At 43.9% G+C, this 576,716-nt stretch overlaps 1 long non-coding RNA gene across 1 annotated transcript; it reads left to right on the top strand.

The window, feature by feature from the left end:
* The first annotated feature begins 96,366 nt into the window (after positions 1-96,366).
* Positions 96,367-391,451, top strand: LOC124556557. Its single transcript, XR_006968620.1, has 5 exons — positions 96,367-96,558; positions 217,624-217,733; positions 293,382-293,485; positions 381,612-381,706; positions 391,189-391,451. It is a non-coding gene; the product is annotated as an uncharacterized LOC124556557 (long non-coding RNA).
* Positions 391,452-576,716: the final 185,265 nt, after the last annotated feature.

The raw sequence follows: 576,716 nt of genomic DNA, 5'->3' as shown, positions 1-576,716 counted from the left end.
CCTTTTCTTAATCTTTCTTCTAAGATAAGTCGTAGGGTCAGTATTGCCTCACGTGTTCCAATATTTCTACGGAATCCAAACTGATCTTCCCCGATGTCGGCTTCTATCAGTTTTTCCAGTCGTCTGTAAAGAATTCGCGTAAGTATTTTGCAGCTGTGACTTATTAAACTGATAGTTCGGTAATTTTCACATCTGTCGACTACTGCTTTCTTTGGGATTGGAATTATTATATTCTTCTTGAAGTCTGAGGGTATTTCGCCTGTCTCATACATCTTGCTCACCAGATGGTAGAGTTTTGTCAGGACTGGCTCTCCCAAGGCTGTCAGTAGTTGTAATGGAATGTTGTCTACTCCGGGGCCTTGTTTCGACTCAGGTCTTTCAATGCTCTGTCAAACTCATCACGCAGTATCATATCTCCCATTTCATTATCATCTACATCGTCTTCCATTTCCATAATATTGTCGTCAAGTACATCGCCCTTGTATAGACCCTCTATATACTCCTTCCACCTTTCTGCTTTCCCTTCTTTGCTTAGAACTGGGTTTCAATCAAAGCTCTTGATATTCATACAAGTGGTCCTCCTTTCTCCAAAGGTCTCTTTAATTTTCCTGTAGGCAGTATCTATCTTACTCCTAGTGAGATAAGCCTCTACATCCTTACATTTGTCCTCTAGCCATGCCTGCTTAGCCATTTTGCACTTCCTGTCGATGTCATTTTTGAGACGTTTGTATTCCTTTTTGCGTGCTTCATTTACTGCATTTTTATATTTTCTCCTTTCATCAATTAAATTCAATATTTCTTCTGTTACCCAAGGGTTTCTACTAGCCCTCGTCTTTTTACCTATTTGATCCTCTGCTGCCTTCACTATTTCATCCCTCAAAGTTACCCATTCTTCTTCTACTGTATTTCTTTCCCCCATTCCTGTCAGTTGTTCCCTTATACTCTCCCTGAAACTCTACACAACCTCTGGTTCTTTCAGTTTATCCAGGTCCCATCTCCTTAAATTCCCACCTTTTTTGCAGTTTCTTCAGTTTTAATCTACAGTTCATAACCAATAGATTGTGGTCAGAGTCTACATCTGCCCCTGGAAATGTCTTACAATTTAAAACTTGGTTCTTAAATCTCTGTCTTACCATTATATAATCTATCTGATACCTTTTAGTATCTCCAGGGTTCTTCCATATACAGGGTGAGTCACCTAACGTTACCGCTGGATATATTTCGTAAACCACATCAAATACTGACGAACCGATTCCACAGACCGAACGTGAGGAGAGGGGCTAGTGTAATTGTTTAATACAAACCATACAAAAATGCACGGAAGTATGTTTTTTAACACAAACCTACGTTTTTTTAAAAATGGAACCCCGTTAGTTTTGTTAGCACATCTGAACATATAAACAAATACGTAATCAGTGCCGTTTTTTGCATTGTAAAATGTTAATTACATCCGGAGATATTGTAACGTAAAGTTGACGCTTGAAACCTCCGACGTTCAGTTGCGTGTTGTAACAAACACGGGCCACGGTCGGCGAGGAGCATCTGCAGGGACATGTTTACGATGACGACCGTGTTTACGAGTGTGGCCGTAGTGCACTGTTGTGGTTTGGTCTAGCTGTCGCAGTGTCCGCATGTAGCGCTTGCTGCTATTGTTATTCTGCATTCGTCTCCGCACGCAGACCAACTGTAGTACACCGTGTTACCAGACGTCTGTGATAGTGTAGTGTTATAGGAACTGCGACCATGGTGCATTCGAACTCTGAAAAGGCGGAGATGATACTCATCTATGGCGAGTGTCGACGAAATGCAGCTGAAGCCTGCAGGGTGTATGCAGAACGGTACCCGGACAGAGAGCATCCAACGCGCCGCACATTGCAAAACATCTACCGCCAACTGTATGCAACAGGTTGGGTCGTAGCACGCAAACGGGTCCGTAACAGGCCCGTCACAGGAGTAGCTGGTGCAGTTGGTGTGTTAGCTGCTGTTGCCATGAACCCACACATGAGTACACGGGACATTGCGAGAGCCGGTGGACTGAGTCAAAGTAGTGTCATGCGCATACTGCATCGTCACCGCTTTCACCCGTTTCATGTGTCGCTACATCAGCAATTACATGGTGATGACTTTAATCACCGAGTGCAATTCTGTCAATGGGCATTAATAGAGAATGCGTTGCAGTTCTACCTGTTTACCGATGAAGCGGGTTTCACAAACCACGGGGCAATGAATCTACGGAACATGCATTACAGGTCCGTGGACAATCCTCGCTGGCTCAGACAGGTAGAGCGACAGCGACCGTGGACTGTAAATGTATGGTGCAGAATCATTGGCGACCACGTCATTGGTCCTCACTTCATTGCAGGGGCCCAAACAGCTGCAACATTCATCGCGTTGCTACAGAATGATCTGCCAACGTTGCTCGAAAATGTCCCACTGGAAACGCGTCGACGTATGTGGTATCAGCATGATGGTGCACCTGCACATTCCGCAATTAACACTAGGCTGACCCTTGACAGGATGTTCGACAGGCGTTTCATAGGACGTGGAGGACCCATAAATTGGCCAGCCCGTTCTCCTGATCTTACACCTCTGGACTCCTTTCTGTGGGGTACGTTAAAGGAGAATGTTTACCGTGATGTGCCTACAACCCCAGAGGATATGAAACAACGTATTGTGGCAGCCTGCGGCGACATTACACCAGATGTACTGCGGCGTGTACGACATTCATTACGTCAGAGATTGCAATTGTGTGCAGCAAATTATGGCCAACACATTGAACATCTATTGGCCTGACATGTCGGGACACACTCTATTCCACTCCGTAACTGAGAGCGGAAACCACGTGTATACGTGTACCTCACCCCTCATGGTAATGTACATGTGCGCCAGTGAAAAAGACCAATAAAAAGGCGTTAGCATGTGGACGTAATGTGCTGTTGCAGTCTCTTCTGTACCTAAGGTCCATCACCGTTCCCTTTGGATCCTACGTAATTCGGTGCTCTCCGATACACACGATCGAACAGCGGAGGAGTGGTACTCAAGCGTCAACTTTAGGTTACAATATCTCCGGATGTAGTTAACATTTTACAATGCAACAAACGGCACTGATTACGTATTTGTTTATATGTTCAGATGTGCTAACAAAACTAACGGGGTTCCATTTTAAAAAAAACGTAGATTTGTGTTAAAAAACATACTTCCGTGCATTTTTGTATGGTTTGTATTAACCAATTACACTAGCCCCTCTCCTCACGTTTGGTCTGTGGAATCGATTCGTCAGTATTTGATGTGGTTTACGAAATATATCCAGGGGTAATGTTAGGTGACTCACCCTGTATACAACCTTCTTTCATGATTCTTAAACCAAGTGTTAGGTATGATTAAGTTATGCTCTGCGCAAAATTCTACCAGACAGCTTCCTCTTTCATTTCTTAGCCCCAATCCATATTCACCTACTATGTTTCCTTCTCTCCCTTTTCCTGCGCTTGAATTCCAGTGACCCATGACTATTAAATTTTCGTCTCCCTTCATTGTTTGAATAATATCTTTTATCTCCTCATACATTTCATCAATTTCTTCGTCATCTGCAGAGCTAGTTGGCATATAAATTTGTACTACTGTAGTAGGCGTGGGCTTCGTGTCTATCTTGGCCACAATAAAGCGTTCACTATGCTGTTTGTAGTAGCTTACCCGTACTCCTATTTTTTTATTCATTATTAAACCTACTCCTGCATTACCCCTATTTGATTTTGTATTTATAATCCTGTATTCACCTGACCAAAAGTCTTGTTCCTCCTGCCACCGAACTTCACTGATTCCCACTATATCTAACTTTAACCTATCCATTTCCCTTTTTAAATTTTCTAACCTACCTGCCCGATTAAGAGATCTGACATTCCGCGCTCCGATCCGTAGAACGCCAGTTTTCTTTCTCCTGATAACAACGTCCTCCTGAGTAGTCCCCGCCCGGAGATCCGAATGGGGGACTATTTCACCTGCGGAATATTTTACCCAAGAGGACGCCATCATCATTTAATCATACAGTAAAGCTGCATGCCCTCGGGAAAAATTACGGCTGTAGTTTCCCCTTGCTTTCAGCCATTCGCAGTACCAGAACAGCAAGGCTATTTTGGTTAGTGTTACAAGGTCAGATCAGTCAATCATCCAGACTGTTGCCCCTGCAACTACTGAAAAGGCTGCTGCCCCTCCTCAGGAACCACACGTTTGTCTGGCCTCTCAACAGATACCCCTCCGTTGTGGTTGCACCTACGGTACGGCTATCTGTATCGTTGAGGCACGCAAGCCTCCCCACCAACGCCAAGGTCCGTGGTTCATGGGGGGGACATACCTAATGCACACTGGAATTCTTTTCCGTCTTGCGTACTGTCTCCCTGAGGGGCTCCATCACTCGCCTAACTTTGAAGCTCTCAATGACTAACATACCCACCCTCTGTACTTGTCTGGGCTGGGCAGGAATATCGATCGCTGGCCCAACAGGCCGTGCTGGTTCAGAGTTATCATCAATACTTGGTAGCACCTCGTACCTGTTGCTGAGACGTAGGGAGCCTGCCGCACGGCCTGCTCACTCTTTCACCTTCTGCCCAGTGACAAGCGAACCTACGACTGTCTGCCACCCACTCTGGTGTGAAGACGGCCCTGTCATATGTTGCGTATCAGAAGCCGCAGCGACGACCGAGTCACCAGGGGATTCCAGTGGCACCAAAGGCGTCGCCCCGACGTCACCGCAACTTCGAGCACTAGCTAGAAGCTTGTCGATGGCAGCCAACGCAGCTTCCAGCTGGTTACGGGCAGCAGGCAACTCTCCTTGTGTGCGCTCATAAGCACAGTTCCCGGCCATATCGTACTATGTATAAAACACATATAAGGTCTCAAATGGTGCTACTGAGTTTGAAATGTATACAAAATATACCAAAGGAGAATGAAGCAACTCTAAAAGTTGCCGTGCAGATTTCTCACTGTACTCTGAGACCGCAAGCCATTAAACAGAAATGAATTTTTTACTTCTGCCAGTACCTCGTCTCCTACCTTCCAAACTTTACAGAAGCTCTTCTGCGAACCTTGCAGAACTAGCACTCCTGAAAGAAAGGATATTGCGGAGACATGGTTTAGCCACAGCCTGGAGGATGTTTCCAGAATGAGATTTTCACTCTGCAGCGGAGTGTGCGCTGATATGTAACTTCCTGGCAGATTAAAACTGTGTGCTGGACCGAGACTCGAACTCGGGACCTTTGCCTTTCGGGGGCAAGTGCTCCATCATCTGAGCTACCCAAGCACAACTCACGCCCCGTCGTCACACCTTTACTTCTGCCAGTGCCTCGTCTCCTACACAAGGATATTCACAATACTTACGCAAAAACAAAATTTACGACTAATTTTCTAACCACTAGTCTGCACACTAAAATACACAGGTATAGTTCACTTCTTTGTAGAAGAACGTGAAAAAAACAAAGACTAAATGAATTTACTGTTTAGCAGATAAGTGCTGCTGCTGCTGCTGCGCGTCCTCTCAGCTCGGCGGCTGCCACTGCACTGTTTTTTCAAGTTTTGCCAACAGATTAACGCTGCGGAGGACACCTTGTATCGCTGGTACCCTCTGATGAATGTTAACTTCTTCACCTTTTTCGTATCAAATAAACGACACCAGACTTTTGACCAATAATTGCAACAATAATGTTTCCTAAGGAAGAAAATACGTCATCAGACATAGTTGTATCTTGCACTGGCACTAAATCGACGAGTTCCTCCATCAATTTCAACTCAGCGTCAACACTTCTCACAAATACAGCAAGTACATCCGTACATTCTTCCAAAGCCAAAGAGAAAAAAACCGAATCTTTACTCTTTATCTTTCAGTTACATTTTCACATCGTTTACCATTTCTTCGATGCGTCGTCTGCGAACTGTTCTCCGTGAAATAGAAACTGTTTCGAAAAGCGAAAGGGCCGCTGGATAAGATCGTTGCGGCAGCAACAAAACACTCTGTAACAGATTCTTCAGCGCTTCCGTTCAGCGCTGTTTTGGCTATTTTAAGAGCTGTATGATAGCTCGCTCTCAATGCGTCGTCATTGTGGATGACATGGTTCTCTTCCTTAAAAACGTTAAGAAGAAGAGGTAAAATCGAGGGCAAAACCACATAATGCGTTATAAAGAATAATAAGATTTTCAAGTAGTGAATAACTCTCTCTTCTGTTTTACTCGAGGAGTTTGGTCTTGCTTCCCTCAGTATCCAAAGCGATCATGAATTTCTCGTGAATAAGTTGAAAACGTCGCTTCACATCGTACTTCTTCCGCGCCGATAAAATACCATACAAAACAGACACTGAGGGCTGGTTTGTGTTTCAATTAAAAATGTAAACTACTTCCCACTGTGGGTTGAGGCGTAGGAATTCGACCGGTTTTTGTTTTGTGCATGTTAACTCTTCCTCTGCAGTTTACCTCTCACTAACTTTATATTATCACGAATGCCATAGAGCCTTAGACACATGCGTGTATCGGAAGTACATGGCTCTAAGCACTATGGGACTTTAACATTTAAGGTCATCTGTCCCCTAGACTTAGAACTACTTACACCTAACTAACCTAAGGACATCACACACATCCATGCCCGAGGCAGGATTCGAACCTGCGACCGTAGCAGCAGGGTGGTTCCGGGCTGAAGCGCCTAGAACCGCTCCGTCACAGCGGCCGGCGCGTATCGGAAGCATACGCGCTTTATTACGTGAGTGGTGGAGGAGGAAGTGCTGGCTGACAACGCCCGCGCACGTGTGCAGGTCGTGAGGTTTATTGTACTAAGATCACTTGGGAAAATAGTAAGCGAATCTAGATATGATACCGTATTAAGAAATATATTTTGCAGAAGCAGAGGCAAAGAATTCCTCAAAATCACTATACACTACAGAAATTTGTAATACTTTCTATAAAAATAATTCGCAACATGTGATGATTTATCGTGCTTTAAATTTTTTAAGCCAGCCAGAGTATTTCTGTATAAGCGTCAAAATTAGTGTTTCCCGACATGGTTATCGCGATTCCTGACGCAAGTTTGCTTTGCTACTTACAACAGAAATGTTGTCTAGTGGCCTTCGAATCTTCTTTTAGTTCTGTTGCGGATTATAACGATCACAGCATTGTTCGAGGCGTTTCACAGTTAAACATCGGACAGTTTATTCCATAAACCATGCTTTCATCACATATACTTCTGTTTTCATCATTTCCACCGTTATTCCAACTGTACCAGCTATTTCTACAATTTTCATGGATCAAATATCCGCCGCGCGGGGTAGCCGTGCGGTCTAGGGGCCTTGTCACCGTCCGTGCGGCTTCCCCTGTAGGAGGTTCGAATCCTCCCTCGGGCATGGGTGTGTTTGTTGCCCTTAGCGTGAGTTAGATTAAGTAGTGTGTAAGCTCAGGGACCGATGACCTCAGCAGTTTGGTCCCCTAAGGCCTTACCACAAATTTCCAAAACATTAAATATCTCTATAATCTATAGCGGTTCGTCAAAAATACGTAAACACCAAAAACACAACACATTACCATGCCTAACACGGTGTAGGAAACCCATTAGCATTTGAAACAGCTTTTGCTCGTCTCGGAATGGATAAATACAGGTCCGATGATTTTGAAGAGGATCTTATACAATTCTCCCTACAAAACAGTGGGAATTCAATCTTAGCTGGTATAAAGGACTGGTTCACTGACAAAGCAGGTCACCCCACGCCCACCCCCGGTAGACATTGCCCTATTATAAAATGGCGGGAATTTAAATTTTAGGGGTCAGTTCAAAATTTTGGCGGGAAACTCATAAAAAAGCCCAGTTTCGCTAATGTGTTTCCTGTGGGAGTAGGGCTTTTGTCCTAAGTATAAATTGGCAGAAAATTCAAAATGGTGCATTATCATACTGGCTGACTTAGAATACTGGGACAAGCTCTACGAGGAATTCTGGCCCTGACTCTATGGGGTCAGAGACAAAGGGTGTTTGTGCAGGTCCAGGCTCGTCTGCTAAGCTACTAGACATTCCCCCCCCCCCCCCCCTCCCGCCCCCTCAATCTGCTATTTACGCTGAGGCCACTGCATACTGCTTCTCCTAACAAAGTTTAGATGCGTAACCGGCTGACGCCAAGCCTTATAGCGTCAACCGTCCGTCCGTGGGTACCGCGAGTGTCAGCGTCCCTCCGAAGTCGCGGCTGCGGCTGCGGCCACTGCCGAAAGCCAGCCGAGCCACAGCGGCTGCCGTACACCGAGCCACAGCGCACCAGGGCACCCGACAGCCCACCCGCGACTCGCTCCGCAGAGGTTTCGCTAAGTCCACTACTCTGTCCATCTGTCTGACGTTTAGCAAAAGATGTTCCTAAAAAAAAATGGTTCAAATGGCTCTAAGCGTTATGGGACTTAACATCTGAGCTCATCAGTCCCCTAGACTTAGAACTACGTAAACCTAACTAACCTAAGGACATCACACACATCCATGCCCGAGGCAGGATTCGAACCTGCGACCGCAGCAGCAGCGCGGTTCCGGACTGAAGCGCCTAGAACCGCTCTTCCACAGCGGCCGGCGTAAAAGATGTTCCTATTTCAATAGTTTTAATGCATCTCTACTTATACAGAGGACGCGTGTAGTGCAGATGTAACTAACTACACTACTGGCCATTAAAATTGCTACACCACGAAGATGACGTGCTACAGACGCGAAATTTAACCGACAGGAAGAAGATGCTGTGATATGCAAATGATTAACTTTTCAGAGCATTCACACAAGGTTGGCGCTGGTGGCGACACCTACAACGTGCTGACATGAAGAAAGTTTCCAACCGATTTCTCATACACAAAAAGCAGTTGACCGGCGTTGCCTGGTGAAACGCTGTTGTGATGCCTCGTGTAAGGAGGAGAAATGCTTACCATCACGTTTCCGATAAAGGTCGGATTGTAGCCTATCGCGATTGTGGTTTATCGTATCGCGACACTGCTGCTCACGTAGGTCGAGATTCAATGACTGTTAGCAGAATATGGAATCGGTGGGTTTAGGAGGGTAATACGGAACTATCAGTCGAGATGACAGGCAACGGATCGTGCAGACACATCTCGATTCCTGAGTCAACAGATGGGGACGTTTGCAAGACAACAACCATCTGCACCAACAGTTCGACGACGTTTCCAGCAGCATGGACTATCAGCTCGGAGACCATGGCTGCAGTTACCCTTGACGCTGCATCACAGACAGGAGCGCCAGCGATGGTGTACTCAACGACGAACCTGAGTGCACGAATGGCAAAACGTCATTTTTTCGGATGAATCCAGGTTCTGTTTACAGCATCATGATGGTCGCATCCGTGTTTGGCGACATCTCGGTGAACGCAGATTGGAAGCTAGTATTCGTCATCGCCATACTGGCGTCTCAGCAGGCGTGATGGTATGGGGTGCCATTGGTTACATGTCTCGGTTACCTCTTGTTCGGATTGACGGCACTTTGAACAGTGGACGTTGCATTTCAGATGTGTTACGACCCGTGGCTCTACCCTTCATTCGATCCCTCCGAAACTCTACATTTCAGCAGGATAATGCACGACCGCATGTTGCAGGTCCTGTGCGGGCCTTTCTGGATACAGAAAATGTTCGACTGCTGCCCTGGCCAGCACATTCTCCAGATCTCGCACCAATTGCAAACGTCTGGTCAATGGTGGCTGAGCAACTGGCTCGTCACAATACGCCAGTCACTACTCTTGATGAACTGTGATATCGTGTTGAAGCTGCATGGGCAGCTGTACCCATACACGCCATCCAAGGTCCGTTTGACTCAATGCCCAGGCGTACCAAGGCCGTTATTACGGCCAGAGGTGGTTGTGCTGGGTACTGTTTTCTCAGGATCTATGCAGCCAAATTGCGTGAAAATGTAATCACATGTCAGTTCTAGTATAATCTATTTGTCAAATGAATACCTGTTTATCATCTGCATTTCTTCTTGGTCTAGCAATTTTAATGGCCAGTAGTGTACATATTGTAAACAATTATACGCTGACGGAAAAAAATCGCAAAACCAAGGAGTTGTGCGGCAAACGAAAGATGGTAAGCGTGTTTCTACATCCGTAAGATGAATATATTCAAATTTCGCGCCAGACGCATAAGAGTGGCGCTAGTAGCACCACTACGAGGATGCAAATCAGGTTTGTTTTAAATACACGCTGCAATGGTCATAAGCATTAATTACCTTTGAGATTGGATGTGGTGAGTTGATGTTTGTCAATAATGCCTTTAAGGCGACGAAGACGATATTATGAATCGCTCACTGAGCCTGAACGAGCTCGTATAATAGGGTTACGAGAAGCTGGATATTCTTTCTGCGATACTGTAGAAATACCTGGTAGGAATGTAGCCACTGTACATGACTGCTGGTAGCGGTGATCACAGGTATGTACGGTAGCAAGAAAATTGGGCTCTGGAAGGTCATGTGGCACTACCGAGAGGGAAGACCATCGTTTTCGGCGTATGGCTCTGGTGCATCTGCAGCTGCAATTTGAGCAGCAGCTGGCACCACAGTGACACAACGGACTTTGACAATTCGGTTACTTCAAGGACAGCTCTGAGCCAGACGTCCTGTAGTGCGCATTCCACTGGTCCCAAACCACCGCCTTTTGCGGCTTCAGTAGTGCCAAGTGAGAGTTCATAGGAGGGCAGGGTGGAGGCCTGTTATGTTGTTTGATGGAAACTGGTTCTGCCTTGATGCCAGTGATGATTGTGTGTTGGTTAGAATAACGTCAGTTGAGGGCCTGCAACCAATCTGTCTGCATGGTGGACATGTTGGAACTATATTTGAAGCTATCGTCTGGGGTGCAATTTCGTATGATAGCAGGTGCACTCTCTTGGTTATCCCACACACTTTGACTATCAATTTGTTTGTCAGTCTGGTGATTCGAACTGTTGTGCTGCCATTCATGAACAGCCTTTTCAAGGTGGCAGGATATTTTACCACCTAACATGTTATTCTCCATGACACGTCGATTCAATTGATACAGCACATGCCATACTTTGGACGTAATTAGCCTAATTTGCATAATGAGGAGTGCAATGAGCAGTGGGCATACATGTGGCTTTCGTGTACATAGTATTAATAGTCCCTTCCTACATTTTCATAACAATGTGGAACAAAAGTGAAACGGCTCCGTCCCTTGGGTTAGGACGCAGAAGTGCGACATGGAAATCCACTTTAGGGAAAATTAGCGAGACACAACAAACCGACCCTCACGGCAGGGAGCCAGTTTAAGACGAGAATTGTCTGGGCCGTCGCCTCTGAGCATTTCTACGGCAGGTGGAAAAAGCTATCTGCGTCGCAGTTTTAGTAAACACTTAGGTCACGTGATCCTGTCGTGAATAGTTCATGTGCTTCACATGTAAAAACTCGTGTCTGGCGAAACTTAAATGCAACAACAAAAACTCGGATGCTGATTGAACGAAAGGAAGACAAGGAGACAGAAGATGACGTTATTGTGATGCAGAAGTTCACCAGGGAAATGCTGATTAGCTCGAACAAGCAAATGCAGAATGTACCGAGCACTCCCACTGCTTGATAACAGTCTCGGTGAGAGTCAAGGCCGCGGTTCAGTGAGGAAAGTACACGAAAATATCGTAACTGTGGGTGGACAACTGAAGCTCTCTTCTCTCGAGAGGCGTCGAGTGTTGCACGGGGCGCTTAACGCCGTGTGGTGTCGCAGAGAGAAATTTTTTTGTGAACATTTTTGGTTCTCTAGGCTCTATTTCAGCCATATTTGTGCTGAATCCTTCGTAGATCTCCAAATCGCAGGAAACGAGACGTGTAGTTGCAGTTAACATTCTTCCGAGTACTTTGAACGCAATATGGTACACGTCGTCCAGCCCTGGAAATTTTGTCTCAGCCTAGGGACGCATACAGTCTTGCGCTTCACAGAAACTTAGTGAAGTTTTCGACTGGTTAAAATCAGTCAGAGGCCAGCATAGTTTTATTAGTTTGACAGGTAACACACGTCACACGCAGCAGCAAGCCGCCGTCGCCACTGTCGCTGTACAGTTCGAAAGGCAAATGACGCATTCCTGAGGCACTAAATGTTGAAGTCACTAGCGTGCTTTCGCTCCAGAACTGCGTATGCTTGGAGTAGTAGCTAGAATCTCCTCATGTTCGTGGAAGCCACGTCATCCTGAGGTTTAAATTTGGATAAGTCATACAGGTGATAAGAAACATTTCCGAGCTACAGAAGCTTAGTTTATGTGGCAAGAATGAATATTTCTGACGGAAATTTCAGTTGAGATTTCTACTTGCTATTTTGTCATTTTTTCGTATTAAGTTTTGTTAAATTTGGTGAATATACTTTTTCTTGCATTATATTTCTGACACGGAATCTCCTAAGATTACCATTTTCCCATCTGGAAACCGAATGTGTATGGTAATTTATGTAATAAAATATTTCTGTGTAGAGGGAATAGACTATTTGTTTGTCCTAAAACAGAGCCCGCTTCCTCACTGACATATTTTAGGTACAGCAACAACAACTGTTCTTTTGATTTCTAACAGTGGCTGTGTCTGGGTTCTGCGTACCTGGCAAGGCCTGGTTTCACAGGTTTAATGTTTTGCTTTTCCGAGCACTCTGTACATGCTATGTGATGAGGTACATTACCCAAAAACGAGAGCACTCTGCACGTTAGACATTCCAAGGGGTGTTTTCCAACGGGATAACTCGCTCACATACCGCTGTTGTAACCCAATATGTTTTACAGCGTGTGGACATGTTGCCTTGCCCCGCTCAATCACCAGGCCTGTCTCCAATCGAGCACATATGGGATATCATCGGATGACAACTCCATTGCCATCCTCAAGCAGCATTAACTGTCCAGCCATCCAAGTCCATCAGGCTTGAAACTCCTTCCCATAAACTGCCGTTCACTACCTGTACAACATAATACATGCATATTTGCATGCCTGCATTCAACATTCTGGCTATTACACATGTTGCAATGGCTTATCTTGCACTTACATTAACCTGTGATCTTGTAGTGTTAATCAGTTAAATATATTAACTAGACAAATGTATTTCAGAAATTTCAGTACTCTACATTAATTAATTATTTTTTGGTGTTTTTTTCTGGCAGTGTAAATGGAAATGCAGATTTTTATCCACCCCAACACAGTGCACTAAAGCAGCTAATGCCTCATCATTGCAGAGGTTCGATAGGATACTGTCCTCATCGAAAACCTCCGCGAAATTAGTACTCTTATTACTGCTGCTGGATGACCTGTTCATGCTTGATGTGTATCCAGCAGTTAACGAGAACGAGAGTAAAAGCGAGAGATTGTTGAAGCAGACTGAGGAGAAAGTATGCCTGCTGAGTCGTTTTATTGAGTCTTGGTAGGTGGAGCGGTGGTCGATGGGTGTGGGAGAGGTGGTGAGGGTAAAATCAAGCCAGTAGGCTTGTAGCGGGCAGGAGTGGATGCATGCCACCGCAGCTTCATAGAAGGTGGGTGTTTGTGATATAAAAAGACATGAAAGCTAGTCTTAAAATAATTTATTCATTAACCTATCAAATAGTACTTTTACATTATCCATTGCACGTATATAACAATTCTTTTTCTCCTCCAGTTCAAAGCAATGCAGTGGAGGATATCTATATCACAGTAGATCTCTAACAGAGGCGTTCTTGGAAATATCACATATCTATAAAGATTTCTCACCACTTTTCACCTAAACAACTGAGTTTGTGTGATCTAAATTTCGAAGTAATGTCACTAGGTCTTTAAAAATCACTCCACAATCTTCTCAGCTGATGCCACGATAAAAGTGGCTTAACCATGATACACTTTAATGTTTTGAGACAGCTTATGTCTTTGAAAGGTTTACTTGGAGCCAAGATTGTAGAAAATGTTGTGGTAACTCTCTCTTCCTTCATAAAGACCAAAAATGCAACATATTTAAATATGAAACGTCCATATTCATAGAGAAAGCCTTGGTCATCGATTTAAATGTGAGCAGTTTTAGATGGTATTGTGAAATGGTTTATGTGTAATACTACACCATTAATTTATGCGCGTCTCTGCACAATTCTGGTAAATGGGTGTAGTTGATGATCCAATCACGCAGTATTAATGCGAATGCTGCTGTTTCTTCTGGGAAGTTGTTAGAGGCTTCAAATTCAATATGAACGTCAATAAGACCGCCTTTCACGGGTTCACTCCATTTGGAGCAGTCTATAACTACTGGAGCTGGCCATTTAAACTCCTTTGGACTCAGCAGGTAACGCTCATTCTCTTCACTCTTTACTATCAAAATATGTAGGACAAAACCTAGCATACATACCAAAGAGAAGGCACTACACACTATTATGCAAGTCCTGCTGTAAATTGTCTTTTGGGTAAAATTCAGCATTTAAGGGTACTCTAGCGTTTGATGAACTACAATTTCAAATTCAGTTGAACCACATTTGATGTTCACTTTCATGCCGATTTGAAATGCAGGGATGACAAGTTTAGGTGTTTCTAATTGAGCTGATGTCTTAGCGGTCCATGACTGAATATCCTCTACTTCTAAGCTCCTACTGTTAAACAGCTCCCATGACTTAAAATTTAAAGTTTCGAGCTTTATTCACACATTACAGAGACTTGAGGCGTCTTCCAAATCAATTTCTCGAGCACAATCTTTGTCTCTTCTCCATTGGCACCACCTGTCGCACTTCTTACTAATATAAATTTCTGCTTCACATCAACTAGAATCCTCCTCATATTCTGAAAGTATCCCATAACCGTTTTGAGAGGTATGGATGCACTAAATCGCTTGTATCCATTTGCTGATTGAAGTTCATCATTGAACCACCTTGTCTCTTCTAAGCCATTCTAGTCCAATTTTGACGCTGAAATATGTGTTTCTAAGGTTGATGTGACAGATACTTTTCTACCCCAGTCAGTATCTATACCATTCAACTTGGGTCTAATTTTCTGAAACAGGGATGCGAATGCGTTACATTTAAGATGAGATGCTGTCACCGGAATCCCAACCTTTTTCGTGAGTTCACCATCCAAGTACAGGAAACTCCTGCTTGGGATGGTGAAAACATCTTGATGTTGTATCACAAAACCGATATTATCACTGCTCTCGAATGTTGTTGATGCAAAAGGCTTGTGCGAAAAGTATTCTTGACGTGTGATTTGTTCATCATACTCGAAATGGTTCAAATGGCTCTGAGCACTATGGGACTCAACTTCTGAGGTCATTAGTCCCCTAGAACTTACAACTAGTTAAAACTACCTAACCTAAGGACATCACACACATCCATGCCCGAGGCAGGATTCGAACCTGCGACCGTAGCGGTCTCGCGGTTCCAGACTGCAGCGTCTAGAACCGCACGGCCACTTCGGCCGGCCATCATACTCGACTGCATTGGTTATGCTGAGTGATGACGTTGTTGTTGTGTGGTTTGAAGCCAAGAAATTTAAGCAGCTGATGGGTCTTCGGTGTCAACACGTTGTGCTGCAGCTATGAAGTGAAGTGAAGTGCTGCTAGCTGTCAATGTCAGTTGTATAATGTACGCCCATTCGGCTTCAAATGACGGGGTATCTCTATCTCTTCACCGTGAAAATCGACAAGACGCTCGCCCAGGTTCACAGTCCTCAACTCCAGCTAATCTAATGCCTGAACCGTCACTGGAAGATGAACTATGTTACTTGATGTCTCCACAATTTTATGTCCCAGCCCTACTACAGGGAAGAACCAGTAGATGATATGAATCAATTTGTCGTTGATACAGGAATTCGCTGCAATATTGAACACGAATTGTGCTAACCGGTAATGTATTTACTGAATCAGCTGAATTAAAATTATTTTTGGATCTTTTTACAGAATTTGTTCCTTTGTTCCGACTGAAGTTTCCTTTGTAAAATTGTATGTACTTGGTCATTCTTATTTCAGTTATAAATGTGTTTCGGCGCAATATTGCAACCCCCTTTGCATAGTTCGATTGGCGGGAAGTAATTCATGCCTAATACTGACAATTGACCACTTAAAGTCAAAGTTCATGACATCGCTTTTTGAGCTCAACTGAAAAAACCAGTGTGTGTGTGTGTGTGTGTGTGTGTGTGTGTGTGTGTGTGTGTGTGTGTGTTTATCTTTTTTGTATCTTCCCTATAGCTGTCAGGATGAACATGAGACATAGGTGTCCACAGAGGTATGTATTGAACGTATTGTAGAGTTGAAAACTATAAAACGTATCGTTACTGGTAAAGTAACGGCTTAATTCTTCTAGATGACGCAAATCACCGAATGTGTCTGAGTAGTGAACACCTGTTTGGGTTTTCTTTCTAACATACGTCACCCAGTGAGTTCCAAGTCCTCCTGCAACATCTAAATTTAGAGTTCCACATTAATTAGATTTCCACATATTCTTGGGTAGTGTACTCCGCATGAACACTCCATGAAATTTTGAGATAGAGAACTTTGACGAATTGAAGCAAAGCGATATTTCTAAGTGGTCTGTCAGGCAGTATAGATCAGCTTTTTTAAATGAGCAATTCTAACACTGCCTGTGAGCTTTTAAATTTAGTTCTTTCCCAATGGCCACAGCTAATATATCTTTTCGCTTCGTCGAGTTGCTGCTGTACGTTTTCCTCATTTTTCACTGTTCTGGAGATAGCTGCCGCATCGCCAGCCAGGGAACCAACCGCTGATAGGCCGGTCAAGTGTGCAATTAAAAGCACAACGCTTGGCGGCGGTAGGACTCTGGACTTTCCTTTTGAGGCTCTTTTAGCAGCAAGCAACAATAACTGAAATCAATTTTTAAAACGCCCTGACTTTCCCTTCTTATTTTTCAATGGGCAATGAGCGGCGATCAGAACCCGACAAATTTATCTCCATACCCAATTTAAGTTCTGTGGCACTACTTTATCCACTGGATGTGCAGCGGTATGTTGTTGAGTAACACTGATATTCCCTCTTGGATGTATTTCCTTGACTTGGTCGTCTAATATACTACTTGCAACGTGACGTGCTGGTAGATCCTTATTTGTCGTGTGCACTAAAACATGAAGTATGGAGGCCTCGTCTAAAAGATTCATCCCTTATCGCCACGGGCAAGTCGTTTCTCAAGCTTAATTCCAGGTCCACAGATATTATATGCAGGGATGAGAAGCTCAGCTGGCAGATTATAAAAGATACCATTACATCTTCTAATGTGTTTCCTATCATGCAAGTTATGCTTCTGTGCTGTTTGAGATTTGCACGTAAATCGGCGTTATCCACTCAACTGTAACGTGGTGAAGTCTTTCTCCCCTGCCGTCTTATGTTGCGTTCTACCAGGAAGATGTCTGGCACACTTAAATGGTTCAAATGGCTCTGAGCACTATGAGACTTAACACCTGAGGTCATCAGTCCCCTAGAACTTAGAACTACTTAAACCTAACTAACCTAAGTACATCATACACATCCATGCCCGAAGCTGGATTCGAACCTGCGACCGTAGCGGTCGCGCGGTTCCAGACTGAAGCGCCTAGAACCGCTCGGCCACAACGGTCGGCTCTGGTTCACTGCTTCTCTGTAATTCTTCTGTGTAAAAACTACCAGCAGTTTGACTATCGATGCTGCCTTTTAAGATGTGAGCCCTTGGATTTGTACGTTGTCCTTGTAAACTGTAAATATCTCTGTTGACCAGTTTGGCAGGTATGATTACTCAAATGTTGTCTTGCGTTTTGAAGTACGTACAGAATCACCTACACTAAATTTCTGTTTGTGAGGATCTACCAATGTAATAAGACTGTAAAGGTATTTAGAAGGTCGTTATCATGTATGTCAATTGTCTTGGTTTTTATTGTCCTGTGGACACCTCATTTGTACATGTCGCTTTGTGGAAGGTGGAAGGATATCAGTCCATTCGAAAGAACTGTGAAGGTTAAAATACGATTACATCCACATTTACCCTTTTATTGTTATGTTCAAACGCTCCACAATACATGATCTCATCTGAGAGAAAGTCGAATAGTGATGTATTCCGTGCCGTTTCATTACCACCTTGAAATAACTATTGAAGAACTCACCACCATGATCTGTTTGTAGATTGTTTGGAGTGCTGTCTCTGATAGTTGTTCAAACACACATCTAACAGCCTTCTCAGTCTATCGTATAACCTGTCTGAATGTGAAAGTATTGTGTGCCGGTTTACGGAGTTCTCTAACAGTATTGTAGCCAATATTATTAGTCGATGAGACGTTTTTTTCTAAACTCAGAAGCTAAAGAAATAATTTCTTTCCAACGAGCTATATTCCCAGCTGCAGACGATACTGTGAGCAAGCGTAATAATTCAATTATTTCAATAGGTTCGTCGTAATCGATGTATTGGGGCGATTTGTTGTTTATTTTCAAATGTTCAGATGTGTGTGAATTCCCAAGGGACCAGAATTTCTGAGGTCATCGGTCCCAAGACTCACACACTACTTAAACTAACTTATTCTAGGAACAACACATACACCCACGTCTGAGGGAGGACTCGAACCTTCGGCGGGAGGGGCTGCGCAATCCGTGCAAGGTCCCTCAAACCACGTGGCCACTCCACGTTTAATAATGTTTTTGTATTTCGACCTGTTGGTACATACTGCCCCTACTCCATTGGCTTTCTTGTACAGCTCCATCATACGTAATATCTGACCATTATTTTCAACATCTTTCGGTGAATAGCTGTCTACTTTTTGTAGTTTTTAAGAATATTTGAGTCACTAAACCCTATTGTTCTTTCGAATTCTCTATCTCCGATCCGTATTGCATTCTTGGTTAAACTTGTAGGCTGGGTATCCAGCGTACATGGTTCTTCCTTGCTTACACTGTAAGTTCTGTCTATACGACTATAGCTGAAATGTTTAATGAAATCATATTCTACATCATCTTTAATCTTTGAGAGCCGTTCAAGAAATTCCGTAACACTCCTAAATGTGTGAAAGTGACTGGTCGCTTTCAAAATGCCCGAGTTTCAGCAATCCAAGTTTCTCTCGGACAGGCTTATATGCTTCATCAACTTTGCGTGTTATCGACAGGTGATTACATACTAACCAGACTCTGGAATGGTATACACTTTATATAACTCCGATTTGCCTTCTTTTCAATTACATCAAGCTGTGTAGTTAACTCGCTTGTCTCTTTTTGGGTTACGTCGACCCTTGCAGTTAAATCATTGATTAACCTCGGAATGGTTTGAGAATAACTAACTCCTTGATACTTTTGTTCAGTCTTGCAAGTCTACTAGTATCATGTTTAATACATTTGTTGTGCGTCTGTATTTTCACTCCAACATGTACACAAATGGTCTGCCATTCGTCTCAGATTGATTATTGGAGGAAGATCTCGCGAACTGATCCATGCTGTAAAATATAATGACATAATCACCATGCTGTTTCACTAAAAACACACACACACACACACACACACACACACACACACACACACACACACACACACCTTTTAAAAACATCCTGAAATTTCCGGCAGTATCGGCCTTCGTTCATCTGTTTCGTCTTACCGGTCGCTACAAAGCTCTGTAGTGAATGATCCGAGAAATCTCTACATAAAAGTGTAAAATCTTTGAATGTCATGTCAGTTCCTATATGCACCTGCTAAATACGTTTTAAATTCATATTATCCTGTTTGAAGGGAATGGTAAGGTGTGCATTACTCATTATTAGTTGCTTTGGGATCCTTGAATATGTCTGGTTTAGGTAAAAGATGTTAAGACCTCTATGACATCAAAAACTGGAATATTTGCGTATTTGCACTTGACTTTCCACTATGATATCGTCCAATATGAAAAAAGTACTAGGTTTTATTTCTTCATGTGGTGGAACCTCATCACTCATCTTATGTGCGATACCGTCAACACCTGAAAGTGTTTCCTCAAGCAGATGCTAATTGGGCTGAAGGAGTGTTTTTAAAAATCTATATAAATTCCTGAAGTAAAAATTAGCTGTATGCATTAGCAGGGACATTAAGAAGTTTGTTTTCCCACAGGACAATTGACCAGCAATAACCGATATAATGCTACGGGGCCAATTCTTTTTATTCTGTTTTCTGAAGCATTCACAGACCAATTAGTTATAATGAAGACCGTGTGGAGAGAATGCTTCTTCCGGCAGCTCATGCTGGAAACTATATGACGACACTAGCATACAAGGGGTTTTATAGGGTAAAATAAGAACACAGATGTCATGCACATGCTGCATTTATTTCTACAGGGAGCTGGCTATATATACATACTCTAATAAGATCGCAATTCTATGCCTACATCAAATATTGCAAACTCATACATATTTCCACGAATTGACGTGCAACATGCATCGAAATACTGAGCAGCGCCCTCTTGCTGCACATCTAAACATTCAGGACGAATTGGCACGTTATGATACCACCAGAATTTGTCCATCATATGGTATATTTGTTCAGATTCATGAGAATTAAAATTTTCATGTGGGTCTGCTACAAAAAGTGCTGAAATTCTTGTTGAGTGAATAATACGAAAGGTGATTTTTTCCAACGGGTACAAACTCAAGGGATTTATCAATGAGGAAAAAACTACCCTGTATATCACCATTGTTACTACCTAAATAGACTGCAGAGTGGGAATATGTAGCAATAGCTAGCAGGTTTAGATAAACATCATCTGACTTCACAATTAGCTATAAATAGAGTGAAAGCTGAGGAGAGAGGTTATGACATGTCAGAGTTTTCAGTCACATGAATACCTGCCAGGTTACTCACTCGTTCTAACCAGTGCAGCATGGTGTAGAAAGCTACAGTCACTGGTGGGTCTGGTGTGACGTAAGTGACATCATGTAACAGGTAGCAAGTGGGGTGGCTACACACAGCAACTGCAGGTGATCAGCATGTGCAACCATCAACAGGCTGGTGGTGAGGAGGATGTTAGTGTAAAGTCATTCATCGTTTCAGTAGCGGACTTTTCAATCTACCTATTATCGAATGACACTCCCATTGTTGTGGAGCGACCGGTGCAGAATCGTAATGGCACAGCAGGGGCAGCAGTGAAGGCACAAAGCACTCATTCGGCTATGAGCTACCAGCTAGAGTGGTGATGGCTGCCCCTGTGCACCACAGCGCTAGCAGCCCAGTGTCTGGCAACAGTGGCCCAGCCGGTGCTCGATGGTGGTGGCAGCTCAGGCCTCCGAGTGACACCAAGAATTCAGTTTGAAGGTGAAGAAGTGGAGAAGGAAAATAAAAGTGAGGGGATCACTGCTGTCAGCTGCATTCTGACTCTGGGAACCACAACACCCACTGCCCAGCAGGTGACACTATGGATCAACATCAATCAGTCACCATGACATGGTTCAGATGCTCGGGGGCGGCAAGGTTGGAGAGCCATTCCTCTTCCCCCGCAAGTGTTTATTTAAATAAAGGCGCATCCAAACTTATTAGGAGAAGCAGTATGCAGTGAACAGAGTGCATAGTAGCTTGAGGGAGAAAGACATTCAAGTAAGTTAGCAGACAGTCCTAGACCTGCACAAACATCCTTTGTCTCTGATATCATAGAGCCAGTGCCAGAATTTCTCACTGTTATGTACATAGACCAACATGGCAGCTGGATTGTGACGTCATAGAGCCTGTCTCAGTATTCCCAGTCAGCCAGCATGACAATGCACCATTCTGAATTTTTCACCCATTTATACTTAGGACAACAGTCCTACTCCAACAGGAAACACACTAGCGCAGTTTGGCTATTTTTAGAAGTTCCCACCCAAATTAGAAGTCCCGCCATTTTAAAAATAGGGCAATTGTCTTTTTGTCAGATGGGGAGGGGCAAGGTGACATACTTTGTCCATGAACGATCATGGAGGTTGATGGGGATCATGTGCAATCCTTTCTGAAGTAGACCACAAAGGTTCAATAATATTGAGACCTGGTGACTGGTGGCTAGGGAAGATGTGACAGTTCAGTCTCATGCTCACAAAACCAGCCCTGGAGAATGCAAGATGTGTGTTCAGGAGTCTTGTTTTGGAACAGCTCATCCCCACTGGAGAACAAAAATTTTACCATGGGATCGAAATCATCAGCCAAAGTGGTCATGTAATGTTTCGCAGTAATGCAACCTTGCACAGTACCCATGGAATACCATGATAAGACCACTCAAATCATCACTACTGTAGTAAAACTCTATTGGAAGTTGGAAACCGTGTGCAACAAAACTCAGCCGAACAAACGACATTTTTTAATTGCTCCACGGTACAGGTTTTATGGTTTTGGCACCATTTTTCTGTTACAGGCATTTGCATCGCCAATTATTACTTTTGGAATTCTTGTTCACCATGGAGTTCCCTGCTTATGGAGCTCCCTATGCGTTGTTTTGGTAATGATAGGGTTCTCAAGGACGATATTCAGTTCGGCAGACTTTTGAAGCTGTCGTCCTTTTAATTTACTTCACAATACTCTTCATTGACTGTCTTTCATGATCATTCAATACACTTCCATCCACATTATGACTTAGCAGATGACGCTTTCCCACTTTCCCTGTATTTGGTATGAATCTTCGATACAGTGGTTCTGGAAACAAATACTTCGGCTACTGTGCTTGTGTATGCATCTGACGTGCAGATACCAATAAATTACAAAAGTTCGAATTCTCTTAGCTCTTAACTAAACACTAAACTATATAGAAGAGTGTGCTGACAACGAGTGACATTTACAATGTATTAAAGATATTTCACTGGTGTTGTTCGTGTTCAAATAGAACAGCATAACCTGAAGGCTTAGCTAGCACTGCATTAATGTCAAGGAAGCCTTTCCCTCGGTGTTTCGATATTTTTGGCCAACCCCTGTACTACTTCTTACACTATTTCAGCAAGACAAGTTTTCACAATTTTCACGAGCTCATTTTCGTTTGGTGAACTACACAAAATTATAGCGTTATCTTCCAAGACCCCTACAGTCATTGTTTAGTAATGGTACCAACGTAATGTGGGTGATGGAAACCCTCAGGTAAATATTACGCAGAGCAGGAAAAAATTCCAGTGCGCACTTCGTACATTTGCTGGGGAGTCTCATCTGTGACGTTGTAGAGGGTCTGCCAGCGGCTATTAGCACCAGAGGTAACGTGTCAGGAAGGTTAAGAGATCGCCACAAAGCAGCCAAATTTGGCAGTCTAGTAGGATGTTGGGTACTGTCAGGCAGGCACCACATAGGCAGTAAAGTTGGTACTCATGGCAGAGAATGTGGTCGTGCATGTACCAAGTGTGGCCAATGTGTAGCTGACAAAGGACAGTAGATTCCCTGTGAGAAGAGCATAGCGAAGACTACCACATGGTATAGGCCTCATTTATTGCTCTCAGTCTGTTTGGGAAGCCGAAGGCGAACCATTCCGAGTTGCTGACATCCAACAATTGATGGCATAGAGTCAACTGAAGGCCCAGTCCTGGGACCCCTATTTCCAAAATCGGCATCCTGATAAACAACTTTGCCAAGTGGTCGGCATGTTCATTCCCTGAGATCCCAGCATGTTCACAGGTCCAAACAAGGACGACTGGCTGTCCAGCCTGATTGAGGTCAGAAAGAAGATCCCAGATAGTCGTGACTGATGGGTAATGAGGGTATCACAGGTCGGTAGCCAGAGGGCTACTCAGGGAGTTGCTACAGATTAGAAGCATCTTGCTGGTGCAAGAGCGAGCATGGCTAAGAGTTCGTTTGATGGCCACCAATACAGCATTGAAGACACAGAAGCATAGTTCACAGCACCTTGCATGTATGTGTATGCAAAACTGGTTTGTCCATTGACCATTGAGCTGTCAGTGTGTGCCACTTCTGAAACTGGAAATGCAGAGAGGAGATCCAGGAACAGGTGGTAAAATACCATGGAGTCAAGTGCATCTTTTAGTCCAAAGGATAAATCGAGAAAGATCTGAGGTAGGGGTAAAGGCAATAGGGATGTACCTGTTTGCTCCCTGACAAGAGACGACAGTGGGGAAAGTTGGCGTTCAGAGCAGAGACGCTGTAGGAGTCTGTTGTGGCAGGTGGACCTCTCTAATACGAAAAAGGACATGATGGTTTGGATGCTTATGGGGGCTGTGAACGTGTATGGCATAACTAAGTAACTGTTGTCGGTGCCTGATCCATAGTGGAGGGACACCAGCCTCCACAGGTATGCTGTTCACAGGCCTACTTCGAAAGGCTCCTGTTGGAAGTCAGATCCCATAATGGTGTATCATGTCCAGTGACCGCAGTGCTGAGGGTGATGTCGAACCATATGCCAGACGCCCATAATTACGATGGGACAAGGGTAGGACTTTGTAATGCTCCAGAAGTGTAGTGTGGTCTGCAGCCCAGCTGGTGTTACTGAGGCAGTGGAGTGTATTAAGATGTAGCCAGCACCTTTGCTTAAGTTGGCCAAGATGGGGAAGCCACGTCAACTGAGCCTCGAAGACTAGTCCTATAAAGCGATAAGGTTCCACCATATTGAATAATTGGTTGCCGAGGTAAAGTTCTCGTTGTGGACGAAGAGTACAACGGCTACAGAAATGCGTGATTCGAGTCTTGAAGGCGAAAAACTGAAAGCCATGTGTGAGGGCCCATGAATACGCCTTTCGAATGGAGCCCTGCAGTCAGCATCCAGCAAAATACACACACATGCACACACGCACACGCGCACACACACACACACACACACACACACACACACGCACGCAAGAGGAGCAATAGTAAAAGCAAATATTGTCGGCATATAAGGAGCGAGGAGGATGACACTGAAAACCTCACAGCTATTGCTAGACTGTTGATGGCCACTAAAAAGAGACCCCATTCTCTTGGATATAGGGGTATTGCAGGAAGCACCAAGTCAAACCCGGAAAGTTCGACAAGATGTTCAGAACAAAAATCGGAAGTGGGCCAGGGAGTTCCCACTCATGTAAGGTAGCAAGGACATGGCGTCGCCATGTGATGTCATAAGCCTTTTGTAGGTAGAAGAAGACAGCAATAAGGTTATGACGTCTGTCAAAAGCTGTATAAATGGTAGACTCCAGGCAAACCATATTATCAGCAGTGGAACAGCCTTAGCGAAAACTGCTCTGGGACAGAGTGAGATGACCCTAAGCAACTTACAGACAACACTGGTGAGACCAGTTGGGCGATAGCTGTCCATGTCTAGGTAATACTTAGGAGGTTTCAGTACCAGGACGATAGTGCTTTCTCGTCATTTGGATGGGAAATCAACCCACTCCAGATATGGTTGAAGATGGTAAGGTTATGACGCTGACTGTGCACTGATAGGTTTTTGAGTATTTGGTTGTAGATGCGGTCTGGCCCTTGGGCTGTATCAGTGCAAAGGAGCATTATAAGGCTCAAGGTGGCATATAGTGAAAGATAAGTGCAATAGCTCTGTCCTCTGTTTATAGTGCTTAGATGCAGAGGCCCAAGCATAATGCACAGCAAAATGTTCTGCTACAGTGTCTGGGTCAGTGAAAACAGCACTGTTCAACAAAATACCAAGTACACCTACAGAGGACTGGTGTCCATAGAGGCTTCTGATCTTTGACCAGACTTGTGAAGGATGTTTAGGTGGTCCAATCGTTGAAATGTAGCATTCCACTCTGACACTATCGCCAATGCTTCTATTTGGTGGGGAACTCAAAACGTCAGTGGAGGTGAAAGCGTCCCAATCGGCACAGTGGAAAGTCCATCTAGGTGGGTAACCAGATAAGTGATGCTGAGGGAGGGACAGACAGATTGGGAAGTGGTCTCTACCACACAGGTCATTGTGGACCCGCCAGTGGATGGATGGGAGGAGGCCAGAGCTGCAAATAGAAAGATCAATGTCAAAGTAAGTTCCATGGGCCACACTGAGGTGGGTGGAGGCACCAAATTCAAGAGACAGACGTCGAGATCTGCCAGTAAGTTTACGATGTCTTCATTGCACCCAGTGATTGCAGCTCCATCCCACAAAGGATTATGGTTATTGAAGTCATCCAAGATTAGGGAAGATGGGGGGAGCTGAGAAACCAATGCAAATAATATGTTTCAATGCTCTCAATCACTGGGAGGAAATTAAAAATTACAGATGGTAAAATCCTGATATGCCCTTACCCGACTAGCCACAGCCTCCTAAGTTGTATCAAGAGGCACAGGTTTGCTATATACAGAGTTCAGAACATGTGTGCAAACTCCACATGACCCCTATCATAATCAGCATAGTTCTAAAATGTATCAGTCATCTGATTACTTAATGTAACCTGTGCACTTCATGTATCATCTCAATAACGAAAAACCAGTTAGGTAAGTTGTAATTAACTTTTCCATTAGCGATTCACGAACATTGTGATCTAATCACTATTGATTTTCAGTCATTTTGATACTACGAAATTATCAGACAGACATTTAGTCTGAAATTCCGTTTTTTCATTTTGCAGTGTACTTCAATTAATGTCAAGAATAAAATCCAACGTTAAATCAAGATGTAACAAATGATTTTTACGACAGGTGTTGTTATTGTAACTTCATAACCAAGTTTCCACACAAAATTCAAAATAACAATGTTTAGAAATGTATTCAGAATGAATCTTTAAAACCATATTAACAGTTGGTTGTAAATCATTAACTTTTCATTATAAATCAGTAAATGTAACTGTTTTTGACACTAGGTCAAAGAACATAGATTGTTAAGATAAGGTATATATTGAGCGCTGCAAAGTACGTGAAGAGTCACAGTTTGACGAGTTTAATGACGCAAAATCTGTTAAAGTTGCTGTTTTGTCAATGATGTTGGTAGAAAACACTTCATGTGTGAACATCTTTGTAAATGCTTACGAAAAATATATCTGCTGTTGAAAGGATTCATCAGTATGTTGGAAAATATTATTTTAACATCCACGTTTTCATCATGTCAGAATTCCAGGCATAACTGCAATATACATCCCCTAATAGACTTTATTGGAGGAGAAGATTCTACAGTTCAAAGCTACAGGGTGACAATTATTGAACTACATGGAAATAAACGTAAATTAGTTCCAAACTACGACGTGCACACACTTGATTCAGCACGTAAACGTCGCTATAGATATTTGGAATTAGTTTATGAAATGTTCGATGTGTTTGCCATCACTGGCGATGATGTGGCGCAGACGAATAGCAAAATTTTGCATGATCCGCTGAAGTGTCAGAATATCGATGCTGTCGATTACCTCCTGAATGTCTGTTTTAAGCTCAGAAATGGTTTTAGGGTTATTTATGTACACCTTGTCTTTAATATAATCCCACAAAGAGAAGTCGCATGTGTTCAGATACGGAGAATATGGCGGTTCAATCGACGCTCATGCCAGTGACCTGTGGGTACCCAGAGCCAGCATGCGGTCCTCAAAGTTCTCCTCCAAGACATCAAACACTCTCTTGCTTCAATGGATCGAGCAACGTCTAACATGGACCATATCTTGTCGAAATCATCCTTCTAAACCTTCACATACCTTTTGGTAGTCACCGTACCATCAAGGAATATCGCACTGATTATTCTGTGACTGCACATTGCACACCACACAGTCACCCATTGAGAGTGAAGAGACTTTCCGATCGTGAAATGCGGATTCTCAGTCCCCCAAATGGGCCAATTTTGCTTATTGATGAACCCATCCAAATGAAAGTTGGCCTCGTCGCTAAACCAAACCATATTCACATCCAAATCCTGTGTCTCCCAGGTGATTCCCACCTGTGGTGCAGCTCGTCTGATCCATTTCCTGGGGCTGGTTTCAAACACAGCGAGTGTCTTCTCGATGTTTTCAGACGTTTCCATCCTTTTTGGACGACCAAAATGGCCAACACTGTCATCACAAATACTACCCGTTCACTGAAACTTGCGAATCAAATTCTTGATTATTAGCACACTTGGATCGGTTGTCTTTAGCTTGAACTTGGCCGCAAACTTTCTTTAAGCCCCAGCTTGGCTGTTGTTGCTCGCATAGTAGGCCTTCACAAGCGCTATTGCCGGCCACTGTGGCCGAGCGGTTCTAGGCGCTTCGGTCAGGAACCGCACTGCTGCTACGGTCGCTGGTTCGAATCCTGCCTCGGGCATGGATGTGTGTGATGTCCTTAGGGTAGATAGGTTTAAGTAGTTCTAAGTCTAGGGGAATGATGACCTCAGATGTTAAGTCCCATAGTGCTTAGAGCCATTTGAACCATTTTGAACAAGCGCTATTTTCACGTGCAAATGGCCGACAACAACAAGGCGTGTGCGCATGTGCATACTAATATGCGTCATGCCCCGCGGCCAACCGTGCAGTTTGAACGTCCTAACGCAAACTGTTCAGAAGTTACGACGATTTTATTTCACGTACGAGGGCTAATCGGAAAGTAAGGAACGATAGTTCGCGAAATGGAAACCACAGTGAAAATAAAAACTATTTTATTTGCAATTGTTAGCTGCAACTTCCAGCTACTTATCTCCATAGTCACCGATCCGACTTAGACGTTTGTTGTAGCGTTATACCAACTGTCCAATACCCTCGTTATAGAAGGCAGCCGCCAGTGCTTTCCGCCAATTCTCTACGCTGGCCTACAGCCCGTTGTCTGTGTCAAAATGTTTTCTTCATAGCCAGAGGTTCATGTGAGCAGAGATGAAACTGAGAGGGAGACAATTAAATGTGGTCTTCATAGCCAGAGGTTCATGTGAGCAGAGATGAAACTCAGAGGGAGACAATTACGAGCTGAATTGTGGGTAATCAAACATTTACAAATGAAAACGATGCAGGAGCATCTTCATTGTCCCTGCACAATGTGGCTCAGAAACTGTCTTGAAGAAGAAAACGCACGACATTTATGTAATGTTGGCTGCATAGCTTCAGGCGAAATTTTTCACCAGGCCCTCGTACTTGACGGGAGACACTATTGTTCTAGGTACCTTTATGTGCTCCCTGTATGCTCAGAACTAAAGAGAACGACGTAATGCGATCGACGGGCATACTAGAACATGTTCAAATGTGTGTGAAATCTTATGGGACTTAACTGCTAAGGTCATCAGTCCCTAAGCTTACACACTACGTAACCTAAATTATCCTAAGGACAAACACACACACCCATGCCCGAGGGAGGACTCGAACCTCCGCCGGGACAAGCCACACAGTCCATGACTGCAGCGCGTCAGACCGCTCGGCGAATCCCTCGCGGCGGCATACTAGAGACACTGCCCAACACACCTGTGAAAAACTTCATCGGATTTTCACTGTGGTTTCCATTTCGCGACCGATCGTTCCTTACTTTCCGAGGCCGTGCGGGATTAGCCGAGCGGTCTCAGGCGCTGCAGTCATGGACTGTGAGGCTGGTCCCGGCGGAGGTTCGAGTCCTCCCTCGGGCATGGGTGTGTGTGTTTGTCCTTAGGATAATTTAGGTTAAGTAGTGTGTTAGCTTAGGGACTGATGACCTTAGCATTTAAGTCCCATAAGATTTCACACACATTTGAACATTTTTTTTAACTCTCCGAATAGTCCTCGTAGTTCAAAAATTGCCATGATGTAACTATTCGAATGCAAAAACTATATCTCTCTCATATTATGATGAATCTCTCACAATCAGAAGTATTTTAACCATAACTGCAGTTGGAGTAACATTAAAAGTTTCATAGTCCCTGCAGTCGCACTATCCTCTGTGCCCTCGGTGGCTCAGATTGATAGAGCGTCTGTCATGTAAGCAGGAGATCCCGGGTTCGACCCCCGATCGGGGCACACATTTTCACCTGTCACCGTTGATATATATCAACGCCCGTCAGCAGCTGAAGGTATTAAAAATTAATTCTAATTTCCATTTAAAAGTTTCATGTCTGTTGCACTTGGTTGGACAGTACATGGACAGTTATTTCTGTTAGTAGATGATACTGGAGTAGAAAATCCGATTATGTCCCATATGTGCTCGATTGGAGACAGATCTGGTGATCGAACAGGCCAAGGAAACATGTCAAAACTCTGTACAGCGTGTTGGTTGCAACGGTGGTATGTGGACGAGCGTTCTCCCGTATAAGAACACTCACTGGTATGCTATTGAATCGGCAGACTGGCGTACAGATTTGCAGTCACTGTGCCTGGGGTAACCAAGAGAGTGTTCCTACTGTTGTACGAAATCGCATAACTCCAGGGGTAGGTGCAATCAGGTTGGTTCCAGGACCTCAACTGACGTGCTTCTAGCTAACCCATCACTGGCACCGAGGCAGACTCAGATTTCATCAGAAAATACAATAGACCTCCACCCTGCCCTACAATGAGCTCTCGCTTGGCACCACTGAAGGCGCAGGTGGCAGTGGTGCGGGGTCAGTGGGTGTGTGCTACAGGGTCCTTGAAGTAACCGATCTGTAACTGTTGGTTGTGTCACTGTTGTGCCAACTGCTGCTGTAAATGCAGTCGGTACGCCAGAGCCATAGCCTAACACGATGGTCTTCCCTTTCGGTAGTGTCACGTGGCTCTGAGCACTATGGGACTTAACATCTGAGGTCATCAGTCTCCTAGAACTTAGAACTACTTAAACCTAACTAACCTAAAGACTTCACACACATCCATGCCCTAGGCAGGATTCGAACCTGCGACCGTAGCGGTCTCGCGCTTCCAGACTGAAGCGCCTAGAACCGCTCGGCCACTTCGGCCGGCGGCTGTCTGTAACCACGTCTTTTTGTGACCGTATATTCTTGTGACCACCGCTGCCAGCAATCACGTACACTGGCTACATTCCTGCCATGCCTTTCTGCAATATAGCAGAAGAAACATCCAACTTATCATAGCCCTATTACACGACCTCGTTCAAACTCAGTGAGATACTGATAATTTCACCTTTGTAGCCTTAAGGCTAATCTTGACTACCATCAACTCATCAGGTCCAATCTCAAAGGTAACTAACACTCACGACCGTTACAGCGTGTATTTAAAGCCAACCTGATTTCCATCCTCATAGTTACGCTTCTAGCGCCACTCTTATGCGTCTGACGCAATATTTGAATAGACATCGTCTTTCAGATGTAGAAACACACCTGCCAACTTTGGCTCACGTCGCACGACTCCTTCTTGGCATTGTGATTTTTTTTCCGTCGCTGTGGTTGGGATGGCACCTTATTACTTTATATGGATCGCAATCATTCACCCAGTAGATGAAGTTGTCCATATCCATATAAAGTAACTTTGGATCTGCAAAATGAGTTTTCACAAACCCGTAATGAAAATGGGACATGTGAAGTATAAAGATACAAAGGTAAACAGGCTTTGTGAATTCTACCAAAACCTTAGCCATCTCCTGGGCGACAAATTCTCTGTTTAAAATTGTAGCCCTTTTAAAATTTTGCCTGGCGATATAATTCACTGAACCTTAATGCTCATCCCAGCAGGTGACTAAGTGAATTTTGGAATGGTTTCTAAGAAGCTCCATTCTTTTACCTAAAATTGGATTGTCCATTAGTTTTAAAAAACTTTTTAAAGTCAAAATGGCTCTGAGCACTATGGGACTTAACATCTGAGGTCATCAGTTCCCTAGAACTTAGAACTACTTAAACCTAACTAACCTAAGGACATCACACACATCAATGCCCGAGGCAGGATTCGAACCTGCGACCGTAGCGGTCGCGCGGTTCCAGACTTAAGCGCCTAGAACCGCTCGGCTATCAGTGGCCTGCTTTTAAAGTCACACGTCCCAGAAGCTCTCTTGTCGGTGTTAATATCAGTACTCTCTTTCAGTCAGTGTGACTCTTTGACGGATATAGCGCGGATGATTCTAGTCAATTTCATCCCCAATATGATGCACTATTGGAGTTTATTAATGCATTATGTTTCTCTATTGACTCTTCAGCAAGATGATCAGCTTTGGGAGGGGACTGATTTGCGAAGATACTTGGTTCAGACACAGCAGAAAATTGCTATGTGCGTCATGTGAGTTACGGGTGTCTCACGAAAGACGTCTGGGAGTGGATCGCGGGTCACGCGGTGCGTTTGCCGGCTGTTGCCGCTGCGTCTGCCGGTCGCCGCTATGCGTAATTCTAAGACACGAATACTTTGTGCCTGCACTGGGGGACTGAATGTGCTGGTATTTTCTTTTGAGCTTTTTGCCAAGTTTGATCCCTTCAAATATCGTTGCTATAATTAGACGAAATAGGGGAGGCCTTAGAAGGAAGTCTGAGAAAATCTCTGTGCCGTTTGGCACTTCAGACTGGTGTGTGAAGACCATCAGCTCACAGAGATGTACATAACCTGAAACTGAAACCATACAAAATAATGGTAGTGCATCAAATGAGGAACTCAGATACTGTTGCTCAACGTCGTTATTGCAACTGGCTGTTACAGTCTTTACACGATGGGCAAGTTGATCTTGGGATGTTTTTTTTCTGATGGAACATGGCTACATTTGTCAGGGTACATAAATTCTCAGAACAATCGACGTTGGAACTCCGCAGGTCCTCGTGAATTACACTAACGACCTCTGCATGATGTGAAAACAGGTGTGTGGTGCGCACTTCTACTTGAAACGTCCCCTTTCAACAATTATTCAAGACTGTCCTTAAACTGACATACAATATTTTTAGCGCAACGCAATCTGACTTTCAAAATTCCCTACAAAAGAATGACCCTGACTAACATTAAACTATACCTTTCACAAATCACTTACCTCACAAAAATCTTCGCTGCTCAAGCTACTGCAATACAGCGAGCGCCACTACTGCCAGCTAAATAAAAGATTCAAACTATGGAAGGCACTAACTACTGATAGGGATAGTTAGCAAATGAAAGATATTAATAGAGAGCAAACAATGTATTTACCTTAACATCATCACAAGTCATAATATATATATCAGTTCATGACAAATTACAAACCTCCGCCATCTCTCTCCCCACATCCACCACTGCTGGCGGCTCACCTCCAACTGCGCAACGCTACGCGCTGTTCACAGCCAGCTGCCTAACACTACAATGGCGAGTATTACAACAATGCAAAGCAGACACAGACTGCCCACAGCACAGCCAGTGATTGTCATACAGAGGTGGCGTTACCAATAAAAAACCTAAACAGCCTACTTACATAGAGAAAACATAAACAGCCTACTTACATAGAGAAAACATAAACAGCCTACTTACATACTGCTTGAGTGCTTGGGATTCGCACCAGGTCAGAAGTGGGCTGCTAGACTTTTTACCTATAGGGCTGAACATCATGTAAGTTTTACAGAGATGCTTTGGGAAATGAAATAGGATTCCCTGGAAGAAAGGCGTGGCTCTTTTGATGAAACACTATTAGGAAAATTTTGAGAACTGGCAACTGAAGCTGACTGCTGAATGATTCCACTGCCGCCAATATACACTCCTGGACATTGAAATAAGAACACCGTGAATTCATTGTCCCAGGAAGGGGAAACTTTATTGACACATTCCTGGGGTCAGATACATCACATGATCGCACTGACAGAACCACAGGCACATAGGCACAGGCAACAGAGCATGCACTATGTCGGCACTAGTACAGTGTATATCCACCTTTCGCAGCAATGCAGGCTGCTATTCTCCCATGGAGACGATCGTAGAGATGCTGGATGTAGTCCTGTGGAATGGCTTGCCATGCCATTTCCACCTGGCGCCTCAGTTGGACCAGCGTTCGTGCTGGACGTGCAGACCGCGTGAGACGACGCTTCATCCAGTCCCAAACATGCTCAATGGGGGACAGATCCGGAGATCTTGCTGGCCAGGTAAGTTGACTTACACCTTCTAGAGCACGTTGGGTGGCACGGGATACATGCGGACGTGCATTGTCCTGTTGGAACAGCAAGTTCCCTTGCCGGTCTAGGAATGGTAGATCGATGGGTTCGATGACGGTTTGGATGTACCGTGCACTATTCAGTGTCCCCTCGACGATCACCAGTGGTGTACGGCCAGTGTAGGAGATCGCTCCCCACACCATGATGCCGGGTGTTGGCCCTGTGTGCCTCGGTCGTATGCAGTCCTGATTGTGGCGCTCACCTGCACGGCGCCAAACACGCATACGACCATCATTGGCATCAAGGCAGAAGCGACTCTCATCGCTGAAGACGACACGTCTCCATTCGTCCCTCCATTCACGCCTGTCACGACACCACTGGAGGCGGGCTGCACGATGTGGGGGCGTGAGCGGAAGACGGCCTAACGGTGTGCGGGACCGTAGCCCAGCTTCATGGAGGAGCAACAGTGTCCCTAATTTGCTGGGAAGTGGCGGTGCGGTCCCCTACGGCACTGTGTAGGATCCTACGGTTTTGGCGTGCATCCGTGCGTCGCTGCGGTCCGGTCCCAGGTCGACGGGCACGTGCACCTTCCGCCGACCACTGGCGACAACATCGATGTACTGTGGAGACCTCACGCCCCACGTGTTGAGCAATTCGGTGGTACGTCCACCCGGCCTCCCGCATGCCCACTATACGCCCTCGCTCAAAGTCCGTCAACTGCACATACGGTTCACGTCCACGCTGTCGCGGGATGCTACCAGTGTTAAAGACTGCGATGGAGCTCCGTATGCCACGGCAAACTGGCTGACACTGACGGCGGCGGTGCACAAATGCTGCGCAGCTAGCGCCATTCGACGGCCAACACCGCGGTTCCTGGTGCGTCCGCTGTGCCGTGCGTGTGATCATTGCTTGTACAGCCCTCTCGCAGTGTCCGGAGCAAGTATGGTGGGTCTGACACACCGGTGTCAATGTGTTCTTTTTTCCATTTCCAGGAGTGTACATTGTACGTATGCACCATAAAGATAAGACACGAGAAGTTAGTGTTCATACGGAGACATATAGATGGTCTTTTTCTCCTTGCTCTATTTCCGAGTGGAACAAGAAAGGAAATGATTAGTAGTGGTGTCGTACAGTGGCTTGCACAGTATCTATGTAGATCCAGTTAGTGTTTTCACAGGTAGAGCCCAGTCGAATTTTGAGTACATAACAATCTAATTTTATGAAATAATGAATGAGCTGTTACATTTTAGATATCATGTTTAGAAAAAACTCAAATTTCGTAGTTAACTATCTCAATTTTTATCACAGTTTTTAATAGTTTTGGAAAATTCTAGAATTTCATCCACCTGTAAGTATGGTTTGTATGTTGTGCAAAATTCATCGAAGAAACTCTCTTACTTATGAAGAAAAGTGTAGCTATAGCAACAAATGCAGCCAATAATAAGTGAAAAAATGATGACATTTCACAAGTAAAAAAAAATAATTTTGTTATGTTTTTGAACTTCCACTACTATGAGTGTGAATTCTGACTCCTTCCTGGTCTTGCTGACAGAGTTTTATGAATTTATTTGTAAAAATATAGACAGTGGGAATCAATATGTCCTGTGGGGCCTCTCCTGCTCCAAGCAGGCCCGTTTGACATCCTACCCCCCTTAAAGTATATTTGAAGCCTGTATTTGCTCATGAATATTGTTTCTTATTTACATCCAAACTTCAGTTTATGAAACATCTGCAAAGTAATGTCTTGCATGTTGGTTTGTGGAGATCTCAAACTACTGTCTCCATCATGATTCAATAATGGATCTTTCTCAAAGTTCTGAAATGACTGATATGATTTCATTTGTGTGTATTCCTGGTGGTGTTGTGATTAGCTATAACCATTCTATTATTTCATTGGGGTCGACATAAACACATCAAAAAAAGTTTCGCATCATCCCAGTTCCAAGAACTCCAGAAGACAGACGTTGACTGTGAATATTGTGTTACAGACACAGTCCCTTTGTTCAGAGATGTCACTAAACCCGCCCTAAGATGTAAACAACCATGCATGAACAGCGCCTATTAGACGGCGGGGGTCCGACAACCGATCAGTTCCAGTCATTCCACCAGGAAGGAGGTACACAGCTCGTGTTGTCTGTAGTTCAACCATGCCTAGACGGTCGATACCGTGGTTCAATTGTGCACGCATTGTTACTTTGTGCCAGGAAGGCTTCTCAACAACGGAAGTGTCCAGGCGTCTCGGACTGAACCAAAGCGATGTTGTTCGGACATGGAGGAGATACAGAAAGACAGGACCTGTCGATGACATGCCTCGCTCAGGCCGTCCAAGGGTTACTACTGCAGTGCATGATCGCTAACTACAGATTATGGCTCGGAGGAACCCTGACAGCAACACCTCCTTGCTGAATAATGCTTTTCGTGCAACCACAGGACGTCGTGTTACGACTCAAACTGTGCGCAATAGGCTGCATGTTGCGCAACTTCACTCCCGACGCCCATGGCGAGGTCCATCTTTGCAACCGCGGCACCATACAGCGCGGTACAGATAGGCCCAATTACATGCCGAATGGACCGCCAGGATTGGCACCACGTTCTCCTTACCGATGAGTGTCGCATATGCCTTCAACCAGACAATCATCGGAGCCGTGTTTGGTGACAACCCAGTCAGGCTGAACGCCTTAGACACACTGTCCAGCGAGTGCAGCGAGGGGGGGGTTCCCTGCTATTTTGGGGTGGCATTATGTGGCGCCTACGTACGCCGCTGGTGGTCATGGAAGACGCCGTAACAGCTGTACGATACGTGAATGCCATCCTCCGACCGATAGTGCAATCAAATCGGCAACATATTGGCGAGGGATTCGTCTTCATGGAAGACAATTCGCGCCCCCATCGTGCACATCTTGTGAACGACGTCCTTCAGGATAACGACATCGCTCGACTAGAGTGTCCCGCATGTTCTCCAGACATGAACCCTATCGAACATGCCTGAGGTAGATTGAAAAGGTCTCTGTATGGACGACGTGACCCACCAACCACTCTGAGGGATCCTACGCACAATGGCCGTTGAGGAGGGGGACAATCTGGACTAACAGTGCCTTGATGAACATGTGGACAGTATGCCACGACAAACACAGGCATGCATCAATGCAAGAGGACGTGCTACTGGGTATTAGAGGTACTGGTGTGTACAGCAATCTGGACCACCACCTCTGAAGCTCTCGCTGTATGGTGGTACAACATGCAATGTGCGGTTTTCATGAGCAATAAAGAAGGCGGAAATGATGTTTATGTTGATCTATATTCCAGTTTTCTGTACAGGTACCGGAACTCTTGGAAACGAGGTGATGCAGAACTTTTTTTGATGTCTGTAATATTCAGGGTGTAAAGGATATAAGTGCAGGTCTTTTTATTAGTGACTGAGAACGATCTACTGAAGAATGTTACATCAGTATTTTTGTCATTTGTGAACTTATATTACAGCTATTACAAGTCATATGTCCTTAGGTTGGTTAGTACCTCCAGTTTATGCGGCAAGAGCAAGCCCTTAATGGTCATTTTACATTGGGCAGCAGGTCAGTTGTTGCAATGTGTACACAAAACAGTTTGTCTATACTGAAAGGTGTAGATCACATAGTGGAACAGTTATGACTGTGCAGCAAACATCAGGTGGTGAATTATACGATGTGGTTGTGGCAAGACTATTAGATACAGAGAAGAAACCGCCAAACACTGATGTGTACATATTAAGGAACCACATATAGAAACATCTGCACTTATACCTGTTACCATCTGTATATTTCACAGAGATAGATTGTCCATTTTTTATGCTGAATGTCGGTAGATTTCAAGCGTTATGTATAAATGTTAATGCAAGTTTAATAATATATTGGAATTTCCTACTGGAGTTTTTTTATTCCTCATTCTGTGGAGAATATTAGATCCACTACACCATGTGTTCTTTCAAATTCTCTATCTCCAACATGTAATGCATGCTTTGTTGAGCTAATAGGCTATAGGCTTTACAGTTCATCCTCGCTGACTCCAATGTCCCACTTATCTCTCTATCATTATGATGGTTAGTGAAATCGATAATGATCTATATATTTCCTTCTTTTACTCTTCTGTCTCCATCCACTTTATCATGAGTGTGCAGGAGACGTTTCAGACTTCCTCTTACAGGCTTAAACATTTCTGAAAGAGCATACATTTCCTTTTAACTCTCCTTGTTTTATAATTTTCTGTTTAACGCTCTCGACCACAGAAATTTCGAACAGAATTTCCGGTTTCAGGTATGCAACACTCATCTTCCGAATTTACAATCTCGACCAACAGTGCCTTGATGAACTTGTGGACAGTATGCCACGACGAATACAGGCATGCATCAATGCAAGAGGATGTGCTACTGGGTAGGAAAAGAACAAAAACACATTACTACCTACTACAATAATAGATTAAAGAGTATAGACAGAAAATTTAACATAAACAATGTGTACCTGTCATTCTGCTGCACAGCAACAAGTCCTAACCATGTAAAAATAATATGAGTCAAGAATGGCACACATACTTGGCAGTAAGTTTCGAACCACTTCATTCATTCTCAAGTCTGACCTACTGATGCTACAAAAATAGTATATAGTTGTCAGTTAACAGTGAATACAAATACGGAATTACGATGTTAACATTTGAAATGTAACAGAAGTTAATTATGTTACTCAGATGTACCTACACTGGAAATACCTGATCTTAACGTCAAACGTCAAAATGGCAATACATGCTTTATAAAGTGATCGTATATGACTGTTGTAATATGAAGGGCTTATTTCAATAGTGGTACAAGTCCATTTTTGTTCATTCTGAGATACAGAGTTCTAAGTTAAACAAGAGCTGAAAAATGTGCGGTTGAGATACCAAAAATATTCAAGTATATATACTTGAATATTTCTGATATCTCAGCGCTCAATTAACTTCAGGACTCTGTATCTCAGAATGAACAAAAATGGACTTGTACCACTATTGAAATAAGCCCTTCGTATGCATGTGCCTTCTTAGCAAGTGAGAATACAACTGAAGACCAGCACAACAAGAATACCAGGAAACTTTCAATGAAGCCAGTCTTACGTACAGGCACACGTCTGCAGTCAGTTGGGCAGGTCACATTTTAAATGAGGATGCGTCGAAGCACATTTATTGATCTTTTCATTAATGTAGTAAATGTCAATGAAAATGTACAGGTGTTATTCAAATACAAATAATAGTGTCGTTCATACATGCTTACATATTTGAATATGAGACAAGCATTTCATCTTCAAGTGCGCTTCCACGGCCAATCGGTGCATTGAAATAAATAAGAAGCATCACAATGGCATTATTAACCACATTAATCTCAATATAAAATATAGACGAAAAATAAATAAATAACATTACATTTGTTGCTCCATTACAAATTTTGCGTCAAATGTTCGGATGGTTGCCATCTAAAAATTTACATACATAAAACAATAGGATTAACACCAAAAGATACATACTACACACATCAAAAAAAGTTTTGTCTCACCACGGTTCCGAGAGTTCCGAAACCTGTACAAAAAACTGGAATAGAGATCAACATAAACATCATTTCCGCCCTTTTCATTGCTCATGAAAACCACACATTGCATGTTGTACCACCATACAGCGAGTCCTTCAGAGGTGGTGGTCCAGAGTGCTTTACACACCGGTACCTCTAATACCCAGTAGCACGACCTCTTGCATTATGGCATGCCAATATTCGTCGTAGTATACTATCCACAAGTTCATCAAGACACTGTTGGTCCAGATTGTCCCACTCCTCAAAGGCGGTTCGGCGTGGATCCCTCAGAATGGTTAGTGGATCACGTTGTCCATAAACAGTCCTTTTCAATCTAGCCCAGGCATGTTCAATAGGCCGGCTGGTGCGGCCGAACGGTTCTAGGCGCTTCAGTCTGGAACCGCGCGACCGCTACGGTCGCAGGTTCGAATCCTGCCTCGGGTCTGGATGTGTGTGGTGTCCTTAGGTTAGTTAGGTTTAAGTAGTTCTAAGTTCTAGGGGACTGATGACCTCAGATGTTTAGTCCTATAGTGCTCAGAGCCATTTGACCCATGTTCGATACCGTTAATGTCTGAAGAACATACTGGACACTCTAGTCAAGCGATATCGTTATCCTGAAGGAAGTCATTCTAAAGATGTGCACGATGGGGGCACGAATTGTCGTCCATGAAGACGAATCCCTCGCCAATATGGTGCCGATATGGTTGCACTATCGGTCGGAGGATGCATTCACGTATCGTAAAGCCGTTACGGCGCCTTCCATGACCACCAGCGGTGTACGTCGGCACCACATAATGCCGCCCCAAAACAGCAGGGAACCTCCACCTTGGTGCACTCTCTGGACTGTGTGCCTAAGGCGTTCAGCCTGACCGGATTGCCACCAAACACGTCTCCGACGATTGTCTGGTTGAAGGCATATACGACACTCATCGGTGAGGAGATCGTGATGCCAATCCTGAGCGGTCAATTCGGTATGTTATTGGGCCCATCTGTACCGCGCTGCACGGTGTCGTGGTTGCAAAGATGGACCTCGCCATGGGCGTCGGGAGTGAAGTTGCGCATCATGCAGCCTATTGCGCACAGTTTGAGTCGTAACACGACGTCCTATGGCTGCACAAAAATCATTATTCAATGTGTTGTCGTTGCTGTCAGGGTTCCTCCGAGCCATAATCTGTAGTTAGCGGTCATGCACTGCAGTAGTAGCGCTTGGACGGGCTGAGCGAGGCATGTCATCGACAGTTCTTGTCTCTCTGTATCTCCTCCATGTCCGAACAACATCGCTTTGGTTCACTCCGAGACGCCTGGACACTTCCGTTGTTGAGAGGCCTTCCTGGCACAAAGTAACAATGCGTACACAATTGAACCACGGTACCGACCGTCTAGGCATAGTTGAACTACAGACAACACGAGCTGTGTACCTCCTTCCTGGTGGAATGACTGGAACTGATCGGCTGTCGGATTCCCGCCGTCTAATAGGCGCTGTTCATACATGGTAGCTGGCCGGAGTGGCCGAGCGGTTCTAGGCGATACAGTCTGTAGCCGCGCGACCGCTACGGTCGCAGGTTCGAATGCTGCCTCGGGCATGGATGTGTGTGATGTCCTTAGGTTAGTTAGGTTTAAGTTGTTCTAGGTTCTAGGGGACTGATGACCTCAGAGCTCAGTGCTCAGAGCCATTTTAACCATGCATGGTTATTTACAAGTTAGGGCGGGTTTAGTGACATCACTGAACAGTCAAAGGGACTGTGTCTGTGATAAACTATCCACAGTCAACGTCTGTCTTCAGGAGTTCTGGGAACCGGGGGTGATGCAAAACTGTTTTTGATGTGTGTGTTATTACAGACAAGACAATTTCAATGTGCTCGCATATGATGAGATGTCATAAAGGTTCTGTGCCATGAGATGCTGTTTTCTTAGGCTTGAGTAACTATTGTTTACAGAACTTATTTGTTAAACAACCTCACCAAAAATCTTCGTTACTCGAACTACTGCAATACAGCGAGCGCCACTACTGCCAGTTAAATAAAAGATTCAAACTACTGAAGGCACTAACTACTGATAGGCATAGTTAGCAAATGAAAGATTTTCATAGAGAACAAACAATGTATTTACCTTAATAGTGTTCAAAATTCATAATATATATAGCAGTTCATGACATCCATTCTTACAAATGTACTGTTTCTGATGGACACATGTCCAGATCATCTGCTCTCAAAAATCTGCCATCCCACTTCCCCACATCCACCACTGCTGGCGGCTCACCTCCAACTGCTCAACGCTATGAGCTGTTCACATCCATCTGCCCAACACTACAATGGCAGACAACAATGCAAACTAGCCACAGACTGCACACAGCACAGCCAGTGATTTTTCATACAGAGCGCTACGTGGCGTTACCAATAAGAAAACCTAAACAGCCTACTTACATAGCCCCCATGCTCCCCACAAAAATTTTACAAATTGTTTTGGGCACTGGCCAATACAGATTTGAAAAATTTTTTCATAATTACAGTAAGAAAGATATCAAATGCACACACTTATTAATACAATGTTGGTCAAAAGCTAAAATTTTCTCACAGTCCATAAAGACAGTCCTGATCATTCATCACAGTAAAATTGCCGTTTCTTTTCTCAAAGTCTGAGCAATAAAAGACAATGCACATGGAAGTAGTTGATTTCCATGCAGTCTTGAAGAAGTTGTGTTGTCCTTCCAATGGAAAGACAGTGCTGACTCTTGACATGCTGACAGGTAATGGGCCACAACAGAGCAAACCCACCGCAGAGTCAGTCGAAGTTTTGAAGAATATTGGTAGGTAGGTCATCACAGAACAGACCACTGTAGTCTTGTTAGAGATTACGGTATTGGTGGGCCAACAGAGGTGCAGACCCACTGCAGTCCTTGTAGAAATAATGGTACTGGTGAGTCATCAAAGGTGTAGACCCACTGTAGTCCTTGTAGAGATGGCTAGCAGCCATCCGTTGCGACTGTGCAGGTGCACAATCACCATTGACGAGTCTTGTGGACAATATACCAAGTCCATGAACCACCACTTGTGCACTCACAAATTTTTTTTTGAAATGTCCTTAGAACCAGCAATGCTGTTATCCAGTCCCTTGCTGAATTATTAACACACGTGCAAACACTAACAGTCCCAACTTCTCACATATTGTGCATTACTATGACCAACAGAAACGTGTGCAGTGAAATGTAACTTAATTTGAAGAACTGGTGTCTATATTATTATAAATTTACAACACAAGAATACAATTACAAAGGCACAAAAAACATCATTAAAGAACATAATAGTACAGATAACATTTGTAGTAATACAGGCTTTACAAAAGAATAGAAATAGACATATACATCAGTGTTACAGGAATTATGACATAAGTAAATAAGTAAAATAATGAGAATAGTTCTTGAAACATTAATTTCACACATGATCATTAAAACAAAACAGAATAAATAATTTCTAAGCATCTTTACAAGGTAAATAACATATTATCAGAAAAATTCTACAACATAAATCTTATTAGCTAAACACATAGAGACAGGAAAAACACAAATTCACATAGTGTAATAACACAAAAATACAGGACAGGGTTTGTTTTCAGTGTAACATTTGGTACTGCAGTCCAACCCAAAACTTCATTCCATAGATTTTTCGTCTTATTTCAACATCTGTTTCCACTGAAAAAAATCCTATCCAAGCATGCTTTCTGTATTTATATGTTCACATGTTTCTTACCTCATTATTTATTTCCCATTATCTTACCTCATAATTTATGTCCAAGAAAATCCTACCTATACTTGCTTTCTGTACTTTTTTCATATAACTTCTCAATGCATTTCTTCCAATTCATCGCAACTCATTCTCTTATATAGTCTACCCCCTCCTAAGCTAACTTAAATCTACTAAGCTCAGATGCTAAACTAAGAGACGAGGCAATGCAGCAGCACAAAACAATTAACACAAACAGCAATGACAAAAAAATGGAAATTGGCAAAGCAAGCAGCATAAATTAGCAAAGCAAATGCAATATTACAACTAATATAAGGCAATGCACAGCAAACTAGAAAAATTAATCCGTAGTAAAACTGGCTTAACAGAGTAATACAAAGTCAAATTTAGTAGCACTATGCCTGGCAAACAGCAGCAGCAAATGCAATAACTTATATCTAAACATGACAAAGCTCAAGCAGAAAAAATATTACAGCAAAAATGGTCATGTTTAATACCTATGTCACATCTTAATGCTAGAGTGATGCATCACTGTAACATACTCTAGCAGCCAAGTTACCAAGTCACTAACAAAAATTATGTATGCAATTCCTGTGAAGTGGAAATGTCTTTTTGCGCTCCCTCGTTTTTTTGGAAGTAGATCATAAAATTATTCTTTACTGGGTCTGTAGACATAAAATAACTATATTAGTACATCTATTAAATTTTATTTTAACCAGTGCTGCAGTGCAGCTAGAAACTAGATATTAAACAATATGAGTAAATAAATACATAAAGCAAGCCATATGGCATTTCTCTCAACTAACAAGACAATAGCCGTGAAATGTTTCTCATCATTTCATTAGGCATTTTAGTAAATATCATAAATTAAGAGCTCCACAGTATAATCATATGTTTTCAAGTTTGAACGTGTCGTATTTGCGATGCTTTCTACAAAGGAATGTCAATAGCGAGGATAATGGCCTCTTTTTTTTTCTCCAGCTGTGCCTCTGAAAGGCACACACTAATGCTTTTTTCCAGGCAACTGTCGCGCAGCTGGTTGCCCACGACGCATTACGTGCAGGTGGTCACTTAACTTTCTTACCAAAATATTTACGACACTAGTTTGCACTACAGTGACAGTCTCATATAAAAATTTCACAGGTCGAGAATTTGCGTTTCAAATCTGTAGAAACAAAATCCCGTAAATATAACAGTGTCCAAAAAATTTTCGCCAGCACAGTGATACATTCATGCATATACATACATTTCATAATTCTTAAAGTACGATTCTCAGTTTCCAACATCCTTTTTCACTAACCAGAGTCCCTAACCACTAATCATTATTCCTTGCTTTATTACACATATACATATTCGTAGACACTTCTTCAATATTTCATCATAATAAATACGTAGCGTAATCAAATTCCTCATATAGCATCAGCTTATTGATCATAAACATACCGCAACAGCGTAATACACATCGTCATCATAACGTCATAAAACCTCAGCCAAATCTCAAAATCGTCGTAGCTTCCTTCAATAATTTCAAAACCTAAAAAAATTCTCTCCTCATGTCAAAAGTGTCATCTACCTCAAACGTACTTTAAAAATCATGATCCCATACCAAATACATCATTCAAAGCTCTCATAGTATCACAATGGTTGCAAAAAAAAAAAAATGAACAGTTCACAAAGTACAGTCAAAATACGGTTTCATAAGTGTGAAGTTATTCAACTGTGTAATTACGTAAACATCTGTCACTGACGTAGTAAAATAAATGTTTGTCTCTTCTAGTTAAATGATCAGATAGCTGTGTAATTTATGTGTTAGAGAAATATGGTACCGATGTGTAAAGTTGTATAAGCCAATACCATGTTAGCTAGGGCTCCTTGTGCTTGCCAAACACATGGTACACAAAGTAGGCGTGTACCCCCTTGAGGATTAATGTAATTATACCCTCAGGTGTTACAGATTACAGCAATGGAATGAAATGTATCACGGAAAACCTTTGTATCATTGTACTTCAAATATCTTTAAAAATAAATGTTTTAAGTACAAAATTAATCACTCAAATACGTGTACTGTAGCGCTAAACTGTGCGTCTTGTTGTAAGATAATCTCTGTGGGAGTGTCTTAGTTATCGTCCTGCGAAAGCTAAGTTCTGCAGAAGTCAATGTACTTACCACATGATAAACAAAAGTGAAATGCTTTGCGTATAGATATCTTAGTTATTACGCTTATTGCCGTGATGAAGAGAGTACTGTGCTGTAACGTATCGTTGTGCTACGGAAAAGGCTGTCTCCTTGGAGCTATACCACAAAAGTTACTACTAAAACATGTTTTACTTTTCAGAAGAATTCAGAAAAACTGTGCAGATATAAAACAGATACACCGCAAAAGCAACATTGTAAATTGTCACTCATTAGAAGCGTCGTGATAAAATCGTGTAGTTGTCACATAAACTAACCACTGTGTCACCTGGTATCTCACAGAAAGTACTTAAAATCCAGAATGTATTTTCAAGTAAACCAAAATGTTGCATTAAAATCTCATTAGCAGTACTGGTAAATGTTCTAAGTATGTGAGCCTTATAGTCGTTACATAATCGTGCAACTAAGAAGCAAGAATGTACACACACAATTACACTGTGTCGTCTGTTCACAATAACAATGCATTCGTAATTTCTGTTTAAATAAGTTCTCTTGGTTCTTGACTGGATATTTAACTTCAAACATTGTTGCATGTTAACAGATTCTGTCTGACAAAGCATACTAGCAATGTAAAGTGAAAAGTTATATGGCAAAGACACAGTTAAAAAGCAGATTATCTTTCAATAAACGGTTTTACATGTGAAATGTGGTGTAAACCTTTACTCTTCCTAGTATGCAGAGTTTCAACTTCAATGCAATTATCGTGTGGTATACGTCGGATTCTGTAATGTCCATTGTAAACTAGAAAGAATTTGTGACTCAAGTGTTTCTTCTTATGTGACAATGAATGAGCTTGAATGAGAACTTTCTGACCAATATATAATTTCTTTGCATTTGCTTTACCGTGTAGTTTTCTCCTTTTGTCTGCTGCAGATTTTATATTTATAATAGCCAAATCAATTATGTCTTTGTGTCGAAGTTTACGTGTATTCGGGAAAGGTACAAGCTCTCTGATTCTGTTCGGTGGTTCTTCATTCTTCAGTACAAGAGTAGGTGGTAAAGCAGTGGAGTCATGAGGCATTTCATTCAGCACGTTTTGAAATATGTGTAAATATCTGTCCCAATGCTGATGCTTTCTGTGACAATAAAGTCTGCAAAGCTTATTGATTTCTTTCATAATCCGTTCGGAGGGGTTACAGTGTGGTGAGTAAAATGAAATAAAAACAGGTTTGATTTTATGATTCCGAAGCATGCCTAACCAAACAGCAGATCTGAATTCCGGTCCGTTATCTGAAATGACTTTACTAACGTGTCCAACTTCACGTAAGAAATTTTTAACAAAGGCGTTGGATACAGACCGTCCAGTGGCTTCACGTAACGGTGTGAAAGAAACAAATTTTGAAGTAAGTTCAACAGCGACTAGAACGTACGAAAATCCATTAGATGTTCTGACAAGCGATCCCAAGAGATCAACAGCAGCAAATTCTTTTAATTTAGAGGGGATGATAGGAAACAGCGGAGCACGATGGGAGATAGTAGATGGTTTCGCCTTTTGACAAAGTTTACAAATAGACAAGACTCTTCGAATTCTCTTTTCCATATTGTTAAAATAACAAGTCGTTCGAAGAATATGATAACATTTTCGTGGGCCAAAATGTGCATAGCTGAAATGAATGTACCAAATGACCTTATTAACAAAATCGTCAGGAATGCAAAGTACCCATAGCTTCTCATCAACAGTGCAGCGTTTGAACAGTATGTTGTTTCTAACCAGATAATAATGCCGAAACTGTGTGTGTGTCTTTTCATGACATTTGGTCCTGATGTCTTTCCAAATCGGATCTTTATCTTGTTCATGAGCAATGTCCTTTAAAGATGTGGTGATGAATACTTTTCTCTAGCCCAGCCGGTGCGCGTGACAGCGCGTCCGCAACAATGTTGTCCTTGCCGGGAATGTAGACTATTGTGAAGTGGAATTCTTGCAGAAACAATGCCCAACGTTTTAACCTGTCATAATTTAATTTTGAAGACATAATAAATTGCAATGCACGATGATCACTGTATACTTTTACGTGCTTACCAGAAAGAAAGAAACGGAATTTGTTAAATGCCCAAACGATAGCTAAAGCTTCTAATTCAGTAACGAAATAATTTTTTTCAGATTTTGTTAGCACTCGGCTATCAAAAGCAATGGTTTTCTGAACAGTAGTGTCATTTTCTATGGCTTCTTGAAATAAATGGGCACCAAGACCGACTTTAGAAGAATCCGTGCTAAGGCAGAAATCTTGTGACAGATCTGGACGAGCTAGTATTGGCGTGTTAAGTAGCGATTCCTTCAAAGAATTGAATTCCAACTGTGCTTGTTCGTCCCAGTTCCAAATAGTATTTTTTCCAGTGAGAGAACAAAGTTTTGGTGTAACAAGAATTTGCATATTCAGAAAACGACGGTAAAAATTTGCGAGACCTAGAAAACTGCAGACTTGTTTTTTTGTGGATGGAACTGGAATGGCTCTGATTGCTTCTAACTTTTCAGGATCCGGCTGAATGCCTTCAGAAGAAATAATATGTCCCAAAAACCTCACCTTTGACCTACCGAATTCAGACTTTCCCAAGTTAACTGTAATTCCAGATTCTGCAAAAATACGTAACAAACTGTTGAGGATGCGATTATGTTGTTCCCATGAAGCTTCTGCTATTAGAATATCGTCCATATATAAGGTGATGTGACGTTTTAAGAACTCAGGTAATATGGAATTTAGCCCGCGAATGAATGCTGCCGATGAAATGTTCAAACCAAAAGAAAGTTTCCGAAACTGATAACAAACGCCGAAACAAAGGAAAGCTGTGTATTTTCTACATTCTGGATGAAGTTCGATCTGATAAAAGCTGGATCTGAGATCAATGGAAGACAACACTTTTACACCATTAAAATTTTGAAGAAGTTCTTCCAACGTTTGCGGCCTGTCTGTTTCAGGAATAATGATATTATTGATTTGTCTCGAATCTAAGACAACCCTGATCGATCCATTTTTCTTCTCAACAACATGTAATGGATTCTTGTATGAGCTTACTGCAGGCTCAGTAATGCCCTCGTCAAGCATAGATTGTATTTCTGTTCTAACACGGTCCCTATAATGTGCTGGAATTACGTATGGTCTAACACAAAATTTAGTATGCTCACGAACACGAAATTGGTATTGAAATCCCTTGATTGTTCCTATTTTGTGAGTAAAAACTGTGGAATGTGCTTGTAAAATCTCAAAAAGGTCCTGCCTATCAGTGTCATTACAATTCTCAATTGTTTGAATTTTATTCTGAATTAACTTATTAGTGTCAAATGCGCCGTCGATATCATCCCTGTCAGTACTTGCAGAGTGATCGTTAGTGCCTAGTTCCGTAGAAAATTCCAAACTGTTGTCTAACAGAAGGTAAAGCCGATTAATTTCCTCGTCATGGTTTGAGAGCCAATCTTCAAATTTCAAAGCTATTGACTTACCTTCTTTCTCTAAACTTATTTCAGCATCGTGAAAGTTTAAGATTGCTTTGTATTCATTCAAAAAGTCTACTCCCAGTATAATTTCCGTCGACAATAATGGAACAATAAGAAAGTTCATAGAGAAGCTGTGGCTTTGACAAAAGAATTCTAAGTTGGTTTGTTGGCGTACATCTACACTTTTTCCAATGATTGCATCTTGTAATTTAATCTTACGTAACGGAAGTGTGGGGCAATCGTTCGATTTGTTGCATTTGCTATAAGCTGTTTCACTAATTACTGAAATGGGACTGCCAGAGTCAAGTACTGCCGTAAATTTTACGTCATTTACTGTAATGTGAATCACAGGATATGCAATGTTGTTATGTTTTACGTCGTGTTCCTGGAGTAAGATGCCCCTAATGTCTTCCATTTTTACGTAATTACTAGCTACGGGAGATGCGTCGTCAGTTTCATAAGTACGTTTTGTGGCTGCCAGCGGTATGAGTCATTGTCTATTGTGTCTTTGTTGGCGCGCGTCGTTATTGGGATTTGGAGACCTAACTTCTACAAATTCACCTTGTCGAGAGGGCCCTGCTCTGTTTGAATCCCGCCAGTTCTGATGCAATTCTGGTCTGTCGTTACGATCATATCGTCTGTCGTCATGTCGGTAGATTCCATACTTTCTTTCTTGTCGGTCACGTGGTGGAGAATATCTCCCTAAATCGTAACTGCGCGCTGGACTGTTGCATCTAAAGTTATTCTGTCTCCCTTGACAATAATTATTTTGGTTCCCATATTGTCTGTTTCTCCGATTGTCTCTGTGATAGTCATTACCGCGGAGAGGTGATCTTTCCCTGTAATTATTACTACTCTGCCAACGATTGTTATACGGGTGGTGTCTGTTTTGGTCACGATTTACGTTGTAAGAATAGCCTTGTCGTGTATTATTTCTGTCATCGCAGAATTGTGACAGATGTGACCTGTAATTGTTGTGCACCTGTTTTCGCGTTCTGCGATTGTCAGTGTCAATTTCCAGTTCTTGTAACAGTCCCTTAAAAGCTTCAATGCCGTCTTTGCAACGTCCTGCTAAAATAATATGTCGTAAATGTTCAGGCAGTTTGATTAAGCAAATGCGGATGAGTTCTGAGGGGCTGTATGGGTTTGAAAGATACTGACAAAATATTTCATAAGACTGGAAAATTCAGACTGTTCGAAACGTTTCATCATTATGTTGCTTTGTTTTACTCGGTCTTGTGTAGCTTGAGACCAATACGCTGAGAGGAAGGCATGATAAAATTCTCCTTCACTGTGACAATCGTGAATGACCGATCGCAGTCTTACAGCTGGTTCTTTCTCCAAGTAGCCACACATAAATTCTAACCTGTGCTCCAGTGACCACTTGGGAGGAAAACAATGAGAGAATTGATGAAGCCATGCTTGTGGATGAATTTCGTTGTCAGAATTCTTAAATGTTTTGAATTTACGTCTAGTAATGAACAGCTTATAGTCAAAATCATCGTGTCGGCGAGTCGCACATCGCTCATTGTTACTTCGTTTCGGCGGTTCCATCTCAAAATCCAATGCGCCTTGCCAATTTCTTTCATAATTTCTGAAGTGTCCTGTGTTATTATTTTGTGGTTGTTCCGTATTTCTATGTCCCTCTTCCCGTACTGGAGCGCGAGTGTCCTCTGAAATATGTAATTCTTGTATTACTTGTGCCAACTGATCTTGTACTTCCCGGATTTCTCTTTTGTACTGTGTATTGATTTGATTTTGATTTTGTTTGAATTTTCTAATTTGTTCATACTCTTCAGTGTCTGTGAAGGCTACAGGTCTTGTGTCATTCAGATCATCATCTACCTTTGTAGACAAGTTAGTGAACTGATCTGAAAGTTCAGCTGCTACTTTATCCGATAGTGAAATTATTTCCTCTGTGTGTTTTTCTGAACCAAGTTTCAGAGCGTCCATTTGTGTTGAAATCGTATCTACTGTGTACTTTAAGTTTTCCTGAGTTTTTGCAAGTTGCGTAACCGAATCGGTAGATGCAACTGAGTCAATTTTAGCTTGCAAGGTGTCGTGATTTTCATGAACAATAGTTTGGAGTTCTTTTATGGCTGCTTCGTGATTCTGTAATGCATTTTCATGACGCGAAAAAATAGGTTGGAAATGCTCACTAATTTGTGTTCTTACGTCATTACAGACTTTTTGACATTTCGATTCAATGTTATGTAACTCAGTAGTTAAATCTTCACGTGTTTGTTCGAGTGTGGTGTCTAACTTCCGAAGATTTTGTTCCACTGTGTCTAACTGTTGCTGTGTTTGTCTCTGGTGTTGTTCCATTGTGTCTAACTTTTGAAGATTTTGTCCCATTTGTTTCTGATTTTGTTCAAGCGTTGTGTCTAACTTTTGTAGCCTTTGTCCCATTTGTTGCATTAACTGTAATAACAGTGGACTGGTGTCTGAAACATGTTCCTCAGTGCTATTCGGCAGTGAATTTGAACCGGCAATATTCGCATTTTAAAAAGCAGAAAATGTGTCTTGATTTATTTGAGAAAACAGTGACGACGCAAAACCTAAATCTACAGTATTTGCAAGATTGTGTCCTGTCATTTCGGAATCCTGAGGCGAACTGTTGCCGACCGATCGATCGATAATGCTTCCCTGTTCACTAATTGTTTCACTGCCTACACCATTATTTGCAGTCCGCTCTATTTCCCTATGCACAAATACCAAATTACTACTTTGAACATTAGTTAATTCATTACATGGCGGCGCTAACACACTGCTTTCGTCTTCAGTGTCATTTCTCAGTTTACTTTGGAGCCTAGTATTACGTTTTTCACACGCCATTATTGTCACAATATTTCACACGACAACACAGAAAAACACAATTTGAATAGCAAAAATAAGAGAACACATTAACATAGAGCTGAAAATAATATCTAGTTAATTGCAAGCGCAGCTGCGAAATACTTGGTGCAAATTTACATGCTTGCCACACCTGTTTTACTGTACAACAATGAAAGACTGCAACTACAAAGGAGATTCTGTCTACAATTACGCGCTAGCAATAAACAAAATCTACGCTAATTACACAAACTACAAGAAAAAATCAGAAGATTCCAGTGAGGTATCCTCGGCTAAGGGTCGACATATGAAACGTCCCCTTAGAAAAATTATACATGACTGTGTTTAAACTGACACATTATATTTTTAGCGCAACGCAATCTGACTTTCAAAAATCCCTACAAAAGAATGGCCCTGACTAACATTAACCTATACCTTTCACAAATCACTTACCTCACCAAAAATCTTCGTTACTCGAACTACTGCAATACAGCGAGCGCCACTACTGCCAGTTAAATAAAAGATTCAAACTACTGAAGGCACTAACTACTGATAGGCATAGTTAGCAAATGAAAGATTTTCATAGAGAACAAACAATGTATTTACCTTAATAGTGTTCAAAAGTCATAATATATTTAGCAGTTCATGACATCCATTCTTACAAATGCACTGTTTCTGATGGTCACATGTCCAGATCATCCGCTCTCAAAATTCCGCCATCTCACTTCCCCACATCCACCACTGCTGGCGGCTCACCTCCAACTGCTCAACACTACGCGCTGTTCACATCCATCTGCCCAACACTACAATGGCAGACAACAATGCAAACTAGCCACAGACTGCACACAGCACAGCCAGTGATTTTTCATACAGAGCGCTACGTGGCGTTACCAATAAGAAAACCTAAACAGCCTACTTACACATTGACATTTACTACACTGATGAAAAGATTAGTACAGTTGCTTCAACATACCCACATTTAAAGCGCGGTATATTCATTGGGTGCGGATGCGGGCCTGTACAGGAGGCGCAACACTAGCGCCACCGAAAGTTTTCAGGTACTGTTGACTGATTCTCACCTGCTAAATAGGCACGCCTTTTTGATGTTTGTTATTGAGATCCGGCACTTACAGTGTATTTATGTCTGAATATGAATGATTAATTTATGTTACGTTCCAACTATTTATATTTTAATTCCACATTTGTGTTCACTGACAACATTGTACAATTTTTTTTAAATTTTTGTATCCTAAGTAGGTGAGGCTTGAGAGTGAACCAGTTGGTCCGAAACTAGTAGCCAAACATTTGTACTGCAGCTGATACAGATTTGTTAATAAATGCTTCATGAAATATTAAAAAGGATGCTGGTCCTGTATCAACGAAATTTTGAAACCGAATAAAACAAAATAAAATAAAACGTATGTAATATATCAAGAGACATTTAGCAAGTATCGCACAGTCGAACAATTAGCAGCGGGTGTACGGCAGAGCCGGCAGGTGTGGCCGAGCGGTTATAGGCGCTTCAGTCTGTAACCACGCGACCGCTATGGTCGCAGGTTCGAATCCTACCTCGGGCCTGGATGTGTGTGATGTCCTTAGGTTAGTTAGGTTTAAGTAGTTCTAAGTTCTAGGGGACTGATGACCTCAGATGTTAAGTCCCATAGTGTTCAGAGCCATTTGAACCATTTTTGTACGGCAGAGATACCGTAAACAGAACAGTGCTACATTTCTTAGAGACAATTATAATGGATTAGTGCAGAAAGGCAATAAAATTGTCGAACCCTTTCTTGATACAATTCGAAAAGTGAACGCGCAGACCTTTGAATTGACAGAAAATCCAGAAACGGACTGAGGCATGCTCAGAGAAATGGAAAATAGAGCTCTAGATGTTTTTCTATTCGGAATTACTGCGGAATATTCGCGTAGAATCTCTATGGAAAATACGGATGATTTAGCTTCAACACTTCGCATTGGCACTCACTTGCAGGAAATCGATATTGCTACGAAAGTATGCAATTATTCGCGAATCTTTGCTTCTGAAAAAAATGTTATCGTTGTGGGAAGAAATTAAATTTGAAGGCGCAATGTCCCTAGTCAGAGTGTTGTAGTTGTGAACGCTTTGGACACAAGGTAAACGAATCCAGATATAAGAAGCAGGTTAAATGAAACGAAAAGAAGCAGTCATTAAACACGAACGGGAATGTTTCTTCCGTTGGGAAAAAAAAACTACAAACACTTGTGAAGAGACGGACTGCTGTTTGATGAGTTAGTTCAGGGCAAGGAACATAAATTCCTGGTAGACGTTGGTGCACATCCGTCTATCATTAAACTGGGCCTTGTGGACAGGAGGAGAAAAATGTTTGGAAATTTGTGGTAAGGTCTTATTGGACCAAACTGCTGAGGTCATCGGTCCCTAAGCTTACGCACTACTTAATCTGACTTAAACTTACTTACGCTAAGAACAACTCACACACACCCATGCCCGAGGGAGGACTCGAACCTCCGATGGAGGGAGCCGTACGGACCGTGACAAGATGCCTCAGACCGTGCGGCTACTCCGCATGGCGACAGGAGGAGACTAAGCACTTCAAGGTACGGATACAATGATGTGCAGTCATTGGGGACAACACGGTTCGGCTTTAGGATAGGATCTAAAGTGTTTCGTGAGCACATGAAAGTTCTACCGACTAAGGGACAGGGATATTTCGCTATTCTTGGACTTGACTTCCTTGATGGATATCGTGCCAAAATTGATCTTTGGCAGTGCACACTAGAACTTTGCGGGAATTCATTTCCAATGGATGCAATAGCTGCAAATCTTTCTATGTTAGAAGGCACACCGATTCCTAAAGTGCCACTAACTGAACTGTGAACATGTGCATTAAGTATACTTTCTCATGACAAAGTACCACGACGTACGTGCAAGTCGGTTTGGGTAACTGTAGATGCTGATGTATTACAACAAGTATTATGTGTGGCGGAGTCACTGCAGAAGAATGAAGCATTACACTAAGGTGACTAAAGACGTGGGATACCTCCTAATATCGTGTCGGACCTCTTTTTGCCAGGCGTAATGCAGCAACTTGACACGGAACGGACTTAACAAGTCGTTGGAAGTTCCCTGCAAAAATATTGAGCTATGCTGCCTCTAGAACCGTCCGTAATTACGAAAGTGCTGTTAGTGCAGTATTTTGTACATAAAATGATGTCCCGTAAATTTTCGATGGGATTCGTAACAGGCGATCTTGGTAGCCATCTCATTCGCTCCAATTATCCAAAATGTTCTTCAAACTCGCGAACTGTTGTGTCCCGGTGACATGGCGCATTCTCATCCATAAAATTTTCATCGTCGCTTGGGAACATGAAGTCCAGGAATAGTTGCAGATGGTCACCAAGTAGCCAGACGTAACCATTTCCAGTTAATGACTTAGTCCAATCCATGTAAACATAGCCCACACCATTAAGGAGCCACTGCAAGCTTGCACAGTGCTTTGTTGACAACTTTGGTCCGTGGATTCATGGGGCCTATGCCACACTCGAACCCTACCATCAGCTCTTACCAACTGAAATCGGAATTCGTCTGACCAGCTATGGTTTTCCAGTCGTCTAGGGTCCAGCCCATATCGTCACGAGCCTAGAAGAGATGCTGCAGGCGATGACCTGCTGTTATCAAAGTCAATTGCATCGGTCATCTGCTGCCGTAGTCCATTAACGCCAGCTTCCGCAGCACTGTCCTGATGGATACGTTCGTCGTACGTCCCACGTTGATTTTTGCTGTTATTCCACGCAGTGTTGCTCGTCTGTTACCACTGACAGCTCTACGCAAACGCCACTGTTCTTGATCATTAAGTGAAGGCCGTCGGACTCTGCATTATCCGTGGTGAGAGGTAATGCCTGAAATGTGGTATTCTCGACACGCTCTTGACAATATGGATATCGGAATACTGAATTCCCTTACGATTTCTGAAATGTCTCATGTGTCTATCTCCTACTGCCATTCTGCGTCTGTCTGTTAATTGCCGTTGTGAGGCCATAATATCGTCGGAACCTTTTCACATGAGTCACCTTAGTACAAATGATAGGTGTGACAATGCACTACCCTTACATATCTTGTTGATAATATACTACAGCAATCTATGTATGTGCATATCGCTATCCCATGACTTCAGTCACCTCGATGTAGATGAAAGGCATTCTTTTATATGCTGAAGTTTCCGGTAAGCTAGAATAATTTTGTGATAGAATGGATGATGTGAATCTTCAGAAGGGATTAACAGTAGCAATTTTAGAGATAGTCGATGAGGATGATATCAGTAGATCAACAGATGACCATATTCCGAAGAAAACTGTCAGTGCATCTGCACTACATGCCAAGGTTCATCACTTGAAAGACAGAGAACGGGAAGCCATGGAAACATTGTTGTTAAAATCGTCCGTTGCCAGCAACATTCATAACGTAATGTTGCATTCCAACAGGCGATAAAATACCGATCTAGAAGAAGCCATATAGAATAATGAAGTACCTACAACAACTGGTACATAAATTTGCTGGTCAACATCTAACTGAAGGCATTACTGAACACAGCAATAGTCCCTGGTCAGCCTGGTCATTGTGCCGAAAAGGTCATCCAATGGAACCAAGGATTCTGCATTGTGTTGCGACTAAAATTTCCTAAATGCACGCTTATCCAATCCTGAACATCACGGAAACATTAGATGATTTGGGACAATGTAAATATTTTTCGCCAAAGAACCTTAGAAGTGGTTATAATCAACTTGAAATATGTCCAGAAGGCAGACCCAAAAAAGCATTCGCAGCTCTCTCAGGTCGTTATCAATAACGCAGGATGTTATTTGAATTAAAAATGCTCCTGCAACATTCCAACGCTTTTCATATGAGTACGTCACATGCTGAAACCAAATATGTGTATAGCGTACCTTTACAAGATAGTAGTTTGTTCAAGAAACTTAGAAGGGCATTTTAAACACTTGGATGTAGTTTTCAGCACACTGAGAATATCACATCTTACACTTAGCATAGAGAAGTGCCATTTGGCTGAAACGAAAGTTAATTACCTCGGGTATTTCTGAGTCAAGACGAAGTGAGGATTAATCCCCACTTAACATCAGCTATGTCTGATTTTGCAACACGACAGACAACAAAACACTTGCAATCGTTATAAGCTTATGTAACTATTACCGTAAATTTGTAAAGGGATTAGCAGAAATTGCACAACCATTAAGTCAGTTACTTCAAAAGGGTGTTAAGTTTCAGTGGTCGACAAAGTGTCAGGAAGCTATTCAGAAACTGAAGAAAAACTTTTAATAGATTCTGTGTTAGTATTTCCTGAGTTCGATAAGTAAGTAAGTAACACGGTGTTACGCTGTGTTCAGAATCAGAATTACAATACAAAGCAACACCCAATGGCATATACGTCTAGAGAGTTGAACAACACTGAACAAAATTACTCAGCAACTGAGAAAGAGATGTTGGCAGTAATATATGGGGTTTCTTATGTACATTGTTATATGTATGTCTGGAAGTTTAAAGTATAATAGATCATCCATCCTTGAAGTAGTTGTTAGGCCATCAAGACCCTTTAAGTCCATTAACAAGATGGCCTCTCAAATTGAGTGAGATTTGTTATGAAGTGGTTCATAAGCTGAGAATAAAGCATACCAACACAATTACTCTAAGCAGAAAAGTTGTGGTATTACAGGCATTGGGTAAAAGTCAAGCAGACTGGAAAAAGGCAAAGGCAGCTGACAGCATATGACAGTTGTTTAAAACACAACCTAAGTTTGTAAGGCAGGAGACTTGATTGTGCAGGTCAATTAAGAGCATTCCATGCATTGTGATTCCTCAACGTTCAGAACTGAAGTATTACAATGGGCATATGACTGAGTATTATCAGTTCATGAGGGTAAGAGGACAACTGATAAACAAGTGCAGGAAGTTTTTGGTAGATAACTCAGTATGTCAAAAAGCGTGTTCCATGTGCATGGAGAGCAGAATTTTGTCGTCAGAAAATAGAGTTACAGAGATTACCAGAAGCTGAAGAAACTTTTCAATTGGTAGAACTGGATGTATTAGGACCTTTCAATAGTATTTCAGTTGGTACAAAGTAAGAACTCATGACGATAAATAATTTTTCAAGATATCCAATAATGGCCGCAATTCTGGATCAGAAAGGTAATAGTGCAGCTCACACAATGGTAAACAACTGGTCAAGAAACTAACTTTGTTCCCGGTCTGAGGAAAGAATCATGTCGATTACTCAGAATTAAGACGTTACATACAAGCCCATTACATATGCAAGCAAATGAATGAGTGGAAAGAGTTCTACACACAATATCTAAAACGCTGAGCCATTATGTGAATAGCCAACATGTAGACCAGGATACGTGTTTAAGTCTTGTAAGCAGTGCATGTAATTCAGAAGTTCACGCAGGAAAAGGTCTTTCACTAGACGAAGTGGTGCATGGAGTACGGATGGTGGGTAGGGGAGTGGGAATGCTGTCACCTTTTGATGTGATTCAGCCAAAATTAGGGACACAAGTTGAACCAGTAAAACATTTCACAAAACAGTTAAGAGAAGTATGGCAGAGGATCAAACGTGCTAACAGTAAGGTTTGGAAAATCAGGAATGTGTTGGATAATGTGCAAATAAACTGCCACAATAACAAGATAGGGCAGTGGGTATTGCTACCAAACCCTTATACCACGAAGGGCAAAAGGAAACAATCAGTAACGAAGTAATAGGGACCATATCAGTTCATCGAAATGATTTCACTGGTAAATGTAAAACTAAAACTAGCGACATATGTAGTCAACATCAGTAAATCCGTTTAAGGAATAGACTGACACACCACCACAAGTTACTTCATGATTACCAGAAAAAGAGGTTGCCTAGGAAAGGGTAACATGCACATAATGTACGGTAAGTACTTAAATTTAAGGGAAATTAGGGTGAGTTTACAAGTTTTAAACTTTAGGTGAACTTTGGTTATGTTTAGTTATAAATTAGGGTACTTAGGTTAACATTGATTTGCTAGCCTGTGATTCTATAGATGTACTCTGGGCTGAAGGAGGGAAGGGATTGATGGTAATTTCTTTTCTCTTTGGTGGTACACTAGCGATGATTTCTAGAAAGATTAACTCGGGCGTAATCTTACTCCACTTTTAGAGAGGGACTTGCCCACAGGGCTACAGCACATGGTACATGTAACAGAATAATACATCATATGATCAATTAGCATCACTGAGAGAGGTTGAACATTTCTGTCGAATATGGCTGCAATGGCACTGAAGTATCACATGGACGAGTCCACGAATCCTCTTATCGAGGAATAATATGACTTACGTATCATTATATCGAGGAAATTTGAAAGCCGCCACTGGGTAGAACTCATGATATTACATCATTTCTACACTGACACGTATGCTATAACTGCTGTTTAAGCTGCATGTTGAAATAAACAATATTGTTTCATGTCAGTTGGCTGTAATGGCTTTGTGTTATCTACACAACCCAAGTAAAGGAATGAGTTACGCATTCCAGGTGGTTATAATCAAACTGACCGTGTTCTGAGTGCTGCAGCTCTGGCTGTATTCATCGCAGGATGTTGACACATCGTAGGTATGTTCAGTAATCTGTGAGCTTTTGGGGTATGATGAAGGAAATAATAGTAGCACTTAGTGCCACCAGGTGAAAATATGGCGCTGTAAGCAGTCAGAATGTGGGATATTTCCTGTTCTGGAGTCAGTAGGGAGTCCATTACTTGGCACCGCATGTTGAGTTCTTACGTGAAGTGACTGTTGGTGTAAAAGGTTAAGAAGGTTGAAGTGTTCCATACGAAACGCAATGGCTATTGACAAGAAAGACCATGCGCTGTTGGTAAAGTTGTTTTACCAGAGTGGAAGCAATAGCAACATTGCATTACGGGAATGTCATCAACAGAAACAGCTGCGAACAGGCCCATTGCCAATGAATCGACTAAAGAATGTGGTCAAGAATTTGAAGAAACGGGTGAATTAGGTGGTGCAGCAAGGAGAGGGAAGCAGCCCATTGCCATAACAATTGATGAAGTTGCTGTGCTATAGTCGACCGCGCAGCACTTGTCTCATTTTGTGCAGCTTGTACTTGCGCTGCGTCAAGGGAACTGTTCATCCCCTGCAACATTCAAAAGGTTTTAATGGGCATTTTACGCTGGTATCTCTATAAGGTTAAGTATGTGCACCAAATGAAGTCTCAAGATAGGCTACAATGCTGTGACTTTGCCTTCCGTTTTTCGGCGTGCTTGAAAATGGATGACATGTGGTCGGGGAATATCTTCTGGATGGAGTGCATGTGCGTGTGTTTGGAGATTACGGGCGCTCAACGCTGAGAGTATTAGCGCCCCATGGACAAGGCACAATTCATTCTGCACGGTGCTGTGAATGCACGGAGCCGTCGCGTATGGGTTTCTACTCCTCCACATGTTAGTGAGGAACATCCACTGTACTCAGCTTATGTAATGGGGTCACTTAAATTTGTTTAAGTACAAGCACCCTACTGAGAGAGCTACAATGACTGCATATTACTATGGATGGTCTACATATCGCTCTAGTTGAAATGAAACCCAGTTTAGAGATAAAACATGCATTCATTTTCTTTTTTAAACTTCAGTTAATATTTTAGGGTATAAAAATAAGCACGAGTACGCATATATTTATATAGTAATGTCAGAGAGTGATGATGCCAATCCGTCATACACACTGCGTAAACAGGCACAACACACATCGATATTAGTAACGAAAACGTCCTCTGAAGTGTCCTGATGGGTGAGCTTTGTAAGTGCTTACCATACGTTTCCAAGAATACTCACACCAGCTAACATGCTCATCCACAGCGCACTCGATGGTCGAGCTAGCATGCAGAAAGTTTTCGAATATCGATTCCTGAAAATGAATGCACAGTGCGGTATTCTCGTTGTTTTATGCCCCCACACACATTCTATGACAGCCCAGTAACATCGGAGTCGTTTGAGCATTGAACATCGCACTTATCTTCGAAGAATTCTGAAATAATTTCTATAATTCATGCTACGAAATCGCTGCTTTCAGGCCATTAAACTGGGGAGTTTCAAACATTACCACTATGCTGAACTCATTAGAGAACATGTCTACAACAACACGTTAACTCCAACTCAAATTCAGACTGTACATTACAGAGAATAACATCAGTTTAATAGGCGGGGAGATACGTGGTAACTGCGCTATCGGAAGTGCCGATGATGATGATAGTGGCAATTCTAAGGCCGAGAAGAAAATATCTTATATCTGTTACATCTGTTGCTGTTCCAACATGTCGTCATTGTGCCGCTGCTACTGTGGTGCATATGCTGTAAACTCGAAGTCGGGGAAATGCTGATCCGATAAGCAAGGTAAGCCGACTATGCGCTGCTGTGGTGGTGTAGGCAATGGAAATCTAGGAGAAATGCTGACCCGATAATTAAGGAAAGCCGACAGCGCGCTGCTGCGGGTCTGTAGACAATGAAAATTCAAAGTCTGGGAACAGGTGCTCCGTGCACCGACCCCATAAATCATGTAGCCCGACAGTGTGCTGCTGCTGTGGCAGTATAGACAGTTGCTGCTCCACTGCATCATCAGGAATCCTCTTTGCTTTGGCATACGTAAAAATTTAAATGCACACGAAATGAATTACAATAATGAGCAATGAGAGAAGTAGAAGGATTAATAAATCTTATATTCAGATGTGGCAGTCTTCTTCTTCTTTTTATTCTACCTGGGGGTGATGACTGACCTCTTCTGCCACTGACCCTTCATGATGGTCGACTGACGTACACAGGATGAATGATGAGTCCATCTCATGATGATGGCTATCATACCCTGATAAGTGATGGGTGTAGGTGACAACCTGGACTGGTCGTGGGATCAAGTCCCACCAATGGGGTAACTTCCTGCCATTTATGCTGCACCCAGTTGGACTACAGCAGTTGGGGGTGGGGTCTTGAACGCGGTCATTTTGCTTCATGAAAAAATGGAAATGAGAGTTTTCCGTCATTGCCCGGGAGTCCCCTTACGGGGCAGGTCCGGCCGCCTTGGAGCAGGTCTTATTACATTCGACGCCACATTGGGCGACCTGCTCACCGGATGAGGATGAAATGATGATAAAGACAACACAACACCCAGCCCGTGAGCGGAGAAAATCCCCGACCCCGTCGGGAATCGACCCCGGGCCCGTTAGGACAGCAGTGCGTCACGCTCACCATTCAGCTATCTTTTTTTTTTTTTTTTAATTTCAATTTGTTCGTTTTTGTTCGTTGAATCCGATCGGGGCGAACGTCGTAAGACGCCCTTTTAAGTTCGTTGTTGATCTATTAACTCAGTTTTTTTATTACAGAGGGCAGTTAACCCTCTGACCGAACACGCTGAGCTACCGTGCCAGCTGCGACGTAAATTATGTTACTTAAGATAAGGTTAAAAGCTGTTGGTCATAAATTAGAGTTATGTAAATATAACTAAGAGCATATGTATCTGGTTTATTTACATCACTAGTCATAAATTACACCTGCCTAAACATAGCTTTAGAACACAAGTAAGAATTTTTTAAATTTTTTTTACATAATGGCGCTAGGCCAAGTGGCCAGTTTGTTTAGATAAGGAGAACAATGGACCCATTGTTTTTGTACTGGAGCAGAGCTACTCCTTATATACACCTTAGTCTTCTATTGAACAACAAAGACGGTATTAAGTCTATGACCTTGCGCCGTATGAAATCAGGGTGGAGGGTATTTCGAAGAAATTCGATTTTTTCAAGTTCAAAATGTCAGTGGACCTGAAGAGAAGGAACTTGCACCGGTGAAGCTTCATCACTAGCAGATTTTGTAAGAGGGAAACTGATGTATACGTAACGAGGTATTCAAATGTCAAGGCATGGCCTCACCTGAAGAGGTCGCAAAGCTGGTGACGATATGAGGTATGTGCAATAATAAAAGTCAGTGCAGTACTACAGAGGTTTCAGGTTGTCATATTTTGAATTCACTCTGTTTTATACGGTTTATGCATAGCCTGTAATCCTCATTTCTCAACGATGTATTCAAATGCTGACAGAAGAACGTCCAAAGCTGACACCTTCATCAGCATTGTACAATTTTTATTAAGTGGTTATTAATTTGTGCCAATTTGTCTCTTACGCCCTCATTCAACTTAATGTGTCTTTAGTACACTACTGGCCATTAAAATTGCTACACCACGAAGATGACGTGCTACAGACGCGAAATTTAACCGTCAGGAAGAAGATGCTGTAATATGCAAATGATTAGCTTTTCAGAGCATTCACACAAGGTTGGCGCCGGTGGCGACAGCTACAACTTGCTGATATGAGGAAAGTTTCCAACCGATTTCTCATACACAAACAGCAGTTGACCGGCGTTGCCTGGTGAAACGTTGTTGTGATGCCTCGTGTAAGGAGGAGAAATGTGTGCCATCACGTTTCCGACTTTGATAATGGTCGGATTGTAGCCTACCGCGACTGTTATTTATCGTATCGCGACATTGCTGCTCGCGTTGATCGAGATCCAATGACTGTAAGCAGAATATGGAATTGGTGGGTTCAAGAGGGTAAAACGGAATGCCGTGCTGGATCCCAACGGCCTCGTATCACTAGCAGCCGAGATGACAGGCATCTCATCCGCATGGCTGTAACGGATCGTGCAGCCACGTCTCGATCCCTGAGTCAACCGATGGGGACGTTTGCAAGACAACAACCATCTGCACCAACAGTTCGACGACGTTTGCAGCAGCATGGACTATTAGCTCGGGCACCATGGCTGCGGTTACCCTTGACGCTGCATCACAGACAGGAGCGTCTGCGATGGTGTACTCAACGACGAACCTGGGTGCACGAATGGCAAAACGTCATTTTTTCAGATGAATCCAGTTTACAGCATCATGATGGTCGCATCCATGTTTGGCGACATCGCGGTGAACGCAGATTGGAAGCGTGTATTCGTCATCGCCATACTGGCGTATCACCCGGCGTGATGATATGGGGTGCCATTGGTTACACGTGTCGGTCACCTCTGGTTCTCATTGACGGCACTTTGAACAGTGGACGTTGCATTTCAGATGTGTTACGACCCGTGGCTCTACCCTTCATTCGATCCCTGCGAAACCCTACATTTCAGCAGGATAATGCACAACCGCATGATGCAGGTCCTGTACGGGCCTTTCTGGGTACAGAAAATGTTCGACTGCCGCCCTGGTCAGCACATTCTCCAGATCTCTGACAAATTTTAAATGTCTGTTAAATGGTGGTCGAGCAACTGGCTCGTCACAATACGCCAGTCACTACTGTTGATGAACTGTGGTATCGTGTTGAAGCAGCATGGGCAGCTGTACCTGTACACGCCATCCAAGCTCTGTTTGACTCAATGTCCAGGCGTATCAAGGCCGTTATTACGGCCAGAGGTGGTTGTTTTGGGTACTGATTTCTCAGGATCTATGCACCCAAATAGCGTGAAAATATAATCACCTGTCAGTTCTAGTATAATATATTTGTCCAATGAATACCCGTTTATCATCTGCATTTCTTCTTGGTGTAGCAGTTTTAATGGCCAGTTGTGTATTTAGCAGGTGACATATACAAACGTAGCGCCGATTGATCAGCACACCACGCCCTTTCATATGAATTGTCATGCATCTCTGTAACTTGCTTGATGTCCACAGCATGTGCATATACCAAAAATATAACAGTTCAGCCGACATCATTCTCGGCTGGAGCTCTCCACACGCATCACATCGGCTGTGAGTCAGTTTGATACTCCCAAGTTCGCTGGCAGCATCACCCTCGTTGTCTGACAGACAATGGACCATGCGTAGACGCGAGCGTCCCGTGTGTGGTGTCACATCTTGCTTCAGAAAAGCCCTCTTCTTGAGGTGGTTGTATGATCCTGCGCGGCCGAGCGAACATTATGTTTTTACTTCCCGCTCTGGCGAGCAGTAAAGTTGTGCGTAACGGATGCACCATTGGAAACGTTGTTTCAGTTACGTTTCAAGAGTTCTGTTAGGTAGGCGGACGGATACCGCTGCGTGGCTTTTGTCGCCACAGCCGCCGCCTTGGACCTTTACACGAGTCATAACACGATCTTCTCACAAACAACCGACATTCAAACGCAGTTATTAAATGAGAAACGCGTTGTGTAATATTTTCTTACACATTTATTTCTATATATTTGTGCATTTATTTCGCATGGTCCTCTCTTACATCTATCCAGAAATATTTACTGAGTTCACATATGGTTCCAAAGCAGTATAATAATAATAATAATGACACGACGTATAGTAATGGATACACGCAATTTAGGAAATTTCAGTTTAAGTTATATTAACATCGTATTAAACAATTTTCTCAACGTATTCTTGTCAAATTTGATCAATGACAACTAACAGAAACGTATGACAACAGCACAGAATGACCAGAATGGGACGGGACGTTTACAGGACAACAAAAGAGCGACAAATAATAGGGTAAGATTAGCAAATGAGATGGAAGAAAGGAAATAGGAACAGAAAGCGTGAGAAAAGCACAGGTAGTTTACATGTAACAGAAATATTTGTTTCCTGTTGGTCAGGAAGAAAACCTCTGGTATATGTCGAGTGGGAAGCTACAACGACGATAACAGACAGAGATTTTAATCTCCTCTTGAAGGCAGAGAGGTGTCGGATAAAATGAACACTACAGGGTAATTCGTTCCTCAGTCGTATGACTGAAATGGAAAAGGAGATGAAGAAATATTTAGTGTTATGCAAAGGTACAGCCAAGATTCTGGACGTGTCTAGTCTGTTACTCCAGATATGGAATGATGGTAAGTATTTATATGTGAGAAGATGTAACATTGACTAAGAAGTAGACTGTAGATAACGTTACTCCTATCTGATTTTGTAGTTGCGCTGAAATCTGATCATCTGCATATCCAAGTACGCAGTGCACTTCGTGAAGACTTTACGTTTCTTGCTCTCTGATTTTTCGCTGTTGCAGCTTTAATGGCTAGCTGTGTATACAGGAGCAACAGCGAATTAACGAAATTGTTATTATGCGGCCATGTGTACTTGCACGTGTGAGACAGCTGTTTCTTTTGCAGGCATTTGCGGCAGCTGTCACTCTGGCAGCGGCCTCTACGCCCAGGAAGCATATCGAACGGAGCTCAAATCTCTCTGCTGCAAACTGCACTCTTGAATGTGAACTGTCTTGCGCGGGATCGGCTAAACGCCCAATAGCAGTCGGCACCACGTGCCACTGCCCTCCCTGCTTCTACGAATCCACTTGTAAACAACTGATGAACTCATTCTTTCATGTGCTTTGCGGTGTCGATGATTCTCTTTTTCTTTAGATGCCAATACACGTTGACACCTGAAATAAGCACCGTCCACAGCCACTACAGTTAGGCTACGTGGTACATTACACAGCCAAAGACAGGGCTTTTTTAGGCTGAAACTGTGGTGCTTGTGTTAATTTTTACCGTACAAATTATGATTCAATGAATCAATGACTTCTAAAAAATGAACGGAACTGAAATAATTAAGATATTCAACTAGTTTTATTAACTTTGTTACGAAAATCTGTACAGGTTGAGTCATAAATGAGGAAAAATATGTTGTGCAAATTGTTACACACTGAGCTACAAACATAAATTCGTTTTCCGCATGTTCCTATGTCAATAAATGACAATGCAATTGAATGGTAAAAATCTGGAAATATGAAGTGGACTTTAGGGTGTTACTGTGCCCTGCCATTGGCCAAGGGGACAGATCGGCAACAGGGCACAACAAGCGAGTGTTGTAGGTAGTCTATCCGCTCACGAGAAGGCGAGGCATGGGGCGCCAAGCGACGGTCTGCGTGACACTGCGAGCAATGACAGCGCCCACATCTATCTCGTACCGGTTACGCTGGCCGGTATTATGTATCGTGGCTAGTTGGCATAGGGAAAGGAACTTGAAGAGAGGCTGCACTACTGTACATGCATGTTTTATTATTTGGTTTTTGTGTCCCAGACATAGATGCAGAATGCAAAATACAACTACACAGGTTCAAATGGCTCTGAGCACTATGGGACTTAACTTCTCACGTCATCAGTCCCTGCACAGGTATGTGGCAGTTAATACAAACGAATACAATACAGCTGTGCAAATCGAAATTAACATAGAAACACATGACCAGAAACTGCAGTGGCATTTTATAAATACCGTTCGAAGTGACGGCCACGATGTGTGTGGCAAAGATGAAAAAGTTGAACTCTTCGCAGGAAGGACTGCTGAACACGATCCAAAATGTCTGTATCTCTTTGCGTAATATCACTGGCATGTTGTATTCTGCGTTGAAGGGTGTTGGCCGGCCAGGGTGGCCGAGCGGTTCTAGGCGCTACAGTCTGGAACCGGGCGACCGCTGCGGTCGCAGGTTCGAATCCTGCCTCGGGCATGGATGTGTGTGATGTCCTTAGGTTAGTTAGGTTTAAGTAGTTCTAAGTTCTAGGAGACTGATGACCGCAGCAGTTAAGTCCCATAGTGCTCAGAGCCATTTGAACCATTTGAAGGGTGTTGACATCAACAACCTCTCCTTCATAAATCACAGATTTCAGATGGCCCCAAAAAAAGAAATCCAGTGGAGTCAGGTCTGGTGATCGCGCTGGCCATGCTACAGGGCCTCCACGACCGATCCATTTCGAAGGGAAAGCATTGTCCAGGTGGCGTCGCACTGTGCCACTGAAGTGAGCGGGGGCACCATCATAGACCATAGACGACAGAGGGATAGAGAAACAATTAAAATCGCTCAAAAGAGGAAAGGCCGCTGGACCTGATGGGATACCAGTTCGATTTTACACAGAGTACGCGAAGGAACTTGCCCCCCTTCTTGCAGCGGTGTACCGTAGGTCTCTAGAAGAGCGTGGCGTTCCAAAGGATTGGAAAAGGGCACAGGTCATCCCCGTTTTCAAGAAGGGACGTCGAACAGATGTGCAGAACTATAGACCTATATCTCTAACGTCGATCAGTTGTAGAATTTTGGAACACGTATTATGTTCGAGTATAATGACTTTTCTGGAGACTAGAAATCTACTCTGTAGGAATCAGAATGGGTTTCGAAAAAGACGGTCATGTGAAACCCAGCTCGCGCTATTCGTCCTCGAGACTCAGAGGGCCATAGATGCGGGTTCACAGGTAGATGCCGTGTTTCTTGACTTCCGCAAGGCGTTCGATACAGTTCCCCACAGTCGTTTAATGAACAAAGTAAGAGCATATGGACTATGAGACCAATTGTGTGATTGGATTGAAGAGTTCCTAGATAACAGAACGCAACATGTCATCATTCTCTGAAGTAAGAGTGATTTCAGGTGTGCCGCAGGGGAGTGTCATAGGACCGTTGCTATTCACAATATACATAAATGACCTTGTGGATGACATCGGAAGTTCACTGAGGCTTTTTGCAGATGATGCTGTGGTGTATCGAGAGGTTGTAACAGTGGAAAATTGTACTGAAATGCAGGAGGATCTGCAGCGAATTGACGCATGGTGCAGGGAATGGCAATTGAATCTCAATGTAGACAAGTGTAATGTGCTGCGAATAGATAGAAAGATAGATCCCTTATCATTTAGCTACAAAATAGCAGGTCAGCAACTGGAAGCAGTTAATTCCATAAATTATCTGGGAGTACGCATTAGGAGTGATTTAAAATGGAATGATCATATAAAGTTGATCGTCGGTAAAGCAGATGCCAGACTGAGATTCATTGGAAGAATCCTAAGGAAATGCAATCCGAAAACAAAGGAAGTAGGTTACAGTACGCTTGTTCGCCCGCTGCTTGAATACTGCTCAGCAGTGTGGGATCCGTACCAGATAAGGTTGATAGAAGAGATAGAGAAGATCCAACGGAGAGTAGCGCGCTTCGTTACAGGATCATTTAGTAATCGCGAAAGCGTTACGGAGATGATGGATAAACTCCAGTGGAAGACTCTGCAGGAGAGACGCTCAGTAGCTCGGTACGGGCTTTTGTTAAAGTTTCGGGAACATACCTTCAACGAAGAGTCAAGCAGTATATTGCTCCCTCCCACGTACATCTAGCGAAGAGACCATGAGGATAAAATCAGAGAGATTAGAGCCCACACAGAAGCATACCGACAATCCTTTCCACGAACAATACGATACTGGAATAGAAGGGAGAACCGATACAGGTACTCAGGGTACCCTCCACCACACACCGTCAGGTGGCTTGCGGAGTATGGATGTAGATGTAGAAGTAGATGTATGTACCACAAGTTCATACAAGAGGCCAAACTAACGTCTTCCACAATTCCGGTAATGTAGCATCCAGGAAACGCAGATACTGCTCTCCTGTAAGCCTTTGTGGTAGAACATGTGGCCCTATGAGATGGTGATCCAAAATACCGCACCAGATATTGACACCGCATCGTTGTTGGTTCCCTCGTATCACTGTGCTGTGGGGGTTTTCTTCCGCCCACTCGTACCAATTATGCGAATTCACTATACCCTCCTTCGTGAAATAGGCTTCGCGGTGAACAGTATTGTTCGTGAAAAATACTGGTCGGGGGTCTGACGCCGTAGTATAAAGTTGCAGAAGTCCAGCCTCCTCTGGTAGTCTTCCGGCAATAATGCCTGTACCTTCTGAAAGCGAAAGGGATGGTAATGGTTTCTATGGAGTACTCGCATAACAGTAGATTGTGACATTCCGACCGCAGTGGCGAGACACCTGGTGCTTATTGTTCTGTTCTCCGTAACAGTTTGTAACACTTTTTCTTCGTCATCGGCACTGTATGTCCGACGGTCGGCCACGATCACTAAATCCTGGAGGTGCTACACATGCACCATACGCCCTCAAGCATCTGTCCACAGAGTAAAACGTTTTTGCGGATGGAAGGCGCCGTCTAGGAAACCTCTCGTGATACAGTTGCCTTGCAACGTGAGCTCTTCCATCTGCAAGCCTGTAGGTGAGGTGGATGTCGGCGTATTCCTCGTTTGTGTAACTTGCCATGCTACTGTGGTTACAATGCGAAGCGGCCGTTAGCAGTTGTCGACACGGCGAGTATCGGGCAGAGTGAGCAGCGCAGAGGTGTTGTAAACACCTCATACACGCCGCGGTTTTACTTTCGCCATTGACCAGTCTTTCCACTTACAGGACATACATTCCCTAACATGGGACTGTATACTCCGTTACCGCCGGCAACGTGTGATTCACAAGTTCTGATGCAATTTCACATGCATTGCGATGGGATTTGTTCTTTCTCGTATCTTTCAAACGCTGGCAGATACACATCAGCTCATTGGTGTGTCATGTGTTGTACCTATGGTTGAATGACATGTCGTGATCGTGAGGCTTGTCGGAATCTCGTTCAACGGTTAACAGGTGTTTTTTTTTTTTTTTTTTTTTTTTTTACGTACACAGTACACCAAGGAGAACGAAATTAACAACGGTGCGTCACGTGTTAGGCATAGCAGCATGCGGTCCTCGACATATTTTTCCTCATTTATGACTCACCCTGTATATACTGATCAGTCAGAACATTATCAACACCGACATACTATAGGCATACACCCATCCGGGTGATAGCAGCGTCACCTGCCGAGGAATGACTGCTGGTCAGACACACGCGCCATGCATGTAGTATCAGTGAGCGTGCTGTTCGTGAGAAGAATCGGAAACGTGAGTGATCTGTTTGAGTTTGAACGAGGGCAGATTATGATGGCCAGGAAGCTCGGCATGAGCATTTCGGAAACTGCATGACTTTTCGGGTGTTCGAGGAGTGCTGTGGTGAGTGTCTTCAACACGTGTCGAAACCTTGACCAGACGTTCTGGGGTTGGGCGGTCACCTCTCATTACAGATGTCGGTCATCGTTGGCTGGGCAGACTGGTAAAACGGGACAGGCGGCGAACTGTCGCGGAACTGTCAGACTTCAATGCTGGGGAGAGTACAAGTGTGTCCGAACACACAGCGCACCGAACACTCCAAACGATTTGCATCTGCAGCCGACGATCCATGCATGTGCCAACGTTAACAACACGACGTCGGCAAATACGACTGAAACGGGTTCGTGGCCATCGCCAATCTACGTTGCATAGTCGGGTGAATTCCGATACCTTCTTCATCATGCCGATGGGACGGCGCGAATCTGTCGTCTTCCAGGGGAACGGCTCCTTGACACCTGTACTACTGGGTGGAGACAAGATGGCAGCGGCTCCATTATGCTCTGGAGAACATTCACGTGGCCATCCACGTGTCCAGCGGAGCACGTGCAAGGCACCATGACGGCCAAGGAGTATCGTACACTGGTTGCAGACCACGTACATCCCTTCATGATGATCATGTTGCATTTTTCACAAGATAATATACCATGTCACAAGGCCAGGAGTGTGATGGACTGGTTCGAGGAACACAGTGATGAGTTCCAGTTGCAGTGCTGGCCCGCCAACTCACCAGATCTGAACCCGATCGAACACATCTGGGTTGTGACTGAACGTGGCGTCAGAGCTCATAGTCCCCCTTACCGGAAGTTACGGGGCTTAGGTGACGTGTGTGAAGATGTGACGCCAACTCTCTCGAGCGTCCTACCAAGGCATCACTGCTTCCATGCCACAATACGTCGCCACTGCTATCCGTGCTAAAGGTGGACATCCTGGCTATTAGGTAGGTCGTTACAATGTTCTGGCTGATCGGTGTATGGGCTATGTATTTTAAACTCATGATATTTATTGACTTGCGTAAATTTTTACTACATAGTTTATGATTCAATGAATCAATAATACCTAAAAAAACGAAAAGAACTGAGAAAATTAAGATTATCAACTACATTAACTTTGTTATGAGCATCTATTTATAGGCTATACATCTGAAACTCATGGTACTGATTTTCATGAAAAAATCAGTATTTCAATTTTAATAATAACATATTGTAGCTATGAATTAGCATGTTTGTTAGAAAAATGTTAGATAACAAAATGAATGCAACAAACAAGGAAATTTTACTTGTATTTATTCAAACACAATGCTTCCCCAAATAATCAGTTTTAAAATGAAGGTTTCATATAATCTCATTAGCTAATTGGTTTGCACCTATTAATGAAGCTACATATAATATCTTCATACTTTAGGTATCTTAAAATGTCACTTTCAATACTGAGCGAAGCCAGAATTTTCCACTAAAACACTCACGGAGGTAGTTTGTCCTAGGTGTAACGTCAACACTCAGTAAGGTATCGGTCAGACGCTATGTATCTTAAGATATATTCTACCTTTTCTACAATAGCCCCTTAATGAGTAAAGTCATATACAACTGACCTTCCCTAGTTTCATTTGGAGAATCTGAGTCTAGTGGAAATATGTAAAAAAAAAAAAAAAAAAAAAAAAATGGATCCCAGTGTGTCTGAAATAAGGTGTGAAGAAATCAGATTTTCGCGTAAACGAACTCATTTCAAATATCCAAAGTTCCTAAAACAAACTGGTGAATATGGTGAACAGGCAAAAAAAAGGAAAGACAGAGGAGAGGAAGTAGTCAATGGAATATGGGTGAGAATAGTTACTCTATTTACAACAAGAATAATTTCTTACGGTGGTAAAAATATTAAGCAGCTGCTGCTACTGCAGAAAGGATGAATAATGGAACTGTATTTCATTATTAATGGTTAATATTTGAATGATATTACTGTCATGATTTTGGCCTTGTAGTACCTATAACGGCTTAAGGCCGAACACAAAATAAATAAGTTTGTACAGTCAACTACAGGAAATGTCTTTCAAACCTTATTACATGACTTAGGGCCAAAATTATGAGAAGATTATTACTAACTGTTAAGTCAGGATTCTGGGGCTGGTGTTTATTTGGAAACCATAATTACAAGTAATGCTAGTTCTCTGCCGTTATTTGCTCTATGGAGAACATTGTGTATTTCAATAGCGTGAATTGAAATCAGGTGATTATTATGTCAGAAATAGTTTGAGCGACAACATGCTTGTGAAACATTCGACTCAATCTTTAGTAGTGTGTGGCTTCATTCAGTTGTAGTATGTATATTTCAATAATGTATCACAACACAGTCTGACTTTAAGATTAAGTTAGAACAACTTTTAATCTTTCTGAAACTACACTCCTGGAAACGGAAAAAAGAACACATTGACACCGGTGTGTCAGACCCACCATACTTGCTCCGGACACTGCGAGAGGACTGTACAAGCAATGATCACACGCACGGCACAGCGGACACACCAGGAACCGCGGTGTTGGCCGTCGAATGGCGCTAGCTGCGCAGCATTTGTGCACCGCCGCCGTCAGTGTCAGCCAGTTTGCCGTGGCATACGGAGCTCCATCGCAGTCTTTAACACTGGTAGCATGCCGCGACAGCGTGGACGTGAACCGTATGTGCAGTTGACGGACTTTGAGCGAGGGCGTATAGTGGGCATGCGGGAGGCCGGGTGGACGTACCGCCGAATTGCTCAACACGTGGGGAGTGAGGTCTCCACAGTACATCGATGTTGTCGCCAGTGGTCGGCGGAAGGTGCACGTGCCCGTCGACTTGGGACCGGACCGCAGCGACGCACGGATGCACGCCAAGACCGTAGGATCCTACGCAGTGCCGTAGGGGACCGCACCGCCACTTCCCAGCAAATTAGGGACACTGTTGCTCCTGGGGTATCGGCGATGACCATTCGCAACCGTCTCCATGAAGCTGGGCTACGGTCCCGCACACCGTTAGGCCGTCTTCCGCTCACGCCCCAACATCGTGCAGCCCGCCTCTAGTGGTGTCGCGACAGGCGTGAATGGAGGGACGAATGGAGACGTGTCGTCTTCAGCGATGAGAGTCGCTTCTGCCTTGGTGCCAATGATGGTCGTATGCGTGTTTGGCGCCGTGCAGGTGAGCGCCACAATCAGGACTGCATACGACCGAGGCACACAGGGCCAACACCTGGCATCATGGTGTGGGGAGCGATCTCCTACACTGGCCGTACATCACTGGTGATCGTCGAGGGGACACTGAATAGTGCACGGTACATCCAAACCGTCATCGAACCCATCGTTCTACCATTCCTAGACCGGCAAGGGAACTTGCTGTTCCAACAGGACAATGCACGTCCTCATGTATCCCGTGCCACCCAACGTGCTCTAGAAGGTGTAAGTCAACTACCCTGGCCAGCAAGATCTCCGGATCTGTCCCCCATTGAGCATGTTTGGGACTGGATGAAGCGTCGTCTCACGCGGTCTGCACGTCCAGCACGAACGCTGGTCCAACTGAGGCGCCAGGTGGAAATGGCATGGCAAGCCGTTCCACAGGACTACATCCAGCATCTCTACGATCATCTCCGTGGGAGAATAGCAGCCTGCATTGCTGCGAAAGGTGGATATACACTGTACTAGTGCCGACATTGTGCATGCTCTGTTGCCTGTGTCTATGTGCCTGTGGTTCTGTCAGTGTGATCATGTGATGTATCTGACCCCAGGAATGTGTCAATAAAGTTTCCCCTTCCTGGGACAATGAGTTCACGGTGTTCTTATTTCAATTTCCAGGAGTGTATTTCAGGCTATCGACTACAGGTATTATGTTAAAGAAAGGAGTTAGATTCATTATTGTTCTTTTCAATAGATATCTAATTGTAGATACTTTTCTTCCACTGAATTGCTTTATACAGTACAAATGATAAGAAGATTTCAGTACATATTTTATTTAACAATATAATGATACTTTGGTTTCTCTGTATCTTTGGGTCCTTATAAGTGTTCTTTTGCACCCATGCAGTCATAATGGAATTAATTTACCAGTATAATATTTAGATTAAACGAATCCTTTCCTTTTTTGTCTTTTGTATAGAGATGTAAACGTGACCAAATTATGGCTTTCTTTTTTCTAGTTAACAAAGATAATGATAAGCTTTTGCATTCTTAAAGTCATCTAAACAGATACTTCGTTAGTGGAGACAAACGTCCGAACCATTTTTTTCTGTTACTTAACCGCCCTATAAGCTATAATCGTCCTAATCAGCCTGTCAGCTTGTCTCCTTAAAATATTTATTTCTTTATTTTGCAGATTCCTGAATTCATAGTGTATATATCTCTCAAAGAGGAGCTGACTATTCCGGAAGCCTAATCCATATGAAAAGATAGTTATCGTTAATATTCCTTTGTTTGGAACAAGCACAACACGGTACTAAACTATACCATTCAATAAAATGCAGTTCACATCTCTATACTTTATCTTCCCTCTGCTTTTCAGATTATATAGACATAATACTTAAATGTTTACTAGTGGAATGCCTTTCATGAATAACTATGCATATTTTTTATATATTTGCATATATTAGGGCAAAATTTAGTTTCTGAGACTATGCCAAGGTTTAGGGCAACATATTTTCTTACCTTTATGACTATTCTTATGTGTGCAGAAATTGTCTTTCACTATCAACTGAAAACGTTAAACACCGGAATGCTGCTCAGCTGAATGATGGTTTGGAATACAGCAAAACCAAAGAACTTACTAGTTACAATTAAATTTGGTTGATAAGCTGATAATGAAGTCACTCCAAGCCGTGTAGTAAAACAAATTAACTGGGTAAGAGAAATGCTGAAGGCCCCACACTGGGTGCTAAAATGTTGTGAATTTAGATTAGCTGAGTAGCTGAATTACTAATGGCCGCATAATGGTCAACAAAGTGACTCACGGAAATTAATATGTAAACAAGTTTGCAATGAAAACGAATTAATTGAAATATTAACACAGGGCAACATGTTCGTTCAACAATCTGATTACTTGCAGATCAACAATACAAGTGTAAATTTAGGGCCAATTTGCCTGGACGTAGACACAAGTCACTATTTGGGCAAGTATGAGGGGAAGGGGAAACGAACCATTTCGTCTCGCCATGTGGTGGAGGCAGTTTTACATGATGGTGTGTGTGGATCATGCGATGTCAGTACGACGTGTCGATGATCTCTTGTGGTATGAATGGCTAAGGGTTACATCTGACAGCTTCATCCCTCCAGGTAGAGATCAGACTCGGTGGCTGATGTGGTGTTACGGTACTCACGCTCAACGTTTCTTGTCGTCGTTGATTATACCGCAGAAACGATGTCAGCGTAATATTTGGAAGCTGAAATCAGACAACGAAATGCAGTTCTCTGCTTAAAGATATGAAATGGAAAATGAATATGTCACAAACTGACGGTAGACGTCGGAAAGGATACAGGGATCTGAATCAAAGTCCGGAAAATTAGTCGACAATAGCTTGACATGCTTACAGAAGGCAAGCTCACTGCCTCTCTTCTTGCTAATTGTCTGCTCTTCTCTTCCACAGTCTCTCCCTTCGTGTCTCATTGATATTACGGCTAGTTTCGTTCGGCAGTTATGTCTGTGTCCTCCTTTCGCTGAATTGCCCGTCATATCGTCTTTGTCATTGGTGGGTCCAATTTGCAATCTCGTCCAATAAACAAACGACGCTACGTAACCATGCCTCCCATTCTGCACACAGAGCGACAAAATGTCCGATTTTGCTGTGGCTGATGTGTGACCAGCAAACATTGGCACCCGCCGGAGGTTCGAGTCCTCCCTCGGGCATGGGTGTGTGTGTTGTTCTTAGTAGGAATTAGTTTAAGTTAGATTAAGTAGTGTGTAAGTCTAGGGACCGATGACCTCAGTAGTATGATCCTTCGGAAGTTCACACTCTTTCGAACATTTTTCTGAACGTTGGCCACTTGTAGCACTTCTTGTCGTTGGCTGATGGCTCCCCAGTGGATTACACACCATTAGGAATTTACTGATGTGTTTTTCTGCATTCATGAATTGCCAAGCCCAAACGTGGAAATCAGTGCGATCCCTTTAGCGAGTGTCTTCCCAGTTTATTGCCACTCTCCACTAGTTTTGGGTTAAGAAGGTGTCGAAAGTGCTGTCACTCCCGAACTCCAATCTTGGCGTGCCCTGCTCTTGATTTCTTCCATGGATATGTCGATGCTTTTTCCGGCATCTCTGGGTCATCACAATATTTCAAACATCTCGTACACCTCTTCCCTACGCAAGGCCAGTGGTGGTGCTTAGACATTATTTTCACTGCCTCTGGCATTAAGATACACTTGAAAGCACTTGCCACGGAAACCGTGGTTCGGTGATTTTTTGTGGCCTTGCTCTCCCTGATGGGGACCTACGCTGTCATGGGTGCTAGGAATAAAAAAAACTGTATTCAACGTAATGTTAGACAACGCACAGGCGTGGTGTATGAGAGAAAGAAGGAAGCGTCCTGCGTATTGGGTAAGCGATATTGACAGATAGCGGGAAAAGTGACCATCCGTTTTTTACTGCTGGCGAGAATATGATTCCCAGGGTAGCGTGGAAGCACCACGGTGACTGTAACCAGCAGAAGCAATACATCTGAATAAGCCAGAATGTTCTGTAAAAATTTCAGTCAGGGTCAGGGGAAAGCGATGCTACAACGGAAACTCAACTAAGAGCTCTAAACAATCAGTATATAAGGGGGCAGCACAGAGAGGCAAGCCAGTTAGAAGCAGTCATTACCGCGAACCAGTCGCAGTTGTTAGTCGTCGGAAGTAGAACTGCAGCAGAGCCTCGAAGTCACTACAAAGTGGAACTTTGATGGTACTGCAATATAGACCCCAAGAAGTCTGTACACAGTCGGGGAGGACAACTAAGTTTCTGCTAAATATCCAGCAACAGTTATTATTATGAGTTGTCTGAGGCCGGCAGGAGTGGCCGAGCGGTTCTAGGCGCCACAATCTGGAACCGCGCGACCGCTACGGTCGCAGGTTCGAATCCTGCCTCGGGCATGGATGTGTGTGATGTCCTTAAGTTAATTAGGTTTAAGTAGTTCTAAGTTCTAGGGGAATGATGACGTCAGAAGTTAAGTTTCATAGTGCTCAGAGCTATTTTTTGAGTTGTCTGCTTGTGAGAGAACAACAAGCAATATAGTGCTTGTCTGTAACAGCAACAAGTAATAGTTGGCATTTTCTGTCGTCAGAATACAGGGGGGGGGGACAAGTGTTGTCTCGCACTTGTCTCCAACAGTGGTTAAGGTATATGATTGTGTATTATCAGAACGGTTTGCAAGCACAACGCTCGTCTCTGTTTGCAAAAGGTAGAAATCAGCAACCATGCGTTGCTCGTGAGGCCCAGCATACAGAGTGGTAGAGTGTGCTCGTTCATTCGCAAAGATATACCGATACTGTAACACCCTTCTCCCAATAAGGTTAACTATTGTAAACATAAATTGTTTTTATTCATTTCCTGCGAATCACGATCACCTGAGCTAAGCAACCTAGGAGACTTTCTCTCTCTCACTCCAGTAAATGTGACGTATTATACCTCAGCCCACGAGAAAATATTGTCGTCAACGTCCTGATTGCTCTACGCAAGCCACAACTTCACCCAAACTGGAGATAGAACCTGTGCCAGGACGCGACATAGCGTCTACCCCAATCTCGCCTTTTCCTTGCGTATCTTACTCCCCTAGTATTATGTCAACCTGGCCTATCATCACGCAGCACTAATGCTTTTCGTGCCCCATTTTCTACCACTTATGCACTAGTGTGCGTCGTTCTCTATTTTTCTTGGTCTTCATTGGCGCTCAATGACCTTAAGATAGCGAGGAAATGTTTTCTTGGCAGTTCCCCGACGATTGCACGCTTTCTGTGAGCAGGGAAGCATTACTCCAACTTTCATCTGTCATCTGTCATTTTGTCGTTCAAACACACAGCCAGAATGAGAGGATGAGCAGTGTAAGATTGACATATATTGGCGCGAGTGTGGTGGATACTATTCCTATTAAGAAACATACTATATTGCAGAATTGCTAACTAGGTTACAAATTCAGGGTTCTGCTTGCATCAACATAACGTTCCTCTTCTTGTGAATACTCAACTTTGTTGATGAAATGGTAGCACTGAACAACTTATCAACTGGGATTCTTTACGATTTTACTTCCACTGCCACAATTCTACATTTATGTACAGCCCTCTAATGCTACATGAATGCGATACAGGACAGCACAAACAGTTTTGACGTCGAACGAGCGTAATATCTTACTAAAGACAATTTAGACACGGTCATGTTAAGGATATTTTATGTTTAATTAGTTGGGTACCAGTTGTTGCCCAGGTATGTATTTATTTCAATGTTCTGGTAGTCCATCTCCGCTTTCATCCTTTCTCCGTCCACCTTCTCCTTCATTCTCTCTCTGTCTGCCTCCTACACTTCTCCAAATAAGGTTAAATTGTTGGGAACATAAATTGTTTTTATTCATTCTTGTAAATGACGATCAGCTGAGCTAAGCAACCTAGTATACTTTCTCCCTCTCACTCCATTAAATCTATTCAATTTTCTGGGAAAATTTCAATAAACGAAGTGAAAGTAGTTTGTCGACCTAAGGTTTTCATTCAAATATATACCTTGACATGTGCAGTTGCTACATTCTGTTACAGATATGTTAGATATAGTGTCTACGTTGATGTGGTGAGAACAGCCTGTTTTAAATGCCAGTAATTGGGATTTGGCAACTTTAGTCTTGATGTACTGGCCGCTGAAGTATTTAGTTAATTCCGTCACACCACTAGTAGCAAACGATCCTAGCTCTTTACTCTCTCTAACGTACAGTGAGATTGAGAAGTCATCTACGTAGTTTATTAAATGGGATTGAATAAAATGTACAATATGTATAGTTAATTTATAGGAGGAAGAGGAAGGGACAAAGGATTAAGCGTTGAGTTACATATTGTATTATTGATCCGCTAGTGAATTGAAAATTTATTATTTTATTATCTACATCTACATCCATACTCCGCAAGCCACCTGACGGTGTGTGGTGGAGGGTACTTTGAGGTACCTCTATCGGTTCTCCCTTCTATTCCAGTCTCGTATTGTTCGTTTGTATGTTAGTTTAGCGCATTGCTTATGATTTAAAAGTTATGTGGTTGGAAGATGAAACGTTGGATCCCTCATGTGATATGTCTCAAGCATTATTACAAGCAATCTATGGAATACTGAATCGAAAGCTTTTGTTCTGTCTGGAACTATACCTCCATTGAGCATGCTCTGGTCCAACGGTCAGTATACTTCATGGGAGAACTGTGTAACTGTTGTGTTCGTGCTTAGCTCTTGTCTAAAACCAAACTGAGAATCTACAGGCAGTTTGTATTTTGAGAAGAAGGCACTAAGAGGGGACAAAATAATATTTTTAATATGTTATTGAAGGTGGAATTAGTACTATTGGTCTACAGTTCGAGACTTTTTCCTTAACTCCCTTATTAACAATGGTTTCACAACAATCACTTTTAGAACATTGGGATACATGTTTTCTCTAAGCTGCAGTTAATCAGGTAAGTAAGACATTTTGAGATACCTTTTAATGAACATTAGCTGTTGCATTGGCCGTACAATCCCCTGCAGATAAACATTTTTCCTATAGAATCAGTATTACCTTACATACTTCCTGCTCATTTACCTCCACAAATTCAAATTTGGTACACTGAGTGAGTTTGTAACACCTATTATTGACCTATTTTGTATCTGAATCGATATTTTGATGTCAATTTGTAGTATTGCTTATGTATAACGTTGTATCTGTCATGGAAATTCCTTGACTATGTACACCTATTTCAGTTATGTGAATTTTTGAACGAGTTTGTTTAAATTATGCTTGTGACTTTAAATAACTACTGAAATGATTATTATGTAATGTACTATAAATGACTTGGTCCATAATTAGGGAACGTAGGGTTACGTGAGAAAGATGTAGGGAAGCCCCGCAGCTACGGAAGTAGCCTGTCGGATTGGAAAAGATGTGTTTGGCGTGCAAGCGGCAACTCGTCCTTTGTAACGAATATGGAGTCTGGACTGAGCAGTGCTGTGGTTAACATCTCGCTAGCAGTAGCGGATCATTGTGGCTCATATTCCCGAAGTTTTGAGGCCAGAAGAGCTCAAGCGCAGTATTTATGGGTCTCGGATGCTGCATTTGGTGATACCTTTATTATGACACGGTTTTTGACCCTATAAAAATACTACTTCCACGCGAAGAAGATCAGTAATAGGGCTTGGCTAACAGTACTGCAAAGACTGCATCGCCACCAGGTTAACAGCCACTGCAAATTGCGCCACCAGTGCCATCACCTTTCCACTAAATGGTTTATATTCGGCACCCTGTAAATGGACCAGATATTTGTGAAATTTGGTTGATTTTATAATAATAATAGTAATGTTGCTTAAAACTCTATCACACATCCGTGATTATCCCAAATCACAAACCTGGACAGGAATCCTATATATTATTAGAAAGTGGTTGAACTTTAATATAACGTTGTATAGTTATTTGCACAGTCAGTTATAATTCTGAGTAGGTCAAAAGACTGCTTACGAAAGCACACTTGTTATTTGAAGGGTAATGGTTTGTTGTGCTTTACGTAACTAATAATTAATGATAAGAATACTTACCATTTTTCATACATACTGGTGTAGTTTTGTTAATGAGAATGGTTCTTCAAACCATGAAAGTTTCTTAAACTTTCATGGTTTGAAGAACCATTCTCATTACTAGACTAGTTAGTTAATGAAGCAATGCAAGGCTCCTTCAGAGCCAGTGTAGTTAGATTAGCATTCTGTTTAGTTGCTTCAAACCGAGTTTAAGAAAGAACTATTGACTGTGTTATCTATTCTAATGCAACTTGGTTAATGCATAGACATAGAGAGCCCGTACTAACCAATGAAGCTATAGATTATGATCATTAGCAGACCCCCCTGATTTAAATTCAGAATCATTTCAAGCTTTTCCCTATTCAGTATTGTCACTAGTTTCTTTTTGTGTCGGTAATTGATTTATAAACTGTTACAGCTACTTCATTTAAGATATGTGTTGGTGAGAGGCATATGTTACTGTTTACTATCTCATTGGCCATTTGTTTGTTAGTAGCACATTTGTCTGCAAGGTTAGGTTACCGTGTTGTAGTAGGAACAGATGTAAGGAAAGAGTTTGGCTGAAATGGTCCAAATGGCTCTGAGCACTATGGGACTTAACAGTGGAGGTCATCAGTCCCCTAGAACTTAGAACTACTTAAACCTAACTAACCTAAAGACATCACACACATCCATGCCCGAGGCAGGATTCGAACCTGCGACCGTAGCGGTCGCGCTGTTCCAGACTGTAGCGCCTAAAACCGCTCGGCCACCCCGGCCGGCTAAGGAAAGAGTTTAGTGAGTGTGTTAAGGAAGCTTAGGTTAGTCTTAGCACTGCTTCCTGCTTTATCATTTTGATTAACACAAGAATGCCTAATTAGGCTGGCGACCGGTTTTAATATGTAATGTTAGAACTTGCTTTTTTGCTGGGAGAACGTCTGTTCCAGACCCACCGTTTAATATTGTTTATACTCTGCTGGAGTGTAACGGAAACGAATCCCAGTTTGATTCTTCTGTTTCCATTAAGCTGTCTCACAGTCTCACCTACTTAAAAATTCCTCGCAGAGGTATAACGTTAGCATCGATTGCCGTTTAAGTTGGTCGGTGGTACCGTTTCACCGTGACGGAGGGTCTTAACCGCTAGATGGGTTGGTTGGTCAGATGGAGAAGTGAATTAGTTATTAAATATATTACATATAGTATTTGGTATCCTCACTATGTCAGAATTAGATAGAATGCTGAACGGTGCCGCCTTATTTCCTTTGGAGGTTTTGTAATATTTGTCAGTTATCTTCCAAGATGTTTTACTTGAATTATTAGACTGCTTCAGTGCTTTGCCGCTCGTCTGCTTCCTGAGGTTAGCAATATTAGTTTAATTTTTTTCCTGATTCTGTCTTTCTTTAAATACCTGTAGAGCAGTAACTCTATAAAACAGGATTAGATCCTGTACACTCTGCATTAGCCTAATTAGATTTGGTGGGAGTTTTAGTCTAGAATTACTTTCATTCTGACAATGTTGTACTACTTTCCTCATTTCTCTGACATGGCAGAAGTAGTCAGAATGTCTCAAGAGTTGAACAGAATGTGGGGCGGAGGGTTAGTTTAAATATTACTTTTAATTTGTATCGTTATACGTTGTGCACCCACGCAAATAGTCCTTGTAAACTATGAAGCTGTTTCTGAGAGAATTCTAGGAAAGTAGCTCATTTATAAGGGACACAGCCTATAGAACATTTGTGCAAAGCGTTCTTGAGTGCTTGTCGTGTGTCTGGGATCCGCACCGCATCGGATTAAAAGAAGAAATCGAAGCAGTTCAGAGACGTGCTGCCAGGTTTGTTATCGGTACATTCGAACCTCACGCGACTGTTACGAATTCTTTGTGAACTGAAATAGAAATCCCAGCAGTGAAGATACGTTCTTTTCGCGAAACAGAGTTGAGGAAGTTTAGAGAACTGGAATTTGAACAGACTGCAGAACGATCCTGTTACCACCAACATACATCTCGCCTAAGGATCACGAAGACGTAAAAGTAATCTGGGCTCGTGCGGATGCATATAGATATTCGTCTTTCCTTCACTCCATTTGCGAGTTCAATAGGAAAGGTAATGACTAACAGTGGTTCAAGGTCTCCACCATCATGCTCCAAATGTGGCGTGAATAGTATGTACGTAGATACAGATGCAGTGGCCGACACATATGGGAGGCGCGTGGGGCCGCCCGCATTGCCATCAGCGCCGCCCGCGCCAGTCAGCCCGCCCGCTATTCGTTCGATTCTTTCGTCAGTCGACTCGACTGAATTGAGTAATCGAGTAGTTGCACTTTCCTATGTAGCAAGCGCGTCTGCGTCATCCTATTTTATACGTCTCCGTCTGGCACATAGATAAGAGACCGAGCGAGGTGGCGCAGTGGTTAGACACTGGACTCGCATTCGGGAGGACGACGGTTCAATCCCGCGTCCGGCCATCCTGATTTAGGTTTTCCGTGATTTCCCTAAATCGCTCCAGGCAAATGCCGGGATGGTTCCTCTGAAAGGGCACGGCCGACTTCCTTCCCCATCCTTCCCTAATCCGATGAGACCGATGACCGCGCTGTCTGGTCTCCTTCCCCAAACAACCAACCAACCAACATAGATAAGAGAAAAGTCGCTGCCAATCTAGTGATCTCGATACGTTATTCTGTCTCGCATTTGTTCGAGAAAAATTGCGAATATTCTACTGTTTTCTTGTACAGAGAACGTTCGATACGTAGTGTTATAAATACGGACTATTCGCCGAATAGGAAGCTAGTTTACATTGTTGTTGTGGTCTTCAGTCCTGAGACTGGTTTGATGCAGCTCTCCATGCTACCCTATCCTGTGGAAGTTTCTTCATCTCCCAGTACCTACTGCAGCCTACATCCTTCTGAATCTGCTTAGTGTATTCATTTCTTGGTCTCCCTCTACGATTTTTACCCTCCACGCTGCCCTCCAATGCTAAATTTGTGATCCCTTGATGCCTTAGAACATGTCCTACCAACCGGTCCCTTCTTCTCGTCAAGTTGTGCCACAAACTCCTCTTCTCCCCAATTCTGTTCAATACCTCCTCATTAGTTATGTGATCTACCCATCTAATCTTCAGCACCACATTTCGAAAGGTTCTATTCTCTTCCTGTCCAAACTATTTATCGTCCATGTTTCAGTTCCATACATGGCTACACTCCATACAAATACTTTCAGAAACGACTTCCTGACACTTAAATCTATACTCGATGTTCACAAATTTCTCTTCTTGAGAAACGCTTTCCTTGCCATTGCCAGTCTACATTTTATGTCTTCTCTACTTCGACCATCATCAGTTATTTTGCTCCCCAAATAGCAAAACTCCTTTACTACTTTAAGTGTCTCGTTTCCTAATCTAATTCCCTCAGCATCACCCGACTTAATTCGACTAAATTCCGTTATCCTCGTTTTGCTTTGGTTGATGTTCATCTTATATCCTCCTTTCAAGACACTGTCCATTCCGTTAAACTGCTCTTCCAAGTCCTTTGCTTGACGGAATTACAATGTCATCGGCGAACCTTAAAGTTTTTATTTCTTTTTCATGGGTTTTAATACCTACTCCGAATTTTTCTTTTGTTTCCTTTACTGCTTGCTCAATATACAGATTGAATAACATTGGGGAGAGGCTACAACCCTTTCTCACTCCCTTCCCAACCACTGCTTCCCTTTCATGCCCCTCGACTCTTATAAGTGCCATCTGGTTTCTGTACAAATTGTACATAGTCTTTCGCTCCCTGTATTTTACCCCTGCCACCTTTAGAATTTGGAAGAGAGTATTCCAGTCAACATTGTCAAAAGCTTACTCTAAGTCTACAAATGCTAGAAACGTAGGTTTGCCTTTCGTTAATCTTTCTTCTAAGAAAAGTCGTAAAGTCAGTATTGCCTCACGTGTTCCAATATTTCTACAGAACCCAAACTGATCTTCCCCGATGTCGGTTTCTACCAGTTTTTTCATTCGTCTGTAAAGAATTCGTGTTAGTATTTTTCAGCTGTGACTTATTAAACTGATAGTTCGGTAATTTTCACACCTTTTCACAATTTTAAATTCATAAGCAGAAATATTATGACTGAAGAATGAATAAATAAAAAGTCCTAGTTGTAGCAAGTGCAAGTGTGAAGATTAGCCAAGAATGAGAGTGACCAGTTGATTGTGAAGTGTTAATAATAGTAATTTCCCAGTAAAAATATTGTTACGAGACTCGTAACAGTATTTTTACAAATAACGTAACAATGTTTTCCAATACCTAACTCGTAATACGATTTAGGTATGGGAAACTATAGATGCGTATATCTCCGGTAATAGTGACTTTCGAGAAGATTCCTAAAAACGTATTGTTACTATATAGGCCCTCTACCGAATGCTCTAGAAAGGAACGGAGTCGACAATAAGAAGTTCCACACACATAAATTGCCGGATGACGTCATCATTGGAAACTACCCCTTATATTATGCGTCGTGAGGTACATATTGGCTTTTCGCTTTCGCAGTAGGTATTTGTTCACACACCACAAAAGTCTGGAAGCGAACATTCTGGCAGCAAATGTTCTCGAAACAACCGAGCCACATATACAGGGTGTTACAAAAAGGTACGGCCAAACTTTCAGGAAACATTCCTCACACACAAATAAAGAAAAGATGTTGTGTGGACATGTGTCCGGAAACGCTTAATTTCCATGTTAGAGCTCATTTTAGTTTCGTTCTTCCACCTACGCTCAATGGAGCACGTTATCATGATTTCATACGGGATACTCTACCTGTGCTGCTAGAACATGTGCCTTTATAAGTACGACACAACATGTGGTTCATGCATGATGGAGCTCCTGCACATTTCAGTCGAAGTGGTCGTACGCTTCTCAACGACAGATTCGGTGACCGGTGGATTGATAGAGGCGGACCAATTCCATGGCCTCCACGCTCTCCGGACCTCAACCCTCTTGACTCTCATTTATGGGGGCATTTGAAAGCTCTTGTCTACGCAACCCCGGTACCAAATGTAGAGACTCTTCGTGCTCGTATTGTGGACGGCTGTGATACAATACGCCATTCTCCAGGGCTGCATCAGCGCATCAGGGATTCCATGCGACGGAGGGTGGATGCATGTATCCTCGCTAACGGAGGACATTTTGAACATTTCCTGTAACAAAGTGTTTGAAGTCACGCTGGTACGTTCTGTTGCTGTGTGTTTCCATTCCGTGATTAATGTGATTTGAAGAGAAGTAGTAAAATGAGCTCTAACATGGAAAGTAAGCGTTTCCGGACACATGTCCACATAACATATTTTCTTTCTTTGTGTGTGAGGAATGTTTCCTGAAAGTTTGGCCATACCTTTTTGTAACACCCTGTATAAGGGAAGCAGAGTCGCTACCAGGTAGTCAGTTTGAAAGCTACAATCGTCGCAGTAACTTGGAAGTGATAAAAAGTGAACAACTGTGATTATTGGCTATTACCACGGACTTACGTCAATGTTGCGCTTAGCGATATTCGAAATACGCGGAGTGTAGCCGTGTGTGTTTTAGTGCTAAGTGTACTAGTGTTACATTTTTCAGCAAGAATAAAGTGTTTATTTGAGAATAATTGGCGTCTAATTTACCTACGTCGTAACAATATAATAAGCTGGAACGTTATGTAACACGAAAAAGAAACGTAGAAGCATCTGAAGATTCCGGTTACTATTCAGCCGCAAAACCACCACCTGATGTACACTTCGTCGGAACTTCCGCAATAAAGTTCATCGACTGATTCCTTTAATCCTACGGATATTGGCAATTATTTGGATATATTAGCGCCAGGAAACATTAGTGATGATATAAAACTCAAGCTTGCCACAGCTGCAAGGAAACCCGAAAAAGGTTATATCTTTCCTACCTCCGAGCACAAGTGTGGACTGGGTGAACGCAGACAAGTGCACGATAATCACTCTGAACAGTTCCCTGTCTGTTGTTCTCACAAGTTAAAAAGGGCTTTTTTGCATTAACTGTACTATTTCTGTGAATAATAAAGTGGTTGGAGGAATGAAATCCATTATCGCCAAGAAACTTGTGACTGAACTACTAATAAAGTTTGCCATACTTACTGGTAAAGATGGTGACCTTGAGTCCAACTCTCAGCTCAAGTACCTCGTTGAAGCGTCAACAGATGAAAAATTATTTTTCGTGACACGAGACAACCGCGAACTTGTGGTCATAAATCAATTGTCAAGACAAAGAATGGAACGCATTAGGGAAAACAGAGACCGTCTTGTACTTACAATAAAGCTCTTCTAAGATTTAGAAATGACGCTGGAGACTTGCAACTAAAACATCACCTTGAGACCACTAAAGCGAACGCCACTTACATAAGTAAAACAACGTGTAACGAACTTACTTAATGCTGTGAAACAGTGATGATATCGAGAATACTGGAGGAAATCAAAGATTCTCGTTATTACAATATGAAACGTCCCCTTTGAAAAATTGTACAGGACTGTGCTTAACCTGACATACAATATTTTTAGCGCAACGCAATCATCATTAATTCCACAGAAAGTACTTTAAATCCAGAATGTATTTTCAAGTAAACCAAAATGTTGCATTAAAATCTCATTAACAGTACTGGTAACTGTTCTAAGTATGTGAGCCTTATAGTCATTACGTAAACGTGCAATTAACAAGCAAGAGTGTACACACACAATAACACTGTGTCGTCTGTTCACAATAACAATGCATTCGTAATTTCTGTTTAAATAAGTTCTCTTGGTTCTTGACTGGATATTTAACTTCAAACATTGTTGCATATTAACAGATTATAAGTCTGACAAAGCATACTAGTACTGTAAAGTGAAAAGTTATATGACAAAGACAAAGTTAAAAAGCAGATTATCTTTCAATAAACGGTTTTACATGTGAAATGTGGTGTAAACCTTTACTCTTCCTAGTACGCAGACCTTCAACTTCAACACAATTATCATGTGGTATACGTCGGATTCTGTAAGGTCCATTGTAAACTAGAAAGAATTTGTGACTCAAGTGTTTCTTCTTATGTGACAATGAATGAGCTTTAATGAGAACTTTCTGACCAATATACAATTTCTTTGCATTTGCTTTACCGTGTAGTTTTCTCCTTTTGTCTGCTGCAGATTTTATATTTTTAAGAGCCAAATCAATTATGTCTTTGTGTCGAAGTTTACGTGTATTCGGGAAAGGTACAAGCTCTCTGATTCTGTTCGGTGGTTCTTCATTCTTTAGTACAAGAGTAGGTGGTAAAGCAGTGGAATCATGAGGCATTTCATTCAGCACGTTTTGAAATAAGTGTAAAAATCTGTGCCAATGCTGATGCTTTCTGTGACAATAAAGTCTGCAAAGCTTATTGATTTCTTTCATAATCCGTTCGGAGGGGCTACAATGTGGTGAGTACAATGAAATAAAAACAGGTTTGATTTTATGGTTGCGAAGGATGCGTGACCAAACAGCAGATCTGAATTGCGGTCCGTTATCTGAAATGACTTTACTAACGTGTCCAACTTCACGTAAGAAATTTTTAACAAAGGCGTTGGATACAGATCGTCCAGTGGCTTTACGTAACGGTGTGAAAGAAACAAATTTTGAAGTAAGTTCAACAGCGACTAAAACGTACGAAAATCCATTAGATGTTCTGACAAGCGGTCCCAAGAGATCAACAGCAGCAAATTCTTTTAATTTAGAAGGAATAATAGGAAACAACGGAGCACGATGTGAGACAGTAGATGGTTTCGCCTTTTGACAAAGTTTACAAATAGACAAGACTCTTCGAATTCTCTTTTCCATATTGTTAAAATAACAAGTCGTTCGAAGAATATGATAACATTTTCGTGGACCAAAATGTGCGTAGCTGAAATGAATGTACCAAATGAGCTTATTAACAAAATCGTCTGGAATGCAAAGTACCCATAGCTTGTCATCAACAGTGCAGCGTTTGAAGAGTATGTTGTTTCTAACCAGGTAATAATGCCGAATCTGTGTGTGTCTTTTCATACCATTTGCTCTTGATGTCTTTCCAAATCGGATCTTTATCTTGTTCATGAGCAATGTCCATTAAAGATGTGGTGATGAAGTTTTCAAAGGCGACTTTCTGAATGTAAAGAATACTGAAATTTTTCTCGAGGTTGCCTTCTGTGGTACTTTTCTCAGGCCCAGCCGGTGCGCGTGACAGTGCGTCCGCAACAATGTTCTCCTTGCCGGGAATGTAGACTATTGTGAAGCGGAATTCTTGCAGAAACAATGCCCAACGTTTTAACCTGTCATGATTTAATTTTGAAGACATAAGAAATTGTAATGCACGAAGATCACTGTATACTTTTACGTGCTTACCAGAAAGAAAGAAACGGAATTTGTTAAATGCCCAAACGATTGCTAAAGCTTCTAATTCAGTAACGGTATAATTTTTTTCAGATTTTGTTAGCACTCGGCTAGCAAAAGCAATGGTTTTCTGAACAGTAGTGTCATTTTCTGTGGCTTCTTGAAATAAATGGGCACCAAGACCGACTTTAGAAGAATCCGTGCTAAGGCAGAAATCTTGTGACAGATCTGGATGAGCTAGTATTGGCGCGTTAAGTAGCGACTCTTTCAAAGAATTGAATTCCAACTGTGCTTGTTCGTCCCAGTTCCAAATAGTATTTTTTCCAGTGAGAGAACAAAGTTTTGGTGTAACAAGAATTTGCATATTCAGAAAACGACGGTAAAAATTTACGAGACCTAGAAAACTGCGGACTTGTCTTTTTGTGGATGGAACTGGAATGGCTCTGATTGCTTCTAACTTTTCAGGATCCGGCTGAATGCCTTCAGAAGAAATAATATGTCCCAAAAACCTCACCTTTGACCTACCGAATTCAGACTTTTCCAAGTTAACTGTAATTCCAGATTCTGCAAAAATACGTAACAAACTGTTGAGGATGCGATTATGTTGTTCCCATGAAGCTTCTGCTATTAGAATGTCGTCCACATATAAGGTGATGTGACGTTTTAAGAACTCAGGTAATATGGAATTTAGCCCGCGAATGAATGCTGCTGAAGAAATGTTCAAACCAAAAGGAAGTTTCCGAAACTGATAACAAACGCCGAAAGAAAGGAAAGCTGTGTATTTTCTACATTCTGGATGAAGTTCGATCTGATAAAAGCTGGATCTGAGATCAATGAAAGACAACACTTTTACACCATTAAATTTTTGAAGAAGTTCTTCCAACGTTTGCGGCCTGTCTGTTTCAGGAATAATGATAGTATTGATTTGTCTCGAATCTAAGACAAGCCTGATCGATCCATTTTTCTTCTCAACAACATGTAATGGATTCTTGTATGAGCTTACTGCAGGCTCAATAATGCCCTCGTCAAGCATAGATTGTATTTCTGTTCTAACACGGTCCCTATAATGTGCTGGAATTACATATGGTCTAACACAAAGTTTAGTATGCTCACGAACACGAAATTGGTATTGAAATCCCTTGATTGTTCCTGTTTTATGAGTAAAAACTGTGGAATGTGCTTGTAAAATCTCAAAAAGGTCCTGCCTATCAGTGTCAATACAATTCTCAATTGTTTGAATTTTATTCTGAATTAACTCATTAATTTCAAATATGCCGTCGATATCATCCCTGTCAGTACTTGCAGAGTGATTGTTAGTGTGCAGTTCCGTAGAAAATTCCGAACTGTTGTCCAACAGGAGGTAAAGCCGATTAATTTCTTCGTCATGGTTTGAGAGCCAATCTTCATATTTCAAAGCTATTGACTTACCTTCTTTCTCTAAACTTATTTCAGCATCGTGAAAGTTTAAGATTGCTTTGTATTCATTCAAAAAGTCTACTCCCAATATAATTTCCGTCGACAGTAATGGAACAATAAGAAAGCTCATAGAGAAGCTGTGGCTTTGACAAAAGAATTCTAAGTTGGTTTGTTGGTGTACATTTACACTTGTTCCAAAGATTGCACCTTGTAATTTAATCTTACGTAACAGAAGTGTGGGACAATCGTTCGATTTGTTGCATTTGCTAAAGGCTGTTTCACTAATTACTGAAATGGGACTGCCAGAGTCAAGTACTGCCGTAAATTTTACGTCATTTACTGTAATGTGAATCACAGGATATGCAATGTTGTTATGTTTTATGTCGTGTTCCTGGAGTAAGATGTCCCTAATGTCTTCCATTTTTACGTAATTACTAGCTGCGGCAGCTGCGTCGTCTGTTTCATAAGTACGTTTTGTGGCTGCCAGCGGTATGAGTCATTGCCTATTGTCTCTTTGTTGGCGAGCGTCGTTATTGGGATTTGGAGACCTAACTTCTACAAATTCACCGTGACAAGAGGGCCCTGCCCTGTTTAAATCCCGCCAGTTCTGATGCAATTCAGGTCTGTCGTTACGATCATATCGTCTGTCGTCATGTCGGTAGATTCCATAGTTTCTTTCTTGTCGGTCACGTGGTGGAGAATTTCTCCCTGAGTCGTAACTGCGCTCTGGACCGTTGCATCTGAAGTTATTCTGTCTCCGTTGATAATAATTATTTTGGTTCCCATATTGCCTGTTTCTCTGATTGTCTCTGTGATAGTCATTACCGCGGAGAGGTGATCTTTCCCTGTAATTATTACTACTCTGCCAACGGTTGTCATACGGGTGGTGTCTGTTTTGGTCACAATTTGCGTTGTAAGAATAGACTTGTCGTGTCCAGTTATTGTTTCTGTCGTCACGGAATTGTGACGGATGTGACCTGTAGTGATTGTTTTCCTGTTTTCGCATCCCGCGACTGTCTGTGTCAATTTCTAATTCTTGTAACAGTCCCTGAAAAGCTTCAATGTCGTCTTTGCAACGTCCTGCTAAAATAATATGTCGCAAATGTTCAGGCAGTTTAATTAAGCAAATGCGGAAGAGTTATGAGGGGCTGTATGGGTTTGACAGGTACTGATTCTTGTGCAACATGTCTTCAAAATATTTCACAAGACTGGAAAATTCAGATTGTTCGAAATGTTTCATCATTATGATGCTATGTTTTACTCGGTCTTGTGTAGCTTGAGACCAATATGCTGAGAGGAAGGCATGATAAAAATCTCCTTCACTGTGACAATCGTGAATGACCGATCGCATTCTTTCAGCTGGTTCATTCTCTAAGTAGCCACACATAAATTCTAATCTGTGCTCTAACGACCAGTTGGGAGGAAAACAATGAGAGAATTGGTGGAGCCATGCTTGTGGATGAATGTCATTGCCAGAATTCTTAAATGTTTTGAATTTACGTGTAGTAATGAACAGCTTATAGTCAAAATCATCGTGTCGGCTAGTCGCATATGGGTCATTGTTACGTTGTTTCGGTGGTTCCATCTCAAAATTCGGTGTGCCTTGCCAATTTCTTTCATAATTTCCGAAGTGCCCTGAGTTATTATTTTGTGTCTGTTCCGTACTTCTATGTCCCACTTCCCGTGTTGGAGTGCGAGTGTCCTCTGAAATATGAAATTTTTGTATTACTTGTGCCAACTGATCTTGTACTTCCCGGATTTCTCTTTTGTATTGCGTATTAATATGATTCTGATTTTGTTTGAATTTCTTAATTTGTTCATACTCTTCTGTGTTAGTGATGGCTACAGGTCTTGTGTCATTCAGATCATCATCTACCTTTGTAGATAAGTTAGTGACCTGATCCGAAAGTTCGGCTACTTTCACCGATAGTGAACACATTTCCTCAGTGTGTTTTTCTGAACCAAGTTTCAGAGTGTCCATTTGTGTTGAAATCGAATCTACTGTGTCCTTCAAGTTTTCCTGAGTTTTTGCAAGTTGCGTAACCGAATCGGTAGATGCAACTGAGTCAAATTTAGCTTGCAAGGCCTCATGATTTTCATGAACAATAGTTTGCAGTTCTTTTATGGCTGCTTCGTGATTCTGTAATGCATTTTCATGACGCGAAAAAATAGGTTGGAAATGCTCACAAATTTGTGTTTTTACGTCATTACAGACTTTTTGACATTTCGATTCGGTTTTATGTAACTCAGTAGTTAAATTTAAATCTTCACGTGTTTGTTCAAGTGTGGTGTCTAACTTTTGAAGCTTTTGCTGTGTTTGTCTCTGATTTTGTTCCATTGTGTCTAACTTTTGAAGCTTTTGCTGTGTTTGTCCCTGATTTTGTTCCATTGTGTCTAACTGTTGCTGTGTTTGTCTCTGGTGTTGTTCCATTGTGTCTAACTTTTCAAGCTTTTGGCCCATTTGTTGCATTAATTGTAATAACAATGCACTGGTGTCTGAAACATGTTCCTCAGTGCTTTTCGGCAGTGAATTTGCACCGGCAACATTCACATTTTGACAAGCGGAAAATGTGTCTTGACTCATTTGAGAAAACGATGAGGACGCAAAACCTGAATCTACAGTATTTGCAAAATTGTGTCCTGTCATTTCGGATTCCTGAGGCGAACTGTTGCTGACCGATCGATCGATAATGCTTCCCTGTTCACTAATTGTTTCACTGTCTACACCATTATTTGCCGCCCGCTCCATTTCCCTATGCACAATTACCAAATTACTACTTTGAACATTAGTTAATTCATTACTCGGTGGCGCTAACACACTGCTTTCGTCTTCACTGTCATTTCTCAGTTTACTTTGGAGCCTAGTATTACGTTTTTCACACGCCATTATTGTCACAATATTTCACGCGATAACACAGAAAAACACAATTTGAAGAGCAACAATAAGAGAACACATTAACATAGCACTGAAAATAATATCTCGTTAATTGCAAGCGCAGCAGCGAAATACTTGATGCACATCAACATGCATGCCACAACAACAATGAAAGACTGCAACTACAAAGGAGATCCTCTCTACAATTACGCGCTAGCAATAAACAAAAGCTACACTAATTACACAAACTACAAGAAAAAATCAGAAGATTCCAGTGAGGTATCCTCGGCTAAGGGTCGACATAAGAAACGCCACCTAGAAAAATTGTACAGGACTGTGCTTAACCTGACATACAATAGTTTTAGCGCAACGCAATCTGACTTTCAAAAATCCCTACAAAAGAATGGCCCTGACTAACATTAACCTATACGTTTCACAAATCACTTACCTCACAAAAATCTTGGTTACTCGAACTACTGCAATACTGCGAGCACCACTACTGCCAGCTAAATAAAAGATTCAAACTACGGAAGGCACTAACTACTGATAGGGATAGTTAGCAAATGAAAGATATTAATAGAGAACAAACAATGTATTTACCTTAATAGTCATAATATATATAGCAGTTCATGACAAATTACAAAACTCCGCCACCTCTCTCCCCACATCCACCACTGCTGGCGGCTCACCTCCAACTGCGCAACGCTACGTGCTGTTCACATCCAGCTGCCCAACACTACAATGGCGAGTATTACAACAATGCAAAGCAGCCACAGACTGCACACAGCACAGCCAGTGATTTTCATACAGAGGTGGCGTTACCAATAAAAAAACCTAAACAGCCTACTTACAACAACATAATCTTCGATGAGACTATGGACTTAGCGCACATCGCCCAACTGAGTTTAGCTGCAAGATATCTTGTTGGTGACGGCAAATTACACGAAAATTTTTGGGTGTCGTTGACATTCATAAAGACAATGATTGTAGTGGAAACATTGACGATGAACCTCAAGAGAGTCAAGATGAAGAGCGTAGCGTTACTGGTGGAGTATTAAGTACTACGATTCTAAGGAGAATGGAAAGCCTTTCTGTGTCACTGCAGAACTGTGTGGGTATAGGCTGTGATGGTTGCTCAGTTAAATGTCAGAACTGAAAGGAGCTGTGGCTGCAATAGGAAAGAAAGCTATCAACGCGCAAGTAGCACCGTGTCGAAGTCATCGGCTCAACCTTGCTGTCTCTCGCAGTTGCAAAGTTACAAAGTGTGAGGAACTCCCCTGGTACCATTGAAGAAGTAGTATCGTTCTTACAGTGTCTAGCAAGCGGTTCGCAACATTGAAGAGTCACTTAAAACACTCGCTGCAGTCACATTGTCAAACTAGATGGGTTGAGCGACATAATGCTGTTATTCAATTCGCAGCTGATCTCGGAACAGTTTGCAAAGTTCTTAAAGAAATACAGTGTTGCAGGGATAGAACAACGGCTGCCAAAGTCAATATTCTCCTTCGAGCTCTCTCTAATTGCGAGTTTATTATCACTCTGTTTACAGTAAGTCACATTATGAGCATAACATATCCAGTCAGCAAAATCTTGCAAGACTCTAGCTTGGACGTCGCGATGGCAAAAGCACAATTAGATTCGACGCTCAAAGTGTACGACGGCATGACAGCTAATGCTGATAGCCACTTTGCTCGTATTGTTGAAGAGGCGAAGCCACTTGTGGAAGAGTGAGACGTGGAGATGAGTGTTCCTCGTCAGACAAGGACACAGCGAAAACGGCGATCATAATTATGATGCTATGAAATATTCGAAAAGAACTGTTTTTATTCCAACACTGGACCATGTTACGACTGACACGAATGAACGCTTTGCTGAAGAAAATATTTATCATTTAAAATTCAATATGCTTCTGCCCTTACAACTACTGAAACATGATGGTAATGATATGGAACATAAATTGAATTTGTGCTTAACTGAACTACCGTTCTTTGAAGAAGAATCACTCTTTGTGATTAAAAAGATACTTATGGGAGAGATTCTTCAATACAAGCAAACGAGCATAAACGCCCTTAATGATCGTGATTCTGTTATGCAGAAGTTGTCTGTTTGTCCTAGATCTGACTATCCTACTTTGCACATTCTGTACAAAATATTTGCTTGTCTACCTGCATCCATTGCTGCAGTAGAAATAAGTTTTTCAACTTTGCGGTGTACAAAAACATGGCTGAGGTCGACAATGAAGGAGGATCGACTTAATGGCTTAGCTCTATTGAACACTCGCCCTGACATTGATTGTCCTATTGACTGTGTAATTAATCAGTTTGCCAGGAAGAATAGGGGCATGGAATTCATCACGTAAGGAAGAGAACCACAATTGTAATTTTTATATCATAAGATGGTATTGTCTTGTATATGTATATAATCAGTTTAAATAAAACTTTCCTAAACTTTGCATTAGGCTTTATTATTTTTCGTTACGGTAAAAGTAGCTCAAGATATTTTAACGCCCCCTCCTTGTGGTTTTAATGTATCCGCCACTGTGTAGACGTAGACGTGATTAGAACATATAACTACTGCAAATTTTTGTTGGTCTGTAGGTATAGATTCAACACAAAGCAAGTGCGATGCTTTCTTTTCCTAAGTAACAGTAACTACTGTTTCGGAAGTAATGCTTCGAGAAAGCTGTACAAATTCATATTTTCTTTGCTCAATAAATGCTCTGCAGAAGCCACACCCTGGAGGAGAGGGCGAGATGCGTCGATCAATAAAGATAGTGTACCCGACAGCCGTCAGATGGCAGCTGTGCGCGCAGCGTAGCCTCCGTAGGTGCGACTATGGCTGGTGACCTTTAGTTCGTAGAGTGCCCTGCGCAGTCGGGGAGGAACCGTGCGGATGTAGTAGGTCCCGCAAATATTAGGTGTGGTTTTGAACACTCATCCGTAGGCACTTGAGACTTTGCAGAACGATAGTCACCACCTGAACTGATCGGTAGCATCAGAGATCTTCCCATTCTTATCTGGTAAGTCGTTCTACAACTTTCTTGTCTAATACTTTCAGTTTCGGCATTTCTGAATGTTGTACGTGTACATACGGTGCAAATATGTTATTGATTAATTAATCCAGAAAGCACATTTAAGTAACGTATGTTTCTTAAAAATTTTTTTTTCATACGCTGGAAACATGAAACATGTCTTACCCCAGTTTTGCTGTAGCGTAATATTTGACTAAATAGTTTCTCAGTGTCAAGATGTTGGCTATTGTGGTGGAACACAGTTTGCAACATATGGCAGAAGGTATAATATCTTGGAAAACTGGAAGTCAGTCCTCTGTGAGCAAAAGTAGCACATACAAGATGAGCTGTAAAGAATTTCGTGCATGCTACCCAGGTAAGACTGTGGGCATCAATCCACATCAGACTAAAGAAATGTCAAAAAAGCTGACCGCCTATTTGTGTGTGTTACATATATGCCCAACTGTCTTGTAAAAGAAATAGATATTTTATACTCAGGTTGCTAAGAACAAAACTTACTGAACTAAAAATTCTGGAAAGAAAAGAAAACCGAAAGAAGTTGCCATGACTGAATCTAAACTACGTAATTTGACACTGTAAAATTAATGTTAATTCTGTTAATACATCAACAAATGTTTTTAGCGTCTTAACAGTAAGTGCCAGGCAGACATTTGGTTTAATCTATGATTTTATTCCCGAATCGCTGCCTCTACGCACAACAAAATACTAACGTCTTTGGTTTCAATCTTATTGTACTAGAATATGACTCAAGAACATAGGCTACAGAAAAAATAGTATATAATTGTGTAAATATTGGAGTGTCTCAGCAAATACACCGGGTTGAACAAACGGAAATGGCGTAACTGATTAGCACATAAAATCTTCCTTTGAAACGGCTTGGTTAATTTCCTTGCCACCGGATCTTCTACTCCGTCTCTAAAGAGCTCGTCGTCGGTGGGACTTTAAACCCTAAGATTAGATTATGTTTTATTAGATATACTTTCTGTTCTATAGAGCCTTAGTGAGGATATTGTCAGAGATGTAGGTCTTGTCGTAAAACAAACGTGCCAGCAAACGGTTTATGTTATAGGTGGTAAAGAGTGTCAGACATTACTACTGATGGCTGAGACCTTGAACGTGATTTTCAAGGTGATTTGGAGTTCAAGTAATTTTTTGAAATGGGAACCCTAATTCTAGATTTGTGATTTGAAAAGAGCTCACATGGTATGTATAAAATGATGCTTTCTGAACAAAGAAAACATGTGATCGTTGACCATGCTCAGTTCGAGAAGGCAATGAAAACGGATGAGGTGACGGCGTTACATCATAACACAATTAATGCGCATAGTAGTCTGGTTTACTTACTAAATTTGAATCAGGTGAAGTAACTTATGCCGGCAAGGGTGGCCGAGCGGTTCTAGGCGCTACAGTCTGGAACCGCGCGACCGCTGCGGTCGCAGGTTGGAATCCTGCCTCGGGCATGGATGTGTGTGATGTCCTTAGGTTAGTTAGGTTTAAGTGGTTCTAAGTTCTAGGGGACTGATGACCTCACCGAGCGAGGTGGCACAGTGGCTAGCACACTGGACTAGCATTCGGGAGGGCGATGGTTCGATGCCGCGCCCGGCCATCCTGATTTAGGTTTTCCGTGCTTTCCCTAAATCGCTCCAGGCAAATGCCGGGATGGTACCTTTGAAAGGGATCGGCCGACTTCCTTCCCGTCCTTCCCTAATCCGATGAGACCAATGACCTCGCTGTCTGGTCTCCTCCCCCAAACAGCCCAACCCAACCCAACCAACTGATGACCTCAGAAGTTAAGTCCCATTGTGCTGAGAGCCATTTGAACCATTTTTGAAGTAACTTAATTACCAGTACGGGGTCGTATTGTGGTAGGTCGTCGTACAGCGTATTCGGGTGGTCTTGTACAGCGCCGCTGGCAGAGCAGGCAAGAGGGCGTTCGTGTGGGGCCACAACGCTCGACCCTCACGGAGTGCGCGACATGAGAGGGCTGTCGCTCACGTCCACATGCTGGAACACTGTTCTTGTTTCATTGCTAATTTGAATGATCAGTTTGTGAAAACTGTGAAACTGCCTTGTTTTATTTGGTTGATTCACACAGCTACAGTCCAAATGAAGTCGGAGACCTGATTACCATTTAAGGAGAGTGCCAGGATGTTTATGTCCACGCGCCCGCACTTCATGCTAAACGTTTTCTCAGTAGACGATGCCCAAGTAACGTCACTTTTCGCGATGTCACTGACAGACCTTTTGGTGGACTGATAAATTGTGTATGTCGTCGTCATGAATATGGGAAACATGATAAACGTGTAGTAGCCGTTCTTGCTGTGATCCAGCTAAATCCTCATATTAGTTCATGGCAAATCCAAATGGAACTAGGGTTCTCGAAGTCAACGGCTCTCAGAATCCTAAAGGCGTACAGATTTCAAGCTTGCCATATCACATTGACCCAAGAACTAACATTTCGGAAGTTCGAAGAACACCTTGCACTTTGCCACTGGACCATAAATCGTCGAGATGTGTTAACATCTGTAATATTTTCAGATGAAACCACATTTACAAAGACTGGTGAATTAAACTGGCACTCCAGTGATTACTGGTAGAACGTCCAGCCACATTGGTACAAAACTGCTGACAACTAACATCGTTGGAGCCTTAACGTTTCGTGCAGAACTGTCAATGGCTATTGATTGGTTCCTATCTTTTAATTGTAGTGTAAATCAATATAATTTTCCAGAAATGTTGAGAGTCCATCTACCTGGTTTACTTGGAGATGTTGACTTAGAGATCAGACAAAGAATGTAGGTACAGTTGGATGGTGTACTGCCACGTTATTCACGCATCGCAAGGACGTTTTTAAATGAAGAATATCTACACCGATGGATTGGACGTGGTGGTTCCTTTCCATGGCCCGCTGGTTCACCCAGTCTAACTGCCCCTGATTTATACCTATGGAGATATTTTAAAAATTTTTGTTATGAGCAACAGCCAACGACAAGCATGATGAAACGTATCCCGAGAGTTTGAGCAGCCATTCCGCGATATGTCCTACTTTCCACTGTCAGGCATTTCCTGAGAAGGATTAATTTGTGCACTAAAGCAAATGGCGGTCACTTGAAGCACATGCTGAATGGTTAATCTCCAAGTACAAAGTGAAAGGCACGGGAACTTTTTAAACCAGGCACCCCGAGGAATGAGAGGCGAGGGTACTTACTCCACGACTAGTAAATCAATAATCTACCTTCTTTTTTACGTTTTTTTTTACTTGAAAATGTCAGAATAACTACTATACGTTGTGGATCATCATGGGAGAGTGGCGTTTCTTGATAATTCTACCACTAAATAACAGTCTAACTCTTATCGTTCCAAAATATAGTTTTAGGTGGTCCTTCTAATTCAGATCATTCCAGGCGCATACTCCTATAAATTTACCGATAGTGGCTGTTTGCAATGACTGATCACCAAATGTGTAATTGAACAGCAGTGGTGTTTCTGCTTATTTGTGCACACTATGCTATTTTCCTTACCGTTGAGAGTCGACTACCAGTCCTGTATGAAGCATAGATATTTTGGATACCTTCCTACATATAGTTTCCTGATACAATTTTCTAATGGTACCACTTTCATGTGCCTCTTGAAGCGTCCCATAATTTTTCACCAGGTCGTATATCCACACTGTAAATAGAAACAACCCCACAACACTACAGTTGGGTACCCATGAAACTTTTTTCACCTATGCTGCTTTCTCTCTGTTAAGAACAAAGTGCAGAGATCAGTGTTGTGTGAGTGGATCGATGAATATTTTAGTAATAGACTCCAGTACAGTATAGAGGACGAGGAAAGTCCAACAGAAAAGAAAATAACATCGTCTGTGTCACAAACAAGCTTCCAAGTGGGTTACTGTTTTTGGAAATTTGACTACCAATGCAAGTAGTATCTCTTCTTCTTCTTCTTCTGTTTCTTGTGCCTTTGTCCACATAAGCGCAGAACCAGTAGTGTTATTAACGATTTTTGGGATAGTTAATCTCGAGAGGTGACGGGATGCCCTTCTTGATGACACGGAACTAAATAGTGCATCCCAACGGTCTGCGCGTAGTGTTGTTCATGCGAAAATGAGCGAATGTTTTTCGAAATGTTTGCAAATCGTGTAACTGAGGCAGGACTTTGGTACCAGTCCAGTATTCACGTGTTGGGATGGAGAAAGCAACTACTAACCACACCCAGGCTGGCCGACACACCGACCCTCATCGTTAATCCACCGTGTAGATATGATCCGGAGGCTGGGGCACCTCGACGTCGTGGGAGCGACATCTGCAACAATCTGATGCCTTGGGTTCACTGTCATCGATCATCCTCCATATATTCCGGACTTGGTGCCATCCGATTTTTATATCTTTCCAAAACTTAAACAACACCTTCGAGGACCTCTCTTTGATTATGATGAAGCGATGAATGCAGAGGTGAGATTGTGGTTCCGTGAACGAAGTCAAATGTTCAACAACGACGGTATCAACAAACTGGTCTCTAGTTGGGAGCTTGACTATGTTGAAAAATAAACATGCAGAGATAAAGAATAAAGGTGTAGAATGTTAACAAAGTTTGTTTTATTTTAAAGCTTTAAGGCTTTTGGCATAAAAAATTATTAGGCATTACTTTTCAGCATGCTCTCTATATAAAGAGTTTAATTTTATGATGATATTCTCTACACTTTTTAGGCACAGCTTGTATCTTGAACCACTCATGAATATTCTCTTTGTCAATTTCGCATATGTCCTTGTATTTCCGCATTTCAACTCTAAAATGCTGCCCCATTCATCTCTGCTCCAATTATATAAGGTACTTTCCTCACCGCATCACATGCCCGGAATGCGGAAGTAAAGCTATGTGGGTAGGTTCTGAGTCGTGTTTGGATAGCTCAGTTGGTAGAGCACTGGGGAGCGATGGATAAGGTCCGAGATCTGAATCTTGGTCCGGCGAACAGTTCTAATCTCACAGGAAGTTTCATATCGGCGGCGAACTGACTCACAGCGGTCCGCTGACCTCACGTATTACTCTGCAGAGGTGACGTGACATCCATTTGTCCAACACTTGTGATCGTCGTGTGTGGTGATTTAGGAATGTAGAAACGTTGTCTCTGCGGAGTAGAAGATCGACCCTAGATACTGTAGCGAAAACTCAAATATCCGATATAATACGACCAATGCGTGTTGCACTTATTATCATCTCACATTCAAAGTCGGTTAATTTCATTGCTCAAATTTTCTAACTGGTTGCTCACACACCATGAGCCAAACCATTATCACTGCTGCTCACCTGAAGACAGAATACGCCTGGTGGCGTTGCGGACGCGTGACACGGTAGTGTTCGACGTACACGCTTTACTATAGAATGAGAAGGTCGGAGGCTTGCTCGTCCTGTAAAAATGGATAGGAGCTACATGTGGCAGACATGACGACAGAGTACAGTGCTGGAGAAGGCACTAGTGTTTCGAAGCACACTGATCAGCGTATCTGACAGGACATAAGGCTCAGCCGCAGAAGACCTCCATGTGCTCCCATGTTGACCCAACGGCATCGTCAGTTACGACTGCAGTGGGAATGAAATCATCCAGACTGTACCGTGGGACAAAGGAAACGTGTCTACTGGATGGGTGAATCATGTTTTTTGTTACATCAGGCCTATAGTTGTGTCGGACTACGCTTCATCTCGGTGTACGGCTACTCCAACCAATGACTGCGGCATGGATGCAGGCCTGTTGGCACAGTAGTGTGGTATGGGGAAAATGGTCCTAGGATTCCGTAGGACCTATGGTGGTAATTTGAGGCACTATGGTTCAAATGGCTCTGAGTACTATGGGACTCAACTGCTGTGGTTATCAGTCCCCTAGAACTTAGAACTACTTAAACCTAACTAACCTAAGGACATCACATACACCCACACCCGAGGTAGGATTCGAACCTGCTACCGTAGCAACAACACGGCACCGGACTGGAGCGCCTAGAACCGCACGGCCACCGCGGCCGGCTAAGGCACTATGATAGCTTTGGATTACTTGAACATTATTGCCGGCCACCTGCTTCCTTCCATGTTTGATGCCGTCCACGACAGCGATGGTATCTTCTAGAAGGATGACTGTGGTACCGAAAGACTACAGTCGTGTTACAATGGTTTCAGTAGCATGATAGTCTACGCTCACTGATGTTATGGCCACCAAATTCTCCTGATCTGAACCCTAGGGAACACATCTAGGACGCTAATGAGCGCCAGTTCCGCGCCCGCAACTTACGTGAACTGCATGACCTGTTCTTTGACATATGCTGCCACATACTTCTGCAAACCTACAAGCAGCTTTACAGATCCATGCCACGTAGAACCGCTGCTGTATTGCAGTGGGTCATGCCGCTATTATGGATACAGGGTATTTATAAATTGTCCAAAAACTTGTATATTCTATAGTCTTTCCTGATTACATTGATATATACATTACAGGGTTTCAAGTGAAAAATGACCTATATATACCCAATTTTAAAGTTACCGTCATGTATGCTGTCACGCCTCCTTTATTCCTGTTACAGAAACCAGTATTATTTCGAAAAGAACTGTGAACTTTCTGTTTACAGCGATTATACGTATGATACATTGTACATGTTGGTAACAATGCAGGTTTCTAGTGTCTGTAAATGATTATCTTTGCTTGTATTTACTTTTGTTTCGCTGAAGCAGTTTGTTCACATGTTACTCAATGTTTGTTGCCCAAGTGCTCCATATACTTGTGGAAGTACGTATGCTTTAGTGTGCAATAAATGCAAACTATGCCACGCATGAAGAAATTCAATAAAAGGAAATTCTGTGGTAACCAGTTCACAAACAAAGCAAACCACACTATTGAAAGTACCCTTTGTATCAGTTCTTCAGGGAAGAAACTCTCACGTGGCTCGCCTCCTGGTAATTCAATCTTTTGTGTTAACAATGACGCTGGTTGTAGTGGATTTGTTGATGTCGATGTGGGCATCTATCTCCTTTGATAAACGAAGTGGCTAAATGTAAGCAATGTGATGGTGCAGGCTGTCTGGAAACAACTGAACAACAAAGTAGCAGCCGGCCGCGGTGGCCGTGCTGTTCTGGCGCTGCAGTCCGGAACCGCGGGACTGCTACGGTCGCAGGTTCGAATCCTGCCTCGGGCATGGGTGTGTGTGATGTCCTTAGGTTAGTTAAGTTTAAGTAGTTCTAAGTTCTAGGGGACTTTTGACCTAAGATGTTGAGTCCCATAGTGCTCAGAGCCATTTGAACCATTTGAACAAAGTAGCAGGAAGGGTTTAGCGTCAAAATTAGTTGTTCTGTGTAGATCCTGCATTAAATCTACCTCGAAAATGACTTCGAACATTGTGCATAATTCATATGATGTGAATTTGAAGTAAGTGTATGTAGTGCGTGCAATAGGGAAAGGAAAAAAGTCTGCTCAAACGTTTTGTGGTTTGATGGACCTTCCTCCTCGTCCCAGTAGGTTCAGCAAGTACATAAAAGTACTTTTAGGTGGCTTGAAGGTGGAGTCTACAGCATCTATGAAACGTGCACTAGAAGAAACTGTAAATATTAGAGGAACAAGGGACATTTCTTTTGCACTTGATGGGATATGGCAATATCGAGGACATCATTCCTTGAATGGTGTTGTAAGTGCTACTTCTCTGGAGAATGGAAAAGTTGTTGATGTTGAGTGCTTATGTAATTACTGCCACGCCTGCTGTGGTAACACTGAAGGACATATTGAACATCAGTGTTTTAAGAATTATGGTGGTTACAGTGGAGGTATGGAGTGTGATGGAACTCTAAAATATTTCACGTTAGATATACGAAGTACCTAGGCGATGGGGACTCTAAAGCTTTCAATAAAATTATTGAGTTCAATGTTTATGGTGATACCTTGGAAACAAAGTAGGAGTGTGTGGACATGTGCAGAAGAGGATGGGTGCTAGATTGAGGAAGCTACGAAGAGAAATGAAAGGAAAGTTGCAATCTGATGAAAAATCTCTGGCTGGCCGAGGCAGATTGACAGAAACTGAAATAGACCTTCTTCAGAGTTATTATGGACTGGACATTAGACGAACTGCACCTCTGAATGGTGTTACAGCAATGAGAAAGGCTGTATGGGAAACCTACTTTCATAAGTTGCTCACAGATGACCACGCTGTTCACGGACTTTGCCCTAAAGCAGCTAATTCTTGGTGTGGTTACCAAAAATCAAAAGAAAGTGGTCAAATATACCATCATAAGCATTCTCTTCCTGCGACTGTTATGAATGAAATAAAGCCAATTTTTTAGAGACTTGGGTGACCCTGTTTTGCTTCGTAAATGTCGTCATGGGGCACTCAGAACAAAAATGAAAGTTTCATCCATTGCATATGGGAAAGATTACCCAAGAATGTTTTTGTAGGACTAAATACATTAAAAGTTGGTGTACTATATGCAGTGATATGTTTCAATGATGGAGTGATAGGAAGGTTGCAAGTCCTGAGAAATTTAGGCATAAAATGTGGCTCTAATATGGAAGATCAATTGCTTGAGTGTGACAGACATTGGGTGCATGAAGCTGAAAGATTCGCTCTTCAAGTTACCAAAGTAGCAAGAAGTGCTAAAAGGAATGCCAAGAGGAAGCTTGAAGATGAAGAAATGCTGCTGGATGAAGACTATGCTTCAGGAATGTTCTGCAGCATAGTTTAATTGGACTTCACTCGCAATTTCCCGCAAGTTGTATTTTTCAGAATTCAGGTACAAATGTTTACTAAAGTTTATATAGCATTGTTCTGATTTTTTCTGCAATAGTCCATACTTATGTAGTACACGTAAGCTTTATTGCAGAATCAACTAAATTATAGAAAAAATAACATTTTTACTAGGAAAAAATTATAAAAATTAAAATGTAAGATACGATATTTTTTATCCTTGTAATATACATAACAGGTGGGATTAAATAGGTCTAATAACTCAGCAATCATGCCATGCATATCTGGTAAAAATGTGGTCTCCTTCAAATGTATATCATTGGATTAAATGGTACCTCAATTTGAGGAGGCATTTTGGAAAAAGAAATTTCTTTGTAATTTTTTTTAATAACCGTAAGCAGGTTCAAAAATATTCAAAATACTTCTAATTTGTTTAGACTGTGTCCTGCATTACCTGATACCAACAAAAAATCTGTAAAACATATACATTAGAAATAGGTGTTGATTTTTACATAATATTGAGTCGGAAAAGTACCCTGTATCCTTAGTAGAGAGTCGTAGTGTGTTGTCCCCTCAGTGTATATCCTGCTCACACTCACGGTATTCGCCATATCTAGTCACGCCACTCGGGTGTCAAACACGGTACAGTCTCGGATCGGAGAACTTTTCCTGTGGCTTTCGGAAACTGTTTACTAAGATTGCGTACATACCGGGTAATACCCTATACATCTCAAGCAGGCATATCTACGATAATCGAGAGAAAATAGTCACAAAATTTTCTGATACGAATGTAGTTAATCCTATACCCAGCATTTTTTTAAACTGAGAGTAAGCGTTAGAAAAAAATAGAGGTGGTATGTATGTTGCAATAATTATTCAGAATTATTTTTTTTATCATCATCTGTAAACAGATCCATCTACTGACTGTGGTGCAACACAGTCGTGTGGCAATGGTTTGCGTCAGGTGTAGTGCTTTACAGAAAGACCGTGGGAGTGATTCAGACTGGTATTGATTTCTGGTCGGCCACATAGACGGCTGTGAGGAGCTGCTGTTTAGGAGCTTTGCGCGAAAACCTCTCCTTCCTTTACACGAAATGCATTCGCAGTTGCGATTATGGACAACCTTCAGCTGCATATGGAATGACAATTATAATTTGTCTCAGATCGGACTGGAGCCTGTATTTCCTTTTATCGCGAGCGATCGCCTTAACTTTATGCTCTCTGAGCATGCATCAGGCCAGACCCCAGGTTCCATATGTTGTCAACCGTGTGTCTACAGCCTGTAAACAAAACAGCCAGCCACCATGACGTAATAAATTAGGACAGAAGTATAATATGCATATAGTCGCAATATATGCATAAACTCGCAATCAAAAAAGCGTTAGTTGTTAGGACAGGAAACAGGTGCGCAGCCATCAAAAATGGTTCAAATGGCTCTGAGCACTATGCGACTTAACTTCTGAGGTCATCAGTCGCCTAGAACTTAGAAATAATTAAACCTAACTAACCTAAGGACATCACACACATCCATGCCCGAGGCAGGATTCGAACCTGCGACCGTGGCGGTCGCTCGGTTCCAGACTGTAGCGCCTAGAACCACACGGCCTCTCCGGCCGGCCATCAAGTCAGAAAAGGTGAACATAGATATTCTTTATGTAGAGACAATTTTATAGACTTTACACATGATGAAAGATTAATGGCTGCGAAGGGTGTAAGTATTTGGGAGCCGGGTTGTCATCAAGTGGTAAAGAACTGATGTTACGAAAAACCACAGGGCAAATGTGCAATACATCAGCTGAACTAGGAACAGCATGCATGTCTCTGCAAGGCAACAGTTGAGTGCTTCACCTGTTAGCACCTGCGGAAAAGAGATTTTGTGCTTAAACAAGTTGCTCGCATTGGAAATGGACTTCGGAAACAGAAGAGAAACCATGATGACCTAGCACGATCAAGATACTCTTCAGCACACAACCGCACCGCTGACCTAAAAGTTTGGTGACATTTGCTCTAAACAAAAACCATATATTCATTTTTGAGTGTCGTGTACATTTTGAAATTCTTATTGGTTTCACAAGTTATTGTCTGGTCGATACAACAGCAGAGGGCTTCAAAGGCACGGGTAAAATACGAATCGTATACATGACACTTGTGTTTGTTTTCGTTTGGGACAGTAGGGCATCCTTGCGGACAACCTCTCATGTTACGACGGAACAATGGTTCAAATGGTTCAAACGGCTCTGAGCACTATGGAACTTAACTTCTAAGGTCATCAGTCCCCTAGAGTTTAGAACTACTTAAACCTAACTAACCTAAGGACATCACACACATCCATGCCCGAGGCAGGATTCGAACCAGCGACCGTAACATTCGCGCGGTTTCAGACTGTAGCGCCTAGAACCGCTCGGCCACCACGGCCGGCACGGAGCAATGGTTCGAGGCGGTATATCTTGTCACTATGTCATCAAGTTCTACGCTCGTCACGTTGTTCAAGTTCTCTTCGAAGGATCTTTCCAGTGCTACAGAAAAGAGAATATAATTCTGCTTAACAGAATCGATGCCATAATCCTGCAGCTACAAACGTTAGCAATTATTTTCGCGCATCACGAAATTCGCCACTGTGTCTGGTATTACTTAGTGAAAACCGCACCTCGATGTAATTACTCGCTTTTGATATATTTCTTTTCGGTGGCCTTATTTGGGTACCTCAGCCCGTATGTTTCAGATGTATGTGGTAGGATTTTTAATTATTGTGTTAATGAAGGAATATACATTTTTCACCTTTTCTATTTCTTCTTGGACCGCGTCATGTTAAATCTGTAGGGTGTTAGCATATCCTTTCATTTCCACATACAAATTTTTCTTCTAATTTTTCGCATCACTGAAGCGATTCTACGGAGCGACCAGTGAATTTAATCTCCAGGAAACTGGAGACACGCGTTACAGGGCTAGACTGTCAAATGAGAAGCAAACTATTTTACCAAATTGCCTGTTTCTATTGAAACAAAGGTAAAAGACGAAACCATGCCATATCAGTATTTAACTGCATGAGTACGTAGTGTACCTAGACGAAGACATAGGCCTAAAACAGTAAACTGAGAATATGAAGCTTTTCATGCAAATATCGAATGAAGTAAGGTGGATTTGAGATAAATAGCTTTCAACACACGATGGTACAATGGTTAAGTATGGTTAGTATGGGCAGAGGTCATTGTTGGCAACCAGAATAAAATAATAATTGGATCCTTTTACCGACCTCCCAGTTCAGATGATGTTGTTGTTGTTGTGGTCTTCAGTCCAGAGACTAGTTTGATGCAGCTCTCCATGCTACTCTATCCTACAGTTCCTGAAAGGTTCAGAGAAAACTTGAGTTTGATTTCAAACACGTACCCGATTCATACGATAATAGTTGGTGGTGACTTTAATTTACCCTCCATATGTTGGCGAAAATCCCCAAGTACGCATAAAATATCATCCGAAATTGTGCTAAACGCATTCTCTGAAAATTGGCTCTGAGCACTATGGGACTTAACATCTATGGTCATCAGTCCCCTAGAACTTAGAACTACTTGAACCTAACTAACCTAAGGACATCACACAACACCCAGTCATCACGAGGCAGAGAAAATCCCTGACCTCTGAAAATTATTTCGAGCAGTTAGTTCATGAGTCCACGCGAATATTAAACGGTTGTGAAAACACACTTGACATCTTAGCAACAAATAATCCTGAGTTAATAACGAGCATCAAAACCGATATAGGGATTAGTGAACACAGGGTTGTCGTAGCGAGATTGAATATTGTAATCCCCAAATCTTCGAAAAAGAAGCGAAAAATATACCTATTCAAAAAAGCAGATAAAAATTCACTTGACGCCATCCTGAGAAACAATCTCCACTCATTCCAAATTAATAATATAAGTGTAGACCAGATGTGGCTTAAATTCAAAGAAATAGTATCGGCAGCAATTGAGAGGTTTATACCAAATAAACTAACAAACGACGGAGCTGATCCTCTTTGGTACACAAAACGGGTTAGAACACTGTTGCAGAAACAACGAAACAAACATACCAAATTTTAAAAGACGAAAAATCCCCAAGATTGACGATCCTTTACATACACTCGAAACTTAGCGCGGATTTCAATGCGAGACGCCTATAACAGTTTCCACAACGAAACGTGGTCTCGAAACCTGGCAGAAAATCCAAAGAGATTCTGGTCGTATGTGAAGTATGTTAGCGGCAAGAAACAATCAATGCCTTCTCTGCCCGATAACAATGGAGATACTGTCGAAGATAGTGCTACCAAAGCAATGTAACTTAAACACAGCCTTCCGAAATGCCTTCACAAAAGAAGACGAAGTAAGTATTCCAGAATTCGAATCGAGAACAGCTGCCAAAGTGAGTAACGTAGAAGTAAATATCCTCGGAGTAGTGAAGCAACTCAAATCACTTAATAAATGCAAGTCTTCTGGTCCAGACTGTATACCAAATAGGATCCTTTCGGAGTATTCTGATGCATTAGCTCCATACTTAACAATCATATACAACCGTTCACTAGACGAAAGATCCTTACCCAAAGACTGGAAAGTTGCACAGATCACATCAACATTCAAGAAAGGTAGTAGGAGTAATCCACTAAATTACAGGCCCATATCGTTAACGTCGATATGCAGCAGGATTTTAGAACATATATTGTGTTCGAACATTATGAATTACCTCGAAGGAAACAGTCTATTGACACACAGTCAACATGGGTTTAGAAAACATCGTTCCTGTGAAACACAACTAGCTCTTTATTCACATGAAGTGCTGATTGCTATTGGCAAGGGATTTCAGATCGATTCCGTTTTCCTGGATTTCCGGAAGGCTTTTGACACCGTACCACACACGCGGCTCGTAGTGAAATTGCGTGCATATGGAATATCGTCTCAGTTATGTGACTGGATTTGCGATTTCCTGTCAGAGAGATCACAGTTCGTTGTAATTGACGGAAAGTCATCGAGTAAAACAGAAGTGATATCAGGCGTTCCACAAGGTAGTGTTATAGGCCTTTTGCTGTTCCTTATCTATATAAACGATTTGGGAGACAATTTGAGCAGCCGTCTTCGGTTGTTTGCAGATGACGCTGTCGTTTATCGACTAATAGTCATCAGAAGATCAAAACAAACTGCAAAAGGATTTAGAAAAGATATTTGAATGGTGCGAAAAGTGGCAGTTGATCCTAAATAACGAAAAGTGTGAGGTCATCCACGTGAGTGCTAAAAGGAACTCGTTAAACTTCGGTTACACGATAAATCAGTCTAATCTAAAAGCCGTAAATTCAACAAAATACCTAGGTATTACAATTACGAACAACTTAAATTGGAAAGAACACGTAGAAAATGTCGTGGGGAAGACTAACCAAAGGCTGCGTTTTATTGGCAGGACACTTAGAAAACGTAACTCGACCTGCTAACGAGACTACCTACACTACGCTTGTCCGTCCTCTTTTAGAATACTGCTGCGTGGTGTGGGATCCTTACCAGATAGGACTGACTGAGTAAATCGAAAAAGTTCAAAGAAAGATTGCACGTTCTGTATTATCGCGAAATATGGGAGAGAGTGTCACAGAAATGATACAGGGCTGGAAATCATTAAAAGAAAGGCGTTTTTCGTTGCGACGGAATCTGCTCACGAAATTCCAATCACCAACTATCTCCTCCGAATGCGAAAATATTTTGTTGACACAGACCTACACAGCGCGGAACGATCACCACGATAAAATAAGGGAAATCAGAGCTCGTACGGAAAGATATAGGTATTCATTCTTTCCGCGCGCTATACGAGATTGCGATAATAGAGAATTGTGAAGATGGTTCGATGAACCCTCTGCCAGACACTAAAATGTGATTTGCAGAGTATCCATGTAGATGTAGATGTAGAAGAAGAGAATTCTGGACGTGACCTCCGCATTTCACAAGTCTCTGCTAAAAACAATCGTCATAATCTTCCTTTTCATAGTACATTATATAGTGACTGTTAGGGTTCCCCTTTTATCATTGGTTCATTCCGGTATTTTCTTTATTTTTGTTTTAAATTTTTCACTGGTGGTGTTCGTTCCATGCTCAGTTTCCTTCCGATTTGTTCTGCACGGTGGCTATAAAATGTTGTCTTCCAACATCAACATTTGTTGTGTTGTGATTCTACTTCAAAGCCATTCTCTTCACTTAATATCAGTGTGAAGTCATCAGAATAAAGAAGTGGTATCTGTTCATTTAGTTGTATCCATATGTTAATTACGTAATCTTTTCTGCAGAACCCATCATCTATGAACATATTTAAAAAAGGAGAGGATAAACTACATGCTTGTGTCAGACCTTCCTTTACTAGTATTAGTTGTTTTAATTTTCTAATTGTTTTTAATTGCTTTATTTACATAAATAATGTTAACTTGAAAATGAGAGCCTACCGTTATTGTTGATGCTTCATTATGTCCCATTTTTTTCCTATGAGTTTGTTAAAGCCTTTATCGAAATCAGAGAAAGATGAATGTGTTTCTGCCGGCCGGAGTGGCCGTGCGGTTCTAGGCGCTACAGTCTGGAGCCGAGCGACAGCTACGGTCGCAGGTTCGAATCCTGCCTCGGGCATGGATGTGTGTGATGTCCTTAGGTTAGTTAGGTTTAATTAGTTCTAAGTTCTAGGCGACTGATGATCTCAGAAGTTAAGTCGCATAGTGCTCAGAGCCATGAATGTCTTTCTAAGTTGAACTCTTATATTTTTAACATCTTGAAGCCAAACAAATATTGTATTTCAAGGGAACGCCCTACCCTGAAATCCATTTTTCCCTCAGTGACTAATTATCGTGCTACCATTTTCACCATAATATTAAAAATCTTAAGATATAGCTATAGACTGTGAAATACGGGTGAGAGAGCGGTGTGCTGACCACGTGCCCCTCCATATCCGCATCCAATGACGCCCGTGGGCTGAGGATGACACGGTGGCCGGTCAGTACCGTTGGGCCTTCATAGCCTGTTCGGGCGGAGTTTAGTTTAATTTAGTTAGCTATAGATTGTACGATAAATCGCGCAGATCGTTTCGTGTTATTTCTCATATGCAGGTGTGCCAAATTTTTTCCACACCTAATGCCAGAAGGAGAATTGAGGTCTATAACCTTACATTGGTTCGGAATAGTGACTTCCCAGTTCTGCAGGAAGATATCAGGTTCACTGTTGTCTGACACAATAATGAGTGATTTAATTTTTTTCCACTGAATACTGATACATTTGCAGGAAGATACTTCACTAACGTAGAAACCGTGAATAATCTTTAAGGTTAGCTACAAGCCACTAAGTGTTAAGAAAATAATAACCCATCCCTTCAAATAACTGACAATGGGAATGACACTACTCGTAGTACTGAGGATCTACGCAGTCCAGACATGCCGTGGCCACCTGTCGGAAGCATGAATAGCCACTGTTTGCAATGCGGGCGGCTGCGAAACGTGCAGGAAAAGTCGAGGAGGTACTGGAAGCTACCGACAGGGACGTGGAGCCATGCCGACTTCAGTGTTGTGGCCAACTGCGCTAGGTTTCTCAGCTCTGGGCCCATGGCGCGAGCAGTCAGATCGAGATGGTCCCGCAGATTCTCGATTGAATTCAAATCCGATGACTTCCGTGGTGAGGGGAGTATGGTAAAATCATACTGATGCCGGAATGCTTTCTTGCCTGGACGCTTTGGACGATAGTTGAAGGGCGCCTGCTTTCAGACGTTTCACTCCGTACATACTAACAGCCATATGTCCGATGCAGCATATAACGTGATTAATCCGATAATGTCACCTGTTTCCACACAGTGAATGTCCAATTGTGGTATTGGTGTGCAAATTCTAGCCTTCGTTGCCGATGAATGGCAGTCAGCATTGGTATATGACCCAGGCTCCTGCTGCGGAGATCCACACGCGGCAACATTCGCTGCACAGTCGTTGAGGAGACACTGTTCATAGCCCATTGGTTCATCTGGACCGTCAGTTAATGAACAGTTGCACGCATGTTCACCCGCACCCATCTCTGTAGCTGTCGTTTGCACCACAGTTACCTTGGTGCCAGTTTTCAATAGTCCCGTTTTGCCGCGCACCGTATACTTTAATTACGGCAGGCAGCACGCGAACAGTTTACAAACTTATCCATTTCGGAAGGGCTTCCACCCTAGACCCCAAAACGAGTGATCATGCACATTTGGACGTCAGATAAATCGCGCCGTTTCAAGGTTACTACAGCGACTGTGCTGTTTACGACGTTCGCCAGACACGCTTTTATATACCTTCCGCTGCTATTGCCGCAATCTGCCGTCTGTGAATGTTGACATCGAACGTAGACGGTGGGCACATTAACGATCCTGGACTGTGTACTTCAATACACATCTTCTTGAGATCCACTAGAGAATTTCGTGTATGACGAAAAAAGGAACAAAAGTGCATTTAACAAAACTGTTCATATCTACAAAGTGAGACCTATTTGAGTCCACGCATGGTTAGATTAGTTCTTTCCATTGGTGAAAACATTCCTGCACTTCGTTTCCCCTGTGCGTGTGAACATGACGCGTCGTTTTAGCCTTTCTGGTGCAAGAAAACATCTATGGTAAAAGCTCATCCACTGCCGTTGAACTGGCGGAGAAACTTCCAGGAAAAGCCACGTAGTAATCATGTAAGGACAAACAATTCCTACCGCACTAGATAGAACGTATATCGTCTTTTGAGGCATATAATTTTTGTGTGAGAGCGACACACACTTCCATAAACAAGTGCACGTGTGCTCATGGGAATTAAGGATTTCCATCTGGGCTTCAACTAAATTGTCGAATAATACCTGCTAGATTTTCAAGCCGTGTCAATTCAAACAAAATCGTCCAACTTTCGACAGCTGCCGACGCAGCCTTCGTCAGCGGAAGTAAAACTAATGACTACTGTGGCTAGCCAGCCTGGCTAGCCAGCCTAGCTAGCCAACCGAGTGATCATTACTAAGCTACTTTTTCCCGGAGTATGGTGGAGGTTAAAACTTTCAAGTCTTCATCTCATCTTCCGGTCATCCTCTATTTCACTTTACGCATGGCTGTTATTTTTCTTCTCATTGTTTTCTTTTGTTCTGTTACTTGCCGGCACTTTGAATGTGCAGCAGGTAGGGCCAATGCGATGACTGTGTGGTGATCCTAGTACCTGGATGACAATGTTCTGAAAGTCTTGTGTTTTAGATAAAAAGGCTTCCGAATTGTGTGGAAGTCTTCCTGTACGAATAGGACGCTTGCTCCGTGATATAGTCGGACGGCAGGTGCTGCGCAAGCTTAATAGGTCTGTTTTGGACATTCTGGAGCCGAACGACTTGCTGGTCCACAGCGATTCGTGGATCTTGAATTAAGAACTGGATATTACTTACCGTATTGATACCCAACTCAATAGGAATAATGTGTACACTGTCCGCTGCAGCCGGCTGGAGTGGCCAAGCGGATCTAGGCGCTTCAGTCTGGAACCGCGCGACCGCTACGGTCGCTGGTTCGAATCCTGCCTCGGGCATGGATGTGTGTGATGTCCTTAGGTTAGTTAGGTTTAAGTAGTTCTAAGTTCTAGGGGACTGACGACCTCAGATGTTAAGTCCCATAGTGCTCAGAGCCATTTGAACCATTTGTCCGCTGCAGGATTTGCATTATTGTTACTTTTGATGTCATGATTTGCCTTAGGCAGCACTACTGGTACGGCGACTTAGCGTTGAAACACAAACATCAATGTGTGCTACAACTGCACACAGTGAGCAGGGCTTTGCACTTAAAACTGATTTATCAAAACGCCAATCGAGCTGCTGCAATTTACGAGTATCGACGCATTAAAGGAATACGGAGACGCCCTCTTCTCACATCGGAGTTCAAGAAAATGATTCGGACGTTACAATTAACTGATCATTTGGGAAAAACCCCTTGGTGAAGCCTAGGTGGCCAGTTGCGCCACAAATTACTGAAGAAGTTACTGTTGCTATGACTTACAATGCTGCACGCAATGTGCCACTTTCAAGCAGTGCAGGATCTGTGTCACAACGGCTGAACATTCTATAGTCCACTGTTCGTAAAGTGCTGTGAAAAATTGTGGAATGGTATCTCTAGTACGCTAGCAGGATGTCGAAGATGCAGTTGTCGTTACATTGAGCATACCTTGTAACATGCAACGTAAACATATTGCGGGATTAACAAATATTTCTCTCTCATGCGGAAATTAAAATGTGTCCCATTCAATGATTTAGTCTTTCTTTCTCTCATGCATGTCCTTACAAATGTTTTCACAAAGTTTCGTTGTCCTGCAGTCACTCGTTTTTGATGAGGGCCCTCGCAAACAGCGAAAGATTAATTGTAGCCACCCTGTGTTGTCTATAGTGAAGCGAGTGTTTAAGATAACGAACAAGCGCTTGACTGTCTTCGTCCACGGTACTGGTATGTCACGCCGCGCGGGATTAGCCGAGCGGTCTAAGGCGCTGCAGCATGGACTATGCGGCTGGTCCTGGCGGAGGTTCAAGTCCTCCCGCGGGCATGGGTGTGTGTGTTAGTCTTTAGGATAATTTAGGTTAAGTTGTGTGTAAGCTTCGGGACTGATGATCTTAGCAGTTAAGTCCCGTAAGATGTCACACATTTTTCACTGGTGTGTCACGGACTGCAACTCGTGATAGCACCGGCCGAAGAGGGTCTGTGTCTTCTCTCTGATGTATGCCTCATCTTATGTTTCCCAATTTGAAATGATAATGTGTGTAAGAAAGTGTTTGCGAAGTAAAAAGTGCACCAGACGATTTGTGGTGGGTGAGTATAGTTCTTTCAGTCAGCGTTGCAGTTGACGGTGGAGCATGTGATGGTTCCTGCTTTTACTCAGGAGCGCCACATGGTCAACATATAGAGCCAACTGCCAGTTGGTGGCCTGCGGCTTGTCACTTGTGAAGAGAACATGCAACACCAGTCCTAATCCAGATCCCAGTGGTACACCAGCGCCGGTGTTCCACAAAATTTCTGGCGTGCTGCCACATAAATTCAGCTTATTCTCCTAACATTTCGGCTGAATACCGTCCAGCAATATTCAGAGTGTGCCGAAGTGACTAACGCTCCAGCACTTGCTCCATCTTTTTACACCCTAGGATCGAACCACTGCGTATGTGGCCAAAGATACACAATTCACCAGAGACGTTGACAGGCGGCAAATATATGTAACAAATGCATGAAAATTAAATCTATGGTTGCGCAGTCGTTCCACACGGTGATATCGATGTGCCACGGAGAGTTGCACCGTCACGACGTCTTTGTGATTTAATTACATAAATTCCCGAATATCATGATTTGTCCAAGCTGAAGCCGCTATCTCTATTAATTAAATTCATCACGAACTGAATTTCAATTACTTCTTTCACTACTGAGTCCCAGAAAGATGAAGTCGAAGCTAAAATTTCGACATTATCGTACACTATAGAGTGCCCAGTGTCAATACAGTGCTCCGCCACCGCAGATTTATTAGGCTGTAAGAGACGGGTGGACCTGTGCATCTCTCCAGGACTGTACGTGTCGTCTGTCCGATGTATGAACGGCCGCACTCACAGGGGGTCTTATAAATCCCAGGCTTCCGAAGTACCAGATCATCTTTAACGGAACCCAGGAGTGCTGCAATCTTTGGTGGAGGGCAAAAAATCACTTTCACTTTGTGTTTACTGAGGATCCGTGGAACAGTCTTTACGCCGCGAAAACATGAAGATGCACACCAGCGCGGGTGTCCTTTCGTGTATACAGTACCGACCCAGTGCGGATGTGAAAGGACCGCCTCTAGAGGGACATGGCGGGCACAGCGTGGGAATCATTTGGTGCTCCAACTTCCATGTGGCAAAGTACCAGTAGTTCATCGCAACCTTAATAGACAAAGACATCTCTTTACTGTAATCAGTGGTCAGTGTTATTTTCGTTCTTGTTTGCTATAGGGTGTGTATTGTGAAGAAACCATTTCGGAAGAAGAAATTTGGAGTCATTAACTGTGGTATCAACGTTCGATACCACACTTGTTAGGGGTTGCAGTTATCGGCCGCGGTCCGTACTTGTATCGCTGGACCCGCGAGCCGAGACTAGCGCCGTTCCACGGCTTGCAACAAGTCTCTAACGTGCGCTCGGGACGTCTAGTAGGAAAGTAGTATAGCCTTCAGCTAATAGGAAGCAACCTCTAACAAGGCGCTTAGTTAAAGCATGGCCTATGTGTGCCTCTATATCTCTCTGTTTGTAATTATATTCCTCCTGATTATGAAGACTCCTGTACTATCAGTTAAGTACAATAAATTCCTAAGGTCCCGGCTTCGATTCCCGGCTGGGTCGGAGATTTTCTCCGCTCAGGGACTGGGTGTTGTGTTGTCCCGATCATCATCATTTCATCCCCATCGACGCGCAAGTCGCCGAAGTGGCGTCAAATCGAAAGACTTGCACCCGGCGAACGGTCTACCCGACGGGAGGCCCTAGCCACACGACATTTTTTTAGTACAATAAATTATTTTTTACCAACGAGTTCTAATTATTTTAGTCATCGTAGACCCAGACCATGCAGCCAGCTCCTTATCCACTTCACTGACAAACCTGCTGTATATGCAAAGAAGAGATTTGCATGTTTCTATTTAGCATTGGCCATCAGTCATTCACATTGGCGACGATTCGTTCGTCGTCATCATAACAATAATCAATTTCACATGAATAGCGCACATTTTAAAATGACAAACACTGGTGACAATAATTGTTTTATCAGCTTTTGTCAGTTCAGGAGTTAGTTGTGTCCCAGTCTTTCATTCCGTGTCTCCGTATTGATCTCCATACCTGCCACATATTTCGTAAATAACAGTGAAGTTTCAGAACGCAGAATGCGTGTCGTGGCTACACAGTACTTTCTTTCAGATGTTTTCTATCAAAATTTTGTTGACGTGGTCACTCTCAGCAGCAGGTATATAAATATTTCTTTTAGAAATTGAAAAGCTATTTCCAACTGCTCTACAGAATTTTCTTTCCAGAGGCGTTTCGTTTCTGACGTGAAAAGCATCTTACATTGATCTTTTTTGAAATTTAGTTACCTGTGCTTGAATGTAAATGTGAAACGCCTCTAAAAAGTAAATACTAGATTGGAGCAAGAAAAAGGCATTGGAATCTATAAAATGAATATTTTCTGTTTGTCTTCGTCCAAAGTAACCATAATGTGCAGTTTACTGTTATGTAAACCACGACATTACGCTTATTAACTTTCCATAACATCATTCTCCAAGGGATCAAGTAGAAAGTGTGCAACAACATTGCATGTTTGTGTGAGAAATTTTCTGGCTATCTATGTAATGACTCTCGGCTCCATAACCTACAAGAAACCAGTCGCTAGTAATACGTTGACTGGGCAATGATGGTATCAAGAGACCTGCGGTTCTGAGTGAACCTCAGTGGTTCCTGTGTGGAAATATTTGTATGCTGAGCCCAGTGCTTCGCCGTTTTGAAAATATGGACGCTTATTTGTTTTTTCACAATAGAAGAAGAAAATATTTAACTGTGGCACGTAGTTTATAGTAAATCAATTTCTAGGGATCGTCGTCAAAGGCTGCTTACCCTGAAACGTTAAATCTAGAAGTTAAAAACAACATAATACAAAATTAGAAAGGTCTTTCGCTGATTAAAGTAAATCATGCATATTTCATGCATTATTCTTGAGATTATGTAGCATATCTTTGATCATTGAAAGAAAGTACTGTGTAGCCACGACACGCATTCTGCATTCTGAAACTTCACTGTTATTTACGAAATATGTGGCAGGTATGGAGATCAATACGGAGATGATGCAGGAGGATCTGCAACGAATTGACGCATGGTGCAGGGAATGGCAATTGAATCTCAATGTAGACAAGTGTAATGTGCTGCGAATACACAGAAAGAAAAAATCCTTTATCATTTAGCTACAATATGGCAGGTCAGCAATTGCAAACAGTTAATTCCATAAACTATCTGGGAGTAGGCATTAGGAGTGATTTAAAATGGAATGATCATATAAAGTTGATCGTCGGTAAAGCAGATGCCAAACTGAGATTCATTGGAAGAATCCTAAGGAAATGCAATGAGAAAACAAAGGAAGTAGGTTACAGTACACTTGTTCGCCCACTGCTTGAATACTGCTCACCAGTGTGGGATCCGTACCAGATAGGGTTGATAGAAGAGATAGAGAAGATCCAACGGAGAACAGCGTGTTTCGTTACAGGATCATTTAGTAATCGCGAAAGCGTTACGGAGATGATGGATAAACTCCAGTGGAAGACTCTGCATGAGAGACGCTCAGTAGCTCGGTACGGGCTTTTGTTGAAGTTTCGAGAACATACCTTCACCGAGGAGTCAAGCAGTATATTGCTCCCTCCTACGTATATCTCGCGAAGAGACCATGAGGATAAAATGAGAGGGATTAGAGCCCACACAGAGGCATACCGGCAATCCTTCTTTCCACGAACAATACGAGACTGGAATACAAGGGAGAACCGATAGAGGTATTCAAAGTGCCCTCCGCCACACACCGTCAGGTGGCTTGCGGAGTATGGATGTAGATGTAGATTAACAAAACTTTCGTGCCTTGCAAATTCCAAGTTGCGCTAGATTCCACGTTAAAGAGTTTTTTCCGCACTTGGATGGAGTGATAAGGTGATTTAGGGAGGACGGAAATTCCGTGAAAATTTTAGAGCAGCTAGGTATAGGACCGGAGTCACACTTAATGTGGAGGGCCTTTCTAATTTCAGTGTATTTGAGAATTGAGTTTGGACTCCATCTCAATCACTGACGCAATCACAGCCTTATGATCACTGAAACCCTACTATTCGTTAACTGATTAGGGAAGTTCACGTCAGTTTGTTGGTAGGAGCTCTAAGACGTTTCCTCAGGATTAGACTCTTTCAGTATCTGCTCGAAGTAATATTCGTAAAGGTATTCTAAATAAAGTCACTCGACTTCCTGTCTCTGGCAACAGATTTAATTGCACGATTGTCACATTCTATATACGGCAAATTGAACTATTCCCACATTACAATAGAATGATAGAAAAATTTACTTATGATATACTGCAAGCCCTATCTTAAGTGCTCTGCCACTATATCTCCTGACATATCCGTCAAAGCATGCGATAACCATGTTTGACCTATCTTTGATTGTTAACTTCAGCCAGATTATTTCACACTTGGAATCTACAGTAATTTCACTAATGTGGCGGAATGAGCTTCAAGCAGGCATTCGCAAACAGTCAGTGGACATGGGGGCAGCCACCGACGGATTTCTGCAGCTGGGCATTGCAATACTGCTGGTGCAGCACCCTGCATCGTGGCATTCTGCCCTCAGTGTCTGACTGGGCTGCTACATTGTGTAGCACAACACGACGTTTCTACAGCCTACCACAAGATGCGACCTCTCTTACTCTCATAACACAGTTGACTGCAGCGAGTGTAAGTGCTCCCAGATCAGCCAGAAGCAGCATTTCTGTGGCGTCATGCATTCGACTGGCGCAGCTCTGCACCAGTCATCGGATGAATATACGACTAAGCTACTCGAACCTCATCGAGCAACATCAACATTAGGCGAAGTTGCTGATCTACGAGTGACCAGCTAGCATTGATGGTCCCGGGTTTCGAACAGGATGCGCCGAGGGGAGAACGCGCAGATGTTGCCATCATCTGACACTCTAGCTAGTGTCAAAGGCTCTGGGGTTCGACGTGGATCCTGTGCACTTGCAGCCAGCGAGACAGAATCGATGGCACTCCACCTGGTTTGGCCTTATGTTGACAAGACCTCCTGCATGGGGAAGGTCACTGCCTGCCACTAACCATCACTTCCTCAGCAAACGTCACTCTCTGTGTACTAGCCATGATAGTTACCTGAGCCACTGAAGTCGGTATACTATACAGAAAGCGCGAATTCTCCTGTTGGGTAGCCATTCTTGACTCCTCCCGCCGCAGTACTGTGGAACCCATTCCACAACTACCACATGCGCTACGCTGCAGCAAAAGCCATTCAGCCTGTAACGTAGGAGTCAGAAGTGTCTACAAGTGGCGTCCAACCTCTCCTTGTGAAATATATTTTAGTCGGAATTTAGGATTTCGCCGCTATTGAGTTCCAGTTTCAGTTAATTTTTTGTTATTACTATTATGTGCGCGTTGTGATCTTTAATAACTGATTCTAATTCTGAGACTTCACTATGAATGATACTACAATTTACTTTTCTGTTTCCCACCTGCATGGATGGACCCTCTCTGAGAGTAATGTTTCTGATTTGACTTCGATTGCGGCAGGCAATTCATTATTGATCCGAAGGAGTGGTTCCTCTAACCAAATAAATTCCAATGTACTCGCCGCATATACTTTGCTAAAAGAGTAGGCACTTTCTTTGTTTACCGTTCGCCTGACCTATTGACGGCAGCCGTTCATTTCTGTACCGTAAAGCGCGAAATTCGCATCTGAGATGGTCGTAAAATCTTCTGGGCCTCAGGTTTACTACTCCCAGCATTCTCCATTTCAGAGCACGGCGACCGACTGTGGAAAGGATGCTGCAGGCAGTTAGCTATGCTTGCACCTTGTATGCAATGCTAGTTGCCTTCACCAATCCATACAAACGGCTAAGGGAACCGAGGAACACCTCATAAATCAGACAGCAAGCATCAGTCGTGCTAACATGAGCTTCGATTTGCAGCCGTGTACGACCTAGTGTTCTCAATAGCCGTCAGCAGAGCCTCCTTTGCTTCTGGAACGGGTCTTGCGGTTCTAGGCGCTGCAGTCCGGAACGGCGGGACTGCTACGGTCGCAGGTACGAATCCTGCCTCGGGCATGGATGTGTGTGATGTCTTTAGGTTAGTTAGGCTTAAGTAGTTCTAAGTTCTAGGGGACTGATGACCTAAGATGTTAAGTCCCATAGTGCTCAGAGCCATTTGAACCATTTAAACTTCTGGAACGAGACGTTTCAGCAAACATAGAGAGTGCACTCCGGCCTCCATTCCCGACCTGTCAGCTACTCCCATGACAGGCAGTATCACCCACTTAACGTTGGCGCTTTAGATGACCAACATACTCAACCTCTGTGCTGTCCGGACTTGCCAGGAAAACCAGCCACTGGTCCAACAGACGAAGCATCCGTTGCTGCGGTTTCAGTGGATAGCCGAGCCGCTCGTTCCCACCTTCGCCCTCCGCCCGTAGATATTCGAACCGACTGCTATCCGCTATTCACTGTCGGTTGAAGACAAACAGGTCAGATACTACACACCGGCAGACCGCTAACAAGAGGGTTTAAAGGGAATTCCAGGGGCACCAATGGTTTCGCAGTTTTCGTAAATAGTGCGCCAACGTAGCTTCTTCGCCATTAGCCCGCCCACGTCACTGCACCTAAGAACAGCGGCATGAAGAAAGTCAACCATGGACAGTTCAGCTTCTTATTTCCAAACAGCGGCCAAATTTCCTTGTATCTGCTCCCAACATGCACAGTCCCTATACATTTACAGAGTAAAAATCGTATAAAATCAGGAAAAAGTGTACCAACCAAAGCAGTCATTGTGCAATTGAGGAAGAACATATTGTAACAAGAGATAAAATTACCCGACTGTGACGTTACTAAAGCTGCTATGCACACAATATACAAAAAAAATAAAAACTAACACTAAAATCTGCTCTACAAAGTTTTCACTCTACACTAAAGGCCACAAAATACGCCAACTATTACAACGAAATAATTAAAGCTCCTGAAAAATAGATATAAAACTACTGTTCATTAGAAATTCAGGTCGCTCTAAAGTTAATGCCAAAACAAATAAATAACGAAAGCACTTTAAGTATTAAGCAATAATCAACACATAATATTCCCTTTCCAGAGAAGCACAACGCAGATGCTGTGTGCAAACAGACTGCTGCTGCTGATGCTGCCGGGCTCTCTTGCCTCGGTTGCCGGAGACATCATCACACTGACTGTTCCAAGTCATGAATTATATGAGGTTCTAGTCACTGGGTATCACACAATATGGTTCCCATGGTTCAAATGGCTCTAAGCACTATGGGACTCAACATCTGAGGTCATCAGTACCCTAGACTTAGAACTACTTAAACCTAACTAACCTAACGACATCACACACATCCATGCCCGAGGCAGGATTCGAACCTGCGACCGTAGCAGCAGCGTGGTTCCAGACTGAAGGGCCTAGAACCGCTCGGTCACAGCGGCTGGCCACACAGTATGTGACGGTTTCCACTTAAGGTCACAGCTCTAATTCACGAAATGTGAAAGGTCCAACTTCAATGAAAACCACCTTCAGTCTCCAGCTGCACTGGTGTGCAGAACTTTAGGACGTAAGTAGCTTTCGCATGATGTGTCACTACCAAGCAATATAGCCCGGTGAAGCGTTGAAAATAGGTAGAAAGAAATTCTTCATTGTAGTGCAGAAGGTAGCTGAAAGAAATTCGCTATCAGAGAACAGAAATGAAACTTTGTTCGAAGAGAATAATTAAAATTAATTTATTGCTAATTATGATGGTTTTCTCATCGCGCGACGTTGTTCTTAAAAGGGTGTGACGGCAATGCATCTTCTGAAACGTATTACTATGCTGAGCAATAGCTTGGTTAGTTCTTGTCTACCGTGCCCCATGCCTCCACCAGCGCGGTTGACAACTCCTGGATGGTGGTTGGTGCATGTGGACGAGCTGCAACACGTCTCACCGACGTGGAGGATGGAGGGGGAGATTAGTGTTTAACGTCCCGTCGACATCGAGGTCATTAGAGACGGAGCACAAGCTCGGATTAGGGAAGGATGGGGAAGGAAATCGGCCGTACCCTTTCAAAGGTAATTGCCTGAAGCAATTTAGGGAAATCACGGGAAACCTAAATCGGGATGGCCGGACGCGGGTTTGAACCGTTGTCCTTCCGAATGCGAGTCCAGTGAGCTGACCACTGCTCCACCTCGCTCAGTGTTCTCCCCAACACACCCCACATTTGCTCTATGGGCTTTATGTCGGGGGAATAGGCAAGCCAGTCCATTCGGCTCCTCCACCGGCACTGTTCGATGCGGTCGTGCATTACCATCCACAAAAATGATGTCAGGACCTAAAGCACAGCCGGAAAGACGCGCATGAGGAAGGAGTACAGGTCACAGTAGCGTTGACCGATGAGTGCACTGTATTCAAAGATTTGGATGTCTGTGCGCTCATGCACCTTTACGGCTCCCAGCACCATAGCACCTGCTTCACCAAAACGATCATATTCGATAATGTCCCTGGGTGCATTAAGTGTTCCCACCTCTCACCATATGAGAGTACGTAATGCACCGAGAAATACTGTCGAACTTGACCGTTTTGGTGGTACTGTTGTTACTGTGTGGGGAAGCATAAAGTTGCACGTGCGTACTGCTCTGCCGCCCGGAGTGGCCGAGCGGTTCTAGTCACTACAGCCTGGAACCGCGCGACCGCTACGGTCGCAGGTTCGAATCGATGTCCTTAGGTTAGTTAGGTTTAAGTAGATCTAAGTTCTAGGGGACTGATGACCTCAGAAGTTAAGTCCCATAGTGCTCAGAGCCATTTCGAACCGTACTGCTCTCTACTGCTCTCCAAATCTTGGAACAGGGTACACTCATTACTCATAGTTATTGTGACACTGCCGGCCGCGGTGGCCGAGCGGTTCTAGGCGCTTCAGTCCGGAACCGCGCGACTGCTACGGTCGCAGGTTCGAATCCTACCTCGGGCATGAATGTGTGTGATGTCCTTAGGTTAGTTAGGTTTAAGTAGTTCTAAGTTCTAGGGGACTTATGACCACAGCAGTTGAGTCCCATAGTGCTCAGAGCCATTTGAACCACCTACCTTAGCAAATGGTTCAAATGGCTCTAAGCACTATGGGACTTAACATCTGAGATCATCAGTCCCCTAGACCTAACTAACCTAAGGACATCACACACATCCATGTCCGAGGCAGGATTCGAACCTGCGACCGTAGCAGGAGCGCGGTTCCTGACTGAAGCGCCTAGAACCGCTCGGCCACAGCGGCCGGCTCTAACTTAGTAACTCACAGGGACTATCTGCTTCAATTCCGCTTCAAGATAAACTACTACTAAGAAGAACAAACACACCACCACCAGTAGTACTTATTCTACCCTTTATGAATACTGTAGCGTCATTTGTACAAATTGGCCTAACTTACCTCCGGCTTTAACCAGCTTTTGGTACCTATATTGATTTGAGCTTCAGTGCTTTCTATTAGCTTGGAGATCTTGTTCTTCCCAAACACAGCTACAACAGTTTACAACTGCAATACTGATGGTTGCTATGTCTACCTTCCTCCTTTTCTTGCCCTTCGCCCTTTGTGACTGCAGCACTTTCTATACGTTCCCCAGACCCTGTAACCTAAAAGACAACTCTGTCCATTCCAAATAGCCCCCGCTACATGTGTAGCCACCTCCTTTGTGTAGCAGACGCCTGAACTATTAATCAGAACCCAAAACCCCACCGCACAATGCACAAGTCGAGAATTCTGAAGCCTATACAGCCGCAGAATGAATTAAGTCTCGAATTCAGACCTTCCAGTTGGCTATGTACCAAAAATCCGCAATATCTCCTTTCGACGATGCTTCATCTCGTATGCGAGACTGGTAGTCTCTACCGTCTCAGACAGCCACCCAAAACCAGAGAGAATCTCTTCGAGTCCAAAGCGACACACATCATTAGTTTCGACATGAGTCACAAACTGCAGCTGGCTGCACCCTGTGCTCTTCATGGTATCTGGTAGCAATCACAGAAAGGAATAAAGGAGGGAAAACTGCGTTTAACGTCCCGTGGACATCGAGGTCATCAGAGGCAGAGCACAAGCTCGGATTCTGTCAAGGATGGGGAAGGAAATCACCTATGGCCTTTCAAAGAAACCATCCTGGCATTTGCCTGGAGCGATTTAGGAAAACCACAGAGAATCTAAATCTGAATGGCTGGATCCGCACTTGAGCTGTCATCTCCTGAATGCAAGTCCAGTGTGCTAACAACTGCATCACCTCGCTCGGTCAAAACCAATCGATCCACTTCTGGAATAACTCCTCCCAGTATCCACCCAGAATGCAAACTGGATCCCCCTCCCCCTCCTTGGCAACTGTATCACTAAAGTGCTCCATTACTCACCTAACACTGGATCTCCCAACTACGAGTAACCCCACCCTCAGTGAATGCTCAGATCTTGGTGGCAAAGAGGATTTATCTGAAACAGGGCAAGCGACTGCATGTGACTCAGAACCTTTCCCAGCAACAGACAGTTCCTGATACCTGTTAATCAGACGAACAGCAGAACAGAAGTCTTTCGATATGTCCCCCAGAAAGTCTTTTGTTGTCCACCACACCTTGAAACGATCTCCCACTCGACCATGGCTGAAGTATCACCCTCCTGCTGGCAGTAACTGGACGTCCTTTGCATCCCCACATCCAGCCACCAACAATGATGTCCATTGGCAACAACCGCAAGCTGCATGACTGTAGTCAGCACAGCCTGGAGCTGTGAAGGCTGACCAACCCAGCTCGCATCCGAACACAACAATCACATTACCTACCCGTAGTGAAGATGTCAGAACTATACGGCAGAGAGTTATTAAGGCGCAGAACTGTGGTTACTAGATACACAAACACAGAAGAAGTTTCAGAATTTAAACTAATATACACACACAACATCAAAATACATTGTTTCTAGTTATAAACTAATACAACTCACAAATAGAACCCTGTGCTCTGACATGCTGCTGCCTTACTGTTATTTCTGTTTATCCCATTTCTTATTTCTTTGGTTATCATGTGTAATATATTATAGCTGTTGTATCTGTCTATGGGTAAAGTTCACTCGAGCTGCATTATGTGGCAGTGGAACATAATGCAGAAATTATTTTCATCACTAAGTTTTGCAGTATCGCCAAGATACCGGGTGGTTATAATTAAAGTGCAGCTACTCACAGAAGTAAGCAGTGGGCTGTAATTATTGTGTGACAACGAAACTTAATAGATATTCCAATGCGTCAATGCACAACCGATTTACACTGTGAAAAAGTTAGTTCAAATTTTGGCCAATACGTTCCAGTCTGGCACTTTGAATGCAATAAAGACGAATAAAAATGCTTCCATATGGAATGAATTATGAATGGGATGTGGGTAGGAAAGATCAAATCGACGAAATGCTGTACAGCACCAGATCTGCATCTGGTGGCCAAAATTGAAATTAATTTTTTTTACCATAAGTCGGTACCGGATTACTACAGTAGTGTATGTACCAATTTTTGCTGTCATACGATAATTACAGTCCACACGGGACCTCCATGAGTAGCTGCGTTTTAGTTGTGACTGCACAGTATTTTTATTTCTTAACCTTTTGTTGTTACTTCACAAAGAGGAGAATAATAGGAACTATAAGAGTTCATACTAACTGTTCCATTATTTATTTGTTCTAGATATCCATACAGGTCTCTGTATTCCTCCAAAGTATACTGCTCTCGTTGTAAGGTACCCACTTCACGTAGCCAGACTCAAATTCACGATACATCCAAAATAAAATGACCAGTATAGGCCCCTGTGGTGGGTCGGAACTACGGCATCTGTTTATGATGTAAGGTCATTTCGTTTCGTTTTTAGTGCCATTGTGCTGGAGAATAACTTATTTTAAAAAGAATTGCCATCAATCTCCAGTTCGTCTGAAATGTCGTTCTTTTCTTAAGGAGTTCCTTATGTTCAGTTTATTCGCAAAAAATTTCCTAAGCTACTTCCACAAATCAGACATTGAGATGACTAGAATAATTTAGTGTTGATTAATACACTTAACCACTCTCTTTTGAGGGTGACTCTAATGGCTCCGAGCACTATGCGACTTAACTTCTGAGGTCATCAGTCGCCTAGAACTCAGAACTAATTAAACCTAACTAACATAAGGACATCACATACATCCATGCCCGAGACAGGATTCGAACCTGCGACTGTAGCGGTCGCTCGGCTCCAGACTGCAGCGCCTAGTACCGCACGGCCACTCCGGCCTCTTTGAAGGTGACATTATCCATATTGCCACTAGTGCACATAAATGCCTATACCGACTCAAACAGCTTAATAAAACAAATGTCGAAGCAGCAGGAAACAAGCTATAATTCCAACATAACGCGTAATTAACATAGAAAAACTTTCAGAAATTAACAATTAAATCATAGACACAGTTTACGAGTTTTTATGTTTGGAGCATTTGAAGAAAATGACTGATAGACAGGAAAAACGTAAACAGAGATTATAATTGGTCTGGACTACATTTGGTAAATCACACAAACGCCAGACGATGGACGAGAGACACCAAACAGGCATAAAGGCACTGTACATAATTTTTGCCAGTCGTAATTGCAGTTAATTCAGGAGTAAGTAGTTTTCACCAAAATGGCATTTTTTTGTTTTCAGGGAGCCCTTTGTGCTAAGTCTGAACGGACCATCGTGCATGAGAGGCGCGTGTGTAAAAGAAACAATTTTTCAGTTAACACATAAATTTATTGAACAAAAATATTCATACAAACAGATTACGAAAGACCTTGAAATGGTTTACGTACTCTATACAATATAATTTCTAATCAATAAATTTCTGTCGATCCACAGAGTTACTTAATTGAATGATAAAAGTCTGCTCTTCTCACATAGATATCGATCTGAACATGAATCTCTACGTTCATTAACCCCAAACAAAACCATGACTGTAAACCTGGTGGCTAATCAAGAAACTCAAAAATTGAATACAGCAATGGTGGACCTAAGACAGGCTGTTGTACAGATGTATGGACCAAGAAATGCCCAATCACACTGATGCCACTACTTATGCTCACAATAATCATTCCCCAACAGTCAATGTGAAAGCCACTGAGTGTGATGGGCTGTGCCATGGAGAAGTTGAGGGTGTGTTGCTGCTGCCACAACTTTGGACCCCATTCATCTTCCCAGATGTATGCTGATCTCCCTCTGATATGTACAAGATGTACACAGCTTGACATTTCTTCTGATCTGCTGTCCATAGTGCATAATCACCAACTCATTAAACTATCACCGATTACTGTCCGCCAATAGTGAAAAATTCGTACATGTTAGCACAATAGCTTGGATCATTCCAAGACACAAGAGCCCACCAAAACAACACAACGAGGCACAATGCCAATCATATGAGTAAATTCCTTCCCACTTCTAAAAAAACGGCTTCCCCTAGCTCTGTCTTCTTGATATTACTGATTAATTACCGAGCGAGGTGGCGCAGTGGCTAGCACACTGGACTCGCATTCGGGAGGACGACGGTTCAATCCCGCGTCCGGCCATCCTAATTTAGGTTTTCCGTGATTTCCCTAAATCGCTCCAGGCAAGTGCCGGGATGGTTCCTTTGAAAGGGCACGGCCGACTTCCTTCCCCGTCCGTCCCTAATCCGATTAGACCGATGACTTCGCTGTCTGGTCTCCTTCCCTAAAACAACCCAACCCACCCCAACTGATTAATTTACTAATAGTGTGTATTTGCACCCAGCTGTAGCCTCGCACCAGAGGTCCCATAATCTGGAAAGTAGTTCATGTGGCTAGGCCATTATTTACTGCAAGCTGTGTTTCTTACAGAAAGCGAATGAGTCCCTAAAGACACTTGAGGCTCCAGGTTGTGGTGATGGAAAAGGATGGCTTTTCTCGTAGCGTTCTCTGTCTGACCTGTCTAAAAAAAAAAACGCACTGTGCTTTCACATGCACACAATAATCAACCAGAAAACAATCCATCCCAGCATCATCTTAAACGAAAGGAAATGACCATAGAAAGAGTGCAGTATGTCCAGTCACTATCATTCAACATGCTTTAAATAAAAACATTGCCCAGGAATCCACACCGTTATTCCCCTTAATTACCTAATCATCCTAGATTAAATGCTATCACCTATGTGTGACAACATCGTCATTCCAAATAGATTTACATAGCCACTGCAGCACATCTGCATAATGTTCCTCTCAATTTAATTTATATTTGGACATTCAGCAGATATATTCAATCAGTTGCCTTCAAAGCTATGATGGGAAACAGTCAGCATCTTCTGAGGACTGATATAAATGTGCTGACCCCACAGCTTTCCTCGTTTCGTTGCAAGTACTTACACTTTCGAACAACAATGGTGTGATGGATCAGAACATCATTTCAGATTTTGTTTTACAGCCCACATACTTAAGATTGTGTTTCACACTCTGTTTCATTTTCTAAACACACGTGCTCATTATTTTATTCATGTCACATAAAAATGCCGAACTACTTCTGTGCTGACTGTTTGTGGCAGAGATTCTACTGCACATCTGGAAAACTTCGAGCCTCCACTCTGAAGTATTTTAATATCTGTACTATAAAACCCAGTCCACTCGTTCTCTCATTTTCTGAACACACTCACAGCAGTTGGTTCCTGCATGTCTCTTCCGTAATTCTAACTACACTCCTGGAAATGGAAAAAAGAACACATTGACACCGGTGTGTCAGACCCACCATACTTGCTCCGGACACTGCGAGAGGGCTGTACAAGCAATGATCACACGCACGGCACAGCGGACACACCAGGAACCGCGGTGTTGGCCGTCGAATGGCGCTAGCTGCGCAGCATTTGTGCACCGCCGCCGTCAGTGTCAGCCAGTTTGCCGTGGCATACGGAGCTCCATCGCAGTCTTTAACACTGGTAGCATGCCGCGACAGCGTGGACGTGAACCGTATGTGCAGCTGACGGACTTTGAGCGAGGGCGTATAGTGGGCATGCGGGAGGCCGGGTGGACGTACCGCCGAATTGCTCAACACGTGGGGCGTGAGGTCTCCACAGTACATCGATGTTGTCGCCAGTGGTCGGCGGAAGGTGCACGTGCCCGTCGACCTGGGACCGGACCGCAGCGACGCACGGATGCACGCCAAGACCGTAGGATCCTACGCAGTGCCGTAGGGGACCGCACCGCCACTTCCCAGCAAATTAGGGACACTGTTGCTCCTGGGGTATCGGCGAGGACCATTCGCAACCGTCCCCATGAAGCTGGGCTACGGTCCCGCACACCGTTAGGCCGTCTTCCGCTCACGCCCCAACATCGTGCAGCCCGCCTCCAGTGGTGTCGCGACAGGCGTGAATGGAGGGACGAATGGAGACGTGTCGTCTTCAGCGATGAGAGTCGCTTCTGCCTTGGTGCCAATGATGGTCGTATGCGTGTTTGGCGCCGTGCAGGTGAACGCCACAATCAGGACTGCATACGACCGAGGGACACAGGGCCAACACCCGGCATCATGGTGTGGGGAGCGATCTCCTACACTGGCCGTACACCACTGGTGATCGTCGAGGGGACACTGAATAGTGCACGGTACATCCAAACCGTCATCGAACCCATCGTTCTACCATTCCTAGACCGGCAAGGGAACTTGCTGTTCCAACAGGACAATGCACGTCCGCATGTATCCCGTGCCACCCAACGTGCTCTAGAAGGTGTAAGTCAACTACCCTGGCCAGCAAGATCTCCGGATCTGTCCCCCATTGAGCATGTTTGGGACTGGATGAAGCGTCGTCTCCCGCGGTCTGCACGTCCAGCACGAACGCTGGTCCAACTGAGGCGCCAGGTGGAAATGGCATGGCAAGCCGTTCCACAGGACTACATCCAGCATCTCTACAATCGTCTCCATGGGAGAATAGCAGCCTGCATTGCTGCGAAAGGTGGATATACACTGTACTAGTGCCGACATTGTGCATGCTCTGTTGCCTGTGTCTATGTGCCTGTGGTTCTGTCAGTGTGATCATGTGATGTATCTGACCCCAGGAATGTGTCAATAAAGTTTCCCCTTCCTGGGACAATGAATTCACGGTGTTCTTATTTCAATTTCCAGGAGTGTATATACATGTAACCACAGTTTACAAACCACATGTTACCATATCGAGTGGTGACTCTTGATATCTGTCGTAAACCGATATATAACTACAAGTCAGTCTCTTTAGTTACTGAGCAACTCAACTGACTGCGGAAGACTTCCAAGAAACATATATTGTCCGTCCAAAAAGTTTTCCGGCAGATTTTCTTCCTGGCGCATAAGCGATGTCAGCTCAGTAACGACGGTGGCAGCTTGAACTAGCATCATCAGTGGCCTGTAATACATGTTTCCATTTATACATACAATAAACGTATTATGTGGTAGGTAAAGATTCTTTTCTTAAAAAAAATCATCACGTTGATATTGATTGGCGTTATCAGTACGAACCTACCACAAAGCGATAAAGTACTGAAACTGACATGAAGGATGAACGCTTTGACTACATAACTGACAACTGAGCCAGTATGACGTGTGAGTTGAACAACATCCCAAAGAAAGACTTTTCTGACAGCGTCACATGTTTGTCTGAATGATCTGTGCCTTGCGTGGGGGGATATTTATAACACCTGAAGCATTAAAACCACAATCATAACGTTTCTCTATTTTCTGATAATCCAGTCTCGAAACTTATTGGGCTGACGAAATACCACAAAGCGGCTGTCACCCTTATAGTTGTCTGTCTTATAGTTCAGTCTGCACTTGATATGTTGGCGAAATTACGTGTTTAAAGTCGGTGGTACGCATAAAACATCGTTCGAAATCGTACTAAAAGCTATCTTCGAAAATTACTTTGAACAATTGGATCAAAACAGCACTCTAGCTGTAAATGTTAGGGAAAACGTACTCAACCTCTTAGCAGGAAATAACCGCAAGCAAGTAGGGAGTATTCTGACCGATACAGAGTTTAGTGAACTGAAGGTAATTATAGCGAGACTGAATACCACAACACCTATACACACTAAAAATAAGCGGAAAATACACCCATTTAAAAAAAAAAAAAGCAGCTAAGAATTCAGCTGACATCATATATATTAACAAAAGCAAAACGAGGATAATGGAATGTAGTCGAATTAAATCGGGTGATGCTAATGGAATTAGATTAGGAAATGAGATGCTTCAAGTGTCTTGTTTGGCAGCGTTGTAGGCAAACGTCACGAAAGGAAGCACCTCATCCCAGTTGCTCTGCTCAACATTGACGAACATTTTTAGCATGTAGGCCAAAGTCTTATAAAGGCGTTCAGTAAGCCCGTTTGTTTGCGGATGGTAGGCAGTCGTCATGTGATGAGTGATGTTGCACCGACGGTTTATATCTAACACAAGACTCGATTGAAAAACTTTCCCTCGATCCGTAGTTAACGACCTTAGGGTACCGTGTTTTAATTCAATGTCTTCAACGATGAATTTGGCTACCTCGAATGCTTCAGCTGTTTTCACGGCTTTTTTAATGGCGTAGCGTGTCAGATAATCAGTGCAAACAATAATCCATCTATTGACACTAGCAGTCGTTGGAAATCGTCCGAGAAGGTCAACCCCTACACGCTGGAAAGGTGTTTTGGCTGGTGGAATTGGTATGAGTCGACCAGGTGGTTTCTGAGAAACTGCCTTTCTCCTCTGGCATTCTCGACAATGCGACACATAGTGACGGACACTCCTAAATAAACCTGGCCAGAAAAATCTCTTGCGGATCCTAGCGTATGTCTTAATAAATCCTAAATATCCGGCCTTAGGTGTGTCGTGGAATTTCTGTAGAACATCTAAGCGCATGTGTTTAGAAATCACTGGTACCCACCTCTTCCCAAACGGATCAAAGTTTTTCTTTCAAAGTAATCCATTAACTACCGTAAATTGTCCTTTCACATCCTCTGACCGATTTAAGGCAAGCATAATTTGAGATATCTTGGCGTCCTTCTTCTGCTCAGCAGGGAGATCCTGGAGTGCAGCGAGACAGTCACTATCTTCATCAAAATCTTCATGGTCTTGCACAGGGTTTCTTGAGAGACAGTCGGCATCTTGGTGTTTTCTTCCAATTTTTTACACTATGGAAATGTCATACTCTTGAAGACGTAGTGCCCACTTGACGAGTCGTCCTGTTGGATCCTTAAGACCTGTCAACCAACAAAGTGAATGACGGTCTGTAACAACTGTGAATGGCCTTCCATAGAGATACTGTCGAAATCTGCACATGGTCCAGATCACAGAAAGACATTTTCTTTCTGTAGTTGAGTAGTTTCTCTCGCCTTTTGTAAGTGTCCTAGAAGCATAGGCTATAACCTTCTCTTTTCCATCCGAAATTTGCGCCAGAACAGCACCGATCCGATACCCACTGGCATCCGTGTGTAGTTCTGTAGGTGCTCTCTCATCATACAGACCAAGTACAGGGTCAGTCGTCAGAGCTTTTCGCGGCGCATCGAAAGAATCTTGTTGAGCACCACCCCAGATATATTCAGCACCGGCTTTTAACAACTCTTGGAGTTGCCTGGCTTTGATACAAAAGTTTTTGATAAAACGACGGTAATAAGAACATAATTCGAGGAAGCTTCTCACAACCCTAATATATTTAGGAATAGGAAATTCCGTTATAGATCCCACATTTTCTGGGTCTGGCCGCACACCTTCGTTTGACACAAGGTGTCGAAGTATTCTGATTTCTTGTGCTCCAAAGAGACACTTTCTTGGATTAATTTTCAGTCCGCCTTGTTGGAAACACTCAAGAAAGGCCCTCAGTCTTCTTATATGTTCATCAACTGTCTCTGAGAACATTATGATGTCATCTAAATAATAAAGACACATCGTCCACTTCAGGTGCTTTAGAAGATGATCTATCATCCGTTCGAAACTTACTGGTGCATTACACAAACCAAACGGCATTACCTTAAACTCATGCAGGCCCTCAGGGGTGATGAATGCAGTTTACTCACGATCAGCCTCATCTACTTCGATTTGCCAGTACCTTGAGAACATGTCATGGTTGAGAAAATCTTAGCCTCCTTCAAACAATATAGTGTATCGTCAATTCGTGGAAGGGAGAGAACGCCCTTTTTAGTTATGTTATTAAGGTTCCTGTAATCAATACAAAAGCGCCAACTGCAATCCTTCTTCCTGAAGAGAACCACTGGTGACGACTATGGGCTCTGCGAAGGCTGAATGATGTCATTCTTCATCATTTTCTCTACCTCGCCGCGAATTATTCGACGTTTCGCTGCTAACACACGGTATGCTCTCTGGCTTATTGGTTGATGGTCTCCAGTGCTAATCCGGTGCCTCACCGTCGATTTGTCTCGTAATGGTAGGGCTAATTTCGCCCACAGACTCGGCATGGGAGGTTTCTATGACGCTCATCTGTTCGGCAATTAACGGCGCTGCGTTTACTACGCACATGCGTCCTGGAAGGATCTGCGGTCTTCGGCGACAGTTAACTATCCACAATTCACCGAATCCGTTCATAAACGAGACGATAGAGGATGAGATGACCAAGTTATTCTTCAGTGGTATGCTTTTCTTACATTCCACTACAAGATCCATGGGTTGATGCATGGCATGACACATGACAGTTACCTTTCTTGCGCTGACTGCAGGAATGATCACTTCATCCAGCACACATAGTCTCCACACACTCGGATGCGCATCTTCCTGTCCACAGTATCTCATCTCGTTTAGCATAATCTTCGAGCAACCACAATCTATAAGTGCCTGAGAAGCTTTCAAAAAGACCCATCCGAGAATGACGTCATGACTACACTCTTGTAAGACGCTGAATTCTAAGGGCTGTCTATGGCCACTTATACCCACACGAATGACACATCTTCCTTTAGGTTTTACATATTTCCCATAAGCCACCTTCAGCAGAGATGTTTTGTTGTCGATGAATGCGGTTTTCTGCAACTGGCGACGGTACTTCTCCGAAATGACTGAATATGATGATCCAGAGTCCACAAGAGCTTGGGCTGGTCGGCCATCCATGAGGATATAGACGTAGTTTCCTATCATTTTTGAAGTGATCGACAGCGGAGGATTTTTCTCTTCGACGGCCTCACCTCCAAGGAAGGCCGCACCCTTTAGTTTTCCAGGTTGCGACGGCTAGGTGATCGGCTGGAGTTTCTAAACGGCAATGGAGACCTTGATGGGCGTGTTGGGGAGCGTCCTCTCCAGCGGCTAGCTTGTGGCGATGGTGACCTACGTCGTCGTGCACCCACATCTTCTTGTTTATCTTCGTCGTCCCGGAGTTGGCGTCGGCTGAGATCGGTCTGCTGTCTTCTGGAGCGGGCGTCATCAAATATCCGCCACCTTTCTCGACAATAGCGCACCACATGTCCCGGTCGTCCGCAGTGGAAACATACTGGTTGGTTGTCCTGGGTCCTCCAGACGTCAGTCTTCCTTGGTGCCCAAACAGGATCATCGTGCGGTATTGTAGGAACGTAACTTCGCCTGGGTCTTGACTTTTTCACCGTTTTAAAGGGAAACGAAGGACGATAGATTGGGTTGAATGTCTATTCCACTTCCTCCCTTATGATCTCTTGAAGTGTCTCGGTTTTTTGCTAGCCGTGCAATCCAAGTGCCTTCTGAACTTTCTCTCTCACTATTTGACGAAGAACACTTGTGAAATCAGTTGCTTCCTCCATCACACACATCGATACGACGTTTGGAAGCCGTTCAAATTTCTTGCGTGTAATTCTTTTTTCATGCACTGTCTCGATATACTGGCACCATTTTATGAAGTCATCTGCTGTCGAAACCTCCTTCAGCAGTAGGGCTTGATACATGTCCTCAGCAACACCCTTCGTGAGATGTGCAACCTTGTCTTCATCCTTCATTCTTGGATCCACTATTTTACACAGCTCCAAGACGTCTTGAATGTAAGATGCTGTAGTTTCTCCTGGACTCTGTGCCCTGCACTTTATCTTCAGCCTTGCACTTCTGTCGTTGTGTGTCGCCGAAATACTTACGTAGTTCCGCCTGTAATACTTCCCAGGTTGTGAATTTCTCCTCGTTGTTCTCATATCATTGTTTGGCCGTGCCCTCCAAGTAGCAAAATACGTTAGCCAAAGGCACGGTCATCCCATTTGTTAAATTTAGCTGTACGCTCATATACCTTCAGCCACTTGTTTGGATCTAGGCCATCGTCACCAGAGAACCCGGAAGGATGCCTCATGTGGTTGCACACAGTTGCTGTCATCGTAACTTCCTCTTCTTCTTCTCTCTCCGATAGATTGCGATCTGTTGAATATGGCTCGAACTCGGATTTCTCGCCACGTAAACGGCGGCTCTGTTGTGGCGTGATGGGAGCCACTGTGTCGTCGATAACGTGCGCTATCACAAGTTTCAATACCCAGCGCCTCCACCAGAATAATGTCACGTAGAAGAAGGTGTAATTAGATGAATGACGAACACTAACTTTACTTAACGCAGGTTTATTCAGCACTTGCACATACAAGAGCGATGAGCGAACTGCTTCCGGCCATAACATATACGCTATATATACGGGTACAGAACTTTCCAGTACAATGATTCTTGACATTTGTGGATACTTCTAGAATGTACTCGAACCGAATATAGAAATTAAAATTTTACACTTCAGGTGAGCTTTTAACTTACGACCCTCCATGCAAAAGTCTACTATCATAACTACTACACCACGGTGACTGTGTAACTCAGCTTCTTCTGCGACAATTTGGTAAATTAATAATAGATGGCCGGCCGGAGTGACCGAGCGGTTTTAGGCCCTACAGTCGGGAACCACGAGACCGCTACGGTCGCAGGTTCGAATCCTGCCTCGGGCATGGATGTGTGTGATGTCCTTATGTTAGTTAAGTTTAAGTAGTTCTAAGTTCTAGGGGACTGATGACCTCAGAAGTTAAGTCCCATAGTGCTCAGAGCCAGCCAATAATAGATGGAACTTACTCTCCATGGTACACAACACAGGCCAGAACAGTCTTGCAGAGTCAACGGAAAAAATATGCCAAATTTAAAAGAACGCACAACGTCCTAGTTTGGCGATGTTTTACAGAACCTGGAAATTTAGGGCGAACTTCAATGACTTTTAACTCTGTACCGACACCCGACAGAAAATCTGAAGATATTCGGAGCATACGTGAAGTACACAAGCGGAATGACCTAATCAATACCCTGATTGCGTGATACCGAAGGTAATGTTACTGACGACAGTGCCACTAAAACGGAGTTACTTTTCCAAAGAAGACGAAGTAAATAACCCAGAATTTGAATAAGGAACTGTTGCCAACGTGAATAACTTAGACGTCCTCCACTCCAGACTGTATACCAACTATATTCCTTTCTATGTGTGCTGATCTAACAGCTCCGTAGGTAACTATATTATACAACGGCTCGCTCGAAGAAAGATTGGAAATCGGACACGTCACACCAATACTCAAGAAAGGAAATAGGGGTAATATATCACTGACATCAATTTGCTGTTGGATTTAGAACGTATTCTATGCTCGGACATTGTGAAGTGCCTCAAAAAATATTATTGACATTTATTCAGCACGGATTCAGAAAATATCGTTAATGTGAATACAACTGCCGCTCGGAGTGGCCTTGCGGTGTGAGGCGCCATGTCACAGACTGTGCGGCCACTCCCGCCAGAGGTTCGAGTCCTCCCTCGGGCATGGAATTGTGTGCTGTTCTTAGCATAAGTTATTTTAAGTTAGTTTAAGTAGTGTGTAAGTCAAGGGACCGATGACCTCAGCAGTTTGGTCCCTTAAGAATTCACACACATTTGAACATTTTTTAGAATACTACTAGCCCTTCATTCTGACAAAGTAATGAGTGCTATCGACAGGGGACTTCAGATTGATTGGTAGCCCCTTGGTTCGTCTTGGCTGTCAGTTACTTAGTAGTTCCACATCTGATAACCAGCACCCATTCTGCAGCCGTCGATTACCACTTTCATCTATGGTCCATGATGTTCAACAGTTGCCTCCGCGCCAGTTTTAGTAGTGACATTTTGCCCTGCACCATATACGTAATACGGCTGACGAGAACAGTTCACAAACTAAACCGTTTCGGATATGCTTACGCCCTTGAACCGAAAGCCAATGATCAAGCCGTTTTGGACGTCAGATAAATCGCTTCATTTCAACATTATGACGACGACTGCACATTTTTCCATGTGGCCCAGACACGCTTTACATACGTTCCACTGGTAGTGCTGCCAGCTGCCGTCTGTGTTGTGGTTACCGTAAGCTGACATCGAATGAAGGCGGTGGTCACATTAATGTGTCTGGCAGCCTGGACTTTGTACTTCTCTACACACATCTTCTTGAGCTCCACTAGACAGTGTCGTGTATGAGAGCAAAAGGAAAAAAATGTGCATTTAACAAAATTGTTCGTATCTAAAAAAAAGGGGGGGGGCCTATTTCATTCCAGACATTGTTGCATTCGTTCCTTGCATTGGTAAAAACATTCCTGCACTTCGTTTCCCCTGAGCATGTAAAGAAGCCCTATCGTTTTGCCTTCTGGAGCAAGAAAATGTCTGTAGTAAGCTGCTCATCCACTACCATTGAACTGGTGGAGCAACTTCCAGGAAGAGTCGCATACTAATATCCAACGACAAACAATTCCTAACGCACTTGGAGGGACGAATATCGTCGTTTAAGATAAATGATTTGTGCGAGAGAGCGACACACTCTTCCATAAACAAGTGTGTACTCATGGGAATTAAAGCTTTCTATCTGGTTTTAAGTAAAGTATTCTCTGTCGAATAAAATCTGTTCAGTTTTCAAGCCAAAATCCTCTACCTTTCGACAGGTGTCCACACCTTCATCAGAAGCGACTACTGTGGCTAGCCAGTCAGCCAAGAGATTATTACTGAACTATTTTGTTCCAGAGTGTGGTGGAGGTTAACTCTTTCGTTTGCCCATCTCCTCTTCCAATCGTCATTTATTTCACTTAGCCCATGGCTGTTATTTTGGTTCCGTTTGTTTTCTTTTGTTCTGTGTCTTGTCGGCACTTGCAATGTGCAGCAGGTAGGGCAACGGGTACTGATGCGCTGGTGAACTACATCTAAATCTACATCTACAATTATACTCCGCAAGCCACCCAAAGGTGTGTGGCGTAGGGCACTTTACGTGCCACTGTCATTGTCTCCCTTTCCTGTTCCAGTCGCCTATGGTTCGCGGGAAGAACAACTGCCAGAAAGCCTCCGTGCGCGCTCGAATCTCTCTAATTTTACATTCGTGATCTCCTCGGGAGGTATAAGTAGGGGGAAGCAATATATTCGATACCTTATCCAGAAACGCATCCTCTCGAAACCTGGACAGCAAGCTACACCGCGATGCAGAGCGCCTCTCTTGCAGAGTCTGCCACTTGAGTTTGCTAAACATCTCCGTAACGCTATCACGCTTACCAAATAACCCTATGATGAAACGCGCCGCTCTTCTTTGGATCTTCTCTATCTCCTCTGTCTACCCGACCTGGTACGGATCCCACACTGATGAGCAATACTCAAGTATAGGTCGAACAAGTGTTTTGTAAACCACCTCCTTTGTTGATGGACTACATTTTCTAAGGACTCTCCCAATGAATATCAACCTGGCACCCGCCGTACCAACAATTAATTTTATATGATCATTCCACTTCAAATCGTTCCGTACGCATACTCCCAGATATTTTACAGAAGTAACTGCTACCAGTGTTTGTTCCGCTATCATATAATCATACAAGAAAGGATCCTTCTTTCTATGTATTCGCAATACATTTCATTTGTCTATGTTAAGGGTCAGTTGCCACTCCCTGCACCAAGTGCCTATCCGCTGCAGATCTTCCTGCATTTCGCTGCAATTTTCTAATGCTAATCCATTCGCCTGTATAAGAATGTTGAGCGACGAGTCTTCTGTTTTCTAAAAGAAGTCCTGTGACATTGTGTGGAAGTGCTCCAGTAGGTATGGAACGCATGCTCCTCTGGATAGTCTGGCAGCAGTTGCAGCGTAAACGTAAGAACTCTGCTTTACACACTTAAACATGCTGGCCCATAGCATTTCGTGGATCACAGATTGAGAACTGGGTACTGTTTACCATATGAGTACCCAGCTTTATAGGAATGATGTGTAGACAGTGATGCTCCAGGATTTGCACTATTAGTTTAGTGACATGGCCTTCCGTTGGACGCCGGTAGTGGTATTGCGACGTAGCATTGAAACACAAACATCAGTGTGCATTAGTTGCAGGGAGTCAACATGGGTCTGGACTAGATGAGCAGGGCTTTAATCTTAATGATGTTTTATCAAAACACCAATGAAACTGCTGTTCTTTGCGAGTATCGACACATTAAAGGAATACTGAGAGGCCCTCTTTTTACATCGGAGCTGAACAACACGATTCGGAAGTTCCGTTGAACTAGCGATTTGGGAAATCCTTCTAGGTAAGGCCAGGTTGACCAATTGCACCACAAACTGTTGAAGTTACTGGTGCTATGGTTGAGAATGCCGGACGCAATGCGCGATCTTCAAGCAGTGCACGAACTGTCACGACGGCTGAACATTCCACAGTCTATGGTTCTAAAGGTGCTACGGATAATTGAGAAATGGTATTTCTAGTACGGTTCAAAACTGTTGTGGTTGTAGATAGATGGTCAGGACATTGAGCAATGTTTGTAACGTGGAACGAAAACATAGTACGCAACTAACAAATTTTTCCCTCTCATGTGGAAATTTAAAATGTGTTTCATTCAACTGTTTATTCCTTATTTCTCTTAGGCATGTCCTTACAAATATTTACATAAAGTTTCATTGTACTATAATCATTTATTTTACATGGGAGCCCTTGCAAGTAGAGGAGTATTAATTATAAACGCCTGTATTGTTAATAGTCAAACGAGTGTTTAAAATAACACAAAAGCACATAATTGTCTTCATCCAAACTACTGGTGTACCATCGACTGCAACAGGAGATAGTACGACCGGGACGTACCACCAAGAGAAGAGGGTCTGTGTCTTGTCTAGGTTGTATGCCAGACAATTTGTGGTGGGTGAGGATAGTTCGTAGAATCGTCGTTTCTTTTCACGTTGCAGCATGTGGTGGCTCCTGCTCTTACTCAGGACCGCCACATGATCTGCATATAGAGCCAACTAACAGTTTGTGCTGTGTGGCATGACCCTTGAGAAGAGTATATGTAACACCGGTCCTAGTGCAGAGCTCAGTGGGAATCCAGTGCGGGTGTCCGTTCGTGTAGACAGTACCGATCCACTACAGAGGAGGAAGAACCGCTCCTAGACTGCCATGACTGGCACAATGGGGGAATCATTTCTTACTTTGCAATTTCCGTGTGGGCGAGGTATATACATCTTCCCAACATTAATAGACAACGACAACTCTTTACTGTAATAAGTGGTCAGCGTTATTTTCTTTCTTGTTCCCTATAGTATGTGCATTATGAAGAAAACTATTTCGGAAGAAGATATTTTAAGTCAGTAACCAATTTCAGGTGAATAGTTCACATTTTAAATAATAAATACTGATAGCAATAACTGTTTTATCAGATTGTCTTCGTACTGTTCGCCGTACATGCCACATATTTCCTAAATAACAGTGAAATTTCAGAATGTAAACTGAGAGTCGCGGATACACAGTATTTTCTTTTAGATGTTTCCTATTAAAAGTTCGTTGACGTTGTCACTTTCCTCAGCAGATATATAAATATTCTTTTTAGAATTTCAAAATTTTTTTTATACCGTAATAGACAATTTTGTTTCCAGAAGCGTTTCGCCTCTCACGTTAAATGCATCTTCATTGTCCTTTTTTGAAATTTACTCATGTATCCTTTGAAATCCCTCTAAAAAGTAAATAACATATCTCAGCAATAAAAAAGGGATTTCAATTTATAAAACTAATATTTTCTGTTGCTCTTCATAGGAAGTAATCACAGTGCTCAGTTTCCTGGCGCAGTGGTTAGCACACTGGACTCGCATTCGGAAGGACGACGGTTCAATCCCGCGTCTGGCCATCCTGATTTAGGTTTTCCGTGATTTCCCTATATCACTTCAGGCAAATGCCGGGATGGTTCCTTTGAAAGGGCACGGCCGATTTCCTTCCCCATCCTTCCCTAACCCGAGCTTGTGCTCCGTCTCTAATGACCTCGTTATCGATGGGACGTTAAACACTAATCTCCTCCTCCTCCTCCTCCTCAGTTTCCTTATATGTAAACCATAAAATTGCACTTATTAAACTACCATAACATAAAGATTCTCCGTGGGTTCTAGTAGAATGTGTACAGCAACACTGCATGTTTATGTGAGAAACTTTCTGACCCCCTGTGTAATGACTCACAACTCGTAACCTATAAAACACTATTCGCTGTTAATACGTGCACTGGGCGATGATGGTAGCAGAGGATCTGCGGTTCCGAGTGAACCTCAGTGGTTCCTGTGTGGAAATATTTGTATGCTGAGCCCAGTGCATTGCCGCTCATGAGAGTATATTTCTGAAAGTATCGACGGTTATTTAATTTTTTGTTATAGGAATAGAAAAATGTTACTGGGGTGGGTAGTATACAGTCACTTATATTCTAGAAAGTGTTTTCAAAATCTAATTGGAAAATGCTAAATCTGGAAGTTAAAACAAAATAATACAAAATAAAAATATCTTTCGCCGTTTAAAGTAAATCATACGTATTTCATGTTTTGAGTAATCGGGAAAAGTGCATTGCCACGCTAACATATACAAAGAAGTAAGCCAACAACACAGGAGAACGCACCACAACCTCAAAACTGTAAGTTACAGAAAGAAAACGGATACAGCCTTATTTCCATTCATAAATGCATAACAAACAGAAAAATAAATTACGTTTTGCTGTTTGCAGATGACAAGTTGTATACTGTGTAGCAGAACAGCTACCAAAACAAATGGCAATAACATCCTGTAAGGTATGTTAACTAATGCTTACACCCACTTTTCGCCAATTAAGTTATAAATGCAACTTCTACATAATGTTGCAAACAACACAAATGTTAATATGTTAACAACAAATTTACATTTAAAAATAAAAAAATAGAACCCACTGACGATAGCACAAAAGTGCTGAAACATGTGTGGGTGAAAAAAAAAAAAGAAAAAAGGTGTCTTGCATAAGGCGGAACTTTTCATCCCATCATCCAATATTTCATGCGTTATTCTTCAGTTAATGTGGAATGTATTTCATCAGTGACAAAACTTCCTAACCTTGCAAATTCCAAGTTTCACTAGATTCCACGTTGAAGTGTAAGTTGTTTCATAACTGGGCTGAGTGATGATTTATGGTGGATGAGGATGCCGCCGATGTTCAGACTAGGCGGGTAGAGTTGAAGTCATAGTTAATGCGTAGGGCCTTTCTAATTTCAGTATCCTTGTGAACTGAGTTCGTACTCCATTTCAGTCACTGACGCTATTACAGCCTTATCATTACTAAAACCGTACAGTTCGTTAACTGATTAGAAGAGTTCATCTCCGCTTGTTGCTAGGATGTCTAAGACGTTTTCTCACTAGTAGATTCTCTAAGTATCTGCTCGAAGTGATTTTCATACAGGACATTCTAAACGATTTCACACAAATTCCAGGCTCTGGCAACAGTTTTAATCGCATGACTGTCACATTCTGCAGATGGTAAACTTAATTGTATTCTGTTACAACACCATGATCAAGAAACGTACTCATGATATACTGCATGTTCAGTCTTAACTTTTCTGCAACTACAGCTTCTGACACAGATAGTCCATAAAAGCATCCAGTTGCTACGTTTGACCTATCTTTGTACTCAGCTGCATTGATAGTTCGAACACGATGCGCCGAGGCGAGAGTGCCGTCACCTGACAGTCTAACCAGTCTTCGAGGGCCTCGTGTTCGACGTGGAGCCTGCGCACTTCCAACCAGCTAGACAGAGTCGACTGCGCTCCGTCTGGCTTGGCTTCACGCCACCGAGTTCACAAGACCTCCTGGATGAGCTAGGTCGCTGCATGCCGCTGCCTCAGAAAACGTCACTCTCTGCATACCTGGGCCACTGAAGTCGGAATTCTGTATAGGAGGTGGCAATTCTCCTGTTGAGTAACATTCTTGACTCTTCCTTCGCCGCACTACTGTGGAACCCATTCCACAACTACCACAAGCTCAATGTTGAAAAAAAAAAGGGGGGGTCAGCCTATAACGTAGGAGTCTGAAGTGTCTGAAATTTTGCGTCCTTGCGTCCTTGCGTCCTTGTGCAATATATTTCAGTCTGAATTTAGAAATTCGCCGCTATTCAATTTCAGTTAACATGTTGTTACTAATTCTGTGCGTGCGTTTTGATCTTCAATAACTCATTCCATTTCTGCGTCTTCATCATGAATGTTATTGCAGTTTACTTTTCTATGTCAAATCTGCGCGGACGAACGTTCTCTGAGAGTAATGTGGCGGATGGACTTCGACATGCAGTTCTTTATTGGCCCAAAGGAGGGGTTCCTGTAACCAAACCCTTGTTCAGACCACATGTAATTTGCTATAAAAGCAGCCGCTTTGCTTGTTTAATGCATGCCTGACCTGTTGAAAAAAGCTGTACAATTCTGGACCCTAAAATGCGAAATTCGGATCCGAGATGTTCGCAAATTCGTCTGAGCCTCAGACTTACTACTTCCAGCGTTCGCCACTTCAGAGCACCGCGATCCCCTCTGGATACGTTGCTGCGAGCTAACTGTGCCTGCACCCTGCGTGCAGTGCTAGCTGCCTTCACCAGTCCAGTCAAACCCGTAGGGGAATAGAGGATGACCTCAGAACCCAGTCATCAAGCATCAGCCGTGCCAATACGAGCTTCAATTTGCAGTCGTGTGCAACCCAGCGCTTTCAATAGCCATCAGCAGAGCCTCCTCCACATCTCGAACGTGACGTCTCAGCAAAAGATAAAGAGTTTACACTGGTCCTCATTCCTGCTATTCCCATTATGGGAAGCAGTACTCACCTAACGTTAGTGCTAACCGTGACCAATCTGCTCACTCTCTATGCTGTTTGCACTTCTCAAGAAAACCGACCACTGGTCCATCAGACGAAGCATCCTCTGCTGGCTCAGGTATGTTATCAAGGGTACAGACGTGCAGCCAGATCCCACTTCCGCCCTCCGCTTAGAGATATTCAGACCTAAGATGGTCCGCCACTCACCCTCGAGTGAGGACAAACAGGTCAAAATGGTTCAAATGGCTCTGAGCACTATGGGACTTAACATCTGTGGTCATCAGTCCCCCAGAACTTAGAACTACTTAAACCTAACTTACCTAAGGACATCACACACATCCATGCCCGAGGCAGGATTCGAACCTGCGGCCGTAGCGGAAACAGGTCAGATACTACGACATTGCTGCAGCTTAGAACAGCCGCCTGAAGGCAGCCAGCTGCGGACAACACAGCTATTTATTTCCAGAAAACGACCAATTTCCTTGTGTCTGCACACAACTTACACAGTCGCTATCCATTTACTGCGCAAAAATCGTATAAAATGAGGAAATAATGTACCAACCAAAGTAGTCTGGGCGCAACTGGGGAAGAACAAACAGATTGCAAGAAGAAATACAATTATTCGACTTCGGCGTTACCAAAGTTGCGATGCATGCAAACAAATAAAGGAAAAGTACAAATTAGCACTGAAATCTGCTTTACAAAGTTTTCACTCTACACTAAGAATCACAAAATACCCCAACTCTTACAACAAAGCAAGTAATACTCCTGAAAATAGATAAGAAACTACTGTTCACGCTAACATTAACACCAAAACAAATAAAAAACAAAAGTACTTAAAAGAGTATTAAGCACTAATTAACACACCGTATTCATTTCTTCACTGATGTACAACACTACTGCTACTGCAGATGCTGGGAGTTGCTCTTGCCTCAGTGGCTGGAGAAATAATCACATTATGTTCAAATGGTTCAAGTGGTTCTGAGCACTATGGGACTTAACATCTGAGGTCATCAGTCCCCTAGAACTTAGAACTACTGAAACCTAACTAACCTAAGGGCATCACACACATGCATGCCCGAGGCAGGATTCGAACCTGCGACCGTAGCGGTAGCGCGGTTCCAGACTGTAGCACCTAGAACCGCTCGGTCACTCCGGCCGGCCACATTATGTTATCTCCAAGAAGTTAATCATCAATTATTTGAGATGCTAGTCACTGGATATCGCGGAAAATGAGATCGTTTCTGCTTGGGGTCACAGCTCAATTCCACAGAAGGTCAAAGGTTAAACTTCACCCGAAACCTCCATCTACCTTCTGCTAAATTGATGTGCAAGACTTGAGAACGGAAGTGACTCTCACTTGATGTGTCACTGCCAAGTAACATAGCTCGATGAAGCTTTGACAATACATAAATTATTTCCACAGAATAATGCAGAAGGTAACTGAAAGGAATACGCTATGAGACGAAGAGTAGTGACAGTTCTATTCGAAGACAATAACTACACTGAAGTCAACGCAGTTCATGATGGTCCCCTGGACACTAGTAACAGCGTGCTCATAAACTGGGCACACGCTAGGTTGAGTTGATGTGGTACGGTGTTCCATTCCTCCATCAGCGTGGTTGATAACTGCTGGATGGTCGTTGGTGCATACGGACGCCAACGCATTCCACAGATACTCGATGGGCTTAATGTGTGGGATCAGGCAAGCCAGTCCATTCGCCGAATGTCCTCTTATTCGATGGACCTGGTCTATGCGGTCATGCACTGTCATCCATAAAAATTAAGTCAGGGCCAAAAGCCCCCCTGAAAAGAGACACATGGGGGAAAGAGTAGTGTCACAACAACGCTGATTGGTGATTGTGCCGTATGCAAAGATTCGGAGGTCAGTGTGCCTATACAATATTATGCCTCTCCATCCCATAACACCCAGCCAACCAAAACGATTATTTTTGACAGTGTCCATGGGTGCATTACGCGTTTCCACCTCTCACCATATAAGGGTACTTAATGCACACAGAAACACTGTAGAATTTGACCGTTTTGTTGGTACAGGTGTTATTGCGTGCGAAGCATAAGGTTGCATGGGAATAGTGACCTCCAAATCTTTGAACACCATACACTCGTTTGTCATGATTATTGTGACACTGTACTCTTTCACCATATGCTTCTTTTCAGGTGCGGTTTCGGCCCTGCTTAATTCTTGTGGATGGCAATGCGCGACTGCATCGGAAATAGCAAGAGCTCTTGGCCTGCCCGTTTCCCCAACTTAATTCCCATCGTGCACGTATGGGACGTGTTAAGCAGTCGTACTGCAGCACGTCCATATGCACCAAGGACAGTCTACCATCTACCAGTCGTTCTGGCGGAGGAACGGAAAGGCCTACCACACGAATTCCTTAGTAGTCTTCTGGTCAGCATGGGAGCATGTTGCAGAGCATGCACTGCCATCCGTGGTGATCTCACACCCTGTTGAGAAGCACACTCTCTAATAGCGCATGGAAAACTTCTATACTAAAACCTTTCGGGACGAACTCTGATTTCTCTTATTTTATTATGATGATCATTTCTCTGTACACAGGTTGACGTCAGTGAAACATTTTCGCATACAGAGGAGAATGTAAGTGATTGAAATTTCGTGAAGAGATCTCACCGCAACGAAAAAAGCCTTTGATTGGAATTAAACAAAGAAAAGTGCGAGTCATCCACATGGGTACTAAAAGAAATCCGATAAATTTTGGGTACACGATAATTCGACTAAATACCTAGGAATTACAACTACGAGCAACTTAAATTGGAAAGACCACATAGCTAATATTATGGTGAAGGTGAAACAAAGACTGCGCTTTATTGGCATAAAACTGAGAACATGTGACAAACCCACTAAAGACGCAGCCTACAGAACACTCGTCCGTCCTCCGCTGGAATATTGCTGCACGGTATTGGATCCTTACCAGATAGGATTGACACAGGACATCAAAAAAGTGCAAATAAGGGCAGCCCGTTTCGTGTTATCGCGCAATAGGAGTGAGATTGTCATTGATATGATACGCGAGTTGGGGTGGCAGTCACTGAAACAAAGGCGGTTTTCTTTGCGGTGCGATCTATTTACGAAATTCCAATCACCAACTTTATTCCGAATGCGAAAATATTTTTTTGACACCCACCTACGTAGGGAGAAATGATCATCATAATAAAATACGAGAAATCAGAGCTCGAAAGGAAAGATTTAGGTGTTCCTTTTTTCCACGCGCCATTCGAGAGTGGAATGGTAGAGAAGTAGTATGAAAATGGTTTAATGAACCCTCTGCCAGGCACTTAAGTGTGAATTGCAGGGTAACCATATAGATGTAGACGTAGATGTGATTTAATGACTGTGATGCATGCCCAGCGATTCTTCTTAGCGGACGATCCGGACGTGCAAAGATATTGACGTGCGGTGCACGGTGGGACTTGACACGGGGCCGCACACGAGTCCTGTGGAACTACACTGAGCATTCACGCGAACGTGAATGCGAGTCTGTACTCTGTTTTCCCGCGCTCGAGTTAACTGTTGAACTTATGAAAGACACTGATTTGACGGGGAAGTCTCTATGTTAAACGCAGTTATGTACAGGGTGTCAAACGTCAAGGTCACCTTGCGGTAACCGTGTGACGTAAATTACGCTGTACCTAATTGCATTTCTCTCTCTGTTAGTTTTTTTGGTGATTTGGCCATCTCCTGAAATTACTTTCTGTAGTGTGGTGGGGCACTTGCTGTTGCAAAGGGTTACGTTAAAACGGCACCATTCGCTGGGTGTAAACTAATTGAAAGTGTGGCGTGACAAGTATGAGTACCGTTGGGCAACTGTATGAAAACTTCCTATGCCTTTACTTGAGATAGTTCTGTGTTAGCAGGTCTGTTGTTCTTTGTTTGAAGAGAATTCAGAGCTTTGTGTTTAACAGTGTTGATATTTGTTAAACCTTAATTACTCATGGTAGTGTTCTCGAAGAACTGTGGTTTTCAAATGTTTCTAGACGCCCTTTATTTATTACGGCCGTTGTTCTTGAAGGGAGCGTAAAAGCTTTATGTTTAAGCGTAATAGTAACTGTTCCTCCAAGAGGCTACCACGGCCGTTAATTCAGAGTCAAAACTGTATGTAACATTTTCTTATGTGTCTGACAGTTCGTCCGACCGTTGTAGCTTAAAGGATATCTCAGTCTTAATTTCCTTAAACTGTTGTGTTCGGTACTGGCCGGTCAGAGCCGTTTTCTTCAAAAGTTTTATCTACTTAGCTGTTGTTCAGTAATGGTAGCTTGCTTAATGTTACCTTATATTTCCTTCTAAATATGTAATCTGTTATCAGTTGTCAGTTTCGGCCGTCGTTCCTTAACCGTCATTCATTAATGAAAGTTTGCATATTTACACACTGACACCGCCAGTTAGTCACAGCCGTTCCCCGCAGAAATTATTGGCCTGTTCAAAGTTTTGGATGACGGCCATTTTTCTGAATAAACTGGTGTTACTAGCAGCTCCGGCCGTTGCTCTCATTAGAATGAGTGAAATTTCCTTTTGCAACTAACTGAATTTATTCAACTGGGTATTACTCGGCCTAGTACTTCCCGTCTAGTAATAAGTACTTCAAATTTATCTTTTTCATTTATCTTTGATCCACCATGGTCATTCGGTACAAAGAAAAATTTTAACAAATAATTCAGAATGTCTATGTGAAGATATAATTGGTACTGCTTTCTGGAGTTAGTGAACTTAAATTCTTTTGAAGGAAACAGTCGTTGTTCAGAATTTCCTTGAGACAAGAAATTTCATGCTAATACAGTTTTAACTGAAACTGTTTTTATTTCCAAACACGTAAACGTTAATTGTAATTATTTTCTTAAATTAAGCCTTTTTTGTTTTTATTAGGGGGGAAGTGTAATGCATGTCTTTTGCTGCATTGCTGAAGTACCTATGTATGAACTGTTTGCTTTGCTCTTAAAATAAATTTGCAGAGATCTCAGTGGCTTATCACTAGGGGACCACAGTGTCCAAGAAAACCAGCTCCAAGGTTAAGTACCACCCATCCCCTCCCCCTCCTGGATGCGTCTGGTTGCCACCCCAATTCGCTTCTCATGTCCGTGACACTCCCTTTCCTATTTCGCGATGATCCTAAACAAGCTGCCCTTCTTTCGACTTTATCGACGTCCTCCATCAATCAAACTGTTCAAATGTGTGTGAATTTCTAAGGGACCAAACTGCTGAGGTCATCGGTTCATAGACTTACACACTACTTAAACTAACTTATCCCAAGAACAACACAGACACCCATGCCCGAAGGAGGACTAGAACCACCGGCGGGAGGGGCCGCGCAGTCCGTGACATGGCGCTTCAAACTGCGCGTCCACTCCGCGCAGCCTCCATCAATCCTACCTGCTAAGGATTCCATAACGCACAGCAGTATTGCAGCAGAGGACGGACAGGCGTAATGCAGGGAGTCTCTTCAGTAGATCTGTTGCATCATCTAACATTTCTGGTAACGAAACACATTCTTTGGGTTGTACTCTCGACAAAATTATCTGTGGGATGGCTCCAATATAATTTCTAGGTATTAAGTTGAACTGGTGACCTACAAATTCGTGTGATTGTTCGTATAACCGAACTTCAACGGAGTTCTTTTAGTGCCCTAGTGGATGACCTCGCATTTCTTGTGTAGTTAGTTACCACCTTCCTCACCTCACTGTTACGGTGTCCGTCATTTTGCAATTGGTTTTGCTCTTCTGGCTACTTTACTAGACACTAAATGACAGAAACATATGCGAACAGATTATGAGGGCAGGTCAGATTGTCCTAAATCGTAAATATAGACAAGGAATAACAAAATGGTTCAAATGGCTCTGAGCACTATGGGACTTAACATCTATGGTCATCAGTCCACTAGAACTTAGAACTACTGCAACCTAACTAACCTAAGGACATCACACAACACCCAGTCATCACGAGGCAGAGAAAATTCCTGACGCCGCCGGGAATCGAACCCGGGAACCCGGGCGCGGGAAAGGAATAACAGAGTTTCTGTAACACTCCCTTGGGGAACGTTAGATACCACTTCGTCGTAATTGAAGACTTTCTGTCGATAATTACGTACCATCACCTTTGTGAAAGGGAATCATGAACGCAGTCGCAAAACTGAGATGAAATGCTATTTTATCTGACGTCTCTTGTGAAGTATGGTGTCAAGCCGTTAAGAAATTTAGAAATATGGAATCAATTTGAGATGCTCTGTCGATTGCACTCATTACGTCGTGAGAATAAAAGGCTAGTTGTGTTTCTCAATAACAATATTTTTTGAACCCATGCAAACTATATGTTTATAGATCGTTTTCTTTGAGTTAATTCATAATGTTCGCACACACTATGTGTTCCCAAATCCTACAACCAAACGTCATTGATAAGGGTCAGTAATTCATCGAATTATACCTGTTTCATTTCTTGAGTATTGATATGACCAGTGCAATTTTCCTAGCTTCACGGACGGTTATTTAGTAGAGCGAGCGGTTCTATGTGATTGCAAAGTATGGAACTACTGTATTAGCATAATCCGAAAGAAACCTAAACGGTACACAATCTAGATCGGAAGATGGTTCAAATGGCTCTGAGGACTATGGGACTTAACTTCTGTGGTCATCAGTCCCCTAGAACTTAGAACTACTTAAACCTAACTAACCTAAGGACATCACACAGATCCATGCCCGAGGCAGGATTCGAACCTGCGACCGTAGCAGTCCCGTGGTTCCGGACTGCGCGCCTAGAACCACTAGACCACCGCGGCCGGCAGATCGGAAGACATCCCTCTGTTTATTTAAGTAAAGGTACTGGTATACTTCATATACAAGCGTATTAGCTACATCAAATGAGGCCATTTTTGCGCCGTCCTAAGTTGCTTTCTTCTATCAGGCGTCTGAGGAAGAAATAAATGAGATGGTGAATGACTTCACTAAGATGCATAAGGACATAGTTTTGCAGGAGAGCATGAGCAACATGGAATCAAATTATCTGGACCTGAGGATCGAGAATAAGAATAACAAGCTCGAGATATGAATTTTTAGGAAACCCACGTTCACAAGGCCGGTTGTTGGCAAGTTCTCACGCCACCCCCATAAACATAAACTTCCGTTTTTCAAAACTGCGGTGCACGGGGCTAATGCCATACCACGAAGACCGGAAAACAAGAATGAGGAAATGAAAACCCTTAGACAAATAGCAGCAGAAAATGGTTTTGACGCTGGTTTGATAGATCGGTTGGATGTAGTAGTTAGGCATGCTAACCAGCAAAATGATAAAAATCCAGACAAATATAGAATCATGCCGTATTGGGGGACCATTTCACGTAAATTAACGAGGTTGTTTAATAAGAAAGGGGTTATAATTGCTTTCAAGACGGACAACAATTTAGGACTGAGGCTGAGGTATAAGATCGACACAGATGAGAACTGGATGAGGAAATCGGGAGTGTATGAAGTAAAATGTCAGGATTGTGAAGAGATATATGGGGCAGACAGCACTGAATTTTAATGTTGGATTTTAAGAGGATAATAATAGGGAGAACGGCTCGTCAGCTGTAACAAAACATCTCAAGTGTGAGCAACATTCGTGGGGTGATATAAAGGAAAGCATGAGGCTTCACGTCGAAGAGAAAGGGTGGTTTTTATCAAATATATACGAGGTAGAGATTTATTGTACCTTGAAAGAGGAGCGTGTCGGCATTTTAAATGAGAGGACGAAAATGACTAAAGGGCATACCTGGGCACACTTTAGCGGTATCGTGCTTAAGAATCAGCCACCAACATATTTTATTTTCCAGCATAGGATTTAAGCATGTTGTTCCAGTTCAAATTGCAGCATTGTGGTAGTTTTAAGTTAAAGTGTGCCTTGGACCAGACAGGTATTTCCCTAAGATTTTATGACGGACAGTAGTGTCGTTAGTCTGAGCATAAGGCCTGTGCCTGTGCTTCGACTCGGCGACTTGCAAACCTAAGGTGTGGTACAGGTACGTCGATGATACTTTCGAGGTGTGGAGCCATGGTGAAGAACAGCTCGGTGACTTCCTAAGGCACTTGAACAGCCTCCATGCCAACATAACATTTACCATGGAAGTAGAAAAAGACAAGAAACTGCCATTTCTAGATGTGCTGGTCACAAGGGACGGCGAAAACCTGGGACACAGCGTGTACCGAAAACCGACACACACGGACCGATACCTGCACAAACTGTCAAACCACCACCCGAGCCAGAAAAGAGGAATGATTAGTACGCTCGTAACGAGAGCAGGACGAATATGTGAGCCGCAACACCTCAAACGAGAAATGCAGCACCTGGAAACTGTTCTGAGGAGCAATGGGTACTCCACAAATTACATTAGAAGTGTAACAGAGCCAAACACTCGGCGAAGTAAGAAACCAGAAGAAGAAATGTCGGGTACGGCCTTTCTGCCATACATTCCCAGAGTGACGGACAGAATCGGCCGTATATTGCGCAAACATGACGTAAAGACTATTTTCAAACCGACAAGGAAGATCAAAGAGTGTCTTAGATCGGCGAAGGAGAAAAGAGATCCACTTGCTATGTCGGGAATATACCGTATACCATGCGCATGCGGAAAAGTTTATGTCGGAATGACTGGACGATCCATTAACACCAGGATCAAAGAGCATAAGCGACATTGCAGGTTGGGGCAGGTGGAGAAATCGGCCGTGGCAGAGCACGCACTGAATGAGACCGACTACGTAATAAAATTCGCGGACACGGAAGTTCTGGCTGTAGAGAAGCACTATCACACGCGCTTGTTTAGAGAAGCTGTAGAAATACAAAAACACGCGAACAGTTTCAACAAGAAAGAGGAAAGCCTTAAGGTAAATGGATCCTGGCTTCCCGTACTGCAGCGAACGACCGTCGCAGGTAGCAAGAGGAGAACCGCACCGGAAATGACCGCGGAGAAGCCCTCCGACGTTGGCGCGCCAGGTACACTCTTTGACATAAAACTCGACCGGCGGCCGGCCGCTTCAGAGGCTAAGTCCGCGCCGATCGCGACATGGGACAAAAAAACTGGCCAACTCGCTAATTCTCTAAGTCCAGATTATGAAATACAAAACGTATTGCAGGTTAGTTCCTAGGATAGTAACATTAAATTTGCGTTGTAGACGGCACATGAACGTGACGTCTATCCGTATTACTCATCAATATAAAAATACAATATTTTGGGAATTTAGCAGGATTACTCAAAATGAATTCTGAAATTGGGTGACTGACTGCACAGGTGCTAAACGTCGTCAAGAGTATACGATGTCCTAATCGCATTAGGAATTTGAAGATCGTCTTCGACAGCTCGCAACTTTCACATTGCTATCTCCACCCTACTCCAGACAGCCCTCGGTGGAGTTGCACTACGTTGCCGATGTTATGGAAGGCCTTCAAACCGACAACAGACCACATATTGAAAAATACAAGCGAATTCTCTTCCAGCGTAAGCTTATTGTAACTAATCTAAAAATTATTGGAGAGGAACATTGTCCTATTCAAAAAAAGTAAAATGTTACACACTGTTGACGTCAAACGGACATTATCTATGTCCTGTCTTGTGTCCTACTCATCTATAATATCAAGTGTACTATGAAAATGATTATATATAATGGATTATAAGGTAATGCATTGATACCAGATGGTGGGGGCCGGCAGGTGTGGCCGTGCGGTTCTAGGCGCTTCAGTCTGGAACCGCGTGACCGCTACGGTCGCAGGTTCGAATCCTGCCTCGGGCATGGATGTGTGTGATGTCCTTAGGTTAGTTAGGTTTAAGTAGTTCTAAGTTCTAGGGGACTGATGACCTTAGAAGTTAAGTCCCATAGTGCTCAGAGCCATTTGAGCCATTTGAACTATTTAACACAAAATGATATTAAAAATTTAAGTTATTCACGAGCAGCTAGTTGAGAATATGTATGAACATTAAATGACACGACGAACCGTCTTGTTCTGCATATGGATTCAAACCCAGCTCATGCAGACTAAGCAAAGATTTCTTTACAACAATTTTTTACACTCTCTCTCATTGCTTTTTATTTCTCTCTCTCTCTCTCTCTCTCTCTCTCTCTCTCTCTCTCTCTCTTTCTCTCTCTCTCTCTCTCTCTCTCTCTCACACACACACAAACACACACACACACACACACACATTCTTTTTATTTTTATTTGTATGTTGTGCTCGACTATCGGCGAGGCACGAAAACGCCTGTGAATGACTTTCTTAGTTTTGAGTACACTTACAAAAGAAATATAAAAACAACAATGAGAGTTACTGATTTATGATGCTCACTTTGCAGTCAGTTCTGAGTATTATTAGTAACTACGCTCCAGTCCCTAAACCTAGTTACAGAAAGCGAATCAGACGCATTACGTATTCCAGGCCGTAGCAGCCGCGACTTGGAGACACCAGCTATGGTCACTTCCCAGACCGCTGTATGATCACATCGGTTCGTCTTCTTCCTGCTGGTACTGTAACTGAGATTTGGCAACACGGCAACGTATGTTTGGCAACTCTGTGATGGACGAGTTACTTCCTGGTGTGCACGGAATTAAGCCTCAAAGTGCACTTGATTTTACCTGTCATTTCCATTGAATAATCTGAGTTATTATTGCTTGAAGGGTAACAAAAGATTGAAAATTTACGGTTTTCAGCCCAGGAAAGTCGTTGCAGGTGGAAATCGCAACTAATCTCGACCTTTAAATAGCAGTTTACGAGTTCTAGTTACTATTGCCCTCGTAATAGGAAGCTGAGACCCATACCTCCTCGCCAGCTATGAGGTAACGTGCTGACCTGTGAAACAGCGTCTGTTACGGTTCGCAGTTCCAGTCTCACTGCCTGTAACGTTTTTATCCCTTCTGTGAAAGAGCTACAAGCAGTCAGATCAAACATCAATAAGGAAATCGCAAGAAAATGCTTTCAGCTCATAGTGCAATGTTGAAAAACTTACAATGCTGATTAACAGGTAACGCCTCTTTCCGCTGTTGACAAGCGAATTTTGGGTTTCTAGGAATACGTAACTACACACCTGGAAATTGAAATAAGAACACCGTGAATTCATTGTCCCAGGAAGGGGAAACGTTATTGACACATTCCTGGGGTCAGATACATCACATGATCACACTGACAGAACCACAGGCACATAGACACAGGCAACAGAGCATGCACAATGTCGGCACTAGTACAGTGTATATCCACCTTTCGCAGCAATGCAGGCTGCTATTCTCCCATGGAGACGATCGTAGAGATGCTGGATGTAGTCCTGTGGAACGGCTTGCCATGCCATTTCCACCTGGCGCCTCAGTTGGACCAGCGTTCGTGCTGGACGTGCAGACCGCGTGAGACGACGCTTCATCCAGTCCCAAACATGCTCAATGGGGGACAGATCCGGAGATCTTGCTGGCCAGGGTAGTTGACTTACACCTTCTAGAGCACGTTGGGTGGCACGGGATACATGCGGACGTGCATTGTCCTGTTGGAACAGCAAGTTCCCTTGCCGGTCTAGGAATGGTAGAACGATGGGTTCGATGACGGTTTGGATGTACCGTGCACTATTCAGTGTCCCCTCGACGAACACCAGTGGTGTACGGACAGTGTAGGAGATCGCTCCCCACACCATGATGCCGGGTGTTGGCCCTGTGTGCCTCGGTCGTATGCAGTCCTGATTGTGGCGCTCACCTGCACGGCGCCAAACACGCATACGACCATCATTGGCACCAAGGCAGAAGCGACTCTCATCGCTGAAGACGACACGTCTCCATTCGTCCCTCCATTCACGCCTGTCGCGACACCACTGGAGGCGGGCTGCACGATGTTGGGGCGTGAGCGGAAGACGGCCTAACGGTGTGCAGGACCGTAGCCCAGCTTCATGGAGACGGTTGCGAATGGTCCTCGCCGATACCCCAGGAGCAACAGTGGCCCTAATTTGCTGGGAAGTGGCGGTGCGGTCCCCTACGGCACTGCGTAGGATCCTACGGTCTTGGCGTACATCCGTGCGTCGCTGCGGTCCGGTCGCAGGTCGACGGGCACGTGCACCTTCCGCCGACCACTGGTGACAACATCGATGTACTGTGGAGACCTCACGCCCCACGTGTTGAGCAATTCGGCGGTACGTCCACCCGGCCTCCCGCATGCCCACTATACGCCCTCGCTCAAAGTCCGTCAACTGCACATACGGTTCACGTCCACGCTGTCGCGGCATGCTACCAGTGTTAAAGACTGCGATGGAGCTCCGTATGCCACGGCAAACTGGCTGACACTGACGGCGGCGGTGCACAAATGCTGCGCAGCTAGCGCCATTCGACGGCCAACATCGCGGTTCCTGGTGTGTCCGCTGTGCCGTGCGTGTGATCATTGCTTGCACAGCCCTCTCGCAGTGTCCGGAGCAAGTATGGTGGGTCTGACACACCGGTGTCAATGTGTTCTTTTTTCCATTTCCAGGAGTGTATATTTATGAAATGCCACACTTGCATACCTCTTGAGTATGACACAGCATACCAATTAAAACACAGACCCAATCAAAATCTAAGTGAGTAGTATTTTACTAATTCGTGTCGATAGAGGCATGCTTGTGTACAGATACTTTCGTCGTAAGGTTATCATGGTTAGTTTTATTTCATTTCTTATAATACAGTGCACAATTTTCGTAAGGTTTCCTTTAGTGTTGTTAAAACAATAGTAAACATGAGAGAGAAATTAATCATCAACGATATATGCGAATTCTCTGATGTTACCTGTGATAGTCTGACAATGCACATGCAGTTTATTGATTACATGCATATAGAAAACTTGTTCTGAGTTAAAGCTGTCAAACAAAGTTTGAAGAAGAATAAAATGTCACTACCACACGACGGCTAATGTAGAAAATACTTTTCTGACATATTATGGCACGATGCGCTCTCCCTGCACATCTTCAAGATGCATCTGCTGCCTGCTGTCTATTAAACCTGAATAGAACAAAATGTCACAGTAGTTAGTCCTTTTTCCACATGCGACTACTTTGGGTTGAGAAGTGAAGGGAATTATGTTCAAAGTTCCATTAGATTGATAACTTCAGCAGAGAGCAGAATTGCGTTTTAAAAAATGTAGCACTGAATGTATTCGAACTCGCTACATCTTATCTATGCTACAAGCTGACACGTAGCTACAACAGCTCCAGAGCTCGGCAACTATTCCTCCAGAACTTTTGGATTCCACAGCACTGTGAGATTATGCATATGGCCAGGTCTTGACTTCTGAGAGACAAACAGTTACAGCTTTTCTTTTGGACTGAACGACGTTTTCTAGTAACAGATAGCGCAATAGAATAGCTCAAGTGGAAAGGAACACTTCCTATTTAAACTTCTGCATCCTACACTGTTGGCAGTTGTGTGTAGGTGGCAGTTACGTGATTTTATTTCTGTGATTACAAAATAGTCGAATGTATGCACTGGGTAGCCGAGGCAGCTAGTTCATGGTGATTCGGCCAACCAAGTAAATGAATTTACTGAACATGCTGCAAATTACTACAGGGAGCCTGTGTGTCAGACTTCTCATCCAGTGTGGCGCAACTGCGTTACGATAGAAAAATGACTCGCAGAGAAGAGGATTCCGTGGTTTGTTGGACGGATGGTAGGTTGTTATACCTATGGTCTGGGTTCGATTCCCACTTCTGTCAATGATTTTAGATAGGGAGAGACAGATTCCATTCTCTCCTGGCTACACCAAGTGAAGGAGATATAATGGCTGCGTGGTCTGAAAATTCACATTAAAGATGATATTCCTTCTTTACCAAGTAGACGGTAGGTTGAACCACAATAAAGTCTGGGGTGGCGACATGTAGAAACTCTGTCACTAGTAACCTTTCTTATACTAGTTATTTATTTCAACTGACGACACAAACGCTATGTATGGTCACAGGACACTTATTCCATCTTTTATTTTAGCTTCTCTATGTCGATAAAATTGGTTCTGAACTGGGAATGCAACTCAGACCGCCCTTAACGCGGAATTTGATCCCTTCGTGGCAATACAGCTCGGCTACAATTTGTTTTTTGTTCAAAACTGCAGATTCCTCAACACCTTCACATATTACGCGTGAATGGGATCGAATCCTGGCCCGGCACTAAAGATTTAATTATGTATTATCAAGCTCTATCATGAGAACACCTATCTGCTGGTGGATAATAATTTTGATTTTTAATGTATTTTCATTCGCTGTCAACACTAACGATATCTGACGTTTTTAACTCCCAGTGAGACACAGAACTATTTGCGAGATGACTGTAAGTTCAAGATGCTATTCTGAGCAGCTGGTGGAGAAAAATTCGGTAGCTGACGTCTCTTTGTGTGTAGTCAACAACGATATGTGTGGGGCTCTATTCCCAGTGAGCGCTGAACTCTTCGTCATATTATTTCAGTTCAAACATGCTCACATGTCACTGCTGGTGCAACAAACCCATATTTAACGTCCGTTTTCTCTAGAATATAACAGCGATCGGTGCCGGGTTAGAGTCCGGGGAAGGAAAAAATTAATGTTTCGTCTCGTCATTTCAGTTAAAACATCTAGCTACTGCCGCGAAATTTCGATATGTCGCATTTGACTGTGCTTCGATAGCAATCCGATTAGGTACCGGGTTCGAGTCCGTGTCCTACACACAGCTTTACCTCACGGCATTTCAAGTAAGTTACTTGTGAAGAAGCAATATTTAACATCTCTCGTAGTTCGTTAACAGGGACAATAGATGCTGGGTAGGAATTCACGTCTGTTAAAAATGTTTGCGTTATGCAATTTAAAGTTGATATTTGCTAACTGATACTGTCTAAAATCGAGGTATATCACTCTCTGTATGACTAATCAGGAATGCCTGTTAATTTCCGTCAGTCACGAAATCTTTGCTTAGTCTGCATGAGCTGGGTTTGAATCCATATGCAGAACAAGACGGTTCGTCGTGTCATTTAATGTTCATACATATTCTCAACTAGCTGCTCGTGAATAACTTAAATTTTTAATATCATTTTGTGTTAAATAGTTCAAATGGTTCAAATGGCTCTGAGCACTATGTGACTTAACTTCTAAGGTCATCAGTCCCCTAGAACTTAGAACTACTTAAACCTAACTAACCTAAGGACATCACACACATCCATGCCCGAGGCAGGATTCGAACCTGCGACCGTAGCGGTCACGCGGTTCCAGACTGAAGCGCCTAGAACCGCACGGCCACACCTGCCGGCCCCCACCATCTGGTATCAATGCATTACCTTATAATCCATTATATATAATCATTTTCATAGTACACTTGATATTATAGATGAGTAGGACACAAGACAGGACATAGATAATGTCCGTTTGACGTCAACAGTGTGTAACATTTTACTTTTTTTGAATAGGACAATGTTCCTCTCCAATAATTTTTAGATTAGTTACAATAAGCTTACGCTGGAAGAGAATTCGCTTGTATTTTTCAATATGTGGTCTGTTGTCGGTTTGAAGGCCTTCCATAACATCGGCAACGTAGTGCAACTCCACCGAGGGCTGTCTGGAGTAGGGTGGAGATAGCAATGTGAAAGTTGCGAGCTGTCGAAGACGATCTTCATATTCCTAATGCGATTAGGACATCGTATACTCTTGACGACGTTTAGCACCTGTGCAGTCAGTCACCCAATTTCAGAATTCATTTTGAGTAATCCTGCTAAATTCCCAAAATATTGTATTTTTATATTGATGAGTAATACGGATAGACGTCACGTTCATGTGCCGTCTACAACGCAAATTTAATGTTACTATCCTAGGAACTAACCTGCAATACGTTTTGTATTTCATAATCGGAACTATCTGCATTAACCGTCATCAGAGCAATGTCAGGGAACAGAATGCAGCAGTGCCTTGGTACCTACTTGAGGACCTGCTTGAGTCGTGTTCTAAGGAAAGGGTAGTTGCTGGTTCATATTATATTACACTAGCGAGAAGTACCGACTTTTCCTTTTCTCTGCAAACATCCAGAACTAAATTCAGTAACTAAATGCTAAGAATATATTTGCATTGTGCCAACTCAAAGATCAATAGATATGGATATAGATATAGATATAGATTTTTATATTTAAAGCCATTCTCGTTCTGCGTTGGAATAAACATCATTCATTATTTGCTTGTTCCTGTTACGATTGTTATTGTCATTCTCTCACTCGCAAGAGTCTTATGCTGATGCTGTATGAATAAATTATGCCACTGGATACAAAGCGGTTTAGTTTCGAGACCTAACCCACGAGGGGGGAAGGCACAGTGGTCTGCTTCAGGAATTCCAAGCAATAAAACACAAAAAACAACCCAGGAAGGGTTCGAACAGCTACTTTCACGCAGAGACATGCATTAGGAATCTGTTCATCGTTACGGGGTCAAACAAGAGGGTAACATTACTGAAACAATGATCGAGCTACTTAGTATATAATAGAGCATACAGATTTCAAGGAGGATACGTATGAAGACGCAGACTTCCTCGTTATCAATATGTGCGGCATATCTTTCGTGTTAACGAAAGTAAATTCCCGCTTTACCTCTTCTTACGTGTCAAATGAAATGAATGCCATGAGGAATAGAATATTTGTTGACTGCGTCTCTTCTTGCTTCCATCCTTACCAACATATTTCTTCATTCTCGTGGTAATCATGACATTCTGTGTGTATGCTGCAAAAGATTGCAAGTGGACAAATTCGACATCGAGGTGCAAAGCGTTGGTATCTTACATTATATTCAATTCGAATAAGCTTCCGGTGTATTTTTACTTCGTTTGTATTTTTAGATGATTATGAACGTTACGTAAATTTATCTCACATGCTTTATGTTGAATGAGAAACATTGAATGATCCGTTTTGCTTTCCCTACGTTGAAATGATATAATGTCGGCGTCAACAGCCTTCTTCCACGCCGGAAGCTGAAACTTGTATCATTCTGGATTAATGATAATTGAATGTCTCATATGTATACATAGCCCACAAGGCGACGTCAGAAACCATCAGGGGAGAACGCCGCATAAAAACCAAACGTGCACGCGCGTCTCCACTCTGAAGAACCGTATCGGAGAATCACGGCAAGCATTTCGCTGAAGAGCTGCCTCGTCAGAGAGCCGAGAAATGGCAGCGTCGTAGCAAGTATTTGTCAACACTCTGATAGTGCATTTACTTCCGGGTGTAGGTCGGCGTTACCTCGCTAAATTCACTTGACATTCGTTTTCCACATCGAAGACTCGTACGATATAATCCACTGCAAGATGACACAATTAGAAAGTATATTTAATTTCTGGACTCCAAGAACGGCGTTCTTCACATGAGTAACACCTGTTTGTGTGTGCATTCGGGAGGACGACGGTGCAATCCTGCGCCCGGCCATCCTGATTTAGGTTTTCAATGATTTCCGTAAATCGATTCAGGCAAATGCCGGGATGGTTCCTTAGGAAGGGCACGGCCGATTTCCTTCCCCATCGTTCCCTAATCCGAGCTTGTGCTCCGTCTCTAATGACATCGTTGTCGACGGGACGTTAAAACAGTAATCTCCACCTCCTCTGTTTGTGTGTTTAAGGTTGCGTTTTGAGGCTCAGGCAACATCGCAGTGACTATAGTCCGCCTCTGGCCGCCAGTGTGTCGGTAGCTCAGAGGTTCCCTTGTGCGTTGCAGTGCTTGTACTATAAGACATAACAGTTCGAATCACGGTAGAAGCCGCTGACTACAATATTTTATTTTCCATTTTAATTAATGGAGTTGTAAACTGCTAGTAAAAATTTCTTATGCGAAATCTGAAGAATGCCTTAAAACATCAATCTTCGTCCGATTTCGACTTAGTAAATTAAGTTAATATCATGGATTTCTGCTTTGCAAATTCCAAGGTGCTTCACCGTAAAATAGGTTCTGAAAAGATTCAAACCGACTGTCAACGATATAAATTTGAGCTTTGTTCGTCATATAGGTCCAACATGTCAGAAGGTTGTTTCTGAAGTGCACATGTTCATTAATATAGCTCCCTTCTTCTAAAGTTTTGCAATAGTATTTAACTGTAGACGTTTTCTAACACCGGCGTTAGCAATTCCTTTCCGTTCTCTGAAACCTTCAAAACGACAAATTTTTCTGGTTTAAATCTGATGACTTTAACTATCACTTCCGATCAACAATAAATACTTCATGAACCCATACATGGAACTCCAAATGTGCAGTGTTCCTGCACTGCTACAGAGCATGCATTGCAAGGTATTCACACAGTTTATCGCATAGACTTACCATAAGGAATGAAACAAGAACTGTAATACACTTTACACCACAGACGCTCACTCTGGCTTGACGAAAACATCCAAACATTGACCAAAAGTTGCACAACTAATTGAGTTTGAAAGAAAAAGAAACGAGGTATGAAGCATTTATAAATTCATCGAATGTAGTGAGTTGGTTTAATTTCGTCCCAGTCTATAGAATTAATTTCGGGCCATACTCAGCTCTTGCCGATTAATGTAATATAATACCCGCCTACTAATCAGGGCGTCTGTCTCCGTTGCTTTTGAGCGTGAATGGAAATTGTAGAAATTTTCTGTGGAGCAACATTTAAGAATAAAGCGTTTTAAATCATCAAAAGCGATGAGCGGTAGCAGGCGCTTTCGATAAAGAACGGGGGAGTGCAGCGCCGCTGCTGTCGCCACGGCCGCTGCCAGTAGCCAGCAAATGGATCCCGGAGCTTTGCCGCATACGGCGTCCAGAGGAGGACAGTCTGCGGGAAATCTGCCGCAAAATCGTTACTGGATAAAATTTTGATATCAGTGTGTCACAAAGCGAAATAGATTGAATCTGCGCTACCATTACATTCACGTCTAAAACATTCAGACAGAAGAGGCTATAAAAATATTTTATGCCAGCTGCTCTCGATCCACTGACATTATGAACAGAAACAACGCACGCTACCGCTAGACCACAGGCGAAATCAACTTACGGTTTCTCTATCATGGAACAAGTTTTCCTCCAGGAAGTGCCGCAGTCTACAGTGTTGCCAGATTGTGCAGATAACTGGACTTAGAGAATTAGCGAGTTGTCCAGTTTTTTTGTCCCATGTCGCGATCGGCGCGGACTTAGCCTCTGAAGCGGCCGGCCGCCGGTCGAGTTTTATGTCAAAGAGTGTACATATAGTCTGCGGCCGCGAGCTCGGGTCCAGTTCACCACCGGCAATGGAGGGTGAAGCTTTGACAATGCCAGCCACTCGCGCTGGCGAAACGTCAGAAAAATCATTAGATGAACGTCGACCGAAGAACCCGAGACAGAAGCCAATAGGCAGTTTGTCAGCAAGTGGCCACGAAAGCCTTAACAATTTTGTAGTCCATTTAATTTTCAACAGTCTTACGTAGCACCACGTCTCAAAAGCTTCGATTCTCCTCTGTTTCAGTTTTCCCATAGTCCATGTTTCAATACCATACAATGCTAAGCTCCAAACATACATTCACAGAAATGTCTTTCTCAAATTAAGGCCTATGTTTAATACGAGTAGACTACTCTTGGCCACGAATGCTGACTTCGCCAGTACTATTCTACTTTTTATGTCCTCTTTGCCGGCCGGTGTGGCCGTGCGGTTGTAGGCGCTTCAGTCTGGAACCGCGTGACCGCTACGGTCGCAGGTTCGAATCCTGCCTCGGGCATGGATGTGTGTGATGTCCTTAGGTTAGTTAGGTTTAAGTAGTTCTAAGTTCTAGGATACTGATGACCATAGAAGTTAAGTCCCATAGTGCTCAGAGCCATTTGAACCATTTTTTTTGTCCTCTTTGCTCCTTCCATAATGGATTATTTTTATACCTAGGTAGCAGAACTCCTTAACGTCGTGTACTTCGTTATCCCAATTCTAATGCCAAGTTACTAGCTGTTGTCATTTCTGCTATTTCTCATTGCTTCCGTCTTTCTTCGATTTTCTCTCAACCCATGTTCTGTCCATGGTTCAAATGGCTCTGAGCACTATGGGACTCAACTGCTATGGTCATTAGTCCCCTAGAACTTAGAACTACTTCAACCTAACTAACCTAAGGACATCACCCACATCCATGCTCAAGGCAGGATTCGAACCTGCGACCGCAGCGGTCGTGCGGTTCCAGACTGTAGCGCCTTTAACCGCTCGGCCACTCCGGCCGGCCGTTCTGTCCATTTCATTCAACAGATCGTGCAATTCTTCTTCACTGTCACTGAGTATAGCAGCTTCATCAGCATGTATTATTGTTGATACCATTTCACCTTGAATTTAGTCCTACTCCTTAACCTTTTCATTATTTCTGGCATTGCTTCTTCGATGTATAGATCGAGAAGTAGGGGCAAAAGACTGAATCCCTGTGTTACAACACCCAGGTGACCCACAGCTCTTTCGTGGGTGCGCGTGTATCGCGCACAGTTCCGAACTATTACAGCTTTTCTCCTGTCCTGGATGGTATTCCCTTCCTCATATCCGCTCCTCCCCCTCCTGCTCCTCCTCTTTCCGCTTCGGTGTTTCCCTTTACGCCGATCTAGCTATTTCCTTGGTATTGCTATTCCTTATGGATGGGTCTCATGTTTCGACCCTCACTTTGTTTCGCTTTTTCTGGTCTTCACTGGGGTTTGACCTCCTTTTCTAAATTCTTTCCGCATTGTCAACCGTTTGGGGAAGAACTTCCCCCCTAGTGTCTCCAGTGTGGGCTCGTCGACCTTCCTTTTCCTTTCCTCCCCCATTCCTTCTCCACTATAGTCCACCCCAACCACTTCACTAGGTCTCCATCATGCGTAGCAAGACTGTGTGGTGGGGATGTTTACCTGTCTGGCTGAGCCTTCTGCCAAGACATGGATCATTCTTCTGGTGTCTAAGCTTTCACCACATAGTGTATACCAAGGACTAGTTGCTCGTTGTTTTGTGGCACTGGAATTCGCAGCAACAACTGCAGTGCAAGGCAGCATTTGCATTGCCTGGGTGGCAGCAACGGTATCACCTCCTCATCAGAGTTGATGGTACCATGGTGAGTGCTCTACGCATAATGCATTTAAAGCTCCATACTTCTCCCCACTCGACCATGGCTGTCTCTTCAGATATGAACAGTTCTGTCTCTGCTCTGACTTTTGCTTCCTCAGTGTTCCCCTCGCTGGCCACCTTCTTGGAGGAGGGCCAGGGTCGTTGGGTTGTGGTAAAACTCTTTCCCCATCACTTGGTCCGTTCCAGGACAGATAGGGAGGCTTCTGTCCTACAAAACTGTTGTTTGTGTATAACACAGCGAAGATAAGCTCGGTGAAGTTTACTCTCTTAGTAGGATGTAGTCTGCCCCCCCCCCCCCCCGGAGGGGGTTTGTGCTTGGCTAGTGAGGGCCCCAGCCTTTGAAACATCTTTTCCCTTCCGTGCTGCATGTCTATCGTTTTGGTATTCTTTTTCCCCTCCCTTGAGGAACACGTCTGGGATGTTTTTAGAAATGTGTTCTGCATTTTCAGTAGCCGATATCTGAATAGTCTGTCCACTGTTTTTCGTTCCTTTTTTATTTCTTCGTCCCCTTTCTCCTATCCTTCCTCCACGGTCGGGGTTTGAGGTTCCTCTTTTTCTTCTTCCTCCTTTTGCACTCCTGAAGGCCAGCCCACGCACCTGATGCGTAACAGGTGACTGGGTGACGCGTAATTCCCAGCCCTGGGTTGACAGGTATGATTCATGCGTACACTGTGGTACAGGCCAGGTCCAGGGAGGGGTGATTTCCTGAGCTGCTACCTTGCCAAATTGCTGAGTGGCCCCTTTGTCAGGAGTTTGGGAGATGTGACCTGAGGTGTGAACAATCATGTAAGGTGGGTGCGTGCGCCCCCTTCTGAGGGTAGGGGGACCAGTTGCAAGGAGCACACGACTGGAGACACTGGCAACCATGAGGAATTTTCTCGCAATGAGCAATCATCTTCTTCACAGTCTACGTCTAGTAAACGTTAACGAAACGACGCTAACGATTCAAAGACCCTCCCTGCTGCATCACAGTTTCATGTACTCGAGATAGTCAGTCCTCTGCTAAGATAAATCTGTTTATTTTTCAGAAAAGTGTTGATGCAGCTACTGGCCCTGTGAAATGCTGCTCTCATTTACATAATACCACTTTGCTTCTGGGGACTACTTCTGATTCTCAAACACAACAACTGCTTGCAGCTTCACTCCTCCATGGCTATACTGTTGGTGTCGAGACCTATTGAATGCTGAATTCTTCCTGTGCTGTTATTTACACTAGGCTGCTAAATGGTCTGACTGAGGCAGAAATCCAAACATACTTCTCTGATCAGGGTGTCATTGCATTCCATCAGGTGGTGAAAAAGGTAGATGCATCCTTAGTGCCCACATGCACACACTCTTCTTCTCACTTTTGATAGAGTGATACTCCTGTCAAAGATCAAAGTAGACTATGAAGTTATCAGAGTCCGACCATACATTCTGAACCTGATGCGCAGCTATCAGTGTCATTGTTACAACCACACTCGAATTTCTGTCGACACCCAGCCAGATGTGTAACCTGTGGAAGGGAGGCTCACGAGGGCGACTGCCTCATGTATCGTGATGAGTGGCCTGTCCAGGAGATCTGCGTAAAGGAAAAAGTGCCTTTCCCGGTCGCTCGCAAGTTTTTGGCTAGTCGGAAACCCTGTCTTCTACCATCTGGCACTTACAGTACTGTTCTCGCTACATCTTGCTCCATAAAGGACATGGCCAGTCAGACATGAGACCTCAAATTCAACACTGCGGTTGTAAAATTTCCCAGTGTTACGGTAGCACATCTGTCTCCTCCTCTAGCTGTGCAACAAGCCACCAAACCTTCGCCTCATGGGGCGAAGTCATCTGCTACACAACCGGCAGGCAAGAAAGGACAGAAGGAATACTCCCACGAATACTTCCAACGTCCCGCCAGCCAACAAACATCTGAGTCTTTCTCTGCCAACCGGAAAAGCTCCAAGAAGTCAAACAAAGACAAACGGTCTTCTCCTTTGCCGACTCAGAGATTCTCTTAGACGGTGTCGCCACGTGATACCCTCGCCGGGCCGACCTCCGTGTCGCTAGTGTGCACTGCAAACCATTTTTCTGCCCTAGACTCCTGAGACGGACAGAAGGAGAATTCTGACGCCTCTGTAGATATCATGGGGCAGGATCCTCAAGCCTCTGCCCCTTGCAGCAGTGAGACTTCAAAGGCTGGCACACGGCAGTACCGAGATGACATCCATTCATTTTTACCTCCTCCCCTTTCCTCGTCATGACTCTCACCAAATGGAACGTTTGCGGCCTTTATCCAACAAAGAGGACTTAGGGCTCCTCTTAGAATCGCAGTGTCTGCTTGTCCTCTGTCTCCAGGAAACAAAATTGCGTCCTCATGACCACTCTGAGTTCTCGCATCGCTTCCCAGACCACTTTGACTTCCCCTGCGGATGGTATTCCATGTCATGAGGAAGTCACACTGCTCGTCCAGTGTCTCCATGACTACCCAGCTTCAGGCTGTTGCAGTCCGCATTTTCCTTCCTCACTTGAGCTTTTCCCTTTCTACCGTTTACATCCCTCCATCAGTCGATGTCACCAGGACAGACTTCCTCCGGCTTACAGGGCAACTCCCTCACCCCTTTCTACTGCTCGATGACTTCCATGTCCACCATCACCTTTAGGGTTCTCTCAGAATCTGTCGTGCCTTAACATGGGAGCACCCACGTTCCTTTCAGACTCCACGCAAACTTATTCCCATTTGACCTCTCCTTCTGCACTGCCCTGCATCCTCATCGTCTCAGGTGGTCAGTTTTCTCTGACACATACTCGAGCGACCATTTTCCATGTGCTATCCGATTGCTGACTCCTACCCCACCTATATGCACACCCAAATGGCAGTTTTCTAGGGCCGATTGGAAGCTTTACTCCTCCCTGGCGACCTTCGACCAGTTGTGGTGACCAGGTAGAATATCTTACAAACGTTATCCTTACATCTGCAGAAGGTTCCATTCCTCGCACTTCCTCTTTACCGCGCTGTGTCTTGGGCACTTGGTGAACTGAGGACTGCCACGACGCTATTTGCTCGCAGAACGTGCTCTCCGCGTTTTTAACCGTCGGCCTACGATGGCAAACTGCGTTCATTATTAACAGTTCCGTGCACAGTGTCGTCACATTCTTTGGGGTAGCAAAAGGGCTACCTGGATTCCCTTTATTAATTCTTTTAACAGTTACACTCCCTCTTTCGTCGTATGGGCCAACTCTGACTGCTTACTGTCAAGTCCCCAGTTTTCGGCCTGACAGTACCAGACGATGTCATAGTGGACCCTATTGCTATCTCCAATACCTTGGGCCGCTATTTTGCGGAGATTTCGTGCTCCTCCCACTGTCACCCTGCCTACCTCGATCGGCAACGAGTGGAGGAGGCTCAGGCGATACTCTTCTCTTCTTAGAATCATGAATGCTACATTGCTGCCTTACTATGATGGAGCTAGATCACGCTCTCACTTCATCCCGATCCTCCACCCGTGGGCCCAGCGATGTTCACATTCAGATGTTGCAGAACCTTTCTCTTGCGGGCCACCATTTTCTCCTTCATACGTACAATAGTATCTGGGCAGAGGGCACGTTCCCCAGACGGTGGCGTGAAGTCACTGTTGTACTCCTACCTAAGCCTGGTAAGGACAAACACCTTCCTTCTCACTAGCTGTGTTTGCAAGGTTATCGAACGTATGATATATGCCTGACTGGTATGGTGGCTAGAGTGTCACAACTTACTAACCACGGCACAGTGTGGATTACGAGCGCGGCATTCTGCAGTTTACTATCTCGTCACTTTGTCCACCTGTGTCATGAATGGTTTTCTGCGGGAATACCAGTCTGTGACCGTGTTTTTCGATTTGTAGAAAGCCTGCAACACCTGCTGGAGGACTGGTATCCTGCGTACTCTCAACATATGGGGCTTCCGTGGCCCCATGTCCCGTTTCCTTCAGGAATTTTTAAAAGACGGAGTTGTCAAGATATGTTGTCGGACATCTTTATCCAGAAAAACGGTGTGCCTCTGGCTTCCGTCCTGAGCGTCATCCTCTTTGCTATAGCCATTAAACCAATAATGGCATGTCTCCTGCCAGGCATCTCCGGCTTCCTTTTCGTTGACGATTTTGCGATCTATTGAGGTTGTTCACGGACTTATCTCCTGGAGAGGCGTCTTCAATGATGTCTCGATCGTATTTACTCATGGAGCATCGATAATGGCTTTTGCTTTTTTATGAATTTCTGGTGGCGCAATTGGTTTCTTCCATCGTCTTTTCATTTTGGGCCTTTTCCTCTTCCGTTTGTTGAAACTAGAAAATTCTAGGGCTCATGCTCAATAGGAAACTTTATTGGTCCTACCACTTGTCTTACCTGGCCGCCTGCTGTACGTGGTCCCTCAATGTTTTACGTGTCCTCAGTGGTGCTGCCTGGGCAGTAGATCGGCCCATCCTCCTCCATTTATACTGATCCCTTGTCCGTTCGACATTAGAACAGGAATGTTTCGTTTATGCATCTGTACGTTCATTTCCTCTTACGCCGTTTAATACTATCCACCATCGCAGCATCTATTTGGCCACTGGCGCCTTTTACACTAGCCCATTTGAGAGTCGTTCACCCCCGGTAGCTGAGTGGTCAGCGCGACAGAATGTCAATCATAAGGGCCCGTGTTCGATTCCCCGCTGGGTCGGAGATTTTCTCCGCTCAGGGACTGGGCGTTGTGTTGTTATAATCATCATCATTTCATCCCCAACGACGTGCAGGTCGCCGAAGTGGCGTGAAATCGAAAGACTTGCACCAGGCGAACGGTCTACCCGACAGGAGGCCCTCTTCACACATTTACATTTAGTTGAGAGTCTGTATGCAGAAGCTGCCAAACTACTGCTATCATACTGCCTTGACTTTGTCCTAATCAGGTACGCATACCGTTTGTCTCCCATGCCTGGCCATCTATCCTATGCCGCCTCCTTCGACGACTTCTTTGACCGCCAGTATGGGCCGCATCCCTCTTCTCTGTTACCTCTAGGAGATCGCTTTTGGCTATTGCTCTGCCAGCTTACTTCACGCTACCTGCCACTTTCCCGATGGATTGAACGCTTCACCACCTTGGCTTCGTGCGGTGTCCCGTGTTCACCTTGGCCTTCATTTGTTTTCTAAGGACACTACTCCAGCCTCGCTCTATGGCTATAAGTCTCACGACCTTCGCACAGAACTTAGCGATAGTACCTTTGTGTACACTGGTGGCTGTGATTGACTGTGGTGTCAGGTGTGAAGTTTAATGTGGGTTCCTGGTCACGCTGCCGCTGACGCTGCACCCAAGGCTGCAGTCCTCGTACATTGGTCCGCCAGTGCTTCCATTTCCCATGATGATCTCTGTGTTGCCGTCTGTCAGCAGATAATGTCACTTTGGCATCGCCACTGGTTCTCCCTTCATGGGAATTAAGCCTCTCCCAGCAGCTTGGACGACCTTCTCTCGGCCCTCTCGCTATGAGGAGATCGTTTTAGCTGGATTGCGTAATGGACACTGTCTTTTCACCCATAACCATTTCAGTGGTGCTCCCCCACCACTTTGTACTCATTGCCCTCAACCTTCGACATTTCCTTATGGAATTCCATTTTTTTAACCTCTTACGTTCTCATTTATGTCTGCCGTCTGAGTTATCGGCCGTTTAGGGAACGACGCGCGAGCTGTTGACAGCCTTCTTAGCTGTCTTTCCTTCCATCGATTCGGCTTAACATATAGTAGTTTTTAACTCCTTTTTTGTCTTCGTGTTCTACCGTTCTCACATGAGCACGTATGATCCTAGATGTTTCTGCGCCCTAAAATAAAACAAAACAATCACTACTTTCACATTCTTAAATATGAGCATTATCTTCCATAGGAAACCCCTTAAATATGTTGGGGAACTAAGGACGAATCTGGTTTTGTGTGGAACTCATTTCGTCTGGCGAGTCCAGCACTGATACCGGCACTTCCATCTTGATTTTTGAGGGAATACCCTTTCAGAAAAAGCCAGTTATGGTACACAGTTGTGAGAAGCCTTATGTCTCACCTCCTATGCACTGTTTCCAGTGTCTTTAAGATATGAGGCGAACCCTATTTGCACCAACTGAGACTGTCCTTTCCATATGGGAAAGTCCTTACATACCACCGTTCAGTTATCTCATCCAGCCCACATTCTCCTCACTCGCCAGATTTCCTGATCTGTAAAAAGGAAATGAAGTTCCAGGAATTCAAAAACTCTTGACGGTCTATCCTACTCTGTGACCTGACAGAAATATAGCGAACTCCACCTGGTATATTTAACACAATCTTTGCTTCTGTTGCATCCTTTCTTCCTCCTTTCTCCTTACCTCCACCCTGCCCCCTTGCATTTCTGATTGTGTTATCTTTCCTCCAGCATTGCTTGCCTTGATGCGCTGCTAGGTGAGCCTTTACTAATGCAGACTGGGATGCCTTTTACTTGGCTGCTATCTCAGCTGCTCCACGTAACGATGGCACTGACGAGCCCATACAGCATTTGATCAATGCAATCCTTTTGGCAGCTGCTTCGGTAATTCCTCCTTCTTCAGTTTCTCCCCCAATGGAAGATTGTTTCTTGATGGGCCCCCAAAACTACTGTGGCTATTAAAGACTATGGTTGTGCCCTCCAGTGCTCCAAATGGCATCCATATCTCGATCACCATTTAACCTTTAAACGGTTTTATGCCTGGGCCCATTATCTTCTTAAATTTCAGAAACAGATTTGTTGGGAACGATGTGGCGCTGTCATAGGGCTGCATACTCCCTCGTCACACGTATCAGCAAAGATCAGGCGCATTTTTGGCCGTCACCCTCCTTCAGGTGTCCTGGGAATTTCCCTGAATTCTTATCCTCACCAGCCTGGAGTCATTCGCCGAGCATTTTGCTCGGTTTATGTCGCCCAGGCCTTATTGTTGTTCCACTTATTGCCTGCGATCCATCTTCTCAAACACCATCTGTAACGACCTCCTTTATCTTTCGTTCCCCGCCACCTTGAGCCATATAACACCCCATTTAGTGACTGGGAATTCGCCAGCGTCCTTGACTCTTGTCCTGGACCATGTTTGGTGCACATCCATATGATTTAACACTTATCGGTCGCTAGCCAACGTCATATACTTGCCCATTTTAACCATCTCTGGAGCGAAGGGGAATCCCCATCCCAACGTCGAGAAAGTGTCGTCATTCCAGTTTCGAAATCGGATAACCGGTATCTCCAGATGGCCAGCTATCGACTGATCACTTTAAGAAATATCCTCTGCAACTTAATTGAATTGATGGTGTGTTGAAGGCTGTATTGGATCCTTGAATCCTGGGAGCTTTTGTCTTCGACCCAGTGGGGTTTTCGCGAAGGCTGCTATGCTGCACAAAATTTGGTCCACCTGCATTCTGCTATTTGAGCTACTTTTGCCAGCATCAGCCTCTTGTTGCAGTCTTCTTCGATCTGCATAAAGTTTATGGCACCACCATGTCCTTGCTACCTTAGATGAGGTAGCTCGCTACCGATTCTTATCCAGAACTTCCTTTCATGTCACACCTTTCAGGTGTAGGTTGGCACCTCCTATGGTATCTCCCACATGCAGGAGAATGTGGTTCTGATTTGAGTGTCGCTCTCTTTTTAGCAGATATCAATGATCTGGTGGCGTCTGCAGGGCCTATAACGTCCCCCTCTTTGCCTGCTGATTACTTTTGCATTTATTTCTGTTCATCAAGAATGGGCATTGCTGTACACATACTGCAGGGAGCAATACACAGAGTGCAATCTTGGGATCTCACTCATTACTTCCATTCTTCAGCTGCCAAGACCTGCGTTATGTCTTACTCTCATCGCTGTACAGACCATCTCCAACCAGACCTGTATGTTGACGGCCTGTACCCCAATACGGTGGGCTCTCATCGTCGTTTTGGGACTGATCTTTGATGCCCAGCCGACATGGCTTCCCCATCTTCAGTAACTAAAGCAGACATGTTTATCGCACACCTCAATGCTCTTCCGTGCCTCAACGATACCAACTGGCATGGAGATCGCTCTACTGCTACGGCTGGACATAGCATTGGACCAGTCATGTCTAGATAACGAGAGTCTTGCAGATGGCTCAGCATAAACTTTGACATTACACATGCTGGACCTGATACACCATTGTGGGGTATGACTGCCAACTGTTGCCTTTCTGACTAGCCCCATGATCAGCGTCCTAGCAGAGGCATGGGTACCACCATTGTGGTTCTGCACCAACAACAGTTGATAGTTTACACATTCAGCATCTGCTGCTCGCCAGAGCACTTCAACTACCGTCTCCTCTCTCCAGATATGGAGACTTACCTCTCACAACAGTGGCCCACGTTGATGTTGTGATCGCCATCCACATTTGGTCACTTTTTCTCAACTCCAGCTTCCCCCTCTACAACCTCTTATCTGGGACCACTCATGTTCACATCCATGGTGCATCCCCTGTCCACAGCTCTGTCTTGACATATCACAAGATCCAAAAGATTCATCTCCACCTGACGCCCTTTGCTGCCAATTGCTCTCCCTTCCTGAAATTTTTTTGGTTTCACAAGTAATCTGTACTGATGGCTTGATGGTTGTCATTTGCGATGACTTTGTTTAAGTTCATGCAGGGTGTAATGAACTCTCCTCCTTGCCGGCTGGCTGCAGTGTTTTCACTGTGTTGTTGGTAGTCATCTCTTGTGCACTCGGGCATATCTGTTCTATTCCTGCATCAGTGAGTCCATCTGTAGCAACCGTTTGAGCAGTTTATAAGCTCTTGACTAGTTTACTCTCTCCATCCCTTGAGCCTGACTAACCAGGATTCCTCTTAATACCTCGGACCATGTGACTGCTTGGTGGTTTTGTCTTGACCCAGGGTCACGTCGGGATCTCAAGGAATGATCTCCCTGACAGGGTGGCCAAGTTGGCCACCAGAAAACTGCCTCTTCTGATTTTTATTCCAGAATCGGAACTTCGATCGTTATTACTCCGTAAAATTTTAAGGATTTGCAGTATTGAAGGGCATACTCTGACTTTTCCTTACAAACTACAGGCAATAAAGGAATTGTTATCTCCTCTGTTATTGGGGTCAGCCCCACTCTCGCTGTCGTGCGTGTTCGGCAGTGGTCCACATGTTGCTGGACTGTCGTAACTTAGCTACTCTGTGGTGGACTCGCTACCTGTGGTGTTAGCTGACGATGCCTTAGCGGCTGACATGGTTTTGCAGTTAATTCGTCAAGAGGGTTTTTACGTTTCTGTCTAAGAGAGGATGCTTCAACCTTGTTGACCCATAGAGGGGTTAGTAGGACACCTAATTGCCTCCTCTGCCCCAAATGACCAGCGCTGTTTGGACTTCACAGTCCATCCCAGCCCCTTCCCCTAACCGCTCTTTTGCTCTTCTTCTCACTTCTCGCGTTTTCTGTTTGACTTGGTGTTCTTGCTCTGTCTTCCTGTGATTTTGTTGCTCTGTCCATGTCGTTAGTCTTCTCTGAATATTGTTGAGTGTGTACCTCTGATAAAGTGAGGGTATGTCATCCATTGCACTTTCTGCCTTTGTGGGCCTCTGGCGGGTACTTGGCCAAGGGACCTCGCCTGCATTTCTTCCTTTCCACTCTTTTCTTTTTTGTTCCTTTCTCTAGGCCTAGTTGACCTTGGGTAGACTTTGGGGTTTTCTTTCCTTGGATGTCACATACTAGGCCGTTCTTTTGTGTGTAGTTTTGTTGACTTGCCTGATCGAGGTAGGAGGGAATGATGACTTCATAGTTTGGTCTCGTAAATCATTAAACCAACCAACCATGGCCAAAATTTTGTCGGTTTGTCGGCAAGATCTTTTTCTAAGGTGGAAGTTGTATGGTTCTCGCATTGTTCTCACAGACACACGAATTTCTACTAACCTTTGCTTGTCGACATTGCGCATTCTTTTTTGAGCTGAGGGTGCAACAACCTCTGATGTCTCAGCATTTTCCGAATTAGATTTTTAAATCACGGAAGCCCGTTTCCACCCTTTATCCATCTACTTGGCATACGCCTCCAGAGCGCGATTTACAATCAGGCTGAGCTAAAACGGTCTAGTGGTGATTAATGCCTATATCCGTCATGATACTCCTGTTTTCTTTCAGGATTATTTATTGGTAAGAAGTCAATAATGTTTTCGCAAAAATTGACACCCCGACCAGGCTCATGGACTAATTGTTCAAAATAATTTTCGGAGAAAGCATATAGTACATCTTAGGACGATGTTTTATGCCTACCACCGACTGTAAAATATGTATTTTCCACAGCATAGCGAGTGTAAATTGAAGTCACCATAAACAGTAATTGTATGAGACAGATAGCATGACTGAAGGACATGAATAGTATACCGTCAAACACACATAGGAAATAGTTTTTACATGCTTGGTCAAATAATGCGACAATAATAACCAGAGTGACTGTGCAAGTGCCTGACTTGGACACAAGGTGACATACGAGGTTTTGGGCCGGTCCTGGATGTGTGCTCGGTATGGTCGAAGCGACAACATGCATTAAGTGGGAAATTCGTGTTCGAGTAACGGCCCAGCAAAAATTTTCACATGTTAGCAATAAATTTTACAGCTGGAGTCTCATCGTATTTTCAATTGCGAATACACATCTTGTGATTCATCTAATTTGGGTGGTCGGCAACAGGAACAAATTATTATTACAATACTGGCCATTAAAATTGCTACACCACGAAGATAACGTGCTACAGACGCGAAATTTAACCGACAGGAAGAAGATGCTGTGATATGCAAATGATTAGCTTTTCAGAGCATTCACACAAGGCTGGCACCGGTGGCGACACCTACAACGTGCTGACATGAGGAAAGTTTCCAACCGATTTCTCATTCACAAACAGCAGTTGACCGGCATTGCCTGGTGAAACGTTGTTGTGATGCCTCGTGTAAGGAGGAGAAATGCGTACCATCACGTGTCCGACTTTGATAAAGGTCAGATTGTAGCCTATCGCGATTGCGGTTAATCGTATCGCAACATTGCTGCTCGTGTTGGTCGAGATCCAATGACTGTTAGCAGAACATGGAATCGGTGGGTTCACGGGGCTAATACGGAACGCCGTGCTGGATCCAAACGGCCTCGTATCACTAGCAGTCGAGATAACAGGCATCTTATCCCCATGGCTGTAACGGATCGTGCAGCCACGTCTCGATCCCTGAGTCAACAGATGGGGGCGTTTGCAAGACAACAACCATCTGCACGAACAGTTCGACGCCGTTTGCAGCAGCATGGACTATCAGCTAGGCGACCATGGCTGCGGTTACCCTTACCCTGTTTACAGCGTCATGATGGTCGCATCCGTGTTTGGCGACATCGCGGTGAACGTACATTGGAAGCATGTATTCGTCATCGCCATACTGGCGTATCACCCAGCGTGATGGTATGGGGTGCCATTGGTTACACGTCTCGGTCACCTCTTGTTCACATTGACGGCACTTTGAACAGTGAACGTTACATTTCAGACGTGTTACGACCTGTGGCTCTACCCTTCATTCGATCCCTGCGAAACCCTACATTTCAGCAGGATAATGCACGGCCGCATGTTGCAGGTCCTGCACGGGCCTTTCTGGATACAGAAAATGTTCGACTGCTGCCCTGGCCCGCACATTGTCCAGGTCTCTCACCAATTGAAAATGTCTGGTCAATGATGGCCGAGCAACTGGCTCGTCACAATACACCAGTCACTACTCTTGATGAACTGTGGTATCGTGTTGAAGCTGCATGGGCAGCTGTACCTGTACACGCCATCCAAGCTCTGTTTGACTCAATGCCCAGGCGTATCAAGGCCGTTATTACAGCCAGAGGTGGTTGTTCTGGGTACTGATTTCTCAGGGTCTATGCACCCAACTTGTGTGAAAATGTAATCACATGTCAGTTCTAGTATAAATATATTTGTCCAATGAATACCCACTTATCATCTGCATTTCTTCTCCAGTGGAAGACTCTGCAGGATAGGCGCTCAGTAGCTCGGTACGGGCTTTTGTTGAAGTTTCGAGAACATACCTTCACCGAGGAGTCAAGCAGTATATTGCTCCCTCCTACGTATATCTCGCGAAGAGACCATGAGAATAAAATGAGAGAGACTAGAGCCCACACAGAGGCATACCGACAATCCTTCTTTCCACGAACAATACGAGACTGGAATAGAAGGGAGAACCGATAGAGGTACTCAAGGTACCCTCCGCCACACACCGTCAGGTGGCTTGCGGAGTACGGATGTGGATGTAGATGTAGAGGTGTAGCAATTTTAATGGCAAGTAGTGTATATTCATGTTTTCAAGTATAACCTCTACCCTTACTAACTCTGAGGAATTATTTGCTTCAATTTTGCTAAAAAATAAACTTCTTCCAACAACAACCAACACACTGCCAACAATTGTATTTATTCTTTCCTTTTTGAAAACGATCAGGTCGTTTTTTAAAATTTCTCCTGAACTTCTCAGGTTCGAGACAGCTTTCGGTACCTCTAACGATTTCAGCTTTAGTGCTTTCTATTAGCTTGGAGCTCTGTTTTTTTCTGAACTGAGCTACGACAATTTAGAACTAGAAAACTGTTGCAGTGTCTACCCTCATTCTATGAGTGTCCTGGATTCTTCGGTATGAAGCGCTTTCTGTACTTTCCAGAGACCCACAAACCTAAACTACCCAGTCCATTCCACACAGCCCCATGTGGCCACCTCCTGTGTGTAGTGGACCCTTGAATTATTAAGGAGAACCTGAAACCCCACTAACCTATGGCGAAGTCGAGGAATCTTCAACCAACATGGTAATAGAATCGTCTGAGCCTCTGATTCAGATCCTGCACTGAGCTCTGTACCAAAGGTCCACAATAGGTCCTGTAGACGATGCTTCGTCTCTCATGGAAGACTGGAGTCTTCACAAATTCAGATAACAGCCCAAAACCAGAAAGAACAAAGTGACACATCATTATTATCAGCATGAATCATCACCAGCAGTTGGCTGCACCCTGTGCTCTTCATGGCATCCTGAAGCAATTGGCCCATATCTGGAATGACTCCTCATGGTATGCACACTGGGTTTCTTCTCCCTCTGACACCAATATCCCTAAGGTGACCCATTACACGTCCAACAGTGGAGATCCCAAGTACCAGTAATCACACCCTCCGTGAATGTCCAGATCTTGGCGACCAAGACGCTTCCTTTGAAACAGTGGAAGCGACTGCATCTGGCCCAGGATCTTTCCCAGCCACAGACTGCACCTGAAACATGTTTGGCAGATGAACTGAGTACGCCTTTCAATCAGCCCGCAGAAAGTCTTTTGTTGCCTACCACATATTGAAATCATCTTCCACTCGACGGCATTTGAGGACCACCCTAAATTCGAGCAGTAACTGGTGCAGTCACAGTACTAGTCCTATGAAGGGTCACTTGGGACATGCTGGACGTCCTTTGAATCCCCCTGTCAAGAGTCACAGCCATTGACAACAGCTTCAAGCTGTGTGACTGAAGCCAGCACATCCTGGAGCTGTGAGTGAAAGGTTACCAATTCAGCTCGCATCTTAATGCAGCAATCACAGTCCCTATCCGTGGTAAAAATGGCGAAGCTATACACTGGACACTTATTAAGGCCCGAAACTGTGACTACTATGCAGAAAAACCAGCAACAAATTTAATAGCTTGAACTAGAACGCACTCTGTAAATCAAAATGTCGCTTCTAGTTAGAAGCTGGTACAACTCACAAATGAAATTCTGTGCTGACTTGCTGCTGCAGAGATGAAAGTTGCCACCTGTCCTTTCTGTTCATCCCCTGGTTTATTTATTTGTTACCTTCTGTACTGTACTGTAGTAGTTCTATGTGTTGTTCATATTTCATCGAGCTGTGTAACTAGGCAGTGACATATGACGTTGAAATTATTTTCCTCCAAATGGTTCAAATGGCTCTTAGCACTATGGGATTTAATATCTGGGGTCAACAGTCCCCTAGAACTTAGAATTACTTTAACGTAACTAACCTAAGGACATCACACACACCCAAGCCAGAGGCAGGATTCGAACCTGCGACCGTAGCAGTCGCGCGGTTCCAGACTGAAGATCCTAGAACCGCTCGGCCACTCCGGCCGGGATTTTCCTCCCAAATCTCTACACACCAGTGTAATAGTGCGAAGATGCCTGGTCAGTATACTTAAAGTGCAGCTACTCACGAGAGGTCCAGTGTGGGCAGTAATTGTCGTACGGCAGTGAAACTTGGTCGATGTTCTTATGCGTTAATGCGGAAACGATCTACGCTGGGAAAAAATTAGTTCCAGTTCTAGGTACCAGGTTAAAATCTGCCACCGTGGATGCAAGAAAGACGTATGTAAATGTTTCCATATGTATTCGGTTAGGAAGGGGACGTGGAAAGAAAAGGTCAAACAAGTGAGAAAGGTATAATGTTGATTTCATTATTAACTATCGCTTACACATTTTTTTCAATATGAGCGCCGGAGACGTCTATGAGACCCTGTACAGCGCTGGATTTGCACTCGGTGGCCAAAAGTGGAACTAATTTTTTCCAGTGTAAGTAAGTTCTGTATTAACGAATTAGCACATTTACGAAATTTCTGTGCCATACGATAATTACAGCCCACACTGGCCCTCCACGAGTGGCTACATCTTAATCACAACCACCCCATATTTTTATTCCTCGTGCTTTTGTAGTTTCTTCACAAAGAGGAGAAAAACAAGAACTGTAAGAGTTACATGATTTGTTCTAAATGTGCAAATAGCTCTGTCTGCTTTCTTCCAAAGTATACTGCTCTTACTGGCAGTCACCCACTCCACGTGATCAGACTCAGATTCTCACTAAATCCAAAATTAAGTGACTGGTATCGGCCCTACAGTGGTGGGACTGAACCACGGCATCTGTTTTATGGTGGAAGGAATTAGTGTCATTGATCGGGATGATAACTTATTTTACAAACTGTCCCTGTGCATCTCCAGTTCGACTGAAACGTCATTCTTTCAAAAAGGAGTTCCTTATGTCGTTCCTTCGAAAAAATACTTCCTTGGGTACTTCTTGAAATCGCTTAGATCTGACTGGAATAATTTAGTGTTAACTGATACACATAACCACTTGCTTTTGAGAGTGACATTAAGTTTGCAACTAGTGCAGATAAACGTCTATAGTTAAATAAACAACTTAATAGAACAAGTGTGAAAGCGGCAGGAAACAAAATAAGTCCAAAATAATATGTAATTAACTCAAACTTTCAGAAATTAACAATTAAGTCATAGAAGCAGTTTACAAGGTTTTGTGTTTGGCGCATTTGAAGGATATGACTGGATGGACAGGAAAAAGTAAAGAGTACATAACCGGCATCGACTGCTTTTGGTAAGTCACACAGACTTGAAATGCGGAGACCATTCAGACACTGAGAACTCTCCTTGAATGGTGAACTATTGTCACTGGATTAGGTTAATTAGATTAATATGCTCTCCTATATAAATTAATTGATTTTGGATTTAATTTGATATATGATTTTGAGTGCGTTGCGAGAGTGGGCGAGAGATACCAAAGAGAAATGATGTCTCGGTGTAAAGGTACTTTAAATAATTTTTGCTGGTCGTAATTACAGTTACTTCAGAAGTTAGTAATTTTCACCAAAATGATATTTTTCTTGAGGGTATTTTTGTTCTCTCGTTGCAACTAAAAAAATTCGTGATTTTGTCACCAGTCGCGTTTCGCTTTATTGAGGTAAGGCATCATCAGTGGTCTGTAATTATGTTATTTACATTTTGATTTGCTTTAAGAGCGAAAAACAGTTCGTTAAGAATATGTTGATTTGTACTTACGGTGATTTTCGCTTGATTTCTCGCTTGCATCGGGAAATCGAAATATTCTTAACTAACTGTTTTTCGATCGTAAAGCAAATAAAAATGTAAATAATTTATTACAGGCCACTGATGATGCTTTACCTCAATAAAGCGAAACGCGTCTGGTGGAAAAAATCACGCATTTTTGTTGTTGCAACGACAGAACAAAAATACCCTCAAGAATTATAAAACAACTACGGACAAAATGGCCACACAAATACAGAATTTAATGTCGCCTTGACATTTTTCGTTGTAAGATATCCCTTTGTGTTAAGTTTGAACGGCCATTCGTGCATGAACACACTAGAGAAGCGCCAGAGGATCGGATCTGCCCTAGAGAACTCAGTGGAGCAGCCTGCCTTGAACTGTCAAAATACCGATCTTTAGCTCGGATATGAAAAGTCGAGCCCTCTTCCCATCGGTATTTTCTTCAAAATCCAAGGATTTAAATAACCATCACAGCAAGAACCCTGCGTCACTGAGACCAGAGTTTTTCTGCCGTCAAGAGGCGTCTTCGTGGCTGTTATTCATTCTCCAGAACACACGGCCCTTGCGTATAGGCACCATATTCAAATAGATTATCTGAGTGCGACAGCCAACCAGAAGTTCGAAGAAGCATCGCAAGTTAATGATCTTGTTGCTCACTAGCAACTATCAGATTAAGTGAAATTACAGTAAATAGCAATTACGATCTCCTGCAGAACACTGATGTCTCCCTGCAGCCGCTAAGGTAAACCGTCCAGTTGTACTGCCGTGTGTCTATATAGACGGTATCTCTCACTCGCGCTTAATTAGGCGTCATATTGTACGTGTCCTCTGATTTCTTACGTGTGTGGCATTTGCTGATTCACCGGCCATTTTCTTCCTATCCAGTAGCAACTATCTCGTATTCAGGCACTTTCTCATCTTTCAGTGCCTCTTCTACCTTCAACAGTGTGAGATTTTCTTATGGCTGTATTTATGGGTCGTATATCAAAATATTCATGTTCGTAAGTAGGGTTGTGCTGTCCCATTCCGTTCTTCATGGCTCATCACGTCTCATCTACTCCACTGTGATTGTGAGAAATCGAATAACACCTGTTGTAGGAAATCTATGCTTTAGGCAAGGTGAGGGAAGAGTGTAGGTTAGTGGGTGCTCGCTTCTAAGCCACACAGATGGGAACGCCGTTTCACTTTGTCATAAGCTTCCCGTCGAGCAGTGAAAAAGTGCACCGAGAGAATTGATATGAGAGCCAAGAAAACTAACACGTGTGTCAGGAAACAAACTGTAGTGTTGTACATAATGATGACTATAATCAAAATTAACCTGTTCATTGTCATTTTCTTCACAGCGTAGAACATTAACGTCTGGTTATTTTAATGTCGTAGTGAGAAGTAAGAACATGAAAAAAGAATGTCCCACCTTTCCGTTTCCCAATGTGGGGAGGAGTCGAACATCCAAGGTTATTCATATGTACCAACAGGGTTTCAGAAGAAGACTGTGAAAAAACAAGACATGCAAAAACACCCACACATCAGTACATAGAGCATCTCTCCCATTTTTAACTCTCATTACAGGTGATTCATATGGGCACCGTATGTGATGAAGCAAACGTTACTACGTGCATGCAATTCGTGGACACGAATTGTCTCTGCTGTAATGATATCGTTGTCGACGAGACATTGAACTCTAAACGAACTAACGGGGAAGGTGCGACAGCAGCCCGCTTTGCAGATCTGTTCATTGGGTGGCTATCTGCAGGCGCCGGCCGCTGGTGACCGAGCGGTTCTAGGCGCTTCAGTCTGGAACCGCGCGACCGCTACGGTCGCAGGTTCGAATCCTGCCATGGGCATGGATGTGTGTGATGTCCTTAGGTTAGTTAGGTTTAAGTAGTTCTAAGTTCTAGGGGACTGATGACCTGAGATGTTAAGTCCCATAGTGCTCAGAGCCATTTTTTATTTATCTGTAGGCGCCAACTAATTAGATACCACACTGATGACCAATTGTTAAGGGACAGGGACATTGTTGGACAGGAATAATCACAGCACTTATGGACGACGTGAGGCACAGTACATTTATAATAGAAGTTGAGTGATATATTTACAGCGATAAATGGTACAGATTTCACCACAAGGGGAGAGCAGAATGAGACATACAAAATGATCATGTTTCACACAGGTCAGACTCCCAACAGAAAGGTCGATATCGGACTGCAAGTAAGGAATATGCCCTCCTTGAGCACTAATGCACATTTTGCACCTGTTGTTAACGCTGGCTATCAAACTCTTAGTCCTTGGTAGATATTTTTGGTCCTATGTAGGCGGGCATTGTCGTCCGTAAACAGAAAGTCGGGGCTAAGCAGATGGACATGATCCAGAATAATCTCCCTGCAAAATCACTCTGCCCCAACGATACTTCGCGTAAAGATATGCAGTGGTGTTGAGACGTTGTTCATAATGGCTGCCCACACCGTAACATTAACACAAATCGATGTCGTTCATGAACATTCTGTGGTGTGTAACGGGTTCTCTCCCCACACTAACTGGTCTCCTGAATCACTTGCCACAGTAAATCGGGATTCGTCGGAGATCATCAATTTGGACCACTAATGCTGCCCCCGAACATGTTCAAATGGTTCCAAGCACTATGGGACTTAATATCTGAGGTCATCAGTCCCCTAGACTTAGAACTACCTAAACCTAACTAACCTAACAACATCACACACACCCATGTCCGAGGCAGGATTCGAACCTGCGACCGTAGCAGCAGCGCCGTTCCGGACTGAAGCGCCTAGAACCGCTCGGTAAGAGCGGCCGGCCCCGAACATGTCCTCTACACCAACGAACTCTTCCTCGACGGTGGCGTGGTTGACGTGGGATGTATCTAACAGGTTTTCGAGCCTGATTCAATTGACACGAAACAGTTGTGGCAGTTGCAAGGTCTGCAGTGATCTGTCTAGGAATATGATGTCCATTTCTTTTCGCCACAAGGGCTACATATCGATTCTTCTGCTTATGGTGGTCTGTATACGACCACTGTGTGCTTTCGCATAGTATATCGATGTTCAGCGGCCTTTTTAAATGACGAGACGACAGTTTTGGACACATCCATTACTGTGGCCACAGTAGTGACACTTTCACCGGCTTTGAGCAGTCCAGCTGCTAGTCCGCGATCGTAAGCACTCAAATCATATCTTGCAGACATGTTGCCGTATCACATGGAATGACGCACTAATCGGGTCCACGAAAATCTTCGAGAAACACTGTACTGCATGAACTTTCCAACGCATTCCGTGTGTTAGTGTCTCGCACTCCACATTTCCTTTTACTGTCTGTGGTGTCACCGCCAGACACCACACTTGATAGGCGGTAGCCTTTAAATCGGCCGCGGTCCGTTAGTATACGTCGGACCCGCGTGTCGTCACTATCACTGATTGCAGACCGAGCGCGCCGCCACACGGCAGGTCTAGCCTAGAGAGACTCCCTAGCACTCGCCCCAGTTGTACAGCCGACTTTGCTAGCGATGGTTCACTGTCTACATACGCTCTCATTTGCAGAGACGACAGTTTAGCATAGCCTTCAGCTACGTCATTTGCTAAGACCTAGCAAGGCGCCATATTCAGTTACTGTAAGTAATAACTTCACGAATTTATTCTGAGCAGATAATATTGTGAATCATTTACCGTCAAGAGCGACGTTGATCATTAATGGATTAAAGTTAAGTATCAAACTAATTACGTCCGCTTTCTGAATTCTCATTCCTAGTCATGTTCCAGACCTCACGTCAGTATAGTTCTTCCCTCCTCACGCCAGCCTGCGTGAGCAAAAACGCGTGTATTTCGGCCTCCACTCGTAACACGGTGTTGGCTCTTCTGCTAACACAAAACTATCATTGGTCGGTTGTTCTTTAGCAGTTGCAAGCAATGTATAATACGGAGAGGGCCAGAACAGGTGGTTAGCAGTGAAACTTCAACACAGCACAACCTGCAGCTGCAAGGTATAAGAATTCTGTGAACCATTCAAAGACTTGTGTTTACTGCTGGAACATCGATAGATAAAAATAACGTGCAGAAAATTCTCACTGCTTCTAAGAGTACCTGTCGCGGGACACATGGATGTGAAAGTGTTAAATGCGGGTGGACAGGACCAGTAATTTGGTCAATGGCGGACACCAAGGCATAAGAAAAGGCAGAGATAATAGTCTAATGAATTTTTGCCCCAAATATTCCAAGCACATACCGCTTCCGCATGTAGTAGTTGTACAATATCAGCAATAGCAACATTGAAACACAGATATTTTCAAATTACCTTACCTACTAAATATAAGTAATAAACAGAATTTGGAAGAACTAAATAGATACTGGTACTACAAAAAATTTGAAGGTAATAAACGATATAAAATATTCGAACGAGTCAAAGTAAATTTCTTCAGATGTCTCGGCAAGTAGTGGGCGGGATAGTGATTGGGACAGATAACGATCTAATACCAAGGTCACAATGCCACCTAACACTCTGCCCACTCCTCTCTGCCAACTGCGTGTGGTGTATTCGATGTCACGATACCTATCATGTGTCAAAATAAACCCCACCCGTTTTCACCCCCACGCATGTAGGTCAGTTGTACGGCATAAAAATGGTGGGACCACAAGTTCCCTCCCCTTCCCGCTGCCCCCTTTTCTCCATAGTCCTATTGTGTGAGCCTCATCGTTCGAGGTCTGTGCATCGTAATGAAAGGATAATTAGAGATCAATCGCAGCTGAACAGCAATTGTGACTTTTTGTTAATAATAATGGGGATATGTATGAGGATAAATTAATTTCTCAGTTATTAACAATGCGTAAATATGTCTTTCTTTGCTACCAGTCTTCGTTATTAACAATACGTACATAAAACTCTTTTCCTAATAAAACTGGTTTATTATAATATATACATATCATATTTTTCTTTGTTCACCAATTTTTGCAATACATTTCATTCCTGTATTGCAATCTTTTTTAAAAAAATTAATTTGGTAAGGTCGTTATGGTAACACAATTACTGCATTACTAGTTTCGACAATATGTATTGCCATCTTCAGATATAGTCAAAGAAAATGTCGTAGTTACAGGCTTACAGTCATCTATTTTCTTCTTATAGATCTGAGGATGGCAATACATACTGCCAAAATTAGTAATCGAGTAAATGTGTGAACATAGCAACTTTGTCACGTCAGCTATTAATTTCCGTTTTATACTGTGTTCATAATACTCTAAGAAATGTGAACTACTTTATACTTTTCATCTTTGACGTGCTGTCGAAGTAGACTGATTTTAGCATCGTCAAGCACACAAATGTGCATGCATTGCGTCGTACAGGTGCCGTATATCACTTTGTCGGATGGAGTTCCATACCTGTTGCTTTTTGTCGCTCAATACAGGGACGGTTAATACTGTTTCTGGATGACACTGGAATTTTAGATCGCCTCCTGGACTGAATGATCACGTCAAGTATCCCAGGTACTTCATTCTTCTTAACAATTATTGTAGATAGATACTTCAGTATATATATATATATATATATTGAGAGACTACTTTTTCTGCACTAATTCTAGCACGTTTTTCATGGAGAGATAATTTAGTAATGACTAGAAGTTTGTATACTTACATACATACTATTTTTACACTAATGCTGCTAATGAAAATAAAAATCTAAATTGGAATCAATATATCTCACTTTCCATTGCAGTTTTTCAAAAATTGATTTTTACAGCATTCAGTCTTTTCTGATAGGGTTGTGAAACCCCCTGTGTGTGATATCAAGACTCAAGAAAATAATTATGAGCTGGCAACACTTTTAAGATCTAAGCTGTAGGTTGTAATATGCACAACGGTAATGAATATCGCGATTTTTAAGGCCCTCGGTGCAGATCCTAAAGTGAAGATCTACACAAAAAATACTTACATGTGCATGGAAGGTATCTAACAGAAACAATCTTTCAATTAGCAAATTAATTTGTTCAATTAACATGTTCATACTAAACAGATCATGAAAGATTCTGGGATGTTTTACAACCTCTATTTATACTATTCCTAATTAATGAATTTCTGTCGATTGCCAGAGATACTTGATAGAATGATGAAAGTATGCCCTCCGAAGATACATATCGATCTGAACATGAAACTCAATGTTCATTAAACTAAAAAAAAAATGACTGTAAAGCTGCTGTTTATTCAAGAACCTCAAACATTGGATACAGCAATGGTGAACCTGAGACAGGAGTTTGTACAAATGTCTACAAGTGCGGACAAAGAAATGCCCTATCACTCTGATGCTGCTTGTTATGCTCACCGTAATTATTTACCAATAGCTGTCGTGAACGCCGCCGTTGAGAGAATGACTGTGCCGTAGACACGTTGAGGGTGTGTTGCTGCTGCCATAACTCCGGATCCCATTTATCTTCTAAGATGCACGCAGAGGTCCGTCTCCGATAAACAAAGCTGGTATACAAAAGTTGTGGACAGCTCTTCAGTCTCTTCCGGTCTGCTCTCCTTCGTGCATACCCAGAAACTCATCAAATTATCATTGATACGTATGCCCTGCTATAATTTCCCGACAAACACTACATGCCTTCCAATAGCGAAAAACGCATACACATTGGCTCAATAGCGTGGATCCTTCCAGCACACAAAATCCAGCCAACACAATATGTTGATATATAGCGCCAGCCACATAACATACCGCCTTCCCATTTCCAAACAGCGGTCTCCGAAGTTCTGTCTCCTAGACATCACAGACTAATTTACCTATGGCGTGTTTTCGTATCCAGCACTAGCCTCACACCAGAGTTCCTCTGAATCTATAAAGCAGCTCATGTGGCTAGGCCATTATTTTTTGCCAACTATATTTCTTTCAGAAAGCTAATGATGGTAATCTACAAGTAGCTCACAGTGAAACATCAGATAGGGACGCTTTGCTGCTGCTAGCGTGGTGTCCCAGTCATAATTTGGCTGTTGGGCAGTACCCAGGTTGTACATACACAGTCCGCAGCTCGTGGTCGTGCGGTAGCATTCTCGCTTCCCACGCCCGGGTTCCCGGGTTCGATTCCCGGCGGGGTCAGGGATTTTCTCTGCCTCGTGATGACTGGGTGTTGTATGGTGTCCTTAGGTTAGTTAGGTTTAAGTAGTTCTAGGGCACTGATGACCATAGATGTTAAGTCCCATAGTGCTCAGAGCCATTTGAACCATTTTTTTGTAAATACTGTACACAACAACTGGCTGACCCAGGCTCAGCGCTGCATCCCGACTTCAGCGAGGACACCTGATGTTTCAGGCTTTGCTGCTGGCAAAGGACGGCATTTTCGTAGCATGCTCTGCCCACACTGTCTGAAATTCAGTGCACTATGCTTTCCCACGCACACAGAAACCAGCCAAAAACAATTGTCACAGCACCATGTCAAAGGAAAGGAAATGAACATAGGAATAGCGTCGTACTGTATTTCCAGTCACTGTCATTCGATATACTTTAAATAAAAACGTTGCTCAAGGAATCTACACCGTTATCTCTCTCTAATTACCTAATCAACCTAGACTAAATGCTATCTCCTATGTCTGTCAACATCGGCATTGCAAATATATTTGTTTAGGCGCTGCAGCACCCCTGTAGTATGCTCCTCTCAATTTAATTTACACTGCCGGAAAAAAATTAATACATTCTTTAAGGTGTTTCCAATTCACTCAAGATTCATTGTTGCAACAGTGCGTGTGGAGTACGTGAAACGATTACAAAAAATGGTTGAAATGGCTCTGAGCACTATGGGACTTAACTTCTAAGGTCATCAGTCCCCTAGAACTTAGAACTACTTAAACCTAACTAACCTAAGGACATCACACACATCCATGCCCGAGGGAGGATTCGAATCTGCGACCGTAGTGGTCGTGCGGTTCCAGGCTGTAGCGCCTAGAACCGCTCGGCCACTCCGACCGGCGAAACCATTACATTTACAGATCACTAGCACAAGCGGTTCCGATGTACCATGTACTGAAACATGTTGAAACACCCATATTAGTTCGTGGTGTAGCCTCCCCATGTGGCAATGCAAGCGCTGACTCTGGCATCCAGTCGATCGAACATATGGTAAATATCGTCTTGGGATAAGTTACGCCACACCTGCTGGCACTGTTGAAGTAGTTGTGTAAGAGTGAGTGGTTGACGACTCGCACGAGTCACTTCTCGTCCCTTAATATCCCAAACATGCTCGATTGGGGAGAAGTCCGAGGATCGTGCTGTCCAGGGAAGTTGCTAGATGTCTTGCAGAGCACGTTGACCTTCATGAGCAGTTTGTGGGGGAGCATTATCCTGTAGGAACACATGACCTTGTTGCAAGCACAGCAAAAGAACGGGTCTGACATCATTTTGCATGTACCTAGTGAGGTTAGCGTCCCCTCTAGAAACACCAAAGGTGAAAGAGTTGTAGCTTACCGCACCCTAGGCCATAAGGCCTGTGGTGGGGCATTGTGTGTTGGACGAATGCACTCTATGAGATAGCGCTCAGCATGTATGTCGTAGGAACAAACGACCATCACTTGCCTGCGAGCAGAATCGGCTTTCGTTACTGAAGACCATGGCGCACCATTCCATTTTGCAAATGATCTGACTTCACCAGTCGAGCCGTATACGTCGATACTATGGCGTGATTGGAAGACGGGCTAGAGCTGTGGGTGCCTTTAGTCACATTGCTAACAACCGATTGGTGTTGAAACGTCTAGTTTCACATACCCTGTTATCTGTGCCATCGTAACTGTACGATCTGCCACTGCTGCGCTTACAGTACGACAATCCTGGCGGGCGTTTGGTACGTGGTCGTCCAAGGCCTCATCTATGGGTATATGTTCACGTGACCACTGATATCAGCATCGTTGAACAACTGACGCAGCACGTCCAAAATAGGTGGCAATTCTCTGAAAGGACCATCCCGCTACCCAGAAGGCCACAATTTGGCCCCTTTCAAACTCGCGGAGTTGGTTATAGGAAGCACGAATGCATCTCCATGGTACAGTTGCCCGCGTGCTTCACACGTTTGCACCACAATAAGCCTTCTGGATGCGAGCACTCCGTATTAAAGGGCAAGCACAGATGGCGCTTTGGTAACCATGCCACTACGGTATCTGCTGGCGGATGACACTGAAACCATTATCAGTACATCTACTGCCCCCAGGTGGCATATGCCATTGTCGGATCAAAATCGACATTGTCTCTTCAGGAGTACTAATTTTTTTCCGGCAGTGTGTGTGTAGAGTCACCAGACTTGGTCACTGAATTGCCTTCATAGCCATTACGGAAACAGTAAAAATCAAGCAGTGGAAAATCCAGGATGGAATGGAACAATGTTATGAAAAGGTAAGTTGCTACTCACCATATAGCGGAGATGCTGAGTCGCAGATAGGCACAACAAAAAGTCTCTCACAATTAAAGCTTTCCTTCGTCAACAATACGCGACACACACACACACACACACACACACACACACACACACGCACAAGCACACGACTGCAATCTCAGGCAACTACATGGTGACTAGCAACTTTCCTTTTCATAATTCATAATATAGGAAAGAGTAACCATTTTCTGACAATCGGAATAAAGGTGCTGCGCTTAAAACTTTTCCTCGTTTAGTTTCAATTATTTACACTTTTGAACAGCAATAGTGCAATGTGTCACAGCGTCATTTCGCATGTATTTAGAATTGTTTCAAACTCTGTTTCATTTTCTAAAGAGACATGCTGATTATTTTATGCAAATTACACATACACCCTCAACTACTTCCATGCTGATTGTGTGTGCCAAAAATTCTACCACACTTCTGCAACCCCTTGAGTCTCAATTGTTAAGTACTTTAACGCTTGCCATTTGTAACTCAGTCCACTCACTTTCTCATTTCACAAACACGCTCTCAGCAGTTGATTTCTTCATACTGAGAATGTCTCCTCCATAATTCTTATTACAGACATGTAACCACGACTTATAAATCACATATGGCCATATTGACTGGTGACTCTTGATATGTCAGTAAACCGATATCTAACCATAAGTCCGTCTCTTTAGTAATTGTGCAACTGAATAGACTGTGAAAGAGTGCCAACAAACATACATTGTCTGTCCAAAAAGCGTTATCAATGCTAACCTACCACTAAAAGACAAAGAGCAGAAATGCACATGAGAGATCAACGCCTGGACTGCATAACCGACATTGAAGCCAATGTGACATGCGAATTGAAGGAAATTCATGAGGAAAAATAAACAAGAAGAGCTTCGTGCGAGGTCAGGTGAGTACTAAGCGCGTGTCAAAGCGGTGGCCTCAGTTGCAGTTGGTGGTGACTCCAATCTAGCGTTGATATGTAGGCGAAATTACACGTTTAAGTTGCGTGGTGGGTAGAAAACACCCTCCGAAATCGTAATAAAACTATTTTGCACAGTTCACTCAGGAGTATTAATGTTTGCGAAAATATAATACAGCTCTTAGCAACAAACAACCTCAAGCAAACAGAGAACACTGTGACGGATACAGGGATTAGTGACCACAAGGTCGTTGTAACAAGACTGAATATCGCAACACCCAAACCCAGTAAAAATCAGTGCAAAACTTATCTCTTTAAATGCAGGAAAAATTGGCTTGACGCCCTGCTAGGAGACTGCCTCATTCCTTATGAATTAACGATGAAAGTGTGGACTAGATTCAAAGAAACAGTTTCGACAGCAATGGAGAGTTAGTAGACAAACCTTGTCAGAACACTGTTGAAGAGAGAACGAAACAAGCATGCAAAACACAAAAGAACGCAAAACCCCCAAAATTGGTGATGTTTTATAGAAGATGGCGATTTAGCGCGAACTTCAGTGTGAGATACCTTTAGTTCTTACAACGAAACTCTGTATCGACATCTGGCAGAAAATCTAGAGATTTGGGCCGTACGTGAAGTTCACCAGTCGCAAGACACAATATCTTCACTGCATAATAGTGAAGGAAATGACATTGCCACTAAAGCGTCGTTACTTCACTAGAGAAGACGAAGTAAGTATTCCAGAATTTGTATCAATAACTGCTGTGCCACGGGGGTAGCTGCGTGGTCTGAGACGCCTTGTCACGGTCCGTGTGGCTGCCCCCGTCGAAGGTTCGAGTCCTCCCTCGGGCATGGGTGTGTGTGTGTTGTCCGTAGTGTAAGTAAGTTTAAGTTAGATTAAGTAGTGTGTAGGCTTAGGGACCGATGACCTCAGCAGTTTGGTCCCATAAGATCTGAGCACAAATTTCCAAATTTTAACTGCTGTCAAAGTGAGTAACTTAAAAGGAGTATCTCCAGTGTAGCAAAGCGGATTAAAACACTTAATGAAGGCAAGTGCTCCGATCCAGTCCGTATACCAGTTAGATACCTTTTTGAGTACGCTGGTATACAGTGATGAGCCAAAACATTATGACCACTGCCCACCGCGACGTTGGATGCCTCCGGGTGGCGATGCGGGCACGTGGCGCGGTAAAAAAAAGTATTTCCGCGGTGCAGACACGGACGGGCATCACCCTAGTGAAGATGTGGGTGGCAAATGGGTAAATCCACTGAGATAAGCGACACTGACTGTGGGCTGATTATTATTACGAGAAGCCTGGAAAAAGGCGAAGCTGATCGAATGTTCGTGTGCTACTGTCATGAGCATCTACAGAAAGAGTATGGACAATAAAACTGCAGCTAGGCGCTAAATGGTTGACGTCCAAGACTTTTCCCAGAATATGGGGTTCGGCGTCTTGTCTGCTCTGTAAAGTAGGATAGATGGTGATATGTGGCATCACTGCCGAAACAGCACAATGCTGGTGCACGGACAAGTGTTTCGGAGTACACCATTCATCTTACGCTGTTGAATATGGAGCTCCACAGCACGCCACCCCCATGTGTACCCATGTTGACCCAACGACGTCGTCAGTTACGATTGCAGTGGGCACGGGACCATCAGGATTCAACCGTCAGTCTCTGGAAACGTGTCGACTCTTCGGGTGAATCACATTTTTGCTACGCTAAGTCGATGGTCGTCTCCACAAACGGCATCATTGAGGTGAACGGCGGCTCGAAATGTGCAACACGCCACAGATTGGTGGGAGCAGATTTGTGCTATGGGACACATTCTTCTTCTCTTGCATGGGACCTGTGGTAGTAATCGCAAACACGCTCATTGCACCCGCATCCCTTCATGCTTGATGTCTTCCCCGACGGCGACGTCATCTTTCAGCAGTATAATTGTCCGTCTCTCGAGGCCAGAATGGTGCTGCAGTGGTTTGAGGAGCATTATAGTGAACTCACGTTGATGTCTCGGCGACCAAATTCGCCTGATTTAAAGTCTATTGAACCAATCTGTATGGCTATCGGGCGCCATCATCGCCTACGCAAATCAGCTGCCCGTTATTTACGCGAATTACATTACCTGTGCGTAAACATCTAATGCCACACACCTCCAAAAATACACCAACAAACTGACGGATCCCTGATACGCAGAATCAGAGATGTATTTCATACCAAAGGTCGACAAACAAGCTATTAAGCAGGTGGTCGTAATGTTTTGTCTCATCAGTGTGTTAGCTACGTACTTAAAAACCAGATACAACCGTTAGCTCTACGGAAATCCACATGTAAAGACGAGAAAGTTGCACAGGTCACACAAATACTCACGAAATGAAATAGTGATAATTCGACAAATTACTGACCCGTATTATTGACATCGATTTGCTGAAGGATTTTGGAACGTATACTGTGTTCGAACATTATAAATTACCTTTAGGAGAAACATCTTTTGACACAGTCAGCACGGATTCAGAAGATATCGTCATTGTGAACACAAGTCTTTCATACTTCACAAAGTAAGAAGTGCTGTTGGCAGTGGATATCAAAATAAGTCCATATTTCTATATTTCCTAACGGCTTTTGACACTGTTTCTCACAAGAGACTTCCAATCAAATTGCGCGCCTACGGGCTATAGTCTCAATTTTGCAGCTGGATTCATGATACCCAGTCACAAAGGTGACAGTACATAGTAACCGACGGATAGTCATCAAGTAAGAGGAAAGCAGTATCTGGCGTTCCTCAAGGAAATGTTATAGGCCCTCTGATGTTCCTAGTCTATTTAGGAGACAATCTGAGGAGAATTCTTAAACTGTTTGGAGATGATCCTGTCATCCACTCTCTAGTAAAGTTATCAGAAGTTAAAAAACAAGGTACCTGTATGGTACGATAAGTGGTAATGTGACCCTAAATAACGAACAGTGTGAGCTCATCCACATGAGTACCAAAAGGAATCCGTTAAGCTTCGATTACACGACGAATTACCAAAATCTAAAGTCAGCCTACAGTACGCTTGTCCATCCTCCGCTAGAATACTGCTGCGCGATAAGGGATTCCTTCAAGATGAGATTGATGGAGGAGACTGAAAAAGTTGGTAGAAGGGCACCTTGTCTTGTGTTATAGCGAAATAGGGGAGAGAGTCACGGATATGAAACGTGAACTGAGGTGGCAATCACTAAAACATCTACATCTACATCTACATCTACATTGATACTCCGCAAGCCACCCAACGGTGTGTGGCGGAGGGCACTTTACGTGCCACTGTCATTACCTCCCTTTCCTGTTCCAGTCGCGTATGGTTCGCGGGAAGAACGACTGTCTGAAAGCCTCCGTGCGCGCTCTAATCTCACTAATTTTGCATTCGTGATCTCCTCGGGAAGTATAAGTAGGGGGAAGCAATATATTCGATACCTCATCCAGAAACGCACCCTCTCGAAACCTGGCGAGCAAGCTACACCGCGATGCAGAGCGCCTCTCTTGCAGAGTCTGCCACTTGAGTTTATTAAACATCTCCGTAACGCTATCACGGTTACCAAATAACCCAGTGACGAAACGCGCCGCTCTTCTTTGGATCTTCTCTATCTCCTCCGTCAGCCCGACCTGGTACGGATCCCACACTGATGAGCAATACTCAAGTATAGGTCGAACGAGTGTTTTGTAAGCCACCTCCTTTGTTGATGGACTACATTTTCTAAGCACTCTCCCAATGAATCTCAACCTGGTACCCGCCTTACCAACAATTAGTTTTATATGATCGTTCCACTTCAAATCGTTCCGTACGCATACTCCCAGATATTTTACAGAAGTAACTGCTACCAGTGTTTGTTCCGCTATCATATAATCATACAATAAAGGATCCTTCTTTCTATGTATTCGCAATACATTACATTTGTCTATGTTAAGGGTCAGTTGCCACTCCCTGCACCAAGTGCCTATCCGCTGCAGATCTTCCTGTATTTCGCTACAATTTTCTAATGCAGCAACTTCTCTGTATACTACAGCATCATCCGCGAAAAGCCGCATGGAACTTCCGACACTATCTACTAAGTCATTTATATATATTGTGAAAAGCAATGGTCCCATAACACTCCCCTGTGGCACGCCAGAGGTTACTTTAACGTCTGTAGACGTCTCTCCATTGATAACAACATGCTGTGTTCTGTTTGCTAAAAACTCTTCAATCCAGCCACACAGCTGGTCTGATATTCCGTAGGCTCTTACTTTGTTTATCAGGCGACAGTGCGGAACTGTATCGAACGCCTTCCGGAAGTCAAGAAAAATAGCATCTACCTGGGAGCCTGTATCTAATATTTTCTGGGTCTCATGAACAAATAAGGCGAGTTGGGTCTCACACGATCGCTGTTTCCGGAATCCATGTTGATTCCTACATAGTAGATTCTGGGTTTCCAGAAATGACATGATACGCGAGCAAAAAACATGTTCTAAAATTCTACAAGAGATCGACGTAAGAGATATAGGTCTATAGTTTTGCGCATCTGCTCGACGACCCTTCTTGAAGACTGGGACTATCTGTGCTCTTTTCCAATCATTTGGAACCCTCCGTTCCTCTAGAGAATTGCGGTACACGGCTGTTAGAAGGGGGGCAAGTTCTTTCGCGTACTCTGTGTAGAATCGAATTGGTATCCCGTCAGGTCCAGTGGACTTTCCTCTATTGAGTGATTCCAGTTGCTTTTCTATTCCTTGGACACTTATTTCGATGTCAGCCATTTTTTCGTTTGTGCGAGGATTTAGAGAAGGAACTGCAGTGCGGTCTTCCTCTGTGAAACAGCTTTGGAAAAAGGTGTTTAGTATTTCAGCTTTACGCGTGTCATCCTCTGTTTCAATGCCATCATCATCCCGTAGTGTCTGGATATGCTGTTTCGAGCCACTTACTGATTTAACGTAAGACCAGAACTTCCTAGGATTTTCTGTCAAGTCGGTACATAGAATTTTACTTTCGAATTCAATGAACGCTTCATGCATAGCCCTCCTTACGCTAACTTTGACATCGTTTAGCTTCTGTTTGTCTGAGAGGTTTTGGCTGCGTTTAAACTTGGAGTGGAGCTCTCTTTGCTTTCGCAGTAGTTTCCTAACTTTGTTGTTGTACCACGGTGGGTTTTTCCCGTCCCTCACAGTTTTACTCGGCACGTACCTGTCTAAAACGCATTTTACGATTGCCTTGAACTTTTTCCATAAACACTCAACATTGTCAGTGTCGGAACAGAAATTTTCGTTTTGATCTGTTAGGTAGTCTGAAATCTGCCTTCTATTACTCTTGCTAAACAGATAAACCTTCCTCCCTTTTTTTATATTCCTATTAACTTCCATATTCAGGGATGCTGCAACGGCCTTATGATCACTGATTCCCTGTTCTGTACATACAGATTCGAAAAGTTCGGGTCTGTTTGTTATCAGTAGGTCCAATATGTTATCTCCACGAGTCGGTTCTCTGTTTAATTGCTCGAGGTAATTTTCGGATAGTGTACTCAGTATAACGTCACTCGATGCTCTGTCCCTACCACCCGTCCTAAACATCTGAGTGTCCCAGTCTATATCTGGTAAATTGAAATCTCCACCTAAGACTATAACATGCTGAGAAAATTTATGTGAAATGTATTCCAAATTTTCTCTCAGTTGTTCTGCCACTAATGCTGCTGAGTCGGGAGGTCGGTAAAAGGAGCCAATTATTAACCTAGTTCGGTTGTTTAGTGTAACCTCCACCCATAATAATTCACAGGAACTATCCACTTCTACTTCACTACAGGATAAACTACTACTAACAGCGATGAACACTCCACCACCGGTTGCATGCAATCTATCCTTTCTAAACACCGTCTGTACCTTTGTAAAAATTTCGGCAGAATTTATCTCTGGCTTAAGCCAGCTTTCTGTACCTATAACGATTTCAGCTTCAAACAGAGACGTTTCTCGTTGCGGCGAGATCTTCTCAAGAAGTTTCAATCTCCAGTGTTCTCCCCTGAATGGAAAATAGTTTGTTGACACCCATTGACATATAGAAAAGTGATCATTGTAATAAAATAAGAAAATTCAGGGCGCACACGGGATGATTCAAGTGTTCGTTCTTCCCGCGCACTGTTAGTGTGGAATGGTAGAGAAATAGTAAGGAGGTGGTTCGATGGACCCTCTGCCAGGCACTTAAGTGTGAACTGCAAAGTATTCATGCTGATGTAGATGTCGATTTTCCTTTTAAAGTTCCTGTTCAATGAGGACAGAGCGATGTGCAGAGGCCTATTCATGTTGCAGGAACCAGTTCTTCCCACGGGCAATAAAACAGGGCGCTCGCGACGAATTGAACATTAACGGTCTCCTTGTAGCGGGCTTTGTTACCCTTGCACGTCTGGGGTGAACTCCGCATCACAATTCGACCTGAATACAAAATCATTCCAAGCATCACCTTGCCTTTAGACCTGTCTTGTTGCGGTTTTTCTGTTGTGACGATACTAGCATTTTCCAGGTGGCGGATTGCTGCTTCAGTTGCGGAACATGCAGGAAACATCATGTTTCGTCTTCAGTTATGATGCGGTTGAGAAATATCGGATCGTCGTCAGCACTAATGCTCAGGTCCGCACATATCTACATCTATATCTACATCCATACTCCACAATCCACCTGACGGTGTGTGGCGGAGGGTACCTTGAGTACCTCTATCGGTTCTCCCTTCTATTTGAGTCTCGTATTGTTCGTGGAAAGAAAGATTGTCGGTATGCCTCTGTGTGAGCTCTAATCTCTTTGATTTTATCCTCATGGTCTCTTCACGAGGTATACGTAGGAGGGAGCAAAATACTGCTTGACTCCTCGGTGAAGGTATGTTCTCGAAACTTCAACAAAAGCCCGTACCGAGCTACTGAGCGTCTCACTGCAGAGTCTTCCACTGGAGTTTACCTATCATCTCCGTAACGCTTTCGCGATTACTAAATTATCCTCTAACGAAGCGTGCTGCTCTCTGTTGGATCTTCTCTATCTCTATTATCAGCCCTACCTGGTACGGATCCTACACCGGTGAGCAGTATTCAAGCAGTGGGCGAACAAGTGTACTCTCACCTACTTCATTTGTTTTCGGACTGCATTTCCTTAGGATTCTTCCAATGAATCTCAGTCTGACATCTGCTGTACCGACGATCAATTTTATACATTCATTCCATCTTAAATCACTCCTAATGCCTACTCCCAGATAATTTATGGAATTAACTACTTCCAGTTACTGACCTGCTATATTGTAGTTAATGATAAAGGATCTTTCTTTCTTTGTATTCGCAGCCCATTACATTTGTCTACATTGAGATTTAATTGTCATTCCCTGCACCATGCGTCAATTCTTTGCAGATCCTTATGCATTTCAGTACAATTTTCTATTGTTACAACATCTCGATATACTACAGCATCATCCGCAAAAAGCCTCAGTGAACTTCCGATGTTATCCACAAGGTCATTTATATATATTGTGAATAGCAACGGTCCTACGACACTCCCCTGCGGCACACCTGAAATTACTCTTCCTTCGGAAGACTTCTCTCCATTGAGAATGACATGCTGCGTTCTGTTATCTAGGAACTCTTCAATTCAGTCACACAATTGGTCTGATAGTCCATATGCTCTTACTTTGTTCATTAAACGACTGTGGGGAACTGTATCAAACGCCTTGCGGAAGTCAAGAAACACGACATCTACCTGGGAAACCGTGTCTATGACCCTCTCAGTCTCGTGGACGAACGGCGCGAGCTGGGTTTCACACGATCGTCTTTTTCGAAACCCATGCTGATTCCTACAGAGTAGATTCCTAGTCTCCAGAAAAGTCATTATACTCGAACATAATACGTGTTCCAAAATTCTACAACTGATTGACGTTAGAGATATAGGTCTATAGTTCTGCACATCTGTTCGACGTCCCATCTTGAAAACGGAGATGACCTGTGTCCTTTTCCAACCCTTTGGAACGCTACGCTCTTCTAGAGACATACGGGACACCGCTGCAAGAGGAGGAGCAAGTTCTTTCGCGTACTCTGTATAAAATCGAACTGGTAACCCATCAGGTCCAGCGGCCATTCCTCTTTTGAGCGATTTTAATTGTTTTGCTATCCCTCTGTCATCTATTTTGATATCTACCATTTTGTCATCTGTGCGACAGTCTTCCTCTGTAAAACAGCTTTAGAAAAAGACAATTATATTTCGGCCTTTAGCCTGTCATCCTCTGTTTCAGTACCATTTTTGTCACAGTGTGTCTGGACTTTTTTTTTTTTTTTGTTCCACCTACCGTTTTGACATGAGACCAAAATTTCTTAGGATTTTCTACCAAGTCAGTACATAGAACTTTACTTTTGAATTAGCATAGCCCTCCTCACACTACATTTCCCTTCGTGTAATTTTTGTTTGTCTGCAAGGCTTTGGCTATGTTTATGTATGCTGTGAAGTTCCCTTTGCTTCCGCAGCAGTTTTCTAACTCGGTTGTTGTACCACGGTGGCTTTTTTTCTTCTCACACGATCTTGCTTGGCACATACTCATCTAATGCATATTGAACGATGGTTTTGAACTTTGTCCACTGATAATAAACACTATCTGTACTTGAGATACAACTTTTGCGTTGAGCCGTCAAGTACTCTGAAATCTGCTTTTTGTCACTTTTGCTAAACATAAAAATCTTACAACCTTTTTTAATATTTCTATTTTCGGCTGAAATCACCGATGCTGTAACCGCTTTATGATCGCTGATTCCCAGTTCTGCATTAACTGTTTCAAATAGTTCGGGTCTGTTTGTCACCAGAAGGTCTAATATGTTATCGCCACGAATCAGTTCTCTCAAGGTGCACTTAAAAAAATTTCACTGAATTCTTTGTCCCTGCCACCCGTTATAAATGTTTGAGTCTCCCAGTCTATATACGGTAAACTAAAATCTCCATCCAAAATTATAACATGGTCGGTAAATCTACTCGAAATATTTTCCAAATTTTCCTTCAGGTGTTCTGCCACAACAGCTGCTGTGCCAGGGGGCCTATAGAGACATCCAATTACTATGTTTGAGCCTGCTTTAACCGTGACCTTCACCCAAATTATTTCACATTTCGGATCTCCGTCAATTTCTTTCGATACTATTGCACTTTTATCGCTATAAACACGCCTCCCCCTTAACTATCCAGCCTGTCTCTGCGGTATACATTCCAATCCGAGTTTAGAATTTCATTACTGTTTACATCTGGTTTCAGCCAACAGTCCGTCCTTAGTACTATGTGGGCATTGTGACCGTTTATTAATGAGAGCAGCTCAGGGACCTTTCTATAGACGCTCGTGCAGTTTACTATTACCACATTAATATTGTCATTCCCCGTTGCGTTTTGCCTACTACTACTTTGTCGCGTCTCAGGAGGCGTCTTGTAGGGCCTAGGGAGGGAATTCTCTAACCTAAAAAACCCACATGTGCACTCCACATGTACTCCGCTACTCTTGTGGCCGCGTCCTGCGTGTAGCGCACGCCTGACCTATTCAGGGGGACCCTACATTTCTCCACCCGATAGCGGAAGTCGAGAAATTTGCACCCCAGATCTCCTCAGAATCGTCTGAGCCTCTGGTTTAAGCCTTCCACTCGGCTCCAAACCAGAGGACCGCGATCGGTTCTGGGAACGACGCTACGAATAGTTAGCTCAGATTCCACCCCGCGAGCGGGGCTTTCCGCCTTCACCAACTCCGCCAACCGCCTGTATGAACTGAGGATGACCTCTGAACCCAGATCGCAGGTGTTATTGGTGCCGACTTGAGCAACAATTTGCAGTCGGGTGCACCCAGTGCTCTCTATCGCCGCCGGCAGGGCCTCCTCCACATCTCGGATGAAACCCCTCGGCAAGCAGACAGAGTGAAAACTGGCCTTCTTCCCCGACCTTTCCGCTATTTCCCTAAGGGGCTCCATCAACCGCCTAACATTGGAGCTCCCAATCATTAATAAACCCCTCCCCCCGTGTGCCTACTCGGGCCTTGCTGAAGGAGCGGCCACATGTCAACTCACAGGTAGAGTGGGCGATGCCACACGGCCAGCCTCCACATTGACCCTCCGCCACGTGCGACGCGAACACCGTTAAACCCGCCACCCCCCTTGGGGAGAGGGTGGCCCAACCGCGCCCGGTACCCGCGAAGATGTCTCGACAGCAGGGACCGTGGGTGAAGCATGTAACACCTGGGGTGTACCATGCGATGCACCAGACTCTCCACTGCCGCTACACGCCGAGGCAGCAGCCTAAAGACTGCTGACAATGGCCATCAGCACGTTCAGCTGTTCGTGAACAGTGGCCAACTCCTCCAGCGTCCATACACAGCAGTCACACATCCTATCCATCCTAAGAAATCAACAATTTACCGTAGAGAGTTAAGTAATCAACATTTAACTAGACTGCTAATTCACTAAAGGCGGCTGATGCTGACTAAACTGTGGTTACTAGACACCTCTTGTTGGAAACATTGAAAGTAAACACTAACTGTCTCTGGACTGTATTCAAAACAAATACGGAATCTATGGAACACTATTACTAGTACTCGAAAAGTAAAGCTTCCTAAAACCAAAAACACACGGAAAAAGAAGTGACAAGTAAGAAAAACACAGTTAATACTTCAACGAAATCATCACGTTGGTCTTGCTTCACGACTCCATGCAGGTAACATGTGACGTGTTCAAGTCATCAGTCGAAATCTTGTAGAACGGTCCATGTGTGACTGCTACTGCTGCTGCGAGATCGTCTACATTTTTGAGACCGGTTGACACGCGCAGATAGTGAAACCTCTTCAATGGTGAGTTCATTTCGAACCGTTTGTTGCCGACCAGTAAGCACATCGTCGTCCAGACTGTCTCCCCGTTAGGAAAAATTTCGGTGCCACCTAAAAACAACACTGCGAGTCAATGCACCGTCCCGTAAACGCATCATCTGAAACGCTTAGGTAGCGGTTTTGCCTGATTCTGGCAGAACCTGACATTTGTCGGTTGTCCCAACTGCGACAATCTCGAGTATTGAGGCGTGCAGTCAAATCACCGTCACAACAACCGTAATTCTGCTTACAGTGCATTCATTCAACTATCTCTTACTGGGATGAGAGATTAACTGACAAGGTACCATATCACGACACTGTCTGTGAGCTGTAGTTGACAACACGACCGCTATGCACTCAGTCTCAGAACTTAATGACTGAACAACTTATTTGAAGAAGGCTTTCCACTTACTTATGATACACAAAAGGTGGTGTATGTTTGCACTCTCCCTCGATTTTTTGGAGTGCTTTTGCAATGCGAACTGATATCCGAACCCAAGTCTATACTTCTTTCACGTTGCGTTGTATGAGGGGGAGGGGGACACTTGACTTATCCCGCACCTCATTCCACTTTTCTTGCTTCATTAGAGAATGGTGCGCCGGTAAAACGACTGTCGGGAATAATCTATAAGAGCTTCAATTTCTCAGACTTGTAGTATCTTCATCGTTTTAATAGATGTCCTTGCATAGAAGTAATATAGGTTTCTTGAAATTATTGCAACCAGTCATCTTTTATTTTGTGGCTAAGTGTGTGAACTACAGTAAAATTATCGTCACTGGAAAGCCAACCAACGGATAATAATAACTCTACATGATTCCCACACTGCTGCAAACAATCAGTAAACATGTACCATCTGGTGATGAATCGCTAGGTGGTTAGAAACCGGTAATGGGATAAGAAGAACTGAAGAAAAAAAACAAAAGGCGACTGGTTGCAGTAATTTCAAGAAAATTTTACTCATCACAGTCGCAGTTTTCCTCATACATAATGCATAAAAGTTTTAGAAGTAATACTTTGTTTGACTCTTCTCGAAATGTGAGCTTTCAGTATTTTAACAGTAGGCGACTTTTTGATGCCCAGCACCAGCCACTGGAGACACATCAGCATATCAGAGATGCTTACGAAACGATTCTTTGACGATGGCCACTGTTCTTCTTTGAGTCATCTCTTCTTTCTTCCTTATTTGCATCTGGCAAGGGCCTCAGGCTGCTGCACAATACTCAAAGAAAGCCGTACAAAGGTTTCGTAAGCTACCTCATTCGTGGGTGGTTGTCATTTCTTAAAATTTTACCAGGCTTTTATCGTTCCTGCATCTAGTAGTAGGTGGTCATGTTTCAGTTTACGTCATTGTGGGCGCATTCTCCGCTAAATTTACCTATAGAGACTGTTTGCAGTGACTGATGACATGATGTATAATTGAACAGCAGTAGTATTTCCACTTATTTATGCACATTACGTTATATCTGTTATGTCGTCTCGTTGTCTCTGTAGAGCTGTACCACGAGAAGCAAGGAGAGAATATTGTTTGATGGCCAGTATCCTCTTTCTATAACACAAACGGCATGGATAGATTAATTGGGTTCTTTATTCATAAGAATGGAAAGCTTGCTTAACTCAAAATATTCGTTGTGATACAAGATCTTCTGTATAGTCCACGTTAGCCTCACTGCTGGTGTAGTGCAAAGTCCGATATGTTCACAATTACGGTTGCTATGTGCTGCCTATCCATGTGTTAGTTGCAGAGCTAACTCCTACTGCGATTCCCGCTTGGCTGCGACTGATGACACTGGAACTTAATCGGTGCGACAGATTGCGACAGACTCCCCTCCGGTCCGTGGCGACGGTCTGAATACTGGCGGCCGAGAGGGCGTTGTCGGCGCGTTTCCTGTGTGTCTGTTGTTGGCCTCTATCTATCGTCTCGCACCTCTTTGCCGCATGGTGTGCTAGCGCCAGCTTACGCCAACACAATATTCCTTATGGTTGAGTCGACTGCCTGTCCCCATACCTAGCATTGATATTCTGGCGGCCTTCATGCATGTTGATTCTGTTTTCCAGGGGTGCCACTTTCATATACACAGAAAGCCTCATAGTGCTCTATAAATTTCCACCAGGTCATATATCCATACGAAAGTAGTAACAACACCATAATACTACAGGTGGGTATGCCCAAAACTGTTTATACCTTTCTGCTTTCTCTCCATTAAGAACAAAGTCTAGACCTCAATGATAGGCGGGTGCTCGATGAATATTTTACTAATAGAATCCAGTACAATATACTAGACGACGAATGTCCAACAGGAAAGGAGGTAACATCGTCTGCGTCACAAGAAAGCTTGCAAGTGGGCTAGTGCCTTCGGAGATTCGACTGCCAGAGCAAGCAGCAGCTCTTCTTCTGTTTCTTCCGCCTTTGCCCCGCATCGGCGCAGGGTCGGCATCGTTAATAAGGAATTTTGCAAAGTTAATTTTAAGGGGTGGCCGGATGCCCTTCTTAATGCTATCTCATTATCTCACCGAACGGTAATGTGCTCCCCAATTGTTTGCGTGTAGTCTTGTTCATGTGGAAGTGAGTGAAAGTTTTTCGAAATGTTTGCAGATCGTGTAACCAAAGCAACACTTTGGCGCCAGCTCAGTATTCAGCTAGTGGGATGTGGTAAAGCGCCTAAAGACACATCCCGGCTGGCCGGAACACATATCCTTGTCGTTAATCTTCCGTGTGTATATGATCCGGGGCCGGTGCACCTCCCTGTCCCGGAAGCTTCCCCTTGAAATGACGGCTATACTGGGGGGTGCAAGTACTATCTATAAACCATTATTTAGTAACACTATACCTTGTTAAAAACAAATACTTGATGTAATAAACGATTTCCTAACGCAATATTAATTTGAAAAAGAATAGCAGATTAACTCAATAGCTTCAACTTACAAAATAACACGCAACTAATAATAAGTAGGCATATACCGTAAAACTGAACTTCAAGCGCTGTTAAAAATCACTCATAAGATCGAACAAAATAACAAGAGGATAATAGTGAGTCCGACTTTATCTCTTCTCCTGACTGTTTGAAATATTAAATGTCGTGCATATTACTTCGTTGACTCTCGCCTTCTCTGACGCAAGTAGGAATCCATTGGCGTTAGTGGGGTCTGAAATGTATCGTGCAACACGGCGGTGTGTAACCTAATTATGTCGGTGTACTGCGAGACCCTAAGAAAACTGAAAGCGCGATTTCGAAGAGTTCGTTCTGACATGAAGCACCCTTCCCTTCAGCCGGCCAGAGTGGCCGATCAGTTGTAGGCGCTACAGTCTGGAACCGCGCGACCACTACGGTCGCAGGTTCGAATCCGGCCTCGGGCATGGATGTGTGTGATGTCCTTAGGTTAGTTAGGTTTAAGTAGTTCTAAGTTCTAGGGGACTGATGACCTCAGAAGTTAAGTCTCATAGTGCTCAGAGCCATATAAACCCTTCCCTTCAGCATGACAATGTCTGAGCACAAACGAACGCCGCGACATCTGCAACAATCCGACGCCTTCGGTTCACTATCATCGATCACCCCCCACACATTCCCAACTTTTCCCTATCCGATTTCCATACATTTCTAAATTTAAACATCACCATCGAGGACTGCATTTTGATAGTGATAAAGCGATGAAGGCAGAGGTAGTGGCTCCATCAAGGAAGTCAAACATTCTACAGTGACGCTATCAGCTACCTGGTTTCTTCCTGGGAAAAGTTTTTCGTGCGTAGCGTGACTGTGTTGAGAAATAAACATACAGACGTAAAGAATAAAGAAATAGAATGTTAATAAAGTTCATTTAAAAAGCTTTAAGGCATAGAAAATTAGGAGGAATTACTTTTCAGCACATCCTCGAATATATCCAGTTTTATTTTATGATGACATTCTCTAGACCTTTTAGGCGCAGCTTGTATGTTGAACCATTCATGAATATTCCCGTTGTCAACGTCGCTTATGTCCGTGTATTTCCACATATCGTCTCTAAAATGACATCGGTAGAGAGCAGTGTCCCGCTAAGGCGAAGGTACGAGTTCTGAACCTTGCCCCGACACTCAGTTTTAAACTGCTTGAAAGTTTCAAACCAGTGTTCCTTGGTTGCAGGGTGAAGATTCGTTCTGGGAGTTATCTCCCAGGTTTTTGCATTCATGAGATTTATTGATTGCTCAAAATTCACGGTAAATATAAAGGAAACCAGAGTGTAGACGGTGCTGGAACGAGTGCAGTACCTATGTCTCCGACAGTACTGACACAAATGAATTTCTAATGATCCACACTTAATTCGGCGGCGATCTGGCTCACAGCCGACCGCTGATCTCTGCGTATGACTCAGTCGAGGTAACGTGAACACTTGAGGCCATCCTGTGTGACTATTTAGACGTGTGGAAAAATTTCTTCCGCGAAGTATACGATCCACCCTAGATACTGTAACGGAAACTGTTTATTGTGTGATATCTGATATATTAGGTCTACAACTTTGCTTCCGCCGTTTTGCAATAGACGGCAGTAGTGGAAAGTAGTGGTGCAAGTCGTTTGTCGTCAGTGTAATATAGTAAGCGTAGGCATTTGAGAACATAACGCCATCAAAATATCAGTCGATTTTTGATTGCATCATAAAGTTATTCTCGACTGAATACGTTAACTTATGAGCCCATTTCTCGTCGTCTGCGGGAGGCTTTAATTTTCTGCTTTGATATGAAGAAATCTGCAGCTGAGGCTCATAAGAAGCTGGGTAAGACCTGTGATGAGACGCCTGTTAGTGACAGAACTTCGCAGAAAATGGTTTCCATGCTTCAAGAATGGTGTTTTTGGCGTTGAAGACCGGCAAGGTTGTGAAAGAAAGAAAACTTTCGAGGCCGCTGCAACCGACGGGAACTATCACAGGAGATCGTTATCGAAAGCAACTGATGTGTTTGAGCCGAGCACTGAAAGACAAACGACCACACGACAGCGATAGACATGAAAAAATGATTTTGCAGCATGACAGTGCACGGCCCCATGTCGAAAATCCCGTCAAAACGTACTTGGAAACGTTGAAATGGTAAGTTCTACCCCACCCGCTGTATTCTCCAGATATTCCTCCCTCTGACTGACACCTTTCTCGATCTATCACACACGACCTAGCTGATAGCACTTGCGGTCATATGAAGTGCAAAATTGGACCGATTCATGGTTCTCCTCTAAAGACGCCCAGTTTATACATTGCGGGATTCGTATGCTGCCCTAAAGCTAGGAAAAAGGAGTGGACAACGATGGCCAAAACTTTGAATCGTAAATTTTTTGTAAGTTTTTCACAGTAAAGACTCGGACACCGAGTAAAAACGGCGGAAGCAAAGTTGTAGACCTAGTAATACGACCAACACGTCTATCACCTATTATCATCCCACATTCGAAGTCGGTTAACTCGTACCATACACCCGCCTTTACTACATATAAATCTCTAATACGTTGTTCATACACTGATGTCCCAAATCATAATGATCACTGCCCACCGGGACAAAGAATACCGACTGCTGGCGTTGCGGGCACGTGACAAGGTAAGGAAAGTATTTAAGTGCCCGCATCTCGTGGTCGTGCGGTAGCGTTCTCGCTTCCCACGCCCGGGTTTCCGGGTTCGATTCCCGGTGGGGTCAGGGATTTTCTCTGCCTCGTGATGGCTGGGTGTTGTGTGCTGTCCTTAGGTTAGTTAAGTTTAAGTAGTTCTAAGTTCTAGGGGACTGATGACCATAGATGTTAAGTCCCATAGTGCTCAGAGCCATTTGACCCATTTTTGAAAGTATTTAAGTGGAGCAGAGACGGATGGGAATAGTTTTACCGACAATATGACCCCAAACGGGGAAAGCAACTGACATAAGCATCTTTGCCAAAGGGCAAATTTTCATGGCCCGGCGCCTGAGAACGAGCATATCAGAACGGCGAAGCTGGTGACTGTTAGCGTTCTACTGCCGCGAGCGCCAATGAAAAGTGATTGACGGACGGTGAAACCGCTAGTAGGCGACAACGTGTTGGACGCTACGCCTCATCATAGAACGAGGAGGTCGGAGCTTGCCTGCCGTGTAAAACTGGGTCGACGCTATCTGTGTCATACCTGACGACAGAGTACAATACTGCAGCAGGAACCAATGTTTCGAAGCACACTGTTAAGCACACATGGCTCAACATGAGACAACGCAGCAGACGACCTCTATGCTTCCCCATGTTGATTCAACGGCATCGCCAACTAAGACTGCAGTGGGCACATTATCATCGAAACTGGACCGTGGAACAAAGGAAACATGTCAGCTGTTTGCATGAATCATGTTTCCTGTTTCAGTAACCTACAACGGACTTCACATATCCATGCCACGGGACAACCAGTGCTGTATTGCGGCGGACTATTATGTAGGTGCCGGCCAGAGTGGCCGAACGGTTCTAGGCGCTACAGTCTGGATCCGCGCGACCGCTACGGTCGCAGGTTCGAATCCTGCCTCGGGCATGGATGTGTGTGATGTCCTTAGGTTAGTTAGGTTTAAGTAGTTCTAAGTTCTAGGGGACTGATGACCTCAGTAGTTAAGTCCCATAGTGATCAGAGCCATTTCATTATGTAGGTGGTCATAATGTTTTGGCTCCTCACTGTATATCCTGCTCACACACGCGCCATGCGCCGGATCTAGTTAGCCACCCCAGTCGGGTGTCACACACGGTACATCTTCAGATCGGACAACCTCTACCGTGGCTTTTGGTCACTCTGCAGACTCACAGTGCTTACGTACCGTGCGGTACTCTGTACATCTCAAGCACTCGCATGTACGGTCATCGTGAGGAAATCGTCAAAAGTATTTCTGTACGGATTTAGTTAAATCTATACACAGTGTTTTTCTGATTGACAGTAATTTTTTGGGAAAAAGAGGTGGCATGTATGCTACAATAGTTATTCACTCTTAATTTGATCAACATCTGTCCACAGATCCATCCAATGAAAGTGGAGCAGGAGAATCGTATGGCGATAGTCTACGTCCAGCGTAGCACTCCACGCAAATACTGTGGGCGTGACGCAGGCTGCTATTGATTTCTGGTCGGCGCCAGAGGCAGCTGTGAGGAGCTCCAGTCTAGGGTGCGAGCACTGTCTGATGACGAGGAACTTTGCGCCAATACCTCTCCTTCCGTTACATGAAATGCTTCACAGTTGCGAATGTGGGCAACCATCAGCTTTTTAATGGAATGACAGTGATAATTTGAGTCGAACCGATATTCGAACCCGGATTTCCCTCTCATTGCAAGCGGTCACCTTACAATTATGCTAGCCGAGTAGGCCTCTCAGCCAGATCCCAACTTCCAAATGTCGTCAACTATGTGTCTAAAACCTGCACAAGTACATCCATTATGTATATTCCCGTACAGGGAAGACATTTTAAATGAAAGCCTGTGTTCTTCAGGAATACTATGCAAGGTCCCTTCGGAGACGAATGCATGTCCGAAGGAACATTGCATCGTGTTTATGAACACAGGCACTGAAATATCGTGTTCTCCTTCCTTTGCCGGATAAATACACTGAAGAGAAAACTAAACTGGTACAGCTGCATAATATCGCGTAGGGCCCCCGCGAGCACGCAGAAGTGCCGTAACATGACGTGGCGTGGACTCGGCTAATGTCTGAAGTAGTTCAAAATGGTTCAAATGGCTCTGAGCACTATGGGACTTAACTTCTGAGGTCATCACTCCCCTAGAACGTAGAACTACTTAAACCTAATTAACCCAAGGACATCACACACATCCATGCCCGAGGCAGGATTCGAACCTGCGACCGTAGCGGTCGTGCGTTCCAAACTGCAGCGCCTAGAACCGCTCAGCCACTCCGGCCGGCCGTCTGAAGTAGTGTTGGAGGGAACTCACACCATGAATTCTGCAGGGCTGTCCATAAATCCGTAAGACTAAGAGGGGGTGGACATCTTTTATGAACAGCACCTTGCAAGGCATTCCAGATATACTCAATAATGTTAATGTCTGGGGAGTTTGGTTGCCAGCGAAAGTTTTTAAACTCAGGAGAGTGTTCCTGGAGCTACTCTGCAGCAATTGTAGACGTGTGGGGTGTCGCATTGTTGCTGGAATTGCCCAAGTACGTCGGAACGCACAATGGACATGAATGGATGCAGGTAATCAGACAGGATGCGTACGTACGTGTCACCTGTCCGAGTCGTGTCTAGACGTATCAGGGACCCCATATCACTTCAACTGCACACGCCCCATACCGTTACTGAGCCTCTAGAAGCTTGAACAGTCCTCTGCTGCCATGCAGGGTCCATGGAGTCCTGAGGTTGTCTCCATACTCGTACATGTCCATCCACTCGATACAATTTGAAACGAGACTCGCTTGACCAGGCAACATGTTTCCAGTCATCAACAGGCCATTGTCGGTATTGGCGGGTGCAGGCGAGGCATAAAGCTTTGTGTCGTGCGGTCATCAAGGGTATACGAGTGGACCTTCGGCTCCGAAAGCCCATATCGTTGATGTTTCGTTGAATGGTTCGCGCGCTGACACTTGTTGATGGCCCAGCACTGAAATCTGTAGCAATTTGCGGAAGGGTTGCACTTCTGTCACTTTGAGCGATTCTCTTCAGTCGTCGTTAGTCCCTTTGTTGCAGGATCTTTTTCCAGCCGCAGCGATGTCGGAGATTTGATGTTTTACCGGATTCCTGATATTCATGGTACACTCGTGAAATGGTGGTACCGGAGAATCCCCACTTCATTTCTATCTCGGATATTCTGTCCCATCGCTCGTGCAGCGACTGTAACACCACGTCCAAACTCACTGAAATCTTGACAACCTGTCATTGCAGCAGCAGTAACCGATCTAACAACTGTGCCAGACGTGTTCTAAAGACGTGGCCGACCGCAATGCTGAATTGTGCCTTTCTACATTTCTCTGTGTTTGAATACGAATTTCTTTGGCGCTTCAGTGTGTTTACAGTACAATGTTGTCACCAATAGGTTTCCAACTGTCTGTCTTTGAGTTGAATACTATCGCCAAATTGTGTGTTATTGACTATGGCTAGTAAACAAAACATTCAACACCCATTACTTATTAAATCAGGGCAGAGGTATACTAAAATACATGCGTAAACTCATAATCAAAAAAATATTAGTTTTTAAGACAGGAGACAGTTACGCAGTCATCATGTGAGAAAAGGTCTACACATTATATAGCGACGACTTTATTAAGCTCCCACGTGATAAAGGATTAGAAGCTGCGAAGGGTGTTATCATTTAGAAGTCTGGTTGTCATCAGATGGTAGAAAACGGATGATATGAAAAACCAAATTAGTCCAGAGTAAATGTGCAATACTTCAACTGAAATAGGAAAACCATAAATACTGCCTACAAGACCATAGTTGAAAACTTAGCTTTTTAGGACCTAAGCTGCAAATACTTGAGAACTAAAGAAGATTACTCGCATTGGAAATGGACTTCGGAAACAGGAGGTAGATCGTGACGACTCGGCACGGTCAAGATACATTTCAGCAAACAACTGCACCACTGACCTAAAGGTTTGGTGACGTTTCCCTAAACAAAATCCATATCCTCTTCTTCGACTGTCGTGTACACTGTAAAAATCTGCATAGTTTCACGAGCTATTGTCTGATCGCTACAACAGCAGAGGGCTTCAGCGGCACGGGTTAAATACGAAACGAATACCTGGCACAACTGTTTGCTCACATTTGGAACAGTAGTGAGGGTGTTCGTACGACCTCTCAGCTTTACGACAGGTCAGTGGTTTGAGACGGTATATCTTGTTGTTATTTCGTAAATTTCCACGCATGCCACGTCCTTCCGGTACTCTTCGAAAGCACTTTCAACTGCCACAGAAAAAGTTAGATACTTCCATTAAAAATAATCCGTTATAATTCGACGGTTATAAACGTTAACAATTACTGTCGTGCATCAGAAAAATTCGACAAGGTGTCAGTTGTTACAAGTAAAAATCACACCTGTATACATTTACTCGTTTTGGATATATTTTGTTTCGAGTGATTCAACTTGGGTGCATCAGTCTGTATGTTCAAAAGTTTGTGGGAGGATTTTCAACTATAGTGTAAAGGAAAAGAATATACGTTTTTCACCTTTTTTACGTCTTCATGGACCACGTCACGAAGGATCTGTGGGAAGAGTGTTAGTGTGTCCATTCTTTCCAAGAGAATTTTTATTTTATTTTGCGCTTCATTGAAATTGTGCACACTATGGTTCTATGGAACGATCAGAGTATCTACTCCCTGGTAATCGCATAACAGAGTTGGTTGTTAAGTGCGAAGCAAACTATTTCACCAGAGTGCAGGTTTATATTAAAACAAAGACAAAAGACAAAACCACGCAGTGTCAGTATTTGAGTGCATTCACATATATAGAATCTAGACGAAGACGTGATCCTAAAACAGTAAATAGAGACTATCGAGCTTACTCGTGCAAATATGTACACATCAAAAGAGTTTTGCATCATCCCGGTTCCCAGAACTCCTGACGATAGACGTTGACTATGGATATTGTATCACAGTCCCTTTGACTGTTCAGAGATGTCACTAAACCCACCCAAAGATGTAAACAACCATGCATGAGAAGCGCCTCTTACACGGAGGAGTTCCAACAGCCGATCAGTTCCAGTCATTCCATCAGGAAGGAGGTACACGGCTCGTGTTGTCTGTAGTTAATCGTGCCTAGACGGTCAGTACCACGGTTCGATCCGTCCGCATTGTTATTTTGTACCAGAAAGGGCTCTCAACAAGAGAAGGGTCCAGGCGTGTCGGAGTGAACCAAAACGGCGTTGTTCGGACATGGGGGAGATACAGAGAGACAGGAACTGTCGATAACATGCCTCGCTCAGGCCGCCGAAGGGCTACTACTGCAGTGGATGACCGCTACCTACGGATTATGGCTCTGAGGAACCCTGATAGCAACGCTTTTCGTACAGCCACAGGACGTCTTGTTACAACTCATACTGTGCGCAATAGGCTGCATGATGCGCAACTTCAGCCCCGGCGTCCATGGCGATGTCCATCTTTGCAGCCACGACACCATGCAGCGCGGTATAGATGGGCCCAACAACGTGCCGAATGGACCGCTCAGTATTGGCATCACGTTCGCTTCACCGATGAGTGTCGCATATACCTTCAACCACATAATCGTCGGAGACGTGTTTGGAGGCAATCCGGTCAGGCTGAACGCCTTACACACACTTTCCAGCGAGTACAGCAAGGTGGAGGTTCCCTGATGTTTTGGAGTGGCATTATGTGGTGCCGACGTACGCCACTGGTGGTCCCGGAAGGCGCCGTAACGGCTGTACGATACGTGAATGCCATTCTTCGATCGATAGTGCAACCATATCGGCAGCATATTGGTGAGGCATTCGTCTTAATGGAAGACAAGTCGCTCCCTCCATCGTGCACATCTTGTGAATGACTTTCTTCAGGATAACGACATCGCTCGACTAGAGTGGCCAGCATGTTCTCCAGACATGAACATTATCGAACATGCCTGGGGTAGATTGAAAAGGGCTGTTTATAGACGACGTTACCCACCAACTACTCTGGTGGATCTACTCTCAATCGCCGTTGATGAGTGGGACAATCCTGACCAACAATGCCTTGATGAACTTGTGGATAGTATACCACGAAGAATACACGCATGCATCAATGCAAGAGGACGTGCTACTGGGTATTAGAGGTACCGGTGTGTACAGCAACCTGGACCACCACCTATGAAGGTCTCGCTGTATGATGGCACAACATGCAATGTGTGGTTTTCATAGGCAATAAAAAGGGCGGAAATGATGTTTATGTTGATCTCTATTCCAATTTTCTGTACAGGTTCCGGAACTCTTGGAACCGAGGTGATGCAAAACTTTTTTTTAAGTGTGTAGGATGAGGTAAGGTGACTTCGAGATAACAGATTTTGTCACATGATGGATAAGAAGATGTGTCATTGACATTTGGCAAGTCTCTGCTCGGCTCCCCCCGTCGGAGGTTCGAGACCTCCCTCTCGCATGGGTGTGTGTGTTGTTCTTAGCGTAAGTTAGTTTAAGTTAGATTAAGTAGTGCGTGAGCTGAGGGACCGATGACGTCAGCAGTTTGGTCCCATAAGACCTTACCATAAATTTCCAAAATTACCAAAAGTCTCTGCTAAAAACGTCGTCATAATCTTCATTTTCAATCTAGGTCATACATTTTTATCATTTTTCCCTTCATATATCACGGTCTTGTCTCTATTTTCGTTTTTAACTTTTCAGTTCTAGAGGGACTTTTCATGGATGTTTCCACTGTTGGTGTTCGTTCAATATTCTGCTATCTTTCGATTTCTTTTGTGCGATGGCTATAAAATTTTCTGTTCCAGCATCAACATTTTTCATTCTGCCTGACGTATTATATCGATTAGTAGCTATTAAAATTTTCACGTCCGCAATTTAGCAATGCCAATAGTTCCTGTTTAAATTCAAAGATGTAGGTTCTTACAGCAGTGTCAGAGTAGTAACCATCTTGAAAATTTTCAGACATGTCTTTTTACGTGTTTTATTGTTTAGATGCTTACTGGTTTCATCACCTTCCTCTTAAGCCCCCATATCGTGAACATAATACGTACAACATTCAAGTTTTTCATTATGTTTCATTTGTGCTCATGTTTTCATAATGACAGTTTTACTTCAAAAAAGATTTATGTCTCAGAGACACTATTACCTATTCCCTAGCCGATATTTTCACACCGTATTTGTGACATGTGTTGTGTTCCTATTTCGAAGTCATTTTCTCCTCAGAATACCAATGTGAAGTTGTCAAAATAAGTAACTGATTTGTGCGTAGAGAACTGATTCAACTGTATCCATAAAATAATTACTTTAGAACCAGACATCTATCTGTATTTCAAAAGGAGAGGATAAATTGCATGTTTGTCTCAGACCTTCCTTTATAATTATTAGTTCTGCTAACTTGCCACCACCATCAATCACAATTGCTTTATTTACATAAATAATATTAACTTGAAAATGAGAGGCTACTGTTATTGTTGATGATTCATGATGTCCCATTTTTTTCCTTTGATTTTCTTAAAGCCTTTCTCGAAGTCAGCCAAAGATGAACGTGTTTCTAAGTTGACTCCTTATTTTTTTGACACGTTGAAGCAAAAAGATAATGCACTGCACGGGAACACGTTTCCCTGAAATCCATTTTTCTCCTCAGTGAGTTGCTTACCTGACGAACTGCGTAGATCATATACAGGCGTAACAATTTCGTTCCTCGCCTGATGTTCGTGATGAAAAGAAGGAAAAAATACAATAACAGAAAACACATTCGTGAAATCCGTAAATGTGGCGCAGACAACTGATTCCTTCTGTACTGCGTACACACGATTGCGTAATTCTGTCCGAAAGTGAAGTTTCTGCTCATTATTTTGTCAAAGTTCATACGCAAATCGGAATGAACTCCATGAAGCACTATTTTATATTACATCCAGTTCCCGAAACTGACACTAACAAGTCTATAAATAGATTGTGTGCGACATTAGGTGATGTCTTCTGTTTCAGGCGTTGTCTGCCAGGAAGAAGACTTGACGTGTATGAATTCCTACTGATCCGGCATAGTCGCTTCCCATCTATGCAGGAAGACATCAAGATCACTATCGCCTGGCGCAATGGTGAGTGAAAGGTTTAATTTTCTTTCCCCATATGTTAGAATGTTAGCAAGAAGATACTTCACCGACATAGTAACTGAGAATAATCTTTGAGTTTTGCTATAAGCGTCTGAGTGTTAAGAAAATAATTACCCCTACCATCAAATAGCGCACAAAGGAAAAGACGCTGCTTATAGAAGTGGAAACCTACCCTGTCCAATCACATTGTGAGTACCTGTCAAAAGGCTGAAAATCCACCTTTTGGAGCGCGGACCGCTGCGCAACGTGTAGAAATAGTCAGCGAGGTTCTGGAACGAAACGACAGGGATGTAGAGTGATACAGACTCCAGGGTACTGGCAGCTGCGCTAGTTTTCTCGGTTTAGGAGCGATGGCGCAAAAAGTCCGATCGAGATGGTCCCGCATATTCCCGTTTGTGTTTTAATCCGGAGAATTTGGTGGCCAGGGAGTACGGTAACTCATCCTGCTGCTCTTTGCACCTCGCATGTAGTCTGAAAGCTGTGTGACACTTTGAATTGTCTTGCTGGTAGATGCCATGATGCCTAGGGAAAATAAATTACATGTAGGGGTCACCATGGTCACCAAGAATGGATCACAATGACGAGATCACCCAGGGAATGTCCTCCCCCCTGTGGCCTCCGGACGATTGTTGCAGGGTGTTTTGCTTTCAGATGCTTCACGCCGTACATGCCAACGGTCATTTCTGCAGTGGAGCATAAAACGTGATTAATCTGTAAAGGTCACCTGTCGCCACTCAGTGGATGTCCCGTTGTGGTACTGGCATGCAAATTCTAGCCTTCGTTGCCGATGAACCACAGTCAGCATGGGTACATGATCCAGGACCTGTTACGCAGGCCGACACACAGAAACATTTGCTGAATGCTTGCTGACGAGACACTGTTGGTAGGCCCTTGGTGCATCTGGGAGGCGATGCCCACATTAATATGCCATCTCCTTGAGCTCCACCCGTACACACCTCTGAAGCCGTTGTTCATCCTTATCTTGAATGGCCTGGGGTGCACCACAGTTGCCCCGGCGCCTGTTTTGGATAGCGGCATTTTGCCATTCGCCGTATACTTTAACCACGGCAACACGCGAACAGTTTCGGAACTTAGCCGTTTCGGAAATACTTCCACCCTTGGCCCGAAAACCAATGATGATACTCTTCTGGACGTCTGATAAATCGCTCTGTTTCAAAATTATGACAACGACTGCACTGCTTCCCCCAGACAGTCTTTATATACTTTCCACTGCTAGTGCTGTCATCTGACGTCTGTGTGTGGTTATTACACGTTGAAATCGAACGAAAGCGATGGTCACATTAATATGCCTGTATCGTGTAATTCACTACACACATCTCCTTGAGCTCCACTAGACTATTTTGTGTATGAGGACAAAAGGAAAAAATATGTATATTTCAGCACTTCGTGTCCCCTGAGCGTGTGAAGAAGCCCCATCGTTGTTGCCTTCTGGCTCAAGAAGACGTCCGTAGTAAGCTGCTCATCCACTGACAGTGAACTGGTGGATCAGCTTCAATCACAGTCGCATACTGATATGCAACGACAAACAATTCCTACCGCACTGGGAGGGACGTATATCATCGTTTAAGGTAGGTAATTTGTGCGAGAGTCACTCACTCTTCCATAAACAAGTGTGTACTGATGGGAATTACAGCGTTGTATCTGGGCTTTAACTAAATTATTCTCTGTCGGATAAAATCTGTTCAGTTTTCAAGTCGAGTCATTTCAGTCACAATCCTCTATCTTTCGACAGCCGTCCACACATTCATTAGGAGTTTACTGACTACTGTGGCTAGCCAGTCAGCCAAGAGATCATTACTGAGCTATTTTTTTCCACATTGTGGTGGAGCTTAAAACTATGGTCGTTTATCCCATCTACCGGTTTTCCTTTATTTACTTTACACGTGACTTACCTTGGTTCTCTTTGTTTACTTGTGGTCTTGTAGTTGCCGGTAGTTGAAATGCGCAGCAGGTAGGGCCAACGGGTACTGATCTGCTGATTACCCCAACGCCTGGATGGGAATGTTCAGTGAAGTGGTATCTTTAGTTCTGTTTCAGGCTCTCATAGATGCAGTTTGTCGCACACTGAGAATCGTTTAAAATCTGGAACGTAAACATAGTACGCAACTAACAAATGTTTCCTTGTAATTAAGAAATTAAAATGTTTCATTCAGTGGTTTATTTGTTATTTCTCTTCCACATGTGTTTATAACGGATTCCACAAAGTTTCATTCTCCTGCAGTTACTCGTTCTTTATGGGGGTCCTCGCAGGTAGTGATCTACTAATTATAATGATCCTGTACCATGCCCAGTGAAACGAATATATAAGATAACGCACGTTGCTTTCGACCAAGGTACTGGTGTACCCCGGACTACAGCTGGTGATAGTACGACCGGAACGTAGCGCCAGGCGAAGAGGGTCTGTGTCTTGTCTTTCTTGTCTAGGTTGTATGCCAGACGGTTTGTGGTGGGTGAGGACAGTTCGTCTAATCGTCGTTGCTGTTGACGTCGGAGCATGTGGTGGCTCCTGCTCTTACTCAGGAGGAGCGCGATACGATCAGCTTATAGAACCAACTGCCAGTTCGTGGACTGTGGCACGTCGCTTGTGAAGAGTACATGTAACACCGATCCCAGTACAGCGCGGGTCTCCCTTCGTGTAGATAGTACCGATCCAGTGCGGATGCGGAAGGACCGGCCCTAGAGTACCAGGGCACAGTGTGGAAATCATTTCTTACACTACAAGTTCCGTAAGAGGGAAGTACCAGTAGTTCATCACAACATTACTAGACAATGTCGTCTCTTTACTGTAATATGAGGCCACTGTTATTTCTTTCTTGTTTCCAAAAGGATGTGTATTGTGAATAAAACAATTTCGGAAGAAGAAATTTGAAGTCAATAACTAATTTCCGATTAAAAGTGCACATTTTGAAACTATAAATACTGGCAGAAATAACTGTTTTATCAGATTTTGTCAGTATAAGCGTTAATTTTATGGAGTCCCAGTCGTCCATCTCGTGTCTTCGTATTCTCCATACCTGACACATTATTTCATAAATAACATGATGTCTCACAATGAAAAGTGAGGGTCATGGCAACGCAGTATTTTCTTTCACATGTTTTCTGTTAAAAGTTCGTTGACGTGATCATTTTCCGCTGCAAGTATATAAATAATCCTTTTAGAAAATCAAAAGCCCTTATCCTATTGCAATATTGGATTTTCTTCCCAGAGGCGTTTCGCCTCTTACGTTAAAGACATCTTCATTATTCTTTTTTGAAACATACTTATCTGTCCTTTAATGTAAATATGAAACGCCTCTAAAGGTAAATACTTTACCGCAACAAGAAAAAGGCGTTTTAATTTATAAAACGAATGTTTTTTTATTGGTCTTCTTATGAAGTAACCACAATGCGCAGTCAGCTGTTATCTGAACCATAACATAATGCTTATTAAACTACCATAACATGGTTATTCTTCGAGGCTTTAAGCAGAAAGTGTGCAGCATAATTTCATGTTTATGTGAGAAACTTTCTGGCTTCCCATGTAGTGACTGATAGCTCGGTAACCTATGACACATTTCACTATTAATATGTGCACTGGGCGATGATGGTATAAAAGGATCTGCGGCTCTGAGTGAACCTCAGTGGTTGCTGTGTTGAAATATTTGTATGCTGAGCCCAGTGCTTTGCCGCTCATAAGAATACCTTCTTAAAAGTGTGGACGCGTAATTTTTTGTCCTAGGTGTAGGAAACGTGGAACTGGAGAAAGTAATTTACAGTCAGTTAATTTCTAGAGATGGTTGTCAAAATCTGCTTATTGAGAAATGTTAAATCTAAAAGTTAAAAACAACGTATTACAAAATAAAAATGTCTTTCACTGTTTAAAGTTATGGTTCAAATGGCTCTGAGCACTATGGGACTTAACATCTGAGGTCATCAGTACCGTTTAAAGTTAATCACACATATTTAATGTGTTATTCCTCAGTTTCTGCACACTGTATTTCATCAATGATAAAACTTCCTAACCTTGCAAATTCCAATTTTCTCTAGATTTCACATTAAATTGTAAGTTTTTCCATAACTGGAATAGGTGATTAGATGATTTATAATGGGTGAAGTTTCCACGGAGATTCGGAATTAGATGGTAGGGCCGGAGTCATACTTAATGCGGGGGGCATTTCTAATTTCAAAGTGTGTGGGAATTGATTTCGGACTCCACATCTTCCTTATATTCGTCCTCACAGTTGAATATTTTATGCTTACTACTCAGATATTCTGCAATTGCTAAAATGTTACTCTTGCTGAGCAAAAATATTTTCCTACCTTTATTAACACTCCTTGTAACACACGTAATCATTGATGATATCGCAGCCCTACGACTACCAAAACTCTCCTCTTCCTAACAGGATTATAAAAGTTCGTGTCTGTTTCTTGCTAGGAGATCGAAGACGTTTCCTCACGAGTCAATTCTCTAAGTATCTGTTCAAAGTAATTTTCATAAAGCCATTATAAATGATCTTACACGAATTAATGTCTCTAACAACATTTTTAATCGCGTGACTGTCACATTCTACAATGGCAAAGTGAATTATCCCATTATTAGAATAGCACGATCGAGAAACTCTCAGGATATGCGGCATGTTCTGTCTTACTATTCTGCTATTACAGTTCCCGGCACAAGAAGTCCATGAAAACATCCGATTACCATGATTGACCAACCTTTGATACTTAAATGCGTCCAGATTATTTCTCATGCGGAATCCGTGATAACCTCACTAGTCTTGTGGCATGAGCTTCAAGCAAGCCTTCGCAGCCAACTGGGTGACATGCGGGCAGCCACTGACGTAACTCTGCAGCTGGGCTCTGCTATACTGCTGATACAGCACCTTGCATCGTGGTATTCTGCCCTCGGTGACTGACTAGGCTGTTGCAGTAACACAAAGTGGCATTTCCATAGCCTACCACACGATGGGCGTTTATTTCTTGTCATAACACAACTGACTGCCACGAGTTTAAGTGTTCCCAGCTCGGCCAGAAGCAACATCCATTTGGCGTCATGCATTCATTCGACCGGCGCAGCTCTGCGCCAGTCATCGAACGAACATAGGACTAAGCTACTCTAGCCTCATCGAACAGCATCATTAACTAGCCGAAGTTGCTGATCTGCAAGTGGCCAACTAGCATCGATGATTCCAGGGTTCCAACAGGATGCATATATGCGAGGACACCCAGAGCGTGCCATCACCTGACACTCCAGTTAGTCTCAAAGGGTATTGGGTTCGGCGTGTAGCCTGCGCAGGTTCAGCCAGCGAGTCAGAGTCGATCGCCTTCCGCCTGGCTTGGCCTTACGCCAGCAAGTCCGCAAGACCTCTTGGATGAGCTTCGTCGCTGCCTGCCGCTAACTGCCGGTGCCTCAGCACACATCACCCTCCGTCTTCTAGCCATGGGTCAATGAAGTCGGAGTACTCTATAGAAGGCGAAAATGTTCCTGTTGACTAAACGTTCTTGGCTCCTTCTTCGCCACAGTACCGTCGAACCTATTCCACAACTACCGCTCACGTAACACTGCAGCAAAAACCGGTCAGCCTGTAACGTAGAAGTCAGAAGAGGCTACCATTTGCGTCTAACCTGTCTTTGTGAAATATATTTTAGTCTAACTTTAGAAAATCGTCACTATTCAATTCGAGTTTCAGTTAACTTTTTGTTATTAATAAAATGCGTGCATTTTGATCTGCAGAAATTCATACCATTTCTGCGACGTTACCATGAATGCTACTTCAGTCTGTTTCTCTATTCCCGATCTGTGCGGATGAACGCTCTGAGTGTAATGTGGCTGATATAGCTCCAATTTCGGCAGGCAGATCATTACTAACCCGAAAGATGGTTCTTTTAACCAAATAAACCGCCATGCTCACGCCTCATATACTTTGCTATAAGAGTAGCCGTAAAGTTCTGGATCCTAAAATGCGAAATTCGCATCCGAGATGGTCGCAAATTCGTCCGAGCCTTGGTTTTTACTACTAATAACAGGCTTCACTTCAGAGCAGGGCGACCGACTCTGGATACGATGCTGCAAGCAGTTAACTGCTCTTGCAACCTGCATGCAACGCCATCTGCCTTCACCAACCCAACCAAACGCCTAAGTGAATAGAACTCAGGCACTAAGCATCACTCGTGCCAACACGAGCTTCAGTTTGCAGCTGTGTGCAACCCAGTGTTTTCAATAGCCATCAGCAGAGCCCCCTCCACATCTCGAATGAGACGTCTCAGCAAACGTAACGAATGTACACTGGTCTCCATTCCCGACTTGCTGCTATTCACATTAGCAGCAGTATTACCCACTTAACGTTGGTGCTAACGATTACCAACCTGCCCATCCTCTGTGCTGTTTGTACTTGTCAGGAAAACGGGTCACTCGCCCAACAGACGAAGCATCCCTTACTGGCTCAGGTATGTTATCAATACTAGGCATCACCTTGTAACTGTTGCTGAGGTTTAAGAGGACAGCTGTGTCGCCAGATCCACTTAACCATATTCAAAGATTTGGAGGTCAGTAAGCCCATGTGATATTATGCCTCATGTGAGGTAACGGGCGAATTATGGCGCCCTGAAAATATTCTAAGTTCGGAGTTGGTGTGGCCGAGCTGGGGCCTCTCGGTGGGTCACGGCCCGGCAGCAACCACGTGGTGCCGAACATTAGCTTAGCAACCGCGTGATGCCGCACAATGACCGGTCCAGCCACGTGCCTGGGAATTCCATGGTAACGCTGTGTTGATGAAGGAGACTCGCTGGAAGTGCCAAAGATGGCGGACTTTGTGAAACCTTAATGGCAGATATTTCACAGTTCGTATAGAAATTAATAGTAGCCAGATGAATCATGATACCTCAAAGAGAAACATCTACAACACCATTATTTGCACGACGATTCTGATGGTGTAATCAGATTCTCAATATCTTCATTAGTTTAAAGCTTAGTATCTAACAATGAATTACACAAGTAACACCCAGCAACGAATTTCCAAAATCTAAACGATTATTCAGATATTGTCGATCGACGTGTCTTTAGAAAGCTATTAGTGTAAACCTAAATTGGTATAAATTGCAGGCATGTAGCTTGAATAGTACATGAGTTATTGGAGGTCAAAGTGGTCGATAACTATCCATTGCGTCAGGCTATAAGTACTCCACAGTGACACGAAAAACGGTAACACCATGTTTAGAAATATATTTATTCGTCTATGTCTTTGTTTGTATCCGATATATACTATTCATGAAGAAATTGGTCAATTATTTACTGTGTTTTAGAAAGCACAGAGACATAGGCTACTGACTTACTTCTGTTCTATTCTTTTGATATATGTTTATTTAATTGTTATGTATTTAATAATGTGTTTTATAGCGTGTTTATAGTCCAACCATAGGAATATTTATTTAATTTCAATTATTTAAATGTAAATCCAGTATTTCATATGTGTTTCATTATGTTTGTGTGGGTGCGTTGGCTTGAAGACATGGCGCGAGCGCTGTAGCCAATCACAGCGCTCGTGAATGGGGAGACCGGATGAAAGTGGGAGGTGCTTTAGTACAGCGCAGGACACGGAGAGGGCGGCACAGGACACAGCGAGTCTTGGACAGTACGGCGCGACTTGGCGGCAAAGACTTGGACAGTGGAGCAATTTGCACGTGGTCGTAAATATTCCGGAGTGCCGACGTGTGCTCTTGTGTGAATTCCGTGGCTTCTGCAGTGAAGACGTAGTGGGCGTTTAGAAGTGAATATCTCGTGAGGTATGTTGTTGTTCATAACTAATTATGGGCAATAGGAATCTATGGTTTCCCTGTTACTCAACTTATATTTTATTTAATTGCTGGACCATCAACACCAATAAGTGTTTTGCACAAATATACCATATTCTCAAAAGTAATTCTATCGTACTCACCATTTAAAGTCGTTAAAATAGTACCTGCAGATTTTATTTAGTTGCAATCTTTCATTTATAAGTTTCTACATTAATTCGCAATTACCGAGTGATAGGAACCTTCGACCATTCGATTCATATGCGGATTCATATTGTATACTGTAGACTCAGCAGTGTTTGGTTTGTAATGCGGCAACTAGACAACGAAACCAGCCAAAACGTTTAATATTGTAACTTTGAGTCGGAGGGTACATAGCTGAGGGCCATCACACCACCATCTTTTCATTTCCTTTTTCGAAAGCCCGCACCATAACATCTGATCCACGAAAACGATGTTCGATAATGTCCCTGGGGGTTCCCACCTCCCGCAATTTGAAGGTACATAATGCACCCAGAGGCACTGGAACATGACCGTACACTCACAGCTCGTGGCTATTTTTGACACTATACTCCTTCCCCATGTTAGTCTTTTTGGGAGTGGTTTCGGCGCTGGACTCGTTTTTGTGGATGATATTGCGTGATCGGATCGGACAGCGTGGGTAGAGGAGCTTTTGTAACGAATGGACTGGCCTACCGGTTTCCCCGACTTAATTCCAATCGAGAACGTGCAGGATGTGCTGGGCAGTCGTATTGCAGCACCCACACGTGTACCAACGACAATCCAGTCGCGCTGGTACAGGAACGGAACATCCTACCACAAGAAATCCGTACCAACTTTGTGACCAGCTTGGGGGTACATTGCACAGCATGCATTGCAGTCTGTGGTGATCACACACATTAAGACCCACGTCTCGCCTTTGGCAATGTCCAGGGAACCACCAGGAAATGCGCTGACTTCAGTGGACGCACAGTCTTTGAATAAAGGTCTCTACATCTACCTGAGTACTCTGCAATTTTCACTTAAGTGCTTGGCAGAGGGTTCATCGAACCACATTCATACTATTTCTCTACCGTTCCTCTCTCCAGCAGCATGTGGAAAAAAATGTATACACAAATCTTTCCATACGAGCTCTGATTTCTTATTTTGTTATGAAACTCATTTTTCCCTGTATAGGCTGAGAGCAGTAAAATATTTTCTCATTTAGATGAAAAAGTTGGTGATTGAAATTTCGTGATAAGATCTCGCCGCAACGAAAAACGCAGTTTTAATTATTGGGATGCATGCCCAGCGATTTTTACTCAGCGGTCGATTCTGACACCCAAAGATTTTGACGTGTGGCACTGGGGCCAGAGAGCACGGATCGGGGCGTTTGGTGAGGTTTAAGGGGAGCCGGCGAGCGAGCTGGAGTGAATTGCTCTCAATTGAACGCACGCTGCTATAGGCAAGCATTAGGATCACGTGTTGTGTACACGCCCATAGTGGCAACACAGCGTGAGCGGAGACGGGTGACTGCTGTCAACCAAAGAGAATGCGTCAGAGTGCAGGAGTGTTTTGGTGCAGGTCTTGTGGTGGCGGCTGCGATACGGCTTCGATTACGCTTTGCCTGTGGAACTAAGGTGAGCATTCCCGCGAACGTGAATGCGTGTCTGAGCTATGTTGTCCCACGCTTGCGTTAACTGTTGAAATTGTGAGACTGATTTGATCGGGTTCCTATGTTAAACATAGTTGTATTGAAAACATCATCCGTTAAAGTCGCCTTCTGTGGTACTCAACTGCATTTTTTCTGTTACAGTTTCTATGTGATCTGATCCTCTTGAAATTGTTATACAGTGTGCTGAGATACTGGCAGTTGCAAAAGACTACGTAAAACGTTCTGTTTGCTGTGTGTAAACTGATTGGAAATCAGGCGTACCGTGTGTAAGCACGGTTGGTTACTCGTGTGGAAAGCTCATATGTCTCCACTTCAGATTGATCTGTGTTATCCAATCTGTTTTTGCTTTTTTCAAAAGACATCAGAGCTTTAACTGTGTTGCTATTTGCTTTCTCTTATTTAATCGCAGCCGTGATATTTAGCAAGTGTTCAAAGTGTTTATGAAGCCCTTGATTTATTCCTGTCGTTATTATTGAAGGAACTGTAAAAGTTTTATTGTAAACAGTAACAGTAAGTCTTCCTCCATGAGTTATCACAACCGTGTTTATTCAGAATGTAAACTGTACCTAACATTTCCTTATGTCTGATAGTTCTTCCCGTCCGTTGCAGCTTAAAGGATACTGAACTATTAACTCTGTTAGGCTGTGTGTTTGGTATTGGCCAGTCAGAGGCGTTTTCCTTGAAGTTTTATTTACTCAGCTGTTGGTCAGTAACGTCAGCATTTTTCATGCTGTCTCTTACTTCTAAATATGTAATGTTTTCACAAGTCAGTTACAGCCGTCCTTGCTTAATGAAAGCTTGTATATTTATAGGCTTAAACAGCCAGCTCATTCCGGCCGTTCTTCCGGCAAAAATACGCTTTGTATTCTGTTGAAATTAATAACCTGTTCAAACTTTTTGCATGAACATTTTTCTGAAGAAACTGCTCTTAATGCTTCCGGACGTTGCTCTATTTAACCTGAACGAAACTTTATTTTTCAAATAACTAAATTTTCTCAGCTGGGTTTGAGTCGGCCATGGCAATCCTGCCTATTTCAAATTTCTTGTTCATTTTACTGGCCGTTTGGAATAAAAGGAAAATTGCACTCAAATAATTTGCAAAGCCTATGGTTTATGTTCTTACTAGGAAGGGCATACCTCTCCCTGTATCTAACGTTTGCTTTCATGTGAAATGGTATTTTCAGAAAATCTCACGGTTACCACTCGGGGACTACGGTGTCCAAGCAAACCCGCTCTAAGATTAAGTACTACCCATACCCTTCGCCTCCTGGGTACGTGACGGATTGCCAGCCCAACCTGCTTTTCGTATCCATCGTCTTCTTCCCTGTTTCGTAACGATAAAAAAACGCGCTGCCTTTCTTCCAATTTTTTCGACATTCTTTATCATACATATCTTATAAGGATCCTAAACCGCACCTCAGTACTGCAGCAGTGGACAAACAAGCGTAGTGTGGGAAATGTACTCAGAGATATTACATCTGAGTTCTGCTAATGTTCTGTAATTTGCATTCCCCATAAAGGCAATTAGTTCAAATGACAGCCTTTAAATTTGATTTGTCGTATAACCGAACTTTGCTTTTTAGTACTCAATTTGATGATAAATCACATTTTAGTCAATTGTCACTTTTCACGCTATGCAGAGGATATCTACTTCAAAGTTATTTTGGCAAATGCTCTTGGTTCGAATTCTGGAATATTTAGTCTTTGGTGAAGGAATTTCAGACCTGTTTAGTAACTCTGCATTAGTGTCACTGTCATAGGTAATATCATTGCTATCGCGTTATAAAGGTGTCTTGCCGCTCGTGTACTTTATATCATGAGAATCTGGATTTTCTCCCAAGTGTCGACAGTTCCGTCGTGTGGTGGTGGAAGGGGTAAGTGGCGCTGCCACTGCAGGATTAGAGGATCTGAGAGAAGAACGTTTCGTTCTTAGTTTTCCCGTGATGACTAAAGGCCATGTGTGCCTCGTACCCATCAGCTGCTATGGTATAACGTTCAAACAGAAGTAACATGGATTCTTGAATGCACTTTATAGGGACGGTAATCCGCAAACGCGTTACATATTTGAAGCAAGAGATATGAAGTCAAATTAGGGCTGTTACAGTGCAACACAGTCGGTAGAACGAAAATGGCATTCAAAACATTAAGTGAACATTTGTGATAGTGTCTCATACTATAGTGCGATGTAAGTATAATTACTCTAATTACTTCAAGTAATTAGTCACAGCGACCGAGCGAGGTGGCGCAGTGGTAAGACACTGGACTCGCATTCGGGAGGACGGAGGTTCAATCCCGCGTCCGGCCATCCTGATTTAGGTTTTCCGTGATTTCCCTAAATCACTCCAGGCAAATGCCGGGATGGTTCCTCTGAAAGGGCACGGCCGACTTCCTTCCCCATCCTTCCCTAATCCGATGAGACCGATGACCACGCTGTCTGGTCTCCTTCCCCAAAACCAACCAACCATTAGTCACAGCTTTCGTTGCCACCCTCAGTGACCCCAGTTTGAAATAGGAGTCGACACGAAATGTTTCTAATACTGCCGGCTTTCAACGATAAATTTTTGGTAGGTCATCGGCCATCTTATCACAACATTACTGTAGGTAATCTGTCAACTCTAGTTGGATTTTTTCCCCATCAGTCTTTCGGCTGGTTTGATGCGGTCCACTGCGAATTCAATTGTGCCGGTCTTTCCATCTTGGGGTAGTACTTGCAACCAACGTCTTCGATCATTTGCAGGATGTATTCGTATCTGCCTTCCTTTACAATTTTTACACTTGGCAGTTCTTTCTAGTACGATGGAACTTATTCCCTGGTGTCTCAACAGATGTACTGTCATCCTGTCCATTCTTATCAGTGTTCTCCATTTATTCTTTTCCTAGCCAATTCTGCAGAGAAAATCCTGATTTCTTACCTTAAGTCAATTTAATTTTAAACATTCTTTTGTAGCACTACATCCGAAATGCTTATTCTTCTGTTCTGCTTTACCAGTCTTTCACTACCATACAATCCTGTGCTCCAAACGTACATTCTCACAAATTTCTTCCTCAAATTGAATACTCTTCGGTACTAATAGACAACCTTGGCCAGGAATGCTGTTCTTGACGGTGCTAGTATACTTAGGTCCTCATTTCTCTCTGTCGCGTGGTATTTTATATCTAGGTAGCAGAATTCCTTGATGTTGTCTACTTAGTGATCACTAGATCAGATGTCAAATTTTTCGCCGTTCTCATTTCTGCTACTCACTACTGCCGTCTTCTATTTGCCCTGTCCATGTTCTGTACTCATTACTGTCCATTCCGTTCACCAGATGCTGATATTCACTTCCACTGATGATAGCTATATCATTAGAGAATCGTGTCATTGATATTATCTCGCTTTGAATCCTTCTCACTCTTGACCCTTCATTTCCGTGCTTGCTTCTCCGATGTGTACGTCGAACACTAGGGACGAAAGATTGCATCCCTGTCTTACACCCTTTTTAATACGAGCACTTCGTTCTTTGCCTTCAAATATTTCCTCTTGGTTCTTGTGCATATTGTATTTTTCGTCTTCCCCTATAGTTTTCCCCCTGTTTTTATCTGTTTCGGAGGTACTGCTCCATTTTCTATTCTCGAACGCTTTTTCTAGGTCGACAAATACTATGAAAGTGTTTTAATTTTTCTTCAGTCTTGCTTCCATGATCAACCAAAACGTCATAACTGCCTCTCTGGTACCTTCACCTTTCATAAAGCCGAACTGATCCTCATGTAACAGAACATCAATTTTTCTCTCCCACGCTTCTGTACATTATTTTTGTCAGCAGCTAGGATGCATGACTACTAAGCTGAATGCGCGATAATCCTGACACTTCCTACTCTTACTATCTTCGCAACTGTGTATTTTCCGAAAGTCTGATGGTCCGTCACCTGGTTCATAAAATCTACGTACCAACAATAATAATCGTTTCGTCGCCACTTCCTCAATGAGTTCGGATATTTCGATGGAACTTCATCGATCCCTTGTCTTACTTGTTCTTAAGTCATCCAAAGCTCCTTACAATTGATTGTAAGACTGGATCTTCCCCCCCCCCCCCCCCCCCCCCCCCCATCTCTTCCATGTCGACTATTGTTTCTTCTTCCATCGCGTTCTTAGCAAAATGCTCGCCTTCAGTGGACTCTCCCCACCTATCCGCTCCCTCTGCGTTTCAGTTGAATTCCCGTTGCATTCATATAGCCACCATAGGCTTTAATTTCAACGGAGACGGCTTTGACTTTTCTATATGCTGTCAGTCCTTTCCGATAAACATTTCCTCTTATATTTTTTCGTAATTTTCATGCGGCCATTGATCCTTAGCTTCCCCACACTTTCTACTTATTTCATTTCTTAGTGACTTGTATTTCTGTATTCCTGAATTCCCTAATCCTTATTTAATTCCTTTATTCGTCGATAAACTGAAGTGTTACCCTTGATTTCTTCGCAGTTATCTTGTACCTATGTTTCTTTTTCCAGCTTCTTAGAGTTACCTTCTTGGAGATTCCCAATCCTCTTGAACTGAGCTGCCTACTGAGCCATTCATTATCACAGTAACCAATCTGAGAGAAGTTAAAGCGTGTCTCTTCATTCCTTTACACTTACGTAACACTTCCTTGTACACTGAGTCTTCCTGACTAATCTTTCAAACTTCTGCCTACTCGCCGTTATTACACTGTGATCTGTCTAGAACTGCTCCTGGATACACCTTAAAATCCAATATCTGATTACGAAATCTCTGCCTCGTGAATCTTAATAAAGTACTCTCCATTACCAGCTGAAATTCATTGCAGAACTCGGTTTCTCTCCTTCCCCATCCCTTTTACCATGCCCGTATTTTCCCGTAACCCTTTCTTCTACTACTTCCTCTATAGCCGTATGACTTAAATTTTTATCTCCCTTTAAGTACTAAATTACCCATTCAATATACTCTCCCCCCGTGTGACGTTACATATACCTGAATTGTTGTCAGCGTTGAGATCGCTACTGCAGGTGGTTTTGTTTTAATTCAAAACATTAGACATAACGAATTTCGAATGTGGGGCCGAGGATACTTTAACCATGTCACAGACGCTATCTATAGACCATAGGGTCACAGTTCAAGGGTACCGATAAATAAGATGGGTATGCATGTTTCCCTACAATGTCAGTGTAGGCTCTTCAGCAAATGTGACCGCCGCTGCTCTAAAAGCTTACCATACAATCTCTAATTTTTTCCGCTGCTTAAATTTCTGATCCCTCCCCCCCCCACGGCAGGTCTGGGGGTTTGAATAGACCCGAGGTATTCCTTCGTGTCGTAAGGGGGCGACTAAAAGGAGTCTCACACGTTTCGGCCTTCTTGATGGTCCCCTGTAGGGTTTGACCCCATTTTTCAAAATTTTCCCGAAGAAGGAGCCGATTGGGGAAGGACGCCTTACATGGTGCATCATGTCCGTCGTGCATAGAGATATTTAGCTCACTTTCTCGTCGTCGCATAGCACTCCCAGCCAATCTCCATCTCTTGGGCGAGGACACCTCTATAGGTGCGTGTTCCACCATGCACTAGTGCAGTGTCACTTTCTGTGATGACGATGACCATGGACTTCTTTGCACCTAATCCAGCACGGTAGCCAGTACATTGAGGTGGGGCCGCCATGTACCATGTTGGTTGTATCCCCGACAATACAGGGCAAGCTCTGCTGATGCCTGCACCATTAACTCCCCATGTATGCCAGAGTAGATGTCCATCACCATGGGGCATGGGGAGTCCTGGCAATGGCCATCCTGCCAGATGGCCTTTGCTGTGGCTGGGTGGCGACTGTGGGAAGGGCACCTGGTCGGAGTGGGTGGTATCAGGGTGAATGACACGCCATGCAACTTAGTACGTCGTCCCTTGCTGGTAGTCCGCTAGCAGTCTCTAAGTGGGCTCTACTGTTCTTGACAACTTAATTCTACTATACGGCGATAGAAGAGCCCTTCTTAATCCGAAACCATTTAGTGTGTGTGTGTTTTTGTGTGTGTGTTTTTGTGTGTGTGTTTTTGTGTGTGTGTGTTTTTGTGTGTGTGTGTTTTTGTGTGTGTGTGTTTTTGTGTGTGTGTGTTTTTGTGTGTGTGTGTGTTTTTGTGTGTGTGTGTGTTTTTGTGTGTGTGTGTGTTTTTGTGTGTGTGTGTGTTTTTGTGTGTGTGTGTGTTTTTGTGTGTGTGTGTGTTTTTGTGTGTGTGTGTGTTTTTGTGTGTGTGTGTGTTTTTGTGTGTGTGTGTGTTTTTGTGTGTGTGTGTGTTTTTGTGTGTGTGTGTGTGTTTTTGTGTGTGTGTGTGTTTTTGTGTGTGTGTGTGTTTTTGTGTGTGTGTGTGTTTTTGTGTGTGTGTGTGTTTTTGTGTGTGTGTGTGTTTTTGTGTGTGTGTGTGTTTTTGTGTGTGTGTGTGTTTTTGTGTGTGTGTGTGTTTTTGTGTGTGTGTGTGTTTTTGTGTGTGTGTGTGTTTTTGTGTGTGTGTGTGTTTTTGTGTGTGTGTGTGTTTTTGTGTGTGTGTGTGTTTTTGTGTGTGTGTGTGTTTTTGTGTGTGTGTGTGTTTTTGTGTGTGTGTGTGTTTTTGTGTGTGTGTGTGTTTTTGTGTGTGTGTGTGTTTTTGTGTGTGTGTGTGTTTTTGTGTGTGTGTGTGTTTTTGTGTGTGTGTGTGTTTTTGTGTGTGTGTGTGTTTTTGTGTGTGTGTGTGTTTTTGTGTGTGTGTGTGTTTTTGTGTGTGTGTTTTTGTTTTTGTGTGTGTGTTTTTGTTTTTGTGTGTGTGTGTGTGTGTGTGTTTTTGTGTGTGTGTGTGTGTGTGTGTTTTTGTGTGTGTGTGTGTGTGTGTTTTTGTGTGTGTGTGTGTGTGTGTTTTTGTGTGTGTGTGTGTGTGTGTTTTTGTGTGTGTGTGTGTGTGTGTTTTTGTGTGTGTGTGTGTGTGTTTTTGTGTGTGTGTGTGTGTGTGTTTTTGTGTGTGTGTGTGTGTTTTTGTGTGTGTGTGTGTGTTTTTGTGTGTGTGTGTGTGTTTTTGTGTGTGTGTGTGTGTTTTTGTGTGTGTGTGTGTGTGTTTTTGTGTGTGTGTGTGTGTGTTTTTGTGTGTGTGTGTGTGTGTTTTTGTGTGTGTGTGTGTGTGTGTGTTTTTGTGTGTGTGTGTGTGTGTGTGTTTTTGTGTGTGTGTGTGTGTGTGTGTTTTTGTGTGTGTGTGTGTGTGTGTTTTTGTGTGTGTGTGTGTGTGTGTGTTTTTGTGTGTGTGTGTGTGTGTGTTTTTGTGTGTGTGTGTGTGTGTGTTTTTGTGTGTGTGTGTGTGTGTGTTTTTGTGTGTGTGTGTGTGTGTGTTTTTGTGTGTGTGTGTGTGTGTGTTTTTGTGTGTGTGTGTGTGTGTGTGTTTTTGTGTGTGTGTGTGTGTGTGTTTTTGTGTGTGTGTGTGTGTGTTTTTGTGTGTGTGTGTGTGTGTTTTTGTGTGTGTGTGTGTGTGTTTTTGTGTTTTTGTGTGTGTGTTTTTGTGTTTTTGTGTGTGTGTTTTTGTGTTTTTGTGTGTGTGTTTTTGTGTTTTTGTGTGTGTGTTTTTGTGTTTTTGTGTGTGTGTTTTTGTGTTTTTGTGTGTGTGTTTTTGTGTTTTTGTGTGTGTGTTTTTGTGTTTTTGTGTGTGTGTTTTTGTGTTTTTTTGTGTGTGTGTGTGTGTTTTTGTGTGTGTGTGTGTGTGTTTTTGTGTGTGTGTGTGTGTGTGTTTTTGTGTGTGTGTGTGTGTGTTTTTGTGTGTGTGTGTGTGTGTGTTTTTGTGTGTGTGTGTGTGTGTGTTTTTGTGTGTGTGTGTGTGTGTGTTTTTGTGTGTGTGTGTGTGTTTGTTTTTGTGTGTGTGTGTGTTTGTTTTTGTGTGTGTGTGTGTTTGTTTTTGTGTGTGTGTGTGTGTTTGTTTTTGTGTGTGTGTGTGTGTTTGTTTTTGTGTGTGTGTGTGTGTTTGTTTTTGTGTGTGTGTGTGTGTTTGTTTTTGTGTGTGTGTGTGTTTTTGTGTGTGTGTGTGTGTGTTTTTGTGTGTGTGTGTGTTTTTGTGTGTGTGTGTGTGTGTGTTTTTGTGTGTGTGTGTGTTTTTGTGTGTGTTTTTGTGTGTGTTTTTGTGTGTGTTTTTGTGTGTGTTTTTGTGTGTGTGTGTGTGTTTTTGTGTGTGTGTGTGTGTGTGTGTTTTTGTGTGTGTGTGTGTGTTTTTGTGTGTGTGTGTGTGTGTTTTTGTGTGTGTGTGTGTTTTTGTGTGTGTGTGTGTTTTTGTGTGTGTGTGTGTTTTTGTGTGTGTGTGTGTGTTTTTGTGTGTGTGTGTGTTTTTGTGTGTGTGTGTGTGTGTTTTTGTGTGTGTGTGTGTGTTTTTGTGTGTGTGTGTGTGTTTTTGTGTGTGTGTGTGTGTTTTTGTGTGTGTGTGTGTGTTTTTGTGTGTGTGTGTGTGTTTTTGTGTGTGTGTGTGTGTTTTTGTGTGTGTGTGTGTGTGTTTTTGTGTGTGTGTGTGTGTGTTTTTGTGTGTGTGTGTGTGTTTTTGTGTGTGTGTGTGTGTTTTTGTGTGTGTGTGTGTGTTTTTGTGTGTGTGTGTGTGTTTTTGTGTGTGTGTGTGTGTTTTTGTGTGTGTGTGTGTGTTTTTGTGTGTGTGTGTGTGTTTTTGTGTGTGTGTGTGTGTTTTTGTGTGTGTGTGTTTTTGTGTGTGTGTGTGTTTTTGTGTGTGTGTGTTTTTGTGTGTGTGTGTTTTTGTGTGTGTGTGTGTTTTTTTGTGTGTTTGTGTGTGTGTGTGTGTTTTTGTGTGTTTGTGTGTGTGTGTGTGTTTTTGTGTGTTTGTGTGTGTGTGTGTGTTTTTGTGTGTGTGTGTGTGTGTGTTTTTGTGTGTGTGTTACCTCGAAAAAGCATATGGCACTTCTTGGAGGTACAATATCCTTCGCCAACTTCATGAATAGTAACTCTGTGGACGCCTGCCGCTTCTGATCCAATCCTTTCTCAAAGACAGGCATTTTCGTTATATTGGCGATGCCATGTCTGACTGCTATGTTCAAGAGAATGGTCTGCCCCAGGGGAGTGTCACATTGTTTGCCATCGCTATCAATGGCATTTCCTCTGCAGTCAGGAGCCCTGTCAAATGCTCTTTGTTTGTGGATGACTTTGCAATCTTCTAATGTTCCTCTGACCTTACTGACAGGAGGCTGGAAACCTGGGCCCAGACAACTGGTTTTCGGTTCTCACCGAGAAGACACTGTGTCAATTTTAATGGTGCTTGTCGGAGTTTTAACCAACCAGAGCTTACAGTGGGGGACCGTATTTTACTTTTCCAGAAAATTGCGCTTTTTGGGTTTATTATTTGACTCTAAATTAGAATGGCTTCCACACCTGAAAGACCTACGAACAAAGGGCTGCCGGTTGTTGAACATTTTGAAATGCCTTGGCGGCAAAACATGGGGCGCTGACAGGTCTTCTCTCCTATAGTTTCATAAGGCATTTGTTCGATCACGCTTGGACTATGGGAGCGTGGTCTATGGATCGGCCCGACCTTCGTACCTCCGGATGTTAGATGCATGTCCACCATGCGGGCATTCGAATATCGACTGGGTCCTTTCGGACCAGCCCAGTTCGGTCTGTGTGCAGAGGTTGGTGAACCACCACTCTGGATTCGGTGACGTATCCTTTTGGCTCGACAGGCGTTGAAAATCTCAGCGTCACCTCAGTCATTGGCATTTAGTTCAGTGATCCAACCCACCTTCGAACGACTGTTCAGGAATCGGCCCCAAGCAACCCAGCCATTTGGTATATGTGGTACAGGCTGCCTGAAGGATCTGGATCTCTAGGACATGAAAATACACACCCAGGGATGGAACGCACTGCCGCCTTGGTGTCTTTGGAGGCCAAAAGTGATTTTAAGCTTGACGCAGTACTCGAAAAATTGTACTACATATATGGTTTTTACAACTTTGTTTTCGTCTATTTTATCTACCATAGTTATATCGTTATTTATACAGGTGAATCCCAGCAGTGGAATGCTCTGTTGTTCTGTGGTTTTCCCTGACAGGGTTTTTTTAAAGTGAGTCTTCCAGAACAATTTACAAATTATGATGCTGCGTTATATGGCATTCTAATAGCACTGGAGAGGGTACACAGACATCACTGTAACAGTTTTCTTGTCTGTTCCGACTCTGGGCACTGCAAGCGCTTCACCCCCCCCCCCCCCCCCCCTGCGGGTCCGGGGGGTTAGAATAGGCCCGAGGTATTCCTGCCTGTCATAAGATGCGACTAAAAGGAGTCCCTCCCCCTCAAGGGGGTAGTTAGCGCCTGCGTCTGGAGACGGACGGTTCCACGACCTATATTTGTGGTCATGTTGGTTTTTCACTTCTCTTTTCTTCCTTCCTTTGGTTGGTTCCTTTCTTTGTTCTTCTCCATCTCACTGTCTTCCTTACTCTTCTCCTTGCCTCCTTCTCCTTGCCTCGGCGTTTGAGACAGTCTGTCCTCTCTCTCTTTTCCCTCTTCTTCCTTCCTCCCTGTGCGTGTCTGAAGGCCGACCCACGCACTTCCATGCATAGCCGGTGACGGGGTAACGCGTAATTCCCCGCCCCGGGTAGACAGGTAGGACACGTACGTACCCCCTGGTAATGGCCAGGCCCAGGGAGGGGTGATTACCCGAGCTGATACCTTCCGAAAGTGCCGATTGGTCCCTCCGTCCGTTTGTCGGGAGGTGTGACCTGAGGTGTGAACAATCACCTAAGGTGGGAGTGCCCTCATAGAGGGGCCCCACAAGGAAGGAGCGCGCCATCGGAGACGCCGATAATCATGGGGGATTCTTCCGCAATGGTTTCCTCACCTTCCACTATGTCTGCTCACAAACGTAAGTTCACTGAGTCTCAGCCACAGAAGGTTCTTCCATCGTTGCCACAGTTCCTTGTTGTTTCTCGGTCTGACGAAGGTCACGACTTCTCCACGGTCAACCCTTTCATTATTCAGAAGGGTGTCGACGCAATTGCAGGTCCTGTAAAGTCTTGTTCCAGATTACAGAATGGCACCCTGTTGTTGGAAACACACAGTGCCCTCCAGGCTCAAAAATTGCTGCGTACTTCTCTGCTCCACACCATCCCTGTCCGGGTGGAACCGCACCGTACCTTAAATTCCTCGCGTGGAGTCGTTTATACACGCTCCCTCGATGGATTGTCTGACGAAGAAATTCAGCACTATCTGTCTGACCAGGGCGTAACGGCTGTTCATAGGGGTTATGAAAAGGGTTGACACGAACATCATTCCAACCCGCACTGTCTTCTTGACATTTGACAAAGTTCAACTCCCATCCAAAATCAAAGCAGGCTATGAGATAATTTCCGTTCGCCCTTACGTCCCAAACCCTACGCGTTGCTATCGATGTCATCGGTTCAATCACACCAGCCAGTCCTGTTCCAATCCGGCCAAATGTGTTACGTGTGGCAAGGATGCCCATCAGGGTGCTTGTCCACCTCCATCCCCTCGCTGCATCAACTGTATGGGTGACCACGCTGCTTCCTCTCGAGATAGCCCCGTTTTTAAGGACGAAAAGCTCATCCAGGAAATAAGAGTGAAGGAAAAGGTGTCGACCTTTGCTGCTCGAAAATTATTCGCCAGTCGACAGCCCACTGTGCCTCAGACAGGAAAATACAGCACTGTCCTTGCTTCTCCTCGGCCAACAAAGGAGGCGGCCATGCAGACTTGCGACCTCACCTTTAGTACCATGGTCGTCAGATCGGCCAGCGCAAAGATGGCCCGTTCAACCTCCCCACTTTCGCCTGCCCACTCTATGGCTCACCCTTCGTCGGGTTCTGCTAAATCTCGAGCCCAAAAGTCAGACGCCAAGTCTTCGAAAAAAGAGCATACTCCTGAAGAGTTTTTACGTACCGCAACTTCACAACCATCGGTTCCTCCTTCATCTAAACATCATACTTCCAAGAAGGCTACGAAGAAACACAGTTCCTCTCCTTCTCCGCCAAGGCGTGTCCCATCTACAGCACCACCTGGCGGAAATCGCCCTCGGCCGTCTTCTGTGTTGCCGAGGCGCACTGCTGGTGGCCGGTCAACCGGCCGATTGCTGGTGGCAGGAGCTGCTCCTGACCAACCTATGGATCAGGATCTTCTGCCTTCGACTGAATGCCATTCCATGTTGTCGGTCGCAAGCTCTGAGCAGTCGTTGAGTTGACAGCACCCTTGGTCACATTCCTCCATTTTCTGTTCACCCTATGTCCATTATCCATTGGAATATCCGCGGCATTCGAGCCAATCGGGATGAATTGTCGATCCTCTTACGATCCTACTCGCCGGTCATCTTCTGTCTTCAGGAAACAAAGCTGCGTCCCCATGACCACTTTGTTCTCCCTCATTTTCAGTCTGTCCGAAATGACCTACCCTCTGTTGAAGGCACTCCAGCCCATGGAGGACTCCTGATTCTTCTCCATGATACTCTCCATTATCACTCAATCCCCTTAAACAGTTCCTTCCAAGCTGTCGCCATCAGTCATTCCCTTTCTGGATACACGTTCTCTCTTTGTACGGTATACATTCCATCGTCCACACCAGTGGCACGAGCTGATCTTCATCTTCTTGGTCAGCTTCCACTCCCCTATTTGCTGGTTGGGGACTTAAATGCCCACCACCCGCTTTGGGGATCTCCACATCCTTGTCCACCCCACCCGCTTTGGGGATCTCCACATCCTTGTCCACGTGGCTCACTATTGCTAGACGTCTTCTACCAAGCGGATCTAGTTTACCTCAACACTGGGGTCCCCACATTTTTGTCTGCCTCCACGACAAATTTACCTCATTTGGACCTTGCGGTCGGTACTGTTCCGCTAGCTCGGCGCTTCGAATGGTTCGCCCTTGCTGATACACACTCGAGTGACCACTTTCCATGTGTTCTTAGACTGCAGCCTCAACTGCCATATATGCGCTCGCGACGCTGGAAGTTTGCCCAAGCCGATTGGACACTTTTTTCGTCTCTAGCGACATTCGATGACCGTCGCTTTCCCGGCGTCGACGTTGAGGTCACACATGTTACCGACGTTATTCTCACAGCTGCGGAACGTTCAATACCACGCACCTCCGAATTGCCCCGGCGCCCCCCAGTTCCTTGGTGGAACGAGGCATGCCGTGACGCAATACGTGAGCGGCGACGTGCTCTTCGCATTTTCCGTCACCATCCAACTTTGGCCAACTGTATCCGATATAAGCAGCTCCGTGCGCGATGCCGTCGCGTCATCCGCGATAGCAAGAAGGCGAGCTGGAAATTCTTTATTAGCTCATTTAACACCTTCACTCCCTCCTCGGAAGTTTGGAGTCGGCTTCGACGGTTCTCAGGCGCGCCTAGTTTCTCCACGGTCTCTGGGCTCACTGTCGCGCATGATACCTTAGTGGACCCCGTCGCAATTTCTAACTCATTGGGTCAGCACTTTGCTGAGATTTCGAGCTCTTCACATTACCCGCCGGCGTTTCTCCCGAAGAAACGTGCAGCGGAAGTGCGACATCTTGCTTTCTCCTCTCAAAATCACGAAAGCTACAATACTGTTTTCTCCATGCGGGAACTCCAACATGCCCTCTCTTCTTCTCGCTCCTCCGCCCCAGGACCGGATGGTATCCACTTCCAAATGTTGCTGCATTTATCAAACCATAGTCTGCGTTACCTCCTTCGCCTTTATAATTGAATTTGGACCGACAGTACCTTTCCCAGACGATGGCGGCAAGCTATTGTCGTTCCCGTTCCGAAACCTGGAAAGGACAAACATCTCCCCTCTAGCTATCGCCCCATTTCTCTCACGAGTAGTGTCTGTAAGGTTTTGGAGCGTATGGTGAATTACCGTTTAGCTTGGTGGCTGGAATCCCGCAGTCTAACACCAGCCCAATGCGGATTCCGAAAGCATCGTTCTGCAGTTGACCATCTTGTTGCTCTCTCCACTTATATCATGAACAATTTTGTCCGGAAACGCCAAACGGTAGCAATATTTTTTGATCTGGAGAGAGCATACGATACCTGTTTGAGGACAGGCATCCTCCGCACACTGTTCTCTTGGGACTTTCGAGGTCGGCTGCCCCTTTTTCGTCGCGAATTTATGGCAGAGCGCACATTTAGGGTGCGGGTGAACACTACTCTCTCCCGTACTTTATCCCAAGAAAACGGGGTACCCCAGGGCTCCGTACTGAGTGTTGTACTGTTTGCCATTGCCATCAATCCAATTATGGATTGTCTCCTTCCTGATGTCTCGGGCTCCCTCTTTGTGGACGATTTTGCGATCTACTACACCTCTCAACGGACCAGCCTTCTTGAAAGACGTCTTCAAGGATGTCTCGATCGCCTCCACTCGTGGAGCAACGAAACCGGCTTCCGTTTCTCACCCAGTAAGACCGTTTGTGTTAATTTTTGGCGACGTAAGGAGTTTCTTCCGCCCTCCTTACATCTAGGTCCTGTCAACCTTCCGTTTTCCGACGTCGCTAAAGTCTTGGGTCTTATGTTTGACAGAAAACTGTGCTGGTCCTCCCACATTTCCTATCTTTCGGCTCGCTGTCTGCGTTCCCTTAACACCCTCCGTGTCCTGAATGGTACCTCCTGGGGAGCGGACTGAGTGGTCCTTCTCTGCCTCTATCGCGCCTTAGTGCGCTCGAAATTGGACTATGGAAGCATAGTCTACTCCTCTGCTCGGCCGTCAATTCTTCGGCGTCTAGACTCTATCCACCACCGTGGATTACGTTTAGTGTCTGGAGCGTTTTACACCAGCCCTGTGGAAAGCCTTTATGCTGAGACTGCTGAACTTCCGCTGTCCAATCGGCGGGCAGTCCTTCTGAGTCGTTATGCTAGCCATCTGTATTCCGTGCCTGCTAATCCAGCCCATGACCTTTTTTTCGACGCCTCCTTTGATGTAGGGTATGCAGGCCACTCCTCCTCCCTACTACCCCCGGGAGTCCGCTTCCGTCAACTGCTCCATTCTCTTTCCTTCCGCTTTCCTAAAACCTTCTTGACAACTTGGGGTACAGCACCGCCTTGGCTCTGTCCCCGGATCGACTTGCTCCGAGACCTATGTCAATTTCCCAAGGATGGTACCCCTACACTTGTTTACCGTCGGGCATTTGCTGCTCTATGTGCACAAATGACAGACGCCACATTTATTTACACCGACGGCTCGAAAACATCGTTAGGTGTAGGGAGTGCCTATATTGTTGGCGACACCCCAAATCACTTTTGGCTTCCCAACCAGTGTTCTGTTTATACTGCGGAGCTTTACGCTGTTCTCCAGGCTGTCCACTACATCCGCCGCCATCAGCGGATACAGTACGTAATCTGCTCAGATTCTCTCAGCTCTCTCCTCAGTCTCCAAGCTATTTACCCTATGCACCCTCTGGTCCACCGGATTCAGGACTGTCTGCGCTTGCTCCACCTGGGGGGCGTCTCGGTGGCGTTCCTCTGGCTCCCGGGACACGCTGGTATCTGTGGGAATGATGCGGCCGATATAGCGGCCAAGGCTGCAGTCTCTCTTCCTCGGCCAGCTATTCAGTCGCTTCCCATTACCGTTCTACGGAGCGGCTTATGTCGCCAAGTTGCTCATTTATGGCATGCGCATTGGTAAACACTTCCCTATAATAAATTGCGGGAAGTGAAAGCCCTTCCTTGCGCTTGGACCTCTTCCTCCCGAACGCGTCGTCGGGAGGAGGTAATTTTAACTATACTCCGGATAGGGCACTGTCTTTTTAGCCATCGACATCTTTTAAGCGGTGGTCCTCCCCCACTCTGTCCCCACTGCTCAGCTGTGGACGGTCACACCTTTTAATTGAATGCCCCTATTTTAATCCATTACGCTCCTGTTTACAGCTATCGCCTGATCTATCGTCGATTTTAGCAGATGACACGCACTCAGCCGACCGCGTTCTCCAGTTTATTAGTGACGGTGAAATGACGTCAGTCATTTGAAGCTTTTTTTGGGACAACCAATCCCTTTCTATAGTGGATTTTTAAGCATTCCTTCTGCCCTTAGTTTCTCAAATTTTATGACTTTGTTCCCATTGCTGCTGGTTTTTAAATTTCGTTTTTTTCCTGTTTCCTACGTCACGGGCTTGGCGCTAATGACCATAGACGTTTTGCGCCCTAAAACCACAAACAAACAAAAAACCCGTCTCTCGAGACCCTCATCGTCTTTAAGAGGCTCCGTGCCTTGGCCCGTCGCCTTATTGCACGGCGTAAGCAGGAGTGCTGGGAGAGGTATGTCTCATCCTTGGGCTCCCATGTCTCCCCCTCACTCGTGTGGTCCCGGATCCGGCGGATTTATGGATACCAGACCCCTATGGGTGTCCCTGGGCTCTCCTTGGACGGCGCTGTCTGCACGGACGCTGCCGCCATTGCTGAACGGCTTGCCGCGCACTTTGCTCAGAGCTCTGCGACTGCATCTTATCCCCCCGCTTTTCGCTCTCTAAAGAAGCGAGCCGAGCAGACGCCGTTCTCATTCCACACGCGTCGTTCTGAAACATGCTCCTTTCAGCGAGAGGGAATTCCTCGCTGCCCTCGCCGATTGCCCTGATACAGCACCAGGCCCAGACTGCATCCACGCGCAGATGCTGAAGCATCTCTCCAGGGACTGCCAGAGACACATTCTCGCGATATTTAATCGCATTTGGAGCGGAGGCGTGTTCCCGTCGCAATGGCGAGAGGGTGTTATTGTCCCCATCTTGAAGCCCGGTGCGGACCCACTGGCGGTGGACAGCTATCGTCCCATTACCCTCACCAACGTTTTGTGCAAATTGCTCGAACGTATGGTGGGGCGGCGTTTGTGTTGGGTCCTTGAGTCGCGCGGTCTCCTCGCTCCATCCCAGGGTGGCTTCCGTCGGGGCTGGTCTGCAGTGGACAATTTGGTGCGGCTGGAATCTGCTGTCCGTACGCCGTCAGCATCTCGTTGCTGTATTTTTCGATCTGCAGAAGGCGTATGACACCACATGGAGGCATCACATCCTCGCCACGTTGCATGAGTGGGGTCTTCGTGGTCGGCTCCCGGCTTTCCTTCAAAGCTTTTTATTGCGCCGCTCTTTCCGGGTGCAAGTCGGTGCCACCTCTAGTTCATCTTATATACAGGAAAATGGGGTCCCGCAGGGCTCAGTGTTGAGCGTCTCCTTATTTCTAGTGGCCATTAATGGTCTGGCTGCAGCAGTGGGGTCGTCGGTGTCTCCTTCTTTGTATGCCGACGACTTCTGCATCTCATTTAGTTCCACGACTACGGGAGTTGCCGACCGCAGGCTGCAAGGCGCCGTTCGCAAGGCAGCATCATGGGCTCTGACTCTTGGTTTTCAGTTCTCTGCACCCAAGACTCGAGTTATGCACTTCTGCAGGCGTCGGACGGTCCACCCTCATCCTGAACTTTACCTCGACAGCCACCTGCTTGAAGTGGTGGACGCTTGCCGCTTCTTGGGACTCGTGTTTGATGCCCGGCTCACATGGGTTCCTCATGTTACTCAGCTGAAGCAAAAATGCTGGCGGCACCTCAACGCCCTCCACTGCCTTAGCCACACGTCTTGGGATGCAGATCGCTGCACGCTGCTGCGGTTGTACAGAGCCCTTGTGCAGCCCCGGCTTGATTATGGGAGCCTGGCCTATGGGTCTGCGTCACCCTCAGTGTTGAAGTTGTTAGACCCCATACACCACTGTGGGGTTCGGCTTGCCACTGGCGCTTTTCGCACTAGCCCTGTGGATAGTCTACTGGTGGAGGCCGGGGTTCCCCCGCTGCGGATTCGCCGCCATCGTCTGCTCGCCGACTATGCTGTCCACGTGCATTGCTCGCCAGGCCATCCCAATCGTCGCCTGCTTTTCCCTGCCATGGTCCTCCATCTGCCCGAACGGCGACCTAGGTCTGGGCTTTCCGTAGCTGTCCGCGTCCGGTCCCTGCTGTCGGAACTGGGGTCATTCCCTCTTCTGCCTCCCGGGTCCGTGCACCTACGCCTCCCTGGTGTTTGCCCCGGCCGTCCGTCCGTCTGGACTTGGCGCAGGGACCCAAGGACTCGGTTCCGCCTGTGGCCCTCCGTCGCCGTTTTCTTGCGCTCCTCGCCTCATTTCCGGGCTGTGAGCCTGTCTACACTGATGGTTCCCTGGTTGATGGTCGCACTGACTACGCTTTTGCTCATGCTGCCCATGTTGAGCAACGCTCCTTGCCGGCTGGCTGCAGTATTTTTACTGCAGAGCTGGTGGCCATCTTACGCGCTCTTGAGCATATGCGTTTCTGCTCAGGTAGGTCCATCGTCATCTGCAGTGACTCCCTGAGCAGCCTTCAGGCCATCGACTGCTGCTATCTCTCTTCTCCTCTGGTGTCCTCTATTCAAGAGTCTGTTTCCGCCATTGCCCGTTCTGGTCGTTCGGTGGTCTTGGTTTGGACGCCAGGTCATGTTGGCATCCCGGGGAACGAACGTGTTGACAGGCTGGCCAAAGGGGCGATCGACGCCCCAGCTTTGGAGATCGGCCTCACAGCTCACAATCAGCAGCTGGTGTTGCGCCGTAAGGTGCTTGGGGTGTGGTCTGCTGAGTGGCGAGGCATGACAGCGCCTAATAAACTGCGGGCTGTCAAGGAGACGACCAATGTGTGGCGCTCCTCCCTGCGGTCTTCTCGCAGGGACTCTGTTATACTGTTTCGGCTCCGCATCGGCCATACATACCTGACGCACGGCCATCTTTTGTGTCAGGAGGATCCCCCCCCTGTGTCGGTGTGGGTCCCGGCTGACGGTCGCCCACGTTTTATTGGAGTGTCCCCAACTGCGCACCCTTCGGCGGTCTTTTAATCTCCCGGGCACCTTGCCTTTGATTTTATGCGACAATGCCTCCATGGCTGACAGTGTTTTACATTTTATCCGTGCTAGTCCTTTTTATGGTTACATTTAGAGTGGTCCTGGACCTTTCCCTTTGTGTGTCTCTTGTCCTCGAGTCTCTCATATTTGGTTGTAGATTTTAGTGTGTAGTCGGTTGGTTGACTCTTTCCCTTTTTTGTTGTCGTGGTCAGTCAACCAGTCTCCGGTCATCTTCTTTTGTTCTGTTTCCTTTTGTCTGGTGTCTTCGTGTCTGTAGTGTTCGTTACCGCATTTGTGTTCTTTTAGGGCCTGGGGGGAGTCTCCTTCCCCTTGGGGTTTTATCTGCTCCGCGACTTTGTCTCGCCTTTTTTTGGAATGGGGGACTGATCACCTTAGCTGTTTAGTCCCCCTTAAACTTCCCAACAACCACCACCACCAATGTTCCAGCTTTACGGCCGAGCTTTTTGCTCTCCATCAGGCCGTTCAGTATGCCCGCCGCCACCCCCATTCATCGTATGTACTCTGCTCTGATTCCCTCAGTGCTCTTCAGAGCCTTGGAGCTCCCTATCCGGCCCATCCCTTGGTGCAATGGATCCAGCAGTCCCTCCATTCTTTCGCTGATAATGGTTCTCCTGTCAGCTTTCTGTGGGTTCCCAGACATGTAGGAGTGCTGGGAATGAGGCTGCAGATGCTGCAGATGCTGCAGATGCTGCAGCCAAGGCTGCAGTCCTCATGCCTCGGCCAGCCTCCCATTCTGTCCAGTCATCTGACGTTCGTGGGGTTGTTTGTAATAGGCTTGTGTCGTTGTGGTGGGATGCTAGGTCATCCCTCCAAGGAAACAAGCTCCGGTCAGTAAAACTGGTCCCAACTGCTTGGACAACCTCCTCCCGACCATCTCGGCGAGAAGAGGTCCTTCTGACCAGGTTGCGGATTGGGCATTGCCGGTTTAGCCATCGCTACCTACTCTCCGGTGACCCAGCCCCGCAGTGCCCTTGTGGTCAAGCGTTAACAGTGCGCCATGTTTTATTGTCGTGTCCCGCTTTAGTCGATCTCGTGTTGTCCTGTCCCTGCCATCTACTTTACCGCATATTTTAGCTGATGACGCTCGAGCAGCTGCTCGTGTTCTGCGTTTTATAACGTTCACTGCCTTGTCCAAAGACATGTAACCTTTTTACTTATTTTATCTGCATCTTTGTCAGGACTTTCTGGTGTCCCACCCTCCCCTTGAGTTTTACTAGATTCCATGTGTTCTAACAGTGACTGGGCGCTAATGACCTCAGTAGTTGAGCGCCCTTAAACACCACCACAAACTCTTTAATTGCGATTAATGGGCTCACTGTGGCGGTGGAAACGTCTGTCTCGGATTCCTTGTTTGCTGAAGACTTCCGCCTATGTTATAGCTCCACTGGCATTGCAGCTGCTGAACGGCAGCTGCAGGGCGCTATGCGCAAGGCGCATTCTTGGACTGTAGCGAATGGCTTCGTTTTCGACTGCCATGCCCTGTTACGTATTTCTGCCAGTGGTGCACTGTTCACCCTGAGCCATGGCTTTATCTTGACGGCGAACCTCTTGATGTGGTGGAGATGAATTAGTTTTTGGGGTTGGGTTTGGTACTCTGTTGACTTGGCTCCCTCATATTCGACAGCTTAAACAGACGTGTTGGCGGCGTCTTAACGCTCGTCGTTGCTCGAGTCACACCAGCTGGCGTGCTGATCGGTCTACCCTTCTACAGCTCTACCAGGTGTTAATTCAGTCCGTCTAGATTATGGGAGCATGGCTTATGGTTCAGCATCCCTTTCAGCATTGCAGTTGCTGGACCCCATCCTTCACAGCAGGATGAAACTTGCCACTGGAGCTTTCTGGACAAGCCCTGTCAACAGCGTACTTGGGGAAGCAGGTGTTCCTCCACTGCGGTTCCGGCGCCAATGATTACTGGCTGCATATGTTACACACATTTGTAGCTTACCCAGGCATCCCAATTATCGTCTCCTGTTCCCTCAGTCTGTCTTCCATCTTCCAGGACAGGTTGTATGATAGCACTTCGTGTCAGAGCTCTGGGCTTGAGGTTTTCCCTCTTCCACCTCTTTTTCTGGGCCCCTATGTATACACCCCCGTAGTGTGTCCCGCCCATGCCTCTGGCTCGATTTGGCACAGGACCCGAAAGACTGTCCCTCCTGAGGCCCTCCACCGCTGCTTTCTTTCAATCCTTGCCGCGGTTCAAGGCTCTGATGTTGTCTATACTGATGGCTCGTCGGTTGCTGGTCGTGTCGGTTATGCTCTTACTCTGGGGATCATTATGAACAACTCATTGCTGGCTGGCTGCAGCGTTTTCACTGCTGAGCTTGTCGCCATATCTTGCGCCCTAGAGTTTATCTGCTCCTGCTCAAGTGAGTCCTTTATCTGTAGAGACTTCGTGAGTGGTTTACGAGCTGTCGACCAGTGTTTCCCTTGCTCTCATCTGGTGATAGCTATAAATGCTCTTACCCGTTGCGGCCACTCTGTGGTCTTTCTGTGGACCCTAGGTCATGTCGGCATCCTGGAAAATGAACATGTTGACATGCTGGCCAAACAGGCTGTCGGCCTTGGCGATTGGCCTTTCAGAGACTGACCTCCAGTCAGTTTTGCGGCAGAAGGTACTTCACACCTGGGGTGAAGAATGGCGCACCCTTCCTTCACCCAACAAACTTCGGGCCATCAAGGAGGCTACCGGTGCATGGCGCTCCTCCTTGCGGGTCTCTCGCAAGGAGTATGTTGTCTACCGGTTGCGCATTGACCACACCCGGATGACACACAGCTATTTATTGGGCTGTGAGGACCCACCTTTATGTCGCTGTGGATCAGCTTTGACGGTGGTCCACATTTTGTTGGCCTGTCCACTTTTAACTCCGCTCAGACAGACGTTTGTGCTGCCTGATACGCTTCCTGCACTTTTATCAGATGACACTGTGATTGAAGATTTAGTTGAGTTTTATGTGTGCAGGGGTTTTTATAGCTTGATCGAAGTGTTTGTCATTTTTTTGTGTTGAGTCTGGCCTTTGGCCTACGATTTTATACCGAGGTTTTTAGTGCGTTTCTTGGTGGTTGGCTTTTCCTTTTTATGTCTCTATGGTTGGCCAATCACTGTCACATTGTGTGATTTTAATTCCTTTTGTCTGGTCTGTGAGTCTTGTCCTGTGTCGTCTCTAGTCGTCTCCATTTTTTATTATTCTCTGTGGGTGTTTAAAGTTCGTGGAAAAAGGGACTGATAGCCCTAGCAGTCTGATCCCTTCAATCCAACCAACCAACCAACCCATTCCCTGAAGCACCTCATAGCCTCTCAACGGCTTCATGCTCGCGTTCGCCAACTTATCAAATGACGGCATCAGGTGTGTTGGGAGAGATAAGTTTCGACAATTCGGTGCCATACGTCACCTTCCCAAAATTCTGGGCAAGGATCAAACGTGTTTTTTCGGGTACCAGACCCCAACAGGTGTTCCCGACGCAAACGTTTTTGCCGAGCACTTCGCTGAGCACTATGCTCGAGCCTCTGCGTCGGAGAACTACACTCCAGCCTTTCGCACCCTAAAACGGCGGATCTAAAGGAAAGTCCACTCGTTCACTACACGCGACAGTGAACCCTATAACGCCCAATTTACAGACTGGGAGCCCCTCAGTGTCATTGCACATTTCCCCGATACTGCTCCTGGGCCAGATCTGGTCCAGTCACAGGATTAAACATCTTGTCCAACTACAAGCGATATCTCCTCATCTTCAACCGGATCTGCTGCGATGGCGTCTTTCCATCGCAATGGCGGGAGAGCACTATCATCCCGGTGCTAAAACCGGGTGAGAACCCGCTTGCTGTGGATAGCTATTGGCCCATCAGCCTCATCAACGTTCTCTGTAAGCTGCTGTAACGTACGGTGTCAGCGGTTGTGTTCGGTCCTAGACACGTGGCCTACTGGCTGCATGTCAGGGTAGCTTCTACCATGGTCGCTCTACCACTGATAATCTTGTCCCTCGAATCTGCCATCTTAACAGCCTTTTCCAGACGCAAACACCTTGTTGCCGTCTTCTTTTATCTACGCAAAGTGTATGACACGACCTGGCGACATCATATTCTTGCCACATTATACGAGTGGGGTCTCGGATGCCACCTCTCGATTTTTATCCAGAATTTCCTGTCTTAGTACTTTCTGTGTCCAAGTTGGTGCCTCCTATAGTTCTCCCCCTATGTTCAGGAGAATGGGGTCCCGAAGGGCTCTGTACAGTGTGTGCCTCTATTTTGGTGGCCATCAATGGTCTAGCAGCAGCTGTAGCGCCGCACGTCTCACATTCTCTGTATGCACAAGACTTATGCATTTCGTATTGCTCCACCAGTAATTGTATTGCTGAGTGGCGCCTACAGGGAGCCATCCCCAAGGCGCAGTCATGGGCTCTAGCCCACGGCTTCCAGTTTTCGTCCACTAAGTCGTGTGTTACGCACTTATGTCAGCGTCGTACCGTTCATCCGGAACCAGAACTTTACGTTAATGACCATGCACCCACTGTAGTGGAGACATACCGATTCTTAAGACTGGTTTTCGACGCCCGATTGCCTGTGCTTCCTCAGCTTCGTCAGCTTAAGCGGAAGTGTTGGCAGCCCCTTAATGCCCTCCGTTGCCTGAGCTACACCAGCTGGGGTGCAGATAGCTCTACATTGCTGCAGCTTTACAGAGCCCTTGTTCAATCCTGCCTTGACTACGGGAGTCCGTTTTATGGTTCAGCGGCACCCTCAGTGTTGCTGTCACTCGACAGAGTGCACCACTGTGGCGTTCGCCTAGCGACAGGAGCTTTTAAGAAGAATCTGGTGACCAGCGTCCTGGTGGAGGCCGGAATCCCTCCATTGCAAGTTAGGCGTGCACAACTGGTGGCCAGTTACGTTGCACACGTTTGTAGTTCTCCTACGCATCCGAATTACTGTCTCCTTTTCCCACCCATGGCGATTCATCTCTCGCATCAGCGGCCCAGGTCAGGGTTTCCACTTACAGTTCGAATCGGATTCCTTCTTTCTGAACTGGAATCATTGCCTTTACCACCTGTATTTCAGGTCTAGTCACATACACCACAATGGTGTATACCTAGGCTGCGGCTTCGCCTGGACCTTCCACGTGGCTCTAAGGGGCCAATTAACCCAGCAACTCTCAGCTGCCACTTCCCCTCGATTTTTTACATGTACCAAGGTCATGAAGTGGTTTCACCGACGGCTCGATGGCTGATGACGTCGGCTTCACATATGTTCACGGAGGATATATTTAACAGCATTCCTTGCCCGATGGCTGCAGTGTTTTCACTGCTGAGCTGGTGGCTATATCCCGTGCTCTTGAGCACATTGGTTCATGCACTGGGGAGTCATTTCTTCTGCGTACTGACTCCTTCAGCAGTCTACAAGCTATCGACCAGTGCTAACCTTGTCACCCTTTGGTTGCGACCATCCAGGAGTACATGTATGCTCTGGAATGGTCCAGTCGTTCAGTGGTGTTTGTCTGGACCCCAGGTCACGTCGGAATCCCAGGCAAAGACCTTGCCGACTGGCTGGCCAAACAGGCTACACGGAAACCGCTTATGGAGATCGGCATTCCACTGGCTAACCTGCGTTCGTTTTTACGCCGCCAGGTTTTTCGGCTTTGGGAGACGGAATGGCAGTCTCAGTATGCACAACCTGCGTGCCATAAAGGAGACTACAAATGTGTGGCAGTCCTCCATGCGGGCCTCTCGCAGGGACTCTGTGGTTCTCTGCCGGCTCCGCATTGGCCACGCTTGGGCGACCCACGGCTACCTCCTGCGCTGTGAAGATCCGCCTCAGTGTCGATGCGGTGCCAGGTTGACAGTGACCTACATTCTGATGCATTGTTCCACTATGACTGCCCTGTGACAATCTTCGGTTACCGGACTCATTGCCCCTAATTTTATCTGACAACGCCTCATTGGCTGATTTAGTTTTATGTTATATTCGTGAGGGTGGGTTTTATCATTTGTCCCTATGTGTCCTCCACCGTAGTGCTTTTAGAATGGAGGTTTTAATGTATTGCAGAGTGGCTGGCTTCTCTTTATTCTCATGGTCAGCCAGCCATGGTAATGTTTTGTCGTTTCTCTTGTGTCTTGCGTTTGTGGTTTTCTTCTATTTTGTCTAAGTGGTTGTTGCCCTTCCGTCGTTCTTGTGGTTTTCCTTTCTTTGTTTTGTGTTGTCAGTCCCGCTTGTTTTATTCTCACCCTTGTGGCATTGTTTTATTCGGAACAAGGGACTGATGACCTAGCAGTTTGGTCCCTCCCCTTTTTTTATCGAACCAACCCTGTATAAATCGAATGATTCACTCCCTTACAGAAATGTCTGAGCAGCACTCGGCTTAAAAAGGCTTACAAATTTTCAAACTTGTCTTTTTACGCGTTTTCTGTAGACGCTTACTGGTTTATTTGCAGTCCTCTTAAGGTACTATGCTGTGGTTACAAACAGATGAGATATTAAAGTTTGTTGTAGATCTTCATTTGTGCGTTTACCTCGAAGATAATTTTTACCTTAGACTGTTACCTTATCCCTCTCTGATATTTTAACAGTATATTTGTTAAACGCTTCGTTCCTCATTGTACTAGGGTTTGAAGCTCCTCTCGAGGTTTTCCGTATTTGCGATTTAAAAATTGGGCTGTTTTGAAAATCAGTCTTCTACAAACACTATTTTATTTTCAAATTGACCAGACACGTTTAGACACCTATATCTTCTGTGGGTCAAATTTTTATATCTGTAAACTTCCTACTTAAAAATTGTTCTCTACCCTGAATATCAATGTGAAGGCCTCATCAAAAAAATTGAATCCTGCATAGAGAACTCATTCAGTTGTATACGTACACAACATACTTTCTGCGGAACCAGTCATCATGTATACATTGCGTATGTGGATAAACTGCATGCTTCTCTCTAACGTTTCTGTAAAAGAGTTAGTACAGCTGATTTTCTACCATCAGCCACAGCTGTTTTATTTACATAATGTTAAATGAAAAACTGAGGGGCCAGTGTTATTGGTGGTGCTTAGAGATGTCCTATGATTTTGATCAATGCATTTCCGAAGTCAGCAAAAATTGTTTATAATTTGAACTCTTATTTTTAACACATTGTAACGAAAATGTTCTATTGCATAGAAAAGAATTTCTGTGGAATCCATTTTTTCCTCAATAAGGAAATACTGTAGTATTTTCGTCTTCACCTTTATAAATCCGAACATACAACCATGTCGCAAGAGGAATTGTGCAGACTGTTCAGTGTCATATCATACATGTTCGTCTAAAATTTTCCTCCATACCTTATGCACGTGAGGAATGGAAAGAAAAAACAGGAGACTTGCGCCCCTACCCCCAGGGGGTCCACAACTCTTTTGTGGATACGTGCGTGGCGAGCACGGGGCTCAGAGCTAGTGCAGTTCTCCTTCCTTTCCGGGCTGTCCTACACTACCCCCCTTCCCCATCTCTCCTTGGCCCAATCCTCCCCCGCCCCACTTACCTCCCCTTCACACTCCCTCTTCTTGGGAGTAATGTATGGAGCCTTCGTCCGGAGATGGACGTTTGAACACTCCAGGGTCCAGGCAGGAGCACGCCATCGGAGACGCTGGTAATCGTGGAGGATTTATCTGCAATGGATTTCTCTTCTTCCCTGTCTTCTGCCCAAAAAAAGCTAGATGCACCTCCTGTTCCGAAAATTCTACCACCAGCACCGAAGTTTCTTGTTGTCAAAAGATCTGACAGTCAAGATTGCTCAACAGTCAACCCTTTCGTCACTCAGAATGGTGTAGATGCGATTGCAGGACCAGTGAAATCCTGTACTCGGTTGCGCAACGGTACCTTGCTGTTGGAGACAGAGCGCCTTCCAGGCCCAAAAATTACTTGGAGCCGCTCTCACGCACATTCCCTATATGGGTGGAGACCCACCGCACTTTGAATTCGTCGTGTGGCGTGGTGTATACCAGGTCACTCGACGGACTGAGTGAGGAGAGTCTTTCCTCTCTGATCAGCGAGTGACGGCCGTCCATAGGGTCGTGAAAGGGGTCAAGGACCTCATACCGATCCGAACCATATTCCTGACATTCAATAATGTGCAATTGCCTTGACGAATTGAAGCAGGGTATGAGGTCATTTCTGTTCAGTCATATATACCCAGCCCTACAAGGTGTTACCAATGTCAGCGGTTTAACCATACTCGGCATTCTTGTTAAAGTGCGGCTAAATGCGTTACCTGTGGCAGGGACGCCCATGAGGGTGACTGTCCATAATCCCCGTGGAGGCCCGGGAAAAGAATAGGCCTCCGGTATGTTCTGCCAGTCGTAAAAGGCGACGAAAAGAACAAACTACTAATATCCCTTTTAGTGTGATTAATTGGTTCAGGACAGAACTAAAGAAGCCTTGGACAAGCGCCGTTATGGTCGGGGACGACGCTTGAACCCTATGCCCGCCCACAATGGTAACGACACTGCTAGCCAACTGGAAAATGATTTAAATCCAAATAGAGGTGTTTTGCAGGATATGCTTCCTGCAACCACCCTAGAAGGAAAACAAAGACAGAGGATGAGATGGTCAGATGAAGTTAAGACACCTCATGTTCTGTTATTACCAAGCAACAAACCTAGGAACCAACACAACTGGATACAGATCACAAGTATACACAACATTTATTACCAGATACCCAGAATTAAAATTTTTAACAGAACGACGACTAGCTGATCAGATCCGTGTAGTAATAAAAAATAACAGGATACCCCAGTCAGAATTAGAAAACATCAAACAACAAGAACAACAAATACTGGAACAAAATAATGTGCAATCAGAAGAAGAAGAAAATACAGTAATGGACTCAAACATCCCAGAGCAAACAAACAAAGAACAACACGCGCCAATTAAACAATCAGAGGAAAACGAAATCTTAAGACAGCCACCAGAACAAGCACAAATAGAACACGAAGTGACAGATGTTAGATATAGAAGAAAAATTTCAGCTAACATATATAGAATACAAAGACACAAATACAGACATTAGACAATTCTTGCATAGACCACCAAAGAACCCACAAGTCGAAACAACAATGAAAACTATCAACACAATCATAAACAACTATGGAAGAGTTACTACTGGTTTATATAGGAGCTCCCCCTGCGGATCCGGGGATTAGAATAGGCCCGAGGTATTCCTGCCTGTCGTAAGAGGCGACTAAAAGGAGTCCCACCCCGTCAAGGGGGTCGTCAGCGCCTGCGTCCGGAGACGGACGGTTCCACGACCTCTATTTGCGGTCATTTTGCTTTTTCACTTCTCGTTTCTTCCTTCCTTTGGTAGGTTCCTTTCTTTGCTCCTATCCACCTCAGTCTTCCTTACTCTTTCCTTGTCTTCTCCTCATTGCCTTCTCCTCATTGCCTTCTCCTCATTGCCTTCTCCTCATTGCCTTCTCCTCATTGCCTTCTCCTCATTGCCTTCTCCTCGGCGTTTGAGACAATCTGTCCTCTCTCTCCCTCTCTCTCCTCCTTTTCCTCTTCTTCCTTCCTCCCTGTGCGTGCCTGAAGGCCGACCCACGCGTTTGCACGCGTAGCCGGTGATGGGGTAACGCGTAATTCCCCGCCCTGGGTAGACATGTAAGGCACGCGCGTACCCCCTGGTAAAGGCCAGGCCCGGGGAGGGGTGATTGCCTGAGCTGATACCTTCTGACCATGCCGATTGGTCCCTCCGTCTGTTTCTCGGGAGGTGTGACCTGAGGTGTAAACATTCACCTAAGGCGGGAGCGCCCTCTGAGAGGGTCCCCACAAGGAAGGAGCGCGCCATCGGAGACGCTGGCAATCATGGGGGATTCCTCCGCAATGGATTTCACTCAATCTGTCTCGACTTCTGCCCAAAAACGGAAACGTGACCAGCCATCAGTGACAAAAGTACTACCGCCTGCCCCACAGTTCCTCGTCGTTTCTCGATCTGAGGATGGAAAGGATTTTTCCTCTGTCAACTCTTTCGTTATCCAGAAGGGTGTAGATGCCATAGCCGGATCTGTCAAATCTTGTACCAGGTTGCGTAACGGTACCTTATTACTAGAAACTGAGAGCGCCTTTCAGGCACAAAAACTGCTTCGGGCCACACTCCTGTACACGTTCCCTGTGCGGGTGGAGGCTCACCGAACTTTGAATTCGTCTCGTGGTGTGGTCTATACTAGCTCCCTCGACGGACTGACTGACGAGGAGATTCAATCTTTCCTCGCTGAACAGGGCGTGACGGCTGTCCATAGGGTCATGAAAAAGGTCAACAATGACCTTGTACCGACCCGGACACTTTTCTTGACCTTCGATAGTGTTAAGCTGCCATCGCGCATCAAGGCGGGCTGCGAGGTTATTTCTGTTCGCCCCTATGTCCCGACACCTACGCGCTGTTACCAGTGTCAGCGTTTCAATCACACTCGACAGTCTTGTTCCAATGCGGCTAAATGTGTCACTTGTGGCAGGGATGCCCATGAGGGTGACTGTCCACCTCCGTCTCCTCGTTGTGTGAACTGTCAGGGTGACCATGCCGCATCCTCCCGCGACTGTCCTGTCTACAAGGACGAACGATGTATCCAAGAAATTCGGGTCAAAGAGAAAGTGTCCACCTCGGCTGCTCGCAAGCTATTGGCTAGTAGGAAGCCCACGCTGCTCCCAGCGGGGAAATACAGTACTGTCCTCGACTCTCCTCGGACTACCCGGGAGGTAGCAACCCAGACATGCGATCTGACCTTCAGCACCACTGTCGTCCGTTCGGCCAGTGCTAAGATCGCCCGGTCGACGTCTCCTCTTCCTCCCGTCACCCCTCAGACCCAAGCACCTTCATCAGCTTCTGCCAAGATGAAGACCCAGTAGTCAGATGCACGGGCCTTTAAGAAGGAACCGTCCCGTGCAGACTTCCTACGTACCTCGACCTCCCAGCCTTCGACCGGTACTTCCACCAAACGTCCTTCCAAGAAGGCTCATAGGAAGCACAGTTCTCCTTCTCCGCCACGGCGCATTTCTTCTCCTGCGCCACCCAGCGGTTGCCGCCCCAGGCCGTCATCCGTTTCGCCTGGCCGCACCGCTGGTAGCCGAACATCTGGCCGTTCACCGGCGGAGGAAGCTCCCCCTCCCGGCCATCTTCCCAAGATGGCCGATGAACCTATAGACCCCATGGACGATGACTATCCGCCTACTGATAGCGGCGGCAGTGCTCGCTCGAAGCCAGGCCCTCAGCGGCCTTCGGGGTGACCCCTTCTTTCGTCTTCCTTTTCTTCTTACGATGGCACTTATTCACTGGAATATTCGCAGCATTCGCTCCAACCGAGAGGACTTGAAGTTGCTGCTCCGCTTGCACCGTCCGCTCGTCGTAGCCCTCCAGGAAACGAAGCTACGCCCTTGTGATCAAATTGCCTTGGCACACTACACCTCTGTGCGTTTTGACCTACCCCCTGTGGTAGGTACCCCGGCCCATGGAGGGGTTATGTTACTGGTCCGGAATGATATTTACTACGTTCCCATCACGTTGCACACCGGCCTGCAGGCAGTAGCCATCCGCATTACTCTCCCCACTTTTACATTTTCCATTTGTACCGTTTACACTCCATCGTCATCTGCTGTTACCAGGGCAGACATGATGCAACTTATTGCTCAGCTACCTGCACCATTTTTGTTAACTGGAGACTTCAATGCCCACCATCCCCTTTGGGGCTCTCCAGCATCCTGCCCGAGGGGCTCCCTGTTAGCAGACCTTTTCAACCAGCTCAATCTTGTCTGCCTCAATACTGGCGCCCCTACTTTTCTTTCGGACACATCTCACACCTATTCCCATTTAGACCTCTCTATATGTACTCCCCAACTTGCACGCCGGTTTGAGTGGTATGCACTTTCTGATACATATTCGAGTGACCACTTCCCGTGTGTTATCCATCTCCTGCAGCATACCCCCTCTCCGTGCTCCTCTAGTTGGACCATCTCCAGGGCAGACTGGGGGCTCTTCTCTTCCAGGGCGACCTTTCAGGATCAAACCTTCACAAGCTGCGATCGTCAGGTCGCACACCTCACGGACGTCATTCTCGCTGCTGCTGAATATTCCATCCCTCACCCCACTTCTTCTCCACGTCGCGTACCGGTCCCCTGGTGGACTGCAGCATGTAGAGACGCTTTACGTGCTCGTCGACGTGCTTTAAGCACCTTTAAACGCCACCCTACAGTGGCGAATTGTATCAATTATAAACGATTACCTGCTCAGTGTCGTCGTGTTATTAAAGAAAGCAAGAAAGCCAGCTGGGCTGCTTTCACAAGCACCTTCAACAGCTTTACTCCTTCTTCTGTTGTCTGGGGTAGCCTGCGCCGGCTATCTGGCACTAAGGTCCACTCACCAGTTTCTGGCTTGACGGTCGCGAATGACGTCCCTGTGGCCCCTGAGGATGTCTCCAATGCCTTCGGCCGCTTTTTCGCCGAGGTTTCGAGCTCCGCTCATTACCACCCTGCCTTCCTCCCCCGCAAACAGGCCGAGGAGGCTAGGCCACCTAACTTCCGCTCCTCGAATCGTGAAAGTTATAATGCCCCATTCACCATGCGGGAACTCGAAAACGCACTTGGCCGATCACGGTCCTCCGCTCCAGGGCCTGATTCTATTCATATTCAGATGCTGAAGAACCTTTCTCCTGCGGGTAAAGGTTTTCTTCTTCGTACTTACAATCGCATCTGGATTGAGGGACATGTTCCCGCATGCTGGCGCGAGTCTATTGTTGTCCCGATTCCTAAGCCGGGGAAGGACAAGCACTTGCCTTCCAGTTATCGACCCATCTCGCCTACCAGCTGTGTCTGTAAAGTGATGGAGCGAATGGTTAACTCTCGATTGGTTTGGCTGCTCGAGTCTCGACGCCTACTTACCAATGTACAATTAGGATTTCGTAGGCGCCGATCTGCTGTCGACCATCTGGTTACCTTGTCGACCTTCATTATGAATAACTTCTTGCGGAAGCGCCCGACCGCGGCTGTGTTCTTTGATTTGGAGAAGGCTTGCGACACCTGTTGGAGGGCGGGCATTCTCCGCACCATGCATACATGGGGCCTTCGCGGTCGCCTCCCTCTTTTTATTCGTTCGTTTTTAATGGATCGACAGTTCAGGGTACGTGTGGGTTCTGTCCTGTCAGACACTTTTCACCTGGAGAATGGGGTGCCACAGGGCTCAGTTTTGAGCGTCGCTCTCTTCGCCATCGCGATCAATCCAATAATGGATTGCCTCCCAGCTGATGTATCAGGCTCCCTTTTCGTGGACGATTTTACCATCTATTGCAGCGCGCAGTGTACACGTGTCCTGGAGCGCTGTCTTCAGCGTTCTCTTGACCGTCTTTACTCCTGGAGTGTCGCCAATGGCTTCCGTTTTTCTGCCGAGAAGACGGTCTGTATTAACTTCTGGCGCTACAAAGAGTTTCTCCCACCATCCTTACGACTCGGTCCCGTTGCTCTCCCATTCGTGGAGACAACAAAATTTTTAGGTCTTACATTTGACAGGAAACTTAGTTGGTCTCCACATGTGTCATATTTGGCTGCCCGTTGCACCTGTTCTCTAAATGTCCTCCGTGTTCTCAGTGGTATGTCGTGGGGAGCGGATCGAACCGTCCTGCTTCGTCTATATCGGTCGATCGTCCGCTCCAAGCTTGATTATGGGAGCTTCGTATACTCCTCTGCACGGCCATTCATCTTACGCCGCCTCAACTCCATACAACATCGGGGTTTACGACTTGCGATCGGAGCGTTTTATACTAGTCCCGTCGAGAGTCTTCATGCTGACGCTGGTGAGTTGCCACTCACCTACTGGCGTGATATACTGCTTTGTCGGTATGCCTGTCGGCTACTGGCAATGCCCGACCACCCGTCTTATCGTTCCTTTTTTGATGACTCTTTCGACAGTCAATACGGGTTGTATGTCTCTGCCCTGCTACCCCCTGGAGTTCGCTTTCGTCGCCTCCATCAACACCTTAATTTTTCACTCCCTGCAACCTTTCGAGTGGGCGAGAGCCACACGCCACCTTGGCTCCAGGCTCAGGTTCGCGTCCACCTTGACCTCTGCTCGCTCCCGAAGGAGGTTACCCCCGGTTCAGTCTACCACTCCCGTTTTATCGAACTTCGTTCGAAGTTCATGAATATGACCTTCATTTATACAGATGGCTCTAAGACCAATGACGGGGTTGGTTGTTCCTTTATTGTCCGGGCACAAAGTTTCAAATACCGGCTCCATGGCCTTTGTTCGGTCTTCACAGCTGAGCTCTTTGCCCTCTACCAGGCTGTCCTTTACATCTACCGCCACCGACATTCTGCATATGTCATCTGCTCCGATTCCCTGAGCGCTATCCAGAGCCTCAGTGATCCGTACCCGGTTCACCCTTTCGTGCACCGGATCCAACGCTCTCTTCAGCAGCTGGTGGACGTCGGTTCTCCGGTTAGCTTTATGTGGGTTCCTGGCCATGTCGGTATCCCTGGGAACGAAGCTGCAGATGCCGCGGCCAAGGCTGCGGTCCTCCAGCCTCGGACAGCATCTTGTTGTGTCCCTTCGTCAGATTGCTGCAGAGTAATTTGTCGGCGCATTTTATCGCAGTGGCATGCCGATTGGGCTGCACTTACCGACAACAGACTTCGGGCCCTGAAACCTCTTCCCGTGGCTTGGACGTCCTCCTCCCGCCCTTCTCGGCGGGAGGAGGTCGTTTTGGCCCGGTTACGAATTGGCCACTGCCGGTTCAGCCATCGCCATCTGCTGACGGCTGCGCCGGCGCCGTTCTGCCCCTGTGGGCAATTGCTGACAGTCTGCCATATTTTAACGGTCTGTCCAGATTTTAACACCCTGCGTCTTGATCTTGGCCTGCCGTGTACTGTGGAAGCCATTTTAGCGGATGACCCACGAGCTGCTGCTCGCGTTCATTTTATCAATTTGACAACCCTCTCAAAGGACATTTGATTCTGCTGTTTTCCTTTTTAATCGTATGCCTGTCAGTCTGTCTTTTATCGTGTTTTCCGTTTTGTTGCTGTTTTAAACTTGTGACTCGCGGTGCATTCCTCACGTAGTCTCGGCGCTAATGACCGTTGAAGTTGTGCGCCCTAACACCACAAAAAAAAAAAATAGGAGCACTCGCTACACTAAATATACACACTAGGCAGAGATCAGAACCAACCAACACACAGAAGAAACCCACAAAACCAGCATGGCAACACAGGCTACAGATCAAAATAGAAAAACTGAGAAGAGACATCGGACAACTAACACAATTTATAAGAAATGAAAGCTCGGAAAAAAACGAAAAAGGTTAGGTAAAATCTCACAACAAGAAGCGACAGAGCAATTAGACGAAAAGAAGCAGAAATTACTAGCATTAGCCAAACGACTCAGAAGATACAAAAAAAGTGAAAATAGAAGGAAACAAAACCAAACATTCAACACAAACCAAAAGAAATTTTGCCAGACAATAGATAACACACACATTAAAATAAACAATCCACCGAACATAACAGACATGGAACACTTCTGGAGCAACATATGGTCAAACCCGGTACAACATAACAGGCATGCACGATGGATACAAGCAGAAACAGACACATACAAGATGATACCACAAATGCCTGAAGTGATAATTTTACAACATGAAGTCACCCAAGCAATTAATTCTACTCACAATTGGAAAGCCCCTGGAAAAGATAAAATAGCAAATTTCTGGTTAAAGTAGTTCACCTCAACACAGTCACATCTAACTAAATTATTTAACAGTTACATTGCAGACCCATACACATTCCCTGATACACTTACACACGGAATAACATATCTGAAACCTAAAGATCAAGCAGACACAGCGAACCCAGCTAAATATCGCCCCATAACATGCCTAGCAACAATGTATAAAATATTAACTTCAGTCATTAAACAGAAATTAATGACACATACAACACAGAACAAAATTATAAATGAAGAACAAAAAGGCTGTTGCAAAGGAGCACGAGGATGTAAAGAGCAACTGATAATAGATGCAGAGGTGACATATCAAGCTAAAACCAAACAAAGGTCGCTACACTACGCATACATTGATTACCAAAAAGCTTTTGATAGTGTACCCCACTCATGGTTACTACAGATATTGGAAATATACAAAGTAGATCCTAAATTGATACAGTTCCTAAACATAGTAATGAAAAACTGGAAAATCACACTTAATATCCAAATGAATTCAAGTAATACCACATCACAGCCAATATAGATTAAGTGTGGAATATACCAAGGAGACTCATTAAGTCCTTTCTGGTTCTGCCTTGCTCTGAACCCACTATCCAACATGCTAAATAATACAAATTATGGATACAATATCACTGGAACATACCCACACAAAATCACACATTTGCTATACATGGATGATCTAAAACTACTGGCAGCAACCAATCAACAACTCAACCAATTACTAAAGATAACAGAAGTATTCAGGAATGATATAAATATGGCTTTTGGAACAGACAAACGTAAGAAAAATAGCATAGTCAAGGGAAAACAACTAAACAAGAAGATTACATATTGAATAACCACAGAGACTCCATAGAAGCGATGGTAAAAACAGATGCCTTTAAATATCTAAGATACAGACAAAAATAGGAATAGATAATACAAATATTAAAGAAGAACTAAAAGAAAAATATAGACAAAGACTAACAAAAATACTGAAAACAGAATTGACAGCAAGAAACAAGACAAAAGCTATAAATACTTATGCTATACCAATATTGACCTACTCATTTGGAGTAGTGAAATGGAGTAACACAGACGTAGAAGCACTCAATACACTTACACGTTCACAATGCCACAGATTAGATTAGATTAGATTAATACTAGTTCCATGGATCATGAATACGATATTTCGTAATGATGTGGAACGAGTCGAATTTTCTAATACATGACATAATTAGGTTAATTTAACAACATACTTAAGTTAATATAACAACTTCTTTTTGTGTTTTTGTTTTTCTTTTTTATTTTTTATTTTTAAAATTTTTTTTTCTTAATTTATATCTAAAAATTCCTCTATGGAGTAGGAGTTGTCATTCAGAAATTCTTTTAATTTCTTCTTAAATACTTGTTGGTTATCTGTCAGACTTTTGATACTATTTGGTAAGTGACCAAAGACTTTAGTGCCAGTATAATTCACCCCTTTCTGTGCCAAAGTTAGATTTAATCTTGAATAGTGAAGATCGTCCTTTCTCCTAGTATTGTAGTTATGCACACTGCTATTACTTTTGAATTGGGTTTGGTTGTTAATAACAAATTTCATAAGAGAGTATATATACTGAGAAGCTACTGTGAATATCCCTAGATCCTTAAATAAATGTCTGCAGGATGATCTTGGGTGGACTCCAGCTATTATTCTGATTACACGCTTTTGTGCAATAAATACTTTATTCCTCAGTGATGAATTCCCCCAAAATATGATGCCATATGAAAGCAATGAGTGAAAATAGGCATAGTAAGCTAATTTACTAAGATGTTTATCACCAAAATTTGCAATGACCCTTATTGCATAAGTAGCTGAACTCAAACGTTTCAGCAGATCATCAATGTGTTTCTTCCAATTTAATGTCTCATCAATGGACACACCTAAAAATTTGGAATATTCTACCTTAGCTATATGCTTCTGATTAAGGTCTATATTTATTAATGGCGTCATACCATTCCCTGTACGGAACTGTATGTACTGTGTCTTATCAAAATTCAGTGAGAGTCCGTTTACAACGAACCACTTAGTAATTTTCTGAAAGACAGTATTGACAATTTCATCAGTTAATTCTTGTTTGTCAGGTGTGATTACTATACTTGTATCATCAGCAAACAGAACTAACTTTGCCTCTTCATGAATATAGAATGGCAAGTCATTAATATATAATAACAACAAAGGACCCAAGACTGACCCTTGTGGAACCCCATGCTTTATAGTTCCCCAGTTTGAAGAATGTGCTGATCTTTGCATGTTACAAGAACTACTTATTTCAACTTTCTGTACTCTTCCAGTTAGGTACAAATTAAACCATTTGTGCACTGTCCCACTCATGCCACAATACTTGAGCTTGTCTAGCAGAATTTCATGATTTACACAATCAAAAGCCTTTGAGAGATCACAAAAAATACCAATGGGTGGTGTTCGGTTATTCAGATCATTCAAAATTTGACTGGTGAAAGCATATATGGCATTTTCTGTTGAAAAACCTTTCTGGAAACCAAACTGACATTTTGTTAGTACTTCATTTTTACAGATATGTGAAGCTACTCTTGAATACATTACTTTCTCCAAAATTTTGGATAAAGCTGTTAGAAGGGAGATTGGACGGTAATTGTTGACATCAGATCTATCCCCCTTTTTATGCAAAGGTATAACAATAGCATGTTTCAGTCTATCAGGGAAAATGCCCTGTTCCAGAGAGCTATTACACAGGTGGCTGAGAATCTTACTTATCTGTTGAGAACAAGCTTTTAGTATTTTGCTGGAAATGCCATCAATTCCATGTGAGTTTTTGCTTTTAAGCAAGTTTATTATTTTCCTAATTTCAGTGGGAGAAGTGGGTGAGATTTCAAATGTATCAAATGGCATAGGTATGGCCTCTTCCATTAACAGCCTAGCATCTTCTAATGAACACCTGGATCCTACTATATCCACAACATTTAGAAAATGATTATTAAAAATATTTTCAACTTCTGACTTTTTGTTCGTAAAGTTTTCATTCAATTTGATGGTAATACTGTCTTCCTCTGCTCTTGGTTGACCTGTTTCTCTTTCAATAATATTCCAAATTGTTTTAATTTTATTATCAGAGTTGCTGATTTCAGACATGATACACATACTCCTGGATTTTTTAATAACTTTTCTTAATATAACACAGTAGTTTTTATAATTTTTGATAGTTTCTGGGTCACTACTCTTTCTTGCTGTCAGATACATTTCCCTTTTCCGGTTACAAGATATTTTTATACCCTTAATAAGCCATGGTTTGTTACAAGGTTTCTTACGAGTATATTTAACTATTTTCTTTGGGAAGCAGTTTTCAAATGCATTTACAAAAATGTCATGAAATAAATTATATTTTAAATTGGCATCAGGTTCACGGTACACCTCATCCCAGTCTAACTGCTGTAGGCTTTCCCTGAAATTTGCAATTGTTAAATCGTTGACTGAATGTACTACTTTGGAGGACTGTTTAGTATTGCTGAATGGAGCTATGTCATATATTGTAACTAGCTGTGCACCATGATCAGAAAGACCATTCTCAACAGGCTGAGCATTTATCTGGTTAAACTTATCTTGGTCTATAAAGAAGTTATCTATCAGTGAGCTGCTATCCTTTACCACCCGAGTAGGAAAATCAATAACGGGTGTCAAATTGAAAGAACCGAGTAATACTTCAAGGTCATTTTTCCTATTACCCTCTTTCAGAGAATCTACATTGAAGTCCCCACAAATAATAATTTGCTTCCCCCTGTCTGTCAGATAGCACAAGGAGTCCAAATTTTTCAGAAATAAATGAAAATTTCCTGATGGGGACCTATATACAGTTACAATTATAAATGTGCCTTTATTTAATTTAAGCTCACAGGCACATGCTTCTATATGTTTCTCTACACAAAACTTTTTTGTTTCTATACTTTTTGCACAGTGATAACTTTTGACATATATGGCAACTCCTCCTTTCTCCATATTTTCTCTCATTACATGTGCAGAGAGCTTATATCCACTTACATTTACCTTATCCATATCAGTAACAATGTGATGCTCAGACAGGCATAGTATATCTATTTCATTCTCAGCTTCTAAATCTTCTAAACAAACCAGAAGCTCATCTACTTTATTCTTTAAACTCCCAATATTTTGATGAAATATACTTCCATTATTTTTAATTATACTTTTATGAGAACCTTTCCTTATTCTAACATTTGCAGTACTCTCCTGTCTGAGTTTCTCATTGTGCTTAGGCCTAGTTCCTATACCAGTGGTCACATGGTGTTCAGAGAGGCAGATTATGTCAACTGGGTTGGGTGACTTTAATTCATCAATGCAATTACCTAGGACTGAGATACAACTTGGTGGAGATAAAATTTCTAGTGATTGGTGAAAATTTATAATTGATAGCTGTGATTGGTGATCAAATGTGCTAGAATTGTGCTGTTTAATTTCTTTCCTAAACTGAAGATTTGTTTCAATCCTGACCTCTCGTAGAACTTGACATCTTTCTGTCTTACCTGTCCTAAAAAAGGTGCTGCTCCAACACCTGTAACCACTGGTATTTTACCAATCAACAACTCAACCAATTACTAAAGATAACAGAAGTATTCAGGAATGATATAAATATGGCTTTTGGAACAGACAAACGTAAGAAAAATAGCATAGTCAAGGGAAAACACACTAAACAAGAAGATCACATATTGAATAACCACAGTGACTCCATAGAAGCGATGGTAAAACAGATGCCTATAAATATCTAGGATACAGACAAAAATAGGAATAGATAATACAAATATTAAAGAACTAAAAGAAAAATATAGACAAAGACTAACAAAAATACTGAAAACGGAATTGACAGCAAGAAACAAGACAAAAGCTATAAATACTTATGCTATACCAATATTGACCTACTCATTTGGAGTAGTGAAATGGAGTAACACAGACGTAGAAGCACTCAATACACTTACACGTTCACAATGCCACAAATATAGAATACATCACATACATTCAGCAACAGAAAGATTCACATTAAGCAGAAAGGAAGGAGGAAGGGTATTTATCGACATAAAAAACCTACATTATGGGCAGGTAGACAATTTAAGAAAATTCTTTATAGAACGAGCAGAAACTAGCAAAATACACAAAGCAATCACTCATACAAATACATCAGCTACACCACTGCAATTTCATAACCACTTCTACAACCCTTTAGATCACATAACATCAACAGATACGAAGAAAGTAAATTGGAAAAAGAAAACACTACATGGCAAGCACCCGTATCATCTAACACAGCCACACATCCATCAAGACTCATCCAACACATGGCTAAGAAAAGGCAATATATAGCGTGAAACGGAAGGATTCATGATTGCAATACAGGATCAAACAATAAACACCAGATATTACAGCAAGCATATTATTAAAGATCCCAATACCACAACAGATAAATGCGGACTTTGCAAACAACAAATAGAAACAGTAGGTCACATCACAAGCGGATGTACAATACTAGCAAATACAGAATACCCCAGAAGACATGACAATGTAGCAAAAATAATACATCAACAGCTTGCCATACAACATAAACTTATAAAACACGTTCCCACAAAATGTACTGGAGAATGACGAATACAAATTATACTGGAACAGAACCATTATAACAGATAAAGCAACACCACATAACAAACCTGACATCATACTCACCAATAAAAAGAAGAAATTAACACAACTAATCGAAATATCCATACCCAATACAACAAATATACAAAAGAAAACAGGAGACAAAATTGAAAAATACATCCAACTGGCTGAGGAAGTCAAGGACATGTGGCATCAGGATAAAGTTGACATTATACCAATTATACTATCAACTACAGGAGTCATACCACACAATATACACCAGTACATCAATGCCATACAGCTACATCCAAAGTTATATATACTACAGAAATCCATAATTATTGGTAAGTGTTCAATAACCGAAAGTTCCTAGATACAGTGTAACATATACCATACAGTTAAAAGGAAGTCACGCTTGATGAAGGTCCGCGTCACTTTCCATTTTTAACCAGACCTAAGGTCTGAGAAAAATAGAAATAATAATAATCGTACCCGAACTTCACAGCCATCAACTGTTCTTTCGACAAAACGTATTTCGTCAAAGAAGGCTCATTGTAAAAAGTTCCCCATCTCTGCCGAGGCGCGTTTTTCTCCCGCGCCGCCCAGTGGTTGCCGTCCCCGGCAGTCTTCAGTTTCACCAGACCGCACCGCTGGTAGCCAATCATCTGGCCTTTCACCGGAGGAAGCTGCCCCTCCTGACCAGCTCAGGAAGGTGGCAGACGCAACTGTTTTGATGGACCATGACTCTCCACCTATCGATTGTAGCAGCAGTGCTCCCTTGAAGCCAGACCCTCAGCGGCGATCGAGGTGACTTTCTTGTTCCTTTGGTTTCTTTTGGTTTCCTTTGGTTTTGATAACGGCACTTCTTCAGTGGAATATTCGTGGCATTTGGTCTACCCGAGAGGAACTAAAATTGCTCCTTCGAATGCACTGTCCACTTGTCGTAGGTCTCCAAGAAACGAAGTTACGCCCATGCGATCGTATTGACCTGGCTCGCAATACCTCCATGCGTTTTGACCTACCCCTTGTGGCAGGTATTCCGGCTCATGGAGGGGTCATGTTGCTGGTTCAGGATGGTGTCTACTATGATCCAATCACATTGCACACAGATCTGCAGGCAGTTGCCGTCAGAATTACTCTCCCCACTTTCACATTTTCCATTTGTACTGTTTACACTCCGTCTGCCTTTTCTAGGACAGACATGATACAACTGAATGAATGCTCAGCTTCCTACACCATTTGTGTGGGAGGCTGTAATGCCCACAATCCCCCTTGAGGCTCTCCAGCATCCTGACCGAGGGGCTCCCTCTTCGCAGACCTTTTCAACCACCTCAATCTAGTCTGCTTAAATACTGGTGCACCTACCTTCCTTTTGGACGCAACACATACCTATTCCCACTTGGGCCTCTCAATATCCACTATCCAACTTGCACGTCGATTCGAGTGGTGTGCTCTGTCTGACACATACTCGACCATTTCCCCTGCATTATCCATCTCCGGCGTCACACCCCATTCTCAAAGTTCCACTAACTGGAACATCTCCAAAGCCAACTGGGGGCTTTTCACCTCCCTGGCGACCTTACATGATAAAGACTTCTCCAGCTGCAATAGTCGGGTCGCCTACCTCACGGACGTTATTCTCAATGCTGCTGAATATTCCATCCCTGGTACTACTTCTCCCCGTCGAGTCCCAGTCCCATGGTGGACTATGGCATGCTGCGACGCTATTCGTGCTTGGCGACATGCTTTTCGCATTTTCCAACGCCACCCTACGATGGCGAACTGTACCAGTTACAAACGACTCCGTGCGCAATGTCGTCGTGTTGTCAAAGAAACCAAAAAGGCTTGCTGGGTGGGTTTCACCAGCCCATTCAACAGTTTTAGTCCTCCTTCAGTTGTCTGGGGGTGGCCTGTGCCAGCTATCTGGCACCAAGGTCCACTCCCCGATTTCGGGCCTGACTGTAGCGAATGACATCCTTGTGGACCCTGATGATGTCTCAAATGCCTTCGGCCGCTTTTTCGGGGAGGTCTCGAGCTATGCCCATGACAGCCCTGCCTTCTTCCCCCGAAAACAAGCAGAGGAGGCACGGTCACCTTTTTTCCAGTCCTTGAATCGTGAAAGTTACAATACCACCTTTACCATGCGGGAACTCGAAAGTGCACTCGCCTGGTCACAATCCTCTACTCCGGGGTGTGATGGTGCCCATATTCAGATGCTAAAGAACCTTTCTCCTGCAGGTAAAGGCTTTCTTCTTCGGGCCTATAATCGCATCTGGACTGAAGGTCATGTCCCCACACGCTGGTGTAAAGCAGTTGTTCACATACCCAAACCAGGACCCCCCAGGGGGTCCACAACTCGTTTGTGGATACGTGCGTGGCGAGCACAGGGCCCCGAGCTATTGCAGCCTTTCTTCTTTCCAGGGCTGCATTTCCTTCCCCTCCCCCTTCCCTCCTTTCCTCTCCTTGCTCCTTCCCCCTCGCCCTCGCCCTCGCCCTCGCCTCTCCCACTCTTGGTGTCCTTGCTTATGTTGGCCCCCACTATCCTCCTGGTTATGTTGGTTTTGCGATTTAGCTTTGTTGCGTAATTACCTCCTCCTTTTGGCACTCCCTGGTCCCCCTCTGGAGTCTGACCTCCTTTACTAAATATCTCTTCCGTAGTGAGAGCCATTTGGGGAAGAGCACCTTACCTAGTGTCTCCAAGGTGTGCCCTCTTAGTTCATTACACCTTTTCTTTCACGTCGTTGTCTGATGCTAGGGTGCATAGCCAGCATGGTAGCCAGCCCGTGTGGTGGGGTCGCTATGTACCCTTCTGGTTGAGCCCCCTGAACACACAGGGATCACACTTCTGATACCTGAGCTGTAACCACCTCATGCAAGCCTTGGAGTGGTTGCTCAACATCCTGGAGCACTGGAACTCCCAGCAATGGCCGCTGTGCCAGATGGCCATTGCTGTGGCTAGGTGGCGCCCGTGAGGAGAGCCCCTGATCGGAGTGGGTAGTATCAGGGTGGACGCTATGCAAATGAAATGCATATGGGTCCAGAATTCTGGCCATTCTTCTGTGGCAGTCACTCTGCGTGGAACTGATTCGTCTAGTGCTGCTTCTCCTGCCCCTTCGGCCTTCCCTTCTATGGCTACCCCCCTGGGAAGAGGGTCAGGCCTGTCACCTAGGGGAAAACCCTTTCCCCCGCTATCTGGTTTGCACCAGGACTGATGGGGATGCTTTCACCAACACCAAACCCCCTCTTACGCCGGCTCAACTCCATCCACCATCAGGGGATACGTCTTGCGACCGGAGCCTTCTACACTAGTCCTGTCGAGAGTCTTTACGCTGAAGCTGCCGAGTTACCATTGACCTACCGGCGCGACATACTGCTGTGTCGGTATGCCTGCCGGCTGTTGTCTATGCCCGAACACCCCTCTTACAAGTCCTTCTTCGCCGATTCTCTCGACCGTCAGTACGGGTTGTATGTGTCTGCCCTGCTGCCCCCCGGAGTCCGCTTCCGTCGCCTGCTTCGGCAATTGGATTTTTCCCTCCCTACCACCTTCAGAGAGGGTGAGAGCCCGACACCACCTTGGCTCCAGGCTCCGGTTCGTATTTATCTCGACCTCAGCTCACTCCCGAAGGAGGGTACTCTGGCTGCAGTGTATTGCTCACAGTTTGTCGAACTTCGTGCTCGACTTGCTGGTCACACCTTTATTTACACCGATGGCTCCAAAACTGACGAGGGTGTCGGCTGTGCCTTTGTCGTCGGGACCGCCACCTTTAAATACCGGCTCCTTGACCAATGTTCCAGCTTTACGGCCGAGCTTTTTGCTCTCCATCAGGCCATTCAGTATGCCCGCCGCCACCGCCATTCATCGTATGTACTTTGCACTGACTGCCTCAGTGCTCTTCAGAGCCTTGGGGCTCCCTATCCGGTCCATCCCTTGATTCAACGAATACAGCAGTCCCTCCATTCTTTCGCTGATAATGGCGGTTCTGTCAGCTTTCTGTGGGTCCGCGGACATGTAGGAGTGCCTGGGAATGAGGCTGCGGATGCTGCAGCCAAGGCTGCAGTCCTCCAGCCTCGGCCAGCCTCCCATTGTGTCCCGTCATCTGACGTTTGTGGGGATGTATGTAAGAGGCTTGTGTCCTTGTGGTGGGATGCTTGGTCATCCCTCCAAGGAAACAAGCTCCAGGCAGTAAAACCGCTCCCAACTGCTTGGACAACTTCCTCCCGACCATCTCGGCGCGAGGAGGTCCTTCTGACCAGGTTGCGGATTGGGCATTGCCGGTTTAGCCACCGCTACCTGCTCTCTGGTGACCCAGCCCCGCAGTGCCCTTGTGGTCAGGCATTAATGGTGCGCCATGTTTTATTGTCGTGTCCCCGTTTTAGTCAATTTCGTGTTGTCCTGTCCCTGCCATCTACCTTACCGGATGTTTTAGCTGATGACGCTGGAGCAGCTGCTCGTCTTCTGCGTTTTATAACTTTAACTGGCTTGACCAAAGACATTTAACCTTTTTACTTATTTCATCTGCATCTTTGTCAGGTCCTTTTGATGTCCCCCCATCCCCTTGAGTTTTAGCAGGTTCCTTGTGCTCTAACACCAGTGACTGGGCGCTAATGACCTCAGCAGTTGAGCGCCCTTAAACCCTACCAAAAAAAAAAAAAAAAAAAAAAACCACCAACACCAAACCATTATTCTTTGTGGAACACATTGAAGACAAGTTTGGCAAAGTGGACTCCCTGAGTAAGATGCGGTCGGGTTCGTTGCTGATCAAAACTGCTTCAGCTGCCCAGTCTGCGGCCGTTCGCGCCTGTACCCATCTTGGCACAATTCCTGTGTCCATTACCCCCCACCAGTCTCTAAATATGGTTCAAGATGTGATTTTTCACAGGGACCTCATCCTTCAAACTGATAGGGAACTTTGGGACAATCTCAGACAGCGGGGTGTTCACTTTGTTTGGCGTGTTCAGAAGGGTCCTAAGGCAACGACATAGATACTGGTGCCTTTATCCTGGCCTTTGAAGGGGATACCCTCAGTGAGGAAGTAAAGATTATGGTTTATTGATGTGATGTGAAGCCGTACGTCCCACCTCCTATGAGGTGTTTTAAGTGCTTGCGTTTTGGACACGTCTTCCCGATGTTCACAGGCCCCTCTCTGTGGTGACTGTGGACGTCCACTCGATGAGGACAGTCCCTACGTTCCCCCTCCTGTGTGTGTTAATTGTCATGGCAATCATTCTACTCCTGTATCTACTTTTCCTTCTTATATACTGGGCAGTCTGGTGAACGTGGAGAAGTCCCTTGATCGTTTAACCTGTGTCCATGACGTCTAGTTATGCTTTAGTTACATCGTCACCCCAACCTTACCCCAATCCCGGAATCCTCTCCTCCCCCTCCCCTGTGGCTCCGACACCCTCTCTGGGCGCTGCTCCCCCTTCTCCCTCCCCCCTGCGGGTCCGAGGTAAGAATAGGCCTGAGGTATTCCTGCCTGTCGTAAGAGGCGACTAAAAGGAGTTTCAACCGTTTCGGCCTTCTATGTGAAGGTCCCCCTTGGGGTTTGACCTCCATTTTTCAAAATTCTACAGAAGTACGAGCCTTTTGGGGAAGGACACCTTACATGGTGTACCACTGGTCCTAAGTGCACTAAGACCTTGGCACTCAGCATTGCACCGGCGTTGTAACCATACCCACTATTACTCAAATTGGGCCCAAACGCCTGATGGGTTGTCCAAGTTACGCCCATAATGCATCTCCATCTGCACCAGCGATCATGATGGACTTTCCATGGCACCAGAAATCCAGCACGGTAGCCAGCCCGTTGTGGTGGGGTCGTCATGTACCCTCTAGGTTGTAGCCCCCTGACAACACAGGGATCGTACTGCCGATACCTGAGCTGCACCCTCCCCACGTTGGCCAAGGAGTAGATGCCCGTCTCCTTGGGGCATCAGGACTCCCGGCAATGGTCATCCTGCCAGGTGGCCCTTGCTGCGGCTGGGTGGCGCCCGTGGGGAGAGCCCCTGGTCAGAGTGGGTGGTATCGGGGCGGACGTTTCGCAGATAAAACGTCAACACGTATCAGGTCGCTCTGCGGCCGAGTCTTTCAAAAGAAAAGGTACCGTTTCTAGTTCTAGTTCTGGTTCTCCTGCCCTTTCCCCCTTGGCCACTCCATGGGAGGAGGGACAGGCCCGCCGGCTTGGGGCGAAGTACTTCCCCCGCTATTTGGTCTGTTCTCGAACCGATGGGGGGACGTTCGCCACCTCCAAGCCCATGTTCTTTGTTCAGCACATTGAGGACGTCTTCGGGGAAATCGAGGCTCTCGGCAAGATGCGATCAGGGTCCGTTCTTATCAAGACCACCTCTGCCACACAGTCGGCGGCACTCCAGGCGTGCGACCGCCTAGGGGACATCCCAGTATCCATTGTCCCACATCTGGCACTAAATAGGACGCAGGGGGTTATCTTTCATCGTGACCTCCTGCTACAATCTGATGAGGAGCTCAGGGCCAACCTGGAGCGCCGTGGCGTGCATTTCGTCCGGCGAGTCCAGCGCGGCCCCAAAGACCGTCGCATCGACACCGGGGCCTTTATCCTTGCCTTCGAGGGGAACGTTCTCCCGGAGAAGGTAAAGGTGATGTGCTACCGGTGCGACGTGCGACCTTACGTCCCGCCTCCTATGCGCTGTTTTAGGTGTTTGCGCTTTGGGCACATGTCGTCCCGGTGTGAGGCTGAGCCCCTTTGTGGCGATTGTGGACGTCCTCTTCGTGAGGAACACACATGCACCCCACCACCTCGGTGCATTAATTGTCCTGGCGTCCACTCGCCTAGATCCTCAGACTGCCCCGCCTATCAGAAGGAGAAAAAGATACAAGAAATCAAAACTTTGGATCGGCTCTCTTATTCTGAGGCCAGGAGGAAGTATGACCGCCTTCATCCCGTGTCACTGACCACTTCGTTTGCCTCAGTTGTGTCCACTCCTTCCGCGGTATCCTCACCCCTATCCTGTCCCCCCTCTGCCTCCTCTGCCCATCAGGGGGCTCTGCCTCCGCCTCCCAAATCCCTCCCTTCCAAATCCTCCACCCCCTCTGCCACAGGGGCCACCCTTCCTCCTCCTCCTCCCCCCACGCCACCTGAGAAGCGATCCTCTTCTCAGGCGTCCATCGGGGAAATGTTCCGGACCCCAGCTTCCGAGGTCTGGCGTTCCAAAACGGACCCCGCGCGTGAGGACCTACTTCGTGTCCAGCCCACCATCCCTGTGCCTCCTCGGCCTTCCAAGAAGGCCTCCAAGAAGTAGTCTCTATCCCCCTCTCCACCCCGGCGTCTTTCGTCTGACGCTTCATCCGCGAGTCGCTGCTCCCGGCCGTCCTCAGTTTCGCCGGGACGCTCTGCTGCCAGGCGCTCCGCCGGCCTTTCGTCGGCAAATGATACGCTCCCTCCTACACAATCAGGGACAGCGGCCGCAGCTGGCGACGAGTCGATGGAACCGGATCCGCCTCCCGTCGGTTGTAGCGTTGTTCCCTCGCAAACTGGCCCTCCGCGGCCATCGAGGTGACCAGCTCTTCCCCCGTCTCGTTCCCCCAACTTTTTGACTGACAATGGCGTTGTTTCATTGGAACATAAGAGGTATTCGATCTAATCGGGAGGAATTACAACTGCTCCTCTGCCTGCACTGTCCGCTCGTCCTTGGTCTCCAGGAAACCAAGTTGCGCCCGACTGACTGTATTGCCTTTACCCACTATACCTCGGAGCGGTATGACCTCACCCCTGTGGACGGTATCCCAGCTCATGGTGGGGTCATGTTGCTCGTTCGGGACGATGTCTATTACCATCCCATCCCATTGACCACCCCACTCCAAGCAATCGCTATCCGCATTACTCTTTCTGCTTTTACTTTTTCAGTTTGTACCATCTACACTCCACCGTCATCTGCTGTTAGTCGGGCTGACATGATGCACCTGATCGTTCAGCTTCCCCCGCCGTTCTTATTGTTTGGCGACTTCAATGCCCATCATCCCCTTTGGGGCTCCCCTGCATCCTGTCAAAGAGGCTCACTCTTGGCGGATGTCTTCAACCATCTCAATCTTGTCTGCCTCAATACCGGCGCCCCGACTTTCCTCTCGGACTCTACTCATACCTACTCCCACTTGGTCCTCTCGATCTGTTCTACCACTCTTGCCTGTCGGTTCGAGTGGTATGTCCTTTCTGACACCTATTCGAGCGACCACTTCCCCTGTGTCGTTCGTCTCCTGCACCACACCCCATCCCAACGTCCTTCGAGCTGGAACATACTGAATGCTGACTGGGGACTTTACTCCTCCCTGGCGACCTTTCCGGACCACGATTTTCCCAGTTGTGACAGTCAGGTCGAATACCTCACGGCTGTTATTATCAATGCTGCCGAACGTTACATACCTCGTACTACTTCTTCACGTCGCGTTTCCGTCCCCTGGTGGAACGAGGCTTGTAGGGACGCTATCCGTGCTCGACGACGTGCTTTACGCACCTTTCGCCGCCATCCTACGTTGGCGAATTGTATTGAATACAAACGACTCCGAGCGCAATGCCGTAGAATCATCAAAGACAGCAAAAAAGCTTGTTGGGCGTCTTTCACGAGCTCCTTTAACAGTTTTACTCCCTCTTCCGTCGTTTGGGGTAGGCTGCGCCGGCTGTCGGGCATTAAGGCCCACTCGTCGGTACCTGGCCTGACCTCAGGTAATGAGGTCCTTGTTGATCCTGTGGCTGTCTCCAACGCCTTTGGTCGCTTTTTCGCGGAGGTTTCAAGCTCCGCCCATTACCATCCTGCCTTCCTTCCCAGGAAAGAGGCAGACGAGGCTCGGCGACCTTCCTTCCACTCGCTGAATCTGGAAACTTATAATGCCCCCTTTACTATGCGGGAACTCGAACGTGCACTTGCGCTGTCCCGATGCCATTCACGTTCAGATGCTGGCCCACCTTTCTCCGGCAGGCAAAAGCTTCCTTCTTCGTACCTACAATCGCGTCTGGACCGAAGGTCATGTCCACATGCGTTGCCGTGGCGCCGTCGTTGCTCCTATACCCAAACCCGGGAAGGATAGACACCTTCCTTCTAGTTACCGCCCCATTTCTCTTACAAGCTGTGTCTGTAAGGTGATGCAGCGCATGGTTAACGCTCGGTTAGTTAGGATTCTTGAATCTCGACGGCTACTTACCAATGTCCAATGCGGCATTCGTCGACGCCGCTCTGCTGTTGACCGCCTTGTGACCTTGTTGACATTCATCATGAACAAATTTTTGCGAAAGCGCCAAACGGTAGCCGTGTTCTTCGATTTGGAGAAGGCTTAGGATACCTGTTGGAGAGGAGGTATCCTCCGCATTATGCACAGGTGGGGTCTACGCGGTCGCCTGCTCCTTTTTATTGATTCCTTTTTAACAGATCACACGTTTAGGGTATGTGTGGGTTCCATATTGTCCGACGTCTTCCTCCAGGAGAACGGAGTGCCTCAGGGCTCAGTCTTGAGCGTAGCCCTTTTTGCCATAGCGATCAATCCTATTACGGATTGCATTCCACCTAATGTCTCAGGCTCTCTTTTTGTCGATGACTTCGCGATCTACTGCAGTGCCCAGAGAACATGCCTCCTGGAGTGCTGCCTTCAGCTTTGTCTAGACAGCCTATAATCTTGGAGTGTGGCAAATGGCTTCCGGTTCTCTGAAGAAAAGACGGTTTGCATTAACTTTTGGCGATATAAAGCGTTCCTTCCGCCATCCTTACATCTCGGTCCCGTTGTTCTCCCATTCGTGGAAACAACTAAGTTTCTAGGGCTCACACTGGACAGGAAACTTTGTTGGTCTCCACATGTCTCTTATTTGGCGGCCCGTTGTACACGTTCCCTCAATGTCCTCAGAGTTCTTAGTGGTTCATCTTGGGGAGCGGATCGCACTGTCCTGCTTCGCTTGTATCGGTCCATAGTCCGATCGAAGCTGGATTATGGGAGCATCGTTTATTCGTCTGCTCGGCCATCCCTCTTACGACATCTCAACTCCATCCACCATCGGGGGTTACGTCTTGCGACCGGAGCCTTCAACACTAGTCCGGTCAAGAGTCTTTATGCTGAAGCTGCCGAATTACCATTGACCTACTGGCGCGACATACTGCTTTGTCGGTATGCCTGCCGGCTGTTGTCAATGCCTGACCACCCCTCATATCAGTCCTTCTTTGCAGATTTTCTCGACCGTGAATATGGGTTGTATGTGTTTGCCCTGCTGCCCCCTGGAGTCTGCTTTCGTCGCCTGCTTCAACAACTGGATTTTGCCCTCCCTACCACCTTCAGAGAGGGTGAGAGCCCGACAGCACCTTGGCTCCAGGCTCCGGTTCATATTTATCTCTACCTCGGCTCACTCCCGAAGGAGGGTACTCCGGATGCAGTGTATTGCTCACGGTTTGTCGAACTTCGTGCGCGACTTGCCAGTCACACCTTTATTTACACTGATGTCTCCAAAACTGATGATGGTGTCAGCTGTGCCTTTGTCGTCGGGGATGTCACCTTTAAATAACAGCTCCTCAGCAAGTGTTCCACCTTTACGGCCGAGCTTTTTGCTCTCAATCAGGCCGTTCAGTATGTCTGCCACCACCGCCATTCTCCATATGTACTCTGCTCTGATTCACTCAATGCTCTTCAGAGCCTCGAGTTCCATATCCAGTCCAACCCTTGGTGCAACGGATCCAGCAATCCCTCCATTCCTTTGCTGATGATGGCTCTCCTGTTAGCTTTATGTGGGTTCCAGGCCATGTAGGAGTGCCTGGGAATGAGGCTGCTGATGCTGCGGCCAAGGCTGCAGTCCTCCTGCCTTGGCCAGCCTCCCTTGGTGTCCCATTGTCTGACATTAGTGGGGTTGTTCGTAAGAGGCTTGTCATTATGGTGGGATACTTGGTCGTCACTTCAAGACGACAAGCTCTGGGCCATAATACCGTTCCCAACAGCTTGGACAACCTCCTCCCGACCATCTCAGCGAGACGAGGTCCTTTTGGCCAGGTTGCGGATTGGGCATTGCCAGTTTAGCCACCACTACCTGCTATCCGGTGACCCCGCCCTGCTGTGCCCTTGTGGTCATGCATTGACAGTGCGCCATGGTTTATTGTCGTGTCCCCATTTTAATCAATCTCGTGTTGTCCTGTCTCTGCCATCTACTTTACAGGAAATTTTAGCTGATGATGCTCGAGCAGCTGCTCGTGTTCTTCGTTTTATTGCTTTGATGGACTTGTCCAAAGATATCTCTTTCAATTATTTTATCTGCATCTTTCTAAGGACTTTCTGGTCCCCCCCCCCCCCCCCCTCCCCTTGTGTTTTACCAGATTACATGTTCACTTAGATTTGTGACTGGGCGCTAATGACCTCAGTAGTTGAGTGCCCTAAAACCCCACAAAAAACCAGCGCCGACATTTTTGCAGTATTTTTTGACCTACGCAAGGACTATGACATGGCCTGATGCCATCACATCTTACTTACCCTCCATCAGTGGGGTGTTCGGGGCCTACTCCCGTTTTTTATCCGCCAGTTGCTGTTCCATTGGTCATTCAGGGTTCGGGTTGGTACTGTCTTTAGTTCTCCATAGACCCAGGAGAAGGGCATCCCACAGGGTTCTATCTTGAGTGTCCTTTTCCTCACTGCTGTCGATTGACTTGTGGCCTCTATTGGTCCTTTGGTCGCCCCTCCCTGTATGTGGATGATTTCTTTATTTGGGTTAGTTCCTCTTCGATGGCCTCTACAGAGCGGCTGCTCCAGGGAGCTATACAGCGTGCCTCTGCATGGACCCTCTCACACGGGTTTCAATTATCTCCTTTAAAATTGCGGGTGGTCCACTTCTGTCGCTGTACTACGATCCACCCTGATCCAGAGCTCGATCTTGATGCACAACAGTTGCCTGTGGTCCCACAGTTTCGTTTCCTGGGTCTTCTTTTCGACAACAAGCTCACTTGGCTGCCCAATATCAGACTTCTGAAGGTAGGATGTTTCTGTAAACTCAATGTCCTTCGTTTCCTTGCCCACTCCTCTTGGGGTGCGGACTGATACCTCCTGCTCCATCTTCATTGTGCTCTAGTTCTGTCTCGCTTGGACTATGGTTGTCAAGTTAATGGTTCGTCTGCTCTTTCCACACTGCACATGCTGGATCTTCCACCATCGTTCACTTCCTGTGCCCAGGTTCCCGGGTTCAATTCCCGGCGGGGTCAGGGATTTTCTCTGCCTCGTGATGACTGGGTGTTCTGTGATGTCCTTAGGGTAGTTAGGTTTAAGTGGTTCTAAGTTCTAGGGGACTGATGACCATAGCTGTTAAGTCCCATGGTGCTCTTTGGCCACCGGTGCCTTCCCTACTAGCCCTGTTGATAGTCTCCCGGTTGAAGCTGGAATCCCCCCCCCCCCCCTCCTGTTCGCCGGTCCCAGCTTCTGGTGTCTTACACACTCGCTGTCCGTTTCTCTCCCATTCATCCTTCCTATTCTATCCTGTTCCAAGACCATGGACGTCCCCCACCTGATTCCCGCCCTCAGGCGGGTTTACTGGTTGGGCTCCACCTTGCGTTTCTTTGCCGTGATTTTCAGCTTTCTTCTTTGTCCTGTCTTCCTCGCTCCCACCCCTCCACCCCACCTTGGTCAGTTCCTAAGCCTCGAGTTCGGATGGATCTCCGCCGAGGTCCGAAAGATTCCATCCCCCTGATGGTGTTCCGTTCCTTTTTCCGCCGAATTTTATGGGAGTTTCGGGATGCTGTTGTTTTTTACACTGATGGCTCTAAACCTGCTGATCACGTGGGTTATGCCTTCACGTCCACTGCTGGAACGGAAAATCATCTGCTGCTACCTACATGTGGGGTGTTTACTGAGTAATTGATGGCAATTTCCCAGGCCCTTGCCTGTATTGAACAGTCCCAACACAGCCGCGTTTTATGTATGGACTCAATGAGTGGCCTTCTGGCTATTGACCGGTGTTTTACGCGCCAACCCTTGGTCTCCGCCGTCCAGGACCATCTCGCTGATACTCACCGTGCCACTTGTTCCATTGACTTCCCTTGGGTCCCTGGCCGTGTGGGTATCCTGGGTAATGAGGTCGCTGATCGTTTGACTGGGGGAGCAGTCACTTACCCCCCCCCCATTTTCTGTAACCCCTCCTGCAGCGGATTTATGGCTTCACATCAAATCCCACTTCGCACAGTCATGGGCCAACTCTTGGGACGCTACCTCCCTGTCTAATAAACTTCGTGCAATTAAGGTGACACCAGGTCTGTGGCGTTCTTCCTTTCGCCTCTCCCGAAAGGACTCTACCACGCTGTGTCGTCTCCGCATTGGCCACGTCAGGCTGACCCATGGGTTTCTTTTGCGTGATGAGCCACCCCCACTTTGTGGTAGTGGAGCGTTCCAGTCAGTAGCCCACATCTTAGTTGAATGCCCCTTCTTTTGACTCTGTGTTAAGTGCAGACTCCCCCACACTTTAACCTTTGATGTTGGCTGTCGATTCTCAAATGGTTGACCTCGTTCTTGGTTTCCTCTGGGAAAGTGGTTTTTATTCTCAGTTTTAAGGCTTTTAATCTTTCTGCTGTTGGGGCAGGGCGTGAGTGTTGGGATATCTCCCACTGTAAGCCGTGTTTGGAGACTCCGAACTCCTCTCTTTGACAGAGATCCTCTTTTCTTCCCCTTTTACTCTGTTTTGATCATTTTTTTTAAGGATTGGATAGTCTCCTTTTCCCATACGTACTTCTACATTCTAGTGGTTGCACCTTTTACGTCGCAGGTGGTCTTGCCTCTGCTGCTTCAGCATAGCGTTGGGTTCGTTCTCTTTCTGACTTGCCTCATTTTGTTTTTACCATTGACAACATGACTGCTCTTTTAGATTTCTTAGCCTTTTCCCTTTTATCGTTCTGACTTTTCTGAGATGTCACGCTATCCGAATGGACCACATTTGAAACTAGGGACCGACGACCTTGGTGTTTGGTCCCTTCAACCCCAACCAACCAACACAAACCAGGAAAGGACAAACACCTTCCATCCAGTTACCGCCTCATCTCCCTTACCAGCTGTGTCTGCAAGGTGATGGAGTGCGTGGTAAATTCTCGATTGGTTTGGCTCCTTAAGTCTCGACGCCTCCTTACCAATGTCCAATGTGGTTTTCGTAGGCGCAGCTCTGCTGTTGACCTCCCAGTTACCTTGTAGACCTTCATTATGAAAAACTCTTTGTGTAAGCGCCAGACGGTGGCTGTGTTCTTAGATTTGGAGACGGCTTAAGACACTTGTTGGAGGGTGGGCATTCTCCGCACCATGCACACTTGGGGCTTTCGAAGTCGCCTCCCTCTTTTTATTAATGTATTTTTAATGGATCGAGTGTTCAGGGTACGTGTGGGTTCTGTTTTGTCAGATGTCTTTCGCCAGGAGAATGGGGTGCGCCAAGGCTCTGTTTTGAGTGTGGCCCTTTTTGCCGTAGCTATCAGTCCAATAATGGATTGCCTTACAGCTGACGCTTCAGGCTCCCTTTTCGTGGAAGGCTTCACGATCTACTGCAGTGCTCAGAGAACATGTCTCCTGGAGCGCTGTCTTCAGCGTTGTCTAGACCGTCTCTGTTCCTGTAGTGTCGCTAACGGTTTCCGTTTTTCTGGTGAGAAAACGGTCTGTATAAACTTCTGACGTTAGTTTCTTCCACCATCCTTACATTTTGGTCCCGTTGCTCTCCCATTCGTGGAGACAACAAGATTTTTAGGTCATATATTTGACAGGAAACTTTGCCGGTCTCCACATGTCTTACTTGGCTGCAACTTGTACCCATTCCCTAAATGCTCTGTGTTCTCAGCAGTACGACATGGGGAGTCGATCGAATGGTCCTGCTTTACTTATATCGGTCCATTGTCCGATCGAAGCTGGATCATGGTAGCTTTGTGTACTCTTCTGCCCAGCATTCTATCTTACGCCGCCTAAACTCTATCCACCATCGGGGTTACGTCTGGCGACTGGAGCATTCTACACCAGCCCTAGTCTGTATGCCAAAGCTGCCGAATTACCGCTAAACTACCGGCGCGATATGTTGCTTTTTCGGTATGCCTGCCGCCTGATGTCAATGCCCGACCACCCATCACATTTCTCCTTCTTCGACGACTCTCTCGACCGCCAATACAGGCTCTCTCTCTGCCCTGTTACCTCCTGGAGTTTACTTTCATTGCCTGCTTCAGCAACTTGATTTTACCCTCCCTATGACTTTTCGAGTGGGTGAGAACTGTTGTTGCAGTCTCATGACGAGCTCTGTGCAAATCTGGAACGCCGCAGTGTCCACTTTGTACGTGTCTTCAGGGGACCTAAAGAGTCGCCACCAGCGCTTTCATCTTGGCTTTTGAGGGAGACATCCTGCCCGAGGAGGTCAAGATGATGATATATCGACGTGATGTTTAGCCTTACGTCCCTCCTCCCATGTGCGATTTAAGTGCTGGAGGTTTGGGCATATGTCATCGAGATGAGACGCCAACCCTACCTGTTGGGAATTTGGACGTGCCTCCCACCCCAACGTCCAGTGTTCGCCGCCCCCTGTTTGTGTCAACTGTGGACAGAAACATGCACCTTGCTCGTCAGACTGCGCGGTTTATCAAAGAGAGCGGAAGATTATGGAGTATAAGCCTTGGACAGGCTCACTTACACAGAGGGTAGATATGCAAGTACGACCGACTTCACACTGTGCGCATTTCATCGACGTTTGCTGCAGCAGCTTCGATGTCGCCATCCATAGCGACGAGCCCCCAAGCTCAGCCATTTTTTGTGGGCCCTCCAGCCCGGCTGTCTATTCCTTTTTTCTGTCCAATAGCTCCTTTTGGGTTAGAGTTGGCACTTATTTTAGCTCTGGTCATGTTCAGGAGAACGGTTTCCTGCAGGGCTCGGTTCTGTGTTCGCCTCTTTTTGCTGGCGATTAATGGTCTTGCGGCTGCAGTGGGCTCATCAGTCTGTTCCTCTCTATATGCCGATGACTTTTGTCTTTATTACAGTTTCGCAAGCATCAGTGTCGCTGAACGGCGGCTGCAGGGAGCTATCCGTAAGGGACATTTTTGGGCATCCAACCATGGTTTTCAGTTCTCCGCCTCTAAGACCCAAGTGATGCATTTGTCATCGTCGAACAGTCCACCTCCATCCAGAGCTCTAACTTGCCAATGAACTACTTTGTATTGAGGAGATGCATCGCTTCCTTGGTATGCTGTTTGATGCTCGGCTCACTTCAACACCTCATCTTTGCGAGCTTAAACAACAGTGCTGGCGGCACATAAACATCATTTGCTGCCTGAGCAACACCGTTTGGGGGGCTGAACGAACAACCCTCCTGCAGCTCTATAAGGCCATAGTCCAGTCCCATCTTGGCTACGGGAGCATGGTGTATGACTCAGCAGCACCTTCAACGTTGCAGGTCTTTGACCTGATTCTCCATTGTGGAGTCAGACGGGCGACATGTGCCTTCCACACTAGTCCGGTGACTAGCCTTCTTGTAAAAGCTGGAATCCCTCCCCTACGATTCCACCGCCAACAGTTGCTTGCGTCACACATCGCCCGCATCCATGCCTCGCCCAACCATTTAAACCGCAGGCTCCTTTTTCCATCCACTGCGCTCCCCTCCCCACGACGGCGGCCTAGGTCGGGTCTCCCGATCGCGGTCTGCGTTCGTTCCCTTCTCTCGTCACTCGAGTCCTTTCCCCTTCCTCCATCCTTCCGACCCTCTTCTCCTACCCCTCCTTGGTCACTCCCTCACTTGCGGCTTTGCTTGGACTTGTCCTGTGACTCAGTCCTCCGTTCCACCTGCCAGTCTTCAACAATTCCTGGCTCTTCTTACCTCGTTTGGCGAAGCAGATGTAGTCTACACAGATTGTTCTGTGGGATATGGACGCACTGGGTTTGCTTTCATCCATGGAGCCTACGTTGAGCAGCATTCCCTGCCTTGTGGGAGCAGTGTTTTCACTGCGGAGCTGGTTGCTCTTTATCGTGCACTCGCTCACCTTTCCTCCTGCCCTGGGGAGTCATTTGTCATATGCAGTGACTCCGAGTGCATTGCAAGCACTCGACCAGTGTCCAGGGAGTCCACAACTCTTTTGTGGATACGTGTGTAGCGAGCACGGGACCCCAAGCTAATGTGGCCTTCCTTCGTTTCCGGGCTGCATACCTTCCCTTTCTGCATCTTTCCCCATCCCCCACCTTCGCCCCCCCCCCCCCATCACCTCTGGCTCTTTCCTTCCCTTTCTCCCCCTCTGGGAGTAAGGTTTGTGCCTACGTCCGAGGACGGACGCTAGTAAATGTACCGCATTCTTCGCCTTCCTTGCTTGTATGTCTTCATCCTTCCTTTGTCCTTCTCTTTTCCTTACCTCTTCTCTTTACCCTTTTCTCCGCTGCGGCGTTTGAGACCTCTCTTCTTTCCTTTCCCTTTCTCTTTCTTCCTCCCTGTGCGTGTCTGAAGGCCGACCCACACCTTTTTGTGCGTAGCCGGTGACGGGGTAACGCGTAATTCCCCGCCCTGGGTAGACAGGTAGGACACGTACGTACCCCCTGGTAACGGCCAGGCCCAGGGAGGGGTGATTACCCGAGCTGATACCTTCCGAAAGTGCCGATTGGTCCCTCCGTCCGTTTGTCGGGAGGTGTGAACTGAGGTGTGAACAATCACCTAAGGCGGGAGTGCCCTCAGAGAGGGCCCCCACAAGGGAGGAGCGCGCCATCGGAGACGCCGGTAATCATGGGGGATTCTTCCGCAATGGTTTCCTCACCTTCCACTATGTCTGCTCACAAGCGTAAGTTCACTCAGTCTCAGCCACAGACGGTTCTTCCATCGTTGCCACAGTTCCTTGTTGTTTCTCGGTCTGACGAAGGTCATTATTCAGAAAGGTGTCGAAGCAATTGCAGGTCCTGTAAAGTCTTCTTCCAGATTACGGAATGGCACCTTGTTGTTAGAAACAGTCAGTGCCCTCCAGGCACAAAAATTGCTGCGTACTTCACTACTCTACACCTTCCCTGTGTGTGTTGAAGCGCACCACACTTTAAATTCCTCGCGTGGAGTCGTTTATACACGCTCCCTCGATGGATTGTCTGACGAAGAAATTCAGCACTACCTGTCTGACCAGGGCGTAACGGCTGTTCATAGAGTTATGAAAAGGGTTGACACGAACATCATTCCAACCCGCGCTGTCTTCTTGACATTTGACAAAGTTCAACTCCTATCGAAAATCAAAGTGGGCTATGGGAATTTCCGTTCGCCCTTACGTCCCGAACCCTACGCGTTGCTGTCGGTGTCAGCGGTTCAATAACACCAGCCAGTCCTGTTCCAATCCGGCCAAATGTGTCGTGTGTGGCAAGGATGCCCGTGAGGGTGCCTGTCCACCTCCATCCCCTCGCTGCATCAACTGTATGGGTGACCACGCTGCTTCCTCTCGAGATAGCCCCGTTTTTAAGGACGAAAAGCTCATCCAGGAAATAAGAGTGAAGGAAAAGGTGTCGACCTTTGCTGCTCGAAAATTATTCGCCAGTCGACAGCCCACTGTGCCTCAGACAGGAAAATACAGCACTGTCCTTGCTTCTCCTCGGCCAACAAAGGAGGCGGCCATGCAGACTTGCGACCTCACCTTTAGTACCACGGTCGTCAGATCGGCCAGCGCAAAGATCGCCCGTTCAACCTCCCCACTTTCGCCTGCCCACTCTATGGCTCACCCTTCGTCGGGTTCTGCTAAATCTCGAGCCCAAAAGTCAGACGCAAAGTCTTCGAAAAAAGAGCATACTCCTGAAGAGTTTTTACGTACCGCAACTTCACAACCATCGGTTCCTCCTTCATCTAAAAATCATACTTCCAAGAAGACTACAAAGAAACCCAGTTCATCTCCTTCTCCGCCAAGGCGTGTCCCATCTACAGCACCTCCTGGCGGAAATCGCCCTCGGCCGTCTTCTGTGTCGCCGAGGCACACTGCTGGCGGCCGATCAACCGGCCGATCGCTGGTGCCAGGAGCTGCTCCTGAACAACCTATGGATCAGGATCTTCTGCCTTCGGCTGAATGCCACACCATGCTGTCGGTCGCAAGCTCTGAGCAGTCGTTGAGTTGACAGCAACTTTGGTCACATTCCTCCATTTTCTGTTCACCTTACGTCCATTATCCACTGGAATATCCGCGGGATTCGAGCCAATCGGGATGAATTGTCGATCCTCTTACGACCCTACTCGCCGGTCATCTTCTGTCTTCAGGAAACAAAGCTGCGTCCCTATGACCGCTTTGTTCTCCATCATTTTCAGACCATCTGATATGATCTCCCCTCTGTTGAAGGCACTCCAGCACATGGAGGACACATGATTCTTCTCCATGATGCTCTCCATTATCACCCAATCCCCTTAAACACTTCCTTCCAAGCTGTCGCCATCCGTCTTTCCCTTTCCGGATACACGTTCTCTCTTTGTACTGTATACATTCCATCATTCACACCAATGGCATGAGCTAATCTCCTTCATCTTCTTGGTCAGCTTCCACCCCCCCCCCCCCCTTTATTTGCTGGTTGGGGACTTCAATGCCCACCACCCGCTTTGGGGATCTCCACATCCTTGTCCACGTGGCTCACTATTGCTAGACGTCTTCTACCAAGCGGATCTAGTTTACCTCAACACTGGGGTCCCTACATTTTTATCTGCCTCCACGACAAATTTTTCTAATTTGGACCTTGCGGTCGGTACTGTTCCGCTAGCTCGGCGCGTCGAATGGTTCGCCTTTGATGATACACACTCGAGCAGGCGCGGCTCGTAATTTAAGGCTCTGAGGCGGAGCCGCCCCAAAATATATGTTAAAGTAAATTTCGCAAGAACACATTACATAGTTTAAATTATCAGGACGAATTTCGCATAATTCCCATTCCGATTAAAATAACGACGGTCAACGTTTTTGGAACTGTTTGTATCGATAGATGTTTTCCGAACGGTTAGTAGTGTTTAGGCTGCGCCTTGGGGGCGTGGCTTCTGCATAGTACTGCTCTTTATGGGCGACCCGAAGGCTCAGAGCTTGCAGCCTAAGGGTGTCATACCAACCACCACACGTTTTTCACGTTCCACTATCTATGTAATAAAGGAATGCAGAGTGGCCGAAACTTCGCTATCCAATCTGTCACTGCACATCTCTACTACGCTTCGATGCGTCATTAATCGACGTTTAGTATTATTGTTTTGATAATGTTTTACATAGTTGTTTTGTTTCTGCCATTGGCTATTTTATCCACATTTAGATTAAGTTTGCAAATATCCCGCCAGAGTGCACTAGACTACAGTAACATAACAGTACTGCCATCTAGCGAGAGTTTCATAAGTGATTAGAGGACAAAGCGCGCGAAATTTGACCCATTACTTTTCTTGCTTGCTGATGCTGACTGCTTTTTTTGATATCGTGTGATATTAGCAAGTTTCTTTTTCGGAGTATATTTTGTAAGATTTTAGTGAGTTTTACTTGCACAAGACCTGTGACGTTACCAAAACATCACAGTATCGTCATGCGAACTCGTAAACTTCGAGCTTTGGAGGTAAACCACAATAAACACCTTAAGTTTAGAACTGAAAACACCTAAAATATTAAGCATTAAAGATCTCTCCGAAACGCGTCTTTTCATATGATTTGCTGCAAAGTGTCAAAATGTAATGATGGCGTTTAAAAACACTAACCAAAGATTTTAACTCGAAGTTAGCTTCTAATGATATTTAATACCTGATTATAGAAGATACAGTGCGTAAAATTATAGGTAGAGAGTGATATGCCCATCCCCCTCCCTTTAAATTCTTAGCTGTTTACGTCAGACTAATCTGTAGCGTAACCCGAGGTCTATGTTGGCTCCGATCGATAAATACCGCAGCCTTCCCCAGTATAGAAACCACGAGCCGCGCCTGCACTCGAGTGACCACTTCCATGTGTCCTTAGACTGCAGCCTCAACTGCCATACATGCCCCCGCGATGCTGGAAGTCTGCCCAAGCCGATTGGACACTTTTTTCGTTTCTAGCGACATTCGATGAAAGTCACTTTCCCAGCGTCGACGATGAGGTCACACATATTACCGACGTTATTCTTACAGCTGCGGAACATTCAATACCACGCACCTCCGAATTGCCCCGGCGCCCCCCAGTTCCTTGGTGGAACGAGGCATACCGTGATGCACTACGTGAGCGGCGACGTGCTCTCCGCGTTTTCCGCCACCATCCTACTTTGGCCAACTGTATCCGCTATAAGCAGTTCCGTGCGCGATGCCGTCGTGTCATCCGCGATAGCAAGAAGGCGAGCTGGAAATTCTTTATTAGCTCATTTAACACCTTCACTCCCTCCTCGGAAGTTTGGAGTCGGCTTCGACGGTTCTCAGGCGCGCCTAGTTTCTCCCCGGTCTCTGGGCTCAATGTCGCGCATGATACATACGTGGACCCCGTCGCAATTTCTAACTCATTGGGTCAGCACTTTGCTGAGATTTCGAGCTCTTCAAATTACCCGCCAGCGTTTCTCCCGAAGAAACGTGCATCGGAAGTGCGACCTCTTGATTTCTCCTCTCAAAATCGCGAAAGCTACAATACTGTTTTCTCCATGCAGGAACTCCAACATGCGCTCTCTTCTACTCGCTCCTCCGCCCCAGGACCGAATAGTATCCACGTCCAAATGTTGCTGCATTTATCAATCCATAGTCTGCGTTACCTCCTTCGCCTTTATAATCGAATTTGGACCGACAGTACTTTTCCCAGACGATGGCGGGAAGCTATCGTCGTTCTTGTTCCGAAACCTGGAAAGGACAAACATCTCCCCTCTAGCTATCGCCCCATTTCTCTCACGAGTAGTGTCTGTAAGGTTTTGGAGCGTATGGTGAATTACCGTTTAGCTTGGTGGCTGGAATCCCGCAGTCTAACACCAGCCCAATGCGGATTCCGAAAGCATCGTTCTGCAGTTGACCATCTTGTTGCTCTCTCCACTTATATCATGAACAATTTTGTCCGGAAACGCCAAACGGTAGCAATATTTTTTGATCTGGAGAGAGCATACGATACCTGTTGGAGGACAGGCATCCTCCGCACACTGTTCTCTTGGGACTTTCGAGGTCGGCTGCCCCTTTTTCTTCGCGAATTTATGGCAGAGCGCATATTTAGAGTGCGGGTGAACACTACTCTCTCCCATACTTTCTCCCAAGAAAACGGGGTACCCCAGGGCTCCGTGCTGTGTGTTGTACTGTTTGCCATTGCCATCAATCCAATTATGGATTGTCTCCTTCCTGATGTCTCGGGCTCCCTCTTTGTGGACGATTTTGCGATCTACTACAGCTCTCAACGGACCAGCCTTCTTGAACGACGTCTTCAAGGATGTCTCGATCGCCTCCACTCTTGGAGCATCGAAACCGGCTTCCGTTTCTCTCCCAGTAAGACCGTTTGTGTTAATTTTTGGCGACGTAAGGAGTTTCTTCCGCCCTCCTTACATCTAGGTCCTGTCAACCTTCCGTTTTCAGACGTCGCTAAATTCTTGGGTCTTATGTTTGACAGAAAACTGTGCTGGTCCTCCCACATTTCCTATCTTTCGGCTTGCTGTCGGCGATCCCTTAACACCCTACATGTCCTGAATGGTACCTCCTGGGGAGCGGACCGAGTGGTCCTTCTCCGCCTCTATCGCGCCTTAGTGCGCTCGAAATTGGACTATGGAAGCATAGTCTACTCCTCTGCTCGGCCGTCTATTCTTCGGCGTCTCGACTCTATCCACCACCATGGATTACGTTTAGTGTCTGGAGCTTTTTACACCAGCCCTGTGGAAAGCCTTTATGCTGAGACTGCTGAACCTCCGCTGTCCAATCGGCGAGCAGTCCTTCTGAGTCGTTATGCTAGCTATCTGTCTTCCATGCCTGCTAATCCAGCCCATGACATTTTTTCGACGCCTCCTTTGATGAAGGTTATGCAGGCCGCCCCTCCTCCCTACTACCACCTCCATTCTGTTTCCTTCCACTTTCCTAAAACCTTCTTGACAACTTTGGGTACAGCACCGCCTTGGCTCTGTCCCCGGATCTGCCTGCTCCGTGACCTTTGTCGATTTCCCAAGGATGGTACCCCTTCACTTGTTTATCGTTGGGCATTTGCTGCTCTATGTGCACAAATGACGGAAGCCACATTTATTTACACCGACGGCTCGAAAACATCGTTAGGTGTAGGTAGTGCCTATATTGTTGGCGACACCCCAAATCACTTTCGGCTTCCCGACCAGTGTTCGGTTTATACTGCGGAGCTTTGCGCTGTTCTCCAGGCTGTCCACTACATCCGCCGCCATAAGCGGATACAGTGCGTTATCTGCTCAGATTCTCTCAGCTCTCTCCTCAGTCTCCAAGCTCTTTACCCTGTGCACCCTCTGGTACACCGGATTCAGGACTGTCTGTGCTTGCTCCACCTGGGGGGGCGTCTTGGTGGCGTTCCTCTGGCTCCCGGGACACGTTGGTATCTGTGGAAATGAGGCGGCCGATATTGCAGCCAAGGCTGCAGTCTCTCTTCTTAGGCCAGCTATTTGCACGATTCCCTTCGCCGATCTACGGAGCGTTTTATGTCGTCGTGTTGTTCATTTATGGCACGCACATTGGTCGACGCTTCCCTGTAATAAATTGCGGGACGTGAAAGCTCTTCATTGTGCTTGGACCTCTTCCTCCCGAACGCGTCGTCGGGAGGAGGTAATTTTAACTAGACTCCGGATAGGGCACTGTCTTTTTAGCCATCGACATCTCTTAAGCGGCGATCCTCCCCCACTCTGTCCCCACTGCTCTCAGCTGTGGACGGTAAGACACCTTTTAATTGAGTGCCCCTATTTAATCCGTTACGCTCCCGTCTCCAGCTATCGCCTGATATATCGTCGATTTTAGCAGATGACACGCGCTCAGCTGATCGCGTTCTCGAGTTTATTAGGGCCAGTGAAATGACGTCAGTCATTTGAAGCTTTTTTGGGGACAACCAACCCCTTTCTGTAGTGGATTTTTAAGCCTCCCTTCTGCTTTGTTTCTCCAGTTTTATGATTTTCGTTCCCATTGCTGCTGGTTTTCAATTTCGGTTTTTTACTGTTTCCTAAGTCACGGACTGGGCGCTAATGACCATAGCAGTTTCGCGCCCTGAAAACCAAAACAAAAAAACTCGACAAGTGTTTCTCGGGACCCATTGGTGCGCGGTATTCAGGATGACGTTTTTGCTCTCGCAGAGTGTGATCGTTCAGCGACGTTCGTGTGGACCCTGGGCCACATCGGCATTCCAGGAAACGAACGTGTTGATCGTTTGGCCAAGCAGGCCACCACTTTGCCACCCCTGGAGCTTGGTCTCGTGGAAAGAGACCTCTGGTCAGCCCTACATCGGTAGGTCCGCGATGTCTGTAGCTCTGAATGGTCTGTCTTGAACACGCCAAATAAGCTCCACATGATCAAGTCATCCATGGCAGTATGGAACTCACCCTTGAGGGGCACGCTTAGGGACTCAGCTGTGGATCAACCGCGTATGTCCAATTCGGAGACGGCAGAGAACTATCTCCTTTGTCGTGAGAACCCGCCCAAGTGTCGCTGTGATGCAGGGCTCACAGTGATCCATCTTCTGATGGACTGCCCCCTTTTAGTCCCCTTGCGGCAGTCCTTTAATTTACCAGCTGCACTTCCTTTAACTCTCGGTGACGATGCTTCTATAGCTGACCGTTATACATTTTATCTGTGCAGCTGGGTTTTATCACTCGCTCTAGTGTGGGCGCTCTCGCATGATTTCTCAGGCTACACACACTCCAGTGACCTTCAATTGTGACTTGGATACCAAAATAGTCTCTTACGGAAACAAGTTGCGTTGGTACCTCTCTCAACGTTTTCCAGCTAGAGGTTCTTAGTTTGTCGTTAAGGGGTTGACCTTTTACCTGATCCATCAACCACTGTAGTCTGTTTTACTCTAGTCAACTATTTGCTCTGCTCCTTTTGAGTGTCCTCTATTTTGTGTTACTGCGGTGTTCATTTTAGCTCTGTACCCCTTGGTGTTCCCTCCCTCTGGGTGCAGAAGTTACGCCTTTACTGTATAGGTCTTTTACAAGTATGTCTGTTTGGAACTGGGAACTGATTACCTTGATGTTTAGCCCCATCAGACCCCAAAACCAACCAACCATCTTTGAGCGCCATTCAGTCTCCGTGACCCATATTCGGACCACCCTCTCGTGCAACGGATTCAATGGTCCCTTCAGTCGCTAGCTGATACCGGCGCTCGTGTCTCTTTTGTTTTATTCCTGGCCACCTTGGTGTGCCTGGGAATGAAGCTGCTGATGCTGCGGCCAAGGCTGCTGTCCTCCTGCCTCAGGCAGCTTCCTTTTGTGTCCCATCAACTGATTTTAGTGGGGTTCTTTGTCGGCATGTTTCATCATTGTGGCATGAGGCTTGGTCCTCTCTCCATGAAAATAAGCTTAGGGCCATCAAACCAATCCCAACGGCTTGGAAGACCACCTCACGCCCTTCTTGGCCAGGTTGCGGATTGGGCACTGCCGATTTAGCCACCGCTACCTGTTGTCCGGTGACCCCGCCCCGCAGGGCCGCTGTGGTCATCCATTGACGGTGCAGCATGTTTTATTGTCCTGTCCCCGTTTTATTCACTCGTGTTGTCCTATGTCTGCCGCCTACCTTACAGGAACTTTTAGCTGATGACGCTCGAGCAGCTGCTCGTGTCCTTCGTTTTTACACTGCCGGATTTGTCCAAAAAGATCTTTTATTTTGTTTTCCTGCGTCTTTGTAAGTACTTTGTGATGTTGCCCCCTTTCGTTTTTCTACGCTATTAGTGCACTAACGTTTGTGACTGGGCGCTACTGACCTTAGTAGTTGAGCGCCCTAAACAAAGAAAGATGTACTTGTGTAATATATTCTAGTAAACTCTGTAAACATTGCGCAGCCAACTGATGTTAAGTACTGTGTACACATGTGTGAGAAATTCTGCTCGAAAAATCGAGTTCCTGATTATTCTTGTGTCGAATTTCATACGTAAAGAGAAATAAACGACAGGGAGCACTTGATATAAAATCCAATTCCTCAAACTTTCTGTAAGAAACCAATTGATTTTGTGCTTTAGTAAGATCTCTTCTGTTTCAGGCGTTGTCTGCCAGGAAGGACGATGCATAGGAACTCATATTGGTTCGACAATGTTGCGTCCATCTACGCAGGAAGCCATCAGGGTCACTTACGTCTGACTAATGGTGAGCGACCGATTATTTATTTTCCACCGAAGACTAAATGTTAAGAAAATAATCACCCCTCCTTCCAAGAGTTTAACAACGTAAAAGACACTGCTCGTAGTACTCAGGATCTACTTCATGTTTGAGCTCCAGCAGTGAATTTCATGTGGCAGGGAAAATGTAAAGTGTTTAACAAAGTTGTTCATATCTCTAAAGTCGAACCATTCAGATTGGAGACAGTGTTGCATTCATTCCTTTCATAGGTAAACTTTACTGTACTTTTTCATGAACATGTGAAGTCCCGTCATTCTTTCCCCTATTGCCTTCTGGCGCAGAGAAGCACCTGCTCATCCAGTGTCACGGAACTGGTGGAGCAACTTAGAGGAACAGTCCCATACAAAGGTGACGACAAACAATTCCTACCGCACTGGGAGGGACGTATATCGTAGTTTTAAGGTAGATCCTTTGTCTGAGACGGACGAACTCTTCCATAAGTTTGTACTCCAGCTAATTAAAGCTATCTGGGCTTTAAGTAAATCAGTCTGTCGAATAACATCTGCTGGTTTTTGAAGCGGGGTCATTTGAAACAAAATCGTCCAACTTTCTACAGCTGTCTCCACCTTTATCAGGGGTAAAACTGACTGTCGTACCTGTCCAGCCAACCCAGAGATCTAGAGTTATTTTTTATCTCTGGAGTGTAAACCTATCGGTTTTTCCACTCATTTTCAGGTAGTTTTTTATTTCACTTAAAGCATGACCGTTATTTTGGTTCTTTATTTTCTTTGCTTTTGTCTCACTTGACTTCAAATACGCAGCTGCTAGGGCAGTGTGTGGTGATGCACTAGTGATTCCAGCGTCTGGATGAGAACATTCTGTGAGCCTTCTGTTTTAGAAAACTAGGTTTGAGACATGTTGCAGAAGTGTTCCTGTAAGTATGCAACGCTTGCTCTGTTGGATAGTCTCGCGTCAGAAGAGGCACCACCTTAAGAAGTCTGTTTTGGACAATCTGGAGCCGAGCGACTTGCTGGTCGGTGGCGTTTCGTAGATCGTAGACTGAGACCTGGGTACAGCTGTCCCAAACGTCCCATAGCCGGGCAGCGGATGTATTCGATGTACAGGGTGGGATTAATTGAACTTGGGCTACTTCAGCCAGTCAAGACGTAAAACTATCTACTGTATGCGTATCCAGCTTTATGGGAATGATGATCAGACTGCACTGCAGGATTTGCATTGTTGGTAGTTTGTGTTACGAATTGCCTTTAGGCTCTGGCACTGGTACTGTGAGGTAGGGTTGAAACAAAAGCACCCGTGTGCATTACAGGCACAGAAAATAGTCTCGACAAAGTGAGCAGGGCTTTCCTCTCAGAAAAGCCACGAATGGAGCCGCTGCTCTTCACGAGTATCTACGCATTAAAGGAATACCGAGAGATCCTTTTCTGCATCACGACTGAAGAGCTTTATTTGGAGGTTAGAATTAACTGTTTCGGAAAAGCGCCTGAATGGCAAATTGCGCCACAGGCTTTTGAAGTTACTGTTGCCATGGCTGAAATGCTGGGCGCAAATGCTGTGTCACGACGGCTGAACGTTCTGTGGTCCACCGTTCGAAAGCTGCTGCGAAAAATTGTGAAATGGTGTCTCTCGTGCGGTTCCATGCTTTTGTGGATGCAGATAGTCGTTACTGAGAGACGTTTGTAACGTGGAATGTAAGCGTCGTAGGCAATAACAGATGTTACCCTTGCATGTGGAAATAAAACTTTCGCTCAATGCTTTATTCGTCATCCCTTCTGCATCTACTTACAAGCGTTTCTCACAAAGTTGGATTGTCCTGCAATCAGTCGCAGACTGCGAAATATGACTCTGAATTCTGCCTATTGAGAAGAATGTCAAAGATAAAGCTTATGCGCGTGATAGTCTTCCTTGACCGTACTGGTGTACCACGGACTGCAATAGGACCGATACCTGGCGTTAGGCGATGATTTATTATTGTTCAATGTCTGGGTTGTACACCAGATGGTTTGTAGTGGATGAAGAGGGTATTTTAGCCAATCGTAGTTGCAGCTGACATTAGAGCGTGCGGTGGCTCCTGCTGTTACCCAGGAGCGCCATATCAGCATAGTATTGCGCCAAGGCCTGCGGCATGTCAGTTGTGAAGATAATACCGGTCCTAGTACAGAGCCCAGTGGGACTAGAGTGGAATTCCCGACCTGTAGACGGTACCTATCCAGTGGGGATGTGGAAGGACTGTTCCTGGAGGGCCTCGGCTGGCACAGTTTGGGAATCATTTCGTAGTGTAAATGTTCGGTGCGGGCAAAGTACCAGTAGTTCATAGCAACTTCAGACAATATCCGTTAACATTAATCAGTAGTCAGTTACTTCCTTTCATGTTCCCTGTTGGTCGTGTATTGTGAAGTCTATTTCGGAAGAAGGAATTTCAAGTCAACAGAAAACTTGAATAGCGCAGATTTTAAAAGGGTAAATACTGGTGGCAATAATGGTTTTGTCAGCTTGGGTGTTAATGTTGCCGCTTCCCTGAGTTCTATTCCGTGTCTGCGTATTGTTATTCATACCTGCCACATATTTCGTAAGTAACAGTAAAGTTTCAGACTGTAAACTGTTAGTCGTGACTACAGTATTTTCTTTCAGATTCTTTCTGTTAAAGATTCGTTGACGTGGTCACTTTCTGCAGTAAGTATATACATAATCCTTTTAGAAATAGAAAAGCTTTGTTCCCACTGCATTACAGAATTTCCTTTGCAGAAGCATTTCGCCTTTCACATTGAAGGCAGCGTTATTGGTTATTTTCGAAATTGTCCTTTAATGTAAATTGTGAAAGGCCTCTAAAAAATACCATTTCGCCGCAATAAAATGGATCTGAAGTAAGAGTATTTACTATTGCTCTTCATAAACGGTAACTATAACGCGCATTTCACTGTCACGTAAACCATAACATTACGCTTATTAAACTACCATACCATGATTATTCTTAAAGGGTTAAAGTACAATGCGTGTAGAAACATTTCATGCTTATGTGAAAAACTTCATGGCTACCTATCCAGTAATCCACAGCTCTGTAATAACACTATTCGCTGTTACTATGTGCACTGGGCAATGATGTTAACAGAGGAACTGCGGTTCTGAAAACCTCAGTTGTTACTGTGTGGAAACACTTGTGTGCTGAGCCCAGTGCTTTGCTGTTCATAAGAGTATCTTTGTTACAGAACTAGAAAAACAAGAAAACTAAGATGCAGTTTAGTCAGTTAATCTAGAGATCGTTGTCAAAATCTCTTTACTGCGAAATCTCAGTGTTTAAAGTAAACCATACATGTTAGATGTACACTCAAGCTCATAAATTAAGGACAATTGCAGAATGTGGTGCCACACAACGTGGCACTACACAAAACTGGCCCTAATAGCATAGGCAAGTAGGGAACACAAATGACGCAGATCTGTAAGTCCACGGTATTGGTGGTAAGTTGAGAAAACCGTTCTGAAACACATGTGCTACAAAACGCCACTGTTTCCTGCACATGTACCCCGACATCAGTATGGGATACAATCACCATGCACACGCACACAGGCCACACAACGGGTTGGCATACTCTGCATCAGGAGGTCGAGCAGCTGCTCGGGTATAGCCTCCCATTCTTGCACCAGTGCCTGTCGGAGCTCCTGAAGTGTCGTAGGCGTTTGAAGACGTGCAGCGTTTGGTCGATAGAGAGCATCCCAGTCGTGCTCGATGGGGTTTAGGTCTGGAAAACAGGCAGGCCACACCATTCGCCTGATATCTTTCGTTTCAAGGTACTCCTACATGATGGCAGCTCGGTGGGGCCGTGCGTTATCATTCATCAGGAGGAAGGTGTGACCCACTGCACCCCTGCAAAGGCGGACATAATAGTGCAAAATGACGTCCCGATACACCTGACCCGTTAAAGTTCCTCTGTAAAAGACATGCAGGGGTGTACGTGCACCAATCATAATCCCACCCCACAGCATCAAACCACGACCTCCATACAGGTCCCTTTCAAGGACATTAAGGGGTTGGTATCCGGTTCCTGGTTCACGCCAGATGAAAACCCGGCGAGAATCACTGTTCAGACTATACCTGGACTTGCCCGTGAACAATGACAATGTACTGTGTTCTTTACAGAAGGCTTTATGGGATCTCCTGTGACCAGGCGTCAGTGGAATGCACCTTGCAGGTCTCTAGGCGAACAAACCATGTATGTTCAGTCCTCAGTAGACTGTAGATAACTGTACCAGTGGCTGCAGTAAGGTCTCTAGCAAGGCTACCTACAGTACTCCTTGGCCTTCTTTGGGCACTGATGGTGAGATCGGTCTTCTTGTGGTGTTGTACACTGGATGTCTCTTACTGTAGCGCCTGGACACGTTTCCTGTCTGCTGGATTCGTTGCCATAATCTTGATCACACTTTGTGGCACACAGAGGGCCTGTGCTACAGCCTGCTGTTTGACCAGCCTCCAGTCGCCCTAGTATTCTACCCCCATAACGTCATCAATGTGTTATTTGAGCCATTTTGAACAGTCACCATTAGCACGTTTGAAAACGTCTGCATACTTACTAGCTGCACCGTTCTGAAATGCATCAACACAGCTCTGCGATTGTGGACTGCTGCCAGCGCCACCGTGCGACGACTGCAGGTCAAATGCACCGCATGATCATACCCCGAGGTGATTTAAACCTGCAATCCGCCCACCAGAACGTTGTTTCACCATGTATCAGCATTATCCTTAATTTATGAGCACGACTGTATTATTCTTAAGATTATCTAGTACGTATTTGGTCATCCACAAAACTTGGATGAACAAGTTTCTCTAGATTCAACAGTGAAGTAATTTTTTCCATAAGTGGATATGGTGATAACATTCATGGTGGGTGGAAATCCTGCGAAAATGAGATTGACTGACTGGCCCTGCCCAGCTAATGTGAAGAGCCTTCGTAATTTCGTTGTACGTGGGAATAGTTAGCACTAAATGCCTTCCTCATACTAGTCCTCTTAATTCAATATTTCATACTGATTACTCAGATATTCTGCAATTAGCAACCTGTTACTCTAGCTAGGCTAAAATATTTTCCTGCCTTCCTTAACACTCCTATCGCCTGTAAACACTGACACCATCACAGCCCTAAGATCACCGAAAGTCTGATCTTCATTATCTGATCAGAGAAGTTCATGTCCGTGAATAAAACGTTCTCGGTTTTCAAGCCGCGTCAATTCGAATAAAATCCTCGAGCTTTCGAAGACAGTCTCCGCCATCGTCAGGAGCACCAGTGACGTCAGGGGCAGGCGCCACGTTTGAAACTGCCGCTCCCGCGTCGGGCATCTGCCGTTGCTTTCTTTCGATGTCCAACGCCCGCCCCCATGCCCTGCTGAGTGTGTACCCCTGGTAACTGTTGAAATTGTTGTTGTTCAAACGAATCTCGGCCGCTTCCTTTGTAACGCAATCCCAATATGTAGAAGCATGAGCCAACACTATTTCCGAACTGTATTTTATGTCCGTTTTCTAGGAAATGCTCCGCTATGGCCGACTTATCAAGCTCCCTTTGTTTTATATGGCGCTTGTGCTCAGTACAAAGCTCCACAACCGTGCGAATTGTTTGTCCGATATACATGCTGCCACATCCACAGGGTACACCACACACATCGGACACTCGAAGATCAATGTTGTCTTCAACAGGGCACAACATATCTTGTATCTTGGGGGTGGGCCGGAACACTGGTCTTATCCCATGTTTCTGCAACATAAGTCCTAATTTACAGCCAGTTGCTCCACAGTATCGTAGAAATGGTCAGTTTGGCCTCTTACACTGATTCACAAAGTGTCTCGCAGGCGGCCCTTGAAAGCGTTTGCGATGTCTCTTTTTGCTGTATCCATTTTTCCTGAAAACACGTTTTAAGTTCTACAATTCAGACTCTAGGTGGTCGCCGTCAGAGAGAATCTTCTCTATGAACCAACGTGTTAAATACCGCTTTCTTGTGTACAAGGTGGTGGAAACTATTGGCGTTAGAGTACCGATCAGTGTGTGTTGGTTTCCGGTACACTGAATGACCAAACTGGCCTCCTGCCTTCCGCTCAGCCAAAACATCAAAGAATGATAGCTTACTGTCAAGATCGAGAAGCACGGCAAGCTACCATTCTTGGATGTTTTGGTTGAGCTGAAGGCAGGAGGCCAGCTTGGTCATTCAGTGTACCGGAGAAGAACACTCACTGATCGGTGCTTGAACGCCAATAGTTTCCACTTCCCTGTACACAAGAAAGCGGTCTTGAACGCGTTGGTTCATTGAGCCAAGATAATCTCTGACTAGCACCTACAGTCTAAATTGCAAAACTTAAAACATGTTTTCGGGGAAAATGTAAACAGCAAGACACATCGCAAACGCTTTAAAGAACCGCCGACGAAAGACACCTGGTGAAGCAGTAGAGGAGACCAAACCGACTGCATTCATGTCATACTGTGGAGCAACTGGCAGCAATTTAGGACATCTGCTGCAGAAACATGGGCTAAGACCAGTGTTTCTGTCCGCCTCCCAAGATAAGAGATACGTTTCGCCCTGTTAAAGACGACATTGCTCTTAGTGTCCGGCGCGTATGGTGTACCCTGTGAATGTGGCACCATGTATATCGGACAAAATTCGCACGGTTACGGAGCGTTGTACTGAGCACAAGCGCCATATAAAACAAGGGGAGCTTGACAAGTCGGCCATAGTGGAGCATTCCCTAGAAAACGGACATAAAACACAGTTCGAAAATAGTGTTGGCTCATGCTTCTACATATTGGGACTACGTTATAAAGGAAGCGGCAGAGATTCGGTTAGACAAAAATTTCAACAGACCAGGGGTACACACTCAGTAGGGCATGGGGGTGGGAGTTGGACATGGAAAGAAAGCAACGAAAGATGCTCGACGCGGGAGCAGCAGTTTCAAACGTGGCGCCTGCCCCTGACGTCACCGGTGCTATCAGGGGCAATAGCTCCGCTTGCTGCCCGGCTCGACTTACGCGCACGCCATATTGGGTCTGACTGGCTGCTGATATCATGCCTATATGAGAGGAACCGTAGCAGCCCCGGCAGTCAGTGAAATCCTGACAACGATGGCGGAGATGCTCATCGAAAGCTCGAGGATTTTATTCGAATTGACGCGGCTTGAAAACCGAGAACGCTTTATTCATATATGCCGTAACGAGAGTCAGAGGACTCATGTTGTCAGTTTGTTGTTAAGAAATGAGTTTTCTCAAGAGTACATACTCTAAGTATCTGCTCAAAGTAATTTTCATAAAGGCTCATGTTTGACCTATCTTTGATAACTTCGGCCTGATTTCACAATCTGAGTAGGTGATAACGTCACTAGTGTTGGGCATAAGCTTCAAGCAGACCTTCGCAACCAGCCAACGGACATGACACCAACGTAATTCTGCAGCTGGGGGCTGCGGTGCTGCTCTTGCAACCCCCTGCATCGTGGTGTTCTGTCGTCAGTGTCTGACTGGGCTCGTAAACTGCGTAGCACAAAGCGGAGTTTCCATAGATAACCACGGGATGGGAATTAAGTTCTTCTCATAACACGACTGCAGCTAGTGTGCGTTCCCACCTCAGCGAGAAGCAGAATTCCCTTGGCTATGTTTAAGCACTACATAATGTAGAGATTCTAAGGCTAACAATTACAACGTTAAAATTGGAGTCTAACCTGTTCTTGTGATATAGATTTGTCCGAATTTAGGATTTCGCTGCTCTTCGGTTCCGGTTTCATTTAACTTGTTATTAATACTACGTACGAATTATCTTCAATAATTCATAATGCTAAGACTTGGCCATAATTGCTACTGCAGTTTACTTCCGTTTCCGATTTGAACGGACGAAAATTCTGACAGGAATGTGAATGATCCTAGATTTCGGCAGGCAGTTCCTATTGACCCGCAGGTGGTGTTTCTCTAACCAAATTAATCACCATGTACATGCCACTTAAACAGTGCTAAAAGAGTAACCATTTCCTTTGGTCAATGTAGGTCTGACCTATTTGAGAGCCGTACAATTCTGCACCCTCACCCACGATGGTCGCAGTCAGCTGAGCCTCTGGTTTAGGCCTTCCAGAAGGGTCCCCTTTAGAGGACCGCGGTCGACTCTTCCTATGATGCTGCGAGCAGTTCACTGTACCTGCACCTTGCATACTAGCATATGCACCAATCCAACCAAACGCCTAAGGAAAAAGAGGGTGGCCTCAGAAGCCAGGCATAGAGCATAATTCTTGGTAACACGAGCTTCAGTTTGCAACTGTGTGCAACTAACTGCATTCAGTAGCAGTCAGTCTTCTCCATGTCTCGAACATGACGTCTTAGTCAATGTATAAAGTGCACGCTGATATCCATGCCCGACCTGCCTGAAATTCCAATGACTGGCACTATTAATCGCATAACGCTGCTGCTCCTAATGAGCAATGTACTCACCTCCTTTGCTGACCAGACTTGACAGGAAAACCGGAAACAAGACCAACAGACAAAGCATCCTCTGCCAGCTCAGTTGCGTAGCCAGTTCCCACCTCCCCAGAATTACTCGAACTAGGACTGTCTGCCACACACCCTCGAGTTAGGACAAACAGATCCGATGCTACACATGGTTTAGAGTGCGTATCAATGGCACCAGTGGTGTCGTAGATTTTCGACAGTGTCCCAACGTCGCCATTAGTGTGCCCACATCGCTAGTAGTAGGCAATGTGTCGTCTCACTCTGCAGTGTTATGTCGGCCATAGATGTGGCAACATTGCAATGTCATGGCAGAAAGTTCAAATTTTGGCGGGGAAAAGGTCAATTGGTCTCCCTCCACTAACCTAAGTCATCAAACCACCACTTTTTCCTTGGAATTGGCGGGAAGATGATTCAAACCATGCAGGGCTGCTGGATAGGGTGGATGAAAGTCTTCAGTTTGATGCTTGGTTTATTTCAACAATGAGTTGTCGTAGGTGGTAGCTCCATCCAGTGTATTGACCATGAGGTCTGGAGTCAAACTGACCTAGTACAGTACCACCACCAGAGGGCGCTGTCATCCCTCCTCCCTTTGCCCACCCAAGTCGTAATCAAAGATGGCGATCTGGGAAAAGTGGTAGGAAACGACTCAGTTTGAATCCATCTGCTAGAGAGGAAGGAGTGTACTTTATTTTCAGTGGGAAGTCGGAATAATCTATTTGCATATGGATTTCACATAGTTTATTACGCTGATAAAACACTCGCCCTGATGTGCTTGGGGTCACAATAAATAGCCTACAGACGTGAAAACTACTCGTAAATTACCGAAATAATGCAGTACACTGATGTTCGGACACGTTCACTGCGCGTAAATTGTCAAAATAATGCGTATATACCGCTCTGCAAACGCACCAACTACGCTTAACCGCCACACTCCGTGTGATTTTAATTTGTTTGTTTTTTGTCTGAGTTTTTCTTGTCCTGTGTTGTCTGTTGTCTCTATTATCCGTTTTTTACTCTGTGTGGTAGTTTCCAAGTTTTGGAACAAGGGACCGATGACCGTTGCAGTCTGGTCCCTTTAATCCCACAAACCAACCTACGCTTAACCAGCCGAAATATTGCACTGCACAAAATCATTGCATGTAAAAACGCTTCTGAGTTAGAGTAAAGAAGTTAGACTGATGATTCAGTGGTCTGTTCCCTACAGAGGTCAGACTGAATGATGACCGGATGCATCGGGCGCGCCTGCCGGTCCTGCTGGCTGGTGCGCTGACGAGTCACCTTTGTGCCTATGGGTCCAGCGCTGGCCTAATTGCGGAGCTAGATGTTTGCCTTGCGACCCACCCTCGCAAGCACAGCTAAAAGATTGTCAGTGTTAACCTGACATCTCATGTCTATGTTAAATAAGTCTACATATGGGCACACCATAAAAATTCTTAGCAATGCTTTCAGAATAACACAGAATGCATTCTTCCTATCGATTTTAACGGGGAAGCCCTTCCATTACATATCAGACCCTTCCCAGAAATCGTTGACGGTCCTAACGAGGCATCCGGTCCATCATGTGTTACCCTTCCTGGAACTCTTGACGTCCTGCTGTCAACAAACGTCTCAGGAAAAGTAAACGTTCGCTGTTGCTCTCACCACTAAAAGGCTTTATCATGTCTGAGCATGCTTGCGTAAACACCGTTAATCGTAAAAGAATTATTGTTTAGAGGGAGAGCATACGACTAGATCATACGGCAACTGCTAAGCACATCTTGTCACGTTGGAGATACGTGCAGCCTCGTGCGTTCCAATCTCTGGCGCACGGATACCCTTTTAACCTTTTTCAATGACCACGAACTGCTTCAGGAGTTACTACACTTCGTGTTGCGGAATATTGTCACATACAAAACTTGAAGATATGACAGGAAATAAATGTAGAAAGAGAGAGAGAGAGAGAGAGAGAGAGAGAGAGAGAGAGAGAGGTGGGGGAGTTTTTAAGGCAATCTGATAGTATCAAAGTTATAGTGTAAATTAAAGATGTATTCTGAGATACAAAGTGGGATGTAATTCGAATAGATTGAAAGAAGTTGTAAGGTATATTGACACAAATATCGAATGCAGTTAAGTACAACACATTTTATTTCGGGATTTGTCTTCGGCGGCAACATTGGGTTTCCTCCAGGGCAGCTCGTCCAATAGGAACGTACTTGACCCCTCAGCTCACCCATCCATGGCTCTCTCATAAACAGTCCACGAGTCGGTCTGTTATCTAAGGTGACATCGAAGTTACCATGAGCCCTAGAATTTGCTGCAGGTACCTCTTTCTCCCTGTGGGGAGGACTGGAGATGGATCTACTTGATGGTGAGCGCAATTCTTTTTATTTTTCTGTGCTAGTTCGTTTTTGATGCCGTCCTTTCACCGTCTGTTACTGGTTATTTCTGTCTTGGTAGTTAAATACGTTGATTTAAACTACTTCGTGACGGTCGATCCTGATTTTGAGTTTCTTGCTCTTCTCATTTCTGCAACTTCTCATTTCTGCAACTTCTCATTACTTTAGACTTTATTCGATTTAGTCTGTTCATATTCTGTACTCATTGGACTGTTCAATCCATTTAGCACATCATGTAATTCTTCCTCACTTTCAATCACGATAGCATTACCGTCGTCAAATCGTATCATTGATATACCTTCACCTTAAATTTGAATCTCGCCTCTGAACCATTCTTTCGTCTCCGTCACTTCTTCGATACACAGATTAAACAATAGAGGTGGAAGACTACATCAAAGTCGTACACTCTTTTTAATCTGAGCACTTCGTTTTTGTTCGTCCACTCTTATTCTATCTTGGCTCTTGAAATTTTGTATATTACCCGTCTCTCTATAACTTACCCCCCTATTTTCTCAGAATTTCGGGCGTGCTGCGGCATTTTTGGCATCGTCGAATTCTTTTCCAGGTCAAAAAGTCCTATGAATATGTACAGATTTTTTCGTTAGTCTTGTTTGCATAATCAGGTGCTACTTAGGAATTCTGACCTTTCCTAAAGCTAAACTAATCATCTAACACGTCCTCAGTTTTCTTCTCAATTGTTCTACATACTCGTGTCAGAAAGTTGAGCGCATGAGCTGTTAAGCTGATTATGCGTTAATCAAACTTCTCAGCTCCTGCAGTCTTCGGAATTTTGCGGACGATATTTTTTCCGAAAGTCAGAGGGTATGTCGTCGCGCTCACATTCTACATGCAAATGCGAATAGTCGAATTTTTATCACTTCCCCCAATGGTTTTAGAAATTATAATGGAATGTTAGTTCCCCAAAGGTCTCTTAAATTCTGATTGTAATACTGGATCCCCCATCTCTTCTATATAGACTCCTGTTACCTCTCATGACACAGGTTCTCGCTCTCATAGCGACGTTAATGTACTCCTTTCACCTATCCACTCCCGTCTCGGCATTTAAGTCTCCATTTAGGGAATGATCTAAGATAACAGAATGACCGCAGTTCATTACATGCGGTAGTTATCTATTGTCCTGACGCGGATAAAGGTAGGTTTATGCATTAAACGATCTTCATCGAAATCTGGCAGTCAGTAGTACAGAAAACAGGAAAAACAGATTTCTATTACCGTTCTGTTCAAATGTCTTAATCAGAATACACAATCCAAAATGTTACCCAGCTGCTGTTGGCTCCCTATTGACTCGATTTGTATCAGACTATGACGAAAGCTCCAAAGAAATATCGAAGATGAAACACAGAGCTTAACATACTGACGATACCTTAGTCTCTGAACACTCGCCATTGAGGACAACATACTGGATACAGCCATTCACATCTCTCTGAACTTACTCCATATGCTCGTGCCTTCGTTAACAGCCTGCAGCGCGACACCGTGTAAAATGCTTCCCAGAAATCTAGAAATACGGAATCTGCCTGTTGCCCTTCGTCCATCGTTCTCAATATATCGTGTGAGAAAAGGGCAGGCAGAGCTTTGCACTAGCGATAATTTCTAAACCCATGCTGAATCATGAACATAAGCAGCTTAGCCTCAAGGAAGTTTATTATATTCGAGCTGAGAATGCGTTCAGATTCTGCAGCAAACCGAAGGTAAGGATATTACTCTATAATTTTGCGGGCCAGTTTTTTCACCTTTCTTGTATATTGGAGTCACCTGCACTTTTCTCCCGGTTCGGGCCTTTGTGCTGGGCGAGAGATATTCACGATAAATACAAGCTGAGTAAGGGACCAAAGCCGTAGACTATTCTTTGTAAGATCGAATTGGGATTCCATCTGGCCCTGGTGATTTGTTCTCAAAATCTGTAAGTTGCTTCTCTATGTAGGGTATACTTATTTACATGTCATCCAGACAGGAGTCTGTACGAAGGTCAAATGAATTTTTACGGTTTCCTGAGTGAACGATGTCTTGAGAGGGGAAATTTAAAACTTCGGCTTTCGTTTCACTGTCTTCAACCGCTGCACCAGACTGATCAACAAGGGACCGAATGAAAGCCTTAAACTCGCTTACCGATATTACTCACGACCGGAATCATCTTGGTCCCCTGCCAGATCTAGGTGTGACGGTGGTAGTTACATGCTTCGCGCATTATAATTTTGTCATCCATCTAATGGTTTAAGAGACCTCGATTCGATCTATTAAACTTGCTTCGATGGTTAAATTCATTAGATCATTCTTTCTCCTACAGCTTACAGAAAGCTCGTTTCCATTTATGTCGACAGTACTTGTTTCATAAATATACAGCTTACATGTGGTGTTCAGTGCTCTTTGTAGTTAAGAGTACTGATCACGACATGGTAGGTTCATTATAAAAGTGATATTCTGACTCGAAATGGCAAAGTATCTATGGCGGGTCTGCTCACACACAGAAAATCCATGGCCGATTTCAGTGCGTAACTGATGCTGTCTGTGATGCAGAGATCTAACTTCATTCTTTTTTATTTTATTTATTGATGCTTCTTTCAGAATGATTGATCACGTTTGGTGCCTCTCCAGCACAGGAGATGGCGCCAGCCTTACGCTGAAGTTCACTCCTCCTATTTAACTAAGACTTCAGTGCCATGTTGATGTAATGAATTGAGTCAGACCGGCACAGTAAATGAGCGTACTCAGTTTAGACACACCGATTTGAACGTGACGCTGTCAGGTTATGTAATATATCCATCAAGCTGAAAGAAATTGTTTAACATAGACGTTTTTCTTCGGTGTTCAAATTCTCGCGTTTTCTTTACTCTGACGGTTTTGAAATATCAAGGACATGCTGCGGTGATCAGTAGTTTTAACATCAAAATAGTGGAAGTTTTCCCCGATTTTACGCAGGGTGGTCGTATCTCCGCTGATCGTTCGTAATTGGTGGCGGTGCACTTCGCTGGATGTCGCAAAATGAGATACGAAATTTATCCTATTGTTGAACGTAAAGACTATAAATCTCATAAAACTAAAAGAAAATGGGTTGCGCCTGGTTTTGTGCAAATAAGATATTTATTATCGTCGCAACACCAGTTTTTTTCTGGATAGTGATCTGTTTTGTTCTGAGACATGCAGGCATTGTGCTCTATCGTATGTGTAGCTTTTGACGGCGTCGATAACGCTGACAGCGACACACTATACTGACGACACAGCAAAATATTTGGACCGTTCTCCGATGTAGTGTTGTGGTTCCAGATGGGTCTGGTCTTTCCGAGAAATAAGTTTAACACATTGCAAGAAAGAGTTATGTTGACGTTAAATGTTTTTCACCACAGAACTACAGGCTTATTGGAGGTGTTGGGATTAGGCAAATCCCTAGTCTGTTAAGTTGCCATCGCAGGTGCGCTCCCTAACCATTAGGGGCGACTGTGTTGCTATAATGTAGACGAACAAGTTGCAGTTCAGACGGCTGTCCTTTAAACGCCTAGAACTCCTCTTTTTCAGTTAATTATAAATGTTTACACCCCCCCCCCCCCCCCCACACACACACACACACACACACACACACACACACACACACACACACACCCTTGCTGTTGTGGTACTCCTAAAGGTGATCTATCCCCCCAGGGGGGTCCACAACTCTTTTTGTGGATACGTGCGTAGCGAGCATGGGACCCCGAGCTAATGTGGGCCTCCTTCCTTTCCGGGCTGCATACCTTCTCTTCCCTATCTCCCATCTTCGTCCCCCCCTCCCCTCACCTCCGCCTCTTTCCTTTCCTTTCCTTTCCTTTCCTTTCCCCTTTCCTTTCCTTTCGTTTCCTTTCCTTTCCTTCTTCCTTTCCTTTCCTTTCCTTTCCTTTCCTTTCCTTTCCCCCTTTCCCCTTTCCCCTTTCCCCCTTTCCCCCTTTCCCCCTTTCCCCCTTTCCCCCTTTCCCCCTTTCCCCCTTTCCCCCTTTCCCCCTTTCCCCCTTTCCCCCTTTCCCCCTTTCCCCCTTTCCCCCTTTCCCCCTTTCCCCCTTTCCCCCTTTCCCCCTTTCCCCCTTTCCCCCTTTCCCCCTTTCCCCCTTTCCCCCTTTCCCCCTTTCCCCCTTTCCCCCTTTCCCCCTTTCCCCCTTTCCCCCTTTCCCCCTTTCCCCCTTTCCCCCTTTCCCCCTTTCCCCCTTTCCCCCTTTCCCCCTTTCCCCCTTTCCCCCTTTCCCCCTTTCCCCCTTTCCCCCTTTCCCCCTTTCCCCCTTTCCCCCTTTCCCCCTTTCCCCCTTTCCCCCTTTCCCCCCTTTCCCCCTTTCCCCCTTTCCCCCTTTCCCCCTTTCCCCCTTTCCCCCTTTCCCCCTTTCCCCCTTTCCCCCTTTCCCCCTTTCCCCCTTTCCCCCTTTCCCCCTTTCCCCCTTTCCCCCTTTCCCCCTTTCCCCCTTTCCCCCTTTCCCCCTTTCCCCCTTTCCCCCTTTCCCCCTTTCCCCCTTTCCCCCTTTCCCCCTTTCCCCCTTTCCCCCTTTCCCCCTTTCCCCCTTTCCCCCTTTCCCCCTTTCCCCCTTTCCCCCTTTCCCCCTTTCCCCCTTTCCCCCTTTCCCCCTTTCCCCCTTTCCCCCTTTCCCCCTTTCCCCCTTTCCCCCTTTCCCCCTTTCCCCCTTTCCCCCTTTCCCCCTTTCCCCCTTTCCCCCTTTCCCCCTTTCCCCCCTTTCCCCCTTTCCCCCTTTCCCCCTTTCCCCCTTTCCCCCTTTCCCCCTTTCCCCCTTTCCCCCTTTCCCCCTTTCCCCCTTTCCCCCTTTCCCCCTTTCCCCCTTTCCCCCTTTCCCCCTTTCCCCCTTTCCCCCTTTCCCCCTTTCCCCCTTTCCCCCTTTCCCCCTTTCCCCCTTTCCCCCTTTCCCCCTTTCCCCCTTTCCCCCTTTCCCCCTTTCCCCCTTTCCCCCTTTCCCCCTTTCCCCCTTTCCCCCTTTCCCCCTTTGCCCCTTTGCCCCTTTCCCCCTTTCCCCCTTTGCCCCTTTGCCCCTTTCCCCCTTTGCCCTTTGCCCTTTGCCCTTTGCCCTTTGCCCTTTGCCCTTTGCCCTTTGCCCTTTCCCCCCTGGGCATGTCTAAAGGCCGACCCACGCATTTTCATGCGTAGACAGTGACGGGGTAACGTGTAATTCCCCGCCCCGGGTAGACAGGTAGGACACGTATGTACCCCCTGGTAACGGCCAGGCCCAGGGAGGGGTGATTACCCGAGCTGATACCTTCCGAAAGTGCCGATTGGTCCCGCCGTCCGTTTGTCGGGAGGTGTGACCTGAGGTGTGAACAATCACCTAAGGCGGGAGTGCCCTCAGAGAGGGCCCCCACAGGGAAGCAGCACGCCATTGGAGACGCCAGTAATCATGTGGGATACTTTCACAGTGGTTGCCTCATCTTCTACTGTGTCTGCTCACAAGCGTAAGTTCAATGAGTCTCAGCCACAGACAGTCCTTCCATCATTGCCACAGTTCCTTGTCGTTTCTCAGTCTGACGAAGGTCACGACTTCTCCACGGTCAACCCTTTCATTATTCAGAAAGGTGTCAATGCAATTGCAGGTCCTGTAAAGTCTTGTACCAGATTACGAAATGGCAGCTTGTTGTTAGAAACAGTCAGTGCCCTCCAGGCACAAAAATTGCTGCGTACTTCACTGCTACGGACATTCCTTGTCCGGGTGGAAGCGCACCGCACTTTAAATTCATCATGTGGGGTCGTTTATACACGCTCCCTCGACGGATTGTCCGACGAGCAAATTAAACACTACCTGTCTCACCAGGGTGTAACAGCTGTTCATAGTCATGAAAAGGGTTGACACAAACATCATTCCAACCTGTACTGTCTTGATATTTGACGAAGTTCAACTCCCATCCAAAATCAAAGCAGGCTATGAGATAATTTCCGTTCGCCCTTACGTCCCAAACCCTACGCGTTGCTATCGATGTCATCGGTTCAATCACACCAGCCAGTCCTGTTACAATCCGGCCAAATGTGATACGTGTGGCCAGGATGCCCATGAGGGTGCTTGTCCACCTCCATCCCCTCATTGCATCAACTGTATGGGTGACCACGCTGCTTCCTCTCGAGATTGCCCCATTTTTAAAGACGAAAAGCTCATTCAGGAAATCAGTGAAGGAAAAGGTGTCGACCTTCGCTGCTCGAAAATTATTCGCCAGTTGAAAGCCCACTGTGCCTCAGACGGGAAAATACAGCACTGTCCTTGCCTCCCCTCGGCCAACAAAGGAGGTGGCAATGCAGACTTGTGATCTCACCTTTAGTGCCACGCTCGTCAGATCGGCCAGCGCAAAGATCGCCCGTTCAACCTCAACACTTTCGCCTGCCCACTCTGGCTCACCCTTCATCGGGTTCTACTAAATCTAGAGTCCAAAAGTCAGACACCAAGACTTCGAAAAAAGAGCATACTCGTGAAGATTTTTTACGTACCCCAACTTCACAACCATCGGTTCCTCTTTCATCTAAACATCAAGTTTCCAAGAAGGCTACGAAGAAACCCAGTTCCTTTCCTCCGCCAAGGCGTGTCTCATCTACAGCACCACCTGGCGGTAACTGGCCTCGGCCATCTTCTGTATCACCGAGGCGCACTGCTGGCGGCCGATCAATCGGCCTATCGCTGGTGGCAGGAGCTGCTCCTGAACAACCTATGGACCAGGATCTTCTGCCTTCGCCTGAATGCTGTTCCATGCTGTCGGTCGCAAGCTCTGAGCAGTCGTTGAGTTGACGGCAACCTTGGTCCCATTCCTCCATTTTCTGTTCACGCTATGTCCATTATCCACTGGAATATCCGCGGCATTCGAGCCAATCGCGATGAATTGTCGATCCTCTTACGATCCTAATCGCCGGTCATCTTCTGTCTTCAGGAAACAGAGCTGCGTCCCCACGACCAGTCTGTCCAATTTGATCTCTCCTCTGTTGAAGGCACTCCAGCACATGGGACTTGCGATTCTTCTCCATTATCACCCAATCCCCTTAAACAGCTCTTTCCAAGCTGTCGCTGTCAGTCTTTCCCTTACTGGATACACCTTTTCTCTATGTACTGTATACATTCCATCGTCCACACCAATGGCATGAGCTGATCTCCTTCATCTTCTTGGTCAGCTTCAACCCCCATATTTGCTGGTTGGGGGACTCCAATGCCCACCACCCGCTTTGGGGATCTCCACATCCTTGTCGGCGTGGCTCACTATTGCTAGACGTCTTCCACCAAACGGATCTTGTTTGCCTCAACACTGGGGATCCTACATATTTGTCTGCCTCCACGACAAATTTCTCTCATTTGGACCTTTCGGTCGGTACTGTTCCGCTAGCTCGGCGCTGCGGATGGTTCGCCCTTGATGATGATACACACTCCACTGACCACTTCCATGTGTCCTTAGACTGCAACCTCGACTGCCTTACATGCGCCCGAGACGCTGGAAGTCTGCCCAAGCCGATTAGACACTTTTTTCGTCCCAGCGACATTCGATGACCGTCACTTTCCTAGCGTCGACGATGAGGTCACTCATATTACAGACGTTATTCTTACAGCTGCAGAACGTTCAATACCACGCACCTCCAAATTGCCCCGGCGCCCCCCAGTTCCTTGGTGGAACGAGGCATGCCGTGACGCAATACGTGAGCGGCGACGTGCTCTTCGCATTTTCCGTCACCATCCAACTTTGTCCAACTGTATCCGATATAAGCAGCTCCGTGCGCGATGCCGTCGCGTCATCCGCGATAGCAAGAAGGCAAGCTGGAAATTCTTTACTAGCTCATTTAACACCTCCCTCCTCGGAAGTTTGGAGTCGGATTCGACGGTTATCTGGCCCGCCTAGTCTCTCCCGGTGTCTGGGCTCATTGTCGCGCATGATACGTTAGTGGACCCCGTCGCAATTTCTAACTCATTGGGTCAACACTTTGCTGAGATTTCGAGCTCTTCAAATTACCCGCCAGCGTTTCTCCCGAAGAAACTTGCATCGGAAGTGCAACGTATTGCTGTCTCCTCTCAAAATCGCGAAAGCTATAATACTGTTTCCTCCATGCGGGAACTCAACATGTACTCCATTCTTCTCGCTCCTCCGCCCCAGGACCGGATGGTATCCACTTCCAAATGTTGCTGCATTTATCAAACCATAGTCTGCGTTACCTCCTTCGCCTTTATAATCGAATTTGGACCGACAGCACTTTTCCCAGACGATGGCGGGAAGCTATCGTCGTTCCTGTTCCGAAACCTGGAAAGGACAAACATCTCCCCTCTAGCTATCGCCCCATTTCTCTCACGAGTAGTGTCTGTAAGGTTTTGGAGCGTATGGAGAATTACCGTTTAGCGTGGTGGCTGGAATCCCGCGGTCTTTTAACACCAGCCCAATGCGGATTCCGAAAGCATCGTTCTGCAGTTGACCATCTTGTTGCTCTCTCCACTTATATCATGAACAATTTTGTCCGGAAACGCCAAACAGTAGCAATATTTTTTGATCTGGAGAGAGCATACGATACCTGTTGGAGGACAGGCATCCTCCGCACACTGTTCTCTTGGGACTTTCGAGGTCGGCTGCCCCTTTTTCTTCGCGAATTTATGGCAGAGCGCATATTTAGAGTGCGGGTGAACACTACTCTCTCCCATTCTTTCTCCCAAGAAAACGGGGTACCCAAGGGCTCCGTGTTGAGTGTTATACTGATTGCCATTGCCATAAATCCCATTATGGACTGTCTCCTGCCCGATGTCTCAGGCTCCCTCTTTGTGGACGATTTTGCGATCTACTACCTCTCTCAACGGACCAGCCTTTTTGAACGACGCCTTCAAGGATGTCTCGTCGCCTCCACTCTTGGAGCATCGAAACCGGCTTCCGTTTCTCTCCCAGTAAGACCGTTTGTGTTAATTTTTGGCGACGTAAGGAGTTTCTTCCACCCTCCTTACATCTAGGACCTGTCAACCTCCCGTTTTCGGACGTCGCTAAATTCTTGGGTCTTATGTTTGACAGAAAACTGTGCTGGTCCTCCCACATTTCCTATCTCTCGGCTCGCTGTCTGCGATCCCTTAACATCCTCCGTGTCCTGAATGGTGCCTCCTGAGGAGCGGCCTTAGTGCGCTCGAAATTGGACTATGGAAGCATAGTCTACTCCTCTGCTCGGCCGTCTATTCTTCGGCGTCTCGACTCTATCCACCACCATGGATTACGTTTAGTGTCTGGAGCTTTTTACACTAGCCCTGTGGAAAGCCTTTATGCTGAGACTGCTGAACCTTCGCTGTCCAATCGGCGAGCAGTCCTTCTGAGTCGTTATGCTAGCCATCTGTCTTCCATGCCTGCTAATCCGGCCCATGAAATTTTTATCGACGCCTCCTTGGATGTAGGGTATGCTGGCCGCCCTTCCTCCCTACCACCACCGGGAGTCCGCTTCCGTCAACTGCTCCATTCTCTTTCCATCCGCTTTCCTAAAACCTTCTAGTCAACGTGGGGTACAGCACCGCCTTGGCTCCGTTCCCGGACTTGCCTGCTCCGTGACCTCTGTCAATTTCCCAAGGATCATACCCCTTCACTTGTTTATTGTCTGGCATTTACTGCTCTATGTGCACAAATGAAGGAAGCCACATTTAGTTACACTGATGGCTCAAAAACATCGTTAGGTGTAGGGAGTGCCTATATTGTTGGCGACACCCCAAATCAATTTCGGCTTCCCGACCAGTGTTCGGTTTATACTGCGGAGCTTTACGCTGTTCTCCTGGCTGTCCACTACATCCGCTGCCATCAGCGGATACAGTATGTTACCTGCTCATTCTCTCAGCTCTCTCCTCAGTCTCCAAGCTCTGTACCCTGACCACCCTCTGGTCCACCGGATTCAGGACTGCCTCCACTTGCTCCACTTGGGGGGCGTCTCGGTGGCGTTCCTCTGGATCCCAGGACACGTTGGTATCTGTGGAAATGAGGCGGCCGATATAGTGGCCAAGGCTGCAGTCTCTCTTCTTCGGCCAGCTATTTGCACTATTCCCTTCGCCGATCTACGGAGTGTTTTAAGTCGTTGTGTTGTTCTTTTATGGCACACATTGGTCGACACTTCCACATAATAAATTGCGGGACGTGAAAGCTCTCCCCTGTGCTTGGACCTCTTCCTCCCGAACGCGTCGTTGGGGGGAGGTAATTTTAACTAGACTCCGGATAGGGCACTGTCTTTTTAGCCATCGACATCTTTTAAGTGGTGATCCTCCCCCACTCTGTCCCCACTGCTCTCAGCTGTGGACGGTAAGACACCTTTAACTTGAGTGCCCCTATTATACTCAGTTACGCGTCCGTCTACAGCTGTCGCCTGATATATCTTCCATTTTAGCAGATGACACGCGCTCAGCCAATCGCCTTCTCGAGTTTATTAGTGCCAGTGAGATGACGTCAGTCATTTGAAGCTTTTTTTGGGGACAACCACCCCCTTCTTTAGTGGTTTTTTAAGCTTTCCTTCTATTTTTAGTGTCTCCAATTTTTTTGAGTTTCGTTCCCATTTCTGCCTTTTCGTAAGTCACAGACTGGGCGCTAATGACGGTAGCAGTTTTGCGCCCTAAAACCATAACAAAAAGTGATCTATATTTTGCCCTCCCACCTTACTTGTCTCAGGTGTTAATGGACGACCCTTGCATGGGTCGTCTTTTCGACAACAAGCTCACTTGGCTGCCCCATATCAGTCTTCTGAAGGTAGGATGTTTCTGTAAACTCAATGTCCTTCACTTCCTTGCCCACTCCTCTTGGGGTGCTGACCGTTCCCTCCTCCGCCGTCTTTATCACGCTCTAGTTCTGTCTCGCTTGGACTATGGTTGTCAGGTTTATGGTTCGCCTGCTCCTTCCACACTGCACATGCTGGATCTTCCACAATCGTGGTATCCGTTTGGCCACGGTGCCTTCCCTACTAGCCCTGTTGATAGTCTCCTAGTTGCAGCTGGGATCCCGCCCCCCTTTCTGTTCGGCGGTCCCACTTTCTGGTGTCTTGTGCTCTCGCTATACTTTCCTCTTCCACTCATCCTTCATATTCTACCCTGTTCCCAGATCATGGACGTCGCCCACCCGATTCCCGCCCTCGGGCGTGTTCACCGGTTGGGCTCCGCCTTGGGTCTCTTTGCCATGATTTTCAGCTTCCTTCTTTGTCCTGTCTTCCTCGCTCCCTCCCCTCCACCCCCCCCCCCCCTTGGTTAGTTCCTCGACCTCGAATTCAGATGGATCTCCGCCGAGGTCCGAAAGATTCCATCTCCCTGATGGTGTTCCGTTCCTTTTCCACCAAATTTTATGGTAGTTTCGGAATGCTGATGCTTTTTACGCTGATGGCTCTAAATGTGCTGATCATGTGGGTTATGCCTTCACGTCCTCTGTTAAAACGGAAAATTGTCTGCCGCCACCTACATGTGGGGTGTTTACTGCGGAATTGATGGCAATTTCCCAGGCCCTTGCCTTTATTGAACAGTCCCAACACAACCGCGTTTTATGTATGGACTCAATGAGTGGCCTTCTGGCTATTGACCGGTGTTTTACGCGCCAACCCTTGGGCTCCGCCATCCATGACAGTCTCGCTGATATTCACCATGCTGCTTGTTCCATTTGAAACATCCCCTTTGAACAACTATACATGACTGTGCTTAAACTGACACACAATATTTTTAGCGCAACGCAATCTGACTTTCAAAAATCCCTACAAAAGAATGGCCCTGACTAACATTAACCTACACCTTTCACAAATCACTTACCTCGCCAAAAATCTTCGTTACTCGGACTACTGCAATACAGCGAGCGCCACTACTGCCAGCTAAATAAAAGATTCAAACTACTGAAGGCACTAACTACTAATAGGCATAGTTAGCAAATGAAAGATTTTAATAGAGAACAATGTATTTACCTTAATAGTGCTGAAAAATCATGATATACATAGCAGTTCATGACATCCAGTCTTACAAATTTCAAAACTCCGCCATTTCTCTCCCCACATCCACCACTGCTGGCGGCTCACCTCCAACTGCGCAACGCTACGCGCTGTTCACATCCAGCTGCCAAACACTAAAATGGCAGACAAAAATGCAAACTAGCCACAGACTGCACACAGTACAGCCAGTGATTTTCATACAGAGTGCTACATGGCGTTACCAATATAAAAACCTAAACAGCCTACTTACATAGCCCCCATGCTCCCCACAAAAAATTTTACAAATTATTTTGGGCATTGGCCAATACAGATTTGAAAAAATTTTTCATAATTACAATAACAAAGAAATCAAATGCACACACTTACTGATAGAAAGTTGGTCAAAAGCTAAACTTTTCTCACAGTCCATAAAGACAGTCCTGATCGTTCATCACAGTGAAATAGCAGTGTTTTTCTCAAAGTCTGAGCAGTAAAAGAAAATGCACACGGAGGTAGTGGATTTCCATGCAGTCTTGAAGTAGTGGTGTCGTCCTTCCAACGGAAAGACAGTGCTGATTTTCGACATGAAGACAGGTAATGGGCCACAACAGAGCAAACCCACAGCAGTCATTCGATGTTTTGAAGAATATTGGTAGGTAGGTCATCACAGAGTAGACCCACTGTAGTCCTGGTAGAGATTGTGGTATTGGTGGGCCACCAGAGGTGCAGACCCACTGCAGTCCTTGTAGAAATTGTGGTATTGGTGGGCCACCAGAGGTGCAGACCTACTGCAGTCCTTGTAGAAATAATGGTACTAGTGAGTCAGCAAAGGTGTAGACCCACTGTAGTCCTTGTAGAAATAATGGTGTTGATGGGTCATCAGAGATGCAGACCCACTGTAGTCCTTGTACAGATGGCCAGCAGCCATCTGTTACGACTGTGCAGGTGCACAATCACCATTGACGAGTCTTGCGGATAATATAGCAAGTCCATAACCACCACTTGTGCACCAACAAACTTTTTGGAGTTGTCCTTGGAACCAGCAATGCTGTTATCCAGTCCCTTGCTGAATTATTAACACATGTGCAAACACTAACAGTCCCTACTTCTCACATATTGTCCATATACTATGACCTACAGAAACGTGTGCAGTGAAATGATACTTAATTTGAAGAACTGGCGTCTATACAATTATAAATTTACAATATAAGAATACAATTACACAGGTACAAAATACATCATTAAAGAACATAACAGTACAGATAACATTTGTTGTAACACAGGGTTTACAAAAGAATAGAAAGAAACATATACATCAGTGTTACATGAATTATGACATAAGTAAATACATAAAAGATCAGAATAACTTTCGAAACATAAACTTCACACATGAGTATTAAAACAAAACAGAATAAATAATTTCTAAACATCTTTACGAAGTAAATAACATATTATTAATGCAAATTATATTTGAGGATAACAGTATTCATCATAGTGAAAGTAGCTTATTATTAGAAGAGGAAAAAAATTCTGTGAAACATTACAGAGTCAGGAAGAAAACAAATACACAAGGGTACACAAACACATAGTGGGATAACACAAAAGGAAAGGACAGGGTTTGTTTTCAGTGTAACATTTGGTACTGCAGTCCACCCCAAAACTTCATTCCATATATCTTCCCTCTTAGTTCAACATTTGTTTCCACCAAAAAAATTCTATCCAAGCATGCTTTCTGTATTTATATGTTCATACATTTCTTACCTCATCATTTATCATTTTCTTACCTCATCATTTATTTCCAAGAAAATCCTACCTAAACCTGTTGTCCCTAAACCCTACTATTTTGGTTCATATCCTCTTTCAAAATTCTTTTTTTTTTTTTTTTTTGGCCAAACCATTTTCTTATAGCTTCTCAATGCATTTCTTCCAATTCATCATAGTTTCTTATATAGTCTACCCCATCTTAAGCTAACTTAAATCTACTGAGCTCAGATGCTAAACTAAGGGACGAGGCAATGCAGCAGCATAAAACAATTAATACAAACAGCAATGAAAAAAATGGAAATTGTCAAAGCAAGCTGCAATAAATCTAAATTACCAAGCAATGCAACATTACAACTAATATGAGCCAATGTGCAGCAACAAGAAAAATAAATCAGTAGTAAAACTAGCTTAACAGAGTAATACAAAGTGAAATTTAGTAGCACTATGCCTGACAAACAGCAGCAGCAAATGCAATAACTTATATCTAAACATGACAAAGCTCAATCAGAAAAAATATTACACTAAAGATGGCCATGTCTAATACCTATGTCACATCTTAGTACTAGAGTGATTCATCACAAAAACTTACTCTGCAAGAAAGTTACCAAGTCATTAAAGAAATTATTTATGTAATTCCTGTGAAGGGAAATGTCTATTTGTGCTCTCTTTGATAAGAAAGCTTATCATAAACGTATTCTTTACTGGGTCTGTAGACAGGAAATAGTGATATTAGTACATCTATTAAATTTTATAATAACCAATGCTGCAGTGCAGCTAGAAACTAGATATTAAAGAAAATGAGCAAATATGTACAAAGGAAGGCATGAAAAATCATTCATTAGCCATATGGCATTTCATAAGGTAGTAAAAAAATCTCTCAACTAGAAAGACAGTAGTCATAATCAGGTGTATAGACATAAAAATATTTCTCATCATTTCATTAGGCATTTCAGTAAATATCATAAATTAACAGCTCCACAGTGTAATCATATGTTTACAAGTTAGAGTGTCGTATTTGCGATGCTTTCTACAAAGGAATGTTAATAGCGAGGATAATGGCCTCTTTCTTTTTGTTTTTTTTTTCTTCCACCTGTGCCTCTGAAAGGTACACACTAATGCTTTTTTCCAAGCGACTCGCGCAGCTGGGTGCCCACGACACATTACGTGCAGCTGGTCACTTAACTTTCTTACTGAAATATTTAAGACACCAGTTTGCACTACAGTGACAGTCTCATATAAAAAATTTCACAGGTCGAGAATTTGTGTTGCAAATGTGTAGAAACAAAATCCTGTAAATATAAGTGTCCAAAATATTTTCGTCGGCATTGTGGTACATTCATGCATTTACACGCATTTCATAACTCTTAAAGTACGATTCTTGGTTTCCAACATCCTTTTTCACAAACCAGAGTCCCTAACCATTACTCATTTTTCCTTACCTTATTACACATATACATATTCGTCAACACTTCAATATTTCATCATAATAAATACGTAGCATAAACAAATTCCTCGTATAGCATCAGCTTATTGATCATAAACATACCTCAACAGCATAATACACATCGTTGTCGTAAAAATATCATAACACCTCAGTCAAATCTCAAAAACGTCGTAGCTTCCTCCAACAATTTCAAAACCTAAAAAAATTCTCTGCCCATGTCAATAGTGTCATCTAACTCAAACATACTTTAAAAATCATGATCCCATATCAAATACATCATTCAAAGCCCTTGTAATATCACAATGGTTCCAAAAAAATATGAACATTTCGCAAAGTACAGACAAAATACAATTTCATAAGTGTGAAGTTATCCAATTGTGTAATTACGTAAACATCTGTCACTGATGTAGTAAAATAAATATTTGTCTCTCTCAGTTAAATGATCAGATAGCTGTGTAATTTGTGTGTTAGAGAAATATGGTACCGATGTGTAAAGTTGTATAAGCAAATGCCATATTAGCTAGGGCTCCTTGTGCTTGCCAAACACATGGTACACAAAGTAGGTATGTACCCCCCCCCCCCCCCCGAGGATTAATGTAATTATACCCTCAGGTGTTACAGATTATTGCAATGGAATGAAATGTATCACGGAAAACTTTCTTTGTAATTCAAAAAGCCTTTAAAAATAAATGTTTTGAGTATAAAATTAATCACTCAAATACACTCCTGGAAATTGAAATAAGAACACAGTGAATTCATTGTCCCAGGAAGGGGAAACTTTGACACATTCCTGGGGTCAGATACATCACATGATCACACTGACAGAACCACAGGCACATAGACACAGGCAACAGAGCATGCACAATGTCGTCACTAGTACAGTGTATATCCACCTTTCGCAGCAATGCAGGCTGCTACTCTCCCATGGAGACGATCGTAGAGATGCTGGATGTAGTCCTGTGGAACGGCTTGCCATGCCATTTCCACCTGGCGCCTCAGTTGGACCAGCGTTCGTGCTGGACGTGCAGACCGCGTGAGACAACGCTGCATCCAGTCCCAAACATGCTCAATGGGGGACAGATCCGGAGATCTTGCTGGCCAGGGTAGTTGACTTACACCTTCTAGAGCACGTTGGGTGGCACGGGATACATGCAGACGTGCATTGTCCTGTTGGAACTGCAAGTTCCCTTGCCGGTCTAGGAATGGTAGAACGATGGGTTCGATGACGGTTTGGATGTACCGTGCACTATTCAGTGTCCCCTCGACGATCACCAGTGGTGTACGGCCAGTGTAGGAGATCGCTCCCCACACCATGATGCCGGGTGTTGGCCCTGTGTGCCTCGGTCGTATGCAGTCCTGATTGTGGCGCTCACCTGCACGGCGCCAAACACGCATACGGTCTTGGCGTGCATCCGTGCGTCGCTGCGGTCCGGTCCCAGGTCGACGGGCACGTTCACCTTCCGCCGACCACTGGCGACAACATCGCTGTACTGTGGAGACCTCACGCCCCACGTGTTGAGCAATTCGGCGGTACGTCCACCCGGCCTCCCGCATGCCCACTATACACCCTCGCTCAAAGTCCGTCAACTGCACATACGGTTCACGTCCACGCTGTCGCGGCATGCTACCAGTGTTAAAGACTGCGATGGAGCTCCGTATGCCACGGCAAACTGGCTGACACTGACGGCGGCGGTGCACAAATGCTGCGCAGCTAGCGCCATTCGACGGCCAACACCGCGGTTCCTGGTGTGTCCGCTGTGCCGTGCGTGTGATCATTGCTTGTACAGCCCTCTCGCAGTGTCCGGAGCAAGTATGGTGGGTCTGACACACCGGTGTCAATGTGTTCTTTTTTCCATTTCCAGGAGTGTACATTTACTGTAGCGCTAAACTGTGCGTCTTGTTGTAAGATAATCTCTGTGGAAGTGTCGTAGTTGTCGTCGTCCGAAAGCTAAGTTCTGCAGAAGTCAATGTACTTACCTCATGATAAACAAAAGTGAAATGCTTTGCGTATAGATATCTTAGTTATTACGCTTATTGCCATGATGAAGAAAGTACTGTGCTGTAACGTATTGTTGTGCTACGGAAAAGGCTGTCTCATTGTAGCTATACCACAAAAGTTACTACTAAAACATGTTTCCCTTTGCAGAATTCAGAAAAACTGTGCAGATATAAAACAGAAACACCGCAAAAGCAACATTGTAAATTGTCACTCATTAGTAGCGTCGTGATAAAATCGTGTAGCTGTCACATAAACTAACCACTGTGTCATCTGGTATCTCACAGAAAGTACTTTAAATCCAGAATGAGTAAACCAAAATTTTGCATTAAAATCCCATTAGCAGTACTGGTAAATGTTCTAAGTATGTGAGCCTTATAGTCATTACGTAATCGTGCAACTAACAAGCAAGAATGTACATACACAATAACACTGTGTCGTCTGTTAACAATAACAATGCATTCGTAATTTCTGTTTAAATAAGTTCTCTTGGTTCTTGACTGGATATTTAACTTCAAACATTGTTGCATGTTAACAGATTCTGTCTGACAAAGCATACTAGCAATTTAAAGTGAAAAGTTATATGGCAAAGACAAAGTTAAAAAGCAGATAATCTTTCAATAAACAGTTTTACATGTGAAATGTGGTGTAAACCTTTACTATTCCTAGTACGCAGAGTTTCAACTTCAACACAATTATCATGTGGTATACGTCGGATTCTGTAAGGTCCATTGTAAACTAGAAAGAATTTGTGACTAAAATGTTTCTTCTTATGTGACAATGAATGAGCTTTAATGAGAACTTTCTGACCAATATATAATTTCTTTGCCTTTGCTTTACCGTGTAGTTTTCTCCTTTTGTCTGCTGCAGATTTTATAATAGCCAAATCAATTATGTCTTTGTGTCGAAGTTTACGAGTATTCGGGAAAGGTACAAGCGTTCTGATTCTGCTCTGTGGTTCTACATTCTTCAGTACAAGAGTAGGTAGTAAAGCAGTGGAGTCATTCAGCACGTTTTGAAATAAGTGTAAATATGTCCCAATGCTGATGCTTTCTGTGACAAAGTCTGCAAAGCTTATTGATTTTTCATAATCAGTTCGGAGGGGTTACAATGTGGTGAGTACAATGAAATAAAAACGGGTTTGATTTTATGATTCCGAAGCATGCGTGACCAAACAGCAGATCTGAATTGCGGTCCGTTATCTGAAATGACTTTACTAACGTGTCCAACTTCACGTAAGAAATTTTTAACAAAGGCGTTGGATATAGACCGTCCAGTGGCTTCACGTAACGGTGTGAAAGAAACAAATTTTGAAGTAACTTCAACAGCGACTAGAACGTACGAAAATGCATTAGATGTTCTGACAAGCGGTCCCAAGAGATCAACAGCAGCAAATTCTTTTAATTTAGAAGGAATGATAGGAAACAGCGGAGCACAATGGGAGATAGATGGTTTAAACTTTGTCAAAAGTTTACAAATAGACAAGACTCTTCGAATTCTCTTTTCCATATTGTTAAAATAACAAGTCGTTCGAAGAATATGATAACATTTTCGTGGACCAAAATGTGTGTAGCTGAAATGAATGTACCAGATGAGCTTATTAACAAAATCATCTGGAATGCAAAGAACCCATAGCTTGTTATCAACAGTGCAGCGTTTGAACAGTATGTTATTTCTAACCAGATAATAATGCCGAATCTGTGTGTCTTTTCATGCCATTTACTTTTGATGTCTTTGCAAATCGGATCTTTATCTTGTTCATGAGCAATGTCCTTTAAAGATGTGGTGGTGAAGTTTTCAAAGGCGACTTTCTGAATGAATGTAAAGAATACTGAAATTTTTCTCGAGGTTGCCTTCTGTGTTACTTTTCTCAAGCCCAGCCGGTGCGCGTGACAGTGCGTCCGCAACAATGTTCTCCTTGCCGGGAATGTAGACCATTGTGAAGTGGAATTCTTGCAGAAACAATGCCCAGCGTTTTAACCTGTCATGATTTAATTTTGAAGACATAAGAAATTGTAATGCACGATGATCACTGTATACTTTTACGTGCTTACCAGAAAGAAAGAAACTGAATTCGTTAAATGCCCAAACGATAGCTAAAGCTTCTAATTCAGTAACGGAATAATTTTTTTCAGATTTTGTTAGCACTCGGCTAGCAAAAGCAATGGCTTTCTGAACAGTAGTGTCATTTTCTATGGCTTCTTGAAATAAATGGGCACCAAGACCGACTTTAGAAGAATCCGTGCTAAGGCAGAAATCTTATGACAGATCTGGATGAGCTAGTATTGGCGCGTTAAGTAGCGATTCTTTCAAAGAATTGAATTCCAATTGTACTTGTAAAATCTCAAAAAGATCTTGCCCATCAGTGTCAATACAATTCTCAATTGTTCGAATTTTATTCTGAATTAACTCATTAGTATCAAATATGTCGTCATCATCCCTGTCAGTACTTGCAGAGTGATTGTTAGTGTCTAGTTCCGTAGAAAATTCCGGACTGTTGTCTAACAGAAGGTAAAGCCGATTAATTTCCTCGTCATGGTTTGAGAGCCAATCTTCAAATTTCAAAGCTACATAGTCATGTGTAGGGACTGTGGTTGTTGTGAGCGGACGCAAGGAGAATTGGCCACTCTTCGGGGGCAGGTGGAGGCTTTGTCTGTTAGGCTCATCGAGCTCGAGGCGCAGGCGTCGGCTCGTAGTGGCGTTGGGGCAACTGTGGTGAGACCTATGCCTACTTCGGTGGCCTTGGAATCACATGGAACCCCTGATGTCGCTGCGTCTTCCGGCAGTGAGCATCTTACCGGTCAGCCATCACTCCAGGGTGAATGGCGGACAGTGGTGGGCTCGCGCGTGCCTGGCCGAAAGGCAAAGGTGGGATCTGGCCGCGTGGCAGCTGCCTTACCCCTTTCCAACAGGTACGGGGTGCTTCCTAGTGGTGATGACATCGTTTCCGAGCCACCACAGGATGCCTCGCCTGTTGGGCCAGTGGCCGATTCTCCGGCAAGGTCCCGACAGTCACAGAGGGCGGGCCTATTAGTTATAGGGAGCTCCAACGTTAGGCGGGTTATGGAGCCCCTCAGGAAAATAGCGGGTAGGTCGGGGAAGAATGCCAGTGTGCACTCGGTGTGCTTGCCGGGGGTCTCGTCCGTAATGTGGAGGAGGCCCTTCCGGCAGCTATTGAACGCACTGGGTGTGACCGGCTGCAGATAGTAGCACATGTCGGAACGAATGACGCCTGCCGCTTGGGTTCTGAGGCCATCCTTGGTTCCTTCCGGCGGCTGGCTGATTTGGTGAAGACAACCAGCATCGCACGCGGAGTGCAAGCTGAGCTTAATATCTGCAGCATAGTGCCCAGAGTCGATCGCGGTCCTCTGGTTTGGAGCCGTGTGGAGGGTCTAAACCAGAGGCTCAGACGACTCTGCGACTATAATGGTTGCAAATTCATCGACCTCCGTTATTGGGTGGAGAACTGTAGGGCCCCCCTAGACAGGTCAGGCGTGCACTACACACCGAAAGCAGCTACTAGGGTAGCAGAGTACGTGTGGCGTGCACACGGGGGTTTTTTAGGTTAGAGGGACCCCCCCCTTGGGCGAAACGATAAAATACCTGACGGCTTACCAGAGAGGACATTATCATCGTTGATAAAGAACGTCCGTCCTCAGAGACCAAAAACAGGAAAAGTTAACGTAATATTGGTAAACTGCAGGAGTATCCAGGGCAAGGTTCCTGAATTAGTATCTCTTATTGAAGGAAATAGTGCGCATATAGTATTAGGAACGGAAAGTTGGTTAAAACCGGAAGTGAACAGTAACGAAATCCTAGACACAGAATGGAATATATACCGCAAGGATAGGATAAACGCCAATGGTGGAGGAGTATTTATAGCAGTAAAGAATTCAATAATATCCAGTGAAGTTATTAGCGAATGCGAATGTGAAATAATCTGGGTTAAGTTAAGTATCAAAGGTGGGTCAGATATGATAGTCGGATGCTTCTATAGACCACCTGCATCAGCAACCGTAGTAGTTGAGCGCCTCAGAGAGAACCTGCAGAACGTCGTGAAGAAGTTTCGTGATCATACTATTGTAATAGGGGGAGACTTCAATCTACCAGGTATAGAATGGGATAGTCACACAATCAGAACTGGAGCCAGGGACAGAGACTCTTGTGACATTATCCTGACTGCCTTGTCCGAGAATTACTTCGAGCAGATAGTTAGAGAACCAACTCGTGAAGCTAACGTTTTAGACCTCATAGCAACAAATAGACCGGAACTTTTCGACTCCGTGAATGTAGAAGAGGGTATCAGTGATCATAAGTCAGTGGTTGCATCAATGACTACAAGTGTAATAAGAAATGCCAAGAAAGGAAGGAAAATATATTTGCTTAACAAGAGTGATAGGGCACAAATCGCAGAATATCTGAGTGACCACCATCAAACGTTCATTTCTGAGGAAGAGGATGTGGAACAAAAATGGAAAAAATTCAGAAACATCGTCCAGTACGCCTTAGATAAGTTCGTACCGACTAAGGTCCAAAGCGAGGGGAAAGATCCACCGTGGTATAACAATCATGTACGAAAGGTACTACGGAAACAAAGAAAGCTTCATCATAGGTTTAAGAGTAGTCGAATCATAGCTGATAAGGAAAAGCTGAACGAAGCGAAAAAGAGCGTAAAGGGAGCAATGAGAGAAGCATTCAACGAATTCGAACATAAAACATTGGCAAACAATCTAAACAAGAACCCTAAAAAGTTTTGGTCATATGTAAAATCGGTAAGCGGATCTAAATCGCCTATTCAGTCACTCGTTGACCACGATGGCACCGAAACAGAGGACGACCGAAGAAAGGCAGAAATACTGAATTCAGTGTTCCGAAACTGTTTCACTGCGGAAAATCGTAACACGGTCCCTGACTTCAGCCGTCGCACGGACGCCAAAATGGAAAATATTGAAATAAACGATATCGGAATTGAAAAACAACTGCTATCACTTAGTAGCGGAAAAGCATCCGGACCAGACGAGATACCCTTAAGATTCTACAGTGATTATGCTAAAGAACTTGCCCCCTTTCTATCAGCAATTTATCGTAGATCGCTGGAAGAACGTAAAGTACCTAGCGACTGGAAGAAAGCGCAGGTCGTTCCCACTTTCAAGAAGGGTCATAAATCAGATGCGAATAATCATAGGCCTATTTCGCTTACGTCAATCTGTTGTAGAATAATGGAACATGTTTTGCGTTCTCGTATTATGACGTTCTTAGATAATACAAATCTCCTTCATCATAACCAACATGGATTCCGCAAATAGAGATCATGTGAAACTCAGCTCGCCCTATTTGCCCAAGAAATTCACAGTGCCGTAGACACTGGCGAGCAGATTGATGCCGTATTCCTGGACTTCAGGAAGGCATTTGATACGGTTCCGCACTTACATTTAGTGAAAAAAATACGAGCTTACGGAATATCGGACCAGGTTTGTGATTGGATTCAGGATTTCCTAGAAGAAAGAACACAACATGTCATTCTTAACGGTTCAAAATCTGCAGATGTAGAGGTAATTTCGGGAGTACCGCAGGGAAGCGTGATAGGACCTTTATTGTTTACAATATACATAAATGACTTAGTTGACAACATCGGTAGCTCCGTGAGGCTATTTGCGGATGACACGGTTGTCTACAAGAAAGTAGCAACATCAGAAGACTCGTACGTACTCCAGGAGGACCTGCAGAGGATTAATGCATGGTGCGACAGCTGGCAGCTTTCCCTAAACGTAGATAAATGTAATATAATGCGCATACATAGGGGCAGAAATCCATTCCAGTACGATTATGCCATAGGTGGTAAATCATTGGAAGCGGTAACGACCGTAAAATACTTACGAGTTACTATCCGGAGCGATCTGAAGTGGAATGATCACATAAAACAAATAGTGGGAAAAGCAGGCGCCAGGTTGAGATTCATAGGAAGAATTCTAAGAAAATGTGACTCATCGACGAAAGAAGTAGCTTACAAAACGCTTGTTCGTCCGATTCTTGAGTATTGCTCATCAGTATGGGACCCTTACCAGGTTGGATTAATAGAAGAGATAGACATGATCCAGCGAAAAGCAGCGCGATTCGTCATGGGGACATTTAGTCAGCGCGAGAGCGTTACGGAGATGCTGAACAAGCTCCAGTGGCGGACACTTCAAGAAAGGCGTTACGCAATACGGAGAGGTTTATTATCGAAATTACGAGAGAGCACATTCCGGGAAGAGATGGGCAACATATTACTACCGCCCACATACATCTCGCGTAATGATCACAACGAAAAGATCCGAGAAATTAGAGCAAATACGGAGACTTACAAGCAGTCGTTCTTCCCACGCACAATTCGTGAATGGAACAGGGAAGGGGGGGATCAGATAGTGGTACAATAAGTACCCTCCGCCACACACCGTAAGGTGGCTCGCGGAGTACAGATGTGGATGTAGATGTAAACTTATTTCAGCATCGTGAAAGTTTAAGATTGCTTTGTATTCATTCAAAAAGTCTACTCCCAGTATAATTTCCGTCGACAATAATGGAACAATAAGAAAGTTCATAGAGAAGCTGTGGCTTTGACAAAAGAATTCTAAGTTGGTTTGTTGGCGTACATATACACTTTTCCCAACGATTGCACCTTGTAATTTAATCTTACGTAACGGAAGTGTGGGGCAATCGTTCGATTTGTTGCATTTGCTAAAGACTGTTTCACTAATTCCTGAAATGGGACTGCCAGAGTCAAGTACTGCCGTAAATTTTATGTCATTTACTGTAATGTGAATCACACGATATGCAATGTTATGTTTTACGTCGTGTTCCTGGAGTAAGATGTCCCTAATATCTTCTATTTTTGCGTAATTACTAGCTACGGCAGCTGCGTCGTCAGTTTCATAAGTACGTTTTGTAGCTGCCAGCGGTACGAGTCATTGCCTATTGTGTCTTTGTTGGCGCGCGTCGTTATTGGGATTTGGAGACCTAACTTCTACAGATTCACCTTGTCGAGAGGCCCCTGCTCTGTTTGAATCCCGCCAGTTCTGATGCAATTCAGGTCTGTAGTTACGATCATATCGTCTGTCGTCATGTCGGTAGATTCCATAGTTTCTTTCTTGTCGGTCACGTGGTGGAGAATTTCTCCCTGAATCGTAACTGCGCGCTGGACCGTTGCATCTGAAGTTATTCTGTCTCCCTTGATAATAATTATTTTGGTTCCCATATTGTCTGTTTCTCTGATTGTCTCTGTGATAGTCATTACCGCGGAGAGGTGATCTTTTCCTGTAATTATTACTCCTCTGCCAACGGTTGTCATACGTGTGGTGTCTGTTTTGCTCACGATTCACGTTGTAAGAATAGCCTTTTGTATTATTTCTGTCATCGCGGAATTGTGACAGATGTGACCTGTAATTGTTGTGCTCCTGTTTTCGCGTTCCGCGATTGTCACTGTCAATTTCCAGTTCTTGTAACAGTCCCTTAAAAGCTTCAATGTCGTCTTTGCAACGTCCTGCTAAAATAATATGTCGTAAATGTTCAGGCAGTTTGATTAAGCAAATGCGGATGAGCTCTTAGGGGCTGTATGGGTTTGAAAGATACTGACAAAATATTTCATAAGACTGGATAATTCAGACTCTTCGAAACGTTTCATCATTATGATGCTATGTTTTACTCGGTGTTGTGTAGCTTGAGACCAATACGCTGAGAGGAAGGCATGATAAAATTCTCCTTCACTGTGACAATCGTGAATGACCGATCGCATTCTTACAGCTGGTTCTTTCTCCAAGTAGCCACACATAAATTCTAACATGTGCTCCAATGATCAGTTGGGAGGAAAACAATGAGAGAATTGATGAAGCCATGCTTGTGGATGAATTTCGTTGTCAGAATTCTTAAATGTTTTGAATTTACGTCTAGTAATGAACAGCTTATAGTCAAAATCATCGTGTCGGCGAGTCGCACATCGCTCATTGTTACTTCGATCGGCGGTTCCATCTCAAAATCCAATGCGCCTTGCCAATTTCTTTCATAATTTCCGAAGTGTCCTGTGTTATTATTTTGTGGTTGTTCCGTATTTCTATGTCCCTCTTCCCGTACTGGAGCGCGAGTGTCCTCTGAAATATGTAATTCTTGTATTACTTGTGCCAACTGATCTTGTACTTCCCGGATTTCTCTTTTGTACTGTGTATTGATTTAATTTTGATTTTGTTTGAATTTTCTAATTTGTTCATACTCTTCAGTGTCTGTGAAGGCTACAGGTCTTGTCATTCAGATTATCATCTACCTTCGTAGATAAATTATTTAGCTAATCCGAAAGTTCAACTACTTTCTCTGATAATGAACTAATTTCCTCCATGTGTCCTACTGTGTCCTATGTTTTCCTGAGTTTTTGCAAGTTGCGTAACCGAATCGGTAGATGCAACTGAGTCAATTTTAGCTTGCAAGATCTCATGATTTTCATGAAAAATAATTTGCAGTTCTTTTATGGTTGCTTCGTGATTCTGTAATGCATTTTCATGCCGCGAAAAAAATAGGTTGAAAATGCTCTCAAATTTGTTTTCACGTCGTTACAGACTTTTTGACATTTCGATTCGATTTTATGTAACTCGGTAGTTAAATCTTCACGTGTTTGTTCAAGCGTGGTGTGAAGATTTTGTTCCATTGCGTCTAACTGTTGCTGTGTTTGTCTCTGGTGTTGTTCCATTGTGTCTAACTTTTGAAGATTTTGTCCCGTTTGTTGCGTTAATTGTAATAACAATGCACTGGTGTCTGAAACATGTTCCTCAGTGCTTTTCGGCAGTGAATTTGCACCGGCAACATTCACATTTTGACAAGCGGAAAATGTCTTGACTCATTTGAAATAACGGTGAGAACCCAAAACCTGACTCTACAGTATTTGCAATATTGTGTTCTGTCATTCCCAATTCCTGAGGCGAGCTGTTGCCGACCGATCGATCGATAATGCTTCCCTGTTCACTACCTGTTTCACTGTCTACACCATTATTTGACGCCCGCTCCATTTCCCTTTGCACAGTTACCAAATTACTACTTTGAATGTCTGTTAATTCATTACACAGCGGTGCTGGTAAGCTACGCTCGTCGTCACTAATATTTCTCTGTTTACTTTGGAGCCTAGTGTTACGTTTTTCACACGCCATTATTGTCACAATATTTCACACGATAACACAGAAAATAAGAGAACACATTAACATAGCGCTGAAAATATCCAGTTGATTGCAAGCTGCGAAATACTTGGTGCAAATTTACATGCGTGCCACACCTGTTTTACTGTACAACAATGAAAGACTGCAACTACAAAGGAGATTCTCTGTACAATTACGCGCTAGCAATAAACAAAATCTACACTAATTACACAAACTACAAGAAAAAAATCAGATTTCAGTGAGGTATCCTCGGCTAAGGGTCTACATATGAAACATCCCCTTTGAACAACTATACATGACTGTGCTTAAACTGACACACAATATTTTTAGCGCAACGCAATCTGACTTTCAAAAATCCCTACAAAAGAATGGCCCTGACTAACATTAACCTACACCTTTCACAAATCACTTACCTCGCCAAAAATCTTCGTTACTCGGACTACTGCAATACAGCGAGCGCCACTACTGCCAGCTAAATAAAAGATTCAAACTACTGAAGGCACTAACTACTAATAGGCATAGTTAGCAAATGAAAGATTTTAATAGAGAACAATGTATTTACCTTAATAGTGCTGAAAAATCACGATATACATAGCAGTTCATGACATCCAGTCTTACAAATTTCAAAACTCCGCCATTTCTCTCCCCACATCCACCACTGCTGGCGGCTCACCTCCAACTGCGCAACGCTACGCGCTGTTCACATCCAGCTGCCAAACACTAAAATGGCAGACAAAAATGCAAACTAGCCACAGACTGCACACAGCACAGCCAGTGATTTTCATACAGAGCGCTACATGGCGTTACCAATATAAAATCCTAAACAGCCTACGTACACATTGACTTCCTTTGAGTCCCTGGCCATGTGGGTATCCCGGGTAATGAGCTCGCTGATCGTTTGACTGGGGGAGCAGTCACTTACCCCCGTTTTCTGTAACCCCTCCTGCAGCGGATCTACGGCTTCGCATCAAATCCCACTTCGCACAGTCATGGGCCAACTTTTGGGAGACTACTTCCCTGTCTAATAAACTTCGTGCGATTAAGGTGACACCAGGCCTGTGGCGTTCTTCCTTTCGCCTCTCCCGAAAGGACTCGACCACACCGTGTCGTCTCCGCATTGGCCATACCAGGCTGACCCATGGTTTTCTTTTGCGTGATGAGCCACCCCCACTTTTTGTTTGTCGAGTCTTCCAGTCAGCCCACATTTTGGTTGAATGCCCCCTTCTTTTGGCGCTGCGTGCTAAGTACAGACTCCCCCACACTTTACTTTTGATGTTGGCTGACGATTCCCAGATGGTCTCTCTGGTTCTCGGTTTCCTCCGGGAAGGTGGTTTTTATTCTCAGTTTCAAGGTTTTTAATCTCTCTGTTGTTGGGGCAGGGCGTGAGTGTTGGGTATCTCCCACTCCCGTGTTTGGAGATTCCTGACTCACCTCCCTGACCGAGATCCTCTTTTCTTCCCCTTTTACTCTGTTTTTACCCTTTCTTTAAGGATTGGTTAGTCTCCTTTTCCCATACGTACTTCTACATTCTAGCGGTTGCACCTTTCAAGTCACAGGTGGTTTTGCCTATGCTGCTTTAGCATAGCGTTGGGTTCGTTCTCTTTCTGACTTCCCTCATTTTGTTTTTACTACCGCCAACATGACTGCCCTTTTACGTTTTTAGCCTTTTCCCTTTCATTGTTCTGACTTTCGTGAGATGTCACACTAGTGGAATGCACCACACTTGAAACAAGGGACTGATGACCTTGCTGTTTGGTCCCTTAAACCCCAAACAAACAACCAACCAACCAACCACGGCTACATTGTGTAGCACGGCTACATTGTGTAGCACGGCTACATTGTGTAGCACGGCTACATTGTGTAGCACGGCTACATTGTGTAGCACGGCTACATTGTGTAGCACGGCTACATTGTGTAGCACGGCTACATTGTGTAGCACGGCTACATTGTGTAGCACGGCTACATTGTGTAGCACGGCTACATTGTGTAGCACGGCTACATTGTGTAGCACGGCTACATTGTGTAGCACGGCTACATTGTGTAGCACGGCTACATTGTGTAGCACGGCTACATTGTGTAGCACGGCTACATTGTGTAGCACGGCTACATTGTGTAGCACGGCTACATTGTGTAGCACGGCTACATTGTGTAGCACGGCTACATTGTGTAGCACGGCTACATTGTGTAGCACGGCTACATTGTGTAGCACGGCTACATTGTGTAGCACGGCTACATTGTGTAGCACGGCTACATTGTGTAGCACGGCTACATTGTGTAGCACGGCTACATTGTGTAGCACGGCTACATTGTGTAGCACGGCTACATTGTGTAGCACGGCTACATTGTGTAGCACAACGCGGCATTTCCATAGCCTACGAAGTGATGGGAGATTACTTCCTGCCATAATACAACCGACTGCAGCAAGTATAAGTGCTCCTATCATAGCCAAAAACGTAATTCTTTTGACGCCATGCATTCGATTGGCGTAGCTCTGCGCCAGTCACTGGACGAACGTGTGAATAATCTTATCGAGCTTCATCGATTAGCATAAATTAGCAAAGTCATCATCTAAGAGTGGCCAGCTAGCATGAATGGCTCTAGGTTTTGCATAGGATGCGCCGAAGCAGACACCTAGAGCGTATCACCAGCTGATATTCGTGTTCGACGTGGAGCCTCCGCACTTCCAACCAGACTGACTTCACACTACATAGCTTGGCCTTACGCCTCTAGGTTATGACCTACATTAGATATGTCGCTGTCTGCCGCTAGCCGCCCCTTTCCTCCGCACATGTCACACTGTCTACTACCCACGATCGGTACACGAGCCACTTAAGTCGAAGTATTATAGAATTCTAGAAAGATCCTGTTTAGTAACTGTTAGTGGCACATCTCTCGCTGTAGTACTGAAGAACGAATTTGTCAACTACTGAACGAACGACGCTACAGCCAGAACCGGTCAGCTCTGCAATATGTCAGAAATGGATACAATTTGCGTCTAAGCTGTCCCTGGGAAATGTATGTCTGAACTTAGGATTTCCCCGCTTTTCACTTATGGTTTCTCAACTTTATTAACGCTCTCACGCATCATCTTGATCTTCAGTAACTGATACCATTTCTGCGACTTTACCATGAATGATACTGCACTTTACTTTCCCATTTCCGATCTGCGGGATCGAACGCTCTGAGAGTAATGTGGCTGATCAAACTTAGATTTCGGCGGGGAATTAATTACTGACTCGAAGGGGGGGCTCCTCTAACCAAATAAACCTTCATGTACACGCCACATATATTTTGCTAAAAGAATAGCTACTTCCTTTGTTCAATACTCGCTTGACCTATTGAGGGAAGCCGTATACGTCCGGACCATTGGTCGCGAAATTCCCATCAGATGGTCGCAAATTCGTCTGAACCTCTAGTTTAATGCTACCGGCACGCTCCACTTCAGACCACAGCGATCGACTTTGGATACAATGCTGCAAGCAGTTAACTGTGCACACCCTGCGTGCAATATTAGCTGCTTTCATCAGTCCAACCATACGCCAAAGGGAAACGAGGGTGGTCTCAGAATCCAGGCAATAAGAATCACTCGTGGCAACATGAGCTCCGGCTTCCGTTTTCTCCCGGTAAGACCGTTTGTGTTAATTTTTGGCGACGTAAGGAGTTTCTTCCGCCCTCCTTACATCTAGATCCTGTCAACCTTCCGTTTTCAGACGTCGCTAAATTCTTGGGTCTTATGTTTGACAGAAAACTGTGCTGGTCCTCCCACATTTCCTATCTCTCGGCTCGCTGTCTGCGATCCCTTAACATCCTCCGTGTCCTGAATGGTGCCTCCTGAGGAGCGGCCTTAGTGCGCTCGAAATTGGACTATGGAAGCATAGTCTACTCCTCTGCTCGGCCGTCTATTCTTCGGCGTCTCGACTCTATCCACCACCGTGGATTACGTTTAGTGTCCGGAGCTTTTTACACCAGCCCTGTGGAAAGCCTTTATGCTGAGACTGCTGAACCTCCGCTGTCCAATCGGCGAGCAGTCCTTCTGAGTCGTTATACTAGCCATCTGTCATCCATGCCTGCTAATCCAGCCCATGACTTTTTTTTTTTTCGACGCCTCCTTTGATGTAGGGTGTGCAGGCCGCCCCTCCTCCCTTCTACCACCGGGAGTCCGCTTCCGTCAACTGCTCCATTCTCTTTCCTTCCGCTTTCCTAAAACCTTCTAGTCAACTTGGGGTACAGCACCGCCTTGGCTCCGTTCCCGGACTTGCCTGCTCCGTGACCTCTGTCAATTTCCCATGGATCATACCCCTTCACTTGTTTATTGTCTGGCATTTACTGCTCTATGTGCACAAATGAAGGAAGCCACATTCATTTACACCGACGGCTCGAAAACATCGTTAGGTGTAGGGAGTGCCTATATTGTTGGCGACACCCCAGATCACTTTCGGCTTCCCGACCATTGTTCGGTTTATACGGCGGAGCTTTACGCTGTTCTCCAGGCTGTCCACTATATTCGCCGCCATCAGCGGATACAGTACGTTAACTGCTCAGATTCTCTGAGCTCTCTCCTTAGTCTCCAAGCTCTTTATCCTGTGCACCCTCTGGTCCACCGGATTCAGGACTGTCTGCGCTTGCTCCACCTGGGGGGCGTCTCGGTGGCGTTCCTCTGGCTCCCAGGACACGTTGGTATCTGTGGAAATGACGCAGCCGATATTGCAGCCAAGGCTGCAGTCTCTCTTCTTAGGCCAGCTATTTGCACGATTCCCTTCGCCGATCTACGGAGCGTTTTATGTCGTCGTGTTGTTCATTTATGGCACACGCATTGGTCGACACTTCCCTGTAATAAATTGCGGGACGTGAAAGCTCTTCCTTGTGCTTGGACCTCTTCCTCCCGAACGCGTCGTCGGGAGGAGGTAATTTTAACTAGACTCCGGATAGGGCACTGTCTTTTTAGCCATCGACATCTCTTAAGCGGCGATCCTCCCCCACTCTGTCCCCACTGCTCTCAGCTGTGGACGGTAAGACACCTTTTAATTGAGTGCCCCTATTTTAATCCGTTACGCTCCAGTCTCCAGCTATCGCCTGATGTATCGTCGATTTTAGCAGATGACATGCGCTCAGCCGACCGCGTTCTCAAGTTTATTAGTGCCAGTGAAATGACGTCAGTCATTTGAAGCTTTTTTTTGGGGACAACCAACCCCTTTCTGTAGTGGATTTTTAAGCCTCCCTTCTGCTTTTAGTTTCTCCAATTTTATGACTTTCGTTCCCATTGCTGCTGGTTTTCAATTTCGGTTTTTTCCTGTTTCCTAAGTCACGGACCGGGCGCTAATGACCATAGCAGTTTTGCGCCCTAAAACCAAAACAAACAAACAAACACAAGCTCCAGTTTGCAGCTATGTGCAACTGATTCAGTAAGAGTAAAGAGCCTCCTCTACGTCTCGAACTGACGTGTCAGCAAACGTACTAAGTTCACACTGGTCTCTATATCCGACCTGCCTGCTATTCCCCTGATTGGAAATACTACTCGCCTAACGTGGGTAGTACCGATTCCCAGCATACGAATAGCCCCTGTGGTGTCAGGACGTAACAGGAACACCTGCCACTGACCCAACAGACGAAGCATCTTTGACTGGCTCAGATGTGTTAACAGTACTAGATACCATCTCGTAGCTGATACTGGAGGCTAAAAGGGACAGTCGTACACAGAGCTCACGCCTTTGCGCTCAGCCCAGAAATAATCGAACCTACAGCTGGCCGCTACTCATCCTCGAATGAGGGCAAACAGGTCACACACTGCACTCTGGAAGAGAGAGAACAGAGTTTAGAGGGAATTTCAACGGCACCAATGGTGTCGCAGCTTTCGCCAATAGTGCGCTCACATCCATGCAGCTTAGAACAGCAGCCTAAAGGCAGTCAACGTGGACAACGCAGCTTCTTATTTTCAAACGGACAATTTTTTGAGTCTCCACACACTTCAGTCCCTATTCATTTACTGTGCAAAAATCTTAGAAAATCAGTGACAAGTGTATCAACCATAGCAGCCTGGGTGCAATTGAAATACAAATTGCAACGAGACATAGTTATCTTACTACGTTACTGAAGCTGCGATGCACACACATCTGTACGAAAAAAATATAAACTACCTGTACAGCGTTTCTAGTCCGCGCCAAAGATCACAAAATACTCCAACTCTTAAAACAAAATAAGTAATGGTCCGGAAAATAAACTGTTCCGTAGAAATGCTGGTCACGCTTACCTTAACGCCAAAACAGATCAAAAACCGAAAGCACTTGACACACCAGTCGACACATGGTATTTAGTTCCTGACACAAGCACAACACTGATAATACGTAGAAACATATACTGCTGCTGACCCCCCCTGCGGGTACGGGGATTAGAATAGGCCCGCGGTATTCCTGCCTGTCGTAAGAGGCGACTAAAAGGAGTCCCTCCCCCTCACGGGGGTAGTTCGCGCCTGCGTCCGGAGACGGACGGTTCCACGACCTATCATCGTGGTCCTTTTGGTTTTTTCACTTCTCGTTTCTTCCTTCCTTTTGTTGGTTCCTTTCTTTGCTCTTCTCCACCTCACTGTCTTCCTTACTCTTTCCCTTGCCTTCTCCTTGCCTTCTCATTGCCTTTTTCTCCTTGCCTTCTCATTGCCTTCTTCCCCTTGCTTTCTCATTGCCTTCTTCCCCTTGCTTTCTCATTGCCTTCTTCCCCTTGCTTTCTCATTGCCTTCTTCCCCTTGCTTTCTCATTGCCTTCTTCCCCTTGCTTTCTCATTGCCTTCTTCCCCTTGCTTTCTCATTGCCTTCTTCCCCTTGCTTTCTCATTGCCTTCTTCCCCTTGCTTTCTCATTGCCTTCTTCCCCTTGCTTTCTCATTGCCTTCTTCCCCTTGCTTTCTCATTGCCTTCTTCTCCTTGCCTTCTCTGGTCTCCGCCTCGGCGTTTGAGACAGCCTGTCCTCTTTCTCCCTCTCTCTCTTCTTTTTCCTCTTCTTCCTTCCTCCCTGTGCGTGCCTGAAGGCCGACCCACGCGTTCTCACGCGTAGCCGGTGACGGGGTAACGCGTAATTCCCCGCCCTGGGTAGACATGTAAGGCACGCGCGTACCCCCTGGTAAAGGCCAGGCCCGGGGAGGGGTGATTGCCTGAGCTGATACCTTCTGACCATGCCGATTGGTCCCTCCGTCTGTTTCTCGGGAGGTGTGACCTGAGGTGTAAACATTCACCTAAGGCGGGAGCGCCCTCTGAGAGGGTCCCCACAAGGAAGGAGCGCGCCATCGGAGACGCTGGCAATCATGGGGGATTCCTCCGCAATGGATTCTACTCCATCTCTTTCGACTTCGACCCAAAAACGGAAACGTGACCAGCCAACAGTGACAAAAGTACTACCGCCTGCCCCACAGTTCCTCGTAGTTTCTCGAACTGAGGACGGAAAGGATTTTTCCTCTGTCAACCCTTTCGTTATTCAGAAGGGCGTAGATGCCATAGCCGGATCTGTCAAATCCTGTACCAGGTTGCGTAACGGCACCTTATTACTAGAAACTGAGTGTGCCTTTCAGGCACAAAAACTGCTTCGGGCCACCCTCCTGTACACGTTCCCTGTCCGGGTGGAAGCCCACCGAACTTTGAATTCGTCTCGTGGTGTAGTCTATACTACCTCCCTCGACGGATTGACTGACGAGGAGCTTCAATCATTCCTCGCTGAGCAGGGCGTGACGGCTGTCCATAGGGTCATGAAAAAGGTCAACAATGACCTTGTACCGACCCAGACAATTTTCTTGACCTTCGATAGTGTTAAGCTGCCATCGCGCATCAAGGCGGGCTACGAGGTTATTTCTGTTCGCCCCTATATCCCGACACCTACGCGCTGCTACCAGTGTCAGCGTTTCAATCACACTCGACAGTCTTGTTCCAATGCGGCTAAATGTGTCACCTGTGGCAGGGATGCCCATGAGGGTGACTGTCCACCTCCGTCTCCTCGTTGTGTGAACTGTCAGGGTGACCATGCCGCATCCTCCCGCGACTGTCCTGTCTATAAGGAAGAACGCTGTATCCAGGAAATTCGGGTCAAAGAGAAAGTGTCCACCTCGGCTGCTCGCAAGCTATTGGCTAGTAGGAAGCCCACGCTGCTCCCAGCGGGGAAATACAGTACTGTCCTCGACTCTCCTCGGACTACCCGGGAGGTAGCAACCCAGACATGCGATCTGACCTTCAGCACCACGGTCGTCCGTTCGGCCAGTGCTAAGATCGCGCGGTCGACGTCTCCTCTTCCACCCATCACCCCACAGACACGAGCACCTTCCTCAGCTTCTGCTAAGACGAAGACATCGAAGTCAGATGCACGGGCCTTCAAGAAGGAACCATCCCGTGCAGACTTCCTCCGTACCTCGACCTCCCAGCCTTCGACCGGTACTTCCACTACACGTCCTTCCAAAAAGGCGCATAGGAAGCACAGTTCTCCTTCCCCGCCACGGCGCATTTCTTCTCTTGCGCCACCCAGCGGCTGCCGCCCCAGGCCGTCATCCGTTTCGCCTGGCCGCACCGCTGGTAGCCGTACATCTGGCCGTTCACTGGCGGAGGAAGCTCCCCCTCCCGGCCATCCTCCCGAGATGGCCGATGACCCTATAGACCCAATGGACGATGACTGTCCGCCTACTGATAGCGGCGGCAGTGCTCGCTCGAAGCCAGGCCCTCAGCGGCCTTCGGGGTGACCCCTTCTTTCGTCTTCCTTTTCTTCTTACGATGGCACTTATTCACTGGAATATTCGCAGCATTCGCTCCAACCGAGAGGACTTGAAGTTGCTGCTCCGCTTGCACCGTCCGCTCGTCGTAGCCCTCCAGGAAACGAAGCTACGCCCATGCGATCAAATTGCATTGGCACACCACACCTCTGTGCGTTTTGACCTACCCCCTGTGGTAGGTATCCCAGCTCATGGAGGGGTTATGTTGCTGGTCCGGGATGATATTTACTACGATCCCATCACGTTGCACACCGGCCTGCAGGCAGTTGCCATCCGCATTACTCTCCCCACTTTTACGTTTTCCTTTTGTACCGTTTACACTCCATCGTCATCTGCCGTTACCAGGGCAGACATGACGCAACTTATTGCTCAGCTACCTGCACCATTTGTTAACTGGAGACTTCAATGCCCACCATCCCCTTTGGGGCTCTCCAGCATCCTGCCCGAGGGGCTCCTTGTTAGCAGACCTTTTCAACCAGCTCGATCTTGTCTGCCTCAATACTGGCGCCCCTACTTTTCTTTCGGACACATCTCACACCTATTCCCATTTAGACCTCTCTATATGTACTCCCCAACTTGCACGCCGGTTTGAGTGGTATGCACTTTCTGATACATACTCGAGCGACCACTTCCCGTGTGTTATCCATCTCCTGCAGCAAACCCCCTCTCCGTGCTTCTCTAATTGGACCATCTCCAAGGCAGACTGGGGGCTCTTCTCTTCCAGGGCGACCTTTCAGGATCAAACCTTTCCAAGCTGCGATCGTCAGGTCGCACACCTCACGGAAGTCATTCTCGCTGCTGCTGAATATTCCATCCCTCACCCTCCTTCTCCACGTCGCGTACCGGTCCCCTGGTGGACCGCAGCATGTAGAGACGCTTTACGTGCTCGTCGACGTGCTTTACGCACCTTTAAACGCCACCCTACAGTGGCGAATTGTATCAATTATAAACGATTACGTGCTCAGTGTCGTCGTATTATCAAAGAAAGCAAGAAAAGCAGCTGGGCTGCTTTCACAAGCACCTTCAACAGTTTTACTCCTTCTGTTGTCTGGGGTAGCCTGCGCCGGCTATCTGGCACTAAGGTCCACTCACCAGTTTCTGGCTTGACGGTCGCGAATGACGTCCCTGTGGCCCCTGAGGATGTCTCCAATGCCTTCGGCCGCTTTTTCGCAGAGGTTTCGAGCTCCGCTCATTACCACCCTGCCTTCCTCCCCCGCAAACAGGCCGAGGAGGCTAGGCCACCTAACTTCCGCTCCTCGAATCGTGAAAGTTATAATGCCCCATTCACCATGCGGGAACTCGAAAACGCACTTGGCCGATCACGGTCCTCCGCTCCAGGGCCTGATTCTATTCATATTCAGATGCTGAAGAACCTTTCTCCTGCGGGTAAAGGTTTTCTTCTTCGTACATACAATTGCATCTGGATTGAGGGACATGTTCCCGCATGCTGGCGCGAGTCTATTGTTGTCCCGATTCCTAAGCCGGGGAAGGACAAGCACTTGCCTTCCAGTTATCGACCTATCTCGCTTACCAGCTGTGTCTGTAAAGTGATGGAGCGAATGGTTAACTCTCGATTGGTTTGGCTGCTCGAGTCTCGACGCCTACTTACCAATGTACAATGTGGATTTCGTAGGCGCCGCTCTGCTGTTGACCATCTGGTTACCTTGTCGACCTTCATTATGAATAACTTCTTGCGGAAGCGCCCGACCGCGGCTGTGTTCTTTGATTTGGAGAAGGCTTACGACACCTGTTGGAGGGCGGGCATTCTCCGCACCATGCATACATGGGGCCTTCGCGGTCGCCTCCCTCTTTTTATTCGTTCCTTTTTAATGGATCGACAGTTCAGGGTACGTGTGGGTTCTGTCCTGTCCGACACCTTTCGCCAGGAGAATGGGGTGCCACAGGGCTCAGTTTTGAGCGTCGCTCTCTTCGCCATCGCGATCAATCCAATAATGGATTGCCTCCCAGCTGATGTATCAGGCTCCCTTTTCGTGGACGATTTTACCATCTATTGCAGCGCGCAGTGTACACGTGTCCTGGAGCGCTGTCTTCAGCGTTCTCTTGACCGTCTTTACTCCTGGAGTGTCGCCAATGGCTTCCGTTTTTCTGCCGAGAAGACGGTCTGTATTAACTTCTGGCGATACAAAGAGTTTCTCCCACCGTCCTTAAGACTCGGTCCCGTTGCTCTCCCAATCGTGGAGACAATCAAATTTTTAGGCCTTACATTTGACAGGAAACTTAGCTGGTCTCCACATGTCATATTTGGCCGCCCGTTGTACCCGTTCTTTAAATGTCCTCCGTGTTCTCAGTGGTCTGTCGTGGGGAGCGGATCGAACCGTCCTACTTCGTCTATATCGGTCGATCGTCCGCTCCAAGCTGGATTATGGGAGCTTCGTATACTCCTCTGCACGGCCATCCATCTTACGCCGCCTCAACTCCATACAACATCGGGGTTTACGACTTGCGATCGGAGCATTTTATACCAGTCCCGTAGAGAGTCTTCATGCTGACGCTGGCGAATTGCCACTCACCTACCGGCGCGATATACTGCTTTGTCGGTATGCCTGTCGGCTACTATCAATGCCCGACCATCCGTCTTATCGTTCCTTTTTTGACGACTCTCTTGACCGTCAATACGGGTTGTATGTCTCTGCCCTGCTACCCCCTGGCGTTCGCTTTCGTCGCCTCCTTCAACACCTTACTTTTTCCCTCCCTGCAACCTTTCGAGTGGGCGAGAGCCGCACGCCACCTTGGCTCCAGGCTCAGGTCCGCGTTCACCTTGACCTCAGCTCGCTCCCAAAAGAGGTCACCCCCGGTTCGGTCTACCACTCCCGTTTTTTGGAACTTCGTTCGAAGTTCATCGACATGACTTTCATTTATACAGATGGCTCTAAGACCAATGACGGGGTCGGGTGTTCCTTTATTGTTGGGGCACAAAGTTTCCAATACCGGCTCCATGGCCATTGTTCGGTCTTCACAGCTGAGCTCTTTGCCCTCTACCAGGCTGTTCTTTACATCTGCCGCCACCGACATTCTGCTTATGTCATCTGCTCAGATTCCCTGAGCGCCATCCAGAGCCTCAGTGATCCGTACCCGGTTCACCCTTTCGTACACCGGATCCAACGCTCTCTTCAGCAGCTGGTGGACGTCGGTTCTCCAGTTAGCTTTATGTGGGTTCCGGGCCATGTCGGTATCCCTGGGAACGAAGCTGCAGATGCCGCGGCCAAGGCTGCGGTCCTCCAGCCTCGAACAGCTTCTTGTTGCGTCCCTTCGTCCGATTTTAGCAGGGTGATTTGTCGGCGCGTCTTATCTCTGTGGCATGCCGATTGGGCTGCACTTACCGACAACAAGCTTCGGGCCTTAAAACCTCTTCCCGTGGCTTGGACGTCCTCCTCACGCCCTTCTCGGCGGGAGGAGGTCGTTTTAGCCCGGTTAAGAATTGGACACTGCCGGTTCAGCCATCGCCATCTGCTGACGGCTGCGCCGGCGCCGTTCTGCCCATGTGGGCACTTGCTGACGGTTAGACACATTTTAATGTCCTGTCCAGATCTTAACACACTGCGCCTCGATCTTAACCTGCCAAATACGTTCGATGCCATTTTAGCGGATGACCCACGAGCAGCTGCTCGTGTTCTTCGTTTTATCAATTTGACACACCTCGCTAAGGACATTTGATGATGCTGTTTTTTAATCCTATGCCTGTCAGTCTGTCTTTTATCGTGTTTTCCCTTTTAGTTGTTGTGGTCAACTTGTGCCTCGCGGTGCATTCTTAGAGTAGTCAGGGCGCTAATGACCATTGAAGTTGTGCGCCCTAAAACCACAAAAAAAAAAAAACTGCTGCTGACGCTGGCAATCGCTCTTACCGCAGTGGTGATTAAAGATAACCTGGACATTACGAACGGCAGTCGTAGTTCCTAATAGCATGTCATTACGACAAATTACAATGCATGCTTTGCGACATGTTTCTATGCTGGCCACAAGCTCATGGAGTTTCTGTGGTATCGTGTTAATATTCTTCCACTAGCGAGTTTGTCAATTGCTGGATAGTCGTTGGTGCATGTGGGCATTCTGCAATACGTCTTCCCAACTCATTCCCATGTGTGCCCCCATGGAGTTTCTCGGGGAACTCGGAAGCGAGTCCATTAGCAGACTATCCCCGTGTTCAAAGAGCTGCTCCACTTGCGCTGATCCACGCTGTCGCGCAGTTATCGATAAAAATGTTGTCACGACCGAAAGAACCGCCGAAAAGTTGTACATGAGGAAGGAAAATAGTGTCAAAATAACGTTGATCAGTGAGTGTATCGTATTCAAAGATTTGCAGGTCAATACAGCAATGCAACATTATGCTTCCCTACACCATAACACCTGATAAATCCAAGCGACCATGTTCGACAACGTGCTTTGTGTGTCCCGACCTCTTGTCATTAGTGGATACATAATACACACAGAAACACTGTGGAACACGACTGTACATTCAGGTCAATGTTATTGTGACACTAGGCAACAAAAGTTGCATTGGACAACGGGGGCTATAGTATGACGTTGGTTTTTGTCGCTAGGAAGGGTTGCTTCAGAGATATGGTCGACTTCGTTTTTTAAAATGGGACGCAATAGTTAGATACGTATTTTCTGATAGCGGCTATCGAGACGAATCCACTGATGTGTAACAGTAAGGTCTTTGAAGGTCACAAAGGTGGCATGAACGTCCATTTACAAGAGTAGTTCGAAGTGATGACCACTGGTATCAATGCAGTGCTGCAGTCTTATCATGAATTGAGAGGTACTCCTTATCACATCGGTACTTATCGAAGCACGTGCTCCGACAATTCTCTCATTTTTTCAGGTGTAGTTGTAAGGTCTACATAAACAATGTCTTTAAAGAGTCGCCACAAGAGGCGTCAAGTCTGGCGAACGATCCGGCCACGAAACATCTCCTCCGCGTCCAGTCAAACGATTTGGGAATTGTCTGTGCAACTCCTTTCTAGCCACCGGTGAAAAATGTCGGACACCCATCGTGTTGCTACCACATTCTGTTCCTTGTTCCTAAAGGTATATCTTCAAATAACAGAGCTAATGTTTCTTGCAGGAATGTGTACTTCCTACCATTGAGATTTCCTTCGATGAAATAGGGTTCTATAATTCTGTCCTCCAGAATCCCACATCATAAATTCACCGACCACGGTTTTTGGCGTGCAACTTGCCGCAGCCAACATGGATTTTCAGTTGCCCAATAATGTATGTCATGCAAATTAACATTTCCATAGTTTTGAATGTAGTCTCGTCTGTAAATAAAATCAAATTAATAAACGTGTCATCCCTCTGAATCTGAAGTTGAGTCCATCGATGGAATTCAATGCGACGCATACAATCCGTACCAGTTAATTCTTGGTGGAAACTGATATCGTAAGGATGATATTTATGACAATGCAGAATACGAACACCATTACTCTGGCTCATGCCAGATCCCCTTCATGCGAATTAACACAAGGATCTCGAACCACAGTGGAAAGAGTACCATTTTAATTTTCCTCATTAGTAACTTTCCTTTGCTGGATATGTTTCAGATGCGTTAAAGATCCAGTTCTCAACTTATCATACACATTTAAATGTACGATGTGTATGGTGAGTATGTTGAGGATATCTTCCAGCATCTCTTGCTCTCACTGAATTTTGTTGGCATTCTCTGTAAATGAGAAGCATATCGACTTGTTCTTCGAAGGAATACATCATTCAATTTGCTTGATTCGACGATACTATTCTTACTGTTCCTAACTGTTGTATTGCGAAACCGTCGAATGGTGTTTACATTTCAATGGCACGTTAGATGGATACGCCCTATTAGGCGAATATTTACTATTTGCACGATATACGACAGAGAATGGTCACAGCATGTGCTTAGATAAGTGTCGAAGTGATAAAGAATATCACTCAATCCATAAGAAGATTGCAGCCCTGCATTGATACAAATGGTCATCACTTCGAACACCTTCTGTAAATGAAAACTCATGCCAACTTTTGACCTTCAAAGACCTTAGTGTTAAACATCATTGGATTCGTCTCGCTAGCCATTATCAGAAAAAAGTACCGAACTATAACATCCCATATAAAAGCAAAGTTGACCTTCATATCTCTGAAGCGACCCCCACCTAGCAACAAAACAATCATATTATGACCCCCGTTGTCCCATGCAACATTCGTCCCACAAACTTTTCAGCTACTATCATACTTCCGGCAATAGTTAGTGACTCACCCTGTACAACTGTGGTATGGAAAGCGTGATATATGTGATGAGTGCTTTGCTAACGTATATTAGTAACTTACGTAAAGAAATGTAAAATGTGTAAGTCACTAGATGTCATGGGTTAATGAAATGAAAACGTTCATGTACACTAGACAGCAAAAAAGTGGGTCACGTCTGAATTCCAAAGTGTAGGCTGCACCTGAATGTATGCAACCAACATAGCATATGTTAGACATCGTCGCAACCCTCCACAGTACAGTCGTTGTAAGATACACAATGGGTACCGCTAGAGACTGCTAGAGAACACTGGTCTTTGACAGTCCGCCCAGATGTAGAGTAACACCACGATAGTACAGAAGACATCAGTCCTTAACGTTTGTAAACCAAACTTAATTACAATAAGTAACATTTAAAACGTTATGGGACAGCTAATTTTGTCTCATAAATCGTTCAGTAATCCTCAGGCACAGTTAAATATTTGAGACAGTATATGGGTTTATAAAGTTGTATGGCAATTGGAAAAAGTTCTTTGCTGTCTAAAAGGTTTAGCCAACACATGCTGAACGTCGTTCAACGTTCAACGGGGAGTGATTTCGCATCAACTTTATGTAATACTAAGCAGTTAAAAGAAAACGTGATTAACGGCGGCAAGCACTCTACTGAAATCCCAACATTAACAGCGAATCACAAGTAATGTCATTGTTCACATTACTTATAAACAGTTACTTGTACACAGTTTTCCGTTCTGGATCCGGATGCAAACCCAGAACGTAAAGCCATTGTTATCCAAGCAAAGTTTTGTGCCTTATCGAGACTCGATCACTAGGCAGAAAGGGAAGTCAAATATTGACGCTTGCACCAGTATCAGTTATCAATTCTCAACTTGAACGTAAATGACGATAATGTTCGTATGAAACCAGGAACCCTAACATGACAATTACCTTCTTGGTAATTAACCTGGAAAGACGTAGTATATTGTTGCATTGTCAAGGAACAAAGAATGCACATGTTTAAAATTGAAATGCCATCATGGAATGCTGGTGACAAGGATGCGAACCCAGCACCTAATCGTACTGTTGAATAAGTACGTAAAATCAGAATGTAGACATCACAGTTTGTCACCAGTAGTGAGGTTGGAACCTTAAATGACTGAAGTTGTATTGCCTGACGGGTATTCGAACCCGGCGCCTACCACCGTCGTTGTCTAACCAGGAAAAGACGAGAAATGTCCAATGTTGGTCTACCATTAGCGAGATGTGCGAACGTTTAACTAAAAATAAGGCGACGTAACGTCTATGCTGACTGAGTCAAACGCTGCACACATGGTTATGAAGACACGTTAATAATCAAATTCTTATTCAGTAGTAGCTAGGAGTAGAATGTTTAGTTGCAAACTTTAAGGCCTTTCTCACCCCCTAGTAACGTGTTGCCTAATATCTGCGATATCATGGTGTTAATTTATAAGTGGATTGACTGCCGTAAAGAGCAATGTTCTCTAGTAGTCGTGTATCATTGAGATGTAAATGAAGTGCCTCAAAAGAAATTAATTTCCGTCGTGCAGCACGTTTTGTTTCAGACACAGTTTATTTATTTATTTATCGTATCCAAGACATCACCATTTTACAAAAAAAAATTACATTACATTGCAGGAGAAGCAGTTATAATACAATAATACATGGTTATAAGGTAAATTAACTACAATAATATAGAAAAGTATTCAGACACAGTGAGTACATGTTATAAGTGCACAAAACGTGTATTATATACTACATATACAGGGTGTTACAAAAAGGTACGGCCAAACTTTCAGGAAACATTCCTCACACAAAGAAAGAAAATATGTGGACATGTGTCCGAAAACGCTTACGTTCCATGTTAAAGCTCATTTTATTACTTCTCTTCAAATCACATTGATCATGGAATGGAAACACACAGCAACAGAACGTACCAGCGTGACTTCAAACACTTTGTTACAGGAAATGTTCAAAATGTCCTCCGTCGCATGGAATCCCTGATGCGCTGATGCAGCCCTGGAGAATGGCGTATCACAGCTGTCCACAATACGAGCACGAAGAGTCTCTACATTTGGTACCGGGGTTGCATAGACAAGAGCTTTCAAATGCCTCCATAAATGAAAGTCGAGAGGGTTGAGGTCAGGAGAGCGTGGAGGCCATGGAATTGGTCCGCCTCCCCCAATCCATCGGTCACCGAATCTGTTGTTGAGAAGCGTACGAACACTTCGACTGAAATGTGCAGGAGCTCCATCGTGCATGAACCACATGTGTCGTACTTTTACGTAAAAGCACATGTTCTAGCAGCACAGGTAGAGCATCCCGTATGAAATCATAACGTGCTCCATTGAGCGTAGATGGAGGAACATGGGGCCCACTCAAGACATCACCAACAATGCCTGCCCAAACGTTCACAGAAAATCTATGTTGATGACGTGATTGCACAACTGCGTGTGGATTCTCGTCAGCCCACACATGTTGATTGTGAAAATTTACAATTTGATCACGTTGGAATGAAGCCTCATCCGTAAAGAGAACATTTGCACTGAAATGACGATTGACACATTGTTGGGTGAACCATTCGCAGAAGTGTACCCGTGGATGCCGGTCAACTGCTGATAGTGCCTGCACACGCTGTACATAGTACGGAAACAACTGGTTCTCCCGTAGCACTCTCCATACAGTGACGTGGTCAACGTTACCTTGTACAGCAGCAACTTCTCTGACGCTGACATTAGGGTTATCGTCAACTGCACGAAGAATTGCCTCGTCCATTGCAGGTGTCCTCGTCGTTCTAGGTCTTCCCCGCATCAAATGGGCATCTGCCAACTCCGCATTTGTAAACATTGCACTGACTGCAAAACCACGTTCGTGATGAACACTAACCTGTTGATGCTACGTACTGATGTCCTTGATGCTAGTACTGTAGAGCAATGAGTCGCATGTCAACACAAGCACCCGAGTCAACATTACCTTCCTTCAATTGGGCCAACTGGCGGTGAACCGAGGAAGTACAGTACATACTGACGAAACTAAAATGAGCTCTAACATGGAAATTAAGCGTTTCCGGACACATGTCCACATAACATCTTTTCTTTATTTGTGTGAGGAATGTTTCCTGAAAGTTTGGCCGTACCTTTTTGTAACACCCTGTATACCATTATTTTGAGAAGCTGCCGCCAAACCTGTTCACTTTTACAATCCGCTTAGTTATCGTGGTTGAATACACGTTTTCTTAAGGCTACATCTAATGCAGAGCGCTTACAAGAAAGAATAGTTTCCTGCGCCATGCCATTGCTAGCTAGGTGAAATATTTTGTGGTAGCTATTTTTAAAATGAATGTATTTTTGAACGTATTGTTCGTCAAATATTTGAATGAATCGTAAACTGTAGGTGTGCCTGCACATGTTATAGCATAATAGCTGTAGCTGCGTTAGTTAATACTACAGACGTGAGTAAGTGAGGTGTATCTTTTGATCCTTCAAGGGGTGATCGTGGGCCTTGCGGCCCGGGTCTGTACTAGCTGCGGCTCCCGAGCAACGGGCCAGCCAGGCTAGCAGAGGCGAGACGGAAGTGAGCGAGCTGGCGGTGGCGTTGGTGGGCCAACAGCCCGGGACGAGCCAGCACGGCTGCGCCGCATGCCTCTGGCTCTCCGTTTGACGTAAATATGTTTACCTCCTCTCCTGGCATCAGTATAAGAGCGGCAAGCAGAAATACACATCAGTCTGTCTGCCGTAATGGCTCACTGGGAGAGATCTATTCGAGATAGTCGTCGCGCTCATTAGAGGATGATGTTCCATCAGTGTAGCTGGCAGAAGGTATGGCGTACCGCATACCACTGCAATGAGATGCTGGAGGATCTGCCTTGAAAGAGGCAACACAGACAGGGCTCCTGGCTCAGGCAGGAAGAGAGTGAGCTCACAGCAGGAAGAAAGAGACCTAGTGTCTAGGAGCAGAGAAATCCCTTTCTGAACGCGAAGCTGTTGCGGCGGGAGTGGGACCAACTTCCCCGGCTCCAGTGACACGATTCGCCGAAGGCTGAGGGACGCTGGACTGCATACACGACGATCCGCCGTGAAACAAGAGCTCAGCGAAGACAACGTTTTATACCGGCTAGCATTTGCGGAGCTCCATCTTGAAGGCGTCGTGGCACAACGTCATTTTCACTGATGAGAAGGTGTTTTCCACCAGTAACGACGGTGCACGGATCGTTCACAGGCCGCAAGGTACTCGCCATCGACGCGAATATGTAACCACAACGAGAAGTGGCCGGCATCTGTTACCTGCTGGGGTTGGATTTCTGCGAGAGGGGCGGGAATTCTTCACAGGATAGAAGGAACTCTAAACAGCGTGGAGTATGCCCACATACTGGAAAATGTGATGCTTCCGTCAGTGCGAATGCTGTACTCAGAAGGGGAAGTCACATTGCAAGAGGATCATTCTCCCATTCACAAGTCCGCATTTCTTCAGCCGCGGCTCTCCACGATTGGCGTCAACCTCATGGACTGGCTGATACGAACCCCATGCAAAACATGTGGGCAGAGGCCGCCAGAACATTAACAGAGAACTGGCCACGATACCAACCAACTACTGCGGACGCTCTTTGGGACTGCGTCCTGGAAGCCTGGGAGGAAGTTGCTTCTTCAGGCTGTTACGTCCGACGGCTTATACAGTCTATGCCAAGACGCATGATATAAGTACAAAATAATGGATTCCGGATAAAGTATTAGTCCTTAAAATGTTTTGTATTTTTCGTCATTTTTCCTCACTGGTAGTTAGTGGAAGATCACGTGGCGACAGAAAAGATACAATATGGGTTAGTTTTCCTTCGGGTTGCCTTTTTTATTGAAGTTAGTTTCTTTTGAATATACAGTTTCGTAAATATTCTATTTTGATTTCATATATACCCTGTCTAGATACTTGCAAACTAATCAGCGTAGATGGACTCTGTCACAGCAGCTCGTGGTCATGCGGTAGCGTTCTCGCTTCCCACGCCCGGGTTCCCGGGTTCGATTCCCGGCGGGGTCAGGGATTTTCTCTGCCTCGTGATGGCTGGGTGTTGTGTGATGTCCTTAGGTTTAAGTAGTTCCAAGTTCTAGGGGACTGATGACCATAGATGTTAAGTCCCATAGTGCTCAGAGCCATTTGAACAGTAGTTTTTGTTAATTCAAATACATCTCTCTCTTCCCCTTCATCCAAGAATACACCCTCCGTCCTCCACACAATACGCAAACGATTTCATATTATGTTTACTCGCTGTTATATATATATATATATATATATATATATATATATATATATATATATATATATATATATATATATATGTATATATATTTCTCTCTGTGTGTGTGTGTGTGTGTGTGTGTGTGTGTGTGTGTGAGTGTGACACTATCGCCGCAAGTGCTCTTCTATTCCATTCCCCCAAAACTTCATAAACAAATCTAGCGGTTTCCATTGACAACATTTTTCTCTTTTAATTGCTGGTGTCTTTACACTCTATCATTCCTCTAAACACCTATCACATAGTATTCTTTGATCTCCCCTTACCTATAACCCATTCTTCGTTCTGAAAACAGTCCTTCCTTATCTCTCGGTCGTAAGATAAAACGAACTGTGGCACACATCTAAGTAAACAATACTTTGCAAGCATTTCACGCTTATATTTTGCACTTTCGCACTTATATCCAATCCCAGATCCCGCCCTCCTTCCTGTTACCCATCCCTGGACATCTGCATCTACATATAAATGAATAGTCTGCAATTCATAATTATGTGCTTGGCAGGGGGTTCTGTGGTCTGGTGGATTAATCTTGTATTGATGTGTAAAACATGTAGGTTCACATCTCACGTCAGGTGTAGATTTGACACACACAAGTAACTCTCATTCAACCCTAGTGACGCAAGTGCAGAACGCCAAAAAGCTCCGTAGTTCAATATCCGCAGTAAAGATAACATCCTTTCGCTGTCGTCTGGGCCAGAGCAGCATTCGTTTGAGCTGTGACAGATGGAGAAACCCCGGAAGGTAGAGACTCGGTCACCAGCAAGCCGTCGTAAACTATAAAACTTATTTCATTTAATGAACCAATGGTCATGTAAGTTCACTTTGTTTGAAACTGAGACGTTGAAAATTGTGGTGCTGGACTGGAATTCGAATTCGATTTCACTGTGTTTCAGAAGATTGCAAATTCTTCTAGGCCTCCTCGAAAGGCACCTATCTGGTTTCGAATCCTGATTAGCACAAAACATTCATTATTTCATTTCAAGCCCTAGCATGTGCACTCCGAACTACTAGTGAAAAGGCCGCGCGGGATTAGCCGAGCGGTCTCACGCCCCGCAGTCATGGACTGCGCGGCTGCTCGTGGCGGAGGTTAGTCCTCCCTCGGGCATGGGTGTGTATGTTTGTCCTTAGGATAGTTTAGGTTAAGTAGTGTGTAAGCTTAGGGACTGATGACCTTAGCAGTTAAGTCCCATAAGAGTTCACACACATTTGAACATTTTTTTTTTTTACTAGTGAAAAATAGTTGCATTTTCAAAGTGTCTTAGTGCGTTGTCAGCTGTAACGTGTTCGTTTCAACTCACAGCCACTTGATGAACTTTTTATCACAACATTACAAGATCAAACGTTTCCTTACATCTTTTCAAACATTCCTCTCCATCCTACTGACGAAAACGGATTTGGGTTTGACGTTGTGTTCGTTGTGATCACCAACGACGATATGTTGTGGATTCAACTTCTAGCGAGTAAAGTATTTTCCATCACATCATTGAAAGTCCAAATATGTCACTCCTAGGTATTATTGGAAAAGAATTTGATAGTTAAAGTGTCTTCATGACCAAGTGTGCGGGGTTTGAATTCCATTCAGCACAGAACTTTTCGTCGCCTGATGTCTAGCTAAACATGCGCACATATCGCTACTGGTGAACCAACAATAGTTATTTATCGTCTATTCCTGGCTAGAAAACGACGGCGCCAGATGCTAGGTTCGAATCCGTCAGCCAAAAACAATTCTTTCATTTAAGGTTCCAACATCTCGCTATTGGTGAAAACATTTGATACTTCTGATTTTACGTACTTAGTTAACAATCGGATTAGCTGCTGGGTTCGCATCCGTCACAAGCTTTACATGATGGCATTTCAATTTTAAACATGAGCATACCTTGTTCCTTGTGAATGACACCATATTAAACGTCGTTGAGGATGGTTCCCAGGAAGGTAACGGTTATGACAGGATTCCCAGTTCAGTACAAACAAGCTCGTCATTTATTTTCAGGATCTGAATTGATAATTGATACTGGTGCAAACGTCTATACTTCGTCTCTTTATGCCTAGTGATCGGGTCTCAATAAGGCACAAACAAAGCTTAGCTTAGTTAGCAATGGCTATAGGTGCTGGGTTTGAATCCAGGTCCAGAACGACGACGTTCGTCATGTCAAAGTTCAAATTTGTGTACACGTAGCTTTTGATGTGTTACGAGAACAATTACTGGTGATTCGCTGTTAATGTTGAGATTTCCGTACAGTGCTTGTTGCCCTTAATCACGTTTTTTTTACTGGTTCGTACAATATCCAGTTTCCAGAGCCACTCGCCGTTGAGCGACGTTCAGCACGTGGATGGAAAACCTTTTCGAGAGCGAAAAACTCGTTTCCAATGGCCGTAAAGCTTTGTAACTCCATATGTTGTCTCAAGTATTTAATTTTCACTAAGGCTTACTGTAAGATACATGTAAAACAATCCGCTTTCTCAGAACTTTCAGAATGTCACTTGTTGTAATTAAGGTTAGTGTTACAGGGTGTCTCATTCTAAGAACGTGTTTTCTAATATGTTTCGTATGACGATATTAGTTGATACTTAGACCGACTGCCATAAAGACCTTGAGTCTCTAGTAGTCTCTTGCGGTACCCATTGTGTGTAGTCCAACGTCTGTACCCACGGAGTTTTGGTGTTGAGGACCTGCAACACACCTACGTTATGTTGGTTGTATTCGGCAGTGACCCACTTTTTTGCTGTCAAGTGTACATAATTTTGTAGGACAATATGTAGGATGTGTGTTGTGTAAAAGATGGAGTCCCCTTGTACTGTACGGAAGTTACTGTGGAAGCATAAAAGGTAGCTTGCGTTTTTAGAACGCTGTCTATAGAACGAGTGGGAACGAGAGGACAGTCTGTAAGCACCACTGAAAGGGGCAACACTCTGCTGGAGCAGGCGATGCCTTGTCTGGATGACGACTGCTGGATTATTACGGCTTTGGTACAAGTTGTTGGGCTATGTTACGGACGTTAAAACGACTCCAGGAAGAGTTAATAAACCCATATTTCAAGGTACTTGTACACCATACCATGGGTAGTGTAGCAGTCTTTACTATCCACCTCATCATACGACTACAGCCATCAGATTACGAACTGTATAATTAGTAATGTAGAAGCATGAATCATTAATTAAAAATTAACTTTTTGAATAATTATTGTGATAAACATAAAATTTGGTTCACCCTGCTCTTTTATTCATAATTATTCCCCTCCATAGGATCCTTTCTGGGTGTTTGATTATTCCGACTCAACATGCTATAAAAACGCTGGAAGTGCTTCCTTCAGGATCTACAAGCACTAATTTTCATCTTTGAATAAATGCCTGAAAATAATTGTTTACTAACTTTTAAAGTGCAGTACATTACTGCATGATTTACGTAGTACAAGCTCTGAAGTGAGATTTTGCTCGAGTACTGAAGTAGATTTTTTTTTCAGACAAATTTAACGATTTTAATATTCTTACTCCCTTTGTGGTAATAAGTGAACTTAAATTTTCGCTGAAAAGACTGACTTGTAATGCATAAATACTGAAGTTTTGCCAATTTAAGTAAAATTCTTTGTTAGAAATGAAATATAGTTTAATAAAGAGTTACAGAAAGAAAATTGCTTATGTGGCTCAGTAACACTGAAATAGTTGGATAAAATAATACTGAACAACAATATAAAGTGACCACGCCCTACCTTTGGCTTTTGACAGATCATTTGTTATGAAAATGACGTAAACAGTGTCTTAATAAATTTAAATGTGTTACGTTATTAGAATATTTAAGCATTTAAATTGTTGGTTATACAAAAAGTCCTCCCCTGATGTACTGATGCAGCCCTGGAGAATGGCGTATTGCATCACAGCCGTCCACAATACGAGCACGAAGAGTCTCTACATTTGGTACCGGGGTTGCGTAGACAAGAGCTTTCAAATGCCTCCATAAATGAAAGTCAAGAGGGTTGAGGTCAGGAGAGCGTGGAGGCCATGGAATTGGTCCACCTCTACCAATCCATCGGTCACCGAATCTGTTGTTGAGAAGCGTACGAACACTTCGACTGAAATGTGCAGGAGCTCCATCGTGCATGAACCACATGTTGTGTCGTACTTGTAAAGGCATATGTTCTAGCAGCACAGGTAGAGTATCCCGTATGAAATGATGATAACGTGCTCCATTGAGCGTAAGTGGAAGAACATGGGGCCCAATCAAAACATCACCAACAATGCCTGCCCAAACGTTCACAGAAAATCTGTGTTGAATACGTGATGTCGCATGTGAACACAAGCACCGAAGTCAACATTACCTTCCTTCAATTGGGTCGTGTTCTGTATACACGTGTAGTGCAGCACTGCGTGAGCAGAGATTGGTGGTCATTATCACACGAAGCGTATACGGCAGAGCGCGAGGGTACTGCCGTGCTGGGGCCGTGGCCGTAGCATCGGCTTTGGTCTCAATTACGCGTTGCCTGTCAATTATACTGAGCATTCCCGTTCATAAGAGTTCTTTGATTTTCGCACAGTTCACCGTAACCTCGCTCTGTGTTCAAGACTTGTAAGCCAACTCATCACGCCCTCACTATTGGAAGTGTATTGGAGACTCTAATTTTTAAAGATACCTCTTTCCGTTGGTCTACTGACTGATTTGATTCTGCCCGCCACGAATTCCTCGCTTGTGCCCACCTTTTCGTCTCAGGGTAGCATTTGCAATTTAAGACGTAGATTATCTGCTGGATGTATTCCAGTCTCTGCTTTCCTTTACAGTTTCTACCCACTACAGCTCCCTCCAATACCACGGAGCTTAATCCCTGATGTCTTAACAGACGTCCTGTCATCCTGCCCCTCCTTGGCAGTATTTTCCATGTATTCCTTTCCTTGTAGACGCTGAGAACTTCCTAATTTATTACCTTACAGTACATTTAATTTTCAATGTTCTTTTGTAGCTACACATCTCAAACGCTTAGATTACCCCCTTGTTCCAGTTTTCCCACAGTGTTCCAATGACAATGATATCCTGCCAGCATACGTTCTTCGAAATTTTTTCCCCAAATTAAGGCGTATTGTATGAAACTGGGGACCTAGAAACGACGGAGGGGCTTCGTTCCCACCGTAGCCCTCAGTGGTTCACAACCCAACGACAGGCTACAGCAGTCCACTCACCCCACCGCCGCCCCACAGAACCCAGGGTTATTGTGCGGTTCGGCTCTAAGGGGCCCCACCTCCCCCCTCCCAGCCTCGGATTGTCGAAGTTGTTACGGTGACCGCTCGCATAATGTGGGAAATCTGGATTCGAGTCCAGGTCTGGCACAAATTTTTATGTCATAATGAATTATACAGCTGGAGTCTCATCGTATTCGCAATTGCGAACATATTTCTTAAGTCATCTAACTCGTGAGGAGGTAAAATGAACAAATTAATAGTTTATTCCGGTTTTCAAGTATATTCTTGACCCTTAATAATTCATAGGAATTACGCTGCAAGATAAACTTCTTCAAACACCAACCACCACGCCGCCACCAACTATATTTATTCTTTCCTTTCCTAACACCGTTTGGTCATTTGTAAAAATTTCGGCTGGACTTACCTCCGCCTTTAGCCAGCTCTCGGTACCTACAGCAATTTGAGCTTCCAAGCTTTCTATTAGCTTGGAGCTCTGGTTCTTTGCTAACACAGCTACGACAGTTTACAACTAGAAAACTGATTATGTTTTCCTTTATCCTGTGTTTGTCCTGCATCCTTCGGGTCGGAAGTCTTTCCTGTATTTCCCAAGACCCGCTATGCTAAACTGCCAAGTCCATTCCACACAACCCCATCTACCCTTGCAACCACTTCCCATGTATAGTGGACCCCTGAACCAAAATAAGTAGCTCCTAGCTAATGTCCATGTACAACTAGCAAATAAAATGCTGTGATCAGATGTGCTGCTACAGAAATGAGACGCCATCTGACATTTCTGTTCATCCCAGTGGGCATTTATTTCTGTTGTCTTGCGTCCTTAAGTGTACTGTGTGTTTTCATACGCAATAAGTTAACAGGGTGTGGGCAGAAAAAAAATCAAAGTGAGAAAAGCATAATGTTGATTTTATTATTAACCATCGCTTAAAAAATTCATTCAATAAGAGCACCAGGTACGTCGACGAGCTGCTGTACAATCGTCAGATATGCACTTGGTGACCAAAATTCAAACGAATCCCTTTCCAGCGTAAATCGGTTCCGTATGAACGCATTAGCAAACCTACAAAGTTTCGCTGCCATACCATATTTACAGCCCACACTTAATCTCCAGGAGTAGCGGAATTTTAATCACAACCATCCGGTATTTTTATTCTTCATTCTTTTATTAAGTATTTATTTTTATTTACTACTTAAAGAGAATTAGAAGTACTTTGAGACTTCATAGTAATTGTTACATTATTCATTCGTTCTATATATGCGAATAGCTTTGTTGGTATTTCTTAAAATTGCTCCTCATTGCTAGCCATCCACTCCACATGTCGCACTAAAACCCAAAAGAAATCAGCATCAGCCCCACAGGGACTCAACCACATCTATTTCATGATGTAAAGTCACTCCATTCTGAAATTAGTGTTATTGTACTGGGCGGTAATGTATTTCGAATACAATCGACGTGCATCTCCAGTTAAACCGAAATGTCGTTCTTTACAAAAGGCGTTCCTTGTGTTAAGTGTCTTTGAAAGAAAATTCCTTAGATGCTTCTTAAATCAGACTCGAACCTATTCACTTGCTTTTGATGGTGACATTGGCCAGCTTTCCACTAGTGCAGATATTTCTTTAATGACCGCAACAGCCTAACAGAGGAAGTATGAAAGCAGCAGAAGATAAGTCCAAAATAACGTCATTACCACATAAAAACTTGCAGAAAATAAGTTGTCATAGCAGTTAACGATGTTTTATGTTCAGGGAATTTGAAAGAAATGACTGGATAGATAGAAGTAAACTGGAGTATAACTGGTATGTTCTGCTTTTGGTAACGCGCGCTCACGCGCAACGTGAAAACGTTCCAAACACTGCGAGCTCTCCAAGGGTGGCGAATTGATATCGCCTGACTAGGTTAGTTAACGATAAACATACTCACATATAAAATAATTCATTTTAATTAATCTTATTCGTGTATTTGTGTGTGCTGAGGTTGGACGAGAAATAAGACACAGTAATAACGGCCCGGCATCAAGTACTGTACATAATTTTTGCTGCTCTAACTGCAGTTAATTCAGAAGTTAGTAATTCCCGCCGAGATAGGGTTTGTTTTCAGGGAGCCCTCTGTGCGAAGTTTGAACAGCCCTTCGCACGTGGAATATACCAGAGTTGCGCCGGAGCAGCGAGCGGCTCTGCCCTTTAAAACTCAGCCGAGCAGCCTGCCCTAAAGGTCATATGAGGATCGTTACTTCCGCTATGAAAAGCGGAGGCCTCTTTTTTCGAAACAGAGGATTTCAATAACCTCCTGGGCAAGAGCTCTGTGTCATTGAGACAAGAGTCTTGTCATCAAGACCCATCTACGGAGCTGGTGCAATCGTTCAGACAACACTCTACCGTTTACGTGCCACGTTGAAACAATGTATATGAGGGCTACAGCCACCAGAAGATAGTTAAAATATCGCCAGTTAGCCGAGAAACAGTTAATCATTTTGTTGCACACTAACTGCAACAATCATGTGGAATTACGACGACTGACAATTACGATCGCATTAGGACCACTGACACCTTGTTCGTTGAAGTAATAGGTCGTCCGTCTACATAAACAGTATATCATTCGCCCTTAGTTACTTCTCATTTTGTACATGTCCTCTGATCTCTGATCGTGCGTGCGTGCGGTTTTATTGATTCTCAGACTGTTTCCTTCGGACCAGTAAAAACTCTTACCCAGGCACCTTGTAATCTGTCATGGACTTCATTACTTGTTAAGCCTTGTGCGCTTGACTATTAATGTATTTGTCGGTCGTTCAAGATGTACATAATAAGTTCCATCCGAAGGCTACTCTTTAGTACAGTTTTGCTACACCATTCCATTCTTAATTTTTCATCACGTCTTATCTGCTACAGGACTTAAAAGTGAATGACGCCTGTAGGATGGCGATGATACCTACGCTTTAAGCACGGCCAGGGCAGGGAGCAGGATAGTTGGTGCTGGTTTCTAGGCCAGACAGCTGGGAACACAGTTGAGATATCTCACAAGGTGCCCATTGAGTAGTGGAAAACAGTTCCAATAGAATTGGTATGTAAAAAAAAAAAAAAAAAAAAAAATTTACCCATGCATTGGGGAGAAAGATAGTGCTAGACATTATGTTGAGTCGTCAGAATTGACATTTTCACTGCCATTTACGCGGAGTGTAAGATATTAATGTATTGTTAAATTCATTAATGTCGTAGCGAGAAGAGAGAATATGAAAAACATTTCCCGTTGTTCCGTTTCCCAATGTCGGGAGGGGTGGGACATACAGGGTTATTAAGTGCCTCCAGGGTCCCAGAAGAGGACTGAGCAAAAACAAGACATGCAGAAAACACGCACATATCAATGTATAGAGCAACTATTCCATTTTTTAAATTCACATTACAAGTGATCATAACGGGCACGTTTGCAGCGCGACAATATGTAACACATACACAAGACTCATTGACCACTGTCGAGGCTCTAACGACCTCAGTGTCGACGAGGTATTAAACTTCGAACCAGTTGTCTGGGGAGGCGCGACAACAGCCTGCTTTGCAAATATGTTCATTGGGTGCCTGCAGTCGCACTGTTTGACAATTGTTAAGGGAAAGATATTGTTGGAGAATAATCATCTCAAACAATTATGAAAGACATGAAATGCAGTACATACATAATCTTAGTGGTATACTGATATATTGATACCGAAAAACTGTATAGATTTGACGAGGTGGGATGCACGCCACTCCATGGCCGGTATTTTTTAAACGTAGTACTCGAAACACGTGTTTTAACATATGGCAGTTGCAGGATATCAGCAATAGCAACATGCAAACAGTAGTCTGAAATACTTAAATGACTCATTACAAGTAATAAACAGGATTCGGAAGAACTACAGAGATATTGCTACCAGAATAAATGGAATCTCATTCGGGAGCATGACTGTTCAAAGCTGTGTCCGGACATCCCGATTTAAGTTTTCCGTGATTTCCCTAAATCGCTTCAGCCAAATGCCGAAGTTGTTCCTTCGAAATAGCACGGCCGATTTCCTTCCTCATCCTTTCCAAATCCGGTGGGACCGATGACCTCGCTGTTCGGTTCTCTCCTGGAAATCAACAACCAACTTAGAATAAATATGAAGACAAGAAGCTAAATTGGCACGAGACAGTGTACTACTTCAAATAATTCGGCTAAGAGTGCGTCAGGGCAGTATGTGGGACACATAACGATCTAATCTCACGATGTAACCTAATACCTATCACGTGTCAAGGCACCCCCCTTCCACCCCACGGCTCTAGGCCAACCGTGACATAAAAATTACTGGAACGAAAGTTCCCTCTTCTGGTTTTCTCCGTAGTCAAAATATCAGCCTCATCGTTAAAAGTGTGCACACAGTAATGAAAGAATCGTGTAGTTCAGTCGCAGTTTAACATAATGTCATTACTTTTTTAAAATGGTGATGGGGATATATGTTAATAAATGGTTTATTAACAATGTGCACATGTAATATTTTTATTTGTTCATGAAGTTTAGCAATAAGTTTCATTCTTGCATTGTAGTTTCGTTTCGAAAACCAGTTTATTTGCAAAGATCTGTATCTTAAACACTAACTGGATTACTAGTTCCAGCAACATGTACAGGTGTTTTCAGCTCAGATTACAGGCTGTCAAATATTTTCTTTTTATAAATCTGAGTATAGCATCTCATATTGCCACGATTAGTAACCCAGTAATTGTGCGAACTTAACGTTTGGCAAATAAATTGATTTTCAAAAGATTATAGTACTAAATCGCAGATCGCCTCCTACACTGAATGATCATGTCGGGTAATCATGGCACTTAATTATTCACAATTTTTTTTTGTACACAGATACTTACGTAACGAATAGAATTCTTAAACGTATGTTGAAATATACTTATTGCATACTAATTCTCGTATATTATTCTGTAGATGCTTTAATGAGATTATACATATATATATATATATATATATATATATATATATATATATATATATATATATTACTCCTGGAAATGGAAAAAAGAACACATTGACACCGGTGTGTCAGACCCACCATACTTGCTCCGGACACTGCGAGAGGGCTGTACAAGCAATGATCACACGCACGGCACAGCGGACACACCAGGAACCGCGGTGTTGGCCGTCGAATGGCGCTAGCTGCGCAGCATTTGTGCACCGCCGCCGTCAGTGTCAGCCAGTTTGCCGTGGCATACGGAGCTCCATCGCAGTCTGTAACACTGGTAGCATGCCGCGACAGCGTGGACGTGAACCGTATGTGCAGTTGACGGACTTTGAGCGAGGGCGTATAGTGGGCATGCGGGAGGCCGGGTGGACGTACTGCCGAATTGCTCAACACGTGGGGCGTGAGGTCTCCACAGTACATCGATGTTGTCGCCAGTGGTCGGTGGAAGGTGCACGTGCCCGTCGACCTGGGACCGGACCGCAGCGACGCACGGATGCACGCCAAGACCGTAGGATCCTACGCAGTGCCGTAGGGGACCGCACCGCCACTTCCCAGCAAATTAGGGACACTGTTGCTCCTGGGGTATCGGCGAGGACCATTCGCAACCGTCTCCATGAAGCTGGGCTACGGTCCCGCACACCGTTAGGCCGTCTTCCGCTCACGCCCCAACATCGTGCAGCCCGCCTCCAGTGGTGTCGCGACAGGCGTGAATGGAGGGACGAGTGGAGACGTGTCGTCTTCAGCGATGAGAGTCGCTTCTGCCTTGGTGCCAATGATGGTCGTATGCGTGTTTGGCGCCGTGCAGGTGAGCGCCACAATCAGGACTGCATACGACCGAGGCACACAGGGCCAACACCCGGCATCATGGTGTGGGGAGCGATCTCCTACACTGGCCGTACACCACTGGTGATCGTCGAGGGGACACTGAATAGTGCACGGTACATCCAAACCGTCATCGAACCCATCGTTTTACCATTCCTAGACCGGCAAGGGAACTTGCTGTTCCAACAGGACAATGCACGTCCGCATGTATCCCGTGCCACCCAACGTGCTCTAGAAGGTGTAAGTCTACTACCCTGACCAGCAAGATCTCCGGATCTGTCCCCCATTGAGCATGTTTGGGACTGGATGAAGCGTCGTCTCACGCGGTCTGCACGTCCAGCACGAACGCTGGTCCAACTGAGGCGCCAGGTGGAAATGGCATGACAAGCCGTTCCACAGGACTACATCCAGCATCTCTACGATCGTCTCCATGGGAGAATAGCAGCCTGCATCGCTGCGAAAGGTGGATATACACTGTACTAGTGGCGACATTGTGCATGCTCTGTTGCCTGTGTCTATGTGCCTGTGGTTCTGTCAGTGTGATCATGTGATGTATCTGACCCCAGGAATGTGTCAATAAAGTTTCTCCTTCCTGGGACAATGAATTCACGGTGTTCTTATTTCAATTTCCAGGAGTATATATATATATCTGTGTATAGTGGAAGACTTCAGAATGGTTCAAATGACTCTGAGCACTATGGGACTTAACCTCTGAGGTCATCAGTCCCCCTAGAACTGAGAACTACTTAAACCTAACCTAAGGACATCGCACTCATCGATGCCCGAGGCAGGATTCGAACCTGCGACCGTAGTGGTCGCGCGGTTCCAGACTGTAGAGCCTAGAACCGTTCGGCCACACCGGCCGGCACTTTAGAATGGTTTATAAACTCACATTTATGATTTCTAATTTAGGCTTACTGTCGATTCGACTGAAAGATAAATAAAAGTATGCCCTCCGCACTCACATATCCGAACATTTATCTCGATGCTCACTAACCACAAACAAGTGGCTGTAAACCTGCTACTTAAAAAAGCTCAAAGGTTAAACACAACAATGGTGGACCTGAGACCGGCAATCGGAAAGATGTCTCGAAGTGCGGGCCAAGAAATGGCTTTTCACGATGGTGCTGCTACTTACGCTCACCGTAATTATTTACCAACAGCTGAGGTGAACGGCACAGTTGCGCTAACGGCTGTACCAGAGGCGTGTTGCTACTGCTACTACTCCAGAAGCCGTTCATCTCCGAAGAGGCTTGCTTATTCATTTCCAACGAACGTGGCTGATGTGCACAGGATGTGTAAAGTTCCACGTCTCTTTCGATCTGCTCTCTTTAGCGGGTAACAGACTCGTCAAACCCACTCATACATATGCTCTGCTACAATTCCCCACCAAACAATGCACATCCAACAATACCAAAAATGTGTATACGCTGGTCCAGTAGTGTGGACCGTTCGAGCAGACAAAACACTGTCAAAACTAAATGTCGCAGTACAATGCCGGTCACAGAAAGCCTTCCCATTTTTAAATGGCCTCTGCAGCTCTCTCCCCTTAAGGTCACTACTTTACCAATGGCGTGTTTTTGCACCCTACCCTACCGTTGCACCAGATGTCCTTCGAATCTAGAAAGCCTTTATTTTTGCAAGCTGTGTTTCTTTCAGAAAGTGAATAATGGTTAAATACAGATAGCCCTCAGTAAAACATGAGAGAGTAGAGGTTTCCTAGTGTGGTGTCCCCCACCATAATTGGGCTGTTGGCCAGCGCGCAGGTCCTAACCACACAGTATGCAGCAACCATCTAGCTAGCCCCTGTCGACCCGACTTCAGCTAACACACTTGAGGCTCCAGGCTGTGTTGATGGCAAAGTACCGCTTTTTTCGTAACATTCTCTGCCGAATCTGTCTCGAATACAGTGAATTGTGCTCTCCCACGAGCACAATCGGCCAAAAAAACGGTCCATCTCATCACTATGTTAAATGAAAGGAAATAAACATAGAAAGAGTGCAGTATGTCCAGTCACTGTCATTCGATATATTTAAAACAAAATAATTATCCAAGGAATCCACACCGTTATCTCCCTCCAATTACATAATTAGTCACGACTAAATACTATCATCCATGTCTGACATAATTAGCATTGCAGATAAATATTTAGGCACTGCAGCACCTCTGTAGTTAGCTTCTCTGTTTTACACTGGTGGAAAAAACTTTTACACTGTTTCAGAGGTTTCAAATTCGTGCAGAATTTATTGCTGCAACAGTGTGTATGGAGTACATGAAATTACAGATCACTAGAACAAGCGGTTATGATGTACCCATGCCAAAACATAGATATTAGTTGTGTAGCCTGCACGGTCGGCAACGCAGGCGCTCACTCTCATCCAGCCTACGTCTACATAGATACTCTTGTTGTGGTGGTGTTGTTGTTGTTGTTGTTGTTTCTCTCGGATGGTACCCTGTACCAGTGCTAGTCACCTTCGCTCCTGTTCCATTCGCAGACAGCGAGGGAAAGACTCTGAATAGGCCTCTGTATGGGCCCTAATTTCTGTATCTTATTTTCGTGGTCTTTACGCGCAATGTATATTTGCAGTAGTAGAATCATTCGGCAGTCAGCTTAAAATGCTGGTTCTCTAAATTTCCTGAATAGTGTTTCTCGAAAAGAACGTTGCCTTCCCTCCAGAGATTCCGATTTCAATTCCTGAAGCATCTCCGTAACACTTAGGTGTTATGCGAATTTGCCGGCAACAAATCTAACAGCCCTCGTCTGAACTGCTTAGATGTCAGCCCTCAACCGAACCTGGTACGGGTCCTAAACACATGAGCAGTAATCAAGGACAGGTTGCACCAGCGTCCTATATGCGGTTTCCTTTACAGGAGAGCTAATTTTTCCTAAAATCGATCTTACTGATGACTAATACTGCCCTTGGGGCAAGTTATGCCACGCCTGCTAGACCTGTTCACGTAAGTTGTTGACGAGTCGCACGAGTCACTTCTCGTCATATCGTATCATACACATGCTCGATTGCAAACAAGTCTGGAGATCGTGCTGGTCAGGGAAGTAGCTGTGCGTCAAGTAGAGCACGTGGAGTTTTCCAGACAGTGTGTAGGCGAGCATTATCCTGTTGGAACAACAAATCACCTTCCTGCTGCAAGAGCGGCAAAAGAACGGGTCTAACATTCTGCGCGTGCTGGTTAGTGGCTGCTCCAGGACCACCAAAGGTGAGAGAGAGCTACAGCTTATTACACCCCACACCATAAGGCCTTGAGTGGGGCCAGTGTGTCTTGGACGAATGTACACGGAGACAGCGCTCGTATTTTCAAACGACCATCTCTTGCATGTATGTAGAAACTGCTTTCATTGCTGAACACCATGGTGCGCCATTCTATCTTCCAAGTGATTCCCTAACACTGCCAGTCGAGCCGTGCATGTCGACGCTGTGGTGAGTGGAAGACGCGCTAGAGTTGTATATGCCTTTAGTTTCACTGGCGTTAACCGGCTAGCAACAGTTCGTGTGACAGGGCTCACAAGCTCTCTTATCTGTGCTGTGGTGTCTTAGTTCAGTAACTTCGTCACAAAAAAGGCCTTTTACTGTGAAAAAATGAGGTAGATGTTTTTATTTTTTGTCTTCTGTATACAGCTGAGTACGTTGAATCAAAGTTTTCGACCTCCAAAACGTTCGGGACAACTTTTTGTGACCAACAAACCAAGAAACTTTGGCACTTTTCACAGTTTTTCGCCTATTACTAGGAAGCTATGCATCCTGCTGAAAATTTACCTGTACCAAAATGAAAGAACATTAAATTTAGCGTCGAATGCGCTATTTAGATGTCGAAATCGGTGAAGCCGTTTGGCCGTAATAAGTTGTTAATATTCGTTCATTTTTTACTAACTTAGCTAGAAAGTTGGCTCCAATGCTGGGGAGATGGGTGTAAGTGGGTATCTATAAACAAAGATATAATGAAACTATGCCTCGTTATAAAAAAATTCCTGACATATTAAACAATTTTGATAATGCAATCTGACTTTAAAAAAGAACGAAATTAACTAATAGCTTCACTTACAAAATAGTAAAAGGCAGACATACTGTATAATTCACCTTCACCCATTATGAAGAATCAATTATCAGATAATACATAATTACGAGAGTGTAATAGTGAGTCCAATTCTTTTTCTGTTCTCAAGATCAGTTGAAGTAGTAAATGTCTTGCATTTTACACGGTCGACTTTCCGCCTTCGCCTTCGCTGGCGCAACTTTGAATCCACCGTCGCTAGAGGGCCCGAATTGTAACGTGTAACATGGTGTGTAACAGGACTATGTCGATGTACTCAGAGATCCTCAGAAAACTGAAAACACTAATTCTAAGCATTCGTACACACATGGAGTACTCTACTTCAGCACGACAGTGTCAGACCGCACACCAGCCCTGTGACATCGGCAACAAACCGACGCCTTGGCTTCACTGTCCTCGATCATCCCCCACACACATTCCCGACTTGGCCCTATCGGGTTTTTGTATCTTTCCAACACACAAATACCACCTTCGGGGACATTAATCTACACGTGATGAAGCGGTCAACGCAGAAGTCAGATCGTGGCTACGTCTACGAAGACATTCTATGTTGAAGACAGCAGTAAACTCGTCTCCCATTGGGAGGAATGTATTCTTTACCAGCGTTACTATGCTGGCAAATATACCGACATCCTGAATAAAGAAGCAGAATATCAACAGTTTATTTTACTTAAAAAGCTTTGACATAAGTAATTAGCAGGCATTACTTACCAGCAGTTTGTTTTACGACGACAGTCTATACCTTTTTCAGGCACAGCTTGTATATTCATTCGTAAGTATTCCCTTTCTGTCGCATTTGTCCATGTATGTCGACATCTCGTCTCTACAATGAGACCCCATTCGCTTTTACTCCACTTCTATACGCTACCTATACGTCACCACTTCGCGCGCCCAAAATGCAGAATTAAAGCTGTGTGAGGAGGATATGAGTTGTTTGGATAACTCGGTAGTACTGTCCCGCGAAGGCAAAAGTCCGGGTTTCGAATCCAGATCTGGCACGTAGCTTTAACCTGCAAGAAAGTTTCAAATCAGTGTTCACTCGGCTGTAGAGTGAAAATTCACTCTTGGCGCTATCCCGCAGGAAGTTCATTTGTAAAATACAATGAGTGGTCAAAATTCGTGGTAAGGAGAGAGAGAGAGAGAGAGAGACCGATGTTCGCCCTCTTTTGAAACAAATACAGTACCTTTCTCGGAATAGTGTTCATACAAGTGGGTTTCTGATGCTCCACATTTAAATTGGCGTCTAGCTGGTTCACGCCAAGGTGACGTCTCATCTGTTAGTCGAACACTTGTGATCGTCATCTGTGGCGAACTAGGCCTATCGAAACATTGTCCGTGCCACATGGAAGATCTATCGTACATACTGTAGCAGAAACTGAAATTCTTTCCAATATCGGAAATAATATGGCCACTGCTTCTTGTACCTATTATCTCCCCATGTTCAAAGTCGGTTAACACCCCACGTACTGCTACACACATCTGTAAGAGCTTGTTTACACACTGACAAGCCAAAATACAAAGCCCACTGCCCACCGGAAGATAGAATGCCGGCTGGTGGCGTTGTTGGCTCCTGACACGGTAAAGGTGTAAAAGTGGAGCAGACACGAATAGAAATGATTTTTACCAACGATACGGGCCAAGATGGAGAAATCCACTAACATAAGGGACTTACACACAGCAGATTTTCGTGGTCCGGCGCCTTGGAACAAGAATATCAGGACGATGAAGCTGGTCGGCTGTTTTACTTGAACGGATGGTAGCCCGTCGGCTCAATTGGGTCCTGGAATCTCGGTATCTGCTGTCCCCTTACCAGTGTGGCTTCCGAGAGGGACGGTCTCCTATCATTTACTTCGCTTGGAATCTGCAGTTCGTCAGGCCTTTTCCCAACGCCGCCATTTGGTTGAAGTATTTTCGACCTTGGCAAGGCCTAATGACACGGCTTGGCGCTGTACATCATATCTTGCTTACACTTCATGAGTGGGGGTCTTTTGGGCGCACTCCAGATTTTTATCCGCCAGTTCCTGTTCCATCAGTCGTTCAGGGTTCGGGTTGGTACTGTTTATTAGTTCTGCATGTACCCAGGAGAATGACATCCCACAGGGTTCCGTGTTGAGTGTACTTTTCCTCATTGCTGTAGATCGACTTGGGGCCTCCGTCGGTCCTTTGGTCATCCCTGCTCTGTATGAGGATGATTTCCGTATTTGGATTAGTTCCTCTTAGATGGCTTCTGCAGAGCGGTAGCTCCAGGCTGCTATATGGCGTGCTTCTGCTTGGACCCTCTCACATTGGTTTCAATTAGCAGGTGGTCCACTTCTGTCACTGTACTATGGTCCACCCCAATACAGACCATCTACCTCGATGCACAACGATTACCTGTGGTCCCACAGTTTCGTTTCCTGGGTCTTCTTTCCAACAACAAGCTCACTTGGCTGCCTCATATCAGACTTCTGAAGATAGGATGTTTCCGTAAACTAAATGTTCTTAACTTCCTTGCCCACAAGTCTTCGGGTGCGGATCGTTCCACTCTTCTCCGCCTTTATTGGGCTTCAGTTCTGTCTCGCTTGGACTATAGTTGTCAAGTTTATGGTTCGGCTGCTGCTTCCACATTGCGCCTCCTGGATATGGTCCACCATCATGGTAACTATTTGGCCACTGGTGCACTCCCTACTAGCCCTGTTGATAGTCTCCTGGTTGAAGCTGGGATATCCCCCCCTTTCTGTTCAGCGGTCACAGCTTCTGGTTTACTTTGCAATCGCTGTCTGTTCCTTTCCCACTCACCCTTCCTATTCTATCCTGTTCCTAGACAAAGGACGTCGCCCACCTGATTTCCGCCCTCAGGCAGGTTTACCAGTTGGGATCTGCCTTGCATCTCTCCACCATGATTTTCAGCTCCCTTGTTTGTCCTGTCTCCAATGTTCCCTTCCCAACACCCCCACCTTGGCTAGTTCCTCGGCCCCGTATTCGGATGGATCTCCGCCGAGGTCCGGAACATTCCATTCCCTCAATGGTGTTCCGTTGTTTTTTCCGACGAATTGCAAGGGAGTTTCGGGATATTGTTGTATTTTTACACCAATGGCTCTAAATCTGCTAATCATGGGGGATATGCCTCCACATCCTCTGTTGACATGGAAAATCATCTCCTGCCAGCTGAATTTGGGGTGATTACTATGGAACTGATGGCAATTTCCCAGGCCCTTACCTTTATTGAACAGTCCCAACTCAACTGAATTTTGTTGTGTATGGACTCAATGAGTGGCCTTCAGGCTATTGACTGGTGTTTTTCCCGTCATCCCTTGGTCTCTGACATCCATGACCATCTCGCTAATCTTCACCATGCTGCTTGTTCTGTTGACTTTCTTTGGGTCCCTGGCCATGTGGGTATCCCAGGTTATGAGCTTGCTGATTGTTTGGCTGGGGGAGCAGTCACTTAACCCCTTCTCTGTAACGCCTCCTGCAGCGGATTTACAGCTTCATATCAAATCCCACTTCGCACAATCAAGGGCCAACTCTTGGGAGGCTACCTCCCTGTCTAATAAACTTCGTTCGATTAAGGTGACACCTTTCCCCTGGCATTCTTCCTTCTGCCTCTCCTGAAAGGACTTGACCATCCTGTATGGTCTCCACATCAGCCAGACAAGGCTGACCCACGGTTTTCTTTTGCGTAATGAGCCACCCCCATTTTGTGGTTGTGGAGTCTTCCAGTCAGTAGTCCACATTTTGGTGGAATGCCCCTTTCTCTTGGCTCTGCGTACTAAGTACAGACCTCCCCGCACTTCACCATGAATATTATCAGACGATTCCCAGATGGTTGAACTGGTGTTCTCAGTTTTCTTCATGACAGTGGTTTTTATTTTCAGTTCTAAGGTTTTTAATCTCCCTTTGGAGTAGGGGCAGGGCAGTGAGGCTTGGGAGTGTCTAACACTTGTAATCTGTGTTACAAGATTCCTGACTCCCCTCCCTGGCCAAGATCCTGTTTTCTCTCCCTTTTACTGTTTTTATCGCTTTTTAGATTTGGTTAGTCTTCTTTTACAATACACACTTTCATACTCTAGCAGTTGAACGCTTTCAAATAGTAGGTGGTCTTGCCTGTACTGCATCAGAGGTGGGATATTTCCTGCCTCTAGCATAGCCTTGGGGTTGCTCACTTGCTGACTTCCCTCCTTCTGTTTTCACCTTTAATACTACTGCATTTTTACGATTTTTAGCCTTTTACCTTTTATCATTATGACTCTTCTGAGATAAGACTCCGTCTGATTGGACCACTTATGAAACAAAGGACTGATGACCTTGATGTTTGGTCCTTTCATCCCCAACCAACCATCCGGTCGGCTGTTCGCATGCTGCCCCCATGAACATTAATGGATAGTGACTGATAATGAAACCACTAGTAGATGGCATTGTGTTCGACGACCATGCCTCATTTGTGCAGACATGATGCAGAGTAAATTGCTGGAGCAGGCACTAGTGTTTCAAAACACTCTGTTCAGTGCATATCGTTGACATCAGGCTCTGCAGCAGCCATCCCTTATGTTTTCCCATGTTTACTCAGCAGCATTTGTCAATTATGAATGCTGTGGGTATGACACCATAGAGACTGGAAAGTGTAATGAAGGATGCCTGTCGACCAGTCGGATTAATCAGTTCTTGTTACACCAGCTAGACTGTTGTGTTCAGCTACACTTCATCCAGTCGAGTGGCTGCTCCAAACATATACCGCGTCATTGACACAGGCCAGTGGGGGCAGTACTACGGTACCGGGGACAAGCAGCTGGGATGCCATAGAACCTGTGGTATAATGTAAAGCAATAGGATAGCTTTGGACTTCGTGAATATTATTGTGGACAGCCTGCTTCCCCCCCCCCCCCTTCACCACCATGCTTGTTGTATTCCACAACAGCAATGGTATCTATCAGGATAATTCTAGTGTCAAAAGGTGATAATCTTATTAGTGGTTTCAGAAGCAGGACATTGATGTTATGGTCACAAAATTCGCCTAATGTGAACTCTATGGTAGACATCAAATACACTATTGGACACCAGCAAAGCATCCACAGGCCACTGACCAGTAACTTACAGGGGGAACTGCATGACCTGTGGTTAGACATCAGGTGTCACATACTTCTGGACTGCTGTATTGCGATGAGTAGTGGTACTAGGAGAAAGCTGGCGCATTTTGTTAGAGCAGGTTGCCTACATCAGGGGCAAGTATGCACTCAGGGAAAACCTATTGTTCCCCTTTGATTGACAGATCCTTAACCTATTGTTTTCCTAAGTGCCTTACCATGTCACCCCCATTTCCTTTTGATTGACAGGCACTTAACCTATGGCCCTACTGCCCCCTCCCCCTCACTGCTACAGGTGCACTTTCAGGTCTGAGTTCCTGGAATAGGCCCTCTTTCACTCTTATCAGTTTGATTGCCTAATTAATTAAATTGATCAATTAGTTGACCTCTATGGAGGGAAAGTGCCAGGCCCCCCTGGTGGGAAGTTCAAATTCCATCAAGAAATTGCACCCTCTACTAACATAAGAAAATGGCAGGGCAAAAAAAGGCACCTCCACTAACCTAAGTCATCAGACTGCCACCTCTTCCTAAGAATTAGTGGGAAAGACTCAGTTGATCGATCATTTGGAGGGTATTAGATTGTAGTGTATGGAATATTGTTTAATCAATTGACATTGTGTGGTCTATTGTTCAAATAGACAATTTAGATTCAAGGCATTGTATGGAATATATGGAAATTGGTGGAGAAGGATCTTATAACAGGAAATTCAAGTTTATGTTGTTTATAAAAAAAACTCAGTTTTGGGGGGGGGGGTGTTTGGATTGCTCTTGCTCATCATTCGCTGCTGTTTGGAAACATGTAGATCTTGCAAGAAGCAATTACACAGGGCAAACATACTGCATAACCTAATGTTCGTCACTGTACTCTGGGTGTCTTTACCTACTGTTTGGGCCCTTGTCAGCACTTAACCTAGAGTTCCGTTAAGTGGTTTTCCATGACGCCCCTATTTCCTTAAACTGTTGTACCGCCTTTGGTACCAAATTAAGTAATCAGTTATGTCCTCCCACCATTTTCTGGTACACGTTTCGAATTTCACATGCTTTACAACACCATTTCTGACTGATTTTTCCTTTGTGACCCAACCCTTTAAACTCTTGTACTGCGTTTTACATAAAAATTATGCCAATTAATGTAGTGTTCTGCACTTAACCTGCTGTTCTGCTCCATGTCACTCACTCACTCACTCACTCACTCACTCCCATTAACTACTGTACTGCTAACATCATATTGATATTAAAAATTTATGTAAATGAAATCGGTATTCTTAACATGAATGGGACAGTTTTTCTTAATTTGGTGAAATAGATGGAATATAGTTTAAAAAAACATTGCTAATAAATAACAACCTGTTTACGAAAATAGCGCAGAATAACATAGCAGCCCGTCCATAAATTGTTACCCTTCATGCTTTCAACATATGCAAACGTTCTCACCGCTAAACGCCTGTGTACGCTCGCGAAAACACCGTTAATCATAAAAGCATTATTCTTGTTTGGAAAGATAGCACTCTCTCTAAGCACAGACGGGAGGAAATCAGAACAATTACGCAAACAGAATTCTAAGCGCTCTCATACAGAAGAGAGAAAAAATGGCCGAAATTTTCAGTATCCTACAACTACAGGTCTGGAGATGTTATAATGCGACAGTGGCCGATGAGTGACGGCATACCTGCCAGATATGGATGGTCTGCTTCAACTTGTCTTTGAACACTTGCTTTCTCAGAACTTTCCGTACATACCTTGTCTCCATCTTGTATGAATCGTTTGTAGATGCTCCTATGTCCCTGCACAATGGATGTCTTCTGAATGACTACAGCATTATGGCTCTATTTTGTACAGATTAACATACTGCATCAACAATTAAACTCTTCAACATGCACTACATATCGTAAAATAGCGTTCCCTTTCAACTGATTCCCCATATTGCACTTAAGTATGTGATCACTGTTTTGGTGCTAGCAACCCCTAGAATGTCGCCCATCCACGAAACTCGTGTGTGTGTGTGTGTGTGTGTGTGTGTGTGTGTGTGTGTGTGTCAATTTAAGTTAGGCAATCACATTGATAAGAGTGAGAGTGTGGTCTATTAAGTGCTTGTGAATCAAAAGGAAATGGGGGTGACATGAAAAAGCACTTAGCAGAACAATAGGTTAGGTACCTGTCAAAGGAGAGCAATAGGATTCCCCCGAGTGCATACCTGCCCCTGATGTAGGCAACTCGCACTAAAAAATGAGCCAGCTCATTCCTAGTCCCACTACTTTGGTGGACCATGCCGTTATTAAGTAGGTAGTCATAATTCTTTGCAACCTCAATGGTTAATCTCGCTCCATTCGCCACATCTATCCATATAATTTAGGTGTCACACACGTAGTCTTCAGAATGGACTTTTCACTCCACTATTGGCTTTTCTGTTTGCTCAGTGTGTGTACATCATGTGAGGTCCTTTAAATCTCAAGCACTCATATGCACGATCATTGAGAGGAAATTATCATATTTCCAATATGAATATAGTTAACCATTTACTGATTATTTTTTAAAATGAGATGAATTTTTAGAAATGTTGAATGTATACTGCAATGTATGTTCACCATTAATTTGAACACCATCTTTTAGTAGAGCCACCTATTGAATGTGGCGCTAGAGTTCTATGGTATTTGCCAGGTGGCCTTTGCTGTGGCTGATTGGCGCCTATGGGGAGAGCCCCTGATCAGAGTGGGTGGCATCAGGGCAGATGACCCACGATGAAGTGGATGTTATCTCTTGCTGGGGACCGAAAGGCTACTGCAGTCTCCAATAAAGCAAAGGTTTATTTCAGTGCTGACAGGTATGACCCTAAATCGTTCCCCTCCCTAGCAACACCTTGGGGAACGTATGACTCCAGAGTGACAGGATTAATATTCGCGACATTACTTAGTGTGCAGGAGAACTGATAATGACTCCTTTCGGGAAATGAAGATTGTTTTTTGTTAAGTACCTGGAAGATAAGCTTGGGGAAGTCGCAGCACTGTCCAAAATGCGCAATGGGTCGGTTTTGATTCAGATGGCATCCCCAACCCAGTCCCAGGCGTTACTCGCCTGTGACAGGCTGGGTTATATTCCTGTTTCAGTTGCTCCCCATAAAAGCCTCAATGTGGTCTAGGCAATTATGTTTCATCATGTCCTGTTAAAGTTAGATGAGCTATGTGCCAATTTAGAATGGTGGCGTGTTAATTTTATCTGGCACGTTCACAGGGACCCAAAGACAATAGGGTTGCCACTGGTGCCTTCATCTTGGCATTTGAGGGAGATTAATTACCTCAAAACCTCAAGGTGATGGTGTACCGATGTGACATCAAACACTATGTCCCTCCCTGTATGTGGTGCTTTAAGTGCTGGAAATTCGGGCACATGTTCTCCCGGTGCCCTTCCAGTGCCACATGTAGAGAATGAGGATGTTCGCTGCAAATACTCCATGTGCGCCTCCGCCCACCTGTGTGAACTTCTAACAGCACAACTCCCCCTGCTCGCTGGACTGTCCGTTACTCCGATAGGAGCGCAAAATTCTCATGCTATCTCCTTATGCTGCCGCCATGACGGCGTCGCCATAGAGGACACAGCTAAACCCATCATCTAAGGTTACTCCAGTGGGCCCTAAGGCCCACCCATCTCTCCCCCCCCTTCCAGTTGGCTGGGCGCATGTCTTCTTCCGTTGCTCCCAAAGTATCCACTTCAGGAGCAAGTCCCACACACCCAGGGGACATTGGTCCCCTCCCTCTAGCTGGAAAAGCAACAGCCTCCTCCAGCTCCTCTCATGTGGAACGGGGTCCCTTGACACCCTCTCTCCCAAGGTCTCCACTAATGCCACAGTGGACACTCGCTAGTGGCTAAAGGAGCCAAAAGCTGCTGGACAAAGAGCTTCATGGTGACCCTCAGGTGGCCACAGCACCACCACTCCCTATCAGTTCTGCATCCACGGATGAGCTGGAGATGTTAGTGTCCCCTGAGGACCTGGATCTCGCTGACTCATCCGAAATGGGAATGGATGTAAATACTCAATCAGTGGCAGCAGGTGACCCTGAGATATAACTTGCCTCCTTGCACGCTTCATGCCTTCCCAGCCTCACAATGTCATCCTCCAGCAGAATTGATGCAGATTTTTCCACCACTTAGTTAAGCTATGGCAACTGTTGAGCTTACACTTGCTTTCTGCGTTGCCCTCCAGGAAATCTGGTTCCCGGCAATGTGGACCCCTGCCCTTTGCAGCTATAGGGGTATGACAAGAACTGTAATGACTATAATAGTGTCAGGTGGATTTCGTGTACATGTCCTGAACTCAGTATGTAGTGAACCTGTATCCCTTCCCACTCCTCTTGAAGCTATGGCTGTCAGGATAAAAATGACACACGAAATAGCTGTCTGCAACGTATTTCTTCCTCCAGATGGTGCAGCACCTCAGAACGTATTGGCTGCACTGATTCAACTACTCCCTAAACCTTTCCTACTTTTGGGAGATTTTAACGCCCATAACCCCTTGTGGGGTGGCATGATGCTTATTGGCTCAGGTAGAGCTGTCGAAAATTTACTGTCTTAGCTCGACTGCAGCCTCCTAAATACTGGGCCCCCACACATCAGTGTCGTTCATGGTACTTACTCGGTCATTGATTTATCTCTCTGCAGCTCAGGACTTCTTCGGTCTGTCCACTGGAGATCCCACGATGACTGGGTGGTAGTGGCCATTTCCCCATTTTCCTGTCCTTCCCCTAGCGTCATGCCCACGGACGCCTACCCAGATGGGCTTTAAACAAGGCAGAATGGGAAGATTTCACCTCTGCTGTCACAGTAGAATCTTCCCCATATGGTGCCATCGATGTGGTGGTTCAGCGGGTAACTAGAACGATCCTTTCTGCGGCGGAAAACCCTTGTTCCTTGGGGTACCCCTGGCGAAAGATAGTACCTCGGTGGTCGCTGGAACTTGCTGAGGCCATTAAAGAGAGTAGGCGGGCTCTACAGCGACATACGCAGGACCGTTCTCTGAAGCACCTAATAGCTTCTAAACGGCTCCATGCCCGCGTTCGCGTGCTTGTAGAAAAGTTTGGAGAGGTACATGTCCACCATTGGGTGCCATACGTCACCCTAAGTGTGGACGAAGAGCAGACGTTTTTGGGTACCAGTGCCCAACATGTGTCCCTAGCGTTAACATAAATTTTGTGTTATATACCTACGCAAAAGCGATAGCTGAGCACTATGCTCGAGCCTTAGCGTCGGAGAATCATCCCCCAGCATTTCGCACCTTCAAAGAGCGGATGGAAAAGTACTCTTCTTCACTCCACGCCACAGTGAACCCTATAACGCCCCATTTAGAGTGGGAGCTTCTCAGCGCCCTTGCACGTTGCCCTGACAGCTCCTGGGCCAGATGGGATCCACAGTCAGTTGATTAAACATCTCTCGTCAGACTAAAAGCGACTTCTCATCCTCAACTGGGTCTGGTGTGATACATTTCCATCGCAATAGCGGGAAAGCACCATCGTACCAGTGCTCGAACCTGGTAAAAACCCGCTTGATGTGGATAGCTATCGGCCGATCAGCCTCACCAATGTTCTTTGTAAGTTGCTGGAACGTATGGTGTGTTGGCAGTTCGGTTGAATCCTAGAGTAATGTGGCCTACTGGCGCGGTGCCAGGGCGGTTTCCGCCTTGGTCGCTCTTACACTGATATTCTAGTGTCCCTCGAGTCTGCCATCTGAACAGCCTTTTCCAGACGCAAACACCTCGTTGCCGTCTTTCATGATTTACGAAAATCATGACACGAGCTGGCGATATCATACCCTTGCCACATTGTATGAGTGGGGTCTCTGGAGCCCGCTTCTGATTTTTATCCAAAGTTTCCTATCGCTCCGTGCTTTCCGTGTCAGTTCGTGCCTCTGTCCCCCCCCCCCCCCCCCCCAAATATCCAGAAGAATGGGGTCCTGCAGGGCTCTGTATTGAATGTATGTCTTTAAAGTGGCCGTTAAATCTAGTAGCAGCTGTAGGGCGATCTCTCACCTTCTCTGTATGCAGAAGACTTCTGTATTTAGTACTGCTGCTCCAGTTATGGTGTTGCTGAGCGGCTCGTACAGGGAGCTATCCACAAGGCGGTCATGGGCTCTACCCTACAGCTTCCAGTTTTCAGCCACGAAATCGTCTTTCATGCACTTCTGCCGCTATCGCACCGTTCATCCGGAACCAGAACTTTACCTTCATGACAATCTACTCGCTGTAGTGGAGACATATTGATTCTTAGGACAGGTTTTCGAAACTTGACTGACTTGGCTTCCTCATCTGCGTCAGCTTAAGCGCAAGTGCTGGCACCACCTCAATGCCCTCCGCTGCCTGAGCAACACCAACTGGGATGCAGATACCTCAACGCTGCTGCCGCTTTAGAGCCCTTGTTCAATTCCGCCTTGACTATGGGAGTCGAGTTTATGGTTCAGCGGCGCCCTTAGCGTTACGTTTACTCGACCCTGTGCACCACTGGCGTTAGACTAGCGACGGGACCTTTTAGGACGAGTCTGGTGACCAGCGTACTGGTGGAGGCCAGAGTCCCTCCATTGAAGGTTAGGCGTGCACAACTGCCCGCCAGTTGCGTTGCACACATTCGAAGTTCTCCTGAGCATCCGAGTTACTCCTTTTCCCACTCGCGGCAGTTCATCTCCCGCATCGGGGTCAGGGCTCACGATTCCAATTCGCGTGCGATCACTTCCCTCCGAACTGGAGTTCACCACCTCTACTCGAGGTCCATTCACGTACATCTCCATGGTGTAAACCTAGGCCGAAGCTTCGCCTGTACCTTTCACATGGCCCTGAGGACTTGGTTAACCCCGCCACTCTTTGCTGTCACTTTCTCTGTATTCTTGACGTGTTCCGGGGCTCGAAAGTGGTTTACACCGACGGCTCGATGGCTGGTAGTCACGTTGGCTTCGCATATGTTCATGGAGGACATATTGAACAGAATTCTTTGCCCGATGGCTGCAGTGTATTCACTGCAGAACTGGTGGCCATACTTCGTGCACTAGAGTACATCCGTTCATGCTCTGGCGATTCGTTTCGTCTCTGTACTGACTCCCAGAGCAGCTTAAAAGCTATCGACCATCACTTGATAGCGTTCATCCAGGAGTCCATCTATGCCCTTGAACGGTCGAGTCGTTCAGTGGTGTTGGTCTCGGCCATGGGTCACGTCGGAATCCCAGGAAATGCACCAGTCGACAGGCTGGCCGAACAGACTACACGGAAACCGCTTCTGGAGATCGGAATCCCCGTCACTGACCTACGTTCATTATTACGCCGCTAGGTTTTTCGGCTTTAGGAGACGTAATGGCATAGTCTCAGTACGCACAACAAACTGCGTGTCATTAAGACGACTACGAATGTGTGGAAGTCTTCCATGCGAACCTCTCGCAGGGACTCTGTTGTTCTCTACCGGCTCCGCATTGGCCATATGTGGCTAACATGTGGTTACCTCCTCGGTGTCGCTGTGGCTCCCCTATGACGCTCGTCCACATCTTGCTGGATTGCCCAATTTTAGCCGCTCTGCGGCGAACTTCTAACCTTCCCAGCACCCTACCTTCGGTGTTAAACGACAATGGGTTAACAGCAGATTTAGTTCTACGTTTTATTCGTGAGGGGGGGGGGGGGGGGGAGGTTTCTATCATACCATTTAAGGTCGTGTGTTTGGCCTTCTCTCGTGATCAGCCAACTCAGACCACCTGCTCTAAGGTTTTAATACCTTCTTCTACTTTTGCTTGTGGTTTACGTTCTCCCCGTTTTTTGTTCGTTCCATTTGTTTTTAGGTGTGGTTCCGCATTACTTTTCTCATTTCTACTTTCCTAAGCGTACTTCGGATGTTTTTACCCTGAGCCTTCTTTGCGTCAGGAAAAAGGGACTGATGACCCTGTAATTTGGTCTCTTTATACCTCAAATCAACCAACTAATAAGTGAGTTATGGACAACCTAATTGTAACAACCATCTCGTCAATACCGCAGATACCAAATTCAAGAAAAGTATAAACTTGCATCAAAATTTAAAGACAAAATACTTCACGCTTAATCGCAAGCGCACAAACTGCAGAACTTTTGGGCTCAGATTAGCTCAAATATAGCACGTTCCGAGCATGCCACATTAATTTTAAGCATCTTAAAACATCAAAACACAGTGATGTAATAAATCAAGCTATAAATGCACTAAAAACATTAACTCGCAATCACATAAGCATCAGTTGTTAAGGCAGAAGTCATGCCGTCGCAACGTCAGAAAAGCTGTATATAGGTAAACCCTTTACATATTGACTATTCTATACAACTTGAACGTGATAAAGGATTAAAGTCTGCGAAGAATGTAAGTGTTTAGGAGTAAACTTATCAAATAATCAAGAACGTATGTCAAAAACCAAATTATTTAGGGTAAAACAACTAACCTAGGGATAACATCCATAATGTCTACAAGACAATAGTTGAGAGCTTGGGTTATTAGCATCTATGGGGCAGATATTTGAGAGCAAAACAAGGTGACCAGCACTGGAAATATGCTTCAGAAACAAGACAGATTGTGATGACTTGGCACAATGAAGATACGTTTCAGCATACTACAGCGCTGACCTAAGATTTGGTAAAAATTGTCCTAATCAAAAACTACACCCTATTTTCGACTGTCGTGTTCATCGTAAAAGCATGAATAGTTTCAAAAGTGATTGTCTGATCGCTACAACATCGGGGTTTCAACGACATGAGTAAAATGCGAATCGTAAAACTAATAAAAATGTTCGGGCACATTTCGATCAGTAAGGCAGAAGTTCGGACGACATCCACGCATTACGGCGGGACAATGGTTTGAGATAGTATCTCTTCTTATTTCATGAAGTTCCATAAATGGCATGTCCTCTTCCAAGGCTCTTTCCAACGCCACAGAAAAAGTATATAGTTACATTAAAAGAATCGGTCATAATTTGGCAGTAATAGACGTCAACAATTACTTGCGCAAATAAATAAATTCGCCACAGTTTATTACTTAGCGACACCCACACATCTATATTTACTAGTTTTGAAAAATTTAGTTTCGACTGGCATAATTAGCTGCCGCAGCCTGTATGTGTTTGAATGCTTGTGGTACGATTTTGAACTATTACGTACATGACGAAAGGTTTAATGTTCCACTTTCTCTACCTCTTCGTGGACCACGTCACGTAGAATCTGTGGGAAGAATGTTAGCATATCCGTTCGTTTCCAGCATAAATTTTTAATTTTCCGCGTCACTGAAGTTGTCGACACTATGGTCCTACGGAGCGATCAGTGTATCTAGTCACATAATCTAGTGACACGCCTTACAGGACTAGATTAAGTGCAAAGCTATATATTAGCAAAGGGCTAGTTTATATTAAAACAGAGGTAAGACAAAACCATCCAGTATCAATATTTAGATACATTAGTATATATATTCACATTAAAGATTCCCAGTTTTCTTTGGTACGTTAGTCTTTCCTCCATTTTGGTTTTGAACTTTCAGTTCAGTAGGGCGTTTTTATGGATCTATTCACTGCCTGTGCTTGTCACGTTCTTCTTTCTTAAATGACTTTTTTGCGATGGCTATAAGGTGTTCTAGTTCAGCATCAACATTTTTGATACTGCCTGACCTATTGCATCTTATAACAGCTCCAAAATTTGTTTCGGCCGTTTACCAATGCCATAATCCAGTGATTCAGCGGAGTGCCAGAGCTGTAACGGTCTTGTAAATTTTTAAACCTGATTTTTTTACGCTTTGTATTATTCAAATGCTTATTGCTCTTTCGCAGTCCTCTTAAACCTCTATATCGTAATCACAAGGTATACGGTATTAAAGTTTATAATAATGCTTGATTTAAGTTTCCATGATGACTATTTTACCTCGAAAAGGATTTTTTCTCTGGGAGACACCACCTTCTGAGCCGGTATATTCACTCCATATTTGTTACATAAGCGTTTTCCTACTTCAAAGTCATTCTCTTCTCTAAATATCAGCGTGAGTGGTGAAAATAAAAAAACCGATTTCTCTATAGAGAATTCATTCGGTTGCATCCATATGTTAATTATGTAATCTTTTCTGTAGAACTCATCAGCTGTGTATATATTTAAAGAAGATAAATTGCATGCTTCTCTCATATTGTTTCACTAGCATAATTTGTGCTAATTTTACACTAACATCAACGAAAAGTATTTCACTAAACAATCAATGTTAACTGAAAAATGAGAGGCTGGGGCTATTGCTGGTGCTTCACGACGTTCAATTTTTTCCTCTGTTTTTGTTAAAATCTTTCTCGAAGTCATCTCAAGATGAATTTTTAAGCTGAATTCATTATTTTCGTGTTCAAGCGAAACAATGTTGTATTTAACTATACCGTTACAAATTCTAACATTCTATGACGAATCATTTTGTCATTTCTCGTATCCATATCTGGCAATTTGCTTCCATGCCTAATGTTCGTGAGAAAAGAACGAAAAACAACAGTAACAAAAATCTCATCAAATTGAGTAATTGCTAAATGTTTCGTAGTGTATTGATGTTCTGTGCTGTATATACACCGGAGTAACTCTGTCTGATAATTCCTGATCATTATTTAGTTACTTAATATGTAAATGAAGGCAAGGAGTCACTAGTATTAGGTGACTTTCCTGTTTCAGGTGTTCTCTGCCAGGAAGGAAACTTAATGTCTATGAATTTACAATGGTTCGGCAAACAGTACAGGAAGACATCAGGATGACTGGCTGGTGCAAAGGTGAGCGAGCGATTTTTCTTTCGTCCAATATTGATACATTCGAAGGAAGGTACTTCCCTAACCTTAAGAACATAGAATAATCTCCAATCATAGCTATAAGCGACAAAGTGTTAAGAATTACCCCCCTCCCTTCAAATAACTGACATAGGAAAGACTGTTTATAGTACTTAGGACGTACAGTGTCTGGTCACATTGTGACCACACGTAAACAGCATGAATTTCCACCTTCTGCACGCAGACCGCTGCGACACATGGTGTCAGCTAGGTTCTGATAGGTACCGACAGAGGTGGAGCCATGTTGACTAGTGCCTTGGCCAGCTGCGCTAGATTTCTCAGTTCAGGTTCCACGACGCGAACAGCGCGACCGAGATGGTCCAATAGCTTCTCGGATGAGTTCAGATCCGGACGATTTGATGGCCAGGGGAGTAAGGTAAACTGAGCGTAGTGTTCTTAGAAGAATGCAGGTACACTGCGAGCTGTGCGACACGTTACATTGTCGTGCTGGTAGAAGGCATCGAGCCAAAGAACAGCAAACTTCATGTATGAAGGGCATGATCCCCAAGAGTACATCATTCTTAAGGGGATCCAGTGTGGCCTCCAGAATGACGAGATCACCCAGCAAATGCCGTCCGGCGTGGGTCTTTCCAACGATTGTACCGTGATGTTTGCTTTCAGATATTTCACGCAGTCCATGCTAACTGCCACTTGTCCGCTGGAGCGTAAAATGTGGTTAATCTGAAAAGGCCACCTGCCGCAACTCAGTGGATGTCCAAATGCGGTACTGACGTCCAAATTCTAGCCTTCGTGAACGATGAAAAGCAGTCGGCATGGGTGCACGATCTAGGAGCCTGCTGCAGAGGTCCACACGCAGCATCATTCGCTGAACGGTCGTTGAAAACTGTTGCTAGCCCTTTCATCTGGGTGGTAAGGTGCTCAACAGTTGCAAGTCTATTCGCCCGTACACATCTCCTCAGGCGTCGTTTACTCCTGTCATCTATGGTCTGCGGTGCACCTGAGTTGCCTCGACGCCAGTTTTGGATAGTGGCATTATGCCATGCGCCGTGCACGTCAGCCACGGTAGCACACGAACAGTTTACAACTCAACCGTTTCGCAGTTGCTTCCACCTTTGTTCCGAAAGCAAATGATTAAGCCCTTTCGGACGTCACATAAATCGCTCAGTTTAAACATTACGACGACTGCACTATTCTCCCTTTCCCCCAGACGCACTTCATATGCCTTCCACTGCTAGTGCTGTCACCTGCTGTCTGAGAGTTATTGCACGTTGACATTGAATGTAGGAGGTGGTCACAGTAATGTGGCCTGTCTATGTACTATAGAGATGCTCTTGAGCTAAACTAGAAAATTTTCTATAAAAGAAAAAAGGCGGACAGTTGAAGTAAAGAATTGTGGAAAAACTCCAAAGTGAGGCCTATTTGAGTAGAGACATTGTGGGATACGTTCCTCCCATTCCTGAGAACATCCCTGCGTTTCGTTTCCCTTCAGTGTATGAGGAAGCCCCGTCGTTTCGCCTTATGGAGCCAGAAAGCGTATGTAGGAAACGGCTCATTCACTGTAGCTGGACTGCTGGAGGAAGTTCGAGGAACAGCCACGTACTAATGTGGAACCACAAACAATATCTACCGCACTCCAACGGACGTACATCGTAGTTAGTGTGTGCGTGCCCCCCCCCCCCTTTTCAGGCCGATTGATTTCATACAAAATCGTTGGATTTTCGACAGTTCTCTACGCGTTTGTCATCAGGAGTAAAATTGACAGCTGTGTATGGCCAGCGAGCCAAGAGATAATTATAGTGTTATTTCATCCCAGTGTGTGGGGGGTTATATCTTTCGGTTGTTCTAATAATCTTCCGATCGTACTTCATTTCACGTAACGGATGACTTATTTTGGTTATCTTAGTTTTATTTTTTTCTTTTGTCGGCATGTGCGATGTGCAGTAAGTAGGGCCAACGAGTGCTGATGTACTGGTGACTCCTACGCCTACATGAGAATGTTGAGTCATCTGCTGTAGTAAACAAAGCTTGCGACATTGTGTAAGTGCTCCCGTAGGTATGGGACGCTTGCTCCGATGGGTAGTCCGGCGCTAGTTGCAGCTAATCGTAAGAGGTCTGCTTTGGGCATGTTGGTCCGCAGCATTTCGTGGATCGTAGATTGAGATGTGGGTCCTGTTTACAGTATGGGTATAATGTGCGGACAGCGGCGCTGCAGGATCTGCATTATTAGTGACGACGAACCGTTAGGTACTGGTAAGGTGACGTAGCATTGAAACATACAAAACAGTATCTTTCAGTTGCAGGTAGTCAAAATGAGTCTGCATATCGTGAGTAGACCTTTAATCTTAATGCTGTTTCATCGAAACACCAATGGAACTGCTGCTCTTTCAGAGTATCGACGCATTAAAGGGATACGGAAAGACCCTCTTTCCTGGCTGTTTCTGAAGAACATAATCTGGAACAGGTCAGGAATATGAGACTAGCAAAAATAGTACGTATCTGTTGGAATACTTAACTTTAATCCATAATTGGTGAACATCGCTCTTGACGGTACATGTTTTACAGCATCAATAGTAACTGGTAATGGCGCCTTGCTAGGTCGTAGCAAATGACGTAGCTGAAGGCTATGCTAAATATCGTCTCGGCGAATGAGAGCGTAATTTGTTAGTGAACCATCGCTATCAAAGTCGGCTGTACAACTGGGGCGAGTGCTAGGAAGTCTCTCTAGACCTGCCGTGTGGCGACGCTCGGTCTGCAATCACTGATAGTGGCGACACGCGGGTCCGACGTATACTAACGGACCGCGGCCGATTTGAAGGCTACCACCTAGCAAGTGTGGTGTCTGGCGGTGACACCACACATAATTCTTAAGTTGGAATTAACTGGTGATTTGCGAAATGCTGCTGGATGAAGCCGACGACTAATTGAGCCAAAAATTGTTGGAGTTGGTGGTGTCATGGCTCAAAATGCTGGACGGCTGAAAATTCAAAGGTCCACTTCCGGAAAACTGCTGCGAACAGCTGTGAAATGGTACCTCCAGTGCGGCTCCAGACTGTCGTGGTGCATATGGTCGTCACATTGAGCAACGTTTGTAACCTGGAACGTAAACATGGTACACAATTAACAAATGCTTTCCTCTCCTGTGGAAATTAAAATGCCACCTTCAATGGCTTATTCCTTACTTCTCTTGCGCATATCCTAACCAATCGTTCCACAAAGTTTCATTGTCCTGCATCACTCATTTTTCAAGGGGGCTCTCGCAAGTAGTGAAGTGTTAACTATCACTACCCTGAGTTGCGGATGGGAAGAGTGTTTAAGATAATGCTAAAGTACTTCACACTCGGCGTCCACTGGTGATACGACCTGGACATAGAGCCGAGCGAAAAGGGTGTTAGCCTCGTCTGGGTTTTACTGCACACGGTTTGCTCTAATGAGAGTTCATCCAATCGTTTCAACAGTTAAACATGGAGCATGTGGGGGCTCGTGCTCGTATTAAAAAGCTCCATCTCATGAAAATGTGACACTGACAGTTCGTGGCCTACAGTATTCCAGTGCCGTGCGCTCCGACCTCTAGCCAGTACAGATTACGGGCGAATGTGGAAGGACCGCCCCTGGAGTGCCATGGCTGGCACAGCGTGGAAATAATTTCTTAACCTAAAAGGTCTGTGCGGTAGAAGTACCAATAGTTTATTTTAGTCTTAATAAAGACAGCTCTTCACGGTAATCACTGGTCAGCGTTATTTTCCTTGTTTCCTACAGTACGTGTGCTGTGAAAAAACTTCGGAAGAAGAAATTTGAAGACAGTAACAAATTATAGACGAATAAGGCACATTTTAAAATAACTGCTGGTAGCAATAACGGTTTTATCAACTCTTATCAGTTTAGGTGTTCATATCGTCGCTTCCCAGTCTTACCGTCCTTATCTTCGTATTGTTCTCCATACATGTCACATATTTCGTGAATAAGTGTTTCAGAATGCAGACAGCGAGTCGTGGCTACACAACATTTTTTTTTTTTTTTTTTTTTTTTCTTTCTCCAAGTCTTTCCTAGAGAGTTCGATGACGTGGTCCCTTCCGTAGTAGGTACATAATTATTCTCTTTAGAAATTGAAACCTTTCTTCCCACTGAATTACAGAACTTCCTTTCCAGAAGCATTTCGCCTCTAATATATGACAAGGCACCTTTGTGTCTGTCTTAATTTATTCACCTATCCGTTAATGTAAAACGTGAAACGCTTCTAAAAATACTCTATTTCGCCGCAAGAAAAATGTATCTGGCGTAATAAAAAGAATATTTATTATTGCTCTTAATACACTGTTACTATAACGCGTAGTTTACTGTTACATATACCATATCACGCTAATTAACTAAAATAACATAATCATTCTTAAAGGGTTGAAGTAGACCGTGTGCAGCAACATCTCATACTTGCCTGACAAACTTTCTAGCTACCAATGTACTGAGTCACAGCTCCACAATCTAAACACTACTCGCTGTCAATATATGCACTGAGCGATGATGGTATAAAAGGATCTGCGGTTCTGAGTGGACCTCATTGGTTCCTGTGGGGAAATATTTGTATACTGAGCTCAGTGCTTAGCCACTCGCGAGAGTACCTTTCTGAAAGTATAGACGCTTATTTTTTCTCGTAAGCATAGAAAACATATGATAGGGGCAGATAGTCCAGTCAACTAACAAGGAGACGGCACGACCGCGGGATCCGGGATTTGTCCGAAATTTTGTGTGGTGGAAGAGGACCCCTAACACCTCACGTGGTTAAAATATTAGGACGCACTACTCGGAAAATCCCGAGAAAAGTCGATCCAATGTTTCTTAGGTGCCTTATGAGTATAAACAGTTAGTCCATTCCCGAGCCGCCGTCTGGCCTACCTGGTTAGCCGTCGGACCCTTACGCTAGAGGTCTCGGGTTCGATTCCTCCTCTGGCACTTTTTTCCTTCTGTTGCTTGCAAAATTGCAGATCATTGTTACAGGAGAATCGTGAAATTAATTCCCGGGAAGACTGTATAAAAATTCAATCTATAATTTACCATCAGTTATCGTCACCAATATTCCGAGACATGATTCAATATGCCTGGTTTGCCTCAAAATTATCGGAAACTCAAAACATTTTCGTAAATGTTAATGGGGCATATTTTTATACAGATTTATTGCAAACGCCCTGTGATTGTAAAAAAAATCAGCTTTTATATGTTGCACAAGATGTCGCAAAAATTATTGCTTTGTTTGTTTTTACGATGATTACCACTGCGGTTCTTGTTTATAATTATTATATGTACAAAAATTGAATGTTTCCCAATCCAATTTGTTATTCTGATTAGAAACCCAATGATTCTTCTTATATACTTTACGATGAAAAATGGAAAACCCACCGCCATGAATTATGTTGTTGGACAAAAAGAAAATAATTTTTATTCAATAATATAACTAATTTGTTAAAGATAATGGAGGTTTGGGAAACTTTCTGAATCATTGGTGGAATAACAAACGAAAATGAAACGGAAGAAAAAAAGTGCCATAGAAGGAATAGAACCAGAGGCCTCTGGCGTAAGAGTCCGAGCCCTAAACATCTAGGACAGACGGCTGCTCGGCAATAGACTAACATTTTAAACTCATAAGGCACCTAAGAAATTTATAATATTTTGACCACGTGAGGTGCTAGGGGTCCTCTTTCACCACACACAATTTCGGACAAATCCACGATCCCACGCTCATGCCGTCTCCTTGTAAGTTCTAGAGATCGTTGTGAAAACCTGCTTATGTGCAATCTAGTAGTTAAAAACAGCATAATACAAAATAAAAATGTCTGTCACTGTTAAGTAAATCACACATATTTCATGCATTATTCTTGAGATTATGTAGGTCATCCACAAAACTTCATTATCTTGCAAATACAAAGTTTATCTAGATTCCATGTTGAAGTGATAGTTTTTCCATAAATAGATATGACGATACAATTTATGGTGGATGGAAATTCTGCGAAAATTAGGCTAGCTAGGTAGGGCTAGTCATTGTTAATATGGGGAGCCCTCCCAATTTCGTTGTATGTGGGAATAGAGTTTGGACCCCATGTCTTCCTCATATTCTTCCTCCTAATTAAATATTCATACCTATTACTCAGTCTGCAATTCGTAACCTGTCACTCTTGCTAAGCAGAAATGTCTTCCCGTCTTAACACTCCTTGTACCGCCAGTAAACACTGACACTGGTAGTAGGGTTACCTTCGTATGGCCCCACTCTCCACTGTTGCCAAATTTATTCAAGACGGCGGCGATAGAAGTGATAAAGTTGCAGTGATGTAACTTTCTGTTACAATCCGCAGGAGGGCTCTTCCATTCAGAAGAATGGGTTTCGAACTGCTTCATGGTGCATGCATTTTTAAAGGTTCTTTTTTCTGAGCTAGTTTGCTTTTGATGTCCTCCATGCAGCGTCCATTATCAGTTACTTCTATGTCTAGGTATTTGAATTCGATAACATAATCTACCTCCTGACCATCAATCCTGATGTTAACTTTCTTGCTCTTCTCATTACTTTCATCTTTCCTCGATTTACTCTCAATCCATATTCTGTGCTCCTTGGGCTGTTCATTCCGTTCAGTGGCTCATGTAATTCTTCCACATCTTCACTCAGGTTAGCATTACCGTCAGTGAATCGCGTCATTGATTTAACTTCACCTGACGCTTTTAATCCCACCTCTGAATGATTCATTCATCTCCATCACTGGTCCCTCGATATACAGACTGATCAATAGGGGTGAAGACTACATCCATCTCTTACACACTTTTTATCTGAGCATTTTTTAATCCCTATTCCCTCTTCGCTCTTATTCATGTTGTATATTACCCATCTCAGCCTATATCTTGCGCGCCTCCCCCCTCCCCCCCCCCCCCCCACTTTCTCAGAATTTCGAACATCCTATGGTATTCTTTCATTGTTGAACGCTTTCTCAACATCAACAAATCCTATGAGCATGTAGTGATTTTTTTTTTCTTTATTCTTGCTTGAATTATCAGTTTCAGCATTGGAGTTGTCTTTCTGCTGTCCTCACCTTTCCTAAAGCTAAACTGATCGCCATATAACACACACCTTTAAATTATCTTTTCCATTCTGTATATATTATAACTGTTGTAAAGTACATGAGCTGTTACGCTGATTGTATGACAATTCCCAAACTGGTCAGTTCATGCAGTCTTCGGCTGTATGTCGTAACTCATACATTCCACAAATCAACACGAATAATCGAATTTTTGTCACCCCACCCCAATTTTAAGAAATTACAATGTAATGTTAGTCCTCTCACAAAGCTCTTAAATTCCCATTCAAATACTGGAACCCACATGTATTCTATATCGACTCCTGCTTCCTCCATCATGACATGATAGGTCCTCACTTCCGTAATGACCCTCAATGCACTCGCTCTTCACACCTATGCATTTGGAAGTGAAATCACCCTGGCTCTCTTAATGCTATCAATAAAGTGTTTAATACAAAAGAATTTGATCCTTCATACCTTCCACGATGTTGAAAATACTTCTCAACCTCTCCAATCATGCAAGTGCTTCAATAAATTTACCTATATACATCCTTTTCGATACCACTTATAGATGAGGAGCAGTGGGGGACTGAGGGGGATGGGGATGTGATGTGGCGGCCGATGGTAAGTGTATTACACTGTTGTTATTAACATCGAAATTATTCCTATTACCTAGTCAACACCAAAATTATCTATAGTTAGGTCTTCGTCTTTCAGTTTAGCCCATTACACTATCCTAGGTTTCCATTTCGCATACAGTTGACTTTCATAAGTCGTTTCAATCATAGCACCTGATCGGTGCTGGAGTCTATATTAAGTTGGAGACGGGTGAGTTTCCTGCTTTTCACGTGTGCGTGTTTTTAATGCATTATAGAGGTGTTATGACAGTTTTCTTTCCTTTGTATACGTTTGACAATGCATGTTTCGAATTCCTAAAGTTCAGTGGACACCATGTACAGTTAATCTAAAATAATGATGGTAGAACGACTATCTGTACGCTTCCATATTAGACCTAACTTTTCGTAGCTGGTGTTGTCCTTACGCGCAATGTATGTTGGCAGCTGTAGAATAGTTTGGTAGTTAACTTCAAATGCCGTTCTCTAAATTTCCTGTGTAGTGTTCCTGTAAAAGAACAACTTCCTCCAAGGACTTCAGTTTGAGTTCCGAAAGCATCTCCGTGGCACTTACTTAAAGGTAACAAATCTAGCAGTCATCCGCTGAATTGCTTAGATGGCTTCTGTCAATCTGACCTGGTACAGACCAAAGACACCAGTGAAGTAAGCAGGGCTATAGTAATACTGTAACAGAACGTTAAAACTTTGTTCTTCCTATTCATCAGCATAAACTTGAATTTTTCCGCATTTAAGGCCAGCAGCCATTCGTCACACCAACTGGAAATTTTGGCCAAGTCTTATCCTACACCGCAGCATCGTCGGCAGACTGCTGTCCGACAAATCATTTATGTATAGAGAGAACAGCAGGGATTCCATTGCCCTACTGACGATACCCTTGTCTCTGACAACATATTGGATATAACCTCTCTCATATCTCTGAGCCTATTCCATATGCTCGTGCTTTCGTTACAGGCTGTGATGGGACATCGTGTCATATGCCTTCAGGAAATCTAGAAATATGGAATCTGTTATCCTACATTCATAGTTCTCTAGATATCATGTGAAATAAAGGCATGCCGAGTTTAGCACGAACGATGCTTTCTAAAACCATGCTGATTCATGAACATAAACTGCTTAGCCTCAACAAAATGTGTTATTCTAACAGAATACGTACAAGGGGAGATTCATGATAAATGCAGACTGGGTAACGGACCAATGCCTTGGGGTACTCCTAGTAAACATCGAACTGGGATGCCATCCGAACCAGATGATTTGTTTGTTTTTCAAATCCTTAAGTTGCTTCTGCCAGGTATACTTATTTAATGTCGTCCATACAGAGAGTCTCTCCAAAGGTCAAGAAATAGCATGTTTGTATGGTTCTTCAGGCGAGAACGGTCTTAAAGATGAAATTTAAAACTTACGCTTTGGTTTTGCTATCTTCAACTGCTGCAACGGACTGGTCAATAATGAGCTGAATGGAATCCTTAAACCCGCTTACAGATTTTCCACACGGCCTGAATTGCTAGTCGTCTAATAAGTCAAATTATACAACATTCTCGTTTTTTCATTTATGGCGACGGTACTTCATTCCTGAATATACTGCATACATGTGGTACTGTTTAGTGATCCCTGCAGTACGAGGTTAATGATAAAAGCAATATTGTCTGACAGAAAGTGGCCTGGGATCTGACAGGATCTGCTAATACACAGAAAATTCGTGTTGGATTTCTGTGCATAACTGATGCTGTGTGTATGTGATGCATATAACGAAGATTATATTTTTATTTATCCATTTTTGTTTCAGGAGCCAGATAGCCTGGCGTCGCCACTATCAACAAGGTGGTATCATCATTACATCTGTCGGACGTCGTATGCTGGGCAGACTGGTAAATCGGGACAAGTGGCAAACTGTGGCAGAACTGACATCAGACTTTAATGGTGGTCAGAGTACACCTGTGTCTGAACACACAGTGCACTGAAAACTTCTGACGACCCATTCATGTGCCTGCCAGAAGAACATAAAGATGTAATTTTCCTATCTGAATTAATAAATATAGATTAAGTGGACTATACTTCTCTCTCTATAAACAAAAAGAAAAATCCTCTCACCTAATATCCAACATTGTCCACAAGACAGATTCCTTACATCAGTGTGTACAACTGCAACGGATGTGTTTGATACTTTATAAATACTCCATGTGTTTGCTATATAGATGTTAACTCAGCGTCTAGTCAGCTGCAGATTATATCGGTGACTGTGCTGAAGGGCGGGTCAGCCAAAGACAGTTTGAGGGGGGCCTTTCAGTCTATAACTTTGCAGGAGTGTGGTTCGTTTGGCACTAACCTTACACATCGCATACTGTTGGCGGAGCTATGACAACATGTCCCCATTTCCACAGAATGGTCAAAACAGTCCTATAGCACTAACACAGCTTAGCCTGTTTCTACATGGGTTGCAGGTGATGGTGGATGCAGATCTGACTTCCGCTCATTAGTGGAGCAATCACATATGCAAAGCTGCAGGGTGGCTGTGCAGTTTGAGGCGGCAGTTGGAAGATGCATAAGGACTATCTAAAATTTTACTGTAGCTGATACGTTCGAAAAAGATGACTCATTTCAAGATATGAGTGTGCCAGAAATGATTCATGAGTGACAGTAATCATTAGAAGACTTTCCATGGGATCCAACGCAGGTATGTGGTTGAATGGAATGACTAGATTCCAATTACCAGACAGCATTCTACTGGAGAGTGTAACACCAGAGATCTGAAAAGCGTGTGTACATTTCTTACGGCCTCAATCATCACAATCTACAGTTTGTGATCCTTTTCAATCAACCTTCGCCTATAACCCATTGGATATATCGCAGAACTTCTGACATGGCATCGAGACAATAAATTACAAATACTTCTGAAATATCTACCAGCGGCATGAGGAAGTTGCAAATACTGGTTTCATACCATGTTCCTTACCCAAATAACTTTCTAAATACTGTGATTTTTATCCCTAGGTTGCATCGTGGGCTATATGTAACTGCGCTGTGGGTCTGATAATATTCAGTGTACAGTATTTGTCTGGAAAAACCCATTCATTCGGAGGTAATGCCAGAAGTAGATTTATAAAGCCGATATAGCTTTCAACATGAATACTTGTGTGCACCTGTCGAACCAATACCGATCGTGATAGTAATATCGTTGTTTTTTTAACATACAACGGTTTGTAAGAAGATTACGCATCTCTAAAACACAGTGGTGACATTCGCAGGAAAACCTTGGGAACATGTCCATCCATCGCTGATTTTCTCTCAGTATTATTTCACATCACCAGCAATCAGTTATTGGTAGAGTATTGTACTCCCTAGTAGGGGGATGCATGATAGGTTTGTCTTCAGCGTCAGGCTTATAAACTCCAGTTCGCCCAATTGAAGGAAGGTAATGTTGACTTCGGTGCTTGTTGACATGCGACTCATTGCTCTACAGTACTAGCATCAAGCACATCAATAAGTAGCATGAACAGGTTAGTGTTCATCACGAACGTGGTTTTGCAGTCAGTGCAATGTTTACAAATGCGGAGTTGGCAGATGCCCATTTTATGTATGGATTAGCACGCGGCAATAGCCGTGGCGCGGTACGTTTGTATCGAGACAGATTTCCAGAACGAAGTGTCCCGACAGGAAGACGTTCGAAGCAATTGATCGGCGTCTTAGGGAGCACGGAACATTCCAGCCTGTGACTTGCGACTGGGAAAGACCTAGAACGACGAGGACACCTGCAATGGACGAGGCAATTCTTCGTGCAGTTAACGATAACCCTAATGTCAGCGTCAGAGAAGTTGCTGCTGTACAACGTTGACCACGTCACTGTATGGAGAGTGCTACGGGAGAACCAGTTGTTTCCGTACCATGTACAGCGTGTGCAGGCACTATCAGCAGCTGATTGGCCTCCACGGGTACACTTCCGCGAATGGTTTATCCAACGATGTGTCAATCCCCATTTCAGTGCAAATGTTCTCTTTACGGATGAGGCTTCATTCCAATGTGATCAAATTGTAAATTTTCACAATCAACATGTGTGGGCTGACGAGAATCCGCACACAATTGTGCAATCACGTCATCAACACAGATTTTCTGTGAACGTTTGGGCAGGCATTGTTGGTGATGTCTTGACTGGGCCTCCATGTTCCTCCACCTACGCTCAATGGAGCACGTTATCATGATTTCATACGGGATGCTCTACCTGTGCTGCTAGAACATGTGCTTTTACTCGTACGACACATGTGGTTCATGCGCGATAGAGCTCCTGCACATTTCAGTCGAAGTGTTCGTACACGTCTCAACAACAGATTCGGTGACCGATGGAGTGGTGGAGGCGGACCAATTCCATGGCCTCCACGCTCTCCTGACCTCAACCCTCTTGACTTTCATTTATGCGGACATTTGAAAGCTCTTGTCTACGCAACCCCGGTACCAAATGTAGACTCTTCGTGCTCGTATTGTGGACGGCTGTGATACAATACGCCATTCTCCAGGGCTGCATCAGCGCATCAGGGATTCCATGCGACGGAGGGTGGATGCATGTATCCTCGCTAACGGAGGACATTTTGAACATTTCCTATGACAAAGTGTTTGAAATCACGCTGGTACGTTCTGTTGCTGTGTATTTCCATTCCATGATTAATGTGATTTGAAGAGAAGTAATAAAATGAGCTCTAACATGGAACGTAAGAGTTTCTGGCCAAATGTCCACATAACATATTTTCTTTCTTTGTGTGTGAGGAATGTTTCCTGAAAGTTTGGCTGTACCTTTTTGTAACACTGTGTGTGTGTGTGTGTGTGTGTGTGTGTGTGTGTGTGTGTGTGTGTGTGTGTGTAGTAAAAGACTATGTCCAGTCGTAAGGAAGCTATGGATTTGATGTAGAATACTGTGATAGCAAAGGGGAAAGTATGTCAAGTAATAAGAAGGGTACAGATATTTCTATTTCCAGCAGGGTGTATTTCCAATACTTCGCTCTTTGTCGAATGTCTTCCAACTGAGACCACGATCGTAACATTTAATTCTAAGTACACTGATAATATATTGACTGGTTTCCTAGGATGATTTTGACTGTGCCAGGGACGTGTGGCAAGAATCATTCACGTAGCAGGTGTCCAAAAGAAGAGGCCTGTTGGGATGTGGGAATGTAGCTGACAATGTCGTCATCTAGATGACCAAATAGTGAACACTTAGTATGCGTTGGATAGCCTTCATAGTCGTGTGGAAATCTGAGAAGATTGAATATGGAAGTGTGTTTGCGCTCGACCATTTTTCCCTCCCATGTAAATTGTCCGATCGACTGCTTCAGCACATTTACCGCCTTACTGTCATGCGTTTGATAGAGAAAAGTTCCGTGAAAAGGGTATATTGTGACAAAACATGTGAAATTGCATATGTTCATGTAATCAGAATCTGGAGGTGGTCGATAGCTATATGAATGATGCAAAAGGGGTGATTTTGTATTGGTGTAGTATATGAAATGTATGTTAACTACAGCGACATGGTACACAGTGATACATTGTCGGGTTACGGATCAGTTCCACACTCTAATATTAAAGCTTCCATCCTCAGTGACAGAGCTTTGTAATTCTTTCCGTATTTGACGATCTGTAGGTTACTTTGCAGGGTTTGTCAGTGCAATATTGCGATCTGTACAAAATGGTGTTTTGCCACTGAAAGTCTTGTCTGCAGAAATAAAAAAGGCAGACAGTGCTTACACACCAGTGGCATCAGTAATTTGGCAGGTAAATTCAGTAAGAGCCAATGATGATGCTCAGTTCATTCAAGAGACCTCCTTTGTGTTAGGATATAGGAGCCTATACATAGTGGTGAGAACGTTTGCATTTCGGAAATGTTTGTTGAAAGCAGGAAGGGTATCATGTGATGGATGGGGTGTCACATTAAGACCATAAGGAGGGATGCATTTGGTTTTATTCTGGGCTATTTTTGTAAAGAGATTCTGTTAGGTCAAGCCTTACCCTGCAGACAAGCTGAGACATTACAAAAGCGACAAGTAACTATTTCTAGGACACTAGAAAATTTCCGAGAGGTCAACTTGACTCGTATTTACGTAGCCATGTGACATCAGGATAACATTGCGAACCTTTCAGATGAGCTTGTGGTGGTGAGTAGCTACTTGAACATTTCGCAGTGATGTCAGCCACGCTTGGCTGGCAAATGAGTGCATGGCTAGACGCAGCTTGCATATCCCCTTAGAATCACCAGGAACAATGCAGCCTGTGCTATTGCTGAGAAGCATTGGAACAGATTTGTGCTGTATCTGCGAAGGTGAGTTGCTCGGCAATTAGGTTTTCACTCGACCACAGGTATAGAGGCACTGTGCCAGCAACGGTGAACATGTGTGTGTCCAGAGGTTGACTTGTCACGTGTCAATGTAAACAAGAGCCGTCAGTACAACACTCGAACTTTAACTGTAGACGAAACTTTCACCTGCTGGCTGCTGTCAGCAGTGGTGTCAGAGCAATGCGTCGCACCACCATGCGTTCATCTATCCAGCGGTGGATAGCGGCAGCAGTGATGTGTGCCCACATTGGAAAAGTTCGCTGAATGTTGCGGTTGACAATAGTTCGAAAGCGTTTATTTGCAATAAGTGTTCGTGCACTGCATTATTTTGGGCTGTTTGCGTTGTGAGCGTGTTTGTATAGTGTTACACATGCATTATATTTTGACAATTTACGAGCTGTTTTCGTGTCTGTTGCATTATTTTGTGAACAGGTGTGTAGGCTGTGCAGTTCATGATTTCCACAGTTGACGATTAGCGTGTTTTCAGAGCCTTTTACAAGCATTATTTTGAAAATTGGAGTAGTTTGTGTGTCAGCCCATCAGTGTGCTGCATTATTTCGGTGATTTACGAGTAGTTTGCACGCCAGTGTGTGTTTTGTATCAGTGTAACAAAGTATGAGAGATTTATCCGTAAATAAATTGTTCCAAAATAAAGTACACTCCTTCCTATCCAGCAACCTGGCACAGGCTGAATCATTTTCCCGCCATTTTTCCCCCAGACCACCATGGGATGAATGTGCCCTCTGATGGCAGTACTGTGTACTAGGTCAGTTGGCCTCCAGACCTTATGGTAAACACAGTGGAAGGAGCTACTGCCTCAAATTGTTTAATTAAAGACTGTGTGCAAAACAGATTTGCATCCATCCTATCAATCACAGGCTGAGTCCTTTCCCCACCAATTCCAAGGAAGAGGTGGTGGTCAGATGACTTCAGTTAGTGGAGGTAGCCCAAATGACCTTTTTGCCAAAATTTGAACTTCCCACCATTTTTAGGAGGGGTTAATTAATTGATCTGTTTAGTCAATCAAATTTATGGGAGCGAGAGGGGCTATTCCAGAAACTGAGACCTGAAAATGTACCTGTGGCAAGGACGATGGGGTTCAGAGGTTTCCTGAGAGGTTGGGAGCGGTGGGGGGACGAAAGGAACAATAGGTTAAGGACCTGTCAATGAAAAGGAAGGATCCTTTTAGCAGAACACACATTAATGACCTGTCAATCAAAAGAGAACAATCATTTTGCCCCTGATGTAGGCAGAGGTGTACAAATTCCCCTTGCAGCCTGCTTGCCCCCTAGCACCTCTGCAACCATTCATGCAGGTCAGCCTGCCGCGATGTAAACACAAGAGTGCGCGTGTACTGAGGCATAGTGGGCAATGCGGGCGATACGGGCTCCCGCAAGCCCGGGCTACCTGGGCTCCCGCAAGCCTGCCAAGCTTCACGGGACCCGCTCAGCTTGCTGCGCCTGACGACAGGTTGCGCTGTCAAGGTACCGTGACTAGAGTAGCCAGGTAGTTAGCCTGCAGTTCATTTATCGCAACGGTGGAGGCAGCACAATGAATAGGTCGAACTTTAGTGAGATTGAAACAAAATTGACAACTGGCGAATACATGCTGGTAACGAAACAGAGCACAAGTGCCGCATGGGAAACGTTTTTGTGTGTTTATGAGGCCGCTTCAAACAAATCGGTAGGTGTGTCTCAATGCAAACTATGTAAAAAGCTCTTAAGTACTTATTCGGGAACCTCGCGTATGTTACGACATGTGTGCAAATTTGACAAGCAGTTCCCTCACTCCGTAAATATCTTGAAAGAGGACAAAGATTTAGTGGCCGAAAAGTGCGTCGAAATGTGTGCTAAGGACCTGAGACCATTTAGTAGTATAGAGGGAGAAGGATTTCTTAATTTAGGGCAGACACTGATCGACATAGGTAAAAAATATGGCTCAGTTGATATTAAAAATGTTATGCCTTCCCGAGTGACAGTAGCTAGGAAAGTTCAAACCTTAGCTGATAAAGTGCGCAGCAAAATGCTCCCAGATATAGTGCATGCGATTCGTTCTGGTATATGTGCCAGTACAATTGATCTATGGGCAGAAAATTACAAAGGGGCGGATTACATGTCCGTGACAATGCATTACATAATTTCAGACTGGCGTTTGAATAAATATGTACTAATGTGCTCTGCGTTTCCTGACTGCCCAAAAATTGGCTCGAATATTCGAAACGAGTTGGAAGATGGCTTAGAAACTATGGGTGTTTCTCGTGAAGACATTGCCAAAATTACGTTTGTCACAGACCAGGGCAGTAACATTGTCAAAGCTCTCGAAGTATATCAGCGTCTTCCATGCATGGCTCATAGTATAAACACAGTCTTGAAACCTGTTCTGAGCGAACAGTTTTTGAAAGAAAATGTTCCAAATATATTAGCCATTCTTAATACAGTGCGGGCTAAAGTTTCGTACTTCAAGAGAAGAGGTCTCTGTGTGAGACTGAACTCGTCTTTAAAGCAGTGGGTTTCAACTCGTTGGAATAGTTATTTTGACATGCTTGTATCAGTCCATTCTCAGATTGATTCAGTGAAGGCTGTTTTACATAATGAAGGTGCCCCTGATAAGAAGCTGGGTTATGACCACCATATAACTGGCCAGCTTATAGAATTTCTTAAGCCGTTTAAAGAAGCCACAGTTGATCTAGAGAGTGACAAGGATCCAACCCTACATTTAGTTCCACCGTGGTTTTATGCCTTAAAAACTCACTGTACCGTACAGGATAACGATGAAGAGGTTTGTAATTTTATTCCATCTGAATATTATAGAACCACTTGTGAAATATGTATGTTGAGAAAATGTATTTTCAGGACACGAAACCTTTGAAACAAGCCGCTGATGCCTTCCTAGAACAGAAAATGTGCGTTAGTATGTTGCATAAAATTGCAACGTTTATGGTGGCTAACTACCGCACATTAAGAAAGTTAACCGAGGATGAAAAAATTGAAGTTTACCAAGCAGCACGACAGATGTGTGCTGAAGGTAAGCTCCTAAGATAATGCATATATTCTTCATCTACATGTACGTGGTTACTCTGCAAGACACACGCAAGTGCTTAGTTGAGGGTTCATAGAACCACTTTCAACTTATTTGTCTCCTTTTCTCGAATTTCGCGCGGGATAGAACACCTACAGCCCTCCGTCTGAGCGCAGCTTTTTTGTATTTTATTCTGATGATCATTTCTTCCAATGTATATGGGACTCAACAATATCTCTTCGAATTCGGAGGAGTAAGTTGGTGATCGAAATTTCATATATAGAACGCGCCACGTCAAAAAACGCCATTGTTGAAACGATTACCACCCCAACTCTTGTGTAATTTCCGCGACACTCTTTCCCCTGTTTTACGATAATACCAAACCAGCTGCCCTTATTTAGACTCTTTCGACCTCTTCCGTCAATAGTAAGGCTCTCCAACTTCGTAGCAATGCTCCAAAAGAGTGTTTTGTCATTAAAACGCCTACAGCATTTTCTGTGTGTCCATTCCTATTTAAGTAGGTCGTAATTGTAATCAGAGGTATTAAGTAGAATCTACAGCCTTTAGATTTGACTGGTTGATCTTGTAAACGAAGTTTAACGGACTTAGTTTAGTACACACAGGGATAACCTCGCTCTTGTCATTATTTATTGCCAACTGCTAATTTTCACACCAAAAATATATACCTTATTTAAATCGTCCTGCAGTTAGTTTTGATCTTCTGGTGACTTTACAGGACGATAAATGATATAATCATCTAAAACCTATTATAATTTCAACTATGTGTAGTACGATCTTCACATTATTCTGCAAATATTAATTGGAACCTGTACAGTTTCAGTACAAGTGCCCAATCACAGCAACCAAGAAACAAATCCAGGGCCGTACAAAACGGCGAAATTTGAGGACTGGGCAGAAGAGCCTCCTCTCCTACATGATGAAGTCAGCAGATACTTGCAAGAACACTGTGTGAACGAGGGAGATATTCTACAGTGGTGGAAAAATAACTCCCAACGACTTCGACTTGCGTGTGTGGCAAGAAAAATATTAAATATACCAGCCACTAGTGCGTCTAGTGAGAGAATTTTTAGTTGCGCTCGAAACCTAATTAGCGAAAAACGATTACGTCTTAATGCAGACAGACTTAACGATCTCGTCATAATTAATTTAAACACTAATCAGCAGACATATTGAAAATACAGTAGAACATTAAACGGGAAACTATGAGTTTGAGCGCAAATTTACTAATTAAGAGTGCAGATTTCTTTCTTGTGCTTTCTGGGCGTCAATTTCTGAGATAGAAATTTTGTAATGCATACAGTTCATTTTTATTTTAGACTAAACTTTTTGATTTCAATCCTTCCAAGTGACATTAATTATTGTTTGTAAACCATTTTCTGTTACTTGGGTTTGCAAAAGTAGCCAAATATTTTTAGGAGTATCTGGTTTGGCCTAAATAATACTTTCAGGGGAACTGAAGGAAAATTTGTAAAGATTTTATGTTGAAAAGTGTTCTGCAAAATAAAATATTCATTTGTGGAGTAAGGCAATACACATTATGAGTTTAAATTACAATTTATTTTGTTGAGTTCCACACACATTGCAAAATGTAATTTTATTCTTGTATTTCTATATTAAGGGGAATCCCACATGCAGAGTCAAGATGCTGAAGACCTAGACACTACAAATACTCCTAAAATGAAGAGCGTCTTTTTCCATGAATGTATTGTAGTAGGAATGTAATGGAAACTCTGAGCCACTCTCCACAGCGTCTATATCTGCGTCATGAGGATTCAGACTCGTCGTTTAGGTCTGTGTTATGAGGGTCTAGAGTCGTCGTTTAGATTTGCATCATGCAAGTAAACACTCGTCGTCTTAGTCTGCATCATGATGGTCCGAAATATGGTCCCTCATGATGCAGACCTAGACTACAAGTGTGGACTCTCATGACGCAAACGTAGGAGCCGCGAAAAATGGCTCAGGGTCGCCATTGTATTCCCAGTACTATAGTTTTTAGACGAACTGGATAAGAAACAAGTCCTTCGATTTTGTTAAAATGCATTTTGGCAATTTAGAATGATTTTTCCAACTTCGAATGAATTCACAGAACCAGTAAAATACATCCTGGAAACGTAGTTAAATATTTATATAATTGGTGTCATACTTGGCTGAAACATACTAAAGTTAAAGAATCTAGACTTCCAAAATCTTAATTTGGTTCTCATTGCAGTACAGTGGTTAATAGGGGCGTAGATAATTTATTCTTCTGGGGAGGTGACCAATCTTCTTTTTGGGGGCTGGAGGTTCACTTCTTTAGTACAAATATCCATCCGTTTCGGTGTTGAAAAGTGCAGCACAGACTGCATTGCGTTGCCTGGGCATTTATTTATTCAATACTCTCGTAGTCCATCTTCCCTCCCGTATTTTCTCTCTATCCATTTAGTCCCTTCCCACTATCTCTTTGATCACCTCCACCCCCCCCCCCCCCACTCCCCATCCCTTGGCCGGCCGAAGTCGCCAAGCAGTTCTAGGCGCTACGGTCTGGAACCGCGCGACCGCTACGGTTGCAGGTTCGAATCCTGCCTCGGGCATGGATGTGTGTGATGTCCTTAGGTTAGTTAGGTTTAAGTAGTTCTAAGTTCTAGGGGACTGATGACCTCAGAAGTTAAGTCCCATATTCCTCAGGGCCATTTGAACCATTTTTGAACCCATCCCTTGGCCCATCTCCCCCCCCCCCCCCCCCCACCCTCTATCCTTCTCCTCGTCCTCTCTCTGTCGGATTCCGCCACCTCAGTTCATCTCCTCTTCACTTATCTATGAAAACTCATATATATCTGTCAACTTTTGTGGTGATCAGTGAATCAGTGTCAAAGTTTATTGCTAGGTAGCATTTATTGTAATACTTTTTGATACGCAGCATTGATAGTTTTGTTTTCTGGTGCATAAACAAATGAAGTTGAAGGTGTCCCGACAGGGCAATATGCGACATACAAATAGCCATGTGAAAAACATGATTTTCAAGATTGATGCCACAAACGTATAACAACTGCCCCTGCGATTTATCTATCGACATGGCAAATGTAAGCTGCACTGGAAATTATAACCGTTTAAAGTCGAATGGCATGTCGGTCGGAATCTTAGTGATATTGGAATCAAACTGTCCTCACCTTTGTACTTTCCTTTTAAAATTGTGGCTTCGATTACGTTGTTCTTTAACTTCTTCCCCGCAAGCCGGGTGCCATTACAAAGACGTGGCTGGTTTACCTTTCGCAACATGATTGCCGATCCGACTTAATTACAGATTGGGAGGCGGTAATCCGGGGAAATCCAGCGAATTTAAAAATTCCGTAGGATAGTTGACTACATCATCTTGGTTAGTAACGGAATAAACCGACTTGTATGTCAGCAATTCGCCAGGTGTCATAGAATGAATCTGAAAATTCATTTCGTTAACATCAAGGCTTTTTGCAGCCAATATAACACGTTCACTCAACCAAAAATGGTTTGCAACTGTTAAACGACATTTGCTGTGCGCGAATTGTCCAACACGATGACTGTGAATGTGTCAGACAGCTCTCAAATTTCAAAAAGATCATAGACATTTCGTTTAAAAGAAATATACACACATTTCTTTTAAACGAAATGTCTGTGATCTTGAAGAGAGTACCTTACAAAAGATTTTGACATCGTTTGCAGGTTACCATGAAAGTTCACTATGTACGCATGTTTCCATGGAGAAGGTTTTTGAATATTTACATGTGCATGTATATATATATATACGCATGTTTCCATGGAGAAGGTTTTTGAATATTTACATGTGCATATATATATATATATATATATATATATATATATATATATATATATATATATATATATATATATATATATATATATATATATATATATATATATATATATATATACATGTAAATATTCAAAAACCTTCTCCATGGAAACATGCGTACATAGTGAACTTTCATGGTAACCCACAAACGATGTCAAAATCTTTTGTAAGGTAGTCTCTTCAATGTACTGTCCGAAATATTATGTAGACAGTGATGTTCCTCTTGATGGTCAAATGTGCAAAATTTCTTCAAGATCGGAGTAAAATTGTAGGTTGGTGTAGAAGTGTGTACGTAAAGTACCCTCCGCCATGCACCATTCAGAATTTTAAGCAGGCAGCGCCCTTCATCCTGCTTTGAATATCAAGTGTGCCAAATTTCATCAAGATCGGAATAAATACGTACAATTTGTCGAGTTCCGTTCTGTAAAGGAACCTCTGCCATGCACCATATGAAATTTTATGTAGACTGTGACCTTCCTCTTGGTTTCAAGGTATAGTGTGCAAAATTTCATCAAGATTGTATGCAATACAAACACACGGACACAATGAAAACGCACTTTCAGTTTTTGTCAAATTTTCCAATTTTTCGGTCGATTTTCGAAAAATTTTATTTCATAAAAACCTTGTCCTGAGAATTACGAACACAGCAAAAAAAATTTAGCCGAACTGGTCCAGGCGTTCTCGAGTTTTACGCTTATCAACACATTTGGCAATTAATTTTTATTTATATAGATAAGATGCCCGAAATATACGCGTAAAGGAAGAATATACAAATAAAACCAATATTTTTTTTGCCTGAAATTAATACATATATATGTAATGTTGGGGTTTGTCTTTTGGTGCTCAGGTAAAATAAAAACTTTTGATTAACGTTCATAATACGACAATGACGCGCGCAGACTAAACGGCTGCGTAGCTCAGCTCAGCAGTAATATGGGCAGGCAAGCAAGTTTCCCGCAGCCTGCCCGGGTTGGGTTCTGCTTGGCTTGGCTGGGAGTGAAGCAGCCTGCCCGTTCTGTTGACAACGAGCGGCGGCCTGCCCGCCTGGCCACCGGGCAAGCATGGGCGGGTTAAAAGAGGGACATGTACACCTCTAGATGTAGGCGACCTGCACTAATAAAATGCTCCAGCTCTTTTTCTCCCCTCTTACTGACACTATTGCAGTCTTACAATCACTCCTTTTCATTAACTGATTATAAAAGTTCGTGTCGGCTTGTTGTTAAGAGATTACACGTGTCCTCAGGAGTCAATAATCTAAGTAATGGCTCAAAGCAATCTTCATACAAGGTTTTCTAAAAACCTGACGAATTCCTGTCTCTGGAAACAGTTTTTATAGCATGATTGTCACATTCTACAGCTATCAAATGTAGCTATTCCTGTATTACAATAGAACGATAAACTTCCCCCTTATATACTGCAAGTTCTGTATAAATTGCTGCGTCAGTAAAGTTTCTGATAAAGGTAGCCCACCAAAGCATACGATTACCTTGTTTGACCCACCTTTCGTACTACCATCGACCAGATTATTTCACATTCGGAATCTATAAGAACAGAACCAGTGTTGGGCGTCGCAGATGCTCGCAAATTCCACGGAGCCTCTGGTTTAATAGTTCCAGTACGCTCTACCTCAGAGGATCGCGATCGGTTCTGGGTACGACGCTGCAAGCAGTTAATTGTACTTGCACAATGCGTGCAATGCTAGCTGTTTCCACCAATCTAACCAAACGCCTAAGGAAAACAAGGGTGGCCTCAGAATCCAGGCACCAAGCACCATTCGTCGAACATGAGCTTCAATTTGCAGCTGTGTGCAACCAATTGCATTCAGTGGCAGTCAGAGGAGCCTCCCCCACAATAAGAGTACTCACATCCCCCTCCCCCTGTGTCTGGATTTGGTAAGAACACCTGTCACTGGCCCAACAGAGGAAGTCTCTTTGGCTGATGTGTGCTCAGTACTAGATACCACGTCGGAACTGTTGTTGACCTTGAAGGGGACAGTCGTGCAGGCAGTTCATGCCTTCGCCCCCCTTGCCCAGATATATTCTAATCTATGATTAGCCGCTATTCACCGTCGAGTGAGGACAAACTGCGCATCGGAAGACATACTAACATGGTTAAGAGCAAATTCCAACGGTACCAATGGTATCGTAGTTTTTCGCCAGTAGTGTGCCCCACGTTTCTGCAGCTTACTTCCAAACCTCCAGATGTCACACTCAGATCTGTACCAAACGTTGTATGTCGATAGAGTATCAACCAAAACTCCGATTCAGTTCGTACTATCTGCTGTCAAGCATAATGGGCTTAAACGCTAATTAAAAGTATAGTATCACCAAATTTACGGTGGACACGAAAAGCATAACTAAGTAATAAATGGCGCTTCCGTGGGGAACTTCATAGTGTTGGATCTTCGTGTAAAGGTTCCTCGGTTCAAACATAAGTGATAGATTTTTTACTGTATTATACGTGAAAGTGTTGACATGTTTGACATCATAAAGGGATGTTTGGAGTTTGCAACAATTTTCTCTTGGCTGTCTGTTCCCGCTTCATTTCTTTGAAAGTAGTAAACCTATAGAGAACATTTGTAGTTCCACATAATATACACTCCGAAGAGGAAAAGTAATGAAACTGCAGCACACGTGCAGAAGTAACAATAATAAAATCAGTAGTAGTAAACAAATTAATAAAATCAATAAGTACATAATATTCAACTAACGAAGTAAACGCAGACTGCCAAAAGAACATTACTACAAACTCCGAAAAGTCCTTCTACATGTCCGGAAAATGTTTTCCCACTGTGGGGCGACTGTTAGAAAATATATGGCGTGTTATAAAATTTTGTAGAATGTAGAAACACTTCCCGGCCGATGTACCATATGTGGGGCGGCTGGTAGGAATAATGTTGTTATATAAAAATGTTTGGTTTGTAGAATGTAAAACCAGTTCCTATCATTTATGCTGTTGTTTGCCGTTCTCAACACTGGCTCTCTAACTACAATATTGGCAACCAGAAAGTGATTAGCAAAACGTAAAGCCTGTAATTAGAATTCCTAGTGCCCACTTCATCTGAGAAATACACTTATAGCTACAGCTTATAGCTCTGAGGAATTAGGAGATTGTCTGGGATTTATAATCAAAAACGATCGTGAAAAAAAAACTCTATCATCTGAAAGTCACAGATGGAGGAAAAAAAAGAACCCATACAATCTGAGTAGTTCAGAGTCTAATGCGCTGATGCCACTATAACTGTCCAAATTAAATATTTAAATGAATGCTCGCCATAATTTGATGATAATGTTCATAAAGCGCCACGCTAAATAATGTTAGAATGTCTGTCCCGCGGCGGCACGTGAAAATACGACATACGCAAACTGAAGATGGATAATTAAAGTCATCCCAGAATTAACACTTCACTCGAAAATGATTTTTTGGTTACGCATATCTCGAGTAACTTAATACGGCATCGGAGGCTGTTTATAACGATGATACCGACGCGACGCGACTCCCGACACAGATGGTGTGCTATTCAGCGTCTGGAGAGAACTGGGGCCTTACTCTCTCGCGCAGCGTTCTTATATATAAAGCCGCGGAGCGGACGGCTAAGGGAACGCCTGATCAAATCGGCTCTCCCGACTAGCCGCTGGGCTAGTAATGCACCACATTAAATTATTGAATAAATCATAGCTTCTTTTGCTGATGGCCGATGAAGCTCTCAATTTAAATGTGCATTCAGCACGCAGGTAAGTAATCATAATAAAAGATTGACGTGGCTAAGTTCAATATTTTGGGCGAGAGAATTAATTTAATTACACTGCACGCAGTAGACGAGCTCTGAACTTGCCCTTTGGAGATACGCTATCGCTATAGGTTTAAAGTTATTCAAATGAAACTTCACATCTTTATGGTTATAGCGGATCTCCATTCTACTTAAATATAAACATCCTAGCCTTATTTATTAGCCAACTTAATCTATCTCGCTTCCTTAATTTTTAAGACAAAAACCAGAAAATCATGAATTTCAACTAAAATCTTAATTTGTGAGATCAAAAGTACTGTTTCTATTAAATTATTATGAAAAACGAATCTAAATATAAATTTTTAAGTCTCGAGCTCTTTTCTGTTGCGCCAATGATTTTTACAGAAAAACGTCCAAATTTCGAAAATGGTTAAAGTTATCGAACTGATATTCAACACACATTAATTTAGTATTAATCCTGACATGCTAGAACCGTTTCAGGTTATTTGCTTGATTTTTAAAGTATTGCGCAACATTTATGACGTTAGAGCTAGTTACAGCGGACTGGCTGGCAGACAATGGAAAGACTGATGTGAATTTATTACGACGTGAGTAGGCTGCTTCCCTACACCACGTGTTTCAGGCGTAGACAGTTAAAGTTGTCAGCAGGGGAGTTTGAATGGGTAGCCTTAAGTACGATGATTGCAAGCTCTACCAAATCACCCATGACAGATTTACGAAACTGTCACTGAGGGGTAAAATTTTCCTACGCTCGGAAACCGCGGCGTTACTTTTCATTACCGTTCATGCAGGTTTCGCTGGACGACAGCACATAGCTCTAACTATATCCATGTTTTGGTTTATACTCTGTCGACATAAAACGTCTGGTACCGATCTGAGGGTCTGACATCTGGAGGTTTTGGTGTTAGAACAGCAGCCGGAAGCAAGTCAGTAGTGAACAACGCAGCTTCTTATTTCCAGACAGCCGCAAAAATTTCCTTGTCTTGGCACACATGCTCAGTCCCTATCTACACTCCTGGAAATTGAAATAAGAACACCGTGAATTCATTGTCCCAGGAAGGGGAAACTTTATTGACACATTCCTGGGGTCAGATACATCACATGATCACACTGACAGAACCAGAGGCACATAGACACAGGCAACAGAGCATGCACAATGTCGGCACTAGTACAGTGTATATCCACCTTTCGCAGCAATGCAGGCTGCTATTCTCCCATGGAGACGATCGTAGAGATGCTGGATGTAGTCCTGTGGAACGGCTTGCCATGCCATTTCCACCTGGCGCCTCAGTTGGACCAGCGTTCGTGCTGGACGTGCAGACCGCGTGAGACGACGCTTCATCCAGTCCCAAACATGCTCAATGGGGGACAGATCCGGAGATCTTGCTGGCCAGGGTAGTTGACTTACACCTTCTAGAGCACGTTGGGTGGCACGGGATACATGCGGACGTGCATTGTCCTGTTGGAACAGCAAGTTCCTTTGCCGGTCTAGGAATGGTAGAACGATGGGTTCGATGACGGTTTGGATGTACCGTGCACTATTCAGTGTCCCCTCGACGATCACCAGTGGTGTACGGCCAGTGTAGGAGATCGCTCCCCACACCATGATGCCGGGTGTTGGCCCTGTGTGCCTCGGTCGTATGCAGTCCTGATTGTGGCGCTCACCTGCACGGCGCCAAACACGCATACGACCATCATTGGCACCAAGGCAGAAGCGACTCTCATCGCTGAAGACGACACGTATCCATTCGTCCCTCCATTCACGCCTGTCGCAACACCACTGGAGGCGGGCTGCACGATGTTGGGGCGTGAGCGGAAGACGGCCTAACGGTGTGCGGGACCGTAGCCCAGCTTCATGGAGACGGTTGCGAATGGTCCTCGCCGATACCCCAGGAGCAACAGTGTCCCTAATTTGCTGGGAAGTGGCGATGCGGTCCCCTACGGCATTGCGTAGGATCCTACGGTCTTGGCGTGCATCCGTGCGTCGCTGCGGTCCGGTCCCAGGTCGACGGGCACTTGCACCTTCCGCCGACCACTGGCGACAACATCGATGTACTGTGGAGACCTCACGCCCCACGTGTTGAGCAATTCGGCGGTACGTCCACCCGGCCTCCCGCATGCCCACTATACGGCCTCGCTGAAAGTCCGTCAACTGCACATACGGTTCACGTCCACGCTGTCGCGGCATGCTACCAGTGTTAAAGACTGCGATGGAGCTCCGTATGCCACGGCAAACTGGCTGACACTGACGGCGGCGGTGCACAAATGCTGCGCAGCTAGCGCCATTCGACGGCCAACACCGCGGTTCCTGGTGTGTCCGCTGTGCCATGCGTGTGATCATTGCTTGTACAGCCCTCTCGCAGTGTCCGGAGCAAGTATGGTGGGTCTGACACACCGGTGTCAATGTGTTCTTTTTTCCATTTCCAGGAGTGTATTTACTGCGTAAAAACCGTATAAAATCAGGAAAGTGTGTACTACACAAAGCAGTCTGGGTGCAGTTATGGAAGAACAGATGGATTGCAACAATTATCCGACTGTGACACATCCAAAGCGGCGATGCACACAAACATAAGAGAGAGAAAGAGAAATCAACACTAAAATCTTCTCTACAAAGTTTTCACTCCACACTGAAGATGACAAAATATTCAAAATCTTACAACAAAATGAGTAAAGCTACCGAAAAGAGGAAAACTATTGTTCATTCGAAATGCAGGTCACACAAACTTGAAAGCAAAAACAAAGAATGCACTTCATACCTTTTAAGCACTAATCGACACGTGGTATTCACACACAACACTAATGCTGTGCACAAGCAGATACGGCTGCTGCTGGTCCTCATGGCTACCCTTACCTCGATGGTTGCAGAAGTCACTATCTTTGATCCAGGAAGACAGTCATAAATTGAGAGATGCTAGTCACTGGATATTTCACAGTTTGGGATTGTTTATACTCGAGGTCACAGCTCAAATTCACAAACTGTCGAAGGCCAAACTTAACCCGAAACTGCCGGCGTTTTGCTACACTTTTGTGCACAACTTAAGGACGAAAGAAACTTTCGCATGATGTCACTGCCAAGTAATATAGCTTCGATGAAGCTTCGACCATACATAGAAGGAACTTAAATATAGTAGAGTTGGTACCTGAAAGAAGTGCATCTACATGGCTACTCGGCAAATCACTCAAATGCGTGGTGGAGAGTTCATCGGGACATGTCCACTAAAATCCTTAATCATTCCACAGCTCTCGGTAAAAACGAACACCTGTACCTTCCATGCGAGCTCCGATTTTCCATATTTTGTTTCGATGATCGTTCCTCCCTACGTAGGTCGGCGTCAACAAAATATTTTCGTATTCGGAGAAGAAACTTGGAGACTGAAATTTCGTGAGAAGATTTCTCCACAACGAGAAACGCTTTTGTTAACAATGTCCACCCCATGTCTTATATAAAGTCCGTGACGCACACTCCCCTGTTTCTAGATAGCACAAAACGCGCTGACCTTCGAATTTTCTCGATGTACTCAGTTAATCCTATCCTGTAAGGATCCCACACAGCGCAGCAGTACTCCAAAGAGGACGGACAAATGTGGCGTAAGCAGTCTCCTTCGTAGCTCTGTTGCGACTTCTAAGAGTTCTGCCAGTAAAACGCAGTCTTTGGTTCGCCTTCCCCACAACGTGTTCTATGTATTCTTTCCAACTTAAGTTGTTCGTAAATGTAATTCCCAGGTATTTTGTTGAAATTAGGGCATTTAGATGAGATTAATTTATCGTGTCGCCGAAGTTTTCTTTTAGCACTGATGTGGATGACCTCACACTTCTCACTATTTAGGATCAATTTCTAATTTTCGCATCATACGAATATCTTATGTAAATCGTTTTGCAATTGATTTTGATCTTCTGATCGTTTTACTAGACTACGAACGACAGCATAGTTTGCAAACAGTTTAATACGGGTGCTCAGATTGTCTGACATCGCTTACATAAATAAGGAAGAACGTAGGTCCTATAAACTACCTTTAGGAGCGCCAGAAATCACTTCTGTTTCACTCAGTGACTTTCCGTCAGTTGCTACGAACTCTCACCCCTCCGATAGGAAATCAGTCATTTTATTGATTAAAGTTTCTTCACCACTCCAAGGATATATATTTTTAAGTTACTGACCTTGGCAGCTGTTCTTGATTCGAGTTTTGGAATATTTTCTTCTTTGTCTTTGGTGAATGAATTTCGGAATGCTGGTTTAGTAACTCTTCTTCAGTAACAGTACCGTCGACAGTGTTTCCATTGCTATCCCGGAGCTGATTCACTGGGACCACAAAGCTGACAGATATTGTGAGACTCTGAAAAAACTCAAACGGGCAATTCAGAACCGGAGAAGAGGAAGGTTGAGCAAGAGCGTACACATCGCTCGGCAAACCGTTGTATTCCTTCATCAGTTTGTGGAACATAATCACCCACCCACACTATAGTCCTGACTTTGCACCCTGTTCCCTAGGTTAAAAGAACATTTAGCCAGAAAGCGATTCATCTCTGACGACGAGGTGAAAGAAGAGGTTCATAACTTTCTGAACAGCATGGCGGCAAGCTTGTATGACATGGGCACACACAAACTGCCACAGCGTCTGCAAAAATGCATCGACAGAAGTGGTGATTATGTCGAAAAATAGCTAAATGTTCAAGCTGTAAACTGATGTAAACCATTGTAGAAATAAACAGATCTATGTACTTATAAAAAACTAGTAGGAGACCTTACTTTTGGGATTACCCTCGTAGGCATACTTTCCGTGTATTTTTGGAGGGTTGGAGGGTTTGGGGGCTATAATATTCAATCGCGCTACGACAACACTGTTCACTAATCGCTGTATCCGTTTTATTGCTCGTTATTAGCTCAGGATTATTTGTTACTAAGAGGTAAAGTGTGTTTTCACACTCGATTACTGTTAGTGGACTCACGAACGAACTGCTCGAAATAATTTTCAGATAACACTTTCAGGACAAGTTTGGATGATTTTTTTATGCGTATCTCTGGATTAAACATGTATTTTCACCATAATATCTAGGGTAAATATAAGTCGCTACCAACTACAATTGTAGGAGTCGGGCACGTGTTTCAAATTAGTTTTCTTCGAACAATCTGAGTTGGGAGGCTGGTAAAACGAATCAATTACTATTTTATTCCGGTTGCCAAGAATGGCCTCTACCCACACTAACTCACAGCAACTATCTGTTTCACTACAAAATAATCTACTTCTAACAGCAACAAAAACGCTACCGCCAACTTTATGTAGCCTATCATTTCTGAAGGCCTTCGCAAAATTTCAGCTGAACTTCTGTTCCTTCAGCCAGTTTTCAGTGCCTATAGCGATTTGAGCATCAGTGCTTTCTACCAGCGCTTGGAGCTCTGGTACTTTCCCGACACAGCTACGACAACTTACAAATGTTACGCCAGCGATTCCTACCATTCCACTTAAGTCACCGCGCTTCATGATAGTTAGTTGGACATTACCAACGACGGGCGTGGTGCTTAATAGTGTGTGTGATCACCACGGGCGGCAATGCACGCTCTGTAACGTGCTTCCATGTTGGCCACAAGCTACGTAAGTTCTTGCGGTACAATGTTCCATTCGATCACCAGTGCGATTCACAACTGCAAGATGGTCGTTCGTGTGCGAGGTGCCGGGGCTAGCAGTGTATTTAACACTAAATTCTTCTAGAATCTACATATGTAAATGATGCTCTAAGCCCCCACTATTCTGACTCCGACTTCTGCTGTTGCACAAGGATTTAAAAAAATACGCGAACATACTGTAATCAACCCTGCCAGTGGAGTAGAAGAGAGTTTGGCACCTGCAATAATTTAATTTGATAAACAAGTTAAATAAACGAAGGTTTCATTAACATAGTGAGGAATGATAGGGTTGCTCTACCGATTAACAGAATGAAAGTTCTGTCCAAAATTACAATATGATTTATTAAGACTAAACAGCCCCCCATGAACCATGGACCTTGCCGTTGGGGGGAGGCTTGCGTGCCTCAGCGATACAGATGGCCGTACCGTAGGTGCAACCACAACGGAGGGGTATCTGTTGAGAGGCCAGACAAACATGTGGTTCCTGAAGAGGGGCAGCAGCCTTTCAGTAGTTGCAGGGGCAACAGTCTGGATGATTGACTGATCTGGCCTTGTAACAGTAACCAAAACGGCCTTGCTGTGCGGGTACTGCGAACGGCTGAAAGCAAGGGGAAACTACAGCCGTAATTTTTCCCGAGGACATGCAGCTTTACTGTATGATTAAATGATGGCGTCCTCTTGGGTAAAATATTCCGGAGGTAAAATAGTCCCCCATTCGGATCTCCGGGCGGGGACTACTCAAGAGGACGTCGTTATCAGGAGAAAGAAAACTGGCATTCTACGGATCGGAGCGTGGAATGTCAGATCCCTTAATCGGGCAGGTAGGTTAGAAAATTTAAAAAGGGAAATGGATAGGTTAAAGTTAGATATAGTGGGAATTAGTGAAGTTCGGTGGCAGGAGGAACAAGACTTTTGGTCAGGTGATTACAGGGTTATAAATACAAAATCAAATGAGGGTAATGCAGGAGTAGGTTTAATAATGAATAAAAAAATAGGAGTGCGGGTTAGCTACTACAAACAGCATAGTGAACGCATTATTGTGGCCAAGATAGACACAAAGCCCATGCCTACTAGAGTAGTGAAAGTTTATATGCCAACTAGCTCTGCAGATGATGAAGAAATTGATGAAATGTATGACGAGATAAAAGAAATTATTCAGGTAGTGAAGGGAGACGAAAATTTAATAGTCATGGGTGACTGGAATTCGTCAGTAGGAAAAGGGAGAGAAGGAAACGTAGGTGAATATGGATTGGGGGGAAGAAATGAAAGAGGAAGCCGCCTTGTAGAATTTTGCACAGAGCATAACTTAATCATAGCTAACACTTGGTTCAAGAATCATAAAAGAAGGTTGTATACCTGGAAGAATCCTCGAGATACTAAAAGGTATCAGATAGATTACATAATGGTAAGACAGAGATTTAGGAACCAGGTTTTAAATTGTAAGACATTTCCAGGGGCAGATGTGGATTCTGACCACAATCTATTGGTTATGAACTACAGATTGAAACTGAAGAAACTGCAAAAAGGCGGGAATTTAAGGAGATGGGACCTGGATAAACTGAAGGAACCAGAGGTTGTAGAGTGTTTCAGGGAGAGCATAAGGGAACAATTGACAGGAATGGGGGAAAGAAATACAGTAGAAGAAGAATGGGTAGCTTTAAGGGATGAAGTAGTGAAGGCAGCAGAGGATCAAATAGGTAAAATGACGAGGGCAAGTAGAAATCCTTGGGTAACGGAAGAAATATTGGATTTAATTGACGAAAGGAGAAAATATAAAAATGCAGTAAATGAAGCAGGCAAAAAGGAATACAAACGTCTCAAAAATGATATCGACAGGAAGTGCAAAATGGCTAAGCAGGGATGGCTAGAGGACAAATGTAAGGATGTAGAGGCTTATCTCACTAGGGGCAAGATAGATACTGCCTACAGGAAAATTAGAGAGACCTTTGGAGATAAGAGAACCACTTGTATGAATATCAAGAGCTCAGATGGAAACCCAGTTCTAAGCAAAGAAGGGAAAGCAGAAAGGTGGAAGGAGTATATAGAGGGTTTATACAAGGGCGATGTACTTGAGGACAATATTATGGAAATGGAAGAGGATGTAGATGAAGAAGAAATGGGAGATAAGATACTGCGTGAAGAGTTTGACAGAGCGCTGAAAGACCTGAGTCGAAACAAGGCCCCGGGAGTAGACAACATTCCATTAGAACTACTGATGGCCTCGGGAGAGCCAGTCATGACAAAACTCTACCATCTGGTGAGCAAGACGTATGAGACAGGCGAAATACCCACAGACTTCAAGAAGAATATAATAATTCCAATCCCAAAGAAAGCAGGTGTTGACAGATGTGAAAATTACCGAACTATCAGTTTAATAAGTCACAGCTGCAAAGTACTAACGCGAATTCTTTACAGACGAATGGAAAAACTGGTAGAAGCGGACCTCGGGGAAGATCAGTTTGGATTCCGTAGAAATGTTGGAACATGTGAGGCAATACTAACCTTACGACTTATCTTAGAAGAAAGATTAAGAAAACGCAAACCTACGTTTCTAGCATTTGTAGACTTAGAGAAAGCTTTTGACAATGTTAACTGGAATACTCTCTTTCAAATTCTGAAGGTGGCAGGGGTAAAATACAGGGAGCGAAAGGCTGTTTACAATTTGTACAGAAACCAGATGGCAGTTATAAGAGTCGAGGGTCATGAAAGGGAAGCAGTGGTTGGGAAGGGAGAGAGACAGGGTTGTAGCCTCTCCCCGATGTTATTCAATCTGTATATTGAGCAAGCAGTAAAGGAAACAAAAGAAAAATTCGGAGTAGGTATTAAAATTCATGGAGAAGAAGTAAAAACTTTGAGGTTCACCGATGACATTGTAATTCTGTCAGAGACAGCAAAGGACTTGGAAGAGCAGTTGAACGGAATGGACAGTGTCTTGAAAGGAGGATATAAGATGAACATCAACAAAAGCAAAACGAGGATAATGGAATGTAGTCAAATTAAATCGGGTGATGCTGAGGGGATTAGATTAGGAAATGAGACACTTAAAGTAGTAAAGGAGTTTTGCTATTTAGGGAGTAAAATAACTGATGATGGTCGAAGTAGAGAGGATATAAACTGTAGACTGGCAATGGCAAGAAAATCGTTTCTGAAGAAGAGAAATTTGTTAACATCGAGTATAGATTTAAGTGTCAGGAAGTCGTTTCTGAAAGTATTTGTATGGAGTGTAGCCATGTATGGAAGTGAAACATGGACGATAACCAGTTTGGACAAGAAGAGAATAGAAGCTTTCGAAATGTGGTGCTACAGAAGAATGCTGAAGATAAGGTGGGTAGATCACGTAACTAATGAGGAGGTACTGAATAGGATTGGGGAGAAGAGAAGTCTATGGCACAACTTGACTAGAAGAAGGGATCGGTTGGTAGGACATGTTTTGAAGCATCAAGGGATCACAAATTTAGCATTGGAGGGCACTGTGGAGGGTAAGAATCGTAGAGGGAGACCAAGAGATCAATACACTAAGCAGATTCAGAAGGATGTAGGTTGCAGTAGGTACTGGGAGATGATGAAGCTTGCACAGGATAGAGTAGCATGGAGAGCTGCATCAAACCAGTCTCAGGACTGAAGACCACAACAACAACAACAACAACAACAACAACAACAACAACAAAGACTAAACACAAAATAATAAACAAAAACACATGAATCATTAACAATACATCAAATTGGCTCAAATTGGATACTCAAACACTGTGAATGTGAAGTTGTCCCTAAACTAGATTGTGAGGATTATGACGAAGTGGTATGTGGAGCCAATTCCTTGCAACTCAAATCTTAAGAGAAAACACATAGCCAACCCAACATTAATTGCTGCTACCCAAGACAGAACAAAGTTAGAAAAAGAGGAACAGGCGCGCTCTGCTGAGCTCTGATTATCACCTAGGAAAATCCCTGTCTGCCGGTGCTGCGGACATACCTTACCAATTTGTCTTCTTAACTGCAAGAACACGATTTGGCGTACCGGAGGCGATGGCTGGTTGCTTCGACGTCCTAGACCGAAAAGCGAGAGCCGACTCCCTAGAGCACCCATACAGGTGAACACACAACATTCCCGCCCCCACGACAGTGGTCGTGGTTAAACGTTCCAATCAGCAACTCGAAAACCGGCGGAAAATTCCACTCTATTGCCGGAGCACTACCATTCCACCAATGGAGATTCTTGGCGCCAGTTTCTGCGCTGATTTTGCTACGTCACGGAGCTATGCCCTGAGCAAGCCAATCACAGTTACTATTTTGCAGAAAGCGCGGGAATTTTCCCGCCACAACTGCCTGGGTACACAAGTCATTCCCACGCCTCGCTGGTAGCCTGCCAGAAAGTGTTTTCGCTAAGTTTCTGCGAAGTAATGGAACCTCTAGCCCAGCCGCTACTTCAGACCCCTCCGGGCGTGTCTTTTGACAATGTCGGCGTCTGCAAAGCATTCACTCGACTTCCTCACACCCGTCGGCTTAACCCTTCCCAGATCAGAAGAGCTCGCTTGTCACCGGACCACCCGGGTGACGAGAGACGCTACGTGGGAAGTCCGCGTGTGAAGGAATAGCGACTTTTCACTGCATGCAATTAGAGAGAAAAATCGTAAGATAGAAATATGAGAGGGGGCTCATGCCACCTCTCAAGTGCATGTGAACGCTCTGCAATACGTCTCCCTAGGGAATGATGCTGTAGTATGATGCTGTAGTATACAGAGAAGTTGCAGCATTAGAAAATTGCAGCAAAATGCAGGAAGATATGCAGCGGATAGGCACTTGGTGCAGGGAGTGGCAACTGACCCTTAACATATACAAATGTAATGTATTGCGAATACATAGAAAGAAGGATCCTTTATTGTATGATTATATTATAGTGGAACAAACACTGGTAGCAGCTACTTCTGTAAAATATCTGGGAGTATGCGTGCGAAGCGATTTGAAGTGGAATGATCATATAAAATTAATTGTTGGTATGGCGGGTACCAGGTTGAGATTCATTGGGAGACTCCTTAGAAAATGTAGTCCATCATCAAAGGTAGCGGCTTACAAAACACTCGTACGACCTATACTTGAGTATTGCTCATCAGTGTGGGATCCGTACTATGTCGGGTTGATGTAGGAGAGAGAGAAGATCCAAAGAAGAGCGGCGCGTTTCGTCATAGGGTTATTTGGTAATCGTGATAGCGTTACGGAGATGTTTAGCAAACTCAAGTGGCAGACTCTGCAAGAGAGGCGCTCTGCATCGCGGTGTAGCTTGCTGTCCAGGTTTCGAGAGGGTGCGTTTCTGGATGAGGTATCGAATATATTGCTTCCCCCTACTTATACCTCCCGAGAAGATCACGAAGGTGAAAATTAGAGAGATTCGAGCGCGCATGGAGGCTTTCCGGCAGTCGTTCTTCCCGCGAATCATACGCGACTGGAACAGGAAAGGGAGGTAATGACAGTGGCACGTAAAGTGCCCTCCGCCACAAACCGTTGGGTGGCTTGCGGAGTATAAATGTAGATGTAGAATCCTACACACACGTGATGGGGTTTGTCGGGAACAGGCAAGTCAGTCCATTCACAGAATACCTTCTCGTTCCACGAGCTCCTCCACCTAAGTTATTCAATGCCGTCGCGCATTGTCACTGATAAAAATGAAGTCGGGGCCGAAAACACATCTGAAAAGACGCACATAACAATAACGGTGACCAGTGAGAGTTTTGTATTCGAAGATCTGGAGGTCTGTAAGCCCATGAAACATTGTGCCTCCCCACATCGTAACACTTACAGTACCAAAATGATCCTGTTCGATAATTTCCGTTGATGCTTTACGTGCTACCACCCCTCGTCATATGGGCGTACGTAACGCACCCAGAAACACTATCGAACATGACAATTTTGGCAGCACAGGCGTAACTGTGTAAGGAAGCATGAAGTTTAGCATCTGACCTCCAAATCTTTGAACACGATACACTCACTGCTCATGGTTACAGGGTTTTGTCACATTGTACTCCTTCCCTGTAGGCGTCTTTTCAGCGGTGATTTCGGCTCTGGCCTCATTTTTGTAGATGACAATGCGCTATCGCTTCTTACAGAGAGGATGATGGAGCTCTTAACAAAAGGACTGGCCTGTCCATTTCCTCAACTTAACTCCCATCAAGCTTGTTGGCAGATAAATCACAGCACGTTCATATGCACTGCTTATCATCCAAGCTGGAGTAGTAATGGTACGCATACCACAATAACTCCTTGCAACATAATTATCAACATGGGAGCACGTGGTAGAACACGCATTACAGTCTGGTTATCATACACCCCATTAAGAACTACGTCCCGCCGTTTGTATCTTCCAGGGAAACGTCAAACGCGGTGACTTCAGTGGAAGTATTGTCTTTGCATAAATCTGTCTACACATACATCTAATCTACATGAATACTTCGAAATTCACTCTTAAGTGTCTGGCACATTGTTTGTTGAAGCACATTCAGATTAGGTCTCAATTAATGATATGTTGTACGATCCTCCCGCTTGTAGATTTCTTAAACGTGAAATCAAAAATTTCAGCTTTTCTTCTGTTGTCTGTGGCCACAGCAGACCGATCGACGAGTGGCTCCATAAAAGCCTTCGCCCACCTTTCTGGTTTTACCTATGGCCAGAATTTTTCGGATTCTTGGCAAGATCTTTCTCTAAAGTGTGACGATGGAAGTTGTTATGGTTCGCGCATTGTCTTCTTACGGACACACGAATTCAAATTAATCTTTGCTTGTCGAAATTTGCGCCTTTTTTAAGCCGAGCGTACAGCAACCTGTGTTACCTCAACATTTTCCCAATTTGATTTTTATATATTGGAGAGCCGTCTCCGCCCTTATCCATTTACAATGGCACGTATGTCTCGAGAGCGTGATTTACAATCAGTTTAAGCTGTAACGATCTTGTGGTGACTGATCGCTATATCCGTCATGATGCTCCCTATTTGTTCAGGGTTATTTGCTGCTAAGAGGTCAACTATGTCTTCACAACCATTTACACCTCGAGGGGGTTCCTGAATTACTGTTCAAAATTTTTAGAGAAAGCATTTCGTACGATTCCTATGTTTTCGCCTGCCACCGACTAAACATGTATTTTCGCCAACATATGGAGGGTAAATTGCAGTCACCATCAACTGTAATTGAATGAGAGGGGTAAGTGTCTGAAATGAGACACCGGTTTCCCTTGAACTGTTCAGCAACTGAGTTACCCGATACTATTTGCTCTATGTTTAAAACGCTAGCACGCAATGACCTCCAGACATGGCTGCACGAATGAAGGACTTTGCCTAGTCACCGTTGAAACAACACGCAACTGGCAAATCAAACGCTGTCCTCTAGCGGGCTGCTGCAGACACGGAAGCTCCCGCATAACTGACTATTTCTGCGAAGGTAACAGCCTGTTCATACAAAAACAAACGATCGTCGCCATACAAATGTCAGAACTATACACTATACAGATATTAAAACGCGGAATTGTGGCTAATATACACAACCAACCAACGAACTTAAGTATTTAAACTGAAATGCACGCAGTTAATCAAAATAAGTCGCTTCTTCGACGTTGTGCTGAAAAGTATTGCCTAGGAATTTATGTTATCAGTACCACTTGCGGTATAACATGTAATGCGTGTTACTCGCTTGACTTTCGTGATTCACTGATGTAAGTTGCAAAACCCTGCCATCAGAGGGCTCCGAATTATAGTGCGGAACATGGTTGCGTGTAACCTTACTGTCGGTGCATGAGAGAGAGCTTGTTGTGACAGAGTTCAGAATTCGAAGAGTTCGTTCACGCATGGAGCACCCTCTACTTCACAATGACAATTCCAGATCACACAAGAGCGCTGAGACATCTGCAACACTCCGGCGCACTCGATTCACTGTCTTAGATTTTCCGCCGCAAAGTCCCGCCTTAGCTGCAACCATTTTCATCTGCTTCCAAAACTTACACCAGCTTCCAAAACTTACACCAGCTTCCAATACTTACACCAGCTTCCAATACTGCACTTAGTGACGAAGTGGTGAAAAGCGGTAAGATTGTGGCTCCAACACAGTCAGCCATTTCACAGTGATAGTAACAACAAACCGGTCTCTCGTTGGGAGAAATATGTTAGTCGACAGGGTGACTGTGTAGAGAAATAAATACAACGAGCTATAGCGATATGCACAGAGAGAGATACGTACGCGAGGTAAGAAAGAGCTGTCATTTGCACTCAGGTGATGCATGTGAAAAGGTTTCCGACGTGCTTATGGCCGCACGATAGAAATTGACTTTGAACGCGGAATGATGGTTGGAGTTATACGCATGACATTGCGTTTCAGAAAACGTTAGGGAATCCAGTATTCAGAGATCCGCATTGTCAAGAGTGTACCGAGAATGCCAAATTCTAGACACTACTCACCACGGACGATGCTGTAGCCGCCGGCTATCGCTTAACGATCGGAAACAGTGGCGTTTGCGTAGAGTTTCCATCGCTAACAGACAAACAACACTGCGTGAAACAACCGCAGAAATAAACGTGGGACGTAAGACAAACATGTCGATTAGGACATTAGGGCAAAATTTGGCGTTAATGAGCTAGGATTGCACGACATAGCCTTAGGGCCTCTTCTGCGCTTATGACCATATCAAATGGACTATAGACGACTGGAAAACCGTAGCCTTGTCAGATGAGTCCCGATTTCAATTGCAAAGACCCGATGGGTAGGGTTAGTGTGACTGACTCCACGAAGCCATGGACCCAACTTGTCAACGAGGCACAATGCAAATTCGTGGTGACTCCACAATGGTGTGGGCTGTGTTTACGTCGAATAGGCTGGTCCATCTAGTTCAACTCAACGGATCCGAAGTGGAATGTCCCATGCATTTAGCTCCCTCTACCATTCCGCGTTCAAAGTCTCTGAATTCTCGTCGTGTGGCCATAATCACGTCTAAACCTTTTCATATGAATCACTGGAGTACAAATGGCAGCTCCGTAATCTATTGCTCTTTTATACCTTGTGTTCCTGATGATACCTGTATCTGTATATGTGCAAATCGCTATTCCATGACTTGTCACGTGTGTGTGTGTGTGTGTGTGTGTGTGTGTGTGTGTTTTTTTTTCTTGATTCACCACCCGTTTCCTTCCGGTCCAGTAACAACTATTTCGAATGCAGGCACGTTTTTATCTATTTCGGTGCCTTTTTACTGTCTCCAGTCGTTTGAGCTTCACTATTATTGTACACTGTAAGACAAAGAGAAAGACACACCACGAAGGAATCATCCGAATAGAACGGAAATCGGGAGATGTAATGTACATGCACAAACAAGCAAAAAAAAAAAAAAAAAATTAATTAAAGAGAAACTGTTCAAATTATACCAGATTGGTGAGGTAGATAGTTAAAATTCCATGCTGGTTGGAGGGTCCTGGTTATTTTGATTATTATCGTAGTCAGATGTGAGAATATGAAACAAGTATTCCCCGCCGTTCCGTTTTCCTATGCGAGGAAGGATGGTACGTACAGTTACCTCCAGGGTTTCAGAAGAAGGCTGCCCAAAAACTAAACTACATGCAGAAAACATACACACATTAATAGATAGAGCATCTCTCACACTTGTTAATTCAGGTTATGGGCCCCGTTTGTGACTCGTCGAAAGCCAGTACGTGCATGTAATTTACTGACACAAATTGCTGGGCTCTAATGACATTGGGGACGAGACGTTCCACTCTAATCCTTTCAGACCTGATTTTTTTTCTGGAGGAAGGAAAGTTTTTCTTGGTGTGGTAATGCTCTTGGGGAATTTTTTTAATGATTTTAGATTCAAGATTTATACAAATGTATGTACCAGTTTTGTAAAATATACTTTGTGCAGTTTCCTTCATTTTATGGACTAAAATAACTAATTAAGAAATATTCTCTATTGTAATAAATATTAAAATGACCAGTCAATAATTACCATTCAAAATAAAAATATTCAATTGTGCAGTAGAATATAGCGAAACAATTACATCTGTGTATTGTAGTGATCACGAGCTGCTGCGCACTGTTACTGGCTTAATACAGGGTGGCGCAGGGGAACGGGAAATTTTTGAACGTTACAGTTGGCAGCTCTGTAGCGCCGGCAGATGTTCGAAACTTTGCACAATTGATGTGAACACATTGCCATTTAGTAATCATGGAGAATTGGACTGGTGCGGAACGTGCAGTAGCTGTGAGTGCGTTTTACAAAAATGGTGATGGTGCGACTGCCGCGCAGAGAACATTTCGACAGCATTACCAGCTTGGACGTCATGGACGTGTCCCATCTGCGCATGCGAGTACAACGTGGGTGCGTAATTTTGAAGAAACAGGATCTGCCTTGAAAAAGAAACCTCCAGGTGGCATTCCAACGGTACGTACCCCAGAGAACATTGCAGCTGCTAGAGCTGCAGTCGAGAGAAGTCCTCGCCGCTCCGTTCGACAGCATGCATCTTCGCTAGGGATTAAGCGGCGAAGCTTACAAAGGATACTGCACGAATTAGACTTCCATCCCTATAAGTTCCAGATTGAGCAGCACTTACATGAACGAGACCCAGCGTCACGTATGGAGTTTAGTAGACAGATATTGGCTAAAATCAACGAGGACGCGAATTTCCTTGATAACTTATGGATATCAGAGGAAGCCCATTTCCACCTGAACGGATTCGTGAACAAACAGAATTTTCGTTATTGGGCACAGGACAATCCTTGTGAGTTTCACCAGCGACCACTACATAGCGCCAAGGTCACAATATAGTGTGCTGTATCATGTCATGGTGTTATCGGCCCTTAGTTTTTGAACGTGAGGATGGTAGTGCAGTGACAGTAACATCTGCTCGATATGTTGAAATGCTTCAAACATTCTTCACACCGAGACTGTATGAGCTTAATCTTAACGTCGAAAACATGTGGTTTCAGCAGGACGGAGCCACGTCACACACTTCTCGACAATCGATGGCAGCAGTTCGTCAATTGTTTGGAAGAAGCATTATTTCACGTAACGGTGACATTGCATGGCCTGCGAGATCCCCTGATCTTAGTGTGTGCGACTTCTTCCTGTGAGGATATCTTAAAGGCAACGTTTACCGTACACGTCCTGCAACAATCCATGAACTGAAGAACATTGAAAACGAAATCACTGCCATTCCCCAAGATTTGCTACACCGCGCATTTCAGAGTTTTCATAACAGGCTGTTAGAGTGTGAACGCCGAATGGGAGCACATCTTTCCGATGTCATCTTTAAAAAGTAATGAGACACTTTTGGACATTTTGATTGTAAAGACATACTGAATAATGGCATACTGAATACATTCATGTTCGTTAATAAATTACTAGTTTTATGAATTTATTCATGGAAATGACGTTATTTCGAAATTTCCCGTTTCCCTGCGCCACCCTGTAATTTCATAGTGGTGCCCAATATTTGGCAGTTCAAATGGTTCTAAGTACTATGGGACTTAACACCTGAGGTCATCAGTCCCCTTGACTTAGAACTACTTAAACCTAACTAACCTAAGGACATCACACACAGCCATGCCCAAGGCAGGAATCGAACCTGCGACCGCAGCAGCAGCAGAAGCGCCTAGAACCGCTCGGTCACAGCGGCCGGCTATTTGGCAGTACTTGCCCATGTTGAAGAGGTTGAACATTCACAAACGTATACCTGAAGTTTCCAGTGGGCAAAAACACTTCTGTTGCACCTAAGACACAATAAAAGTTAATGTACACAATGTAGCCAGAGGGTCTGGAGAACTAAACGAACTGTCTGGAAGGTGCGACAGCAGCCAGCTTTGTAAGTCTTTTCGTTGCGTGCCTGTCTGTAGGCGCGGTGTATTTCGATGCTACTGTACGGATTGGAACAGACGGTTAAGAATGAAACTGGAAGACAGTAGAACCTACAGCTGCAACGTCCTAAGTATACGAATTGTGCAAACCATCCGCAGGCTTGCCTTTAATGGTGAGACATTGATAGATAGCAATAACATTCAGCAAATTCCCACTGATTATCTGAGTACCTGTCGTGCGACACATACGTTGAAATCTAAGTGCATGGGTTAAATGGAGGTGGGCAGGACCAATAACGAGGCCAGTGCATGGTCGAAGCCCCAAAGTACTGCTCCGGTGGATCCCAAGACACGAGAAGTCCATTAGAAAACATTTCGGGGCGGTATGCGAATAGATGAAGTCCGCGCTACGTTAAGTTCAAAATGGTTCAAATGGCTCTGAGCACTATGGGACTTCACTACTGTGGTCATCAGTCCCCTAGAACTTAGAACTATTTAAATCTAACTAACCTAAGGACATCACACACATCCATGCCCGAGGCAGGATTCGAACTTGCGACCGTAGCAGTCGCGCGGTTCCGGACTGCGCGCTACGTTAAGTCAGTGCGAGACTTTTGGCCAGGAGTGCATACCACGTGGCTGATGATGAATCCTCTAATAATGTCGTGACTGGCGTGAAAGATGCACTCCGTTCTATGATCGATATTTTTTGGACCAAGTATTCAAAATATATATATATATATATATATATATATATATATATATATATATATATGCTTTCACATGTAGAAGCTACAGAAAATCAGCAGTAGCAATATGCAGACATACGACGTTTTGAGGCATTTCACCGACTTGATACAAGTAACAAACAGGATTTAGAAGAACTACAGAGATACTGATATTAGACAAATACGAAAGCAAGAAACTAAATAAAAAATTCGAACGGGACAGCGTAAGTTTCTTCTTATATCTCGGCAAGTAGTGGGTCAGGGCAGTATCTGGAGCAGATAACGACGCAACTTGATATCCCACCCACGCTTCTTGAGCAATTGCGTGTGGTATATTAGAGGTCACAATGTAACCTGATACTTACCATGTATCAAGATAAGGCCTCCCTTCAACTCCCTAGGCCTTTAGGCCAAGTGTGACATAAAAATGATGGGAACCCAAGTTCTCCTCCTCCAACCTTTATTTTTCCTCCCCTAGTCAGTGTGAGCCTCGTCATTTGGAGTCTGTGCACTGTAGTGAAAGAATCACAGAGACCAGCTGCAGTTGAACTGCTAATGGTATATGCGTTGCTCGGATCAGTGCTTTTTTCTTTTTTTAATAACTAGGATATACGTAACAATTTGTGGTTTATTGACAGTATGTACATTTTGACTCTTTCTTCGCGAAGTTTCGCAATACAATTTTTGCTAACAATATTTTGTACACCGATACTTCAACGACTTAAATACATATATTGAAAGATACATCTTGTAAACTAATTCCAACATTTTCTGTACAGAGATAAATTAATAATTATTAGAAATAACATACATATATACAGATATATTGTTTTTACAGTAATACTGGTTATAAAAATGAGTATCAAAAGAATCTATTCGCTAAATCTCACATGGCAGTCTTCAAATACTTTTTTTACAGCAATCATTCTTTTTGATATGATTGTGAAACCTCCTGATGTAAGTATGCCATCCTCACACACACATCGATCTGAACATGACTCACAAAGTTCATTAACCCCAAATGAAAACAGTGAATGTAAACCTGCTGGTTAATCAAGAAGCTCAAACATTCAGTACAGGAATGGTGGACCTGAGACAGGCAATGTTTCTGATGTCTGCATGTAAGGACCAAGGAACACCCTATCAATCTGATACTACTGATGCTCACTGTGATTATTCATGGACAGCTTCGGCGAACGCCGCTGTCGTGCGAATTTGCCTGTAGAGCAGTCGCGGGCTGCTGCTGCTGCAACTCGGGAGCCCACTCATCTCCTGAGATGCGCACTGATATGTTAATAGTTTCTCTGTTTTCAGGGGAGATGGCTGGAAAGGCGTCTCACCCACGGGTTCTGATCCATGAGCCCAATATGACATTAAATTTTGTCGTTGACTTCTGTGCAGTCAGTATGAACGTCGGGGAACTTATTCGAGACACCAGTTATCAAAGAATTTTGCGCTTCAGGCAAATGTCGAGCATCAACCCACGAAATGTGACCACTAACCCTACATGCCTTTTTTTCCTAAATCATTGAGACAAAATTCAAAAGCGGCATCGGGAGGAACCTAAAATAGAACCGACCATTGGCGTTATCTATCACACACGTCAATTGCAAGAAATCACGCCGTAACAGAAACTTAAGATAATTCTCTTGAGAACCAAAGATTTTAGGAGTCAAGTAAATCCTTGGATACTCAGCGTAATGGAGCCTGATCCATTACATTAAGACGCTGTGCCTCAACTGAACAACAAAACCGATTAACACATTGCAACTTGGGAAACTTCGCTACCTGACTGTATCTTCTTCTTCTCAGCGATCACAGGCCCTGTAGACCACGCGCTGCATCAACGATCTCCTTCCACCGCCTTCTATCTCTCGCAGTTTCTCTCCACCCTGCGGAAATTCCTAATGCTGCGATGTCTTTCCCTGTATCATCTTTCCACCTCGTACGAGGGCGGCCCAATGGTCTTGTTGCCTGGCGAGTTCCTTCAAATGCTTTCTTGGTGATTCTGTTGTTTTCTATTCTAGCCACATGTCCAGCCCATTGCAAACTCCTACTTTTTCATTTCTAGGTGATAGTGGGTTGCTTCATTAACTGATAAATTTCTTTGTTCTTTCGGATTCTCCATGCGCCATTCTCCAACACAGGTCCCCAGATTTTTCTCATTACTTTTCTTTCGAAAACATTCAGTTTTTCTCTTTCATTCTTTGTAAGCGTCCAGCTTTCTGAACCGTGCAGTACTGTGGGGCAGATGATAGTGTTGTATGTCTTCATCTTTGCGGTGATTGACAAAGCTTTACTTTTAAGTGGGTTGCTTAGTGAGTACAGACATCTTGAACCTGAGGCTATTCTTCCGTTTACATCCATTGTTATATTTTTACAGTTGAAACGTGATCCAAGGTATTTAAATTGAAGAACTTTTCTAAATTTAGAATGTTGGTCAATTTCTAGGTAAGGATTTGGGTTTATGACTCGACCTATTTCCATATATTCTGTTTTCTCTTGGTTAATCAAAAGCCCCATTTTGGTGACACTGTGCCTGAGAGATCTGTATATGTCTTTCAGTTCTTCTGCAGTTTCACTTAGCAACACTATATCATCTGCATAAGCCAGAGATTTTACTTCACTATGTTCGAATCGGAGACCATTGTACAGATGTAAATTACTCCCGCGAACCACTTTCTCTAATGTATGGTTGAAGAGGACACACGAAAGAGCGGCTCCTTATCTTAAGCCTGTTTTAATTGGAAAGGTGGGGGATATGGATCCTCTGAACTTCACTGCTGCCTAGGAGCCATCCATGCACAGTTGTATCATCCTAGTGATTTTGCTGGGTATACTAAATTCTCGTAATGTGTTGTAGAGGCTACTTCTGTGGATGCTGTCATAGGCTCGCTGGATGTCAATGAAGAGACAATGAATGTTTTTATTAAATTCCCAGTATTTCTCAAAGATCTGTCGTATAGTGAACACATTATCAGTTGTGGAACGGTTTGTACGAAATCCAGCCTGGTAATCTTGAATAATGTTTTCTGCGTAAGGTTTAAGTTTTCCCAGAATGATCATTGACAGAATTTTGCATGTTACATTCAGCAAACCTATTCCTCTGTAATTTCCACATTCCATTCCATTCCATTCCGTTTACTTTCTTGTGTATAGGACAAATTATTGCAGTTTTCCAAGCTTCAGGCAGTGTTTCAGTTTTCCATATCATGGTGGTAAGGTTATAAAGTTCTTTGTGTCGTTTGCTTCCGCCCTCTTATACCATGCATAATCGACCAGGGACGTGTTACTACCTGAATCAACCGAAATAGGGTATAAGCATAAGGCAATTATTCGCCTTTAACAGCGCACACCCTACGAAAACCCTCAGGTAGCTAGCGACGCCACATGGAACGTGTCTCCACCTTCTGGCGTCAGCTGTGAAATCGCCTGGTTTTAGGTACCCGACATTTTTTGTGAAAACTGTCAGGTCCACTACAATGAAAACTTGTCCCTTAGCGACAGTGCGAGACTGATCAGGTCTGCCACGTGAGACCCCGGTTACACTACTCTGACAACAGCCTAAAATTGATTCTCTCCGTTTTTCGTTATCATAACAGACATTATCGACAGATACAAGTAGTTTATCAGGATCATAAAACACAGATTTTTCACAAAATAAACTCCTACAACAGTATTCCGCTCACTTACCCTGCAAAATGCTCGCCACAGCGTCACTTCCAGAAATTGCAACATGCACGGCTAAAATAGCGAGACGCTTGTCATTAATGTAATCATCCAACGGCTCATTCCTGCCCAGTATCCGATACACATGTTTATCCATTAATTATTTCTTCTTCAGAGTATCATTGCATTTACACAAAATAGCCTTTCGAAAATCCCACAGCGTTACCAAATTTTCCAACGCCTTAGCAACTATTGTAATCAAACGGCCTACAGTCAAAGGATGAGTAAGTTGAAGTATCTCATTACTGTTCATGCATATTGACAAAGGACGACAATTACCGAATTACGTCCTCAGTACTATCCACGGATAAACTCCTCACCCCATAAAGAACAGCAACTAAAGAATATGGTAGCTTTCCAAATAGGCTATTAAATATCTGCTGATACCTTTCCTCATTAATATTAAAATCCCTACTGGATCCTTCATCCCGCCAATTCAAAGATAACGCCTGTTGATGCAGAGCCAAAACTTCCTCCTCAAGCGTTAGAATCTCAGGTAACACTAAGAGATTTTTATTAATAGCATGAATATCACGGATTATGTTAGCTAAATTGTCCAAAAGGGCACGAACTCGGCAAATTTTCCTTAGAGATGAGAAGGCAACTTCGAAAGCGGACACATCGTCGCGGAGATCTCCCAGTAGATCCTTACAATCAGAAATGTTCTCACTCACCTCTCCTACTGACTCGGCCGAAATATCTACGGGCAAGGTGAAAGCAGCCCGCCGACGCTGGCAGAGTTGGGCCACGCAGACCTCGGCCTTTTTGCGTATGCCGAGTTAATACTGTAAACAAGATTTCCTGAGACTAGTTACACCCATGACATTTCTCCCTACCATGGTTCCAAATGCTCCAACACAAAAAAAGAAAGAGCAACTGCATGCAGAATACAAAACAACACACTAATATTAGATGCTGCCACCAGCCTGCACCCTCGCCCCCCCCCCCCCCCCCCCCGCCCCGATTGGATCGCAAAACAACGCTATGTGCTACCATTTGTTATGGTAGGATAGCAGGACACGAGGAGCTGGAGTGGAAGGACCAAACCCAAGTCGAGGATAAGGAAAAATGTAACTTCTTCTTCTATTTACCCACACGCAATACACTGGTAGCATTCATAGAGCAATTAACCAAATTCCGGTTTCACAGTCGAGTTCAGCAGTCTGAGTGATACAGCCAAGATTCAGAATAAATGTTTAGACATACTTTAATTAAGGCAAAGATTTAACTGGAAACAATTAAGCAAAATAAGATTTTACAAAAAAGTTCTGAAATCAGGCTATTGAAACAATAAAAGTGTTTAGAGAAATTTGAATTAAAGCAAAATTTGACTAGAAATCTGAAAATACTAAAAGTTCTCTATTACAATACCGAAAATAAATATAAATTTCGTTGCTTTAATTAGGATTTAGATAGAAATTTCTCCACAAGGCTAAGAACAAAGTATAACAAAGTGATCATGCATTGATCCTTTTAATTGACAATGGCGACGGGCTATACGCGGAATAACTTCAGCAATGTTACAGAAATAAGTTGAGGTGATGTAAACACACCAAAGGGAAATTAATACATTTAATCTGTTAATAACAAGTGATTGAGGCTTATACTTAGGCTTCACACTACGACTGTCCAGAGCACAAGGAAAACGTTTAGCTTAACCCAATGATTACAAATGAGTACAATTTGAACTGAGGAATCTTGGAAAGGTGGATAAAAACCTTTTCCAAATTTAAATTGATCTAAGCCACCTTCAATTGATGAATTACAATAGCAAAAATTTATACTGATGCGCCTTTTAAAAATGAATTTAAAACAAACTTCTCTAGAGATTATGCAAACTTTCAAGAGGGAAACTGGCATTCAAACAAATGCTCATTGACCTTCAAATGAATGTTCACAGTTTAAAAATAGTAAGGTTACACTGAGCCATCTTTGAAGAATAGTAAAAAGCTATCAAGCTTCAAACAAATTCGTAATGCTAAGGTTACACTGAGTTACTCTTAAAGGGCGAGCACTTTGATTTCCAGATCCCTCCTCAGTTCGGAAGCAGATGTTCCAGCTTGTTAATTCTAATTCCGGAAGTTCTGTAGAATGCTGCATACTGGAGGGTGGGGTTAAAAACGAGGGCTACACCACACAAAATTAAATAAGAAGTACGCCGACGTGGCGTAGGAAAACTCTGCACATGTGGGCAAGGGAGCTTTAACAGTAACCACTAAAAGGGAGAAACGAAGAAAATCTTCCAAACCAGCAACGTTCAAATAAAGCGGCTCACCAGCTGGGTAGTAACCAGCAGAGCTACTCAAACGGACTCTATACTTCAAGCAATTCCGTAAGACGGGACGCATTGCCCAGATGACAGCCATTTCCGCTATACGACTTGGTGCGAGACGTTTGACAGCAACTAGCCTGTCCCAAGTCACCGCTCCCGTCCTTGCCCGCGACGCTCCAACAAGTCCCTCTGCTACTTCACACACAGTCGTTCCGCCAGCAGCCTGCGCTGTCCTCTCTGTGTCTCTCGCCAACACAGCCTGTCCAGCAGCTCCTTACCCTATCACTCTTCACAACTTCGCGATCGCTCAGTCTTAAAAGACCACAAAACCAAAGATGATTGGAAGACATGCGGCGGATAGAGCGCAAGGAGAGAAGAGAGAAGGCGGCGGCGTGTCTGTACCCAACGATATGGACCACGTACCAAGTACATAGCAAAATAACTCAAGCAATTATGCTAATCATGAACGTTTACAGTCGAAAATACACTGATGAGCCAAAACATTATGACCACCTGCTTAATAGCTTGTTTATCCGTCTTTGGAACGAAATGCTTGACTAATTCTGTGTATAAGGGATCCGACAGTTTGTTGGTAGGTTTGTGGAGGTATGTGACAGTAGATGTCTACTCACAGATCATGTAATTCGCATAAATAACGGGCCACTGATTCGCGTACGCGGTGACGGCGTCCGATAGCGACCGAGATGAGTTCCATAGGATTTACATCAGGCTAATTTGGTCGCAGAGACATCAACGTGACTTCACTATTATGCCCCTCAAACCACCGTATCACAGTTCTGGCCCCGAGCTACGGACAATTATACTGCTGAAGGATTACATCGCCGTCGGGGAAGACATAAAACATGAAAGTTCAAATGGTTCAAATGGCTCTGAGCACTATGGGACTTAACATCTTAGGTCATCAGTCCCCTAGAACTTAGAACTACTTAAACCTAACTAACCTAAGGTCATCACACACATCCATGCCCGAGGCAGGATTCGAACCTGCGACCGTAGCAGTCCCGCGGTTCCGGACTACAGCGCCTAGAACCGCACGGCCACCGCGGCCGGCAAAACATGAAAGGATGCAGGCGGTTCGCAGCTGTCAGTGTGTCTTCGACTACTACCACAGGTCCCACGCAAGCGCAGGAGAATGTCTCCCATAGCATAATACTGCTTCTACCAATCTGCGTCTGTGGCGCGCTGCACATCTCGAGCCGCCGTTCACCTCGATGACGGTGTCTGTGGAGACGACCAGCGACCTAGAGTAGCAAAAATTGTGATTCACCGGAAGAGCCGACGCTTTTGCATTGTGCTCTTTCCACAGAGATGCCACACATCAACATCTGCCCTTCTTTACAGAGCAGACTGGTAGTTTCACTGTTCTACCTCTTTCTATACATGTTCACGACATTAAAACAGGAACATTCGCTACGTCGTTTTCGAGATACCCGTTCACAGGCTCTGCGTAATATTAATGTGCCCTTAGTCGGTGTCGCTTATCACAATGGATTTCCAATTTGAGCCCATATCTTCGCTAGGATGATCACCCGTCCGTGTCTGCTCAGACTGCATATTTCTGTTATCGCGTCACGTGCCCTCAACGCCTCGAGGCGGCACTGAACTTCGCGCTGGGCAGTGATCATAATGTTTCGGCTTATCAGAGTACATTCTCATAAATATCTCCATATTTTCTGTACAAAATGCAGTGACACAAATAGTACACAAACAATACGACCACAAATATAGGGCCAAGTGACCTCAAGTGTGAATGAAAACAAATAAATCTTCTGACATCGAATTACTGTTGGTGTGCCATACAGTTAACTCATTGTTCCATATTTATTCTCCATTTTTTATTATGACAAGCTAGTAGTGCCGCTGATGGCAAAATGACATACGTCTCTTGTCATACGGTGTTATCCTGGGGATGAATGGATTAACACCACGTCAATAAGTATTTAGTACGTTAGTTTAAGGGGCAGCCAAATTAAAACCGAACACCCTCTCAATGGGACCGTGGAATGGTTCCTTTCAAAAGTAATCACATGTGTTAAGACATTTATCCCACTGAGAGACGAGAAGGTCAATTCCTGTTTTGCAGAACGCGGTCGGCCGCTGAATAATTCACAACCGTACCCAATCTTCCACTTTCTTGTCCTACTGAAACCGAAGTCCACGTATGTCTTTCTTCAGGTCACCAAAGATATGAAAGTCACACGATGAGAGATCCGGGCTGTACGGAGGATAACTGCTATATTACCCAATCAAATCGGCCTTCGTCTGATTGGCAGTGTGGGGGGCGGGCTTTATCGTACAACGGGATGATTCCACCACGACCACCACCACGATCAGTTTCACGATCATCATCACAATAACGATCGTCATCTATATGTCTCGTTCTTCATGTAAAAAATAATACAAGCCTGTGTATAGAAACAATGGTATAGAAAGAATAACCATATATCAGAACAGTCCATTGTGCAACAACCATGAAGCACAGCAAGCAATTTTCATTCCTTTTGCATTCAGTTTGGTCATTAGGGGGAGATAATGATGCAGATTCCTTGGGGAAAGTTTTTGTTTGAAGTATAAAAAATGGAAGTGATTGGACATACTGCACTCTTTCCATGTTAATTTCCTTTCATTTAATATGATGCTAGGATTGATTGTTTTTTGGTTGATTGTTGTGTGTATGGAAAAGCACAGTGAGTTGGATTTGAGACAGGTTAGGCAGAGAATATTACGAAAATTGGACGTTTGCCGTCAGTGCAGCCTGAAGCCTCAGATGTCTTCGCAGAAGTCGGGACACCAGGGGGCGAGCCAGGGGATTACTGGCTATTTTCTATTTGCAATCCGGGCTCTACCCAGTGGCCAAACTGTGGCCAGGACGCCACGCTAACAGCAGGGGAGCATCGCTCCCTCACGTTTTACGGAGAGCTTTTTGTAGATAAACATCATTCGCTTTCAGGAAGAAACACAGCTTGCAGGAAATAATGGCTTATCCACATCAACTGCTTTGAAGCTTAGGAGGACCTCTGATGTGAAGCTAGTGCTGGTCACAAAAACGCACCATTGGTAAATTAGTTAGCGACGTCATAGAGCTGCGGCGGCCGTGTTATAGAAGTGGGAACGTCTCTTCCTTTTGTGTTTGGCGTTTTACCACGACACGTTGTCTCGGCGAGATTTTGTGTTCTGGAACGACCCAAGCTACCTCGCCAGCGTGTATGTATTTTTCGCTGCTGGCAAGCATGCAGTATTTGGCGGGAAATTATAGTTGGCATTGGAATCAGTGAAAATTTGATGAGTCAGTCGTTACACACGAAGGAGAGTGGGATGGAAGAGCCGTAGAGTTGTGCACATCTTGCGCATGTCAGGCACATTCATTGAGAGCAGTCCTTAATTGGACACAAGAGCGTAAATATTGATGAATTTAGGAGAGGGCTGAAAGACATGTGGCGGATGAGGTGCAAGGAGAGAGAAGAAAGAAGGCAATGGCGTGTTCGTAGCAGGGATATGGACCCTGAACATGACAAAATAAACCACGAAATTATGCTAATGAATTTTGCGGCCGGAAGTTTAGTAACCGCATTATCGAAGGTAACTGGTATAGAAGTTATGAATACGGCAGAGGTCTGATGCTGACGACAGGTGCCACTAGGGGCAGCCAAGAATGACGTGACCAGTGGTAGGAACGAGGGAGTGGATTACTGTGTCTGAGATTATACACTGAAAATAAAGTAGGATAAATGGTACAGTGTAGTAGAGTTTTTATCCATATGCTCTGTTTACAGTTAAGTAAGATAAGTAGATTATTCATGGTCACGAATGTTTAGATATGATTATTTATGATTAGGTTGCTTACGAGTGGTGTGTGTAATTTATTGTGTATGTTTCATTCTTCTATCCCTGGGAATATTTCCTTCTATCATCTCAATGAATTGTTGTGTAAGTGTATTTGGTTGGAATGTCGATAAGAAGGGAGTGCAGAGGTGTGTTGTTAAAGGCAGTTGGTTCTTTCTCGTCCTTAAATATAATCTAACCTAACGCAATACTCTTGTGAAAGACTTTCTTAAATGAGCACCTGTGACGCTTTGATAAGCATCAGGTTCAAAAAATGGTCAAATGGCTCTGATCACTATGGGACTTAACATCTGAGGTCATCAGTCCCCTAGAATTTAGAACTACTTAAACCTGTGAGGCTACTGGTGTGTAGTATCTGCAAGTGGTTGTTCTTTGGAGGACGACAATGCCCAGTGGCGCAGAGAGTCGCAAGCAGAGGCAGTTGTTGAGAGGCTGTGGAAGGTGTAGGCTGCGTGAGCCAAAGGCGGTTTCGTAGCGAAGGATTTATCTCTATGTTTAATAGTAGTGGCACACAGTATGAATAATAGTGTGTTTTTGTTTGTGCAGTGTGATAAAGGAAATAAATTAAATTTTACCAGTTGTTAATGTGTCTCCATCAGTTAGTTCGCCACCATTGCATTTAACAATGAACGAAGTCTCGATATACACGGTCAACTACAACAAGAGGATTGTAACATAATAATCATTAATTAACCCATATAATCTCCAAGGAGAAGGGAGCTTATATTTGGCGACGCGTGTGTCGGACGTCGGTTCCTTTGCAATCTTCGGATCGTCGGGGAAGACGCCACAACAAACGGTGAGTGAAGCAGCTAATTGCGACCGCGGCGATTCGGTTCTAATTGTTTTCCACGTTGCACAGGAGAAATTAGGAAAGGACCTCTGAACTATGTTAGAGACTGTGATATTTATAATATAATCTTTTAAATGAAGTGTTGGAACTAAATATTAACGCACAGTGATTTTTGTGAACATTGTTAACATGGCGGACACAACGCAATACAACAGTGAAGTTATTAATGAGGAGGGACAAGTTAATGCTTTAATCAACGTAGAATGCTAGTTTGGACTTGAGAGTACCACACTTAACGTAATGGAAGATAGTGGTGTAGTTAGTTTCGATTCAACGACGCCTAGTTCAATACCAGTGAGTAGTCAACAAACGGGAACGAGTGTTAGCACTAACGATTTGATAGTGCAAATGTTGAGAGAAATCAAACAGGAAAGTAGGAACGCCAATGAAGAAATAAAGAATTTATCAAATGCAATGGTTAACTTGCGAACTGAGCTCACTAATTCACTTAATCAGAAACACAAGGAGCTCCAAAAGGAATGTGATACCAAACATGAAGAACTTGAAAATAAAATGCAAGATCTTAACACAAAAGTTAATGAACAAGGTAAACAATCGAGCACGTTAGTTAACAAAATTCAAGAAACAGTTAAGGCTCAAAACGATGAAATTTTTAAAATTAGGAGTACCTGTAAAGGCAACAAAGAAACAATTGTTAAGTTAGTTCAAGGCATAAAGACGCAATGTACTGAATTGAGTACCGAAGTAGGCGAAATTCTGTGGTGTCACCGCCAGACACCACACTTGCTAGTTGGTAGCCTTTAAATCGGCCGCGGTCCTTTAGTATACGTCGGACCCGCGTGTCGCCACTGTCAGTGATTGCAGACCGAGCGCCACCAAACGGCAGGTCTAAAGAGACTTCACAGCACTTGCCCCAGTTGTACAGCCAACTTTGCTAGCGATGCTACACTGACACATACGCTCTCATTTGCCGAGACGATAGTTAGCATAGCCTTCAGCTACGTCATTTGCTACGACCTAGCAAGGCGCCATAGCATTTGATATCTATCTTGTGAAGCATGTAAATCAAGAGCGATGTTCTACAATTATGGATTAAAGTTAAGTATTACAGCAACTGCGTCCGTTTTTCTAAGTTCTCATTTCATTGTAATGTTCCAGACCTCACGCCAATCTGCGTGAGCTTAAAAGCGTGCATTTCGGCCTCCTCTAGCAACACGGTGTTGGCTCTTCTGCCAACACTTCAAATTCGCCAGAAGGTAATGTCATCCGAAAATGGTTTGAACAATGTCAATAAAGACCTTATACGTCAGGAAATCAATGCAGCGTTACGCGAAGTTGATAACAGTATGGTTAACGTACCTCAAGTTAGTGTAGATAATGGATTGAGCGTACGCAACTTTCAAGATTACGATCCGAAGCAAGGTATCCATGCAGTTGCCTTTATTAAGCAATTTTAACACGCGTTTCCAAGACATTACACGGAACGTGCGAACATTGATACGTGCATTAGCCACATGAAAGGCGAAGCACGTATCTGGGGCATCAGTGTTTCAGAAAATTATTCACAGTACAAAGAATTTGAATCTGCATTCTTGAGTAAATTTTGGTCGCGAGAAAAACAATGCGATGTAAAATCAAAGATGCTTACACCGCCGAACTACGCAAGACATTATGGAACAATGCGTGAATATATGCAGAAGTTTTGGAACGACAATGCCTACCTTGATGATCCGGTCAAGGAAGAGTAATTGACGTTAATTTTGATACAGAAGCTACCTTTCGCGTTACGTGAAAAGTTAGCACTCACTTCAAAATTGATCATGGAGCAGACCTGCCTAATGGTCGATAGAATTGATGTACTTAACCATGAGCGCGAACAGCGCGAGAGAAATAATGACGATCCTCATTCGCGTGGTAATGGCCCACCGTGACAAGAATTTATGACTAATGGAAGACCAAGCAGATTTGTTAGAAGAGGGGACAGAAAACAAAGAATAAATGAGTATGACGCACCGAACAGATTTAATTACAATCAGTACTCAGATCGATCACAGTATGAAGAAAACAGAAGACAACAACGATCGCCGGAACAAGAAAGGAGCCCAGAGCGTAATCCACAGGAACGTGAACCGGTAAACTAAGTCAAGTTTCGAAGACGACCCGCTCCGAAACTCAAGTTACAAGAAATGGGTCGGATGTAGCGATTAACGCAATCAAGTGTGAACGAGTAGATGATATTAAAGGCGATTTGTATCGAGAGGATGAAAATAATGATCAAGAAATCTTAATGCCTTTTGTAGAGGTGAAGGTATGCGAAATTATTGTGGACGCACTACTGGACTCAGTGAACGAAGCGAGTGCAATTTCAGAAAATCTGTTTTCACAGTTAAATAATCTGGTGGCATTTGCAACATTCCCCGTGAACGGCGTACGTATTGTCAGTGCTGTAGGTAATAGAAGCAAACCCATTAAAGGTCAAGCTCTATTGAAGTTTAGAATCAATGAAGACGAGTATGAGCAGAGCGTATTAATTGTTGGATCTCTTAATGTCGGATTAGTTCTTGGAATCGATTGGTTGACTGAAATGAGGTGCAGTATTGAATTTGAAAAGAGTTGTCTGCGGACGAGAATATATAATGTTGAGAAGAAGATAATGTTTAAAGGAGTTGATAATGAAGAAAATAAGGGCGCTGCGTGCGTGAAGATGAGGCTAATGCGTGTCCGAGGAGAAGAGGAACTGGCGACTTATGATTCTGAGGAAGGTCCTGCTCTGCGAGCGAAGAATAATGATGAAGATGCTCTGACTGGTATTCGAATCAAGATTCAGACGTCAGTGAACTTGACGAAAGCACAAAGAGAGTAATTAATGGAAGCGCTAAGACGCGAAGTTGACCTGTTTTCAAAATTACCTGGATTAATTAAAGGATGTGTTTGCAAAATTAAAGTCACACGATGTAGGAAAAAGGGACGGTACAGTATGCATTGTTCTTGACGCTCGCGCAGTGAACCGCATTATTCTACCGTAACATCATCAACCTGAAAGTTTAGAATGTCTTTTGCAAAAGTTCAAAGGAGTGAAATATTCGAGTAGTCTTGATCTCACTAGTAGTTACTGGCAATTATTGTTAAATGAAGACAGTCGAAAGTATACAGCTTTTCTACATAATGGAAGATCATACCAATTTCAAAAAATCCCTTTCGGTTTGTCGATATCATCGGCAGCTTTTATGCGTGCATTGGATGATGTACTCGGAGATGAACTGTTGAAGCACGTCACGCTATATGTAGATGATATTCTGATTAATACCGAATCTTGGGAAGAGCATTTAGAAATTCTACAGCAAGTATTCGAAGCATTTCGACAAGCTGGAGTAACAATAAATTTGGATAAATCAGAATTTGCCAAACAACAAATCAAATTTCTTGGCCATATTATTTCTTCTCGTGGAATAGAACCTGATCCGTCGAAAATGGAAGCAGTAAGGAATTTTCCAGTACCGAGATCCAGAAAACAACTGAAATCTTTTATCGAATTTTGCAACTTCTACCGTCGCTTTCTTCTGGGAAGCAGTCATTCTTCACCTGCACTTACGGATCTGCTAAAGAAAGATACGATATGGAAATGGGGTAAGACACAACAAGAAGCCTTTGAGATAATTAAACGTCAGCTGTTTGAAGCACCGATTCATCATCATCCTGACCTGAGTGAGAAATTTTACCTTGGCACTGATTCAAGTGATTATGCACTTGGTGCAGAATTGTATCAGTTAGTAGAAGTTAACGGAGTCATTGAACTTCGTACTGTCGCCTTCGCAAGTCATGCTCTCACTAGCTGGGAAAGAAAATATACAGCGACCGAAAAGGAAGCACTTGCAATTGTATGGAGTTTTGAAAAGTTTCACTTTTACCTGTTCGGAAGACATACTGTCGTCGTTACCGATCACAAGGCTCTTTCATTTTTATTAAATTGTAAACCGATGCACAAGCAACTAACTCGTTGGGCACTAGCTCTTCAAGAATATAGTTTTGAAATTCAGTATGTACCTGGACAGCAGAACATTGTGCCAGACGCTCTGTCAAGATTGTCAGAGGGACATGAATCTGTCAATGTTACTCATCCGAAACAAAAGGGCGTTTGAATTCATTTTATGAAAGGTGTGGAAGGTGAACATTATATCAGAAAAGTGCTGCGTAATATTAGAAGCGAACATGACGCTGATGAGATCCTCGCAATTATTAAAGAAAAGTATGTCGACCCGAATTCAGAAGGAGGTGACAAGATACGGCAGTATTATTTAAAACAGTACAATGTGTTGTACAGAAGGACAAATGTGAACTCAGATAAATGGCGGTTGTGCATTCCTAGACACGTAGTGGATGAACTTATTAAGTATATACACGTTAGTTATGCTCATTTTGGACCTCGAAAGCGTATGTTGAAGTAGCAACAAAGTGTAATTTTTGATAACATGGCTCGCAAAGTTCGATCAAAATTGCAATCCTGCGATCTTCGCAAGAAGACGAAAGTGTCTACTGTTCAACATAAAGGATTTATGCACAGCATAATACCTAAGAAACCCGGAGAAATATCAGCTCTTGATTTATACGGATCTCCGCCTCGCTCGAAAGGAAATTTTACGCAAATTCTGGTTGTAATGGATGTCTTTTCAAAATTCTTGCGGTTCTTCCCACTTCGAAAAGCGAACAGCAAAATTATAACAAAGAAACTGAAAGAAGATTACTTTGTCAACACAGTCAAGCCAGAATGCATTTTGTCAGACAATAGTCCACAATTTCGTGCAAACCTTTGGAAAGATTTTCTACAGAAAGAAGGAATACGTCATATAGCAATATCATCATACAGACCTGCGTTAAACCCTTCTGAACGCATCATGCGTGAATTAGGACGATTATCCCGTGCACATTGTGAGAAAGCGCATAAGAAATGGATCGAACGATTAGCAGACTTTGAAACAGTCATTAATAGTTTGAGTCATGATTCCACAGGATTACCACCATGCACTGTTCTGTTGGGTAAGAAACCTAACAGCATTTTCGATGTACAGGGTGTTTCAAAAATGACCGGTATATTTGAAATGGCAATAAAAACTAAACGAGCAGCGATAGAAATACACCGTTTGTTGCAATATGCTTGGAACAACAGTACATTTTCAGGCAGACAAACTTTCGAAATTACAGTAGTTACAATTTTCAACAACAGATGGCGCTGCGGTCTGGGAAACACTATAGTACGATATTTTCCACATATCCACCATGCGTAGCAATAATATGGCGTAGTCTCTGAATGAAATTACCCGAAACCTTTGACAACGTGTCTGGCGGAATGGCTTCACACGCAGATGAGATGTACTGCTTCAGCTGTTCAATTGTTTCTGGATTCTGGCGGTACACCTGGTCTTTCAAGTGTCCCCACAGAAAGAAGTCACAGGGGTCCATGTCTGGCGAATAGGGAGGCCAATCCACGCCGCCTCCTGTATGTTTCGGATAGCCCAAAGCAATCACACGATCATCGAAATATTCATTCAGGAAATTAAAGACGTCGGCCGTGCGATGTGGCCGGGCACCATCTTGCATAAACCACGAGGTGTTCGCAGTGTCGTCTAAGGCAGTTTGTACCGCCACAAATTCACAAAGAATGTCCAGATAGCGTGATGCAGTAATCGTTTCGGATCTGAAAAATGGGCCAATGATTCCTTTGGAAGAAATGGCGGCCCAGACCAGTACTTCTTGAGGATGCAGGGACGATGGGACTGCAACATGGGGCTTTTCGGTTCCCCATATGCGCCAGTTCTGTTTATTGACGAAGCCGTCCTGGTAAAAATAAGCTTCGTCAGTAAACCAAATGCTGCCCACATGCTTATCGCCGTCATCAATCCTGTGCACTACATCGTTAGTGAATGTCTCTCGTGCAGCAATGGTAGCGGCGCTGAGGGGTTGCCGCGTTTGAATTTTGTATGGATAGAGGTGTAAACTCTGGCGCATGAGACGATACGTGGACGTTGGCGTCATTTGGACCGCAGCTGCAACACGGCAAACGGAAACCCGAGGCCGCTGTTGGATCACCTGCTGCACTAGCTGCGCGTTGCCCTCTGTGGTTGCCGTACGCGGTCGCCCTTCCTTTCCAGCACGTTCATCCGTCACGTTCCCAGTCCGTTGAAATTTTTCAAACAGATCCTTTATTGAATCGCTTTTCGGTCCTTTGGTTACATTAAACCTCCGTTGAAAACTTCGTCTTGTTGCAACAACACTGTGTTCTAGGCGGTGGAATTCCAACACCAGAAAAATCCTCTGTTCTAAGGAATAAACCATGTTGTCTACAGCACACTTGCACGTTGTGAACAGCACACGCTTACAGCAGAAAGACGACGTACAGAATGGCGCACCCACAGACTGCGTTGTCTTCTATATGTTTCACATCACTTGCAGCGCCATCTGTTGTTGACAATTGTAACTACTGTAATTTCGAAAGTTTGTCTGCCTGAAAATGTACTGTTGTCCCAAGCATATTGCAACAAACGGTGTATTTCTATCGCTGCTCGTTTAGTTTTTATTGCCGTTTCAAATATACCGGTCATTTTTGAAACACCCTGTATATATCAAATTTCCGCAGCTGGATGAGCTAACACCGGAAGATAAGATCAAATTGGCGCTCGAAAAGATGACAAAGAAAGCAGAAAAAAGGAAGCAAGCCCACGATAAAATAGTGAAACCTATCACGTACAAGGTTGGAGATCTGATCCTAATTCGGACACACACGAAGTCATCTAGTGTGAATGAGGAGATAAAAAAGTTCAATCATTATTACAAAGGACCATTCAAGATTAGAAAGCTGGTTCACCCGAATTAAGTGGAGGTAGAAGTGATTAAATCTGGAAAATATCATAGCCTACAACATGTTGAAAACATTAAGTTGTATAAGCGTCCTGAACTATCACAAGGAAGTGTCAATTAGTGAACCGTGTTTAGTTATAAATATGCTATGTTACTGATGGACAAACCTTTGGACAATAGCCGGTAGCTATTGTGAGATGTTGAAGACTTTATTCGGTAGCTGCAGTGAGTGCATTTTATTCTCTGTGTTTGATATCGTGTGGCGTTCTCTTATGTCCTGTGACAGGCGCAGCAGCGGACAACGGAGCGACGCTTGTAGCGTGTGTTTTGGTTTTCAGGAATCAGGCAACAGTGCACAGCTAAGCGCGCAGCGCGTTAGTCTTTTGTTACCTCACGCTGCGGTAATGTTATTTTATTGTTTTCATGCCTGCCTGCCAATGACCTTCGACGCCCGGCGCGCTACGGTTTGGGGGAGGAGGAGGTGGCTGACGTCACGAACAGCTGACTGGCATCCGGCACTTGTCAACATTACGGGAACATGCCGACGACGAACCGTACGGCGGAATGCGGCGATTCTTCGTGGGCTCCTAGATCTTCCTGTCTCCGGCGGCGTCGATGTCACTCTTCCCTTGCATCAAACGTCGTAACTGCGTGTGACGACCAGCTCAACACATAGGACAGTGATAAAATCAGAATAACAAGTGCTGTGTTACGTATAGTGTTTGTGAGTCCTCAGTGGCGACGATGCCACTTCCCCTAGTGAAACCGTGTGAAGTTCTGCTCAGCTCATAGGTAGGGCCCCAAAGCAGAGTACCCAATATTTCCTTATGGTGTGAAAAGTGCTCAAGCCAACAAAATGTCTTTTGTTTATAAATGATTCACTCAATGTAACTTGGTTGTAAATGGAAAATATTTCTTTAAAGGTATGTACTGATTTTTGTATAAGTAGTCTGTGTGCTGTGCGCCAATTTACAAATTTCAGTAGTTAATTGATAAAATGTTTTGTGCCTGTAACTGTAGTTTTGACAGATGCATAGTGTCAATGCTTTTGTGTATATGGGTTTTACATTTGTATTAGGTTATTTAAAATTAGGATCATTTATTCAGATTCCATTCCTTAGTGTCCGTTATGTTCTTTACTGTGAGCCATGTGTGTAATTAAGAGTAACCTTTACTAATATGTCTGATATCTCCAACGAAAGGGAAACTGTGTCAGTCACATTATCTTATCTTTCTTACATTTTTATTGCTGATTAACAGGCAGTTAGTAAATTATGTGTAAAGTTCTTGCTGTCATTAAATAATTTTCAGATTGCTATATTCATTGATCATGTTTTATGTGCGTGGAGATAAGGTTAATTAACATTAGTTATATTTTGAAAGTAATTGGTTCTCTGGGTCAGATACTTATTGCTACTACTTTGATGTGAAATACTAATAAGTGTGCTTTTCAAATTTTGATTTTTTATTGTTTAACTTTCGGTAGGACTTCTGAGTCCCCTCAAAAGGTAACCTAGCTCTAGTTTTGTTTTGGTGGGGATGTGAGGGTACTGGTGTGTAGTATCTGTAAGTGGTTGTTCTTTGGAGGACGACAATGCCCAGTGGCGCAGACAGTCGCAAGCAGAAGCAGTTGCTGAGAGGCTGTGGAAGGTGTAGGCTGCGTGAGCCAAAGGCGGTTTCGTAGCGAAGGATTTACCTCTATGTTTAATAGTAGTGTCACACAGCTTGAATAATAGTGTGTTTATGTTTGTGCAGTGTCATAAAGGAAATAAATTAAATTTTACCAGTTCTTAATGCATCTCCATCAGTTAGTACCACACCATTGCATTTAACAATGAATGAAGTCTCGATATACACGGTCAACAACAACAAGAGGATTGTAACATAATAATCGTTAATTAACCCATATAATCTCCAAGGAGAAGGGAACTTATAAACCTAACGAACCTAAGGACATCACACACATCAATGCCTGAGGCAGGATTCGAACCTGCGACGGTAGTGGTCGCGTGGTTCCAGACTGAAGCGCCTAGAGCCGCTCGGCCACACCGGCCAGCAAGCATCAGGTGAGTGACAAATAACTTCGTAAGAGTCACAGATAATGTGTAGTGCGGATGAAGAAGAACGGTCCAATGAAGTTCTGTGAGCTGCTCTCTGGTGTGTAGACTTGGGTGAGGTTTAGTGATGTCATAGAGAAATAGTTACTTTGCATTTTTGGGGTGACGAACATGCTGAAGTCGTTCAATTTGCTAAGTGTAGCACAATACAATTCAGAGTTGATCGTTGCACCATGAGGGAGGACATCAAACAGAATAATCCCTCAGAGTCTCAGAAAACCGTCGCCATGACTTTACCGGCTGAGTGTGTGGCTTTGAACGTCTTCTTCAGAGGAGAGGCGTTGTGACGCCACTCCACGAACTACCAGTTTGTTTACGATTTGAAGTAATAAACCATGTTTTGACAATGTTAGACAAAAATTATCTCGATCAGCCTTGTAATGCGCAAGAAATTCCTCACAGATGATCCTTCGTTGCTCTTTATGGTCTCGAGTTAGGTGGCGAGGAACGAAGCGAGTACACAGCTTTGAGTACCCAGAGTGGTGGACGAGTGTCAGCACTACCAATAGACAGGTCCAGCTCGGCAGCGAGTGTTCGACTGTGATCCATCCATCACATTGAATGAATGTGTCCGCATTCCAACATTGCAGGAACCACAGATGCTTGCGGCCGGCCGGAACGCAGGAGATAGGTCAGGTTCGCGCGACCTTGTTGCAATGATGACAGACGCTTCGTGATTTCGTTCACTGCCAGGTTGCTGTAGATATTCTGCAAGCGCCTATGAATATTTGCGATGCTCTGGTTTTCTGGCAAAAGAAACTCAGTGACAGCTCTTTGCCTGAAACGCATGTCCGTTAAAGATGTCATCTTGAAGGCGACGGATAGCGCTGCCACATATCAGAACTTCATTAAACTATAGGTGATAAAGCAGGAATATTCGACGATGCCCCACAAAAAATTCCCCATTTTTAACCGAAATTGGCCGAGAAATAGTGCTGCATTGCTTACTCAACGCCTCTTGTATGTCCATCTGTTGCGTCATGTCGTGCTTTCAGTTTTGAGTGTATAGTGAGCACGTCAAGATGTCTAGAAAAGAGTCTCTCCTGCCAAGTGTAAAGTGACGGCTGAGAGGTTTTGCCTGACTTCATTCAGTTCTCATAACGTAATTGTCATGCGTTTCCTTCTTAATGACAGCTCTCGGTCACACACTGCAGGGGCAATGAAGAAGATCCTACAGCGTTCTCGATGGGAAGCATTTGATCACCCACCATACAGCTCGAGTTTTTGTTTCTTCGCTCACATGAAACGCTGGATATAAGGACAGAATTTTGGTACAGACAACGAACTGCAGACAAGCGTAGGAAATTGGAGGAAACCACAGCGGCCGCGTTCTATGATGAGGGTGGTGGTGGTAAGTTCTTATGGGACCAAACTGCTGAGTCCATAGGTCCCTAGGTTTCCTAGCCTTACACACTACTTAATCTAACTTACGCTAAGGACAAAACACAAACACACACGCACACGAACGCCCGAGGGAGGATCCGAACCTCCAACGGGGGGAACGGCGCGAACCATGGCAAGGGGCCCCTAGACCATGCGGCTATGAAAGGTGTACTCGGAAGCTGGTACTACACTACGCAAATGTCCAAGTCGGAGCGGCGACTGTGTGCAGAAGTAGCTAGAGGACGTAGCTAAATTTTGTAAATAAAATATTTGATTTTTCACTGGTTCTCATTTTGCTATCGAACGGAGGTTGAAAAATATTGCCGTCGTAAATTACCATAGCTTCAATATTTCCATTTTAATATCATAAGACAAAGCGTCTTTACTAAACAATCCGGCACATCCATGCGGTATCAAGCAGAAAAGCGTAGGGTTCAAGGCAGGAAGCTGATTTTCCGCGACAAGCAGTATGGATATCCATCTCGGTAGCTGCGGTGTCGCCATGGAAGATTGCTAAGCGAAGGGTCCGGAGTTCTATTCCCAGCCTGGTGGAAGATTTGAAGATTTTTCTCTGCTCGGGGACTGGGTATTGTGTTGTCCTTACATTCATATCGTCATGTCTGACACTAAAGTCACCTTCGGCTCACAGGAGTATCATCTTTCCACTACTCAGATAGCTGTGTTGGTACTACCCGAATGCTAATAAATTGAAATTAAACACTAAAAAGGCGAAAAACAGGATTGGCTGACTAATCTGAGCTTATGCGGCATGCTTAGACGTGCTTCTCATGGTCCTAACCAAAGATAAAGCTACTATAGCACACGGAAGAGCTACTATTGGTTCTTTGAGACTTTCAAGAGCTTATCAATATTCGTGTGAGTATATGGCACTGACAGCTTTCAACTGTAGTCCTGTAGTAGGACAAGGAAAGAAAGCAAAAATAGTAGGCGAATGTGGATTAGGGAAAGTTGTTGGTAGAATTTTGCCCAGAGTATAATTTAATCATTGGTAACACTTGGTTTAAGAAGCATGGAAGAAGGACGTATATATGGAAGAGAGCTGGGGACATTGGAAGGTTTCAGATTGCTTATGTAATGGTAAGACAAAGATTTTGAAACCAGAAGTTGTTCAGTTCCAGAGGAAGTATTACGCAACGTTGGACTGAACAGGGGAAAGGAATACAACAACAGACTAAGGGCTAGCGTTGAGACATGAAATCGAGAACGCAGCAGAGTATCTCATAGTTAAAAAAAAATTACTGGATAATAAGAGGTACCGAATTTATGAAAGAAAAAAAACCAGAAAGAGTTGGCAAATGAATCGGGCGAAAGGGGATATTTAAGTTACTAACGAAGTTGGCCACCCAAGCCACAGTCGGTATTTAGCCTCGCCAGTCAGTCTGCTCTATGTTCTTTGGTCCATGTATTCTGCTACAGGTGGTCACATCGTGTTCCTATCCTGTCTCACCCCGTCAATCCATCTCAGACGTGGTCCTCTCCTTGGCCTGCTACCGCCCTTGTCTTCTTCCAACACCTTGCCTGGTAATCTGGCCTTCTCGGCGCATTACCTGCATATATCACTTGTGTCCCCTCTTTAATCACTGACACGACGTCCACAGATTTGTACAACTCTTGCAGATCGCAATTCTATTTCGCCAGTCGTCTCCATCCACACCTGATTTAAAAAAATAAGATTGACAGAAAGTTAAGCAAGAACGACTAGAGGACGAATTTAAGGGGGAAAGATAAAGAGCTCCTATAAGAAAATTAGAGACGTTTGGAGAAAGGAAAAGCAGCTATATGAACATAAAGAGCTAAGATGGAAAACCAGTACTAAGCGAAGAAGAGAAAGCTGGAAGGTGCAAGGAATATGTAGAGGGGCTATATAAGTGAAATGAACTTTAAGGTAACTTTATAGAAAGGGTAGTGGACGTACTGAGATAGGAAATACGATACTGAGATGGATCTGACAGAGTACTGAAAGACCCAAGGCAGGCCCAATGGAATAAACGACATTCCATCAGAGCCACTTATATTCTTGGGAGAGCCAGCCATGACAGAACTATTCCACCTAGTGTGTGAGACGTAGGACTCGGATGAAATACCCTCAGACTTCAAGAAGAGTGCAATAATTCAAATTCCAAGGAAATAAAGAGATTACAGGTATGTGTCTTTCGAACTATCAGTTTAATAAGTCATAGCTGCAAAATACGAACACGAATTATTTGCATAAGAATGGAAAAACTGGCAGAAGCCGACCTTAGGGAAGATCAGTTTGGATTCTGAAGAATATAGAAACACATAGAGGCAGTACTAACAATACGATTTAACCCTAGAAGATAGGTTGAAGAAATGTGAACCTATTTTTGCAGCATTTGTTGATTTAGAGAAAGCATTTGACAATGTTGACTGGAGTACACTCAATGAAAGTTCGAAGTTAGCAGGGATAAAATACAGGGAGCGAAAGGTTAATTATCTCGAAACTAGACGACAGAAGAGTCAAAGGACGTGAAAGGGAAGCAGTGATTGAGAAGGGACTGAGATGGGGTTGTAAACTGTCGAAAACAAGGAGTAATTGAGAAAGGGGATTAAAGTTAAGTGAGAGGAAATGAAAGCTTGGGTTGCCTAAAAAATTGTAGCTCTGTCAGAGATGGCAAAGGACTTGGAATAGCAGTGGGTAGTGTCTTGAAAGAAGATTATAAGTAAAACAAAGCTAATGGAATGTAGTTGAATTAAATCAAACGATGCTGACGGGATTAAATTAGGAAACGAGATACTAAAATTAGTGGTTGAGTTTTTCTATGTGGGCAGCAAAAAGACTGATAACGGCCCAGTAGAGAGGGATATAAAGTACAGACTGTCAATATCAAGAAACGCCTTTCTGAAAACGAGGAATTTATTTACATCTGATATCAGTTTAACCATTAGGAAGAATTTTCTGAAGGTGTCTGGAGTGAAGCCTTGTATGGATGTGAAATGTGGACAGTAAGCAGTTCAGACATGAAAAGAACAGAAGCTTTTACAATTTTGGACTAGAGAAGACTGCTGAGGTTTAGATGGATAAATCGTATAAAAAATAAGGTGCTGTATCGAAGTTAGGAAAAAAGAAATTAATGGTACAGCTTGACTGAAAGAAGGAGTATATTGATAGCAAACATTTTACGGCATCGAGAAATCATCAGTTTCGTAATGCAGGGAAGTCTGGTGGTAATAACTGTGAAGAAACCAATCAGTTTCAAACGGATGTGGGTTGCAGTTGCTACAGGGAGATGAAATGGACTGCACAGCATAGACTAGCGTGGACAGGGGCATGAAACCCGTCTTCGGACTGAAGACCACCACCAACAACAACGTTATGTTCTGTCAAACCTCAACAGATGAAAACAGTGTAACATAGGGGTAAGACTGGTTTTAGGTTTTGCAGTGATAAGGGCATACAGATGTCAGAGGTCCTTTGAGTCGACAGCTGTATCGTTGGTTTGAGCTGATGTATACGTAACAGGATATTACAATCTATTACAGGCGAACAACGGCTGACTTTAGTCAGTCAATCAACAAGAGTCTTGTGAGAGTTGAAACACCTCAAGTAACGAACGTTATACTGGGATATGTATAATGGAGAGTCATATGTTGACAACGCGTGTTGCCATTTACTAATTTTTAATTGTTACTATTAGCATAATCCTTTTAAAGCACACAATACTAAATTGAGAAAATAGACACTTTTCATTACGCGTATGTTGATATGTAAAACAATGCGAAATAATGATTTGTTTTCCGTGTATACAGAACTCGAGAATAGAATCTTGTCTTCTCGCAGCATGTTGCTTTTTAAATTAATGACACATTTGACAACTTGTGCATCATGATCTGCTTACTGTTATTGTTATCCATCTGTACTATGGCTTCACAATGGATAAACGTCGTTTGATAATGCAGGGGAAGGTGTGGAACAAAGTAACAAGGGTCGGACGCTGTGGCCGAGCGGTTCTAGGCGCTTCAGTCCGGAACCGCGCTGCTGCTACGGTCGCAGGTTCGAATCCCGCCTGGGGCATGGATGTGTGTGATGTCCTTAGGTTAGTTAGATTTGAGTAGTTCGAAGTCTAGAGGACGGATTACCAGAGATGTTAAGTCTTATAGCACTTAGAGTCAAAGTAACAAGGGGTACAGTGAAACTTTTGGATTTTTATTTAAGTTAGCGTAAAATTATATAGGCTTCCTTATGACGCACAGTGTACCAGTTACATTGCACCCCATCATGTTAGATGTCAATAAGTAATTTTTTTATCCATAAAATGGAGTAAATGAAAACAAATAAGAGCTGAATGTAAATTATCGATATTAAATAAAGGGTACTCTGATACATATTTCTATCAGGGTTCAGAAAAAGCACGAAAACGAGTTAAGATGCTTCACTATGGATGATGGTATAAGAGCTGCAATTGAATTGTTGCTTCTTGGATCTTGTCTTAGTAAGGCAGCTAGTATTAGTAATATCATCTATGTGACTCTTTGCAGGTGAAACACCTATTGATCATTTGTTTGAATAGATTCAACGCTTTATGAAAACATTATGCACATATTTTTAAATTATACAATTTATTATATACGCCAATGTATTCCAGGTACGCTGAAGCTAGGAAGAGTAAGAGAGGAAAAACAATTATTTGCATTGGTCCAAAATTTCTGGTAGATCTTACCACATGATCAAGAATATGCTGCTTGCAGAAAAGCCTTCAAATTTGCTAGTCTCGACGCAGTTGAGGTAACTCATTTCGTATTCCAAATTGGTTAGCAGAACAGTCGGAAATACCTAGAAATTATCAAAAGAATCGTACGGTCGGATTAGGCTGGCATTACGCTTTCACAGAACGTTATCCAAGCCTGAGCCTCCGACGTATAGAAGCTCGCAGTTCAAAGGTCATCATCATTCAACGGCTGGCCGGAGTGGACGAGCGGTTATAGGCGCTACAGTCTGGAACCGCGCGACCGCTACGGTCGCAGGTTCGAATCCTGCCTCAGGCATGGATGTGTGTGATGTCCTTAGGTTAGTTAGTTAGGTCTAAGTAGTTCTGAGTTCTAGGGGACTGATGACCTCATAAGTTAAGTCCCATAGTGCTCAGAGCCATTTGAACCATCATTCAACGAAACTGAAGAAATAAATGCTTAATGTGACTCATAACAAGATTTAATGTGCATGACAAGTAAGTACTAGCAGAATTCGAAATGAACATGTGAGGTACTGCGAAGGAGTATTGACAGAATATCGCCAACCGCGCGACTGCTACGGTCGCAGGTTCGAATCCTGCCTCGGGCATGGATGTGTGTGATGTCCTTAGGTTAGGTAGGTTTAAGTAGTTCTAAGTTCTAGGGGACTGATGACCACAGCTGTTAAGTCCCATAGTGCTCAGAGCCATTTGAGCCAAGAATATCGCCGTCAGAGCCCGCACCTCGTGGTCGTGCGGTAGCGTTCTCGCTTCCCACGCCCGGGTTCCCGGGTTCGATTCCCGGCGGGGTCAGGGATTTTCTCTGCCTCGTGATGGCTGGGTGTTGTGTGCTGTCCTTAGGTTAGTTAGGTTTAAGTAGTTCTAAGTTCTAGGGGACTGATGACCATAGATGTTAAGTCCCATAGTGCTCAGAGCCATTTATCGCCGTCAGAGATTTTCAATAAATAAAACTGTTGCTGGTGATCCACATGAGGGCCCACACTGGTAACATTGTTGTGAAACAAGGGGTGAAATACACGTAGCATAAAAACGGAAAGCCCTAATGGTAACATTGTTGTGAAACAAGGGGTGAAATACACGTAGCATAAAAACGGAAAGCCCTAATGAGGCGTGACACTGGTAAAAGAGATTTCATGATCTTCTAATGTGTAAAGATTAAGCACTCAGAGAAAAAAATCGCAACACCAAGGATGAGTTGTGCAACACAAAAGAAAATTAGTATGGGTGTTTCTATATCTGCAATATGTCCATTCAAAATTCACGCCAGTCGCATAAGCGTGGCGCTTGTAGCGCCACTTTGTGGGTGCGAATCTTGTTTGCTTCAAAAACACGCCCTAACGGTCGTGAGAGTTAGTTACCTTTGAGATTGGACGTTGTGAGTTGGTTAGTCAAGAATGTGTAAGGCTACAAAGATGCCACTATCAATAACTCATTGAGTTTAAACGAGGTCGTGTAATAGGGCTACGACAAGCTGGATGTTCCTTCTGCGATACTGCAGAGAGAGTTGGCAGGAATGTAGCCACTGTACATGATTGCTGGCAGCGGTGGTCACGACAATGTACGGTCGAGAGAACACTAGGCACCAGACGGCTACATAGCACTACAGAGAGGAAAGACCATCGTGATCGGTGTATGGCTGTGGCGCAACATATTGCATCCGCAGCAGCAATTTGAGCAGCAGTTAGCACCACACTGATACAGAGAAGTGTTACATATCGGTTGCTTCAAGGACAGCTCCGAGACACCTTGTAACGTGCATTCCACTGACCCCAAACCACAGCCATTTGCTACTCCTGTGATGTCAAGCGAGACTTCATTGGAGGGCAGGTTGGAGGTCTGTCGTGTTTTCTAATGAAAGTTGGTTCTGCCTCTGTGCCAGTGATGGCCGTGTGTTGGTTATTAGCATGCCAGGGGAGGGTGTGCAACAAACCTATCTGCATGCTAGATTCACTGGACCTACACTTGGAGTTAAGGTGTATGGTCCGATTCCGTATGACAGGAGGAGCACACTCGTGGTTATCCCACGCACCCTGACTGCAAAATTGTACGTCAGTCTGGTGATTCGACCTGTTGTGTTGCTATTCATGAGCGGCACTCCAGAGGGTGTTTCCAACAGAATAACGCTCGCCCACATATCGCTGTTGTAACCCAACGGCCTGCTCGATCACTACATCTGTCTCCAGTCCAGCACATACGGTGGCATCATCTGACGATAACTCCACCGTCATCCACAATCAGCATTAAACGTCCCTGTACTGACCGGCCAACTGCAACAGGCATGAAACTCAGTCCAACACAATGAGATGCGGCACCTGTACAAAGCAATGCATGCATGTTTGCATGCTTGCACTCAACATTCTGGCGGTTACACCACTTATTAATGTACCAGCATTTCACATTTACAGTTTCTTATATTAATTAATCCCGAAGGAAGAGTTCCACGTAGAGGATACCACTAATAAAGTCGCCCTTGTTTGGAACGACCTAGGCACAACAGCCATGCTACACCTGTCGCAGCAGCGTAAGGTGCTTTTATTTTTATTTATTTTAAGTGTGAATGCCTGTAATCTCGCAATGTTAACCACTTAATATTTTACCTAGACAACGTATTCCCGAAACTTCATTACTCCACATTAATCATTCTCTGGTGTTGACTTTTTTCGTCAGTGTATATTTCAGTCGCCTAGATTTGTATCCCAACTACTATAGTAAATACTAGAAAAGCAAGCACAAGAGAACTCTTCAGGCGGGAAGAAGTACGTCGACTTTGTGTAACCAAATAATATTGACAGTTACCTGTGTTTAAAGGTTTCTATAACTCAATGTTCTACAATAAAAATTAGTCTTCTATTGTACGGAAATAAGCCACTGTCGAAAGGGATGCGCTACTGAATAGCGTAATTTTAAGCTAATACCCTGAGCTGCCAACAAACGACCTGAAAGGGAGCGTCATCACAGCCGGAGGTCCAAACCGCAGGGAAGGGAAAGACGCGGTACACCCAAGGAACACACAAAAAAATATATAAATCGCTGGCGGAAGAGCCTTCGCGGAACGATGCAAATAAAAATGTTTAAAAACCAAAGTAACAAACTATTAATGAGTCTTGACAGTGCTATTTGTTATTGTAAAAAGTGTTTAAATCCTGTCAGTAATTGTATCCCCTATGGAGTAAAGTTGAAGACAGTGATATATTACAATGACGAAAAGTCTTAGTCTGCATTAGAGTAAGACGAAGTGCAGGCATTGAACAAATATGTATTTGTCTTACAGGATTTCATTATCATGACTTGCAGCTAATTGATGTCTTCTGTTACAGGTAAATATGCAGTTTAAAACACGCAATGATGACGAGATAAACAACTGAAATATCCAAATAAACCAGAAGGAAGAGTTCCACGTCAAGGATACCACTAGCAAAGTCGCCCTTGTTTGGAACGACGTAGGCACAACAGCCACGCTACACCCGCCACAGCAGTGTAAACTGCTCATATTTTTATTTATTTTGAGAGTGAATACCTCTTGCCCGATAGATGGCAAAACGCCGAAAAACGGACAGGAAGCGACCTAGTGAAGTAGTAACTCAGTAAGGCGTTTTTTAAGGGATCTCAGAAATCATTTTCTTGTGTCTGTTTGGTTTCGTGTTCTAATGTTTCATTCATCACCTTTAAAGTAAAATTTATATCACAATAATAATTCAACCATACAGCTGTGGCTCTAAGGCTGGATCTTCCAGATCTAAAATGTGATATTGGTTTATTAGGAGACATTCGTTCTAACCAAATAATGCGATAAATGTTAACTGTAATGTTGTGCAATATTGAATCAATTCAGCTGCACATAATATACTGCTTTGTGATCACGTCTCTTACTGGCTGTCCAAAACACGCCCCTATAAGGAAGATTTCCCTTTTCTGGCCTCTGATTGGCTTGCATTTAGGAATGGAGCCTAGAGGACAGCCTTTAACGAATAGGTGATGTCTGTCTGAGAGTGAACGTGTGAAATTCCAAGTGTTAACTTCAAGAAATGCGTCAACTGGTGCAAGGTGCCATTGAGGTATTGTCTAGTAAATCTACTGACATGCACTGAGTATCCACTCTTCAGGTGAGTCCTCCACTACCGCCCAGGTGTATGTAAAGGAAATGTGCACATAGAAACGGAAGGAAAGAGTTGACCCGAACACGTGGGCTGTAGGTGCGTGACCAGATTACACAGTAATAACTACTAAATAGTGATAGGGAATGAAACAAGGGTTAAAAATCAAGTACATTTGTTGATAGTGAATTCAATGACTGTTAAAAACAAACAAGAAACAAATACTCGTCATGGAAGAATCAGTGCATATACACAATGAACATGTGGTAATTGTGGATCTTCAGTCTCGTAAAATAGGCCGAACGAACAAGAAATCGTGTTAACTGTCAGATAATCGCAAAACTGAAGTGTTAGTGATGATTGCATTGGAAGCTTAGTGAGTAAGGAGAAATAGAAACCGAAAGAGTAAACTCTGAACCAGTGCACCTATCATCCCTTACAAACTTAGTATGCTGAACCTTCGACACATACATCATTTGTGGGAGACGAGGTGTGGTGACGTCACACGCAGGGATGGACGCTGTCATGGTGCGGCCCTTCCACCCGTGTATCGACTGCTCCTTTCCTTGGCCTTCCCACTCTCGCGCTGACCAGTTTATTCTCTATGCCGCTCAACGAGGAAGTCCTGATACTGCTCCTTCGGAATGTAAGCGGGCCAAAACTGCCCTTTTAGCAAATCTGAAACTGTGTAATTTGTTTCTCCAATCCGAAAACTCCAAACACATTCGTCGTGGAAGGTTCAGCGTCGCTCTTTGCAAGATTCCGAAAGCCGACCTATTCCTACTCCGTGTTCCAAAAACTTAAAGAGTGCCGCCCTACAGCACATCGCTGTTCTCAACGATTCAGTTCCAACCTATAAAAGGGCATCCTGCAAAAAACTTTCTGTAGCTTTGCCTTCACAACGTTTATGCTCAAGGCATCAGCAGCCCGTTGGCAGTAGTAAAGACTCGCCTGAGGCGGTAATCCGTGGCTACTACGCAATATTGCTGTTATCGCACTGGACACGTCATTTGCATGGATGGTCTGTCCTTTAGAGAGAACTATGTGTCCACGTTTGCCAGTTGGCGAGGACATGAGTGCGCTGGACTCAGCACGCAAATGCGTTCTTTAAGATTGTTGCTAATCTTGTCAAAGACGCACGCCGCTCTCTGCTATGGTGAACTACTGCGGGCGCCCGCTCACAGCACTCCGGTGGTTGGTGTTACCCCCAGACGAGCCCAACCAGCCGCCTCGTCCACTGAAGGCAGGCCAAGGCGAGTGGAAACTGTAAGGTCTATGTTTTCACTCCCCGCTTACCATCAACATCAATTCATCACGCGCTTGAGAATTATGAGAAATAAAAGGATATCATCTACAATCGTCACTCCCACGGATAATACCGATCTTTCGCATATAAATCGGAATTTGAGTCATTAGACCTATCATATCGACGGATTAAGTGTGCTGAGTAAAAAAAAAAAAAAAAAGCCGTGGCCACAGTGTGACGCGTTTAATTACCTGCCAACCTAGTTGAAAGAGATGCGCCGAGGTTGGCGTACGAAGACTTCTCAAAGTATGGCAAACTCCACAAATCTTATAATTTTATGACCGCGTCCCTAACAAGTTACAGGAGATTTGGTGGGACGGGAAGCGCGGAACTGTGTCTTACGGCTTATTTTCTTCATTATTGTTTGTGCCTTAGGCACTGGCCAAACCATCTCTATCATTCGAAGTTCTTATAATTTAAACTTTACCTGCAAATTTGAGCAAGGTATCCACACAGCCACACACATACCATGCTCTCGGAGCAGATTTCAGAAGACACACATTTACTCTCACACTCAATCATTCATGCTAGACATGGCTCTCTCAAATATGCACTCAATTCTCCAGAAGATGAAAATACAGATTGACAAAATACAGCAATAAGGAAATAACATAAATACTTGAACACTTACATGATATTCATACTTTTGCACATTATCAGCGCCCCATGTGGTAGTCGTCGTAAATATAAATCGTACGAACGGATGTAGAATACAAGCAAATACATTAAATCATCCATCAATCGCCGAGGGCGATGACCAAAATTAGTGAGTTAAGTCAGGTAAGAAATAGAAAAAATATCAAAATACCGGAAAACACATTAAATAACGCAGCGTCAATCGGAGAAGGTTATGACCAAAATCATGGAGTGAGCTTAATGAAGAATGATGGTAGGACTCACACAAAACATGATCTTCACGTCACTTACTGTACCCAACGTGGTATGCCACGTAACCAGCTTCCATAACTTGAGGACAAACATTACTGCTATTGAGCTACAAAAGGAAACACGGAGTTTTAATTCACTATCGAGAAATGTCATTAACATAGACAAATCACACATTTTATCAGTTGGTAAGCGTTTATAAGTTCATAAACTAAACACCGTTAAAGACTGTTAAAATCAAACATTTATCTCGTAAATCATGCAGGGCAATCAACATATTACTAACTACAAAATTATTTGCACGATATAAACGACCGAAGATCTGTGCATACAAACTGGCTTATACGTATGGCGTCACTATTTTCTCACGGTACTGACACACACCAGCCACTCTGCGGGCAGCAGAATGTGGACAGTTCGTTCGGTGGAAGGGGGTGTGGGCCTCTTGTATCAACGACAGTGTGCGCTGCCTCTCAAAGCTAACGTGGTCATGTCCATCAACCATTACTGGATCCTGCAGGTTGCGGAAGTGTTGTGGGTTCAAATGGCTCTGAGCACTAAGGGACTTAACATCTGAGGTAATCAGTCCCCTAGAACTTAGAACTAAGTAAACCTAATTAACCTAAGGACATCACACACATCCATGCCCGAGGCTGGACTCGAACCTGCGACCGTAGCGGTCGCACGGTTCCAGACTGAAGCGCTTAGAACCGCTCGGCCACTTCGGCCGGCAGTGGGCCTCTGTTCTTTACGTATTTCGCCGCCACAGGTTTCCTCAGGAACAAGGATGACATATTTTCATCCTTTGCGCCATCCTTCATTCATGAGGTGCTGTATGTTTTGCTCCACCAGGGAGAGTCAGGACTGTTGGCTCTATCAATTGAATACGAACCTGGCATCAAAAAATATCCAGGTAGCGGAATTAGCGACACCAGAGGGGCGCAACTCAGTGATTTCCCATCAAACAAAGGCGCAGCGGGAGTGAAGACATCTGAAGTGGTGTTCCGTCTAAGAATGTATTAAGAACTCTTCGCTCACACAAAGATGCCGTGTGGCTTCTCACAGAGGAAAGAACGTTGAGGGGAACACAATCCTCAGTCACGTCCTGTACCACTGATTCAGTTAATTGTTGAATCAGATTATTACTATTGGATCGACAACTCGGATACCTCATCAAAATGGGCACGTGAACATACCAACGTCCATGTTGCGCTAAATTGATCTGGCAAATAGTTGACTGGATGAACAGCGGCCCAGATGCAGCGTCTCCGCGTCACCTGCGCTGTATCTACTGGCTCGCCAGTTAACAGCCGGCGTTGTGTGACGTCGAACGTAACGAAGACGGTAGGTTGCTCCTTGCAGCAGCACCGGGTCGGGCTCCATTAGAGGGTTTGGTTTGGGGAAGAAGACCAGACAGCGAGATCATCGGTCTCGTCGGATTAGGGAAGGAGGGGGAAGGAAGTCGGCCGTGCCCTTTGAAAGTAACCATCCCAGCATTTGCCTGGAGTGATTTAGGGAAATCACGGAAAACCTAAATCAGGATGGCCGGACGCGGGATTGATCCGTCGTCCTCCCGAATGCGAGTCCAGTGTGCTAACCACTGCGCCACCTCGCTCGGTCCATTGGAGGGCGTGTCTCCGTTCACCCCCAGCGGGCTGCCCACACAGCTGCTCCCTCGGAATGCCCCTGCGTGTCGCCAAGTGTCGACTGCATGTCCCAACGTCAGAGGTCGCGTCCAATGGCTACAGTTCTCGTTGACCTCCCCATTGCTTGAGATATTACATCATCTTCCCAGATATTTTACACAATTCTCAGTACAGGGTTCCTCACATATTAGTATTACAATGGCTGGTTGTCCAGCGTTATGCTTCAGATTCAGTAAAAAAAGGTACACTTCCACACAGGTGTAGAGTGGTACCATCTATCGATTCGTTGTGACTTCATTACTAGATTTAAGAGTGCCATCTTATGCCTTAGCTGTCCTGAAGGAACTTAAATAATATAAACAAGGGCGTCCTCAGGGAACATGATTTAAAGTAAGCATATTAACATTTCTTTTAATGATTTCCGTTACTTAGGGACATCTCTACAATGGACGAAGGGCCAACCGCCCGTAAGATTTCTGAAGGGAGGCAAAATGTCATTAGTGACACAAAATCGGGATAGTGTGTTAACTCATGGACGTCAATTAATTTATCTGTCATGCGTTTGTTAATAACAAGCGTAAGAGCTGCTGCTAAATAATTCGGATATTCATACACACCCCATGCTCGCAACTATTCTGTTGGAAAACCAAATGTTTTCTCGTGCCTCGAATGCTCAATAATTCAATTGGCATCACATCTGGCTTACGTCACCCATCACGTCACTTGCGTGGTTTCACCGCCAGACACCACACTTGCTAGGAGGTAGCCTTTAAATCGGCCGCAGTCCGGTAGTATACGTCGGACCCACGTGTCGCCACTATCAGTGATTGCAGACCGAGCGGCGCCACACGGCAGGTCTAGAGAGACTTCCTAGCACTCGCCCCAGTTGTACAACCGACTTTGCTAGCGATGGTTCACTGACAAAATACGCTCTCATTTGCCGAGACGATAGTTTAGCATAGCCTTCAGCTACGTCATTTGCTACGACCTAGCAAGGAGCCATATTCAGTTACTATTGATATTGTGAATCTTGTATCGTCAATACCGACGTTCATCATTAATGGATTAAAGTTAAGTATTCCACCAGCTACGCCCGTTTTTCTAAATTCTAATTTCCTTGTCATGTTCCAGACGTCACGCCAGCCTGCGTGAGCTAAAATGCGTGCCTTTCGGCCTCCTCTAGTAAAACGATGTTGGCACTCCTGCCAACCACAACATTGGCGACGAGGCAAAACCGCGTTCTTATCGATATTGGCCTGATTTACTTGTGTAATGGCTTCGCCACAATGTCCAGATGTACTGTCCGAATTTTATCGCTTACAGAATCAGCAGACGCAGGCATTACTGGATGCCCTTGGACAGCTCATCCAGGGTCAATGTGCAATGCAAAACGATGCGGCAGCCACCGCTCCACCGCTAACGCAGCCACAATACGCTGCTGCACCAAGTTTTCGACCTTTTGATGCTGCGCTGGAAAGCTGGACGGAGTGGTCACGCAAATTTGGATTCCATCTCACCGCCTGCAGAATTCAAGGTAACGAGCGGCAGCCGTATCTCTTATCATTGGTCGGCATACAAATGTACCGTGTGATAGTCAAATTATTTCCCCGACACGACGTAGCAACTTTGTCCTACGAAGAAATTTCGTCTGCGTTAGATGTATATTTCAAAGAATCAGTCAATGTAGTTGCCAAAAGGTATACCTTCTTTCGTAAAAAATGTATGGCAGGTCAGACTAATTGGGAGTGGATTGCAATCTTGCAAGGCCTTACTAGGGATTATGCTTTTGAGTGTCAATGTGGACTCCCTTATTCAAATACTACGGTACGTAAGGCAATTGCACAGAACGTTTCTGATGTTCGTATAAGGGAACACATTTTGAAACTAGTCAATCCCTCCCTTCAACAAGTGATGGACATATTGGATTGGCAGGACATACTTGACTTTGCTCAGCAATCATTTGAAACTTCGCCAACTGTGTGTCAGGTTAACTGACCCGCCAGGCGAGCTGCACGGAGCAGTAAACAGTCCTCATGCCTGGCCGCGCCGCTGCCGCCAGGCTCTCAGCCACGTGTGCCGCGCCAGCAAGCAAATGCAGTGCTCAAATCCCGCCCGCGGTGCGCTACTAGACATTCGCGTGAGAATTGCCCGTCACGCCAAGCTATTTGCTTTTATTGCAATAAAAAATGACATGTTCAGAGTGTTTGCCAGAAAAAGCTCAGATCGGAAGCTCAAAACCATTCCAGGCCCTTTGCTTTGCGCCGGAATCGGAATCGAACCAAGGATACTCAGGCTCGCGAAACTTCGCCCATGGAAATTCTTGTAGTTCATTCCACTCCACACAGTGCCACTCTCCCTACCAGTGACTGTGTTTGTCCCACAAATAGTGTGCATCGACATCGCCGGAAATCCCGTCAAGTCGCAAGTGATTATGTACCAGAATCAGTTCACGTTGCACGAGACAGTCGCTCTTGTCGTCAGCAGGACAATAAACTTTTTGTAGACTTGGACATTAACGGCAAAGTGATACCATTCCAGCTCGATACCGGAGCTGCAGTTTCACTGATCAATCAAGACACGTACAAACAGCTGGGCACACCTCAGTTGCGTGCCGCAAATGTTAAGTTAACTAGTTACTCAGGTCAAGAGATCCATGTGTTAGGACAGTGCAGCCTTCTTGCAACATACAAAGGACAAACAAAACTTGTGTCATTTTACGTCCTTTGTTCTTCTTCTGCAGTGAATTTGTTTGGTTTCGATTTATTTCAGTTGTTTAACTTGTCTATAGTAAATCAGGTCCTATCAGTGAACCTGGCTGTGCCTTCCGACAGTGTTTCTCGTCTTTGTGAAGAATTTGCAGACATTTTTGCACTGGCCCTTGGTTGCGCTAATAACTATAAAGCACATTTGGAACTGAAAGTAAACACACGACCAAAATTTCTCAGAGCGCGCAATGTTCCCCATGCATTGCGTGATGAGGTCGCAAAAACATTACATGATTTGGAATCACAAGGTGTAACTGAACGTGTGCAGGCTTCTCTCTGGGCATCACCCTTAGTAATTTTGCCAAAACCTTCCAGAAAATTGAGACTTTGTGTGGACTTCAAGGCAACAGTGAATCCACAACTAGTGATTGCAACTATTCCTTTACCCCGCCCGGAAGATCTTTTTGAAAAACTGCGCCCAGGCAAATATTTTTCGAAGTTGGACCTCGCCGATGCGAAATTGCAAATACCGGTGGATGAAGAATCCCAGCGCGTTTTGGTGGTTAACATGCATCTTGGTTTGTATCGATTCAAACGACTGCCATTCGAGTGTGCATCCTCCACTGCATTGTTACAGCAATATCTACAAACTGTTTGTGCGTCGGTCCCTACTGCAGCAAATTATCTGGACGATATTGTGATCTCCGGAAAGACGGAAGAAGAACATTTAGCCAATCTCAGAACATTATTTCAGGTCTTGCGACAAAATGGTCTTCGCTTGCAGAAGGACAAATGTGTGTTTTTTGCTCGTGATTTGCCATGCCTGAGACATGTACTCAATGCCTAAGGCATACATCCCAGTTCCACACACCTTTGTGCTGTAGGAGACTTACCTTTGCCGCAGAATTTGAAGCAGCTACAGAGTGTGCTGGGAAAAATAAATTACTATAACAGATATGTGCCACATACCTCTTCCATTTCAGCTCTGCTTCATCGCTTACGCCGTAAAGGTGTTCCGTTCGTCTGGACGACTGAATGCGAACGCGCCTTTCGCCAGTTGAAATCGGCGTTGCTTTCCATTACTTGCCTTACGCCATTCGATCCCCAGAAGCCCCTTTTGTTGATGGTGGATGCATCGGATTTCGGGATCGGTGCTGTGCTTGCGCACAAAGATGAATCGCACGATCGCCCTATTGCCTTTGCGTCCAAATTGCTCTCGTCTGCGCAAAGAAATTATTCACAGATCGAGAAAGAAGCATTGGCTCTCGTATTTGGTGTTACAAAGTTTCATGATTTCTTGTATGGTCGTCACTTTACCATAATCACGGACCACAAACCTTTGACATCGCTTTTTCATCCGAAAAAGCCTGTACCTCCACGTACCGCGCAGAAATTCATTCGCTGGTCTATTTTCCTCTCGCAGTACCATTACGATATCTCGTATCGGTCCACTGCTAAGCACGGAAACGCCGATGCGTTGTCCCGTTTGCCTGTTGCAGAGGCTAGAGCATTCGATTCCTCCGAACATGCTTGCATGTTCATTGATTCGGAAACCGATGACGTGGTCGAATCGTTTCCGGTTGATTTTCGTCGTGTAGCTACAGTCACAGCTGCCGACCCTGTCCTTGCTACCGTTCTGCGTTTTGTTGCTACGCAATGGCCCTTGTCAAAGTCACGAATCGGGGATTCGTTGGTTCGCCGATTTTTTGCTCACCAGGAGAGACTTTTTGTACGACGTGGTGTTTTGCTCTTGCGTTCTGATAATGATCAGTACAGGGTTGGGGCACCATGTTCGTTACAGTCCTCTGTCTGACAGCTTCTCCACCAAGGACATTGGGGTATAGTGAGAACGAAACAACTTGCTCATCAGCACTGTACTTGGTTCAGAATCGATGCCGCGATTACGAATATGTGCTCTTCTTGCATGTTGTGTGCCAAACAACAATCAGCACCACCGCGGAAATTCTTTGCATGGCCAAAAGCCACTTCCCCTTGGCAACGCTTACACATCGATTTTGGTGGTCCATTCTGGAATGCTCGATCGTTGGTTGTGGTAGATTCATTCAGTAATTTTCCTTTTGTTCTCCGGATGTCTTCCACGACGTCATCTGCCTCCATCCAAGCGTTATCTGCTATCTTTTGCATTGAAGGTCTTCCACAAACTATTGTTTCCGACAATGGCCCACAATTCATGTCCGCAGAATTTCAGTCGTTCTGCAAGGCCAATGGTATTCAACATCTGACGTCCACGCCGTTTTCGCCACAGTCAAACAGTGCCGCTGAACGATTGGTCAGGACTTTCAAGTCACAAATCAAATGGTTCAAATGGCTCTGAGCACTATGGGACTTAACAGCTGTGGTCATCAGTCCCCTAGAACTTAGAACTACTTAAACTTAACTAACCTAAGGACATCACACACATCTATGCCCGAGGCAGGATTCGAACCTGCGACCGTAGCAGTCGCGCGGTTCCGGACTGTGAGCCTAGAACCGTGAGACCACCGCGGCCGGCTTCAAGTCACAGATGTTGAAGTTGAAAGAGTCGCATTCTCGGGAGGACGCATTATTGCTCTTTTTGTCCTCGTATCGCTCTCAGCCCCGAGATGGTCGCTCGCCGGCTGAGTTGCTCCACGGTCGCCCTCATCGAACCTTGATGTCTTTGCTACATCCGCCGTATCAGGTTCCTGTGCAGCGGCAAACACCTGCTTTTGCTCCAGGCGACGTTGTCTACTATCGCCATTATCGAGGTTCACGGCGTTCGCTCGAAGGGCGCATTCTTCGCTGCCTCGGCCACGCTATGTATCTGGTTTTGGGGGCCTCTGGTGAGGTGCGTCGGCATCTCAATCAGCTGCGCCACTGTCGTCGCACGGGATCTGCCGCTCCCCGTCTGCTTTCAGCAACAGTGCCGTCCGGTCAGTGCCCTGGGGACCCATCTACTGGCTCGCCTCAGCCCCAGGTGTTACCGACGCTGCCTTCCATTTTGCCCCATGGCGACGCGCCACCGCCACCGCCGCCGCCGCCTGTTCTCCCGCCGGCGACGCCCGCAGTGGAAGCGTCGCTGCAACCGCCGGGCGCCTCCCTGGGTCACGCGCCGCCGATCGCTTCCTGTGACCAGGTGTCCTCCGACATGGAACTCTTTCCCGCTCCGGACCATGTGTCGTCTTCGCCCGTCGGGTGCCCCGGCCCGATGGAGGTCGACACTTCGGCCTCTCCTGTCTCTCTGCGGGCGCATACACCGCATGTTGGCGTGCACCCTGGAGCAGGTTTTCAGGCGTTTCCTATCTCCCCGCGGTCCGAATGGCAGGGTGCGGGTGGCACAGCCTCGCCTGTTGTTCGGCTCCCCACCTCGTCGCATTCGTCAACATGGGGTCCTCCCCAAGGCGGGCGGAAGCCTTATGCCACAACCGTACGCCGATTTGCGGGGGAGGAATGTGGTGTCAGCGCCAGACACCACACTTGTTAGGTGGTAGCCTTTAAATGGGCCGCGGTCCGGTAGTATACGTCAGACCCGCGTGTCGCCACTATCAGTGATTGCAGACCGAGCGCCGCCACACGGCAGGTCTAGAGAGACTTCCTAGCACTCGCCCCAGTTGTACAACCGACTTTGCTAGCGATGGTTCACTGACAAAATACGCTCTCATTTGCCGAGACGATAGTTTAGCATAGCCTTCAGCTACGTCATTTGCTACGACCTAGCACGGCGCTATATTCAGTTACTATTGATACTGTGAATCTTGTACCATCAAGACCGACGTTCATCATTAATGGATTAAAGTTAAGTATTCCACCAGCTACGTCCGTATTTCTAAATTCTAATTTCCTTGTCATGTTCCAGACCTCACGCCAGCCTGCGTGAGCTGAAACGCGTGCCTTTCGGCCTCCTCTAGTAAAACGGTGTTGGCACTCCTGCCAACCACAACAACTTGTAACAAACCTGGAACAAAAAACATACAGAGGTTCCTATGAGAAATAAATGTAAACCGCTTGCATCATATTAATTTAAAAAAAAAGACGAACTACTGCATATTTCCTGAAACTTTACCTTACGTTAAAATACCTGCTTACTTCGTGTTGATGTATATTACCCCTTGCAACTCTTCTTTAGCGTGAAACCTTAATTCTGTCACCACTTGCCCTGGCTTTTCATGCAACACATGAATGTCTGCTGCTGCATACACGTATTATGTGTGACATTTCTTCTGTGTGCACGTCTTTTATTACCCTCTCGCCTGCTGATTCACCTCCGTACCATGTTATGTATATCTATCTGCTCCTATTAACAAATAAAACAGATCTTTAAGTCGTTACTGGTATTGTCTCTAATTTCTGTAGAAGGGGTGCCATGCAGCGAGAAACTAGTCCCCTTATTTGAGTAAAAGCTGTATATGGAACTTTCACTCTCCCTATTATGCACAAGGACGTCTGAATGCAAGAAAATCTGTTTTGTCTTGTCTTTAATGAAACTTCGTAGGTTAACCCCTTTACATAATAATAAAACTAAAAGTTTCCATGAATAATTAGTTGGTCTATCAAATGATGGTAGTTCCTCTTCATCTGAGAGTGGACTGATTATCCTAACGGACTGCTGCTAACTTGTGGTACAATGATGGAGTAGCAGAACTCATCTGTAGAATCCGAAATGTAAATTAGATCTGCTACGGGCACTGCTCAGGCAGACGCAATGTTGGGGGCATCAAAATAACTGACTGAGTCCCTACTTTGCCAGAGCTGTCAAACACTTTATTAAACGCCATGCTCGGTTCTTGTGGAGTCAGCTATCAGCGATGGGTTGCACTACAGCCTGCAATTGGGACTGCTCACCACCCTAACAAGCGGCAGCCGTGGACGATGTTCAGAAAAGTCGCGAAATCGAACCAGAGCTATGCTGACTGGTAGTATGAATCAGTGCTCTGTCCGAGCTACAGAGACTGTGAACAGTCCTAACTCGACTGTACACCAGTCTGTCGTTCACGTCCTCTCTCTTCGGAGGTCTGGAATAAAGTTCCTAGAGAAAATTCTTCTCTCCACACAAACTCCAAAAAAACTGAAATGCGCTGACCTCAGCAAGCCGCATGCCTGCCAACTGTGACCAGTTGCGGACCTTAGTGCCAATCGCAGGTGCACAAATCGCCGCACAAAGCTCCTCCAAAAACACCACGAAAAATCAGTCTCCAATCAAGACGCTTGCCGCCAACAACTAGCGGCGCCCAATAACGTCAGCATGCATCCCCAACTGTCGGCCAGTCAACTTGCTCTTTTAAAGTGCATGTGGGAACATCGCGGTGTGGGAAAAGTAACTGACTTCGGAACACACTCTGAGTAAGAGAGGCGCCGTCTTAGTGTGGATACCCTGCTGTCACCGAGCCACCATTCTAAGAAAGAGACAATACAAAGCCCGACCACCCAGGCTCAGATGTCACGACGGCAGACTGTTAGAGCCCATGCAATCCTCGTTGTCTTCCCTTCGGCCGAGAAAAATCCGAGGGCCCTTTGAAAAAGAGCATCCAGGCCGCCGCTACTGTCATTTGGGCCCAACCTTCCTGGAATCCAGTGGTCGCAGACGCACACGATTTCCCTATCCTGCGCAGCTCTCCCAAACAGAATGTCCACGAATAAATCTTGGAAAATATAGCAAATGGAGGAAGACTTATCACCTGATATAAGTCCGCCCCGATAGCTGAGTGGTGCCGGCACGGTAGCTCAGCGTGTTCGGCCAGAGGGTTAGACACCCTCTGTAATAAAAAAAACCGAGCGAATGGACCAACGCTGAACTTCAACGGGTGTCATGGGACGTCCGCCCCGAACAATCGCAACGACCAAAACCGAACAAAATGAGATTTTAAAAAAAAGTGGTCAGCGTGACGGATTGCCGTCCTAAGGGGCCCAGGTTCGATTTCCGGATGGGTCTGGGATTTTCTCCGCTCAGGGACTGGGTGTTGTGTTGTCTTCATCATCATTTGATCCCCATCCGGCGCGCAGGTCGCCCAATGTGGCATCGAATGTAATAAGACCTGCACCAAGGCGGTCGGACCTGCCCCGCAACGGGCCTCCCGGCCAATGACGCCAAACGCTCATTTCCATCTTTACCTGATATTATTAGATCAAAGAGTGATTAAAGCCCTTGATAATAATCACCTTCTTATCATCAACCCTGAGAGGACAATTAAAGAAAATAAATTAAATGAGAGAATTGAAGCGAAAAGGGTTTGTCATCTCTCATACACCACCATCCCCCCACCACACTCCGAATAGATTTTTTTCTCCCAGTGAATGACTCACTTATGATTGGGTAAGTGTGACATGAACAAGGCGAGAAATCTGAACAATCTAGTATGTAAATGTGACATCAAACGTTAAAGTAAAACAAAGGAAATTCTGGGTTGCTTTAAACGATATCAACCTTATTTTCACTGAAATTGATACATCTCTTCCAACACTAGACAAAACTTGGGGACATACCGTAACTCACAGTTTCACACACTAGAGTGAAAGTTCGGAACAAGGATGATGGCTGAACTGAAAGTCGCTATTTTCAATACAACGTCTTTGCAAAGTTTTCAGTCGCCATTAAAAAGAAAAAATCAAATTTACTGAAAGATGTCCAACACAACTACATTCCTGGTTTCCTGCAAAATAACAAATTCTAATGCAATGGTTTTCTCAAGAAATTAATAAGTGACTCACACAGATTCTACGTATAATGATCAAAATGACAGATGGTCCACTCAGCTGAAAGTTATCCTTTGACACATAATTGCAACGTTCTTACAGCACTCATACACACACACACACACACACACACACACACACACACACACACGAGGCATGCAAAGAGTTTGTGCAACTGAATTATAGTGTAAAATTTTTGAAATTACATAAGAAGCATAAAACTATGGAACGCATGGATAAATACAGAGCAGGAAGTATGAAAATGCGAATCTTGATTTAAATTGTGATCAGTGTAACCACGTCTCACTGGATACATCTTAATTCCAACAATGGTGGAAATATAGACATATTTCATATACGTTGTGACAATGGCCGGATAAGTGTGCAGCACTGTCTTAATCAGACATTAATCCCAAATAAAAAATATTAATCATAATTTATGTGGCTTACCAGAATAACCAGCATCAAAAGGAAATAACACAATATTCAGTCGTCAGTCAAAAATGGTTCAAATGGCTCTGAGCGCTATGGGACTCAACTGCTGAGGTCATTAGTCCGCTAGAACTTAGAACTAGTTAAACCTAACTAACCTAAGGACATCACAAACATCCACGCCCGAGGCAGGATTCGAACCTGCGACCGTAGCGGTCTTGCGGTTCCAGACTGCAGCGCCTTTAACCGCACGGCCACTTCGGCCGGCAGTCGTCAGTCATACGACCACATCGCCGCCTGAGAGATCGATTAGCCGGATGCAATTCTCTCGATAAACGGAACAGAAGAACGGCTGTGTTAGCCAAAGAGTACACAGCCAGTCGCAGTACTTATGCTCGCCGCGAGGCCACTTCATGTGCAGCAGGAGAGTAGTGCAGTGGTCAGCCAGCGCCGATGTTAGTCATCGTCTGCAGCTCGGTCATTGCTGCCATCAAGTCTTTGTAGCTCCGTTCCAAGTTAGTCTTCAACTTCAACGGATTCGACATTCAAGATTACGGGAGATTAATTTGTCACTGCAAGACTTGTGACTTGTCAGTTGTGTCATTCTACAGACGCTTAGTCTAGTCGCGTCTTCGATAATTGTCAACCAACTGATCATGGACTACAGCATAGTTAAGTAATAAATACTTTCTTATTTTGTACCCCTGCTAATTAATTGTGTTTTCCTGTTACACCTACCAAATAGTCTTGGCATAGTAGAACCCACGTTTCCACCTCCTTGGCTACCTCATATTTGCCACCTCATTTTGATGCACTCGATTATGGTGGAAGATCGAGAGCCATCAGTACTAGCGTCAAGACTGAATGTTAAAACAATAATATAGATAAAATACAATTTTTATCACTTTGACGGATTATATAGGTTGTTGTTTTTGTTGTGGTCTTTAATCCAGAGACTGGTTTGACGCAGCTCTCCATGCTACTCTATCCTGTGCAAGCTTCTTTATCTCCCAGTACCTACTGCAACCTACATCCTTCTGAATCTGCTTAGTGTATTCATGTCTATTAGATAGGTAACAGTGTGAAATTACAACTAACAGCGACTCGAGCAGTGTGACACAATTGTTTTGCATTCTTTGAACTTAGTAAGAAACCAAACAATTTACAGAAACTGACCTAACATTGAAGGTGGTTGAACACTAGCGTGTCACACACTGGCACCGAGTATCTCAAATGGTTCAAATGGCTCTGAGCACTATGGGACTTAACATCTATGGTCATCAGTCCCCTAGAACTTAGAACTACTTAAACCTAACTAACCTAAGGACATCACACAACACCCAGTCATCACGAGGCAGAGAAAATCCCTGACCCCGCCGGGAATCGAACCCGGGAACCCGGGCGCGAGAAGCGAGAACGCTACCGCACGACCACGAGCTGCGGACCCGAGTAGCTCACTAACACTTATCACACACGGGATTTCTCAGTGCCACTGCACTGACAGGTGCACCCCAAGATACGGCACCAGGAGCTATCTGCAATGGGCAGCACCAGTCATCTGTCACGGCTGTTGTGTGCACAAGTGGATCAGGTTGCACTCCTGGTGCGAAGTCAGCAGCACAGCTCGAGATGTACATCTCGATTGTCAGCCACAAAGCATACAAAGCACTCTCTTTCTGGTGTGTGGGACGCCACATGCGCCCTTCCTACGGCGGACCATATCATTTTTGGCACTTCCTCAGAACCCTTTGTCAACTGTCAGAAGACAGTGAGATTGAACTCGCCAAGGGATGAGCAAGGAACAGAATAGTTACAAATGGAGTGTTAAAACTGGTGTGTTGTTGCCATCCAGGGCTCATAGAAGCTGAGCAGCTGAAGGAGCTATATTCATGGCCGATAGCACAGCGTTGCTCTCACTAGGAGAGGAGAGAAAATAAACCTTGGCGATCCACGATTGCTCAGCACAGGGCTGCATTTGCTTGCAGTCCAGCCAATTGCCTGAGTACGTACACTCGAAAGGGCATTTATGATGCATTGGTCTTTGCGTAACACTAGAGGTGCATTCGCCACAGACGAAGTACGTGAGATTACCAAAAAAGTGCCTCTTGTGTCTGTCGTTCTCTTTGGCCGTGATTGGGCGCCTCCGGGTTGAGCACTAGCATGGGCGCCTCGCAGTCTGTCTCTAGTATGCCTTGTACTACGCCCGTGCGCCGCAGTAGGAAGTCCTTAGTGAGCCTCGCCGGAATGTGGGATGGCTCTCTATCCGCTCAGTTGGGCTGCTACTCGTGCTTGATTGCCAGCTCGGTCACTAAGCTTCCTGCAGGTGTGCACCGAAACGCACTCTGCTGTGCCCCGCAATTCACCACCTGCACATTACTAATGAGAATCTTGACTGTTGTTCCCAGAATTTCCATTGACATAACAATTGTTGAACAACATTACAAGAAATTGTTACAAAGGCATACGGTAGCTTTCTTTTACGTTATAACAGCTTCCATTTGTTTGCATAAAGAAATAGAAAGCTAATGCGATTACAGATTCTCAACGATGTACTAAATCTAGAATTCTTACACTGTGACACATAGGATAGACATCTGTTTATAAACTGTTAAGTCTTGCAATCTACCTGCGTTGCACACCTGCTTAAGGGCCTTCTCGATTACGACTTATGTGTATGTAGACTTACCGAAGTTACAGATTCTCTTTTACCACCACCAAACAAAAACAGTAAAAGAAACGACATGGATAAATTGCACACTCTAAAAGTAAAGTTGATGTATTGTGAGCAAGTACTTCTCCTAGCATGTGGACTAATTACTGAAAATTTTAGGAAGATTTACCCATCACCAATCTTCTTACTACTAAGGTTAACTCTAATAGCTAACTACTGTGCTTAGTCTGCTTATGACGAGGTCCCCGAGGGTTTCCTTCACATCGTTCTGTGAACACTTTGAAACCATACACAAAAACACAAAACCTAATGCGACAGCATGATAAATGTAGGTTTCGTGAGAGCGAACAAAAGAAGTGGCAAATAAAAGAAAAATATTGATGATACGTACGCTCTTGGAAGGGCCGATGTCACTTGCCACGAATTTTACTCTTTCCACTATGTATGTGCTGACGTGCTCATGAGGTGTTGGGTTGCATTGCTTGTGGCAGCTGTCAGAGGGGTTAGTGTGTATGACCCTGAGCACAATGGGACTTAACATCTGAGGTCATCAGTCCCCTAGATCTTAGAACTACTTAAACCTAACTAACCTAAGGACACCACACACATCCATGCCCGAGGCACGATTCGAACCTGCGATCGTAGCGGTCGCGCGGTTCCAGACTGTAGCACCTAGAACCGCTCGGCCACCCCGGCCGGCGAGGAGTTAGTGGCTCTGTATCGCCCTCTCAATTCTCAACGCCCTTTAGCGAAACTTACAGATATTCCAAGACGCAACTGCAGGCGGGTGTTAAAAGACCGTGCGCAACGGAAAATAATAAACACTAAAATGAAGATTTGGTCCTACGTGATCACAGCTGCTTAGCCTTATAGCCCCTAATAAGCCAAAGCAATTAGCAATATCACCGTATGTACTGCGCCCAGTGCATCGGAGTGATGGTTCTCGTACACGTCTGCGACGATGGAAAAACTCCAGCCACAAATAAACTCTTTCAAAGAGTAGGACGGCTGAAGGCGGTCCTTGACTACTGTACTCTAATACTGTCTTCTCCTCTCTGTGTTCTACAGACGAGAAACGCTAACTCCCAGCCACAATGACGGAGTTCACATAACGTCTCAACGTAAGTATAGGCAGAAGAAGTGCTCTCAATCACTGAACGCTGCGTACTCAACGACGACTTCCAACCCTGAGGCGAAGTCCAGAATCGTATAAGTTCACAACAATACAGTGCCTTACCGTTCTAACTATAAAATCTCGTGAGATCAAAGATGGCAAGTCCGTCGGTACCAACAAGAAGCTGATACTGAGGGACCGTCACACTCGGGAGCTCAAAACGGAGGACCTCTTCTATCCAGCGCTGGCTTCCCAGCAAGGCTTGGCTCCCTACCATCGTAATTCCGAAAACGAATCATATTCCCGAAACCACGGAATATTCTCCCTCTCTACATATTCTTCCGAACGCCGACCAACCATATTTTAGTCGTTTGTCGTCCAGCGCGGAGAGTTTGCGAGGAAAAACCTATACTCGTACAGTGGTACGCTTATGAGTAAAAATCCTTGGAAATAACCCAGCCTGCGTGGTTCCCGGTGTGCCGCTTCTTCGTTCCTCTCACCTGCGTCCAAGATTTTCAGCGTTTCCGAAGTATAATCGCTACTCTATTGTGCTCCAGCTCTTCGGTGCTACGACGTCCGTCTTGCTGTTTCTTGTGTTTAAGCAGGACCAACACATCTGTGTGGGCCTTCCACCCAGGGCTTCAGTTCCGCCAACCGTTTCATTTCCACTGGCGTTCCAACTTCTACTAGTATAGGCAATCATTCATCACGCCGTTTTTACAATAAAGACACTCCGTCACCTTTCACGTAATAAGCGTTAACAATTATTTACAAGACGTACGTGACAATGTCAGTCTCCTTTATATATTCATACACACGATGTGCAATCTATCACATGATACCTAATTGTGTTTGTAGATCATGGCAAAGTCTGTGGATGAGTGCTTGAAAGGTGCGAAATTATAGCTACCTTACAATATGTGCGATGTGTTTAGATCACCAGGCTTACACAAAAATATCACATCCTCTCCCTATTAACGTAGCAGCTTTGGAGCGATTTTACAGCAAGATTATGTATTGGATGTCCCGCTTAAAAATTCGCGACTCAAACGAGGAGGGACCCATCGCTACAATCGGGTGGGTGGGTGCAGTGGCCTCCTTAGCATCATACTCCCACGCAAAAGGGGAACAACGCATCTCAGGCGTTACCATACTCATCCGAATCTCACATGCAAATTGGTGCAACGCAACTGAGGCGTACCCATAATCTTTCGAGACTCTCTCGAAAATTTGGCACAACACAACTAGACGTTCCAAAAGTCACTCAAAAGAGCAATCTGCTGCTCGACGTCATGAATGACTCAAAGCCGCCCATGATTCGACTCACAATAAAACCAATCTCTCTCCCTCACACTTCGATAAGATGGAAACGCTCCCACATAGCTGTAAGTTGTTTCTTGTGAGTCATAAGCTTCCCACAGATGGCTATATATATATATATATATATATATATATATATATATATATATATATATTCCTGGTCGCTCGTGAAAGTCATCAATAGCAACTTACTGAGGATGGTAGGTACTGTTGGTCAGCCAAACAACAAAAAAGGCAAAATACTTATCCTACGCCGGCCGAAGAGGCCGTGCGGTTCTAGGCGCTGCAGTCTGGAACCGCGAGACCGCTACGGTCGCAGGTTCGAATCCTGCCTCGGGCATGGATGTGTGTGATGTCCTTAGGTTAGTTAGGTTTAACTAGTTCTAAGTTCTAGGGGACTAATGACCTCAGAAGTTGAGTCCCATAGTGCTCAGAACCATTTTTGAACTTATCCTCAAAAAAAAAAAAAAAAAAAAAAAAAAAAACACAAATATAATAGTACCTACACTTCCATGTTATATCTACTTGCAAAACTAGTTAACTTAAGCTCTAAAAAATTTGAGCTCACAAACAAAAACGCCTTAATCTGTTACATATTTATATTTTATGTCTGGTGGGAACCAACGGAATTGCTCATCTTAGTCATTTCGACATATGGATATGCCTTGATTCGACAGAAGGAAAGGACGTTCTGTGTGCCTTTTCCTTACTCATCCCACACTAATAATTCACGAAAGCATCGACCCATTTCACGTCCATCAGATATGCACCAGTCTCGCCTCGGTCAGAGTTCTGTCCGCTATAATCTTGTCGTCCAGGTTCACATCATCTTAGTAGGATGGAATTGTGCATGTGTTTCTGCACGATGTGCACCACAGCCTGCTTTTCTTGTGGTGAACCCACGTGTATCGATCCTCCTGGCACTGACAAAATTCTGCGTGCGGATCTGGTCACTTTTGATGGTAATAGAGCCTCATGCAGCTCTCCTCCTCAATTTGTTTCGACTGATTCTGTGAACATAACCGAGCTCGTTCTCTTCTGAAGTTATGATGGCGAGTCCCTGACTGTTAGTTCCCATATGAAATATCCCAACGTCAGAAATGCGTAATATTGTACGTTAATGTATATGTCGCGGTTTCACCCACTCAAATATGAAATGACCGTCCATATGGATTCATCCCCTTTGATTATCGTTAGCATTAGAGTAGCCCCATGTTTGCTCCAAAGAAAAGTGGTGTCCCTTCAACGAAAAATATGACTTCACCACGCACCTTTAGTGCAGATCCGTGCCTGTGACCAGGGCATTTGCAGGTGACACGAACAGCCTTCACTGCCTGCTTGAACTGGGATTTATGCGCGTCCTAGATTACATTGATAGCATCAAACAACATGCACGCATAATCAACATGTAAATTTTCTCTAAACTGGGTTAAGTCTCTCGCTGTCTTTCTTGTCTCCGGAGTGACTTTAAATGTAGGATAACTCGACATCATTCCTATAAGCACGACACACTTAGATTACCCCCTTCTTCACTACGCTTGATCGAAATTGTTGACACACCATAATACAGGAATTACATTAACAGTACATACAAATAACACCCATCCAATATCATCAGCATTGTTGGTATCAGTACTGATTGTTAGTCACGGGATACTATGTGGTGCAGAAACCGCCCCCTTCTTCACTACACTTGATCGAAATTGTTAACACACCAACATTCAGGAGTTACGTTAACAGTACATACATATACCACCCATCCAAAATCATCAGCATTGTTGGTATCAGTACTGCTTGTTAGCCACGGGATAGGATGTGGTGCAGAAACCGCGAAACACACACATGTAGGAAACACTAAATAACAAATATGTAAAAAGATTCAGCTAAATCAGAATGAAACAAACATATGAATGAATAAATGCGGGCTTACGGACTATTGTACTGTACAACTAAGAAAAGGAAATATGAATTAATTACAGACTGCCTCTGTCTCCCTTGTGATAGTGGCGAGGTGAAACTAGTCCCCTCATTTGTTTTGTAACACCCCACCCGTTGCTTATCTGGATTTTGCGTATGTTCGCCCCCGACAAACAACTTACAGAGAAATTGGGAGTGGAACTGTACGCAAAAGTGGATAACGCTAGATTTAAAAGTGACCCTGTCACCCCTAATTAATCTGCGGTGGTAGTGTTGACGATGAATCACATCTCTTTTTACTTCCAAACATGAACGATCACGAACACTTAGGGTGTTCGATGACATCAAACACATACACAAAAATAAAGAATAAGCGTAAGGGTGAATTCAGGATCAACTACTGAAAGTAAAAGCACTACTGAATCACAATAATTTTACTATAACCATCAGATCAATGCTGAATAAAACACAATGATCAACTTACAAACTACCCTCCTAACTGGCATTGGCAGTGAACTGTGTTAACATAGATCCAAAACGCGATCTCTTATAACTTGGCTGACTGACTGACATAGACACAAAACGTAGAATACGAAGAACTACTACATCCCAAAGTATCGTGAAACCTCTGTGGAAACAACAATTGCACGTGATCCAATTGTTTAACGCTACTCCAAACACAGGCCGAAGCGGCAGCGATCTCACCGTAATATTCCTGTTGCAGCGGCCGTCCCTGACGGCGACGAAGCGGCTGTGCGGTCGGCGTGTGGCGTCTCGGAAAGTACGCTCCTACAATACTCGGACAACAGACAGTTGTCCGTAAACTTCGCTAATTGCAACTATCTTTCCGGCAGCAAAGTGCTGGCTGGCGCGGCTAACGTCCTCTCAGAACGAGAAACCAAGACGGGAGACGACTTGGCTAACGTCATCTCAGTACGAGAGCCCAGAACGAAAGACATGTACAGTGGCTACATTACTGCCAAGTCTCTCTGCAGTATCGCAGAAGGAACATCCAGCTTGTGTAGCTCTATTACATGATCTCGTTCGAACTCAGTGAAGTATTGACAATCACATCTTTGTCGCCTTAAAGGCATTCTTGACTAACATCAGCTCACCACGTCCAGTCACAAAGGTTACTAACGCTTGTGACCGTTACAGTCTGTATTGAAAGCAAACCTGATTTGCATCATAGTGGCGATACTAGCGCCAGTCTTACGCGACTGCGGCTAAATTTGAATAGATATTATCTTTCAGATGTAGAAACACGCCTGCCAACTTTAGATTATATAGCACAACTCCTCCTTTGCTCTGTGATTCCTTTCTGTCATTAAATGTACATGTAGTCTTTCCTTTTCTCTCTCTCTTTCTCTCTCTCTCTCTCTTTGTGTGTGTGTGTGTGTGTGTGTGTGTGTGTGTGTGTGTGTGTGTGTGTTGGTGGGTAGGTGTGTGTGTAGCATAAACTCTGCCCCCCTCCTTTTTGACAAGTGAGAGAGCAGGATTCCATGCAGAAATTAAACAAAAACCACCATCTCTATTTGTAAGGTTACCTTCTAATTTACTTTCAAGAGCTTCCTTAACAACACTCTCTCAGTAGCTGGAAGTGCATGTCAGAATCTCCGTGTTGATATACACTTCTGGAAACTGAAATAAGAACACCGTGAATTCATTGTCCCAGGAAGGGGAAACTTTATTGACACATTCCTGGGGTCAGATACATCACATGATCACACTGACAGAACCACAGGCACATAGACACAGGCAACAGAGCATGCACAATGTCGGCACTAGTACAGTGTATATCCACCTTTCGCAGCAATGCAGGCTGCTATTCTCCCATGGAGACGATCGTAGAGATGCTGGATGTAGTCCTGTGGAACGGCTTGCCATGCCATTTCCACCTGGCGCCTCAGTTGGACCAGCGTTCGTGCTGGACGTGCAGACCGCGTGAGACGACGCTTCATCCAGTCCCAAACATGCTCAATGGGGGACAGATCCGGAGATCTTGCTGGCCAGGGTAGTTGACTTACACCTTCTAGAGCACGTTGGGTGGCACGGGATACATGCGGACGTGCATTGTCCTGTTGGAACAGCAAGTTCCCTTGCCGGTCTAGGAGTGGTAGAACGATGGGTTCGATGACGGTTTGGATGTACCGTGCACTATTCAGTGTCCCCTCGACGATCACCAGTGGTGTACGGCCAGTGTAGGAGATCGCTCCCCACACCATGATGCCGGGTGTTGGCCCTGTGTGCCTCGGTCGTATGCAGTCCTGATTGTGGCGCTCACCTGCACGGCGCCAAACACGCATACGACCATCATTGGCACCAAGGCAGAAGCGACTCTCATCGCTGAAGACGACACGTCTCCATTCGTCCCTCCATTCGCGCCTGTCGCGACACCACTGGAGGCGGGCTGCACGATGTTGGGGCGTGAGCGGAAGACGGCCTAACGGTGTGCGGGACCGTAGCCCAGCTTCATGGAGACGGTTGCGAATGGTCCTCGCCGATACCCCAGGAGCAACAGTGTCCCTAATTTGCTGGGAAGTGGCGGTGTGGTCCCCTACGGCACTGCGTAGGATCCTACGGTCTTGGCGTGCATCCGTGCGTCGCTGCGGTCGACGGGCACGTGCACCTTCCGCCGACCACTGGCGACAACATCGATGTACTGTGGAGACCTCACGCCCCACGTGTTGAGCAATTCGGCGGTACGTCCACCCGGCCTCCCGCATGCCCACTATACGCCCTCGCTCAAAGTCCGTCAACTGCACATACGGTTCACGTCCACGCTGTCGCGGCATGCTACCAGTGTTAAAGACTGCGATGGAGCTCCGTATGCCACGGCAAACTGGCTGACACTGACGGCGGCGGTGCACAAATGCTGCGCAGCTAGCGCCATTCGACGGCCAACGCCGCGGTTCCTGGTGTGTCCGCTGTGCCGTGCGTGTGATCATTGCTTGTACAGCCCTCTCGCAGTGTCCGGAGCAAGTATGGTGGGTCTGACACACCGGTGTCAATGTGTTCTTTTTTCCATTTCCAGGAGTGTAGTTCATAGTATGACTGAAGTCATAACAGTGTTATGAAAAAGCGGATTTACTCTGCTGTTGTAGGCGTGTGCGCCGCTTATGAGCAGTACACCGGTGCTCCACAGTTCTAAGAGTCTAACCAATTTATGACATGCCACAAGTGCAAGAAATACGGTAGACACCCTTCTTACACAAACCAAGATCATCTTTCACGGATCCTGAAAGGACCCTGATCTTAGCTGGTGATCGAAAAACACCCTTCGCATCATATTTCCGCAAAGTATGACCAATTCTGTTCGAAATGCTCACTGCATAAGGCGAAAAGCCCGTAGACTTTTGTGACAACTCAGTATATCATCGCTCACCCAGTGTACACATCCGGTTTGGTAAATGATTAATGATTGTTGCGGCAAGGGAATTTACCCCTTTCTGTGCCAAAGTCAGATTTAAGCTAGAACAATGAAGTTCATCCTTTCTTCTAATATTGTAACTATACACTTTGCTATTATTTTTTAATCAGAATGGGTTATTAATAACACACTTCATGAGTGAATAAATATTATGTGAAGGTACAGTGAATGTCCCTAGTTCCTTAAATAAATGTCCGCAAGGTGATCTTTGGTGGGCTCCAGCTATTATTCTGATTACATGCTTTTGTGCAATGTATACTTTTTCTGTTAGTAATAAATTACCCCAAAATATACCACATGAAACCATTGAATGATAACAGGCATAGTTGGATAATTAACTGATATGTTTTTCAGCAAAATTTGCAATAAGCCTAATAACATACGTAGCTGAACTCAAACGTTTCAGCTGGTCATCAATGTGTTTCTTCCAATTCCATTTCTCATCAATGCACACACACCCAGATGTTATGAATATTTTGCCTTAGTAAAAGACTTCATTAAATCAATATTTATCAATGGTGTTATACCATTTACTGTACACAGCTGAATAATTTGCGTATTCTCAAAATTTTGTGAGAGTCCACTTAATAATTTCCTGAAAGACATTCTTTACAATTTCCTCAGCTAATTCTTGATCGTCTGGTGTGATTACTATACTTGTATCATCAGCAAAAAGAACTAGCTTTGCATCTCCATCAATGTAGAGCGGCAGGTCATTAATATACATTAAGAACAATAATGGACCTAATACTGAACCCAGCGGGACATAATTCTTTATACCTCCGCAGTTAGAGGACTCTGCCGATTTTTACAGACTATCTGTACTGTTAATTTCAACTTTCTGCATTCTTACGGTTAAATATGAATTAAACTATTTGTACACTGTCCCACTCATAACACAATATTCAAGCTTATCTAGAAGAATGTCATGATTCACAAAGTCAAAAGCCTTTGAGCGATCACAAAAAATCCCAATGGATAATGTTCGGCTAATATTTGATCAGTGAAAGCATATATAGCATTTTCTGTTGGAAAGGATATCTCAAAACCAAACTGATATTTTGTTAGTACCTCATTTTAACAAATAAGTGAAGCCACTCTCAAATGCATTAGTTTTCAATATTTTTGGATAAAGCTGTAAGGAGTGAGATTGAGAGGTGGTTATTAGCAACAGACCTATCCACTTTTTCATGCAGTGGTTTGACGATAGCAGTCTATCTGGAAAAATGTCCCATTTCAGTGAGCTATTACATAAGTGGCTGAGAATCCTACTTATCTGTTGGGAACAGGCTTTTAATGCTCTGTCGGTAATGCTGTCAATTCCATGCGATCTTTTACTTTTGAAGGACTTTATTATTTTCCTAATTTCAGTAGCAGAGGTGGGTTTAATTTAAATTTTTTCGAATTGCATAGGTATTGCCTCTTCCATGTACAGCCTTGCACTTACTAATGAACAGCTGGATTCTATTTGCTCTAAAACAATTAAAATGATTATTAAACATATTTTCTACTTCTAACTTTTTGCTAACAAACTTTTCTTGGAATTTGATAGACGTACCGTCTTCTCGTGCTCTCGGTTGCCCTTTCTCTTGTAACAGTATTTCAAATTGTTTTAATTTTATTATCAGAGGTGCTAATATCGGACAAAACGCACTTCTGGAATTTTTAAAACTTTTCTAAATACTGTGCCGTTGTTTTTATAATGTTTGACTGTTTCTGACTCATTACTTCTTCCACCTATAACATACATTTATCTTTTCTGTTTACAAGATATTTTTATTTCTTTAGTGAGCCACAGCTTTTTAGGTGGTTTCTTACAATTATGTTTCACTGTTTAGTTAGGGAAGCTGTTTTCAAATATACTCCGAAAGGTATCATGAAATATGTGACATTTACGTTTGTATACAAACCTTCCTCTTGAATCAGTATATTTGTCACTGAAAACTGCATCAAAAATCCCACAATAGTTCTCGAGATTAGCCTTCACATATAGACAGAAGGAAGTTGCGATGGCCGTTCATTTAGTGATATGTATAGATACAGGTAATGTGTAGATTCCGGTTAAGCTTGTCTGCTCTCTGTTGCGGTGGCTGTCTATCTTGCTGCGTTTCACGCCAGATACCGCCTACTCTGTAGCTAACAACTCGTAGCTCCCATCACTATCACGAGCTATCACGCTAAGTGCCAAGTAAATACGGAACACATAACAATAAATATATTACACATTCATTACTATAATTGCAAAATATATACACAAACCTTCCTCGTGCGTCAGCTGTTCATTAATGCAAACCGTATCAAAATCGATACTGTAGTCCTTGAGATTAGCCTTCACATACAGACAGAAAAACGTGGTGTGGGACTGAATATTGTTAGGAACTTGTAGTAGAGACTAATTCGGATAACACATTACATATGACAAGTGTCCCGTTTTTATTGATTACAGAGAGAGAGAGAGAGAGAGAGAGAGAGAGAGAGAGAGGGAGGGAGCCGTTATAATGTAACGCAAACAAATGCTCACACAATACGTTAAACAAAGACAAATTTTTTTCTGCGTAGACTTCGGTTTTCTTCCATCCCCATGTAAAATAGTAAAGTCCGGCTTTTGCAAGCTAAGTCATGCCTCACTACGAGATTTTCTTCGATTAATATATTTATGATTGGAAAAAGTAGTGGAAAGGTGCCACACCTGAAACGATTATAATAGCAGCATCGCGGTGGATAAGTTGTGACAAAATAAAAGCTGGATCTCACATTTGCAACAAAAATCGGCGGCTTTTGCCGTTATTTTACTACCAGCCTACGAAACACATCTTCAGTGATAAGCTTGAGACATTGCAGTGTAATGATATTTCATCGACCACACACGTTTCCGAATGACAATGTTACGTGATAGGTGTGCTATTAAATTTACAATTGTTTGTTGCAGAACGGATACTTGAACCAGCTTCCTAAGAAAAATGTCATATAGTCATGGATAGATGAATGCAAAACGGGGTTCCAGAAACCTGTTTGAATTAGTGTTGCAATGCGTCCGCCAATTGCGTTGCTGATTCATTTCTCGTGATACCAGTTCCCGCCATCTTGACAGGAAAAATAAATACGGATGATTGCAGAAGCCAAATAATTAGTAACTTTCTCATGCCTTTTCCCGATCGTAATTTGGACACATTTCTCTATAGGGGCAATGAATGAGCAAGTTTAGTTGTTAATGAGGTATGAGAGATTAACCTTGTGAGTAAACTCTTCTGGCCATCACGCTCCAAAAAATAGATGGCCGCACACAGCATGTGGACGTCGGTCAGGCACGGCCAAGGCTGGCTGTGGTCCGGCACCGGTGGGGGTGGAGAGATATATAAAGCCAGCACTCTTTCTGTCGTGTATAGTGAGCTTGCCACAACTATGTCTTGAGGTACTTTCAGTACACGCCTTTTTCGCTTGTGTACGAGTCAGTTTGTTACTTACGTATATTTGGGATGTTTGAGGCAAGGAACGCAGCCCTTGTCTTACAGAAGCCAATCTCTCATGCCAAGAAGGAGGCGCTTTTGCTATGCGCTGGAAAGTCAGTAGCCAACGTCCAGGGGCGAAGCCGTTTTTCTCTGGTCGACGCTTGTGTAATTTACTTTTTGAGTGTAGTAACTGCCCCAGGGCATTATTTTCGTAGAACATTCGTTCTCATATGCTGCTATGCAACGTGCTGTCAGTTATCGTGTAGATAACATCAGGTTAGTTTGACACATGTCGATAGTGCAGTTGGACTTCGACGATGCAGTACCAAAGAGATAGGTCAGCTATGCACTAGATACACGCACCCTTGTTAGACTATAGCTGTCTTATATAGACAGTTTACATGTAGTACGCTGTTGGTTAGTGTTTCGACTATCGTTACCTTCTCTTGTACCATACCGATGTGCTTTGTTTTGTTGGACACTCAAGGGCGACTATTCAAAGTCGCGTAAAATACGAGAGGGAAGAGCGAATAGGTTATAGTCTGTTGATAGATTTTTAAGGCATAGGTGAAAAAGACAAAAACAACATGCAACGTCTTTCTAGATCGAACAGACTGCAGTCGTACACTGGAAGAATAACGGACACGCGCGATCTAGTGATACAAGAGCTACCTGGTATGTTCACTTGGTTCTGAACACCTTTGCTGCAACCTGTTAAATCCTACCTGCCTCACCTTGTTTGCTCGAGGTCTGACGCAGTGCTCCAACTACTGTTACATGCAGAATCTTTGAATTTTTGTAGTTTATGCAGGTGCATCTGGTCGAAACAAACTATATTATCAAGTCCGGTGTACTCCAATGAACTTTGTGTACATCGGCAACTACTTGAAATGAAAGATAAACATGCCACGCACCAGATTTCATAGGGCCTCCGTGATACCATTAGTTTCAAGTAAAATTTGTCTCACCTAAATTTGACCAACCAGCGACCCCAGTGGACTACCAAATAAAATTTACTGCTGCTACAAAGGATTTTAAAAACTGGAACACCAGGATAGTTCTCATACTGTGCACCATTGACACCCATAAGATTCTCCACTACTATAAAAATTACAGCCACAATCGAAACCAGGAGTCTATCTTCGATTACTTACCACACATTGCACATGTACGCAGTAAGATGAGGAACGCTATCCTGTTTACCAGAACCAGAGTGAGAGACGACGTAATAGCACGACATAAGCTTTTGTCATCTAATCTAACCGCTTCTAATTCTCTAGTTACTATCAAGGTCAAAAATATAACTTGTAAACATCAGTCGTAGTTGCTTTCTATGCGACTGTTCGTGTCTATACTTTGAAAACCACTGATGAACTGCCAAAAGCTTTTTGTGTCACTGAGGCTGACCCACCATCAAGTGCAGGTCTACCCTCAGTCAACACCCATTACGATCTGCCGAGAAGGGGCTGCGACCCCTGTTCATGACTTGTTAGTAGACTGTGACGTCACACACATCTCTTTTTACTAATAGACAAAGTTCTGATATACTGATGCACCACATTTGTTCCTCACTCGTAATCTCTCTCCTATCCTTTCTTGTAATAATTTTTCGATTGCTCTGTCTACTCCAAATCACATTTTTTCGGTGAGAGTAATTTTCTTCTGCCATCCTCCAGGGCCAAGGACGAGACCATTTGACTGTTGTAGAGGGATACTTTTCCACTAAAACTGCATGCTACTTTGAGTTTTTTACGGAAGTATTCATGTGCCAATCTTCCAGAACATTTCAAACACCTCGCTCATGCTCCACTACGGCCCCCACGCTATTGTCCCACCTGGACGACTTACGTCCCCCTCGGGTGAAGTGTGGTCGAACAGGACTATCACGCACCACCTTGAATTCCGTCTTGCTACTTAATTAAAATTCAGATAACTTATGATGCAAGTGATAGATTTAGTTGTGGTCTACACCAATCAATTACAAATTAAATATACCAGGAAAGTACTTGGGCTCGAACAAACACAAATACACCAAAATCGTGTGAGAAATAATATAAAGGTCTCTTATTGCACTAGTGATACTCCCGCATCTGCAAAACTCTGCAGTCGTCCGTTAGAGGCCTCTGCGTATGGCATGCCGCATTGCACACTGACGTGCCGGTACGCCAGTTGGGACCAGCAGGGACGGTGCAGTGTGCCCACAGTCTAATATATACAGTCGCGACACTCTCGCTGATTTTTGTTATACACAGCGACAAAAGCGCCCCAAGCGGTGGAGAAGCTACGCTGCTGATTACGGTATTCAGTAAATGTAAACAGTATCGTTTGTATTAATTTTTAACATGGTTTTTACGAAAGGCAGCGTATGTAGCGCAATCAGTTGCAGTAATAATAGGAAGAAGACACCACACTTGTCATTCTTCAGGTTTCCTAAGGACCCTGAGAGGTATGAAACATCACATTAGAGCGTTCTTTATTTACGATTTTTTTCTAAACTGTATTGAATTACTGAATTTGTTTTTCTTTTTTAGGAGCAAGAAATGGTTAATAAATAGTAGAAGACAGGGCCTGCTGCAAAAAGATGTCCTTTATTTGCATAATAACGTGAAGTTTTGTACCTTACATTTCTAGTCAAACCAGTTCATGAGCGCGGAAAAGAAGACATTGGTATGGAATGCAGTTCCTACGTTATTTGACGTGCCGAATAAGCCACTAGTGACGATGAAGAGAAAGTTGCCATACAAACGTGAAAGCGTTACTGCAAAAACAATAAAACTACCTCCTGACAAAGAAGAAACAGCTACCACAAGTGTTCCTACACGAGAGACATATATAAAATCACTAACAACGGAATCTGCAACGGAATCTTTTGCGGATGAAATGCTTAGATTACGTGAAATTATTCGCGTGTTGGAAAATCGTGTGAAATGTAAAAACGTGCAAATCATTAGACTTCGTACAAAATTACTACGTGACAAGGAAAGTGTCCATAGTAAGAATAAACTGCAACCACAACGTCACAGGACACAAGTACAAAAGGACAAGCTCATTTTAAAAAGTATTGGTTTCAAGTACTTGAAAAAAGATGCTCTCGATTTATCGATAAGCGAAATCAGTATACCACTCAATGGAAAACGTCGTGCGAGATTTAAAGATGAAACTAAATTATCTGCACTTAATTTGTTGTATTATAATACTCAGGCACACAGTTTTTTATCACACTGTTTTAGCCTTTCATCAGTACGAACCTTACAAAGGCATGTGGAAGATATACGATTAAATTGTGGGATAAATAATAACATATTTCATCTTTTAAAGCAGAAAGTGCAGCAATTACCAGAAACTGATACAACTGTTAATTTGTCTGTGGATGAGATGACACTAATGGAAAATTTGATATATGACAGCTCTAGGGATCGCGTTATTGGATTTGAAGACATGGGTTTCATACGTACATCTGTGGTTGCCAATACTGCACTAGTTATAATGATTAACGGCATATTCTCAAATTTTAAACAGCCATTAGTATATTATTTCTCCAAAGGACCAGTAGGAGCCACCCATCTGATGCGCATATTTTCTGAAGTTGCCAAAAAAGTCACAGAGATTTGTTTGGTTGTAAAAACATGTGTGATTGACCAAGGCTCGAATTTTGTGGAGTGGAGGCACAGACTGGGTGTCATACCAGTTAATCCATGCTTAGTACGCGAAGGGAGTAAGATCTACTTTTTTTATGACACCCCACACTTGATAGAAAGCATACGTGATAATTTATTCAGGTATAACATTATCCACACAACAGATGAAGGATGGATTGGCACTGCTTCAGGGAAGGACATTCGTTAGTTGTACTCAAGTGATTGTGAAAGAAAGTACAAGTTGGCCCCCAAGCTCACGAAAAGAGCTGTCCAACTGCCAGCATTTTCAAAAATGAAGGTAAGTACTGCAGTTCGTGTGTTGAGTCGTTAAAGACACTGAAGCCATGGATACAGTCGTGGAAATTTGTAGATGTTGATGGGAAAGGTTTTTCATCTAGGATTAAGTGTGTTAAAGGACTTCTGGGTGACGTAAGCGCTTTGAACATGTTTGTTGATGATGTTTAGGATAGAACCAAGTTATATTTATTAACACGCAAAATTAATCAAGATCCAATGGAAAACATTTTCTCAGTGATAAGGCATAAAGGTGGTTTTTGTAGCAATCCATCACACAACAATTTTGAGCTGCATTCAATAATTGTGCTTTAAGCAAATTAATGAACACACACAGTTTAGCTACCTCCAATTGTGAGGGGATCAACTGGGATCAGACAATAGTGGATATGAAAGCAGCGCCCAAATTACTTGTTTCACCACTGTTGGACATCAGTGACATGAGTTCAGTGATCAGACTACCAAATGTGGAAGTCCAGACAGACCTCGGAGAGGCAAACAGCATGAGATACGTGTTTGGTTATGTATTAAAGAAACTGCTTATAATTCATGACTGTTATAAATATGGGACAGTACTTGTAGATGGCAGCCAAGACTTAGATGCAAATGACAAAATTTATTGTCATTTTAAAAGTTATGAAGGCAAATTTGGAAGCCTATTTATTTGTACAGAAGATGTTCAAATGGTTCAAATGGCTCTGAGCACCATGGGACTTGACTTCTGAGGTTATCAGTCCCCTAGAACTTAGAACTACTTAAACCGAACTATCCTAAGGACATCACACACATCGATGCCCGAGGCAGGATTCGAACCTGCGACAATAGCGGTGGCGCGGTTCCAGACTGTAGCGCCTAGAACCGCTCGGCCACTCCGGCAGGCACAGAAGACGTCAAAGAATTTTTAACTCATTCTACTTTTGATGAATATGCTCGCATAAGTAATTGTGGTGCTTTCTTTGTGAACATGGTGATGGACATCCCCAATTTTCCACCTGGGTGCTGTGCTGAAACCAAGCTGATGTTAATAAGACTGTTTGTGAAAGTGAGGCTCTTTTACATTATTAAATTCAGGAATCAAGACTTAGTCTGTAGGAGCAAGAGAAGAAATAAAAAAGTGATGAATCTGGCTCATTTGGGTTGCTAAAGTGTTAGGACTGACTCATTTATTTAATTTTATTTTCGGTAAACGTATCAATGGGATATAATAAAGTTTTAAAACAGTCACGCTTTTTATTGAGAAAACCTGATACCACAAAGAATAAGATAGAAATTGTATTTTTGGAAGCAGGCTTCCTGCAGAACAGAACGTAATGAAAAGTGATATGTCGCTTCATTTTTACACAAGGAAGAGCATCTATATACGGTATTTCATATGTGGGACATACAATGTGTATTCTCTTACTTTCAGTGGAATAAGTGCGATTGTATACTACTTCTTAATTATTTCTTCAAGAATATGTTGCAGCTTATGTCACTTCATTCAATAGTTTGTGCTCTGTTTACTTATATTTCACGATCATTTATGTCTCTCGCTGTTCTCCTAACACTTGTGGCGCAAAAATATACTATCTCTTTTGTAAATTACGTACAAAACGAATTAAAAACAAACATTATTTTTGCGTCGCATCTGCCGTCAGAGGAAGGCGAGCTTTCTGGCCGCTAGGGGCGCTAGTGTCACTGGAACTGTCAAATGGTAACAACTTTCACAGCAGTGAGTGTCGCGACTGTATATATTAGACTGTGGTGTGCCTCTGAAGTTGCGCTTTGTGACATTATTTGTGTATCGAAGCGTCAAATGGCTCGGCGATTGGTAATCAATCCTGCTAATGTTTTGCGATTGGTTGAGATGAAGTTACGAAGAACCCTTCTTCGTGAAGATGGTATTGGTGTATAAGAAGAATCATTCGCATGTTTTCTGGTATCTATTATAGTGCAGAAATATGAGCATAAGTTAGAAACAGATACTGTTGTAACACTAACACATAATGATGATGATAGGGATGATAATGACGAACAACTCATTGCAAACGGTAGTGCTACGGAAAGTGCGGGAAGAGGCGATGGAAGCAGTGACAGTGAATACCAACCGTCTCCCAAGAAGAAGGTTAAAGTTGCAAGTATCATCACGGCGTTTATGACAACACACTGGAGAACATGTACGATGATTATTACGTAAGAGGTTTCGACACATACTACGAGCTTCTGAAGAGATACCCTAAACTGAAGTCTAAAAGCAATATTAAAAACATACTGGATTACGTGACAAAGGAAAGAGAAGGAAATACAGTTTTCAAAGGAAATCGTACAGTGCTGTTCAAGGCCATCAAGTAGCGTGTAATGGCGAAATTCAATGAAGCGCGAGAATGCGGTTCCGCCGTTCATTATTGGCATTTACAACATTGAGCATTGGACGTAGCCAGAAATCTCGGGTGTACAAACTTTACAGCTTCACTAGGATCTATTACTAATTTGAAAAAGGAGTTTAGGATAACATCACGCCGTATCACTATGCTCCAAGCACGAAAAGATAAGGATGACGAAGAAGAGCTGATTGAAAGAGCTCAAACGTTTGTTGCTGACGTCAATGAGCATATCACGAGAAAAAACATCGGTATTAGTTCTGTACGGAACTGTGATCAGAGTCAGTTCAACTATGAACTTTCTTGTGACAGAACACTATCCATGAAAGGGGAGAGAAACACTGTCGCGATGTTGCAATCAGTTAACTGTGCAGGCCGGAGTGGCCGTGCGGTTCTAGGCGCTACAGTCTGGAACCGCGTGACCGCTACGGTCGCAGGTTCGAATCCTGCCTTGGGCATGGATGTGTGTGATGTCCTTAGGTTAGTTAGGTTTAAGTAGTTCTAAGTTCTAGGGGACTGATGAACACAGCAGTCAAGTCCCATAGTGCTCAGAGCCATTTGAACCATTTTTAGTTAACTGTGCAACACATAGTTACACGATCGATGTTGCTATATCAATCGACGAACGATTGGCAGACAAACTCTACATTTGCTTCCAAGAATCCAGTGGAAAGTTTGGACCCCGCCCGTCAAGGGAAACAGAAACGCGGTGCCCTCCAAATGTCGTCGTCGATGCAAGTGTGAGTGGGAAGTTGACGGAACATCTGAAGACGTTTTTTCTGTCAGATTTGAATCCACATTTGTCGAGAAAGTCATTAGTACTTTGTGACTCCTGGTCTGGACATAAGGATGAACGAGTACTACTGGAAGCATCTGGCGGAAAACATGCAGATTTAAAAATCATTCCGCCTAAAACTACAAAATATGCACAACCTCTGGATGTGTATTTCTTCAGGCAATATAAAATATATGCCAAGAGAATAACAGGCTTCATTAAACTACGTTCCAGTAATATGCAGCCGAAATTGCACGACAGATTCTTTATCATGAATATGCATTCTGTCATTTACAATCAGTTATCTGCTTCGTTACGCGTGGCAGAACGCTGGCAGCGATATTGGTGAACCGGTGAACAACTTCAAAAGTGTCATTGACGTGGCATTCAACACTGATATTACAGAATGTGCAAATACGCCATGCGATCAACTTGCATTTCTTCACTGTGCGTTTTGCAGTCATTCGTACTGCTCGGAGCATTTTATTGACATTCCGCATTCACATTTATAGTTAAGATTGCTGCATTGCGTATGGCGTCTACAATTACATCTACAATGATATCTAGAGCATGACTGCAGAGTTTTGCAGAAGAACGACGCCCACCAGCACATTCAGAGGTACATAATGGTCCTGTAACCAAACGTTCATACAGATCTGTTTGTTCGAGCCCAAGTACTTTCCTGGTAAGTACATCTTTAGGAAATGTTTCACTATAAATTATTGAGTTACTCTACTTACCAGGTTACAAAAAAATGGCTCTGAGCACTATGGGACTTAACATCTATGGTCATTAGTCCCCTAGAACTTAGAACTACTTAAACCTAACTAACCTAAGGACATCACACAACATTACCAGGTTACATAACAGTGTCTTTCATTAACCATCGTAACAAGTGAAATAGCATACCACTGCCACGTCCCACCCCAACCCCATTGATCTTAAAACTTCAGTAGTTTTGGAAATGAATATGTGAGTCACAACTGCCAGCACAAACATTAATCTTTGCCACAACGTGAAATCTTGAAGTAACTCATTCAACACGTAATGGTATTATGTTTGGACGTACTCCTGAATTTTCAATTATCCAAGATCTTTTTGGGCATGTTAAATTACACTTATCTTATTACTATAAATTAGAACATACAAAGATCATGCAGGAGATTTATGTACAGCAACAAACGAGAACAAATCGAATACACAACTTTCTAATGATATACACTAAAGTACTACTACTACTACTACTACTACTACAACTACTACTGTTATTACTCTGTTTCCTCACGCACATGTAATCTCACTATTTGAAACACTGTCACACTTGCAACAATTCACAACCCTTATTCTGTCGTCAGTGGCGATGGCCGCTGTATTTAGAGACGGTTGTGGGAGACCTATACGTCCCCCATCTTGTTTTCTTCCTTCTGTGGTAAGACATGGCGAGACATACGGAAAAGGGGGCGTTATTCTGCCTGACGCAGCTGTGTGATGGTGCCATCGTCCTCGTCGGTGTAGACTCCGCCTGTGACCTCTTACCTGTCTTGTATCTTACTCAGTTGTCGGCTAGGTTTACAAACTTCAGAACTAGGTCGTGCAACGGTGCCCTAAACCCACCATTTGCCTATTTGCGTGACAATAGTGTGATGCGGCCTATACCCATTCCACTTTTCCTTACTATTTTCCATGGTATCGCCTTCATTACATTTTCCCTTGCCACGTAAACCTAATAAGACCTTCTATTCTTTTTGGAGGCTTCTTAAAAATTACTAAAAATATAACACGTTAGTCTTGGGTATTCCAAAATTTTGTATTAAATCTTTCGAACTGACTCGCATCACATCTCCCAGGTTCTCACTTAATTGTATGTACATTACAATTTTCTGTTCTATGAGCCGGCCGCGGTGGCCGAGCGGTTCTAGGCGCTTCAGTCCGGAACCACGCGGCTGCTACGGTCGCAGGTTCGAATCCTGCCTCGGTTATGGATGTGTGCGATGTCCTTAGGTTAGTTAGGTTTAAGTAGTTCTAAGTCTAGGCGACTGATGACCTCAGATGTTAAGTCCCATAGTGCTTAGAGCCATTTGAACCATTTCTATTCTATGCTGGCGCTCGTGGCTGCTCAGTCCATTTAATTTCAAAACAACAAATAAAAACAGACTGTGCTCGAAGCTCCACGGATAGACAAATTAAGAGGGCACTCCAACCAGCCACTATACCACAGGTTCCTGAAGAAGACCAAGATGAAGCGAAGAAGGTGGCATATCTGCCTTATGCTGGCTCTATTTCTGCCAGAATCAGTAGGATCCTCCGTAAACACAATATCAAGTGTGTTTTCTGTCCATCCAACAAGATTGGGGGACTGCTAGGGAGTGTCAAAGACGACCTGGGGTTACGAAAACCAGGGATTTACAATATACCTTGTCAATGTGGCATGTCCTACATTGGCCAGACGACAAGAACTGTGGAGATCAGGTGCAAAGAACATCAAAGGCACACTAGATTAAGACAGGTGACTAAGTCAGCCATTGATGAACACTGTCTAGAACTAGACCATGCCATGAAGTATGAGGATACCAAGATTCTAGCACAAACACCCAGATTTTGGGACAGTGTTATAAGAGAATCGATAGAAATTAAAATGGCTGACGATCTTATGAACCGTGACACAGGGTACCAGCTAAGCAGAGCCTGGGATCCGACTCTGGAATTGTTAAAGGAGCAACGGGGCCAGCTGCAACACTACAGAAACAGAAGAACCAGAGACATGGAGATGGAAAACGAGCCCCTGACGGACTGCCAGGCGCACCAGACCGAAGATGGAACACCTAGAAGTGGGACTGGTGGGCGCGGACCGCAGAGGGAACATCCAGAGCCCCAGCGGACGAAAAACGGAGCGGCAATGCTCCAACAGGTCGTGCTGAGCGGGCGCGGACCGCAGGCGGAACGCTTCGTACCCCAGACCGTAGATGAAACCCCCAGGAGCGGGTTTGGTGGGCGCGGACCGCAGAGGGAACACCTAGAACCGCAGCGGACGGAAAACGGAGCAGCAACGTTCCAGCAGGTCGCAGGGAATGGGCGCGGACCACAGAGGAAGCGCCTGCAGCCGTTGGTGGAGGGGGAAGGCCATAGGCATAAATACTGGACCAGGTCCACTCGAGGAGTAGTCTCAGGTCGCACCTGATGAAGGCCACGAGCTACGTGACCGAAATATCGTGCAAGTACGACGCTGATATCCGGCAGAACACCCGACAACCCAAGATGCCATTAGATCGCCGGGAAAGCCTGAAGAGTTACAACACGAATGGTATTCGGTCGTTTCATCATCAAAAAAATCCACCTCCAGCTCCTCGTATTTGACCTCTGAAAGTTATTGGGACACGATAAAAATGACATTCATGATAAGGAGATGAAGAAGGTGATTCATCTTTTAAATAATTAACATGACTACGTACTATAAGTGTCGTGATTATTTGCCGGTAGACAGAGATATCTATGTCCGATCTATGAGAGTTCACATAAGTGATAGGTACGAATGTGATTATATTGTAACCGAAAATCAGTCTCTTTATTTGTTACCAGCGATATAAAATAGACATTTAACAGAATTCCAGAAGCTTCGTATTCAGTAAAGTGCTGTCTGGGATTATAAGAAAAAGTGTTTCCTGTTTTTTTGTATCAATGACACATAAAATGAGATACTTTACAGAATACACTTGAGAATCCATTTTCTTTTCTTTAACCACACGGTGGAGTTTAAATGACATTTTAAAACGAAGAAAATAACACTGCATTGACCCCCTTGAATGCTTGAATTTACAGCTCAGCCAACCTATACTTCAAGCATTCATTCACATCATTGATGTAATAATCTTCATTCCGGATATGCATATCAGTTTTTGGAAAAATCCATAAATCATGTAGTGACAACACATTTGACAAATAGTTTTCGTTAGAATTTTACAATAATAATTAATAATAATAATAATAACACAACTCGGAGTTAATTTTGAGAACCGCTGTTATACTATGCATGTTTGTGTTTTCATAGGTTTAAATCACTTTAGTGCCAGATGACAATTAAGAAATTGTCTTTTATTGTTCATGCAAAAAATTATGTTTAAAGGTTTCTCCCTCGCATTTGGGCGCAGCCCACGGAAAAAAGGAGGAGCAGGGGGTGTAAATTCCCATCTGTTATTCGTTTTACATTGGACTCTTTCACACAATTTAGTGGCAAGTGAAAGATTACGTATTAACGGTTCGTTCTAAGAGTTACATCGATTTACATTTTATGTCCATACACATATGAAAACTGTACATTTTTCAATAATTATTTCTGTGAGAGTTGACAAAGTTGGTTTTACATATCACACCTGGTTTGTTCAAAAGTAGGTTAACCAGCTGAAGGTAGCTATGTTTCTTACTTTGTTAAAAACTTATTTTCTTTTAGAAGCTAAGTTATTATGGTTTTCTGTACAAAGCAAAATTATGTCGATACAAGTCGATCGACGTATGTGGAAGTGCGGCGTGACGGCGAGAATGAGAGGCGAAGGTCCGACGACGACGGACGGTGCCAGGTTGATGACCCCAATGTCTTTTGATGAGCCGACGCAGACTGTAGCGTTGTAGTCCCAGGAAAGAGCCGATGATCTTACACCAGGTCGGACTAACAGCTCGTCTCTAGGCAGGTCGTCACAGGGTTATATGAAACAGTTGAAGGCGCAGTATCAGTATTACATAAGGATTTGACACACGCCACGTTGCCCTGGAATGGAAACTGGTTAATACATTCATTTCATCAGATCGCCTCGCTGACGACGGCTGCTAGATCAAGCTCTGAACACGTTGTCTCCGGACTGGAGACCGATCGATGCATGTCCCCGAAAATTATTAGTATTGCCCAGATAACTGGACAAGCAAACTTCTATCAGGAATTCTCTGGAGCGAGAGTAGCAGAGTGAGACGACTGTCCAGCACGATAGTCAAAAAATAAGTCCCTGAGAACTTCTTTTCCACAGCTTTAAGTTCGTTTCTGCTTCACTTTGTGAGAAGCAGGCCACTGGTGGCCTTTCAACAACCAAAGCACAAATCCTAGCATATGCTCTGAGCTTCCCACTACCACGCTCTGTTAATTTCCCTGCCAATGAACGACCTTCCCTCCAGTTCTTCCGAAGGCAGGAAGCATTGGCTGACGTCACTGTCGTCTAACCAATTCCAGATACTCTCAGGAGTTTATTCTCGCAGTTTCTCGGCGTTTCTGACGCTAAGGGAACCTGTCAGGAGCGTTCTACGCACGCATCGGCGGTTCACGCAGAGTTGGGTGTCCGTTTTCGTGAATTGTTATTGATAAGGCCCACAGCTTGTGGCGCCAAACCATGCCCTTTCGTTAGCAATACGAGCCTCTCGCAGAAAATCAGTCTCATGACGACTGCTAGGGTTCATTGACCCGTAGTCTGAACCCTGAGATCAAGGACGGTGCTGCCGGTGGCAGGTAAGCACAAAGACCGAAGACCCAAGTTGTTCCTGGTCAGCAGCCACTGCTTTGTAATGTTTCCATAAGGCGAGCTTCAACAGCCGTAAGGTATTTTATAAAATGCAGTTTGACCATCGGCTGTTTATTTGTCCCATTAGTCATCTACCAGTTACGGATATTAACCATCATCCAGGATATGGGGTACAACAGATTAGTTAAAAGCAACCTCTGTTCCTCTGAAGCTGAACAATATCGAAATTATCCAGTGAAATTGTACAAGCATCTGAAATAATTTATCTTAGAATATTGACAGTCATATATCATGTCAAATAGACAGACAGGAAAAACAAGACGAACAATTACTGGAAGGATACTTCAGCAGTAAATTTAACTGGGTGATGGTTAACAACCGAAGCCGGTAGGCGACTAATGGGACAAATAAACAGCTTATGGTTAAAATGCATTTTATAAAAAAAAATGTCACGGCTTGGCTGAGACGGAAGCCCCCATCCCCTCTGGAACTTTCCGACTTACATCGTGTGTGGCAGGTGAACCCTACGTCCTTGACGCGGCCCCCTAGAGGCATCTTCTGCAAACACAAGAAAGCTTAAAACATAGTCCATCCCCTCTCATAAATGTCACTTCTCCTGGTACGTTGCACCCGACTACAAATTGCACGTGACTGGCGAGTTAGCGTGAGGATGTTACCTGCTTGTTTGTTTGAAGGAATGAATCGTATAATCGGAAATATCGAAAAAAAATGAAAGATGGGCAGGTGAATGGGGCCTTGCAAACTGTTTAGAAGGATCAAGTGGCCTGTCATCTTGTACCCACACGATTATATCGGGTGATCAAAAAGTCACTATAAATTTGAAACCTGAATAAAAACGGAATAATGTAAATATAGAGGTACAAATTGACACACATTCTTGGAATGACATGGCGTTTTATTAGAACCAAAAATATACAAAAGTCCTAAAAAATGTCCGGCAGACGGCGCTTCATCTGATCAGAATAGCAATAATTAGCATAAGAAAGTAAGACAAAGCAAAGATGATGTTCTTTGCAGGAAATGCTCAATATGTCCACCACCATCCCTTAACAATAGCTGTAGTCGAGGAATAATGTTGTGAACAGCACTGTAAAGCATGTCCGGAGTTATGGTGAGGCATTGGCGTCGGATGTTGTCTTTCAGCATCCCTAGAGATGTCGGTCGATCACGATACACTTGCGACTTCAGGTTACCCCAAAGCCAATAATCGCACGGACTGAGGGCTGGGGACCTGGGAGACCAAGCACGACGAAAGCGGCGGCTGAGCACACAATCATCACCAAACGACGCGCGCAAGAGATCTTTCACGCGTCTAGCAATATGGGGTGGAGCGCCATCCTGCAAAAACATCATACGTTCCAGCAGGTGTTTATCAGCCAGGCTGGGGATGATGTAGTTCTGTAACATATCGGCGTACCTCTCACTCGTCACGGTAGCAGTTACAAAACCAGAATCACGCATTTCCCCGAAGAAAAAAGGCCCGATAACGGTAGATGTGGTAAATCCAACCCATACCGTGACTTTCTCGTCGTGCAATGGAGTTTCCACGACAGTTCTGGGATTTTCGGTAGCCCAAATTCTGCAGTTGTGGGCGTTGACAGACCCTCGGAGCGCGAAATGAGCTTCGTCGATCCACAACAGGTTACTCAACCAATCGTCATCTTCCGCCATCTATTGAAACGTCCACACCGCAAATGCCCTCCGCTTCACTAAATCGCCAGGTACCAGTTCATGATGCCGATGGATTTTGTAAGGATAGCATCGGAGGGTATGTCTAAGTGCCAACCAAACAGTAGTGTATGGAATGCCGGTGCGACGTGCGACTGCACTTCCCCGTGCATAGACGAGCCCGCTACAGTCTCCATTTCTTCCTGAACTGTCTCAGCAGCATTACGCCTTCTGCTCGGTCGGCCACTACGGGGTCTATCGCCTCAACAACCCGTGGCTTCGAACTTCGAAATTTCGAAATCATGCTCGTCACAGCTGCATTTGTCAACGGACCTTTACCCGTTCTAATCCCCTTCCTATGACGATAGGATCGTAACGCTGAACTATCACACTCCCCATTCTGATAATACAGCTTCACTAAAAGCGCCTTTTCGGGTAACGTCAACATGCTGCGACTGCTGGCGCATCTGATTCACTCTCTCATTACAGTTCCTTTTATACACGATTGTCATGCGCAGTCACTGACGTTTTGCTGTCCAGCGCCATCTGTCGGACAGTTTGTGAAATTTTTTGTTGTTGTTGTTGTTCTATAAAATCCCAAGTCATTCCAAGCATGTGTGTCAATTTTTACCTCTCTATCTACATTATTCCAAGGTTTATTAAGTTTTCGAATTTATACTGACTTTTTGATCACCCGGTACTTTACTTCCTGCACAGCTGAGGTGAGTACACATTCACTGTGCATCTTCAAAGGTTTGTAAATGTTTGTCCGTGTGCATCGCTTTACAACATCATTCGTAGGACTGTCCCGTATTCTCCACTTTAGTAAACATGAGCTTTGCTTAGAAGCACTAAATTCACACAATTGTCCATCGAAAATTACTCTAATGTAGGAACACATACTGACGGATAAATTGCAACACAAAAAAATAATTAGAGTTATTAAATTTTGAGAATATCTTTGTCTAGGTAACATAATCAAGTGATAAACACTGCAAGATCATAAGTTAATGTACAGTTGAGATAAGCTATTCCAAATGTGAAATGCTGGTGCATTAATAATCGGTGTAACCTCCTAAATGGTAAATGCAAGCTTGCAAACGTGCGTGTATTGTTCTGTGCAGGTACCAGATGTCAGTTTGTAGGATGGAGTTCCGTGCCTATTGCACTTGGTCGGTCACTACAGGGACGGTTGTGGATGCTGGTTGTGGGTGACGTTGGAGTTGTCATGTTCTCAGTTGGAGGCAAATGTGGTGATCAAGAAGGCCAAGGCAACATGTCGACACTCGGTAGAACATGTTGGGTTACAACGGCGATATATGGGAAAGCGTTTTCCTGTTGCAAAACGCTTCCTGGAACGCTGTTCATAAATGGAAGTACCACAGGTCGAATCACCAGACTAACAGACCAATTTGCAGTCAGTGTGCGTGGGATTTCCACAAGAGTGCTCTTACTGCCATACGAAATCGCATCCCAGACCATAACTCCAGTTATAAATCCAGCGTGTCTAGCACACAGCCAAGGTTTGTTGCAGACCCTCAACTGGCCTCCTCCTAACCAGCACATGGCCATCACTGGCGCCGAGGCAAAACCAGCTTTCATAAGACAACACAACAGACCTCCACTCTGCCCTCCAATGAAGTCTCGCTTGATACCACAGAAGCAGAAAATAGCAGTGGTTTACCGTCAGTGGAACGCACGCTACAGGGTGTACGGCTCGGAGCTGTCCTTAAACTAACCAATTTGTAAGAGTTCGTTGTGTCGCTGTGCTGATAACTGCTGTTCAAATTGGTGCTGCAGATGTAATATGTTGCGCCAGAGCCATACACCGCTCACGATGGTTTTCCTTCTCGGTAGTGCCACGTAGCTGCCTGAAGGCCGGTCTTCTTTCGACCGTACATTGTCGTGACCACCGCTGCCAGCAATCATGTACAGTTGCTACATTACTGCCAAGTCTCTCTGCAGTATTGCAGAAGGAACATCCAGCTTGTATAGCCCTATTACATGACCTCGCTCAAACTCAATGAGGTGTTGACAATCGCATCTTTGTCGCCTTAAAGGCATTCTTGACTAACATCAGCTCACCACGTCCAGCCATAAAGGTAACTAACGCTCGTGACCGTTATAGCCTGTAGTGAAAGCAAACCTGATTTGCATCATAGTGGCGATACTAGCTCCAGTCTTACGCGACTGCGGCAAAATTTGAATAGATATCATCTTTCAGATGTAGAAACACGCCTGCCAACTTTAGTTTATATTGCACAACTCCTTTGCTCTGTGATTCCTTTCTGTCAGTATATATAGTCTTTCTTTCTCTCTATCTCTCGCTCTCTCTCTCTTTGTGTGTGTGCGTGTGTGTGTGTGTGTGTGTGTGTGTGTGTGTGTGTGTGCATAAACTCTGCCCCTCTCCTTTTTGACAAGTGAGAGAGCAGGATTCCATTCAGAAATTAAACAAAAACCACCATCTCTATTTGTAAGGTTACCTTCTAATTTACTTTTAAGAGCTTCCTTAACAACACTCTCTCAGTAGATGGAAGTGCATGTCAGAATCTCCGTGTTGTTATAGTTCATAGCATGACTGAAGCCAGAACAGTGTTCTGCAAAGGCGGATTTGCTCGGCTGTTGTAGGCGTGTGCGCCGCTTACGCTCAGTACACCGGTCCTCCACAGTCCTAACAGTCTGACCAATATGCGACATGCCACAAGTGCAAGAAATACGGTAGACATCCTTCTTACGCAAATCAAGATCATCTTTCACGGAACCTGAAAGGACCCTGGTCGTAAATGGTAGTCGAAAAACACACTTAGCATCATATTTCCGCAATGACCAATTCTTTTCGTAATGCTCAGTGCATAAGGTAAAAAGGCCGTAGCCTTTTGTGCTACCTCGGTATATCATCCTTCACCCGGTGTACAGATCCCGTTTGGTAAATGATGAAGGACTGTTGTGGCAGAGTAATTCACCCCTTTCTGTGCCAGTCAGATTTAACCCAGAACAGTGAAGATCGTCCTTTCTTCTAGTGTTGTAGCTATACACTTAGCTATTATTTTTTAATTAGAATTTGTCATTAATAACACATTTCATGAGTGAATATATATTATGTGAAGGTACTGTGAATGTCCCTAGTACCTTAAATAAATATCTGCAAGGTTATCTTGGGTGGGCTCCAGCTATTATTCTGATTACATGCTTTTGTGCAATGTATACTTTTTGTTAGTAATGAATTACCCGAAAATATACCACATGAAACCATTGAAAGAAAACAGGCATAGTTGGCTAATTAACTGATATGTTTTTCAGCAAAATTTGCCATAATCCTAATAGCATAAGTAGCTGAACTCAAACGTTTCAGCAGGTCATCAATTTGTTTCTTCCAATTCAATTGCCGGCCGCGGTGGTCTAGCGGTTCTAGGTGCGCAGTCCGGAACCGCGCGTCTGCTACGGTCGCAGGTTCGAATCCTGCCTCGGGCATGGATGTGTGTGATGTCCTTACGTTAGTTAGGTTTAAGTAGTTCTAAGTTCTAGGGGACTGATGACCACAGATGTTAAGTCCCATAGTGCTCAGAACCATTTGAACCATTTGAACCAATTCAATTTCTCATCAATGCACACATCCAAACATTCTGAATATTCTGCCTTAGCAACAGATTTCATTAAATCCATATTTATCAATGCTTTTATGCCATTTACCGTACACAGCTGTATAATCTGCGTTTTCTCAAAATTTTGCGAGAGTCCACTTAATAATTTCCTGAAAGACATTCTTTACAATTTCCTCAGCTAATTCTTGATCGTCTGGTGTGATTACTATACTTGTATCATCAGCAAAAAGAACTAGCTTTGCATCTCCATCAATATAGAGCGGCAAGTCATTAATATACATTAAGAACAATAATGGACCTAATACTGAACCCAGCGGGACATTATTCTTTATACCTCCACAGTTAGAGGACTCTGCCGATTTTTACAGACTATCTGTACTGTTAATTTCAACTTTCTGCATTCTTACAGTTAAATATGAATTAAACTATCTGTGCACTGTCCCGGTCATAATCCAATATTAAAGCTTATCTAGAAGAATGTCATGACTCACAAAATCAAAAGCCTTTGAGAGATCACAAAAAATCCCAGTGGGTAATGTTCGGTTAATATTTGATCAGTGAAAGCATATATAGCATTTTCTGTTGGAAAGCCTATCTCAAAACCAAACTGATATTTTGTCAGTACCTCAGTTTAACTAATAAGTGAAGCCACTCTCAACTGCATTAGTTTTCAACATTTTTGGATAAAACTGTCAGGAGTGAGATTGAGTGGTGGTTGTTAGCATCAGACCTATCCACTTTTTTATGCAGTGGTTTGACAACAGCAGTCTATCTGGTAAAATGTCCCATTTCAGTGAGCTACTACATATGTGGCTGAGAATCCTACTTATCTCTTGGAAACAGCTTTTAGTGCTCTGTTGGTAATGCTGTCAATTCCATGCGATCTTTTACTTTTGAGTGACTTTATTATTTTCCTAATTTCAGTAGGAGAGGTGGGTTTAATTTAAATTTTATCGAACTGCATAGGTATTGCCTCTTCTATATACACCCTTACACTTACTAATGAACAGCTGGATTCTATTTGCTCTAAAACAATTAAAAATGATTGTTAAACATATTTTCTACTTCTAACTTTGTGCTAAAAAACTTTTCATTGAGTCTGATAGACATACCGTCTTCTTGTGCTCTCGGTTGCCCTTTCTCTCTTTTAACAATATTTGAAATTGTTTTAATTTTATTATCAGAGGTGCTAATATCGGACAAAACGCACTTCTGGAATTTTGAATAACTTTTCTAAGTACAATGCCGTTGTTTTTTTAATGTTTGGCTGATTCTGGCTCATTACCTCTTCTACCTATAACATAACTTTATCTTTTCTGTTTACAAGGTATTTTTATCTCTTTAGTAAGCCACAGCTTTTTAGATGGTTTCTTACAATTATGTTTCACTGTTTAGTTAGGGAAACTGTTTTTGAGCATACTTAGATTTTAAATTAGCATCAGATTCTCTGTCAACCTCATCCCAGTCTAACTGTTGCAAGCTTTCCCTAAATTTGCAAGTGTTAAATCTTTAAATGAATGCACTATTTTGGAGGTCTGTTTTCCGTTACTTGGTTGGTTGGTTGATTTGTTCGGAGGGGACCAAACAAGAGGTCATCGGCCCCATTGATTAGTGAAGGATGGGGAAGGAAGTCGGCCGTGCCCTTCCAAAAGAACCATCCTGGCATTTGCCTGAAGCGATTTTGGGAAATCATGGAAAACCTAACTCAGGATGGCTGGGCGTGAGTTTGAACCATTGTCCTCCCGAATGCGAGTCCACGGTGCTAACACAGCGCCACCTCGATCGGTTTTGCAGTACTGAAAGGAGCTGTCATATATACATTAACTAGTTGTATATCACGATTAAAAAAACCATTCTTAACATGAAAAGTGTTTATTTCATTAAATTTATCTTGGTCCATAAGAACAGTATCCGTTAGTGTGCTGCTTTTCTGTACTACCCGAATGGTAAAATCAATAACTGATGTCAAATTGAAAGAACCAATTAATACTTCAAGGTCATTCTTTCTATCTGACCGTTTTAGAAAATCTACACTGAAATCCCGACTAACAATAATTCGCGTCCATCTGTCTGACATGTACCACAACAAGGAATCGAAATTTTTCAGATATAGCTGAAAATTTCCAGTGGGAACCTATATATAACTACAGTTATAAAAGAACCATTACTCAGCTTAAGCTCACAAGCACACGTTTCTCTATGTTGCCCTACACAAAATTTTTTAGTTTCTATATTTTTCACACTATGATACACTTTAATATACAGGACGAAAAAAAATTCTTGCTCTCGGACTTCGCAGTGCGAGTCCTCCCACATTAAAAATGTCTGCCACAAAATTTCGTCCTGCACATATTTCTGGCAATAAATTCACGTTAAAGATTGGCAATCTGGCAACACTGTAATCACATGAACGGTAACCATCTCTGTCAGCATGTAGGAATGAATAGTGCTGTGCAGGCAGTGCAGTGGATAGAGTTTTGGGTTGACATGTCGGAGGCTGAGGGTTCGATTCTGGTTGGAGATGTATTTGTTTTTATTTACCAATTTCTTTCTTCCATATAACACTGTAGTATACACCGTATGTTAAGCCACACGTATCTGACATTTACATAGTGCAGTGTTTTGTGACAGTGAACACAACAAAAAAGTGGTCAGACAAGTCAGAAATAAAGTGTAGAAACAAATTACCTATCATTTGACAGAATAACTATAAAAACAGTATCAACTTCGAGGGGACAAAGATGATTGCACAGTTAAGTAACTCAATATCTACTAGCTATTTATACTACATGCAGTACATCCACTCAGATGTAACACGTTAGGAACCAGTGGCAATAATAATTTCCATATTAATGACATCGTGATATTTAGAAAATAATTATTGTCCTCAGAGCAGATGCACGACTAAACATTACGTGACCCGCTGAACCGTACAGCTCTGGACTTTTCGCAACATGGCTGCATCTACAGATAAAAGAGCAGCGTCAACACACGCTATCGATTCTTCCAAATATGTCGACGGGGTAGAATATGCGTGTTCCTTCAAGTGTCTGCACAGGAAAAAATCCAGGGGATTTAGGTCAGCTGAACACGGAGGCCATCTGGACCTCCTTTTCCCTGGAAATGTTCTCTCTAAATACCGTCACACGTTAATTCCTAAGTGTCGACGTGCACAATTACGGTGGAACCATAACCACTGCCGAACATCCAGCGGAACATCTTCCAGTGGGTTAGGAAAATAGTTTGAGAGGAATCCGTGATACCTTCGTGCAGTCAACTGGTCATGCAACAAGAAGGAACCCAAACTCCTGTCTCCCAATATTCCAGACCAGTCTTTGGTGCCAAAGTGAACTTGATATCCACGGTCGTGGGTGATGTGCTAGTTCCGTAACACCAATGGTGGGCATTGTGCGTATTGAAGACATCCTCAAGAGTGAACGCTGGTTCATCCGACCATATTACAGTGTTTTGAAGTCGTCGTTGATTTCCAGTTGTTGTTGGAACCATTCACAGAATTGCATCCGCAGACGGCGATGTGCAGGATGTAAGTGTTGGTTCAAATGGCTCTGAGCACTATGGGACTTAACATCTATGGTCATCAGTCTCCTAGAACTTAGAACTACTTAAACCTAACTAACCTAAGGACAGCACACAACACCCAGTCATCACGAGGCAGAGAAAATCCCTGACCCCGCCGGGAATCGAACCCGGGAACCCGGGCGCGGGAAGCGAGAACGCTACCGCACGACCACGAGCTGCGGACGTTGTAGGTGTTGTCTTAAAGAATAATGAGAGGGGTGTAGCCCACGCTCGTGCAGCATGTCAACAACCGTGTGTTGCGAGACATGCAGCTGCCTTGCTACGTGACGTGTACTTTGCTGGGGTTCTTGGTGTATGACTTCCAGAAAACCTTCCCCAGTAACTTGAGTACGGGAAATCCGTGCACGACCTCTGTCACGCGATTATGGAAGAAGAGAACCTGTCTCCCGAAGCTGAAGCTCCAGACTACGAAACACATTTTGATATGAATTACGTCGACCAGGATGTCTAGGAGCTTATTCACGAACGGCAACCCTAGCCTGGTTATCAGATGCACCAAGGACCAGAAGCATATCCACATATTCATCGTTTGTGTATTACGTAGGTCTGGCGCGATGTTTTCGAATAATACAGGAAGAAAATACGAAATATGCACGAATGTACATGAGTCAGTGAGGAGCGCTTTACTCCGCTAGCAATTGGTTCCTGTCTGGTGAACTGTGCATACAGTATAAACACGTCATTAATCGCAGCGGGCTGTTCCATCTAACGCGCGTCACCTCTCTTACAGCTTTCTACATGATTCATTCCTAGATTGCTAACTGTGAAATGTCCGTTTTCGAATTACACTCTTTCTCTAACGGTAATATTTCCACATTTCCAACGCTAATAATAATAATAATAATAATACGTGGAGATACTAAAGAGCATTCGCTTATCAGACTCAGTGTTGAAAGGCATAATTAGTAGTTCCATGGCGATAATACATACAAATAGTAACCGAGTAAGGGAATTATTTACGAAGCACTGGTGACGTAAGGCCCTAACAAAATGTTATGCACCTGAAAGTGGCAAGAATAAGAGTTGGTGTTAAACGAGTGGACCATTTGGTGAGGTTACACAGAAAACAGGTTTGGGATCTAGTAGATGCAGTGGTGCGAAAAAATTCATGTACACGACGTGCAAAAGTCTTCTTTAAAAGCTGACCAATAAAAACTATTGTGCTTCCATTTCTGTGTTCGTAATACGTAAGTGCACATGTTTCGTAGAAGACCCACTGTAATCGCTGTATGACGATTAAGACGCCAGACACCGTACCACGCAAACTACATTTATTATATAAAAAAATATACGCCTCGAGCCAGAATTGAACTCTCGACCTCCTACATGTTAACCCAAAACGATATTCGTTGCACCACCCGCACAGCCTACCTGCTACCAGAGGTATATATGGTTACAGGATCACCAGATTGCCAATCTTTAACATCTGTTTACTGCCGTAAATATACGCTGGACGAAATTTTGTGACAGACATTTTTGTATTGCTGGTATGTGAGGAATCGCACTGCAAAGTCCGAGTGGGCGGATTTTTCTTCACCCAGTATATGGCAACTCCACTCTCCATAGTGTCTCTACTTACAGGTACTGAAATCTTATATACACCTACATTTATCTTTTCAGTATCTGTGAGTATGTGATGCTCAGACAAGCTCCCTCAGCTTCTAAATTTTCTAAACATACGAGAAGCTCATCTACGCTGCTTTTTAATTTCCTGCTGTTCTGATGCACTAGATTAACATCTTTTTTCGTTGTACCTTTATGAGAATCGTGTGACATGCTAACATCATTTTTCGCTGTACTATTATGAGACTCTTGTGATATTTTAACATTTGTAGTACCTGTCAGTCTGAGCTTCTCATTAAGCTTAATTTTATTCAAAGTTGAAGCACTGAACACCGATCTTAGCCTAAAAAAGAGGTACTCCTATGAGTTTTAGTGCCCCCCCCCCCTTTAATATTTTGCTATCATCGCGGCCAATTTACCCATCCCTTTCCTACTGAAATGCAGACCACGCCTTATCATGTCCCACCATCAACAGTATCAACAGGAGCCAAACCCATGCCTCATAAAGTAGCACCCCGAAGCAGCTGATCTAACTCCATATCGACACTCCCGATAGAGCTGTTCAGTTGTAGCCAATCATGCCACAACAAAGCTGGAACTAAACCAGCATTTGTATGGTTCGTTGCAGTTGCTATTTTTACGCTCAGTACTGTAGGCCTGATCCCTATAAAAACTGACTCCAGCTCCACCCAAATCACAACGTGATCCTGCTATGTTAAACCCTTGCACAATGATCCTATATCCTCTATCACTTTGCTGAGATATGCGCTAGGCTTGAAAATACTTGTGACCTCGTACGTGCAAGATTCGCCCACGCCTCTTCCATGGCTACTGCCTAACAACGGAACTTTCCTCCTACATTTACTTTTTTTAATTTTTTTTATTTTTTAACAGTTGGTTTCCTAGTGAAAGTCTTGAGTGCTGACTGCACTTATTATATACTTTTGATATACTGAGCCTCTTCCTCAGTTAACTGAGGTATCAAGGGAAGTCTATTTTTTCCCTATGATGAAACTGTCACATACTGTTCTTTTTCTGTGGCCTCTGCTCCTTACTATCACTTCCCATCTTTCACCATTCTCCCCTCTTAACCTCATCAGTTCCTCCCTAGCACTATCTAGTCTTCCCATCTTTTTCAGCTGTTTCCCCATCCCTTGAACATACTTCGCAATACCATGGAAAAGACCCATCTACTTCCCCAATTCCCATGTCACTACATTCCTCCCAATGTTGCCATTTGTCACAATAGCTACATAGAACCCTAGAACTAACTTTCCTATGACAGCACAAACTATTCTCGCTCATGGTTGTTTACAATCTTTTTACAAAATTTATCTAGATAATAACAGTAATAATCTATTAACTATAGATCACAAGAGTAACTAGATTAATTTGGAACACTAAAATATGTATATACAGTAACGTAATGCACTTAAAGTAACGTTAAAACTTGTATACTCGAAAAATTAGGCATAATATCGTGTATGGCGTTTCGAAAAGAAATTAAAGATAGATCTTAAACCCTTTAATCCTCGAGTACATATGGCACTAATAAATACATGTGTAACGAAAACAACCTAAATTCTTCACTTAATACTTACGCAAACGTCTTAAACCTGTATGAAAACCTACGTCTAAGGTAAGCAGAAACCGGCCCTTAGGTTATGTTTTTCTTATTATTTACTTTTCTTTTTTTTTTCTCGAGGGAATACGAAGTGACTTCCTTACGATGTAATATTAACATAATTGACAGTCATTACAGAATTAATCTATTTACCTTCATGAGCTCAATATTTAAGCGTGTGCGGTGTACGCCAGGGCTGCCAGCTACCAACATATCTGAAAAAACACGCAGGTGTCACAGCCGCTGACTCCAACACACGTTCGCCGGCCAGTGTGGCCGAGAGGTTCTAGGGGCTTCAGTCCTGAACCGCGCGACCGCTACGATCGCAGGTTCGAATCCTGCCTCGGGCATGGATGTGTGTGACGTCCTTAGATTAGTTAGCTTTAAGTAGTTCTAAGTTCTAAGGAACTGATGACCTCAGACCTCTAATCGACCTAAGAAATCCGACTAGTTCTCAATGTGGTGCTCACACCGACCTACTATAGGGCTCAACAGAATAGCATGGTGTTTTGCTACATGATATGTCGGAGCACCAATGTTATTCACAATCGGGCGAAGAAGAACCCCCCCCCCTTCCTTGTGGACCTTTCTTCTTTCGTAAGAATGAGAGTTTGGGATGCATCCTCAGAAGTCTTTACGCCTATTTGAAAGCTTTGAGTATGGCCCAATTTTTATCATAATCTGGCTTTCGGGAGCGTGCAGAGGCAGTCAGTTAAATGAGCGTTTGACGTATCTTTTCTCCTCTTGACACATCACTTCCGGGTATGTGTGGGAGGGGGCTTACCCACTCATTTCTTTCAGTTCTCCATAACATGACACCAGTGGGTGCGTGTCATGTGGAGGTATGTGACAATCGTTAACTATCTGTTCAAAAGGAGTTAGCCGCGCGGGATTAGCCGAGCGGTCTGCTGGCGCTGCAGTTATGGATTGTGCGGCTGGTCCCGGCGGAGGTTCGAGTCCTCCCTCGGGCATGGGTGTGTGTGTTTGTCCTTAGGATAATTTAGGTTAAGTAGTGTGTAAGCTTAGGGACTGATGACCTTAGCAGTTAAGTCCCATAAGAGTTCACACACATTTGAACATTTTTTTGTGATGATCACACAATATTGCTCCAGAAGTTGAAATTCCCAGCTGGTTGCAAGGCTTTGCCCATGATGCTCCAAACATTCTCAGTTGGGAAGAGATCAGACAACCTAGTTGCCCAAAGAAGGGTTTGGCAAGCACGAAGACAAGCAGTAGAAACTCTCATAGCGTGTAAGTGGGCGTTATCTTGCTGAAATGTAAGCCCAGAATCACTTGCCACGAAGAATAACGAAACAGTGCATACAATACCGTCGACATAATGTGCTGTAAGAGTGCCATGGGTGACAACCAAAGGAGTCCTCCTGTGAAATGAAATAGCACCCCAGATCATCACTCCTGATTGTCAGCCCACAGCCCAAATAGTGGACTATAATGCTGTTTGGCATGCGCGATGGAAGCTAGCTGGATCTCTAAATCCAGCATATATGCTGTCAATATGGGACTGCAAGATTCTATCAATGAAAGCACGAGCAACAACAGGGTAGGGTAATGTGACTCTAAAATTTAAAAGTTAGATTGGGGGCGAGGTACCATAGATGTTGAAGGTACCACCCTGCTACTGGTAGGATGGGAACTGTAGAGAGATGGGCCCAGACAAGGTGTTACAGATATTGACGGTACCACCCTGCTACCACTAAGCTGGAGAAGGTAGTCAGATGAGCCCAGGCGAGGTAACGCAGACATCCATGGCTGCATTAACTATGGGTCAAGTCAAGGTGTTGCAAGGCAACCTCCAGAAGCTTTCAATATTCCTTCTGCAATAGGAGAAGCAAAACTGATAAGTATCACACACAAATGCACACACAATAGAAATAAACACTCTAAAGTTAAAAAAAAAATAATAATATTCATACAGGTATATCTCTCTCTCTCTCTCTCTCTCTCTCTCTCTCTCACACACACACACACACACACACACACACACACACACACACACATACATTCATAGCTCCAGAGTCATCGTTATTATCGATCTGATGTGCAAATGGTGCTTCAGTGAGCACAAGAACTATCAACAGGCGGCTCACAGCGCTCCTTGAGCCGACTACCATTGACCTATGTATGCCAAGAAGTCCATATGCTGTGGTGTCGGGCAGATTCAGCCTGGACTCTTATCGACTAGAGTAGAATTACCCTCAGTGATGAGTCCCACTTCAAACTGAGCTGTGATGATTGTAGTTCAACCATGCTTAGAAGGTCAGTACCGCGGTTCGATCGCGTCTGCATTGTTAATTTGTACCAGGAAGGCCTCTTAACAAGGGGAGTGTCTAGGCGTCTCGAGTGAACCAAAGCAATGATGTTTGGACACGCAGGAGATACAGAGAGACTGGAACTGTCGATGACATACCTCGGTCAGGCCGCCCAAGGACTACTACTGTAGTGGATGACCACTAACTACGGATTATGGTTCTGAGGAACCCTGACAGCAACGCCACCATGTTGAGTAATGCTTTTCGTGCAGCCACAGGACGTCATGTTACAGCTCAAACTGTGCGCACTAGGCTGCATGATGCGAAACGTCACTCTCGACGATCATGGCAAGGTCCATCTCTGCAACCACGACACCATGCAGCACGGTACGGATGGGCCCAACAACATGCCGAGTGGACTGCTCAGAATTGGCATCACGTTCTCTTCACCGATGAGTGTCGCATATGCCTTCCACCAGACAATCGTCAGAGACGTGTTTGGAGGTAACCCAGTCAAGCTGACGCCTTAGACACACTGTCCAGCGAGTGCAGCAAGGTGGAGGTTCCCTGCTGTTTTCAGGTGGCATTATGTGGGGCTGACATAAGCTGCTGCTGGTCATGGAAGGCACCATAACAGCTATACGATACATGAATGCCATCCTCTGACTGATAGTGCAACCATATTGGCAGCATATTGGCGAGGCATTCGTCTTCATGGGTGACAATTCGCGCCCCCATCGTGCACATCTCGTGAATGACGTCCTTCAGGATAACAACATCACTCGACTACAGTAGCCAGCATGTTCTCCGGACATGAACCCTATCACACATGCTTGGGATAGACTGAAAAGGGCTGTTTATGGATGACGTGATCCACCAACCACTCTGAGAAATCTATGCCGAATCGCCATTGTGGAGTGGGACAATATGGACCAACAGTGCCTTGATGAACTTTTGGATAGTATGCCACAACGAATCAATGCAAGAGGACGTGCTACTGGGTATTATAGATACTGGTAGTAGTGGAACAAAGCAGGAGTGGTGACACTTTCCATTGTTGCCAGATGTATCCAAGATGGTGGCGATGACGTCATCCAAGATGGCGGCCTGTAGTCTTGTCAACAGTGTGTTACATCATCCAAGGGCGGCCGTGACGTCACGTAAATGGTCGATTTTGGTGGGAACATAGGTCAATTGGGCTACCTCCACTAACCTAACCCTCCTCTTGGCCGAGCAGTTCTGGTGCTACAGTCTGGAACCGCGCGACCGCTACGGTCGCAGGTTCGAATCCTGCCTCGGGCATGGATGTGTGTGTTGTCCTTAGGTTAGTTAGGTTTAAGTAGTTCTAAGTTCTAGGGGACTTATGACCTCAGCAGTTGAGTCCCATAGTGCTCAGAGCCATTTGAACCATTTGAACCCTCCTCCCTTACCCCCTCTCTACTAAAATGGTGGGATGTTCAAATTCCGTTAGGACAATGCAATTCACCTGTAGTAACCTAAGAAAATGGCCAGAATTAGTCAATTGGGCTACCTCCACTAACCTAACTCATCCAACCGCCACTTCTTCCTAGGAACTGGTGGGAAGTTTGAATTTTGGAGGAAAGATCAGTCAATTGGGTTATATCTACTAACCTAATAAAATGGTGGGAAAGAAAGGGCACTTCAGCTACCTCCACTAACCTAAGTCATCTGACTGCCACCTCCTAGGAAATGGTGGGAAGAGGACTCGACCTGTGCTGGGCATAAGTCTTTACTTTGCATGCACTACTCATTTAAACAATTAGAGGCAGTACCACCATCAAGTGTAGTCACCATGGGGTCCAAAGTCCAACTCACATAGTACACAGTACTGCCACCAGAGGGCGCTGTCGTCTATTCCGTGATGTAATCCAAGATGGCAGGGGAAAATGGAGGAAACCGTGTGGTAGCCATGGGATCCAGAGCCCAACTGACCTAGCACACAGTACTGCCACCAGAAGACGCTGTGGTCCATTCTGTAACATAATCCAAGATAGCAGGGGGAGAGGAAGGGAAACAGTGTGGGCACCATGGGGCCCGGAGTCAAACTGACCTAGTACACAGTACCGCCATCAGAGGGTGCTGTCATCCAGTCTGTGACATAACCCAAGATGGCCGTCTGGAGGGGAAAATGACTCAGCCTGCGCTGGGCTGCTGGAAAGAGGAAGGAGTGTACTTTATTTATTTTGAAACAATTTATTTAGGGAGGGATTCTAGATAGTATATTTATCACACTGATACAAAACACATGCTCTGACATGCTTGGAGTCACGCCACACAGCCTACAGACCTGTAAACTACTTTTAAATTACTGAAATAACGCTCTGCAGACACATAAACAACTCCTAAATTACCGAAATAATTCCAGTACACAGCACACAGACACGCAAACTCCTCCTAAGTAATGTAGTACACTGGCATGCAGACACGAAATCAATTCATAAACTGTCCAAATAACACATAGCACAGCCTACAGACATGTTCTCAAGATAATGCAACAGACACGCAAACAACATAAGTGGACACCGCCTGCCGCCCTTGTCCACTGGACTGCACAGGAGGCTACCGCACATGTTCCCAGAAGTCGGAATGCACCAGCAGCTGCCAAGCCATGGGCAGGTGCCTGTTCGGGTCCCTCAAGCATGAGGCAGCGGCATCTCTTTCATACTTGACACCTGAGAAATTCCTCTCATAATACATGATCATGTAGGCACCGTTTCTGACAAGACCAGATGGGAGTAGAGACCTATTTGCAGAGTGCACCAAGGGTGCACGCGCGTCGACACCACTGTGAGCCACCACCAGATGCAAGTCAGCACAAGCCATCACTCTCACGCCACTGCCAACGGCATGTCAAAGCCACCTCTACAGTTACAGTTCTTCGAGTGCTATACTGACGTCACATGTGCATCAAAATAAGCACCAAGTAATCCTCTGGGCTATATGCACGTGTGTTCACCACTGCTGGTGCGATCCCTCTCTCTACCTGCAGTCCAGTGATGACCTAATTGCCGAGCGACTCACCTTCGCAAACGCTGCAGAAATCTGTCCCAGAATAGCACAGACTGCTTTCTCGCTAGCGATTCTAACGGGACATGTGTGACATGTGGCTGATGCACCACTGCACATAACTACATACCATCGCAAGTGCATCTATCAATGTTCTCAATGTTATACTGAAGCCACATGGCTATCTAAAATAAGAACCAAGTCAAACTCTCAGAAATTGTATAGAGCCCTAGAAATACTTAACGTACGCTTTTGTAGGAGCTTTAGTGATATCTTGGCTTGTATTCATGGAAATTCTTGCCCTAACAGAATCTGTTTATGCAGTTAGTGCAGATAAAGTCGAATGCATTCTTCCTTGTGATCCTAAAGTGCCACCCCGTCCATCACGTGTTACCCATCCTGCTTCCAACATATGCAAACGTTCTCACCGCTATATAGAGACTCCTATATCCCAGCACAAAGGATGCCTCGTGAATGAATTGTGCATTATGATTTGCTCTTATCGAATTTACCCACTGAATTACTGATGCCACTGGTGTGGGAGCACCATCTGCCTTTCCTATTTCTTTCTGAAGATGAGGCTTTCAGTGGCAAAAAAAAGCTATTTTACACAGATTTCCATATTGCATCCACAATTAAACCTTGCAAAGTGCCCCTGCATATCGCCAAATACTGAAAAACTCTTACTCGATTACATTGCTCTCCCACTGAGGACAGGAGCTTGAATATTAGAGCGCGAAACCGATCTCCAACCCAGCAATATATCACCATGTACCATGTCGATGTAGTAAACATACAATTCGTATCCTGCACCATACAAAATCAGCCCTTTTACATCATTCATACATATGCCATGAAGACAGACAGCACCGTATACACTCCTCACAGTACTAGATATTTCCCTGTGAGATCGGCAGTCATCCACCCCTGATAGGTGACCAGAGCGCCCTCAGCGGACTGAAGTCACTCTCACAACTGTTCATCAAATTCAGGCTTGTTCCCCCTCAGCAGAAACGCTTTACTGTTTCTGGTCCGAACCTGCTTCCTTGCTTCCTTTTCTACACCCATCTCCAGACTCTGGGATTACAAGAACATAAGTATTTTCACATGGTTTGCCATAATATTATACATTTTCATGGTACTTCCTGATATCAAGCACACAGCAGTATCCTACCAATCACTCATACAACATAATTCTGAAGATATAAACTGGAAATTATTTCTCTACAAACCCCAAACTTTAGCAAGGTGGAGCATGCTCTAGACCACTGAGTAACTAGAAACTTATCCTGCCTGTGAAGACCTTTACATGAAAAAAACTCAACAAAAAAAAAAAATAGAGTAAACTGATATTTCCACTCACTAATACTGATGTCGGTGATGTAACAGATTCCAAATCATCCCTATAATTTACAAAGTCAAATAATGTATTTTTCACATGTAGAGAACAAGCAAAAGTGTCTTCCACCTGCTAGGTGCATACACCACAATTGACGTTATCTCAACTAAATAAAGACACGAAATGTGAAGAAGCAGTAAACCGAACTATTTACATTGGAGGGAATAACGATCCAGCGCAAACACAACAACACATTTAATCTTCTCAAATTTCCACGTGATCACGAAAGCTATCCAACACATACTAAGTATTAGTTCGCTATTCAGCCGTCTAGAAGACAATATGGTTAAGTCATCTACATTCCTACGCTCCAACAGGCCTCTCCACTCGGACAGCTCCTACTGTTAATGGGGAACGTGAATAATCCCCACACAGGTCACTGGCGCTGCACACCAAGCACGCACAGGTAGAATAATCATCGTAAGAAATCAGTCACATATATACTTTATCCCTGTACTTACAACTAAATGTTATGATTGCGGTCTCAGTTGAACGACATTCGACAATAAGCAAAGTATCGGAAATACACCCTGTTGATGGCTTCAGTACCATTCTCATGACTTGACATATTCTTCCCATACTATCGCAGTACTCCACGTCAAATCCAACACTCCTTACGACTGGACATAGCCATTTCCTTTGCATATGACGGAACACAAAAAATGGTTCAAATGGCTCTGAGCACTATGGGACTCAACTGCTGAGGTCATTAGTCCCCTAGAACTTAGAACTAGTTAAACCTAACTAACCTAAGGACATCACACACATCCATGCCCGAGGCAGGATTCGAACCTGCGACCGTAGCGGTCTCGCGGTTCCAGACTGGAGCGCCAGAACCGCGCGGCCACTTCGGCCGGCGACGGAACACAAACACATACATTATAAGCCTGATGTTCAATGCGAACATATCACACAGCCCCTACTACTAAGTATAATACTTTGTCAACAACTGATCGCTGGCAATACGAAATAATACTGACCGAAAATCAACTATGGGTGGACATGTCTCATAAGTTTTTTCTTGCAAGTGCCACCAACGTGGGTTAGAAAGAGATGTTTAATCGTCTTACAAACCGCCAGATATTAAAAAACCCGATCCCAACAACTACTGTATGTTACTGTCACAAGCGGTCTTGGTTCTACATGTGCACACAAGTATCCATGTTAAAAGCTGTACCGGTTTTATAAATCCATGTATGGCATTACCTATGAATCACGTGGTTTTTCCAGACAAATACCGAGACGGTGATTGTAGGATTGCATATTATCAGACCAGCAGTCCGGTTAGACATAGCACACGATGCAACCTTGTCATAAAATCACTGAATTTTGAAAGTGATTCAGCTAAGGAACGTGGTATGAAACCCCTATTAGCAACCCCCACCCCCCACCCACACCCCCACTGGAGATATTTCTCCAGTATTTGTAGTGTATTCTGTCACGATACCATGTCAGAGGTTCTGTGATATATCCACTGAGTTATAGGCGATGACTTACTGAGAAGGATCACAAACAGTAGCAGATGGTGTGCTGATTCAGGTCGTAAGAAATATACACTAGCTTTTCAGATCTCAACTGTTACGCTATCTGCTAAAAATGATGCCTATGATTTGGAATCAGGTCTTCCCATTCAGCCACATACCTGCATTGGATCCTATGGAGAAGTCCTCTAATGATTACAGTCACTAGCGAATCATATTTCTGGCACTCTCATATCTCGAAACTAGCCACTTTTCTCGAACCTATCTGCTGCAGTAAAATTCAAAAAAAATGGCTCTGAGCACTATGGGACTTAACAGCTATGGTCATCAGTCCCCTAGAACTTAGAACTACTTAAACATAACTAACCTAAGGACATCATACAACACCCAGTAAAATTCCAACATGGTTTCTGGTAGCCCCTATGCATTTTGCAACTACTACTCAGACTCTGTGCTACCGCCCCTGCAGCTTTGCGCATGTGATTGTTCCAATGTAAGTCGAGACTGAGTAGAAGTTGGAGAAAGCTATATCTGCCACCTTCTGCAACCCATGTAGAAACAGGCAAAGCTGAGTTACTGTGACAGAACTGTGTCCTGAAAATTTGACAGAAGCAAAGCCTGCTCCTGCAACACGAGGTAGCATAAAAGACAGTACAGTAACTGGGGGAAGGATGTGGATTTTGCTACCACATTGTGGTGCTTCTCCAAACTACAAGAAGGTACTACAGATCCACATCCCTCAGAATTCATTCACATCTATCACCCCAACATTCTATCATCGTTGCTCTGTTCCATCCACCAGAGAAAAAACACGAACTATAAAAGCTCCACGAACTTCATCCGATAGAGAACTCGATAAGAATTTTACCGCATCTCTCTCCCCCCATATATCGAAAATAAATACAGCATGCATGCCAGCTTCGAGCACATGTGACGATCCTATTAAATACACAGGTATTGATCCACTGCACAGACCAGTTTAAAGTTTCATCACCAATACTGTAGGAGGATGACTGTATTCCACAGACTATACTGTAAGTCGCAAGAGACGCTCCCTGTGACCCTGTGTCATTGTTTGAAACATTGTTTTTTTCTGCTGTAACACACTTTGTACACTGCCATACATTTTGTTTTTCTGCCAGTACTTCGAGGTCTGTGTCAGATTCTAAACTGACATTAACACGTTCTGATCCATTGCCTCTCGCAGAAAACTAGATGTCGCACGGTGTAAATCATGTTGCTATTGCACCTGCAATAACAAGCCACACACACTGGATGATTTTAAATAAAAGACATGTACAACATAAGGAAACTGGAAGAGTTTGGCGCCATTGTGGAGAGATTCCAAACTGCAGTCCGAAAGTGATTGACGACCTCTACATTTAAACTCTTCTATCACAGTGACGGAATAGCTGATGACTCCGTATTCCATTTCGACTGATTCCCCATATTGCAGTCATGTACATGATCACTGTTTCGGTGCTATCCATCCCCAGAAGGTGTTGTCCCTCCACCAAAACTTTTTCTCCAACTCAAACAAGTGATGTCAGTCAATCATTATGTGGTAACAAACAGCGTACAACTGGATGGATGGCATGGAAAAGACACCGCCGATGTACTGAAATAATAAGCATCACAATTGATTGTGTGAACAATTTTACCAATTTTACAGTAATTTCAACACCAACCAATGATGTGACAGCATGTTCCCAATTTCAGTATCATTGCTAAACCATCGCCACCCCACTTTGCAAGAATCATTGCGAATATGGATAGCTGACTGTGCAGTATGTCCATGCATTGTTAATTCCCGATTACATCCATCATCAAAGTATATCAGACAGTGCACCACATATTGCTAACACTTCGAGCATAGTGCTTAATTTATAATCTGTCTCTTTGCTGATGGGAGTCACAGAGCATTCTCGCAGTCTTAGGGTAAAATTAGAGACTGAAAGACCCCCCTCACACTGTCATTGACCAACCCGCTCTGCAGCACCGTTACCGATTTCAGCTGCAATCGCCCAGAAGCACACTGCTACACTCCACATCTCGTGAATGAAGGGAGCTTGCCGACTTCTTGCCCATCCAAGTGCACAATATTTCTCGAGATGCGCCCATATCGAGGAGGTTAGCACTCCTTATCGATGTATAGTAACATATTTGAAAGTGTTGTGATGTGACGGTGAAGAAGTACAAGAAACGGGTGATTTTTATTAGCGATGGAGCTCCAGATGGAGGTAGTTTGAAGCACTTTTACGTAAATCAACCAAGCTATCAAATTTAAAGTATTATTCCTGAGACTATGATCAGTACCTGGAAGGTATTGGTAAGAGAGAACATAAACACACGCACTCCTAAGGCTACAACGTTCTGCACTTTAAACAGGCTATAATGTTAGATCACTTGCGTTTCCGACCTATCAGTCGTATTGAATGTAGGTAGTGCTGTTAATATTCCAATGTAAGAAATATATTTCAAGAGCGTGACATACATCCTCCTTCCCGATTTCTCTACGATAAACTATGTTATGGAACCGTAAAACGAGAAAACTACTCCATTAAAATATTGGCTATGTGTGATACGAGCACAATATAGCTTTCCAAAGATGTATAGCGTCCACTGTTCACATACGATCACGCTTCAGAACTTAAACTATGCTTGCATCAGCCCTATGTAAAATTATGGTTAGTAACGGGTAATACCTCTTACAAGGAAACAGATAAACGCATAGCAGCAGCGTCCGACATTGAAAATTACAAGTCATTCCGCCACTAACTCTGTAAACAGCACATCTGTCATGCAAATGTATACACGGGTATTGCACTGCCTCACAAGCACCTATCGCTAACTTAGTTATGAAGCTGAAGTCTTGATTTTACACCCAAGATGCGACAGTTGGGTGGAGCACATCGCATAAATCATAGTTCGTTTAGAGGAATGGGTCACGTTTCATCACACATGAGATGAAAGTCCTCTAATGACCGACAGGTTTACCGTTAACGATCGAAATTAGACAGTTGTTTAAACCGGATATAGCGCGCGTTGGATCCACACTCAAACTCGGGTCTACTACGGGTCTTGGGAGTTACCGATAAACACAGGACATATAGAAAACAGAGCAAACGCTCTCCAACTGTGGAGGTGACTGTATACAATCGAGTACAGTGCTATACTACTTCTCCCGATCAGTGCATTTGGGCTAGGTGGTGGCATATGTACTACATTTCCAAGCAGTTTTAGAACACAGAACGAGAGCTTGTGTCATGATCGCAAGGATGGAACATAAAATCGATATAATTGCGAAAATGATGGGATAGGTAGAAATTAACCGAATATACACCGAAATGCGAAGAAATTGAAGAAGTACTTGTGTATGTTCTGGTTGGCGCAGAGCAATTTGTACATGGAAACAAGCATGCGGCACTAAGAGGAATCCGAGAAAACGTCGACATGGAAGCAAAGGGAATCAGGGAAGCAGTAATTTTTTTTCCATCGAGGCAGCATTATACTGTATGTCTATTGAGGAACCAGTGATACACACGAGTTGACTACTGTATTTGACGCTTTTCAGGAAGACAGAGAACCATCCGCCCCCAAACTTACATGCATCTGCATTAACGGATGACAGAGAGGGGATGGGGTGATCGACTGAGACGGAACTGTAGCGATGTACGATTTAATGGTAGACTGATGATGCATTCTAGAAAGTGAAAAGTTACTGTAGGTCAATTTTTCCACTGTTCTGTCAGAATGCAACAGGCGCGTGACATAGCCTGCCTGCGACTCTTATACAGCGACGTGTTCTGTATGTGATTTAAAGCACTGTGCTGGCGAGGAAGGGAAAGCAGTGGGCACCCGTTGAGGTGAAAAATCAAACATATTTTAAGTGCATGGTTGTTTAATGCCGTACAAAGGAAAGGCAGGCTTAAAGTGAAAATTTGTGGTAAGTTCCTATGGGACCAAACTGCTGAGGTCATTGGTCCCTAGGCTTACACACTACTTAATCTAACTTAAACTAACTTACACTAAGGACAACACACACACCTAAAGGAGGACTCGAACCACCGACGAGGGGAGCCCCGCGAACCGTGACAAGACGCCTTAGACCGCCCGGCTACCCCGCATGGCGAAACAAAATGGGCTGCTGCCCAAGAGAGCAGGAGAGGAGAGCGTCTGGTCGGGTCGGAGGCTGCCAGCAGAAGAGAGCGGACGGCGTATCCGCTCCCAGCGGCTGCCTGCGGTTGCACCCCCATGTGACCACCTCCAGACCTCCCTATTGGTCGGCCAAATCATAGACACACAGTTCGGTATCGTTACCTTGTCAGCAACACGTGAGTTAAGCTGCTGATGGTACAACACGTGAGTTTCAAAGTGGTTCTGTCCGTTTTTGCAATGTGACTGATCTGCTGCAACTAGCCGCCAGGCAGAAGGCACTGACGGACATCAAGTGAAAAATAAAAATCAAATTTTATACTATTAAATCCATTCAGTATCGGCCCCTACTGTACATCCTTCTCCCCTCCGCAGGAGCGAAGCTTGGGAGGTGGGGGACAAATTGACTGTTACTATGGGGCGCCTGCGAAGTTCGGCCTTACATAATTTTGACAAGACTTTTTTGACTTTTTTTAATTTGCATTGAAAGAATGGCAATAGTTTGGTGATAGAAGGTTGCGTGACAAAATCTGGACGATGGCGGATGGTGTGGCAGTGGTGTGAGGCGCTGCAAATGGCGGCGCAAGGTGCGGCGATCAGCTGTTGGCGCTGGCAGCAGCAGAGGTCACTGGCCGCGGCGGCAGCGGCGTGCTGTGACGCACTGCAACTCCCACTGGAGCGTATAAGAGGGGGGGTTCGGAAGGGACTATGCACAGATCACAAGGGGGGAGGGGAATGAGGTTGACACTTTTGAACCACTTCACACGCATACTTTGTTGGTTACATTACGCCTAAAGGAGGGCCATGCCTTTCCTCTTGGGGGTATTTTACTTATTTACTATTCCTTTCTACTCACCTCTATTTTCTACTGTACTACTACACTATGGGGCAACAAGGAACATCCTTGCTCCGGTTTCAAAACTTAAGCATGATATTCCCTAGGGGGTTGCTGTTCAGGGACAGCAGGAGGGGACGAACGAAGTCGTGCAAAAAGTCCTTTTCTAAAAGCTACCCATAGCGACAAACCAATAAGGATAATTATTAAAGGGGTACATACAGTACTGGTAATAGCTATATGACTGACATACTGGTTGTGGTGCCAATCCATGATCTGCACAGTGGCATGGTCTAGCGTAATCTGCCCTGACTCTTTGTTCACCAGGTCGATTAAAGGTTGGACCAGCTGGGAGTGTGAGTGATTGGGGAGAGATGCCCAGTTGCCAGTCGATGGTAGTACCATAGGTTGCTCTGGTAAATACCACATGAGAGGAGGGAGTCGCACATTTTGGGCGTAAGATAAGTGTGCAAACACTTCCTCGGTGGGGGTAGTGATATAACAGTGAGAGCTATTAAATAGTAACCCGCTACCATTGAGTAGCACACGGTAGAGCTGGGTTGCTTGAAAGTATTCGTAACATACGATAGTGGCTATTACTGGGTGGGGTACGGTGTATAAAATACTGTTGCCTATAGCAACGAACTGGGGTTCAATTATTGGTACAACTAGATGGCTACAGAGGAGGGTGGCTTGCTCAGAGAGAAACAACGCGACTTCGCATGCTTTTTTATGAGTGCGAAGAATGGCAGCTTTGGAAGATGCGCTCGGATAGGACAAAATGGGTTTGGCGGTTCTTACTGATGATAAGGATTTTGCGGGATTTCCACATAACGTGAACTTGTACAATGGGCCAGTATACTGGGAAAACGTGGATGTGGTAGCTTTCAAATTCACAATACACAAGTGACTGGTAGGTGAATCTTAGTATCCAAATAATCGTGGTCTCGAGTCATCTGGACACACGCTGAAAAAAAGTACAATGCAACAGTTGCCTCTTGTATAGGATATATCATCTGCAGAGGGGCCGTTAGGCACGATGAAATACTGATTAAGATTTGCAGAAGAAGTTCGGCTGGTAGTAGATGGGTACTTAGTTGATGTCCTAAACCGTTCTGAATGACGTTATGTTGAGAGCTAACATGTGCATTGGTGGCCTGTGCATTGTATAAAAGTATCTGCAAGGTCTTCATCACCATAAGCATGGTGGTTGCGTTATTAAGTTCCTGATGACCAAGGCGAGATCATGCTGGATTGAATTACGCATTTCTTCATATTCTAACTCAGCAGCAGTTTCACGTACTTAGTGGATGGTTGCCAACATGTTATCTTCTATGTGGGTGAGGCGAACTTCTTGATGTATTATGGCCTCATGGTTGTCCTCTGCCTGATGTATGGCATCATTCCAACGATCCGCATGTGACTGACCAGGAGTACCGAAAATTGTTTTCGAGATTGTACCACCAGCTTTAACTATGCCCGCTTAGTGCGGCGCAAGGGTACGGCATCGAATATGCTATGCAGTTGTCACTGATTGTGCGTAACTACTCATCCTAAGTCGCATAATGTGCGAAGAATTTGTCTCTGATTGGCACGTGTTAATAAGCTCTCACAGGTTAACAATCTGTCCACCACGTCTTGAAACGCAGTTTCTTGTTCCTTAAGTGCAGATAGAGCCAAGTTGGTAGAAATCCCCACCTGGTGCGAGGTATAAAATAGGTTTTTCAACTGTTTGGGAATATAACTCTTGAGTTGGATGGGTGATTCCGAAATGGTGGAAAGCAACAACAATAGCAGCAAAAGCGAGCACCAAATACTATGTCATTTCGTTAACACAGGAAGACATTACAACACTAATAGTGGCATCGTGGTGACAGGTGGTAAAAAAGAGTGCAGGTGGTCAGGCTTGGGTACCTATAAGTATTGGGACAAGGCCACTACGAACCCACTCTGCATTGTTGCCAGATGTATCCTAGATGGCGACGATGACGTCATCTTAGATGGCGGCATGTAGACTTGGCAACAGTGTATGACGTCATCAAAGATGGCGGCCATGAGGTCATTCAAGATGGTGGACTTTAGTGATAAGTTTGAATTTTGGTGGGAAAGTGATATGCCCCCCCCCCCTCTCCCAGAAAAAATGGCGGGAATTCAAATTCCAACAGGATAATGCATCACATCCCAGTTATCTCTGCTAAGCAAAGAAAATCACAGGAAGATAGCTCACTTGGCCTACCTCCACCAACCTAAGCCACCCAGCCACCACTTCCTCCTACAAACTGGCGCCAAGTTTGAATTTTGGTGGTAAATAAAGCTCACTTGGGGTTTCACTGATAATCTAAGAAAATTGGTCTAAAGAAAGGACACATGTAATAACCTCAGTCGCTCGACCGCCACCTCCTTCTCAGGATTCGTGGGAAAAGGGACTTGGAGATAAGTCTTTATTTAAATAATTTCATGCACATGTGCTCGCCACGAGGTAACGAGCCCAACTGACTTAGTACACATTGCCACCACCACAGGGTGCTCTCATCTGTGACATAATCCAAGATGGCGGCACCCAGAGTGCTCATCACGAGATCCGGGCTCCAACTGACTTAGTACATTTCGTCGCCACCAGAAGGCACTGTAGTGACATCAGATGATGACGCAAGTACCGTTATTCAAGATGGCGGTAAACAGTGTATTCCCCACGTGGTGTGGGCCTGGTACCCAGCACCTGCACTAGAGGGCACTGTCGTGACGTCAGCTGATGACGTTCTGGGGTGGAGGAAATGGCAGAATCAATAGGAACCCTTAACCCAGTCAGGTGTCCGACTTTAGCCAGTAGGATGTAAGTATCTCATGACGCCATTGTAGGAGATGTAGGTGAGGCTCAGCAGCTCCGGGGCCTCTGTCTTGTTCAGTCAGTCAGCAGAAGAAGAAGAAGAAAGAGAAGAAGAAGAACCATGAAGCATCAACAACAGTCACACTCCAACATGGAAAAGTAAGTATCACATACCACATTATTCTCTCTCATTAGCCTTATTACTACTATTATTATTCAAAGTTTTCACCTATTGGCCCATATCTAATGCTTCCTCGTCTTTGTTCAACAGGGTCAAGTGCCAACATGCCCAGCTCTGCTGAAACGTCCGGACCTGTAGCTATCTCGCCTGCCATCTCGTCGAGACCTACACCAACAGCCTCCAGCGTGTCTGAACTAATAGCAGCCACGTGGGATCCTGTAGCACACGTAGCCCACTTGTTGGATCAGGACAAGGAATCGCTGCTCTCCTTTACACTCATCGATTTATGTGGTCAGGACACGCAATCTGACCCTGATGCATTGAATGCTGTTGCTGGCGGTGTTAAACAACAAGATGGAGGTCAGTACTGGGTGCCAACATGTGACCCATCTCAGCAGAACATCACTGTGATAGCGCACCCACAGAGTGCATATACTGTGGATAAGAAGAAGGCATCGACTGCACCTACGCTTTTCACCTCTACATACAATTTAACTCCCAGTGGATCGCAATGTGTGTTCCAATTTCCGAGTTCGACTGGGATGAAATATGTGACGCAGAGCGCTACATCAATCAGCAGATGACTACGGAATATTATCCAACTCATTCTCCCCCAGACATTCGCCTTACTGGTGCGACACTTTCTATTACAACAGTGTATGATGACTGTGCATAATGAGTGAAATCGGGTGACAACTGCATTTATCTAAAAGATCCCTCAATTATGAAGTTATACGATCTGGACTCTGCCATACATCTTGTACTGGACAGATCGTTGGTTGCCTAGCATAGGCTCTGCATACAATTATGCTGTAAATCCCTATGTGTCGCTACAGTCGCAGGTTCGAATCCTGCCTCGGGCATGGATGTGTGTGATGTCGTTAGTTAGGTTTAAGTAGTTCCAAGTTCTAGGGGACTGATGACCTCAGATGTTAAGTTCCACAGTGCTCAGAGTCCCTACGTATGCATAGCACGCTTGTTGATGATCTTAAGCAACACCTTTGTTTGCACATGAAGCCCAAACCTAAAGACAAGCAGATCAAATGTGTGTGTGAAAATCTGATTACTGTGAGTCATCTATTGGCTTGAGTGAGATACACGCTGAATTTATTGCTTGCCAACAAGCTTTATTTAGTAAATGCTGTATAGGTGAGAAGAAGAAGAAAATACATAAAGATTCTAATGATAGTCCTGAAATACTACACCCCATGTATGATTTTTAAATAGGTAATTTATTTACAATCTAAAACGGTGTTTGTGTTTTGTTTCATACCTCTCACTCATTATAATCAAAGTATTACAATCTCTTTTTTTTTTTTTCAATGCTATACGAGTTACTGAGATGATCAATTTACTCCTCATGAGTAAAATATATAGCTCTTTTCTCTGTGTAGTCAATATAGCTCCGTAAAAGTATTAAAATTTTTTTTCAATACTATACGAGTTACTGAGATGAGCAATTTACTCCTCATGAGTAAAATATATAGCTCTTTTCTCTGTGTAGTCAATATAGCTCAGTCCGTTAAATGATGGAACTATAGTGGCTACACATAATATTTTTATCCTTTCAAGTGAATTTCTTCTATATATATAGGTCAACTACATGTCTGTACCCGGCGCATTTAGTATCATGGCGGGCTGGGCGAAGCACCCCCGTTATAAGGACTTTGTTGTCGGTGACTGGTTCTGTAAAGATGCAACTGAAGACCTGAAGAAGAACAAGAAGAACGGAATTCTCCTTCCTGATAATATACAAGCAATTATTGTAGGTTCATCCAATTGTGGGAAGACCAATGTCCTCAAGACTCTGCAAACACATGTATATGGGGTCTGATTTGAACATGTTTATGTATTCTCAAAAACACTGTTTCAACCCAAGTATCAGCTATTGCAAGAGATATTGCGCGGTGTAGATGGTGTTACATACACGACATTCAGTGAAAGCGGTGATATTCCTCCACCTGAAAAAGCAAAGCCAAACACAGTCTTTATATTTGACGACGTTGCTGTGAAAAGCCAAGACCACATTCGAAAATATTTCTGTTTCGGCCGTCATATGGGTGCTGATGTATTTTACCTAAGTCAAACATATTCCAGAATCCCCAAACAGTTGGTTAGGGATAACGCAAACCTCATTATAGCCTTCAAACAAGACAACCTGAATTTAAAACACATTTACCAAGCACATGTCGGAATGGACATTTCGTTCAACAATTTTGTAAAGATATGTGCAGATTACTGGAATCATTCACAGTATGGGTTTCTCGTTATTGATAAAACAAGAAAACTGAGTGATGGTAGGTACAGGTGAAACTTTCAAGAGTTTCTGCATATATAGCCCAGTAAGAGAGGTTAGTACATCAGTCTACGCTACACCATGGACAAATTCGCGCACATGTCTAGCTCTCAACCCGAGAGAATGAGTGTACACAAACAGAACATTCGCCTGTACATGGAGGCGAAAATTCAGACTATTGTGCGTAAAGTTGGAGATATGCTCAGGGAACTGGAGACGTATTACCAGACTCTTCTGAGAATGATCAATGCGTTAAATGATTTACTTAATGAAACTGGTAAGAAGGTAACCGATTTAACTGAAAAGGTCGAGGCTATTGGGGGGAAAGTAGATGTAGAGTTCCTTGTTATTGAGAAGGGGGAGCAGGCGCATAGTAATGGGTAGAAGAAGAAGAGCGGATATATAAAGCCTCACGCTGCAGAGACGTCTAATACACCGACATGTCAAAGAAGCAGAAAGTGATTCAAGTGCGGAAAGCGGTTCGAGAGAAATTACGGTTGCTAAGGTTAGGGCATATGGATCGACAGCAAACACTAAGAGAGACCTTTAAGCCGGTTACTGAGTCTCTCCGACAGCTCTCAGCGAAAACAAAAACACACGATAACGAGGGTGTTACCATTGATGAATTCATTATTCGTCGCACCCCAGGTCAGATAGATAGAACATTCGGCGTTAGCAGGGTAAGACCGTACATGCTGGGTACGCATCCTATAAGTGTAACTGAAGACACAATACAGATTGGTGATGGACGGTTTGAGAGAACATCCGGCTTAATGAATCTCATTTTCCTAAGACCTACCAAAAACATATAAATTATTCAATTAATGATAGGGGAACGTACCGTGAAATACTGCACATGACTGGTGTACACAAGATCATGAAAAGCCTGAGCAACAAGAAATATGAAACCATTATAAAACCTGCCGGCCGCGGTAGCCGTGCGGTTCTAGGCGCCTCAGTCCGGAACCGCGGGACTGCTACGGTAGCAGGTTCGAATCCTGCCTCGGGCATGGATGTGTGTGATGTCCGTAGGTTAGTTAGGTTTAAGTAGTTCTAAGTTCTAGGGGACTGATAACCTCAGCAGTTAAGTCCCATAGTGCTCAGAGCAATTTGAACCATTATAAAACAAATACTTGAAGCCGAAAACAACAACGCCAGCAACTGTGATGGTATTGACATTGAGCATAAAGCAGTGAACAACCGAATACCTCAGTATATATATTATGACGACCCCAACGAACTAATAGAGCGACTACAGCTGCTCATGGCATCAGCTGCTGCAGGTAATACAGCTCATTCGAATGAGGTTTTTTCGGTAATCTCGGAGCTTAGAGAGAGAGGTATCATCGAATAAGTATGGAGACAGTAATTCGAGAACTGCACAAGCCAGCACGCAAAACACACCCTCGCAGGCATGTTATGATCAAAGCGTTGGATGACTTATGGCAAGCCGATCTTGTAGATATGAGGGAATATTCACATGAGAATAATGGATTCAAATACATATTAATGGTTATTGATACATACTCCAAATTTGCCTGGGCATTACATGTCAAAATAAAAGCGGGTCGAAATGTCGCTGATGTTTTTGAGCGTTTGCTTCAGACAGGAACAAATCGATGCCCAGACAACCTCCAAACCGATCACGGTGGGGAGTTCTACGATAGGTATTTCAAGACAGTGATGCAGCAGTACAGAATACATCACTTCTCGACATTCACTCACCTGAAGGCGAGTATCGTGGAGCGCCTGAACAAAACAATAAAAGGTCGAATTTGGATGCGTTTCAACATTTGCGGTTCATACAAATGGACAGATATCCTCCCAGAAATAATTGCTCAGTATAATAGAACCAAACATAGCACAATAAAAATAAGACCAATCGATGTTCGCGATAATGGACTCATGGATACCGTGTACTATCGCATTAAGATGCTGGATCCACGCAAACAGAAATTCAATGTAGGTGATTTGGTACGTATCTCAGAACACAAGAAGTCATTTGAAAAATCATACCTACCGAAATGGTCAACTGAGATATTTACAGTTTCAAAAGTGTAGCGAACGAATCCTAGAACTTATATATTGAAGGATAGCAAAGGTGAAAAAATTGCAGGCTGCTCCTTCACCGAGGAGATGCAGAAAAGCTCAGAACCGCATGTTTTTCTCGTGGGGAGAGTATAAGACGTCGGGGAAATAAAGCACTAGTCAAATGGCTTGGTTTTCCTGCTACACAAAACAGCTGGATTGGTGCCGGCGATTTGCTGTATAATGGTTCAAATGGCTCTGAGGACTATGAGACTTAACTTCTGAGGTCATCAGTCCCCCAGAACTTAGAACTACTTAAACCTAACTAACCTAAGGACATCACACACATCCATGCCCGAGGCAGGATTCGAACCTGCGACCGTAGCGGTCGCGCGGTTCCAGACTGTAGCGCCTAGAACCGCTCGGCCACTCGGCCGGCTGCTGTATAACGGGCGTTCATTGTCCACAACCACCACAGTAGCGTAACATGCGTGCTAGGAGACGCATTAGAGGAGATGGTGGTGTTCTAGACAAACTACCGGTGGAATTAGACATCCCTGGGTATAACTACTGTGGACCTGGAACAAATCTTCAGAAACGCTTGGCGCGAGGTGATAAGGGAGTTAATCTGCTCGACGAAGCGTGTATGGAACACGACATTGCATGCGCTGCAAATAAAGATCTATCAAGTTATCACATTACAGATAGGATTTTAGCTGATAAGGCTAAGGCGATACGGAGAAGAAAGGTATTGGTATAAGTCAACGCATCGCAGAATTTGCAGTTGATAAAACCATGCATGGAAAAATCAAGTTGGGTTAGGAGTGATGAATTTCAAACGAGTTATGAACGCTGCACGTTGCGCACTAAATAAGAAGAAGAAGAACAAGAAGGGCTGTTTGAAGAACTGTATCCTGACAGCGACGTATGCAGCTAAAAACGCACTGAAGCAGAAAGATGCGGGAAGAAGAAGAAGAGGATCGGTTAAAGCACCTCGAGTTCTACCAATACTCAAGACATCCGGCGGTTTTATTCCTTTTCTCATCCTGGCCCTCTCCGCGCTCTCGGCGGTAGGTTCCGTCGCCGGTGGTGCTGCAGCTATTGCTCGAACGGTCAAGTACGCGCAAAACTCCCAAGCTCAGTTAGAAGAGATGAGAAGACATAGCCGCATGATGGAAGTCACGGCCATTGAAAAAGGACTATACTTGAAACCGCACAGGAAAGGACTTGCTCTATTCATAAATTTAAAAAAAGCCCATTAGCGGTCCTACCAGATCGACCACACACAAATACAGATCTTCTTAAGTTTATTAGAGATAAATTCAAGATACCAAGATTCCGTGGTGTTTTTATGTGGGATCCGTTACCGAAGATTATGTGGAAAACTTGTGGATGCGGTATTGTGAATTTAGATGTTGGTGGAGGCCCCGGCACCCACTGGGTGTCATACGTTATGAAAGACGCGGATACCGTCTACTATTCCGATTCATTTGGTGACCTGCAGCCATCAGAAGAATTACAACAATACTTCACTCGCAGAAGACATGTGCTCTACAATTATCGACACAATCAGGACTTTAATATCTACGACTGTGGACAGCTATGCATCATGTTTCTCTTGACGTTCACAAAGAAGAAGTACACTATATAAGGAGGAGGTTTAAGCATTCATTCATCAGCTAAGGTTCAGATGCAATGTCCAACACTTTGATGTTATAAGGACGATCATTTTTATTGCGTGCAAATTACTTCCCGCCAATTGATTTGAGCGTTGGTCAATGGAGTATTGCGTTGATTGGACTGGAGACATACAACAGCATCCTGAAAATCACCGAGACTAACAATAAACTGCATCTGGATATTAATGGTGAAAAAATATTGTCGAAATAGAACAGAGTGCATACGATTTAGACGATTTAAACAAAGTCTTAAAACAGTCTGGAAAAGATGTTGAACTACGTGCAAACATCAATACACTTAAATCTGAAATAAGGACTATAAATGCAACGATTGACTTTAACCAGAAAGGTTCAGTAGGGCGCCTGCTGTGTTTCACAAAAGGACAGATTTTGAAGAACGATCCAAGTAAATTTTACAAGTGGAATCAGACAGTGAACATACTCCCAGTCGGCACAATCCGTGTCGAGTGTAACGTTGTAACGAACTCCTATCTCAACGACAGTCTGATTCACACTACTTACGGATTCTTCCCCTCAGTTGCAGCGGGGTGTAAGATTGTTGAGACCCCTGCCAATGCAATATACCTTCCAGTGACAGCTCAGACATTGGACTATTTGGAGCTGCGTATTGTTGACCAGAATAATCAATTTGTTGACTTTCGTGGTGAGGAAATCATTGTACGATTACATCTAAGACAGGATGGGCGTACGGTATAAAAACAAGTGCACGCAATCCACAGCATGCCACTTCACTACCGAACAGCAAAGTGATAACACCTGTGAACTACGAGTTTCTTAAATCAGTTGGTCTCAAACCGTGCAATGACGTCATCACTCAATATAACCAGTCCAGTAGAGTATGATGAGAGAATAACACATCAGGAATACTTCTCTCATAAACCTTACATTTCAACCACATTTAACAAGAACGATGAAATCAGGATTGTCATCCAGCACCAAGACGCGCTCGCGCTTCCATGCAAGAGTTTTATATATCTAGAGGGGTCATTCAAGAAAATTGACGGCAGCGATACCGTGGGATCCAAGCTGACACATATCGGCTTAGCATTCCTGTTCCAAGAGATACGCTATGAACTCAATGGGTCTAAGATCAATCGTACGCGCAATGTCGGCATAACATCAACCCTTAAAACATATGTCTCGGCATCACCCACAGATTTGCATACTTTAGAAAATGCAGGATGGTTCATAGACGATCCAGAGGATAGAGCAGTTGAAGAGTACAAGCGATTTACTGCATGCATATCTCTAAAAATGCTTATGGGATACTTTGAGGACATGAGACAGATTATTATGAATGCTAAACAAGAACTTATTCTGGTGCGGAGTGCGACGGACAATAACTCATACATTCAAGTAGCTCAAGAGGAGAATATGATGACAATCAACAAAATAATATGGAAAATACCTCACATCAGTGTATCCGATGAGGGGCATTTGAAGCTTTCAAAAGGCCTGAATTCAGGTACATTTCTGTCACTGACATTTAGATCGTGGGAGATTTTCGAGTACCCAGTGTTAACGACGGCAACCAGACAAACATGGGCTAGTAAAACCTCAAGCCAACTTTATACACCTAGATTCATCATACTTGCTATTCAGACTGATAGAAGAACCAACATAGCAAATGATTCCACCGTGTTCAATAACTGCAAGTTAAATAATGCCAAAGCCTGCCTCAGTTCAGTATTCTACCCATATGACAATCTACATCTGCAGTAGAATGAAAATGTATACAGTCTAGCATATGACATGTATGCAAGGTTTCGCCCTTCTTACTATGAAATTGCTGAAGGAGAGGGAGGGGCTGTCTACTTGGTCCGCGTAAGTTCAAAGAGCTTTCACCGATCATCATAATAGACTGCTCGAAACAGAATGAGATAATTAAGTCTGGACCTATAGATGTGCGAATTGAATTGGAATCATCGAAAAATATGCTTTAGTTCTACATGACCGTGTAATCAACTACTGTCCGCTCACAGGTGTTGTGCAACGAGCATTATAAATGAGTAGGTACTGCTACTGACCTAGAGCATGTCACCATAATGTGTCATGGAGTAAACATCATTGTGGACTCTCAAGGGTTCTATGATGGTGATCGTAGACAGTTCGTATTTAAAGATGTCACATTTGTAGTGTACACAGATGATTACGGAATAATAGAGACATTCGCTACACAAATTGCATCACCAAGACCCTTCAAGCAAGTGAGGTGCTCTAAGACAAGAAAGAGCGCAAGGACACCATTGTCAACGTGAAGGGAAAGGACAAGATCTCATGGATGGACCGAATATTTAAATTTGCTTCTATTCAAGACCTGCAATTCTACGGCTGTCCATCTATCCATTGACTCAAGAACATGTATAAAAAAAGTGCTGTTGTGTCTGCCTATGAGAATGTAAAATTACTTTTAAGTTGGATGAGAAATAAATAATTTTTTGTTCCCTAAAACGGCTTGAATACTTTTTTTTTCTTTTCGACACCTACATCCTTAGCAAGTAAGTTTATCGGTGATACTATACCTGAATACATCTATAAGTGCATTCCACTGGAACTGTCGGAGCCACGTACCACAGCCTTTGCATGCTTGCACCTGGGGTAGTAGCACTACCTATGCTATTAATAGATGCGCTTTCACATTCTGCGCCTCTTGCCTGCAAGGAAGCCTCTGAAAACGTGTGCTCAACACGATAAATCATGTAGCCACAAGTGCAATGCGGATGTAACCGCCCAGTGTACAAAATACATTTATATAAATTCATAACTCTCGCTGAAATAGTGTTTAAAGCAACATGCCTTATAGACATGTGCTGTGCAATGAGGATGTAACTGCCCATTGTACAGAAATATATTTATCTTTTTAATCAAAAGAATGATGATTGAGATTTGAAATAATAAAATTCGGCATTTTTACAATAAAATAAGTGAATTTATTATTAAATTCAGATTTAACACTGTTTGCGAAATATAAGTTTACAGATAGGTGATTCAGATTTAAATTATATCAGTTTACAGATACATGATTCAGATTTCGAATTTTTTTTGAGAAATATGAACAATCTGCTGTTTACAGATACAGGATTCAGATTTACATTATATCAGTTTACAACTACTGCAGGGGTACTACTACAAGCTAATTACACTGTCTTACAGGCTAAATACAACCACTAGTGAAGTTCCACCTGAAACAGAAAAGGTGAACGTATTTCTTTGAAGTGGGTGGCTCTAAGCATTTTCCACTAACACAAGCAAGTGAACACACACACACACACACACACACACACACACATATATATATATATATATATATATATATATATATATATATATATATATACAGTTTAATTGGGTGGAGCTCACATACTTAAAACTAGTTCTGACTGGATGCCTAGCAGCAGGTGAAACTTACAAACTAAAATATAATCTTAACCACTCACACACGCACATATGAAGTGTGAAAACTTGGTTTTTCTTGGCATATTAATTAATAATAAAAATCAAATATATTTACATACAGAGTTTTTTTATTGACAGTTTTCTTCAGTTTTTAATTTTTTTTTGGCTTGGCAAATTAATTTGTACTAATGAATATATATTTACACAGACATTCGCTTAACACAGACTCCCACACTCATTTGCACACTCAGACATACATGGAAGCACACAGACTGATACACACCTCACAACGCACTCACCCATAATTTATACTATGATAAAAGAGCCATACTATTCGATGCATAAACCCCCCATCACCCCATTCACACGCTCATTCTCTCTCTATCTATTAACCAGAGCCCCCACCCCTACTTTTACTTCAAGTAAATAGTGTGAGTATGGGAGGGTTTCCACCCGATCCTCACAAATGACTCTTTTATCATCATGAGGAGATAATCCGATTTTAGATTGCAGTACAGTGTACACCTCACGACCTCGAGATTGAATGCTAGTTTGCCAAACGATGTGTGGATGAGCGCCTTGAACGCTGCAACCATACAGGCACTGCAAATAGTCTTCAACTGTAAGAGCTCGAGATGCCGCATGTCTAACACCCTTTGCCCACCTCTTGGTGCCCCCGTCTATTGTACGACATGCATACATTTTGAACCTCAATCCCACAAACTCTACAATCGGTAAACCATTCGCCTCATCTTTCATGAGACCGATAACCTTCTTGTTCTGAGGAACAGTACTGTAAGGATTATCGGCCACATAAGAGGACGTGTTGAATTCTTTACCATTGCACCTAATTACTTCATATTGATGGCAGTTCTTGATCCAGTAGATAAAGCTGTCTGTATCCATATAAAGCAACTTTGGTTCTATGAAATGTGGTTTCGCAAACTCGTAGTGGAAGCGGCACATGTAGAATTTGGAGACATTCAGTATGCACATCCCCAAATAAACAGACTTCATAAACTCTACTCCAGTCTTCGAAATCTCCAAAGCAACAAAGTTTTCATTGAAGATGGTGGCATGCTTAAAATTTGACCTGGCTATGCACTTTCTCACGCTATAACGCCCTTCCCATTCGGTCCTAATCAAAATATCACGTTCATTTCTTACAATCTGCATAGTTTTCCCAAATATTGAATTATTCATTAATTTATAAAGTTTTTTTTCAAAATCATTACTCACGACCACCCTCTTTTCGATATTTAGTTCAATATACTCCTTCAGCCAGGGGGATTGCTTGAAGGAGATTGCCCAGGTGATTCTAACAAGCTTTATCCCTAATCTGAGGCACTGCTGGAGGTTATGATAATGAACAATATACCTCTGCTTATCTCCTACAGTAGCCAACAGTTCAGGGCTGGTACTTCGTCATGGAATTTGCTGCTCTAGGTATAATGGCAAGTCACATGCCTCTCCATGCAAATTATTAGGATATGTGATGTCTGCCTCAAGCATATACACTACATCAGAATCGGCCACAAGACCCAGTATTTGTCCACTTAATCCCTTCAATTCGCTTTCGGGCAGCCATCGAAACCCACTAACTGGCTGTGGCTGCATCATGGCGTGCCCATATAAATTGCTCACATCCAAGAACATAATGTAACTGGAATCAGGGGATGCATTAAACTCGCCACCCATCCGCGGGTTATTTGCCTTGGCATGCCTGTGAACGCATTGACAAAGTCCCCCACGAATCCCCCGCTCAAAAAATAGAACCATTGCAGCATCAGCAAAAGTTCAATGCTGCACCCTGTTTTTTTTTTTTTTTTTTTTTTTTTGAGCATAGCGTCCCAGAACAACTCAGGTGCCGTGTAGTAAAAGGCAGGGTCCAGAGAGTATGTGGTCATACATACACTCCGGAACTTTTCGAAAACATCTACAGCAAATGCAAGTCCATGTCCATGTATAGTCTTGCGCATTCTCCCAAATTGGGGACATTCGGGAGGACGACGGTTCAATCCCGCGTCCGGCCATCCTGATTTAGGTTTTCTGTGATTTCCCTAAATCACTCCAGGCAAATGCAGGGATGGTTCCTCTGAAAGGGCACGGCCGACTTCCTTCCCCATCCTTCCCTAATCCGATGAGACCGATGACCTCGCTGTCTGGTCTCCTTCACCGAAACCAACCTACCAACCAAATTGGGGATGTTGAATTCCCGTCAGACATTCACAGTATGCTCATAATCTGCTGTAGTTACAGCATCACCTGTGAGAGTACTAGTAGATGCATATCTGTCGGGAAGCCTGGTTTCATTGAGTTTTTCCACACTATCAACAAACTCGTGTGGGTAAACTCCTTTCCTAGTCGCAAGCTAGAACTTTTCCCCATCGGAAAATGCAGATCGAGTGATATGTGTATCAACTAGTTTCTGGAGTGAAGTCTGCATAAAGGGTAAAGAGTCAAGGAAGCGGAGCGTAATTTTTGACATCATTCGTTTCGAGAAAAAAATGTACTTCTCAACACTTTCAGGGAGGACACTAACCTGATCTTTCTTCATACCAAAATTATCCAAGTGCTCAACTAGAAAATGAGCGTCATATCCACTCAAATTACGAAAAAATATGGATATGTGTTTAGGTAACTGGTATTTCTAATTGCATGCGTTGTGAGCTGCACCCCAAACTTACCCGTGAGCTGCACCCCAAACTTACCCATAAGATGACAGTGGTCCCTACGTGGTGTTTCCGCTTTTCTATCTAAGGCCAGCCCACAAATATGACAATTAACTGCCTTTTCATACAGTTGATCATCTTCCTTTGATTTGGTCATGGGAGCGTTGGTGCTGTAGAGCTTATCAATTTCCCATGAAAGTTTTTCAAGCTCATCCACATCTACATCTACATCCACATGATTACTCTGCAATTCACATTTAAGTGCATGGCAGAGGGTCCACGAACCACAATCATACTATCTCTCTACCATTCCACTCCCGAAAAGCGCGGGAAAAACGAACACCTAAACCTTTCTGTTCGAGCTCTTATTTCTCTTATTTCATTTTGATGATCATTCCTACCTATGTAGGTTGGGCTCAACAAAATATTTTCGCATTCGGAAGAGAAAGTTGGTGACTGAAATTTCGTAAATAGATCTCGCCGCGACGAAAAACGTCTTTGCTTTAATGACTTCCATCCCAACTCGCGTATCATATCTGCCAAACTGTCTCCCCTATTACGTGATAATACAAAACGAGCTGCCCTTTTTTGCACCCTTTCGATGTCCTCCGTCAATCCCACCTGGTAAGGATCCCACACCGGCCAGCAATATTCTAACACAGGACGAACGAGTGTAGTGTAAGCTGTATCTTTAGTGGACTTGTTGCATCTTCTAAGTGTCCTGCCAATGAAACGCAACCTTTGGCTCGCCTTCCCGACAGTATTATCTATGTGGTCTTTCCAACTGAAGTTGTTCATAATTTTAACACCCAGGTACTTAGTTGAATTGACAGCCTTGAGAATTGTACTATTTATCGAGTAATCGAATTCCAACGGATTTCTTTTGGAACTCATGTAGATCACCTCACACTTTTCGTTATTTAGCGTCAACTGCCAACTGAGGAACCAAACTGCTGGGTCATTCCCTACATAAGAATGGTAGCGGTTAAGTTTAGAATCATATCCACATACAACTTGGAACACTGCCGCATAAGGTACTTGTTTTTGTGTGAAGGTTGTATGTGAGGCTAAGGGGTTCCCTTCACAATGAGTAATAGGAGCCAGCATTCAAAGTCGTTGTACACTACAAAAGGACATCGCTGCTGGTAGTGAGCATTTTGAAATTTAATGAAGTTATTTGCCTCAGTGGGTATAATCACACGTACTGGGTCCTTGGAAGCACAATCTAATAGATGCATTGCTAATAACTCTTCAGATGAAAGATAATTCAGACACCTTAAACAAATATGCTTTTTTATGCTGGTTGTTACTTAACTGGGAAAAAAGGAGGCGGGACATGTATTTGGTCCAGACATAGTGATATTACATGCAACTCTCACTCACCTGCAAATTTTGAGAAATGGAGGGGCTGACTACGGTGTGCTTGTCTTGCTCATGTCACTTGTCATTAGTCTTCTCCACGCCATAAATGTGAACCAATATTCTGGTATTGTACGCCTCAAACTTATGTATGTCCTGGATTCCTGGATCTTTATGGAGAACTCTATACCATCAAAGTTATAATATGTCTTAATATCATTGACTTTCTAAGTGCTTGGACGCTGTGCATGTTTCTTGTAATTTCTCCCACAAGCCAGGTTTGACCATGCAAAAGAAGCCTGATCTTTCCTATTTTGAACATTAATGCATGCCTGCTTATTAGCTATATCTATAGGGAGTTTAATAACTGCACCCTCCATTTATTGGATCATAGACATGTATATGGATGTCGAGGTGAGGTATACAGCTGAGCGCTTTAGCGGACCCGCGTACTTCCATCTCGGAAAATCGGCCCATAATAGTGCTCCAGGTGGATTCACGATGCCACTCAGCAATGGATGTGCTCTGAGAAATAACGCAATTATCACACCATATATAGTGCAGAGTCGTAGTCTCTGCACCACCTGGGTGTTTAGGGGAGTGATTCAATTCGCAGCATAATACAGCACTGCACTTAATGGCGTTAAATCTCATATCATCTAGGACTTTGAGGAACTTGGTTTCCAAGACAGGGAGGCACCCCTCTAAAAACCCGACAGGCTCGCGGTACCTCCCTCCCGGATTCTCAATCCTCATGAAAGAGATGCGCCCCTCAAAAGCCCTAGCAACTGCTGAGTATTCTAGGGGGATCATTACGCAATTATTCTGATCCACTTCACTATCAATAGGATGGGGGAGAACACTACCACTAGCAACAGGATAATCACTATATCACTATTACGATTAGTACTACAACTAGGTGTCCAGCTGGTCGAAGATGGTGCTGGCTATGTCACGTCATCTGTAGGGAGGGATGTACATGCACTTTGCGTTGGCGTCGGGGGTGAGCTAGCTGAAGAGGAGGCAGAGGCGGTGATGGCTGGCTGGAGCAACTGGGCTGCAGCGATGGCGATGGTCCCCGGGGTGTGATGCTTCCATTACCGGCTGGTGGGGTGGGAGACCGATGCACCTGCTGTTCTTCTTCCACCGACTGAGTCGCCCATGGGCACCAGAGGGCTTGGGGTGGCGCGGGAGGAGGCGCTGTGGCTGCTGCCTCTCGCGCAGCTCTGATGGTGGCTACACAGGGCGCAGCATGCCTCTATGGTTGTGTGCCTCGAGCTAAGAACTACGTTTTACAAATGTACTTACATTCACACTGTGCTTGAGCCCTCTCGACCTCTAGCTGCTAGTCTAGCTCAGCTAGCATTTGTGGGATGTAGTCTAGAAAGATGGAAAAGACCGAGTATAATATCGAGTATGGAAAAAATCTCTCTAGCACATACACAGACACACGCAATCACTTAAAGGGCTCAGCAATCTGCAGTCCAAAAACAGATATAACATAGAGACATTGAACAAACACACACACACACACACAGACATAGAATCTGTTAAAGGACGCAGCATTCTGTATAGAGTGCGGTCCAAAACAGATATTTTACAAATACAAAATCTGTTAAAAGACGCAGAAATCTGGGTAGAATGCGATCCAAAACAGATATAACATAGAGACACTGAACACAGAGACACAGACATAGAATCTGTTTAAGGACGCAGCAATCTGGGTAGAATGCGCTCCAAATCAGATATAAAACATAACACAAAATCTGTTAAAGGGCTCACCAATCTGTATAGAGTGCGGTCCAAAACAGATTAACATAGAGACACTGAACACATAGACATTGAACACACACAGACATAAAATCTGTGAAAGGACGCAGCATTCTGTATAGAGTGCGGTCCAAAACAGATATAACACATATCACAAAATCTGTTAAAGGGCTCAGCAATCTGGGTAGAATGCGGTCCAAAACAGATATAACATAGAGGCACTGAACACATAGACACTGAACACACACACATGCAGTCTGTTAAAAGACGCAGCGTTCTGTATAGAGTGCGGTCCAAAACAGATATAACATGTATACAATGAGTTTAAGGATGCAGCAGTCAGTGAACTGTGGCTAAAAGAGATATTTGAGCAGTGAAAATGTACTTACCAGGTAATGGAACTTCGTCTACCCAGCAGCGCTTGCTGTTGCTACTGCCACTATCGCTGTTGCCGGTGGATCCTGTTTGCTTCGTGTGAAAGATAAAGTATCGTGACGTTAAACGCACTGGAACAAGTACAGGAGCAGAGTGAGGGTGTGTTGGGTTGTGGTTTGGTTTATGCAGGTTCTATGATGTCGAATCACGTGACTAATGCAGTAGCCAACAGGAGAGCAGCATGCTACGTCATGAAAGAACACTGTGCTCCTAGTGTGAAAATGTGGATCTTCTGATTTGATCATTGAATATCGAAATGGTACATTCAGTTATTGAATATGATTAAAATTGAATTGGAATTAAGTACTTAGGTAATTCATACGTTAGATGCACGATGTGTGTGTCACATGTGTTCAGTTACATTCATTAGGATATTTCCAGAAGTCTATCTGTGGCACAAATATGAACGTGCGGGCTAGAAGCTGTGACGTCAGCAGTCGCGCGCTCGTTGGCTGTACACGCGCCACATGTCCTATTATAAACATGTGAGAGAGAAAGCAGACAATCTCGGATTACGTAATGGGATCGTGCAGTGGCTGTGTCCTAGAGGACATGGCGAACAAAATGTATGCCGCCATGTTGAATAACGGTATTTGCGTCATCATCTAACGTCATCGTAGCGCCCTCTGGTGCAGGTACTGGGTACTAGGTGACGTCGTGAATACACTGGTATCCGCCATCTTGAATAAGGGTACTTGCGTCATCACCTGACGTCACTACAGCGCCCTCTGGCAGCAATGAAATGTACTAAGTCAGTTGGAGCCTGGATCTTGTGGTGAACTCACTGTGTGCCGCCATCTTGGATTACATGACAGATGCGAGCGCCCTCTGGTGGTGGCAATTTGTACTAAGTCAGTTGGGCTCTGGACCGTGTGGCCAGCACATGTGCATGAAATTGTTTAAATAAAGACTTTTCCCACAAATCCTCAGGGGGAGGCGGCGGTCGGGCGACTGAGGTTAGTACATGTGTCCTTTCTTTCGAGCCATTTTCTTAGATCAGCAATGAAACCCCAAGTGAGCTTTGTTTACCGCCAAAATTCAAAATGGCGTCAGTTCGTAGGAGGAAGTGGCTGTCGAGTGGCTTAGGTTACTGGAGGTAGGCCAAGTAAGCTATCTTCTCGCGATTTTGTTTGCTTAGTAGAGATAACTGGGGTGTGATGCATTATCCTGTTGGAATTTGAACTTTCCACCATTTGTTCTGGGGGACGGGGGCGTGTCACTTTCCCGCCAAAATCCACCATCTTGAATGACGTCATGCCCTCCATGTTGGACGATGTCATGCACTGTTTCCAAGTCTACAAGCTGCCATCTTGGATGATGTCATCGCCTCCATCTTAGATACATCTGGCAACAATGCAGTGTCGGCTCATAGTGGCCTTGTCCCAATACCCTATAAGCACGAAAGAGAAGTATTACAATGGATGAAAAAGCAGTAAGTAAATACCTGAGTTTGTAGTGGCGGATGAAAGTCGATGGTTAACTTAAATATCAAATGCGCACTATGTCACTGGGCAATCCAAACTGTCAGTTCCAAAGAACAGCAGGGGTATAAGTTAGTGGTGATGGGGTAGTGGGGTAAGGAGGGGGGGGGGGGGACATGGTGGTGCTGAAAAAAGGCTTACTCGTCATCTTAATCAACATGAGTGCAAAAATGGGGGTTGCACTAATCAATGCCTGCAATATGTAGGTGGAATTCATGGTATGCAGTGGTTTCGTAAGTGATTTGCTGAATCAGAAGCTTTAGTAATGGATGTTGGAGCTTAGGAAAAAAAGGGATTTGACCAATGCAAAAAAATCATGTTGCGTTTAATGTGGAATTTTTTCTGGGTATAACCGTGGACAGCTGTCCGCGATCACGACATCAGCATAGCCCGACATATTGGCCATTTCTGCCGAGCGGCCCACCTGCAACAAACCGGAAGGGTGTTCACGTTGAAAAATAAAGAATGGGGTATAATCGGGAACAAGTTCAAGTAAGGGGTTTCAGAATAAGATTGATTCAGCGGTGATATACCCACTAGTCACAGGGTACAGAGATGTCTACTGGGTGATCGGACACTTGCCTGACTAACTAGCCCAAACGCAGATTTTTTCCAGTGGTAATACCTCAGAAAGTAAATAATGGTCCACTGCAATCAAGGATGTGATACCTCCGAAAATGACTGGAAAAACGTGTCTAATATACAGTGTTATATTAGCTATTGTGGTCCCGCTGGAAGGCATAGCTAAGCTACCCTTCCCTGACGGAAGGAAGGAAAAGATAGAATAGAGACATTGATCTGGCAGAAGGGTAAGAGAAAAAAGGGGAGGGCAAAAAAATATCTGCAGCGACTGATATGGCAGCAGGGCACCCCATCCACAGGCACTGTGTCTCAAAACAGGTCTGGTCTTACTTATCAGGTAGTAAATCGACTATGTAGCACCTTGGGGGTGTGTGACGTCCTTAAAGAACAAGACAAATGGGGCACAGGTGTCAATCAGTTGTGATGTAACCATCGTGTAGCAAATTTGCTCATGAGTGCAGGTAATTAGTAATACTATATAAAGATGGGTGGTGAAATTTCGAGAAAACTTCTCGGGTGACTTATGAGCCATACAGTAAAATCAGTCACAAACCCTGTCCTAGCTGGTTTGAGGGTGAGGCATCTCATTGCCTGGGACTATAAAAGTTGCATAGCCTTGACAATAATAAGTGTTAGTGTGGAAGGACAGTGTCAAATACCCGGAACTGCTAGTGTGTGAATGTATGTTTGTGTTGTTGGTCGAAAAACAGCTCTGCTTAACACCTATGCCAGGTAAAAGTAGAGGGAAGCAGTGCTGTAAAACACCTCTGCTTAGCCCTCACACCAGGGAAAGTAGAGGGGGAGCTGTGTTGCTGCAGTTGTATCATCACTGAGCAAATCCATAACTAGATGGTACAGATAAGTTTCCTTACAAGGGCCTGGGATTGAAATGCGTGGATAGCCTAAGGGCAGACAGAGCGCAGGATGAGCGCTGCTAGAGGAGCCCAGAAGGTCTGTAGGCTGAGTGCGAATGGTACCATGATGATTGGGTCAAACGACAACAGAGAAATTCTGTTTGTAGTAGCCATATTGGAATATAAAAGGCATCCTTCCCCCTCCCTCTGGGGGGAGGAAATGACGCAATGATGAAAGAGATAGGTAGGCGATTGGCTTACAAAAGCAAAAACTGGGCACTCTGCGGGTGCTAACCGCAACGTGTAAGCCACACGGCCCTGGAAGAGGGAAGTACAAAGTAATGATTGAGGCTGGAATGAATAGATGTGACTCAAAGCAATGGTAGTAGCACAGTGCAACGCATGGGCAAGGAAGGCACTGTGCTCTATCTCAATAGGGCGATTACATCTCGTAGGAGTTAACTACTTGGTAAATTTGTGGCAAGGTTCTACGGTACCAAACTGCTGAGGTCATCAGTCCCCAGGCTTATACACTAATTAAACTAAATGCTCAGGGGACTGAAACCTACAATATGCCTAGTTTATCTAGATCATTGTCTTTTTCAGAACCACAGATGAGAATGTTACCAGGTTAAGAAATGTTTTGTCTAGACTAAGAAGTGCCAATTTAAGTTTAAAAATAGAAAAGGGTTCCTTTGTTGAGAGCCAAGTACAGTATGTAGGGCACATTATTAGTGCTAATGGAGTAAAGCCAGACCCCCATCTAATTGAAGCAGTTAGAACAATCCCTTCCTCTAGGAATGTAAAAGAATTGCAAAGCTTTTTGGGACTCAGGCATTTTGTAAAGGACTATGCCACAATAGCTAAACCCCGTACCCAACTGCTGAAAAAGGATGTACCCTATCAATGGACCGCCAACTGTGAAGCTGTTGTGTAACACATCAGAGATGTTCTATCTACACTCCTGGAAATTGAAATAAGAACACCGTGAATTCATTGTCCCAGGAAGGGGAAACTTTATTGACACATTCCTAGGGTCAGATACATCACATGATCACACTGACAGAACCACAGGCACATAGACACAGGCAACAGAGCATGCACAATGTCGGCGCTAGTACAGTGTATATCCACCTTTCGCAGCAATGCAGGCTGCTATTCTCCCATGGAGACAATCGTAGAGATGCTGGATGTAGTCCTGTGGAACAGCTTGCCATGCCATTTCCTCCTGGCGCCTCAGTTGGACCAGCGTTCGTGCTGGACGTGCAGACCGCGTGAGACGACGCTTCATCCAGTCCCAAACATGCTCAATGGGGGACAGATCCGGAGATCTTGCTGGCCAGGGTAGTTGACTTACACCTTCTAGAGCACGTTGGGTGGCACGGGATACATGCGGACGTGCATTGTCCTGTTGGAACAGCAAGTTCCCTTGCCGGTCTAGGAATGGTAGAACGATGGGTTCGATGACGGTTTGGATGTACCGTGCACTATTCAGTGTCCCATCGACGATCACCAGTGGTGTACGGCCAGTGTAGGAGATCGCTCCCCACACCATGATGCCGGGTGTTGGCCCTGTGTGCCTCGGTCGTATGCAGTCCTGATTGTGGCGCTCACCTGCACGGCTCCAAACATGCATACGACCATCATTGGCACCAAGGCAGAAGCGACTCTCATCGCTGAAGACGACACGTCTCCATTCGTCCCTCCATTCACGCCTGTCGCGACACCACTGGAGGCGGGCTGCACGATGTTGGGGCGTGAGCGGAAGACGGCCTAACGGTGTGCGGGACCGTAGCCCAGCTTCATGGAGACGGTTGCGAATGGTCCTCGCCGATACGCCAGGAGCAACAGTGTCCCTAATTTGCTGGGAAGTGGCGGTGCGGTCCCCTACGGCACTGCGTAGGATCCTATGGTCTTGGCGTGCATCCGTGCGTCGCTGCGGTCCGGTCCCAGGTCGACGGGCATGTGCACCTTCCGCCGACCACTGGCGACAACATCGATGTACTGTGGAGACCTCACGCCCCACGTGTTGAGCAATTCGGCGGTACGTCCACCCGGCCTCCCGCATGCCCACTATACACCCTCGCTCAAAGTCCGTCAACTGCACATACGGTTCACGTCCACGCTGTCGCGGCATGCTACCAGTGTTAAAGACTGCGATGGAGCTCCGTATGCCACGGCAAACTGGCTGACACTGACGGCGGCGGTGCACAAATGCTGCGCAGCTAGCGCCATTCGACGGCCAACACCGCGGTTCCTGGTGTGTCCGCTGTGCCGTGCGTGTGATCATTGCTTGTACAGCCCTCTCGCAGTGTCCGGAGCAAGTATGGTGGATCTGACACACCGGTGTCAATGTGTTCTTTTTTCCATTTCCAGGAGTGTAGTTCCCCCTTATTGATCTATCCTGATTTCGAAAAACCATTCCTCTCATGTGATGTGTCCGACTTTGCAGTAGGGGCTATTCTGGGTCAAATTATTGATGGTGAGGAAAGAACAATTGGTTACAAATCCTATCAGCTGAACGAGGTGGAAATTAATTACAGTACTATGGAGAAAGAATTACTGGCATTAATGTTTGGAGTCAACTACTTTAGATGCTATCTTTACAGGAGAAAATTTACAATAGTAACAGATCACACAGCACTTCAGTGGCTATTAAGTTTAAAATACCCTAGCAACTGTCTCATCTGCTGGACCCTGACACTCAGTGAGTATGATTACCAAGTGCGACACAAAGCTGGAAGATTGCACTAGAATGCTGACGCTCTGAGTAGAAACGTGAGAGTAGCTCAAACAGGTATTGTGCTAATTGATGAATTAAAAGACTCACAGGAAATGATGCAAAATGTTATCAGAATCGCTCACACCCGGATTTTGTTACAGAGGATGGAATTCTATACCGCAAGACACCCCTGGGTAAATGTATAGTAATACCTAAAGACTTACAATCCAGAATTACTGCACAGTGCCATAACAGCATCCAAGCTTGTCATAGTGGACAAAGAGCCACATACGCCCACATTGCCAAAAAGTATTGGTTGGACAAAAGATGGCGAGATGTTGCCAAGTACATAAAAAACTGCCTACCATGCGCCCAAAGAGCACCACCCCACAAATCAAAATTCCCTTACAATCTCTTCCCGAGGCATCAAAACCCTTTCAGTTTGTAGCTTTGGACATAGTCAGGCCACTTCCCATAAGTACACAAGGAAGTAACTATATTCTATCCATTATTGATCACTTCTCCCGATATCTTATTTTGGTACCCATCAGCGACATGTCAGCTGAAACAGTAGCACGAGCTTTTGTAGATCATCTTGTCATTCCTTTCAGAAGCCCTGAGCCCTGAAGCCATCATAACCGATCAAGGAACCACTTTTATGTCGACCTTATTGTCCAAGTTTGGGAATTGCTGAGAATTAAAAAATGGAGAACCACCCCTTTTCACCCCCAGGAAACTGGCCGCATTGAAAGTGTCCATCGCACTGTGAAATGAATGCTTTCCTATTACATCAAGTCAGCACACAGTGAGTGACAAAGATACATTCAATACGTGGCAAGTGTGTACAATAACCATTTCCCCGAAGCCATCGAACATACCCCTTATGAGACAGTGTTTGGCCACCCTGTGGAATCTCCCTTTGAGATCGATAAATTAGCTCTGGGAATTGATCACACAGCCTTTAAGGGGCTAGCCCGCCACCTGAAGGCCATTTGGGAGAAGGTACAAGGGAACAACTGCAAGGCAACCAGAAAGCAGATGGAAAGAAGAAATAAAAACGCCATCCTCCCCCCCCCCCCCATAAACCTGGTGATTTGATTTTGCTAAAAAAAAAATTAAAAAAAAAACTAGTGTAAAGAAAGGAAGAGGGAAGAAACTTACCACCCAGTATGACGGACCATATTCAATCATTCAGCTCACTTCCCCTGTTAATGCAGAACTACAGCTGCCTGACCACAAAGTGATCATCCATTTTGATAGGCTAAAACCGTATTCAGGAAATGTGCCTCTCCCACTGCTTTCTGAGACAAGTTCTGAACCTTCAGCAGGTTCTGCTCCCCCTGTGAAGCACAGAAAATGGGAATTTCCACCAAACCCAGCTCGCCCTAGGTACGCTCTGAGATCTGAACACCAATATGCCCTTAGATCCAGGGACTAAACATTATGGTACTGTTTCGTACTTAAGAGATTCCCAGTTATATCAGAAAAAGTAACAAGGCTTAAGCAACCACCTTATTACTTTCCTTTGCAAATGAACACTCTATCCATACAATATGTATTTTATGCTGTCATGCTATGATAACTAAGATGTCGCCCTAGCCTCCCTCTCTGAAGAGGTTATCAGAGCTTTACCCACCCAACCTGTTCTGCAATGCTGGCCTAAACTAATTAATCCCTAGTTTAACCAGTATTTTATTTACATTATTTTTATTGTGTTATTTATGTGTTATGACATGCCTAGTGGTCGGACAGCAGCTCTATTTTCAGTACCAATACAGTTAATTCTAAATAAGAATATTGTATGAAGAAGTGACTGCATTATGTCTCTACCTTTTTATTCTAAAGACTTTTTTCCTTGAAATGGCACCCTTTTTCATTACGTAATCTTCCCGTTTGAACACTGATACTGCGCAGTTGTAAACATATGCGCTCTGCCTGTCGGAATCAGGTGGACCTGTCAACCAGGAGTCACACGTGCGGTGGCCATAATGTGCAGGGCAGAGACACTTCCATCACTTGACACTGCTGTTACCTCCCCTCCCTCCCCAAACCACGCCGTCTCTAGTTGTGCCAGCTGTTGCCACCTGACTCCCCTCCCCCGCCCCCTCTCCTACCCCTCTCTCTGTGTGCCATCTGTGTTCCTACTTACCACTCTTAAAGAGACCTTACGCATAGTAGACTATCGACCAATGAATAGCAACTTAACACAGAAAGGTACCATCTTTCTACATAATACCTATTTCAAATGTGATTTCTTCTGTCCTTCCACCACAACACCCGGCTAACTTCAACCACTTGAAAACCCACCCGTAAATTTATTTGCACACCTAAAGCCCTTAACATAACTGCTAACCGGACTATAGCTCCGAGGCAAGTTTGGAAGCAAACGACCTCCATCTGATGGAACAGGAAGCGGAAAAACAACACAATAATGAAGTGCTCTGTTAGGGGAGTCTTCCCGTGCACCGCCATTTAGTTTGGTGGTGCTCTGCATTTCCGAGCTTCCTCCAAAGTATAGTACCATCTTACCAACCTTCCGACTAGTTTGATGCATCTTAAGAACCGACTACCTGCTCCTTTTCCAAATTCATAAATGGCTTCACCATTATGTGCCCCTTACAGCCTATTCAGCCCATATATATCGATTCATTCGAGAAAGGAGTTAGAATACTATTTGCCACAATCACTAAATCCACTCTAATATTACTAATTTACATGAACTGAATTTTGTAAATGGTTAATTCAAATGCCCTAAGGAGTCATTCACTCAGAACACGCCGGAACTGTTCCACTATCTCAGCGCTACACGCACTGCGCTGCTGCTCCACAATCACAGTGTTAACTTAAAACCTGCCTCCATTGTAGCACGCCCGCCGGAGTGTCTCGCCAGTTTTATAATGCTACCTGCTTCACAATGTACTGGGTTTGATACATTGTTTTACCACTCAGTTTTGGCGGCACCCTACAAACTTACCGTACGTGCATCTCCACCAATAACAGACCCAGGCTTTGAGCCTCGGCCACAGCAAAAATAAAATAAATGAAAATAAAAAATTAAAAATAAATAATAATAATAATAGCAATAATAATGTGCAATCAGAAGAAGAATAAAATACAGTAATGGACTCAAACATCCCAGAGCAAACAAACAAAGAACAACACGCATCAATTAAACAGTCAGAGGAAAACGAAATCTTAAGACAGCCACCAGAACAAGCACAAATAGAACACGAAGTGACACACATATTAGATATAGAAGAAAAATTTCAGCTGAAATATATAGAATACAAAGACACAAATACAGACATTAGACCATTCTTGCATAGACCGCCAAATAACCCACAAGTCGAAACAACAATAAAAACTATCAACACAATCATACACAACAAAATAAATGAAAACACAACTATGGAAGAGTTACAACTACTGGTTTATATAGGAGCACTCACTACACTAAATATACACACTAGGCAGAGATCAGAACCATCCAACACACAGAAGAAACCCACAAAACCAGCATGGCAACACAGGCTACAGATCAGAATAGAAAAACTGAGAAAAGACATCGGACAGCTAACACAATTTATAAGAAATTAAATGTCAGAAAAAAACGAAAAAGGTTAGGTAAAATCTCACAACAAGAAGCGATATAGCAATTAGATGAAAAGAAGCAGAAATTACAAGCATTGGCCAAACAACTTAGAAGATACAAAAAAAGTGAAAATAGAAGGAAACAAAACCAAACATTCAACACAAACCAAAAGAAATTTTACCAGACAATAGATAACACACACATTAAAATAGACAATCCACCAAACATAACAGACATGGAACACTTCTGGAGCAACATATGGTCAAACTCGGTACAACATAACAGGCATGCACGGTGGATACAAGCAGAAACAGATACATACAAGATGATACCACAAATGCCTGAAGTGATAATTTTCCAACATGAAGTCACCCAAGCAATTAATTCTACTCACAATTGGAAAGCCCCTGGAAAAGATAAAATAGCAAAATTCTGGCTAAAGAAATTCACCTCAACACATTCACATCTAACTAAATTATTTAACAGTTACATTGCAGACCCATACACATTCCCTGATACACTTACACATGGAATAACGTATCTGAAACCTAAAGATCAAGCAGACATAGCAAACCCAGCTAAATATCGCCCCATAACATGCCTACTAACAATATACAAAATATTAACTTCAGTCATTACACAGAAATTAATGACACATACAACACAGAACAAAATTATAAATGAAGAACAAAAAGGCTGTTGCAAAGGAGCACGAGGATGTAAAGAGCAACTGATAATAGATGCAGAGGTGACATATCAAGCTAAAACTAAACAAAGGTCGCTACACTATGCATACATTGATTACCAAAAAGCTTTTGATAGTGTACCCCACTCATGGTTACTACAAATATTGGAAATATACAAAGTAGATCCTAAATTGATACAGTTCCTAAACATAGTAATGAAAAATTGGAAAACCACACTTAATATCCAAACAAATTCAAATAATATCACATTACAGCCAATACAGATTAAGTGTGGAATATACCAAGAAGACTCATTAAGTCCTTTCTGGTTCTGCCTTGCTCTGAACCCACTATCCAACATGCTAAATAATACAAATTATGGATACAATATTACTGGAACATACCCACACAAAATCACACATTTGCTGTACATGGATGATCTAAACAACTGGCAACAACAAATCAACAACTCAACCAATTACTAAAGATAACAGAAGTATTCAGGAATGATATAAATATGGCTTTTGGAACAGACAAATGTAAGAAAAATAGCATAGTCAAGGGAAAACACACTAAACAAGAAGATTACATATTGGATAACCACAGCGACTGCATAGAAGCGATGGAAAAAACAGATGCCTATAAATATCTAGGATAAAGACAAAAAATAGGAATAGATAATACAAATATTAAAGAAGAACTAAAAGAAAAATATAGACAAAGACTAACAAAAATACTGAAAACAGAATTGACAGCAAGAAACAAGACAAAAGCTATAAATACTTATGCTATACCAATATTGACCTACTCATTTGGAGTAGTGAAATGGAGTAACACAGGCCTAGAAGCACTCAATACACTTACACGATCACAATGCCACAAATATAGAATACATCACATACATTCAGCAACTGAAAGATTCACATTAAGCAGAAAGGAAGGAGGAAGGGGATTTATCGACATAAAAAACCTACATTATGGACAGGTAGACAATTTAAGAAAATTCTTTATAGAACGAGCAGAAACTAGCAAAATACACAAAGCAATCACTCATATAAATACATCAGCTACACCACTGCAATTTCATAACCACTTCTACAACCCTTTAGATCACATAACATCAACAGATACGAAGAAAGTAAATTGGAAAAAGAAAACACTACATGGCAAGCACCCGTATCATCTAACACAGCCACACATCCATCAAGACGCATCCAACACATGGCTAAGAAAAGGCAATATATACAGTGAGACAGAAGGATTCATGATTGCAATACAGGATCAAACAATAAACACCAGATATTACAGCAAGCATATTATTAAAGATCCCAATACCACAACAGATAAATGCAGACTTTGCAAACAACAAATAGAAACAGTAGATCACATCACAAGCGCATGTACAATACTAGCAAATACAGAATACCCCAGAAGACATGACAATGTAGCAAAAATAATACATCAACAGCTTGCCTTACAACATAAACTTATAAAAAAACATGTTCCCACATACAAGTATGCACCACAAAATGTACTGGAGAATGATGAATACAAATTATACTGGAACAGAACCATTATAACAGATAAAACAACACCACATAACAAACCTGACATCATACTCACCCATAAAAAGAAGAAATTAACACAACTAATCGAAATATCCATACCCAATACAACAAATATACAAAAGAGAACAGGAGAAAAAATTGAAAAATACATCCAACTGGATGAGGAAGTCAAGGACATGTGGCATCAGGATAAAGTTGACATTATACCAATTATACTATTAACTACAGGAGTCATACCACACAATATCCACCAGTACATCAATGCAATACAGCTACATCCAAACTTATATATACAACTACAGAAATCTGTAATTATTGACACTTGTTCAATTACCCGAAAGTTCCTAAATGCAATTTAACATATACCGTACAGTTAAAAGGAAGTCACACTTGATCAAGGTCCGCGTCACCTTCCATTTTTAACCAGACATAACGTCTGAGACAAGAAAGAAGTAATAATAATTATTATTATTGGTATGATACACCACCAAAACACTAAAATAAGTACGGTGCCTACCCTCTTCTTCCCCACCCAGATATATATCAGAGGCTCAGTATTATGTGCATTTTGTATGATTAGAAGTGTTGAGCGATGTCTAACCCACTATGCATTGCCAGCTGTTAGCTGATTAATAACTGATACCCAATAACTTGCATTTTTTCTCCCCTTATGGTTTTATGTTAGGTTTAAGCATTTCTTAATCATTTTGCGGTGCAGCAAAGCTCTTGCTATACCATATATGTTATTTCATGCATGTATTTTTATGATTTATCCCATTTGTTTTGTATAATGTGCACTGGTATTTTATGTTTATGACCCAAGCATATAAAGGCCCACCACAGCCCTGCATATTAGATATGTTGCACTGCAGCAACACTCCCATTACATAAGGTCCCCCTTCAGTCATGATACACGACTTTATGGGTTAGCGATTCTGGAATCCTATTATGCACCATGTTCGTGCCCAGAGTCTGACTGGTATATTTAGGGGGAAAAAAGGTGAAGCAGCTGAGTTATCGAAGAGTCAAATATGCCCCTGAAGTTGAGAGGAAGTGTGTTACCCTCTCTCTGTAGAGCGGTAAGCGAGAGACACATTGTGATAGGATAAAACAAAATAAGTTACACCTGAGTAAGTGATGAATTGTAGTTCACACCCCATGTGTGTTTTTTACATTTAAGAGTTCAACAAGATGAATACAGGTTTCTTTATTGTTCACCCTACTTCATACAAAGTAATTTAGTGACAAAGTGAAGAAGTTACAAATGAGCATGGTAATCAACACTGCTACCATTTGGATACAGTGCTCTACCATGTGTTTAGGAAGTGAGAGACACTCGTTTGTTTGTTCAAACAAATACACCCATGGCATGATAAGGGTGAAGCACCCACTGAAATAAGCACTAGATTGTTGATGATTAGCAGCCATGACGTGACGTCATCTCCCAAGTGCAGTTATGCATTATCTTGTTGGAAATATAGTTAACAAGAGACTTCCACGCAAATGAATAAAAGCTTTATTGTACATTGTTACAGTAGTTTTCACCTTTTCGTAGATCACCCTGTTACTTCAGGGATTTTGGGAATTTTGTAGTAGTTACCCATAGTGCAGGGTAGCCATGCGGTCTGGGGCACCTTGTCACAGTTCACACGGCTCTCCCTGTCGGAGGTTCGAGTCCTCCCTAGGGCATTGGTGTATGTGTTTCAATATAGGTTATATAGGATAACTTGGTTCTGGGCCAAAGTTGAAATTATTCCACACAGTACGCTATATGACGGGTACAAAACTACATATGGAGAAAAATTCAAAACTCTCTCAAAGGATGTGTTTTCAAGATTGCTTAAGAAGCAAGTGACAGACTCTCTTCAGGCAAACAAGAAAACAGTTTCAGGTTTTAGAGGTTGTGGCATCTATCCTTCTGAAGCAAATGCAGTTATCAAAAGGCTGCTTGGTTCTGAAATATCTGTGAATGATGAATGTGTCAGTGAAGCATTCCTCGAAATGGAAATTAGCAAAAGAGCAGAGGCTACACGTGTTGTAAGAAGAAAACGGAAACTGATAGATGAAGAGCCTGGAGAAGGAATCACCCCTGCAGACTTGGAAATGCAAATGCTTGAATGAACAGTAAATGAGAAGCACAGGAAGGTGTGAAAGTTAAGAAAAAATTACTTATGTATCAGTTTCTCTAGTGAAGAGTCTGACTTCAGTGTTGATGATTCCAAAAGTGATGACATGGAGTGTGGGCAGGAGGACTGTGACACTAATGAGAACCCTACTCAAGAAGAGGATGAATCATGGGAAGAAGACCTGAAAGAAAATAATTGTATTGCAGCCAGATATAATGGACGACTCTAAATAGACAAAATTTGTGAGGAGCTACTATTGCAATGGCACAGTGGCTGAGGGGTCTATGCATGGAGTGGCAGTTTGTGGACTTAGGTTTGATTCCTCACGGTACCAACATTTTTTAAACTTTTATTACGAGCAATTTTAAATTATTAATTATAAAAGTTAAACATATATAAACAGTTAAATTTATATACATAAAATTAATATATTCAGTTTCAGTTTAGTTATAATTACTGTCTTTGTAAACCAAAATGATATAGGTTAGATGAAGGGGAAAAAAAATGGTGTATGAGGGAATTCAGTATGGAAGTATTCTCTGTAGGTGAAATGTAAAGAGGCTACTTTCCAGTATATCTTTGGAGGAGAAAGTAAGATTTAAAAAGTTATGCAGATGTACTTCAAATTTAAATCTAACAATAGAAGGGCATGGGACAAGGACTTACCAATTTGTCTTACATAACTCTGAAAATTTTGAAATATTTGCAAAATGTTTTGATTGGCTTCTTAGTTGTTCAGATCTAATCCATAAGCTCAAACACTTAAACACTTATGAAAATGTATAAGAAGATTTACCTCCAACTATCAAAGATAGTGAATAAGTTACTACACCCTTATGAAGCTAGTGAGGAGGACTCTATTACAGCAAAAACTTTTGAAATGTTCTCTGCCAAAATAAAAAATGAGCTAAAATCAATCTTTTCAAAAATTTGGAAAACAGAAAAATTCCCAGGGGAGTAGAAGGTGGTCTCAAACATCCACTATCAGTACATAAGAAAGGCAATCAACTAGATTGTTAACAACTACAAAAGAATGTCTTTGTAACTACTTACATACAACAAATTTTCCGACATTATCCCAAAGAGAGTAGAAACAACACTGGTGAGCAATTTAGGTGAATATCAAGGTAGTTTTAGGAAGGGCATATTATGTTCTGAACAAATATTTAATCTGAAGTTAGTCATTTGCCACAGATTACTGAATGCAAAAGATGTTTATTGATTTCCAAAAGGCCATTGATTCTGTTGACAGAAACTGTAAGTAATATAAAACTATATGACCAGAAGCAGGTTGATGCACATTTTAAGCCCCTAGAATATTTTGCCTGAGTAGTCTGTAGGAAAAGGTAAAATGCACTCTAAAGGTAGGAAGGATTTTGTTGTTGTTGTTGTTGTCATTGTTGTGGTGATCTTCAGTCCAGAGACTACTTTGATGCAGCTCTCCATTCTACTCTATCCTGTGCAAGCTTCTTCATCTCCAAGTAACTACTGCAGCCTATATCCTCCTGAATCTGCTTAGTGTATTCATCTTTTTGTCTCCCTCAATGACCTTTACCCTCCACACTGCCCTCCAGTACTAAATTGGTGATCCCTTGATGCCTCAGAATGTGTCCTGCCAACCAATCCCTTCTTCTAGTCAACTTGTGTCACAAAGTCCTCTTCTTTCTAATTCTATTCAGTACCTCCACATTAGTTATGCGATCTACCCATCTAATATTCAGTATTCTTCTGTAGCACCACATTTTGAAAGCTTCTATTCTCATGTCTAAACTATTTATTATCCATGTTTCTCTTATGTATATGGCTACACTCCATATAAATACACTCCTGGAAATGGAAAAAAGAACACATTGACACCGGTGTGTCAGACCCACCATACTTGCTCCGGACACTGCGAGAGGGCTGTACAAGCAATGATCACACGCACGGCACAGCGGACACACCAGGAACCGCGGTGTTGGCCATCGAATGGCGCTAGCTGCGCAGCATTTGTGCACCGCCGCCGTCAGTGTCATCCAGTTTTCCGTGGCATACGGAGCTCCATCGCAGTCTTTAACACTGGTAGCATGCCGCGACAGCGTGGACGTGAACCGTATGTGCAGTTGACGGACTTTGAGCGAGGGCGTATAGTGGGCATGCGGGAGGCCGGGTGGACGTACCGCCAAATTGCTCAACACGTGGGGCGTGAGGTCTTCACAGTACATCGATGTTGTCGCCAGTGGTCGGCGGAAGGTGCACGTGCCCGACGACCTGGGACCGGACCGCAGCGACGCACGGATGCACGCCAAGACCGTAGGATCCTACGCAGTGCCGTAGGGGACCGCACCACCACTTCCCAGCAAATTAGGGACACTGTTGCTCCTGGGGTATCGGCGAGGACCATTCGCAACCGTCTCCATGAAGCTGGGCTACGGTCCTGCACACCGTTAGGCCATCTTCCGCTCACGCCCCAACATTGTGCAGCCCGCCTCCAGTGGTGTCGCGACAGGCGTGAATGGAGGGACGAATGGAGACGTGTCGTCTTCAGCGATGAGAGTCGCTTCTGCCTTGGTGCCAATGATGGTCGTATGCGTGTTTGGTGCCGTGCAGGTGAGCGCCACAATCAGGACTGCATGCGACCGAGGCACACAGGGCCAACACCCGGCATCATGGTGTGGGGAGCGATCTCCTACACTGGCCGTACACCACTCGTGATCGTCGAGGGGACACTGAATAGTGCACGGTACATCCAAACCGTCATCGAACCCATCGTCCTACCATTCCTAGACCGGCAAGGGAACTTGCTGTTCCAACAGGACAATGCACGTCCGCATGTATCCCGTGCCACCCAACGTGCTCTAGAAGGTGTAAGTCCACTACCCTGGCCAGCAAGATCTCCGGATCTGTCCCCCATTGAGCATGTTTGGGACTGGATGAAGCGTCGTCTCACGTGGTCTGCACGTCCAGCACGAACGCTGGTCCAACTGAGGCGCCAGGTGGAAATGGCATGGCAAGCCATTCCACAGGACTACATCCAGCATCTCTACGATCGTCTCCATGGGAGAATAGCAGCCTGCATTGCTGCGAAAGGTGGATATACACTGTACTAGTGCCGACATTGTGCATGCTCTGTTGCCTGTGTCTATGTGTCTGTGGTTCTGTCAGTGTGATCATGTGATGTATCTGACCCCAGGAATGTGTCAATAAAGTTTCCCCTTCCTGGGACAATGAATTCACGGTGTTCTTATTTCAATTTCCAGGAGTGTACTTTCAGATGGGACTTCCTGACATTTAAATCTATACTCAAGTTAACAAATTTCTCTTCTTCAGAAACGCTTTCCTTGCCATTGCCAGTCTACATTTCCTTTCTACTGTGACTATCATCAGCTATTTAGCTTCCCAGATACCAAAACTCATTTACTACTTTAAGTGTCTCATTTCCTAAGGAAGGAGTTTAGTGGTGCTATTGTCATAAAGGCACAGTGGCCAAGCAGACCCAGGTTGAATTCCCATGGTTAACAAAAATTTTTATTTTTCATTTTATTTTATTCCACACAATGCTAAACTATTAATTAGAAAATTTAAGTATGTTTAAACATTTCAATTTATCTGCATAGGATAAATATATATTCACTTTAGTTACAATTAGTACACATGTAAGTCAAAAGACTATAGACTACCACATTGTAGCACATTCATGTAATTTTGCACAAGCTGCAACTGGAGTGTACAGTAACAGGTAAAGTATTTGAGTTACTTTGCTGTACTTGCCAACTCAAATGTTTCAAAAAGTGTGACTGCAGGATTAGCAATCAAATTTTTATATGTATTATAATGATGGAATGCATGAAACACAGATAACTTCGATGGTATCATCTGTTGGTCTGTAATGTCATTCTCTGTGAGAGATAAAAGAACAAATATTGAAGAAACCCCAAGAACATTTTCTCAGCAGAGCTTTACTCTCACAACATAAGGTGATGGGGAGGTTTGCAAATGTATGTTTATGTGTACTTTCTGTAGTGATACTACAAAGGTCCACAGAATCTTATGAAAGCAAAGCCAGATGAATCACAAAACAAAAGAGGAAAAAATGAGTTGCGTAACACAGTTCCTTGAGAAGTGAGCTGTTGTGTAAGAAATCATATTAGTTCATTTTCGTGCTACAGGTGTCACTGTTGTTGAAGGGATAGTCCCAAGGGGGCATTATATAGTTGACCACTAAAATTAAAACACTAGGCACAATAGCAAATAATTAAAATTTACTCATCTTATGTACACAATATAATGGAAAAGTGGAAATAATACGATTAAATTTGTAGGAGATTAGGAGGTATACAGGGTGTAAAATGTAGTACACCCAGCTATCAGTTCTGGCTGGCATCTAGTCAAACTGAAACTCCAGTGGCATATGTGAATATATTCCATGCTCCTTCAGTTCTGTGCCAGAGTCCATCAATCATAGTTTCTGACAAGTCGTGGCATGGTGGTCTCTTGGTAACCCAAGATTAGACATTTTCAGTGGGTTGGAGATCTGGGAAACATGCTAGCTAGGACAACAGTCCAACATCCAACATCTCGACAGTGAACTGGATGTACGAATGGATGCTGTTCATGTGTTCCATGAATTGTTCGAGAGCTTCTGTGCCATGTGGCCAGATCATAAATGTATCATCAACGTAACGATAAAATAAGGATGGATGGAGGGGAGCCGAATTTAATGCACGTTCTTCAAAATTCTCCATAAAAAAGTTAGCAAGTGATGGAGACAACGGAAAGCCCATCGCCACACCGTCTGTCATTTCATAAAATTTATTACCATACAAGAAGTAGGTGGTCGTCATCACATGCCGGAACAACTTTATAGTTTCTGGAGGAAACAGATCCGCCAGCATTTTCAAAGTGTCCTTCACAGGAACTTTTGTGAACAGCGATACCACATCCAGGCTGACTAAAATGTCATTTGGACCAACTCTAATCTCTTTGATTTTCTCAATGAACATCTGGGAGTTGTTGAGAAAATCAAAGACAGTCAGCTCCTGATGATGATGATGGAGGTAATTGTCGAAAGTTCGAGATTTTATCTAGAACTGACGTGGCAAGAATACCGAGAATGTTTTATATATAAGTGCCACTACGAAAAACTTCATTCCCATATGAGCAGCAATGTCATGACATGATAAACCACAGTCTCAACAGGAAACAATCCTGCCACTTCTGACACTTGCTAGTAGAAGTTTCTCCTTTCTACAAATGCATAACACTATTTTCTCACAAACAATGTGATTTCTGTTTGAGAAACCTATTTCATAATCTTTCCTTACATACAGAATGCAGATATTTTTGCTCCTGTTTACTTTGGGCAGAAATGCTATTCATTTTCATATGAAAGCACGTACACTTTACACCAAATTGGAGTGCGTTGTATAGTCCCTTTCAGCAGTTGCAAATTTAATGACCAGCAGAGTGTTTGCCCCACAGTCACAGTTTAAGCTTGATGTCCAGATTATAGAAAGAGCAACCAAAAGCAGAAAATGCAGACTCTCTAATTGTTTGATAATCGCTATATGAAAAAGTTTTCAAAACTCTCTATCTCTCTCTCTCCTCTCTCTCTCTCTCTCTCTCTCTCTCTCTCCCCCCCCCCCCCCCTCCCTCCCCCCCCCCCCTCTCTCTCTCTCTCTCTCTCTCTCTCTCTCTCTCTCTCTCTCTCTCTTGAGTTTCACCAAAGAGATCAGCCAGCTGAACTTCACAACATTGCCCTGAACCCTGAACCTCAAGTACCTTGGAGGAAAACCACTGACAAATTCAAAGAAGAAGAACCTGAAGTGAATGCTGGGCTTCATTCTCCCCTATTCACAATTGATTTTTATAATATGTGTACAAGTGCTGTTTACAGTGCTGGAGATTCCAGAAAAGATGGGATGTTAGTAGATGATATGATATTCCAAAATTCTGTTCAACATGTACAAGGTGTTCTCTTTTAATAGTATGCAACATATTCCTTAGTTAAATGAAACAAATCTCTTTTATGGGTAATATTTGCGATCCAATAGTGGTGTCATTCAATTTTTATTCTCTTCCTAGTAATGACCATAATTTTTTCCTTTTCCTCCAACATCTGTGTTTTTGTTTAAAAGGTCAATAAACATATATGTGAGGTGTTTGAAGAATGTCATTTACTGTCCATTATATCTCAATTAGTTTTTTCCTGTAGTTGAACTTTAGCCGAATATCTCAAAATGTGCGATTTGTCGTTGGTTCACTCTAGTATATGACCCTTACAGGCCTGTATCATAGCTTAGTGGTTTCTCCATTGTCTGAAAAGTTCTTTTACAGTACGCTAATGTAGTTTATAAACAAAACGTATTGCCCTCACATCATCAGCATGGCTTAAGTCAATCTAGATCCACTACCACAGCTGTCCGAGAAGCTTAGAGCTATCTTATAAGTTATAGCTGAAAAGGAAATGTATAGTGTAATATTTTTAGACCTTTCAAGAAGCAACTGTTATTATAAATCTTGCTAATCTGCTAAATAATGTGGACAAAAATGGAATACGTGGTACTCAGTACTGATGGATTGGATCATATCACAATCACTGGCTAAAAATTGTTGTGCATAAATAAAAGCAACCAAACATTCATTAAAAAAATTTTACACAAATATGGTGTTCCATAAAGATACAATTTGCTTTCTTTTACATACACAGGGTGAGGCTGTTAAGACAAGCTACCTACCCAGAATGAGTCAATACATTGACATGTTGTTTTTGCTAAGCTATAGTGAACAATTTGGCAAATTTTGTAATGCATTAAAGTAATTTTTAGTGTTTGTAGATGTCAAATTTTTTATTTTATTTTATGCAACTATAAAATTTTATCTGTTTCACTGGCACAAGCACTCAAAGAAGACTTCTGTGTTATAGCTTGTGTAGCTTGATTCATTTGTAATGGGATAACAGTGTCAAAAACCATTTTCCCACCATCAGAAGAGGTTATACAAACAGCTGCCCTGCTGTACCAAATATAAACACATATTTAACTCAGGTATGGCTTAGGTTTTTGTCACTGACTTCACCTCAATATCTTTGGCAAGAATTATTTGTGCAACATTATTATAGCTCACGTGCAGAGAAAATTAAGTAAGCTGAGGACAGGTAAGGTAATGCTAAATTGGTCTCCAGAAAGTATAGATTTTTTATAAGTGATTCTGGGAAGTCCAGGAAAATGCAGAGCAGTTCCTGTAACAAAAATATTTTCTATACTGTTATTAAAAATTTAGCAACTCTAGAACCTACATGCCCCAAAGTGATAAGTGGCTCATCCCTTTGTATTTTCAATCAGAATGTACTCTCAGTAAGAAATATGTTCTTTGAAATCCAGTTGTACTGTTTAAATGAACTCGAAAATGTTGATTTAATACACCTTACTGAACATTGACTTAAGGCTAATGAACTAATACTAACTGATATTAAAAATTATGCTACTAGTTCATACTACTGCAAAACTTCCAAAAAAAAGTGGTAGTTGCATGATACTAGAGAAGATAACCAATTCTGTGAACATTAAAATAAACTATGTGTTCAAAAATGTTTTGATAATTGTGTTCTTGAGGTTTCACGTAAAACAAATTATTGTCTGCTTGTACTGAGCATCAGATGATATTTTGACAGTACTCCAAGATAAGTTGGATCAAGTCATGTCCCTCTAAATGACCAAAGGCAAAAGGATTACGAGGGTGAGTCAATTGAAAACCTTAAATATTTTTAAAAATATTATTTATTGTGCAGAAGTGATACAAAGCTGTATCACTTTTCAACATAATCTCCCCCACACTCTATGCAAGTTCTCCAGTGCTTACAAAGTGCATAAATTCCTTTAAAAAAATGCTTTTGGTAGTCCACACAACCACTCATGTACCGCGTGGCGTACCTCTTCACCAGAACAGAACTTCTTTCCTCCCATTGCGTCTTTGAGTGGTCCAAACATATGGAAATCACTTGGGGCAAGGTCTGGTGAGTATGGTGGATGAGGAAGACACTCAAAATGTAGGTCTGTGATCGTTGCAACTGTTGTACGGGCAGTGTGAGGCCTTGCATTGGTGGTTTTCCTTCACTATGGCTTGAACTGCTGCAATGTTCTGTGGAGTCACAACTCATTGTGCCTGACCTGGATGACGAGCATCTTCCACTGAAGTCACTCCATTTGCGAACTTCCTACTCCATTCGTAGACTTGCTGCTGTGACAAACATGCATCACCATACTGAAACTTCACTTGTCGATGAATTTCAATAGGTTCCACACCTTCACTACGCAAAAACCGAATAAGAGATCACTGTTCTTCCCTGGTGCAAGTCGCAAGTGGGGCGGCCATCTTTATACTGATACTGCGATGGTATGTGTGCATCTGCACTATGCTGCCACCTACAAACCATTCTGCACGCTGTTTGTAGCACGCTTACCAACTTACAGGATGACAGCACGCAATTTCAATTTGGTATTGCAAATTTAAGGTTTTCATTTGACTCACCCTCGTATATTTTGTGATGATTTTAATTTTAAACTTTTCCATTGAGTCACATTAATATATTTACTTACATAATCTACTAATTACATTATATATGTCAGACATAGTCAACATGCCTACAAGAGTAACACCCACATCTTGCAATTCAGTTGATGTCACATTTTTGAGTATTATTTCTATACCAGAACTCAGTTTACAAAACTTTCTCAGTGGGCTATCTGACCATGCGGGCCTCTAGCTTAAACTTACAACAACTGGTGTAAACAAACCTCCATTACCAAAGATTGCATACAGAACAAGTGTCAAAGATACCAACAGTTTAATGTTAATTAAGTACAGTACCTGTTAAAGCATGAGACCTGGGAAAATGTATATTATGAGGATGATACTGACAGGAAAACAAAAATATTTGTTGACAATCTGTGTCATTATTTGAACATTTCCCTTTCTGTCAAAAGACATACAGATAATCCATTGAGGAGCAATGGATACAAAGGATGAATTGCAAAGGGAAAAGCACCTCCTGTGCAATCATGAAACAACTTTACCTAGAAATTAAAACAAACAGTGATTTAAATTTCTAACAACCCCATAACAAATACAAACTAGATCTCAAACCACCAGTTTATTGTAAACTCCATTACTGTTAGTAGAGCACTTTGGCTAATTGTCAGTGGTATTGTAAGAAAGAAAGACAAACAGAACTCACCTGAATACCTACAGCTAAATGAACCAAAAATTTCAGATGAAGAAAAGGTGCTTGAACTATTTAATGCACATTTCTTAAAGATGGCTGGTAATGTAGTGTCACAAATCACCAAACCAGAAGAATCATACAAACCTATAGTCTCAACAGCATACAGGTCAATGTCTCTGACTTCAATAACTGAACAAGTGTTACTAAAAACAATAAGACCCACAAGATCATCGTACTCATATGGAGTTGACCCTATCTCAGATTAAAGGTAATTCCAGTCTTCAGGATGGGGTACAGTCATGCTGTAAAGAGTTATCACCCTATGTACATACTCCACACTATATCTCTATATCTATGATAACTGAGAAAGTCATATATAATTGCATAACAATATTTCTTTATATAATGGAAGCACTGCACAAAAGAAAACAGTTAGCCTATATAAGGCTTTTTATCTCCTTCATCACTTCCTGTTTCTTTGGAAGCTAGATTCATGTGGAATCAGAGATACAGTAAAACAATGTTTTAAATTTTATTTCAACAACCAAAAATAAAAGGTAGAAATCAGAAACCTGAATCTAAAAAAAAAAAAAACGAAGTCATCTCAATAAACTCCTAGTAAGCTATGGAGTCCCCAGATGGCTCTGTACTGATTGCTCACCCCTTCCTACTCTTTATCAATGACTATGCATTTGTGTAGGTTGCTTACCCAGTCTCACTGGTGTTTCAGATTTTAATTTCATTACTACTTTTTCACTTTAATATTCTCATGCAGAGTTCAAGTACAATTCATTAAGGCCTACGTCTCAAGTAGGATCATCACTTCAGTAAAGGTTGTTTGTTCCCATAGTACATGACCTGCTGACAACAAGCTTGCTGTTCACCCATTCTTTGGTAGCAAATATGAAGTGTGGGACAGAAATCATATGATGACTGCTGTCCATCACTAAAGCATGTCAGCTTGAAGCATAAGCTATCTCTGGCACTGGCTTTCAGTAGGCAATGTCATGAAATCTCTCCCACTCTCATTACTTCTTAAACTTTGTTCTGAAACTAAAAGTTACATCTTTTCATGAACAGTCTGGCAGGCTGGTAGGCTCACAGGTTCACCTGGACACACTAATATCGATTCTGTCAAAATAATACAGTGAGTTGAATTTTAATTAACTCTATCAATCAGATAATTCCCCTCAGATGCCCACATCCTTTATTATCCTCCCACAGAGCCACTCTGCACCTGTACTAACTGGAGTCAGAACTGAGATTCCCCCACCTTTCCATCTACAAGGGAGGCCATAACTTTATGGCAATACTTGTCATGAGTAAAATGTCAGAAGCTATCTGGACTGGTGAGAGTTATTTGCTAAACAGTCAGCTGCCACACACCTTCATCAAGCCACTACCAGTCACCATGCCGCTGTGCTGTCAGTGCATCCCACACCATCACACACAGCCAGCCATGTCCATTGCAATCTCATCTAGCCACAGCCATGGAGGTTCTCACCTCACCACACGAGTCACTAACATATTGCCATCAGCTGAATGTCAAGACAACTATTGCAAATGTCACTGAAGCACCAATTTACAATTACAGACCCACCGAGCCAGGGATGCCAGAGATGCAACAGCTGTTAGAGAAGAGAACGATGTTTTTATGTTGATGCATTTTCAGGTGACAAGCCCAAGAGAGAATTCAAGTCATACTTGCAAGTTTATGTTTAATTTTTGCTGTGCATGTCCTGTCACTAACTTTAGTGGATGAAATGTCTACTACCCTTTCGCAAATCAAAGGTACTGCAGAGATGGGCACTAGTGATCTGCTTAAACCTTGCAGGATCAGATAGCAGCTCTTGCCCATAGGAATATGAAACTACAGGAACAGCCAAAAGAGAAATGAGATCTGTCATCTGATCAAAAAGTAGATTTAAGTGTTCAGGCAAATCTTGATTAGTCTGTTATGCATGCTAAAATCTCTTCTCTTGTATCACAGTCTAGTGTGATAGTCACTCTGCCCACTGTCAATTTCATACCTCCATTCACAGAAGAGACACCTGGAAATGTTGCCGCATTCTTGCAAAACGTATGCAATGTTGGTTGAGTGTGTTCTTGGCCTGATTGGTTTCAGTTGAATGTTGTGCAGCTAAAGTTGGCTGGAGATGCAAGATACTCTGTAGAATCCATTGAATCACTACATAATGCCAGCTGTTTTTATGTATTAGCCAAGGTGTTATCTGACTGATATTTGGACAAAAGGGTGTGAATTCTTGCTGTGACAAGCCATCCACCCTCCAACAGAGGACCAAGGAAGAGTTTGAGGCTTTTGCTGACCACATTTTATCCCTTTCACAAAGTATTTATGTCCTGGGGTCAGACAGGGGGAAAAATGATGCACTCCTTGAAGAGGCAGAAGTGAGAGCTGCAGATGTATCTATCAAGTGGATAAATTTGCAGATTGGGGGAGAAATAACACTTTTATCACCCCCATCATTATAAGAGACTGTGCACCTTACACTGCTGAGAGAAGAAGCTCAATGATTTGTCTCATCTTTATTTCGTGGGAACAAGTTTTGTATATTCATTTTGGATACAAATTGGAGGTGGTGTAACCATGCAGGACACATGGCCAATTTAAGTCCATCCCTCTGCTGTTCTTATTGTCAAGAGATCAGTAACATAAGTGAAGACTGTGATCATTTGCAAAATATATGAGACAAAGGGCTTGGAATATCTTGAAGATGCAAAGGCAATGGAAATATGGATCAGACAATGGGAGAGGAGTTAGTGTGGCTGGTGCTCCGAGCTCCCATTACAGTCTATTAATCTTGTTAGTTTTCAGGGATTAACCAAGGTGACAAACATGATTTTAAAAGGCAATAGAAAGGGCAAACTGGTTAAAATTTGAATAAACTTGGGCAATCGGGTGAGCCTATTACTCTTAGCCCCTGGCAATAACTGTACATCAGCGGATTGGGTACATAAAATATTAGTTTTCTGGAGGAATTCCACATTGGGATGGAGATCAGTGATGGAAAATACAAATGTGCTATGGAAGTAGTTAGGAAATGAGGACATTTACAGGGAGTTGTGGACTTTCAGTTGGAAACTGCCCAACTCAGTGACTCAGTGGACTGATTTGTTGGCAATGACAGTGCAAAAGTGCAAATAACCTAGGGGAAATGGCCTGTTCTTTGAGTTTATACCAAACTACACATCTTAGTGTTGAAAGTGCACACTCCTAACATCATTCATGATGGAACAAGGAGAATACTCTGGACAAAAACCAAGATCCAAGAGCCCAAAGTAATTATCTTTCTGGTCAATCCACTCACCAGAAATGAAGTTCCAGATCACTTCCAAGTACATGCAAAAAGAAGCATTGGCCAAGTCAAAAGCATTAGCAGATAAATTTGTGTTTCCATGTGCCTAGACAATTTATAAACACAAGGAGTAATAATTCCAGGTGGTACAATACTGGCCAGTGTACAAGAATTTGAAGTAGTAGAGATTATACAGCTTTAGATGGAAGAATTAGGGCCTCAGGAAACATAATTTTAGAAGAGATGGAAAGTCATCCACAGAGAGTGAGAAAATGTTGCTGAACCAAGAAGTAAATACAGTCACACCACTCATAAAAACTCAGGTGAGAGAAAAATAAATGCATTTATCAGAGGTGGAAAAAACGTCATATATCTCCTGTAAGAATAATTCTTGTGGCTTTTCAAGGACATACAATATTATGAGCCACAGACTTAACACAGCATGAAATTTTCCATGAGAACACACAGCTGACAGTGCACAAGCCTACCAAGTTCTCTATTATTTGTGAACTCTCAACAGAAGTTAGGTGTGAAAATAATTCAGTCTTTCTCTAGCCTGCAGGAAACACCCATTGTCTTAGTGCCCAAAAAGAGTTTCAATGGGGAAAACTTATTGCATTTGTGTTGATATGTGAACAGTAAATTGAAGTACAAAACTTGACACTTATCCACTCCCAAGCAACAACTTAACTCTTGACCATTTGGGAAATTGTAAGTATTTTACCACTTTAGATATGAGGTCATGCAGCCATCAAATATCCATAGCCTCCCAGGATAAACACTGGATGGCATTCATCATGCCTTCTAGGTAATATGAATTCCTCAGGCTACTATAGCATCTTAATTTAAAAGACCTGACCAAGAAATGCACTTGTTAATTTTCAGTGGTTTGCACATTGCTATTACATGGATTGAAACCCACTATGTGTCTGGTATACCTTGATGATATCTTTGTCTTCACATTATTAGTTCTGCATGTGTTAAACATGATACACATCTCACAAAACCCATTGATGATTTTTCTGTGTCAAAAAGTGTAAAAGGAATAAATCTTTTCTGGGTCTTGCAAATTATTATTGCAGATTCACAGAAGACAAAATCATAGTCACAAAGCCTCTGATTAAATTATTCAAAATGGATGTACCTTTCCATTAGAGCACTGAATATGGCATTCAGTTTAAAGATGTTTTGACAAAATATTTAGTTTTTTAGGTCTTTGAAAAACCATTTATTCTGTCAAGTGATGCTCAGAATTATTCTACTAGATGTGTTCTAAGCCAGGAACAAGATGGTGTTGAGAAATCAGTTGGTTATGCAGCCCGCAGTTTAACAAATCAGAAATTAAATGCAATACAAGAAGGAGATGCTTGCTCTCATAATTGGTGCAAATTACTTCAGGTGCTATCTTTACAGTAGATGTTTAACAGTGGTTACTGACCATGCTGCACTCTACAGCACCTGAATTTAAAGGACCTGAAATGTCAGGTGACAGACTAGGTCCTAAAACTTAGTGAGTATAATTACAAATTCTGACATAAGCCTTTCAAACTGTACCAAAATACGAATCCACTAACTACAAAAAATCTATTGCTGTAAGCAGATGAAGTGCTCATAGCCAAATTGGAACAGACACAGGTAATAGATAAGGACTATCAGCAACTCGCTGCCCTACTGAACTAGGAGCCCAAGGATGGTATTTTTTTCCATAAAAGCCCACAAGAAAACTGGTAATACTAAAAGTACTTCAGTAATGCATAACTGTGCAGTGTCATGGCAGTATTGAAGTTTGCAGTAGTGGGAAACCGGCAACAAACACTTGTGGAGCCATTAACATGGTGACTGCCATGTTGCTGCCAGTAGCCACAGCAAAAGGGCATACCTAATGTCATGCTGCCAGCAACCAAAGCAGTGCCTCATGCCTAACAGCATGTGTCTGCCCTGGTAGCGAAATATCCACCACTAAGGGTAAGACAGCTAATGTGTTAAATAATGATGAAAAAGTTGACAGCATGACAGTGTGGAAAATATCCATGTCTATGTTCCTTGTGTACAGCATACACAACAGACTAAGCCTAAAATCCCACTGAAAACATTACCTGAAGCCTCCACATCCTCTGAAATAGTAGCTTTGGGCATGTTAGGATCATTTCCACAAACACAGTAAGAAAATAAGCATGCATTATTGATCAGTGATCCCTTCTCTTCTTTCCTGGTCTTGATCCCAACTGCTGACATGACAGCAAAAACTATTAAAAGCATTTTTTATACATATAGAGCTACATTTTGGAAGTCTTAACATGATCTTCTCAGATCAAGGGACAAATTTCATTTAGTCATTATTCACTCACCGAGCGAGGTGGCGCAGTGGTTAGCACACTGGACTCGTATTAGGGAGGACGACGGTTCAATCCCGTCTCCAGCCACCCTGATTTAGGTTTTCCGTGATTTCCCTAAATCACTTCAGGCAAATGCTGGGATGGTTCCTTTGAAAGGGCATGGCCGATTTCCTTCCCAATCCTTCCCTAACCCGAGCATGAGCTCCGTCTCTAATGATCTCGTTGTCGACGGGACATTAAACACTAACCACCACCACCATTATTCACTCAACTTCATAGGCTTCTGAGAGCCAGAAAATGGAGGACAGTACCTTATCATCCTAAAGCAAATGGTTGCTTGGAGCATTAACATAAAACCATAATCAAGATGCTTTTTTACTACATCAATAAAACCCACAATGACAGGGATAAGTTTAAGCTGTAGATTATATTTGCCTACAATAGTCAAATCCATGAATTGACTAGACATACCCACTGCTAGTTTTTGTACAGGTAAAAAATGAGCTCCCCATTCTAATTAGGAAAATTACCAGAAGGCATTAACTCAGAAGAAGTCAAAGAATTAGCCAGGAGAAAAGTGCAACAGAATAAGCCAAGGGCATTCCCTAGGCAAATAAAGAGAAGTTTTAACATGCTAGTAATAGGAGGAAAACATACAACAGAGTAATTAAAGGGTGTTCCTAAGGCAAATAAAGAGAAGTAATAAAGTTTCAGTTTTACCAAGCTATCAACAGGAAGACTGTATTCTATTGAGAAATCCTGCAATTAAAAAAGGATGAATGTGGGGTTGCAATTAGCCAGTGGCATTGTGATCGTACATGTCATCTGACATACCACCAGCTGTGATACATGTTGATACCCTGTATCTAGGCCTAGTAACTCATGAGGGATTAAATGATGTAAAATTTCTGCTTCTGATGCCCCATCTGTATCCTTTGTGTTCTAAACACCCATATGGACTATGATCGAAGGATTCAAACCTATTTCCTCAAACTCCGTTTGTGTGTTTCTGATGACTCAGTTTGAAGTTTGAGTATTTTTACACCTTGTGTCTTTCCTTGCCCCTACAGGAGGTCCAGGAATAGGGGCGAACAAGTTCGATGAGTGTGGTTTCTTACACTGCTGCATTCAAGGAGACATGATGAAGCTCATTCATTTTAGCACAGTGGACAGCTGTAATATGACTCTGAACAGAGCCCCCCCCCCCCCCCCCCACACTATTTTCTTATGTTACTGGCATACCATCAACCCTATCCTACTTTTTCCCTTCTGCCTTGATCAGTAACTGGACTATCATCTTTGCTATAATCACATATCATGATTCTGTGTTTACTTATTACTAGTCTATATAGCCTTGATGCTGCAAGTAACCCCCTTGTCCTCTCTGATATGTCTGTTTGTGTGTAGTATGTAGAATAAACTGGGCTCACCAGTCGACAAGAGAAAGTATTCTTTAACACTAAATTTTCTGCAGGTAGCATAATTAAGCTACAATGACACATCTCAGTTCTTTGGGCCAGTTACAAGAAGAAACAACACTTGGCAAGTAATTTTCCTGTTCTTTAATAAGATACAAGAAAAGATGACGCTAGGTAAGTAACTCTGTGGAATACACAGTATCCTGACTAGTATCCGGATGGAGGATTCTGTGAGGTGTACTCATGCTCCAAAGAATCAGCCACATGGGTGCAGCCAGTATAAAGCCCATAGTTAGAATGTAGATCAGACGAGAGTGTGTGCTACAGCTGATGAGCCACATGAGCACAGTCAGCATACAGCTGGAAGTGTACACTGGCTGCTTGCTTGTGGTTTCATGGATGGTTCACAAGTGTGTGGCCAGAATAAGGCCAAGAGCATAAGCAAGTACTGCTCTGCCAGTCATTGTGCATCCTAAGTAGGCAGATGGATGGATATGTGCAAGGAGTATGTGACTTGGCGGCAGGGCCACAATCATTGAGGTTCACTTTGCCAGCTGTGGGGCTAGTGCCTCCTGTGGTGGCTGCAGGCTGGTCACAGCAAATGACTGGAGTATCGCAACCTGCCAGTTACAAAGGTGTGTCTGGTACCCTAAGTGGTCGATGAGTGGCTGTGGACATGGCACTCTTAACACTCTGTCTGTCATATCAGGATCAAAATACCTTCCTATCACCAATTTCTACACCATCTGCACTTTGATCACTTTATATAACATGATAAACATCATTTCTCACTGTAATGGGCCTATTCTTTAGAAAAATGCCTATCTTATGCTTGGATGTGCGTGTTGTCATCTATTGTACTTGTACTATATTGTTGCTGAACATTCTGCATGCATACTGTTATCTTTCCTGTGGCCATTATACCACTGTTTTGTTTGCGTACTCATAGTGGACTTCACTGCCTTCGTATCTACTATAAAAGACCACAGTGAGGCCAACGGCTATTGCATGTTGGAGTTTGGTAATGATAAAAACACACTCTCACCTGCAGACAGATGAGAGTTTGATTCCTGGTGCCACTTCAGATTTTTTTCTGAGGTAGTGAGGTCTGGTACAAGTTACATTCAACCCTTGTGAGACCAAATGTGGAATTCCCTTAATAAAGAAGCAATGACACCATCAGGATTCAGCTATCGCCAATAATAGTTGGAGGGATTGGTGACATGCTGGTCATATGTCTCATGGTCATAGATAATTCATCCCTGTAGACAGCAATTAGCCAGTTGGAGCAGGCCTAAGGTCTAATCCATGAGCAGTGTTTAAATTTTATAATTTTCTCTCAGATATACAGTTTGCTTTGAGAAGTCGTTTAAAAATTGAAAAATCTTTTCTCTGTGAAGCATTGACTAGATTGAACAGAAGGATGTGAACACTAGATGTCTTCTTTGATTTCAGTAAGGTGTTTGACTGTGTTGATCAAAAAATCTTACTGCAGAAGCTGAACTGTTATAGAATAAGAGGAGTAGTTCACAATTGGTTCCTCTCATACTTTGAAAATAGTGAAATAGGCTAGGAGATGGTGTCTGATTTAGGCAAGCTTAACCCTCCATTGCTCACACAGATGAGACTCGTTATCCACATGACTTTCCCACTTAATTTAGTATGACAGAGCTGGATTGAGTTCGCACCATTTTCAGTAGCTTTCTATTAACTCTCCAACTGTTAGCTCCGGCCATTGTAGCCTTTCAGTTACGAAAAATATATTGTTTATGAAACATTATTATAGTCTGGAGGACACTCGTCATCGGCACAAGCTCTGCTGCCACAATCTGAAACAGAGTAAGTCTATATTACTTTATTGCTTGCCTAGATTCAATCAATCTCCCAGGTGTGTAAATTTAGTTGTATTGAAACTGATTGCAGTTACCTTCCGTGTTACCTAGTATTCTCTTCATTTTTAGATTGCGAAAAAAATGTCAAAGGCAAAAAAACCTCAGACAGAGCTTAGTAGAGATACTAATGTATGGCTGGAATGGTTCAATGAGCTGAGTGATGAAGATGCTCACAGTGATAGCGCTGATTCAGAGACTGAAGATTGTGTTAATGAAAGCGGTCATGATACAGGAACAGAAAAAGGAGTGTCAAATAAAAATGTCGGGTGCAAGTCTTTCGATTTGACGCCACTTTGGCAATTTGTGTGTCAATGGAGATGAAATGATGATGATTAGGACAACAAAACACTCAGTCACTGAACGTAGAAAGTCTCTGACCCAGCCGGGAATCGAACCCGGGCCCTTGGGATTGACATTCTGTTGCGCTGACCATCTTTTTTTTGGGGGGGTTGGGGGATCTCGTTTTGTTCTATATTGTTCGTTGAATTTGTTCATGTCAGACGTCCGATGACATCCGTTCAGGTTGTTCATTGATCCATTCACTCAGTTTTTTTTATTACAGAGGGGAGCTAAACCCTCTGACCGAACACGCTGAGCTACCATGCTGATGCCACTCAGCTACCAGGGCCAGACACAAGAAGCGTCAGAAAATGATGAATATGAGTCACAGGAAGAAGAAACTCGAGAGAAAGCGTTTTTTTAGGGAAATATAGAACAGCTAAATGAAGGAAAAATAAATATCCTACTAATATTAGAATCAGATCTTGTAACATTATTACGCATTTGCCTGGACCAAAAAATCAAGTTCAACTAAAAAAGACAGAAATAGAAATTCTGAATTTGTTCTTGGATGAAAACATAATAAGCATTATCACAACATGCACTAATATATACATCAATGAAGTTCATGGTGACTTCTGTAGGGAAAGAGATGCTAAAGAAACAGATACGATAGAGATCATTGGTTTGTTATATCTGTGTGGATCTTTGAGATGTTCTAAAAAGAGTATATAAAAAATGTGGGGTAACTCAAAGGAAAACGGACTGGAATCATGTTATTTATGCATGAGTGAAAACCAATTCAGATATCTGTCAAGATGCCTGAGGTTTGATAATATCCATGACAGAGGTGTTTGCAGAGAGATTGACAAGTTCGCTGCTATTGGAGAGGTACTTGAACTATTCATGTACAATTTTATTGCCAAAAATATTTTTCACCTGGTGAATACCTTACTGCTGATGAACAGCTTTTCACATTTAGAGGAAACTGCCCATTCAGCAATATATTCCTAGCAAACCTGCGAAGTATGGGTTACAATTATTTGCTATGGTTGATGTAAAAACAGCTTAAACTTTGAATTTAGAACTGTATGTCGGCAAGCAACCAGAGGGGCCATATAATGCCAGTAATTCAGCTGAAGATATTGTTCTTCAAATAGTCGGACCAGTACAAGGTACAAACAGAAATATTACTGGCGACAACTACCATACCAGTTTGATACATCGGAACAGTACAAAAAAATGAGAGAGAAGTGCCAAAAAAACTTCTACCAAAAAGAGCAAGGGAGCCAAAATCATCTAACTTTGGATTTCTACAGGATTGTACATTGGTCTCATACTGTCCAAAGAAAAATAGAACAGTGTTTGTGTTGTCAAGGATGAAATGTCAACTTATGAAATTATTGCACAAAACTGTTTCAAACGTTAGAATATATTGTACTGTGTACGAATATCAAATGTGTTATATTTAGATTTAATTAAAGAAATCATAAAATCAGTCATAAAGACCGTTCAAAGCATACAAACAGACTGCTTGCTTTATGAATGACACCTGTCATCTGCACGAGTGACCATGTCATGAATTTTCGCACGAGTAACGGAGGGTTAAGTGAGAAGTGCCACAGGGGTCAGTATTGAGACCACTGTTGTTTCTTATATACCCATATCACTCTAAATGGGGGGAGGGGGGGGGGGGAATGCACCATGAAGGAATTACTCAAATGAGATGGAAATCTGTAGATGTGATGCACATTTACAGACAAGCAATTTATTTAAGAGAAAGAGCTTCACAAAATGTCCATGTAAATAATATGTTGGACCACCTCTGGCACTTATCCAAACTGTTATTCAGCTTGACATTGAGTCATAATGTTTTTGGATGTACTCCTGAGTGATTTTGTGTCAAACTCTGCACAACTGGTGCGTTAGATCATCAAAATCCTGAGCTGGTTGGAAGGCCCTGCACATAATGCACCAAACATGTCAACAATCACAGTACATTGTCCACAAATGTAGTCCAGTATTCTATTTTAGAACATAGAGGCTCTTACTGCTTGTGGACAATTTCAAACCTTCAGTTAGCGTTGATTACTACGATATCTAACGTAATTTGTAGAAAGATGTTATTGATTGTATGATTTATCCCTTAACTTTTTGTGTTAATAAATGCTTAGTTGAAAGTAAGCTTCCCGACGTACTAAAAATTTCTAGAGTTATGTCCATGTATAAAAAAGGGGAAAAGAACTGTCCCACTAGTTACAGACCTATATCTATAACCCCAGTTTTTTCAAAAATTTTAGAAACAGTTATGTATGAGCAAGTTAGTGTCTACTTGGGTAAACTAAATATAATTAGTCATAAACAGTTTGGATTTAGGAAAGGTAAATCCACAACAGATGCAATGGACTCCCTCATAAAATTAGTACTAGATGTGTTCAAGGCTAGGGACTACGCCCAGGCTACATTTTGTGACCTGAGCAGAGCCTTTGACTGTGTAGAGCATGGCACTGCGTTGAATAAGCTAGTTTACTATGGTTTTGATGACAACAGTATAAATATGTTCAGGTCTTTCCTAGAGAACGGTCAACAAGTTGTGTGCATTGATAGGGAGAAATCAAATTTGGTTAATGTTAGGTACGAAATGCCTCAAGGGTCAGTGCTTGGGCCTTTACTGTTTACACTAATGATTAATGACCTGCCCTTTTTCATAAATTCTCACACAATATTGTATGCTGATGACACAACTTTTATACATAAAAACTCTGATGTAGGTACACTGAAAACACTGACCGAAAATACCCTTTCTCGGTCCTCATTATGGTTCAAAGCTAATGCCTTCTTACTAAATGAAAACAAATCCCAGATATGTACGAGCAAGTTAGTGTCTACTTGGGTAAACTAAATGTAATTAGTCATAAACAGTTTGGATTTAGGATAGGTAAATCCACAACAGATGCAATGGACTCCCTCATAAATTCCTAACTACGAAGAACCAGAAACTGTCAAATTTTTAGGTGTTACTATTGACAATAAATTGACATGGAAACCACACATTAAAAATATATTGACTAGGCTATCAAGAGTTATTTATCTAATTAGAAATTTAAAAAGACATGTTCCCAATCACTATGTGAGATCAGTATATTTTTCCTTCTTCCAAAGCATCATCTCTAATGGAATCTTACTGTGGGGTAGTAGCTGTCATGTAAATGACATTTTACTTTTACAGAAGAAATTAATAAGAATAATAACGGATTCTGATAAAACAGAACATTGTGAACCTCTGTTTATTAAATTGCAGTGTCTTACAGTAGTAAACTTATCCATCTACATTGTTTTATTGTACATTAGAAACAATGTCCCTAATTTTGTGTTGAGAAGTGATATTCATAGCCACAATACTAGAAACAGAACATCTGTAGACGTGCCATATCATAAATAATCAAAATCGCAGAATTCCTACCCAGTTCTTGGACTAAGGATGTTTAATAGACTAAGTGCTGACTTTAAAGAACTGCCTGTAAATATTTTTAAAGCTCAATTATACAAGCTTCTAGTGAACAACCCGTTTTACACCACTGATGAATTTTTTGAAGATGAAAATACTGTATTCTAATGTGTACCTATTTTATGTAAACCAATTTACATCAATATAGTAGTTTATGTAGAAATACATCCTTTTGACTTTGTCTATTGCTGTAATCAGCCAAATGACAATAAAATTTTGTTATTATTATTATTACCAGACAATTAAATAGATTTTGTCAATATTTCAGTTCACATCATGGTAAAATGATGTTTAAAATGTAGTTGGAGGGATATTTTATCAACATTTTAGATATCACAATTCACATGAGTAAGTAACACCGTTTATTTAAGATATACATGAAGGTATCTTCAACAGACATAGTAATACCAGCTAGTTCCCAGCATACGATAATACATAAACATGCAACCATCCGCTCCATGGTGCACCACCTACTATCTATACCCCACAATAAACCAGATTTCGAAAATGAGTTGAAAATAATTAAAGAAATAGCATACAGCAGTGGTTATAATCCTGCCCTAACTGACAACATACTCAACAGAAAAAAAGAGACAGAGGATAACAGTACTTCTTTATCCCCCTCAGACAACTGAAAACCATTCTGACAACAAATGGTCCTCCATTCCATATGTAGGCACTTGCCAGGGAACTAAAATACAAGAAATGTACTCCAGCTTTTTACACTAGGAATGCTGTTGCCCATATTCTGTTCAACAGTAAAGATAGGATTCCACCTTTAGAACAAAGTGGAATTTATAGGATTTCCTACACTGTGTGTGGCAAATTGTATTTAGGTAAACCATGTAGGACTATAACTACTCAATTGACTGAGCATAAAATGAGTTGGAGACTGGAAAAGAAAGAGTCCACCATTGCTGAACATCGTTGCGGATGAATGTTATTCATATGATATTATCTGTGATGTTCTCCATAGAGTAAGTAAAGTCAAAAAACTAACATTACCCAAAATTCTGAGCATTAATAAACACCAATCAAAGGGTCCCGACCTTGTCGTTAATGAGGAAACACAGTTCCATTATTCATCCTTACTAAAGCAGCAGTAGCCAGTTATTATTTCACACACCATCTGATAATATGCTTGTTATAACTGTTCCACATACATATTCCTTGGACTCCTTTCTCCCCTATGCCAACTTCCCCCCCTCCCCTCCCCCCCCCCAACCCCCCCCCCCAACCCCACCTTCCCATCATGTTCATGATATTCACTAGTTTGTCCATGTAACATAGTAATCTGTACCATTGCTCATTTATACAAGATATTTGGCTTATACAATCGTAGACTGTAATATAAGATTTATTTGTTCACAGTCTCTCTGGGTATTACATTATGCTTGTGTTTTGTGTCAATATAGTAATAAAAAGTCACACATCTTTGGGTTACAATCTTTTTTCAGCTATGAACTCTCGCTGAAGTAGTGTGGACTATCTATTTAGGATTAAGTTATCTGCTGATAACCTAGGAAGCAGAAAGCCAGTTCATAATGGACTATGAAATATTGTGTATTGCAGATTTATTGATCATCCATTTTATCATATACAATGATATATGACTTGTCATATATAAATATTATTGTGGAACATTTATACTGTGTATTCAGTTTTTTAATATGTCTATGTTCCTCCAAGAACCAATGGAATACTCTATGAACATACATCATGCACTTGCTAAAAAGGGGTAAATCACTACTCAGCCAAAGGATTGAAATATATCTGAACAGTGTTTACTCTAGAAATGAGAGCTGTGACACAATTTTACTGCCAGCAGGAAAGGAGACATGAACAGTATAGTGTACAATCAAGGCTATCATAGCACAGAAAACCTTTCCCTGTCCACTAATCAAGCAGCAGCAGCACTAGAACATGCAGTAACATAAGCTGCAGAAAAAATGTTAAGAGAACAACATCTGCTGCAGCAGCAGTGGAAAATTTCAGAAGTAATGTGTGCAAAGCTAAAGTAAACTATTACAGCATGCCTATCTCTAATCAAAACAGCAGCAGTAAAAGACACAGGAACAACACCATCAGAAGAAGAAATGGTGGCTACATTAGGTGAAACAGCAATTGCAACAACTTCAAAGCAGAAGAAACTATCAAATTATCATAAACAAAAGGAGTGGAAACACCAGAAACTGAAATGTGCATTGTAGCAGGCAGGTGAAAAACAATTGTCCCCTCTCATCCGCAGAATTTTTTAATATCAGGCATGAAAGAGAGGAAGCCAACGAGATAAGTAGAAACAAATGTTTAAGTATCTCACCAAAAAAATCAGTCCCTAAAAAACAAAGTTCAGCAACTAGAAGTAAAATTGCAAACACTAGACAGTTTGATTGTGTGTATTATTGTGCAAAGTAAGTGAAATTGTACATGCAGACTATAGTATCACTTCATAACCTGAATTATTGCTTTCACCTGTGAAAGCACAGCATTGTAAATAATGTCATTGGTTTTTTATAGTAGATTTGGTCTGCTGCTTGTGGCCTTGCGGTAGTGTTCTCGCTTCCCGAGCATGGGGTCCCAGGTTCAATTCCTGCCTCAAGATGACTGAGTGTTGTTGTGTTATCTTCAGCATCATCATTCATCCCCATTATGGTCAGAGGAAGGCAACAGCAAACAATCTCCATTAGGACCTTGCCTAGTACATCGGTGTGGGTCTCCCGCATGTTCCCCTATGCTCTGTAAAAAGCATGGGACTTCATTTCCATAGTAGACTTGACTACGG

The sequence above is a fragment of the Schistocerca americana genome, chromosome X (genome assembly GCF_021461395.2).
Source record: "Schistocerca americana isolate TAMUIC-IGC-003095 chromosome X, iqSchAmer2.1, whole genome shotgun sequence".
NCBI lineage: Eukaryota > Metazoa > Arthropoda > Insecta > Orthoptera > Acrididae > Schistocerca > Schistocerca americana.
This window is presented reverse-complemented; position numbering and strand designations above follow the sequence as displayed.